The 576,716-nt window shown below is 37.7% G+C and overlaps 3 protein-coding genes and 1 long non-coding RNA gene across 7 annotated transcripts in view; all 4 read right to left on the bottom strand.

Moving 5' to 3' along the window:
- The window catches only part of MET (MET proto-oncogene, receptor tyrosine kinase), a 167,581-nt gene extending 30,858 nt beyond the window's left edge, over positions 1-136,723 (bottom strand). Inside the window, exons 1-12 of the mRNA XM_007525437.3 lie at positions 136,307-136,723; positions 95,989-97,205; positions 55,564-55,755; positions 36,275-36,409; positions 35,431-35,604; positions 29,085-29,245; positions 28,399-28,501; positions 28,159-28,295; positions 26,740-26,901; positions 25,418-25,517; positions 21,467-21,685; positions 2,181-2,327 (exon numbers count right to left, since the gene is read on the bottom strand). Coding sequence (XP_007525499.2) covers positions 2,181-2,327; positions 21,467-21,685; positions 25,418-25,517; positions 26,740-26,901; positions 28,159-28,295; positions 28,399-28,501; positions 29,085-29,245; positions 35,431-35,604; positions 36,275-36,409; positions 55,564-55,755; positions 95,989-97,191 — 2,733 coding nt within the window. The 5' untranslated portion in view covers positions 97,192-97,205; positions 136,307-136,723. The remainder of the gene's footprint in view (positions 1-2,180; positions 2,328-21,466; positions 21,686-25,417; positions 25,518-26,739; positions 26,902-28,158; positions 28,296-28,398; positions 28,502-29,084; positions 29,246-35,430; positions 35,605-36,274; positions 36,410-55,563; positions 55,756-95,988; positions 97,206-136,306) is intronic.
- Positions 136,724-189,711: 52,988 nt separating this feature from the next.
- LOC132539922 (uncharacterized) lies at positions 189,712-465,831 on the bottom strand. 3 transcript variants are annotated; one of them, XR_009551214.1, is made up of 7 exons: positions 465,709-465,831; positions 463,519-463,594; positions 460,992-461,116; positions 455,002-456,876; positions 453,396-453,456; positions 451,848-451,925; positions 448,841-449,171 (listed from the first exon to the last, which is right to left on the bottom strand). It is a non-coding gene; the product is annotated as an uncharacterized LOC132539922 (long non-coding RNA). The 3 variants fall into 3 exon arrangements; XR_009551215.1 differs by lacking the exons at positions 448,841-449,171; positions 460,992-461,116 and adding an exon at positions 189,712-189,762; XR_009551213.1 differs by lacking the exon at positions 460,992-461,116.
- CAV1 (caveolin 1) lies at positions 279,717-320,354 on the bottom strand. Of its 2 annotated transcripts, none has more exons than XM_007525435.3 (3): positions 320,200-320,354; positions 318,241-318,405; positions 279,717-281,968 (listed from the first exon to the last, which is right to left on the bottom strand). In XM_007525435.3, exons 1-3 carry the CDS (start codon positions 320,227-320,229, stop codon positions 281,627-281,629), a joined length of 537 nt encoding a protein of 178 aa, XP_007525497.1. In that variant the 5' UTR covers positions 320,230-320,354; the 3' UTR covers positions 279,717-281,626. The 2 variants fall into 2 exon arrangements, with proteins under 2 accessions (XP_007525497.1, XP_016044759.1); XM_016189273.2 differs by lacking the exon at positions 320,200-320,354 and adding an exon at positions 318,516-318,643.
- CAV2 (caveolin 2) lies at positions 342,571-351,567 on the bottom strand. The gene is made up of 3 exons (XM_007525433.3): positions 351,324-351,567; positions 350,792-350,979; positions 342,571-345,279 (listed from the first exon to the last, which is right to left on the bottom strand). The coding sequence occupies exons 1-3, from the start codon at positions 351,471-351,473 to the stop codon at positions 345,129-345,131; spliced, it is 489 nt and encodes a 162-aa protein (XP_007525495.2). The 5' UTR covers positions 351,474-351,567; the 3' UTR covers positions 342,571-345,128.
- Positions 465,832-576,716: the final 110,885 nt, after the last annotated feature.

Here is a 576,716-nt window from a genome sequence, read left to right as displayed (position 1 = left end):
GTATATACATGTCTATGCACAATAATAAAAAAGTGACATAATCTAATTCTTTTTATTTTTTGTATGTATTTGTTTTCCCTTTTGTTTCCCTTCTTTTTTAATTTTTTAAATTATATATTTATTGGATAGAGATAGCCAGCAACTGAGAGGAAGGGGAAAGTAGAGAGAGAGAAAGACAGAGAGACACCTACAGCCCTGCTTCAATCCTTGTGAAGCTTTCCTCCTGCAGGTCGGGACCAGGGGTTTGAACCCTAGTCCTTGTCCCTGGTCCTTGTGCATTGTAACATGTGCACTCAACCAGGTGGGCCACCACCTGGCCCCAGCATAGTATAATTTAGATAGCATTCACTGGGAAGTATATAATGAATATTTCTCATAAGAACATGAAACTTGAAGACATGCAAAATAAACACAAAAGGGCTCATAGTACATTTCCACTGACATGAAATATCTAGAATACACAAGTCCATAAAGATAGAAAGTAGAGGGAGTCGGGCTGTAGCGCAGCGGGTTAAACGCAGGTGGCACAAAGCGCAAGGATCGGTGCAAGGATGCCGGTTCGAGCCTCTGGCTCCCCACCTGCAGGGGAGTCAATTCACAGGTGGTGAAGCAGGTCTGCAGGTGTCTATCTTTTTCTCCTCCTCTCTGTCTTCCCCTCCCCTCTCCATTTCTCTCTGTCCTATCCAACAACAGCAAGAGCAATGGCAACAATAATAATAACTACAATAAAACAACAAGGGCAACAAAAGGGAATAAATAAATAAATATTTATAAAAAAGATAGAAAGTAGATTAGCAATTGCAAAGGACTGTGAAAGAGGAGGGAGAGTGATGCTACTGTTTAATGTTTTCAGAATTTCTATTTGGTGTGATAAAAATGGGAATTAGTGGTGATGGTTGTACAATATTTTGGATGCAATTAATGCCACTTGATTATATACGAAAACGAATACGAAAGCAAATTCTGTATGTATTTTGGCAAAATTAAAATTAATAATGCACCAAATCTTATGGTATTCTACACTTTGTATTCAAAAGATTTATTTATGAGTTATAGGATATAAAAATGAGCAACCCAGGGTACTATACTGGCATAAGCAGTGCCAAGAATTGAACCCAGAACCCTAGACATATAAGTCTTGTGCTCTGTTTTCTGACTCATCCCCTTATACTACTAATTTGTACACTTTAGATGGATAAATTGTATGGTATGTGAATTATAGCTCAATAAAGCTGTTAAAGCAGAAAAAATAATCATTCTGGTTCCAGGTTATCTAATTTAGTCACCTACATGAAAGAGGTTTCTGTAAAACTTGTTTTTTTTCTTCTAATGCCTACACATTCTTTGACATACAGGTTCATCACTGTGGAGGACAGAGGTATTGTTAGCCCAGTGAGATGGGTGTGTGGGGTAGAGACACTCTTAGGTGTGTCTATATTCCTCCTGAGAATTATAACAAATTTTGGCAAGAACATGGCATGATGGAGAGGCACTGTGACTAGAAAGGACTTTCTTCCTTTTTTCTTTCTTCTCCTTCTCTTTCTACTTCTCCTTCTTTTAATTGTCACCAGGGTTATTGCTGGGGATCTATGCCTGATGACAAATTCACCACTCCTGGAACCCAGTTTTCCCTCCTTCCCTTCCTTTTTTCTTTTCTTACCTAGATCACTGCTCACTTTGGCTGACAGTGGTATGGAGGATTGAACCTGGGACCTCAGAGCCTAAGATTTTGTTTGGATAACCATTATATCATCTACCCTGCCCTTTCTCCTTTGTTTTTTATTTGCTAGGACCTGTAGAAATTGAAAGGAGATGGGGAGATAGAACATGGGAGAGAAAGAGACACTTGAACACTGTCTCAACATTTCTGAAACTTCCCCATTGCAGGTGAGGACCAGGGACTTGAACTAGGGTCCTTGAACATAATAATATGTTTGCTCTGCTAGGTATGACACCACTCAGCCTCTTGGAAAGACTTTCATGAGCTATTCTCTTATATGTTTGGAAGGAGACAGTACAACGAAAAACTCACAATTTCTAAAGCAACAATTAGGAATCAAGATATATTTGATGAGCTAAAGCCAACACAAATGAATGATTACAATTTATTTTAAGCCTGCCAGTGACATAATTACACTGGCATCTATATTTACATCATGAGAGGAATATAGGAATCTCACCTCTATATTTAGTTCGCTGTTCAACTTCAGCAGGTCATTGGGGACCGTACATAAAACAGTTTCAGAATATGAGTGTATATTTTCACAGCTTTTATTTCCAACTTTTAATACTTCACCTTTAACTGCTTCAGGGTCAATATCATTTCCCTAGAGGACAAAAAAAAGAGGCCATTAACACTTCACAGTTTTGCAGGAATGTTAACAATTATGAAGGAACATAAATATACTGCAAATACCACCATGTTGTTTGTCAAGGCACATGGTTTTATGAGTCATTTTCATGGGAATTTGGATGGTTGAAAGAGCACGATAATTTCAGGGCATTAGTCAAGAATCACAGAAGATAGGTTTTTCTATAAATTTTGGATAAAAGGAAAGAGTCTTGCTCTACCTTCTTAATGCTGAATGATGTTTTAACCATTATCATCTTATTAACATTTTCCAGATGATACTGATGGTTGTTAAACATCGTTAAAATGAATATACTACCCAGAGCCATCTACAAATTTAATGGTATCCCCATCAAGATCCCAACCACATTTTTTAGGAGAATAGAACAAGTGTTTATCTAGAACCAGAGAAAACCTAGAATTGCCAAAACAATTTTGAGAAGAAAGAACAGAACTGGAGGCATCACACTCCCAGATCTCAAATTGTATTTAGGGCCACTGTCATCAAAACTGCTTGGTACTGGAACATGAATAGACACACTGACCAGTGGAATTGAACTGAGAGTCCAGAAATAAGCCCCCACACACACCTATGGACATATAATCTTTGACAAAGGTTCCCAGACTATTACATGGGGAAAGGAGAGTCTCTTCAACAAATGGTGTTGGAAAAATTGGGTGGAAACGTGCAGAAGAATGAAACTGAACCACTATATTTCACCAAACACAAAAGTAAATTCCAAGTGGATCAAGGACTTGGATTAACATTAAACTAGAAACTATCAAATACTTAGAAGAAAATATTGGCAGAACTCTTTTCCATCTGATGGTTATTAAAAGAAAACAATTTAGGAGCCAAGTGGTATCACACCTGGTTGGGCACACACATTATAGAGCACAAAAACCCAGGTTCAAGCCCCAGGTCTCCACCTGCAGGGGTAAAGCTTCATGAGTAGTGAAACAATACTGCAGGTCTTTCCCTCTAATTCCCTCTCTGTCCTCCCTCCTCTCAATTTCTGTCTTTATTCAAAATATGTAAATAAAAAAACAAAAAAGAAAACAATTTAGGGCTTTGGTTGTTGTGCCATCTCACAGTGACTAATGCAGTGACACTCAACCTTAGCTTTATTTTTAGGATTACAGAGTGCTTTAACAGCATGCTATTTCCAAAGGTTCTAATATGATTGAACTATGTTAGTATATTCCTTTTGTATTTGAGTTGGGTAGTTTCTTTTTACCCTTCTTGTAAAAACAAATATTTATACAAACAAAATTCTCTTGTTGCTATCAGAGACTTCACCACTGCAGGCCATTTTTTTTTTTTTAGATATATAGGCAGATATATAGGCAGATATATAGACAGAAAGATAGATAGATACCACAATATTGAAGCTTCCTCCCTTGTGGTAAGAGTTAGACTTGAACCTGGGTTGCACACATGATACTATCCAAGTGAACTACTTTAGAGGCCTCTTTTTTATTTTTTATATTAATTCATTTAGAAAGTTCCTATAAGACAGCTTATGACCTTCATTATGATTTGAGATTGTGGTTATATTATTTTGAATAATGATGTCATTCTTTAAGAATCTTAAGTATTTGGTATATATATATATATATATGTATATGTATGTATGTATATATATATATTTAGCTAAAGTTACTACTTAAAAATATTAAAAAATACTAAGTTTTAGAGAAGAAGTGAAAACACTGATAGAGTTTCTCATATCAAGACTTAGTGAGCACAGTTATTTATTAAATAAGTAATTACTTTGAGGAGAGATATGTCAAAATATATCACTATTTTCCTATGGACAAAGAACATTCAGTAATAACTACAGTACTGCTGTTTTGTTTTGTAGAATCTTGAATATTTGGCAAATTGCTTTTACGTATATTATCTTATATGGATCTCAAAGGACTAGTAGGTGGAATATTATTTTAGGAAAAGAAGTTGGAATAAAATATATTTTTTATAACACAAATCTAGAGTTTAGCAGTAAAAGGATATAGACAAACCCTACCCTTAATTCTAGTGGCAATATATGTTCTCCATTGAATCAGGTTAGTCACACATGGCAACTCAACAATGAAGCACATAAATTTCATTAAGGCACTTCGGGACGTCAAATGACAACTTGGTGGTTAGGCTTGAGGAGAACTAAGGCATTCACTTACATATTGGAGGGTATTAAGGTAAGCAAGAGTTAGCTTTTAAAGAGAAAAGTAAGGATTAACTTCTTGGTTAAAGAAAAATACAGTTGGCAGCAATCTTATCCTTTCTCCTAGCATAAACAGAGCTTCCTACTCTTGTAATCAAAGTGGCCTTAGAATCTGCTACTTCTGCCCAAGAGTCTGCTGCTAACCCAAACAAGCTGTACTCTCTGTATACACAACAGAAAAAGGAACTTGTTAAGCTTGTTCTTGTGAGTGTAACTGTATAAAAAAATAAGTGCCATGGTGCTCCGGGCCCAGTCTTTTGTGGACACGAGTCCCACTGGCTCTGCCAGCATAATAAACACTGCTACCTGGGAGTCAGGGGGTAGCACAGTGGGTTAAGCGCACATGGTGCAAAACGCAATGACCTGCGTAAGGATCCAGGTTCCAGCCCCCAGCTCCTGACCTGTAGGGGAGTCGCTTCACAAGCGGTAAAGCAGGTCTGCAGGTGTCTATCTTTCTCTCCCTCTCTCTGTCTTCCCCTCCTCTCTCCATTTCTCTCTGTTCTATCCAACAACGACATCAACAACAACAACAATAAAACAAGGGCAACAAAAGGGAATAAATAAAATACAAAACAACAACAACAACAACAAAAACACTGCTTCTTACAGTAAAGCTTTGGTGCGCCCCATCTCTCTGCCTGTTAACAGTATGACAAAATGTAGAGGTTAAAGAACTATAGGGCTTGACTCTTGAAGGAATTACGAAACTGTGTCTATTCCCTTCGATAATAAGAAATATGGGGGAAGAGATGGAAATACTGCACATTTATATTTCTAATGCTCTTCCGTTTAGGCCCAGGATCTCTTTGGACATGGCAGAAAGGCTTCTCAAAAACAAAAAGAGGTCACACAGGTAAACAACCAACCACCCTTTCATTTGTGCTTACTAAGAAACATATGGCATACAGTGACTCACTTAAGAAATTATTATCAGTTGCTTCTGTATAATGGTTGAAAAAGTTTAAAGTCCAAGTTATTACAAAAGTGGTTCTGGCAGCCCACTGTAATACATTAGAGGAGCCTGAGTTCTGAGCAATATGAATAGGTGGAGGCTATTTTATTTTTTCATTTTTTATTGCTACCAGGGTTATCACTGGCTCAGTGCTGGCAATGTAAATTCACTACTCCTGACGGCCACATTTTCCTTTTTTTCCCTTCTATTTCATTTAATAGGGCAAAGAGAAATTGACAGAGGAGGAGGACATGGAAAGAGAAAGACAGACACCTGCAGATCTGTTTCATCATTTGTGAAGCAACCCCCTTTGCAAGTGGGGGGCTGGTACTTGAACCTAGGTAATGTGTGCATTCAACTGCGTGTGCCATGGCCCGGCCCCATATAAAACTTTTATTTATTTATTATTAATAGAGACAAAAAATTAAGGGAAGATAGAGAGGGAGAGAGACAGAGACACCCACAACCCTGCTTCACCACTCATGAAGCTTTCCCCCTACAGGTGGGGATCAGGGGCTTGAACCTGGGTCCTTCTGCATAGTAATGTGAGCAGGTATGCAACCAGGTGTGCAACCACCTGGCTCCTAAAACTTTTTAAATAAAGTGATACAGAATCATTATCTCTGATCTTTAATCCCTTACATACATAGAGTAATTAAGGGTTAATAATGACCACATTTTACCCTGTGTTGATGAGCTATGCATGATTGCTATTTTAGTTCTCCATATTGAGAAGGGACTAGGTCATGAAGCAAATCAAGTGTCATTTGATACAAAATCCACTGACCACCTGGTGCTGTTATACACAGTTCTAGTAACTGAGAATATAAGGAATGATGAGTAAGATTAATACTACTTAGACTTAGACACCCTCCTCACCTACTTCCTATTATAGTTCTCTCACTCACTCAAAGCTAACCTTATCAAAGCAAGGACTACAAAAGCTGAATAAGGGCAAAAGACTGGCACACTTTAACAATGACTTTAGTCACTATCAGACCACCCCATCAGCTGGGGCCCTATTTGGGGAGTCCTGAGATTCCCAAATAGACATGATGGGCCTAAATCCCTCTCTCCATTGTTACCAGTCATCTATATCAGGAACAACAAAATAGACCCCTTTGTGGGCCCCCATAGGACCTTGCCCTCAACTTGGATCAACAACAGTAGAGAATGTTCCATCCTCTGAAGGGAGGACAACATACTCTATGCTATACCTGAGGAAGATGGGTTGATATTGGGGCAGCTTGGAAGGTTTCTATTCATGGTAACAGAATGTGAGCTCAGATATAGAGGGATGCACAGGTCACATAGACTCCTAAACTGAATATGGGCCCCAGATTACATCAAATCAATGGGGTTTACAGCCAACAATATTTACACACCTTTCCCATATTAGGGAGCTACTCTCTTCCCTGATCCAGCTTTCTGGTCCTTTTTCCAGCCATGACATCATCTCTTCCAAGACAATGACTTGGATCCAACTGCATATCAGATTTCAGGCTCAGGGAAAAAAAAAAAAAAAAAAAAACTAATAGAGCCATAGGTCCTTTGGAATATAACTAAAATATGCCTACTAGAAAACTACAAAATGGAGCACCCCCCCCCCCCCCCCGCAACTCTTCATCTGCACTATTCCAGCCTTTAGGTACATGGTTGGTAAACAATTTGTTTGGCTTTGTATGTTAACTCTCTTCAACCACCAGGTTCCAGATGTTAGCATGATGGCAACCAGAATTCCCTGGACAGAGTACCCTACCAATATGTCCCCAGAGCCCTTTCCCACTGGGGAAAGAAAGAGACAGGCTGGGAATATGAATCGACCTGTCAACAGCCATGTTCAGCCAATTACAGAAGCCAGACTTTCCACCTTCTGCATCCCACAATGACCTTGGGTCCATACTCCCAGAGGGTTAAAGAATAGGAAAGCTATCAGGGGAGGGGATGGGATACGGAGATCTGATGGTGGGAATTGCGTGCAGTTGTACCCCTCTTATCCTATGGCTTTGTCAATGTTTCCTTCTTATAAATAAAAAAAAGAAAAAAGAAAAGAAAAAAAAAAGAAACAGGCTGGGAGTGTGAACCAACCTGCCAATGCCCATGTCCATGTTCATTGGATAAGCAATCATAGAAGCCAGACCTTCCACCTTCTACCTTCTGCATCCAGTAAAGATCTTTGGTCCATACTCCCATAGAGATAAAGAATAAGAAACTTTCCAATGGAGGAGATGAGATACAGAACTCTGATGGTGGGAGTTGTGTGGAATTGTACTCCTCTTATTGTATGGACTTGTTGGTTATTATTATTAAATCAATTAAAAAAGAGAGAGAGTCTATTTCTTACTGCAGTCTTAAAGGACTTTCTTAAGGGAAAACTAATTATTCCCAATGTGTCATATGAAGATGCTATGCTTCTATCTAGAAGTCAGGCTTGAGACTGAGTTGATTATAGGACATGTGGGAATAAAAGTGGGATAGAAAGGAGTTCAGAAAGTTTTCATACATTCAGTTAGCTGTAAGACTGAATTTGAGAAAGTCAGTGAAGGTATTAAGTAACAGGCTGGTAACTGGATCCAGTTAGACAACAATCCAAAGTCCAAGGAGGCTAGTTAGAAACTCAGTGAGCTAGCTAGTGGTGGGGGTGATGGGGGAAGATTTACACTTCACTCAGAGAATATGAGTTCCTTATTTTAGGAGCCAAGTTAAATAATCTTCACAAAAGATTTCAAAGTAGAATTCCCTAAGATATTATAAAGCATTTGGTGACACCTATCACAGAAAGATAAGAAACTGTACCCATGTTTCAACAGCTGTTCTACAAATCATTATTTTCCCCAATAAAATGATTAAAAAACACTTTACATATATCACAAATCATGAATTTTGTTACATAAGAAATTGTAATGAGAAATTGTAATGAAAACAGAATTAAATATATCAAATGCCACCTCCTCCTCTGACAAAGCACTTTGGGGAAAAAATTCTCAGGTGATTTGAGACAGTCTGGGTGAACCAAAATAATACTGTTTTATTTATTTATTTATTTTCCCTGTTATTGCTCTATTTTATTGTTGTAGTTATTATTGTTGTAGTTATTATTGTTGTTATTGATGTCATTGTTGTTAGGACAGAGAGAAATGGAGAGAGGAGGGGAAGACAGAGAGAAAGATAGACACCTGCAGACCTGCTTCACCACCTGTGAAGCGATTCCCCTACAGGTTGGGAGCCAGGGCTAGAACAGGGATTCTTATGGGGGTCCTTGCACTTTGCACCACGTGTGCTTAACCCACTACGCTAAGGCCTGACTCCCTACTGTTCTATTTTTATTGGCTACTTGGGGACATTGTGAAACCACAGGTGTTGTGTGTCCTGGAAAGTGCTTTTTCTTTTTTCACCACAAAATGCATATGTAGTACAGGAAAATACTACTAATTTATGAACACTATCAATAAGAATAGTTTTTTTTTTTTGTCATTGGTAGGGCTTCATGGCTCCACAAAGATTTTTCAGATAGAAAGACAGAGAGAGAGAGAGAGAGAGAGAGAGAGAGAGAGAGAGAGAGAAGAGGGAGAGAAAGACACTACAACACTAAAACTTCCTGCAGTGTGGTGGGGGCTGGGTCAAAGCAAGTGCACTATCCAAGCCTGAGAACTGTTTTTTTTTTTTTTTTCATTCCCACCAGGGTGATTGCTGTGGCTCAGTGCCTACATGAAACCACTGCAGCCCCTTTCCTCTCCTCTCCTCTCCTCTCCTCTCCTCTCCTCTCCTCTCCTCTCCTCTCCTCTCCTCTCCTCTCCTCTCCTCTCCTCTCCTCTCCTCTCCCCTCCCCTCCCCTCCCCTCTCCTCCCTTCTTCTCCTCTCCCCTCCCCTCCCTTCTCCTCCCCTCCTCTCCCTTCCCTTCTCTTTCCCTCTCCTCCCCTCCTCTCCCCTCCCCTCCTCTCCCTCCCCTCCTCTCCCCTCCCTTCTCTTCTCTTCCTCTCCCCTCCCCTCTCTTCCTTTTCCTTCTCTCCCCCCCTTCTCCCTTTCCTTTTGTTTCTTCTCTTATTTTCTTTTAGTTTATGAGACAGAAAGAAATAGGGCAAGAGAGGAAGGGGGAGAGAGATCTACAGTCTGCTCCACTGCTCATGAAGCTTCCTCCCTGAAAGTGAGGATGGGTAGCTTAAACCCAGGTCCTTGTGAATGGTAACTTGTATGCTTTGCTGGTCTTGCCACCTCCTGGCTCCCCAAGTAAAGGTTTTGACACTAGGCCAAATAACCTCTAGATGACTCATCTGGAGATAGAGCTGGCCTTACAGTGGATATGACTGACAATGGGTCCATAGATACAGGGAAATTAGAAGAGAGAAACAGTCAGTCTCTGACTGACTCAGGGTAGCAGGTGAACAGGGTTAACTTAGAACTACACTGAAAGTAGGGCATCAAAGTAAAAACCCTGTGGTGAGCGGGAGGGTGGACATGAGGTTTCCTGGGCCGGCAGGGGTGGGGGTAGGGGTGGGGGTGGGGAGGGTGGGTGGTATGGGACACAATCTTTTGGTGATGGGAATGGTGTTTATGTACACATCTATTAAACTGTGGTAATATAAATCACTATTTAATTAATATGAGAGGGAGAAAATTGATTATGTCTAACAAAGGGACTTTTCAAAGCTAACCCAATTACCAAATAATGTGATGATAACAGTAACTATCCATTGTCTTCTCCAACCCTAAGACAGCAGGAACCTCGAATTTCCACTATAGAGCCTAAACTTCCCCCAGTCCTGGGACCCTAGGGTAGGGCCCACTTTCCCATATGCTTCTTCATATTCTTACCAAATAATATTGCATCCGCTGATTGCAACCTAATCAACGCAATGAATGCCACCCCAGCACACTTCACTTTAGACTGTGTCCAGAGACTTCAGGTGTGGAATGACAACCCTTCAGCTTCATCACTCGGGTGAGACCTTTCCTTTCATAGTATTCTCTAATTCCATCCCAGGTGGTTCACTTCCTAACAAAGTCCCAAAAACCCAGATATAGAACAGGTTCCAGGAGATAGAACATATGTTCACGGTGGGGGGGGGGGGTTCCCGGAAGATGGTGGACTGAGAAGCTGCTAGTGGCTGCTTCTCTAACAACATCTCCTGGAAACGGTAGGATTTTCTGCCTTTAGCAGGCCAGCCAATAAGGGGTCCTAGCGGTGACACCAAGGAGGTGACTATAACTTAATTTGGGTTAAGAATTAGAGTAGGGAAAAAAAATTTTTTTTTCTTCCTTTTAATTTTCAAGCATACCTCCTTCCCAGCCCCCCCCCCCATAACCAGTCCTTTTCTTTACCAAATTCCTGTCCCACCAGGGAGTATCATTAATTCTAAGTCTATACCCTTCTGAAACCTCTGGCCTTTTTTCTTTCTAAGTAGCCAACCCCCCCACCTCACCCCGCATAGCTAATTAAATAATTAAAAATAAATACATTAAAAAAAAACCCTTCCCTTTCACTGCCCTTTTATGAGTGTTCTTTTTCTTATCTTTTTCTTTTTTCTCTCTGTCTTTCTTTTTCTCATTCTTGTCATCCCTTCTTCCTTAATCCTACAGCTCCCAAAATCACAGCCCCCAGCCCCCACACCAACAAACAGTGAGCTTTTTTGAATTCACTGATACACATTTGGGAATTTCCTTTACTGCTCTTTAATTACAGCTCTTTTTCTTATCTTTTCCCTTTTCTCTCTCTTGTCTCTCTCTCTCTCTTTTTTTTAATCTTGTCATACACTTCTTCCTTCTTCTTTGCCTTTCTGAATTTGTGAATTATTTTGGGGAAGAAATCTGACTCAGAGTGGACTCTCTATGTGTGTATCTCTGCTCTAGTTCCCTTTTCCCTCTTGTTACCCCTAGAATATACAGTGGATAGTAGATTTGCATAACTGTCTATTCTTGCTATCCTCTCTTTCTTTTCTCTTTCTTCACTGGGATTTGGTTACTATTTTTTCACGGACTGGAAAAATTGTTTGGCTAACTGGTAATGATTAAACTACTTCAATACTTGCTTCAGTTGCTACTGTAATTCCTGAGGTTGGTGAGTGCAATTGTCATAAAAGTATTTAGTACAGTGTTACTTGTACTCAAGACACAACAACTGAGGAACAACAGAGCATAAAAAAAGAAACATATAAATAAAAAAATGGGTAGATCAAAAACAAATAAAACTGCTACTCCAATGAATGAAGACAAGAGCCCAGAAGAAACTACAAATCAGCCAGAAGTAACCATAGATAAGAAAAGTATGCAAGCAATAATAAACTTATTAATCACAGAAATGAAAACAACATTGGAGGAAAGGAATGGCAGTATTAGGGAAACAACAGTTGAGACCCCCAAGGAAAATACTGATTATCTTGAGGCAATTAGAGAACTGAAAGCTGAAATAGCTGTAATGAAGAAGCTGAGGCAAGGGAAAGCAAACAAACAGAAGCAGAAAACAGAATTAGTCAGACAGAGGATGAGCTAGAGAAAACGAAGAAAGAGGTGAAAGAGCTTAAAAAGAGATTGAGAGACACTGAAAACAACAACAGAGACATATGGGATGATCTAAAAAGAAGTAACATTCATATAATTGGCCTGCCAGAGGAAGAAAGAGAGGAAGGGGAAGCAAACATTCTACAAGAAATAATAGAAGAAAACTTCCCAAACCCGAATAACAGAAAGGACATCAAGATTCAAGAGGCCCAGAGAGTACCAAACAGAATCAACCCAGACCTGAAGACACCAAGATACATCATAGTCACAACGAGAAGAAGTAAGGATAAAGAAAGGATCCTAAAGGCTGCAAGAGAGAAACAAAAAGTCACATACAAGGGAAAACCCATAAGATTATCTGCAGACTTCTCCACTCAAACTCTAAAAGCCAGAAAGGAATGACAAGATATCTATCAAGCCCTGAATGAAAAAGGGTTTCAACCAAGGATAATATATCCTGCTAGACTTTCATTCAAACTAGATGGAGGGATCAAAACCTTCTTAGATAAACAACAGTTAAAGGAGGTAACCATCATCAAGCCAGCCCTGAAAGAGGTTCTAAAAGACCTCTTATAAACATGAACATCACTATAATACTGGCAATATATCAGAGCAAACAAAAAAAAAATTTTTTTTTGAACAATGGCACTACAATACATTAAATCCATAATATCAATAAACGTCAATGGCTTAAACTCACTCATCAAAAGGCACAGGGTGGGGGGATGGATCAGAAAACATAACCCAACCATATGCTGCTTGCAAGAATCCCATCTATTACAACAAGATAAACACACACTTAAAGTGAAAGGATGGAAAACTATCATACAGGTTAACGGACCACAAAAAAGGGCAGGAACAGCCATTCTCATCTCAGACACGATAGATTTTAAATAAAATAAAGTAATAAAAGATAGGCAAGGACATTACATAATGATGAGAGGATCAATCAGCTAAGAAGACTTAACAATTATTAACATCTATGCACCCAATGAGGGACCATCTAAATACATTAAGCATCTACTGAAAGAATTTCAAAAATACATCAATAGTAATACAATAACAGTGAGGGACTTCAATACCCCACTCTCACACTTAGACAGATCAACAAAGCAGAGAACCAATAAAGATACAAGAGAATTGAATGAAGAGATTGACAGACTAGACCTCTTGGACATTTTCAGACTCCTCCACCCCAAAAACTGGAATACACCTTCTTTTTCAAATCCACATAACACATACTCAAGGATAGACCACATGTTAGGCCACAAAGACAGCATCAATAAATTCAAGAGCATTGAAATCATCCCAAGTATCTTCTCAGACCACAGTGGAGTAAAACTAACATTTAACAACAAACAGAAAATTATTAAAAGTCACAGAATTTGGAAACTAAACAACATACTCCTTAAGAACCACCGGGTCAGAGACTCACTCAAGCAGGAAATTCAAATGTTCCTGGAAACTAATGAAAATGAAGACACAACCTATCAAAATATTTGGGACACAGCTAAAGCAGTATTGAGAGAGAAACTTATAGCCATACAATCACATATTAAACACCAAGAAGAAGCTCAAATGAACGACCTTACTGCACACCTCAAGGACTTAGAGGAAGAGGAACAAAGGAACCCTAAAGCAACCAGAAGGACAGAAATCACTAAAGTTAGAGCAGAAATAAACAACATCAAAAATAAAAGAACCATACAAAAGATCAATGAAGCCAAATGTTGGTTCTTTGAAAGATTAAACAAAATTGACAACCCCCTAGCCAGACTCACCAAACAAAAAAGAGAGAAGACTCAAATTAATAGAATTGTAAACGATGGAGGAGATATCACAACTGACACCACAGAAATCCAGAGAATCCTGTGAAACTTCTATAAAGAACTATATGCCACCAAGCTAGAGAATTTGGGAGAAATGGAACAATTCCTAGAAACATATGCCCTTCCAAAACTGAACCAAGAAGAACTACAAAATCTAAATGCACCAATTACAGACAAAGAAATTGAAACCGTTATTAAGAATCTCCCCAACAACAAAAGTCCTGGACCAGATGGCTTCACAAACGAATTCTACAAAACTTTCAGGAAACAGTTAATACCCATACTTCTTAAGCTATTCCATAAGATTGAAGAAACAGGAATACTCCCTTCCACCTTTTATGAAGCCAACATCACCCTGATACCAAAAGCTGATAGGGACAGAACAAAAAAGGAAAACTAAAGACCAATATCTATGATGAACATAGATGCCAAAATATTAAACAAGATCTTGGCCAACTGGATACAGCAACATATCAAAAAGTTTGTTCATCACGACCAAGTGGGATTCATCCCAGGAATTCAAGGCTGGTTCAACATCCGTAAGTCAATCAAAGTCATTCACCACATCAATAAAAGCAAAGCCAAAAACCACATGATTGTCTCAATAGATGCAGAGAAAGCCTTTGACAAGATCCAACACCCATTCATGCTCAAAACTCTACAAAAAATGGGAATAGATGGGAAATTCCTCAAGATAGTGGAGTCTATATATAGCAAACCTACAGCCAACATCATACTCAATGGACAGAAGCTGAAAGCATTCCCCCTCAGATCGCGGACTAGACAGGGCTGTCCACTGTCACCGTTACTCTTCAACATTGTATTGGAAGTTCTTGCCATAGCAATCAGGCAAGAGAAAGAAATCAAAGGAAAACAGATTGGATGGGAAGAAGTCAAGCTCTCACTATTTGCAGATGATATGATAGTATACATAGAAAGACCTAAAGAATCCAGCAGAAAATTACTGGAAGTTATCAGGCAATATAGCGAGGTATCAGGCTACAAAATCAATGTACAAAAATCAGTGGCATTTCTTTATGCAAACACTAAATCTGAAGAAGAAGACATCGAGAAATCACTCCCATTTACTGTTTCAGCAAAATCAATCAAATACCTAGGAATAAAGTTGACCAAAGAAGTGAAAGACTTGTATGCTGAAAACTATGAGTTGCTACTCAAGGAAATAGAAACTGATACCAAGAAATGGAAAGATATCCCATGCTCATGGATTAGAAGAATAAATATCATCAAAATGAATATTCTCCCCAGAGCCATGTACAAATTTAATGCAATACCCATCAAAGTTCCACCAAGCTTCTTTAAGAGAATAGAACAAACACTACAGGCATTTATCTAGAACCTGAAAACACCTAGAATTGCCAAAACCATCTTGAAGAAAAGAAACAGAAATGGAGGCATCACACTCCCAGACCTTAAACTATATTATAAAGCCATCATCATCAAAACAGCATGGTACTGGAACAAAAATAGGCACACAGACCAGTGGAACAGAATTGAAAGCCCAGAAATAAATCCCAATACCTATAGACATCTAATCTTTGATAAGGGGGCCCAAAGCATTAAATAGAAGAAGGAGGCTCTCTTCAATAAATGCTGCTGGGAAAACTGGGTTGTAACATGCAGAAGAATGAAATTGAACCACTTTATCTCACCAGAAACAAAAATCAACTCCAAATGGATCAAAGACCTAGATGTCAGACCAGAAACAATCAAATACTTAGAGGAAAACATTGGTAAAACACTTTCCCACCTACACCTCAAGGACATCTTTGATGAATCAAACCCAATTGCAAGGAAGACTAAAGCAGAAACAAACCAATGGGACTACATCAAATTGAAAAGCTTCTGCACATCCAAAGAAACTATTAAACAAACAGAGAGACCCCTCACAGAATGGGAGAAGATCTTCACATGCCAGACATCAGACAAGAAACTAATCACCAAAATATATAAAGAGCTCAGCAAACTTAGCACCAAAAAAGCAAATGACCCCATCCAAAAATGGGCAGAGGATATGAACAAAACATTCACCTCAGAGGAGATCCAAAAGGCTAACAAACATATGAAAAACTGCTCTAGGTCACTGATTGTCAGAGAAATGCAAATTAAGACAACACTAAGATACCACCTCACTCCTGTAAGAATGGCGTACATCAAAAAGGACAGCAGCAACAAATGTTGGAGAGGATGTGGGGACAGAGGAACCCTTTTACATTGCTGGTGGGAATGTAAATTGGTCCAGCCTCTGTGGAGAGCAGTCTGGAAAACTCTCAGAAGGCTAGACATAGACCTTCCATATGATCCAGTAATTCCTTCCTGGGGTTATACCCCAAGGACTCCATAACACCCAACCAAAAAGAGGTGTGTACTCCTATGTTCATAGCAGCACAATTCATAATAGCTAAAACCTGGAAGCAACCCAGGTGCCCAACAACAGATGAGTGGCTGAGAAAGCTGTGGTATATATACACAATGGAATACTATGCAGCTATCAAGAACAATGAACCCACCTTCTCTGACCCATCTTGGACAGAGCTAGAAGGAATTATGTTAAGGCAGCTAAGTCAGAAAGATAAAGATAAGTATGGGATGATCCCACTCATCAACAGAAGTTGACTAAGAATATCTGAAAGGGAAACTAAAAGCAGGACCTGAGCAAATTGTAAGTAGGGCACCAAAGTAAAAACCCTGTGGTGAGGGGTAGACATGCAGCTTCCTGGGCCAGTGGGGGGTGGGAGTGGGTGGGAGGGATGGGTCACAGTCTTTTGGTGGTGGGAATGGTGTTTATGTACACTCCTAGCAAAATGTAGACATATAAATCAGTAGTTAATATGAGAGGGGGAAAATCAATTGTATGTCTCAAAGTTTTTCAAAACACAAACTGAATCTTTTTAATATATAGGCTGTGTATTTGATATGCGGACTCTCTCAAAAGCCTAGACCAAGTAGATTAGAAGCATCCAATAGCACAGCTATATACAAGATACTGTATACTGTTAGCAAACCATAACAAAAGTTTTTTCAAGTTAACCCAATTACCAAATAATGTGATGATAACATTAACTATCGATTGTCTTTTTGAACCCTAAGACAGCAGGAACCTCACATCTCCACTATAGAGCCCCTACTTCCCCCAGTCCTGGAACCCTTGGATAGGGCCCACTTTCCCGTATGCCTCTCCCAATCCATATCAAATAATATTGCATCCGCCAATCACAACCTAATCAATGCAACGATTGCCACCTCAACATGCTTCACCTCAGACTGTGTCCAGAGACTTCACGTGTGGAATGACAACCCTTCAGCTTCATTACTCGGGTGAGACCTTTCCTTTTATAGTACACTCTAATTTCGTCTCAGGTGGTTCACTTTCTAACAAAGTCCCATAACCTAGATATACACCAATTTCTGTGAGAGAGAGCTTATGTTCACGTGTATCCATAAACTACTGCAAAATAGATACCTGAAAGCAGAAGTACACTAGTGTTTGCAGTGAGTACCTCCCTAACACTTCCTCTCCACTATTCCAAGCTTTGGGTCCATGACTGCTCAACAATTTGTTTGGCTTCGTATGTTAACTCTCTTTTCAATCACCAGGTTCCAGATGCCACCTGGATGCTGGCCAGGCTTCCCTGTATTGAAGATCCCACCAATATGTCCTGGAGCTCAGCTACCCCAGAGACATACCCTACTAGGGAAAGAGAGAGGCAGACTGGGAGTATGGACCGACCAGTCAACGCCCATGTTCAGTAGGGAAGCAATTACAGAAGCCAGACCTTCTCCCTTCTGCAATCCTCAATGACCCTGGTCCATGCTCCCAGAGAGATAGAGAATGGGAAAGCTATCAGGGGAGGGGGTGGGTTATGGAGATTGGGTGGTGGGAACTGTGTGGAGTTGTACCCCTCCTACCCTATGGTTTTGTTAATTAATCCTTTCTTAAAAAAAAAAAAGAACATATGTTCACAGGTATCCATAAACTAGTGCAAATACATAACTGAAAGCAGTAGTACACTAGAGTTTCCAGTTGAGTACCCCCCAACACTTCATCTACACTATTCCAACCTTTGGGTCCATGATTCTTCAACAATTTGTTTGGCTTTGTATGTTAACTCTCTTTTCAGCCCCCAGTTTCCAGATGCCATCAGGATACTGGCCAGGCTTCCCTGGACTGAAGACCCCATCAATGAGTCCTGGAGCTCAGCTTCCCCAGAGCCCCACCCTACTAGGGAAAGAGACAGGCAGACTGGGAGTATGGACCAACCAATCAACGGCCCATGTTCATCAGGGAAGCAAATACAGAAGCCAGACCTCCCAACTTCTGCAACCCACAAAGACCCTGGGTCCATGCTCCCAGAGAGATAGAGAATGGGAAAGCTATTGGGGAGGGGATGGGATATGGAGATTGGGTGGAGGGAGTTGTGTGGAGTTTTACCCCCATCCTATGATTTTGTTAATGTCTCCTTTCTTAAATAAATTAATTAATTAATTAAAAAAAACTACACTCTCCCTTGATCCTTCTGATCTATGCACTCCAACCTCTGTTCCTGTAAATGCAGCATCATAACCTGAGTCCCTCCTCTCAAAGTGTCTTTCTGCTCCTTTTTTGCTGTCTAGGCTAATATTTGCATACTGGAATTTTGAAGCATCTATCTATATATCTAGTCAGTACACTTCGGAATAAGAAAACCTCCAAGGCAGTATCAGGTTTCATGTTCTAGTATCAAACTCTGTACTTCTCATAAAATATGCACAAAGCATCATAAAATTAGATAATTAAGGCAAGAGGGCTGGGGAAACAGCATAATGGTTATGCAAAAGTCTCTTGTGCCTGAGAATCTAAGGTCCGGGATTCAATCCCCAGCCTGCCATAAACCAGAGCTGAGCAGTGCTCTGATGACTGCCCTTCTCTCTCTTTCTCTCTCTCTCCCCCTGAAAAAATAAATAAAATATTAAAAAAAAACAACAAAAGAAACTGTAAAAAAGAAAAAAGATAATTAAGGAAAGTATAGGATTTCATTAAACAGATTTTTAGAATATGTGATAATTTTAGACATATTCTACTTAAAGCATTGTATGGTTACATATAACCATAAGACAGAAAACCCTACTATGTAATGTATTTTGGTATATACTAAATGAGAGTTAACATGAAAAGAACTGCAATTTGGAATTAAAAAACCTGACTGTTGTGCTGCTTGTTTCCTAGGTGACTCAAGACAAATGGCCTCCTCTTTCTAAACTTCTGTTTACTTATCTATAGATGGGGATAATCATTACTAATTCTTCAATGTTACAGACCTGTGTGAGTCTCAGATGAAATAATAAATGTCAAAGTACTGTTTAAACTAAAATACCACATATGTGAGTTGCTACTGACATGAGACTTATGCCCTAATGCATACTCTCAAAGAGACAGCTATTTCTGGTGATTACTGTCCACAGTTGTTCTTGGCTGACTTGAAGCCTTGGTAGTAAACTATCCTTCACCTTGATGGGGGTTTTGTTTTGCTCTGAGAAGTAACTAAACCTTGGTCTCTACTACGTACTCTTACTCTAAACTTGGTTGACCTTCTTGATCGTGGTATAGTCACTGGGCCAACTGCTGACTGAGGGAATTCTCACAACTAAGGTTGGAAACTATCACAACATCTCTTTAGCCAAGGAATTCTTGCATGCATGGCTGCCTGAGGAGTATGAGGTCTTCTTGGCAATAAGAGCAAATCTTACTTTAAATACAAATCTCTACATAGTGCTGCGCTCACTAGTGAAATACACACTTCATACTCATGTTTTGAAGAGTAACTGAACTAGCAAACTGAAAATGAAATCAAATGGTTTCCCTTCTTTTGATAAAAACAATTCACTGCTTATTTAGAAGAGGCCTGTTCATTTCTTAGGCTTTGATTTCTTTTCTTTTAGAGATAGAAGTTTTAATGTGATAATTTTAGAAATTGGGAAAGGGTTAAATTGCTGTCGTACAAATATTCTCTCATGACTAAGATTTCTTCTTATACACAAGGAAAATGAATTATGGAAGAAGACTGGATCATGATACAAAAATATCTCCCAAACTGGTCTGTTTCCTCCAGACGGCTATTCTGCAACATGGCAGGTACAATACACTTGTTAGAAAAGAGTCTTTCTGTCTATAAGCAAGAAAAGTGTTTTTATCTGTTTTCAGAGACTTCTTAGGACATGTTTGGAGCACCACTGAAAGACTTAGGTTGATGTCAAATTATGTTTTTCTTGCTCTAATAATTTTGTAAGACATTGAATAATGGTCATTTAATTTATAGATAAAGAATTTGTCTTCTCATTAAGACTGTGCCTGGGAGGGTAAATAAAAGCCATTTATCTCTGATCTTTCCATTATAGATAGGAACAAAGAAAGAGTTTATCTGGGCATAAAGATATTTGCAAATAAACCTTTGTTTTCATTGAGAAAACCAAATATCTTTCAAATGGCAAACATGGTAATTGTTGAAAGCAAAAGGTCACACTAGATTAGTTTTATTGAAAAAAAAAGAGAGAAGTGATAAAACCTCTTTCTCCCTTTTCTAAAACTAATTAAAGAAGCAGATGAAAGAACTTTGCTGTGGTAAACGCACTGTTCATTGAAGCAGGCTTCCATTTAATTTCATGCTGGGCTTGCTTAATTATTGTACAAAAAACAATTGCTAGGTTAGTAAACTTGTATGAGTGTGAATGTGCGCACATGTGTGGCTGTAGATAAAATCTTGTTGAAGGGGCACAAAGATTTCAGTTGAAATGTATTTAGTTACAGATGATCTACAGGCACTTTGAGTAAATCCAAACAAGGCAGTTTGTTCATATTTGCCTCAAGCTATCTTTCAGGAAAAAAAAGAAAAAGTCCTGAATGTGTAAGATAACATGTTGAAGAATAACTATTTTGCTGTTTCTAGTAATCTGAATCAAAGATCATTAAAAGTCTTGATCATTATTATTTGAAGTAAAAATGATTGATGTGACACAAGAAAGTTGTATCCTACTCTTTGTTCTATAACTGTTTACTTATCTGTCAAACCACTTTACTACTCTGGGCTTTGGTGTTCTAACAGCCTATGCTGGGAATGAAGTGTAGTTATTCTCTGAATAAATTATATTTATAGACAAATATATTCCTAGGTAGAGGAAATCTAATTCCACTTATAAATCAGCTTAGAGATGACCACACCCAGATATAAAATTCCAAGTATTAGAAGGGAGAAAGACAAATGATGCATTTATGCTCTCCCCCTTTATTCTGTAATGAACACATTTAAGTGTCCAGGAAAAAGCGTTATATTAGCAGGCTAACATATCATAGGCAGCCTGTTTAATAGATGTGTGGCCCATATTTGCTACTGTTTAATATATACATTGGAAAGAATTTTTAAATGCTTCATCAAAAAGCAGTTCACATTAGACTTGTCTTACCTTTCAGTTGAGTGCCTAAAAATACTGGTTTTTCAGAGTTTAGCTCTTTGTTGATATAGCAGAGGCTATAATGACCAAGTACAACAGTTATATTCATATAGTTCTGAAGTCAGTTAAGTGCAAGTTAATTTAAGGGAATATCTTAAGCATTACTTACCTTAATTTCTAATATATTTTCAATGCCTACTGAGATCTTCACTGGCTTTTCAAAAACTTTAAACATAGGATTATGTACATAAATGAGATCAAAGTATCTGGAATGGATCCCATCTAACATGAAAAAGGCTCTGGTTGTGAGGGGGAGTTGAAGATCCAGCTGTTGCAGTGAAGGAGTAGTACAGCAGATTATCTCTGAATTAGAGCGATGTTGACATGCCTGTTGTAAGACACAATTATCCACTGTAAACAGAATATGGCTTGACAACATCAACAACTTTCACATTTCACAGTTTCCAGTGCTCCACTGAAAATACAGAATTTTTGAAAAATCTACATCGAACTTCTTCATAGTGAAGGACGCATTTCTGTACTCATGATAGATGTAAAATGATCCAAACACAACCTTCAAAGGAACGTGGGTTTCAGTTGCCAGGAATAATAAGCCACATTAATTTATCTGAAACTGGCTCTCTTTCCATCACTATTTTCCTTGAGAAGTAAGGACAGTCACCTGGAGGAACTATCTCTTCATTTATAAAAGAGATGACTGGGATCTGGCCTTTGTGTGGTTATAAATCACATACTATTTTCATATTTATTTATTTATTTATTTATTATTAAATAGGGACAGACAGAAATTCAAAGAGCAGGGGGAGATAGACAGATAGACAGATAGATAGATAGGTAGATAGATAGATAGAGAGAGAGAGATACCTCCAGACCTCTTTCACCACTCATAAAGCTTCCCACCTGCAGGTGGGGACCAGGGGCTTGAACCAGGGTCCTTGTACACTGTAATGTATGAGCTTAACCAGGTGTGCCACTGCCTGGCCCCCAAACGCTAGTTTTAAACCAAGTGGTGAGTAATAGGCAAACTCTTTACTTGGAAACTCAGTTTTCTTAGTAAATACGATTAAAATGTTATTCACAATGTGGGACACTAACCTGGTAAAGTGTTTTGTTCACTGCCAATATAATTGTTAGCATAATTAGTTAGGTCACCTTAATAGTGTCTTCTTAAACTACCAATTACTGAGTGTCATGTTCTGTGTGATATATTTCACAGGACTGATCTCATTTATCACAGTCATGCTCTGAAGCAGATATTCTGATGATTCACATTTTGCAGACAAAGAAACTGAGGTTTTGAGCTTATAACAGTAGACCACCTCACACAGCTTTGAATGGTAAGTACAGGTATTAATCTGAGGCCATACTTAGGCAAGATTGCTTCTTGTTTACCTTATATCGATTCTATATTGGTAAATCTTTTCCTATGTTCTCTATTTTATAAAGGCTCTGCTACTATTATTTCATTTCAAGTCTTCTCCATTGGAATTCTGATTTATAGAAGTTTAGAAAATGTGGTTTCTTGATTCTGCTTGGACTAAACCAGCAGTAGAAAGTGGCAAATTTAAGGTTAAGTGGTTGTGTATTCACTCTCCCCCTCCAAGGAAAAGACAAACAAGCAACAATGTCCCCTAGATTTCCTTTTCTTTGACATGAATAGTTGAAGATAAAACAATTATGCATGCCCACAATAGAAAAATGACTCAGGATATACATAATAGCACAAACAAATTTGAGTATTTGATATTTTAAGCTAAAAATGATTTTTAAAATGTATGCTGCATGCAGATATAGGAAACTAATGAATGTATGTAAAATGGATACAATAGTTCATTTTATGTCAAATGAATATTATAATGCCAAAATTTATTAATTCCTATCATTGTGACCATAAAAAGGATTTTACTGCTATAACAGTAAGCCCCTATGTAACAAAAAGAAAATTTAAAACTATACAATAAACTGCTGACCTCAGAGATGTTATACACATTAATAAATTGATATACATTTGTTAAGAAGGTGATTAGTATTTTTATTTTTAAAAAAGATTCTATTTTGTTGAACTCAAGAGTTACTGTGCGTGAATCAATACATCTAAATCAGACCTAAGAGGTTTTATTTGTTAAATAATGAATGGGTTCAATTTATCATGGTCAGCTTCAGATTCTCTAAGCAGCAGGGAACATAGAAGGTAGTTTTCACAAACAATAGTCAAACAGACCCACAGAAGTTTTCATTCTTGTCCAATTCTAATGCAAATTTCTATTTTAACAGTATGTTTATGTCTGAAAGAACAGACATTTACAAATCCAGAAAAACAGGTAAGATTTTTATCTTTTACTGTTGGTTGAATCCTCATTGGGATATGTGACTCTTAAGTATTATACCTAAGAGGGTTTTTTTAAATTTAATTTAAATTTTATTATATTTATTTATTTATTGGATAGAGACAGCCAGAAATTGAGAGGAGGAGGGAAGCTAAAGAGGGCAAGAGACAGAAAGACACCTGCAGACCTGCTTTACCACTCGCAAAGCCTTCCCCCTGCAGGTGGGGACTGAGGGCTCGAACCTTGTGCACTGTAGCATGTGCACTCAACCCGGCCCCCACGTAAGAAGTTTTTAATGTATATTTATTATAAGTGAACTACTGAAATTAAGAGGAGTTCTATACATTATAATGCTACAGTAGAAGGAAGTAAACCAATTATTTAGTAATACAAACATATAAACTGGATATGTATTATATAACTGAATGATTTTTTTTTTTCATCATTCCACTTGAAAAATTCACATTCTAACACTTAAAAGGGTTATACTTTAACTTGGTTAATAAAACACTATTGTGCTTGGTTGTGAAGACCTGATTTCCTTTAAAGCACCAGCAGTGGCATTCTAACTTTGTTTGTGGCTGTATATGTGTGTGTGTGTGTGTTTCAAAGCTTTTTACTTCATGAGGTGACTCCCTGGAGTACTATCTCTGAGGAATATGATAAAAATCTAATAATAGTCTTTAGAGGTGATGCAATGTGGCTGATTGAGAAGGTCAAGAAAAATCTCATTTGATGACCTTATTTGGTGATCTGGCTTAACATTTTTACCCCCAAATTGGTTTTTGTAATTAAAGAACACTGTCTTCAAGAAATATTGGATGGGAAATGTAAAAGAAAGTGCTGTAATTTAACCCAACACATGCCCAATCAAACCTTACTGGAGGAAGCCCTTAGAACTTTTGTTCTAAGTTTAGTGTGCAAATCAGTTAAATTTTGATTGACATGGCATATAAAAGAAGAACAAATGGAGAAATATCAAATAACATACTTACCACAGGACATAATTATCCTAATAGTTTTTTTAAATTTTTGATAGTAAGCTAACAAAGAGATAAGAATATGAGCTGAAAGTAATAGAACTTTACCTATCGCTTAGAAAGACAAAGACAAACCATAATCTAGCCTACCAATAAAATGATAAAAATGAAAAAAAGATCAGAAGCTTTAAATTAGAAAGAAACTTTCCTTGGTCTCTTCCAAGGTTCTTTCCCTATACTGCACAACCCTGCTTGGAGTTCTTTTTGCCTTGTTAACTGGATCTGTTTGTCAAATTAGCCTACAAGATTGTCAGCTATACTGATGCAAACAGAGGGGAAAAAAGAGAGAGAGAAAGAGGCAGCTACAAAATGATGAGCTTCATCCAAGGGTTTTATTAGATCAAAAGAATTGATGATCTATGGCACACTCTAAAAATAAATGGATAGAAAAATGCTATGGGTTCCATATCTCTTCCCAAAATCCATATTTTAAAACCCTAATCTCTGATTAGATGGTTTTTGGAGGTGGAGTCCTAGAGAGTCCTCATGACAAGATTATTGCCCTAAACGAGAGACAAAGAGCATGCCAAGTGTCCCTAACAGATCCTTGGATTTATTGGGACCTTGATATTAAGACTTCCCAGTTGTTGAATGAAAATATCATCTGACCTATGCTACAGGGAAGGTAACTAGCAAACACTAAAGGTCAAACTGAAATGCTCGTGTACCCTGAAAGCCAGTGGTAGAGGTAGAAAAAGAACTTTCAGTGCAAGTATCATTCAAAGAACTTACCACTGTAAAGTTCCTTCCTGCTTCGTGCACATTTATTACCATCCTCAGAACACTAACTGAATTCAGGTTTTTTCCAACACCTGTTATTGTGCTCCCACCACTGGCAAGATAAAATAGAGAAAAATATAACATGAGAAGTTCTTTCTCTATTAAACATTTTTAAAGAAAGAAGTAAAATTACATCAGACGCAGTGATTACAAGTTGTAACCAAAGTCAAATTGAAGTTCAGGGACAACTCTTTGGAAACAACTTATTTAACTGGAAAATATGGTTTTTTAATTCATATTTCCTAAGTTGAAGAAATACATTTTTTTACATTTGTCTTTTTATGCTCTAAATATGCATAACAAATGCTTTTCTGTCTGAAAAAAAAGACTTTACTGCTGGGGGCCCGACAGTGGCGCAGCCCATTAAATGCACATGGTGCAAAGTGCAAAGGACCAACACAAGGATCCCCATTCTAGCCCCCGGCTCCTGTCCCGGCTCCCCCATCTGGAGGGGGGTGGCTTCACAAGCCGTGACGCAAGTCTGCAGGGTGTCTTTCTCTTCCATCTCTGTCTCCCCTTCCTCTCTCGATTTCTTTCTGTCCTACTCAACAACAACGATAAACAAGAAAGGCAACCAAAGGGAAAAAACATCCTCCAGGAGCAGTGGATGCATAGTGCCCACAGAGCCCCAGTGATAACCCTGGAGGCAAAAAACAAAACAAACAAACAAAAAAAAACTACTGTTGCTAGAGTGATTAGAATTAATGGAAACAAGGTAGACTGAATTGCAGCCAATGACTCAAAGGGGATTTGTTATAGTGAAAATTTGTGTATAAAGCAAGCAGTGTAAAAATACACTGAAAAGGGCGGGGGTGGGGGTGGGGGGTTGGGAATAGGTGAGTCCACCCTGGGTCACTGAGGTTAGCACAAAATCAACATGTACATAATAGAAGTTCATAATTACTTTGATGCCACAATTAACTGTTTGACTAAAATTTACTGAAAGTGTGATATAACAGAGTAAAGTGTTCTCTGGTATGAACTAGCATTTAAAAAAGTCAAGTTATACTCTGAACCCTAATAAGATAGATTTTCACTCCTGAGTTAGAAAGGTAAGACTTCAAAAGAAATACAGTATCGTCAAAGCCAATTCCTTTTATTATTTAAGAACCACCTCTCCAGATTCAAAGGAGGTCTCGAAACTTTACATCAGGCTCAACCTGACGCCGTTGACTGGCTACGGAAGAAGGGCAAACGCTAGAAGAAGAAGATTTAAGAACCAAATTATCTTTATGTTAATTATTTTCTTGTACCTATGAGAAGCTTTAACTTACCTAATAAAAGATTTAATTGGATGAATTTTATAGATAATAGGGTCTTCCTGGTAACTGAAGCTGTACGTGTTACGGTTGGCTAGGTCAATTTTCAGCTTAACTGGAAACTCAGTTGAAGTGGTTTGGGGTGGGGTGTAACACTCAAGAATGCTATTTGACACACTGAATGAAAAATATTAAGACTTTAGTTATTAAAACTTCATATGGTTAGCAACTGTATTCATAAATCAATATTCATAAGTCAGTGTCCTCTAAAATAAGAATATTCTGATGTAACCTAGAAAAAAGTAGTTTCTGATGTAGATTTAGATCTGAATTGATATCAAACTTAAGTCTTATGTACATAAGCCATTATTGACATCAAAATGTAGAATTTTAAGTAATCTATTACTTGCTTATATGGTATTGGAATGAACTCTGGGTTGAACGTATCCTTGATGCTACTCAGTGGCTTCATGGACCCTTTTAAAACTTTTTTTCTATCTTTTCTTTTTAGAGTGAGAGAGAAATATAGAGGGTAGCAGAAAGGGGGGAGAAACATAGAGAGGAGAGAAATTACTTCACTGTACCACTGTTCATGGATGTCCCTGTATGCTGTACATGGCACTCCAATGTAATATCAGGGCTTAAACTAAGGGCCTTGCATGTGTTAAGCCACATGCTATTTCCTGGTCTGAGTTAAACCATTTTTAAAGTACCCTTTCTACTTGAAGAAGTAGAAACCTTATCACCCTCCAAGTTCAATCTCTGTTCTTCTTCAAAGTGAATTTGTGTAACTGTGAATCTTTTTAAAATAAAGCATTTAATTATTTAACTTATAGTCAACAAACAGAATCTTACAGCTCATAGCATAGTATGGACACTTAGCTATAGCGGTAGAGAAGATGACAGAAAGACAAATCTCAAGACTAGATAGCAGGCAGTAAGAGAAGGGTAGAAAAAAAAATATCAAAAGGTGGGAGTCCGGCGGTAGAGCAGCACGTTAAGCACACGTGGTGCAAAGCGCAAGGACCGGCAGAAAGATACCGGTTCGAGCCCCCGGCTCCCCACCTGCAGGGGAGTCGCTTCAGAGGCGGTGAAGCAGGTCTGCAGGTGTCTGTCTTTCTCTCCCCCTCTCTGTCTTCCCCTCCTCCCTCCATTTTTCTCTGTCCTATCCAACGACGACATCAATAACAACAACAATAAAACAACAACAAGGGCAACAAAAGGGAAAATAAATAAAATTAAAAAAACATATTAAAAAACAAATATATATCAAAAGGCAATCAGTGGATTTCAAAAGGAGGAAGTTCTGTCAGTAGGAGAGTAAATGACAAATATCTTGACTATTCTTCACAAAAAAGAATAATTTTTCTTAATTTTATAGGCATAGATGTAAATCTGACTTTGTTGGTACAATTAAAAATAAATTTACAACACCTTTTTAAAGTGCATGTTTTTCCACCAATTGAAATGTGTCTAGAATTCCCACTGTCTAGGTACTTTCCAGTTAAAGTGAGTAAAGTGCCACCAGTCTTAGGACCGTAAGTTGGAGAAATACTTGTTATTATAGGATCCTGAGTAGGAGACAAAAACCAAAACAACATGTTAGTTTCATGACTTTAAATAGATTAAGTAACAAATATCTTAGTTTATGAGAAAAGTGATTCTTAGACATACCACATACGAAAATGTACTGTACTGTACTGTCCCTCGACTATTTGAAATAATTATAGACATATTGAAATGCTCGTACAATGTAGGGCCAACTGTGCATTTCAACCTGGAAAAAACAACAACAAAGTTAGTATGCTACAAATCTAAAGGAATTTTTTTGGTTTTACTCCTTTATATGAAGAAACTTTAAATTGTGAGTAAAGTTTATATAGTAAGCAGAGTTGTGGGTAAACATTAGGACAATACAAACTGCACAATTCTATTTTTATACTATTATCAAACTTTATACTGACCTACTATATTATCAATTTTTTTAACTCCTCCTGAATCCAGAGTCTCAGCCACTTGTCTTGTGCTTGAGTTACTTAAAACATAATGAAAATTCTGGCAGATTTTCCAATAGAATGAACCTTTCAAATTTACCTAGGCAATTTCTCAAAAAAAGGGTAAAAAAAACTCCCAGATGCCAAAGTTTCTTTTCTTCACCTAGGTTATGTTACCTTTCTTCCTCCATAATACTGGCAAATTAAATAGGATTAAATCCCAAGGAAAACAAATCTACAAGGGATGTGATAGGCCCACAGGCTCTGTAATTCAAGAGAAGGACTTTTGGGGGCAATGTTTACAAACATTAATTTTAAAAATATGTCTTCCAATTATATCCCAGTAAAACATTTTAAGAACCTTACATATTTGTTGAGCTTTCACTTAAAGTCACGGTGCAGCTCTCATTTCCAAGGAAAACTCTAGTTTTCTTTAAATCAAATTTATTATTTCTCCTGAATCCAAAGTCCCAGCCACATATGGTAAGTGTAGTTCCTCCTTCAAGGGGTGCACTAGTTGGCAAAACCTACAAGGACAACACAGAACTTCAAAAAGAATATATATATATATATATATATATATATATATATATATATATATATATATATATATATAATACTCTTGGTGTCTTAAAAACTGAATTTCTCCCAAAGGAAAAAGGGTCACACATCTCTGTCAGAAAATCCTTCAAACTATCAGACATGCTAATGAAACAAGCCTGTTTTCAGGAGACTCAGAAGGTAGGACAAAGCAAATTCAGTCATGGTTGGGAGGATACACCTTCTTGGGTCACTTCTGAAGGCAATTTGTTTTCTACGTATCTTTAGGAATGGAGTTGACACACTTGAGTGCAGTCAGTCACATACTTATAACTAAGTATACCTAATTTTGGGCCTCCAAATCAAACTGAACAGCTTCCTGGGCTTTAGAACCCAAGTGTCAATACCCTGTTCTGTGCACCAGCTGGGTGTGTGCTACCATGTATTCCTTGTAGGGAGAAGTTCTCACAGCAAAAATACTTCACTTTTTTCCCCCAGCCATGACATCATCTCCCTAGACAATAACTTGAGTCCACCTGCATATCAGATGTCAGGCTCAGGAAAAAAAACCAAAAAACACTAGTATAGTCATGGGACATTTGGAACATAACTAAAATAGGCCTACTAACTATCTACAAAATGGAGGCTCCCAACTCTTCATCTGCACTATTCCAGTCTTTAGGTTCATGATTAGTCAACAATTTGTTTGGCTTTATATATTAACTCTTTATATCTTAACTCTTCTTCGGGTACCGGGGAGTCAAACCTGGGTCCTTGTGCACTGTAACATTGCGCTCAGCCAGGTGCGCCACCACCTGGCCCTGTGTTTCCTTTTTCTAAATAAAATTAAAAATACTTCTTTGGATATTCACTGTTTTCACAGTTGCACTTAGCAACTATCATAATATTAAACACAGAGATGGCATTCAATATACATCTGCCAGCATTCATTAATTATCTATAAGTCATCTACTACATGCCAGGCACATTAAAGGAACATTCTTCGCTGACATATGCAGTGCTAGGGATCAAACCCAGGGCTTCATGCATGCAAGTCCTGTGTTCTGTTAAGCTACTTCCTTGGTCACCAAATCTATTTCTTACAGTTGGTAATTCACATTACTGACTTGCAGTTTTTTTCCTTTTCTTTATATATGACCAACATTTAATAAATTCCATATGGCGAGCTGATATACTTACTTTTTAAAGTAATGCATTGTTCAATACATTCAGTATGTTACTTCTGTTAGAGACAGATAAAAACCGAACTGAAGAGAGCTCTAAATGTCTCTTGTATTGCACTTGTATTGCAACAATGCTTCTAATTATCATCCTTTGCATTATTTTACCTCTAGTTGATAGGACTGTTTTTTTCTTTTTTAAAACTTTTTTATTGTGGAAAGCTTTTATTCATATGTGTCTTATGGGTCATTGTTTACACTGTTCTGCAAGGAAGTTGGCCTTATTTTTATTTTTTAAAATTTATTTATTACTGGATACAGACAGAAGAAATTGAAAGGAAGGAGCAAAAAAGAGACAGAGAGACAGAGAGACACCTGCGACCCTTCTTCACTACTTGTGAAGCTTTTCCCATTCAGTTGGGGACCAGGAGTTTGAACCTAGGTCCTTTTGCATTGTAATGTGTGTGCTTAACCAGACTAATTTTTTTTTCAAACCGTGTATCTATTTTTTTTTCTTGGGAGAGATTAATGATTTACAGGAAATATAGTGGCTGATATATGTAAAATTTCTTCATTTTCTGCAAAACACTCTGACTACCAGCCTAGGTGGTCCTCCACCATAATACACCAGGTCCTGAAAGCTCTTCCACTTCCAGACCCCCAGAATCCAGTCCAAGTTCTACTTTGTGTTTTCCCTTTCTCTTCTTATATCTCAATTTCTGTCCATGAGTGAGATCATCCCATATTTATGCTCCTTTTTTCTGGCTTATCTCACTTAACATGATTTATAGGACTGATTTTTAACTCCGTGCTCAGTGTTCACTAAATAATAGATTCATTCTATTGTTACAGAGTCACTTTTGGTATAGTAAAAGTAAAATTTGAATTTACTAATATAAAACAGGTACCTGTGGCATAAGATGGCACTAGAGTTTTATGAAGTCTGTAAGACAACTGTTTTTAGGCTAGAACTATTAAAATACATTTCCAGGTTAAAAATAATCTTCTCAGTAGCTTTGTGACAATTGAGACAGGAAATGCTTTTTAGGGGGGGCATATTGTAAATTGTGCTGTAAAGTACAATGGTGGGAAAACATAGCGTCACTATAGAAGCAATTCAGAAAGTAGTAAAGAAAGGTCTTTACAAATTCCAGTTTGTAAAAAGTCCAAAAGTGGTTTACTTTACCTTTTCGAAGGACTTTCAGCATAACTTAAATTTGTAAACATTCTCATTCCTCCCAAGTAAACAGTCACAAACCAAAGTTTTAATTTCCCCTTGTTATCAAACTCCTTTAAAGTCTTAGCTTAATGCTTTTATGACAGCCATTTTACCCATAAAATCCATTACACAGTTGTGACTTTCATGAAAATTTACCTCGTCCAAATGTAGTCAAATGAGAACTGCTATGGAAAAAAAAAATCTGTTTATTATTATGTTAGAAATCCGGTAGGAGGGAATAAGACATCTAGCCCTTAGGGGCTCTCTTCAGCCTGAGGCAGTCACACAGCTGCTCTCCCCTCCTTTAATGAGGTTTCCCCATTGAAAGCAGCTGCCCAATGCTGATATTGTCCTGATTCCTCCTCCCTAGCCCTGCCTGCTCACTTCAGTGAAGTCTGTTACTGGACAAACATCATCACTCTGTATAAGGGCAGCAGTGGGATTGGGTGATGATTTGAGAAAAAAATGCCAAGAGTTGTCCAATTGGCACAATGGCAATAGTATTATATTTAATATTATAACAACTCTGTTAGCCCATCAGGATTTTCGAAGTCAGCTCTAAACATATATATATTTTTTCCCTCTAGACTGAGATGCAGGGGGATGTGAGGGGAAAGAGGGCATTCTGAGCATTTTCTTTTAGCTTATGGGGTAATGTGCACTCTTCCAGGGAAAAAGGAAGGAATCAGTCTTGGAGAACCAAAACTTGTATAAAGCCAACAATGGGTTGGCAAACTCTGAGTTATCCTCAAGGGCAAAGAACCTTCATGTGAAGGAAATGAGTGTCAAGCCTAAAGTCATGGAAGTTGAGCCTCCCACCTGTTTGAAAAAAAACACACATAAAAGTAGCTTGCATCTTTTCACAGGTGAATATTATTTAAGTGATCACCTTTTCAAAATTCATTGACTAATTCCTCAGAAATCTAAATCATGTAGCAACAAAAAAACTTTGGATAACTGACATTAAATTATATTACCATAGTAATATAAGTTGCCAATAGTAAGGGAGACCAGCTGAGGAATACATAGGAAAATAACAGCAACAGCAAAGAACCCTTGGAAAATAAAAAACTGTCCAAAGAGAAAGAAAGTTTTGTTGCAAAATAATTTGCAGAAAATAAAGTTGTAAATGCACTGGTGGCAGTGTATTATATGCACAGTCCTTATCCCTTTCCCTTATCATCAATGCATCCTATCTAGTTCTGGTCAATTTATAAAGTGTTTTATTGTCTCACTGGGATTGAATCCAATCCTACAAAATATAGTAATTTAATCCTATTAACTTTAGAATACCTTAGAAAGTGTTCTTTCTTTTCTGAGACATTTCTCATTGCTTTTTTAGGTAAGAGATTAGATAACATGTTTTAAGCAAAAGAAAAGGCTTCCAACCCTGAAATCTTTCAAATATGGAACTGAAAAGAATTTCAGATACTTAACATCATGTATCTTGAAAAACATTAATTTACATTTATTGCAAAGTGAAACACTATAGATTAACTGGGGTTTGTGCCTATAGCATTCAACAAATTAAAAAAAAAGAACAATCTGTCTTTTTTTTTTTTTTCTTTCTTTCTTGCAGTAAGAATGCTAAATGTCATGGTCTAGTGCAGCATGAAATCTTCCTAACAACTATGAACTGAAAGGGATTTATGGACTCAGCTGCACTACTTTCCTTCTAACCAAACAGGCCAAGCCTCATGGACTTAGCTTGAGATAATACAATGTTTAAAAATCATCAACTATAGAGTATAGGAGCTAGGTAAGGTAAGAGAGGAGGAAGATTTAAACATTATGATTCTCTGGTTCCAGAAGATTCTGATTAATAAAATGAAATATAATGGTAAAAGTTAAATATTCAAATTTACCTCATTTATTGAAAAACACTAGCTTGGCTTTTTTATGTATAAAATTATAGTGATTTAATTGAACATACATGTATACTCACTCATGTACTCTATCTCTTTCATATGAAGTTCAAATTTCTAGAGTCTCAAATTGCCAAAATCTTTGTGTTAAAAACAACTACTTGTGGTATTAAAAATATATTAAACAATGATATATGCAGAAATACTACAATGTGATTTAAATTTTTTAATTTCTTTGTCTTCAGGCTATAAAAACTAAGTCTGAATAATAATAATGTCACACCTAATAGAAGCTATTTGGTTTAAAACCCAATCACCCAGTACAAAGCTTGTCCAAACCGTAACTAAATGAAAACAGCTATGCTTGGGGGTAGTTCTTGTTCTGACTTGCACACTTTGTTTACTTGGGCTCAAACCAGGCGACTAAGACCTTTAACTTGAATCTTTTACAAGAACCATTTACTAAAGTTCAATAGTTCTACATGCAGGCAGAGAAAATACATGCTGGATGTTTATCAGGATAGAACTTTCAAATAAATGTTTCAAACAAACATTTGAATCAAGACATTAAAAAACTGCCATGAAGATTTTCATAGCATGAAATATATGTTTAAATAAGAAAGACATCAGACAGTTGGGGAGTGTGGCAACAAAGTCATAACTGAAGTCCACAGCTACTACATTCTCTAGTAGCAGGAGGTATTATTGTTCAGGACTGCATCTTCCCAGTGTTTGAAAAGTTTCTTTTTTTAAAAAAATATATTTTATTTATTACTGGATAGAGACAGAGACAAACTGAGAGGGAAGGAAGAAGTAGAGAGGGAAAGAGACAGAGAAATATCTGCAACCCTACTCACCACTGGTGAAGCTTTCCCCCATGCAGGTGAGGACCAGGGTTTTCAGCCTGGGTCCTTGTAAGAGTTTCTCTAAGAGTGCCTACTGTGTGCCATGCACTCATAATAGTACTTTGGAAGGAATTAAAAGAACGAAATAGCTCACAGAGTACAGATGTTAGTATACAGATCAGTTGGCCCTTTACTAATAGGAACTTTAAAAGGAGGTACATTTGTTGCTGGGGAGGCGGTCGGGAGAGTAGACTGCAGGTCTTGCAAGAGTGAGGCCCATGGTTCAATCCTTGGTACATCTGTGGGAGTATGTATGCCTACTTTATGAAATAAATATCTAAAAAATTAGGAGGAAAGAAACACACAGTCATGCATGGGTACTGATAGTCTACTTACCCCCCCCCCCCAACACACACACACACACACACACACACGGCCTTGAGAAGTAACAACCAATAGTAATATTATCTGTAATGAGAGAAAGCCACAATCTAGGCCTATCTATGCCTTGCCTAGGAAGAAATCTGTTCTGTCAGGTCTAGCATGGTTGGAAGTTTAGCTTATATAGTTCAGCTCAGAGTTTCAGATTATGTCATGATTGGTTATGTGTGTGGTAGAGATTTATGTCTGGCACTTGTGTCTGGTAGCTAAGGCAAGCTGTGAGGATACAGTTGAGAAGGTAGGCTTATTGTTTGGCACAAAAGACTTACATGACTGAGGCCCCCTGCTTAGATTCCCAGCATTACACAAGCTGAAGCAATATCCTGGTCTCTGTCTTTTTCTCTTTAATAAAATAAACAAATATTATTTAAGTGGGTAGTAAGGAGCCAGAGGATAGTTAAGTAAGAGTGAACACAGTACACAGGGAAGCAACTTGCCCAAACTGAGCAAGAAGCAAGCAACCCAGGTACAGGACTCAGGGGGATAAACACCAATGCCACAAGTAAAACTCCCAGAGGAAGATGGTCCTCTGGCTGAAGTTTCACAGCTGAGTGATCTTGTTTTCTTTTTAATTTTCCACTAACAGGGCTCACATACATGGCAGCTAACAGAGACTCCCACCTTGTAGATTGTAGGCAGACAGGTCTCTTGAGTCCATGTTCCACTGGGACATTCCTCTAGTTGCACACATTTGTCATGACACCAGCCACACTGCACAAAGGCAGGGGCAGAGAGACACTGACTGCAAGACTGGAAGTGTTCACAGCCTAAGCCATTCAGTGGTATCTTGGTGATCTGTGAAGAACAGTGATGGAAAAAGCTTGCAGAAAGGTTTTCTGTTTGTTTAAAAAAAAAAAAAAAGCAACAACCAAAGGCATGTGAATATAATCTTACAGACTTTACTAGACAGTACCTACATGCAAATCATGTAATAAAATGGTTTAACGATCAAAATTTAAGTTAAATTCCAAAAGCATTGTCATGGAATGTTAGAGGTAGGGAGTTTGCTCTTATGAGGCAATATTAAACAATGAGAATACACTTTAAGCTTTTGGAAAACATACTTGAATCCCTGGGAAATTCTAAGTAAGTTTATGCATCATCTGTCATCAAGATCCACCTCCTCTCAGAGACAGGGCTGGTGTCAGATTTCAGCATACATTTCAGGATTTATCTGCTTGCCCTAGCATTCTGCCTTTGCGACTGTAATTCTCACTTTTGTGTGTATTTTCCTCATTGAAAAATATAGGACCAAAGGAGAAGTACACATCGTGAAGACTGCCTGAAGGTCTAATCTTCTCTGCATAAAACTTAACTTGATTTAAGAGGTTTTCTGTAATAGTCAAGAAAGAACTTGATGAAGAGGTGAATCCAAGATGACTGCTACAATTACAAAGGACCAAATAATCATGACTGCAAAATCCATTCTGGAAGAACTGTATCCATGGAACCTCTCTGAGTTTACCTTCTTCCCAGTGACCACAAGTGTGTAGTCATTTCCATTCAATGGATGTTCCACAATTATTTCTGGAGACACAGGGTGAGAGTCCAGGCGAAAATTCACATGAGGGGTTGATGATCCTAATCTAGAAACCACAACCTGAGAAACAAAACAGAAAAACAGAGAAAACACCTTTACACCAACAAACTCATTTTAAACATAAGGGGCAAATGTGGACATTTATAGTGGTAAAAGACTAAAATAACAAACATCTAGATATTTGAAATAAAGGCCAAACAATCTATCTCATTGTAAATTAATCTGACATCTGTTAATCTCCTTCCTTGAAGACAATTCATCTAGATAGACTTCTGTCTGTGATCTTTTAGTTATTTCTAGGGAAGGAAATCTTCCAGTTAATCAGTCAGCACATGCAGACAAATTCTTTTTTTTTTTTTTTTTTTTTTATTTAAATTTTTAATTTAAGAAAGGATTAGTGAACAAAGGCATAAGGTAGGAGGGGTACAACTCCACACAATTCCCACCACCCAATCCCCATAACCCACCCTCTCCCATGATAGCCTTCCCATTCTCTAGCCCTCTGGGAGCATGGACCCAGGGTCGTTGAGGGTTGCAGAAGGTAGAAGGTCTGGCTTCTGTAATTGCTTCCCTGCTGAACATGGGTGTTGACTGGTCGGTCCATACTCCCATGCAGACAAATTCTTACGATTTTGTTGGGAACTGGAGAAGCTAAGACACTCCAAAAAGGAAGATCTCACTTGTGCAACAAGAAGAATTTTAGATTATTTTTAAAGTTCTCCTCCTGATCCTTCTGGGAATATTGTAACAGAAAGGGTAGTGGACGGAAACCACATTTGAATCCTAGTTTTGCTATACTTTAGCATATTAGTATATCTTTTGAGATCAAAATGGGCCCCCAGATATTTTGAAATGATGTGCTATAGTTTTTTTTATAAGCCATTGTCCCATCGTATGTTATTACTTGGATTATAAATATAGTTCTGCTCACTGGCTTGGTTGTATAAAAGGCTTGATGATTTTAACAGTGTCTTGGGAATGAAGACTGGATGAATAGCGTCATTCTGGCTCTCAGGTATTTCAAATTTGAGATGTTTCCCAACTATATAATTTCCATCTGCCCTCTTGGTAGAATTCAGTACTAAAGAAATACAGGATAAGGTCAGAATAATCAAATGAGATGAATATTCAGGTTTTAGGAGAATTCAGGATCATTCACAGAGACTTCTGCTTTTTTTTGTAATTTTATTTATTTATCTTCCCTTTTGTTGCCCTTGTTGTCTTTTTATTGTTGTTGTAGTCATCACTGTTGGATAGGAAAGAGAGAAATGGACAGAGGAGGGGAAGACAGAGAGGAGGAAAGAAAGATAGACACCTGCAGACCTGCTTCACCACCTGTGAAGCGACTCCCCTGCAGGTGGGGAGCCGGGGGCTTGAACCGGGATCCTTATGCCGGTCCTTGCGCTTAGCGCCACCTGCGCTTAACCCGCTGCGCTACAGCCCGGCTCCCGAGACTTCTGCTTTTTAATTAATTATTATTATTATTACTATTATTATTGCTTCCAGCGTTATTGCTGGGCTTTGGTGTCTGCACTACATATCTACTGTTCCTGGCCGCCATCTTCTTCCATTTTTTACTGCTGTTGTTGTCAGATAGGACAGAGAGAAATTGAGAGAGGAGGGGAAGACAGAAGAGGAAGAGGAAGATTGGCATCTGCAAACCTGCTTCACCACCTATGAAGCAACCCCCCCACCCCCCGCGGCAGGTGGGGAGCTGGGGGCTTGAACCGGGATTCTTGCATCGGACCTTTTGCTTCACACTGTGTGTGCTTAACCCAGTGCACTATTGCCTGGCCCTAGATTTTTTTTTCAAGATATGTACTTATTGATACAAAGGAAAGAGAAATTTGTTAATAACATGCATGCCTCCTATACACACAGGAAAGATCCAACAAAGCTGAATGACACACCAATGTTATTTTAGACATACATTAAAACCATTAGCTAAAGCAAAGATTAAAAGGCAGTTAGGATGGTTACTAAAAAAAAAATAAAGGGAACGATAGGCAGATATAAGTTCTGTTTTCTTCAAGGAAAAAAAGACAAGAGGATGAAAGCTTCTGTAGTACACTGGAGGAGCCATTTTATAAAGAGAACTCCTCATTTGTACATATAAATAAACATCTTTATCTAAGGCACACTCTTCCCAGAATTCAGTCTTCCTCATGAAACTAGTCTTTTGCCAAAGGAGCGTCAGACAAGTGAAAAACCTGAAGGTCAGAAATTCTCCCCCTTTATCTGGAAAAAGTATCACAGATATCATGTCCTCAATACCTCAGGACTTAATGCATAAAGTCCTTTAGGTGACAACTTTTTCCCCAGGTTTTTTTTTAGAAATGTATGCAGTCTGTTGGATAAACTATATCTCAATTCCAGATAAGTGAAGAAAATAAATACCACTGTTACTAGGCAACTTGCTTAAATAATAATTTGGGCATTTAAATTTTCTTGGGAGTCTCCTCCCATGTTGTTTTCTGTTACACCTAGGTCTTAAGCTTGTCGTAACCACAGCGTCAGTTGATTAATTAAAAGTGGTACCTGACAAATTTGACTGCTCAACATTTCCATGAGTGGGTCAGCCAGACAATTCACCCAGTAGCATGCATATCCAGTTATGTGTTGGACCCTGGTTTAAGCCTGGCCACCAACACACTGTAAAAATGTTTATTAATGAGAAAGAGAATTAGAGCATCACTCTGCCATAAGTCCTGCTAGTAGTCAAATTTAGGACCTCATACTTGCAAATGTTACACATTACTCTGTGTTACTTCAAGGCAGTGATATTTTGTTTCTTAAATAGGTAAGATTCCTGATACACAAAGATGCAAGAGGTTAAGCAGAGCTCTGAGTTTTAGATTGACTTTGTAAAATTGCCTAACATCTCAAGTATTCTTTATTTTTCTTCCAAATATTCTTTAACATTTCACTGAAAGTGTATCTATTTGTATTGGATATAGAATCACAGGGCAATAATGGGTATTTGTGATATTCAGATTAACCACTCCTATCTCAGCTTTCTCGTCTGTAAACTGGGAATGACAACTGCAAGAGTAACTTACTAATATGCTGACAAATACATATAGCATATAAATATTCTGGGGAATCAGTATTTTTTTTCCATTAAAAGAAAAGTGTGAAGTAGCCTGTAGCAAACTGGGAAGATTTTAAAATTAACTTGCTTCCAGTGAGTGTACTGTTAATAAAATAACCAAGCTTACCAAGAGTCATAAACATCAGACCTCATGACATTGTAACATTTGCTAAACTCCAACCCCCAAACTTTCAAAACATCTCTATTAAGCAGGGTAGCTATGTTTGCACAGAAGTTAAATGAAAGATCAAAGGTCACTTGGTTAGAGTGAGAAATGTTGGAAACTACTGTTCATCCTACATTTAGGGCCAAAAAGAAATTTGTAACTTTTACAGGCAAAGTACAAGGAAATTCAATTTACAAGTCTGACTCACTCAGATGCTGGTTATAAGCAAAATATCAAGATATTAAAATGTCTAAAGTCCACCCCCAATTACCCAGGTTTTAGTTAACCAATTTCCTCTTTTTTTTTTCCCTCCTTTTCCCCTCTTTCCTTCTCTTGCACCATGGTGAATGTGTAATTTCACTGCTTCTGAATCAATTTATTTTTATTCATATATATATATATATATATATATATACACATACAGAGAGAGAGAGAGAGAAAGAGAGAACACAGTATCAGAGTTTTTCCTGCCTTGGCGCATATTATCAGGTCTTAAACACAAGTTGCCTTATTATGTGAACATTCTTTTTTTTTCCTTTTTAATCTTTATTTATTTACTTATTATTGCATAGAGACAGAGAGGGAGAAAGAGAGACACCTGCAGCACTTGAGACTGCATCCTTGCATACTGTAACACATGTGCTTAACCAGGTACACCACCACCTGGCTCCAGTGAATGTTCTTCTGAACCCCAGTTATTTAATTTTTCAATCATAACTCATTTCTGTTCATCACTACTTCTCCCCCTTTAATTTTTACAACCTCTTTTTTAAAATTTATTTTATTTATAAAAAGGAAACACTGTCAAAAATCATAGGATAAGAGGGGTACAACTCCACACAATTCCCACCACCAGAACTCCATATCCCAAACCCTCTCTTGATAGCTTTCCTATTCTTTAACCCTCTGGGAGTATAGACCCAAGGTCATTGTGGGATGCAGAAGGTGGAAGGGCTGGCTTCTGTAATTGTTTCTCCACTTAACATGGGCATTGACAGGTCAATCCATACTCCCAGCCTGCCTCTCTCTTTCCCTAGTGGGGCGGGGGGTCCTGGGGAATCGGAGTTCCAGGACACACTGGTGGGGTTGTCTGTCCAGGGAAGTCTGGTTGGCATCATGCTAGCATCTGGAACCTGGTGGCTGAAAAGAGAGTTAGAATATAAAGCCAAACAAGTTGTTGACTAATCATGAACCTAAAGGCTAGAGTAGTGCAGATGAAGAGTTGGGGGTGGTAGGGTGGGGCCTCTGTTTTGTAGCTAGCTAGTAGGCATATTTTAGTTATATTCCAAAGGGCCTTTGGCTATACTAGTTTTTTAATTTTTTTCTTTCCCTTGAGCTTGAAATCTGATATGCAGATGGATCCTAGTTATTGTATGGGGAGATGATGTCATGGCTGGAAAAAGGACCAGAAAGCTGGATCAGGGAAGAGAGTAGCTCCCAAATATGGGGAAGGAGTATAAATATTGTTGACTATAAACTCCATCGATTTGATGTGATCTGGTTCTTCATGACTTCTTTGCATTCCCTGGTTTGCTGTCTCTACTCCTGACTTGGAAATGCGATTTCCACTCAGAGATGCCAGGATCTGAAGATTTTCTTCAGGAGAGTTAGCCTCATGCACCCATCTTGGCCCCACCTCCCATATCTGTGTTAACAAATTCCTTCTCAATTAATGTCATTGTCTTTGACTTTATCAAATATATAAAGCCTATTCAGATACTAATTTCCCAGAAAGGGAATATTGTTTTGTTTTCTTTTTTTAATTTCTTTATTGGGGAATTAATGTTTTACATTCAACAGTAAATATAATAGTTTGTACATGCATAACATTTCCCAGTTTTAGATATAACAATACAATCCCCACTAGGTCCTCTGTCATCCTTTTTGGACCTGTATTCTCCCCCGGGGAATTTTATTTTCATAAAGAAGTCCTCTGTACCTCTGGAACTGGGAAAGACTGATTTGGTGTATCCCTTGTGAAGCGCCCCCCCCCCCCCCTTTTTGAATGGAAAGCACCACTGATCCTTAAGTGAGTATTTCTTTTACTCATCACAATAATCCAAATGGGGTACTATCATTTTCCCTAAGGAAAATAGAATAGAGAATCTTTGCTAAAAAGTACAATAGTCAGATTTCTAATGGTCTTTATTTACTGTCAAATCGTGTGAGCTTGACCTCTCTTTAAACAAACAACTGTTACACTCTTGGAGCACCAGAGTAAATACCAATAAAAAGCTTCAACTGTGAGCTCCCAAGAGCCACTTGTGAGTCAAACCACTAAAACAAATTTCTCAGTATATTTACCTTGCTAAGTATTCCTTGTTTTAGTCATCTTGCCTGCATAAGTTAAGTGTGCCTAAAGAGAAGAGCACCACGTCTAAATAGTTTTTGATGGCACAGAATAGGCAAAATCTGCTTTTGACCTTGAGGTAGGATGAATGGGGCTTGGTATAAAGAAATGGGATAAGCCAGAAAAGCCAGGAAGGGTGTGTGGAAAAGTGAGAGGTTTGTTTGGAATTTTCAACAGAGACTATATCACAGATGCAAATATCTTTTTAGTTGATCATTAGCCCTTTCTCTGCAGGGGTACTTACTGCTCTAAAATGCCAAGAATGCTTTGCTACCATTAATTTCTCTCACTGCTGGAATTATAAATAATTGAATAACCACTTTAAGTTTCAAAATACTCCTGAAGCAGTGTTTGTGAGAAATCAGGAGATCTTTCTGGTTGTCATGGAGATGTTACTGGAGACAAAACTGAATCTAGTATCTAAAATTAGTTGTTCTAAAACCACCTGGCAGTCTTAGAACAATTAGTATGAAGCAGAAGGCTGGCAATTGTCTTTTGAGTTTCTACTATGTAGACAACTAATCTTTAGTTTTGAGTTATCAAACACTTCTCTTTAATGCTCTTGAAAATATGGTCAATTCATATATTTAGAAAGCCATTATAACCACTGAATATTTTCATTACCTCAAAGAGAAGTCCCAGACTGCTTGGCCAGCATTATTGCCAGTACCTGGCAACTACTTACCAACTTTCTATCTCTAGATTTTCCTATTCTGGACATTTAGTATAGATCAAATTCTATTGTTATATAATATATGACCTTTTGTGTCTCCTTTCAATTATCAGTGTTTTCAAGGTCTACCCATGTTGGAGCACCTGTTTCATGTTTTTTTTTTTTTTTTATCATTGTTGCGGTTATTACCGTTGTAATTGATATCATTGTTGTTGGATAGGACAGAGAGAAATGGAGAGAGGAGGGGAAGACAGAGAGGGGGAGGGAAAGACAAACTTCACTGCCTGTGAAGCGACTCCCCTGCAGATGGGGAGCCTTGGGCTCAAACTGGGATCCTTACTTGGGTCCTTGAGCTTTGCGCCACGTGCACTTAACCTGCTGCGCTACCGCCCGACCCCCGTTTCATTTCTTTTTAATATTAAACAACAGCCTTCTGTATACACATATCATATTTTATTTATCTACTTAACAGCTGATGGGCATTTTGACTGTTATCATATTCTTTGTTATGTGTATAATGTCGATATGAATGTGCATGTACAACTTTTTGTGTCAACATACATTTTTACTTCTCTTGGATATATATAGAATGGGAGATACAACACACTCCCCAAGTGCTGTAATTGGCAGAAAGAAAAAAGGGCTGGGTGGTCTGGGAGGTGGCGCAGTGAATAAAGCATTAGACTCTCAAGCATGAGGTCCTGAGATCAATCCCCAGCAGCATATATACAAGAGTGATATCTGGTTCTTTCTCTTTTTCCACTATATGGCACTCTCGTGGTGGGAACTGTATGAAATGTACCTCTCTTTATCCCAAAATCTTGTCAATCATTAATGAATCACTAATAATAATAAAAAAGGAAGTTGGAAAATAAGAAAAATACAAAGCAGAACTTGGACTAGAATTGATGTACAGCACCAAAGTAAAAGACTCTGGAGGGGGAGGGGGAGGGTTTAGGTCCTGGGACATGATGGCAGAGGAGGACCTAGAGGGAGATGAATTATTATGTATAAAACTGAGAAATGTTACACATGTACAAACTACTGTATTTTACTGTTGACTGTAAACCATTAATACGCCCAATAAAGAGAAAAAAAAAAAAAGAAGGAAGTTTCCAAGGGAGGGGATGGAATGTGAAACTCTGCTGGTGGGAATTGTGTTGAAGTGTACCCTTCTTATCACATAATTTTGCTGATCATTATTAGATAACTAAAAAAAATAAAAGAATAACTCTTATCCTTTACTATTCTTGGAGAGACTCAAGGAACCTGTGGAATTCTTTGCACCTTGTGTGAGGTTCTATTTTTGGATTCAACTCTATTGTTGGATTTCTGATTCCATGCATGATTCTCAGTGGCCTTCAATGCATCTAAACTAGATTTCAGACTTTTAGAGAATATGTTACACAGTTCTTGTTCAATATAGGTATCCTGGGTTGAAATAATATATTAAACTTTGTTGTATCTGGTTCAGTCTTATACAAGTATAGATTAAAATATAACCAAAGACATAATAATTTAATGTTTTTTTTTTTTCATACCCTCTGCAACATTTATTGCTGTTTTTTTCTTTATTGGGGAGATTAATGATTTACAATTGACAGTAAAATACAGTAGTTTGTATATGTGTGGCATTTCTCAGTTTTCCACATAACAATCTAACCCCTTCTCTTCTAGGTTCTCCTCTGCCATGATGTTCTAAAATCTGATCATGCCCCAGCCCCCACCCAGTCTTTTACTTTGGTGCAGTACACCAACTCCAGTCCAAGTTCTGCTTTGTGTTTTCCCTTCTGTCCTTATTTTTCAACTTCTGTCTAGGAGTGGGACCATCCCATATTCATTCTTCTCTTTCTGGCTTATCTCACTTAACATGAGGAATATAATGCTTTTATTATCTAAGTGAAATCTTCTAAGAACAGAAATATACGGGTCTATTTCTAAGGAAAAAAATAACGGAGGGGCAGGTTAGTGGTGTACTCAGTTAAGAGCAAATGTTTCCATGCAAAAGGACCTGACTTGCAGGGTAGGGAGAGGGGAGAGAAGCTTCATGAGTGGTAGATATGTCTGCAGGTATCTACCTTTCTCTCTACCTAGCTGCTCCTTTCCTCTCAACTTATCTCTGTCCTATCAAATAAGAAAATAGAAAGAAAAGAAAAAAATGTCCACTGGAAGCAGTGGATTTGCAGTGCCTGCACTGACCCCCATTAATAATTCTGGTGGCAATAAAAATAAAGAACAAAAAAAGAGAAGATAATGGAACCTTTGATGTCTTCTCTATTGACAGAATCTATTTACTTTTTTTTGTTTTCTCCAAGGTTACTGTTGGGGCTTGGTGCCTGCACTACGAATCCACAGCTCCTGGAGGCTATTTTCTAAAATATTTATTTATTTATTCCCTTTTTTTGTTGCCCTTGTTGTTTTATTGTTGTTGTTATTATTGTTGTTGTTATTGATGTCGTCATTGTTGGACAGGATAGTGAGAAATGGAGATAGGAAGGGAAGACTCAGAGTAGGAGAGAAGGATAGACACCTGCAGACCTGCTTCACCGCTTGTGAGGTGACCCCCACTCCAGGTGGCAGGGCTCAAACTGGGATCCTGGCTCCATTCCTTGCGCTTTGTGCCATGTGCTTAACCTGCTGCACTACCGCCTGGCCCCAGAATTAATTTACTTTTATTTATATATTTAAATGATTTATTTCACTTATTCCATATGATATAGTTTCATATGAGGGAGAAAGACATCAGAGCCCTACTCTAGTACATGCAGCACTGGGGAATCAGACCTGGAGCCTCTGGCAGGTAAGTCTACCAAGTTAAGTTTTTGAATTTAAAAGTCAAGCAAAACAGAAGTATTCTAATAAGGCATAAAGAAAACTTCATCCCCCTCAATGTATGATAATGATAAGAATGGTTAGATTTTTAAGAGGAAAAAACAACATGGTGGGAGGAAAAATGAGGGCAAAGGTAATGGCTTCATTAAAAAAAATAGACTGAGTTTTAAGTGGGTGTGGACTTATGAATTAGAGAACAAATTGTTTCCTCTGTACTTCCTGGTACAGAGTCAGCTACACAGTCTTTCCCAAAAGTGTACTATTGCATATATATGTGTGTGTATGTGTATGTGTATGTGTATGTGTATGTATATGTATAGCTCATTTGTACCTTGATCAAGGGATAGGGACTTTAATATGTTTTAGGTGTTTAGATAACGTCCATGTGTTCGATCTGTGCATTGAAAGGATAGCTTCTGACGCCTCTTGCTTCTGGCCTGCTGCAATGGAATAAATGCTTGTGCCCTGCTCATTGCTGCCCCCACCCCAAGGTTCCTATATTGAAATTCTAACTGCTGTGTGATGGTATTAAGAAGTGAAGCCTTGTGGTCCGGGAGGTGGCGCAGTAGCTAAGGAACTAGACTTTCAAGCATGAGGTCCTGAGTTCAATTCCCGGCAGCACATGTACCAGAGTGATGTCTGGCTCTGTCTCTCTCCTCCTATCTTTCTCATTAATAAAATTAATAAAATCTTTAAAAAAAAAAAAAGAAGTGAAGCCTTTGGAGAGGTGATTAGGTCATGAGGGTGGGACCATCAGGAATGAGATCAGTGCCCTTATAAAAGGGGCCCCAGGGGAAGCTCTCTTCTTCTTTTTCTGCAACATGAGGAAGACCTGGTAGTGGGGGGGTTAATCTCCTCAATAAAGGATACTATGAACCAAAAACAAAGAAAAAAACACATAAAAAATACTTCACTGAGGGAGTTTCATGGATAGTAGTGTGAGGCTGTGGTATCTGTCACTCCCTTTCTCCTCTCTTTTTTTCTCTGTCTTCCTAAATAATACTAATTTACAAAAGAACAAAAATAGTTTATTGAGGAGATTAACCCCCACCACCACCACCAGGTCTTCCTCTGTCATCATGTTCCAGGACCTGAAAACTTCCACCCCAGAATCTTTTACTTTAATGCAATGCATTAACTCCAGTCCAAGTTCTTTGTGTTTAGATTGTTATATGGAAAACTGAGATATGTTACTCATATACAAACTACTGTATTTTCCTGACTTTAAATCATTAATTTCCTCAATTAAAAAAAAAGTAAAGAACTATTGAATAAAAAAATTAAAATAAAAAAACCAAACCAAAACAAAGAAACCAGAAGACTTCACCTGACACCAATGTATTGAGACTGTGATTTTAGGCTTCCCAGGTTCCAGAATAGTAAGAAACAAGGGTTTCTTGCATCAGGCATTCAGCCTAAATACTTTGTTTTACTAGCTTGAAGTAAGGCACCCACTTAAAGCTTACCATCTTTTTCAGAATGTGATACATTGGTGTTGGTTTAGGAAGAATCAGATATGAAGAGCAGACTTGTTTTAATCATGATAAGCATCTATTTTTCTGAATAAAAAAAAACAAGCATAAAGAAAAGAAGAAACTGCTGATTGGTACTAGCAGTTCATAATTAAAAAGAGTAAGATTAAGTACCAAGTGACAAAAGTTGAATCGAATGAAACATTTTCTGTTCTTTCCTTCTCACTAGCCCCCACCCCACTTTTTTTTTGACAAAGGGAAACTAGTGTTTCCATGTCAACTTGTTATTACAAAAGCTAGGGATATAAATATAAATAAAGAAAAACAATTTTCTTCGTTATTGAAATACTGTGTGTATATGTTTCAACTTTTTGTAATGAGTCAAAGTGAGTAGAAATGAATCAATATCAGACTAAGACCTTTGACAAATATTTCAAGCATCTAAGAACTAAAAAAGCTAATAGAAATTGTAAAATTTGGGGAGTCAGGTGGTAGCGCAGCGGGTTAAGCGTACGTGGCGCAAAGCTCAAGGACCAGAGTAATGATCCTGGTTCGAGCCCCTGGCTCCCCACCTGCAGGGGAGTCGCTTCACAAGCAGTGAAGCAGGTCTGCAGGTGTCTATCTTTCTCTCCTCCTATCTGTCTTCCCCTCCTCTCTCTATTTCTCTCTGTCCTATCCAACAAAAACAACATTAATAACCACAACAATGTTAAACAACAAGGGCAACAAAAGGGAAAATAAAAAATAAAATATATATATAAAAAAAAAGAAATTGTAAAATTTAAAAATAACCAATACTTCACATCTATCTTCCCAATGATATTATTATAGAATTAACCAATGTGTGCAGTGTTTTTGAATTTTTAGAGTGAAGGTTGCACTACAACCCAGAAAATTGCTCAGCCATGGAGGCATAATGTTCTCTTTGCTCTCTCAAGAAATCATCAATAAGAATTGTGTGGAGTTGTACCCCTCTTATCTTATGGTTTTGTCAATCTTGCCTTTTTTATAAATAATAAAAATAAATAAACAATCTTAAAACAATAAAGTGACGGTTAAAAAATACATTTATGTCTTCAAAGGTCTCTTTCTAAAACACATATAGATAAAACTCACTTATTTTCTGCTACCAACAAAACAAAAATGTTTAACATTTTATTATGATTTCAAATACCTATGATGTTTTAAACTACTACACACTTAACAGTATAACACATGCATATATTTTAAGAGAATAGACTAATTAGTTTTAGGAGACTACAAATGAACTAGGAGTAATTGTTATTAATTATAGGTGCTTTACTGCATAAAAGAAATGTCAGAAGTCACATATTTTCTTCTAAAGAAATTTACCAACACTAATGAATAATGGACTTGTTAAAAAAGGCAGATGGCATTTTTATCTGAGCATTTTATAAAGAAGATGGATAAGTTAGCAATCCTAAAGAGAAATGTTGTTCAAGCTTCATTTGGCTGTGTTTCTGCAGGATGCACACAGCATTGATGAATTGATGATCTATATCCACTTACTCTAAAATGGCAGTAATCCCAAAGGCAATGTATGCCATAGTCTGCCTGCACAAAACATTGACAAGCAACTATGGTGGCACAAGAGCTGAAGGGGTTTGAAGACAAGAGGTCAACAGATGAACTGATTGTTCTTACCGGAAGTAAGTTATTATTTAAGTTCACTTTTTACTAACATAATCCTTTAAGTGATGGTTATAATGATCACAGCAAAGGATGTCTTTTTGGTGATTCCTACCTCTTTAAGCCTTTAGCTTAAGACCCTACTAGTCCAGTTAAGAATCACAAAAAAAAAAAAAAAAAAGGAAAAAGGGGGGGGGGTGATAGGTGGCTAACAGCATCAGAAATGGGGAGATAAATAAAAGGAGGTGGGAGAAGAGTAAAGATGATGTCAAAGGGGTTTAATGACAGCTGTGGTTGTGCTCAGGCAGTGGTCACTGTAAGCAGACAAGGTAGCTTCTCAGCAAGTGTTTGTGAAGTGGAACTGAAACAAGTTTTAAAACAGCCTTTCTACTGTCACCCTAACCCTGAGCCACTCACTCTTGGGGCCTGACAATCAGGCACAAATATTTTAATAGCAATGCCTTGCATCTAGAGATTAAAGGCCTTATACAAGTACTGTAAAAAAAAGAAAAAATCAAGTAAGCATTGTTTTTGGATGTAGATTAGACGAGTGGCTCAGAAGGAGAGATGTGGACAATCCCTATGATTAGTTCTGTAATCTTCATGAATATTCTTCTTCCCTCTCCCACACACTACACACTGCATTAATGTTTCCTGGTCGTGTTCTATCCAACATTCCCTCCCTCTCTGAAATCTGTAAGGCACATCCTTACTGCTAACTTGTATTCAATCACTGCTTATCTTATTATTTCACTTCAAAGCATCCCAAGAGGGTGATTACACAAATAAAAACTGTTTTTGAAATCTATATCTATACTGACATGCTTCTATAGATAGGGCCTCAAATATATGTTCACACAAGTATATTTAGACACAGCTGCACCTGTATGAGATAAATTACACATGTTTAAATGTTAGAAACATGTCACAAACGTCTCCTCTGACATACATACAATATTGTTAGCTAAACAATATAATTCCTCCTAATCAAATAACTACTATGAAATACCTAATTCACTTTGCACCCAACAGCTGGGGCTGTAGCTTGTGTTCCCAGCCAAAACTGAATATAAGCACAATAGGAAAGGCAGAAACAGCTGCAAACTCTTGGGAGAAAAAAATTTGTAAAGCAACTCTGCCTTTTAGGCTTTAGGGTAGGAAGGAAGTAAATTCATTTTTCTGTTCTTTTCATGTATGGCAGCTGTCTTTGGGGAAAAAATTATGTCCATTCCATTTTGTAACAGAAACTCTACAGTATTTACTAAAATATGAGTTGCAGAAACTTAGGCCTTGCCACTGATTTAGCGCTGTCAAAACATTTTCAGAATGTGGTAGGTTTCTGCTCAGATAAAGCTAGGAGGCTCAGTAATTTTAGTTGAAGTCCTGACTCTGTCCCCACATTGTTTGCTGTAAACAAACCGAATTCAGGGATGTTGATTTTTTTGATCCTTCAGATGCTTTGGCTTTATTTACATAAGAATTGTTTTAGTGGCAGATATGTAAACCCTCTTTGGGCTTCAGCAGAGCATTGTCTGTAATCTTTGTCTTTCATACTTTTGTTAGCAGGTACACATTTCTATGACCCCTATAGTAATTTTAATTCCTTTAAAGGCAGATTCTCTCATTACTTCACTTATTTGCCTGCTAAGGCAAAGTTTATAGGCTCTCAGCACAAATTTTATAATTTCAGACACCTGGTTATGAAAATAAATTGTTAGAATGGTCCCTAAAATAAGTGTCTACTTGTTTTAATCTTTAATAATTTGGATGCACAGGGCATAATATCTGTTCTTTTGTGGAAATGCTGGGATACAAACATACAAAACTAACAAAATTAGCTAGGAAGACTGGTAGTAAGAGAACTCGGGGGAGGGTGCCTGTCTGGCCCAAGTCCAAGCCCCCACCACTCCACACATACAACACACTACATACACACTACATACAACACTGAGAGCAGCTTTGGTGCTGTGGCATCTCTCCTTTCTTTCTATCTCTGCCTGTATATCTCATCTGAAAAAAGGAGCCAGGAGTGGTGAAATCACACCCATGTGTGACCTCAGCTGCAACAAGAACAGAAAAAACTCTGTTATAGTGATTGATGGATGATAAATCTTGAGTGGTAGTATCTGGCACATGGAAGAATCTAAAAAGCAGGATTATGTTAGACTTTATAAAGTCTCAGAGTCTAAACGGGACTTTTGTTAAATGCTAAGCAGACCCTTTATTGCTTAAGTGTGAGAAAGCAAGCTTTATTTATTAAAAGGAGAACAGAGTTCAGTTGGTGGTGCAGCTAGTTGAGAATGCATGTGACCAGGCACAAGGACCCTGGTTCAAGGCATTGGTCTCCACCTGAAGGGGCAAAGCTCCTCTCTCTCCCACTCTATATTCCCCTCCCCTTTCAATTTCTCTCTGTCCTGTCTAATAAAAAGAAAGGGGGAGGGAGAAAAAAAATGACCACCAGGAACTGTGGATTCATTGTGCTAGTGATAACCCTTGTGGCAATTTTTTTTTTTAAAGGAGAACAACATGAGTTTCATAATAGTGAGAGGTAAGAATGACAGAAACAAATTGTTATATATGTCTTACATTTAGTTCCTAAACTCCAACATCTCTAAGTACAAGCATCTTAAATGTATGAAAAGAATGAGCAGACATTATCCACCATCTTCCTTTCCCCCAGACCCATCCAAGGTGAGATAGTTTTAAAGGATCTCATAACAAGAAGACAAAGGGAACAGACTAGATTGTATTCACCAGCCAGTAGTTATATTACCTTTCAGTCCCACCCTCTCATCTATGATTGATCAATTTATATTTTACTGGGTTTTGTGATTTGCACAGTGTCACCAAATGAGAATGCTGATGCATAGGTTTCTGGGAAATGTAGTCACCACATGCAGTTCAGTACCAAGGTCAATTTCACCTGTTTCTTACTGATGAGCCCTAATACTCCCCTATCAAAAGTGGACACACTGAAATCTTTCAGATTATAGGGGGCATCATTTGTCTTTCTGGCTTCTTCAGAGATGAAATAGGGTGAAGGGTTGATATTCAGAGTAACCCTCTTGTTGTTAGGCAAATGTGCACTGATTGGAAACACTGACTTGTGAAGTCAAAGGGAGAAAGATGGGCCTGACAGGCTGACAAATCAATGTGAGTATAATCTCGATTACAGTAGTCCAGGAACCTTTTGATGAAGAAGAAGAAGGAGGAGGAGGAGGAGAAGGAAGGAGAAGGAGGAGGAGGAGGAGGAGGAGAAGGAGAAGAAGAAGGAGAAGAAGAAGAAGAAGAAGAAGAAGAAGAAGAAGAAGAAGAAGAAAAGGAAGAAGAAGAAGGAGAAGAAGAAGAAGAAGAAGGAGGAGGAGGAGGAGGAGGAGAAGGAGAAGGAGAAGGAGAAGGAGAAGGAGAAGGAGAAGGAGAAGGAGAAGAAGAAGAAGAAGAAGAAGAAGAAGAAGAAGAAGAAGAAGAAGAAGAAGAAGAAGAAGAAGAAGAAGAGGAAACGTCTGCCTTAGGGAGGCAGGGTAAAGATGACCAATTAGCAGGATGTGTTTCCTTTGCCTCTGGAACAACAGCAACACCTAGACACACATGAAAAACCCACATGGAAACAAGCTCAGATTTCAGATAAGCTTCCATAGCAAGAGCCAAAAACTCAGCATTCAGGTAGTGAAGATGCAAAGACATATACCAAAAATAAAGAGCTGTTCTGTATGAGAATAAGCCATAATCAAAAAGAGACTACAAGACATAACTTCAATCACAGAAGCAGAGGGCAGGTTGGATGGAAATCCTGGTACCTCAATACTATTGCAATATTGTGTCTACAATTTTTCAACACTAGGACTGGAAATAAAAGCTATAAACCACTTTTGAAAGTGGCAGCCTGGGAGTCCAGCAGTAGTGCAGCGGGTTAGACACACCGGGTTAAGCACACATGGTGCCAAGCGCAAGGACCAGAGTAAGGATCCTGGTTTGAGCCCCTGGCTCCCCATCTGCAGGGGAGTCGCTTCACAGGATGTGAAGCAGGTCTTCAGGTGTCTATCTTTCTCCCTCTCTTGTCTTCCCTTTCTCTCTCCATTTCTCTCTGTCCTAACAACGACGACATCAGTAACAACAACAATAATAACTACACCAACAATAAAAAACAAAAGGGAAAATAAATAAATAAATATAAAAAAATTTTTTAAAAATGGCAGCCTTCTATAAGACCATGGCAGCTTGCAGAGAGCAGTCTAGCAGACATAGTTATTTTGGAGTTTAGCCTCCAGAATAATAAGCCCTGGTGGCAGAGATTGAAAGAAATAGTCTATTCATAGTGAAGAATCTGCCAGAATATTTTTCCAGCCAGCCTACTATGCACCTGAGACCTAAGCTCCTGGCCATTACCCATATTAGTACAACCTCAGTACTATAATAACAGTACTATAATAATGATTGTGTCTTCTTGGGTACTTTCTAGGCTTGCTCAGACTCCTGGCTCTGGTCCTCAAAGAGAATCAAAGTTAATGGGAACACAGAGGAAATCACTCACTACGGTAGATCAAGATAGCAGCCAGAAGAAAGCCTCAAATTTAATAGAGCTTCCTAAAAATACTTTCTAAAAAATACTTCAAAGCTATGGCCATAAGGATGCTCACAGAAATGAAAAGTTCTATGGAAGAAAACTTGAACAAAGTCAAAGAAAATATGAAAGAAGTCATTACAGAAATTAGATAAGAAACAGTAACTGAACTAAAAGTAATACAACATATAGGCAGAAAGAAACTAAAGGTTGAAATGGTGAATTGTAGGATAGAAGTTGTCACCCAAAAAAGTCAGCAAAAAGAAAAAAAAATAAGTAAATGAAATTAATATAAAAAGAGTTATGGAACAACATCAACAGAAACAACAGGTGTATCATGGGGGTGTCAAAAGAACAAGAATGGGGCAGAATTCTTATCTGAGGAAATATTAATGGAGAATTTCCCCAAAGTGAAGAAGAAAATGGAACCTCATGTCCAGAAAATCCAAGAAACGTTCCAAACCTAGGTTCACTAAGAAATATAACAATTAAAATGGCAAAGATGAAAGAGAATTTTTAGCATCTAAAGAAAAGCAAAGAGTCATTAATAAGGGAACTCTAATAAAACCATCAGCCAATTTATCAATAGAAACTCTACAGGTTAGAAAAGACTGGCAGGATATACTCAAGATTTTGAATGAAAAAAAAAAAATCTCTAGCTAAGAATACCCTATCCAGTCACATTAATAATCAGAACTGAAGAAGTGATAAGGAGTTTCTTAAATAAGTAATAGTTAAAGGATTCATTATTACTAAACTTGTAAGATATACTAATGGAACTTATAAAATGAAAGCACTGAACACTCACATATGGAGTAAATAATTAAACAAACAAACAAACAAAAAAAAAGGAACAAGCAAATCCAAATGAAGTAAAGTGTTTGGGCTCAAAGTGCAGAACTGAGGTTACCAAGGAACACTGTGTATATGTGTGTGTATGGCAGGGGGGGATGGTTGGTTGCAAGAGCTTAAGGGGTCCGATGAATTTTGTTGGAAAGATACTGGTAGTTTGCTAGGAGGTGAGATATGATGACATAGTTTGAAAAGGTGAGAAACTGTGCTTCTAAAACATTGTTGTTTTTTTTTTAAGGTTTATTAAAAGAGGAGGGTGAATACTAAATGATCTCACTTAAAGGTGGAATTTAAGAAACAAATAATGAAAGGGAAAACACAAGGACTAGGTGTGGTCTGGCATACCACAACTAACAATTCTGGGGGGCAGGGGAAGAAGGATGAAAGGGCATTGGTGAGCCAGTGTACAGTGGTGGAGGAGGACTTAAGTTGTCCACAGGAGTTATGTGAAGACAGCTATCATGGAGAGATAAGAAATTGTGCTCATGTTACAAAATGTTCATTATTTTCCTAATAAGCTAATTTTACAAAAATGCTTTATTTGTTTTTATGAGATAAGAGAGAATGAGAAAGAAAGGAAGACACACACACACACACACACACACACATATCACATGTACAGATGGGCAAGTCATAGGAAAATATCCTGCTCAATTGGCTTACTAGGAGTCACTGTCTAACTAGGATGTTAATTAGAGATTATGAAATTCCTTTAAAAGAGAGTTTAAGTATTTGTGGAAATTCATCATTTCCAGAAATGTCCTCATGCTTCACTAATCACAGAGCCTCTAATGAGTTTATGTTAAAAAACTCCCAATAATTATTAAAATGGTAAAACAGAGCCAACATAAGATCTTCCTAATTTTTGCAAAGTACTATGACTTTTGCAGCTTGGAAACACTATTACTTATTATTATTACTTACTACTATTATTATTGTGAAGTGTGAATTTTTATTATATGGAAATACTGCTGCTATCCATCAAGAGCATTTCAAAATAAAATCTGGATTTTTTTTTTTAGCACTTGAACTTCTTTGTATCTGATCCCATCATTCTACAGAATAAGAAGAGCTGGGGTTACAGTGAGATTCTGATTATAATGTTCCTCCCTAACTTCTGCCAATATTTTTCAATGATGTGAATGTTTCTTCTCATGGAAATGCAAGGTTCACACAATAGTTTTCCATTGATGCGTAGCTTCCCCTGAAATAGGAAAACATCTCCTGGAAGTGCTTTAATTGTTTCATTTTATTTTTCAATCATGTGATAAGAATAATGAATGGGAAAAAAACCCTCAAAATTCAAAACTATTGTGGGCAAGAAAATTAAAGCAACCACATTTAGACAGAAAGCAAAAAAAAAAAAAAAAAGCCATACACATCACAAAAAAAAAAAAAATGGACCAGGCTTCATTGTTTTGCTTTTAGTCTGTTTACAGTTTCTTCTTCTGTGATTTTTACTTTACAGTATTTGCAAATACCTTAATGCAAAAAAAACAAAAACAAAAACAAATGAACTTCGTAATATCAGATAAAACAAACACACCTGCTCCCAGGAAGCACTTACCTGCATGAAGCGACCTTCTGATGTGCCAAGATTAGCAATGGTGAGGTCTCCTTTAATGAATGTGGATATAGATGTTAAGAGGACTTGGTTGAATTGGCCCATGAATAAGTCAACACGCTGCAAAGCTGTGGTAAACTCTGTTCGATATTCATCACTGCGCACATCACAGCTTGATGAATTTCTCAAAAGTGTCTGAAATAAAATATGGTCATGAAATTAATGGAAATCTAGATGTGAACAAGCTGGTAAGAAACTTTTCAGTGTATTCTCTCAGAGCCTGGAGGGGAATGGCAAAGATAACAGTACAGAAAGCTCAAAATAAGTAGAAATATGTCTAGTGATGTAAGCAGCTCAAGGCACTGCCTTTTGTTTTTTGTGTTCTCTCTCCCCCCCCCCTCAGTGGAGGTTAAACCTTACAATTACAGTTTTCACAGTGCTTTAATATGTGCACACGTCAAGATGGAACTTAGCTGGTGCTATGGAAAGAAAAAACAAAATTGTAATGTCTCAGTCTTTTGACAAAAAAAAAAAAAGGGCAAACAAGTCCAAGGCCAATTTCCACTGGAATAATATAAATGTTAGTTGTAAGAGGATATTCTAGTTTAAATCTTGTATCTTGAGTGTTTGTGTGCAGTGATACTGTAGCAGTGTGTAGTCCCTAGAACCAAGTGCTTGCATCAACTCCTAGTCCCTACTGATTCTTTGCTTTTGTAAATCTCCTGTTCTATGTGTGTGGAAAATCCATGTTGCCTTTATCTCAAACCCCCTATCTATAAAACAGAAGTACGTGTTTATAATTGCTACCACCATTTAGAGCTGCTATAAAGATTAAACGAGCAAGAAGATAGAAATCTCTTACAATAGAACCTAGCATGCAGGGAACACCATTCAATATCAATTATGGTGAAAGTTAAAAAAAAAAGTTGTACATCAAATGCTTCACATAACTAACTTACTAAAAGGCAATTACCTGCAGGGGGAAAGCTTTGAGAGTGGTGAAGCAGGGCTTCAGGTGTCTCTCTCTCTCTCTCTTCCACTATATCACCCCCTTCCCTTTCAATTTCTGTCTGTATCTGTCCAATAAATAAATAAAGATAATTTAAAAAAATTAAATGTACTGTTTAGTAGTAGGTAACAAATAAACACTAAAAATTCCTCTCTTCACTGAGATATTTCAGTCTTCTACTTTTAATTTCATGAATTGGAACATTTACATCTCCTTTTAAGCACCATCTGGATAGGCCTGGCTATCCATGTTAGCAGCTTCTCAAGGCTTCATCCTAGAACTACTCCTTTACTCACCTTCCTCAGGTAGTCCCCATTCCTAAAATGCCTGTTGTTATTTAGTCTACACAGAGATCTGTACCTGCAGTCTATTCTCCTCTAAGCCAGCTGACATTGCACATATAAAGTGGCCTATGAAATCTGCACTCAGATATTTTAGACTTCAGGCTCAACATAAAGTAGAAAACCACCACCCTCACCTATGCTTAATCTTAGCACAATACAATACATTCCAGTGAGTTTGGGAATATTTTCCTTCTAAATAACACACGTCACAAATTTAAGTGTTGTCCCTGCTTTCCCACCAAGTGCACTTTCTTAGCTCAATCTAGTTGTCTCTATCTTTACCACATCAAGCTTGATTGAAGTCATTCCTCTCCTTTCTTGGACTACTACAAGGGCTTCCCAACAGAACTTGACACAGCTAATATTATTCAATCTCTTTTCAGATTTAAGCTTTACACTGCAGTCAGATTTTTATTTCAAAGCATTTAAATCATCATTTCCTAGGTTTTAAGTCTTCATATCTCTGCTTAGCTCTCAGAATAAAGGACACACTTTTACATACAATCTACAGGGTTCTGTCTCATGTGGATGCTGGAGTGTGTTCTCCATTGCTCTTTGTGCTCCAGTGAACTGGCCTCTTCTTTCAGTTCTACAAAAATACCCCACCTGTCCTCCCACTACATGATGCTCACTCTGCCTGGTGTTTCCTTGACTTTCATTCAGCTTGTTAAGTCCTATGCTCCCTTCAAATATCAGCATGTCCATCAATCATTTCTTCAGGAGACATTGTACCCACCCTTCCCAGCCCTAGTATCTAGGTAAAATTCTTCTGAGATAGTCTGTTATAAAACTTTTAGCTATGCAGTGCCTGTTATAGCTGCAATTGATGTTTTCTTGTGTCACTGAGGTGAGATTTCTCCTAAGTGGCTCCCTGTGATCTGGGTCCCTGCTTGTTCACCACTATATTGTTAGTAGTTGATAAAATATCATAGTTAATACATAGTTAATAAATGTTAACTGAATGAATAAGTAAGTGAATCAATCATAGCTAGATGGGGAATGAGTATGGAAATATAAGTTACTACTTCTAAAGACAGCTTTTTTCAAGATCAGGAGTATTAAGGGTTCATAAGTAAGAAGTTAAGTGTCTGGCCCCCATCATTTTGGTAAAACACTTGGGAACTGGTAGATTTGGGGGAAAATAATAGGGAATAGGAAGCATGTATTAAGAAAAATGCCCTAATATGTAAAAAGATGGAAAAGCTCATTCTTTGAAGATAGTTCAAATAATGCTCATGAAGGAGGTTCATGAACATTATTTGAAGAATGAAAAATTTTCTATTATTGTCTTATTTATAATAGTCAGAAAATCATCAGAGTATATAGTTCAAAGCAATTTAATGTTTAGGAATAACCTGGAATAAAACACTTAGTTTTGCTTCTATAAAATAACCTTCTTATTGGAATGTAAAGCTCCTATCTATTGACTTTCATGACTAAAAACATCACCTAAAAGCTCTATTTCTATATAGCAACAACCACGTATTCATTTAAAAAATGGCAGTAAGTTCACAAAAAAGTTTCAGGGATGCAAAATCTACTCACTCTTATACTTAAAAACTGTTTTAGGTCTAGATATTTGTTGTGATTTATTAATGAGTGCTGCTTTGCTGCCTCACTATTTAATTAGAAGACTTCTTCCATGGAAGTACTATAGATTCCTTGGCAGAGTAGCAGATCACTGAGATGTGCCAGCAATTCAATAGTAGTAGATTAATTGGTAATTAAGTTTATATTGGTGATTAGTCATCCATCTTATAGAGATAGCCAGAACTCAAGGGAGCTGAGTTGCTTAAAGGAACAATGACTAGTCTTAAAGAGAATGGCAGTTAAAGTATTCTGTTACAGAGGTAGTTGCTTTTTTTTTAAAAAAAAATTTATTTATTCCTTTTTTTTTTTAATTGTTGTATTCATTGTTGGATAGGACAGAGAGAAATGGAGAGAGGGGAGAGAAAGAAAGACACTTGTAGACTTGCTTCACCACCTGTGAAGGGACTCCCCTGCAGGTGGGGAACAGGCCCTTGCACTTTGCGCCATGTGCGCTTAACCCGCTGCGCTACCGCCTGACTCCCGAGGTAGCTGCTTATTAGGGTTGGCTTCTGTGGTTGTTTTGTACCTTCGATTCCTTGTTCTTACTCAGTTTTTTTATGGCTAGGTGGCATACTGAGAGCTTTAAGATGTACCTCAGCTGCAGTACTTAAGGGGATACGATGGATTCACTGGGTTATAAAATAATCTGTGGCCTTCAGAGAACACCTTTGCTAGTAGTACCGTTCTATCAGTAGAAGCAGAAATTGTCTCATTCATCTTGCATACCCATTGCTAACTACACAGCAAGTATCTAATAACAGTTTGTTGAAAAGTTAATGCATCTTCAAAGTAACCAGAAATAAAGTCCATCTGCCTAATCAGCTTGCTTTGTGCTTAGCCTTACTGAGTGCAATAGGTTGAAGAATGGAGGTGAGAGGAATGTCAGAGGGTCCGGAAACTCTCAGGAACTTGACAACCTTTTACAAAAGCAGGAGGAGAGTGAGCAATGCAACCATAACTTCAGCTCCTCTGTATGTTTCACTACTTGTTAAAACATAAATGGAGAACTCTGCACTGAAGTTACTGTAGCATTTAGATCATAAACTGTAAGGTATCTTCTTCAGGAAATAGTAAAGCTCTAAATGTACCTCCTTATGGAATTAAATTGTTTCTACCCCTTCCCCAATCAAATTCCTAAGTATAGAAACATTGCACTATATTGAAACTGAATCAACAGAACTTCTTGATCTTGAAAAATTGTGTAATTTGGAGGCAAAAAATATACTATGTTGGGTTCAAGTGGCATTCAAACTTCAAAAGCAAAGGAGTCCTAACTTTTTCTTTTTAATGTTCTCCATTGCTGAGATCTGCAGGAGACAGGAGTGCTAGACCTCTGGGACAAAGCTGCTGCTGGAGAATGGACTATTCCTTGTCTCTTCCTGCTGAGAGTCCCATAAACTCAATGACGAGGGGGGTCAAAGTGGCAGGAACTGACTTGTGGAATCACATACTGTCTTTGAGGTAGAATAGTAGAACTTTAACTATTGGAAAGCTTTGATTTCAAGTTCTCAGCATTCAAAAGCAAAGCACTGTGCAAATATGGCTTAACTCTCAGTCTGATTTACCATATCTTTTCAAAATAATGAGTAAACATGTTTGCAGATTATTCCTCCTACTTAGCCCTCATTGGAAATAGAGTGGTTCCTCCCAGCTCTTTTAGACACAAAATTCCTGGATATTGTATCTGGGGTGTAACTGAGTCCAGCTGAAAGGGCTACTAAGACCTTCTGCCAGGAATTTTAATGCCACTTTTGTGTTTCTCTCAAAGGCAGAAGGCACCGTGCTTTGGGAAGTAAAACTATGAAGGGTGGTGGAAAAAAGTTCTTTAGTATAGCAGCTGTTTTGGGCACTGTAGACTACTCCACAGAGAAGGTTTCACCCCAGTCCCAGTTGAGGAGAAAGACAAAAACTCTCCTTTTAGTAACAAATGGTGAAAGAAGAAAGGAAGGAAGGGAGGGAGGGAGGACATCAACATTTACCCTATACCTAAAATGTGCCAGGTACTGAGTTTGGCCTTTTAATGTACCACCCACCAGACTCAGAGCAGTGCTGTGAGGGTTCTCAGGAAGAAGAGATGAAGAGTTTCAGGGCAGCTAAGGGTGTGGTCACAGTCCACAGTTCATATTAGGTTAGGCATTATAATTTTGTTCTCTCTGGTTTGCAAGCTTTTGGATTTCATTTGCTACTGTTTACTATTCTGGGCAGTGTTCTGAGAATTGCATAATTATAAAAATGGAGAGGGCCTCAGAGACTATTTTAGCCTCTTGTTCTACATATGAGAATCTGAAAGTCAAGGGAAGTTGTAACTTTCAAAGAGTAAGGCTCATTTATCAAAAAGCCAGTAACAGATACAAAGCCTACAAACTTTTCATAATAGGAAATGTAGAGCTGCCCACCCCTAATTCCCTTCCTGAGAGGAAGGCTGAAATTAATCATTATTTTCTGGATCACAGTACAGAGATGAACACTGGAATTTTTGGCTGTTTTCTAATCAGTTTGGCTTTCAAATCTAGCTATATGATACCTATAATGAGCAGGAAAAGTCCATATTCCTGAGCATGGTATAAACTCTTCCCTAATTTATGTTTTATTACTACTATATTAACTTTGCCAACAGGGTTATTGCTGGAGCTCAGTGCCTGTACAGCTCCACCATGCCTGATAGCCATGTTTTTTTTTGTTGTTGTTGTTTGTTTGTTTTTCCTTTTAGATAGAAGATGAAAGCCAGAGACAGAAAGGAAGACAGAGAGAGAACAGGTACCATAGCATCACTCTTACCACACATCAAGTTTCCCCCTCCAACTGCTCCCATGTTGTAGTCAGGGACTTAAACCAGGGTCCTCATGCTCTTCTGCCAGCCGGGCCTGTTAAAATTATTGATTGAGGGGCTGGGCGGTAGCTCAGCAGGTTAACCACACATGGCGCTAAGCACAAGGACAAGCATAAGGATCCCGGTTCGAGCCCCGGGCTCCCCACTTGCAGGGGGGTCACTTCACAAGTGGTGCAGCAGGTCTGCAGGTGTCTATCTTTCGCTTCCACTCTCTGTCTTCCCCTCCTCTCTTTATTTTTCTGTGTCCTATCCAACAACAACAACAATAAACAACAAGGGTGACAAAAGGGAAAAAAATAGCCTCCAGGAGCAGTGGATTCATAGTGCAGGCACTGAGCCCCAGCAATAATCCTGGAGACAAAAAGAAAAGATTATTGATAGATTTTTCCCAATCCATTTTTAAATTTGTGGTTAATACTTTACAAGATTATTAAGATTACAGGGTATAGTTCCACACTGCACTTTCCACCAAAGTTCTGTGCTTTCCCCCTCCCAATGATAACCTCATACTTCTGCGTCTTAGAGACAGTTTGCCTACTACCCTCCCCCCCAAATTTATTTATTTACTAATGAGAGAAAAAGTAAAGCAAATTAAAACAAAGCAAACAACATCAACGACAAAAAGCAAAACAAAACAAGCGCATCACTGCAGCACTCACAATACCTGGGATCAAATTTAGTACCTCATGTTTGAGAGTCCAGTGCTTTATCCACTGCACCTCCCAGGCTACCAGTTCCTAGACTTTTTCTACACTAAGACAAAAGGTGAGGTGATCATGTAAGACACAGATCTTGTGGTTATCCTGGCACAAGACCCTTCCCATTCTTGGACTCATATTTACTTTTGCAGTTGGTGCCTTACCTCCTGTTAATCATGTAGACACAAAGCCTTATCCTCTTCTAAAGTCTTTTTACAGGTGTTTTGAATGATAAAAGTAATGTGTTTTACTGGTTGAGGAAGTAGTGAAATGGTATCAGGGTATAGGAGGACACAAAACACCCTAAGATTTAAGATATTTTAAGAAAATCAATTCACTCACTGTAATATATTGTTTAGGCCTCTACACATATGTAATATTACTAAAGGTAAGGGATAAATAAATAACTCACAATCATTATTTACTCACTTTTGAAACAAACAAAAGGTATTAAAAGCATTAGCAGTGCTCCCTTTTTTAAGCCTGGCAATAGAGAAATAGCTGTTTCCAGTATTTCTGTCTCTGTTCTCTCTCTCATACACACACACATGCACACGCACATGCACACACTCATGAACTATATAGTACATAATTATTTTGTATGTGTGAACATACTCATTCCTCAGTATCCATAAAAACTGGTTCCAGAAACTTAAAGGATACTGAAATCCGAGGCTGCATAAGTTCCTTATATGAAATGGTGTAGAACTGGCACATAACCTATGCACATTCTCTCACAGAATTCAAATAATCTTTAGATGACTTATAATACCTAAATAATGTAAATCATATGTAAATAGTTGTTATTATATTGTTTAAGGAGTAATAACAAAAATACTATACACAGTATAGATGCAAGCATGATAGGTCTTAGTGCAATTATTTTATTATTTTTTAAAATTATTTTTATTGCCACCAGGGCCATTACTGGGAGTTGGTGCCTGTGTGATGAATCCAACACTCCAGGTGGCCTCTTTCTTTCTTTCTTTCTTTCTTTCTTTCTTTCTTTCTTTCTTTCTTTCTTTCTTTCTTTCTTTCTTTTATATGATAGGACAGAGAAAAACTGAGAAAGGAGAGGGGAGGGAACTAGAGGTGGGAAGAGAGGCACCCATTACATTCCTCTCCAGGTGGGAACCAGGAGCTTGAACCTGGGTCCTTACAGTAATGTATGTGCTCAATCAAGTGTGCCACTGGTAGGCCCTGGTCTAAATACATTGTGTGTACCCTGACCTAAAGTTGACTGAAACAGAAGATGCAGAACTCAAGGATATAAAGGCTAATTGTGTATCATAATGACAATAAATTTTCAAGTAAACAATGGGGAAGTGAGAAGGTAGAGAAAGCCTATTAAAAACTTTTTTAGAGCCGGGCAGTGGCGCACCTGGTTGAGCGCAAATATTACCATACACAAGGACCTGGGTTCAAACCTCCAGTCTCCACCCGCAGGGGGAAAGCTTCACAAGTGGTGATGAAGCAGGTCTATCTCCTTCTCTATCCCCCTTCCCTCTCAATTTCTCTCTGTCCTATCAAATTAAATAAATAAAAGTAAAAACAAACAAAAAAGCTTCTTCCCATTCCAACCTCTTGATATCCTAAAGAGGCTTGAAATATTCTCATAGACTTTTTTTCCCCCCCAGCTTATGGGAATTCACAGTAATTATGCTAAATAACATCTGCATAGTAGATTACGGTTTTCAAAGTACATTATCTGATCCTTTCAAATTCCTCTGTGAATTGGGTTATTATTATCATCATATTTATACAGATGAAGAAACAGGTTCAGAGTCAAATCCTAGTGGTTGATTTGAAACCCTCTAAGTTCTCTAAACTGCATCATGATGCCAAGCTACTGGCTCCTACAGTATATCGGAGACAAACCAGATTCTACAGATGACCCAGGAATCTAGAAGAAAAGAAGAATGTACCCATGTGCCAACAACTGTACTATAAATGACGACCCCCCCACAATAAAATGATAGAAAAAGGGATAAGAAAAGAAGAATGTACATGCCTACAAGGCAGGACTTGTTCTATCCCAGCAAAGATTTGATGCAAATCACTTGATCTCTTTGGGTTTGAGTTTTATTTTACTTACTTAATAAGGATTTATTTGTCCTCAATGTGTTAGGCACTGTTATAAGCATTTTCCAAATAGTAACATAACAATTCCTGGAAGAAACTGAGGCATGGAGTGGCCACATGATCACCACCAACAGGGCCAGGATTAAATGTAGGTCTTCTAGTTCCAAGACCATTATCCCTGAACTACAATGTTCTAATCCTGTAAAAGCAGAGATTAAGCAAATTGACCTCAAAGTTCTTTTCAAGCTCGACCAAGATGGGCGCCTATGGATGGCTTCCCAACGATTCCCTTGAGCTTGGAATTACCAGACTGCCATCAATCTCCTGTCAGAACAAATGTTCAGGACTTTTAGGAAAGCAGGAGTAAACAGTGACTGTCCCCAACTACCAGCAGCTATTCCAAAACATACATTTTGGAACTTTTGAGTTTGTCTGGAGGTTCTAGCAGGGGGGTGCAGCTACTTGCAGTTACCCTTAACCGAAGACCAGTTGGTCTCTATTTGGGGATGGCCACCCTCTTCGACTGAGTGTGCAGACACACATGGAATGATGAGGGAGGGAGGAAGAGGACATCTGCTTAGCCAGTCAGATCAGCAAAACCAACCCTGGAGATCAATGGGGTGACAGATGTCACTGCCAGATTACCCTCACATTCAAAACAAGTATTTTGGATACAGATTGACTATTGCATATAAAATTTTGAAGAGCACATAATTTTTAAAGATTTTTCAGTTTCTAATGTAATTTTGACATTAAATATGAGAATACATTTTAAATAATATTTTTAAATTTATTTTTATATTTTATTTATTTATTTATTTTATTTATTTTAGGGGTTATATTGTTGTTTTTTTTTTATTTTTTTATTTTTTATTTAAGAAAGGATTAATTAACAAAACCATAGGGTAGGAGGGGTACAACCCCACACAATTCCCACCGCCCAATCTCCATATCCCACCCCCTCCCCCGATAGCTTTCCCATTCTCTATCCCTCTGGGAGCATGGACCCAGGGTCATTGTGGGTTGCAGAAGGTAGAAGGTCTGGCTTCTGTAATTGCTTCCCCGCTGAACATGGGCGTTGACTGGTCGGTCCATACTCCCAGTCTGCCTCTCTCTTTCCCTAGTAGGGTGGGTCTCTGGGGAAGCTGAGCTGCAGGACACATTGGTGGGGTCTTCAATCCAGGGAAGTCTGGCCGGCATCCTGATGACACCTGGAACCTGGTGACTGAAAAGAGAGTTAACATACAAAGCCAAACAAATTGTTGAGCAATCATGGACCCAAAGCTTGGAAAAGTGGAGAGGAAGTATTAGGGAGGTACTCACTGCAAACTCTAGTGTACTTCTGCTTTCTTACTTTGGTGCCATACTCCAAACTCAGTCAATTTCTGCTTTGCGTTTCTACTTCTTTTTTTTTTTTTTTTACATGCATAACATTCCCCAGATTCCCATTTAACAATACAACCCCCACTATTTCATTCATCATTTTTCATGGACCTGTATTCTCCCCACCCACCCACCCACCCCAGAGTCTTTTACTTTGGTGTAATACTCCAATTCCATTTCAGGTTCGACTTGTGTTTTCTTTTCTAATCTTGTTTTTCAACTTCGGCCTGAGAGTGAGATCATCCCGTATTCATCCTTCTGTTTCTGACTTATTTCACTCAACATGATTTTTTCAAGGTCCATCCAAGATCGGCTGAAAACGGTGAAGTCACCATTTTTTACAGCTGAGTAGTATTCCATTGTGTATATATACCACAACTTGCTCAGCCACTCATCTGTTGTTGGACACCTGGGTTGCTTCCAGGTTTTGGCTATTACAAATTGTGCTGCCAAGAACATATGTGTACACAGATCTTTTTGGATGGCTGTTTTGGGTTCCTCAGGATATATCCCCAGGAGGGGAATTGCAGGGTCATAGGGTAGGTCCAGAAAAGACCTAGAATTGCCAAAACGATCTTGAGAAAAAAGAACAGAACCGGAGGCATCACACTGCCAGATCTCAAACTATTATAGGGCCATTGTCATCAAAACTGCTTGGTACTGGAACATGAACAGACACACTGACCAGTGGAATAGAATTGAGAGCCCAGAAATGAGGCCCCACACATATGGACATCTAATCTTTGACAAAGGGGCCCAGACTATTATATGGGGGAAGCAGAGTCTCTTCAACAAATGGTGTTGGAAACAATGGGTTGAAACATGCAGAAGAATGAAACTGAATCACTGTATTTCACCAAATACAAAAGTAAATTCCAAGTGGATCAAGGACTTGGATGTTAGACCACAAACTATCAGATACTTAGAGGAAAATATTGGCAGAACTTTTTTTCCACATAAATTTTAAAGACATTTTCAATGAAACGAATCCAATTACAAGGAAGACTAAGGCAAGTATAAACCTATGGGACTACATCAAATTAAAAAGCTTCTTCACAGCAAAAGAAACCACTACCCAAATCAAGAGACCCCTCACAGAATGGGAGAAGATCTTTACATGCCATACATCAGATAAGAGTTTAATAACCAACATATATAAAGAGCTTGCCAGACTCAACAACAAGACAACAAATAACCCCATCCAAAAATGGGGGGAGGACTTGGACAGAATATTCACCACAGAAGAGATCCAAAAGGCCGAGAAACACATGAAAAAATGCTCCAAGTCTCTGATTGTCAGAGAAATGCAAATCAAGACAACAATGAGATATCACTTCACTCCTGTGAGAATGTCACACATCAGAAAAGGTAACAGCAGCAAATGCTGGAGAGGGTGTGGGGTCAAAGGAACCCTCCTGCACTGCTGGTGGGAATGTCAATTGGTCCAACCTCTGTGGGGAACAGTTTGGAGAACTCTCAGAAGGCTAGAAATGGACCTACCCTTATTTATTTATTTTTGAATAGAGATAGAAATTGGGAAGGAAGGGAGAGATAAAGGGGGAGGGAGAGAAAACTACAGTACTGCTTCACCCCTCATGAAGTTCCTCTCCATCTCGCAGGTGGAACGTGGGTCCATGCACATATTAACATGTATACTCAAACAGGTATGCTGCCACTCAGCCCCTTTGAATCTATTTAGAAAAACAGATTGCTTCCTTAACTCAAAGGCATATGTACTGTCATGGTGTTAAATTATAAGTATTCTACGATTTGTAAGCCTTGCTATTCTGTAGCTTTTTATGAGTATTGGCATATTTTAAAAAACTCACTTGGCTTTAAAATCTTTTTTAATTAATATAAGAAGAGAGAGAGAGAAGAGAGAGAGAGAGAGAGAGAGAGAGAGAGAGACCAAAGCACTATTCTGTCATTTCATGTGATGCCAGGGATTGAATCCACTTCATTGCTGTATGACTATAGGTCCTCTCTGGTTCTGAGTATTGCCAATTTTTTTTACCTGACTCAGACATGTCTTTTTATACAAAAAGAAAACTGAAAAATTATATCCCTTACTGTGTTTGATTCAGCATGTTTCCTTTAATTAACACTATGATGTATGCAGCGACTATGCAATTATATTTAATTCAGTATAATTAAGAATGTGATATATTTAAAATAGTGATTCTTGTAATTGATCTATAGGACAGATTTAGCTCCTCTATAGATAAATTAAATCAGTTTTGCAGACATTAAAAAAATGTACTATCATCTAAAAGTTTGCCAGTTCACTTATCCCACCTCCCTCCCATTCTTGCCATGACTAAACAGAAGCACTTTAAGAGAAAGTTTATTTTTTTATTTTTTATAGTCCCTTGAGCCTGAAATCTGATATGCAGTTGGATCCAAGTTATTGTCTGGGGGGATGATGTCATGGCTGGAAAAAGGACCAGAAAGCTGGATCAGGGAAGATAGTAGCTTCTAAATATGGGAAAGGTGTATACATATTGTTGACTATAAACTCCATCAATCTGATGTGATCTGGGGCCCATATTCAGCTTAGGAACCTATGTGACCTCTGCATCCCTGTAGATCTGAGCTCACACTCTGTGGTCATAAGTAGGAACGTTCCAAGCTGCCCCAGTATCAGGACCCACCTTCCTCAGGTATAGCATAGAGTATGTTGTCCAGCCTCCCTTCGGAGGATGGAACATTCTCTACTGTTGTTGATCCAAGCTCAGGGCAAGGTCCTATGGGGGCCCACAAAGAGGTCTATTGGGTTTTTCCTGATAGAGATGACCGGTAACATTGGGGAGAGGGATTTATTCGAGGTCTAGGCCCATCATGTCTGTTTGGGAATCTCAGGACTCCCCGAATAGGGTCCCAGCTGATGGGGTGGCCTGATAGTGACTAAAGAGTTATTGTTAAAGTAGGCCAGTCTCTTGCCCTTATTTAGCTTTTGCAGTCCTTGCTTTGATAAGGTTAGCTTTGGAGTGAGTGAGAGGAGTGTAACAGTAAGTAGGTGAGGAAGGTATCTAAGTCTAAGCAGACACTATTTCATTATGAACTTTATATTGACTCACTGCAGACTGTTGTGTATTTTTGCTTTCAGGCATATATTTTGTCCTAATTTATGAATACATGTGAACATAAAAAAAACTTAGTATAGCCACAGGCCCTTTGGAATGTAACTAAAATATGCCTACTAGCTATCTACAAAACAGAGACTCCCCCCCCCCCAACTCTTCATCTGCACTACTCCAGCCTTTAGGTTCATAGTTAGTTAATAATTTGTTTGTCTTTATATGTTAACTCTCTTTTCAGCCTCCAGGTTCTAGATGCTACCATGATGCCAACCAGACTTCCCTGGACAGGCAACCCTACCAATGTGTCCTGGAGCCCTGCTTCCCCAAAACCCTGCCCCACTAGGGAAAGAGAAAGGCAGGCTGGGAGTATGGATCGACCTGTCAATGCCCATGTCCAGTGGGGAAGCAATTATAGAAGCCAGACCTTCCACCTTCTGCATCCCATAATGACCCTGAGTCCATCCTCCCAGAGGGTTAAAGAATAGGGAAGCTATCAAGGAAGGGGACTGGATATGGAGTTTTGGGGTAGGGAACTGTGTGGAGTTGAACCCCTCTTATTCCACAGTCTTGTCAGTGTTTCCTTTTTATAAATAAAATTTAAAAAGTTTATTTACAATTATACTTTGTACACATTATAGAAACTTACAGCAATCCTTCTTTGCCTAGAACTTTGCATGTAATTGACTAAAATATTATCTAAAGCACACTCCTGAAAAAATTGGATGTGAAAAATGCTAACCATCCCATCATCCCTAATCAAAAATCTATTTATTAGAACACATTGAAAGTTCCTCAAAGTCAGATGTGGTCATCCCTTGTTATCCAGTATGGATTAGTTTCAGGATCCCCTAAATATATCAAAATCTACCAATGCTCAAGATCTCTAGGGTAGGACCTCTGTATAAATGGATCCTCAGAATAAAAATGTGTGTTAAGGGCAAACTTTTTAATTTCAGCCACTCCATGAAGCCCATTTGTTTGAATTTCATTCATGTTATCTCTTCTCTTTATTAAGTGGTATAGAACAAAACTCTTTTCTTTATTTATTGACATAAAACTTAATGAAGTAGAGGTACTGAAATCTGAAAAGTCAGTGTTATTGGTTGTTTTTTTTTCTTTCTCTCAGACATATTTTTTAAAACTTTTTTTTGTATTTATTTACTTATTTTTCCCTTTTGTTGCCCTAGTTTTTTTAATTGTTGTAGTAGTTATTATTGTTGTTGTTATTGATGTCGTCATTGTTGGATAGGACAGAGAGAAATGGAGAGAGGAGGGGAAGGCAGAAAGGAGGAGAGAAAGATAGACACCTGCAGACCTGCTTCACTGCCTGTGAAGTGACTCCCCTACAGGAGGGGAGACGGGGGCTCGAACCGGGATCCTTATGCCGGTACTTGCGTTTTACACCAGGTGTGCTTAACCCACTGCGTTAACGCCTGACCAACCCCCCCCCCCCCCCCGCCAGACATATTTTAACTTCTCCCAGTCTATTCTTAAGAATCCAGGAGGGCCAACACTTAAGCTTGAGCTCTGCAAATTTAAAAGAGTCAGCTCTCTGCCAAGCACTTTTCTTTGGGGCCCTTAATAAAAATGAGACAAGTAGTGTTGTTAAATCCTAAAAAGCTGTTTGTGCTATGAAAAGGACTCTGCCTGATGTATTCAGCCACAGTTTAAAAGCTAAGAAGCTTCCTCAATATTTTTGCTGCCACAAACTCCCCTTGATACATGTGCCTTTTAGCTTCAATAGTTCAGGGTTCATGACAGCAGGAGGCCTCAGCTGGCATTCTAATGGGAGACAGACTAAGGGAGTAGTTAAAGAAGAACTGATTCTTCTCTAAAGGGAGTAAAGGCATCTTCTCTGGCAGCATGTAGTTCCTTGAACATAGCATAGCCAGGCATCTGGCCAGCCAGCTGCTGGCTCAGCACTAGTGATTCATGAAGTGATGGATGCAGTCTCGTGGGGATGACCTAACTTCACACACCCAGAAGAATTCTCTTTTCTGGGGAGCAGCCCTGTCTCTGTAACTGCCTTCAAGCAAAGTCTGATGACATTGCTACTGATGATGACATTCTAACTCATTGTTTTTCTTACTAAACTGAACCCTCTTCTAGTTACCTATTTCTATTTGGCATCAAACAGCTTTTCTAAATTTGTGGTCTCAGCTAACTTTGGGTCTTCCTTTACTTTCATTGTTTACATCAACCTTTGCATTTTTTTGTGGGACAATTCTGAGCAACTTCCTGGGCCCATCTTTATCATTTTTCTATTTAGGGAGAGATATGAGTCACAAACAGGGAAAGGAGAGACATCATAGCACTGTGCCACCACCTGTGAAGTTACCCTGATGTTGAATTTAGGGTCTTACACATAACAGGGCATGCTTCCTACCAGGTGAGCTATATTCTGGCCTGCCTATTTATTTACTATTATAAAATTTGCAACTGAAATAAAGGAAAATTTCATGTGTGGCTTCCTACAATCTGATTTTTATATTCCAGATTCTTCTTCCTCAAGTCCTTTTCTATAACTTAAAAAATACCATATTTATTTATTTATTTTTAAAAAATATTTATTTATATTTATTTATTCCCTTTTTTGTTGCCCTTGTTTTTTTATTGTTGTAGTTATTATTGTTGTTATTGATGTCACTGTTGTTGGATAGGACAGAGAGAAATGGAGAGAGGAGGGGAAGACAGAGAGGGGGAGTGAAAGACAGACACCTGCAGACCTGCTTCACCACTTGTGAAGCAACTCCCCTGCAGGTGGGGAGCCGGGGACTCGAACTGGGATCATTACGCCAGTCCTTGTGCTTTGCGCCAGGTGTGCTTAACCCACTGTGCTACCGCCTGACTCCCCAAAATACCATATTTATTTATTTAATGGATATAGTCAGAGATGGAGAGGAAGGAGGAGATAGGGAAAGAGATGGAGAGACATCTGCAGAGCTGCTTCATTACTTGCAAAGCTTTCCTCCTGCAGGTGGGAACTGGGTTCTTGTACATTGTAACATTTGCACTCAACCAGGTGTGCTGTCATCTGGTCCCCTCATTTCTACATTTTACCATAATATTGTTCTCTAAACACCTTCTTAGTTATATTCAGTGGTTACCACCCTAGTGTAGTATAAAAAAGGCTGGGCTCTGCTTCTCTTAGGAGTTGTGGAAACTTCAATGAGAAAACCTTCACAACTTTTTTCATATTTTAATTTAAATTAAAACAACTTTTCCACCAAGGTTATCTCTTGGACTTGATGCCTGCATGACTCCACCATTCCTAGTGTCCCCTCCCTCCCTCCCTCCCTCCCTTCCTTCCTTCCTTCCTTCCTTCCTTCCTTCCTTCCTCTCTCTCTCTCTTTCTTTTTCTTTCTTTCTTTTTTGACAGAGACAGAGAGAAATAAAGAAACATAGAGAGGGGGAGAGATACCTGTAGCACTGCTCCACACCTCATATGTTCTTCCACCTGCAGACCTGGAGCTTGAACCAGGGTCCTTACACATACTAATATGTGCACTCTACCAGGTGCGTTATCTTCCAGCACAAAAACTTAGATATTTGTCTCAGTTCTTCACTTGTAAAATTGACAAGTACCTATCTGATAAAACTGTTTTGTAATGAAACAAATTGAGTGTAAGCAACATATTAAATGGTCACTTTATTCAATTAGTCATTCAGAAATCTTTGGTAATTATAATAAAGTGAATAGTGCCTATGCCAATACTTATATTTCCTTGGGATCTTGAAACTTGACTTGTTTGGAAAGGTTTTTTGGTATGTAATTAGTTAAGAATATTAAGATGAAATCACTTTGCATTTAGGATATATCCTAGTGACTTAGGTCTTTTTTTTTTGCTTCCAGGGTTTGGTGCCTCCTGTTCCTGGAGGACATTTTTCCCATTTTGTTGCTCTTGTTGTTGTTGGATAGGACAGAGAGAAATCAAGAGAGGAGGGGAAGATAGAGAGCGGGAGAGAAAGAGAGGCATCTGCAGACCTGCTTTACCGCTTGTGAAGTGACCCCCCTGCAGCTGGGGAACCGGGGTTTCTAACCAGGATCCTGATGCAGGTCCTTGCGCTTTGTGCCATGTGCGCTTATCCCACTTCACTACCACATAGCCCCCATGACTTAGGTCTTTATAAGAAGAGAAGACATACAGAGACACATAGGAAGAGTGACCATATGAAGATAGGAGTAGTGACAGGCAGGACTTATACTGCTGCAACTTAAGTAATGTCTAGGACCAACAGAACAAGAGGGAAGCAAGGATTCTCCCCATGACCCTTCAGAGAAAGCTTTGGCTGACACCTTGATTTCTGATGACTAGCTTACTGTGGCGTACAAGAAAAAATTGCTGTTGTTTTAAAGCTACCAAGTTTGTGGTGATTTATTATGGTGCCCCTATGAAAAGAATATAAACAATGCCATGTGATAGATACTGTTTTGAGTGCTAGAAGGATACAGCAGTGAACAAAAATCTCTTTTAAAAAATTATTTTAAAGTTCTTTCTTTTGTGCAACCTTTATTATCATCCCTGTTGTTGATATAGTGATTCTTCATGACGCCAGCAAGGTCAAAGTCTAAAATTCTTGCTATTTAGATTAACAAATTTTAAGTCTTCATCCCCCGAAACAAATCTTTTTGGGCCAGAGCTTAGAAGTAGAGCCAAGCCTTACACATAATGCCCTGGCTTTGATTCTCAACACTGCATAAGGAGAAAAACACCATAATATAACTACAATGGTCCTTTAGTCTATGTTTGACTCTCATATAAATGAAATACACTAACAGAATCAGATATAGCTATTAATACTGGGCCTACTGTCTGTTCACTGTTATTTTCAAAACCCTAAATCAGGAGCTGGCATGTTTTGTTTTTTTCTGGTATAGGTCTAGATACCAGATATTGAAATGTTGGGCTTTCAACACCATAGAGTCTCTCTAGCATGTTTCAGCACATGTGTGTGTACACTTAGAACATGTTCAAACTATTCTTAACTCATTGGGTGTACACAGACAAACCTGAGTTCACAAGCCTTTGCACATGCTTTTGTCTATAGTACTGCTTGCTCTGTTAGTCTTCCTTGAAGGTATTAACCACAAAGGGTAATAACAGCCACACAAAATTATTAAGCAATAATGTAAAGCATAGGTATATATGTGATAAATAAGTTCTAAAATGACTAAAACACAGGAAAGGAATTATATTGATGTAGACTTAATATCTGGAGAAAACTCATGATGGAGGTCAAGTTGAGTTGGCTTTGACATAAATTTGATTAGTGAAGAAGGAAAAGAGAACTATTTGGAGCAGAGTACATTTTACACATGTTATGGATTCATATAAACATATGTACAAATGCACTTACATATAAATTAGATAAATATATTTTCATTCTTCTCTCAAGGTTTCCTCATGATTTAAAAGGCTCAGAATTCTACAATGACAGGCACTTTGAAAAACCTAAGCATGAAAACTTTTACTTCTTTATCATCATTTCCTAAGGTGAGTCAGATCTAAAACAGACCAAATCCATGTGTTTTAGGTTAGCAGTTTTCATACAGAACTTCAGTCATAGCCAAGAGTGACAGGATGATTCATAAACATGTTCCAAGTGAGGCAGAATTGAAATGCTTAGTGTATAAAGGTTTTCTGATTTTTCTCTATTTAAGTTTTCTCCCTTTCTATGAGAGAGTGAGAGAGAATGAGAGAGAAAAGAGCACTACTTAGCTCTGGCATATTGAACCTAGATACCCTGGGGGCTCAGGCTCTAATGTGATGTCCCCTAATGCTACAATATCTCCCCATCCCTACTTTTCTCTATTTAGTTAACAGAAGACAAATTGTTATGTACTTAACTCTAGAAATATAAGAGGTACTAAGGGAAAAAAAAACACACACAGAACATTGGTTACTCTGTACTAATAAGAAGCAGCTTTCCTTATAGGTGATAAGAGCCATGATCTGTTGATGTGCCTAACGGGGTCATGCTCAACAGAAACAGACTGGTGGTTGTCTTTGAGGAGGATTAAAAAAAAAAAGAAGAGGTGAAAGATGGTTGAAATAAGAGTTCTTTCATTATCTCCCATGATTTGATTAAGTCCTGTGCTCAAACCCACTATAATCTAGCCTGCCATCCTATCCTTCATTTCCATCTTATCATTGTGCAGTGAGACTCTATACTTAACTGTCCACTAGAAATCCCTATCTATGGGTCACTCTTTTTGCTAATCAATGTCTCGTCTCTCAGGCCCTTATAAAACTTTCTTTTAACCTTGTTGCCTCAACTGAAAGGTCAAGTTCAGGAGAGCTTCTCTTGTATCAGATTGTACTTAGGGTCTAGGAAGTAAAGTATAATCATCAGGTGATAGCAGGGGTGTTAGTAAAAAAAGACTTTCATCTTTAATCCATACATCATTTACAACTTAATCATATAGTGGTGTTCAATAGTGAATATATGTAATATGGGAGAAACATAATAGAAATAAGAAAAAGGATATAGTTGGAATATTCAGGATGGGTAAGTGGGGCAAAGCTAGGCAATTTCCTAATGTAGGAACTGTCTGGGTGGAGTTATGAATAAGAGAAAATGTTAACTTGACAAAATTAGTCTTAAAAGTTATTTGTTGAGGTATGCAAAGCATATGTGGAAGGAGACTGAAATATTCTGGGAGTCGCAAGAAGGATAGATTGATAGCCAATGAAGGATTAATATACAAAATATACTATTAACTAAAACAGCTCACTAGCAAAAAAAATAATAAAGATGGGCAAAGATATGAGGAATAAGTAAAGAGGTGAAAGATAACTCCTGAATGGTTTCACACATAAGTGGAATCTAGAGAATTAAAATAATCATCTTGCAAGAGAAAAACCAAAAAAAACTAGAATTGAAGCAGCTGTCTCAAAGACTTTGTGAGAACTATGGTGGTTATCATTGGGAGGGTGGGGTATAGAACTTTGGTGGAAAGTATAGTAACTATACCCTATAGTCTTATAATCACGCAAACCACTGTTTATCACGAATTTAAATAAATGGCTTGGAAAACAAAGAAACAAAACATGGGCAAAGAATCTGAAGATATGTTTTCCAAAAGAAGAAATACGAATGTTTAACAGCAACATTAAAACATGCTTAGCACAGCCAATCACCAGGGAAATGTAAATCAAAACATAAGATATATGACTCAGAGATACATCCAATAGAGTCTATGCCTTGCTGTTTGTGAGGCCATGATTTTGAGCTTTGGCACAACATGGGAGTCTCATGGATGGTGGGGCGGTGCTGTGATATCTCTCTGCGGTCTGTTTTTCCCTTTATTCTCTCAGGAAAAAAAAAGAAAAAGAAAAATTAATCTGGGAAGGTCATTTAGTGGTATAACACATATGTGAGTCTCTGAGTTCACTCTTGCTACTGGATAAACCAGACAAACACAAGAAATATCACCTCATATCTGCTAGGATGGCTATTATAAAAAAGTAATATATAACAAATATTGGTGTGAATGTGGAAGAAAAAGGTTATTGATATTTCAAGAAGTAGTAGTATATAGATATCATAATGGAATATTATCCTGCCTTTAAAGATATGAAAATCCCACTAGGGAGTTATCTCAGTGTTGTAGCAATAAAACAACAACAACAAAACCTTGCGTGCCTATAGTTCCAGAAATCCCAAATTCAATCCCTGACATATGCCAGAGGTGAGTGCTGGTGTTCTTGTCTTGTCATTCAGAAAGGGGGTAAGGGGAGTGAGAAGATAAACAAACAAATAAATAAAGAAGAAAGAAATCCTGTTGAGACAATATGGATAAACCGAGAGGGCATTAGCCTAAGTACAGTAATCCAGAGAGGGAAAGACAAAAATATTCAATAGTATCATTTATATGGAAAATCTAGAGAGAAAAATGCATGTTCATAGTGGCTACTAAGGACTGGACAAGGGAAAATTAGAGAGACTACAAACTTGCAATTAAAAGATAATAGGATCTAATTCTCTAATATATAGTATAGTCGCCACCTATATTGAATTGTATAATTAAAATCTGTTGAGAGAAAAAAGTGAGAGACTGAGGATAGGGTAGGGAGGTAGTGACATGTTAGGACCATTTTATACTAGTATCAACTGCCAATTGTAAATATTCCTTTCTAATTCTTATTTGGTGAAATTACCTTGGCAGCTTGAACTTGTTTGGTGGGGCTGCTTACCCTGGAGAAATCGGCGAACACTACAAACCAGGGGCTTCTGTGGTATTCCCCCTACTAGAGTTAAATCAGGGTACAACTTGATGTGAAAGAGGGCCAGAAAATAGTGTGGGGCATACATAGTAAAAAACAAACCCCCCTTAAATATCTTCTTACTATTCTTCTTTTTTATTATTATTTTGCCAGAGCACTGTTCAATTTTTGCATATGGTGGTGGTACTGGGAATTGAACCTGGGATCCAGAGCCTTAGGCATGAAAGTCTTTTGCGTAAACATTATGCGACCTCTCCAGACTAGACTGTAACACTTAAGTGTAAAGGTTTTAGTTTAAACACACTGGGGAGTCCTCTAATTATTTTAAGGGACCCAGTTACAAAAATGGTTTTCTATAAAATGACTCAATGTAACAACAATTTGGAGACAAATAGATTGTCTGGAGAGGAGGATAGAGGTGTCAGAAAGATCCAGTTTTATCTTGGCATCATTTTCTATATACAAGCAAACCAAAATCTGTCCAGAATGACAACACACAATTTTCTGTTTCTGTTTTGTATGTTTGTAGAAAGAGGTAAGACTTTTAAACTTTATAGTGAATGTGAATGAGACCAAATTTATTTTGATGAAGAACTAAAAGTAGGGCTGGGCTAAGAAAGAAGGCTAAAATGGGTTCAATGATTCTTTAGAAAGAATTAAGTTTCTTGATTAAATAGTTTTTGTTAGTTGCCCTTAAAACTGAAGCTGGAAAAGGTACTTAAGAAAGTCTGAAATAAGACTGGTATGCAGAATGAGAATGTCAACATGGGTTAATGGATGAGAGAGGCTGTGTCAACTATTACTTAATCCCAAGTGAGAGTTTCCTAAACCACTGGGGAACTGGGTTGAGGCTGACAGACAGAATAAGGTTAGGAGGAAACAGAACATTAAATGACCAACAAATCAGTTTAACTTGTGATTTACCTGGAATTTAGCATTTACAGTGAAAAAATTGCTATTAAGAATGGTGAAATGTCATGCCAAAATGATTCACTGGATCAAAGATTTTATTATATATTGGCATAGAAAGTAAAAAAAAAGAGAAGACCTTTATTAATAAGTTAAGTTTCCAGAAATATAGAGTAATAAAAATAACCCTGAGAGTTGTAACAACTAGTTTCAAGGGTGTAGAAAATTCAGGAAAAGTGCATGCTTCTCTCAGTTCACACCAAATGATATTGCATCTGCTGATCCCAACCTTATCAACACAACAAGTACCACCTCAGCATGCTTCACTTCAGACTGTGCCCAGAGACGTCATGTGTGTAATGACAACCCTTCAGCCTCATTACTCGGGTGAGACCTTTCCTTTCATAGGATTCTCTAATTCCATTTCAGGTATTTCACTTCCTAACAAAGTCCCAAAACCTAGATATAGACCAGGTCCTGTGAGATAGAGCGTATGTTCACATGTATCCATAAACTAGGGCAAAATATATACTACCTGAAAGCAAAAGTACACAATAGTCTGCAGTGAGTACCCCCCAACACTTCATCTGCACTATTCCAGCCTTTGGGTCCATGATTGGTCAACAATTTGTTTGGTTTTGTATGCTAACTCTCTTTTCAGCCACCAGGTTCCAGATGCCAGCATGAAGCCAACCAGACTTCCCCGGACAGATGACTCCACCAATGTATCCTGTAGCTCCACTTCCCCAGAGCTCCAACCTACTAGGGAAAGAGAGAGGCAGGCTGGGAGTATTGATTGACCTGTCAATGCCCATGTTCAGCGGGGAAGCAATTACAGAAGCCAGACTTTCCACCTTCTGCATCCCACAATGACCTTGGGTCCATCCTCCCAGAGGGATGAAGAATAGGAAAGTTATCAGGGGAGGGGATGGGATACAGAGATCTGGTGGTGGGAATTGTGTGGAGTCTTATCCTATGGTTTAGTTAATGTCTCTTTTTTTTAAAGTAAATAAAAAATTAAAAAAAAGAAAATGCAGGGAAAGTTTTAATATAAAAAGATTACATAAATATTACATTAATATTGACTTATTAAAATTTAAGTGTTTACTTTTCAAATACTTTATAACCTTGTTTTTCATGCATACATCTGCATTCAATTAGTTATCAACAGAGACACAAGATATTTAATACTGTATAATTCACAGCATAGCTACCCTACATCCTGTAATAATCAATTTTTTAAATAAAGAACATATGTAATAAAGTCATGGTGTACATTTTTCTGTAACTTATAATTATGCCACAACTGGTGAGCTGCTAATTTTCAATATTGAGATGACTGACTTTTCCTGTGGGAAGAGGTGGCATGAGTGCCACTTGTGTCCATCTATGCCATATTCCCAAGATCATAAAGAAACAATTATCGAGGGAGGGTTCAGGTCCTGGAACATTATGGCAGAGGAGGACCTAGTGGGGGTTGTATTGTTATGTAGAAATGTTATACATGTACAAACTATTGTATTTTACTGTCAACTGTAAACCAAAAATCCCCCAATAAAGAAATTAAAAAAAAAAAATCAAAAAACCTGAACTTGTTGCTCATGATTCAAATAGCATATGTAAAGAAAAATATAGTGGGGTTGGGAGATAGCTTACTCAAAAGAACATATACTTCATGATGCACCAAGGCCCAGGTTTGAGTCTCTGTCACCTTATGGTAAGATGGCATAAAGGGTAAGCTTTATGAATGGTGGAATGGTGCTATGATGTCTCTTTCTCTTTCTGAAACTAAAAGGAAAAAAAAAGTCTTCTGGGAGCTATGGAATCTTGCAGGCATGAGGAGCCAGTGGCAGGAAAAAAGAGTGGTATAATCACTGCCACAATTACCTAATATGACATCATTTAAAGAAATATTTATTTACTTTTGTTGCCCTTGCTATTTTATTGTTGTAGTGGTAGTTGTTGTTATTGATGTCATTGCTGTTGGATAGGACAGAGAGAAATGGAGAGAGGAGGGGAAGACAGAGAGGGGGAGAAAGACAAACACCTGCAGACCTGTGAAGCGACTCCCCTGCAGGTGGGGAGCTGGGGGCTTGAACCTAGATCTTTACGCCTGCCCTTGTGCTTTGTGCCACGTGCGCTTAACCCACTGCGCTACCGCCAGACTACCGACATAATTTTTTTAAAAGCAGGCACAAACTTTAGTTCTCTTCGGAGCTGTCTTTCAATAGTAACTACATGTTAGGCCTTCTATTGACAAACTACTATGTATATATTACGAACCACTTTGCAAACACTGACTAACATCCTTACTATTAGGGCAATGATAAAACTGATTTTGTACTCTGTCTGCCCTATCATACTTGGAATTGATTTTTTTTTTCTATAACTCTCCAGAAATAAGAATTTGACAATATAACATTATCCATATTTTTCCATATCAGCTCTAGGTAAGCCCAATTTAACTGGTGTTCCTCAAATTATAAATACTTTTCAATATTTTTTTCTTTTAATTTCATTATTGGGAAATTAATGTTTCACATTCGACAGTAAATACAATAGTTTGTACATGCATAACATTTTCCAGTTTTCCATATAACAATACAACCCCCATTAGGTCCTCTGTCATTCTTCTTGGACCTGTATTCTCCCCCCTAACACCCACCCCAGAGTCTTGTACTTTGGTGCAATACACCAACTCCAGTTCAGGTTCTACTTCTGTTTTCTCTTCTGATCTTGTTTTTCAACTTCTGCCTGAGAATGAGATCATCCCATATTCATCCTTCTGTTTCTGACTTATTTCACTTAACATGATTTCTTCAAGCTGCATGCAAGATGGGCTAAAAATGGTGGTCACCATTTTCAATAGCTGAGTAGTATTCCATTGTGTATATATACCACAACTTGCTCAGCCACTCATCTGTTGTTGGACACCTGACATGCTTCCAGGTTTTGGCTATTACAAATTGTGCTACTAAGAACATATGTGTACACAGATCTTTTTGGATGGATGTGTTGGGTTCCTTAGGATTTATCTCCAGGAGAGGAATTGCAGGATCATAGGGTAGGTCCATTTCTAGCCTTCTGAGTTCTCCAGACTGCTCTCCACAGAGGCTGGACCAATTTACATTCCCACCAGCAGTGCAGGAGGGTTCCTTTGACCCCACAATCTCTCCAGCATTTGCTGCTGTTACCTTTTCTGATGTATGACATTCTCACAGGAGTGAAATGGTATCTCATTGTTGTCTTTATTTGCATTTCTCTAATAATCAGAGACTTGGAGCATTTTTTCATGAATTTCTCAGCCTTTTGGATCTCTTCTTTGGTGAATAGTCTGTCCATGTCTTCTCCCCATTTTTGGATGGGGTTATCTGTTTTCTTGTTGTTAAATTTGGCAAGCTCTTTATATATTTTAGTTATTAGCCCCTTATCTGATGTATGGCATGCAAAGATCTTTTCCCATTCTGAGGGGTCTCATTGTTTGGGCAGTGGTTTCTTTTGCTGTGCAGAAGCTTTTTAATTTGATGTAGTCCTATAGGTTTATGCTTGCCTTAGTCTTCTTTGTAACTGGATTCATTTCATTGATGATGTCTTTAAAATTTATGGGGAAAAGAATTCTGCCAATGTTTTCCTCTAAGTATCTGATAGCTTTTGGTCTAACATCCAAGTCCTTGATCCACTTGGAATTTACTTTTGTATTTGGTGAAATATAGTGGTTCAGTTTCATTCTTCTGCATGTCTCAACCCATTTTTTCTGACACCACTTGTTGAGGAGATTCTGCTTTCCCCATTTAATAGTCTGGGCACCTTTGTCAAGACTAGATGTCCTTAGGTGTGGGGGCTTACTTCTGGGCTCTTAATTCTAGTTCACTGGTCAGTGTGTTTATTCATGTTCCAGTACCAAGCAGTTTTGATGACAATGGCCCTATACTACAATTTGAGATCTGGGAGTGTGATGCTTCCAGTTCTGTTCTTTCTTTTCAAGATTGTTGGCAATTCTAGTTCTTTTCAGGTTTCAAATAAACATTTGTAGCATTTGTTCTATTCTCCTAAAAAATGTGCTTGGGATCTTGATGGGGATAGTATTAAATCTGTATATGGCTCTAGGTAGTATATTCATTTTGATGATGTTAATTCTTCCAACCCATGAACATGGAGTATCTTTCCACTTCTTTGTGTCTTTTTCAATTTCCTTGAGTTGTAACTCATAATATTCAGTATACAAGTCTTTCACTTCTTCGGTTAGGTTTACTCCTAAATATTTTATTGTTTTTGTTGCTATAGTAAAAGGAATTGATTTCTGGATTTCAACTTCTTCTAACTTAGTGTTTGCATAGAGGAATGCCACTGACTTTTGAATGTTAATTTTGTAGTCTGACACCTTACTGTATTGCCTGATGATTTCCAAAAGCTTCTTGCAGGATTCCTTAGGTTTTTCTATGTATACTGTCATGTCATCTGCAAATAGGGAGAGTTTGACTTCTTCTCTTCCAATCTGTATCCCTTTTGTTGGGTAGTATGCCACCTCCCCATGGCTTCTGCTTAACCATATGCCTATATAGGGATTTACTGATCCCATTCAAAGCTTTGGTCTATTTACAGAAATCACTTTTACATTTACATAAAGCACTCCCTCCAGGGCATTGGTGGTTCAGTGATAGGATTCTCGCCTGTTCCGCCCCCCTCCTTGTAACACTCTGATTTTCACCAGTCACTTTTCTCTCCACCCTCTCTATATCACATCCTGTTTCCACCCTACTTGGAGAGTATAAAAACAGCTGCTCTTCTGATTGAAGACACTTGGAAATTGCTTTCCGGCTCCGAGAGTTCCAGAGTGTATCTCCTGCGGAAGTTAGTGCGGCACGAGTTCCTGATCCCTCTCCCACACAGCAGCCTAGATTGGCTCCAGTTGAGTTCTCTCCAAGCCAGAGAGCACTAGCTCGGGAAGAAGTACCCTCAGGCTATCCGGGCACCTTTAATTTCTTGCTCCTGCCTGACTGCTAAGGCAAGAACTTCCAACACTATGTTGAATAATAATGGGAATAGTGGGCAGTCCTGTCGAGTACCTGATCTGAGGGGAAATGCTTCCAGTTTTTCACCATTGAATATGATGTTGGCTGTAGGTTTGCTATATATATAGACTCCACTATCTTCAGAAAATTTTCATCTATTCCCACTTTTTGTAGTGTTTTGATCATAAAGGGATGTTGTATTTTGTCAAAGGCTTTCTCTACATCTATTGATATGACCATGTGGTTTTGGTCTTGCTTTTTTGATATGGTGGATCACGTTGATTGATTTACGTATATTAAACCAACCTTGCATGCCTGGGACAAACCCCACTTGGTCATGATGAACAATCTTTTTAATATACTGCTGTATCTGGTTGGCTAGAATCCTGTTCTATATTTTAGCATTTATGCTCATCAAAGATATTGGTCTGTAGTTTTCTTTTTTGGTTATATCCCTGTCTTCTTTTGGTATCAAAGTGATGTTGGCTTCATAGAGGCTGGAAGGAAGTATTCCAGTGTCCTCAATCTTCTGGAAGACTTTTAAAAGTAGAGGTATTAACTCTTCCTTGAAGGTTTTGTAGAATTCATTTGTAAAACCATCTGGTCCAAGACTTTCCATATTTTGAGGGCAGTAGCAATGGAGACTCACAGTTTCATTTGTTGAGTCTTAGGGGAGCTGTCTCCTCCCTTCAGCAGTCTTTTTGTTGGAGAATCAGACTGGAGGTAGTGTCTCAACTGGTAAACTGCCGGACTGTTACAAGCCACTTACTCTCTCCTTAGGCTCCTCTCTGTTCACGAGCCACATGTGTTTGTACTCACCAGTGATTTGGTGGGTTCCTGAAGTTGTTCTATTCTTGTCTTGTTGCAGTCCCAGATGGTCTCCTTTGGTACTCCTAGGTGACCCGGGAGAGGAGAGCTACTTTTCAAAATTCTTGTAAATACATGTACTTTGGCTTATGACAGTGGAACCACAAATAGTAAGTCATTATATATATTAAATTCTTTTAAAAAAATATTTATTTATTTATTTCCTTTTGTTGCCCTTGTTGTTTTATTGTTGTAGCTGGATTGGACAGACAGAAATGGAGAGAGGAGGGGAAGACAGAGAGGGGGAGAGAAAGACACCTGCAGACCTGCTTCACCACTTGTGAAGTGACTCCCCTGCAGGTGGGAAGCTGGGGGCTCGAACTGGGATCCTTCTGCTGGTCCTCGCGCTTAACCCACTGAGCTACCGTCCAACTCCCATTAAATTCTTTAAATTCGTCTTCTTCTTTCATTTAATTCAGTTCCCTAAGTAGCAGAATCACATAATTTGACTTCATATTCAGTTCTTTCATTGTACCTTAGAACATTTCCAGAGTTTTGGTATCTTTTCACATTAGTGAATATACAAGGAAAAAAACATACCTCACTATTTTCTCTCATTATACTTAATCTCTTACATTCAAGATTCTGACCACTTTACTCAAATAGTTACACAGTCCTTTGCCTGTAATTATAACCTTCAGGAAAGGGGAGGCTCATGACATCTCTGACTTGTAGGGACAGGAATAAATTCTGATGATTTAATGCTTCTTAGTTCCCTGCCTTTCCCCGCTACAACCCTCACTTCTTTCTTAGTCAAACAAAAATGAACACACAGAAAGGTGAATAGTTCTCCTGATTCTTTACACATAGTTTTTGCCCCTGCATTTCGAATCTTCCCTTGTTTGTGAAATTGACAAAAACAATTTTATGATCCAGTCATAAAATTAAACTTGTGGATTTTTTTTTCAATCCTAATATTACATAGAATTTGTAGATTTTATCCAACCACTTCAGTAATATAGATACTCTCTATTGACTGTGTAAATTCACAGATTTCTTTTGAAGGCAGTTTTCTTTGTCACATAATGTCATCATAATTGCTTATGGTCTGAAAAAGCATTATATTTATGCAGCAAAAAGCATAACAAAATGCACACCCTCTAGTATTGTAAACTTATTTAGGTAATTGCATGCTAAAATAACTTTCTTTCTATGTAAAAATAAAGGCAACCACAATGCAAATGAAAGAGAAAAAGAAACTGTGTCTGTAGCTAGAGATGCATTAGAATGAGAGGAGGAGACATAACTAGGGGACATGGCCCCCTCCCATACACTCAGTAGGTGCTCATGACATCCTCGTGAGTCTCTGGAGCACTTGGTTCTCACTTGGGTCTCATGCCCACATGATAGTCATGAGAGGAAATGGTCTAAAGTAGATAGATTTGTGCAGAGGATAATACAAAGCTGCAGAAAGATAATGTAACCCGGGTGAATCTAAATATCATATTCCCTGGAATTGTGTTAATTTTTTGAAATTTTGAGTTTCAAATAAGCTTATTTTGTGTCTTTAATTTATTTTAAATTTTATTATTATTATTGATTTATTTCGGATAGAGACATAAATAGAGAGGGAAGGGGTGGTGAGGAGACAGAGACCTGTGAAGCTTTCCCCCTGCAGGTAGGAATTAGGGGCTGGGACCTTGTACATTGTAATGCATGCACTCAACCAGGTACACCATGTACCCAACCAGGTACCCAGGCCCAAATGTTATTAGGGTAATTTGTTTGTTTTACCAGAGAACTACTTTGGTAAGTTATACAACTTGACAATGAAGAAAATGTGTGAACTTTTCAAAAAGTTCAATTTGCCAGCAGAGTGTACTACTTGTGACATGTTTCTGTAAACATGGTTGATGGTAGTGCTGGGGACTGAACCTGATACCTCCGGTACCTCAGACATGAATGCCTTTTTGTAGCCGTCAATATATTTATAGTATTTTTTTGACTTTATTTGATTTGATAGAAGTAGAGAATCTGAGAGGGAAAGGGAGATATGGAGAGAGACAGAGAGACAACTGCAGCCCTACTCCACCACTCATGAAGCTTTCCCCTTGCAGGTGGGGACAAGGGCTTGAACTGGGTCCTTGTGCATGGTAATAAATGCATTTAACCAGGTGTGCCATTTTGTGTCTTTTCAAATCTAGATGCTTCTCTTTATCTTACTGGTAACAAGACAATTCTTGCCTGCTCCAGGAAACAGACTTTTCTGTGTGAGCCATAGAAGGAGAGGACAAGAAAGAAACAATTTGGACAGATATAAGAAATGTGTATTTTGAAAGAAACTGATTGAGAGTGAGATTGAACATTACTTAATTTGTGCCTTTTCTTCTAGAAATCCACACATCTTCCTACTTCATAACTATCACCTAATTAAAATTATTTCACTTAGAAATAATCAAAGTTTATCCTACCTGACAACTTGAAAAAAATGTGTGAACTTTTCAGAAAGTTAAATTCACCAGCATAGTGTACTTTGTGATATGTTTCTGTAAACATGCTGATTGAATGCAGCAACATGTAGTTAAAACCTATACTTTATCAAACAGGCAATGAATATTAGTTTATTAACTATATACTGTCCATGTACTAAAGGCATACTGCATTTTGTAAAGTTTTGTAAAATTAACCTTTATCTTTATGAAACAGTTAACTCTTTACTTCTCGGGCTGACCTTTTATGACTATGGACAAATTTAGATATCTCTCCTTGCCTTCATAATGTTTTTCCTCTCACATTAGATTTCATAAATTATCCTGATAAGATTTTTTTTTCTAGTGTCCTCTGCTTTCCTAGACTGTTTGCTTTACAAAAATAAGAACAATGCCTGCCCCACTCATCATTATAATATCAGCAGGATTAGGCGCTCAGTAAATATCTTGAGTTTTTTTTACTGGATCTTAGTTGTATGAATAAGTCCTTTCTCTGAATCTTGCTGAAAACAGTGGTTACAATTTTATTTACTAAATAAAATGGTCAAATTTCTAGTACTTGGCTAAACTAATAAAACAAAGAATAATTGTGTAATGTAATTAGCCTAAACAAATGGTAAACATTGCACATTTTATTGTCAAGGTAATTTTTAGAGATACTCATTTTTTGTGATTGACTGCCATTGTACTTGTAATCTGCTTAGTGCATTAGCACTACATACTATTGATTCACTCAGAGCAATTTAATCTTTGCATTTTTTTCCATTTCCTGAGTACCACTTTGTCTACAGTTTGTTAGTAGATTGGTTGCTAGATGTAAGTGTTAATTTGATTTATAATTTTAAATATCATTAGAAAATTTAATAGAGATTTATGCTCTTCTGCTAAACAGATACTAATCCTAGCAAATCATGAATAATTCATGTTATTTTGAGATGACAATTCAGCAAACTTAATTTTTACAAAAGTGGCTCTAGAAAAGAATTCTTTACAAATAAAAACTTTCATTCATGCCTTCACCTAGTGTACCACCTACCATTTTAATGTCCTCTGACTGATGAGCGATAAACCTCCCAAAATATAACTGTATCAAATTTCAGTCTGCATTCTCTATTGTTATTTTTTACTTTTAGTTATGCTATTCATAAATAATTTCTTACTTGTGAATGTCAAAATGATTAAAATGAGCCTTTACCCTATATTAACATGCATTTTAAAGATATTTTTCTGTCCTCTTGTTGTAAAACTAGAGAATATATTTGAAGTATAAAAGAAAGACATACCTCCTCTTCAAGATTAACCTAGATCTAAGGTTAAGTGTAGTAAACCTCTTCCCCAGAGCTTTTATGTAGGAAGTCCATGTTGCTTAGGAAAAAAAAAAATTAATATGCAAATGAACCCACCTGGAACTTTTGAAGTTAGAAAAAATACAAAATGAGCAGGTTGGAATGTTCTAGGATCCTAGAATCAGTCACCATATTCAATATATATGTATACTAAAAATATATATGTATATATATATGTATATATATATATATATATATATATAATCAAGAGAGTTTTAATGTCTGTAAAAGTAGTTGAGACTTTTGTTTCATTTCTCTGATAAAAATGAGCTCTTTATAACCCTCTCTGGCTAGAGATGTGACTTTCAACACGTATCTGGGCACTGAGTCATTCTGCGTTCTGTATGCCCACTGACTCATGATCTGTGCCAATTCATGAATAAGCAACAGCAGGAATTCCTGGTGTGATTTCTATCCAAATTCTGAGAGATCCTTTTTCTTATTACAGTGAGAAATTAAGTTAAAAAAAAAAAGAAACGAATGCATAATAGGATGGTCATTGACAAGATGGAAAAGGGAGAACACCTCCAATATTTGTTATATTATTTTGATTAAGAAAATTTAGTAGGGGGCCACGTGGTGGTGCACCTGGTTGAGCACACACATTTCAATGCACAAGAACCCAGGTTCAAACCCTGGGCCCCACCTGCAGAGGGAAAGCTTTGCAAGTGGTGAAGCAGGGCTGTAGGTATCTATCTCTCTTCCTATCATCCCCTTCCTTCTCCATTTATGGCTGTTTCTAGCCAATAAATAAAGATTAAAAAAAAAACGTAAAAAAAAGAAAATGTAGTATTACTCAAGGAGGTTAAGATTCTTATTAAGATGCAGGATTACAGGGAGTCGGGCGGTAGCACAGTGGGTTAAGCACAGGTGGCACAAAGTGCTAAGGATCCCGGTTCAAGACCCCGGCTCCCCACCTGCAGGGGAGTTGCTTCACAGGTGGTGAAGCAGGTCTGCAGGTGTCTTTCTCTCCCCCTCTTTTTTTTCCCCTCCTCTCTCCATTTCTGCCTGTCCTATCCAACAACGATGACATCAATAACAACAGCAATAATAACTACAACAATAAAAAAAAAAAGATGCAGGATTACACATGCTTGTAGAGGTCTCTAACAATGTCGTATTATAACAACGAAAATATGTACTACAACTATAGCTTTAAAGTTTTACTACCACTTGAGCTTTAAAAAAAATCAACTTTACATATCTTTTTTTTTGCAAACTCCTTATTTGCTGCATTAATTTCACCAATAAATATCCAGGTAGAAATCAACTACTCAAATAAGAAAAAAGAAAGCACCACTGCCTGTTTCAAGAGACACTAAGAAGAATGTCTTAATTTACAATGCGAGTGGCATAGTTAGCTCTTAATTACTCCCACACAGGAAAATAGTATCACTTTTATGGTGAGTCAATATACTGCACAGGTAAAAGCTATCTATATTTTTGGTGACAGTTTCAGCACTCAATATGTTTCTTTCTCATTAGCTGATAAAAATTTCATGTCTTTGTTTTACTTTATTCTTTTCTAGGGTAACTATGAATAAGATATGAAGTAGTAGTAATAAAAAAAAAAAACAGTCATCAGGAGGGAAAAGAAAGCAAGGCATCAATGACTCAGTCTGTAGCAAGTTATCTAATACCCTCAGGGTGTGCCCAGTGATCTCAGTGTTACAATAACTGTGGAAAAAAAATTTCAAATATTTTACTAAAATAATGCAACATGCCACTTTTTATAGGATGGATAGCAGGAAGAATTTAAAAAATAGCTTAGGGGATACTGACTCTCTAAGCCTGGTGAAAAATAAGGAAGAGTTTCTAAAAGGAATGCAATAAAGTGTGAAATTAACATATTTCTGGAGCTGGGGAGTTAGCTCAGTGGAACAAGTGCAGGACTTACATATATGAGGTGCATGTGTGAGTATGCATATGCATTGTGTGATTATTGTCAGTGATCTCGTGTCTCTTTATCCTTGCTCATAACAAAATAAAATTAATGAATTTCTATATATATTTAAAGCATTTGGATCCTTGTATCTCAAGTTTTCTCTTTCTTGTAAGATTATGTTTTGGTAGTTACAGCATTTGGCATATTGTCAATATACTCAGTGCTTGGAATAAAAAATCTGCTGTAACTTTTAAAAAAAAACTTTAGAAATTTCTATTTTTTAAAAAAAATATTGTATTAGTGATTTAAAATTATTAACAAGACTATAAAATAACAGGGGTACAATTTTACACAGTTCCCACCGCCAGAGTTCCCTGTCCTGTCCATTAGAAGCTCCTCTATTCTTTATCCCTTTCTGGGAGTATGGGCCAAAATTCTTGTTGGGATGCAGGAGGTGGGAGGTCTGTCGGGCTTCTGTAGTTGCTTCTCTGCTGGACATGGATGGTGGCAGGTAGATCCCTAGCCCCCCCACCCCCGGCTGTTGCTATCCTGAAGTAACAGTTTTATATACACCAATATCCTCTCATTTCTGAACTCAGGAAGTTAGGGGGAAAAACCCTGAACTCTGACTTACATTTTTCTTCCTTTCCTAACACAAAATATGTTCTTTTGAAAGTGCTAGCTTGTTTAAATAAGACATGCCAAACCAGTATAATTACATGGGTGCTATTTGTAACACTGACTCTACATTCTTACTTCAAATATTGTGGTGTGGGAGGCTATAGATGTATGGCCTATAAAGAGTTATAGATCTTTGTTTATTTTATTAAATATTATAAGACATGCCCTGAGGATGAGAGATCAATAATGATCCTTGCGGTTTCCTGATAGAAGACTGTAATTATTTTCTTCCATTACAACTTAAATGTAACCCAATTTTACTCATCTATCATCTTTATAATAGCAATAAAGAAACATCACTTATGTTTATTTTTCTACCCAGACCTATTACTTCTTGTTTGCATCTTGTTTTGATTGAAAACTGTTCTAATCACTTTGCTTTCTTATTTTTTTTTCCCTATGATGACTCTGAATGGTTACCATTTAATTTTGGCACTATTTTAAAATGCAGATGGAAAATTCCTACCTTAAGTTTCCTTTATTTTTGGAAGTGGTTGGCTACTCTTTGAATTGGTTATAAATTATACTTAAAAACAAGGACGCTTGATACAAATGACCTATGAAGGTTGCTTTTTTTCTAAAATAGTACTCTCTGGAACGCTGTTTTTTCCTCCACTTTATTGGGGGTGGTGCAGGGCTAATGGTTTATAGTTCAGTTGTTCTTACTACGTGCGTTTAACCTGGTGCACCACCACCAAGCCTACATTTCAGTTGTTGACCCATAAGCACAACTTGTTATCTCCCCAGGATAGAAGTCTGCAAAACACTTTCTTCCCAGACCTAGGGTCTTTTTCACCATCATTCATTCACCAGGATCCCAATGGCCCTCCATCCTAGAAATGCTTCAAATGCACAGTATAACAAATTACATTAGACTAGTGTCTTACAGTGCCATGATCAGTTAGAATTAAAAATGGGAGGAAGTAACATCTAGTCTGGCAATAGTACAATTCCAATCAAATTGTATTTCCCTCCATATTCCAGTTTAGTATCATTCCTCGCATCTTCTTTGCATGCCTTTTCCCAACAGTTGTGATATTAAAAAGTTTCACTATTCAATGATTACACTCATTCATATAAGAGATTGAGCTGATGTATATAGATTCAACTTTTTTTTTGAAATAATTATGTTAATAAATACGTATTGTTGAGAAATCAGTTAATGAACCTAAAAATCAGCTGATTTTGTTGTTGTCACTGCATTTCACTTTCCAAGCTATTTCAGAAAAAACAGGCACAGAGAGGAAAAGATACCATGGCACCAAAACTTCCTCCAATGGACTGAGTCCTAAAATGCAACCCGGGTCACATACAGGAAACCCAGGCATACATACCATACTGGTGAGCTGTGCTGCTGACCCTAAAGCTCACTGAATCTGTAATCCTGGTTATAACCAAATGTAAATGGGTTTATTTTCAGTAAAAATTTGTAGTTTTAAAAAAATCTCCCTGTGAGGGAGCATTTTCCAGTTAGTTTATTTGGAATAAAATGTGTTGCATAGGGAATGCGCATTAATCTAAAGCAACTTCAATCAATACTAATTCAGGATGGTTATGGAAGTCCATTGATGAATGGGAGTAATGACGTTTAAGACAGATTTAATAATTATCTGTGGGTATATCATCTCATAATTCTTCAGTTTTAGAAGTCACTATAAACAAACCCTTTAAGAATCACTTTCAAAAACAACAGAAAATGTTTACATTGTAAAGATCAAGAATATATTTTTAAAGTATCAGTTGACACAGTCAACATTAACATCACATGCATGGGTTACCTACAGCTAGAGATGTTTCTAGAAAACAACTTCAAATGTAGAATGATAGAGTTCTGAAGCAAAATAAATAAATAAAAAACAAAAAAAAAAAACCCTTATAAGTAAAACTGTATGCTCTGGAAACTACTACATGGCTCACAGAGTGCTTTAGTGATCTCATCAGTATAAGAAAATATATACAGAGTTTGCATAGATGCATTTCATAAAATGTGAAGTTAAGAAAGCAATATTACCTATGATCATAAGTAAGTTAAGACTGATATGTGTGCTGGACTCTGGAATTTAAAGTAACCCATTCCAGGTATTTTTCTTACCTAGTTCTCTGTTGAAAAAGAAAAAAAAAAGCCTTTTAGCATATGGCAGAAAGCTCAAGGTAGATTAGGAAACTCTTGTAACTGTGTCACACAATGAGGGTGGACAGCCCGCTCAGTAGAAAGTTACTTCTATAGTCTTCTTAGTCTTATCCAAAGAGCATGCAAGTCTCCTCATAAAGATCTGATTAGAGATGCTAATAACAAAACTATAATCTGCATTTCTACTCACTAAACTTTCTGCCAAAAACTTAATTCCAAGAAATTGTCAGAAGAGTCACCAGATACTTTGCCAAGTAACTCTGCCAAAACAAAATGGAGTCATTTTATTGCTAGAGTCTTTCTAAACTGGTTTGACCTTGTAAATCATTTTGTTTTCTGTGTGAGCAATAGCTTAAGGTAGCTATATCTTAAGATGAAATTGGGAAATGATTCTATGCTGATTACTGGAATGATAAGAAGCCTTTATGTGGTGCTGGTATATGAAAACTGAGAATGTAGATTCATTCTCTGAAGAATTTTGATCTTGAGTAATCAGAGAAGATAAACAGGCAAACAGGAGACTGGAAGAATTTGTTTTTATGGAATTTGGCCTGTGTAAATGTTGGCTTCTCTTATAAGAAGACTATGTTGGCAAGCTCCATCTTGTTTCCCACAAGAATTTTTGTGATGGCAGTGATAGTAGCTTCAGGTGTGGCTGGTACATTTTGGGCAGTTTTGCCGGGCAATAAAATCAACTTGAATTTCACTGGATAATCCTGCCCTTTTGTTTTTCTTGGAAGATTAAGAGGGTCAAAGGGGTAGGATAAAGTTTAGATGCTTTGAGAATGTCTAGAATTGCTAAGTATTTCTACATCCAGAGGTGGAAATGTGAAGAAAAAAAAAAAAATCAGGTAAGATAGCAACATACCACCATAAGACAATGCCTCTTTAATTTTGTTTGTTTCTTTCCATCAGGGCTGTCCTGGAATTTTGAACTTGCATGATTTACCACTGGTAGACTCTCCTTTTTCCAGGTAGAGAATGAAAGACAGCATATGAGAATAAGACAGAGAAAAGAGGAGACATACCACAGCACTACTCCAATGCCAGTGAACCTTCCTCTTTGCATGGTTCTCCCATGCTGTTTCAAGGTTCTCCTGGATGGTAAAATGTAAGCTCTACTGAGCTGACAGTATCTATCTTCTGGCCCAGTCTCTTAAATTTTTAAAAACATTTTTTTATTTGATCGGATAGAGAGAAATTTAGAGGGGAAGGGAATAAAGAGGTGACGATGGGAAGGGAGAGAGAGAAAGAGAGAAAGAGACCTGCAGCAGTGATCCACCTCTCGTGAAGTTTCCCCCCTGTAGGTAGGGACCGGGGTCCTTGTATATGGTAATGTGCGCTACCACCCAGACCTGCCTCTTAAATTTTTTCAACAGAATAAGACTGAAATAGAAAATTCTTATGCTCTAGAGACTCCAGAAAAATTCTCAATAGACTTTTTAAAATTGTATTTCTGATGCAATTTATTAGATGCAAAACAAACACCAAAATGTTTTCTCTGGGATGCTAATAATACTAAGCTTTTATTTCTTAATTCCAAGTTTCTGGAAGTCCTTTTGTTTTCTTTCATTCTTTTGTATTTTCTCTTAAGAAAAGGGACAGACTCATGATAAGTCCCATTGTTTTGTGTAGTTTGTAACATATATTAGACACATACCAAAAAGAAAGTCTTACTTGAGATAGAAATGCACTTATATAACATGCAGTTATAGAATGGGGGAGGGGAAGATGAAAGTTATGTTTTTAACCTCAATAAAAGATGAATTTTCTCAGAAATACTATTTTAGATTTATATAAAAGTTATTTGGAGTTTTCATCTGGGGAAATACCCTAGACGTTTCAGTGAAAGTGAACCAATTGGAGTGGGGGTAGAGAGCATAATGGTTATGCAAAAAGACTCTCACGCCTGAGGCTCCAAAATCCCAGGTTCAATACCCTGCACCATAAGCCTGAGCTGATCAGTGCTCTGGTAAACAAACAAACAAAGATGAGCCAAATATTTCTGAATTCATATATCATTGATACCCCTTAGTAAATTATAGTATACTTATTTTGGTCATTGCTGGGGCTTTACTCCTTTGGGATGACATTTTCTGAGACAGACAGAGGGAATCTCAATTGGGACTCTTCATCTGACTTCAAGTAATTTGACAACTAACAGGGTAAATCCTCTAGGTACAGCTATAGCTTTTACTGTTATCTAAATCAAACCCATAAAGAATACTCCTTATATCTCCTGTGGAAATGTCATTTAAGTACAAACCATGATTGATCAATAATATTCATATTTATAAATATCAAATACTAATAAAATGAAAAAAACAAACATGATAGAGACATGTCTACTCAAAAAGTTCAAGTTCCAAAGGAGTGAGTTGGGAGTAAAAACTTCCATTCTAGTTTTCTAGATTATTTAGAGAGCCATATTAATTCTTAAAAATACTTTATTTAGGGAGCCAGGTGGTATTAAGTGCATGTGGTATGAAGCCAAGGACTGGCATAAGGATTCCGGTTCCAGCCCCTGGTTCCCCACCTGCAGGGGAGTCGCTTCACAGGTGGTGAAGCAGGTCTGCAGGTGTCTATGTTTCTCTCTCTCTCTCTGTCTTCCCCTCCTCTCTCCATTTCTGTCTGGCCTATCCAACAATGACAACATCAATAACAACAACAATAATAGCTACAACAACAAAAAACAACAAGGGCAACAAAAGGGAAAATAAATTTTTAAAAATACTTTATTTAGAAGCACTTTACATAAGGTATTTTTGTTTCTTTTTGATTGAGCTTCCTCAAATAATGCCAAGAATACAAGTGATTCACTTGTAGATCATGAGCATATGAAGCCTCATAGTGGGAAAACCCTACAATATTTATGTTTGTTTGAACAACTTATTCTAATTGTTGTAAAGACTGCATTGGGCTCTTTGCAAATACATTTAACAGGAAATGCGGCTGTGCCAACCTTTGTGTAAATATACCTGGTACTACTAAAGCTATATGAGAAGTAATTTTAATAACTTGAAGTACTGGTAAACATGTGAATTAAATTATTTACATTTTTTTCTTTCAGTTAGCACATTAACTCTTTCTTAAACCATGATTTAACTTTTAGATGAAGACTTAATCTCTAATTCTGAGGGGAAAAACCTGCAAATACTTTGCATAAAAACTGTTATCAGGGAGTCGGGCGGTAGCACAGCAGGTTAAAGCGCATGTAGCACAAAGTGCAAGGATCAGCGTAAGGATCCTGGTTCGAGCCCCTGGCTCCCCACCTGCAGGGGAATCGCTTCACAAGCGGTGAAGCAGGTCTGTAGGTGTCTGTCTTTCTCTCCCCCTCTGTCTTCCCCTCCTCTCTCCATTTCTTTCTGTCCTATCCAACAATGATGGCATCAATAACAACAATAATAACTACAATAATAAAATAAGGGCAACAAAAGGGAATAAATAAATAAATATTTAAAAAAAACCTGTTACCAGACACAAAAACGCCCTTTGAAAAATATTTTATTGATTTATTTATTTACTAGAAAGATAGGAGGAGAGAGAGAAAGACATCACTCTGGTACATGTACTGCCGGGGACTGAACTCAGGACCTCATGCTTGAGAGTCCAATGCTTAATTCACTGAGCCACCTCCTGGACCACATGCCCTTTATATATTTTTTTCTAAACTGCTATGTAATAGTCTGGGGAGATGGCATAACAGCTATGCAAAAACCAACCAACCAACCAACCAACCAACCAACCAACCAACAAAACACTTAATAGTGCCTGAGTTTCTGAGGTCCCAAATTCAATCCCTGGCACCACTATAAGTCACATTTAAGCAATGCATTGGGTAAAGCAAAACAAACAAACAATAAAAACAAAAAAATCAAACAGCTACTTATTCTGATTTGTGAAATTTTAACATACGGGACTTACCCTATTAAAGCAGTGTTCATGGTTGGGTCCATAAAAATGCTGGAGACACCTCACATTGTTTTTGTTGACAATCTTGTTGAAGAATTCATTAACATATTTGATTGGAAATGCACAGACAGCAGAGCGATTCATGGGTTCTGCAGAATCTGGCTTGCTTTGTGCAAACACCCCATATAGAATGTCATCATTCAGACTGGCACCTATCTGCCTAGCAAGATGGGCACCAGGCTTACTGACATATGCAGCTTGCAGTATATTAAATACTTCTTCCCTTGCGGCTCTCTTCCTTCTCTTTTCTGTGAGAATACACTCCAGTGGCATTTCCATGTAAGAATGTAACCCAGAGTCTCCGGAACAAAACCTGATTATTCTTGTGTGAAAAGTCTGAGCATCTAAAGTTTCTCGTTGGACTGTCAAAAAGTAAATAAAGTGGTTGCTTTTAAAGGCGTGGATATACTTAATGGGGTAAGAATCTTGGAACTCAGGTAAGACATCAATATAGGATTGATCTGTCAAAAATTTAAAGCCATCTTGCGTTTCCTTTAGCCTTCTCACTGACATAGAATGCAATGAATGATCTGGTAGGTAAGAAGAATTTATGGTATTGCCTACAAAAAAGTTGATGAATCTGTTCTTTTCAGACAGCAAGACTTTGGTTCCCAGGGCACTCACCACACAGTCAGGACACTGACTGGGCTCTTCTTCTGGCTGTGGGGTATACATACAATGAACCTCTGACTGTATGTCAGCAGCATTGTTTGGTGGTAACACATGTCTCTGGCAGGTCCCACGGTGGACACTGCCACAGCTAATGAGCTGGTCATCATAGTACGTGTCAACAAGCAGAGCCATGTTGATGTTATCTTTCCAAATGCCATTTGATAAATTGGCTTTGTGTCTACAGTCCTGACATGGCAAACAGTCTGGATGTTCTAGCACAGGACCAGTCTTGTATTCAGCAACCTTCTGAAGGGTTTTGTCACTTAGCACATAAATGTAGTTAACAGCACCAAGATAAATGTGATGATTGTGTAAAACGACATTCTGGATGGGTGTTTCCGCAGTGAAGTTGGGAAGTTGATACTTCATGTTCACATTCATCTTTGACTTCACTAGTGCCTCCTTGCACTCACAATTGCTCTTCTGCACCAAGGTAAACAGAAGCACAAGGATGCCAGGTGCAAGCACAGCAGAGGCTTTCATGGTGAGAAGTTTATCTGCCAAAACACATTCAAGGGAGAGTATTTTAGTTGCCATTAGAAACAAAGAAGAAGAAGAAGAAGAAGAAGCTGAAAGCAGGATACCAGCTAAACTATTCGAAACAAAGCTTTGTAGCTGGAATTTTGACATTGAGTAAAAACAAAAAAACTCTAGCTGGTTTCACATAAAGACGCATTGTTCAGCTGGACATGACTCTACATAGTTTAATTTTAGAACTCAAGCCATGAACTAGTAATTTTAGAGAACCATTATGAGATGCAAACAATGTTCTGTATTAAGGACTATACAGTAACTGAGTTAGACTCATTCAGCAGTGAAGACAGAAATGGTAATTTTTTCTCTTAATCCGTTGCTTGTTGTTTAATGTGGTTTGTTATCTGTGGTTAATGACCAGGTTGATATTTAAACTTTCTCAGTCAAGTAAAGGAATTGTGGTTCAGATTCATTTATTCTAGAAATCACAGCAGGCATTGTTTCCTTAGGAGCATGCAGAATCACTAAGCTAAATTTAGATTTCTTTTGGAAGAAAACAATCATAAATTCTAGGAGCAATATGATCACATGCAGTTTACAGGATTTTGTGTGTAGAGGAAAGGTATGGTTATAATTTGGCTATGGTCAACCCATTCTTTTGAACAGACAAATGCTGAACTTAATGTAAGATTGCTGAGAATATAAAAGCAGTAAGTTGAAAACAATATACATACATATATATATGCTTCAGGACTAAAACCCTAAAATTATTTCTCAGGGAAAAACACCATATTGTTCATTACCAAGTCAGAAGCTATTTAGTAGAAAGAACATTATCTTAACATTATCCTGTATGCATATGGACAAAATTTCTACTAGGAAACAAGTACATTTGTTATTCAATTTTTCAGAGTTTAAGGTGCTCAAGTTTTAACACTGAGTTCTACTTACAATTATTAGAGGAAGGTGTTAGACTGGAAAGAAGAATCTTTTGAATAGAAACAAATATGCTAAAGAATAACCACGGGTTAAAAAAAAAATCACAACAGAACTTGCCTAACAACTAATATTTGTACAGCTTTGTGCTCATTCTCCAGGAGATGGGAATGCCCTTATCCTTCAGTGAGTCTACAAGTGGTGAAGAAGTAACACACAGAAGTGAGTAACAACAATATATAGTACTAAAGTACCATAGGGAGCACAGACCAAATGCTAAAGAATAGCAAGGGAATGGTCTATATATAAGGCTTCTTTTCTTTCTTTCTTTCCTTCCTTCCTCTCTTTTTTCTTTCCCTCCCTCCCTCCCTCCCTTCCTTCCTTCCTTCCTTCCTTCCTTCCTTCCTTCCTTCCTTCCTTCCTTCCCTCCTCCCTCCCTCCCTCCCTCCCTTCCTTTTTCTTTTTGTGTGTGTGTCCAGAGTTATCACTGGGGCTCGGTGCCTGCACTAGAAATCCACTGCTTCTAGAGGCCATTTTCCCCATTTTTATTATTGCTATTGTTGTTATTGCTGTTGTTGTTGGATGGGACAGAGAGAAATTGAGAGAAGGGAAGACAGTGAGGGGGAGAGAAAGATGGACACCTGCAGACCTGCCTCACCGCTTGTGAAGTGACCCTCAAACTGGGATCCTTGAGCCAGTCCTTGTGCTTCACGCCATGTGCGCTTAACCTGCTGCAACTACTGCCTGACCCCCTCACATAAGACTTTTTTTTTCTATTTTATTTATAAAAAGGAAACACTGACAAAACCATAGGATAAGAGGGGTACAACTCCACACAATTCCCACCACCAGAACTCCATATCCCAACCCCTCCCTTGATAGCCTTCCTATTCTTTAACCCTCTGGGAGTATGGACCCAAGGTCATTGTGGGATGCAGAAGGTGGAAGGTCTGGCTTCTGTAATTGCTTCTCCATCGAACATGGGTGTTGACAGGTCGATTCATTCTCCCAGCCTGCCTCTCTCTTTCCCTAGTGGGGTGGGGCTTTGGGCAATCAGAGTTCCAGGACACATTGGTGGGGCTGTTTGTCCAGGGAAATCTGGTTGGCCTCATGCTAGCATCTGGAACCTGGTGGCTGAAAAGAGAGTTAACATATAAAGTCAAAACAAATTGTTGGCTATTCATGAACCTAAAGACTGGAATAGTGCAGATGAAGAAGAACTGGAGGGTCTCTGTTTTGTAGCTAGCTAGTAGGCATATTTTAGTTACATTCTAAAGGGCCTTTAGCTATACTAGTTTTTTTTTTTGACTTCTATGAGAAACAGGGATAAGTTCACTGTGTTGTGAATCCAGGAGTGTAAGAACAGTATCTTTTTGGCATTGGTACTCAATCCCAAGTACCTGCCATTGAGCTGAGAACATAGTATGAATCAAATAAATATAATAATGAATACATGAGTGAATAAAAATTAAGCAGTAAGTTTAAAGTTGCAGGACAAGTGGTTAGAGCAGTCAGAACTTCAATCTAAGTCTTTATGACTTTGAAATTTTTATTATTGGAATGACAAGGTAGCTCACTTGAACAGTGCACTTGTTTTGTCATTGGCATGACCCAGACTCAAGCCTGGTCCCCATGGATTAAAGCTTCAGTGCTATAGTGTCTTTCTTTCTGTCCTTCAGTGTTTGTCTTTCTAGCTGAAAAAGTCTGCCTGGAGTCAGTGTTTGCCTTTCTAGCTGAAAAAGTCTGCCTGGAGTGGTGAAATCCTCCTCAATTATTATATAATATTTTATGATAAATTACAATTATAAAATATTTCATTATAGTTTATACAATATTATATAAAAGATCATATTATTATATAATACATAATATAATTATAAAATAGATACAATATATACTTATAACCATTTATATAATTACAAGTATATAATATGTAATGGGTTACTGAAAAATCCATGATGCAGTTTTGCAAAGAAAAACATAGAAAAAGTACAAGATTTTTCCAACAACCCAATACTTACATATCATAATTATAATTTATACTGGCTTTATACACACTGATAATATTTTAATTGTACTCTCTAATTTAAAAGCTATGAGATGATTTTACTCTACTCACTTCATTGTGTGTGGGTTTATTTAAGAATAGGAACTCATTTAAGGATCTTGAGTTAGAGGGTCATAAAACTGATGTTGTTTTTTTTTTCTCTATGAAGCTAGATATAGAGACAAGGTGGCTTACAGAAAGGAGATTCTGATAAAAGAAAGACTGAATAACCAGGTAATCAGGCCCAGAATCAAGATGGCAGTCCCAAGATTTGAAAGGAAGGGATCAATGAGAGACATATTTGAGTAAATAAGATGTTATATCTAAATTGGTGGAGTACAAAGGGAAAAAAGTTAACACTAGTTAGAAACTTATTGTCATCAGTAGAAGGAAATTACGCTAATAAATAAAATAAGAAAATATAAAAGGCTGGTTTCAAGCCTCCCCTCCCCTTATCATCTGAGGCTCTAATCTGGGAATCCTTGGATATCCACACAGATAGGCCTAGGCCTCTAATATATCCCTCCATCATTGGTCACTTCCATCAAGAAAGATATCCTAATCTTATGGGTCTCTCCAGGACCTTGCCCTCACTGTAGAGCAGCAATGGTAAGAACTGCCCCAATCTTGGATGGTCGGGTGGTAGTGCAGTGGGTTCAGCATACTCGGCGCAAAGTGAAAGAACCGGAGTACCAGACTAAGGATCCTAGTTCGAGCCCCCAGATACCAACCTACATTAGGTTACATAGGTTCCTGTGTTAAATATGAGTATATATGAACCCTAAGTCAGATTGATGGGGTAAACAGTTAATGGTGTTTATATACTTTCCTCATGTTTGGGAGCTACTGTCTACCCTAATCCAGCTTTCTAGCTTTTTCTCAACTCTTAACACCATCTTCCCAGACAATATTTTTCAGTCTACCTGCACGTTAGCAACCAGGTACAGGCAAAAATTACTAAAGTCATGGGTTTCTTGGGACACATTCAAAACATACTTTCTAGATTCTTCACATACGAAGACCCTTAGTTTCATGTGCTCTATTCCTACCTTCGGTTTCCTGTTTATTAAACAATCTCCCCTGCTTTAGACATTACTGCCTTTCAGCCATCAAGTTGCAAATGCTACTATGATTCCATTCTGACTTCTCTGGGCATTAAGCAATGTGTCCGAAGTCTTACCTCTCCAGAGCCCTACCCAACTAGGGAAAGACAGAAACAGGTTGGGAGTATGGATCCACCTGTCAATGCTCATATTCAGTGATTACTAAAGCTAGATCTTTCACCTTCTGCACCCCATAAAGAATTCTGGTCCATACTCCCAGAGGAATAAAGAATAGGAAAGCTTCCAAAAGGACATGGAACTTAGGTGGTGGGAACTGTATGAAATTATGCCCCTATTATTTTACAATCTTGTTAATGATCATTAAATCACTAATAACATTTTTTAAAAGCTGGTTTCAAAAATTTTGTGTTGTATGTGTTATTAGTAAGAGTAGGATTGTTAAATTATAGGGATGACTTGTAGGTTTTACACTGTTAATCAGGAAGGTGACTGAAATAAGTAAAGAATGAAGATCCCAGGCAAAGTAGTTTTGAGAAGCAATAGAAGAGAACAATGACAAGGATTCCATGGAGAGAAAACTGATTGCAGCTGAGATGTCCATTTTGGATGAAACAGTGTTAAGTGGAAGTATGAATGCTAAGTATTCGCCATTTCTTCAATAGAAGAAATCAAAATTCAGAAGCTGATCTTATCTTTTGGAGTCTTGTTCAAAGAGAAAGAGCTTTTCTCTCTTCCATTTGGCTCTTCAGTTTCTCCAATGCTTTAGACTCAATTACTTGCAGTTCTTCTGAGCATATTAGGTGTTCTCAACTGTTTCAATTTCTTTGCAGAAACTGCTTACCCTACTATGAATTCTATTTTCCTCTGCCAAGTTACTATATGCTTCCTGGAAAGGAAGATTGCCTCAGTATTCCCAGCACCTATTGCAGTTCATGGCCTTTAGTAGATACTCAATGAACAATAGTGGCAGAAAGTGAACTCTAAAAATAAGGCTATTCTTTTCCTACAATTTCAGAATTGTGTCCTCTTATTTATGACATTACTTATGTTTGTCCTTCATTGACATGCATTCTACTTCTTCACCCTCTTTTTACTTTGTAATTTAATGTCCAATTCCACTATTGAGCCTAGTGACACTATTCTCTTAAAGGTCAACAAAAAGCTCCTCTGTGAACTACTTCTTTCTTAATCCACTAACTTGACTTCTGGGAGAGTGCAATGTCAACTCTCTTCACAATTCACTAAAGTTACTTTATTTTACTCATTCACTGATTTCTCTAATATGTATATATCCCAAGACTTGTCCATTTGCCTTTTCTTCCTTTCCCTAACCCCTCCATATATACATATCCATACTTGGTTTTAGCCATCATCCCATACAGATTTGCAGTATGATTAAATTCTGACACTGGGCTTAAATTTTTCAAGGAGTTCTATAATATATATTTGTAAATACAGTCTTTTAAATATCTAAGTTACCTACAAGCTTAGGCCAGATAGATCAAAACTATTTGGCCCTGTTAGTATCGCAGAAATGGTGATTACTAGATGATTACTATATATCCCTAAATGGCACAAAGCATAGTGAGGTCATGTATATTACAGTAGATCCTAACCATTAGATTTGCAAATAAACCCCCCAACTAATATGGTTATAATAATAATTAACTACAGCAATTTAAAAAAATTTACTTATTTTTTTATTCCCTTTTCTTGCCCTTGTTTTTCATTATTGTTGTAGTTGTTGATGTTGTCATTGTTGGATAGGACAGAGAGAAATGGAGAGAGGAGGGGAAGACAGAGAGGAGGAGAGAAAAATAGACACCTGCAGACCTGCTTCACCACCTGTGAAGCGACTTCCCTGCAGATGGGGAGCCAGGGGCTCAAACCAGAATCCTCATGCCGGTCCTTGAGCTTTGTGCCACCTGTGCTTAAGCCGCTGCGCTACTGCCTGACTCCCTTCTACTGCAATTTTAAACTCTTTCTAAGACTACAAGGAACCCTCCCCATTCTCTTTAAGGTCCTTATATCTCGTAGTCCTAGAACCTCTAGGACTAAGGCCATACTTCTTGATGTATCTTCTTTCTGATCCCTTATATCATACTACTTCTGCTGACCTCAAATAAATAAATGCGACCAGTGCTGCCATAACACATTATGCTGCTACTGACTTGTTACTACAGATTGTCACCAGAGAAACCAAGCTTGAGATCTCAACTGCCTCTAGTCTGGTGAGATCTTTCTTAACACATAGGACTGTCTAGTTTCATTTCAGCTGGCACACTCTCTAACAAAGTTACAGGCACTAGATACAGGCTAAGGCCTAGGGTACTGGGTATAGATAGGTGTACATGTATCCACAATCCAGAGGCAATTATATAGCTCTAAGTAAAAGTACTTAATAGTCCTCTGTGATTAAATTTAGACCTCATAAGCTTGGGATCCTAGTAGACAGGCCTAAAATGGCATCATAAATCCTCTAAGGGCTGGATGTAGAACTAATGGGCTTGATAATCTAGTAGAAAGGCCCAAAGAAGGCAGACCCCATAAACCCAATACCTGTTTGGATACAATAAATAACACTTTATGCTTTCATAACTGAAAGAAAGTCTAAGCTTGCTAGATAAAGAGAGAACTACAAAAGCTGGATAAGGGCAAGGCACTGGCTCACTAAATTATGGACTTTTTGGTCAATACCAGTCCAACCCATCATCTGGAGCCCCAGTTATGGAATCCCTGGATTCCTACACAGATATGATAGACCTAGACCTCTAGTAGATCCCTTTCTCAACCATCACTGATAACTTCCATCAGGAACACCATCATAAATCCTTGTCCTCCCTCCCTATAAAGTAGCAATGGTAGGGACTGCCCCACTCTCTGAAGGAAGGGTGTGTCATCCTACTCTGCTACTTTAGGAAGACTGACCCTGAAATGAGTGCAGCCTAGAATGTTCCTAACCATGACCAGGAGATCTGTGTATACCTATGTTCATAACAAAATAATTTGTAATAGCCCATATTTAGAAGTAACATAGGTGTCCAACAACAGATTAGTAGCAAATAAGTTGTGATACACACACACACACACACACACACACACACACACACACACATTCTGTTATATATACACATATGTATGATGGAATACTACTCAGCTATTAAGAATGATGAATTCATTTTCTCCACCTCATCTTAGATGGAGCTCAGAGTTATTACATTAGATGAGATAAGCCAGAAAGAGAAGGACGAATATGTGGTGATCTCACTCATGGGTAGAAGTTGAAAAATAAGAGCAGAAAGGGGAAATACAAAGTAGAACTTGGACTGGGTTTGGTATATTGCCCCAAAGCAAAGGACTCGAGGTTTGGGAGGGCTTTCAGTTCTTGGTGCATAATGGTGGGGGAGGACCAAGGCAGGGAGTGGAAATGTTTTGCAGAAAACTGGAAAACTTTATATATGTATCAGCAACTGTATTTACTGGTCAAGAAAGGGCTATTTCCAAGGGCCTGGAACATGAAAGCTTTTTTTCCCCAAGATATCAGTAGATAAGAGTCAGATGAAGATTCAGGAACATTAGAGTTCACACCTATGATTTTAGAATCCTAAAGATAAACTAGGGTATATGACTAGGGACTACAGAGTGGAACTGGAGGTTTACAACAGTCAAATGCAAACTGAGGTCAGCAAGAAATGAAGAAAGAATTGCTCAGTAGCTCTACTTATCTTAGAATAAGTTACAAAGTGCTGTGACTTCCTCTTCCTGTTCATCAGATATGAAAGAAACCTGAAGTAGAAGGTCAAATGTTCAGTGGTGTTTAGAGTCAAAATGAAGGCATTTGACTAGCGGGCAAAGCAAAGCTTCATGATGATGATAAATAATGGGAAGAATAATATATCATACAATGATAAAAAAAATAACAGTTGTGTATATAGAATACTTCCCATGTGCCAGGCAGTTGGCTAAACTCTGATTTACAATTCATAACCACCCTGTGAAGTGGGAAGTGTTATCATTCTCCATTTCTAAATGAGCAAACTTGCTAAAAGTCACTGTTGGAAGCAGATTCAATACCATATCTGGTTACTAAGAATCTGTCAGGGCTCTTAAATGCTTCACTAGGAATGAAGTAGTTTCTTAAGCTGAGAATACTCTTATACTAAAGCAAAAGTTTGACAGAGGTCTGGTCCTGGTCTTTTCTTTAACTTTATGGTTTCAAGAAACTAATCCAAGCTTTTAGGGACTCGTGATATATACAAGCACACATATAATCTGATTTTTGAAATCCCTTTGTTATATAGTGGATATCAATATAAATATTGAATGTTGTCCTTGCTATTTTTTTTATATGCAGGGGGAATTCTCAACAAACTATAGTTTATAGCAGATATAGGGACTCAGAATGGAGAAGGAATACTAAGGGGTAGTTGTGGACCTAAGTCCCAAAAGTAGAATCAGATAATACTTTGGTTGAGGGTGAAAGGTACTGGGGACATGTGTAAATGCATCCCTGTGGTACTAAAAATCCTGGAAATAATATTTCCTCTAAAGTGGTACTGGAATTGTATGTTGGTTAGACTCGATTTTCTTCAGGAGATACTGTTCATAGGAAATGGAGGAAGTTCTGTAAATGTTTCTTGATGAACTGTGTTCACTGATGACGCTGCTAGCTACCGAGTGACAGCTGAGTGGACAGACAGCAGACATTGAATCCTTTCACTGTCTGTGTGATATTAGACAAATAACTTCTCTGTTCCTCTATTTTCTCATCTAAAATATGATAGTGCTTATAGTATCTGCTTAATTTATAGTAAATCGTAGGATTCAAAGAACTAATGCATGTAAACTACTAGGAACAGTAGATCAACACATGTTCTCTAGTATCATTGTCTGTTCATGTCTTCAACAAACACTTTTTGAAACATCTGTTGTGGTTCAGATACCATACAAAATTATGAACACACAAAAATGATTGAAACATTTTAGGTTTCAGTGAGATCTCACAATAATAGAGGAGGCAGACAGACCACAGTTTAGATTCTGCAGGAAGGCCTACAAAGATCCCTGAACAGAAAAGTTAACCAGACTAAGGGAGTCAGGAAGGTTCAGCAACCAATCAGGGTCTTTACCTAAATGTATTCCTAATCTTGAGTCACAGTATGAGGGAGAATCTGAACGTTAGTTGCAGTAGTGCAGCAAATCTACCTGAAGTGCAGCTGTGTGATCTGAAACCAGTAACCATGTCTTTTGGCTTAATTGTTTTCTTATTTTTAAAATCATACTGCTAAACTAGTTGTGTGTTAGAGCCCTCCTACAACATATCATGATAGACTACCATGTGTATCCCTTTCCAACCTACTTTAGGGTTCTCCTCTTGGCGTTGGTTACGGAAGGAATAACTACACCATAGAAGTTAATAAAAACTACAAACAGGGATTTTTTTCCTTTCTGTTAAGAAATATCTATTTATTTGATTGGACAGAAATAAATTGAGAAAGGAAGGAGATATTGCCAGGGTGGTGAGAAAGAGAGACACCTGCGTCACTATTTCACTGCTCATGAAGCTTCTCCTCTACAGGTGGGAACTGAGAGCTTGAACCCAGGTCCTTGTAGATAGTAATATAATGTGCGTGCTCTTCTGAGTGTGCCACTGCCCAACCCTCTTTTCTTTATTAGTGTTTTAATAATGACTGAGAAGATTATAGGATAAGAAGGGTACAATTCCATACAATTCCTACCACCAGAGATCCATATCCTCTCTCCTCCATGGGAAGTTTCCCTAGAATCAAAGATATTTATGGGGTGCAGGAGGTGGAAGGTCTGGCTTCTGTAACTGTTTCTCCACTGGACACGGGCATTTACAGGTTGATCCATATCCCTATCCTGTTTCTATCTGTCCTTAGTGGGGCAGGGCTCTGGGGAGGTGGGGTTCCAGGACACATTAGTCAGGTCCTCTGCCCAGTAAAGTCAGGTCGGCATCAGGGTAGCATTTGCAAATTGGTGGCTGAAAAGCATTTAATATAAAGCAGACCTTTTTTTTTTTTTTTTTTTTTTGGTAAATAATCTGGAATCTAAAGATATGAGTATAGCAGATGAAATTTGGGGTCTTCATTTTGGAAGGAGCTAGAAAGTCTTTTTTAGGGATATTCCAAAGGGCCCATGACTTTAAATTTTTGCCTGAGCCAGACAGCTAACATGCAGGTGGGCTAGGAGTATTGTCTAGGAAGATGGTGTGAGACTTGAGGATAGGACTAGAATGCTGGATCAGGGCAGCCAAACATCTTTTAAAGTCATGGAGGAATGGTTGTTAATTATTTACAAGCATGCTCTTGGGTGAATTAACTCAAATACTTTCAAATTTTAGTAATTTCCAACTCTAAGACTGTTTTACTACAATTACATTTTACTTCAATGCCACTGAGTTGACATATATTGCTTTCTTTTCTCTATGTATAAAATTACCATGTTAGGCTGTGTATGTAGTTTTAATATCTATATTGGTAGTGACTGTAGAAGTACTTACCCTTTTCAAGTATTTTTGTCTTGATACATTCATTCCTATAATGTGCCTTCAATATAAAATATCTTTTTACCATTTCTGTTTTTTTTCCTTTCTGAAATAATACTAGACATTTAGCCAACTCTGAATTCTTTATAAAAAGCATGTAAAAGTGATTAAAACAGATAGACTAATTCATTCTCTAAAAATGTTGTGCACATAGCAGGTGAAACTGAATCATCTATAAAACATTTATTTCTTTTCAGTTGGTAGTTAAGGCAATTTCACTGGCAAAACATTTCCTGGGAGTGATTCTCTCAATCTTAACTGAGTCACTAAGCTATTGGTATTCAGTAGTATTTCCTTTAAAGAGAACTGCTCTGTTAGCTACAAATAGCAGCTCTGCCTTCAGACCAGTTATACAACTCTGTCTCCCATTTATCTGTCTGTAGCTTCTCATTAAGCTAATTTACATGGGTCTTTTCACTCTCTAGAAATTAGAAAAAATTCTCTAAAAACTCACTGAGTAAGCTACCAGTGTCCACCTACTATTGGCATTGTTATTCTTTTTGAGAAAAATCTGTCAAAGGATACATGTGTTGCATTTAATTTGTAATATGATTTCTCAGAAAAACAACAGCAGATCTGATAAAATACATTTTATAAGAGAGAGACTTGACAAATTTTACCATGAAGTAACTCTACTTTCTTCTCTAGGTATTTAATGCCTTAGAAATAATAATTTTAAAAGTTCCTTTCCAATGCATCACCAAGAATGAAGTCCAAAGGTCTAGCCTTTGCATTTCTCTTATTTAGAAAGACACAGAGAGGTGGGACAACTCAGCGTGCTCTGTTATCCAAAGAGCTTCCCAGGTGCTGTCTGAGGATTTTCCATGTGGTGACAGGGTCTGGACCTAGGTCTTCAGATGCACACCCTACCAGGTGAGCAATCTCTTGGCTCAATATATCATAATATCCTATAATCAATAGGACATAATATAATTAATATAATATAATATAATCAATAGGAACTTCTTTACATTTTACAAGATACTATCAATTACAGGATCTTATTTATTTATTATTATTTTGTTGTTATTGTTGCTTGGACTTCACCACTCTGCAGTGACTTTTTCCAATAGGGAGAGAAGGAAACAGAGGCAGAAAAGGAAACACACTGAACCACCAAAGATTCCTCCAGGAAGTGGGGGCTTGTCCCCCACTGGAATGAAAATGGTTTCTTTCTTTTCTTACAGCAAAGCATGCACCTTCCTACATGAGCTACTTGTTGGACCTGCAACATCTTTTCAATCTGTATGCTTATACAAGAAATTAAGCATTATTCCTATGCATTCAAAAAAACTGAGATTCAAAGAGGATAAAATATTATCTGAAATGTAGCAAACATTCAAGTAATGCAGTTTTTTCCCTGAATTTATTTCTAGTGTTTATTAAAAAGGTATTTATTTGAACAGTTTTGAGTAATTTGTTAGACATAATTTTTATTCAAAAATAATATTTTAGTACAAATCTGTTTTAAATACTGTCTCTTCTACTGGCAGCTCTTCTGAAAATTCTCCCCCTCCTATATTGTACAGCTGCCAATCACTTGGCTTATCTCCATCACTTTAATGAACTCTACTGACAAAGTGCTCAATCACAGTTGAACACAGGCATACAGGAAGGCCAACTGTATTTAATGTAGATACTAAGAGAAGACTTCTAAAGATGATTTTAGGGCTGGGGAGATAGTATAATGGTTATGCAAAAGACTTTCATGCCTGAGGGTCCTAAGTCCCAGGTTCAATCCCTAATACCTGTAACTCCCTCTCATTAAAATAAAATAATAAATATTGAAGCCAGACAGTAGTACATCTGGTTGAGTATACACAATTCAATGTAGAAGGACCCAAGTTCAAGTCTCAGTCTCCCACTTGCAAGGGGGAAGCTTCACCAGAGGTGAAACAGTGTTGCTGGTATCTCTTTTTCTTCCTATCTCCCCTTTCCATCTCAATTTCTCTCTGTCTCTATCCAAAATAAATAAATAAATAATATATATATATTTTAAAAAAGATTATTTCAAGTTGGACTATCTGATGACTAGTTTTTCATAGTACTAACTACTAAGTGGAGAACATATGCATGGGAATGAAATTAACCAGTGGGAAAGGATAGTCTGATATGGAGAAAGGTAGAATCATGATGCTATTATTGGAGTAAGTACTAAGCTAAATGGAAGAAGAAAAAAACTTCTTTCTTTCTTTTGCTTATCAGAAATTTTATTGTGATTAATTTATTCTTTATTCCTGAAAACACCCCGAAAGAACAATACCCAAAGCTGGTGAAATAGCTTACTTGCATAGTATGTTGCTTTACCATACTATGTTCAGCCCAGATTCAACCTCCACCCCCACCACACATAATGCCAAAGCTTCCTTCAGTGTGGTTTCTTCACTCCCTCTTTGCCTCTCTGTCTATATCTATTAAAAAAAAAGTTCAGTCAAAGATACCACAAAGGGGCTGGGAAGATAGCACAATGGTAGTGCAAAGATACCACAAAAACTGGGTACAAATATTAAGCGCATAGACACAATTTTAAGTAAAGTTAAAAACTTAAATAACTATTTTAGATATTTAACTTTGAATTTGCAAACTTACATCTTAAGTAAAATTTCTGAAATGTACACTAGTTTATCTCTCTCTACACACACACACACACACACACACACACACACACACACACACACACACACATATTTTAAAACCAGAGAACTGCTCAGCTCTGGTTTACTGTGGTGTGGAGGACTGAACCTGGGACTTTTGAGCTTCATGCATGAAAGCCTCTTTGCATAACCATTATGCGATCTATCCCTGACCTCTATTACCAAATTTTCTACAATATTTACATACTAATATCAAAAAGAAAATAATGTATCTAAATGAAGAGCCAAGATATAAAAACTAGAAAATATTTCAATCCCACTTTTAAGAGTATAAAAGAAATTTATGGTGATGGAAAATGGCTGAGACCCCATAATAAGGAAATTGCAGCTATAAAAACAGTCAAGGCTCAATTTCCCAGATAACTTGCCAGAGTAAAATCCCAAGAAATTTCTTAGTCCTCTCTACATTATACTACTTCCATTATCTTTAAAAGGATATCCATAAAAACACAAGTTAAGGAAAGAAGATTCTATGAGGAGATTCCTATTGACACTCACAGCTTATTAAGTCATATTATGTCACATAGTACTAATTAAATATTTGTAAGCATCCATTGTATACTATGCATTTTTCTACATAGTGAGCATTTCTACTCTTGAAAGGTGTACAATCTATGAGTTTGAGGATAGCAAAGTAAAGTGGTAAAAAATTTAAGTAAGTAATCCAAATTAGATGTATTGGGCTGCTGAGAAAGAAAATTTAAAACATGCTTTGTTGAACATTTGATTCTTATGCCTAAAGATTTAACACAGTGTTATGATCATCAAAGAGCCTGCGTTGACTTTAGAAGATAAAACACTACACCACGTCAGAAAATCCTTTCTGATGTAGTGAGACATTACTTGACAATGATTTCTAACACTATGTCAAAAGAACAGTAAAAATCCTCAGGGTTTTTCATCCTATCCAATTGCAATACTCTATGATCCAATTTAAGTGATCCAAAACACCCATTAGTCAATCTTGTGTCTACAACTGATAGACTAGTTTGCTTAACAACATTATTCCTAATAGATCATAAAAACTGAAGAAGAGGTATAGTGAAGAGAATAGGACACCAGTGTCAGGACAACTTCAATGTTATATAAATGTAGGCTTTGCTATTAATATACTGTCCATTTGTTTAGCTGAAACCTTGGGATAATGGGCATATTTTGTAGACTGTTTATAAGATTAGAGAAAAATAAGGAGACACTGGAATTCAATAAATGTAGCTACTGTGGTCATTATCCTAAGTTGGGCTTTAGTTAGTTTTTGCCAGCCATTGTCAAAAATGAGGAACGTGGTACAATCCACCAAGTAAAGCCACTACAAATACTTGGTGAGTTTTTCATCACCCTAGTCCTCTTGTCTAAAAATTAAATATTGTTATTTCTTATTTTCCCATCCTTTGGTTCTCTTATGATATTCTTCTAAGCCCAATACAAGTTCTTGAAACTTTTTTCAGTTGTCCTCCAAGGCAAAGGTCATGGTAAGAGCCTCCCACATTTAAGAAGAACAACAAATAAACAACCATTACTTTACTACTATAAAAAAGAGTAAAGCTATTCTTGCATAGATGCTTAGCAAATAAAGATATAACATACTCATTTAAACTGGAATTAAAAAAAAAAGAGCAATTACTTTTTAGTATAAGTATGCACTATAAATGCATTTTATGTAACAATCCCACTTATACACAAATATAGAATATGAGAATAATACCCTTTTTATTAAAAATTTTCAGACTAAAAAGACTTTAGTTGAATCTGTTTATCTGTAAGGGTAGAACAAATTTGTAGCGCATAAACAGTGCATTTTTTTCCTGCTTGTATCTAAATATGCTGTTTTAAAGTGATAATAAATGTAACCTTTTCCTGACAGGTGGTTTTAAATATCACATGAAAAAGGGTAATGTTTCTTTTTACATAAAAATCCAGGAAAAAACTGTGAGGTTGTGTAGAAAAGTTATACTATATATGGCATCTTGTCACTGACATGCAATTTCAGAAACAGGAAACTATTTCTTGATTGATTTACATACATCATTTCTACAGAACAAGCTTATTAACTATTCTTCTATAAGAGACCACAAGTTAAACATGGCACAAAAGGATTGTCTGTATGTTTCTAGAGGCTACCCTTAAGATGAGTCTTAATTATTACACAAATGTTGTTTCTCTGAGACAGTGCTTTTATTCAGATTCTTATCCAATACTGTATCCTTTCTTCTCCCAATAAGCATCCTGGAAGTTAAAAATGACTGAATCATTGCATGAGAGAAATTCAATTGTGTATTTTCTAGTTGTAACATTTGCTTGAAATCACTGTCTAATCCTGATATAGCAAAAATAAAGATAAAAAGAACAGAATAATTATATTATATTCTCAAGGTTATCACTCAAAATTTCACAATCTGTTAGTAAACATCTCTGTCTTTGTAAGCATGGCTGAAAGTATTGAACTTACGTGAAAAAATAAATGGACATCACTGCACTTCTCAAAAAAAAAAATCTTGTTCAGAAAATACATTGAAGTGTCAAGAGTCTGATTGCTAGATAGACTTATGAATCATTAATAAACATTGGTCAGACAGGAATGTATATACTGCTCTTGAAATAGGAAGGTTTAGTTTACCTAGTGTGCATATTACTATGCTCAAAGACCTGGGCTCAAGACCTTAGTCCCCGTTTGCAGCTGGGAAGATTCCCCCTGCATCCCCATTTCTCTCTCCATCTCTATCAAATAAATAAACAAAAGTATTTTAAAATTTTCTTCAAAAAAGTATGATTATTGAAATCCTATAAAAGCATATATATATATATATATATATATATATATATATATATATATATATACTCAGTGATATAGTTTCAGCCTACTGGATAGATGCAATTTTTTAAATTTATTTTTGTTCATAAACACCATTCCTACCACTAAAAGACTATGCCCCCCCCCCCCCCCCCCGTGAAACTGAACATCCACCCTCACCCTCAACCCAGGGTTTTTACTTTGGTGCCCTAGTCCAAATTTGGATAGATGTAATTTTATAGAACACATTGTGCAGAAGCTCTACCAGAGTTTGTAGAATTAATCCAGAAGCACTGAATTATATATATTCACAAATCACATCTGAGTAATAATCTTTCCAAGTACATGAGTTAAAAGAAAATAAAGCTAGCAACCTTTTCTACTTACAGTCAACTTTAGGGTTTGAATAGGATAACACCGTCTGAACAGTCAGAATGTGAGCAACTGAAGGGAGATGAGTTGTAGAGGAAACTGGTACATTACTCACTAATGAGTCAGACATTTTCTTCCCTCAGTGTTTGAAAATGTTCTCAACTAAGGTACAACAAATTCCAAATTAAGAAGGGGGGACTATGCAGGATTGGATTTATATAACTGGTCAATCTCTTCTGAGAATCAAGAGAGACAATAAGCAGGACTTGAATGCTAGAGGTCCCATGTTCAAACTCAGATAACACCAATAGCTAGAGATGATTCACTTTCTGGCAAACAAACACCTCTTTTGGTGCTTTCTAAAACAGAAATCAAATGGTTGTAGAAGACTATGGTGGTGAGTGGATCCCAATTTTGTTGTAATAGTTGTCACATCAAGAAAAAGAAATCAACTTCCAGGGAAAGAAGTGACCAACAGTAGAGAGATGAGATGCCAGAAGGGAGGTCCTAACCTTGAATTAGGGGGTGGTCAACTGAGGACAATGTTTCCCGATAACACTATTTCACACAATTTTTTTATCATAATTCTGAATTTTATTTTGTCCGAACACAAGAACATCCTTGAAGAATCAAGGTTAGCAAGTTGACTCTCTTGACAGTAGAGTGAACTTGGAATTTAACGTGGTGAATTTTGTCAGTATATAAAATTTTATTTTTCAGAAAAGAGTCTTTAGGAATGAGAATACTGTGAATGAACAGTGAAACCTGACTACATTTTGTATAGATGTGAGTTCCTTGAGTGAACATAATGAACTCTAGCAGTTTTGGGAAAAATCATATGACTATCCTTCTGTTGAGATCAATATGTAGCTAGAGAATAAAGAACCAAAAGAAACTTTCTACAAAAAGTCAAATACTTTTAAAAGAGTAGAGAACACTAAGCAAAGCTGTCCTTATAAAAATAGAACATTAAGAAAAATAAGCACGGAAGTACAGAATCCAATTTCTGAAACTCAGTAAACACTATAGATTCTTGCAAAATCAATAAGCCAAAAAAAACGGTTAGGACAACTTAAAAAAAAAACACACAAACTTCCCAGGATTGAGTTTACATAACTAATCAATTTAAGGAAAATAACCCAGGGGTATTGTATGTGCTCTGTGTATGCCTGCAGCGGGGTGTGTGTTCCCACCAGCAGCATGGAAGCTTCACAAGTGTTGAAGCAGTACTGGAGGTATTTATCTACCTTTTTATCTCCCTCCCCCACCAATTTCTCCCTGGCCTATCCAACAAAATAGAAAAAAAAAAAAAGGCAGCCAGGATCAGTGGATTTGTAAACGTGCTGGCACTGAGCCCCAGTGATAACCCTGGAGGTGAAAAACAAAACAAAGCAAACAAACAAGAAACCACTTTACTACGTAAGTATTGTCTATTGATGAACAGTCCTAATCACTCCATTCTACTGTTCTCCAGGCAGTGTTTTAAGGAAGGTTCATGTCAGTACAGGAACACAGAAGGAAGAACTAATTCTGGAGTTGGGTCTTACAGGATACACTGGGGTTGTTAAGGCACAAATGAGGTATAAGGGGCAGACACTCTGGACAGAGAGGACTAACTACCAAGTAGGGATCTGCAGTAAAATATACGGGACAGTTGAGGAAGCTGCAACTACGCAAAGGCTATGTGAGTTAGGCTTGGATTGGATGAAATTGAAATGCCTGGCTGAGGTTGCATTTCAGAAAACCTTAATGTCTGGGGGAGACCATATAATGATTATGCAAAAGAATTCCTGCCTGAGGCTCTGAGGTCTCAGGTTCAATCACTAGCACCACTAGAAGCTAGAGTTGAGTGTACTCTGGTCTTTCTCTGTATATCTTTCTCTATGTATCCTTCTCCTTAAAATAAATAAACACAGCCTTAATATGTCCTGTTGAGGGGGGTCTATACTTGAGGCATAGAGGAGTCACTGGAAGGTTTTAAGACAAAGATAGAATCAGCATACTTAAATCTATATATCTGATAGTTACACTGTGGTTAAGTGGATTAGAGAAGAAAGGAGCTAAAGCCAAAAGTCACCTAATAACTAAATAGATCATGAGTGTTATGAATATAAACAAACAAACAACAACAAACAGGACTGGAGGATGAGGAGTACCCAGAGGAAAGAAGATGGGAGAGACAGTCACTTTGTAAAATGGAGAAGACTACTTTTAAAAGAATTGTAGAGGAGAATAGAGCAAGACTGGTATAGATATAGTTTGCTTCATGTCTGAGATACTTTTAAAGCTTGACTATTTGAGTCCTGAAGGTAAGGAGGAATATCTGAGGGGCTAGGAAGCTCTCTGCATATTATCATAGAGTAGGAAAAAAAAAGAATAGAGAATGGAATTAAGATCACAGGTTAAAAATGACTAGCATGTAGAGATAAAAAAACTGTACTTGTGTGGCAACAACTGTCTTATAAATTATTATTTCCTCTATAAAGTGATAAAAATGACCACTTCATGCAAATCAAATACACACTGAGAAACTATCTCATACTTGGTAGAACCGTCTGTCTAGAGAAAAGCCAGAAATGACATGTTATACTGAGGGTCTGGAGAAAAAGGAGCTTGTACATTATTGGACGGAATTTAAGTTTGTGCATCCTCTATACAAAAGTATGGATATTCCTTAAAAATTAAAAACAGAAATACATATTCTATCTGAAGAATAAAAACACTGCTTCAAAATGATATATGTATTCCTATGCTCATGGCAGCATCATTCACAACCTCCAAGACAGGGAAACAATCTAATTTCCATCCACGGATAAATGGGTAAAGAAGTTCTGGCATATATCCTTTTTTCAAAGGAATTACTCAACTACTTAGAAGTATGAAATCTTTTGCCTTTTATGATAACATGGATAGAGCTTGACGTGATGATGCTAAGTCAAATAGGTCAGAAAATGGCAGACAAGATGGCTTTGTTTATATATAGCATGTAAAATAAATAGTCAAAGCAAAGGAAGTAACAAATCACAATAAAAATAACCTATAGACTCTGAAAAATACAACAGTTACCAGAAAAGGAGGATAAGGGGGCTGGAAAAAATGGACAGTGGGGCTCAATATGATAGTGAGAAAGGCACAAGGGCTTTGGTGGTGAATATGGTGAAGCCTGCATAATATAGAGGTAAAGCACTTTCAAAATGTATTCAGTATTGTAAAGTAATGGTAAATCAATAAAATATTAATTTAGATAAAGAAAAAAAGTCCTTTGAGTGATAAACAGGCAGAGAATCATTTGGGCTTCTATTTATTCTGTAAACAGCAAAGAAAAATGTAGTGAGAACAATAGGAGCCAAAGAAATTAAATAGCCTGAAAGAAAGGTGACAGCTTGGAATTATTGTAGTGGGAATGGGGAATAAGAGAAATGAGCAAACCAGAATAAAAGTTCACTTGAAGTACTACACTGCCAATTCCCATTAAATGCCTAAACAGTTAGCAATGCATATCTTTGAAATTAAATGGTTCCAAAATCATGACCTCTGTAATTAATTCCTTGTCAGTTTTATATAATTTATCAGATATATGGGCTTTTATTCAGAAGAAACACCAGCACTGGATTATTTTTATTTCAAAACCAGTCTTACTGAAATCTGCAAGGAATAATTTCAGGGGAAAGGAAAATATACTGAAGCAAATACTTTGTTCTGGTTTTAATAAGATCAACAGTTTAAAGATGTTAAAGAAATAAATCAGATATAATGATCATTTAATTTTGAAAATTAAAATCCATTTAGTAGTTGTGAGGGAGGCTTAACCCCAAATACCAGTCTAATTATTCATTCAGCATCTTTAATAATATGTGGAAAGTAATTAATCAGCTTGTGACATAGATTCAAGAGCTGTCACGTTTCATTGTTGCTAATGAAAATGTCTGGGGTTTTTATCTGCATTTTTTCTTGTGACTTAAGGAAAAATGGTTGTAAACTCTTTGAAGACTAGGATAATGTTTAAAATCACTGGAACTTCATGCACAGATTAAAATAAACATTCTAACTTGTGTTGTAGAATGATTTGAAACTTAGAAGTATCTTGATTTCACATGAAAGAAAACGAACTTTTTAATTCATTTTTGTTAGGAGAAAGTTTCTCCTCTGTTAACAAATTTTGCTTTGGCTACTTCTTTATATAATTTGATATGACTTAAAATACTTACTTGCTGTTTCACACTGAAAAAATTTAAGCTAAGGTAATAGTTTAAGACCAAAGGTTTAAACAGGCTCTGAGTAATTATATTGGTCTATTTTCTTTGCTCTAACTAGATAGGAATGGGTGATAGGCACACTTTGGACAGTGTACATCATGTAGGAGCCAGAGGGATTCTGATTGAATATGGGGCCAGTTAGATGACAGCTCACCTGACTCTCAAAGGAAAAGAAAGGAAGCTAAGACACACCCTGAAATGAGCTTCCCTCAAAGTCTTAGACCACTGTGTGGGAATTTGTGTTTAGAATATAACAAACACAATTCCTATACATTCCAACATGAACTCTGTATAACCAAAACCCAAAGAACTAACTTCAAGATATTATCTTCAGGAAAAGCTAGTATAAGTGATATATGCTCCAGAAATTACACTTCTGGGTATTTATCTGAAGAAAATAAAAGCGCTAACTAAAAAAAGACTTATTTATTCAGCTCTATGTTACTGTAGTACTAGTACCAATAGTAAAGATATGGAAACAACTCAAGTTTCCACTGATATATAAATGGATAAAGAATATTTGCTGTGCATGTATATAACAGAGTATGACTTAGTCATGAAAAGAATAATTTTTCTCTTTGTCAATAACATGGATGGAACTAAAATTATAAGTGAAATAATCAAAGAAAGATAAATACTATATGCAAGATGTAAGAAAACTAAACAACTGAACAAAATCACAGATATAGAGAACAATTAGTGGTTGCCTGTCCTTGCGCAAAGTTAAGGTGCACTTAACTGGGTGCACCACTGCCAGGCCTCTTGTGCAGATTTCTGTTAGATGATTTTTAGTAAAAAGGTATCACCACTTAGTAACTAAGTGACCAAATGCTTCTGTCCGTGTACATTTGGGGAAAATGAACATTAGCTTAAACTTTTTTTTTTGCTTACACTCATGTCACCGAGAAAATAAATAAGGGATAAGACCTGGAGGCTTTGAGAGGCTATTGGACTCATGCACTCAGGTAGAGAAGAAGTGGTAGATGTGTTCACAGTTCTAGAATTTGAGAGTGCATCCCAAGTCATAAAGTGTCCCATTAGAAATGAACTTGCGATGATCTGGGAAGTGGAATAGTGATTAAAGCACTGGACTCTCCAGTATAGGATTCCAAGTTTGATTACTGGCATTGCATGTGCCAGAGTGATACTCTGGGGTGTCTGTGTGTTCTTTCCTTCCCTCCCTTCCCCACCTTGCTCTTTCAAATAAATAAATAAATAAATAAATAGAAATAAAGAAATAGAAATGAACTTGCCACCATCCAAATTGAAAAAAAAAAGTTCAAAGGGCATTCAAAGGAAGCTCATAGGAAAATGGTAACACACGTGATAAACACAGTCTAAAATTCTTCCAGTTCTATCACATAATGGTTTAATTTTGAGAGAAATTATACTGTCATTTGTTCAGACCTAAATCAGTCCTTGTAATCTATTCTAGCCTCAACTATCAGTAAAAGTAGCAAGGATGGGAGTCTGGCAGTAACACAGCAGGTTAAGCAAACATGGCACAAAGCACATGGTCCAGAGTAAGGATCCTGGTTGGAGTCCCCAGCTCAAACTGCAGGGAAGTAGCTTCACAGGTGGTGAAGCAGGTCTGCAGGTGTCTTTCTCTACCCTTCTCTGTCTTTCCCTCCTCTCTCCATTTCTCTCTGTCCTACCCAACAATGATGATATCAATAATAACTACAATGATGATAACAATAATAACTACAATAAAACAAGGGCAACAAAAGGAAATAAGTATTTTTTTTAAAAGAGCAGCAAGAACTTGGAGCAGAAAAACCTAAAGAACTTTAATTCTGAATGTCAGAAGTCTGTCCTGCTAGCTACTTGCATATTCTTTAAGTGGGGGTCAGGTGATGAAGCATCTTTTAAGCACTCACATTATAGTGTGCAAGGACCTTCTTCTAGCGTTTGCCAAGTTCAAGGAACTGGGTTCAAATCTCTGGTCCCCATTTGCAATGAGAAAGTTTCATGAGTGGGGAACAAGGGCTGCAGGTGTATCTCTGTCTCTTTCCCTTTCTATCTTTTTATTTATTTGAAAGAGGGAGGTGGTGAAGGAGAGAACACACAGACACTCCAGAGTATCACGCTGGCACATGCAATGCCAGTAATCAAACTTGGAATCCTATACTGGAGAGTCCAGTGCTTTAATCACTATTCCACTTCCCAGGTCATCGCAAGTTCATTTCTAATGGGACACTCTATGACTTGGGATGCACTCTCAAACTCTAGAACTGTGAACACATCTACCACTTCTTCCCTGCCTTAAGTGCGTGAGTCCAATAGTCTCTCAAAGCCTCCAGGTCTTACCCCTTATTTATTTTCTCGGTGACATGAGCGTAAGCAAAAAAAAAAAAAAAGTTTAAGCTAATGTACATTTTCCCCAAATGTTCACGGACAGAAGCATTTTGTCACTTAGTTATTAACTAAGTGGTGATACCTTTTCACTAAAAATCATCTAAACGGAAACATGCACAAGAGGCCTGGCAATGGTACACCCAGTTAAGTGCACTTTACTTTGCGCAAGGACCACACTTTGAGTCTCCACTCTCCACTTGCTGGGGCTAAGCTTCACAAGCACAGAAGCAGATCTGCATGTGTCTATAATTCTCTCTCCATCTCCAAACATCCCCTCTGCTCTTTAATTTCTCTCCGTTCTATCAAACAAAAGAGAAAAAAAAAGAATAAAAAAAAAAGAAAAAGAAAAAATGGCTGCCAGATAGTGGATTCCTAATGCTGACACTGAACCTCAGTGACAACTCTGATGGCAATTTAAAAAAAAGGTATTTTCGGGGATTCCGGAAGATGGAGGAATGAGAAGCTGCTAGTGGCTTGAGCTCCGACAACATCTATTGGAAATGAAATGAAAACAACATTGGAGGAAAGGAATGGCAGTATTAGGGAAACAACAGTTGAGACCCCCAAGGAAAATACTGATTATCTTGAGGCAATTAGAGAACTGAAAGCTGAAATAGCTGAACTGAGGAAAGAAGCTGAGGGAAGGGAAAACAGACTAACAGAAGCAGAAAACAGAATTAGTCAGACAGAGGATGAGTTAGAGAAAACTAAGAAAGAGGTGAAAGAGCTCAAAAAGAGACTGAGAGACACTGAAAACAACAACAGAGACATATGGGATGATCTCAAAAGAAGTAACATTCATAAAATTGGCTAGTGAGAGGAAGAAAGAGAGGAAGGGGAAGTAGACATTCTAGAGGAAATTATAGAAGAAAACTTCCCAGACCTGAAAGGACATCAAGATTCAAGAGGCCCAGAGAGTTCCAAACAGAATAAACCCAGACCTGAAGACACAAAGACATCACAGTCACAATGAGAAGAAGTAAGGATAAAGAAAGGACCCTAAATGCTGCAAGGGAGAAACAAAAAGTCACATACAGGGGAAAACCCATAAGACTATTAGCAGACTTCTCCACTCAAACTCTAAAAGCCAGAAGAGAATGGCAAGATACCTATCAAGCCCTGAATGAAAAAGGGTTTCAACCAAGGATAATATATCCTGCTAGAGTTTCATTCAAACTAGATGGAGGGATAAAAACCTTCTTAGACAAACAACAGTTAAAGGAGGCAACCATCACCAAACCAGCCCTGAAAGAGGTTCTAAAAGACCTCTTATAAACAAGAACATCACTATAATACTTGCAATATATCAGAGCAAATAAAATTTTGTTAAACAATGGCACTACAATACATTAAATCCATAATATTAATAAATGTCAATGGCTTAAACTCACCCATCAAAAGGCACAGGGTGGGGAGATGGATCAGAAAACATAACTCAACCATATGCTGCTTGCAAGAATCCCATCTGTCACAACAAGATACACACAGACTTAAAGTGAAAGGATGGAAAACTATCATACAGGCTAACGGACCACAAAAAAGGGCAGGAACAGCCATTCTCATCTCAGACACGATAGATTTTAAATTAAAAAATAAAAGATAGACAAGGACATTACATAATTATTAGAGGATCAAACAGCCAATAAGACTTAACAATTATTAACATCTATGCACCCAATGAGGGACCATCTAAATACATCAAGCACCTACTGAAAGAACTTCAAAAATACATCAATAGTAATACAATAATAGTGGGAGAGTTTAACACCCCACTCTCACACTTAGACAGATCAACAAAGCAGAGAATCAACAAAGATACAAGAGAATTAAATGAAGAGATTGACAGATTAGACCTCTTGGACATTTTCAGAGTCCTTCATCCCAAAAAACTGGAATACACATTCTTTTCAAATCCACATAACACATACTCAAGGATAGAACACATGTTAGGCCACAAAGACAGTATCAACAAATTCAAGAACACTGAAATCATCCCAAGTATCTTCTCAGAACACAGTGGAGTAAAACTAACATTTAACAACAAACAGAAAATTATTAAAAGTCACAGAATTTGGAAACTAAACAACATACTCCTTAAGAACCACTGGGTCAGAGACTCACTCAAGCAGGAAATTCAAATGTTCCTGGAAACTAATGAAAATGAAGACACAACCTATCAAAATATTTGGGACACAGCGAAAGCAGTACTGAGAAGGAAACTTATAGCCATACAATCACATATTAAACAACAAGAAAAAGCTCAAATGAATGACCTTACTGCACACCTCAAGGACTTAGAGGAAGAGTAACAAAGGAACCCTAAAGCAACCAGAAGTACAGAAATCACTAAAATTATAGCAGAAATAAAAAACATCGAAAATAAGTGAACCACACAAAAGATCAATGAAGCCAAATGTTGGTTCTTTGAAAGATTAAATAAAATTGACAAACCTCTAGCCAGACTCACCAAACAAAAAAGAGAGAAGACTCAGATTGATAGACTTGTAAACGATGGAGGAGATATCACAACTGACACCACAGAAATCCAGAGAGTCATGTGAAACTTCTATGAAGAACTATACGCCACCAAGCTAGAGAATCTGGAAGAAATGGAACAATTCCTAGAAACATATGTCCTTCCAAAACTGAACCAAGAAGAACTACAAAATCTAAATGCACCAATCACATACAAAGAAATTGAAACCGTTATTAAGAATCTCCCCAACAACAAAAGTCCTGGACCAGATGGCTTCACAAACGAATTCTACAAAACTTTCAGAAAACGGTTAGTACCCATACTTCTGAAGCTTTTCCATAAGATTGAAGAAACAGGAATACTGCCTTCCACTTCTATGAAGCCAACATCACCCTGATACCAAAAGCAGATAGAGACACAACAAAAAAGGAAAACTACAGACCAATATCTCTGATGAACATAGATGCCAAAATATTAAACAAGATCTTGGCCAACCGGATATAGCAGCATATCAAAAAAATTATTCATCACGACCAAGTGGGATTAATCCCAGGAATGCAAGGCTGGTTCAACATACGTAAGTCAATCAATGTCATTCACCACATCAATAAAAGCAAAGCCAAAAACCACATGATTATCTCAATAGATACAGAGAAAGCCTTTGACAAAATTCAACATCCATTCATGCTCAAAACTCTACAAAAAATGGGAATAGATGGGAAATTCCTCAAGATAGTGGAGTCTATATATAGCAAACCTACAGCCAACATCATACAAAATGGACAGAAGCTGAAAGCATTCCCCCTCAGATCAGGGACTAGACAGGGCTGTCCACTGTCACCATTACTCTTCAACATAGTATTGGAAGTTCTTGCCATAGTAATCGGGCAAGAGAAAGGAATCAAAGGAATACAGATTGGAAGGGAAGAAGTCAAGCTCTCACTATTTGCAGATGATATGATAGTATACACAGAAAAACCTAAAGAATCCAGCAAAAAAACTACTGGAAGTTATTAGGCAATATAGCAAGGTGTCAGGCTACAAAATCAATGTACAGAAATCAGTGGCATTTCTTTATGCAAAACTAAATGTGAAAAAGACATCGAGAAATCACTCCGATTTACTGTTTCAGCAAAATCAATAAAATACCTAGGAATAATGTTGACCAAAGAAGTGAAAGACTTGTATACTGAAAACTGTAAGTCGCTACTCAAGGAAATAGAAACTGATACCAAGAAATGGAAAGACATCCCATGCTCATGGATTGGAAGAATATATATCATCAAAATGGATATTCTCCCCAGAGCCATATACAAATTTAATGCAATACCCATTGAAGTTCCACCAAGCTTCTTTAAGAGAATAGAACAAACACTACAATCATTTATCTGGAACCTGAAAACACCTCGAATTGCCAAAACCATCTTGAGGAAAAGAAACAGAAATGGAGGCATCACACTCCCAGATCTCTAACTATATTATAAAGCCATCATCATCATCAAAACAGCATGGTACTGGAACAAAAATAGGCACACAGACCAGTGGAACAGAATTGAAAGCCCAGAAATAAATCCCCACAACTATGAACATCTAATCTATGATAAGGGGGCCCAAAGCATTAAATGGAAGAAGGAGGCTATCTTCAATAAATGGTGCTGGGAAAACTGGGTTGAAACATGAAAAGAATGAAATTGAACCACTTTATCTCACCAGAAACAAAAATCAACTCCAAATGGAACAAAGACCTGGATGTTAGACCAGAAACAATCAAATACTTAGAGGAAAACATTGGTAAAACACTTTCCCACCTACACCTCAAGGACATCTTTGATGAAATAAACCCAATTGCAAGAAAGACTAAAGCAGAAACAAACTAATGGGACTACATCAAATTGAAAAGCTTCTGCACATCCAAAGAAACTATTAAACAAACAGAGAGACCCCTCACAGAATGGGAGAAGATCTTCACATGCCAGACATCAGACAAGAAACTAATCACCAAAATATATAAAGAGCTCAATAAACTTAGCACCAAAAAAGCAAATGACCCCATCCAAAAATGGGCAGAGGATGTGAACAAAACATTCACCTCAGAGGAGATCCAAAAGGCTAACAAACTTATGAAAAACTGCTCCAGGTCACTGATTGTCAGAGAAATGCAAATTAAGACAACACTAAGATACCACCTCACTCCTGTAAGAATGGCATACATCAAAAAGGACAGCAGCAACAAATGCTGGAGAGGCTGTGGGGACAGAGGAACCCTTTTGCATTTCTGGTGGGAATGTAAATTGGTCCATCCTCTCTGGAGAGCAGTCTGGAGAACTCTCACAAGGCTAGACATGGACCTTGCATATGACCCAGTAATTCCTCTCCTGGGGTTATACCCCAAGGACTCCATAACACCCAACCAAAAAGAGGTGTGTACTCCCATGTTCATAACAGCACAATTCATAATAGCTAAAACCTGGAAGCAACCCAGGTGCCCAACAACAGATGAGTGGCTGAGAAAGCTGTGGTATATATACACAATGGAATACTATGCAGCTATCAAGAACAATGAACTCACCTTCTCTGACCCATCTTGGACAGAGCTAAAAGGAATTATGTTAACTGAGCTAAGTCAAAAAGATAAAAATGAGTATGGGACGATCCCACTCATCAACAGAAGTTGAGAAAGAAGATCTCAAAGGGAAACTAAAAGCAGGATCTGACTAAATTGTAAATAGGGCACCAAAGTAAAAACCCTGTGGTGAGGGAGAGGGTGGACATGTGGCTTCCTGGGCCGGTGGGGGGTGGGGGTGGGGGTGGGGGGTGGGTGGGTGGGATGGGACACAGTCTTTTGGTGGTGAGAATGGTGTTAATGTACACTCCTAGTAAAGTGTAGTCATATAAATCAGTAGTTAATTAATATGACAAGGGGGAAATTAATTGTATATCTCGAAGTTTTTAAAACTCAGGCTGAGTCTTTTTAATATATAGGCTGTGTATTTGATATCCGGACTCTCTCAAAAGCCTAGACCGAGTAGATCAGAAGCAACCAGTGGCATAGCTATTTACAAGATACTATACAGCAAACCATAACAAAAGGACTTTTCAAAGTTAACCCAATTACCAAATAATGTGATGATAACATTCACTATCTATTGTCTTCTTGAACCCTAAGACAGCAGGAACCTCACATCTCCACTATAGAGCTTATATTTCCCCCAGTCCTGGACCCTTAGGATAGGGCCCACTTTCCCGTATGCCTCTCCCAATCCATATCAAAGAATATTGCATCAGCCGATCACAACCTAATCAACACAACAATTGCCACCTCAACATGCATCAGCTCACAATGTGTCCTGAGACTTCAGGTGTGGAATGACAAGCCTTCAGCTTCATTACTCGGGTGATACCTTTACTTTCATAGTATTTTCTAATTCCATCCCAGGTGGATCACTTTCTAACAAAGTCCCAAAACCTAGATATAGACCAGGTTCTGTGAGAGAGAGCATATGTTCATACGTATCCATAAACTAGTACAAAATATATACCTGAAAGCAGAAGTACACTAGAGTTTGCAGTGAGTAACCCCCAACAGTTCCTCTCCACTATTCCAACCTTTGGTTCCATGATTGCTCAACAATTTGTTTGGATTTGTATGTTAACTCTCTGAATCAGCCACCAGGCTCCAGATGCCATCAGGATGCCAGCCAGGCTTCCCTGGACTGAAGACCCCACCAAAGTGTCCTGGAGCTCTGCTTCCCCAGAGACCCACCCTACTAGGGAAAGAGAGAGGCAGACTGGGAGTATGGACCAACCAGTTAACGCCCATGTTCAGTGGGGAAGCAGTTACAGAAGCCAGACCTCCCACCTTCTGCAACCCACAAAGACCCTGGGTCCATGCTCCCAGAGGGATAGAGAATGGGAAAACTATCAGGGGAGGGGATGGTATATGGAGATTGGGTGGTGGGAATTGTGTGGAGTTGTACCCCTCCTACCCTATGGTTTTGTTAATTTATCCTTTCTTAATTAAAAAATAAATTTAAAAAAAAAAAGAAAAGAAAAACCCTAAAAAAAAAAAAAGCATATGATCCAAGTTGAATCTTAGGCATGGCATGTGCCAGAGGAATGTTATGGTTCCCTCTTTCTCACTCTCATATTAATAAAGAAATCTATTTTTTTTTAAAAAGGCATTTTCATAAATACACTAACGTATAGTTGTTACTTATAGTCGATCAACCACTGAAAGTTAAGTCTATCTATGTATATAAACTATTTGATTATTATTATATACATATTTATAAGTACAAAACAAAGCAATCGTTAATGATATATATGGATCTACAAAAGTATTACATTTTAAAAAAAATAACAACATTATTTCCCCTTTGCTTCTTACAAGATAAAAGCTACTACCCAAAATCTGTCACACCAATGTCACACAGAATCAACACATTTTTCATAGACAGACTTCCTGGGGATAAAATGTGGTTAGTAGTTGGGAATTCAAAACATGTTTCAAGAGAGCTCTCAATGTCCCTTTTGCAGTACTACCTCTTCTTCTAAATTATCCTTTCTTTTTTTTTGGGGGGGGGGGACAGATTTTGCTGTCTCTCCAGCAGTCAGTACCTTAATCATGTGTATTTCAACTGCACTTAAAGCTATGTATGTGTGCCAAGTCCATATGGGAAGTCTAGTTACCAGAAAATACACACAAACAGGAAGTCTAACTACAGTAAAAGGTGTTTTTCTCTAAACAATGGAGTTCAGAGATGTGTCATCTATGTAATCTGGAGCAACATCCAACACTACTATTACTGTTGCATACTCCTTCCTCTTACCTCCTATATTGTGGCAACTTATGATGATAGTATTATGTTTTCCAAGCCTGTTTGGACATGATGCTCTTGCTTATGCATACAATCGACCTGCCCTTTTCTGTGCGTAGCTTTCAGTAAGTTTTCAATCAGTAAGCATGTCAAGATGGGAGGAAGGATGACAGGAACAATAAAGGGAGAAAAATCAATTTTCAGAAAGCATATGGTAACAACTGAATATTTAATCAAATTAGCCTAGAAATTCCTTCCTATTTTCAGCACTCTTCACAAGGCAGTTGCCTCATGGTACAGAATGAATTTCAATAAATGTCATATATTTAGCTAGACGACTTATTTAAAAAAATTGTCAAACCAGGTCACTGACTCAGAATAGATCTTATTTTAAGATGTGACAGATGGATATTGACATTGAATAGAAAGTCTGGCATTAGCTGGAAGGTTCTGGGCAAAAGTAAGTCATTCATTTAACATTCAACAAAATATTTACTGAGTACCTACTGTGTGTCAAGAAAAAAAAGATAAATATTTTGACTTTGTAATAGAAAGAAGAGGTGTGCCAAAATAATTCATTCTGGGATTAATAAGGATTGCAACTGAATACCACTGGTAAGCAAGGTCTTTAACAGTACTTATATTATTCACATTCCATCAGAAAGAAAAAAGATGCATTAGTACTCATTCAAGCATCCATTCTGTCATAGTTGCAGGATTTTATTCCTAACAGATTTTTGAAGATGCTGTTTATTGGCCCATAGCAAAAACCAACTTCCTATTTTTTCTGGGACAAAAAGAGTTTTATATGTTTTCAAAGATTTCTTAGACATCAAAGAGCTTAGACAGACATCCAGTTTCTGGGTAATGATTTAGGATTTAGTGGATCAAAAACACATGGATTAAATTTCCTTTAAAAACTTCTAGGTTTGAATTTTAAGAACTAAAATGTTGATCTACAGACACACTAGTCTTGAGAAAAGCCAAAACTGATTTTGACTTATATTATGGACCCAAATGTTGGCTAGATTTTCCTTTCCCACAAAGTGAGACCTCAAATGGACCATCAGTTTTTTCCTAAACAAATGTAGTCCACCTCTCTCTGAGTTGAGAAGACTCAACTTACTTCAGAGATCTGTAGTTTTGAAAATTCTTCTTGATATTATCAATAAAATATTAAAATCAGAAACATTCTGTAGTGTTACTGAAAAACAAAAAGTATTTTTCAATTCTCCTAAGTCATGTTTTTAAAACAGACAACTTCAAAATTAAACCTGAGACTAGGTACTTCAGATGTTTAACTCTTGGTGATATCATTTCCAAAAACAGGAAAAGGTCACTGATCTTAATATGTTCACTGCTTCATGATATATTATTATATTTGAATTTAAAATAGTAGGAAGAAATACAGAACATAGTCTTCCGTTCTAACACAATGGCCTTCCGTAAGGCCAGTAGCCTGGGCATTTCTATGAATTTTTAGGATTAAAGAAAACAAGTCCACACACAACCTAGGGTTTTTATTCCTTTGGAAAAATAGATTGATCTGATGGTTTCTAAAGGCTCTGGAAACCAACACAACACACGTTTTGAATTTTAATGGTAGGGAAATATAATAGCAACTGCTGAAGTTCAGGCATATCTGGAACAAAAAAAGAAAAAAAGAAAAATTTTCTCCAAAGAAAGAATGTATCCTGATTGAGAACTTGGAAATAAACTCTCTATATATAAAGTTACGATGCATTTAGGTTTCTGAAAGTGATTGCCACAGATTACAAATTAAATAATTAGATTATCCTTTAGTTTAGAAACATATTGGTGCACAGCTTGCTAAAAAGTACGTGGACTGATAGATTTAGAAAATCTGTACCAATAGATGATAAATCAGAAAATATATTTTCTTTCTTCCACATATACATACACACACACACACACATATCCTAGCTTATTTTCACACAGAGGAGAGAGTAGGAACCTGTGAACTGTGGAAAAAAAAACAATTTGCAGAAGTAGTCCTGGGCTCTTTTGCAATGCATGCTGCTAAATTCAAGAGCACCAGAAGATGACATGATACAGGTGACCATTGGTAGGTATAATTGTGGCCAAGATTGCAATTGGGACCACCAGGATCCAAAAATGGCCTGAAACTTGTTTCTCTAGCCTGAATAGTTTTTTGTTTTTTTTTTTAAAGAAGCTGCCTTAATACTTTTAAATTGAGTGATTTCTAGCTTCTGAAAATTTGAAAGACATCAGCATATGGGCTCACACCACACACTGGGTCTCAGGACAACTCCAAGGATGACAGGTGGTGGCTGTTCTGTCTGAGGTTGAACTTTATCTAAGCAGGTTGTTGGTTCTTGGTGAAATGGTTAGCTTTACCCACTTAGGTTTTACTTATGTAAGATAATCCTGAATCTGTGAAGATATAGGGCAGGGACAGGGCTGAAGTTTAAAGGAAGACTATCTCACACAGTCGTTTAACACTAGAGACAGAAAATGAAGATGAGAGAGAAAAGCAGAGTGCACAGCAGATAAGAGAAAGGACCAGCAATTGTCCTCTGTTGTCCTCAGTTTTATACTAAGGAAGACAAAGGCTACCGGTATAACTCTCAATAAATTCCATCAGATCAGGTTCATAGTGTGGAAAATGAGAAGTAAAATAATACAAATGGAACAAAATATTAGATCAAGGGTGGGGTGTGGTGGATGGAATCAAGTGGCTACCAGAATCAACCATAGTTCACTTCTTTTTAACCCACAAAGGAAGAGATGCGGTTTATCTTTACGACTTCAGTGAACTAATGGCAAGCATTACTCAGGTATTTTCCTAAAAAAAAAATTAAAAAAAAATCAGAGACTCCATATACAGCTGTTGAAGGCTATGTACTGCACAATTCTGGGGGGTGGGGGAATATCAGAATAATATTTGCTAGGGACTCTAAGTAGAAGCCCTATTTCAGATAGCTACATCTCCTTCAGGTTCTAGCTCAAAAGCCATTTTTGAAGTAAGAGCTTCTCTGATTTTACTACTGAAATTTTTCAATTACTATATGGTCTTCTCTTATCTTGTCAGCTCCTAATCTTCACTACTTAATTTTTTCATGGAGCTCTTATATCCACTTCACACAGAACAATTTGTATTTATGTGTTTGACTTATTGTTTGCCTTTGTTAATATAGAACAGAGAATCATGGGCTGGGGAGATGTCATAAAGGTTATACAAAACGATTTTCATGTCTGAGGCTCTGAGCTACCTAGTTTAATTCTCAGCACTACTATAAGACAGAGCTGAGTAGTGCTCTGGTAAAAACAACAAACAAACAAAACATCATGAGTTGAGAGGCTTTTGGCTGTTATATTCTCTACTGTATTGCCAGAGTGCTCAACAAACTATCCTGAATGACTAAATCTTCAGTCATATTCTAAGAATAAAGGGATCTGGCATCACTAGAATCTTTGATTCTCTGACCACGTTCTATAATTGATCTGATCATATTTCATAATAACCCTTTGTTCTACAGCAGGGATGGGGAAGCTTTTTTTTTTTTTCTGCCAAGGACCATTTGGATTTTTACAGCACCATTTCCAGGCCAGACTAAATGATCAACTTAAAAATAAGCACTTAATGGAGCTATGAAAAAAATCTGTGGCTACCTTGGCATGGTGACCTTGTATGGATTGTGGGCTGCATATTACCCACTACCATTATATAGAATAAATACATTTCAAAATTCCATTGATAGTTATATAATTTCTCTGACATTCAGGTTCTTACATAATTTCTGTGGGTCTTAATAGTTACATAATTTTTATAGACATTAAAAACAGGAGGAAACTGAATGCTTGTACAAATTTATACAATCACAGGAGAAATGTGTATACCTGGGTATGTGATTAGCAGTTGACTGCTTTAAAATTTTTTTCATTGTTCTCACACCACCTGCTTCAAATGCCACACGTGTGATTTTTCTCTTAATTATGTTTTACAGCTTATAAAAACACTTTCTTCATTTTGTTCTTTGAAAAGCAAAGCAGTCAGATTTTTATTGAAACAAATCCCAAGGGGAATATAGTCAACTGTTAAACACAGCTGAAGGGTATCTGAGAATAGGGTTTCTGATAGAAGGATAGATTACAAAATTACTCACAGCTCTTAATCTGATAACAGGCGCAAAATGAATGTAGTCTTTCCTTGGTATTCATTACCAGAAAAAAAGAGATCTGGAGAAATAGAAGGCGAGAAAAATTCCAGAACCTAAAGGTGTCTTATTTATTATTTAATCACTATCTCAACCAAAGTGGAAAGTGCTTAAAATAGTTCATCTTCATTGATGTTTAGGCAGAAGCAGTGTGGTTCTTGTCTATAAAATGGGGGAAGTCAAAATACTGAATTTTCTTTCCTATCTTTCCTATTGTAGTGTAACAAAGATGATACACTCGGAAGAAGCTTGAAATTGGGCTCTTAGGGTACTGGGAATATACAATACCACTGAGCTACATTCCTGTTCAGTAGCTTGCAAATCTAAGAGGTCTCTAAATTTCAATCTTCTGATTTTTTTAAGCCACTATGCTGTCTCCCTAACCTTTTATTTTTATTTTTTAAATTTTTTTACATTTATTTATTTTTCCCTTTTTGTTGCCCTTGTTTTTTATTGTTGTTGTAGTTGTCGTTGTTGGATAGGACAGAGAGAAATGGAGAGAGGAGGGGAAGACAGAGAGGGGGAGAGAAAGACAGACACCTGCAGACCTGCTTCACCACTTGTGAATCGACTCCCCTGCAGGTGGGGAGCCAGGGGCTGGAACGGGATTTTCGCCACGCATGCTTAACCCGCTGTTCTACCGCCCGACTCCCCAATCTTCTGATTTTTAATGTTTCTAATATTTATCAAACAAGATGATTTTTAATGTAGCCATTCTTGTGTGATAGTCCCTTAATAATTATGGACCCTGGTTCCATTTTATATGTGCTATTGATTATGTATCTAGATTATAGATACTTGAAGGGTGAGATCTTATTTCTCACTTAAAAAAATGTTTCTCAAACATGATAATCAACATACAGTTCTTAGCTACTTTGGATGGAGGCAAATGTGGAAATAGAAGCAACTCAGCTAAGAATAAGGGATCAACGTGATTTTGATTTGACATTAGTCAATATAGTAATCATTTATAACTTGGAGGTGACTACTCATTTTACATAGAGCAAGCCCATGAAAAAACTCCACTCTCAGGGCTCAGTGTCAAAGACAATAGTTTCAACATACGCCAGGGAAGAAAAGGAGGTTACTTGCTGGTACTTGAATTTCTACGTATTTTCTATTGTCAAGGTGGCACAACTAGGAAGTTAGGTATCCAAAGAGCAGTCATAGCAGAACAAGGACAATATTAGGAAGAAGAGAAAGAGGTGGTAGTAGTGGTGTCAGTGGTCGTGGTGGTGGAAGAGAAGTAACAAAGCACAGGTGATTCAGACATGCATCATTAAACCTAATGATACTGTGGTAGAAACTAGGAATTTGGAGTATATGTGTCCCTGTAGGCATTGGTATATTCATTTTAGGGAAAGTGTATTCTGAGAGCATGTGAGCTTTTCTGAATTAACCATTTTTCTTTGGGGGGGGGGTGACTACCTTGAACTAGAAGAATTAGACAAGTGTTATTAATTATGGAGTATCTTCCTTACTAAGAGGTAAGGTAATTGATTTTTAATGTATGTCTTAGTCTGACACTCAATAAAACAATTTTTAAAATAACAAATGAATATTTCATAGTCTTTTTAAAGGAATGTACAAGGGTTTTTACCCTAAGTAGAAAAGTGCCATTTTGCTGTGATGGTAGGTTCAAAAAAGATAAGGGCCGGGCAGTGGCACACCTGTTTGAGAACATATGCCACCATATGCAAGGAACCAGGTTCAAGTCTCTGGTCCCTACCTTCAGGGAAGAATTTTCACCAGTGGTGAAACAGTGCTGTAGGTATATTTCTCTCCTTCCCTATTATTCTTCCATCTCCATTTCTCTCTTTCTCTATTAAAAAGAAAAAAAAAAAGGCATGAAAACAGTATCTATAAAATTTCATAATGGCTGGCTGTGGTTAGCCTTATCTATCTTTATAATTCATATAAATATCATACACTAACTTTTTTTTCATCACCAGTGTATTGCAGCTTTGAGATTGCATTTAGAGACAGAGAGGCAGAGAGTGTGAAAGACGCTACAATACCAAAGCTTCTTCCAATGTGGTGGTGGCTGGCTTTGAGCCTGGATTACACACAACAACACTGGAGTGCATTATCCGAGTGAGTTATTTTGTTAGTCCCCACCTACTAACTCTGAATGCACATTGTGTACATCTCAGGTAAAAACCTACTGTGGGGCTGGGTGGTTGCGCACCTGGTTAAGCTAGTACTATGCGCAAGGACTGGGGCCACTCAAGGACCTGGGTTTGAACCTCCACTCCCCACCTGCAGGGGGGATGCTTCATGAGCAGTGAAGCAGGTCTGTAGGTGTCTATCTTTTTCTCTCCCTCCCTCCTTCCCCTTCCCCTCTCAATTTCTTTCTGTCCTATCCAATAAAATGGAAAAAAGGAAAAAAATGAGCACCAGGAACAGTGGATTCATAGTGCTGGGACTGATCCCCAGAGATAGCACTAGAGGCAAAAAACAAACAAACAACAACAAAAACCTACTGTGGTGTATTAAGAACAAATAAATCTTTGAAAAAGTGGGGGTGGGGGTTAAGCGCACATGGAGTGAAGCAAGACCGGCTCAGGCTCAAGGATCTCAGTTTGAGCCCCTGGCTCCTCACCTGCTAGAGGGTCGCTTCACAAGCAATGAAGCAGGTCTGCAGGTGTCTGTCTGTCTGTCTTTTTTTTTTTTTTTAAGATTTTATTTATTTATTAATGAGAAACATAGGAGGAGAGAGAAAGAGCCAGACATCACTCTGGTAAATGTGCTGCCAGGGATTGAACTCAGGACCTCATACTTGAGAGTCTGATGCTTTATTTATCCACTGCGCCACCTCCCAGACCACGGTGTCTTTCTTTCCTCCTCTCCTGAGTTCTTTTTGTGCTATCCAACAACAAGAGAAATAACATCAAGGGCAACAAAAATGGGGGGAAAATAGCCTGCAGGAGCAATGGATTCTTAGTGTAGTCACCGAGCCCCAGCGATAACCTTGGAGGCAAATAATAATAGTAATAATAATAATAATGAAAAAGAAACAGCATATCATCTATATATTCTACTATGTTCAAGTCAAATTATATTTATATAGTGTAACAATTATAGGCTTATGTACTGCTAAGTTTAAAACCTTAATAAGCATTTTATAACACCAATGTATTTTATGGGCATCCTGGAACATTTTTGGTGCTACAAAAATTTCATATGAATGTAGATAAAATTTACAGCACTTCACGAGGAATTAACATTAAATGCATACACCACAGGCTTGCAGTCTATGATTAAAAAAAAAAATCACAGCTCCTCACTTCTTTTCCATTATGGAAGTTACATGCATGTTCCAAGCAAAGCCAATAAGCTCAGAGCTATAAAGGAAAGCTATGTACCTGTAAATAATCCAACCACCACTTACAGTTTACATAAAACCCACAATTTATGTCCTAGTAGCTCAGAGAAGCATGATGTACACCGTTTTCAGATCATCTTCATGCAGGAAAAATTCATTACTCAGCTATAATAGTTCAGTTATAAAGGAAAAATAATGTTTTTCTGAATCCATTTGCATAGCAAAGTGTATGTGTCTGGCTGATGGAAACAAGAGAATAAGCCTCCACCAAGCTCTACAAAATGTGAACACTCTATTCAAAATTCAGGAGAGGATCCAGATAGTCTGTATTCTCTCTAATGTCAGTTTTTACAATCCCCTCTCATATTTATCGACCATCTTAACTTGGCAATTCAAGTATCCTGACTATTTTGCGTAAGAGAGTTGACAGTATTTCATTCTGCCCCAGGGCTCCTTTGAACAAAAAAACTGTGATAAGGTAGGCGTGCATGGGCCATTGGAACTCTCTCCAACTGCCAAATTAACAAATAACTCTTTTAAAACATAAAACGGTATAAAATGGGAAACCTAACTTTGTAGTAAATTCTGCATTGCCAACAGCTGGTGAAAGTACACTCACTGGTGTTTCATTATTGGGTCAGTACCAGTATTAGCCAGACTATCTAACCTCTGGTTATAATCTATTTCACCTAATAAGATAGATGTCCTCCACAGAGCCCCCGCAGAGATAGGGTACTATTGGAAATGATGGATCACAACCCTGGTGTATTTGCCAGAAACACCTGCACCTTGGAATGACCCTCACACAATACAGATAAAGCAGGGTTGGAAACAAGGAAGACTCACTCCCTACATGCCAACTGCATAACCAGGGACCGAGTGACGGGATCCCTTTTGTAAGGGCTGAGTCAAACCACAGCCTGAAACTTGCTGGGCTGTAACAGTCATTTATCATCCACTACCCCAGCGCCCCTCTTCCTCCTGAGTCAGACAGGTGGCCTTCGCATGCAACCCCCTAAAACGAGAAGCCCCGTTTTAGTTTCCAACTCCCCCACCCCCCAATGCCATACCCCTTCAGTTTCTGATATCCCTAAACTCTCGCCCACCTCTCTGATTTTGCCTTCTATAACAGCAGCCGGATCTTTAAGGGGGAACAAAGGAAGCACAAACGGTGGGGCGAAGGGTTGGTGGGGGGGGGGGGGTTGCAAGACTTGAAGGGGCTGTACTTTATTATTATTACTATCAGTATTGTCATATTTACCTTGCGGTGCTCTAGAATCCGCGGAGAAGTCAGTAGCTCGGGGACCACCCGCGCGCTCCGTGCCTTCTCGGAGCAAGTCAGCTGTCCCCCCTCATCTGGCTCGCTCTCTCCGCTGGGCTCCGCATCTGGTCACAAAGCGCTCCGGGCTCAGCGGGCGGCGACAGCCTCCGGGTCACCTGCGGCGGGGCCCAGCCGAGCGCCCCGCCCGCCAGCCCGCCCGCCGCGCTCCCCCCGCCCCTCCGTGGCCACCCGCGTGCTTCGGGCCAGTGACTCAGCCGGGCATCGGCGCGCGACCCCGGCAGCCCGGGAGCCTCTAGGCCAGGAGACACGACCGAGGGGCCCGCCCGCCCCAGCACGTGTCTGTCCACTTCGCGCGCTGTCCGTCCGCCCAGCCGGCGGGTCCTGAAGCCCGCTGAGGTGGGGACTGGCACCACCCAGAGGGGGAAATCGGTCCCCGCCCTTCCTGCCGCTCTCGCCGCGCCAGGCCCCGCGGGGGTCGCGCTTCCTCCTGCCTCGCTCGGCCCCGCCCACGACAAAGGTGAAACTTTCTAGGTGGAGAAGTTTTCTCGCCCGGGCTGCGCGCTCTCTCCTCCCCCTGCTTGGGTGGTTTGAAGTTAGCTTGGAGGAGAAGAGCGGCACCGAGTCTCCCCCTCCTGGTGCTCGTGCAGCGAGCGTCACCCTGCGCGCTGGGCTCGGGCGCGCACACCGGGCCGCACTGGCCGTGCCCCTGGCGGCTCACACCGCGGCTCCCGGGTCAACCTTCTCTTTGACCCGGGAGAGAGAGAGAGACTTTGCACCAACACAAACAAGGAATTCATTGTCAGAGTGGCTGGACTAACCGTCCCAATGATTTCATTATGCAACGATTATCCCCTACCTACTATAAGAACTAGGATTTCTGGAAGGAAGAACAACACAGGAGTTTAACCTCGAGGACACTTCAGTTTCTTTAATTTTTTTTTTTTGGTAGTAGGAAATAGTCTGATTAAATGAAAAGGAAAAAAGAAATGAACACGCAAAACAGAACAGAAGTTTAATTCTTGAAAGTTGATAGTAAAAAAAGAAGAGGCTGGGGGTTGATGAATTGTGTTAAGATTAATTGTGATAGTATAACTTTTTATATCTCATGTGTCTGCTTATAAAAACTGGCATTAAACTTCAGAGAAAAATAAATACTTTGAGGTAATAGAACCTAAGGAGCAGCTTTTCCTGGTAGGAAACATAGCTCAGACCTACAGGGACACAGAGATTACACAGGCTTGCTCCTTTGCTGAATATGGGACCCAAATCAGATCGAAGGGGTTTACAGTTAATATTTATATAGTTCTCCATATTTGGGTGCTACTCTATGCCCTGATCCAGCTTTCTGGTCGTATTTCCAACTCTGACTCCATCTCCCCAGGCAATACCTTTAGCCCACCTTCATGTTAGCTGTTGGGCTCAGGCAAAAATTAGTAAAGTCATGGGCCCCTTGGAATACACCTAAAATAGACTTCATAGTTTTTTCTAAACTGGAGACCCCAAATCTCATCTGCTATATTCTTACCTTTAGGTTTCTGATTATTATCTGTTTTATATCTTAATGTTTTTCAGCCACCAAGTTACAGATGCTACCATGCTGGCTTCCCTGGGCAGACCTCACCAATGTGTCCTGGAAACCCCACCTCTCCAAAGCCTTACCCAACTAGGGAAAGACAGAAACAGGCTGGGTATCCATCTACCTGCCCATGTCTAGTGGGAAAGCAGTTACAGAATCTAGACCTCCCACCTTCTGCACCCCATAATGCTCCTGGGTCCATACTCCCAGAGAGATAAAGAATAGGAAAGCTTCCACTGGAGGGAATGGAATGCAGAACTCTGGTGGTGGGAATTGTGTGGAATTGTGCCCTTTTTATCCTATGGTCTTGGTGATCATTATTAAATCAATTTTTTAAAAATCTCACAGTGTCTGTTAAGATAATAATAAGGTTACTCACTACTGGTCATGGGACAAAACATTTCCTCTGCAGGTCAGGAGTGATTACAACATGAGAAATATAGTAAAAAATAGCCACTGTTTGCCTAAGATCATGTTCTGTGGGAGGTGCTTTACCAGGGAATGCACAGAGCACTTTCAAACCTCAAAAGTGATTGTCTTATGATTCCCCAGTTTTAGAGAAAAGTTCCTGATAGCACAGTGATAGAGTCTTGCATTGAACCATTTTGCAGAGAAGAAGACTGAGTCTCATTTTTGTAAGGTGTTGCAGGGGAATGAATTCAGGGTTTTGCACATGGAGATAATGTACAGTAGGCTGCCCCTGACCTAAATTTCCATTTCTTTAATTTATTTTTAATGAGGCTTCATGATACCAGAGCTCAATAGTCTTCTTAAGCCAATTTTTAAAATTCCTTATTTAGATAAGGAGGAAATAGAGAGGAGAGGCAGAGAGAGGAGGATAAGGAGGGAAAGTGAGGAGGAGAGGGAAGTGTAGAGAAAGGAAGAGGGAGAGACATCAGATCACTGTCCATTATATACATGAAACTCCCCCTCCATGCTTTTGTTCACAGTGCTCCCATGTAGTTCTGGACCTGAATCCAGGGGGTTATACAGATCTAAGTGTGTCCCCTCCAGGTGAGCTATCTCCTCTCCAAGGAAACTTGAGTCTCTAAGAGTCTTTAAGAAAGTTACACAGTTGATTAAAATAGAGAGCTTAGAACCCATGTCTCAAGTCTCAGCCAGGTGTTCCTTATACTGTGCCAAGCGACCTCAGTCTGGCTAGGCTAAATAAGCAAAGCAATCTTACAGAAGACTTCCTGATATCACATGGCATAATATAACAATGACTACCTATAGTTCATATTCAAAAGCTAATTTACTAGTTGGAAGGAACAGACCTATTTATGGAGTGACCATTTCTAGATTTTGGGCTCAGTACCCACTTTCAATAAAAGATGAATAAGTTAATGAATTTACAAATACACACACACACACACACACTTAGCCATGGTTGTCTAAAGGAATGATTAGAGTGCTGTTTCTGTTTCTTGGTTTCCATAGCAATATGTTAACAGGATTTTTTAGACTGCAGTATTTAGTTGCCTTAACAGGTTTTTTGAGTTTATATGCTATGATAAAAATATAAAAGAAAAAAAAGTGATAGAATGACCCAGGAAAGCCAGTGCAAAGTGAAAAATAAGATAGATCAAACAGTCAAATGACCTATAGCATATTTTCAGCACTAATGTTCCTTAGTTTCTAGTTACTGACAAATTTCATTCTAACTTGAAACTGTGTTAAAAACTGTATTTTGATTTTAACCATAAGTAAGAGTTACAGTTTACAAAATACCAAAAATAGCATATACTGAAAGCATTTGTATGAAAATCTAGTTTTTACACACTAGATAGGTTTGATCAGGAAAAAGGTTAGGAGTGATTGTACATTTTTAAAAATGAAGAGAAACAGATACCTTATAAAAGGCCATTTGAATTCTACAATTCAACATTGATGTTTGCATCAAGGCAGGTTTATTGTTGTTTAACTTTCCTTGAGCCCATGGAGCAAGTGACACACTGTACGTTGGAGTCCCGTTGGTATTTTCCTGACTAAATCAAACCACTTGTAGTTGACAGTGTTGGCTTGCTAGGTCAGCACCTGTTCCCAAACAGATATTCCCCTTCCTGCCTGCACTTTTGGAACTGGAAAAGAGAATTACTTGTCTTCCCAAACTCCTTTGCAGCAGGCATGGCTATGTGATGTCATTCTGGCACTGAGATTAAACTGAAGTCTGTTAGGACCTTCTGGGAAACAGTTTAATTTCCTGAATAAAGGGTCATAACAAACTGGTGCCACCCCTTCCTTTCTGGACTTGATATATGTTGCTTAGTGGAGAGCTGGGTCTTAGAGCCATCAGGGGAGAAAGTGGCTCCAGAACAGCTAAGTTACAGTACCTATGATGGTACATACCTGTTTCCAGATTTATCTTATTACATTTAATAGTTTAAGGCAGAGGAGATAGCGTAATGGTTATACAAAAAGACTCCACGACTGGGGCTCCAAGGCCTCAGGTTCAATTTCCAGTACTATTGTAAGCCAGGCTTAAGCAATGTTTTGGAAATAATAATAATAAAATAAAATTAATCGTTTAATTTGTTATTTAGGTAAACTTGGTTTACAAGAAATAAGTGTTTCAGAACAACTAGTCCCCTTTCCTTCAAAATGTGCTACCCCATCTCGCACTAAAGCATCGACCCCTCCACCCCCAGTTCCCCCTCGTAACCTACTTACTGCTGTTCAAGACCCAAGGTCTTCTCTTCATTTCACTTTGCTAGTTCCCTTGCATTGCTTCTTTATTTCCTCCACATGAGAGACAACACTCAGTGCTTTCTTATTTCGTGGAAAACTATTTGTCCCAAATACTGTTTATCAGAGGTTCTATCTCTTGTAGCTAAAAACTTTCAAAATTGGTATGTCCCACAAATGGGGAGCAATATATTTCTAAGACTGACTTTAGCATATTAATAAAATGACTGTGGATTTTAGAACCAGATAACCTAGATTTCTACACCACTTCAGCTGTTTGCTAGTTATGAAATTATAAGTTAGTGATTTAAATTCTCTGTGTTTTATCTGTAAATTAGGAATAGTAGGAGGGTTATCATGAGGAGAAAATAAGGAGTCCTAAATAAAGCACATGGCATAGTGTCTGGTAAAATATAATTGCTTAAGTTATTACTAAAAATAACTAAAAGGTAAGCTAAAAAAATAAAATCTCATTTCTTAACCTAATGGTAGCCATAGTCAGGGGATAGAAACAGTAGCATCCTATTCAAAATATGCCACATTCTTTCTGTTTACTTGTTAGCACATTAAAATTTGGATCCTAGAGGGCACTCTTTAACTTCACTCATATGGTACTATTTTTTGAAACAAAAATGAAAGCAACCTATTTATTTACATATTTATTTATTTTGATTGCCACCAGACTTAATTTTGGTGCTGGGCTTGTTGCCTGCCTGCAATGTATGTTGAATCCACTGCTGCCAGTGACCATTATTTTCCCATTTTTTTCTTTTAATTTAATAGGATAGGAAGAAATTGAGAGGGGAGGGAAGGAGACAGAGAAGAAAGAAAGAGAGACACCTGCAGCACTGATTTACCATTCATGAAGCCCCTCCATGAAGGTGAGGAGTGAGAATTTGAACCTGGTTCCCTAGTCATAGTTTACTCTACTGGTGCTCCACTGTCTGACCCCTCAGGTCTGAAAGCAACCTACTTAAAACAAAGTTTTCATGCTGGCAATTTGTGGAGGGTGAGGTCCACAAACTTACATAGACCTTCATAATTTTCCATTTCTTTCTTTCTCTCTTTCTTTTATTTATTTATATATTTATTTATTTATTTATTCCCTTTTGTTGCCCTTGATGTTTTATTGTTGTAGTTCTTGTTGTTGTTACTGATGTTGTTGTTGGATAGGACAGAGAGAAATGGAGAGGAGGGGAAGACAGAGACGGGGAGAAAAAGATAGACACCTGCAGACCTGCTTCATTGCCTGTAAAGCGATTCCCCTGCAGGTGGGGAGCCAGAAGCTTGAACCAGAATCCTTCCGCTGGTCCTTGCGCTTTGAGCCACGTGCGCTTAACCCACTGTGCCACTGCCCGACTCCCTCTTTCTTTCTTTATAAGTTTGTTCTGTAGTGTGCTGGGGAATTATGCAGATGCAGTCACATCTGCCAAGTTGTCCCCTCAAGCTTTGCCACTTCCCGCGATATTCTCACAGTGCCTTTTTCAACCAATCCTGTCCCGATACGTCACTCCTGGTTGTTGCCCTATAAAGCCCTTCTTCTGCCCCTAGTCTCTCTTGCCCGTTTTTCACATTGGTTATTAAACGCAAGGGAGGGTGGTCCAGGAGGCGGCCATTTTTGCTACCTCCTCGTGGCCCGAACCACTGTGCTCTCACCCAAGTCTGAGGTGTCTGTGGGAATAAAGATTTGTGTTCCCTCTTCGCTCTGGATCTCCTCTCTCTCTCTTTTCCGCAGCGCAGCCCAACAGTAGTGAGCAGAATATAAGTTCTGCAGTTTGCCATTGTCTTTCTTGTAACAAGTGCAACCTGCTTCTGACCTCACTTTATTTTGTAGACTTTGAGATCTGTGATCCCCTATCTTAAGGGTGCTTATTCTCTCCTCAGCTATGAAGAATGATGAATTCACCTTTACCTTATCTTGAATAGATCTTGAGGGAATGAAGTTAAGTGAGGCAAGCCAGAAAGAGAAGGATGGATATGGAATATCTCACTCATGGACAGAAATTGAGAAATAAGAACAGAAGTGTAGAGGGACACAAAGTAGAACTTGGACTAGGTTTGATGTATTGCAAAGTAAAGGGCTCTGGGTTGGGATGTGGTACAGGGAGGCTTTCAGGCCCTGATGCCTGATGGAGGATAAGGACTTGGGTTGGGGATGTGAGTATTTTGCAGAAAAGTGAGAAGTTTTACACATGTCCCAATAATTACTATAAACCATTAATCACCCCAATACAAAAAGTTCAAAAATCTTTGTTGTTAGATTTAATCTCTCTTCATATTCTGTTTTCTCTATTATGGTGTTTTGGAAAATGTCTTTTCTAGAGAACAACAGGTATTCAGGTGATGGTACCTTATATATATATATTTTTTGCAGGATATAGGACTCCCCATGTACACTAGGATATTGAAGACTTGAAAAAAATTGTGTGCAAAAACAGAACAACAAAGTCATATAAAACTAAAAAAAAGCACACTTTCTCCCCACTTAACATATTTAATGGCAGTGTTCTCTAAAATTAGGTTTGTAGATAAACACTTTGGGGAAACTGGCCTTTGCAAAGGAAAATGCTACTTACAAAGGATTAAGAAGGGTGCTTTTAATATGAAATGATTTTATGTCAATTTATATCGGCCATTTGCTTGTGCCTGGACTCTCTAAAAATAAAATATGCAGTGTTATTTTATCTAAAAATATCACTGAACATATTCAATATTGAGGACAAGTACAAAACTGCTAAGCTCTTGAAGCTACAAGTATCATGATTTTAATCAGAAGTCCTAGGGAACTGGAGGCAGAAAAATTAAAAATAAATTACCATATTCAACAGGGTGTTGCAATTTGTTAATGATTTGCTTTATTTTCACATTCAGATTATTGTCTCTTTCCTAAAGTCAGATAAATGTATAATGCATTTAACTCTCACTTATTAAATGTCTACTATTCCTTTTTAACAAAACTCCAGGGTAAGTATTGCCTTTCTCAGTTTACAGAGAAATGAGTTTCAGAGAAATCATGTAAGTTATCTAACTTACATGCATAAGTCTTAAGTCTGTTTCTTTCTAGAACTACACTTCTCACTGCAGTAATTACAACTGCCACCTGAACCATCGGTGAGTGACACAGTCTTTAACATGGAGCAACAATACTTAATTCTTCCTCTCAATTTCTTTTCTCCTCAGTCCATAAAATCAGTTGCAACTAACAGCATTACACTGTTGTGGACCAGTTATTGCAAGTATGAATAAATATGTTGACATTTACTATATAGTTCAGTTGTAAAACACTATACACAATTACAATGTACACTGTACAAGGGTCCCAGGCAGCCAGGATGGCCTAGGTATTGAACTATAGGTACATATCACCAACACTCCTACTGTAATACTCTTTCTCCTGTTGATCTATTTTCACAACCCCAGAACTCTCCTTTGGGGATTTTGAGAATGTGATGTAGAGAGAAAAATGAAAGTACCAGAGGACAGAGAGAAAGGAGTTCTAGGAGAACGTCTTTCAGAGAGTCTATACTCACAGAAAATGAGAACTAGATGCAAATACTTTGAAAAAGTCCCAGAAGATGGCTCTCAATTCTCTCATTCATCAATATTTCAATCAAAAAATAAATTTTGCTCCTCTCCTGGTGCTAAATTGATAAAGCATTTTGGAATAGAAAATAGATAATTTAAAAATATTTTAATGTACTATGATAATATTATCTGCCATCCAATTTATCTACTCTGTTAATTTAAACTATCTGGTCATAGTACAACAGGATTAGCCTATCTTGGAAAACAATACACTAACAAAAATAAATCTGTTATTTTATTGATATTTTCTTTATTGGTAGCATGTTTAAAATGTGTTTGTGAATATATGGTTGTGTATTTTCACTGTAATTTCTAGTCATTACCAATAAATAGATAACTGCTTTAGTACTTAACCCTGGTAGATTAGTTTTACCAGCTATAAACACAGTTGTAAAGTTTGATGAAAATGATTTTCTAAAATTTATCAACCAAAATTTTATTGAAGCTAGTAAGTTTGGAAAAATTATTCTAAATAATTTACTAATTACCTGGCATTTAAGAAGGCAGTCCATTACAAAGAAAGTACTTCAGTGTGTAGTTCCTACTAACTACTGCCTTGTCCACATGTGAGAAAAAGTTTTTTTTTTATTTCAAAGTTTGATTGATTTAATAATCAATTGAGAGATACCATGTTTTGTGAATACAAAAATAAATTAGGCAATTTAGAAATGGCTATACAATTTGGCATTAAGAGTTAACATGTAAGGCTTAGTGTCACTGAAAAATGATAGAATGTTGGAAAGGTTTGATTGGAATCACTCTAACTCTTATACATAACTAATGTATTCTGTAGCATAATAAAGATGGTTCTAACACTTTTTTGCATTTACCAAATTTTGACCTTATGTTTGACAGCCTCAGAGGCTAAAAATAATTATTATTAATGTATGTACACAAAGGAAATGACAGAAGATCTAGATTAGCCTTGGGTTATTAGTAAAAAATTAAAAAATAAGACCATAGACAAATTATGATCATTTGAGAGTCATACTCAGTAAGTCAGCAGTAATGCAAACTTTTTGGACTTAAAGTTTGTTGGTCTATTATAAACATTCTCTCTTCTACTTACTTTTTAAAACAAAATCCAACCAAATGACCTTTGAGAGGCAATGTTCAGCTAACCTCTAGACAGAACTGTCAGAACCAATGAAATAATCTGCCAACTTTCATGTTTATGATGAAGGAACTTTCAAGGAGTTTGTAATCTGAATTAGGAAAGACATCTTTTCAAAGCTTTCCCTGAAATGTCTAGGGCATCTGTTTTGGTCCAAATTCCCTATGTTAGAGCTGTTATCAAGTACTGTCTGCTCTCCCATTGCTACTGTTAACAAATGGATTTGTCACCCGAAAGTTAAGAAAAACCAGACGTTTTCTTTGTTCTATATTCTAATAGCAGGTCAAGAGCATGTTTAAACAGTATCAGTGAAATTGAGATTTAGAAATAATCTTATTAATCTAATCAATGAGGTAATATGATTTAAGACCATTTCAAGATTTAGACTGAATTTCAATATTTGGTTATCTATATTTATCAGATTACCTCTAAATTAATCAGTTTAAAAATAAACATAAAATTATATTTTATGGGGATTATAATTTGTATGGAAGCAGTTATAAATATGGAATAAAAAAATTGAGCATACCAGATGTTGTAATCTATCAATTTCTTAGCCAACCGAATGTCTATTGAGCCCCCACCACGTGCAGAAGAAGTATTAGTGTCTGTGGCTGCAAATATGAATGAGAGACGATTGTTAACATTGAGTTGCTCACAGTCTAGCACCATAAACTAGCGTATAAGTCATCAGATGTATCAAATATTATACCAATGTTAGGAGAGAGGAATGGTCTAAATGTACGGTAAGGAGGGGGAGTATTGGGAGGCATGAAAATCAGTGTAGGATAGCCATAGTTGAGTGGTGTATAAAAGGAAGAACAGGGGAGTCAGGTGGTAGCATAGCGGGTTAAGCACACTTGGCACAAAGCGCAAGGACCAGCGTAAGGGTCCCTCAAGCCCCCGGCTTCCCACCTGCAGGGGAATCGTTTCACAGGCGGTAAAGCAGGTCTGCTGGTGTCTGTCTTTCTCTCCCCCTCTGTCTTCCCCTCCTCTTTCCATTTCTCTGTCCTATCTAACAAAGATGACATCAATAACAACAACTGCAACAGCAATAAAAAAAACAAGGGAAACAAAAGGGAAAATAAATAAATATCTATTTAAAAAAGGATGAATAGGAATATGCCAGGTAGCTGTATTTTCAGGGTGACTGGTGAGGACGTAAACTCTTAGCAGACAGGCCAGACACACAAAATATTATTCAGGATATTGCATGTAGTATAGAATAGTTGGAATGCAATGTGTTGAGGAAAAGGTCAGAAATGATGCTAAGATTATATCTGAGGATTAGAATATAAGGGATAGGGAGTCGGGCAGTAGTGCAGCCGGTAAGCGCACGTGGTGTGAAGGGCAAGGACCTGAGTAAGGATCCCGGTTCAAGCCCGGGGCTCCCCACCTGCAGGGGAGTCGCTTCACAGGTGGTGAAGCAGGTCTGTAGGTGTCTATCTTTCTCTCCCCCTCTGTGTCTCCCCTCCTCTCTCCATTTCTCTCTGTCCTATCTAACAATGACAACATCAATAACTACAACAATAAAACAAGGGCAACAAAAGGGAATAAAATAAATAATAAATAAATAAACAAAAGGGAATAAAATAAATAATAAATAAATAAAAGATGCTCCTTAAAATAAAATAATAAAATAAAAAGAGAGAAAGAAATAAAGATATGCACTTGGAGACCTGCTTCACCACTTGTGAAGTTTACCCTAGAATGGGGAATGGGGGTATTGAAATTGCGTCCTTGAGCATGGTAACGTTTGTGCTCAACCATATGTGCCACCGCCTGGCCCCAGGGAAAACTATATCTTTAATGTAGGAGAGTAATGATTAAAGTTTGATGTTAGATAGGGATTGCTGAGATGCAGGGAAGTGAGGAAAGTTTGATAGACAGCTAGGCTATGGAACATACAGAACCACTTAGAATAGCTAAGCTCTTAAACATTTAAACTTATGTGATTAAACCACTCTAACTGAATGGCCGTCAGAAAAGATTGTTCTTTGTCAATCTATTTTGTGTTGTTTAGTGGAAATCTCAGACAGAGTGATGTGTTCACTTTGGTGCTGTTAAGTTTGGAGTAGAATAGGTATATGCCCCTATTCTATGAGTTGTTGGAGGTCTGCTAGTTAAAGAATCCAGCATCTATCTGGTTGTGTAGGGGAACTATGTTTTTCAGATAATCCTCGCTATAATTTTAGGTTGGTGTTGGCCAACAGACAAGCTATTTGAGCCTTTATAACTAAAGGTTATTGTTGCCTACAGATGGTAAGAAGAGGTGTCACCATGATCCAGTTTGCTTTTGCTTTTCCTTCTTTTTGCTGCTCATGAAAAAATGACAACTTACAGAGATGACATCTATAAAGAGTCAACACCTTTCCAATAACCATAGACTTAATGGGCCCTCCCCAGCAGCAGGAGGTGCTGACTTTCAACTCTCTGAAAGTTGTGACTCATTTGTCACTGTTCCTAGTTCATTTATGTTCTCCAGATCCTTGTCTTGCCATATCTTCCCACAAATGTGTAAGCACTACTTCTTATCATAAATTCTGTCTCCCTTATCATACATAGTGATTCTGTTTCACTTACTGAATCTTTTTAAAGCTACAGCTGAAGTGTATTTTCAACGGTATTTCCAACAGAATGGTTTAGAGACACTGTGTCATACTCAACATTTCATTGGCTGATTTTTCTTTAATTTTGAAAGTTTGTGTTTTTTTTTTTTATTTTCTGATAATGATCACTAGTTCAGAATGATGATCTTATTAATACACTCAAGTAGAAGGAAATATCAGGATAGCTAAGAGGAATTTCAGGAAAATTCAACATTTGGTTTTTAAATCTGTTGAAAGAAATTGTTAATGATGTTATTTTTATATGAACATCTGAAATAAAATCTAAAAAGCTCTGGAACTGTTTGGGCCATAGGGACCCTGCCATAAATATTTCAAGTGCCTGGGCAATAGGGAGGACCAGGGCAGATTGTGGCAGGAAGAGAGTGTTTCCTTCTGTTGTATGAGGAACCATTCCTGGGGTAATGTGGGATTAGCCTCTTATAAAATAACTACAGAACAGAGGTGCTGATGGTAATACCCCAGTAAAGACTGCAATTTGAACAGGCCAAGAACAGGAGTGAGTGTGAGGTACTGTCCAGGACTATAGAATAATCATATGGATTACTCTACTCCCTATACCCCTGACTTGGGGAGAGGGAAGGTTATGAAAAAAGTATTGGCTTTGTTGTCATACTTTGTTATTAGTATTAGGAAATTACACTTGACCAGAAAGGTGGTGCCTCTCTGAGGGAGTACCAGCTTGGTTTTGCTGTATTTTTTTCTCTTTTCCTTTCCTTTCCTTTCCTTTCCTTTCCTTTCCTTTCCTTTCCTTTCCTTTCCTTTCCTTTCCTTTCCTTTCCTTTCCTTTTCTTTCTCTTCTTTCTTTTTCTTTTGCTAACTTTGCAACTTAGTAAAGAAGAAAATAACTCTTATTCCAGGAGAGAGTTTTGAAATAGGCAGTGTGAGCAGCTTTGATGACAAATGCTGTAGTTTTGATGTTGTTTAATTCTTGATAGGAAAGAAAGTCTTTCTTATATTTACATAGCAATCTCTCATTCATTCAAGATCCAAACCTGGTGTTGGATGGTTCCCATACTTCGTCCTCTTCTACCCTACTCAATCATACATCCTGGGCAAGCAGGCTAGTAGGTTGCTTTGTCTGTTTTCCATTGGCACTTCATACTCATAATTTAGTGTATCTCACACTATATTATAATCAGTGTTTTTCTGATAGCCTAGCCTACTGACATTTCAATTTGTGTGTGCATTATTTCTTGATTTTATTTTGTCAGCCAGAAGGCCTTAAGGTAAAGAAAATAAGGAAATATTGCTAAAGACAAGGGAAGATAGGAATCTTATATCTTTTATAGTGTTATTTCTTTAAAAAATGTATATATATATATATATATATATATATATATATATGACACAACTGCCTTGATACAAATATAGGATCATCCTATATTTGAATTTGCTTGGTGAGTCTAGGCACTAGAAACAATACTCTTTTAATTAGTTTACCTGAAGTCCTTGACCTCTGTGTATTTAGAATGCTTTAAAAATTTGTAAGCAACTAGAGAGTACAGGTCCAAATAGTATGACAGAGGACCTAGTGGGGGTTGTATTATTATATGGAAAACTGGGAAATGTTATACATGTAAAAACTATTGTATTTACTGTCAAATATAAAACAATTCCCCAATAAAGAAATTTAAAAAAAAGAAAAAAATTGTAAGCAACTGTGAAGATTGGTGTGTGTCCTTTGTAGACTGCTGTGTAGGAATAGCAGAAGTTGGAGACTGTCCTCTGGGAGCTGAGCCATGATATGCAGCCCTCTTTATGGGTTAAATGACCCTTGACCCATGCCGTGTAATTAATAATCTTTCTCTTCTCCTGGGAAACAAATGGGATTAGTAAACTGTGACAGTGTCCATTATTCTTAAGTAAGTCACTCTGATATTGGTGTCCCTTTTCCAAAAGACATATTATACATAAAGGAACAGACATGCAATATGTGTAAAATTCTTGTGACGATGTCCTCTCTGTACAGGTAAACAACTGTTGGCTATTTTCTATAAGATATTTTAAAGGAAACGTACTTAGTTCCTTAATGCCTCAGATAAGGTTTTTAAAAAGTTGGAATTGGATGTGTTCTTTAAACCCATTGCAAATGAGGTTAAAGTATATGAACAGAAAGGATAACAACAAACCCATCTTCTGAGCCTGAGGGACTAGAGTTGGGTCTAGATATCACATAGGATTCACAGTTCACCTAACCCCAGTGGAAGAACTTGCTGATCATGCCCATAGCCCTTGGCATAGGAGAGGAGAGAAGCCCTTTTCACACACTTGGCCTAGGTGAGTCATAACTGCTCTGTGGTTTGTTAGATTCAACCAGATAGATTCTATATCAGCCTTTATTTGCCTCTTAGGGTCCTAAAATTACTTTCTCATTATAATTAAAAGAAATGAAGTGTAACCTAACCTAAGAATTGTGACAATGTTCTAAAATCAGGGACTTGGTCTTTAGAGGATGGCATAATCCTTTTGAAGGTGTGCTATACTACACAATTGCTACAGTGTCATTCATGGTCTAATAAGCTTTGTAAAGAACTTGGTCATTGGACTGAAATAATCTTGCAAGAAAAAATATCCAGGGGTTGGACAGTGATATACTTGATAGAGTGTACATGTTACAGTGCACAAGGGTCCAGGTTCAAACCCCTGGTATCTACCTGCAGGGGAGAAGTTTCAAGAGCAGTAAGTAGTGCTACAGGTGTCTTTCTTTTTCTTTCTTTCTTTCTTTCTTTCTTTCTTTCTTTCTTTCTTTCTTTCTTTCTTTCTTTTTTCTTCCTTTCTCCATTTCTATCTCTCTTTCCTCTCATCTCTCTATATATCAAAAAGTAAATAAGTAAAGTAAAAAATAAAAATAGGAACATCCACAAGAACTGAGGTGTAGTGAAAAGTCCTACAGGCCTGAATGGCTCAAATCCTTGACTAGCTTACCTGTATATTTCAAATACCTGAATTAGTATTTAGGAGTAGGAGAAGGAGATGAAGATTGAAATCAAGAAGCAACTCTTCATGTCAAGACTGAAGGATAAGCTGAGGTCACATCTAAAGTGTAAACCAAGAGTTTGAAGCTGCATGACCAGTATTTTTGTGACATCTGACCTGTTTTCAAAGTGAGAAACAATCCCTAATTCTGTTGTTCTCTGTCTTGGGTTGCTTTCATTTTTGGTGGAATATGTCTGTTATTTTTTCCTTTTTTATTAGTGATTTAATAATAATTAACAAGATTGTGGGATGAAAAAGGTGTAATTCCACACAATTCCCACTACTACCACTACTATCCTGTTTCCTCCATCAGAAGTTTCCTTATTCTTTATCCCTCTAGGAGTATGAACCAAAATTCTTTATGGGGTGCAGAATGATCAGAACTGTCTTGAGGTCTTATAAGTCTGAATGTGTTTTTTCTTTTACTTAATTGACCTAAAGTTTCCACAGACGTAGCATTCTAGGTTGAAAGGCAAAGATTATCTTCTAACTTCTAGGTGTGTGTGTGTGTGTGTGTGTGTGTGTAGTGGTTCGGGGTAATGAACTAAGGATGCAAATGTCCTCCGACGATTTTTTTAATTATTTGTCCTTAGAGAGAGGAGAGACAGACAGATGGACACACATTAACACAGACACACTCATAGCAGTTTACTGCTCTGTCATGCATGAAACTTCTTTTTATGGAAAAGGTTTCCTCTTTTTAAACTTTATTTATTATTGGATAGAGACAGAGAAATTGAGAGGGGTGGGGGAGATAGAAAGGAAGAGAGACACAGAGATACATGCAGCTCTTCTTCACTCATAAAGCTTTCCCAGTGCGGGTGGGGACCAGGCACTTAAACCCCAGTCCTAACGCACATGTGTGTGTGCTTAAAAAGGAGCTCCACCGCCTGCCACTGTTATGAAACTCCTTTAGTGCTATCTTTGTTCTTTCTATGGGTTCTGGGGCTCCAGACCAGGGCTTCAGGCATGGTGAGTTGTGCAGTATACCCATTGAATTTTCTTTTGGCCTCAGTTCTTATACATTTTATGATTTTAAAAAGTAATTTTGTTATTTTTATTTATTTCATAGATACAGCCAAAAATTGAGAGGGAAGGGGGTGATAGAGAGGGAGAGAGATAGAGAGACACCTGCAGCACTGCTTCACCACTTGCAAAGCTTTCCCCCTGCAGGTTGGGACCAGGGTCTCGAACCTGAGTCCTTGCTCAATGTAACATGCACTCAACCAGGTGTGCCACCACCTGGCCCTTAATTTCATGATTTTTTTTTCAATCCTTGTTTTTCTTCTTACTTTTTCCTGCTTTCTTTTCTGAGATATCAGAATTAAGATGCTAAACATGTAGCATTTATCTTCTAATATATATATATATATATATATATATATATATATATATATATATATATGATTGATAGCATAGCAGGCATCTGGGCATCTCTGAGGAACAAAGAGGCTACTGTGGACAATTTAGCTAGTTACTCTAAATAGTTGAGGGGGGTCCTTAATTTGGTAAATTATCTTTGATAATAGAAGTAGAACAATTTTTTTACAGCGCTTAGTGAAGTCACTACTTTTTATCCCTTGCTCTGAATATTATCTATTTCATCATCAGCTCTGATTTATTTGTGTAACTTATTGGATAACTGTGGATGAGCCACTCACTTATGTATTTCCTGGACATGAAACAAGAAATTGTTTGACCCAGGGTCATTGTGGGTTGCAGAAGGTGGAAGGTCTGGCTGCTGTAATTGCTTCCCCGCTGAACATGGGCGTTGACTGGTAGATCCTGGCCGGCATCCTGATGGCATCTGGAACCTGGTGGCTGAAAAGAGAGTTAACATACAAAGCCAAACAAATTGTTGAGCAATCATGGACCCAAAGCTTGGAATAATGGAGAGAAAGTGTTAGGGGGATACTCGCTGCAAACTCTAGTGTACTTCTGCTTTCAGGTATATATTTTGCAGTAGTTTATTGATACGTGTGAACATATGCTCTCTCTCACAGAAACTGGTGTATATCTAGGTTTTGGGACTTTGTTAGAAAGTGAACCACCTGAGATGAAATTAGAGAATACTATGAAAGGAAAGGTCTCACCTGAGTAATGAAGCTGAAGGGTTGTCATTCCACACGTGAAGTCTCTGGACACAGTCTGAGCGGAAGCATGTTGAGGTGGCAATCATTGCGTTGGTTAGGTTGTGATCGGCGGATGCAATATTATTTGATATGGATTGGGAGAGGCATGCAGGAAAGTGGGCCCCATCCAAAGGTTCAAGGACTGGGGGAAGTAGAGGCTCTATAGTGGAGATGTGAGATTCCTGCTGTCTTAAGGTTCAAAAAGACAATGGATAGTGAATGTTATCATCACATTATTTGGTGATTGGGTTAACTTTGAAAAGTCCTTTTGTTAGGGTTTGCTGTACAGTACCCAGTATCTTGTATATAGCTGTGCTATTGGTTGCTTCTGATCTACTTGGTCTAGGCTTTTGAGAGAGTCCGCACATCAAATACACATCCTATATATTAAGAAGACTCAGTCTGTGTTTTAAAAACTTCGAGACATGCAATTAATTTTCCCCCTCTCATATTAATTAACTAGTGATTTATATGACTACATTTTACTAGGAGTGTACATAAACACCATTCCCACCACCAAAAGACTGTGACTCATCCCTCCCACCCACTCCCACCCCCCACTGTCCCAGGAAGCTGCATGTCTACCCCTCACCACAGGGTTTTTACTTTGGTGCTCTACTTACAATTTAGTCAGGTCCCAACTTTTCCCTTTATTATTATTATTTTACAACTGGGACTCAGTGCCTGCATAACAAATCAACTACTCTCTGCAGTCAATTCTTTCTTTTATTTGATATGGCACAGAGAAACTGAGAATGGAGGTGGTGATAGAGAGAAGAGACACTTGAAGCACTGTTTCACTGCTAGTAAAGCTTCCTGTGAAGGTGGGGACTGGACATTTGAACCCTGATTTTTGCCCATAGTAATGTTTACCCATAACCAGGTGAGCCACTGTCCAGTTCTCCAAAACTCAACCTTTTTCTCCTTTAAAATTCTAACCATTTGTGTATCTCTCTAACAATATTCTCTATTTTCCTTTTATGTGTAAACTTTTTTTAATAAAAAGGAAACATTGACAAAACCATAGGATAAGAGGGGTACAACTTCACACAATTCCCACTATCAGAACTCTGTATCCTACCCCCTCCCTTGATAGCTTTCCTATTATTTATCCCTCTGGGAGTATGGACCCAGGGTCATTATGGGGTGCAGAAGGTGAAAGGTCTGGCTTCTGTAATTGTGTAAACTTCTTAAGGTAACATATCTTGTCCACCTTTTGGTTTCCTACTATTCTGAGGAGAATATTCTCAAAAATGGCTGTTAAAATGACTTTCATTTTAACACACCAGTTAGCAAAAGGCCTTTTATAGTCTTACTGAAAAACAAATCAATGTTTTTTTCTAATTTATTTAGGAAAACATGTATGTGTGTGCATCTTAATAATTAAGCCTCAGGAAGACCCGGGTTCAAACCTATCTTTCACTGATTGCACTGGTTAGGTCCCTCTGTCTCTGTTTGTCTTTTTCTTGAAAAAAATAAGCCTGGAGTAGTGAAACCACAGTGACAAACAAAACAGATATATTGTTAGGTAAACTAATTTTTAATCCATTAATAAATGATTATCATCTTCGTGAGCCCACCTTCATTTTTGGAATAGATTGCCCATGTTAATCAGGTATTGATGACCAGCATTCCTTTCCTTGGGCTAGTCATTATTATTAAATTTGATGTTGCTTTGGAAAAGTTCTTGCCACATTCCTGTAACCAAACAAAATAACCCATCAGGTTCAACTATTAGAAATGACTTTCATAAATGAATAACATGCTGATTATAAAACTAGCTATTGTTTTGAGCATATGAATCTAACAGGACTCTAACAGGAGGGAAAAGTCAGGTGGAGTGGAAGCCCAATTTCCCCTTTTCAGCAATATTTAATAACCGAGGCCAGGTGTTGGTGCACTTTGCTAAGTTCATACATTACAATGTGCAAGAACCCAGGTCAAGCCCCCAGTACCCATCTGCATTGGGGAGTTTCATGAGTGGTGAAACAGTGTTGCACGTGTCTATCTCCCCCTTCCCTCTCAATTTCTCTGATTCTAACCAAAATAAATAAATTACAAAAATTAAAGGCTTATATTCTTAAAACAAACAAACAAAAAAACCATAATGACCCTGGGTCCATATTCCCAGAGCCTTAAAGAATAGGAAAGCTATCAGGGGGAGGGGATGGGTTACAGAATTCTGGTGGTGGGAATTTTGTGGAGTTGTACCCCTCTTATCCTATGGTTTTAGTCAATGTTTCCTTTTTTTTTTTTTCCCTCCAGGGTTATTGCTGGGCTCGGTGCCTGCACCATGAATCCACCGCTCCTGGAGGCCATTTTTCCCTCTTTTTGTTGCCCTAGTTGTTGCAGCCTCGTTGCGGTTATTATTGCCATTGTTGACGTTGCTTTGTTGTTGGATAGGACAGAGAGAAATGGAGAGAGGAGGGGAAGACAGAGAGAGAGGGGAGAGAAAGATAGACACCTGCAGACCTGCTTCACCGCCTGTGAAGCGACTCCCCTGCAAGTGGGGAGCCGGGGGCTCGAACTGGGTTCCTTTTCGCTGGTCCCTGCGCTTTGCGTCACATGAGCTTAACCCACTGCGCCACCGCCCGACTCCCCAGTGTTTCCTTTTTATAAATAAAAATAAAAAATGGTAATGTAGGAGAAATCTTCAAAAAAGTTAAATAATTGTGTTATTTAGAAAACCCACAACTTTAAAATATTTTTCAGGATATTGCGGTATATCTAAACTTTAGACTGCCTTTATTTGAGGGGCTTAAAATATATGTAAGGAGCTCTTGTGAAATGTTACTGATGAATGTCTGGACTAAAACTCATTAGACCATGCTTCACTTGTCCTCATGCTATTTATTGCCAGAAAATAACACTTGTCCATTTCTATGAAAATAACACTCATGTCCTTATTTCTACATTTTAGCTTCCATTAAATTGAGGCCTAGGCCTCTTTTTATTTCTCCCTTAAACATAAATAGATGTAATGTCAACATTTTAACTTAATGACTGAAAAAGATTTATATGCCTCTATCTCCTTGAGTATTTGGGATATCTCTTTGAACATATAAATTGTATATAATGATTTTTGCAATGAATAACAATGTAAAAATCCCCAGAATTTTAAGTATTGTAGTTTCATGATGTTTCATGCCATACCAAAGACATTAGATCTTCGGATAACCCATTCACAATAATCATTTTCTATCATTTCCATGGTATGTTCGTGCAAACAATCCTATGATCAGTTAGGAAAGCACAATATACTTTCATATATAACTTGATTATTTCTTTGAAAGAAATCTGATAAGTGCTATCATTTGCTGACATGCAAACTGAATAACTTTGTAGTAGTTTAAAAAAAATGATCTGGGAACAAATTACATCAAGCTTGTCACTAAGTATCTGATGAGAGTCCAGTTTTTTTAATATTTAGACTTACAGATGTAAGATTACATATCAGTCACTTTCAAATTGAACAAATATTTCAAAGTAAAAGGTTTATTGTTTGCTTTAGTAGTGTCACGTTGTTTGTTTTGAATGCAGGGTAATAATAGTCATTTGCTAGCTTAGAAATAGCTAAATACTCAATTTTCAGATTAACATTGAATTTTCAATGTTGCCTAGTTGATGTCCTTACACAGCTGAAACCAAGTAAGCTCCATATTGCTTGATTGTAATGTTCTTCTGGCTTCCTGCCATGCAAATGGATGTATTAATACGCAGTTCTCAAGAGTGTTGTGAAGTTTAGTTAATTAATGTTTATAAAAGCTTCTTGAGATTGTCTGCTGAAAGATCTTACATGATTTAAAATTATATAAAAAGCAAACATGTGGAGCACTCTAGAAATTGTTGCCTGGAAAAGATAAAAGTGCCCTAAATATCTATTAGCCATGTCTGGCTCAATGACTTTTGGCTTTTTAAATTTGTCATAGTGTTTTATAGCTAGTACATAAATATGACTTTAGGATGCATCATCTATTTTTGTAGTGAGGAATTCTTTATAAAATTTCAGTCAGAGAAGTTTAGATAAAGCATTTGTCTGATGGTCATTCATGCAGAACATTCAAATTAAAGATCTCATGCATAGTAAAATGTAACTATTGATAGAATTCATTCTTGTCCTGGAGTGAGTAAAACTGGCACTCTAATTGTTCTCTGGCATTTAATTTCCACTTCTTTTTCATAAAATGCTTATTTTTTTGCCCCAGGCACATGGTCAGTCTGAATAGTCTGAGATAATGAGCAGTATCTGTCACTCTTTTTATAATAAAGTAACAATACTCTGCAACAAAGTGATAGAATGGATTGACTATTTTAGTAATATTTAGATTGTGCATTCTAGTGGTTTTGATCTTTTTGCAATGGAGGGTTTCAAGCCAATTAATAAAGATTACTAGTAAAAATTACTGGCTAGTAATAGTGTGTGACAGACATGAATATTATTTATTCTTTCCTTTTATTTATTTATTTTTTTTCAAGAGAGCTCTGACTTTCTGACTTTATTTAATACAGTAAAATACCCAGTTTAAAATTCTCACTTCCTGGGGCTGGGTGGTGGTGCACCTGATTGAGCGTACATTAACATGTGCAAGGACCCAGGTTAGAGTCCCGGGTCTCCACCTGCAGGGAAAGCTTCACAAGTGGTGAAGCAGTGTTGCAGGTGTCTCTCTGTCTCTCTTCCTCTCTATCCCACCCTTCCCTCTTAATTTCTGGCTATCTCTAGCCAATAAATAAGTGAAGATAATGAAAAAAAATTTTTTTAATTTATTTAAGAAAGGATAAATTAACCATTGGGTAGGAGGGGTACAACCCCACACAATTCCCACCACCCAATCTCCATATCCCACCCCCTCCCCTGATAGCTTTCCCACTCTCTATCTCTCTCGGAGCATGGACCCAGGGTCATTGTGGGTTGTAGAAGGTAGAAAGTCTGGCTTCTGTAATTGCTTCCCCGCTGAACATGGGCGTTGACTGGTCGGTCCATACTCCCAGTCTGCCTCTCTCTTTCCCTAGTAGGGTGGGACTCTGGGGAAGCTGAGCTCCAGGGCACATTGGTGGGGTCTTCAGTCCAGGGAAGCCTGGTCGGCATCCTGATGGCATCAGGAACCTGGTGACTGAAAAGAGAGTTAACATACGAAGCCAAACAAATTGTTGAGCAACCATGGACCCAAAGCTTGGAATAATGGAGAGAAAGTGTTAAGGGGATACTCACTGCAAACTCTAGTGTACTTCTGCTTTCAGGTATATATTTTGCAGTAGTTTATTGATATGTGTGAACATATGCTCTCTCTCACAGAAACTGGTGTATGTCTAGGTTTTGGGGCTTTGTTAGAAAGTGAACCACCTGAGATGGAATTAGAGTATACTATGAAAGGAAAGGTCTCACCCGAGTAATGAAGCTGAAGGGTTGTCATTCTACACGTGAAGTCTCTGGACACAGTCTAAGCTGAAGCATGTTGAGGTGGCAATCGTTGTGTTGATTAGGTTGTAATAGGCAGATGCAATATTATTTGATATGGATTGGGAGAGGCATACGGGAAAGTGGGCCCTATCCAAGGGTTCCAGGACTGGGGGAAGTAGAGGCTCTATAGCGGAGATGTGAGATTCCTGCTGTCTTAGGGTTCAAAAAGACAATGGATAGTGAATGTTATCATCACACTATTTGGTAATTGGGTTAACTTTGAAAAGTCCTTTTGTTATGGTTTGCTGTACAGTACCCAGTATCTTGTATATAGCTGTGCTATTGGTTGCTTCTGATCCTCTTGGTCTAGGCTTTTGAAAGAGTCCACATATTAAATACACAGCCTATATATTAAAAAGATTCAGTCTGTGTTTTAAAAAACTTCAAGACATACAATTAATTTTCCCCCTCTCATATTAATTAACTAGTGATTTATATGACTACATTTTACTAGGAGTGTACATAAACACCATTCCCACCACCAAAAGACTGTGACCCATCTCTCCCACCCACTCCCACCTCCCACTGGCCCAGGAAGCTGCATGTCTACCCCTCACCACAGGGTTTTTACTTTGGTGCCCTACTTACAATTTGCTCAGGTCCTGCTTTTAGTTTCCCTTTCAGTTCTTCTTACTCAACTTCTGTTGATGAGTGGGATCATCCCATACTCATCTTTATCTTTCTGACTTAGCTGACTTACCATAATTCCTTTTAGCTCTGTCCAAGATGGGTTAGAAAAGGTGGGTTCATTGTTCTTGATAGCTGCATAGTATTCCATTGTGTATATATACCACAGCTTTCTCAGCCACTCCTCTGTTGTTGGGCACCTGGGTTGCTTCCAGGTTTTAGCTATTATGAATTGTGCTGCTATGAACATAGGGGTACACACCTCTTTTTGGTTGGGTGTTATGGAGTCCTTGGGGTATAACCCCAGGAGAGGAATTACTGGATCATATGGAAGGTCCATGTCTAGCCTTGTGAGAGTTCACCAGACTGCTCTCCACAGAGGCTGGACCAATTTACATTCCCACCAGCAATGCAAAAGTGTTCCTCTGTCCCTACAACCTCTCCAGCATTTGTTGCTGCTGTCCTTTTTGATGTATGCCATTCTCACAGGAGTGAGATGGTATCTCAGTGTTGTCTTAATTTGCATTTCTCTGACAATCAGTGACCTAGAGCAGTTTTTCATATGATTGTTAGCCTTTTGGATCTCCTCTGAGGTGAATGTTTTGTTCATATCCTCTGCCCATTTTTGGATGGGGTCATTTGTCTCTCTGTCTCTCTTCCTCTCTATCCCACCCTTCCCTCTTAATTTCTGGCTGTCTCTAGCCAATAAATAAGTGAAGATAATGAAATTTTTTTTTTTAAATTCTCATTTCTCTTCCTTGCATGGAAAAATTGCCCTGGGTCACAGTTCTTACTAATATTTTGTAAACCGAAATTATTAGTAATTGTAGGAAAATGCTTTAAATGGTCCAACTCCCCTTTTTTATTAGTGATTTAATATTAATTTATAAAATTACAAGATGATGGGGTGCAACTCTGCACAGTTCCCACCACCAGAGTTTTGAATCCCTAATCCCTACATTATAAGCTACAGCAGTTGTCTTGAGGTCATAGATATGAGTTAACTATTATTTCTACAATTATCTGTCTTATTTGCTCTCTGCCTTATTCCTATGGTTCCATCTTCTCTTCTTTCCCAAGTCATATATACACCTATTATTACATCCAAATGTCCCTCCCTTTGTCCTCTTCTCTCTGGATCCTGCTGAAGTCCAACTTGTTTTTCACATTCATTCTTCCTCAGTTTTTCCTGATTGGATTATAGTTGTGATACCTAGATAAAACATCATTGGGATTCAATATGGTTTATCACTAAGAAAGCAAATACAAAGCAGTTAAATTAGTTTCCTCCCCTCCATGAATCAAATAAAGTTGGGATGCATTGGATCGACCTTTTCGTGGTGCATCCCGTGAGTACCCATTCATTGGGGAAACTGAAGATCCTTCCTAGCCGACTGAATCCACATGGATCCCAGTCACTTTCAAAGCCAGCAACAAGCAGCTCCTGACAGCTTTCAACCTGATGCTGTTGACTGGCTACGGAAGAAGGGCAAACGCTAGAAGAAGAAGACTAAGAAAGCATCATGTTAAGGACAGATGTGAGGGTAGCTGGATTATTGACTATTGGCCTTGTGGAACTATTGTAGTAGTCTTATACTTTCTTCACTAGATTTCTTGAAACATGATGTAAATAATCTTGTGTTTAGCCAAAATACAGCATTGAATTTCTATTATGTATGGTAAAATCCACTAAATTAATTGCTCCTCTTGAAGATTAGCAATTGTTATAATCACTGTGAAACATTAATACTATCACAGGATATGTGGAAATATCTACAGAATCTCCTCTGTTTACTACTATTTTTATGTGGGAACTTTTAAATGTAATTTTATTTCAACAAAACCTTCTCATATCATAATACCATAGCAATTGTTCAGTTTTCCCTGCATATACTTGGGTTTAAAAGTTCTGCTTTTGTCAGAAAGTAAAGCCACTGGAAACAAGTTGTAATTTAATAGAGATATCCAGCTTTGACTCATGAGACTTTTTTTCCCTTGCAGAGCTATCCAAATATTTTTGTTGGTACATGTGTAAAACTTTTCAGTTTTTTTCAAAACACTATAATCCCCCACCTAGGTCCTCCTCCATCATTCTGCACCAGGATCTGAAATCCCCCCCATCCCTCCCACTAATTAATTTGGTGCCATACACCAAACCCAGTACAAGTTCTGCTTGGTGTTTTTCATTTCTGTTCTTATTTCTTGACTTCTGTCCATGACAGAGACCAATGCATATTTATCCTCTTTCTGGCTTATCTCACTTAACACGATTCCTCCAAGGTCTATTCAAGATGAGGTAAAGAAGGTGAATTCATATTCTTAATAGCAGAGTAATATTCCATTGTGTAAATATACCACAACTTAATTTTTTTGGAGGGAGGAGGACTCAGTGCCAGCACTACTAATCCACTGTTCCTGGAGACCATTTTTTCCATTGGATAGGACAGAAGGAAATTGAGAGAGCAGGGGAATACAGAGAGCGAGAAAGACACCTACAGACCTGCTTTGCTTCTAATGATGCATCCTCCCTACAGGTTGGAAGCCGGGGGTTCAAACCTGGATCATAGAGTGGATTCTTGCACTTAGTGCTATGTACTGTTGTTGGACACCTAGGTTGCATCTAGGATTTGGCTATTATAAATTGTGCTGCTGGGAGTCGGGTGGTAGTGCAGCGGGTTAAGTGCAGGTGGCACAAAGCCCAAGGACCGGCATAAGGATCCTGGTTCCAGCCCCCAGATCCCCACTTGCAGGGGAGTCACTTCACAAGCGGTGAAGCAGGTCTTCAGGTGTCTATTTTTCTGTCCCCCTCACTGTCTTCTCCTCCTCTTTCCATTTCTGTCTGTCCTATCCAACAATGACAACAACAATAAAACAACAAGGGCAACAAAAGGGAATAAATAAATATTAAAAAAAAATAAATTGTGCTGCTATGAACATAGGTAAACACACATCTTTTTGGATGGGTGTGTTTGTTTCCTTAGGATCTATCCCCAGGCAAGGAATTGGCAGGCCATATGGTAGGTCCATTTCTAGCCTTCCTAGAGTTCACCAGACTGCTCTCCACAGGGGGTTCAACCAGTTTATAGTCCCACCAGCGGAGCAGGAGGGTTCCTTTACCACTGCAACCTCTACAGCATTTGTTACTGTCCTTTCTGTTGTATGACATTCTCACAGGTTGAAATGGCATCTCGTTGTCTTTACTTGCATTTCTCTGACAATCAATGACTTGGAGTGATTTTTCATATGTCTGTTGGCCTTTTTGACCTTTTCTTTGGTGAATATTCTGTTTGTATCCTCTCCCCATTTTTGGATGGGATCATTTTGTTGCTGTTGTTGTTTCTGCTGCTGAATTTGGCTGATGGTATATATATTTTTTTGCTGCTGAGTTTGTGTTCTTTACATTTTTTGGTTCTTAGCTTTTTGGCTGATGGATGGCATGCAAAGATCTCCCATTCTGTAAGGAGTTTTTTTGTTTAGATGGTGGTTCTGTTGGCTGTTAAGAAGCTTTTCAATTTAATATAGATCTACTGGGTTATTTTTGTCTTTCTTGCAATTAGATTTCTATCATTGAAAATGATAGAAAATTTAGATATAAAATAAAAATTTAGATGGAAAGGAGTTCTGCCAATATTTTCCTCCAAGTTCTTGATAGTTTCTTGTCTAACCTCCAAGTCCTTGATCCAGGAGTTTACTTTTGTGTATGGTAAAATGTTGTTCAGTTTCCTTCTTCTGCATATTTTAACCTAATTTTCCCAATACCATTTGTTGAAAAGACTCTCTTTTCTCTGTTTAATAGTTTGGGCCCCTTGTCAAAAATTAGATGTCCATAGGTGTGGGGGCTTATTTCTGTGCTCTTTATACTGTTCTACTTGTCAGTGTTTTTTTTTTTTTTTTTCCAGTACTAGGAAATTTTAGTTACAATGGCCCCACAATATAATTTGTGGAACTAGGAGTGTGTTACCTTCACTTCTGTTCTTTTTCTCAAGATGGATTTGATGATTCTAGTTATGTTCTGGTTCCAGATCAATTTTTGTAGCTTTTGTTCTGTTTTAATAAAAAATGTTGGGACCTTGATGGTGACTGCATTAGATTTGCATATGTTTTAGGTAGAATAGTTATTTTCATCATGCTAATTCCTTCAACCCATGAATGTGGGATATCTTTCCACTATTTTGTAGCCTTTTCTATTTTCTTGAATAGTGACTCATAGTTTTCCGTATACAAGTCTTTCACTTATTTTGTTATGTTTATTTCTAGGTATTTGATTGTTTTTGCTACTATAGTGAATAGAATGATTTCTAGATTTCTTCTTCTTACTTAGTATTTGGATAAAGGAGTCCCACTAACTTTTGTAAATTTATTTTATAGCCTAAAACCTTACTATATTATTAGATAATATCTAGGAGCTTCCTGATGGACTCGTTTTTCTATATATACTATCATATCATCTGCAAATAGTGACAGTTTATCTTCTTCTCTTCTAATATGTTTCCTATTGACTCCTTTGTCTTGCCTGACCGCTAAGGCAAGAACTTCCAATACGATGCTGAATAGTGAGAATGTTAATGGGCAGCCCTGTCTTGTACTTGGTCTAAGTGGGAATGCTTTGTTTCTTACCATTGAATATGATGTTGACTGTAGGCTTGCTATATATGGAATCCATTATGTTAAGGAATTTTCCATCTCTTCCCATTTTTTGTAGTGTTTGATCATGAAAGGATGGTAGATTTTGTCAAAGGCTTTGTCTGCATCTATTGAGAAAATCATGTGGTTTTTGGTCTTTCTTTTTTTTAATATATATTTTTAAATTAAATTAAATTAATTAATTAATTTATACCCTTTTGTTGCCCTTGTTGTTTTATTGTTGTAGTTGTTGTTGAATAGGACAGAGAGACATGGAGAGAGGAGGGGAAGACAGAAAGGGGGAGAGAAAGATAAACACGTATGGACCTATTTTACTGCCTGTGAAGTGACTCCCCTGCAGGTGGGGAGCCGGAGGCTCCAACCGGGATCCTTATGCCAGTCTTTGGGCTTTGCACCACCTGTGCTTAACCCGCTGTGCTACTCCCTGGTTTTTCTTTTTATTTATTTTCAAAATAAAACATATGTATTTAATTTTTTCAGGAGTTCACAATTTGACAATAACCAATAAATGCACATGAGAAGTAAATTACATATATATATTTCTATACACGTACATAATATTTTTTCCAACAAAAATCTTTAAACAAGTAAATATATTTTTGCATTATTTCAAGTGTATCTTTTATATGGTTTTTGTGTTTCAAAAATCACTGCTAAATTGCAACTAATACTAAAGAATATTGTGGATAATATCACTATATCTACTTTTTTGGTTTTTAGTTATTGATGTGGTTGATCACATTTATTGGTTATATATATTGAACCAGCTGTGCATCCCAGAGATAAATACCAGTTGGTCATGGTGTCCAATCTTTTTAATGTACTGCTGTATTCAGTTGGCTAGAATTTTGTTCAATATTTAGATTCATCATATGAACATCTTTTAAATTATATCTGTGTATGCTTTTATCAGGGTATCAGGGTAATGTTAGTTTCATAGAAGGTGGAAGGGAGATTCCCGTCTATTCAATATTTTGAAGAGAATAAAAAGTATAGGTATTACCTCTTCCTTGGTATATATCTTGCCATTCTCTGTTGGCTTTTACAGTTTGTGTGGAGAAATCTGCTGATAATTTTATGTGTTTTCCTCTGTATTTGATTTTTTGTTTTTCTCTTGCAGGCTTCAGAATCCTTTTTTTATCCTTACTCCTTGCCATTTTAACTATAATGTGTTATTGTCTGTAGATCTGAGTGGATTTTTTTAGGACACTCTGGGATTCTTGTATCTTTATATCCTTTCTTTTGTTTAGAGTAGAGAAGTTTTCTTCTATTATCTCCTCTAGCATGCTTTCTTCCCTTTCCTCTCTTATTTTCTCTGGGAAACTAATGCTGCATATACGATTTATTTTCAGACCATCCCATATGTTGTTATTTTCCATGTCTCTTAATCTCCTCTATAGTTATCTTACTTCCTAGTTTTCTCTAATTCTTCCTCAGTTTTACTAATTCTGTTTTCTGCCTCAGTTGTTCTGCTCTCACTCCACTCAGCTACATTCCTTACTTCAGCCTATCTTGTAATTGCTTTTCAGTCCCTACATTAGCTTATTTGGGCTCTTAAGTCAGCTAGTTCAGCTTTTAGCTCTCCATTTACCTTCGGATAGTTCATGTCTTCTTTCACAATCTTATTGTTGTTCCCTCATTTCTAATAATATTTCCATAAAAGGCTTTCCTCACCTCTGTGATTATCATATCAATTTATGCTTAGGTATTTTTATCATTCTTATTTCTTATGAATTATTGAGATTTATTTTCTGGGCTTATCTGGTAACTTATTGCTGCAGACATAATTTTGTCTGACCACTATATTTGGGGGTCTTTTGAAATATATGTCCTGTGTATGTTTCACAGATATTCTCCACAATGTATTTATCTCTGTGCAGGATATGTAGAGCTTGTTTCCTCTGCAGATACAACTGGGTCATAGGAAAGAGTCAAGAGTTGAGTAGGAACCCCACGGAGATAGGGCTTTGTTTTACTTGAGATGAAAGTGGGGTAGACCAGAGTTCCTCTACAAAGGTAGGCTAGTCCAAGTGAGCAGCACCCAAGTAACAGAACAGTGCACCCCAGTCCACAAGTTTATCTCACAGCAACATACCAGTCAAGTGGTATTTGCCACTGAAGAGTGAGTCAGGTTTTAGATTATGTGTGTAGGAACATTAGTTGTGATGTTTCTTCAGTATTTGATGAAGCTCCACTGTATCTGTTGATCATTTAAAAGTGTATATATAGGTTATGACTGAATTTTATTGCAAGGAGCCCTTTTAGTATAGTGTTAAAATGCCTGAAATTTCAGGAAAAGTCATGAAAGGATCACCACTCCTCAGGAACCTGAGAGATAGGGTGTGGGTGCCTGCTGTAAAGGCAAGTGGCTCTCCTGTGTTCAAATTGTAGGCATAAATAGACAGCTACACAAAACAAACAAAAAATTATCAGCAAATGGAAGGAATACACACAGTGAATTACCAAAATAAGAGAAGATGTACACACTCACACAGAGAGACAAAAGTGAATATACAATACCTAAAATAGACTTTCTAGCACCTTCCCACACCAAGACCTCTAGTGTCATTTGCTCTATTCCTACCTTTGGGTTTCTGTTTTTAAGCATTTTGTTCTGCTTTATATCTTTATATCTTGAAAGTCTTTCAGCCACCAAGTTTCAGATGATATACTTAGATACCATCCTGACTTCCCTGGGCAGAGGACCTCACCATTGTGTCCTGGATTCTCCCATCTCCAGACCCCTACCCCACTAGGGGAAGATAGAAATAAGCTGAGTGTATGGGTCAGACTGCCAATGCCCATGTCCAGTGGAGAAGCAATTACAGAAGCCAGACCTTCCACTTCTGATCCCTATAAAGATCTTTGGTTTATACTGCCAGAGGGATAAAGAATAAGGACATTTCTAAAGGAGGGCAGGGGACACAAAACTCTGGTGGTGGGAACTGTATGGAATTATACCCCTATTGTCTTAATTTTACTAATTATTAGTAAGTCACTAACAAAAAATTCACTAAAAAAGTGTTTAATTTTTAGTAGAATCACAGTGGCAGTTGGTGAAATCATGATCTTTTCTACCTCCATTATAAATTAATCAACTTCTGCATTTATTGTATGAAATGTTATTGAGGACATTCCCCATTACTTCACTCAATTTCCCTCTCTTATAAAGCTTCCCATTAGGACTTTCTTTTAGATATCAGTGCCAGAAAAAAAACTGCTTCTCCTAAAGTGTGTTTCCTCCTTTCTGATAACAAGACTGTATAACTTATCAAGATTTGTAAAACATATAACTCAGAGCCAAATTTGCAGCTCTTTCACTGTAATTATATGAAACATAATCTTAGCATATTTCTATCTCTCTCATTTGGTTTTTCCATTTTATATGTCTTTCATATTAGTCTGCTTTTTGTTAAAGTCATTTCAAGTCCTTTAAACATTTTTTAACATAAATTAGTTAATTTTTGACCCCCATTTACTCCTTCAACTACTTACATAAAATAAAGGGGCCTGTAGACTACCTATCTTACTCATATCTACTTTCCATGGGAAAATATCTCAGTGAATATATTACTTTGAAAAGGTTCTTCATAGTAAAAGGAACCACCACCAAAACAAAGAGTCTTTTATAAAATTTAATTAATTTGGGGGGTAATGATTTATTTATTATTTTATTATTTATTTTTAAACTTGAGCATGGATCAGCTCTGGTTAATGGTGGTTTGGGGCTTGAACCTGGGACTCTGGAGCCCCAGACATGAAAGTCTCTTTGTATAACCATTATGCTATCTACTCCCACCCGGGTTTAATGATTTATAGTGCAGTTGTTGGTACAAGGGTAAAATTTCTCACCTCACCATGATAGGTGTTTGCAAACTTCCATCCCCAGTTTAGGTCCTTTTCCACCATCATACATCAGGAACTCAATGTGGCCCTCCACCCTCTCCCTTCCTTCTCTCCCCAGGATCATTTCCTTAGGTGCAATATACCAAACCAATCAAAGTTTTACTTTGTGTGTTTTCCCTTTTCAGTTCCCATTTTTATCCTCCTCTTTCTGGCTTATCTCATTGTGAACTGCATCCAAGTTTTGATAGAGAAGGTGATTTTGTAATTTTTGTTTTTATTTTTTAAATATTTATTTCATTTATTTATTCCCTTTTGTTGCCCTTGTTGTTTTATTGTTGTAGTTATTATTGTTGTTGTCGTTGTTGGATAGGACAGAGAGAAATGGAGAGAGGAGGGGAAGACAGAAAGGAGGAGAGAAAGATAGACACCTGCAGACCTGCTTCACCGCCTGTGAAGCGACTCCCCTGCAGGTGGGGAGCCGGGGTTCGAACCGGGATCCTTATGCCGGTCCTTGTGCTTTGCGCCACCTGCGCTTAACCCGCTGTGCTACAGCCCGACTCCCCGATTTTGTAATTTTTAATAGTTGATTAATATACACACACACACACACACACACACATAACATCACAACTAGCCATTCATCTATTTTTGGACTATAGAAGAAGAAAAAAATAACTTCTTTTTAAAAAAATTTTAATTTTTTAATATTTATTTTCCCTTTTGTTGCCCTTGTGGTTTTTCATTGTTGTTGTAGTTATTGTTGTTGTTACTGATGTTGTCGTTGTTAGGATAGAGAGAAATGGAGAGAGGAGGGGAAGACAGAGAGGGGGAGAGAAAGATAGACACCTGCAGACCTCATTCACCTCCTGTGAAGCGACTCCCCTGCAGGTGGGGAGTGGGGGGCTCAAACCTGGATCCTTATGCTGCTCCTTGCACTTTGTGCCACATGTGCTTAACCCGCTGTGCTACAGCCCGACTCCCTAAAAAACAACTTCTTTCGGGCTTTTGCTTAGGGTTTATCAAAAATAGCAGGTTTATTAGATACATAAAAATCATAATGGGAAAGTACTCCCGAGAAAAAGGCTAGGTAAACATGAGCAACAGCACAAAACCTTAAACTTAGTTCACCATATTCAGCTACAACATGTATGGGTCTTGAGAGAAGTGGAGATCACCAGAAGACCAGGTGAAGGGCAAGCAGGAGGGAGTGAAGAAAATGCAAAAATTTCAAAAAGGGTGAACTCCCACCAGAAACTCAAATAGTTTCTTATAAGAGGTTATGTATCTTTGTCCTGTGCTCTTGATATCAGCCTGAAATCAGCTTTATGCTAATTATGTTCAGGTCCCATAATTCCTTTTGCTCACACTAAGTAAAACACTGGACACTTAAGATTCTTTCAACTTTGGGCTTACAAATTGTGCTGCTACAAAACATAGGTGTACATAGATCTCTTTGTGTGTGTGTGTGTGTGTGTGTGTGTGTGTGTGTGTGTGTGTGTGTGTGTGTGTTTGATTCCATAGAAAACATCCCCCGGAGAGATGTTACTGGGTCATAGGATAGGTCTATTTCTAGTCTTCTGAGAGTTTTCCAGACTGCTTTCCACAGGGGTGAAATAATTTACATCACCGAAGACATCGTAGAAGGGTTCCTTTACCCTCACAACCTCTCCTACATTTTTTGTTACTGTCCTTTCTGAAATATTAATTCTTTAAGAATGAAGTGGTATCTCACTATTGTCTTTATTTGCTTCAGTGACTTTGATGATTTTTTCATCATAATTCTTCTGCATTTTTATATTATATTGATTTATTTATTGGCTAGATACAGAGAGAAATTGAGAAGGAAGGTGAAGAAGAGAGAGAGAGAGACCTCCAGTACTGTTGTACCACCTGTGAAATTTCTCACTGCAATTGGGGACTAGTTGCTTGAAATTGGGTCATTTCAAATTCTTCTGCATGTTTCTTTTATATATGTGTGTGTGTATATATATATATATATATATATATTACTTCCATTTTTGTTGTCCTTGTTTTTTATTATTGTTATAGTTATTATTGTTGTTATTGATGCTGTTGTTAGGACAGAGAGAAATGGAGAGAGGAGGGGAAGACAGAGAGGGGAAGAGAAAGATAGACACCTGCATACCTACTTCACTGCTTTTGAAGAGATCCCCTCCCTGCAGGTGGGGACCCAGGGGCTGGACCCAGGATCCTTAGGCCGGTCCTTTCACTGTGCACCACTTAACCCACTGCGCTTAACCCAATGACTCCACTCTTCTGCATGTTTCAACCCTATCTTCTCAATGTCATTTGTTGAAGAAACTTTTCTTTCTTCAATTAATATTTTGAGCCACCCTGTAAAAAATTAGATGCTCATAGGTGTTAGGGCGTGACAGAATCTTCACAAAGAGGAGATCCATAGATCCTACAGGCACATGAAAAAGTCACTGATTATAATGTAAGGAATGTAAGTAAAGACAACAACAAAATATCGCTTTATACCTGGGAGAACGGCATACATTAGAAAGGACAGTAACAAGTTTCAGTGAGAAACTTGTGAAAGGTACCCTTTTATATTGCTGCTAGGAATGCAGATTGGTTCAGTCTCTGTGGAAAACAGTCTAGACACGTGACAGTGCTAGAAATGGACCTGCAGGCTGTCTATCTGTGGGCTGTGTGAGGTGGAGGTGGGATGGGCTTTGGGGGGAGTCAGATCCTCGAGATCTTTCTCAAAGCAAGCACTCTACCTAGTGCGGATTCCCACATGAGTTGAAACAGTGCTTGCCTGGAGCCAGCAGGGGTAGAAGGTCTGTCCTGATCACATGCTGGAATAGGGTGGTCATCCCTGCTTTCATCGCCTCCTCCTCTGGCTTGATGGTGGAGCATTCTGCAGTGTGTCCACAATCTGACAACAAAACACCATAATCCAGGCTCTTTCTAAGCTTTTTGTGGAATAAAAAGAGCTCAGCCACTGTCCACAGCGGATTTTTAGGACAGAAAAACTGAGAGGGAAGTGGGATACAGAGAGGAAGAGAGACACTTGCAGCCCTGCTTCACCATTCATAAAGCGCAACCCCCTCCCCCCCACTGCAGTCTGGGTCTACAGTGAATTCGCAAGACTCCCTGCATGGATCTGTGGGGAGCAGTGGGTAGCCTTATTCAGTGAGGGGCCACTCAGTTCCCATGGCAGCACTGGTCACCTGTACACAGCTTCATGGCACCTTCAAAGTAAGGTCCATCTGGAAATCTAGAATGCCTTCAGTTGCCATATGTGAGTCTCCTGGGTCTGCAGAGAGCAGACAAGAACTGACCTGAGGGAAGGCTCAGCACAAAGACTTCCAGATATAAAACTGCTCCAGAACATCACCTTGGACTTGTTTTGGACAGTTTAGCAGACTACACCAATACCCCCATCCATGGGCGCCAGCAAGATTATCTGGCACTGGGCCCCTTTCCCTTCACCAGCATACCACCTATTTCCTGAGTTCCCCTTCCTCTCTTCCCTAAAGAAGCCTAACATCCAACTAGAGAGTGGGATGGTTCTTGGAGCCATCTCCAAGAGCCTGCCCTCTGCCCACTTATCTATATTTGATATCACAGAGAGAAAACTACCACAACAAGAGAGGGAGGGAAGACAGAGGGAAAAAGTCATCTGCAGCTGTGTTACTACTTGTCAAGCTATTCCTCCTGTAGGAGGGGAATGAGGCTTGCACCTGAGTCTTTGTTCATGGCAGTATGTGTGCTCATCTGGGTGCACTAGCCTGCCATCTTCTTAAATAAGCCAACACCTGAGGCTTGCCCTAACCTCCAGTCTATAACTCCATGCCCCATTCTTGAATATTGACTTCTAAGTGGAGAACACTGAGCCTTGTCATGGGGTGGGAGGGCAGCTCTGGTACAGGAGGTCTTGGGACCACAAGTCCTGTGCTCTCCCATTGAGTTCTCTCCCTGACTGAGATAATTTTTATTTTATTTGTTTATTATTGGATAGAGACAGAGAGAGATTGGGAGGGGAGGGAGAAGTAGAGGTAGAATGGGACAGAGACATAGAGATACCTGCATCTCTACCACTCATGAATAAAGTGTTCCCCCTGCAGGTGGAGAGCAGGGGCTTGAACCTGGATCCTTGCACACTGTGTGTGTCCTTAACCAGGTGTACCACTGACTGGCCCTGAGACAGTTTTTACTCACTGTTTCTGCAACTGTTACCAGCTTGAATGCAACAAATGCATGCAAGGCTTTAACAACTAAGAGATAGTCTATGTTTGTAACACAAAGAATTGACTACAAAAACTGGAAAAAGGCAAAAGACTGGCTCACTTAATGCTGGGCACCTGGGTTCCTAAGCAGGAAATCCAAGGATTCCCCCATAGATACTATGGGCCTCAAACAGAGCCTTCTCTTTACCATCACTGGTCATTTCCATCAGGAATGACATCATCCTCTAGGAACATATCTAAAATAGATATCCTAGCCTTTTCCCACCCTAGGGCCCCTAGTCTTGTCTGCTTATTCCTACTCCTTGGTTCCTGTTCATTAAATAGTCTGTCTTTCTTAGTATCTTACTGCCTTTCAGCACCAAGTTGAAAATGATACTACAATTTATCCTGACCTCCCTGGGCAGATGACTTTGCCAATGTGTCTGGGAACCTCACCTCTCCTTAGCCTTACTCTACCAAGAAAAGGTAGAAATGGGTTGAGGGCATGGGTTGACCTGCCAACCCCCATGTACAGCAGATAACAAGTTACAGAGGTCAGAACTCCTCCCTTTTGCATCCAAAAAAGAATTATGGTACATAGTCTCAGAAAGAGGAAATATAATAGGGGGAGAAGACCAGAATTCTCTAAACCCTAGTTCCACCAGGACCATGAGATGTTTGACACCAGGAAGATTTTTTTTATTAGTGATTTAATAATCATCAAAATTGTTGGATAAGAGGGTGGTATAATTCCATACAGTCCCTACCACCAGAGTTCCATATCCCCTCCTCTCCATTGGAAGCTTCCCTAGCCTTTATCCTTTTGGGAGTATGGACCAAAGATATTTATGGGGTACAGAAGGTGGGAGGTCTGGCTTCTGTAATTGCTTCTCCACTGGATATGGGTACTGACAGGTTGATTCATACCCACAGTCTGTTTCTATCTTTACCTAATAGGGTGCGGCTCTGGGGAGGCAGGGTTTCATGAAACATGATGAAGTCATCTGCCCAGTGAAGTCAGGTTGGCTTCATGGTAGCATTTACAACTTGGTGGCTAAAAAACATTAAGATACAAAGAAGAACAAATTGTTTAATAAAAGGTAACAATATTGCAGATGAGCTTTGGGGTCTTCATGTTGGAAGAAGCTAGTATGTCTCTTTTAGGTATATTCCAAGGGTCCCATGACTTTGCTACTTTTTGATGAGTCAGATAGCTAACATGCAAGTGGGCTAAAGGTATTGTCTGGGAAGATGGCGTCAAAGTTGGGAATAGGACTAGAAAGTTAGATCAGAGTAGAGAGTAGCTCCTGGATGTGGGAAAATTTTATAAATACCATTAGTAAACCCTGTCGATCTGACCTGGGGTTCCATGTCTATTCATATTTAGCACAGGAGCCTGTGCAACCTCTGCATCCCTGTGAGTCTGAACTTGTATTCCATGGTCACAGCTAGGAACATTCTAGACTGTACTCATTTCAGGACCAGTGGCAAAGTATGTTGACCCAGCCCCCCTTAGGAGAATGGGGTAGTTTCTTTCATTGTTGTCCTACATTGAGGGCAAGGTCCTGTAGAGGGCCACAGAGAGTTTATGATGTTGTTCCTGATGGTTGTGACCAGTAATGGTGTAAAGAGGGATCTGTTAGAGGTATAGGCCCATCATATTTATGTGAGAATCCCAGGATTCACTGACTAGGGCCTTGGATGATGGGGTGGCTTGGTAGTGACCAAAAAGGCCATCATTAGAGTGTGCCAGTCTCTTTCCCTAATTCAGCTTTTGTATTCCTTACTTTATCTGACAAAGTTAGACTTAGAGTCACTGAGGGAGGTGAAAGGAATCTTTGTTTTTACCATCACTGAAAGACATGCAAATCTGGAAAATACCAGAGGAAGCCAGGCACTGTTTCTCTTAACTGAGAGAGAAGAGGAAAAGGGGAAGGATACTCTGAAGTATTAATAAGTTTAGATGTAACTTAGAAAGGAAGTGAAGACAGGATCCTAGAAATAAATAAAAATGGGTGAAAAATAAGGATGTATAGAAATAGATGATATAGATATAGGTATAGTCAATCCATATGTATGACTTGGGGAGAACTACTGCAGGTTTTACTGGGGGAGGGTGGGGACAGAGAATTCTGGTGGTGGGAACTGTGTAGAATTATACCTCTATTATCTTATAATTTTTTAAATCACTAATACAAAAAAAAATCTCAGTGGCTTTCTGTTAAAGGTAGGGAGGTTCACAGTGTCAGCACAGACCATGAATTTTCAGTCTTTAGTCTTTCTAAGTTGGAAATATTTCACATTTATTATCCGACCATTCACCAACATTCAGACTTCTCTTTGGAGGCACAACATGGACCTGAGCAATTTCTTAGTACTTAGTTAATTGACATGAGCTAATTTATTGTGAAATTAAAGATTTTCCTTCTCCTTAATTTGTGCTGTAAACTGTCCTCCATCTGTTCCTGAAACCTCCTATTATTAGAAAATAACTTACCAGAATAAATGAGAGCAAGCTACTGTTGTAAAATATATTCTGAGAATGCAGTGTGTTAATTGTTAATTCCTGTCAAAATTAGAACATTTCATCTCTGCCATGAAGATAAATCCTTGTAATTATTTTACTACCATGGTTCTCCTGGGAAGTTGCCTGGGGTCAGATATATATTATATTATACTAGATTGTCTTATTATCTTTTCTTTTCTTTTATTTATAGAAAGGGAACACTGACAAAACCATAGGATAAGAGGGGTATAACTCCACACAACCCCACCACCAGAACGCCATATTCCATGCCCTCCCCTGATAGCTTTCCTATTTTTTAACCCTCTGGGAGAATGGACCCAAGGTCATTGTGGGATGCAGAAGGTGAAAGGTCTGGCTTCTGTAATTGCTTCCCTGATGAAAATGGGTGTTGACAGGTCAATCCATACTCCCAGCCTATCTCTCTTTTTCTCTAGTGTGGCAGGTTCTAGGGAATCAGAGCTCCAGGACACATTGGTGGAGTTGTCTGTCCAGGGAAATCTGGTTGGCATCATGGTAGCATATGGAACCTGGTGGCTAAAAAGAGAGTTAACATATAAAGCCAAACAAATTGTTGACTAATCATGAACCTAAAGGCTGGAATAATGCAGATGAAGAGTTGGGGGAGTCTCTGTTTTGTAGATAACTAGTAGGGATATATAGTATATATATCCCTACTATATATATATATATATATATATATCTTTATTGGGGAATTAATGTTTTACATTAGTAGGGATATTTTAAGCTAACCTTATCAAAGCAAGGACTGCAAAAGCTGAATGACGGTAAGAGACTGGCATACTTTACTGATGACTCTTTAGTCACTATCAGGCCACCCCATCAGCTGGGGCCCTATTCGGGGAGTCCTGAGCTTCCCAAACAGACATGATGGGCCTAGACCTCGAATAAATCCCTGTCTCTGTTATTACCAGTCATCTCTATCAGGAACAACAAGAGAGACCCCTTTGTGGGCCCCCATAGGACCTTGCCCTCAACTTGGATCAACAATAGTAGAGATTGTTCCATCCTCTGAAAGGAGAATGGACAACATACTCTATGCTCCACCTGAGGAAGATGGTTCCTGATATTGGGGCAGCTTGGAATGTTCCTACTCATGACCACAGAATGTAAGCTCAGATCTACAGAGATGCAGAGGTCGCATAGGCTCCAGGGCTGAATACTGGCCCCAGATCAGATCCAATCGATGGGGTTTACAATCAACAATATTTGTACACTTTTCCCATATTTGGGATCTGCTCTCTTCCCTGATCCTTTTTCCAGGCATGACATCATCTCCCCAGACAATAACTTGAATCCACTTGCATATCAGATTCCAGGCAGAGAGAGAGAGAAAGAGGGAGAGGGAGAGGGAGAGGAAGAGAGAGAGAAGAGGGAGAACTAGTATAGCTACAGGCCCTTTGGAATATAATTGGGGTTAGATCTTAACTGCCTTCAATCTTTCCTCTTTCACAAATCTGTCCTGTGTGGCTTATAAAGATGACAATGGTGGTTGCTGAGCACTGTGTCCCAGTCTTGAAGTATTCTTCCTGTCCCCTCTTCTATCCATTGACCATTCATGTTCATCCTTTCCTCATAAGTGTCATCTAAAGTTCTTATGAGGTTCTTTTGTGATGCTTTGTTGCAGTACTGGTTAAGTTAGGACAACTTAGTTCACTGGTAACTCCATCATGACTCTATTTTGGAAAGTGGTAAAAATATTCTTAAAAAGTCAATTTCAAAATGACATTATTAGTTATTCTATGTCAAAAGACAGTATTTTCTGCAAGGGTTCCCAAAGTGAATTATGTATAAGATCTAACATTAAAATATATACATAAGGGGATGGGTGGTGGTGCTCCTGGTTGAGTGCACATGCTATAGTGCAAAAGGACCCAGGTTTGAGCTCCCAGTCCCCACCTGCAGGGGGAATGCTTTGCAAGTGCTGAAGCAGTGTTGCAGGTGTCTCTCTATTTCTCCCTGTCTGTCACCCCCTTCCCTCTCAATTTCTGGCTATCTCTATCCAGTAAATAAAATAAAGGTAATAAAACATTAAAATAAAATATCTACATAAAATGATTTCAGGAAAGTATATGAAACTATTATGTGCTACTGCCCTTTAGTAGATACACTGTACAGAAAAACCTCAGTTGATGGATATATTTGGGTAATATACTTTTTAGTTAGTTTTTAAGAATAAATATTTTATCTTCAATTTCTGAAAATGTTTTTAAAATATCTCTATAGTCTCACTGTCATGTTAACCATTTTTTTTTGGCCATCATGAGTTCATTTTGTATTAATCTTTCTGGATGTTAATAATAATTGTATGTGAGAAAAAAGAATGCATTTTCATAAGTTCAGGACATAACCTAGAAATTTATTTTTTTAATAAATCCTTGGTATGAATGCCCTTTCTCTACAAGTGCTTCATGTTCTTTTTTCCAAAATAGATTTTTAGCAACCATTTGGGATTGAAACAATTTAGCAACTGTTTGGGACCTGGGTCTCCAGTTAATCAAGAATTTGATAAAATAAAAATTTACCATACTTTCAACAAAATTTTGATCAATGTGCAGGTAACTTTTGAGGCCTTATCCATAAACTGATAGTGATTCATTCAAAAGGATGGAGCATAGGTTGGGAATGGATAGGAGGAAGCAACCTAACTATAGACATGAATCTTCAGTGAGGGAAGTCTGATTAACATTCTAGCACTATTGCAACCTTTGATTTGACTTTGGAAAAAGAAAGTCAGATGTTATGTGACTGCTACAAGGAATTTAACCAAATGAACTGAGGTTAGATTTGGGACACTTTTGTTTAGTGCTTTTGAGTAGAGGATTCTACCTGGGTAGGGGAGGCTAGAAGGAAAATTAGGGTGAATACATATGGGCTGGAGGTAAAATGGGGCTCCATTCCTTAAGGAAGATTGTGAAATCCATTATACCACCAAATGTAAACTATGTGGAGAAAATGGCAAAAGTCTCTTCCCTCTGCTTTTAGCTGTGAAAATTACTAAAAAATATATTTTTGAAAGTAGGTACCAGGCTTGCAAGAAAGAAGATAAAAATTCCTAGTACTAGAAATGAGGAAGAAAAAGTCAGATACATAAGGAGATCTATAAATAGGAGAAAATTATATGTAGTTCAGTGACGGGAGATGAACCCCAGAATCGTGTGAGTGTGAAACAGTCCTTTGCATCAGTGGGGATTTGGAAGTGCTGTCTCCTGTATGAAATAGGACACAGAAATTCTACCACCTGTAGTAGGCCTAGGGGGTTTGGGTAAAGAAATCTGTAAGGAATTGGAAACTTAAGTAGGCACAAACAGGTGTGAGTCCTGGATTTATACCACTCCTGGGGTGCAGGAATCCCAAATTGAGAAATTAACACCAATATTGGCTCTAGAATTCATGAACCTTCCCGGCCTCTGGAAGAAATAAGAGTAAGAAAACACTGAATGGATCATTTCACAAAACTGAGTGTGTGAGAATTTAAAATAAAATGAAAGAAAAAGAAATTAGTAAACAAAACTTTGTGAGGGAGAAAGAACAGCTGCAATAACCAAGAGTTTTCCCTTTTTCACTGAGAACAGGAGATTATAGAATGATTTGAAACATAATAAGCATGTTAAAAAAACTTAAAGAGATTAAAAAGAGCTAGAAACCATGATATAAAATGAACAACTAGGGTTCAAAAAGAACAATCATGGTATTAAAGAACATATAATAAGTGAAATGAAAATTCAAAAAAACTTAAATAACAGATAAGAGGTGATTAGTAAATTGGGAGGTGTTCAATAAAAAGATGAAGAGATACAATAATGATGATATAGGGGAGAGATAATAACATCCAGGATAGGATTTCCAGAATTACATGTCTGAGCTAACAAGAAATAGTTAGCTTTTTTGAAACATTTCTAATCTAGAAGCAAGACATAATTACTCTGTTTTATAAAATACACAAAAATCTGAATAAGATAAATAGAAATCCATCTAAAAGACTCTTCAGAAAATCTTCAAAAGATATAAAAAGTAGAAAAGAACCTAAAAGAAATGACAATTAGACTGAAGGTTGTTTTCTCTATGCAAAACTAGAAGAAGAAAATAGCAGAATGCACTGTTTTTAAATGTGGAAGTAAAAACAGGTGGGATATAGTCCCCTCCTGTTCGGTTCTGAGCTTAAATACATGACTTCCTATAACCAGTAGAATGAAGTGGAAACAGTTTCATCTTCAAATGTATGCCTAAAGTGTGTTTCTTTTGTTTTGATGTCATTGTCCATGAGAACATACTTGGGTCACCCCACCTGCCTCAGAAGCAGAATTAAGACATGAAGAACAGATTCACACCAAATTGTCAGAAAATAAATGAGCCTACAAATGCATAAGAATTATCATTTAAATTATTGAGCTTTAAGTTGTATGCATATGTACATGTGTGCATGTGTGTGTGTGTATACACACACTAGAGCACTACTCAGCTCTGCCATATTGTGTGCAGGCAATTGAGCTTGAACCTTAAAGTTTCAGGCATGAATTTTTTTTTACAAAAATATTATGCTTTCTCCCAAGCCCCAAATAATTTTGATGTAACAAATTTATGAAGACTTGGTGACTTAAAACACAAAATTATTCTCCTACATTTTGGGGCAATTCAAAATGAATCACCAGGGCTAAAATCAATGTTGACAGAGCCCCCCCCCCTTTTTTGGATAATTTGTTTCCTTGACTTTCTAGTTTCTGAGGCTTGCCTGCATTTCTTAGCTCATGATTTTTTCCTAATAGTGATCTAATTTTTTTTGTCTGATCTCTAGTAGTTAAGCCACTTTTTACTTAAATGACTCAAAATAATCTTTCCATTTTAGGAACTTTAATTTACTTGCAAGTGCATGTTACATTTCACAATATAAGATAACATTTACAATTTCTGTGAACTAGGACATGGATGCCTAGGAGAGAAGACATTAATTCTTTAAAAATTTTAGAAATAGTCTTTTATATTAAATAATTTCTTTATTTACTTTTATAGAAATAGAAATTGAGAAGGAAGGGGGAGATTGAGAGAGAAAGAGACACCTGCAGAACTGTCTTTGGTTCTCAGGTGAAGACACCTAGCTTTGATCAGATCACTGAGGAACTCTGGCATATATGTAACATACAATAGCTCTTCTCTTAAGCTAGTAGGTCATTTTATGTCCCGTACCTGTGATGCTTGAAGTGTGTATATGGAGCTGGCACCTCAGTCATGGCATTTGGATGAAGTGGCAACTATGTGGGATCAACAGTAAACATAAATAGTCGCTAGGAATGGATGCACTGCCTAAGATAACACAACCACCGGCCTAAAAATACAATGCAACAAAAACCTAGTGCTCATCAACTTGAGAATAAGTAAAAATAACGGTGTGTGCATGCAGATTCTATGTAGAAGTTAAAATGGAAAAATAAAAGATGTATTATATGAATTAATTAATATTGAATGAAAAGGCAGTTCAAGAATGTTATCTAGGGGCTGGGTAGTGGTGCACCTGGATGATCACACATGTTACAATGCATAAGTATCCGAGTTCAAGCCCCCAGTTTCCACCTGCAGGGGGGAAAGCTCTGCAAGTGGTGAAGCAGCGCTGCTGGTATCTCTCTCCCTCTTTATATCCCTCTTCCCTCTCAATTTCTGGCTGTCTCTATCCAATAAGTAAAGATAATAAAAAAACCAAAAAAAAAAAAAAAAAGAATGGTAGCTTTAGAAATCTGATGAAAGTCTGATGGTTTTTTCTCCTTTTGTATGTGACTTTCTTCCTTTCCCTAGCAGCCTGCAATGTTTTTTCCTTGTCCCTGATTTTGGATAGTCTTACAGTGATGTGTCTTAGTGTGTATAGTTTTGGATTCAAGAATTTACATATGCAGAGATTTATGTCTGATCATTTGGGGTTTCAGTCATTGTCTGTATTTCCCAGTTCCCACATTTAACGTGGCTTTCATGGTTGTGCCAGTAGGAGGCACTGTGGCTAAGTTGTTTGATTTTCCTGTTCATATTTTAGTGGGGCAGGGGGAAATTTTATCCTGTATTACCAGAATGGTTTAGTATCTTTGATATCAATATAGGGTCTACTTGATGTTGTTCTAGCCTCTGTGGGGTTACAGTCTTGGAAAATTTCTTTTGCCTTAGTGTTCAAAGAAAAAGCAAGATTTATTAGCCCCCAAATTTCCTATCTTCCTTCCTCAGACCATGTGCTCTGTTTTGTAAGTACCAAAATGGCTCTTGCTGCTACTGAGCATGGCTTCTTAAGTTTTGAGGCCTTTTCCCTAACTCCTGATTAGGATTGTCTATACCCACTTGTAGCTAAGTGAGTTACTTAAGAGGTCACAGTTGTGAGGGAGGGGAGATTTTTATCCTGAGTCACTAGGCTGGTTTAGTGACTTTATTGTCAGTATAGGGTCTCCTTGCTATTGTTCAAGCCTTTATGGGGTAATAGGACTGGAAATTTAAGTAGTTACAGTTTTAAATTGGTGAACTTTTAGGTGATTTTTTTTTCTCTAACAGTTGTTAATGCTTTAACTCAGACCAGAAGTGGTGTGCCTCAGCTGCTAATCCCCCAATTTGTCACCAGCCATCTCTGAGTATGGTTTTTTTTTGGTCCTGGGAATCTCTTTCTTACCCCTTTTCTGTCCACAAGTCACATATATTAGTACTCACTTGTAGTTTGGTGAGTTTCTGAAGATCTCTGGTCATATTTTGTTGAGTTTTCAGGTGATTTTATGCTGTTTTTTGAAGGGAGGAGGAAAGTGAGTCTGCTGTTACTCTGTTTCCATGCCTCTGGAAGTCTCCAAGAATGTCAGTTTTTAGTGGTATCATTTATTCACATGAATAGCACACAAAACAATATTTATATGTTTTTATGGGTGCATAATGAGAAATTATTTTATTTATTTATTATTTATTTGTTTATTTATTGGACATTGCCAAGGATTCACTGCTCTGGACTAATTTTTTTCAGCTAGAAGGAAACAGAGAAGGAAAGACACCAGAGCACCAATACTTCCTCCAGTGCTGTGGCATCTGGTCTGGAACTAGAGTCACATACATGACAAAGCAAGTGCAGGTAATTAAAAATTTAAATCAAGATATCAGGGAAGGTGACTCAGTAGGGAAGAGAGTAGAGAGCAGAGTAGAGTGTACAGGACCTATATGCATTGGCTTTTTTTTTTTGATACCTAGAACTGTACATGCTGGAGTGAAGTAGTGCTCTGGCCACTATCTTTCTCTCTGTCTGTCTCTTATGATATAAATGCATTTTTATAGAGGCAGGGCCTTGCACATATGTACATTCACTGCTCTGGACCACTTTTTAAATTTTTTAATATTATTTTTATTTAATTATTTGGATAGAGACAGTCAGAAATCAAGAGAGAAAGGGGTGATAGAGAGGGAGAGAGACAGAGAGATACCTGCAGCCCTGTTTCACCACTTGTGAAGGATTCCCCCTGCAGGTGGGGGCCAGGGGCTCCAACCCAGGCCCTTGCACACTGTAACATGTGTGCCCAACCAGGTGCGCCACCACCTGGCCCCGCTGGACCACTTTTTTCATTTAGAGAGATATAGAAGGATTTGGGGCAGCGGGGCACTGAGGTATTGGAGCTTGCACCTCCCACGTGGTGCCAGGGATCCAATCCAGCTTGCAAACATGACAAGCTATGCACTGTACCTAGTGCACTATCTTTCTGGTTCATAAATAATACCTTGAAAGGAGTTTTTTTTTTAAATTGTGCATTAGTACTGATTTTGTTAGAGTAGGGTAACCTTTCTGAATGGGGGATTAGGAAAAAGATAAAGAGGAATTCAAATAGAGACAAAATTCAGATATATCTGCTAAATTTTATTCCATATGGCAGAATGTTAGCATTTTTTGCTTTTTTGGTTAGGTCATGAATTGAGTATGTTGATAATAGCATGATCTTAACTTTTCTCTGTATTTGCAAAGGAGATTGTGGATATTTGGAAGCTATGCTGGTTATCTAATCATATCTTGGCTGTGAAACACTGAATCGAGAGCTAGAAAGAGAGATTTAAATGGTTAATATAATGGATCAATTTAAGGGAGAAATGAGAAGTTGAAATGAAAGGGATAACTGGAGAACAAAAGACAAAAGGATTATAAGATAGTAAAATAATGATAATATCTCAATTAGGAATGTTTAGCAAGTATTTATTGAGTTCTTAGCATGTATTAAGGAGTGTACTAGGCTGAGGAGTCAGTGATGGGTGACATTGTATCTTTAGGGAACTGAGAGTCAAGTGAAAGTTTTATGAGATGTGAGTCCAGACTCAGTCACATTTCTATTAGCGGTCACTAAATATATTTGTGTTAAGAGTCCTATGTTTCTGAATAAAAAATGTTTCTGTGTAACTTGAGTCCCCCAAGATGTCCTGTGAAAAGTTTTTAATAAAATACTTTGGAAAATGCCTTCTACCATACTCCCTTTATGAATGCCTTTGAGGAAATTAACAAAAGAATATTATCAAGATGAGTTATGAAAAAAGCCTATAAAGAAACCTTGAATCTCCCCAAATTATTTAAAGCCAAAATAAATAATTTTTAGGGGAGAAATGCCTCTGACAGTCATTAAGTGTTTTATGGAATTCATTTTGTTCCTTTGTTTTGTTCTTATATTAATGATTTTCTAACTTTGAAATGTTTCTAAGAGGGTTATTAAAAATTTTTAAATTAACTCTTCATTCCAATATTTATATTTAAATTTTTAAATGCAAATATTGTGCTTTAAATATTAAATAGAGGATTAGTAAAATTATTTTCTTTGGCTTTGGATTCATAGGGACAATAAGTACCATGAAACCTTTTGCAAGTTATTTTAGCTTTTCAAATTAACAGCAAGACAGAACATTTATGATGGGCTTATAGGCAGTTGCAGTTTTTGCAACTTGATTTTATGGTGCCTCCTTTACATGTCTAGTATGACACTCAATTTTCAGGCTTTGAACAAACATACCAATAGCTTTAAATCAGGCTACCGTGCCAAAATATATTAGTGTGTCACAACCATTTGCAGCTATCCATTTAATTGCATACTATAAAAGGAACCAGGAGGTATAAGTTTACAAACATAACATCTGAGGTGGTGGTAAGATTAGAGCTAAATAACACATGTAGTTGAAATGCTCAATATAGTCATGATGGGCTGTAATTTTAATATACTGCTGACAAAGGGAATTTGAGGATTAATGTACATTTCCAACAAATATTTATAGTGTTATAAGACACAATACAATTTCCATTTTATAGATAGTTTTTGTATACATATACCCCTTTATTTCTTACTAGATACTTAGAATATTAGGTAAGTAAAAGAAATAACATTTAATGTCTTATGATAAATATTGGCAAAATGGATGGTCTCTATTTTGTTTATATACTGTGTGATTGAAGTTATTTTAAAAAATTAATCTATTCCCTCTCCAGAAATTATAGCAGAGTTATTTTATATGAGATCTGAAACCATTTAATAGAATGTATTATTATTTATTCTTTTCATTTGAATAATCATGTTTTTTTTTACTAAGTTTCTAAGGTAATGAAAACTTCTCTTTTATGTATATAACTTTGGATTTGCCACTAGTGAGCTGTTTGATTTTTAACAAGTTATTTATACTTTCAATATCTGTTTCCTTTTCTGGAAAAAAAGAATGCTAATTGTTTTTGTGTATACTAAGTTACATGAATAGATGTAAAAATGTAAATGCATACAGCATATAGAAATTTACCGAAGGAGTTAACACTTATTATTTTGCATATCCACTGTAAATTATTAGCGGTAACAATTTTGTCCACCAAAACTTCAATCACAGTTAAATGCAGTCCGATCTATTACTTAAACTCATCAAAATAAACAGACTAGGCTATATCTTATGCATAGATGCTTATTTTATTCACTTATACAGGCAAATTTATGTAAGAAATTGGAAAATTGTTTAACTTTGGAGAGGAAGGGACTATTTTTGGATAGAGAATACAAATGTTGAAGAATGCTTCTGTTCTTTGGTTTACTTTAACATTTGAGCATTACTTTCTCACTGCTACCAAGAGCCCACTAGCTTACCATTAAATTTTTATTATCCATCTTCTATTATGTTATAACATTGTTTCCACTCTTCTTAACTATTATTCCCTAATTTTTCTTTACCCCTTACTGGAAGGTAAAACAGTAGGTAAACTCCACAATTATAGGGAGGCAGGTGGGACTGGTGATATAAGTAATAGCTGCTATAAATTGTATGTTATGATTCGAAGAAGGGCTGTGAGTTAAAGGTTATCTTCATTTTCCCCTCCCTATTAAATCTATGAACTTATAAAAATGTCTTTTCATACATTTTATAGTCATCATACATGTATAATTTTGTGTATATTTTCATAATTATAATTGTAGAAGAGTAAACAAAGATGTGATATAGAAACTGCTCCTAAACTTTAAAAGAATTGGATAAAGTAGGACTATTACTAAAAAAATGTAGAGCAATTAGTAGAAATGTTGCTTGCTATTTTCAAAAAGTTTAGGGAAGCTAGTTAAAAAATAAGTTGAAATGTGCAGAATATAAAAAGAAACAAAAGTATTTCTTATATATGTTAGGGAACATGCTATTTAAGTAAAAAGGGGATGAAGGACTCTCTTAGTATTATGTATTTTGATGTACTTTACATTAAATTCTATCTTTATAGCCATAAGGATAGATGAAGCAAATATAAGCTTTAGGCCACTGTTTAAAGCAAAGTAATAGTCTAGTGCCAGTTCTATGAAAGAGTAGAAAAAGATATGAGATCTAAACATTCTATTCTTATGATTTCTTTCCAACTTCCATCCTAAACCTAGAGATACAATCTGAGTCGGGCAGGAAATGTACAGATTAACAATAGGAACCCAAACTAGGAATTGGAAAGCCTAGCCCTAACTTTAAAGAAAATTAAAATTAAATCTCACCATAATATTTAGATACTTTAGCGTTCTCTGAGTAGTTATGGTGATCTCTTGCCAGCTTTGGAAACAGAATGAAGAGGTTCTTGAATGTGTTTATGTGAACACTTCTATGCAAAAATATACAATATTTCAGACTTTTTTGAGGACTAGGGTATATTTATACATTAGCAAAAAAAAAAAAAAACTCATGAGAAAAATCACAGGGCAATTAAAAAAATGTTATGCTGTGAGTCCAAACAATACTGACCTAGATTTTAATTTTATTCTTCATAACCAAGCAGCTGACATGAGTACAAAGTCCCATTCAAGGTCACTGGAAACTTTGAACTTGGATTGGCTCCAGGAGGACATTGACTAACATAATAATTACCCCCCTGAGTGCCAGAAGTTTAGTAAGATTCAAAACTGGTAAATATTTTCTATGGAAACTTACTACTTCCTACCACTAGGCTATTCCAAAATTTAAACTGAAATAGTTACAATTACTATAAAATAGATACTTGGTACAGAGACCCTACAGCTGAGTTTGCTCTTTAAAACCCTTAAGAAGCTGATTTTCATGGCTAAGATAATGTTTCAAAGAGATTTTTTTTTTTTTTTAGTGTGTTTTCTTACGAGGGCAAGATTTCAAAGAGACAAAATTAGCAAAGCAACGTAACTCTGATACTGCCAGCTGGAGTTTTCAATTAGCATTTCTAACTAATACTTTTGTAAACTTAGTACTCACAAATATTTCCAGAGTTGAGAAAAATCTTGTGGCACGTGCTTATGTGAAGGACAACAAAGCATGTAACATAACAGAAAGAAGTTTACAAAGTCCAGCGGAAAGGACTTGGAACTTTCTGTTTTTACTATTGTGCTTAGTTGTTCTTGTATGTACAATGTTGAATTTAAAAGTGGTAAGGGAAATAATTGCCCCAAACTCTTAGAATGCAATGACTAAAGGATAATTAATGTGAATAGCTATATAAAAATAGTCATTAGGCCCAGGAGACTATTTAAAACCTATTGGATGTTAATTATGAAAAACTAAACTTGACATGAGTCTTCTAAATGAAAAATTTAGTAGAACAGAATGTAGCACAGGAAAGGGCTTTAAAGATCATTGTTTCCAATGCCTCATTTTACAGGAGAGAAATCTGAGGACCAGGAAAATGAAATGACTTTCCTGAGGTCACAGCACGAGTCAACAGCAGAGCTGTGATGACACTCAGATCTTCTAACCTCCCAGTTATGCTCATTCACTGAGAGTGCTTCAAACAGTGTTTACAACACTTAGTCACAGTTTATCTTTTGGATAATTACACATTTTTTTGCAGCCACAAAAATATCCCAAAGTCATATGATTTACTTTAGGTCAAATAGATATTAAGGGAAAAGGCAAAGCTTTCAGCATTTACACTTCTTGTGTGTCATGTGTGCATGTATATTTGTGAGTTTGTGTATGTATCCAAAAATGCTCCGAAAGATACTTTTTCCCCTATAAATTTGCAACAAACTTCACTGGTGGTAAAAATGTTGTGTGAACTAAGGAGACTGTTTATAGGTTTCATGTATGCCACCATTTATTACTTATATGTTAAATTTTATAAGTTCTCTATACATTTGATTAAAGGATGTTCTGTTGGAGTTTGGAAATGATACATGACAGAAGACCCATGTAATTTATTAACTTTTTTTGAAACCTAGATACTTCTGGTTTCCAGCTCCAATAATGTTGGATACATTATTGTGGACCTTCAATTTGACCATAATGCAATTTCATTACATTAGTTTACACAGTTTTAGCTTATAACCAGGTGACTCAGAAAATCCTTTATAATGAGTGATTACCTTTGTTCAAAGGATATGATCCAAGGAGAATTAGGTGAGATGAAAAAGAATGCTGCCTTTTGGGGGAGTAAATATATAAAAATAAATAGCTTAGATCCATCAATTCTACTTGTGGGTAGGGAGCCCAGGATAAATTTGTTGTTTTGTTGAAACAATGGCCTTATGATAAAAATATGACTATTACCTTTTATTCTCCATTTTTCTAATAATCATTTTTACTTATTTTCATTTTCATCACTGTGGCTTTACCACTCTGGGATGATTTATTTGGATAGAGAGTGATAGGGACAAAGAAGGAAAGACACCACAACACTGAAATTTCCACCAGTGTATTGGGGACTGGGCTTGAATATGAATCATATACATAGAAAAAAAAGGCATACTGTCCTGTCCTGTAATTATTATTTTTATAGCCCTTTAAAGTATATACCTCTTTACCTGAACTTGCATCAAATATTTGTATTTATGTAGAGAATGAATTAAAGACTTTCTGCTTCATGTCTCACAATAACTCAGCAATGAATCTGAAAACTGATCAACTAGTATTTACATTTTACTGTTTGAATGTTATTATACCTGGCATAATATATTTTTATTATATTATAATCCTGTGTGTAGCCAAAACATAAGTAAGTGCAGTGTACTTCTTGATAGTGTTTAGCCTGAACATTATCTAAACAGTTTAGCCTAAACTGCACACCCATGATACTGGATTTGGTTCTAGTTGGGGTTTTACCAATGGCAGGTAAAGAGGAAGGGACAGTCAGTAGGGAAAACTCATAACAGGCTAGCCTTTTCCTTGTTTGCAGAAAACTTCACCAATTAAAAATTTTGGCATGTCATTCACAGCCAGGATACACACGCACACGCACGTGCACATGCACAGGCACACACACACACAGATAGTGGTTAAGAGTAGATAAGATCTTCAGTTTTTCACTGTCCGCATCCAGGATTCTAGTAGTAAATGTCACAGAGAAAAGTCATACTTTTTGGTGTGCATGACTTCCATCTACAATTTCACATGCATTTCTAGAGTCAACAGTTCAATTTCTAGACAACTAAGCTAAACGTAAGACAATTACTTATTTTATGTATGCAGATTTCCATGGACACAGTTGTTCCCTTACTATGGCAATAATCCTATGCCATGGCAGTCACTTAGATTGTATTATTTAAAGAGACAAGTCTAACATAATTCAATCCTTTCTTCACTCCCATGTCAAACAGAAAGCAAACATTAGGATCTAATGGAAAGATACAGAGGAATCAAGTTTGTCCCGACTGCACTGTGACTTCAGACAAGCCACCATTCTCTTAGGAGTTCAGTTTCTCCCCTTTTATGAAATGAGGAGCCTCTACCTGACTGAGCTGTAAAGAGTTATGATCTCATGAATGGTGGCTTCCGTTTTGGCTCTTCACTTGAGAGGAGTACCCTCTAGTAGTTAATTTCTTTCTAGTATGGGGAAGATTTAATTTGCCTAGGGAGCATTTAAAAAAGAATATTCATTTTATGAAACAGTAACTCAAAGAGATCAGAGTAGTTTTCTGGCAGATGCAGTGCCAAAATTTGGATCTGAAGCCTCACACTTGTGATGCATGTGCTTCTTGGTACTGAAGAGAAAAAAATTAAGCATGGGACTTTGAAATGGCCAGAGGGGAAGAAAAAAGCTTGAAGACAAGCCAAATTTAAGAGTCCCTCTATTCTCCTTAAATGCACATTGTGATCTTGTGACAACTGAATGATTCCAGGGAGAGGGCATATCACAGACATGAGCCTGTGACTCTGCTTAAGCCTACTGAACTGCTGACTGACTGGATTTTCTTTCTTAACTTTAAGAAAAAATAAGTTTATTTATTTATTTAACCAGAACACTGCTCAGCTCTGGCATATTGTAGTGCTCATGACTGAATCTGGGACCTATGGTGTTTCAGATATGAAAGTCTTTTTGGCATAACCAACATGCTATGCTATCTCACTCTCACATGACTAACTAGATTCAGCAACTTGGTAGAGCCTGTGAAAGTGGCCCTGCTGACCAAGGATTGAAGGCAGCAAGCAGAGTTGACACCTTTTTCTTGTGACAGATCCAGCTTCATTCTAGAAGGGATGAGAATAGGGAGGCAGTAGTGAGGAAAATAAATTTTGCTCTGGGGGTCCCAGATCAAATCTATGGGGTTTACAGTCAGCAATATTTATATACCTTTCCCATATTTGGGAGCTACTCTCTTCCCTGATCCAGCTTTCTTTTTTTTTTTTTTTTAATTTTTTATTTAAGAAAGGATTAATGAACAAAAACATAAGGTAGGAGGGGTACAACTCCACACAATTCCCACCACCCAATCTCCATAACCCACCCCCTCCCATGATAGCTTTCCCATTCTCTAGGCCTCTGGGAGCATGGACCCAGGGTCATTGAGGGTTGCAGAAGGTAGAAGGTCTGGCTTCTGTAATTGCTTCCCCGCTGAACATGGGCGTTGACTGGTCGGTCCATACTCCCAGTCTGCCTCTCTCTTTCCCTAGTAAGGTGTGTCTCTGGGGAAGCAGAGCTCCAGGACATATTGGTGGGGTCTTCAATCCAGGGAAGCCTGGCCAGCATCCTGGTGGCATCTGGAACCTGGTGATTGAAAAGAGAGTTAACATACGAAGCCAAACAATTTGTTGAGCAATCATGGATCCCAAGCTTGGAATAGTGGAGAGGAAGTGTTAGGGAGGTACTCACTGCAAACTCTAATGTACTTCTGCTTTCTGGTATATATTTTGCAGTAGTTTATGGATACGTGTGCACATAAGCTCTCTCTCGCAGAAACTGGTGTATATCTAGGTTATGGGACTTTGTTAGAAAGTGAACTACCGGAGATGAAATTAGAGTGTACTATAAAAGGAAAGGTCTCACTCGAGTAATGAAGCCTAAGGGTTGTCATTCCACATGTGAAGTCTCTGGACACAGTCTGAGGTGAAGCATGTTGAGGTGGCAATCGTTGCGTTGGTTAGGTTGTGATCGGCGGATGCAATATTATTTGGTTTGGATTGGGAGACGCATACGGGAAAGTGGGCCCTGTCCAAGGGTTCCAGGACTGGGGGAAGTAGGGGCTCTATAGTGAAGATGTGAGGTTCCTGCTGTCTTAGGGTTCAAAAACTATCAATGGATAGTTAATGTTATCATCACATTATTTGGTAATTGGGTTAAATTTGAAAAGTCCTTCTGTTATGGTTTGCTGTACAGTATCCAGTATCTTGTATATAGCTGTGCTATTGGATGCTTCTAATCTACTTGGTCTAGGCTTTTGAGAGAGTCCGCATATCAAATACACAGCCTATATATTTAAAAGATTCAGTTTGTGTTTTGAGAAACTTTGAGACATACAACTGATTTTCCCCCTCTCATATTAATTAACTACTGATTTATATGTCTACATTTTTCTAGGAGTGTACATATACACCATTCCCACCACCAAAGGACTGTGACCCATCCCTCCCGCCCACTCCCACCCCCCACTGGCCCAGGAAGCTGCATGTCTACCCCTCACCACAGGGTTTTTACTTTGGTGCCCTACTTACAATTTGATCAGGTCCTGCTTTTAGTTTCCCTTTCAGATCTTCTTACTCAACTTCTGTTGATGAGTGGGATCATCCCATACTCATCTTTATCTTTCTGACTTAGTTCACTTAACAAAATTCCTTCTAGCGCTGTCCAAGATGGGTCAGAGAAGGTGGGTTCATTGTTTTTCGTAGCTGCATAGTATTCCATTGTGTATATATACCACAGCTTTCTCAGCCACTCATCTGTTGTTGGGCACCTGGGTTGCTTCCAGGTTTTAGCTATTATGTATTGTGCTGCTATGAACATAGGAGTACACACCTCTTTTTGGTTGGGTGTTATGGAGTCCTTGGGGTATAACCCCAGGAGAGGAATTACTGGATCATATGGAAGGTCCATGTCTAGCCTTCTGAGAGTTTTCCAGACTGCTCTCCACAGAGGCTGTACCAATTTACATTCCCACCAGCAATGTAAAAGGGTTCCTCTGTCTCCACATCCTCTTTAGCATTTGTTGCTGCTGTCCTTTTTGATGTATGCCATTCTTACAGGAGTGAGGTGGTATCTTAGTGTTGTCTTAATTTGCATTTCTCTGACAATCAGTGACCTAGAGCAGTTTTTCATATGTTTGTTAGCCTTTTGGATCTCCTCTGAGGTGAATGCTTTGTTCATATCCTCTGCCCATTTTTGGATGGGGTCATTTGCTTTTTTGGTGCTAAGTTTTCTGAGCTCTTTATATATTTTGGTGATTAGTTTCTTGTCTGATGTCTGGCATGTGAAGATCTTCTCCCATTCTGTGAGGGGTCTCTCTGTTTGTTTAATAGTTTCTTTGGATGTGCAGAAGCTTTTCAATTTGATGTAGTCCCATTGGTTTGTTTCTGCTTTAGTCTTCCTTGCAATTGGGTTTGATTCAGCAAAGATGTCCTTGAGGTGTAGGTGGGAAAGTGTTTTACCAATGTTTTCCTCTAAGTATTTGATTGTTTCTGGTCTGACATCTAGGTCTTTGATCGATTTGGAGTTGATTTTTGTTTCTGGTGAGATAAAGTGGTTCAATTTCATTCTTCTGCATGTTTCAACCCAGTTTTCCCAGCACCATTTATTGAAGAGAGCCTCCTTTTTCCATTTAATCCTTTGGGCCCCCTTATCAAAGATTAGATGCACATAGGTGTTGGGATTTACTTCTGGGCTTTCAATTCTGTTCCACTGGTCTGTGTGCCTATTTTTTTTTCAGTACCAAGCTGTTTTGATGATGATAGCTTTATAATATAGTTTAAGGTCTGGGAGTGTGATGCCTCCATTTCTGTTTCTTTTCTTCAAGATGGTTTTGGCAATTCTAGGTGTTTTCAGGTTCCAGATCAATGATTGTAATGTTTGTTCTATTCTCTTAAAGAAGCTTGGTGGAACTTTGATGGGTATTGCATTAAATTTGTATATGGCTCTGGGGAGAATATTCATTTTGATGATGTTTATTCTTCCAATCCATGATCATGGGATATCTTTCCATTTCTTGGTATCAGTTTCTATTTCCTTGAGTAGCGACTTATAGTTTTCAGCATACAAGTCTTTCACTTCTTTGGTCAACTTTATTCCTAGGTATTTGATTGATTTTGCTGAAACAGTAAATGGGAGTGATTTCTCGATGTCTTCTTCTTCAGATTTAGTGTTTGCATAAAGAAATGCCACTGATTTTTGTACATTGATTTTGTAGCCTGATACCTTGCTATATTACCTGATAACTTCCAGTAATTTTCTGCTGGATTCTTTAGGTCTTTCTATGTATACTATCATATCATCTGCAAATAGTGAGAGCTTGACTTCTTCCCTTTCAATCTGTTTTCCTTTGATTTCTTTCTCTTGCCTGATTGCTATGGCAAGAACTTCCAATACTATGTTGAAGAGTAACGGTGACAGTGGACAGCCCTGTCTAGTCCCCGATCTGAGGGGGAATGCTTTCAGCTTCTGTCCATTGAGTATGATGTTGGCTGTAGGTTTGCTATATATAGACTCCACTATCTTGAGGAATTTCCCATCTATTCCCATTTTTTGTAGAGTTTTGAGCATGAATGGGTGTTGGATCTTGTCAAAGGCTTTCTCTGCATCTATTGAGATAATCATGTGGTTTTTGGCTTTGCTTTTATTGATGTGGTGAATGACATTGATTGACTTATGGATGTTGAACCAGCCTTGCATTCCTGGGACGAATCCCACTTGGTCATGATGAACAATCTTTTTGATGTGTTGCTGTATCCAGTTGGCCAAGATCTTGTTTAATATTTTGGCATCTATGTTCATCAAAGATATTGGTCTGTAGTTTTCCTTTTTTGTTCTGTCCCTATCAGCTTTTGGTATCAGGGTGATGTTGGCTTCATAAAAGGTGGAAGGGAGTATTCCTGTTTCTTCAATCTTATGGAATAGCTTAAGAAGTATGGGTATTAACTGTTTCCTGAAATTTTTGTAGAATTCGCTTGTGAAGCCATCTGGTCCAGGACTTTTGTTGTTGGGGAGATTCTTAATAACGGTTTCAATTTCTTTGTCTGTGATTGGTGCATTTAGATTTTGTAGTTCTTGGTTCAGTTTTGGCAGTGCATAGGTTTCTAGGAATTGTTCCATTTCTTCCAGATTCTCTAGCTTGGAGGCATATAGTTCTTTATAGAAGTTTTGCAGGATTCTCTGGATTTCTGTGGTGTCAGTTGTGATATCTCCTCCATCGTTTACAATTCTATTAATTTGAGTCTTCTCTCTTTTTTGTTTGGTGAGTCTGGCTAGGGGTTTGTCAATTTTGTTTAATCTTTCAAAGAACCAACATTTGGCTTCATTGATCTTTTGTATGGTTCTTTTATTTTCGATGTTGTTTATTTCTGCTCTAACTTTAGTGATTTCTGTCCTTCTGGTTGCTTTAGGGTTCCTTTGTTCCTCTTCGTCTAAGTCTTTGAGGTGTGCAGTAAGGTCGTTCATTTGAGCTTCTTCTTGGTGTTTAATATGTGATTGTATGGCTATAAGTTTCCCTCTCAGTACTGCTTTAGCTGTGTCCCAAATATTTTGATAGGTTGTGTCTTCATTTTCATTAGTTTCCAGGAACATTTGAATTTCCTGCTTGAGTGAGTCTCTGACCCAGTGGTTCTTAAGGAGTATGTTGTTTAGTTTCCAAATTCTGTGTCTTTTAATAATTTTCTGTTTGTTGTTAAATGTTAGTTTTACTCCACTGTGGTTTGAGAAGATTCTTGGGATGATTTAAATGCTCTTGAATTTATTGATGCTGTCTTTGTGGCCTAACATGTGGTGTATCCTTGAGTATGTGTTATGTGGATTTGAAAAGAAGGTGTATTCCAGTTTTTTGGGGTGGAGGAGTCTGAAAATGTCCAAGAGGTCTAGTCTGTCAATCTCTTCATTCAATTCTCTTGTATCTTTATTGGTTCTCTGCTTTGTTGATCTGTCTAAGTGTGAGAGTAGGGTATTGATGTCTCCCACTATTATTGTATTACTATTGATGTATTTTTGAAATTCTTTCAGTAGATGCTTAATGTATTTAGATGGTCCCTCATTGGGTGCATAGATGTTAATAATTGTTAAGTCTTCTTGGCTGATTGATCCTCTAATCATTATGTAATGTCATTGCCTATCTTTTATTACTTTATTTAATTTAAAATCTATCGTGTCTGAGATGAGAATGGCTGTTCCTGCCCTTTTTTGTGGTCCGTTAGCCTGTATGATGGTTTTCCATCCTTTCACTTTAAGTCTGTGTTTATCTTGTTGTGACAGATGGGATTCTTGCAAGCAGCATATGGTTGGGTTATGTTTTCTGATCCATCCCCCGACCCTGTGCCTTTTGATGGGTGAGTTTAAGCCATTGACATTTATTGATATTATGGATTTACTGTATTGTAGTGCCATTGTTGTAAGAAAAAAATTGTTTGCTCTGATATATTGCAAGTATTATTGTGATGTTCTTGTTTATAAGAGGTCTTTTAGTACCTCTTTCAGGGCCAGCTTGGTGATGGTTGCCTCCTTTAACTGTTGTTTATCTAAGAAGGTTTTGATCCCTCCATCTAGTTTGAATGAAAGTCTAGCAGGATATATTATCCCTGGTTGAAACCCTTTTTCTTTCAGGGCTTGATAGATATCTTGCCACTCCCTTCTGGCTTTTAGAGTTTGAGTGGAGAAGTCTGCAGATAATCTTATGTGTTTTCCCTTGTATGTGACTTTTTGTTTCTCTCTTGCAGCCTTTAGGATCCTTTCTTTATCCTTACTTCTTCTCATTGTGACTATGATGTGTCTTGGTGTCTTCAGGTCTGGGTTGATTCTATTTGGTACTCTCTGGGCCTTTTGAATCTTGATATCCTTTCTGTTATTCAGGTCTGGGAAGTTTTCTTCTATTATTTCCTCTAGAATGTTTGCTTCCCCTTCCTCTCTTTCTTCCTCTGGCAGGCCAATTATACAAATGTTACTTCTTTTGAGATTATCCCTTATGTCTCTGTTGTTGTTTTCAGTGTCTCTCAATCTCTTTTTAAGCTCTTTCACCTCTTTCTTTGTTTTCTCTAACTCATCCTCTGTCTGACTAATTATGTTTTCTGCTTCTGTTAGTCTGCTTTCCCTTGCCTCAGCTTCTCTCTTCATTACAGCTATTTCAGCTTTCAGTTCTCTGATTGCCTCAAGATAATCAGTATTTTCCTTGGGGGTCTCAACTGTTGTTTCCCTAATACTGCCATTCCTTTCCTCCAATGTTGTTTTCATTTCTGTGATTAATAAGTTTATTATTGCTTGCATACTTTTCTTATCTATGGTTACTTCTGGCTGATTTGTACTTTCTTTTGGGCTCTTGTCTTCATTCATGCAGTAGCAGTTTTATTTGTTTTTGATCTATCCATTTTTTTTTATTTATGTGTTTCTTTTTTTTATGCTCTGTTGTTCCTCAGTTGTTGTGTCTTGAGTACAAGTAACACTGTACTAAATACCTTTATGACAATTGCACTCACCAACCTCAGGAATTACAGTAGCAACTGAAGTAAGTATTGAAGTAGTTTAATCGTTACCAGTTAGCCAAACAATTTCTCCAGTCCGTGAAATAATAGTAACCAAATCCCAGTGAAGAAAGAGAAAAGAAAGACAGGATAGCAAGGATAGACAGTTATGCAAATCTACTATCCACTGTATATTCTAGGGGTAACAAGAGGGGAAAGGGAACTAGAGCAGAGATACACACATAGAGAGTCCACTCTGAGTCAGATTTCTTCCCCAAAATAATTCACAAATTCATAAAGGCAAAGAAGAAGGAAGAAGTGTATGACAAGATTAAAAAAAAAAGAGAGACAAGAGAGAGAAAAGGGAGAAGATAAGTAAAAGAGTTGTAATTAAAGAGCAGTGAAAAGAAATTCCCAAATGTGTATCAGTGAATTCAAAAAAGCACCCTGTTTGGTGGTGTGGGGTATCCTGCTAGGAGCTGGTCCCCAGGGACTGCTTATGGGAGGGGGGCAGGAAGGAGGTATGCTTGAAAATTAAAAGGAAGAAAAAAGAATTTTTTCCCCTTTTTTTCCCTACTCTAATTCTTAACCCAAATTAAGTTATAGTTACCTCCTTGGTGTCTAAGGACCCCTTATTGGCTGGCCTGCTAAAGGCAGAAAATCCTATTGTTTCCAGGAGATGTGTTCGGAGCTCAGCGACTAGCAGCTTCTCAGTCCGCCATCTTTCGGGAAACCGCCCCCTCCAGACTTTTTTAAAGGATTTCTCGAAAATGAAAACTAGCTCCAAGTCCTTTGATCCAATGAGAGTTATACTCAAGAAGTCTTTGGATCTGCCTTCAGGGTCGCGGTGGTCCCTGGAGACTCCCAAGAGAAAGCCCCCAAGCTCCGGGTCCTCTGCCGGCCGCCCAGCAGCACTCTGCAACTGGTGGAGGAGCTGCCTTCCCGGGCCGAGGACAATGCCCGGCGCACCCGCCTTGCCCGGCGCAGCCTGGGAAGTCTCTAGCAGCCGCCCGCTAGTTCGTGCCACCTTTACTCTAATTCTTAACCCAAATTAAGTTATAGTCACCTCCTTGGTGTCATCGATAGGGCCCCTTATTGACTGGCCTGCTAAAGGCAGAAAATCCTACCGTTTCCAGAAGATGTGATCAGAGCTCACGCCGCTAGCGGCTTCTCAGTCCGCCATCTTCCGGGAACCCCTGAAAATCAATCCAGCTTTCTAGACCTTCTTCTAGCCATGACATCATCTCCCCAGACAATAACTTGGGTCCACCTGTATATGCAGATGTCAGGCTCAGAAAAAAACAAAATCCAAAAAACCAAAACCAAAACCTAGTATAGTCATGGGCCCTATGGAATACAACTAAAATAGGCCTGTTTATAGCTATCTATAAAACAGAGACCCCCCAACTCTTTATCTGCACTATTCCAGCCTTTAGGTTCATGATTAGCCAATAATTTGTTTGGCTTTATATGTTAACTCTCTTTTCAGCCACCAGGTTCCAGATGCTGCCATGATGCCAAACAGACTTTCCCTGGACAGACAACCCCACCAATGTGTCCTGGAGCACTGCTTCCCCAGAGCCCTGCCCACTAGGGAAAGAGAGAGGCAGGCTGGGAGTATGGATGGACCTGTCAATGCCCATGTTCATTGGGGAAGCAATTACAGAAGCCAGAACTTCCACCTTCTGCATCCCACAATGACCTTGGGTCCGTACTCCGAGAGAGACAAAGAATAGGAAAGCTTGGGAGTGGGGCGGTAGTGCAGTGGGTTAAGTACAGGTGGTGCAAAGTACAAGGATCCTGATTCCATCCCGCGGCTCCCTACTTACGGGAGAGTCTCTTCACAAGTGGTGAAGCAAGTTTGCAGGTGGCTTTCTCTCCCCCTCTCTGTTTTCCCCTCCTCTCTCGATTTCTCTCTGTCCTGTCCAACAACGACAGCATCAACAACAACAACAATAATAACTACAACAATAAAAAACAAGAAGGGCAACAAAAGGGAATAAACAAACAAACATATAAAAAGAATAGGAAAGCTGTCAAGGTAGGGGATGTGACACGGAGTTCTGGAGGTGGGAACTGTGTGGAGTTGTACCCCTCTTATCCTGTGGTTTTGTCAGTGTTTCCTTTTTATAAATAATAAGTTTAAAAAAGAATACACAAATAAGTAAATTTTGCCTAGGTGGTGGGAGGAAAAGTCAACTTCAAGCAGTAATAAACTAACATGAAAACTTGTTTTACAAACCACCTCAGGTGTAAAGACTATCCATTAGATAACATGTTGAAATTGACAGTTTAGTTTATTTATTTACTAAAACAGTAATACTTAATGTTTATTTGTTAAGTAGCCTTTCTGGATACTCTGGAAAGTTCTTTAGTCATTAACTCTTTAATTACCATTACTGTTATATAAAATAGGAGGTCCTTCGCCTTGGTGCAGTACACTCAGCTAGTTGAAGTTTTACTTTGTATTTCCCCTTTTCTGTTCTTGTTTCTTAAGTTTTGTCCATGAGTGTCATCATCTCATATTCATTCTTCTCTTTCTGGCTTATCTCACTTAACATGATTCTAAATTTGTATGCAATTTCCTTCTAGAATAATCACAAATCATTTGTGATTTATATTGTATTTTTGTCTTTTGTTATTTTATTTTCTTAATATCTATTTTCTCCACAACAACAGCAGCAGCAACACTTAGTGTAACATTTCTCTCACTAAAGATTTACCTAGTGGCCAGAAACAGTATAGGAACTTGGCCAGTGCTGCAGAGAATCCTCTGCTAGAGGTAAGTCACAGGATGAAGTTGGTGAGCCCACCCTGCCAATTTCCAAAAGCTCCTCCATTGCTTTTGTGCTTGCAACCTACAAAGAATACAGTTTTGATACAAATGGAAAAATTGATTTAGCCTCTACATTTACATTTTTATCATTATGTCTATAAAGCTTACTACTTAATAATATCTCCCACGTGCTCACTATTTTTCAGATCTAGAAAGCGCTGTACTTACATATTGTAATCAAATTTCTTTTAGATGCCTGTCATCTTTCATGACTTCTAAGATTTCCACATTAGGGTGGCTATGCATGTAAAGAACTGAGTACAGAGTCTGACACCAAACAACTACTCAGTCAGTGGTAATTGTTGTTATAATTTGATTTTTTTGGCATCGAATTCTTAGGCATTTCTACAAAAATTCATTGAGATTGTTTTTAAATTGAAATTTAAATGTCTGGGTACAAGACTAAAGGTCTGTGGTTACTGGAATTCTTCATTTTTCAAGATATCTAACTGAGGATTGCACTAATAGCCCTGTATGCATGAAAGAGGATTGTTCTGATCACTTTTTAATAAATACTTTGAAGAGCTGTTCTTGCCTGGGTCTGCTCTATAATAGAAATAGATTATTTTTGAGAAGCAACTTGATAAGACTAGTTATTTCTTAGTCCATCTGGGTGATTGAATATTAGTGTGTATTTATGCTGTGCAGATAAGTATTACTTTCTGGATATGTCTGTAGCTTTTCAGAAGATACATGGAATGGCTGCTCATATTTTTTGTTTGTTTGGTTGGTTTTTGCTTATCTGTATGTTTTTCTGGATGAGAGTGACTTGTCCAAGATTTGACTTCTATTGTGAATTCAGCATTGGAGTCCCTTGAACCCTGGATTTCAGCTTATTTTTATAAGTTCATGAAACCTTTCATCAATGCCCTAAACTATAATTACAATTTAAAAAGTCACAATTAAGTTTGGTTACAATAAAAACATAGCCAAATTATTAAAACTGTGTACCACTAATGAAGTTACAACAGTTACTAAGTACTAAGTTACTAAGTACTAAGTTACTAAGTACTAAGTTACTAAGTACTAAGTTACTAAGTTGTAAATTAGTTTTAAGGAGTATAAACAATTTGGTGGTCTTTCTTCTTTGTGGTGGCAAACCATGTCAGATCTTCTTAAAGAATAATATTTGTTATGTGAATTACTCCTTGGTAAGTAGCTGAATCTCATACTTGTCTTATACTTGTGATGTGGTTGGGATTGAGACCAGGGTTTACCTAGCATGCAGCCAGAACAGTCTTCAGCAAAGCTATTTCCAAAATGATTCATCCCATCTTATGTTAGAGAGATATTTCTTTACTAGCTAGGCAGTTTATATAAAGATTTAAAATGTCTATAAAGGGGATTAGGAGAGGATTCACCCAGTAGCTCTAAACAAACTTTATCATATTCAAAGTTCCAGGTTTGATCCCTCAGGTATCACCAGCATAGGGGTAGCTTCATGAGTAGTGGAACAGTGCTGTTGTATCACTGCTTCTCTTTCTTTTACTCTTTACCTAAGGAAAACATAGAGCTCTGGGAGCATAGAGATCCAGTAATAGCTCTAGTGGAAAAAGAAAAAAAAAGCCTATAACCACAAAAGAGCTTTATTTGAAGCTTCCTTTGGGATAAAATATTTATTTATTTATTTATTTATTTTGCCTCCAGGGTTATTGCTGGGGCTTGGTGCCTGCACCACGAATCCACTGCTCCTGGAGGCCACTTTCCCCCTTTTGTTACCTTGGTTGTTTTTACCATTGTTTTGGTTATTATTATCATTGTTATTGATGTCATTGTTGTCATTGATGTCATTGATATTGTTGTTGGATAGGACAGAGAGAAATGGAGGGAGGAGGGGAAGACAGAGAAGGGGAGAGAAAGATAGACACACCTGCAGACCTGCTTCACTGCCTGTGAAGCAACTCCCCTGCAGGTGGGGAGCCAGGGGCTAGAACCTGGATCCTTACACTGGTCCTTGAGCTTTGTGCCACGTGTGCTTAACCCACTGCTCTACCGCCCCCACCCCACCCCCCGGATAAATTTTTTATTACCCTGAAAGATGGTTCTTTGATGTATTTTGGTCACTAGTCACAAATTATGGCCCAAAACAGATGATGTATGGGGAAGATGGCACATATTTTCTACCACATTACTGAGCAGAGATTAGATTAAGTTCTATGTATTTCTAGAATTTCTCGGTGTTGCTTCTGGGAAGGCATTTTATTGATTGAAACAAATGCATTATCTTTAAAAGTTTTATTTAGTAAGTATTTGAAATGTACCTTATATTAGTCACTGTGCAAAGTGTAGGGCTAAAACATTAAATATATCAGACAAAAACACCGTCCTCATGGAACTTATAGTCTAATTGGAAAGTGAGCCAGTAGTATAATTGGGGCAGTGCAGGTTGTCATATGGTCGCCTTTGAAATTTAAAAAGATCCAAGTGCCAAGGAGGTGGCTCAGTGGTAGAAGATTTACTGAGTGGCTTCAACTTCTGCCTTATGTGCCAAAGATCTGGGAGGCAGTGGGAGTCTTCAGCAGTAATTCATAGGGCTGTAAGGAGAGCTTATCAAGTCAGTCTTAATCTGGCTGATGAAGTAAAGTCCAATTTGAAAACATCATTTAACTGTCTCCAAACTTATGACCTATTCAATAATTAAGGGCTTAAGTGAGATTTTGTAAAGCAAGTATTGGGGAGGACAAGACAGAGGAAAGTTGTGAAGGGGAAGACATAATATGGGCAAAATCAACATAAAGGCAAGATAGCAGCAAGAATGAACCTGGCTGAGCAAACATGTTACAATACACAAGGATCTAGGTTCAAGCCCTCAATCCCCACTTGCACTGGGAAAACATTGTGAGCAGTAAAGCAGTGCTTCAAGTGTATCTTTTTCTCTCTCTCACTCTGTTTTCCCTCTCCTCTGTATTTCCATTTGTCTCTATCCAATAAATAAATAAAACATTAAAAAAGAGAGCAGCAAGCAAGTTGTAGGTTATCTGTATTAATTATAATTTATTAAAAAGTATTTTGTGTGGTATTCAAATTAATACAAATCTCTGGATGAAATTGAAGATTGGGTCAAATATTTTTTATTCTGAAAACTTCCACATTTTTTTTAATGCTGCATTTTGGGTTCATGTACAACTTCTTTAGAATATCCCTGAAGTTGTATTGGTGACTGTAGAGTTTCTCAGCATTAACGTAGACTCTTTCCCAAATTAAGTTTATTATGTGTCCATGTTGTGTTTTTTTTCCCTTTTGTTGCCCTTTTTTGTTTAACATTGTTGTGGTTATTGATGTCGTTGTTGTTGGATTGGGCAGAGAGAAATGGAGAGAGGAGGGAAAGACAGAGAGGGGGAGAGAAAGACAGACACCTGCAGACCTGCTTCACCCATTGTGAAGTGACTCCCCTGCAGGTGGGGAGCAGGGGCCTGGAACCAGGATACTTAAGCTGGTCCTTGTGTTTTGTGCCACATGTGCTCAACCCACTGCACCACTGCCCAACTCCCATGTTTTGTTTTTCTATTATTGGATAGAAACAGAGAAAATGAGAGGGGGAGAGGAGTGAAGAGAAACACCTGCAGCACTGCCTCACCACTCTTGAAGCTTTCCCTCTGCAGGTAGGGACAGGGGCTTGATCCTGGGTCTTTTGCATTATAATGTGTGTTTAACCAGGTGAGCTGCTGCCTGGCTCCACACCTAGGTTTTCATTAAGGAAAAAGGCATGTACCACTATACTCAATTGCTGCTAACATTAAACATCATGAAGTAGATGACATTGTCCCCACTTATGCCTCTTACAGCTCTCCACACTCCCCACTCAATCTACCCTTGACTTAACTGGTGATCTTTTCACCTTTCATTCAGCAACCATAGTTGTGATCATCTTCAGAGAAGTGACTAAGATCACAGATAGTTGCTTATGGACTGTATGCATTTACTAATCAAAACATACTTTCTGGTTGCAATACTTATAATAGCAATAATAATAGTGATGGTGATACAACTGAACACACTACATTTACAAGATTCTGTTCTAAGCATTTCAAATACAAAATGAACTGTATTAGGATAGAGAATTTTACCTATTTTATTCATTATTTTACTAGAGTCTGGAAGGCAATCAGTAGATATATTTGAATTAAACTAGTTATTAGATCACTATCACTACCATCTGAGGTAGACACTACAGTTTTACTGGAGATGAGAAAACAGTGCCAATGGTTAAAATTACACACTTAGAAGGTGGCTGAGAGAAGTTTTTTCAACCAGGCAGGCAGAATTGTTAGTTAATAAAAATGTGAAAGTAGTGTATAAAATAATTACGAAAGAAAGTTGGACTATATGCAAAAATGAAATGCACTTAGGTGGTTTTGGATATGCAAGCACTAAAATATTATATTAATAGTTATAATTTTTGCTACATGTAGAGTTCAAAGACCTGGTTATTTTATGAACTTACACTAAAATTTTATGAATTATGAGTAATTTTCTGTCTTTAGGAATATACATCATGTGTACGTACCAAATATTTCTTAACCACTCATTTTTCTTATTGGACATTTTGATTGTTTTTAAGTTTTGGCTACTGAAAATAGTGCTGTTATGAACATAGGTATACACAGGCCTTGGTAGGTGTTTCTGTGTTTAGGTAATCTCCTGGGAAAGAAATTGCTGGAACATATGGTAGGCTTATTTCTATTGCTCTGAGGAGTGCCCAGTCTGTTCACACAGGAGTTGAACTAATTTAATGCCCACAAAGAGTTTGAAAATGTTCCATATTTCTCCACATCATTGTCATCACTTCTTGTTTTGTCCTTCTTAATGTTTGACATTCTCATAGGTTGGAAAATATATATTACTGTTGTCCTCATTTGCATTGCTCTAGTAATCAGTAACTATGATAATTTTTTTCCAAGTCTGTTGGCCATCCAAATATCTCCTTTGATGAAGATTCTGTTCATGTTCTCTCAATTTATAGTGTTTCCTTTGTTGTTATTGCTTAGTTTTAGGAGCACTCTATATATTTTGGTTATTAACTCTTTTCCTGCTTCATGTGTGCTATGTAAAGATCTTCCATCAATCATGTGAAGTGAAATACACTTGAAGTACAAATATTGGATGACCCCATTCATAGGTTAATCTTAAAAGCAAACATTTGGAAAACACAGGGTGAAGCTTTGGACAATTTATGGTCTATTGTAGCTGATCCAAGAACTCTAAAAGGAGGAAGGGATTGGAGGATATTGGGGACCCAGTTTATGATGATGGGGGGAAAACTAAGTTGGTGATGGGAGTGTTGTATAGATAGATACCTATAATGGTACTCATGTAACAACTGTCTTGCAAATCATTATTTATCCCAGTAAGGTCATTTGGAAAAGATAAAAAAAAAAAAAGACTATGCTTCATTTAGTTAATCTAAATAGTATTTCTTGAGAATGCCAAAATACACAATATTAAAACATTAACTTCTCACTTTTCCAGGGAAAGATATCTTCCCCTCCAGAGAATGCAATAATTTAAATTCTTGGAAATCAAACTTGCAAATCATCAGTTCGCCTACAGGTCATCAGAAAGACATACTCCTTTAAGTCACCATATTATTATTATTTTTTAATTTTACTAGTGATTTAATATTGATTATAATTAGAATTACAAGATAACAAGGATACAACTCTGCACTGTTCCCACCACCAGAGTCCTGAATCCCCACCCCCTCCATTGTAAGCTGCAACAATTCTCTTAAGGTTGCAGATATGGGTTAACTATTATTTCTGTAACTATATTTGTATGTATTTGCCCATTTTTAAAAAAGTTTCCATGGCACACCTGGTTGAGTGCACATGTTACAGTGCTCAAGGACCCAGGTTCGAGGCCCCGGTCCCCACCTGCAGGGGAAAAGCTTTGCAGAAGTGATGAAGTAGTGCTGCAGGTGTCTCTCTGTCTCTCTCCCTATCACTCCCTTCCCTCTTGATTCTTGGCTGTCTCTGTCCAATAAATAAATGAAGATAATGCAAAAAAAATTTTAATTTTAAAAAATTAAAAATTTTCCATTTTCTTTTCCTTTCCAAGTCATGCAAATTAGAGGTCTATTAGAAGTCTATGTCTATCATATTTGTGTGGGAATCCAAAAATTCCCTCACTAGGGATCCAGATGATGGGGTAGTTTGGTATTGACCAAAAAGGCCATTATTAAGTGAACCAGTCTCTTGCCCTTAAGTAATTCTTTCCTTATCTGAAGACTTTAGATTTCCCTCATTTGTTTAAGCATTGAGTATCATTTGTGGTTTTAGGGTGTCTTCTTTGGGCCTTTCTGTTAATTGTCAAGCTAATTTGGTTTAAGTCTGATCGATCAGAGAATTTATGATGCCTTCTTAGGGTACTTCTACTAGGATCTCAGGCTTATTGAGTCTATTAAGGGCTATTAAGCACTTTTATTTTGAGTTATATAATTGCCTCTTGCTTATGGATACATGTACACCTGTACACAGTAACTTTTTATTTTATTGATTTAATTATTAATGACAAGTCCATTGGATAAGAGGTGTACAATTCCACACAACTCCCAACACCAGAGTTCCACATCCCATCCCCTCCATTGGAAGCATTCCTACTCTTTATCCCTCTGGGATAATGGACCCAGGATCATTATAGGTTGCAGAAGGTAGAAGGTCTGGCTTCTGTAATTGCTTCTTCACTGGATATGGGAGTCGGCAGGTTGATCCATATTCCCAGCCTCTTTCTGTCTTTCCCTAGTGGAGCAGGGCTCTGGAGGTCCAGGACACATTGGTCAGGTCCTCTGCCCAGGGAAGTCAGGTTGGCATCATGGTAAAATCTGCAGCTTGGTGGCTGAAAAACATTAAGATAGAAAGCAGTACAAATTGTTTAACAATCAGGAACCTAAAATTAAGAATATAGCAGGTGAGATTTGGAAATAGTTAAGAAGTCTAGTCTAGGTATATTCCAAGGGGCCCATGACTTTATTAATTCTTGCTGGAGCCTGACTGTTAATATGCAGGTGGGCTAAAGGTATTGCCTGGGGAGATGGTATCATAGTCGGATAAACAACTAGAAAGAGTGTAGTTCCCAAATATGGGAAAAGTATAAAAATACCATCAACTATAACCTCAGTCGATCTGATCTGGAGCCCATATTCAGCACAAGAGCCTGTGTAACCTCTGCATCCTTCTAGGTACACAGTACCTTAAACCCTAGCATACATCTACTATCTGTGACCTTGTTAGATGATGTGCTATCGAAAGGAAAGTTTTCACTAGATTTGAAGAGTTGGAATGCTGTAAGGAATCAGAAGAAGGATTAAGAAATACGGGCATTGTCCTAGAGGCTCTAGGACTAGAAAATATGAGGATCTTAAAGAGAATGAGTAGGTTTTTTTTTTTTTTGTAGTTTTTGAAAGAGTTTAAAATTGGGCCTGAGTGGTGGTGCAACTGGTTGAGCACACACACAACAATGCACAAGGACCTGGGTTTAAGTCCCCAGTCCCCACCTGCAGGGGGAAAGCTTTGTGAGTAGTAGAGCAGTGTTACAGGTGTCTCTCTGTCTCTTTCCCTCTCTATTACTCCATCCCCTCTCAATTTCTTACTGTTACTATCCAGTAAATAAAAATAACAAAAAAATTAAAAAGTAATAGTTTAAAATAGCAAGTTATTTATTATTACAATATTACAACCAAGTTAGTCGGGGGTTTGTTTTTCTATGAAAATCCAATAGTTAGCGTCTACTGTAATATATTTGACTTCACTATGCTTTGTGCCATTTAGGGGTATAAGATGTCATATTCTAAAACACGTTCCAGATTTCCCAAAAGATGGGTATTGGAGATTCTTTGCTTTTCCATATTCAGAAGTTTGAGAAGATAGTGAAGTAATCTATATATGTCTATTCCTTACTCTGGCATTGGCAGTAACGTTAACAATAAACAATACATAGGGAATCATGCTTAGAAACAGACATTCTATAGGCATAGAAAAAAAAAAAACCTCTGGGGGCAGACAGTAGTAGCACAGTGGGTTAAGTGCACCTGGAGCAAAGCTCAAGGACTGGCATAAGGATCCCGGTTTGAGCTCCCAGCTCTACCACCTGCAGGGGGTTACTTCACAAGCGGTGAAACAGGTCTGCAGGTGTCTATCTTTCTCTTCCCCTCTCTGTCTTCTGATTCCCCTCCTCTCTATTTCTCTCTGTCCTATCCAACAACAATAATAATAATGACAACAATGTAAAAAAAAAAAAACAGTGAGGGCAACAAAAGGGAAAAAATGGCCTCTAGGAGCAGTGGATTCAGATTTGTAGTGCAGGCACTGAGCCCCACCAATAACCCTGGGGGCAAAAACAAAACAAAACAAAACAAAAAACCTCAATCCAGGAAGCATGACATAGAAAAGTACTTTCTTCTGAGAAAATGAAAAGCCCCTCCATACAAGAAAACCAGTGACAAACTGAAGGTGGAAAAGATCTATAAGGCAGAGCACTCTAGTTTAGTGGTTGGGAGTGGGATGAGAGCGGGCCTGAGACGGCTGTGCTGAATTGTCACTCCAGTCTAGTTCACACCAATTGGCAACAATATGAAATGGAAATTTAAAGGCCATATAAAGGAAGAGTATGTGGGCAGAGAAAGCAGGTACTTCTAATTCTCTATTGAAATTTATCAAAATTCTAGTGGACATAATTCATTTTACATAATAATAGACCTTGGGGGTAGATTCCTGGTCCACAACCTACCAAAATCTGTGCCCTGCCAGATTCAGAGCCAAGTGTGTGCCACACTGTCAATACCTAAACTGAGGCCCCCCCCACTGCATGTTATCTATTAACTGGTAAATTCTCACAACTCTGAGCTTACAGATAATACCTAAGTTCAAATTCTGATCCCCAGGTCCAACTCACTATGGAGCTTCAAACATATGAGAAGACAGAGGAAATTGCCAGCTTTGATAGAATAAGATAATACCTTCAAGAAAACCCTAAATTCAACAGATGTATATAGACCTTTTAAACTTGACCATTGAAAATATGATCCTAAGAATGCTCATGGAAATGAGAAGTTCAGTGGAATAACATTTCAACAAAGTCAGAGGAAGTAAGAGAGAAATCATAACACAACTTAGTGGGATGAAGAATATAATAGTTGAGTATCACACAAAACAAACTCTCTCCTAAAGAAAAAGAACAAATGGGAAAACAAACAGTAGAGGGGTCCATCAGTAGTATCAAGCCAAGTTTCAAAGTGGTGAGTTGGATTATAGGGTAAAGAAAATCAAGAAAATCTATCAAAAAGAAGAAAAGAGAAGGCGGGGGAGGAGAAAGAAGAAGGGGAAGAAGGAGTAGTAGGAGGAGGAGGAACAGGAGGAGGAGAAGAAGAAGAAGAAGAAGAAGGAGAATAGGAAGAGCTAAAACCAATAGTTATGGGGACAATAAGATTAAGAACATTCATATCATAAGAGTGTCAAAATGAGAAGAGAGAAAAAGAAAAAGAATCTCATTTGAAGAAATACAGTTGGAAACTATTTCAAACTGAAAATGATAGACCTTCAGATCCAGGAAGCTATAGAGCTTCAAAGATACATGAAAAATGAAACTGAATTCAGATTTAAAGTCACTAAGGTACAGAAGAAGGATTAAATTGACAAGGAGAAAAGAAGACAGAATGTTAAAGAAAAGAAAAGCAGAGTCGCAAAGGAAACCCACTAAGAAACTTCATATAGACTCATCTGATTTCTCAACAAAACTCTAAAGAACAACAAGGATTGCTATGATATTAAAAAATAATAATCATGGAAAAACCTCTACCCAAGATTAGTCCATCTTGCTAAATTGTTATTCAGTTTTCCCCCAAGCCATTTATTTATTAATTATTTTTAAAATTTGTTATTAATAGTGGATTACAAGGTTATAAAATTACAGGGCATGTTTCCACACCTCACCTACCATCAAAATTCTATATCCCCCCCCCACCCTCCCACTGATAAATATCATGGATCTCACAAAGTTCTTTTTTTCCCACAGTCTTAAAGATAGTTCATTTACTTCTGTTTTCTTTTTCTTTTTTGACTACTCAGAGTTTACAGAGTAGTTAAAAACATTTCAGACAAACAACCCTTAAAGGAATTCATTACTCAAATAGATATTACAAGAAACACTAAAGGGGTTTATATAAAATGAAAATTTAGAATGATCTTTCCCTTATCTGTTAATTAAGAAACAAGGCAAAGACAGCAAGCAAAGTCTTTGAACTTGAGCTGTAAAACTGAGTTTGCCAAAAGGAACGGGGCAGATGTGGGTGTGAAATTATACTTTAAAACATATACAGCTATATAAACCAAGGTTACCTAAAACAATAAATAGAAAAATTAAAAAGAGAAAGAAGTTTGCAAAGACTACACCTCAGCGGATGTTATGTGTAGCCTTTAAAATTTTAAACTGATGGCGGGGGAGATTGCATAATGGTTATGGAAAAGACTTTCATGCCTCAAGCTCTCAGGTCCTAGTTTCAATTGGCAGCATCAGTAAGAGCTAACTAGTACTCTGGGTTCTCTCACTCTCTTACTAAAAGTTAATATAGATTGTTTTTAAAAATTAACTGAGGGGCTGGGAAGCGGGGCACCTGGTTAGTTACACATAGTACTAAGCACAAGGACCTGCACAAAGATCCTGTTGGAGCCCCTGCTCCCTACTTGTGGGGCAGGGGCAGTGAGGTGCGGAGGCACTTCACAAGTGGTGAAGCAGCTCTGCAGGTGTCTTTCTCTCTCCCTCTTTATCTCCCCATCCACACTTCCCTCTCAATTTCTTTCTGTCCTATCCAATAAAATAAAATAAAAGCCACCACGATCAGTGGATTGTAGTATCAGCATTGAGCCCCTGGAGAAAAAAAAAATAACTGAGAGGAGGTTAGGAGCTATGACAGTATAAACCCTCGTAAACTGTACCCTTTACCAGACAACTTTCATCAATACAAATTCACAGGAAATTTCTCCAACTTTCTTTCGGCTTTGGTTTCCCCTAAAAAATAATAATAATAAGGTTGGATGAATGTTCAGATTGATAACTTTGCAATGAGGGTGAACATTTAACCAGAATGCTGATATATATCAGCATTCTGGTTAAAGAGAGCTTCATTGCTATGATGTCAGCAAACCAGACCCTGTTAGGAGACCAAGGACACAAAAGTACTGAACTTCCTAAGGTATTGAGGTAGTGCACTACTAACAAGGATACAACATTGTGATAGAAAAAGGAATTATTTCAATCCTGTGAATGAACCTACTGGCTTTAGATTGGTTGAGTGCTTTCCCTTCCTGTAGTGAACTGATTTGGCCTGAGGTCCACAAGAAAAAGGTGGCCTAAACATTGATAGGGAAACTGTAGTGCAGTTCTATTGCATACAAATAGTTCTGTGACTGAGAACTGTTGCAACAGGAGGAGGGAAAACACCCAGAGTCTGTATGGAGTCTTTCCCTGGGGCTATATACCCCTGTGAAATACTGAGGCTGTTTTTTTGGCCTCCTCCCTCTCACAGTCTGCTTACAGAGGCAAAGGAAAATTCCTACACTATAGCACTACTGCCACCTTCATGTAAACAAAAGGAACCAACCCAGATATGTAAGGGGAAAAAAAATCACCTGAAAGCCCTTGTGAAAGTAAGGGAGAATATATATGGATAATGATTTCCTAAGGGATACTCATAAAGCCATCAAATTGAGGGACTTGTCAGACAAATAATTTAATTAGCATCATCCCAGTGACACATAAAGAAATTGGAGAATCTCAACTAAATGCAGAAAAATAGGTCTAAAATATCACTAGAAGGGCCACTGTAACATAAATATTTCTTCGCCAAAGAGATTGAAATATAAAAAACTTTAGAGATAATGAATCTGAGGGACACATTGAATGAAATTCATGCTAATATGGAAAACTTAGTAATCAGACTCAGTCTTTTAGAAGAGAGAATATCAGTTATTAAATCTGGAACAACAGTAGTATCTTATCTGGAATGGGGGGAGAAACTAGAGTTGGGAAAATGAAAAAGCTCTACTGGAAGAATCAAACAGTTAGAGTAAATATAATGGTAACTAGGAGAGTAAATATCAGGGTAATTAGAAGAATAAATATGAGAGAGATAGAAATATTTAAAATTATTAAGGGGTCAATCCCTAAAGATATAATGGTTACCTAAGACAGGTGCACCTAATTATATATAAAGCAATTGCTATAAAACAGGCCTCAATTTGAGGATCTCAGTTAACAAGGAAATAGTGACATTAAATGAAAGAACTGATGAAATAGAATAGATATAAACAGAAACATTTCTCCCAAAATAAATGGATGGTTTTCTGAAGTATACACAGCTCATTCTAAATTACTGTCCATATGTTGGGACTCAACATATGTGTATAAATATGTGAAGGCTGTAGTAGTATCACAGGTGCTTTGCCATAGTAATGGTATAATCTTGATATCAACAACAACAACAACAAAGGAATGGATACGATATCAGGTATGTTGAGAACTAAACAACATGCTTCTGAATAACATGGGTTAGTGAAAAAAAATCAAAGCATAATTACATAATAAGTTGGAGAACAAGTTATTAGATATTATAGGATGCAAATCAAATTACATTAGGAGGGAAGTTAATAGTTGCATGAGTCCATATTTATTAAGAAAAGAGACATCAAATAAGCTATACAGTATGACATCTGAAGGAATGGCAAAAGTTACAAGAAACAGATCCAAAGGATAGCAGAAGGGGTAAAATAATAAAATTTTTAGTGGGAGGTGAGGCCAAGATGGGTGCATGAGGCTAACTCTCTTGAAGAAAATCTTCAGATCCTGGCATCTCTGAGTGGAAATCAGATTTTCAAGTCAGGAGTAGAGACAGAAAATTAGGAATGCAAAGAAGTCATGAAGAAAAACTGATGTGTATATGAACAGCAAAAAGTAACAAAAAGGACAAAGGTGAGTGTGAATTTTCTGCCTTAATCCCAACATTCACCCCAAACCCTCAAATCCAGTAGCCTGCTGATTCAGGAAGACTTCTGCACTTCAGAGGACCCCTGAAGAAGAGTCTCCTGGCTGTATCACCAGCTCTTCAACACACAAAGACTAATGGACACACCCTTTTATGAACTCCATCAAACTGTCTAGTGAGTAAGATCTTATCAGCCAACAGCATTCAGTTCTTAGAGAACACTTGGGGAGGTGAATTGTGGGCAGGTCTGAGGAGTGAGTTACATTGATCAACTGTGTTTATGTAAAACATCAACCCCCAATTAAAAACTGGGTTAAAAATTAGAGTGGGAATAAATGAATTAGAAATCGGAAAGACAAAGACAAAAGATCAATGAAACCAATAGTTGTTTCCTTGAAAGGACAAATAAAAGAAACTATTTTTGTTAATTAACTAACTCATATATATTGAAAGAAACTATTATGAAAAGTAAAGACATTCTAGCAATTGGGAAAATATATTTGCAAATCTTATATCTAAATACAGTTGATAACTAAAATGTACAAAGAAGCCATAAAGTTCTCCAATTAAGAAAAAACAAATTAATAAATAAGTAGGTACAAGATCTGAATAGACTCTTCTCCAAAGAAGATATACTAATGGTCCACAGACAGATGAAAACAAAAGTGCTCAACTTCACTTGTTAGGGAAATGCAAGTAATAACCACAAAAGGATATCAGATCGTGCTGGTGAGTATGGAATTCATCAAGAAGAGTGGAAACAAATGCTGACATGGATGTGGAGAGAAGGGAACTCTGAAAACATTGTTGGTGTAATGCAAATTGCTATTGTCTCTATTGTATAATGTTTCCTTTAAAAAAAAAGTGGAAATATCTATCCTGCAATATCACTTCTGGGCATTTATCCTAATGATATACAAACAATTAGTCAAAGGACATATGCATACCTATATTCATAGCAGGATTATTCACAGTAGTCAAAACATGAAGTCAATCTAGGTAAAGAAGCTGTGTGACATATACTTAACAGAATATTATTAACTTACTGAAAAATGGAAGTATCCTTTTTGGGATAAAATGGGTGGGATTTGAAATGTTTATAAGTAAGTGCAATTAAGTTAGGAAGTGAGAAAAAATTACCAGATGGTTATGATAATTTGTGGGATATTAATATTTTAAGTCATAACAAACTCATAAAAGTAATAGCAGCAGCAACAAAAAAAGCAATTCTTATGGCCAGTAAGAATTATGATGGCTTTTGGAGGGAATTAAGAACATAGGTGAAGGGATCAATAGAAGGGTCATTTTCATTTGAAACATTGGTGGTACCATTTATATATATGAATGTTATTTATATATGTAGTTGTAAATCTATATACCGCTATAATTTTATAGCATTTTAAACAAAGATTTTTTTAAAAAATGAAACAAACAAAAAATAATCCACTAAGCAATATACAGGGAGATATTTGTTTCACTTAAGTTGAGAGCCTTTTCTTAGTTTTCTAGTGTAATCAATCAAAAAGTATCATTTCTGACAAATAACAAGTGATTGCACTCACAAATGATCCCATCTACTGTGTTGTGGGGGATGTGTCTCTGGACTTGTCCTGAACTGAGTTTTGATGGAAAAATCTAGGTGTTTCCAACTGGAACATTCATTAAGAAGTACAAGGCAAGAGGGAGAGAAGTACTGGCAAGAAATTGACTGCTCTGGTACTTCTGGATTTGTGCCTGTTGAGAGAGAGAGCCTGGAAAAGTCATCAAGAGGCATGTTAGGAAGGATTTCATCCAAATATAGGGGGGCTGAATTTTTTAAGTGTAGTTAGGAAATAATGAAGGGTAGCTATACAAAAGAGGAACAACTTAAATTTGCATTTGGAGAAGGGTACTTTACTGATTGCCCCTGGGACAATACTTGAAACATTGATTAATATTTTTTTCCTTGAAAACCACTGCATTTCACTCCCCCACCCTACACACACACACACACACACACACACACACACACTATTTTCTATCTCAAATTCAGACTGTCTACTCTGTGTTCACTATCTTAGAGTTGTATGTAAAGAAGAATAATGAAAACTGAGAAATTGTGTCTCTGAAATTAAAACCTTTTGTCAAGAGTCTCTGAAATTTAAACTTTTTGTCAAGAGCATTGGAATATTTGTAGAAAAATTGAAAAGAAAGTTTAAGATGATTCAGCATATATTCAAAATATCTTGATTAGAAGCATAACTGACTAAATTTTCCCCTAGATTAAAGGAATTCTGACCCTGTGTGAGATATTAATTTTCATTTGGACACCATGTATTTCTGTGCCCTTTTCCATTTTAAAGGGTAGTTAGGTTTTTGTGTTTCTTCATATGAGGAGATGTTGGGTCTCAGGTCTAAAAGCAGAATTGCCAGAAGAAGCAAACCTTATTGGGAGGACACCTCAGCTTAAAGAATTGAAGAGGGACGAAGATAGAGGCCAAGTGTCTTTCAATGTGTACAAACATGCAGGTATTTAGAAACCATAAAAGCTTGTGTTCCATTACCCCATTCCCTTAAAGTGCCCTAGGAGCCTGTTTAGTTTTGGAAAGGATTAGGGTGGAATGGATGCCTGTAGAAGGCTAAAGTCATGACAACACATCTGGCAGCCCCCCCCCCCACCCTGCTCTGCTCCATCGTGATGCTGTGGTCTATTTACATAATCATTGTTTTGCCTGAGACCCGCCTTGCCTGCAGGGTATTGGTTAATCCCACTGGTTAGAACCTTTGCAACAGCTGCTATGGAAGCTTTCTACCTTTGTGCTCTTTTCTCCACCCCCTCTCCTAGCCATTTCCTTTTCCTACTCGCCACTTCCAGTTAAAGATATATGTAAAGGCGTTGTCTCTGATCAATAAAGGCATTGGGTTCCCGCTCTGCCACGAGTTCCTGGTTCCTCTCCTATGTTGCTGAGTAAGCAGCAGCCCAGGTTGGCTCCGGTCGAGTTCTCTCCAACCCAGAGAGCATGTGCCCAGGAAGAAATACCCTCATGCTAGCCTGGCAACAACAGATCTACCAGCTTCAGCAAAGATTTCTGTTCAGGAGAATTAGTTGTGTCACTTACCATTGAAGAATCATTGTAATCAACATAAAACTCTTGATATCTTTGTATAGTCCTGGAGGGAAAGAAGGTAGGCTGAGCAGAGGAAACTCATTGATAGCCAAGAATAATATTTTCTGCTCAGGGTGTGGTTTAGCTCATGAGGTGAACTCATGAGCTAATATATTGAAATCATACCCACTGCACACTATAGAATAGTTTCCTTGGTGTTAAGGAAAAAGTACTAGAAATATCTAAACTGGAAGAAGACAATTACTCCTATAAAAATAAAATTGAGAATGATAAGACTCTAAGTTCAGGCATGAACTCAGGGACTAGAGAAAAGCTGATAAATACAAGACATGTTCATTGATGGTCTTGAGATAGAGTATTGATCAGGCTCCAGTAGAGACAGACACCATGCAACAATTTGAACAAGGATAGCTTTATATTAAAAAAGTACTGACTATAGACTAGGGATTAACTACTAAGAGGTAAAGAGTAGAATGCCAGAATAGCAGACATCAGGAGAACCTACTGTTCCTGCAAAATAGTGATGAACACCCAAAAAAGGAACAAATTAGGAAACGTCATCTCATATGCTGACTGAGATTTCAATGGGAAAAGTGGCTTTTTTTTTTTTTTTTTTTTGCCATTGACTAATGACAAGGGGGTGAAGCAGTGTTGCAGATGTCTCTCTTTCTCTCTGTCTCTTCCCCCTATCCGTTTCTCTCTGGGCTAGGTCACTTTGCACTATTTTCATGCTCTCAACATTAAACAGACTTTCTAGAAGTTATACTTCCCCATTTATAAATCATATATTTTCCTTATAGAGACTACGAATCAACTAAACTTAAAAGCTATTGGAAAAATTAACTAATCCATATAAAGATCTATCTGACAATAGTAATATAGTGACAGATTTCTTTTGATGTCACCAGAGCTACATAGTTTTTTCATAGCTTTAGGTCAACTTTTTCAGATTGAGAAAGGTGAGAGTCAAACAAGCAGACACAGAAGGAAATAGACACATCATAAGGGGGCTGAGTGGTGGCACACCTGGTTGAGCACACACATTACAATGCACAAGGACCCGGGTTCAAGCCCCTGGCTCCCACTGCAGGGGCAAATCTTCACAAGCCATGAAATGGAGCTGCAGGTGTTTCTCTGTCTCTTTCCCTCTCTATATCCTTCTCCCCTTTCAATTTTTCTCTGTCTCTATCCAAAATAAATTTTAAAAAATACAGACATCATAAAACTGAAACTTTCTTTTTTAAATTGTCTTTATTTATTTATTTGGACAGAGACAGCCAGAAATCAAGGGGGAAAGGGGTGATAGAGAGGGAGAGAAACAAAGAGGCACCCACAGCCCTGCTTCACCACTTGAGAAGCTTTCCCCCTGCAGATGGGGCCTGGGTGCTCAAACCCAGGTCCTCGAAAACCATAACATGTATGTTCAACTACACGGCCCCAAAACTGAAACTTCCTATAGCAATTTTTTTTTTCCTTTGGCAAAGGCAACATTTTTTTTTTCTGGTGTAGTATAAATGGAATTGTCATCAGAACAGTAGATTCTTTAAGGGGCAATAACTCTTTTTCAAAGGGGTTGGTGGAACATCATATGATGGAAGAAATATCATTGTGAGTCATCTTACAGTGTAGAACTTAGTTTCTTTCTTGTCTGAAAGGAACAGACTGCATGACCAGGCATCATATGCTTATAGTGGTCAACCACCTTCCTGATTTCACCAATAGCATTCTAAAATTAGTTACAAAGACCAGAGGAAAATTGTGATCAGTGTTGAGTGATTTTAAACAAAAGATATCTAAAAAATAAGGAATCATCCCACATCTACCTCTGAGTACCATCCTCTTTGTGTCCCTAATATACCCCCATTCTTCAGCACAGAACACCCACTGTACTGAGCCTGTAGATTCTAAGCAGTATCTATAGATCTTTGTTACTCACATTCTTATTTTTCTGACTGAGGCTGTTCCTGTCTAAGGAAATGGAGTAGAATTAAGAATAAAAACATAGTCTCTGAGGGGTGAGTGGGGACAAATATATAAAATAAATGGAAGAATCAGGGAAAATAATCAAAGTGGAAGCACTAAGATGAAGAATTTATGGAGTACAATTTGTCATGACTTGTATTGACCAATAAAGAAAATGAGAAGTTTGTGGATTAATATTTTAAACTCATACCCTGAATTAGAGCCTAGCAAATCAATGCCAGGAACCAGCAAAAGTACTTAGCAATTAGCAGGAAGGAAAAAAAAAAGTGAGCTAGTTAATCAGTTTTTGGAAACTACCAAGGCTCCATTTTGTATTCTGATTAAACAGTTTCAATCTAGTTGTCATTTACTTTTAAAGTGCTGGTACAAGGAGTTTGCTGTAAATAGCAGCAGTAATTGCATAGACTTGAGCCAAGCACACATACTGCATGCTGTGTATGTTTGTCTTCTGTTACGTAGTTCTGCCAACCAACCTGTTCCTGCTGCTCCTACCCTTTCCTTTCTTGGGCACAGAACACCCATTTACTAAGTTCTCTGGTGTGTACGTAGGTGTGGATGTGTGTGAGTGTTGTTTATGTATATTCTTATAAATGAATAAAAGAATGAGCATTCAAATAATTCCTTTTCATTTAATCCTGGGTCTTCAAATCTATTTTTCTCTAAGGATGTAAGCCCTCTGTGCTCACCTGCTGAGGCACTTTATGTTCTGTTATCACTTTCATTCTTTTATGGATGGCTTTTGTTGCTCATTGTTCAGTATCATTATTTCCTATAAAGGTATAAAGAGATTAGCCACTGCATTCCCACCTCTTTCAAGCTGCTGCTTGTCACCGAATCATTGAGCTGTAACTGAAAGGACTCTTTATGGTAACCAGATGGAATTGCCTATAATAGGCAACTGGCATGCCAGGTCTCAGGTTGGGGCAAGATTGAAACCTGTTCTGAAACTCAGAAAGGTATAATCATCTTAAACTAACTGTACACATATTTCTAGGAAATTCATGGACTGTAAATTGGTACGCTATGAAAAGAATGGCACAGTAATTGTTTACACATATCATATACCAGTCTGTAAGAGATCTTTTCTATGTTTAAATTGAGCTTGTTGCAAATATTTTCATATTGTGAGCTGTTGCCCAGTAAGAATGAACAAAAGTGAGTTAACAGTTTTATTTTCACATGATGAGGAAGCATGCCTCCATTTTCTCATCAGCAAAATGTTAAGTGTGCAAAGCAAATGCTTGGATTACTCTTTATTTCAAAATGTATTTAATTTTTTAATATTTATTTATTTTCGCTTTTGCTGCCCTTTTTTATTGTTGTAGATATTATTGTTGTTATTATTGATGTCATTGTTGTTGGATAGGACAGAGAGAAATGGGGAGAAGAGGGGAAGACAAAGGAGGAGAGAAAGAGAGACACCTGCAGACCTGCTTCACCGCCTGCAGGTGGGGAGCCAGGGGCTCAAACAGGGATCCTTGGCTCCTGTTCTTGCGCTTTGCGCCACGTGCGCTTAACCTGCTGCGCTATCGCCTGACTCCCGAAAAGTACTTAATTTGTGTAGCAGTCATCACCTAAACAATCACTCATTGGATAAACTGTGTGAATAAAAAAAAAAAGTCAAGATAAAGCTGAGAAGTCAATATTGAGCATACAGCATTTAAATGAAAGAAACTCTATGAAGGATGCCAACCATTTGCCTTGTCAGTTATGTAGTTCTCAGACACCAGAAACTTTACATCATGGGAATTTCATCTTTGTGTATAAATGTTTCCCTTTTGAATAAATGTCTGCATGCTTACTGACTCTAGAATAGACTTGCTACTGACTATTAGTAAGCTTCAATCTTTGGCACTATCTTCATCATGTAGTCTATCCTGGGATCATAGAAGAAACTCCTAACAAATGATCCTACCTGGACACAAAGGAAACACTGCACTCACAAAGGACATTCTTTCTAGTCTACCCCCTTGTTATCTATAGTGAGTGATCTGTGGATGGCAAGCTCAGCTGGAAGAGAGAGCACTATCTTTCTTAATTCATATTTTACTAACTGGCAGTGAAGAATTTGCCAATGTGGGTATTATGATAGCCTAAGCCACATGTTTAGGAAAAGAAAATATGACCTTACAGAATTTTCTTATTAAATTGGGACTATAAAGTAATCAATTTTTTTTCATGTTTCTGTATCTAATGATTATTTGAGAGAATCATACATACATACATACAATGCTGGGAGTGGAAAGCAGTATTGAAAATTTAAGTCTTCCATCCAAGTGTCACATCAAATTTGAACACCAGCTCAGTCATTATGAAATGAGAAATCTATAGTCTCCTAGTGGATGCCCACTTCTACATTCCAGCATCCCAGTGGCGGGCTCTGATGGTAGCCAATTGGCTCTCACCTTTATTGTCAGCACCTTGATGGACATTGTTTCTAACCAATCAGCTTGTGCCGCGCCCAGTTTGAAACTGATAAAAGCTGTGTGTTCTGGGACAAGCGTGTGCAGGTCTGGTAGAAATCGGCCTGTAACCCATTAATGTAATAAAGTATCTCCCTGCCCTCCATGCGGTCTTGGCCTCAGTCTAGTCCTTTGGATGTGCTGCACCCTGGAATTGTAACACTCGGAGCTGTTCCTCGGACATTTCCATAACATTAGGATACAGAAATAACAATGACTTCTATCTCATCAGATACATCATTATTAATCAAAGGTTTTCTGACTAAGCTTTTTTTCTCCAAATCTCTTTATCAGAGGGCAATAATGATTTATAAGGTAGTTGTTGTCATGTGCACAGTTTTGTTTTCCCACAATAGGTGACTGAACACCACTCCCACCACCAACTGAAGTCTTTTTCTGTCATTGTTCACTGGGTCCCCAGTGCTCTCTTGGCCAGCCCCCTGGCACTTCACACTAACTTATGTTTATAGACGTATTTTTAAAAATATTTATTTATTTATTTATTCCCTTTTGTTGCTCTTGTTTTATCGTTGTAGTTATTCTTATTGTCATCGTTGCTGGATAGGACAGAGAGAAATGGAGAGAGGGGAAGACAGAGGAGGAGAGAAAGAGAGACACCTGAAGACCTGCTCACCCCCTGTGCAGCGACTTCCCTGCAGGTGACCCCGGTCCTTGTGGTTTGTGCCACCTGCTCTTAACCGGCTGTGCTACTGCTGATTACCTTAGAGAAGTATTTTTAAATGCTATTGCTTAGAAAAAAAGGTTTAAAGGTAAAGGCCATTAAAAAAAAAGTAAAGCAGTTATATATTTTTTGGGGGGCCCTATGTTTTATAACTCTGAAATGAGTAACTGAAATTAGTTTAGTTATTCTTGGGAGAACTGCAGTGGTTTGCAGTGGAAGGACTTGCGATTCAGAGCTCTGGTGGTGGGACCCGTGTGGGATTATACCATGTTGATATGTAATTTTGTAAATCAATATTTAAACACTAATAAAAAATAAAATTATTTTAGTTATTCACATTTGAGATACATGTGTGAAGATTTTGGGGGTTTTCACATGAAGGATCTCTACATCAACAAGTTCTCAGGAGAACATAGGTTCTCTTTATTGTGTAGAGTTAGTATCATAATGTTTTTAAATGTGCAAGCCTGGACTGTTGGAGAACCCAGATATCTTGATAGACCCCTGAATTATAATGCCTATTATTTCTATGCTAAACTATTTTTCTTAATTACTAATAGCTCTGTATTATACCAGACATGTCAAAATTATTTACTATCTCTGTAGTTCTGTCTCCAGCCTTTATGGTATTTGGCTAGTATCAGGATAAACACAGATAACAAGCCAAAATGCAAGCCTTCAGGCTAATAGAGGCCTTATTTGATACCCTTGAATTATGCCTTCATTCTTGAAGTGAGGTCAGGATTTGCAGAGTAAACATAGAATCTGATATAAGCACTAGAATTGGTGATAACAAGTCTGATATAGAGTGGCCTACATACTAGGAGAGAGATCATTCAATTATGCATGCCTTTAAGATGTTTATGTATGCCCTAAAGATGTTTATATTTATGTATGCCCTTAAGATGTTTATACTTGACATAGCTGTATACACACATACATAATAAATAGAGGGAGAGTGAACCCATGTGAGAGATTAGAGACATTAGGAAGACAATTTGGCAGAACCTCATTTTGAGATGAAAGCTGTGTGTCTATTACACCATATCCTCTCTTTTCTCTCACTATGAATGGCATAATGAAGCTCATTCCTTAGCCCTGTGAGACATGAATGAAACTCTGCTCCCTAGCATCTAGAAATCCTAGCACAATTTTTTGATACTGGACTATGTATAATTAAATAAATTAATAACTTACATTTTTTAAAAAGTGAAAGAACTTAATTTTCCTTTTTTTCTACTTTTCCCCAAAGATGATAAGTAATATCCCCCCCACAATCAATCATCTACTATATTTAAGTAATCTACATTTAACACCTTCATTTGTATGTATACTATGGCTATCTTAGCTATTCATCTGTCTTTGGGCATCTGAGTTGCTTCTAAATTTCATCTACTAGAAATTGAACTACCATTACTATAGGCCTACAGAGATCTCTTTGGACAGGTGCTTTCATTTTCTTTGTATAAATTCTCAGGAGAGAGATTTCTGGGTCCTAAGGTAGATCCATGTTCTGAGAAATCTCCAGATTGTTTCCACAAGGATTGGACCAATTTACATTCTTGTCAAAGTGTAGATGAGTTCTTTATTCATCCCCACATTCTCACTAACACCTGTTGTTTCTGTGTTTTCAAATGTATGACATTCTCAAAAGTATAAAGTAGTTCTAATTATTGTCTTTATATGCATTTTTTTCTGATTGTCAGGGTCTTTGAGCATTTTTTCACAGGTTTATTGACCCTCTGGATCTCTTCTTTGATGAAGACGTCCATGTTCTCTCCTCAATTTTAAATGGGGTATTTTTTTTTTATTGCCTTACCATGGTCGAGTGACCACTGCTAGATGCCTTGAGGGATTAGCAATCTGATATAAAAGCACTCTTTTGAAAGCCTATATGCACCATTATATTTGTAGAAACATTGCTTGCAGTTTCCAAAGCATGTAATAAATAAAAATGCTTAACAGCAGATGACTGAATAAAATACTGGGATGCATACTCAAAGGAAAATTATTCTGCCATTTGGGACAAAATTGATAGAACATAAGATTATAATGCTAAATGAAAAAAGCTTCACTCATATATAGATTATAAATAACTGAAAGAAAAGCAGAACTAACTTACAGTGGATATAAACTGTGGTGGTTATCAGAGGGAAAGGAGAAATATGGTAGGAGTAGTAGTGATTTGAGGAGTCTTTTCCATAGTGGGATATCACAGAATTTTTGTGGTGGCTATGCTGCATTCTACACAAATGTAATGGGTAAGAAGGGTAAAGATATGATCTTAAAATTTTATACTATTGTAAACCAATGATACATCAATAACAAAAATGAAATCTGATATCAACTTCTCAAATTGACTGAACACATCTTACTTTCATCGGAAAGTAAGATTAAATTAAACCACAGTGAGATACAGAAGAACCTTGGGGCTGGGGCCTTCTGAACTCTTACCAACGTATTGTCTCTTTAAGGCCAATGTGAGGAAGTCACATTGCAATCAACAAGTTAACTAGGGAGCTTGGGGAAAAAAAACAATGAACAGGTAATCTTATTTAACTTCATAATAGGAATGTATATTTTTGGTTTGGATTTGTAGAGGGTGAGTTGATGGCTCAATCTTCCTTCTCCCTGCTGGCATTGGTTTGCACAAATTGTGCTATTTGTCTCTTTAACCTCTGCTTCACTAGCTGAGACCCATCATAACAGGTCCCACTTGATGCTCTCCATCATAACTCGTGCAGTCTCATCCAGTTCTTTGTGAATGATCTTTATTTACAGTGCATTCATATATCAGGTTGTATGAAGGACAATTAGTTCATATAACTTTTATTTACAATGTTATTTCTATGGTATAACAATAGAACAATGATTGTCATCGGTGCTTTTTTCCTTCCTTCCTTCCTTCCTTCCTTCCTTCCTTCCTTCCTGTCTTCTTTCCTTCCTTCCTTCCTGTTTTCTTTCCTTCCTTCCTTCCTTCCTTCCATCCATGTTGCTGTTTTGTAGTTAAAGGAATGTAGATTATGTAGCTACAAAATTTCAGAGGTTGACTTCTTCTGTGCCTTTGAGTAGTGATGAGATTTTTTTAAAAAAACTTTTTATTACCTTTACTTATTGGATAGAGACAGCCAGGAATAGAGAGTATGGAGGGAGATAGAGAGAAAGAAAGACACCTGAAACACTGCTTCACCACTCACACAGCTTCCCCCTGCAGGTGGAGAGCAGGGTTTCAAACCCAGGTCCTTGCACACAGTAATATGTGCACTCAACTAGGTGCGCCACCACCAGGCCTCTGTGATGAGATTTTGAATATACAGTAATCCCTCTTTTATCACAGTTAATTAGTTCCATACTCTACCACTATAAGTGAATTTTCATAAAGTAGGATTCTTAATTTATAAACCAAATATCTGTATTTAGAGCATAGAAAACCTGTTTGTGACTTTCTAAATATGTTTTTTTTAACATTATTAGAGCACTCAATATAAAGTAACATCCCTTTAGCTTTGCTTCCTTGTTGAGACAATAGCTGTTGCATGGATTTTTTTTTTTCATCTTTACAGATAGAGCAAATGGTAGACTCATTCAAGTAATAATGGTGGGCAACCTCCATGATTTTCTTGCCATCTTTGATCATATCCAAGAATTTAAACTTCTCTTGGATGGTAAGCATTTTCCTCTGGCACTTAGTTTCATGTCAGAATGCTTAGAAGAATCAGCACATTTAGGAAACATTATGGGGCTTAGATAAAGGTTCTCAGAAATTGTACTTGCAAGAGCAATGTAGAAGCATGTATGAGAGAAACATGTTCTGACTAGCTTGGTTTCACCACACCCAATTTCAAACACACACAAGGAGTGGTTGAGCGGCAGCACCTGACATTGAAGTGACGTCACCCACAAGATGGTACAGCGCCCCCCCAAAACCCATGATGTGATCTGGCACGATCTGGAGAACCTGATTCACAGACTCCAAGGACAGAACTTTCTTACTGCCTTTCTCTCACCCATCACTGTCTGCTCTTCCTGCTTCTGCTTCCCCTGTCATGTTTTGGTGGTTACACACGAGGCTGTATACTTATCTGGGGCGTCTTCGTATGTCTGCCATTTGGGGAGTATGCCATTTGTGTGGAGCTGGTGGCCTGCGTTTGGGTGCCAGAATGCCGGGCTAGCTTCCCTGGCGGGAGAGAGAATCCAGGAACTCGTGGGGGTGTGGTAATACGATTCTTTATTGATGTGGGAGCCCAGAGTCAGGTGTGAGCACAAACTGGTTAAACCCAGTGGCGCCAAACCAATGGCCGCCTCCTGCTCTGCACACCAGCCCTTCTCCAGGTAGGGACTAGGGAGAGAAAAGAGAGGAGAAAAGGAGAGTGAATCCAGGAACAGAAGCAGGTTTTATGGGATAAAACCAGAAGTGGCTAGTCAGAAATGGAAATGACTAGGAAAGGGGGTGGAGAGAGACAAAAGGCATGCTGGGAAGGTGGAAGCATCCTTAGCAACTGTTGCTATGGGAATTAGCAATACCCTGAGGGGATAACATGGTAGGGATCTTTCAGTCAAAACAATGATTATGTAAATTAGTGTAAGCAATGGAGGATGGAGCAGGGGGGCTGCCTGACATTGAAGGATTTGCAGGAGTGCTCGAATAACATAGACCTACAGTCCTCAAGTACAGTAATTTTAATTTTAATGGTAATACAGGGGTGTATAGTTGACTCAGACAACCGATTGTGCACTGTATCATTTTTAGTGTCTTGATCAACTTTTTAATGAATATATTTGGAAAAAAACGCTATAGAGTGAAGTCATGAAAGTTGAAGTGCTAAGTGGTGAAGGACAGCTGTATTATTTATATCAACTGAGCTTCAATTGTTTCACTTGTAATGTGGATGATAGTATTTACCCTCTAGAGAATTCAGCAATGTAATTAATTCCCAACTTCTCTTTTCTAACTTCATCATTCTCCTGAGGTTCCAAACCCTATTATCAATTGCTTACTAAAAGAAAAGCTATCAGGGGAGGGGATGGGAGTTCTGGTGGTGGGAATTGTGTGGAGTTATACCCCTCTTATTCTATGGATTTTGTCAGTGTTTCCTTTTTATAAATAAAAATTTAAAAAAACTTAAAAAAAAACCCTCCAGTTTGACGTTTCTCACACAGTTTAATTTCAAGATGTTATTAATGTGAATCTTTCTCTATTCAACCTGCTGCTTTGTCCTGTAATAGGATAAAGTGAAGTGTTGAGTGGGAGGCATTTCAAAACTGTTATGCAAGGTCCAAAGTTGGAAACTGAAGGATCTAAGTAATATGCATAGTGTTATGCACACTAGAATATAAACTGTTGTGGGGGGGGGGGGGTCATGCTTTTCCCTTCAGGGCTTGATGAATGGTTTCAGCAGAATGTGCTGTTTGTTAAGCTAACAAATTCACTTGCCTCCATCTCTATCATTTTTGTTTTGACAGCAATAGGAAATTAAAAAATTTGGTATGAGGCCATCAAGTAAAGACATATTGTCTTTCTCACACATTGTGCCTACTCAGTGTGAGAACACAGAGCAAGGTGCTACAGGTTATGTGTGAAAGAGTCTATGCCAGGGTCTGGTGATGGTACACCATGTAGAACACTTCTGCCATGCATGAAGACCCAGGTTCAAGCCCCTTTCCCTACCCATAGAAGCAAGCTTCATAAGTAATGGAGTTATGCTGCAGGGGTCTCTCTTCTCTGCCTCTTTCTCCTTTCCTCTCCCTCTCCATTTCCCTTTGTATCATGCTCTATGAAAGAAGGTGAAAAAAGAAAAAGAAAAAGAGAAAGATTTCTGGGAGTGTTGGCGTCATTGTGCAGGCACCAAACCCTAACGATAACCTTGTTAGATAAAAAAAAAAAAAAAGGAACAGGTTATGTCATAATTTCCACCTTAAGTTGTTAGATATGTCAGTCTAAAATTGCATTGTTGAAAAGGAATGTTCAAAAGAGAGATATAAAGCCTTGTGATATTGAAGTTTCTAAATTATCATGATGGACCAGAAAATGGCACAGTTGTTCAGTGAAGGACTTGAAAATATGTAGTCCTGAGTTTAGTCTATGACACTATAGAGACCAAAATGATCCTCTGATTCTTTCTCCAAAATAAATAAGTAAATAAAACTTTTAAAAAAATAAAATAAATTTCTGTTACTGACTATCAAGTTTGGGGAGAATAACAAAATCCTTATTACTATTTTAGAATTATTATCTTTTATTTATTTATTTATTTTTATTATTTTCCCTTTTGTTGCCCTTGTTTTTTATTGTTGTTGTAGTTATTATTGTTGTTGTTATTGATGTTTGTCAGATAGGACAAAGAGAAATGGAGAGAAGAGGGGAAGACAGAGAGGGGGAGAGAAAAATAGACACCTGCACATCTGCTTCACCGCCTGTGAAGCGACTCCCCTGCAGGTGGGGGGCTCCAACCGGGATCCTTACACTGGTCTTTGCACTTTGCGCCATGTGTGCTTAACCTGCTGTGCTACTGCCTGACTCCCTTTAGAATTATCTTGTGCTGTTGAAGATAAGTATACCCTACAACTCAATAATTCTATCACAAAATAAAATCATAAGTTATGTAAACCTTTGCAGAAAAAAATGTTTGTAATAGTAAAGTAAAAAAAAAAAAACCCTGTGCATAAGCAAAATGTTCATAGCAAAAATACTTTTAAAAGGGGCAAATAGGCACCTGGCACAAAGCGCAAGGACCGGCATAAGGATCCTGGTTCAAGCTCCCGCTCCCCACCTGCAGGGGATTCGCTTCCTGCAGGGGATTCGCTTCACAAGTGGTGAAGCAGGCCTGCAGGTGTCTTTCTTTCTCTCCCCCTCTCTGTTTTCTCTTCTTCTCTCCATTTCTCTCTGCCCTGCCCAACAACGATGACATCAATAACAATAAAACAACAAGGACAACAAAAGGAAATAAATAAATATTAAAAGGGGGGCAAATAAACAGCATAAATATAAATGAAATATTATATATCAGTGAAAATAATTGGTTAAAACTCTATGAAACTGGAGATTAATGATAACAAAATAATATTATGTCAAAAGCCATCTTGTCACTAGGGAGTTGACTTGACTGGTAAAACTTATGGTTGGCCTATAGGAAGCCTTGGTTTAAATATCAACATCTCATATGAACCGGAAGTTCTGGTCTTTTCTTGTTCACGCATTCTCCTCTTCCAAAATTAGTAAATCTTTAAAAACATTATTCCTAGGATACTACATATCATTTTGATTGATACTGATACTGCTTTAAATCCGAAGTTCTAATAAATCAATTTCCAAATAACAGGAGAATAATAAACTTAATTAAGGATAGTGGTCATATCAGATAGAGATGAACATATATAGATCTATGTTTTAATTATTTGAATGATTGTATGGATATCAGTTTTACTATTAGTAATGCAAATGCATAAAAGAGAAAAAGAGAGCCTGAAATGATGGTGATATAAGTGATTGAAAAAATATTCTGCTTTAATGTACTTCTGGAGTCTGTTAAAATAAATAAGAAGTTATGAAGTCAGGTGGAGATGAGGTGAGTGATAAGGCATAGCTGAGGGCAATTAGTGAAAAATTAAGTTGTCATGTGTTTATCCCCCAACAAGTTGAGACTTCTGAGTAAAATATTTTCGGATACAAGAAGCTAACTCTCCTAATTGCCTGGGTTTGAATCTGTGCCATTTCTTTATTTCCATTATCCATTCAGTTTTAAAAAAAAAAACCACGTCATAACACAAAAGATTATAAAGTCAGCTCAGTAGTTTACCACCAGATTTTAATAAAAAATAGAATAAAATAGAAAATATTAGTATGCATCACACATTGAAACTGTGTTTATGCACATGTGTATTGCTGAATTACAATGTAGCTAGAGAATACTATAGAAAAGCTTGTGGCCAAGCTCTGTTCTTGAAAACTCTGTTTCTCCTTTCATGTTCACTGCTTCTACCTTTGGGCAGCTATTACCTGCCTGCCTTCAACTGATATCTTCTTTCCAAGCAAGCTTTTCTTCAATTTTCCACAACCTCTTCAAGAATCTAGCAAAAACACAGTTATTATCACTTCCATGTTCAAAACCCAGAGATTTCCTGTATGTTGTTTGTAGAGATCAGGAGTGATTAACCACAACCTTTAACATACTGTTTATCCATGTTTGGACTTAACCACTGATACTCTTTTTCTTTTGGGGGTCTGGGAGTGTGGTAGGAGCTCAAACCTGGTTCCTTGCACATGATAATGTACACACACTCAATCAGGTGCACCACTGCCTGGCCTCCTAAATTAGGTTTCTATTTATCTATTTTTAACAGAAGACATTCACAAATTTTTAAATTATAATTTTTATTTAATTATAACTTTTAAGTAATTAATTCATAATAGTAAAAATAAGCCAGATCCATACTCCCAGCCTGCCTCTCTCTTTCCCTAGTGGGGCAGGGTTCTGGAGAATCAGAGCTCCAGGACACATCTGTCCAGGGAAGTCTGGCTGACATCATGCTAGCATCTGGAACCTGGTGGCTGAAAAGAGAGTTAACATATAAAGCCAAACAAATTATTGACTAATCATGAACCTAAAGGCTGGAATAGTGCAGATAAAGAGTTGGGGGGTTCTCCATTTTGTATATAGCTAGTGGCATATTTTAGTTATATTCCAGAGGGCCTTGGGTCCATACTCCCAGAGGGTTAAAGAATAGGAAAGCTATCAAGGGAGGGGAAGGGATACGGAATTCTGGTGATCGGAACTGTGTGGAATTGTACCCCTCTTATCCTATGGTTTTGTCAGTGTTTCCTTTTTATATATATATATAAAAAAAGTAACACTCCCCCTAAAAGGAAAATAGTAATAATAAAAAAGTTTTATACAGTAAAAAAATAAATAAATAAAATAAGCCAGATATCTATTAATAGGAAATATATATTAATATAATGAAATATTTCTCAAAGTTAAAATAGAATGATTCATATATATATACAGCAACACGGATGATTCTCAGAATCATCCTGCTGACAATGAAGTCAGGCACAAAAGAGCACATCAAATATGATTATATGTTTGTGAGTTTCTTAAAGAAATGATCTGTAGAAGAAAAGAAATAATCTATGTGGGGAGGTGTGATAAGGATTGACTAGTAGGAAAATAGAGAACTCTTTGGTAACCTTAGTGCCCTAGTGATAACATTTGGGTCACATGTATAGATGGATGCATTAACTCAGTGAATGGAAAGTTAAAATATGAAGAAAATGATTGCCAGGGGCTGGGGAGAGAAGGTAGATGAAGAAGTGGAGCACAGAAACATTTAGGGCAGTATAAATACTCTGTATAAGACCAATGATGAATGCGTGCCATTATACATTGTCTAAACACACAGACTATGGAATATCAAGAGTGAACTGTAATGTAAACTGTAGACACTGAGTGATCAACAGCATGCCAACATAGATTCATCAGTTATAAAAAATGTACCACTCTGATATGTGAGATTGATACTGGGGTGTTTATGAATGTATGGGGTTAAGGATATATATGGGGAATCTGCAAATTCTCTTGTTTTTCTCTGAGTCTAAAGTTTCGCTTTAAAGGCTTTGACAACAATGACAAAAAACAATGCCCTCAGTGGATGACACACGTAAGAGTTGATTAGTACGAAATTTTCCTTAATAAAAGACCTGAGTACATATATAATTTGAACTGATAATGTGTACTCTGAAGCACTTAGGCAGAAGGCTATTAACCTTTGAATTACTGATAAGCATAAAAAGCATAAAGTGGATTATTGGAGAAAAGAGAGGGATACAAGGGTGGACAAATAAGGGGTAAAGTAAGTGAAGTCATAAGTTAGTGATAGTATCTAGGTGACTGAACAGGTTTTATGATAAAATTTTGCAAATTGTGTGTAGCTTGAAATTTTTTTAGACACAAAGAAGATTTCCATTTTTTATATTCTACAGCTTTACAATTCTCTAAGATAGCATGCAAAAAAGACCTACTGTAGCATTGTTTGAAATAGTGAACAAATTAGATTCAAAGAGTGTGTGAAAAATAATATTGTGCCTTTATAATGGAATATTTTTTATCACTTTATTGAGGGGTGGTTAATGGTTTACAGGGCAGCCATTGACACATGGGTACAATTTCTCATCTACCTGTGAAAGTTACCTTCAGAACACTCTTCATCCATAATCTAAGTCCCTCTACATCATTATGGTGCATCATCGTCTAAGTTCCCATGGTTTTCTTCAGCCCTTCCCTCCCTCTCTTTCCACAGATTCCTTTTCTTTGATGCAGTACATCACTCTCAGTACAAGTTTCAATTTGTGTTCTCCCTCCCTATTCCTAGTTGTCAAATCCTATCTATAAATGAGATCATTCGGTATTTGTCCTTTCCCTTTTCAGCTTATATCACTTAACCTGAGGTTTTCAGGTTTCAGCCAAGATGAGACAAAGGCAATAACTTCATTTTTACAGTTGAGAGTTGAGTAGTATTCATTGTGCACATACATCCTTTTTAAAAATATATATTTATTCATTTTCCCTTTTGTTACCCTTGTTTTTTATTGTTGTAGTTATTATTGTTGTTATTGATGTTGTCATTGTTGGACAGGACAGAGAGAAATAGAAAGAGGAGGGGGAAGACAGAGAGGAGGAGAGAAAGAAAGACGCCTGCAGACCTGCTTCACTGCCTGTGAAGCGACTCCCCTGCAGGTGGGGAGCCTGGGGCTCGAACCAGGATCCTTACGCCGGTCCTTACGCTTGGCGTCACTTGTGCTTAACCTGCTGCTACCTCCCAACTCCCATACATCCTTTTTTAAAGCCTCTCATCTGTAATTAAGATAGACAAGTTTTAAATGCCTCATGTCCCTCATCAGCATTGGGTTTTATCATTATATAAAGCATCTACCTTTATGATGGCAGGTAAGATTAAAAGAGATACAGGGGAAGTTGTTTTAAAGAGTAATGGGAAAGCTTGGATGGAGGAAGTTTGGGCTGAAAAGAATGTCCCATTGAGTAACCAAATCAAGTGGACTCAACAGAAGATAAAAAGGTTTTTTTTTTAAAAGGAACTGACCTAACATAATTGTGGGGACAGGCTAAGCGAGGCCTAAATCTTGGTGGGCAGGCCCCTATATGGGAAACCTGCAGCTGCTACATCCCATGGGCAGAATTTATTCTTTGACTTAACAGTTCTTAGTGATTTGAAACCAAAGAAAGACCCAACACTGGCCGCCAGCTATAGACCAATTTCTCTCCTCTCCGTGTGTTACAAACTCCTTGAGAGGCTGCTTCTGTCACGTATTTCTCATCTTACAGAGAAATTCCTATCACCCGCCCAAGCTGGTTTCCGCCCAGGAAGATCTACCTGCGAACAAGCCCTGGCCCTCTCAACTTACATTGAAAATGGATTCCAGAAGAATTTAAAGACGGGTGCTATCTTTGTTGATCTCACAGCAGCCTATGACACGGTCTGGCACCGTCGTCTCCTAGTCAAGATCTCAAGATGCCTGCCTCCATGGGTGGCCAACACTATATTGTTTCTTCTCCAAAACAGAAGATTCCGGGTGCATCTGGGTGACAAGTCTAGCAGATGGAGACTTGTCTCAAGTGGCCTCCCCCAGGGCTCTGTTCTGGCTCCTACGCTATTTAATATTTACATCAATGACCTCCCAGAAACTTCTTCAAGGAAGTTTATCTACGCCGATGACATCTGCTGTGCAACTCAGGCATCCAAGTTCGACATCCTTGAGGAAACACTCATGAAAGACATGTCTCTGATATCTGATTACTGTAAAAATGGCGACTAATCCCTAGCACTGCAAAAACAGTATCATCTGTTTTCCACCTACGCCATGCCTCGGCCTCGCGTGAGCTTAATGTGCAGCTTGACGATACGAGAATCCGGCATGAAGCCCAGCCAGTCTATCTTGGCGTTACTCTCGATCGCACTCTGTCATTTCACGAACATCTCATAAAAACTGCAGCAAAGGTGGGCGCAAGGAATCACATCATTGCAAGACTGGCCAGCTCCTCATGGGGCGTGAGCGCTTCCACACTACGATCATCATCTCTGGCATTATGCTATTCCACTGTAGAATACTGTGCCCCAGTATTGTTCCGTAGCCCCAATGTCCACTTGGTCAATTCCAAATTATATTCCTCCATGAGGATAATTTCTGGAACCATCCGTTCCACCCCGGTTCCATGGCTGCCAGTTCTTAGCAACATCGCCCCGCCAGATATTCGTCGGGATGCGGCATCATCTAAGTTCATTTCCCACGTCTACGCTCGACCGGACCTGCCAATATGCACGGATATCTTCGCCCACCCTGTCCAACGCTTGACGTCTCGTCACCCAATCTGGTCCCCTATGCCTACACTGAACTTCTCTGTTCCAGTCTCTTGGAAACAGAGTTGGCAGTCAGCTGAGGTAAAGAACAAACACCTCATCACAGACCCCTGCAAGCGTCAACCCTGCTTTGACCTGGCACGTTATGATTGGGCCCTCCTCAATCGCTATCGAACAGGCCATGGCCGGTGCACCGCTATGTTCCATCGCTGGGGAGCCAGAGACGACCCGAACTGCCCCTGTGGCTACAGACAGACTATGACCCACATAGTCAACGACTGCCACCTCTCCAGATTCAAAGGAGGTCTTGAAGCTTTACATCAGGCTCAACCTGACGTTGACTGGCTACGGAAGAAGGGCTAACGCTAGAAGAAGAAGTGATTTAAAATCTGAATTATTCAGTTATTGAGAGCAATGAGAAATCTTTAAATGAATGTGTCTACTTAAGCATTCTCAAATTTTGTCTTTATACAATTATACTCATCACAGACTTGAGAGGGCAGTACCATGTTACTTTTCCCTAATTATTGATAATTTACTATGTTTGTAGCAAAAGTATTAGAAGTGAGAAAAATTCTAAAGTTTTTACATGGATGTTACACTTATATAGATAAAGCACAAAACTAAAAAAAAAAATCATAGAAAAACAAAAGTCAAACTATTTTAGGGAAAATAGCATTTGTATTTGATGACTTTGTAAATTCTTATAAATTAATTTATTTTAAAAATGCAAATACTTTTAAAATTCATTTCTAATTAATTTCAATAGTCTAAATTATCTGAAAACCACTTTATTTTTATGTAAATAGTAAAATATATATATCTCCCTTTCCTATGTTTTTTTTCCTTACAGATAGTAACAGACAAAAGGAAAATAACAATAATAAACAGAGAATCTGGAAACCCTAACTCATGATTTGAACTTTTAAACCAAGCAACCAAGTTATTGAATACAGACTAAGAATAATTTGAGCTAGATCTTTTCTTGCATGCTTTACTCACACTCAAGGATTGAGGCTAACAGAACAGCAGTTGAATACAAAATGTGACCAAAGAAAGATTATTCCAGAAAGCCAAGGTCCGAGAAATTTTGTGATTTGGACTGTCAATTACTAAATTACCAAGAATTATCTGTTTCAAAATTTCATCCATTATGCATTTAAAAACTTAGCTATGTAGTGTACTTATTTTTCTAAATCAGTTTGTTAAAGTAAGAATTTGCAGCTTATGTGGTAGAATTTCATAGTTTTTAAAAAAAACTTTGAATTTTTATGAAAATTTGCTAAGTGGTTTCTGGGCACCAGATTTTCCAGTTATATTAGAAATTACTTAACCATCCAGTCTTCCTTTTGTCTTTTGAAGAAAAATATATCTTACTGAAAGGCCTTTGGCAGATATTTTTATACAGACATTAATTTTTTTTCCAATTTTGTATTATATGCCAGCTATAAGTCAAGTTATTTCAGCTAATGAAATTTGCTTTGATCAGGGGAGGCCAATCATCCCTCAAAGCGTTGTTGTGTTTTGAAATGCAAGCAAGTGCCTAATAAATTGAGGGTGCTGCAGCAGTGACAGATCAAAATAGAGGTTGATGTTTCATTAGATGACATTAATACCTGACAAAAAGAATGACTACAAATCAATGGAAAAGCTTTCTGCTGTGTGGGTTAGTATGGAGTAGGAAGCACTTTCTCCTGCTTTTCCTCTTAGCTTTTCTCTTTTTCTTGTTTTCTGTTCCTTTACATATTTTCCACTTCTGTCAAAATCTTTTAGACTATCTTTAAGACAACATTTTTTTTATATTTTACTACATTTGTGGGATGCTAAGTATAAAGTTTGTAGAACAATGAATTGTTAGAGCACTTTAAAGCTAAATATGATAAAAATTGTATGCTATAATAATATTGTTTCACCCTATGTGCATTTTTATCTATTTTATCTTGAATAATTTTAAAATAAACTTTTTCTTTTTTTTTAAAATTTTTTATTTAAGAAAGGATTAGTGAACAAAAACATAAGGTAGGAGGGGTACAACTCCACACAATTCCCACCACCCAGTCCCCATAACCCACCCCCTCCCATGGTAGCTTTCCCATTCTCTATCCCTCTGGGAGCATGGACCCAGGGTCATTGAGGGTTGCAGAAGGTAGAAGGTCTGGCTTCTGTAATTGCTTCCCCGCTGAACATGGGCGTTGACTGGTCAGTCCATACCCCCAGTCTGCCTCTCTCTTTCCCTAGTAAGGTGTGTCTCTGGGGAAGCTGAGCTCCAGGACACATTGGTGGGGTCTTCAATCCAGGGAAGCCTAGCCAGCATCCTGGTGGCATCTGGAACCTGGTGATTGAAAAGAGCCAAACAATTTGTTGAGCAATCATGGATCCCAAGCTTGGAATAGTGGAGAGGAAGTGTTAGGGAGGTACTCACTGCAAACTCTAGTGTACTTCTGCTTTCAGGTATATATTTTGCAGTAGTTTATGGATACATGTGCACATAAGCTCTCTCTCACAGAAACTGGTGTATATCTAGATTATGGGACTTTGTTAGAAAGTGAACTACCTGAGATGAAATTAGAGTGTACTATAAAAGGAAAGGTCTCACCCGAGTAATGAAGTTGAAGGGTTGTCATTCCACACGTGAAGTCTCTGGATACAGTCTGAGGTGAAGCATGTTGAGGTGGCAATCGTTGCTTTGGTTAGGTTGTGATCGGCGGATGCAATATTATTTGGTTTGGACTGGGAGATGCGTACGGGAAAGTGGGCCGTATCCAAGGGTTCCAGGACTGGGGGAAGTAGGGGCTCTATAGTGAAGATGTGAGGTTCCTGCTGTCTTAGGGTTCAAAAAGACAATCGATAGTTAATATTATCATCACATTATTTGTTAATTGGGTTAACTTTGAAAAGTCCCTTTGTTATGGTTTGCTGTACAGTATCCAGTATCTTGTATATAGCTGTGCTATTGGATGCTTCTAATCTACTTGGTCTAGGCTTTTGAGGGAGTCCGCATATCAAATACATAGCCTATATATTAAAAAGATTCAGTTTGTCTTTTGAGAAACTTTGAGACATACAATTGATTTCCCCCTCTCATATTAATTAACTACTGATTTATATGTCTACATTTGCTAGGAGTGTATATAAATATTGTTTCACCCTATGTGCATTTTTATCTATTTTATCTTGAATAATTTTAAAATAAACTTTTTCAAAAGATACAAGTCTCATGTAAAATTTAGTTCTTTTAGTAAATAATGTATCTTCTCATTAAAGGAGGGTCAGATGATCTTGGCAAGCAAGGTTGGGGAAATTCCTATATTATGTCATAAATAAGAATGTTCTGTTTCATTTTTTGTAGTTGTTAGCAATACAATTTATTTTTCAACTCATAGAACAAGTTATACTACTGTAATACTCTGAGAGCTACCTACCTATGTCCTTGAGCTTTACTAAATCAATTAGCCACCGGGAATAGTTTTTGTTTTTCTCCACCGACAGCTAGTTCTCTAATTCTCTGATTCACTAGAATTCAATTTGGTCCTGACATTAAATATCTGTAGTTAGCCCAGACCCTGCAAGTTAAGAACTCAGTTCAACAAAATTGCCCTCATTTCAGATACTAACTGCCTTTGGGGTCCCTGACAAATTGCAAGTTTGAGGTTTCTATGACTTCTTATCAAGTTCCACAAGTAGCTGTAACTGCTTACAAAACTCAGTAAAATGCTAAAAGACACTCCTCAAAAACAGTCAAACGAAAGAGATGTACAAGGCAAGGTACAAAGGTGGGTGGTACCTATAATACCTACCCCACAAATACCAACCTGATAGTACCTCTACGTGCTCACAAATCTCGAAGCTCCTCAAATATTATTGTCCAAGAGTTTTTATCAAAGTTTTACTTTTGTAGATACAGTGGATCAAATCATTGGCCATTGCTGATTGGATTCAGTCTCTTGCCCTCAGACTCTTCCCCAGAGATCTAGGGGTGGAAATGAACATTTCAACATTTTAATTATGGGCTTGAACTTTCTATGACCTGATTTTTCCCCTGAGATTGTCCTGGTACATCACCATGAATCACCTTGTTTGCAACTTAGGTATGGAAGAAAGAGGTTGACTAAGTATAATAAAAGGCACTCTTACCACTCAGGAAATTCCAATGGTTTTAGAAGTTTTGTGCTAGAAACCAGATCCAAACCCTCAAACAGAGTTTTTTTTTTTTTTTTTAATTATACCACATATAAATATCCTGCTAGTAGTTGAATCCTGGTGATATTTTTTGTTTTCTTGTTAGTTTTCTTTTCAGTAACCCTTCATCATTCCAGGTTAATGTTTTTGGAGGGAAAGAGAGGAAAAGAGGGGGATGGAAATCAAAGCTTCCTCCACTGTTGTGAGTTCTAGACTTAAACCTATACGCATACACACACATATTTTTATATGTGTATTATACTATACACATATTTTTCTTTTATATATGACAGAGATAGAGATAAATGCAGAGAGAGAGATTCCTGCAGTACTGCTTCACCATGCATGAAGCTTTCCCCTGTGAGGACTGGAGGTTTGAACCCAGATCCTCATGAATGATGATGTATGCATTCTGTCTTGTGTTCTACTGCCAAGCCTTGAACCTGGGTCTTGTGCATGGCAAAAGAAGTGCACTGTCCTGGTTAGCTATTTTGTTGGCCTCCAGTGTTTTCTCTCTTAGAGTTTAAGGCCTAATCTCTTATCTGAGATTAGCTCCATTTATTTATAGAAAGTGATGTCAAGGAATTCAGAGACCCAAGGCCACTGGGGAGAAGGTGTTTGATACCAGTATATATGTAAAGATTGTTGTAAGTGTTAATGAATTATCTGCGTAAATTACTTAACACAGAACCTAGGAAATAACTTCTTCTATATAAATAATGGCTATCATTATGCATATCATTTTTTCCAGGATATCATCACCATCATCTTTATTTTGTACAGGAGAACATGGAAATGTAATAGGTGAAATGACTTGTGCAAGGCCCTAGTAGTCCTTAGGTACCTGAATGAAGGTATAAATTCTAGTTCCTAGAAAAGATTTTGAAATTACACTTTTAAGAGCTGGGTTTCATTTGTGGCTTCATTTCGGCCATGTTCAGAGCAGCCACTGAAACTTACTTTGTATAGTTCTTATTAGGTACCACATGCAGAGAGCTGCTGTTGGTGGAGTTTTATGGCTGCTCTCATTGTGTATGTTGTATTGAAGTAATGTAATCATCATGTTTGGTACTCTGTAACGGAACAAGAATTTTCCTGCCTTGCCTATTAGAATCTCATAGTAAAAGCCAATAACTTTGATGGTGATGAAAATGAGTCTGTGATGATCTTCATGTAATGGGAAAGTTACACTGGAAGCCAAGTTTGCTTTCAACTACCTTAAATTTTTACTTTATTGTCTCATTGTCTTTTGCATCTGAGATTGGCACTTAATGATCTCTGTAATAAATTCAAAGATGAGAGCTTAAAACAAGGGGACCTGAATTTTCCTCTTTTTGTGTCTGCATAAGACCATCATGACATTATTATGTAGGTGCTGCTCTAGTAATTTTCAATATCCTGATCCTTTTATCTTTCTGGTTGTAAGATCAATAATTTATTAATTAAAACTAGGCTTGAGTGCCAGTAGCAACAATTTGCACTGAAGAATTTATATTAATGTCTCTTAGCTCAGATTCATGTTTTGTTACTCTTTCCCTGTACCAATTCCTAAAACTTAAAAAAAATGAAGAAGGCAAGAGACCCATTACTATAACCTCTTATTTTGTGACTATTTAACTTTAAAATCATAGTAAGTGTTAAAGAAAAAAACAGGAATTATAGTGCTATCTAAATAGTTTACTTGGATAGTGTGTGCTGCTTCACCATGTACACAACCCAGGTTCAAGCCTGACCTCCACTATATTGATGGAAACCTTGTTGCTGTAATCTCTCTCTCTCTCTCTCTCTCTCAAAAATTGGACTTTCCCTGAAAACACTTTGTCTGATGGGGAGTGCTTTTAAAACTATTATTTTGTTTAAGAGGCATCAAAATCTTAAAGATAATAGTACTAATAGTTATTATTATTATTAATCAGAGCACTGCTAAACATGAGCTTCTGGTGGTGGTGGGAATTGAACCTGGGTCCTTTGGTGCTTTATGCATGGAGGTTTTTTTTTTTGTTTTTTTTTTTACATGAAAGCTATGCCATCTCTCTGTTCTGAAAGTCTGCATCATTAATGAGCTAAATATTTATACCTTAGCTGTGTTCAGTCTATAAACCTTTAACCTGTTGCCTTTAGCATTTGCCTAGTTTCTTTTATGCCTAGCAATACATGGAATCAGAGGAAGAAGTCGATGCACTTAATCTTCTGGCTGCTCTAATTTTGTTTCTCCCTTGACCTTCTGAATCGATAGAAACATTTTCCAATCCCCCTCCTTCACCCACTTCCCACATCTTTATGATCTCTCTTTCAGGGAATGTAGGTAAGCATTCCGATTTCTTTTTTGTCTTCATCTCACATATTGGCAAAATGATAGTCCCAACTAGAGAAAGAGGTTGTAGATCAGCTACACCATCCAGTACTATGAAAACTCACTTTATTGAAAATAAGTACCATGGTAACCTTCTCCTCAGATTGCCTCCAACTAACTCTGGAAAATACACTGTGATATTTGGCCATTATTGGGCTTCTGTTTGTAAACAACTGTCAACAGTTTTTATTTTACACGCATGAAATAATGTGCTCAAATATTGGGAGTTCACTGAGAGAAAGCTACTCTGTAAATCAACTTAGTCACTGCCATCACAGAAAACATATAATTCTCAAAATGAAAGTTGGCCTTCCAGGAGGCACTGCTCTGCCACCACCTCCAGAGGCCATTACTGAATGGCTATGGTATGCAGGACCCTGAGGGTCGCCATGGGTAGCAGGAGGGAGTGTAAAGCATAATCTCTGCTCTCAGGACTGAGCTAGGGAGACAAGGAAAGCTTTAATCAAAAAGCATAAATCAAAGCAGAATTAGTGTGAGGATGCCAAAAATGTTCTGAGTAGGTATGTAATTTACGAGCAGCAGAAGGAGACTGGGAAAAGCTTCAAGGGAGAAAAAGTGAAAGATATTGTATAAAAAAATAATAAAAGATATTGAACAGAACAATAGTTTTAAATGCTAGAACAACCCCCCCCCCCAACTCCCCCCGCTCCAGCCTTATCATTCAAGGTACATGCTTTCAAGCTCCTCTATCCACTGTGAGCAGAAGGAAGTTCAGTAAGAGTGACAGATGGAAATAGAGGTGGATATAAAGTGTGAGCTGTTTTCATTTGATGCTAACTTGTCTAGCTGATCTATAGATTTTTCTTTTTCTTTTTTTGGCAGAGCCTGAGATTCATTCACTAACAATTTCACTGTGATCAGGCAGACATTTTTGTTTGTTTTGTTTTAGAGAGGGGGGGGGGAGAGGGAGAGGGAGAGGGGGAGAGAGAGAGAGGGAGAGAGACTACAGAACCAGAGTTTACCTTGTTGCCACTGGCATTCAGTTGCAACGCTAGAGTTATACACATGGCAAAGCACACACCATACCTGGTAAGCTATCTCCTCAACCCAATATTTTTCTTTAAAGCAGACTATCATTTTTATCACATTTGAGGAGTGAATGTATCAACACGAAATTAGGTGGCTAAACTTGGAAGAGGAAGAATTATGGGAGTTTGTAGGTCTAAGGTGAAAAAAATAGTTGAATAAATTCTCAGTGGCGTACAGTAAAGTCAGTGCTGAAAACTGAATCTTAGTGGTACATCAAATTTTTATGATGGTATTTAGAGCTGGGATTATTCAGAAGTCTGATTGGGTCAGGAGAGTGGTATCCTTGGTTGGGATTAGTGTCATTATGTAAAAGATCTCAAAACGCTCTTATCTCCACCACCATGTAAGGACATAAGAACAAGATAACTTTATGAAATAAGAAGTCTGCCTTTGTCTTGGTCTTGAAATTCCTGGTCTTCATAATTGTGAAAAAAAAAGTTTCTGTTGTTTATAAGCTGTCCAATGAAGTAAGAAAATATATAAATTGATGTAAATGTTTACCAGTGTAGCTACATACTTATAAGGTTATATGTCCTGCTTGACTTTAAATGCTTGCAGCTATGATAGAAAAACATGATGTAAATGCTGTAATTGGTTGGATTTAGACCAAATTAGCAGGACAGCCTAGCAGAAAGGCCCAAAGAAGACAGATCCCCAAAACCTAACTTTGGTTGGGTTCAACAAATGATACTCAATGCCTAAACAACTGAGAGAAAATCTAAGATTATCAGATAAAGAAAGGACTACAAAAGGTGGATAAGGGCAAGAGACTGGCCCACTTAATAATGGCCTGTTTGGTCAACATCACACCATCTGATCACCTAGGGTCCTAGTTAGGGAATCCTTGGATTCCCATATACATATAATGGACCTTAACCTCTAAAGTGTCCCTCTTTCCACTACCACTGGTCGCTTCCATAAAAAAACAGCATCTTGTGGGTCCTCTCAGGACCTTGGCTCTGCCATAAAGCAATGACAGTAAGGATAGCCCCCGTTTCTGAAGGGAGGCTGGGGGCATCTTACCCTGCCAGAAAAAGACTGGTCCTGAAATGAGTGCTGACAGCAATGTTCCTCAGATGTGACCATGAGCTCAGACTAACAGGGACTTAGAGGTTCTACAGGCTCTGGCACTAAATATAAATATGCATTTACATATGAGCCCTGGAGCAAGTGGATGCAGATAAATAGTTAATTTTAGGCACATTTTTTCTTTTTAAAGAATGGGAGCTACTCCCTTCCCTATTCCAACTTTCCAGACCTTTTCTCCACTCTGACACCATTCTCTCAGACAATATTCCCATCCAACCTCAGGCTAGCTACCAAACTCAAGCAAAACTACTATAGTTGTATGCCCTCAAGGACATGCCTAAAATGGTTTCCCTAGCTTTCTTCTACCCTAAAATCCCTAATCTCATCTGTTTTGATCCTACTTTCTGGTTCCTGTTCATTAATCATCTTGTCTCAATTTAGGTCATGCCACCTTCCAGACACCAGGCTGCAGATACTACCCTGACTCCACCCTGACTTTCTGGGCAGATGACCTCACCAGTGGTGTCCTGGACCTTCACATCTGGTCCACTAGGGAAAGATAGAAATAGGCTAGGGGTACGGGTCGACCAGTCAATGCCCATGCTCAGCAAAGAAGCAGCTACAGAAGCCAGAACTCCTATCTTCTGCTCCCCATAAGCAACCTTGATCCATATTCCCAGTAGGGGAGAAGTGATAGGATGGAGATAAAGGGACTCTGCACTCCAGCTCCATGAGCACCCAGAGAGAGAGAGGAGGAAAAGGAGAGGGACATATGGAGGTAGTTAATGATGTCATGAGTGGTTTAGAGGGAAAGAGAAGATTGAATCAGGAAAAGAAGGGACAACTTTGCATAAACGTGGACAGATAGTTGTAGAGAAGATGGCTGGCCCATGTCTAAAACTTTAGGGGAATTGTGGTGGATTGCAGTGGGGAGAGTGAAGATTCAGAACTCTGTGGTGTGGATTCAAACCCCTGTTGACATGTAATTCTGTAGTATAAAAATATAAAAAAGAAAAAAGAAAGAAAAACATGATGTAATCAGAGCTATCAAAATTTTTATTCTTGGTTCCACAGTACCAAGAGATTCAGTAATGGAAGTTCTTTTTTCTTTAGAACCATAAATTCAAACACATACACATATACATACATACATAGAATATATATATTCATATGAATATGCAGACTCATATAACAATATATATGACACACCATATGTTAAAAGAAATATGAAAGCTGATATCATATTTATAGGTCTTTGTCTTATACTTTATAGATAAAAGTAATCTTTTCCATCATTGATACAGTTTCTCATCTCTTGTGCACTGTTATCTGCATAATAAGAACTATTTATTAAAATTCTGCATGTAATGTTGACCCAGAAGAAAACTATTTTTCCTTATAAGAAAATGAAAAGCATCAGTAAGATACTGATAAAATATTTTTCCAGATGATCAGTGGTTTTTAATATTTTTCAGGGCAGAGGATTACATAACTAATTGTTCCACTGTTGCCAATAAAGGTTTCCCAGCTCAGTATTAATAACATTTACTTAATAAAAACCTAGTAATGTGAATATTAAATCTATCAGTAAAAAAGCACAATGTGAAAAACTTACATTTGGATGATCTATGGAAGGATGCAATTTCTTTTGTTTTAGTGCTGTTCGTCCAGAATGTCACCAGTATAATCACTAGAGCTTGGTGCCTGCATGCCAAATCCACAGCTCATCCAGGACTTTTTTTTTTTTTTCTTTATTTGATTGGACAGAAAGAAATTGAGAGGGCAGGGGGATATTGAGAGGGAGAGAGACACCCCCAATACTTGTTTCACTGCTTGTGGAGTTTCCCCCCTGGAACTGGGGAGCTAGGCCCTGAGCCAGGGTCCTTACGCAATGGTTATGTGTGCTCTTTACCAGGTGTGCAACTGCTCGGCCCCCTTTTTTGAGTTTTTGTTCTCCAAACTCTCCTGGTTACCTATTGCTACATAACAATTCACATCAAATTTACTGTCTCTCTGTGTTGCTTTTGTGAGTATGAATCAGCAGCCAAATTACTATGTTCACTTACTGTGGTCAGAAATTCAGACATATCACAAACAGGGATAATTCCCTGTTGTTTGATATCTTACTTGGAAAGATTTAAATGGTCAAGGGTGATTGGAATGTGAAGAGATTGGAATTTTGTGGAGGATTCATGCTTAGCTTATGGGCTAGATCACTAAGAAACAGGGTTAGTTGGAACTGTGGACTACAGCACCCACCAAAGGCCTCACCACGGGACTTGAGCTTGGTGTCTGTGTTTCCAAGGGGAACAACATTTATTTCTCATTTTGAATGTCAGAGAATTAAAGTTTTGAGATAATTTTTTTTTGAGTCATAGTGCAATCAGATGTGTGATTGACTCCAATCCCTCTAATTAGCTGAAGTGGGTGTATTTTCTTCTTTTTCCAATTTGTTAATAATTTCTCTAAACTTCAGTTTCTTTATCTGTGTAGGTAAAGTCTGACAAGATGGAAGATAAGCATTGTCCCTTTTCCTGTGGGATAAATAATTAACCATCTAGGAATAGAGTAGGCAATTTAGGAATTTTTACATAAGTAGCCCAGAGAATATCTAAGAGGATACTCTTAATCCCAAGATTAATTTGGGAGCAATTCACCACTCTCCAGTTTCAAAATTTCTGTGATTCAAGTCAGCAAATGTGAATGGTATTGCATTGATAAAATACAGGGACAACGATGGGTTCTAACTCTTAAATAAAATAATGATGAGAGGGCTTTTGGACTAGTATAGTCACTGGTTTAGGGGGAGGTAAAAGGGAACTTGTTTTTGCTTTGGAGATAATTTTATATGAACTATTTAAAGGAACTGACTGTAAGGTTGAACTTGGGCTATTATGGAGATGGGAGAACAGATACCTCCTGCTCTTGACAAAGATTGAGGATATAGAGAACGGTGGTGGACGAAATACAACTGCAGATGAAGCAGCATCGATGCTGCCGATGCCGTCTTGCAGTTAGGGAGAACCTCTTCTGGCTGGCCACTCTAGTTGCTCAGGGGTTGTTCACTTTTGAGGAAATACAGTACTAGTATGGTCTAGAACAATGTGCGTCTTGTGTCAGCTATGAGATTCCCTATTCTTAAGATAGATATATGCCGTAGCTCCAAAAGATATTAATACATTTTTGAATATTTTAGATACTGACCAAAAAACCTTTAACTTCTTTTTTACAAGTTTTTTTTAAAAAAAAGATTTATTTACTTATTTATTATTGGGTAGAGACAGAGAGATATTGAGAAGGGAGGGGAGATAGAGGGAGAGAGACAGAGAGACACCTGTAGCCCTGTTTCACCATACATGAAGCTTTTCACCTGCAGGTGGGGACCAGGGGCTTGAACCTGGGTCCTTGTGCATTGTAACATGTGCACTTAACCAGGTGTACCACTGCCTGGCCCCTCCAACAAAACTTTAAACATATCAGGAACAGAAATTTGGGGATAGGTAAAGAGTGAAACATAGAAAATAACACACAAATACCACAGTTATAAAGTGAAATGAAAACACCAACTTTATATGTTGTACAGATAATATAATAAAAATAAATGTGTATAAAAGTTTCTGGCATGAAATTTAATTTATTAGAGATGCAATTACTTTATCTCTCATCATCATCATTTTTTTTTTTTTTTGCCTCCAGGGTTATTGCTGGGGCTCCATGCCTGCACTACGAATGCACTGATCCTAGAGGCTATTTTTTCCCTTTTTTGTTGCCCTTTTTTATCATTGTTGTTGTTAGTTGTTATTATTTTCATTATTGCTGTCATTGTTGTTGGATAAGACAGAAATCGAGAAAGGATGGGGAGAGAAAGACCGGGGGGGGGGCGGTGTTTGAACCAGGATCCTTAAGCCAGTCCTTGTGCTTTGCGCCATGCCATGTGTGCTTAACCCACTACACTACACCCGGCCCCCTCTTTCTTTTTTTATTACTGGGAAGGAACATGGATTTAGGGTTCAAACAAGCCTGATTTTTTAAAATTTGCAACTCATTTATTTATTAATTTTAATGGTGGGCTTCCCCCCCCCCCCCACCAGAGCAATGTCAACTCTGGTCTCTGGTGGGGTGAGGGATTTGAACCTGACACCTTGGAGACTCAGGCATGACAATTTTTTTGCATAAGCATTATATATCTCCACTGCCCTGGGCTAGTCTTTATGTCTCTGAGACTTAGTTGTGTCATTGGTAAAATAGTTCAAAAATAATTATCTCCCTAGTTTAGTAAAATGAAATAGAGAACTGGATAAATTGATAATTTTGTCTCGTTTCTAAATCTTAAAATATCTTCCTTTTACTGCATACTTAACAAAAATTGATGGTCATTTTATTGTTTCAACATCCAGGGGAATTTCAAGTGCACTCCTCTATGCCTTTTTGGTTGGCACTGGCCTTTCTTTGAGACCATCCTAATTTCCTGGACTGAATTTCCCTAAATCTCCTTAAATAAATACCCAAGGGGCAATACACACTTCCTTCCTTTATCCAGCAACAAGGTTACCTTTTGTAACATTTGGAATGTATCCATTTTAGGTCTGCACTGCTTTATGATCATCATTAATTCAATTTCTATCTTTAGCAAACTAAATGTATCAGCCCTAGTTTTTTTTGTTGTTGTTTCCAAGTAGATGGCAAAGTATTATTGACTTCAATGACCGTAGAATAATAAGGTAGATGAGAAGTAGCCAAGATCTCAGTTGTATAATAGTTAGTAGTTACTAGGTGATTAGGTACTGAAGGACTTCCTGTGGTGAAAACACTTGACCTAGATATTCTAACCAATCTTAAAGCTAATCTGCAGTGGGTTAAGCAAACATGGCACAAAGTGCAAGAACCGGCATAAGGATACCGGTTCAAGTCCCCAGCTCCCCACCTGCAGGGGAGTCGCTTCACAGGTGGTGAAGCAGGTCTGCAGGTATCTATCTTTCTCTCCCTCTCTCTGTCTTCCCCTCCTCTCTCCATTTCTCTCTAGCCAACAACAACAACATCAATAACAACAATAATAATTACAACAACAATGAAAAACAACAAGGGCAACAAAAGGGAAAATAAATATTAAAAAATATTAAAAATTTTTTTTTTAAAAAAAGCTAACCTGGCTTATGTCCTGCACTTAAGGGTTTCCTTGAACCTAGAGGATAATGGTAGCAATCACTCTGCTTTTAATCCTCTATTTTAAACACTTGTTTATTTTTAGAACTTTCCATAGTTACCCTACTATTGGACCAGATTTGTTACACAGCATGCAACTGAAACTAATGAGAATTTAGCATACTGCCTTTGTTTTAGTACCCATCTTAGTGTGACTCCCTGGGACAGTGCACTTTGCTGATGTTATTCTGTCTTATATTTTGCTACTGACCTCAAAGGAAAATATTCTAAGTTTTCAAGTGAAAAGTTGTGGTTTATGAGGTGTTAGAATGATGTTGTTATAACAGACATCTCCATCTATTGTGAATAGATTATCTCATTATTTGTTATTATCTAGGTTCCTTTTTATAATTATAGGAATTAAGTACTGGAAGGAAGAGGAAGAGCCTTTTTTCTTTATCATACACACACACACACACACACACACACACACACACACACACACACACACACACACACACACACACACACACACCAGGAAGCAGGAAACCAATGAACTCTCCCTAGTCTCTCCTTCCTAACTTTTCAAATAATAATCATTCAAGGGGCACATGCTTTCAAGTCAGTCTCCTGTGTGTGATCTGGCTTTGGCACGCTAGTAGTAATGATCAATTGAAGACCATTAAAAAACTCACAAAGAGGACTCAACCAGCCTGTAATTTTCAATTCCTCAAAGATGAATTGGCATAATAATATTCAAATAATGTTGATTAGTAACTACTGGAAGAAACATTTTAGATTATAGAATATGATTTTGTTATCAGATCTACAGGGATGCAGAGGTCACATAGGCTCCTAAGCTGAATATGGTCCCCTGATCACATCAAATTTATGGGGTTTAAAGTCAATAATATTTATACACCTTTCCCATACTTGGGAGCTACTCTCTTTCCTGATCCAGCTTTCTGGTCCTTTTTCCAGCCATGACATCATCTCCCCATACAATAACTTGGATCCACCTGCATATCAGATTTCAGGCTCAAGGGGAAAAAAAACTAGTATAGTCACAGGCCCTTTGGAATATAAAATATGCCTACTAGCTATCTACAAAATGGAGGACCCCCCGACTCTTCATCTGCACTATTCCATCCTTTAGGTTCATGATTAGTCAACAATTTGTTTGTTTGTTGGCTTTATATGTTAACTCTCTTTTCAGCCATCAAGTTCCAGATGCTAGCATGAAGCCTACCAGACTTCCCTGGACAGAAAACCCTACCAATGTGTCCTGGAGCACTGCTTCCCCAGAGCCCCACCCACTAGGGAAAGAGAGAGACAAGCTGAGAGTATGGATGGACCTGGCAATGCCCATGTTCATTGGGGAAGCAATTACAGAAGCCAGATTTTCCACCTTCTGCAACCCACAATGACCTTGGGTCCATACTCCCAGAGGGTTAAAGAGTAGAAAAGCTATCAGAGGAGGGGATGGGATATGGAGATCGGGTTGTGGGAATTGTATGAAGTTGTACCCCTCTTATTCTATGGTTTAGTCAATGTTTCTTTTTTACAAATAGAAAAGAAAAAAAATAAAACAACAGAAAAGAATATGATTCTGTCATTTGCCTGGACCTTAGGAACATAAGCAAAGATATTTTGGGTGATTGAAGAACCAAAAGAGACACTACTAGCGAGACAAATCTAACAAGATTAAAGGAGTTGGTAATGTAAAAATCTGTGTTTGGGTTCAGTGCTATGGGTGCTGGATTAGGTAGTTATGTCTTAGTGAGGTATTCTTTTGTGTTAAAATGATAGTAACCGTACAGAAAGTAAGAAATAGAAATGACTGGTCACAGGGCACTTGTGGTACTAACTCATCACAGGTCTAGAGAAGCAGAGATATATGTAAGTTGAAATAAATTCAGCAGAATGACAAAGCCACTGACAGGACTTGAAATCATGCCATACAAACAGTCAAGGAAACTAGGGATGTTTGAATTGGAGATAAACGATTCATAGATTAGTGTCCAATCCAAGAAGTTGTTAATGTGGAATTTTTTTTTCTTATTTTTGTAGTTATTGATGTCGTCATTGTTGGCTAGGACAGAGAGAAATGGAGAGAGGAGGGAAAGACAGAGAGGGGGAGAGAAAGATAGACACCTGCAGACCTGCTTCACCGCTTGTGAAGTGACTCCCCTGCAGGTGGGGAGCCGGGACTCAAACCCGGATTCTTAGGCAGTCCTTGCGCTTTGCCACATGCTATTAATCCTCTGTGCTACCGCCCGACTCCCGTTAATGTGGAAGTTTAACTTGCTCTTTTTGGTTGATATTGAACAATGGACAGACCATCGTGAAAGATATATGAAAGATATGTGGTTTAGGGGAGTCAGGTGGTAGCATAGCGGGTTAAGCGCATGTGGCACAAAGCGCAAGGACGGGCGTTAAGGATTCTGGTTCGAGCCCCCGGCTCCCCACCTGCAGGGGAGTCGCTTCACAGGCAGTAAAGCATGTCTGCAGGTGTCTATCTTTCTCTCCCCCTCTGTCTTCCCCTCCTCTCTCCATTTCTCTCTATCCTATCCAACAACGATGACATCAATAATAACAATAATAACTACAAGGGCAACAAAAGGGAATAAATAAATATTAAAAAAAAGATATATGGTTTAGTTTAAAGTAATCAGACAAGTACTAGGCAGTCTGAAAGGTGACACATTTTCTATCATTGAAGGTATTTACTCATAGCCTGAAAGAGTAATTAGAGACTTTAAATAGAAAATATGGCTGGTGGGAATCGTGCTGTAGCACAGCGGGTTAAGCACAGGTGATGCAAAGCGCAAGGACCTGTGTAAGGACACGGGTTTGAGCCTCCGACTCACCACCTGCAGGGAAACTGGCCTGCAGGTGTCTGTCTTTCTCTCCACCTCCTTGTCTTCCCCTCCTCTCTCCATTTCTCTCTGTCCTGCCCAATAACGACGACAATAATAACTAAAACAATAAAACAACAAGGGCAACAAAAGGGAATAAATAAATAAATATTTCTTTGAAAAATATATGGCTAGAATACGAAACTCTATGTGAAATCAAACAGCACTGTTTAATTTTTTTAGGTGCTAGAGAAATGCAAATAAAGACAACAATGAGATGCCATGAGATACCAGTGAGAATGTCATACTTTAGAAAGGATGGAAGAAACAAGTGCTAGGGAGGATGAGGGGAAAGAAGGACACCTCTACACTGTTGGTGGTGGAATGTAAATTTGGTTTGACCACTATGGGAAAAAACCTGGAGGTTCCTCAGAACACTAGAAATTGATCTAATCTATTATGCAGCAGTTCATTTCCTAGGAGGTTGGGGGAGACTTGCCAAGGTCTAACGGGAGCTCTGGGACTATCAATCAACTGCCATAATGTCCTTTCATAATGTCCTGTCATAATGTCCTGTCATAATGTCCTGTCATAATGTCCTGCCATAATGTCCTGTCATGGCACATTCTTGAAAAGAATTACAAGAGATTACGAGATCAGGTGTGAAAATTTCTCTCTCTCTCTCTTTTTATAAAGAAGTAAATATGTGCAGAAGTGATATTAAAGTACAGAAGTGCAGAGATTGGTCCTGAGGATAAACCCTCATGCAGGCTGTGGACAGAAAAAGGCAAGGCCTTGACCATGAGCCTCTCTTAACCCCACATTCTTTTTTTAATTTATTTATAAAAAGGAAACATTGACTAAACCATAGAATAAGAGGGGTACAAGTCCACACAATTCCCACCATCAGAACTCCATATCCCATCCCCTCCCCTGATAGCTTTCCCATTCTCTATCCCTCTGGGAGCATGGACCCAAGGTCATTGTGGGTTGCAGAAGGTGGAAGGTCTGGCTTCTCTAATTGCTTCCCTGCTGAACATGGGCGTTGACTGGTCGATCCATACTCCTGGCCTGCTTCTCTCTTTCCCTGGTGGGGTAGGGTTCTGGGAAATTGGAGCTCCAGGACATTGGTGGGGTTGTTTGTCCAGGGAAGTCTGGTCAGCATCGTGATAGCATCTGGAACCTGGTGGCTGAAAAGAGAATTAACAAATAAAACCAAACACATTGTTGACTAATCAGGCTCAGGGAAAACAACAACAACAACAAAACCCAGATTCTTGTCCCATCTGGGGCTACTTTTAATTGATTCACTGAGATCACCTGCATTTCCACAACTTTGAAGGTCTAATTCCATCCAAAGATTCTTTTAAAATTTACGAGGTTCTTCGTATCTCAACTATTCCTGGATTGTCCCTAGTATAGTGATCTACACAAAGAACAACAACAAAAAAAAAAAAAAAAACACCTATCCTGTGGCCAGATGCACTGAATAAGTGCACATTACATTACAGTGTGCAAGGACTTGTTTTTGAGCCCCCAACCCCCCAACTGCAGGGGAGACACTTCATGGTCAGTAAATAGGTCTGCAGATGTCTCTCTTTCTCTCCCTATCTCCTCCCTTCCCTCTCAATTTCTCTCTGTCATATTTAATTAAAAAAATGGAAAGAAAAAAATGGAAAAATGGCTTCAGGGGGGCAGGTGGTGGCACATCTGATTAAATGCACATGTTATAATGCACAAGGACCCAAGGTCCCCAGTCCCCACCTGCAGGGGGAAAGCTTCATGAGTGGTGAAACAGTGCTGCAGGTGTCTCTCTTCCTCTCTGTCTTCCCTCTGACTTCCCTCTTGATCTCTGGCTGTCTCTATCCAATAAATAAATAAAGATAATAAAAAATTAAAGATCTTAAAAAATGGCTTCTGGAGGCTGTGGATTCATCATTCAGGCATTGAGCCCCAAAGATAATCTTAGTGGCAAAAAATTCAAACAAACAAAAAAAATAACCTACCCAAAGAAAGTCTGTGTATACCCCTGTTCATAGCAGTACAATTTGTTATAGCCCAAACCTGGGAGCAACCCAGATATCCAACAACAAATGAACAGTTAAGAAAGTTGTGGTATTTTTGGTATATATATTTGATATTATTATCAGAAATGGTGTAATTTTCCCCTCTTCCATCTCTTAGATGGAACTTAAAGGAATTATGTTAAGTGAGATAAGCTAGAAAAGAAGAATGAATAATAGGTGATCTCACTTATAGATTGGTACTTAAGAAGCAAGGAATGAAAAGAGAAACACAAGGTGTATTGCAGCAAAGTAAACGTCTTAGGACAAGGGGAAGCTGGATCAGTGGAACTGCAGGTGTCATGTACCTAGTACGCAATAGTGAAGAGGGACTGGGGTTGGTAATGGGAGTGGTGTATAGAAATCTATCACAGAAAAATAAGAAACTGGACACATGTGCCAACAAATGTCCTGTAAACCACTACTTTCCTAATACAATTATTTGGAAAACGTTTTTTTTCTTAGGCGGGGAGCTAGATTCCAAAGGTGCTACCCATCCTCCCTTGCTAGGAAGAAAGGCAGGTCAGGAATTTCTAAACACTCCCTCATTTTCCCTGAGATCTGAGCTTTTTAAAAAACAATAATGAGGAAGTTAATGAGGAGAATGCTTTGACGGTTGACTCATATTCATAATACTGTACAATATTCCAAAATAAAGCTTCCTTGGCACAAATATTTGAAGTGTAGAATTATGTTACTACTCTCTAGCACTGGACAGATGGACAATACCTGCTCTAATGCAGAAACTTCTACTGAAGGTAACAATTTTCCATATATAAGGTGCTAACATTTCTATACTTATTTGAATAATTGCTTGCTATTTGTGAAATGTTTGAGTAACCATCATTACAGACCTCCATCCCTTTTTCATATGAGATTTAAACATTGCTTTGGGTAATTTAGTCTTAGAGTATTGTTAGGCGAGGATGTATAATGAAATTGCTTTATACTGTGATGGTGCTGAATTCCAGTCCTGGTCCTTTCACTCATGAACCAAGCAGAAGTGTGGTGTAACCAACACATACCAGTTCATGAAAGTTGACTATCATAATTTCTTGCCAATTTTGCACTTAAAAATTTTATGCTGGTAATTTAAAATTGCCCTACATGGAGCACTTATGCCTTGGGAAGTTTATTTATTATTTTAACTGTATTTTTATTTGTTTGGATTTTTTTTTCCTAGAAAACTGGTAGATTCTGGTTTATGGTGATGATGGGAATTGAACCTTGGACTTTGGAGCCTCAGGCATGAACATCTTTTGCAGAACCGCTGTGGTGTTTCCCCAGCTTGAAAGTTTATAAACTAAAATATGCATTTAAAATTTTTTTGGAAATTTGATCATTAAGCAGTTATCTTACACTAATAAATCATGAATATAAATTTTAAAAAGAAATGCTAAAAGACCCTGAATTTCTTTAAATATAAATATTCATAATGTATTTGCAAGTTTACTTTTATGCTATCTGGCTAGCCCTATGTACAGACATAAGTTTAAATGTTGTAAAAAGATACCCCAGACCTTTCCATTTTATTACCTTTTTTTTAAACTAAAGTACAATAAAAATCTTAATACTTAAAATGGATAAGATCTGTGGAATGTTGTGATGTGTGAAAGGTAGGGGCAGTGGAAATGAAAATTCAAGTGATCAACAGACATTGGGATGGAATCTTAAAAATATGAGAGGACATTAAAAGTGTAAACCCCAAGGGAAGACTTTGTTTACTGTTTTTTCTTCACTGCATTGTTTCCCAAAAATGGCCCTGAGAGGATCTTATAAACAGGCATTTAGAACATAAGTCTAATAATCTTTGGTGATATGCTTGAGTCAACCTTGATGTTTCCAGTGTAACTGCAAGTTGAAAATTCATCAGTGGAATGAACTGCTTGCAAAAAAATTAGTATTTCAAATTGACATTTATCATTGATTGTGGAATTCCTTTTCTTCTCATATGCTAAAGTGAAGTCATGCTTATATAATCTTTGAGCCAAGTATTTTCACCTGACTTTCTCCTGCACTCTCAACTCTGATTTCTTTAATCTCCCCTCTCCTATTTTACCCAAAATTATAATCGGTTCTTCCTCATTCAAGGTCTAATAATTCTTTTGTCTTGACTTTGTCACTTGATTTCCCTTGTATCAAGCTCTCATCTTCAGAGGGAGCAACAATACCATTGCTTGCTATATTGCAGCCCTTATCTCTGCCTACACTCTTTCCTGTTTCCTTGTCTTGAGAAGCTTTCCTTTTCACTGTGCATTTCAGTCCCTGAACTGGCATTAGGCTCAAAGACCTTTTACCAGAAGCCACTTACGTTTTAACCCATCTCCTAATCAGTGCAGTCATGAACTCTTTCTCTCTTTATTTAAATTCTTCCCTTATGTCTTTAGTCTTCAGCCTACTAGTTTGTCTTTTAATAACTGAGGTTAATATCCTATTTCTTGCCTTACATTTAAATTATTCAAAGGAAAAAATGTTTTACATCGGCACCAAAGATCTATGTTACCTTTCAGGCATAAGTACATATAATAACAACATGAAGCATAATGCCACTTAACAGTTTATTTACAAGTAAGCATTGAAAGCTATGGCTTCTTCTCAAGTAGAGAAAAGAACAATTGAAAAAATTCCCAAATAATTAACCAAAAATCAAGCTGAGCTTATGAGAGTAAATAATATTTGTTTCTTAAAATGTAATCAAAGGGGAGTCCGGTGGTAGCGCAGTGGATTAAACGCATGTGGTGTGAAGAGCAAGGACCACCATAAGGATCCCAGTCTGAGTGCCCAGCTCCCCACCTGCTGGGGGGTTACTTCACAGGTGGCAGTGAAGCAGCTCTGCAGGTGTCTATCTGTCTCTCCCCTTCTCTGTCTTCCCCTCCTCTCTCCATTTCTCTCTGTGCTATCCAACAATGACTGATGACAGCAATAATAACTACAACAATAAAACAACAAGGGCAACAAAATGGGGAAAAAATATATATATATAAATTTAAAAAATGCAATCAAAGGTAGGGAATGAGTGATTGTGTTCCTCCACTGCACAGAAGAAAGTCAAGCAAAGTTAATTTGTTGTGAAATATAATTTTGTGATTAGCTCAAGAAGTTAGATAATTTTTATATGTAAAAATTCCATGTTAAACTGATTTTACAAATCTAGTGATCTGACACCTAGTGTTAATTGTGAGTACTACAAAATATTTCATTATAAACTTATGAAATTTCAGTCATATTACAAAATACTCTTGGTAAATATAGCTTACCCTATGTTATTAAAATTGAACAGTGGGGCTTGAAGATTGGAGGCTAAGTTCTGGTCCTGGAGCCACTAGCCCCTGTGACTTTGAGCAGATATTTTCTCTTCTGAGACTGAGTACAATTACTGGGAAGATGAGAGAATGGAATAATTTCTTTCTCTCTAGTTCTTTTTCAAAATCTAGTAAACTTTGAAATATATTTTTTAAAGCAAAATTTGATTGTTGACTCTGCTTAGAATCTAGAAATATGCATACACACATACACATAGCAGCAGCAGTTAATTGGGGAGGCAGTCTTTTACTAAAAGAATATTGCCTTACAAACTATAACGAAGAACTAAAATAAAACTACAGTGATGTATTTTAGAATGTCTAATAGAACTTCTATGATGTTGGATATGTTTAATACCAGCATTGTTCAATACTATGACACTTGAAATTTAGATAGTGAGACTGATGAACTAATTTTTCATCTTTATTTTTATGTAGACTAATGAAATTTATAAAGCTACATAAATCTAGTTTAATAACTATATATTTTTTAAAAAGTTTTTATTTATAAAATGGAAATATTGACAAGACCATAGGATACAATTCCATACAATTCTCACTACCAGAACTTTGTATCCAATCCCCTCCCTTGAAAGCTGTCCTATTCTTTATCCCTCTGGGAGTATAGACCTAGGATCATTATGGGGTGCAGAAGTGGAAGGTCTGACTTCCATAATTGCTTCCCTGATGAACATGGGCATTGGCAGGTTGATACATACTCCCAACATGTCTCTTTCCCTAGTGGGGTAGGACTTTTGGAAGGCAAGGCTCCAGGATATATTGGTGGCATTGTCTGCCCAGGAAAGTCAGGTTGGCATCATGGTATCATCTGGAACCTGGTGGCTGAAAAATAGTTTAGATATAAAACATAACAAATAAAGAATTTTTGTCCATACTCCCAGAGGGGAGAAATGTTAGGAAAGATGATTTCCCCAATGTATCCTGTAACCTCACTCTCCAGAGTTCTACCTTACTAGGGATAGATAGAAACATACTGGGGATATGGATTCACCTGCCAAAGCCCATGTCCAATGGAGAAGCAATTACAGTAGCCATAATTTAAGTTTACTGCACAAATAAAGAATTTTGGTCCATACTCCTAGAGAGGTAGAAATGTTAGGGGAAGATGACCAGAAGGCTCTGAACTCTAATTCTATCAGGGCTCAGAGATAGAAAAGCAAAGTAAGAAGGGCATCAGGAAGTATTAATAGATGTAGGTTTGACTTAGAAAGGAAGAAAAGGCAGGACCACAGAAAAAAAAGGCAAATATGCATATACATATAGAGCCAGGAACACAACAACAGGGAAAAACAGACACAGGAGGGGGGAAAGCAAAATTGCCAGTGACACAGTCCAATATTGGTGCATGAAGGCCAACTTAAAAAAGACTCTTGTAGATAGTATAAATTAAACACAGTATTCATGATAACTACAAAATGCCCATCCACAGATCACGGTCTAAAGAAGTTAAGGGATATATATTTCATGGAATACTACTCTGCAATAAAAAAGTTGATATTGTGTCCTTTGGGACAAAGTAGATGAAAATGGAGATGACTGTGCTTGGCTAAATGAGAAAAGTGATGAAAGAGATAATTACTAGATGGTTTCACTCATATGTGGAATCTAGAGATTTGATTCACATGAACTTGCTAAACAAAGAAACACACAAAAGCAAGCAAGCAAACTATAAGACTTGTAAGAACTATGATGGTTATCTTTGGGAGAGGATGGGGATATAAAACTTTGTTGGTGGGGAACTATACATTGTAATCTTACAGTCTTGTAACAGAGTATTAATAACAAAAATAAATAAAACAGGAGGTACACACATAGAGCCTGAATAAGAAATATTGCCGGGATGGAGCATAGGATTTTGGTGGTGGATGCCATGTTGACCTACAACATGTAATCTTTTATTTGTAATCACAAATTTAAAAAAAAGGCTTTCAGAAATAAACAGAATTGAAAGTCAAAACTAATAACAGCAACAGCAGCAGCAAAACCCTCCTTACCACTCCCAGGCACAGGTCAACCACTCAGAATGAGTTACTTTGTGTATTTATAGAAAATAATAGCAAAAAAAAATTACATAATAGCATTACTGAAATTCTTTGCTTCTGATCCTGCTTTAATTATTAAATGCACTTTGTCCTAGAGAAATTTATAACACAAATTCCCAGTAGATGGCAGTCTATGCACTTGAATTCACAGAATTGAAACTGTAAACGGATTTTTTTTTTTTAATCTGCACTTTGGAAACTTTGATTCTTCTTCTAGCGTTTGCCCTTCTTCCGTAGCCAGTCAACAGCGTCAGGTTGAGCCTGATGTAAAGTTTCGAGACCTCCTTTGAATCTGGAGAGGTGGCAGTCGTTGACTATGTGGGTCATACTTTGATGAAGTTTCGCATCATAAGGCTGAAAATCAGCTTTATGTTTCTTTAGTCTTCAATTTTTTAACCTTAAGTTACTATAAATAGAGCATAAATCTTCCTTATTTTTTCATGTTGCTTTACAATGGTTTTAGCACAATAAAAAGTCATTATTAACTTAAAATATCCTCAGACACTGGAATAGTAAAGATAGTAAGCCAATTTTCTGTAACTTATCTTGACTTGTTAGAGACGAGCAGAGTGGAGGCTATGACATTATAGAGATAGCAAGTGAAAAGGGGGGATTTTGGGGAGAAGGGGGAAGAAAATGATATGGAAATACTTTTTGCTATGGAACAAGAACTTCCAAGGGAATCTTTGTCGTTGTAATTCTTCTCTTTTTTTTTTTTTCCTTTTTAATATCTTTTTTTTTAAAATTTTTTATTTAAGAAAGGATTAGTGAACAAAAGCATAAGGTAGGAGGGGTACAACTCCACACAATTCCCAACACCCAATCCCCATAACCCACCCCCTCCCATGGTAGCTTTCCCATTCTCTATCCCTCTGGGAGCATGGACCCAGGGTCGTTGAGGGTTGCAGAAGGTAGAAGGTCTGGCTTCTGTAATTGCTTCCCCGCTGAACATGGGCGTTGACTGGTCGGTCCATACCCCCAGTCTGCCTCTCTCTTTCCCTAGTAGGGTGTGACTCTGGGGAAGCTGAGCTCCAGGACACATTGGTGGGGTCTTCAATCCAGGGAAGCCTAGCCAGCATCCTGGTGGCATCTGGAACCTGGTGATTGAAAAGAGAGTTAACATATGAAGCCAAACAATTTGTTGAGCAATCATGGATCCCAAGCTTGGAATAGTGGAGAGGAAGTGTTAGGGAGGTACTCACTGCAAACTCTAGTGTAGTCCTGCTTTCAGGTATATATTTTATAGTTTATGGATACGTGTGCACATAAGCTCTCTCTCACAGAAACTGGTGTATATCTAGGTTAGTAATTCTTCTCTTTTTAAAAATTTATTTTTTATTATCTTTATTTATTAGATAGAGATAGTCAGAAATCATGAGGGTGGGGGAGACAAAGAAGGAGAGAGAAAAAGAAACACTGCCGCACTGCCTCGTCACTTGAGAAGCTTTCACCCTGCAGGTGGGGACTGAGGGCTTGAACTTGGATCCTTACACACTGGAACATGTGTGATCAACCAGGCACACCACCACCTGGCCCCTCATATCACTCTCAAAAGACTTAGACAAAATCAATTATCTGTCCTAGTCCACTGGAGAGGAGAAAGGAAGAATCATTGTTTCTGGGTGTCAGTGCAGTCAGAGCACAAATACACACACACACACACACACACACACACACACACACACACACACACACACTGAAATTTAAAGCTAAATCTCTCAGGCTGGCAGATCTGTCCTAGTCAGTGGGAAGTCAAGGAGAGATCAGGGAAGTGTCAGATGAGGTCACTGGCTCTTTGAAGCCAAGGGATTACAACCTGATATAATGAGAAATCAGGGAAGGTGAGAAATGAACCAAGTATAAGTCTTCACATGTACTATTCACTTTACTCTGAATGTTCTCCCTTTCCACTCCTCACTGGACCATCATCTCAGTATTATTTTTTAATCAATATAAGTTTATTAGTGGTTTAATAGTGATTTATAAAATTATAAGATTACAGGGGTATAGTTCAACATTGTACCCACAACCAAAGTCTCCTGTCACCCACCTTCACCTCTGATAAATACCTTAGGTCTCAGAAAATCTAATAGACAGTTTGGATTTTCCTCCTCCTCCTTTTCCTTCTATTCTTCCCCCTCTTCCTCTTCTTCCTCCTTCTCCTCCTCTTTCTCTCCCTCTGCCTCCTCCTCCACTACAACTTTCTCCTTTGCCTCCTTCTTCTTATCCCCTTCCTTCTCCTTTTTTGGAAGTTTGTGTTTCTGTTCTGTATATTCCACATATGAGCAAAGCCATCCAGTACTTCTTTTTGACCTTTTTACTTACTTCACTAAGCAATAATAACCTCTAGTTCCATCTATTTCATCCTGAAGGATATGATATTATCATTTTATGTTGCAGTATATTTGAGTATATATTTTTATGTTGCAGTATATTTATATATATATTTATTTATTAAATATTAAATATCAGTATATTTATTTGAGTATATTTCCCATAATTTATTTATCTAGTCATCCATTGCTAGACCGTTAAATTACTTCCACTCTTTGGCTATTATAAATAATGTATCAGTCCCATAGTAAATATTTCTACAACAAATGAATGAATGGTTGATCATGTAGATAAAATTGACATTACAAGCTCAAAAATCTGGAGCATGAAAGGAAAACAGTTATAGTCATTTAGTGGTAGCACACTATATGAAGCTCTAGCGCTGCAAAAAAAAATAATAAAGTAATCAAGCTGATATAAAGAAAAAATAGAAAATTGACTGGTCAGGAACAAGGGAAGAGGAAGTTGGAAGTTGTTTAATGAAGTATAAAGTTTCACTTATCTCAATGAAAAGATTTTAAATATTGGTTGTACAGCAATGTTAATATGTTGAACTGTTCACTTAAATGATAAAGGCAAGTTTTATGTTATCTATATTTTCCGACAACTAAAAAGTGTTAAAAAGGAAAAAAAGATTAAAGATAGGTAATGAGGGACAGGACAGGATACTTTAGACACCTTCTAATATCTTAAAACAATTTGAAACAGTCTGCCGGGGTTTGGGTGTCAGAGTCTCTTTGGCCAAAGGACAGAGTAAAGCCACGGAGAGTATTTGTGAAACTGGCCTCATCAGTACTGCCTAGTCTGTAGTCACTGGCTAAGTGACCACCCTGTGGTTACTACTAAATCAGGAGTCAGCTAGCTATGTCTACAAGCCAAGTTCAGCCTGGTGTCTACTCCCCTCTCCCCTGCCAAAAGTCAGTGCTATATAGGAATAAAGTATGTTTGTCTGCCAACAGCTTTAATACTACCCTGCAAAACTGACTAGTTATGACAAAGACCTTCAAAGTCTAAATATATTTGCTATTTAAACTCAGAAAATGTTTACCACCCCCTGTAGTAAATTATCCATAGATTTGAAAGAGAATTACTTGACAATATTCAATATTTCTCTAAAGTCTTTTGGGGATCAAGACCAAACAAAAATAGGTCACCATTTGGTTTGAAAGGTGGTACCTATGCAGTTCAGAGTCAGCCCCTCAAAGACTGGCATTGGAAAACAATGCAGGTTCTGTGGCCCGCAGTAAGTTTTGTTTTGTTTTGTTTTTCAAACTTTTATCACAAAAATAGCCTTTTTTGGAATTCATTGGCAATTGTAAACTAGTTTTTGGGGAAATTTGGATTTGTGCTCTAGCAAATAAAAGCTTATTAGAAGTGTCCTGGAAAACTTTTTTGAGAACTGTCATTTTTAATTCAGTCTACTGGAATGCTTAACTATTTCTTTTATTATTACTCTTTTGGAACTCTTTTGTCCTCTTGGGACATATTTTTCTCATATACATATTTTTTTTTCTTAACTGGTGAGTCAGAGCCCTTGCTGCAATGAGAAAAACCTTTGGTCTCATAAGGTTTTGCTAGAGGGAGAGATGACAGAAATGGCACTGAGGTGCAAAGATGTCATTGGATTAACTAAATATAGTCCCAGTAAGGCACTCCCAGACCCAGCAGTTTCTCTAGACATGGTGCGGAGGCCTGTTACTTGTCATGAGCCTCTTCCCCCTTTCTTTGCTGGTGCCTTTTGCAGTGCCCTGAGGAATATTTTCCTTCAGGGTAGGGCTAATGAAGCATTCCTAAATTCCCTGTGGATACACAGAACTGTGGGAGCTGCTGGAACTCTTTTCTGGAGCAAAGAAACTGGTTATAGTATACAGATAAGAGTCAGAAGTTTCAAGACACCCTGTTAGAGGATGTTTTCTTCCCAGGTTTTAGGTTAATTTGTGATGTGTTTAAGTGGTAGACATAGTCACTGTTTAGTGACTCTATAGGGTACAACTTTTCAAGGTGCTTCTTATAAATTTATAGATTAAGCTGTGAGAAAGTACATCTAGAGGCATAAAAATAGGGATGGGAAAATTACTAGGAAGTGGGAGTGAACAGTACTATATTTAAACTAAAAGGGAATTGTCCCACTGTCTTTAAACTTCCTTTAAAGTCTGAGTCTAGCAGTTCTGAAATCTTCTTTGTGGTCTATGTCCAAAGTTAGACTCTGCTTTCATGACCCTTCTTGTGATTGGTACCCCCTGTCCATAACCATGGAGTTTAGACCCCATTCTTCAGGAAAAGAGAAGGCCTGGCAGAGGCAGAGGGAGCATGCAAATTCTTGCTTTGCCTTTGAGTCACTGTGTGACCATGGAAAGTTCTGATTACAAAACATGGAAAATTCAGAGTTTTTCCCCTTGAGAAATATCTCCTTGATAATGCCTCCCTTCCATCTACATACCCTATACATCTAAAATGACCCTCTCTGGGCAGTAATGAGAGCTGGAACTTCTACAATTGCCGATGAAAAGGGACACTGAAGGTGGTGAGCTAGGGTAACCAACTTGGCTGCAAGCCTAGTCTTTGTCATGGATGACTGTGTTTGTAAATTCAAGAGCAACTGCTGGTAACAAAAAAGCTCTGAAATCTTAGTGACTGCTTTTACTCATTTAAAAGCCTGAGAGTGCTGAGAGTAGATTGGTATGGGAGATGGTCTCTCTTCTGAATAGACTTCAGGGCCAAGCTGAATGATGTTTGCTGTTTTAACACATGGTTTCCATAGTTGTCTTTGGTCCAAACATCCAACCAACAGATGAAAGGACATGTGGGAGGATTCTATGGCTCAGAGCTGGAAATGGAGGTCATATTTTCTACCCTAATTCCATCTCTAGATCTGAGTCACATAACCATGTTAGAAAGACTGGAAATTGTAGCCTCGCTGTGTGACCAGGAGAAAAAGTATAAAAGATTTCTGTAAAACTAGCCAATCCTTGCCACTGTGGCCAAACTATTTCCTTGCATGGCTGGTATTTATGCCATGGGCCTGGATGATCTAGTTAAAGTGCAGATCTTCAAACAGTAGAGTCTTCAAGAGAGATGATAAAGTGTATCTGCTTCCAAGAGAGTACGTTTAGTTTGAAGAGACCATTGTGTTGGGGGGACATTCACATCAGATTTCCATAATTTCAGGTTTATAACTAACACAGTGTCGTTAAAGTTCGGGGGCTCCAGCAGGCTGGGCTAGTGTCGTGGCGGTAGACAGAGACAGACTCAGGGACACACGGCTGGGTTGAGAAGCTGCAGTTTAATCTTTATTCATGAACGGGCAAATCACCACACCATGTGCTTCCCCATCATTCTCCTCTAGTGGGGTGCTGCTGGGACCCTGGACATCCTTAGCATAGGGGGCAGGGAGAAAGCTGGGCACGAAACTAGCAAGGGCCAAACCAATTCTCTCAGAGGTTGGGGGGAAGGGGAGCAAACCAATATGAAACATACAACCAATTCCCCCTTCTGTTTTTAACTAAATGACCACAGTATCAGGGGTGTGGGGTGAACAGAAACCTATATCGTACAGGAATTTTCAAAAAAGAAACTGGCACAAACATGGAGAAACATGTAAGCGAGTAACAAGAACCAGTGTACTGCCAAGGGAAGGCCTGAGGGGGCCATTTTTTGCCTCTGTGGGCAAAACTTTATCAGCTTAAAAAAAAACATTTCCTGCCTCTGGGGAACGTACTTGCCTCGAAGGGCATTTTCTAGCATGGGGGGAGGGGGAGGCCTAGAGTCCCAAGGCATGGCTGCAGTCAGTCTTTGAGAAACCCAGCAGCATAAGGGGAAGCTGCTAGTTTTGTGCAAAGTGTCTGAGGTGTACCAGTGAGTCCGATAGAAGTGTCCAAAGCAGATGTCCACCGAAGAATGCCAGGGGGTGAATTGTTGTACGTCTGTCTCGATGGGGAATGTCAGCCATCAGAATTCCACTTTTTTGTAGAGAGCTTGACAGCTACAATTTACTTATTATGAAACAAAACTTGTAGCAGGTTAGAAGTTTACCACAATTGATAACTCTATTACAATTGGAAGTCCCTTCCAACACAATTCTAAGGCTGTTTAAAGTTCAAACAATAGAATGTGGAAAGGCAAACATGAACCATAGAAAGAAAAAAGCCTCAGGCATGAGAATTATTAGCATATCCATAGCGCAATCTAACATTTCTAATTGAGAACATTTGTTGTTAAAGTTTGGGGGCTCCAGCAGGCCGGGCTAGCGTGGCAGCGGTAGACAGAGACAGACTCAGCGACACATGGCTGGGTTGAGAAGCTGCAGTTTAATCTTTATTCACGAGCGGGCAAATCACCACACCATGTGCTTCCCATCATTCTCCTCTAGTGGGCTGCTGCTGGGACCCTGGACGTCCTTAGTATAGGGGGCGGGGAGAAAGCAGGGCGTGAAACTAGCAAGGGCCAAACCAATTCTCTCAGAGGTCGGGGGGAAGGGGAGCAAACCAATATGAAACATAACAACACACAGTACCTGAAAGACTGTTTCCAGTAAGTTGTCTGCATATTCCTCAAACATAGCTGGTTTATTGAGCAAAATCTCAAGGGTAGCAATAGCTCCTTGACAGAAAGCTGTAACCTTGTTATGGGAGAGAAATATTAGTAAGAAGCAGTCATTTATATGCTGAGTTTAAATTTATAATCTTTAAATTCAGTTACCACACCCTACATTTTAAGCCATTTAATCTTTTACCTCTTGTTTTCTCTGCTTCTTATCTGAACCTATTCCTTTGTATCTGGTATTCCTGAGGTTTTAAACCTTGTTACTAAAAAGACTCAGGACCGGAAGGAAAGATTTTTGTTTGGCCACCTCTGTTACCTCTGGGCTCTCAATCAGACTAAGACCTAGATTTTCTGGATCTTTTGGGTATCTTGCTTCTCCAGCCCCAACAACACAAGAGCAATGTTGAAACATAGTATTGAGATATGAAAAAAAAAAAAAAGGAAAGCCTACAAGATCTAATTAAAATTACAAGTAATCTAGAAAATTATATCTGAGTGATCCATGTCCATAATGGTTTTAGTCCTGGGAGAAACCAGATTGTATCGGTCATAATTTCTTGGTCAGTTAAAAAAAAAAAGTTATAGTCTAGGTTTAGGGTATATACTTAGGAATAAATGTTCTCGACATGATATGGAAAGTAAAATTTTAGGACATTCTTCCTAGTGGAGAAGGGTTTTAAGAACTCTGATGGATTTGGTGGATTGTCTCATATCATTGAGTAACAGTTTTCTCAGGTGGAACACTTGCCAGCACAAGTGATGGCAATGTTTTAAGTGGGAATAGAGGTGGTAGGTGCTAATTTCTTGGGTAGAATGAGGCAGAAATGCAGATACTAAAGGTTAAAATATGATAGAAAATGAGAGTGAGAGAAGGGAGGGAGGAAGGGAAGAAAGAAGGAAGGAAGGAAGGAAGGAAGGAAGGAAGAAAGGAAGTTTACGTATGAGTTCTGGGGAAAAAATTGGAGGAATTATTTGAGCTTCACTTTTCTGTGTCCTCCAGTTTACTGACTAGGAATAGGCTACTTCAGAAGCTCTGTAGGAGCTTATGGTTTAGAATTCTAGCCTGTGTACTACACCTTGGAGAGACTGACTTATGGCAAGCAATTTTTAAATATGTGGCCAGGACCATAGAAGAATTTAGAATGTATGATAGATTATGTAACACAGTATTGATTTAATTTAGCAGATATTTATTGTAGTACATACTGTGTTAAAACTCTGTAAACACAGTAATGACTAAAAATTGGTCTCTCCTTCCATTACTTCCCTGGAAATAAATAAGTCAAGTATTCCAAGATTCAGAAAGCCACACAGGAAGTAACTTATTCTACCTGGCAAAATAACAAAAAGAAAACATAATTATGCCTATTTATAATCCATCTTTTCTTTTCATGTGCATTTGAACAGCACAGCAAATAGTTTCATAACTATACTATGTAATGAGCTATAATTATAATTTTGTACTGACATTATCAAAGCACTAGGCTCCCTTTGCTCTATTTCACAAATGAGGCTGGACCATAGGGTGGGAACCTCGACAACTCCCAAATTGCTGGCAATGTTATTCATAATGCAGGCAATCAGAAATCATGCTAAGGATGCTTCTTATTATGCTCTTCTGGTTAAAACTGAGCAACCTCCCAGCTGTCCCCTCCTTCAACTAGTGGGTTGGTGAGGAGTTATTTATACTTAGTAATAATGGTCATGGATAGGAGTTGAGAAATAACAACAGGAAAAAGAAACACAAAGTAGAACTTGGACTGGGTTTGGTATATTGCACCAAAATAGATCACCTGGTGGAGGAGGGCCTTTTAAGTTCTGGTGCATGATGGTGGAGGAGGACTTAGGTTTGAGGTGAGTGTTGTGCAGAAAACTGAGAAGTTTAACACAAAAATATGAACAACTTTATATAAACCATTCATGCTCCCAATAAAAAATGTTAAAAAACCTTGCAATACTAAGTGTGGCCAATTGGTAACTCTTGAATTTTATGGCAACAAGTGCTTTGAACTCGTTTGGTATTTCTCACTTAATTTGTACAAAATAACAAAATGATTTTGTCCCTCGAAGTAAAATAATCTCTCATTTAATCTGTGGGTGGTAGTTGATTAACTATGTTTCCTGAGACTTGCATGAAAAAGTTATTTATTAAATGATGAAGTTGGGAAAGTTAGAGTTCTCCTTTGTTACTATAATTAGGTTCCAAGCATGTAAATCTCTGGTTATTATTTTGACTGCTTTTAATACTACTTTGCAGAGAAGAAGTTACCTAGGAGTGTCATGGTCTAACGAGGTAGATTATGACTGCTGTCTTTTTTCCTTTATTTTCATGAAGTCATCATTTTATCTGTGATTAACATGGTTTACAAGATTGTAAAATTACAGGGTATAGTTTACCACCATTCTGTTGGGATATTATACAATGTGGTTGAGTTAGCAGGACCCACAAACCACCCACAAACCACTATATTTCCATGCAAGTATTATTAACAGATCCCCATCACATTATCCCCTCTGGGTATTGTTAATTCAGTTAAAACCATTGCAACAGTTGCTAAGAACGCTTCCACCTTCCCTGCATGCCTTTTGCCTCTCTCCACCCCCTTTCCTAGCCAATTCCATCCTGACTTGCCACTTCCAAAATTCTCCTATAAAAGTCACCCCTGTTTCCACTCTCTCCCTCTTTCTCTTCCACGTCCAGACCTGGAGAAGACCTGGAGAAGGGCTGGTGTGCATAAGGGGAGGCGGCCATTTTGCTAGCTCCACATGGCCTAAACCCACAACACTGGGGCTCCCGCATCAATAAAGAACTGTATTACCACACCGCCACAAGTTCCTGGTCTCTTCTCTCTCCCATGACACATAACCAGACATTATTCCTACCACCAAACTTCTGTGCCCAATCATCCCAACAATAATTATTATAGTTCTCATAAAGTTCAAGAGACAGTTTGTTTTCAAGTGCTTTTATTGTAAGTTCATGTATATCAGTTTTCTAGATTCTACACTTGATTCTTTTATCTCTTTACTAAGAATATTTATTCTATTTATTCTTTTATCTATTTTATTCTATTTATTCTTTTACTATTTATTCTTTTATCTCTTCACTAAGAATAATGACCTCCAGTTCCATCCATTTTATTTGTTTATTTATTTAAAAAAGGAGACATTAACAAAACCGTAGGATAGGAGGAGTACAACTCCACACAATTCCCACCACCAGATCTCTATATCCCATTCCCTCCATCGATAGCTTTTCCATTCTCTATTTCTCTGGGAGTGTGGGCCCAGGGTCATTGTGGGTTGCAGAAGGTGGAAGGTCTGGCTTCTGTAATTGCTTCCCAGCTGAACATGGGCATTGACTGGTCGATCCATACTCCCAGCCTGCTTCTCTCTTTCTCTGGTAGGGTGGGGCTTTGAGGAAGTGGAGCTCCAGGACATATTGGTGGGGTCGTCTGTCTGACAGGGAAGTCTGGTAGGCATCATGCTGGCTTCTGGAACCTGGTGGCTGAAAAGAGAGTTAACATACAAAGCCAAACAAATTATTGAACCATTATGGACCTCAAGGCTAGAATAGTGCAGATGAACTGTTCGTTCGGGGGTACTCACTGCAGACTATTGTGTATTTTTGCTTTCAGGTATATATTTTCCCCTAGTTTATGGATAGGTGTGAGATAGATATGCTCTATCTCAGGGGACCTGGTCTATATCTAGGTTTTGGGACTTTGTTAGGAAGTAAACCACCTGGGATGGAATTAGAGAATACTATGAAAGGAAAGTCTCACCTGAGTAATGAAGCTGAAGGGTTGTCACTCCACACCTGAAGTCTCTAGACACAGTCTGAAGAGAAGCATGCTGGGGTGGCACTCATTGCATTGATTAGGTTGTGATCAGAGGATACAATTTTATTTGATATGAAGAATTGAGAGAAGCATGCAGGAAAGTGCGCCCCACCCTAAGTTTCCAGGACTCAGGGAAATATAGGCTCTATAGTGGAAATGTGAGGTTCCTGCTGTCTTAGGGCTCAAGAATACAATAGATAGTTATTGTTATCATCACATTATTTGGTAATTGGGTTAACTTTGACAAGTACCTTTCTTAAGGTTTGCTATATAATACCCAGCATCTTGTATATAACTCTGCCAGTGGTTGCTTCTGTTCTACCTGGTCTAGGCTTTTGAGAGAGTCAACATATCAAAATTCAGCCTATGTATTAAAAAGACTCAGTGTGTGTTTTAAAAAGTTCAAGACATACAATCAATTTTTCCCCTCTCATATTAATTAAATAGTAATTTATGTGACTGTATATGGCTCTGGGGAGAATATTCATTTTGATGATATTTATTCTTCCAATCCATGAGCATGGGATGTCTTTCCATTTCTTGGTATCAGTTTCTATTTCCTTGAATAGTGACTCATAGTTTTCTTTTTTTTTTTTTTTTCTCATGCTTGAGAGTCAGTCCTTTATCCACCATGCCACCTCCTGGACCACCTTCTTCTAGGTCTTTAAGGTTTGCAATCAGGTTGTTTCTTTGTGCTTTTTCTTGTTTCCTAATGTGTGCTTGTATGGCGATGAACTTCCCTCTCAGTACTGCCTTAGCTGTGTCCCAAATATTTTATTTAATTTTTAATTTTTTAATTTCTTTTTTTTTCTTTTTTCTTTTTATTTTTTTAAAGGTTTAATTTTTTATAATTTATTTCTTTATTGGGGATTTAATGTTTTACACTCAACAGTAAATACAATAGTTTGTACATGCATAGCATTCCCCAGATTCCCATTTAACAATACAACCCTGACTATGTCATTTATCATCCTTCATGGACCTGTATTCTCCCCACCCACCCACCCCAGAGTCTTTTACTTTGGTGTAATACTCCAATTCCATTTCAGGTTCGACTTGTGTTTTCTTTTCTAATCTTCTTCTAATAGTTTTCATTATACAAGTCTTTCACTTCTTTGGTCAGCTTTATTCCTAGATATTATTGATTTTGCTGCAACAGTGAATTAGAGTGATTTCTGGATGCCTTCTTCAGATTTAGTGTTTGCATAAAGAAATGCCATTAATTTTTGTACAATGATTTTTGTAGCCTGACACCTTGCTATATTGCCTGATAACTTCCAGTAGTTTTCTACTGGACTCTTTAGGTTTTTCTGTGTATACTATCATATTATCTGCAAATAGTGAGAGCTTGACTTCTTCCCTTCCAATCTGTATTCCTTTGATTTCCTTCTCTTGCCTGATTGCTATGGCAAGAACTTCCAATACTATGTTAAAGAGTAATGGTGATAGTGGATAGCCCTGTCTAGTCCCTAGTCTGAGGAGGAATGCTTTCAGCTTCTGTCCATTGGGTATGATGTTGGCTGTAGGTTTGCTATATATAGATTCCACTATCTTGAGGAATTTCCCATCTATTCCCATTTTTTGTAGAGTTTTGAGCATGAATGGGTGTTGGATTTTGTCAAAGGCTTTCTCTGCATCTCTTAAGATAATAATGCAGTTTTTGGCTTTGCTTTTATTGATGTGGTGAATGACATTGATTGACTTACGTATGTTGAACCAGCCATGCATTTCTGGGATAAATCCCACTTGGCCGTGATGAACAATCTTTTTGATATACTACTGTATCCGGTTGGCCAAGATCTTGTTTAGTATTTTGGCATCTATGTTCATCAGAGATACTGGTCTGTAGTTTTCCTTTTTTGCTGTGTCCCTATCTGCTTTTGGTATCTGGGTGATATTGGCTTTATAGAAGGTGGGAGGGAGTGTTCCTGTTTCTTTGATCTCATGGAAAAGCTTTAGAAGTATGGGTATTAACTGTTTCCTAAGGTTTCGTAGAATTCATTTGTGAAGCCATCTGGTCCAGGACTTTTGTTGTTGGATTCTTAATAACGGTTTCAATTTTTTTTTTGTCGGTGATTGGTGTATTTAGGTTTGTAGTTCTATTTTGTTCAGTTTTGGAAGGGCATATGTTTCTAGAAATTCTTCCATTTCTTTCAGATTTTCTAGCTTGGTGGCGTATAGTTCTTCATAGAAGTTTCGCATTATTTTCCTGATTTCTGTGTTGTCAGTTGTGATATCTCCTCTATCATTTACAATTCTATTAATTTGAGTCTTCTCCCTTTTTTGTTTAGTGAGTCTGGCTAGAGGCTAGTTAATCTTGTTTAATTTTTCAAAGAACCAACATTTGGCTTCATTGATCTTTTGTATGATTCTCTTATTTTTGACGTTGTTTATTTCTGCTCTAATTTTAGTGATTTCTGTCCTTCTGGTTGCGTTAGGGTTTCTTTGTTCCTCTTCCTCTAAGTCCTAAAGGTATGCAGTAAGGTCATTTATTTGAGATGTTTCTTGTTGTTTAATATGTGATTGTATGACTATGAGTTTCCCTCTCAGTACTGCTTTAGCTGTGTCCCAAATATTTTGATAGGTTGTGTCTTCATTTTCATTTGTTTCTAGGAACATTTGAATTTATGGCTTGAGTGTCTCTCTGTCCCAGTGGTTCTTAAGCAGTATGTTGTTTAGTTTCCAAATTCTGTGTCTTTTAGTAATTTTCTGTTTTTTGTTAAATGTTAGTTTTACTCCACTGTGGTCTGAGAAAATACTTGGGATGATTTCAATGCTCTTGAATTTGTTGATGCTGTCTTTGTGGCCTAACATGTAGTCTGTTCTTGAGTATGTGTTGTGTGGGTTTGAAAATAGTGTGTATTCCAGTTTTGGGGGGTGAAGAACTCTGAAAATGTCTAGGAGGTCTAGTCTGTCCATCTCTTCATTTAATTCTCTTGTTTCTTTGTTGATTCTCTGCTTTGTTGGTCTGTCTAAGTGTGAGAGTGGAGTGTTAAAGTCTCCCACTGTCATTGTATTACTATTGATGTATTTTTGTAGTTCTTTCAGTAGGTGTTTGATGTATTTAGATGGCCCCTCATTGGATGCATAGATGTTAATAATTGTTAAGTCTTCTTGGCTGATTGATCGTCTAATCATTATGTAATGGCCTTGCCTATCTTTTGTTACTTGATTTAATTTAAAATCTATTGTGTCAGAGATGAGAATGGCTGTTCCTGCCTTTTTTTTTTTTTGTGGTCCATTAGCCTGCATAATAGTTTTCCATCCTTTCACTTTAAGTCCGTGTTTATCTTGTTGGATCAGATGGGATTCTTGCAAGCATCATATTGTTGGGTTATGTTTTCTGATCCATCCTCCCACTCTGTCCCTTTTGATGGGTGAGTTTTAGTCATTGACATTTATTGATATTATTGAGTTTATGTATTGTAGTGCCATTATTAAATAGCATAGGAGCCAGAACAGAGCCCTAGGGGAGGCCACTTGAGACAAGTCTCCATCTGCTAGACTTGTCACCCAGATGTACCCGGAAACTTCTGTTTTGAGAAGAAACGATATAGTGTTGGCCACCCATGGAAGCAGGCATCTTGAGATCTTGACTAGGAGACCACGGTGCCAGACCATGTCATAGGCTGCTGTGAGATCAACAAAGACAGCACCTGTCTTTAAATTCTTCTGGAATCCATTTTCAATGTAAGTTGAGAGGGCCAGGGCTTGTTCGCAGGTAGATCTTCCTGGGTGGAAACCAGCCTGGGTGGGTGATAGGAATTCTCTGTAAAATGAGAAATACATGACAGAAGCAGCCTCTCAAGGAGTTTGTAACACACGGAGAGGAGAGAAATTGGTCTATAGCTGGCGGCCAGTGTTGGGTCTTTCTTTGGTTTCAAAACCGCTATAATCTTCACACGACACCAAACTTTGGGCATAGACTCAGATTCCAAGATGTGGGACAGGAATGAAGTGACCCACTTCTTTGCCGCGGGACCCAGGTTAAGAATGAGTTCTGGGGTGATGTTATCATAGCCAACAGCTGTTCCCGGTTTAACCCTCTTCAAAGCGTCTTCCAGTTCAGACAGTGTAAAGGGAGAGATTTTTGGAGATGGACAAGATAACCGGAAGTGGGATGACCACTCATGGGAAATTTCTCTTTTCCAGACTGGGTTGATCTTAGCACGTCCAACTTGAGTTAGTTGTGCAACTCAGGCATCCAAGTTTGACATCCTCGAGGAAACACTCATGAAAGACATGTCTCTGATATCTGATTACTGTAAAAAATGGAGACTAATCCCTAGCACTGCAAAAACGGTATCATCTGTTTTCCATCTACACCATGCCTCGGCCTCGCGTGAGCTTAATGTGCAGCTTGGCGATACGAGAATCCAGCATGAAGCCCAGCCAGTCTATCTTGGCGTTACTCTCGATCGCACTCTGTCATTTCACAAACATCTCATAAAAACTGAAGCAAAGGTGGGCGCGAGGAATAACATCATTGCAAGACTGGCCAGCTCCTCATGGGGCGCGAGCGCTTCCACACTACGATCATCATCTCTGGCATTATGCTATTCCACTGCAGAATACTGTGCCCCAGTATGGTTCCGTAGCCCCCATGTCCACTTGGTCGATTCCAAATTATATTCCTCCATGAGGATAATTTCTGGAACCATCCGTTCCACCCCGGTTACATGGCTGCCAGTTCTTAGCAACATCGCCCCGCCAGATAATTGTCGGGATGCGGCATCATCTAAGTTCATTTCCCACGTCTACGCTCGACTGGACCTGCAAATATACGCGGATATCTTCGCCCACCCTGTTCAACGCTTGACGTCTCATCATCCAATCTGGTCCCCTACGCCTACACTGAACTTCTCTGTTCCAGTCTCTTGGAAACAGAGCTGGCAGTCAGCTGAGGTAAAGAACACACACCTCATCACAGACCCCTGCAAGCGTCAACCCGGCTTTGACCTAGCACGTTATGATTGGGCCCTCCTCAATCGCTATCGAACAGGCCATGGCTGGTGCGCCGCTATGTTCCATCGCTGGGGAGCCAGAGACGACCCGAAATGCCCCTGCGGCTACAGAGAGACTATGACCCACATAGTCAACGACTGCCACCTCTCCAGATTCAAAGGAGGTCTCGAAACTTTACATCAGGCTCAACCTGACATTGTTGACTGGCTACGGAAGAAGGGCAAACGCTAGAAGAAGAAGTGCCATTATTCAACAATTTTTTATTTGCTCTGATATATTGCAAGTATTATAGAGATGTTCTTGTTTATAAGAGGTATTTATAACCTCTTTCAGGGTGGGCTTGGTGATGGTTGCCTCCTTTAACTGTTGTCTGTCTAAGAAGGTTTTGATCCCTCCATCTAGTTTGAATGAAAGTCTAGCAGGATATATTATCCTTGGTTGAAACCCTTTTTCATTCAGGGCTTGATAGATATCTTGCCATTCTCTTCTGGCTTTTAGAGTTTGAGTGGAGAAGTCTGCTGATAGTCTTATTGTTTTCCCCTGTATGTGATTTTTTGTTTTTCTCTTGCAGCCTTTAGGATCCTTTGTTTATTCTTACTTCTTTTCATTGTAACTATGATGTATCTTGGTGTCTTCAGGTCTGGTTTGATTCTGTTTGGGACTCTGTGGGCCTCTTCAATCTTAATGTCCTTTCTGTTGTCCAGATCTGGGAAGTTTTCTTCTATAATTTCCTCTAGAATGTTTGCTTCCCCTTCCTGTCTTTCTTCCTCTGGCAGGCCAATTATACAAATGTTACTTCTTTTGAGATCATCCCATATGTCTATGTTGTTGTTTTCAGTGTCTCTCAATCTCTTTTTGAGCTCCTTTACCTCTTTCTTAGTTTTCTCTAGCTCATTCACTATCTGGCTAATTCTGTTTTCTGCTTCTGTTAGTCTACTTTCGCTTCCCTTAGTTTCTTTCTTCAGTTTAGCTATTTCAGCTTTCAGTTCTCTAATTACCTTGAGGTAGCTAGTATTTTCCTTGGGGGTGTCATCTGTTGTTTCCCTAATTCTGTTAGCACTTTCCTCCATAGTTGTCTTCATTTCTGTGATTATTAAGTTTACTATTGCTTGCATACTTTTCTTATCTATGGTTACTTCTGGCTGATTTGTAGTTTCTTTTGGGCTCTTTTCTTCATTCATTGTAGTAGAAGTTTTATTTGATCTTTGTTTAACCATTTTTTTTATTGATGTGTTTTTTTATTTTTATGTTCTGTTGTTCCTCAGTTGTTGTATTTTGAGTACAAGCCTACCTTTATGACTAATGCAATCACCAACTTCAGAAGTTACAATAGTAACTGAAGCAAGGATTGAAGCAGTTTAACCAATACCAGTTAGCCAAACAATGCCCTAGTCCAAGAAAAAATAGCCACCAAATCCAAATGAAAAAGAAAAAGGAAAAAAGGGATGGCAAGTATAGACAATTATGCAAATCTACTGTTCACTGTAAATTCTATGGGTAGCAAGAGATGAAAGGGAAGTAGAGAAGAGACACACACAATGTGTCCACTCTGAGTCAGATTTCTTCCCTAAAATAATTCACAAACAAGTATCAGTGAATTCAGAAAGCTGAAGAAGGAGAAAGAAAGAAAGAAAGAAAGAAAGGAAGACAAGAAAAAAAAGAAAGAAGAAAAATAAGAGAGTGAAAGAAAGTTTTTTATATTATTTAATTAGCTAGGAGGAGGGAGAAGGGGGAGAGTGAATAGAGGAGGTAGGTAGAGTGAAACAAGTTCCTCTCACAATGACTAGGACACTCAGTTATCTAGCAATGGAAAATACTCTAAGAGTTTATTTTGGTCAACCTGAAGGAGGGGGGGAAAGGGCCATATGTACATATAGTAGTAATAATAAAACAGAACAGAGTAAAAAAAACCCTAACAATCAGTCTACAACTTGGATGCCTCCTGATTGCTCAGGCACCCTGAGCAATGACAACCAATTGTTAAAAATAAAACAAAAAAACCTCCAGGCAGTCTTTACCCAGTGGGGTGAGGCTCTGATTGGTCAGATATTTGTCACTCCAATTGGTCTTGAACCATTTAGAAGGAAAAAAAAAAAGCAAAGGGAATCAGAAAGGAAAAGGGTTTCAATGACACCCCTGGTGAGCCAGGAATCTTGGTAAAGAAAAAAGCTCAGTGGGGAGCCTGCTAGTAGCAGCTCTTCAGCCCCTGGGGTCTGGTTATGGGGAGGGGGGAGAGGGGTGCACTTCGGAAATAATAAAAAAATTTTCTTTCTTTTTTCTCTGTTTTCTAACCCAAATTGAACTATAGTCACCTCCTTGTTGTCACACCTAGGACCCCTTATTCACCATTCTGATGGCCAGGTTCCCTACCCTTTGCAGCAATTGTTTTCAGAGTTCATGCCAGCAGCTGCCTCCAAGTCGTCATCTTCGCTCCGCCCCCCAGTTCCATCCATTTTTTTCCCTAAAGGGCACAATATCATATTTTTTATTACAAAGTAATATTTCATGGAGTATATGTATCTCATAAATTCTTTATTCAGCTATCTGTTAGTGGACTTTTAGGCTGCTTCCACTCTGACTGTTTTGAATAATGCACTAATGAACATAGGGGTGCCTCTGTTCCTTCAAATTGCCTTCTAAAAAGAATGTAGTCAGTTATAGCATTTATTCAAGGTCACATAGCTAGTGTTGAAGTTCGTTGAAGATTTGATTGTAGATTCCTATTTTTAAGTTCAAAGATGAGATCTGGAGCAGTATAGCTTATTATTTGTATTCATTACTGTTTAAAGTTGAAAGTGAAATATAAAGATCTAAAGAAATCATTCCAGATCTATGAGGGATGATATCAATTTGTAAGTTGACTGAATAATATTTAACATTGTCTTTTGTATTTGTTTTGAAGCCAATAACCTCAATGTTATATTAATTTTCTCAAGAACATAAGCAACATTGACATTTTCTATTTCTCTCACTCTAATTGTTGCTCATTTTTTGTTAGAAATGAGAGTGGGAGAGTTTAAAAACTATCAGTTCTAATTGGTATTTACTCATGTTTTTGGTAGATATTTTTTGGATTTTGACATCTCCTCACTTGAACCTGTATCTTCAAAATTATTATTAGAATATATTTTAGTGATAATAACAATTGTTTAAAATATAAGTTACCTTAAGATATGTGTCTCTTTTGCCAAGTCAGTGAGTGATTTTCACATTTTATTACCTGTGGAGCTATTTAACCAAAGGTTATTTTGAAAATGAAAGAGATTAAAACAGAACTTGTCTGAGAGAAAGCAGTAGATCCAATTCCTTATGTATCTACTCATAAGGGACATAGTCAATGCTTCTGGAGACTTTATATATGTATAAGGCTGCTATATTAAGCCACAAACTTTATTTCCTACTAAAATATTACTTTATTTTTTATTTTAAAAAATTTTTTAACCAGACCACTGTTCAGCTCTAGCTTATGGTGGTGCGGGGGGATTGAAACTGGGACTTTGGAGCCTCAGTCATGAGAGTCTGTTTGCATAACCATTATGCTATCTACCCTCCGCCCTAAAACGTTACTTTCTTATCAGAAAAATAAAAAAAAAACACCTTTTTTAAAAAATTAAGTTTACTTATTTATTTATTTTCCTTTTTGTTGCCCTTGTTGTTTAACATTGTTGTGGTTATTAATGTCGTTGTTGTTGGATAGGACAGAGAGAAATGGAGAGAGGAGGGGAAGACAGAGAGGAGGAGAGAAAGACAGACACCTGCAGACCTGCTTCACCGCTTGTGAAGCGACTACCCTGCAGGTGGGGAGCCGGAGGCTCGAACTGGGATCCTTACGCAGGTCCTAGCGATTTGCGCCACGTGCGCTTAACCCGCTGTGCCACCGTCCGACTCCCCAAAAAAACCTTTTAATTCCATATTTGAGCTTCTTTCATTGAGCTTTTTTGAAGATAGTGGCCTTTGTCTTACTCATTTATATCTTGTCTGTCTGCTCCCTGCAACACCAAATACTTGCTCCATAGATTCCTGTTAAAGGAAAGTGGATCATTATGTCAACAGACACTTGGATGAGAGAACATATTATCTGCATCACTTTTGATGATAAATTGTTCTTCTCCAACTTCACTTTGATGATACATAATACTGGTACCTTATTTTTATAATTTTTCCAACAGATTTAGTGAGTTTTTATGTAAAAAAAAGATATTTGTGGGTATGAAATTTGCTGAATGATCTCTAAGATAGTTATTATATTAATAGTTGGAATCATATGACTACAGATGAAGGAGAGCTGTAGATTTCTGTTTCTCATTAGCAGAGTGGTTCAAACTGGCAACTGTTGCCTTTAGAAAAATGATTTGCTTCTTTCTGTTATAGTAGCCTCACTCTTTATGCCAAATTTCACGTTTTCAATTGTTCTGTTAAAGTACTAGATATACGATGAATTACCCAACTTCCTATAGCATCAGATCCCTTATTTCAGTTCATCTTATTTGCTTCTCTGTGACCAACTTTTTCCACATCTCTCTCATGTCATTAACAACAACAAAAATCTCTCTTGCTTACTTGTCATTTTGCTCTGTCGAAGTCTGAGTGACTCATCACATAGCGGAATTGACAAAATCAACAGCTGCTGGAAAGTCATCTTTTTTCTTAATAATTATATCAACATGTGTTTGCTATTATTTGAATGAGAATAATATTAAATATCCATGATAATCCTAGCTAAAATTTTTACTAAGAATATTCATGTTTTGACATATCAAAAGATTCAAATGAGTATAATAGAGAAAATTTTGATGGGGGAAGCATACTAATGGAGAAATGAAGGGTAGTATTAAAGAAAAACTAATATTAAGTATGTGGTTGATAGTACTATAACTCATTTCAGAAAGGCTTAGGTGACTTTGTTAATATTTCATCCTAGTGAGATGATATCTATATCATGTATATATATGATAGATAGATAGGTAGATAGATAGATGAAGATATTGGTCCTCAATCTTGGCTTATGTTGGTGCTGGGATTGAACCTGAGTGAGACTTCTGGGTCTTCAGGTATGTAAGTATGGTGCATCAACCACTGTATTATTTTCACAGCCCAGGGGACTTTATGACACTATTACTGATAGAGCAGAAATTTGGCACCTCACACAGTCGTAATCTCCATTATGACTATCTCCAATTATTCATCTATCCTTCTAACCAACAGATACTGTCTATTATAATAAAATTTGTTTCATGTAGTTTACATCCTAAGGGGGAGATAAAGACTGAAAACTGTAAGCATGTAAGCATGCAAATAAAATAATTAGTCAGTTGCTATGCAAATAAAAGAATTAGTCAATTGCTATGTTCTGTGAATAGGTAAGAGGCTAAGATAAAGAAAGGAAGAGTTGCTTCATATATGGAAGATACGAAAGTCCAGTCTGAGGAATCCTGAGACTGAGACCTAAAGAAAAGAAACAGGTATCAAAGTAGAGAGGAAGGTGTGAAAATAGTCTAGTCAGAGAAAATAACAATGAAATGTCCTGTAACAAGCTAGGATTTGACACATTCTTGGATTGAAAGAGGACCAGCATGTTAGGAGCTTAGATGAGTAGGTGATGCTATGAGTTAAGATAAGCAAAGTTGGTAAGGTTTGTGTAATACTTGTAGGTAAACCTTGATAAAGGGATTAGCTTTTATACTGAAAGGAATACTGAAAGGAATGAGAAGTGATCGAAGGTTTTAAAGTGCAGTGAGAGAGAGAGAGAGAGAGAGAGAGAGAGAGAAACTGTTAAAGCAGAGGGTCTGAATGAGTTCATGAGGGCATGACTGAAAACAAAGGTTAGATAGCATAGATTAGAATATAAGTGATGGTTGCTTACATTGCAGTAATGAAGTAGAAATGAAGCAAGAGTCTTAAAATAAGATCAAAGAGATAGAGCTGACAATATCTTATGAATCAATGACTAAAGAGAAGTCATCCTTAGGAAAAAAAAATCTAAATGACATGAGAAGTTATCTGATAGATGAAGAACCCTACATGAGCAGCAAACACAGCAAAGAGGTGCTCAACCTCTCTGGTAAACATAAATCTATGAATCAAGACTAACATAAGATAGTGTTTTAGAAAGATGAATATGGTATCATCCCACTCATAAACACAAGTTGAAAACTAGAACGGAAGGAAAAACACAAAGCAGAACTTGGACTGAATTTGTTGTATTGCACCAAAGTAAGACTCTGGGGCAGAGGGGAATGCTCAGATCCTGGAACATGATGGCAGAGGAGAACTAAGTGGGGAGGTTAGAGTGTTGTGTGGAAAACTGAGAAATGTTACAAATGTACCAGTATTTTACTGTTGACTGTAAACCACTAATCTCCCCAATAAAGAAAAAAAAAACTATAAAAAAAAGTCAGCAGTTACTATAAAGAAAAAAAAGAAGAAACAAAGAAAAGATACTCTTTTAAGGGTTGGGCAGTGGGAAATTGGGTAGAACACACACACACATTACCACTCATAAGGACCCAGGTTCAAAACTGTGTGTTCACCTGTGGGGTATGGAGGTGAAGATTCAAGAGCAGTGAACCAGTGCTGCATGTACCTTTATTTCTCTCTTCACCACTTCCACCAGCCAATTGCTTTCTATTCTATCAAATAAAAGAAAGGAAAATATGACTTCTGGAAGTGGTGGAGTTGTCCTGTAAGCACTGAGCCCAGTGATAATGCTGTAACTGTTACAAACACTTTTTTTTTTTGAGGGTAAAACATGTCTTTATTTTCAGAACCAAGAACTTGTCTGTTTAACAATACTGAATGCAAGATAAAGTCATCTGTACCTTAAATAGTCTTTACAATACAATGGTTGAAGGATAATCTAAAATTAAGAGAGGAAATTATTTTTAGGGATAAATGTAGATATTTGCTGGCCCCTGGGAAGAGCCCAGAATATATAAAGAGAGAGAATGATGATAAAGGTGTAACAGAAGATAGCATAAGTATAAAGATCCTGAGAAAACAAGAGTGAAATTTATAATGCCAACACAAATATACATATATATGCATACACATATGCACATACTTAATATGTAAATATTAAGTATATCTATGTATATATCCTGATTCTCTAGAGGACCACTGCTGATAGAAAAGCTATCAGTGTAAAACTGCTCAAGGTAGAAAACAAATTGATTGAAATATGTCTCTTAAAAATAATCCCAGTTACATCATGACAAAGTTCAAAAGTATTATCTGCAGAATATGTGATTTGCCAAATAAGAAGATAATATTCAAACCACAAATTTCTGGGACCTCAAATTAGATGACATATCTTAAAACATTGGATAAACTGCCAAACAAATCATTCTTACTATTGAAATTTTATCTGAAGTGATATATTTTGCTTCATGAAATGTAACAATTACCATACTAACTTTAATCTGAAATAACTGATAGGACTTAATGAAAGTCATTACAAAAGTTAATACCTAACCTTATTTTTACTTAATTTTCATCTAGAATTATGAATGGTAATGACTTTAAAATATTTGGCACTGGGTGGTTGCTCACTTGGTAGAGCTGACATTTCATGGTGCATGAAGATGCGGGTTCAAGCTCCCGCTTAGAAGAGAAGCCTTGCAAGAAGAGAAGCAGTGCTGCAGGTGTCTTTCTTTCTATCTCTCTCCCTCTCTATCTCTGTTGCTCTCTTCTACCAAAATAAAAAGAGAGAAAGAAAGAAAAAAAGAAAGAAAAGGAAGAAAATAAAGATTACACTCAAATAGCTTTGTAATAGTTGAAAAGTGGAATAACATCTCCCCAAAGACACTACAGACATATACATAAATCATGTATCTACTTGCCCCCCCACCCCCCTTTCTCTCTCTCTCTCTCTCTCACACACACACACACACACACGAATACATACATATATATACTTGGGAAAAGTAAGAAAGTTAACTGTTGAACTGTTAAATATTTTTATTGTGCAGACTTTTAACCTTTACAAGACATGCAGGATTAACAAAAGGTGTAAAATATACAGTAAGCATATAAAGTTTCAGCAATCTTTTGGACCAGAGGTTGATTTTCACTAGAGACTAAGCATCTATGTGGAACAGACATGTCTTAGGATATACTCTTTATAGACTGAATCACCAAGCAATTTCTCAAGTGATTTTCCTCATATAAAGATAAAAGTATCTTTACACTTAAAAATATGCAGTAAAGTACATTTGCATTTATACACACAGTTTAAAAGTAAAACTATGTTTATGCCAGTGTCTGTTTTAAATGCAAGAAAATTAAAATAGGTAACAGGTTCCATAAGTGTCAGGAAAACTGGAAGAAAGCAGCAAAAAAAAATTCCAATATGTGTATAAAAATAAAAATAAAAGCACGAATGAAGGTTAAAAAATGAAAACCCCAAGAAGAGAAATATAATATGAGCAGAAGGAATAAAAAGTTATGGGGTGTACCAGGCACCTTTCTGTATGACTCAGGTTTACAGGTAGATTTCCTCAGTTTGAGTTCAGAAGAATTTGATGTATTCCAGCAAAATTACTTCAGTCTTTTCTCACTGCCTCCTCCCCCATCTTCTTTGGACCTAATCCCTCAAAGTGATGTTTAGATTAGGTCCAAAGCTCCTGGCAGGGGGAGGGGCAGTGTGTCACAGCATAACAGAAGGTTGCAAATGCTTTCCTTTGAAGGGGTCACATTTGTAACAACTCTGACAGTCTCACACAATAGCTTCCATTTTATCAGCCTTTCCCTAGAGGCCCACTGATCAGCTGAAAAGGGAACACAATGTTCAGTTACTAAACCACTCCAGTGATGGATTAGTTTGGAATCAGGAAAGAGTGGTTATTCTTGAAAATAAATGAAGCTGAATAGACATGCTGACCTCATTCAGCTGATGAGAGGCAGGGAACAGTGGACTTCTACCAGTTTAGTGAGAGCTTGTTTACCCTCTTTTATCCATGTTAATTCATTTCATAGGGTGGGTGCTGACCATATTCATTATCCATAAAAATTGTGGATGGTCAAGTATAGACAAGAACTTCATTCAACTCTGTATGTCAGAGTCGCAAGCTATGTGGAGAAGTAGGCAATAGATTCTCTACTTTTTGGTCTTGGAGTCGGGTACTTAGGATGGAGAGTGGGGGTGGGAGGAGCTACTGGTCTAATGACTTGGACCCTCTTAGAGAAGAAAAATGTGAAGCACAGGCACTTAGGATTCATTCTGTATGTAACAAATATTCAGGCACAGAAAATATCGCAGGATAACATTTCCAGAAAGGGATGGCATTAGTCAGATTCATGTGAATACAGATGACTGATTTCTAAATTGAGGATTACTAGAGCACAGGGAATAATTAATTAAGTGAGCAACACCAATAACCTAACACTTCAGAAAGGGCGGGGGAAGAGTTTGCTTAAAATCTTCCCTGCATAATGGTTTGCCCAAAGCCTATGATGATTGTACATTCAATCGTCATAGCCTGGGATTCCACTTACTGTGAAATGATTGACATTTTAGAACAGCAGTTGGAGTTTTCCTTTATCCCCTCACCCCTATTCATCATATTTCTCTATGTCCACGTCTCTGAAACTGCATATGCAAATAAAATAATCCACATGCAAATAAAAACATAAGAAAAAATTTAATGGTTTAAAAATTCAGATCTCCAAATAATAGATGAAAAAGCTCAGAAAAGTCAAATAATATGAAAACTGAAGGATTACTTTGTTCTGAACCAATATAATTTATCCATATACTGTTGCTGTACTAGCAACTCAAAACTTGAAATTGGAACCAATAAAATCAAGAGGATAAAAAAATATCTGTTGTACTTCTTTCCTTGAAATGTCCTTTATATTTCTTTCTGCATACTGATGCGGATATTGCTGAATATTTTGCCAATAGCCTCATAGAGTGGGTCACAGAAGGTGTGGATGCAGATAGAATAGATACGACTGATGCACTGAATCTTAATCAGGAAACTCTTAATGCATGGTACAACTGCCCAGATGTATAGGAAAGACAGAATGGCAAAGTAAATGCCCCAGATGAGTGCGACTGGAATGCCAACGAGGGAAGACAGTAAGCGGTAAAACCAGTATTTCGTCACAGTGAAAGTGGTGAAGCTGGCTTTCCAGACGCCGTCAAAACTGTGTGTCCCTTCTGGTTCTGCAATCACATCTTCAAAATCAATCTAAAAGAAACAAGTAAAACAATGAGAACTTAAAAAAAAAGGATGAAAAATTTCACCTCTAGCATATCCATAAATATACATTAAGTTTCAGGTTCAGATTCTATGTAAATGAGCCAAGGGGCCCAGCAGTATCAGTATCGTTTAAAACTCCTTGTAGGAAACATAAATATTTGGGTCCTACTTGAATCATTTTTTTTTGCATTTCTGGAGGTAAAGTTGAAGATTATTTTCAATTAACTATTTATTTATTTAAAAAACCGGACCATTGCTCAGTTCTGGTGCTGGGATTGAACCTGGAACCTCAAAGCCTCAGACATAGAAGGTTCCTTGCATAACCAGTATCTTATCTCGCTAGCCTATAAGGTGTAACATGATATGTTGGTATTACTTTTGTTTGCTTGTTTGCCTTCATCATTCTTGGTCAGTTTTTTCAGAGAGAAGGGGTTGGGGTGGGGAGAAAGAAAATGACACTAAAGTTTCCTTTAAGATCATAGGATATCTATGCAATTTAACAGGGTCTGTAACCTAGATTGACCAAGTGATAAAGTACACACCCTCCCAGTGAGCTATTTTGCCAGCCCTCCAGAGATTTTTCTTTCTTCCTTCCTTCTTTCTATTCTTCCTTTCTCTCTCTCTCTTTCTTTTTTCTTGCCAGGGTTTTCACTGAGGTGCAATGCCTACACAGCTCCACCACCATTCCCGATGCCATTTTGTCCTTTTTCTTTTCTTTCTTTTTCCTTTCCTCTTTCTTTCTTCCTTCCTTTCTTTCTTTCTTTCTTTTCTTTCTTTCTCCCTTCCTTTTCTTCCTTCCTTTCCATTTTTTTTCTTTTTATAGAGGGGGAGAAAGAGAGGGAGACAGAGGCCTGTAGCACTGTTCAAATGTCTGAAATTCTGCTTGCTGGTGAGGGTACAAGGCACATGGTAACAAGTACATTCTACAGCGGTGAAAGGATGGGCAATGGTAGTCCATGAATGCCTTGAATATAATTTTTTGAATATACAGTTTTTTAGAAAATTAAAAGAAACTATGAAGCACTTTACGGCAGCCAGAGGTAGAGATTACAAAGCAGACTTTACTAAGCAGTCTAAACTCTCATCGAATCCTTTTCCATTCACAACTGACTGACTGTTATGACTTACTCTACTCTCACTTAACTCTGTAAGGTATTCGCATTTCACAAGGAAAACAAAACAAACAAACAGAAAACTGAAGCTCAGAAATCTTAATACATTGTCCAGGTATAGAAGAGGTAGATGGAGGTTTGAATCTGGTCTGAAAGATAGTGATTTTTTTAAATACCACATCATTAAAGTGTTGTTCAAATATTTATATGGTGGATACAGTGTTTCAAAATTAAAAGAAACAACAAAAAAGAGAGTTTCTGAATTTGAACTTTCTGGTTATTGCAAGAACTTTCTGGCTATGGCAAGAACTTTCCGGTTATAGCATGAACTCAGAGGACAATGTTATAATGAGGTCATCTAAATTACACACACAGTCTTTAGTGAAGATCTACGAACTAACAAGTGTGTGTACTGGTTCTTGATAGTAATTCCATTTTCCAAACCAAATATACTTTTCTAACTAAATACATAGGAAATGCTTGATTATTTCCTTTAAGTTGTTTAGAAGGTTTCAGGGTAGCTGCTTTCACAGTGGTTTCTAGAAACTTTCATTATCCTTAAATATCCAAGTGAATTTAGAGCAAATCATTATGGGAGGATGGAAATATGACAAAAATAATATGTTATATAAATATATTCAGTTAGTTGCTGCTTGATTTCAGATAAATTAAGGTGGTTAAAAGAATACTAGTAGTTTGGCAAATTAGATGCAGCTGAGAAAATGAAAGCAAGGCAGATTAAGGAAATGATGGGCAGAAAAATAGTAGTTAATCTTTAGCCTATGCAGTAGTAATAATGATAGCTTTTTTAATTAAGAGGACTTGAGATAATTTATGCACTACGCTTAGCATGGGGTAGAGTACTACAATTTAGTAACTGTTGAGTAAAATGTAGTATAAATAGTTCTTACTCAGAGTGACCAAACTTTTTTTTTCTTATTTACTTCATTTCATTTAATTTTTTAGAAAGAAACTGAAAAGGAAGGGAGAGAGAGAGAGAGAGAGAGAGAGAGACAGAGACCTGCAGCACTGCTTCACTGCTTGTGAAGCTTTCCCACTGCAGGTGGAGGCCAGAAACTTGAACCTGGGTCCTTGACCATATAATGATTACTTAACTAAGTGTGCCATCACTCAGCTCTCTTTCTGTGGATTTATTTATTCATTCATTTTAGATAGAGACAGAGAGGAAGAGAGAAAAAGAGATTAAGTCAAAGAAACCATAACACCAAAGCTCCCTGAAATGTGGTAGGGGCCAGACTTGAACCTGGGCTCTTGCTCATGGCAAAACAGCATACAATCCAAGTAAGCTATTTACCTGGCTGGTAATGACAATTGTGATGACAATTGTAATAGCTATCAACTGCAAAGTATATGGTGGCCAGAGCTGGACTTTGGTGCACCGTGTTAAGCACACATTGTACAAAGTGTAAGTATCAGCATGAACCTCTGGTTCCCCACCTTCAAGGGAGGTCACTTCACAACCGGTGGAACAGGTCTGCAGGCATCTATTTTCCTCTCCACCTATTTTCCCCTCCCCACTTCCTCTTCCCCTCCTCTCCTTCCCTCCCCTCCTCATTCATTTCTCTCTGTCCTATGCAAAATAAATAAATAAATAAATAAAGGCCTCTAGGACCAGTGGATTCATAGTGCCAGCACTGAGCGCCAGCAATAATCTCAGAGACAAAAAAAAAAGTATATGCTGAAATGCTGGCTATAAATTCCAACCCCACCAGTAGCTCAAAAAACCTAAAATCCACTTGTAATCCTCTTCACCAAGACCTTAAGAGATATATGTCATTCTTTCTTTCTTTCTTTCTTTCTTTCTTTCTTTCTTTCTTTCTTTCTTTCTTTCTTTCTTTCTTTCTTTCTTTCTTTATTTCCTCCAGGGTTATCACTGGGGCTCGGTGCCTGCACTGTGAATCCACTGCTCCTGTGGCCATTTCTTCCAATTTTTGTTTTTTTGGATAGGACAGAGAGAAACTGTGAGGGGAGAGGAAAATAGAAAAGGAAAGAGAAATATAGCCATTTGTAGACCGGCTTCACCTCTTGTGAAGTGACCCCCCCACACACACAGGTGGGGAGCCGGGCCTTGAACCTTGTTTTGCATGGGTCCTTGCCCTATGTGCACTTAACCTGGTGCACCTTGTTGCCTTGCCCCCTTATTCCTAGTTTACAAATGAAAGTACTATAAAGCAAGTTCAAGGTCACACAGATAGTGATGAAGCTGGAACTTGTTTTACTTGACATTTTGAATTCTTTTTGCTTATGTACCCTCTTACTTAATTTTCACCCAAATAGCTATACTTCCAAAACATTTGCATTTTGATTATCAAAGCAATTAATTTTGTTAATATTTCAATTTTAAGTTATAACATCTAGTAACTAGGATTTTTTTTTTTTTGGTCCTGAACAGTATGTTCTCACAATCCTAGGCACTGAGCCAAGGACTCTCTTTTTAATTTGTAGGTGAGAAAACTGAGGTACAGAAGGTTTAAAATGGGCCAGATGTTCATAAGGTCCCAAGTGAGTCAGTGGAAAGGCTCAAATTAAAACTATAACTTTCTGATTCCTAGATCAAGGTTCAATACTGCATTCCACACTATTTTCTTTTTTTCAAAATTTTTAATATTTATTTATTTATTCCCTTTAGTTGCCCTTGTAGTTATTATTGTTGTTGTTACTGATGCCACCGTTGTTAGATAGGATAGAGAGAAACGGAGAGAGGAGGGGAAGACAAAGAGGGAGAGAGAAAGCTAGCCACCTGCAGACCTGCTTCACTGCTTGTGAAGCAACTCCCTCACAGGTGGGGAGCTGGTGGCTCTAACCCGGATCCTTATGCAGGTCCTTGGGCTTTGCACCACGTGCGTTTAGCCTGCTGCGCTACTGCCTGACTCCTTCCACACTATTTTCATATTTTCATAGGAACTTTTCTTTCCTCACATCTCTTCTCTGTTCACCCCTTTCATATTTCTCATAAGTGTCTCATTGCCTTCTATGGCATGGCACTGATTTGAAATTTCTGTGTGAATTTAGGAGAAATGTCCTTTCATAACATGAACAGGGGTATTTTTTTCTTCTTTATAAAAATTTTTATTTATAAAAAGGAAACACTGACAAAAACCATAGGATTAGAAGGGTACAACTCCACACAATTCCCACCACCAGAACTCTGTATCCTATCCCCTCCCCTGATAACTTCCCTATTCTTTAACCCTCTGAGAGTATGGACCCAGGGTCATTATGGGGTGCAGGAGGTGGAAGGTCTGTCTTCTTTAATTGATTTGAACAGGGACATTTCTATACTACTTATCTAGAGTGAAGAAAACTAGAGGGAATATTTTAAAGACATAACTGTACATTTTGACCTGTGTTAACTATACACTGAACACAGCAAGGCTCTACTAGATAAGACATTTCATTTTAAGGTTCTTATTTAATGGCAGATACAGGATTGGAAATCAAGCTTATTGTTTCTCCTAGGCTTTTCTAGTACTGTCTACTAGAAAACTGAACAACCTTGGTCAGTCTACTTGTTTCATTGTATAGTTATTGCAAAAGACCACTAATCCCACAATCTAAATGTGGATCATGCACTGCTCTGAAGGGGTCCTGAGGGTCTTTTACTGAATGAATGATAGCGTCTCTTCCTGACAAAACCCAAAGTGCTCTTTATTTCCATGTATCATTGGCTTGATTTATCCCTCATCAAAACTATCACTCTGGAGTTGCATTTCCCTAGGGATTTATACCTCTGACCCCTTTTGTAGGGGGATATATCTTGCCTAGAGCAGAACTTTATGTTCTCACTTAGAACTTGGAACAGGACAGGATTAAAGATTTGATTTAAAAACAAAAATTGGGGCCACATGGTGCAAATTCGGTAGACTTCACATGTTACAATGCACGGGGACTCAGGTTCAAGCTCACAGTTCCCACCTTTACGGGGAAGCTTCATGAGTGGTAAAGCAGTGCTGTAGATGTCTCTCTTTCCCCCTATCTCCTTCTTCCCTCTAGATTTCTGTCTCTACCCAAAATAAATAAGAAATAAGAAATTAAAAGAAGTTGTAAACATCTCAAGATAATTGTTAATAAAAACTTAAATGCGACAATCAAGAGGTACAATGCCATATAATTTCTTAGAGTCAGGTGCTACAATAAGGTTGAGCTTCTCCGAGAACTGATTTTCTGTTGTGCAATCTATGAAACAACTTGAGCAACTGGCAAGGATTATTATGCAGACTTCAAGATCAGAGGCATAAATGTGCTTTAGTGATATTTCTGTGTTTTAACAGATACTTTATAAGGAATTAACAGTTTTCGTTGTTGGGCTTTTATAAATGACATTAAATACCTCTGTGCAACATTGGCTTAGTATACTAAAATTTCAAAAACATAAGAAAAATATAGCAGCAGATGTTAAGGAAAGAAATATATTTTGTTGTGTGTTGATAATACTTAGCCAAGGCAGTAAGTCTCATCAGATTTTGTCTTGCTAAGGAACTCTGAGGGCAGTATTTAAAAACATCTTATATGTACACATGATTCTAAAACATGTGGGTTCTTTTTGTCTCAAAATCTTGATGTTTTATTTCTGTATAAGAATTTTCAAGAAAAAAATGAATTTCACTTAGGATATTATAAACAATAATACATGTTTATTCCATTTCTTTGGAGAAAACATATTAGAGAGTAGAAATCTATGTACTAGATACATAGAATACATAAGTAACAACACACAAGATGTTTGCAGAAGATTTGTGTGTTGTTTACCAAATTTTCACAGTCCTACTTCTCAGTCAACAGAATCGGGATTTATTCAGTTAATAGCAACGATTCTTTGATCTAGAGATAAGTGTTGTTTAGGCTTTTCATGATAATATTAGTCTCCCTGGCAAGTTCTTGGATTAGGGGAGACATGTGACTCAGTCACAGAAAATCTAAGAGGAAATATTCTGATAGGATTCCCAGGAAGCTCAGTCTTCTTATATAAAGAGAGGTGCATAGTGTGGCCCTTTGAGTTTTCATCCTGTTGAGACTATAATGTACTTCTTTATTGTAGAGAAGTCAGTTTAGAGCCATGTGTGACTGAAAAGTCATGAGTATGTGTTGGTATGCTTCTAAATTCTGCTTATAAGACCTTCTGTTTTGATCATCACATTAGGTGCACTTGTATTGCTTAACACTGTGGTCTATTTACATAATCATTGTTTTCATTGTTTTAATCCCCACTGGTTAGAGGGCTTTTTTCTTCTCCCCACCCCCTGTCCTACTTACTTCCTCTTCCTGACACTTCGCCTCAGGAGATATAAAGGACAGTATTTTCTAATGAATAGAGATTAGATTGTTGAACTGCCTCCCCACTCATCAATAAAGATTGAACTGAGTTCCCAGCTCAGCCATGAGTCCCTGGTTGTCTCTCTCCTGCCCACGAAGCTAGCCCAGCAAGTATGGATATTATTTTTGTTGTTAAAGCTGCTGAAACTATTCTATCTACCATCAGTCCATATTACATTGCTGCAGTCCTCCCATGAAATTCATGTATCTTTATTTATTTTTTATTTAAGAAAGGATTAATTAACAAAACCATAGGGTAGGAGGAGTACAATTCCACACAATTCCCACCACCCAATCTCCATTTTCCACCCCCTCCCCTGATAGCTTTCCCATTCTCTATCCCTCTGGGAGCATGGACCCAGGGTCATTGTGGGTTGCAGAAGGTAGAAGGTCTGGCTTGTGTAATTGCTTCCCCGCTGAACATGGGCGTTGACTGGTCGGTCCATACTCCCAGTCTGCCTCTCTCTTTCCCTAGTAGGGTGGGTCTCTGGGGAAGCTGAGCTCCAGGACACATTGGTGGGGTCTTCAGTCTAGGGAAGCCTGGCCGGCATCCTGATGACATCTGGAACCTGGTGACTGAAAAGAGAGTTAACATACGAAGCCAAACAAATTGTTGAGCAATCATGGACCCAAAGCTTAGAATAGTGGAGAGGAAGTGTTAGGGGGGTACTCACTGCAAACTCTAGTGTACTTCTGCTTTCAGGTATATATTTTGTAGTAGTTTATGGATACGTGTGAACATATGCTCTCTCTCACAGAAATTGGTGTATATCTAGGTTTTGGGACTTTGTTAGAAAGTGAACCACCTGAGATGAAATTAGAGTATACTATGAAAGGAGAGGTCTCACCCGAATAATGAAGTTGAAGGGTTGTCGTTCCACACGTAAAGTCTCTGGACACAGTCTGAAGTGAAGCATGTTGAGGTGGCAATCGTTGTGTTGGTTAGGTTGTGATCGGCAGATGCAATATTATTTGATATATATATCTTTATTTTTAAGTCACAACTACTAAGATTTTCAGTTACATATAGCATAAAGCATTCCAAAATGATGCAACAACTAAATCTTTCCCCTTAGTTGATGCACTAGGTATACATCTGTTTGGGAACTTGAGCTCAATTTTTAATGTCAAGGTAATCTTCAAAATTACTAGTCTAGGCTGAATGGTGGTGCACTTGGCTGAGCACACATGCTATCAGCATTACTAGTCTATTCACAGAATACACTGCCTAATCTGTTTTGGAAAAATATTTGCTTTACATTAACATTTAACAAAGCATAAGTGAGATGACAAAATGACTATGCAAAAAAAAAATGAAATTCTCTCTTTGTCCCATATCCTGGTATTTATAATCTCATATAATGTCCTTCTCTTGAGTATGGCTTCAAGTAGTATTTTCCTTCTAGTAATAAAGCATGGGAAATTCATATATGTATGAATTTGGTCTGGCAACTCAGTCCATAGATATATGAGAAGTAAATATAATATTTTCTAACTTTGCTATAGTTTGTACCAAACAGAATATTGAAAGGCTTAGGCTATTGACAGTATTGTGATCTTCTATATCTGGGTGACTTAGAGTTATACCCCAATATGCACCAAAGGCTGAAAGCAGGCCACATTAGGATACATCATAAAATCTAGTCTTGAAAAAAATGTTCAGTACATTAGCACACTTTCCAGGGGTTTTCAACAGGGGACAGTATGGCAAAAGTATCAGCCAGAAAAAGATACTTGTTAAAATTAATATGGTCAGGGGGCCTGTTGGTGGTGTACCTGGTACAGTGCATACATTACAGAGTGTAAGCACTGGGCTTAAACCTATACTACCAATCCCAACCTAATCAACGCAATGAGTGCCACCTCAGCATGTTTCACTTCAGACTGTGTCCAGAGACTTCAGGTGTGGAATGACAACCTTTCAGCTTCATTACTCGGGTGAGACCTTTCCTTTCACAGTATTCTCTAATTCCATCCCAGGTGGTTTACTTCTTAACAAAGTCCCAAAACCTAGATATAGAATAGGTCCCCTGAGATAGAGCATATCTATCTCACACCTATCCATAAACTAGGGCAAAATATATACCTGAAAGCAAAAGTACACAATAGTCTGCAGTGAGTACCTGCCCCCAACACTTCATCTGCACTATTTCAGCCTTTAGGTCCATGATAGTTCAACAATTTGTTTGGATTTCTATGTTAACTCTCTTTTCAGCCACCAGGTTCCAGATGCCAGCATGATGCCGAAAAGTCTTCCCTGGACAGACAACCCCACCAATGTGTCCTGGAGCTCCACTTCCCCAGATCCCCAACATACTAGGGAAAGAGAGAGGCAGGCTGGGAGTATGGATAGACCAGTCAATGCCCATGTTCAGCTGGGAAGCAATTACAGAAGCCAGAGCTTCCACCTTCTATATCCCACAATAACCTTGGGTCCAAACTCTCAGAGGGCTGAAAAATAGGAAAGATATCAGGGGATGGGATACGGAGATCTGGTGGTGGGAATTGTATGGAGTTATACCCCTCTTTTCATATGGTTTTGTTAATGTCTCCTTTTTTAAATTAAAAAAAATATATATATATAACCTATAAAAAAAAATAGTCTCCCCCTGGAGGGGGCAGGAAGCTTCATGAGTGGTGAGACAGTGCTGCATATCTCTCTCTCAGTCTTCCCCTTCCCTTTTAATTTTTATGTCTTTATCCAAAATAAATAATCAAATTAAAAAAATGAAAATGGTCAAGTCCCGTTTCTGACTCAGACCAGACTCTGTGGGGTGGGACTCCAGGAATGTATATTTTTTCTCAATAGTTTTCCTCTTTTCCCATGCAAAAAACTAAACAAGACTATGCCATGTCCTTTTGGATTTAGTACTAGGTCATTTTTTGTTTATGCCACCTTTTCCTTTCTGTGTTTCAAAGAACTAATTAGCATCCTACTTATTTATGGGAGTTCCTCATATGTTGGGTCACATCTGGAAGTTGATGGAGAATGAATGGAAATAATTTTTGAAAGCTTTACATAATTTAAATCTATAAATATTTATTATTGGACAAGGATAAATGACTATTATTTACTATGAAAAAGTACAAGCTGGCACTAGGAATTCTGATTTATTTTTATGATTCTAAACTCCGTATAAGCAAATGCATACTTTAAAAGGGTAGATCTACACTTGAAAACCCTAATGTATGAACCAAACTATCATGCAAAAGGAGAGTTTAATTTCAAACTGACTTTACTGCTGTCACACATATTTACAACATGTTGAGCAGCCTTTGAAGTCAGTGGGATAAATGCTATGCTTGAGTGGGTGGGTGTAGAGAGGACTAAAGACTAACACAATTAAATGTTACCAGAGCACAGGAACTTTGCAGTAATGTGTATGTGTTTTCTCTGGGAGAAGGGCAAAACCCTCTTGTTTACTGAGATACACTGGCACCATTGGAGGAAAAGGCTGAAGTATTCTTGTAGTGCTCCAAATAAAAAAAGGGAGGTCTGGATTGTTTTATTAGTGTCTGTGGTTACTTGGATTCTCAGTCAATCCATACACAGTCCTAGAAGAAAAAATGTAAACCCAGGGTGGGGGTGGTAACAGTGATATGTTCCTGAGTTGCCTTAGGGTGGCAGGTGCTAGGCTACTTCACCTTGCTGAAGAGCACACAATTGCCTCTTGGGGAGGGGGGGATTTATAACTAATTTCAATTTGTAAGAGGATAGAAAGTTGGTGGATAATATATCTGCCTCTATGAGCAAGAAGACGTAAGGTAAGGGTGGGAGGACTAGCCTGTGGCCTGGTCTATCAACAGGTACCCTAGACCCTTTGGACTATCCTCTTTCTTGTTGATTCGCAGACTTTACAGAGGCCATTGAATATGATATTTTACATTTATTGGGACCAATTTCACTTATCTAGTCTTCTCAAACTTGTGAGGTTCTATATTATCTTCTGGGTAATAACAGAAAACTGTTGTCTGTTCCCATGAAGGAAAAATCACCTAGCTAGTGAGCATAGACCAAGCCAGGATTTAGACGAAGTCCATGTTGTTTACATATACATATAGACTTTTTTTTTAATCTTCCATGATATATTGTGGAATGATCCATACATTAATTAACAGATATATATTTCTTCTCCCTCTCTCTATATATCTATATCTATCTATCGATCTATATATTTGCCTGCAGAGTTTTCATTGGAGCTCTGTGCCTACAGCTACAAATCCACTGCTCATGTGGCTATTTATTTATTTATTTATTTATTTATTTATTTATTTATTTACTTTTGGATAGGAAACAAGGATGTTGAGAGGAGAGGGAAGATAGAGAACAAAAGAGAAAGATAGGCACTGGGACACTGGTAGACCTGCTTCACTGCTTGTGAAGTGACCCCCCCCCCCGCAACTGGGGAACCAGGGGCTTGAACTGGGATCACTGTATGTCTCCTCGCTCTTTATACTATGTGCACTTAAGCCAGTGCACCACTGCCCTGCCATATATATATATTCCCCCAGGGTTTCACATCTTTGAGATTAATTTTTCAGATAGAAAAACAGAGAAAGAGAGGTAGAGGAAGAGAGGAAAAGATACCATAACACAGAAGCTTCCTTCAGTGCAGTGGGGAGCTAAACTCTAAATAGGGTTGAGTGTATGAAAAAGCCAGTAACTATCCAGGAGAACTATATTTCCAGCCCCATACCTATGTTTTTTTTTAAACAGCTACAAATATTCATTGAATTAGTTTAATTATACATAATATTTTTGTAGGAAAAAAAGGTTTATTGGCTTGAAACCAACTAGTTCAGAAGCGTGATGCAAAATTTCAAAGAAGATGAGTTGAGAGTCTGGTTTTACATTGAGTATCGTTAGGATGATGAAATCTATACCCATATACCCATGTGCCAACTACTGTCCTGTAAGCCATTATTTCCACAATAAAATATTTTGGAAAAGAAATACAGACTTTAGGGCAGGCAGGGCCAATCTACTGTATACTATCTTGAAGACATTTTAATGTTGTTTATCACTATACAAGATGTATAATTATTGCATATTTCCCTGTTGAGCAGGTATATCCGTCTTCTTTATAAATAAATATAACATTTGACTAGCCATCATTTAACCTCATACATTCTTATACATTTAAAGTACACTTTTTCCATATCTTTTTTTTATATATTTATTTTCCATTTAGTAGCCCTTGTTGTTTTTTATTGTTGTTGTAGTTATTGTCATTGTCATTGTTGTTAGATAGGATGGAGAGAAATGGAGAGAGGAGGGGAAGACAGAGAGGTAGAGAGAATGAGGAAATGCAGATAGAAATACCAAATCACTGCCCCATTCATAGAGTTTCTTAGTGCTGTTCCTGGTGTTCCCATGTTACATTGAAGATTGAACCCATGGTTAATATATTTGACCTATGGTCAAAATTGAACACAAGATCATATAATAAGGCATGTGCTTTATCCATGTAAAAATCTCCCATCCCCTAAATTATTATTTTTTATGTAGTGCTTGGATTGAATCCAGGGCCTTACATATGTGTGACACTACCAAATGGCCTCACCTACCCATTAAAGAAAAACTTTATATCTTTTGAGAGAGAGAGAGAGAGAGAAGAAATGAAATAAAGAGAAGTGGGAAAAGACACCAAAGTGCTGCTCCACTACCATAGAGTTCCCTTGGCTCCATGTGGTTCTGGGAATTGAACTCAGGCCCTTAATACATGTATTTTAACCATAGCTCTAGCTCAAACCCATAATGATTAAAAAAAAAAATGATCTGTTGGTTGTCTTTGGCATAAGGCCCAATTCAAACATAATATGTCTTCTCCCTTAAGAAAAAATACTGAGACAATATTGGTTAAAATATAGTTTTTCTTGAATGGGTTTTATCCCATTAGTCTGAAGAACTGCAATTGTGTGGAAATGACCTAAAAGCAGGTAACATGTACTGGAGTATGATGAGAAAGGAGGAGTAGAAGTTCTGCCCTGCAGCAGATGAACAGAACATTTTGTAAGTGAAAGAACAAAATGAGAAGAGTGAGTTTATTCTTCAGTGCTTCTAGCCTCCTTACTTTCTTTGTAAGTGTGTGTGTGTGTGTGTGTGTGTGTGTGTGTGTGTGTGTGTGTGTGTGTATGTGTATTTCCAGTATAGAAAAGGAGACCTTTAAAATTAATGATGGTCATTTAAGGAATGTCAGAGTGCGCTGGGTGCACTTGGTGGAGCACACACATTACTAAGCACCTGGTTTCAAGTCCGTGGTCCCCACCTGTGGGCAGGGGAAGCTTCAGAAGCAGTGAAGCAGGTCTGCAGGTGTCTTTCTGTCTTACTCTCACATCCCTGCCTCAATGTCTCTGCCCTGTCAAACAATATACACAAAATAACAGCAGGAAATAAAAATATTTCTTAAAAACAAAACAAAAAATGCCAGGGTGTACACTTTTTTACTTTGGTTTATATCAGCACAATGTGAGAGATACACTTTGGTATTGGATATTCAACCCAGCTGGCTAGAAACTTCTCCATTTTTGACATAAGTCCTTCTAGACCTTTTGTTAATATTGTTGCTTTTAAAAGAAGTAAGCTGTTTCATTGTTTATGTCACTTTGTTCTTGTTCTTCAAGTTCCCAACTTTGGTGAAATGGGGCATAGATACCTATCCAGCAATAGTCACCACTGATTTTCCTGTTTCCTAATCCTTAATGACTTTTAATTTAATTTCCAGGACAATGATTTGATGTGGACTCTTACTGGCAATATTCACAGCTGTTTTTGCACTCTTACCAGATTAAATCAAAGTCAAATAAAAATTACCCTATCCAACAACGACAATATCAGTGACAACAACAATAATAACTGCGACAATAAAACAACAAGGGCAACAAAAGGGAAGAAATAAATAAGTATAAAAAATTTAAAAAAAAACAGTCAACCAGAGATGGACGAGGCAGCATAAAATTATGTCACTAGACAACTGAATTTTTTTTAACAACTCTCATATATGTGAACTGTTATTAACAGGATGTAGCATATGACCTTTAGCAGTTGTCCATTTTATGTTGAAATGGATTTAGGTGACTGTTTTTCTTCTTAACAGAAGAATATGTATAACATTGCCATTATGTGCACTAATGAATTTAAGGTACTAGGGTGGGATTTATGGTCTGAGGCAAGGGATTTTTTTCAGAAGTCTTGGGGAGGGGGAATCTTCACTCTAAAGCATTGTATTTTTCTCTCCCACCAGGAATATAACTGGAGCTCTGCAACTGCATGACTTCTCTGCTATAGGTGAATTCCATTTTCTAAACTAGAGAGGTGTAGGGAGGGAGGGAGAGGTGGAGGGAGGGAGAGGGAGAGGGAGAGGGAGAGAGAGACTGAGACTTCAGTACTGTTCTACTGCTCATGAAGCATCCCTCATGCAAATGCTCCCATGTAGTGGCCAGAGTCCTGTGCCTGGCAAAGTGTGTGTTCTAACAGGGGAGTTGTCTCTTGGCTCCCAACACTATTTGTCTTCATGAGTTCACATTAAATCCTTTATGTGATGACTTGACCAGCAGATGCTATCTCCCCCATTTTATAGACTAAGAAAAGAAGCCTCAGGGAGGTTGTCATCATGCACTGGATTAGAGGCGGACTTTGCCCCACTCATCACAGCATCATACCAGGCCTTTTAAACCACACCCAAGGCCTTGTTCTGCCTATACACCCTGTTCACGCAGAGATGCATAGAGGTTTTGAATACACATGCTCTGCTTGCTTTCCTTTGTCTGCACTCTTGCTTCCCATCCCAACTAATAGAAAATAACTCCTCTGACTAAGCAAAGAAGCATTTCCACCAGGAAAGGGTGTGCTGTGCAATCCAAATGAGAAAAAGTAGCTAGTCTCTTACTATAAAATCCCTAGGTTCAACACTACTTTTACGCTCCAATTTTGGAGCTGCTTATCTGGATCTCTGGGTCAGTTCACTAAATGTTGGTCACCAAGTTATCCCACTGCTTCATTACCTTTCTCTGACTTTTCCTACTTTAGTAGGAAACATTATGCCTAACTTTTATTTTAGTTCTTTACAAAGATGGTCAGTGACTCTCAAATGTTCAATCATTTTCTGGGGATGTTTATTCAAATACTTTTAGACCCTGAAATTTTGAATTAGAAATTTGATGACAGACTACAAATATTTTCTCTTCACCCTTTTGAATATAAGTAGTTTGGGAAGAACACTTAGATTTCTTTTTCTGCTATATGGAAGGTGTTTGAAAAAAATCTGACTGGCAGATCTGAGTGGGTATAATAGTATATTAGTTACTGCGAATTACTCTGCTTTTGAAAGGCAATATGGGGCCCTAGTTTATGAGTTTGCATCTTAGTTTTACTGTGTTATCTTACATAAGCTTCTAAATTTCTCTGTTCTTCTTAGCTTTTCAACTATACCATGATGGTTTAGTAGTACTTCATATAACACACAGATTCACTTTGTGTATTTAATGATGTAACTTATGAAAAATGTTTGGACCAGTTATTGGAACAATTAGCAGTTCTACATCAAGAGTTTCTGTCCAGTCATCCCAAGCTATCTAAGTAGGGGGCTTCAGTTATATGTTGGGAGAATAAAGGAGATATCTTGCCATTTCTGAAATACTTCATATAGGTAAATACTTATTTTGCATTTTGCCATTATGTAAAAAGGATTAGTTTACCATCAGCCTTCTGGGATTTATTATATACATGATTCACTATATACATGTGACCAAATGTCCCCAAGTATGGGAGTAAAGCTTTCTCTGCTAACTGAGCACCTGAATACATCAGAAGCTGACATAAGTACTAGTAGATGGAAGTTTCTTTGCTTTAGGTAATTTTTTTTTTTTTTAGTTCTTCCTTTTCTGATTTTCATTTGAAGGCAAATACTGGGATTTTACATCTTTTGCTCTTTTTTGGAGAGAGTATGAATTGCCCTTAGGTGTGTATTTGATTTTAAAGACTTAAGCTAGATCTCCCTGTCTTGAAGACAAAGATAAACACTGTTAGATGCATACTATTATGTGTTGAGTTGTGTCTCCCTCAAAAAAAGATATATTAAAGTCCTAATTTCCAGTACTTCAGAATGTGACTTTATTTGGAGACAGGGTTTTACAAATGTAATTATATAATACTACAGTAGTATTAACCCTTCATCCAATATGGCTAACATCCTTAAAAGAATGTGAAGACCCACAGGGAAGTACTGAGAAGATTCACTAGGAAGTGGCCATATGATTTCAGTGATGGAGCCATAATGGAAGGAAAGACAACTAAACACCAGAAATTAAGAAGAGAAAAGAAAGGATTCTGTTATAGATTTCAGATGAGGTATGACTCTGCTAATTTTTTTTTTCAGAGTACTGCTTAGCTCCAGTTTATAGTGGTATGGAAGATTGAATTTAGGATATCAGATCCCCAAATAGACAAGTCTTTTACATAACCATTATGTTATCTTCCTCACCCAACCCTGATGACATCTTGATTTTGTATATAAAGTGTCCAGTGCCATGAAACTATACATTTCTTTTGCTTTGAGTCATCTGGTTTGTTATATTTTCTTAAGAAATCCAAGAAAACAAATATAGACCCTTTGAAATTGCTGAGAACTTTTCTTGAAAATGAAATGATTTGGGGGTTTCTGGAGAATTTTGATACCTCAAAGTAGGCTTCCTCCTTTTTTTTTCATGTGTATTACAATCAAGAATTGAAACTATATTTTGTGACCAACCAGGGAAGATCCTACTTAAGGAACTTGGGAACATCTCTCCTATTTATTGGTCTCACATTTCCATTATCATGAAAAAAACAAAGCAGATGACTCACTACTAAATAAGAGGTGTTTCTTTTTAAATTCATTTATTTTATTTTCTCCACCTGGATTATTGCTGGGGCTTGATACCTGCTCAATTAATCCACCACTTCCAGTGGTATTCCCCCAATCCTTTTGATAGAGACAGAAATTGGGAGGGGGAGGATGATATACAGAGGAAGAAAGAAAGAGAGAAAGCTTCATCACTGATTTACCACTGGCGAAGTCTCCACGCTTCAGGTAGGGACAAGGGTTTGAACCTAGGTTCTTGCACATGGTAATGTGTTTACTTGATTGGATGTGCCACTGCTTAACACTTAGGTGTTGTACTTAAAAAAAAATCTTCATGCTGTTAGTATCAACTTGGTGGCACTTGTTGATGTTGAATGTCATCAAACAAGTAACATAAAACAGGGAAAGGTGTAAAAATAGTCCACCGTATGGCTCAAGACAGGAGCATTAAGACTGGACCATTTAAACTGAATAGGGAAAAGAGATACTTTAGTAGGTATTTATGAATTCTTCCCTTGAGAACTAACTATAATTCTTTATAGTGTTCATACTGTTGAAATTTTTTTCTTACCAGGTAGATATTTTCATTTTTTAGTATATGCAAATCCTAGTTTAGCCAAACATGTCTAGAAGTCTCACTAGCTAACAAAACTCTGCTTTTTTTTTTTTTTTTTTTTTGTAAATTCTGGGCATTTTATGGGATGAGTTGCAGCACTAAAGAATATAGTCGGGACCCGGGTGGTGGCTCAGTGGGTTAAGCGCAGGTGGTGCAAAGCACAAGGACCAGCGTAAGGATCCCGGTTCAAGCCCCCGGCTCCCCACCTGCAGGGGAGTAGCTTCACAGGTGGTGAAGCAGGTCTGCGGGTGTCTGTCTTTCTCTCCACCTCTCTGTCTTTCCCTTCTGTCTCCATTTCTCTCTGTCCTATCCAACAATGACGACATCAGTAACTACAACAATAAAACAACAAGGGAAACAAAAGGGAATAAATAAATAAATAAATAAACAAATAAAAACATTTATTTAAAAAAAAGAATATAGTCTTTTTCCATTCTACCAAAGATATACATAGTGAAAATGTCTTCACTATTTTCAGGCCACCTATTAGTCCAATAGTCACTTGTCTGAACCAGAAATTTTTAAACACTTGACCTCAGTTTCTGCAGCTCATTTCCTGATGCCAGGGATTGTTTCCTATCATTCAGTTAAGTCAAACTAGAGAAACTAATAGCTTTTGTTTTACCTCACTGCTGGAATATTTTTCCCTCCAGCGCTTCCATCTGTTTATTAAACAGATAGAAAATGAATGAAATAAATCTCTGCAGGTTTGAACATTGTTTGTCAAGTGAGGAAAAAGGTATAAATTAGGATTCCTGTAAAGTCTAACCAAGGGTAATTATGGCCCATAACATGACTCACAAAATATGCAGGACCCAACCTCTATTACAAGGTTTCCCCGTCTGGGCCATATTGGCACACTGAGTATGATGACTCTTAATTTTGGAAGTGAAGATGGGAGTGCTATCATATGGAAAGCAGAATGACTACCAGACCATCTTTTTCTCTGTCTACTAAGACGCCCATATAATCAAACTATGACAACTAAAAATAATCTCTATACATTTTCAAATGACCCTTGCAAGGTAGGTAAAATTATTCCAGGTTGAATACTCTACTCTGGAAAATCAGAGTATGATTGTGACTCAAGAGCTAAAATTATATATTTGTATACTAGAATTATTGCATATTTATTGCAGGTTTTTTTTTGTACCATAGCACTTCTCAGCTCTGGTTATGGTAGTCTAGGGGACTGAACATGGGAACCTCAGGCATGAGAGTCTCTTTGCATAGCCATTATGATATCTATCCCCACCTACAGACATATTTGATTTATGCCACTGTGTATGGTATTGTGAGTTCATTCATTTGCTCATTCAGTATTGATGAAACACCTACATTTTTGAAGAACTGAGGAAACAGAGACAGGTCAGTGAACTGAGTACAGGTCATGAAAAGGGGACAGTGCAAATAAAATAGAGATGACATTTTATTGCTCAAGTATGCCCAGGAATTATTACTAAGGATGGGCTACATTTTCCTCTGATCTACTACCTTGGTGTCTCCCCCCACTCAGCACCCCCACAATGCTATCTCTGGGGCTAATGTCTTCACCCCAAATCCTTGAACATGGTGGCCTTGAAAGGAGAAGGGGATATGTACAGGGAAAGAGAGAGATACCTGCAGACAAGCTTGCTTCACTGCTTCTGAAGTTTCCCCCTTGCAGGTGAGAGCACCTTACCATTCACTTCCTTTGAAAGGAACAGAAAAAAGCCTAAACCATTGCCTTTCTGAACTTTAGACTGAAATCTTGAGTAATTCTTCTCAGGACAATAGCCTAAGCTTTTTCTGCTTCAGGTTTTCTACTTACTGCTGGTTTAGCTTGTAACACTCCTTCCATCACTCTTCACTTTCCTTACTATGTAATTTATAATGTCTCAGACTAAATGCTCCTTATACAAGGACTTCTCTGAATTCTCCACTCCTTTTCTTCTCATCTGGGCCTTCCTTTATTCTCTCTCTCTTTGTTTCTCCTTTCTAGTTGTTTCTGAGGTGTCACCACTTCAGGTTGACTTTTTCAGATAGAAAGAAGATATTATTAAATAGAGAGACAGAGAGAAAAGACTACACAGCATAAAAGTCTCTTCCACTTTGGTAGGGCCCAGGTTTGAATCTGGGTTGTGTCTATGACAAAGCAAGTGAGCTATCTTGCTGGTCCTGAACCTTTTTTCACTCATCCAATCACACATTTATATAATGGGGCATGTGCGTACGCGTGCGTGTGTGTATGTGTGTAAATATTTTGGCAGCTAAATTATTGTAAGCTTCCTGGAACATATTAGGTGCTGTTATTATCTGTTCAATAAATAAATAATAAACTAGTGAATATTTCCATTTACTAAATTTTATTATCTAGCCTAAGGACTATTCCTTTTATCTGTACATCATATTCACTTATTTTAACACAATCACATTAATTTTAAACAGTGAACAAAAGGCAACTAATAACAAGATAGACCGATGAATTTATTATTTTTTTATAGTGAATGGAGCCTAGGATTTTTACATTTCACTTAATAATCCTCTGTGAATTAACAGGAGTTGATGAGTTCCTTTAAAAAGTTCAGCTGATCTGGAATTCAAACATCATATTTGCTTTCATGTTCATAGATCTGGGGTGTTAAGTTAGAGTTAAAGTCATACAGATCCCTAAATACTAAACTTTATATGGTCCAGAAAGAAACACATTTATAGCTGGGTAAAGGGAAAATTGGACTTAATAGTACTTCTGCCCTGTAGCTCTTAGTCATTTGATTCTATTGCTCACAGATGGCCTATTAAAAGAACTTCCAAAATGTGGCCACATGAAATAGGTTGAATTTGACAACTGTCAGAGTACTCAGTAAGTCTCAGCATTATTTTACTTATCTAGATCTTTTAAAGACCATCTTTGTAACCAAATTTACAAGTATATTTGTATTTTTTGTTATGTAAACTAAGATGGATTGGTTGATTACAAAACAAAACAAAAATTACTGAAAGTTTGTAACCAAATTTGGAATTGATATTGTGACCCATCTTGGGACATGAACAGCTAATCTGGAAGCAAGGACAATAAAAGTAAAGACCACAGATTACTGAACCCAGATCCAAAGGGAAAACAAATCCCATCTCTCTATCTTCTTCAGTACCAAATGCTCACCTATGGCCTATTTTAAAGGAGCATGCTAGCTGTTGACACTTTACTGTGGCAAAGGTAGCTTAAGTATCACAATCTGAATCTGAGGAGTGAGAATGACAATAGTAAGATTCAAGATTTAGGTAATAAAATATTATAAATGAGGGATCATTTGCCATTCCCTTTGTAAGGGCTTTTATGGTTCCCACTCTTTTCTGAATACTGGCCAACTGTAAGTAAATATTTCAAAAGTGAGTGCACCTTGAGATCACTGAGTTAACTTTCTTCATTGCTATAGATAGAGACTGCTGTCCAGAGGATACAGGTGACCTTTCCAAGGTAATACTCAGGGTTAGTATTGGAAAAAAAAACAAAACTGGAATTCAGATTTCTTCTGAGCTCACTTTCTCCTCTGAAGGATTATTGATATCAGTGAACCACCTCTCTGTGAATTGGGGTCTCTTGTCTATGCCAGGCATTAGAGGAATGAATGACAGCTGCTTTTCCAATGTACAGGAATCTTCCTGTGGCCCCTGAGAAGGTAGAGATTTTACAGTATTATTAGAAAAAGCCACTGTACATTGACAGCACCATTCCTACTATCTCTGAACTGTGAATCCATGTAGTAAAAATAGGATGAGGATGATATTCTGCTACTTTGACAAGCTGATTTTCCTTGTAGGGAGAATAAGAGAAGAAGAAAATGAAAGGTAAACCAACAGGACAGAAATATATAAACAACTGAGATTTATCCCACATACAAAGTCTGTCTTATGCAGTTGCTATTGCAGAGTTCCCAGAAAATATTTTTTGTAATGGGATTTTGTATAGCAAACATCACTCCAATAAAAATGTCAAGGACTCCTCAAAATGAGGACAATAAAAATGTCAAGGACTCCTCAAAATCCAGGCCAGGTGGTGGCATACCTGATTAAGCGCATACATTATAGTGCACAAGGTCCCAGGTTCAAGACCCTGGTCCCCACCTGCAGGGAGAAAGGTTCATGAGTGGTGGGTGAAGCAGGGCTGCAGGTGTCTCTCTCCTTCTTTGTCTCTCTCCATCACTGTCTTCCCCTCCCCTCTCAATTTCTCTCTGTTTCTACCCAATAATAAATAAATAAACATTTTTAAAAAGAATTAGTAATTTCAGGGCCTGGGTGTTAGTACATTTGATCGAACACACACATTACAGTGTCCAAAGGCCAGGGTTCAAGCCCCTGGTCCCCATCTGCAGAGGGGAAACTTCACAAGTGGTGAGGCTTCATGTTTCTCTCTCTCCCTGTCTCCCCTTCCTTCTCAACTTCTTTTTGTCTCCATCAAAATAAACAAATATGGGGTCGAGTGTAGCACAGTGGGTTAAGAGCACATGGCGCAAAGCCCAAGGACCAGCGTGAGGATCCCAGTTTGAGCCACCGGCTCCCCATCTGCAGGGACGTCACTTCACAAGTGGTAAAGCAGGTCTGCAGGTGTCTCTCTTTCCCTCCCACTCTCTGTCTTCCCCTCCTCTCTCCATTTCTCTCTGTCCTATCCAACAACGTCGACATCAACAACAACAATAATAACTACAACAATAATAAAACAACAAGGACAACAAAGGGAAAATAAATAATAAAAATATTTAAAAAACAAATAAATAATAAAATATTTAGAATAATTAATAATTTCTCCACTGTGACCCTTGTGGTATTAAAAGTTTGATTATAGTACCTAGCTTTATGATTAAGAAATTTTAAGTAAGAACCTTAACCAGATTTCCCTAACCAGCTATACCCTAGCCATTACAAAGGAACTTTGGAAAAAGTAATATATAGGCCAGAACCCACCATAGATTAATTAGATTGATTAATTAGATTAGTTAATTAGATTAATACATAATAATTTCTAGGGATGTAGTGTGCACACTGGTATTTCAAACATTCCTCAGATGATTTGCAGTCAGGGTAAAAAGCCAGTAGTTTAAAGTCACAAAACAGTTATCCTTAGCCTCTCTCATAAGTTTAAATCACAAGAGGATTTTATGAAAACTACAAAACTAAGTGAATATGCCATGTGTAGGAGGAAGTGGATAGGCAGGCTTGCCATAAAGATAATCTTTCATACTGACCTTTGGTACACACAATGCATGCATTTTTCAGTGTTCTATTTTCAGATGTTTACCACTTGCATTCTCAATCTCTGTTTAGACTACCATATTCACTCCCCATTGCCCCTAAACAAACCATGTATCTTGCTGGGGAAGAGGAAAGGGGCCACACCTATTCTTATCCTTAACGACAAGGTAAAGTTTTCCAGACACCAAACTGTCATTGTAGAAGAATTTGAGAAGTTGCACAGATAAATGATGAATTTAACACACAATGGTTATAAAGTAACCTCTGTGACACATTCCTGGGGCTAACTCTATTGGGATTACTCTATTGACTTGGAAGTTCCCCCCTGTAACCTAACACTTAAAAAAAAATCTAAGTGTATACCCCTGCCTCCTTTTTCTTTGTCCTGAGTAGAGATTGTATCTGAGTAGTAATTTTTTAAATAAATCACATAACAATCTGGCAAGAACCAAAGACATTTGTTATTCCATGTTCTCTTCTAAGTCTTTTAACAAATCATCGAGACAAAGCAGTTCCTCTCAGTCATGCCTAGGATTTCTATGTACCTCCCTTTTTTTCTTTTACTTTTTCTCAAGGCTTTCTCTCTTAAGATGAGAGTAAGACCACAAACCTTACTGATAGTAAAAATAGCATCTTGTGTATGACATTTCTTTCAATTGAATTGTCCTTTTGATATTACTACAGAAGTGTTTCATATTCAAGAACAGTTGGTAGACTCACTTTGAATTCCCTGTTGCCCAGAGTATATACAACATGGTGGTTTCATTTAAGGATGTGCTTACAATAGTGATTCTTATCTTGGAAAGCTTGCTCCCTGGGAGGCTGTGAAGTTATTAAAAAAGCCTCCCTGTATCTATTATGTTCAAAAAACATATTGGCTTTCCACATTATAGGTTCCCACAGCATGACAACTCTCTCCTAATTTTTTTAAATTTTAATATGCTTACCTATTTGCCTGCTACTTATATCTACGTTTTATTTCTAGTAGTTTAACTAATAAATAATTTCACTTTGTATTGCTCTTTATTTCATTTTTATGGGTTATTTTTAATTTGTCAGAATCACTTTTTTTTATCAGTGATGTCAATAAGGTCATTGTAATTGGTGTCATTTTTCAGTTGAGTGTCCTCTTAAGTTATTCATTGCAGTCATAGATAAACTCTACAATGTGTTAGGACTCTGATCCAAAAATTCACATTATGTGCCATCTTTATTTTGATGTCTACTTTTTTGTGTTACTTTTTTTTTTTCTTGACTCCAGTTTTATCACTGGGGCATGGTGTCTGCACTGCCAATCCACTGCTTCTGTGGCATTCCCCTCCTTTTTTTTTTGTGGCTAGAACAGAGAAATGTAGAAGGGAGAGGAAGATATCTGTAGACTGCTTCACTAGTTGTGAAGTGATGCCCCCCTGCAGGTGGGGAGCAGGGACGGGACGTGAACTGGGATCCTTTTGCAGGTTCTTTCTGTGTGTGCTTAAGTCAGTGCACCACTACCTGGCCCATTTCTTTGTGTTATTTATGTTTAGCTGAATGGTGATCCGAATCTACAATGTTTATCTTGTTAATAAGGAAGCTATTTGTGGCAAAAGTATCAAGTCATATATATATATATATATATGTGTGTGTGTGTGTGTGTGTGTGTGTGTGTGTGTGTATGTATATATATTCAAAGTTCTCATCACTGGAGATGAGAGATATCTGGGAAGAGCTCCATTTATTTCACTTGGTATAAATATCTGCAACTAAATAAATGATATTTGACTTCTAGAGAAAGTAAGTGTTTTGCATCTTTTAACTGTGTACTTATTTTTTAAAAATGGAATTGATCTGAGATCTATGAAATATCACTTCTAAAATCTAAAGAAACTTTTGTGGTTATTTGAATAATGGCCTTTATGTTCCAGCAAGTAAAATCTTAGAGTTCAGTGTACTTAATGTTGAGAAGCAGTAAAGCCAAAGAGAAGGAAGAAAAGGCTTAGATTTCTTAAAGTTGTTATCTCCTTCAGATGTGGAATGTTCTGGACTTTTTAAGGCCATGTCTTGACCTAATCATTCCTCTGCTGTTGTCCAGGGATATATGGGGGATTTGATAGGGACTCCTTCCCTCTCGGCAGGGTTTGTCATGTGGTTCAAGATCCAACTCTGGCCCCAGAGTGTAGTGCCAAGTAGCAGTGACAGCATCTCTTGGCATTCTGGGAATTTGTCTAGACTGTCTGCCAGATACTTAGGAGATTAGCCTTATCCTCCAGGCCCTATGAGAGGTTCCAGGTGCCATAGGCTGCATGTTGTCAGGACCAGGAGAGATACATTTGTGTCCTCCTCAAACTGGAGATCAAAACAGAAAGGAATTCTTTAAAAAGAAATAAACATAGAGAGTTGGGCTGTAACTCAGCGGGTTAATCTCAGGTGGCATGAAGCACAAGGACCGGATAAGGATCCCGGATTGAGCCCTGGCTCCCCACCTGCAGGGGAGTCGCTTCACAGGCGGTGAAACAGGTCTGCAGGTGTCTACCTTTCTCTCCACCTCTCTGTCTCCCCCTCCTCTCTCCATTTCTCTCTGTCCTATCCAACAATGATGACATCAGTAACCACAACAATAAAACAACAAGGGCAACAAAAGGGAATGAAAAATAAATATTAAAAAAAGAAATAAACATTAGAAATTATTTTCTCCCAACATTAACATATAGGGTAAATGTTCTTGGGTTTCTTTAGTAATAATTTCTTTACTAAAGATTTAGTAATGATTTTGGCATTTGTTTTTACACAGGATGGGGGTGGCATTGTCCTCCTCCAAAAAAACTCAGGGAAGAGAACAAGAGAGACTGGCATGGGAATAGAGAAACATAGTAATCCTAAGGTTTTGATGTGTGCCAAAATGGAGAAAATGCCTGGAGAGTTTGCTCAGTGATAGAGTATAGCTTTTTTTTTTTTTTTAAATATCTTATTGAGGGAATGTTGATTTATGGGATTTTCATTGTCAAAGGAGCACAGCCCCACATCTCCCTAAGATAAGTGTCATCGCACCTTACCATTCACTGACTGTCATTCTCCTCTTCCACTATAGAATACCACCACCCCCATTAGTGCTACCTTCTCCTTCCCTATGTGTCCCTGGATTCAACATGAGAGTGCTTATCTTGCATGAATTAGGCCCTGGATTCAAGCTCCTGCACTGCATAAAATGGCAGAGTAAGGGATCAGGTGACAGTGTACCTGGCAGAGGACCCAGGTTCAAGTTCTTGGACCCTTCTTGCAGGGAAAAAGCTTCACAAGCAGTAAATCAGTGTTGCAAGTACTTCTGTTTATTTCTCCCTCTCTGTCTCTCCTTTTTCCCTTAGTTGCTCTTTGTATCTATCAAATACATACATACATACAACAGAGGGGTACTGTGCTCTCTCTCAGAAATGGGGACAGAAGGAAGGGAGGGATGGCAGAAGGAAAGAAGGAGTTAAAAACAAAATGTGATGGAGATCATTAATTTTGATGAAAGCGGTGAAAGAATTCTAAGAGAAAGAGACTCAAGTCATCTGAAAAGAGCCCTGGTAGATGGTTGCAGTTCTGCTGGGAGTGGGTGGGTGGTGGTGGTGGTGGTGGTGCCCAAGGACTCAAGCTGTGTGTGCTCCATGCTATGTGCTGAGTAGATACTTCCTTAAATATATGGTGAATAACCTTTCAGGGGGCTCTATATCTGAGCCAGATTCTCATTGTTATCATGTCACTGGGATAATAGTTTTATTCAAAGAATTTGGTGAAACAGTGGTTATTAGGTATTTTAGATAGTCCATCTCCTTGCTACAAAGTGCAATATTCCAGACCAAGCAAAAAAGAAAATATTGTGGACCTAACTAAAATAACTTGCTATGGTATCATTTAAGATCAATTGCATTTCCTTGACATATTTTGATATGCCCCTTTTCAGCTACATATTATTACTGCTCGTGATGTGGCAGAGGCAAACAATGCATCATGATTGACAGAGCATTTTAATTGTTTTTCTGAGAGATTAATGATGCCTTGTAAAATGCACTATTAAGTCAGTTTCTTGCTTCTGGCATTTGTTTTTGAGAACAAATATGTAATTACTAAGAAGGAAGTCTCAGAGAAACTACTTTCAGGGTTAAATAAGCATTGCTCCCACTAGCGTAGAAAAACTAAGCTGATTTTTTTCAATCAATTGCTCCTGTTTTTACAGTGCACTGCTGTAATCGCATGAATGTCTGTAGAAATCAAATGGGAAAAATAAGAAACTTAAACTAAGGTGTTAAATGCAAAGTACCTGTCAGAACCTGCTCCATTCTCTCAGAACCTGCTCCGTTCTCTCACAATGAGCCTTCCCCACACTGGCAGGAGGGATCTGCTGTGCCCCAGGCTCTGCGGCCTATCTGAGCAATCAGTGCTTTAAAGACTCAAAGGATTCAACACAAATCAACATCAGCCCTTGATTAGTTCTGAGTGTGTGCTGACTCTCCAGTCACTGAGACTACACTCCCATGTCTGACATCCTTAGGACATGACCATTCCTGTCTTGTTGGGAATTTACTTTGTATGTCCATTTCTTGAGGTCCTAGATTTTACATTAGTCTATATAAATCTTCTCCCAACTCACTTGCCACAATCTGTCTGACATTACACATGCAGGCCTTTATTTTCAATACATTTTTATGTCTGGCATCTCCCTAGCCAAATTCCACTAAACCAGTGAGAACATAGCTATCTCTTTTTTGCATCATGGTGAAACCACTGTCTGCTTGGATCACGACCTATTTAAGAAAGAAGCACTGGAGCGTAGTGGTGATGAGCCTGGTCTCTGGGTACATGCCTTAGCACACCTTAGGCTCTAGATTTGATTCTGGCATAACTTGGGGGCATTGTGGACAGAACAATAGAGGAGGAGGTACTCCATAATGGTGGAGTGGTACCTTGGTGTCTTTCACTTAAAAATATGTAGAATAGGGGCCGGATGGTGGTGCACCTGGTTGAGCGTACATGTTACTGTGCTTACGGACCCGGGTTCTAGCTTTTGGTTCCCACCTGCAAGTGGAAAGCTTTGCGAGTGGTGAAGCAGGGCTGTAGATGTCTCTCTCTGTCTCTCTTCCTATCACCCCCTTCCCTCTCAATTTCTGGCTGTCTTTATCCAATAAATAAATAAAGATAAAAATTAAACCTTTGGGAGTGGGGCGGTAGTGCAGTGGGTTAAACGCACGAGGCGCAAAGTGCAAGAACCAGCTGAACGATCCCGGTTCTAGCCCCCGGCTCCCCACCTGCAGGCAAGTCGCTTCACAGGAGGTGAAGCAGGTCTGCAGGTGTCTGTCTTTCTCTCCCCCTCTGTCTTCTCCTCCTCTCTCCATTTCTCTCTGTCCTACCCAACAACGTCGACATCAATATCAACAACAATAATAGCTACAACAATAAAACAACAAGGGCAACAAAAGGGAATAAATAAGTAAATAAATATTTTTAAAAATTAAACCTTTAAAAAATATGTAGAATAAAAATTAGACCAGAAGATATGTCAGCAATATCAAGGGTGTGCAATGCCTCGGGTTCATTCCTCATTACCTAAAAAACAGATTAAATTAGAAGGCTGAACAGTTATGCACCCAGTTGAGTGCACATGTTACCATGCACAAAGACCAGGGTTTGAGCTTCCACTTCCCTCCTGCAGGTGAGTGGTGAAGCAGGTCTGCAGGTGTCTTTCTCTCTCCCCTCCTCTCTCAATTTCTCTGTGCTATTGAATAAAAATAGAAAGGAACATAAGGGAAAAGCAGGTAGTGGCAGATTCTTAGTGCTGGCACTTCTTCTTCTTCTAGCGTTTGCCCTTCTTCCTTAGCCAGTCAACAGCGTCAGGTTGAAAGCTGTCAGGAGCTGCTTGTTGCTGGCTTTGAAAGTGACTGGGATTCATGTGGATTCAGTAGGCTAGGAAGGATCGTCAGTTTCCCCAATGAATGGGTACTCACGGGATGCACCACGAGAAGGTCGATCCCTGGCACTGAGCCCCATTGATAGCCTGGGTGGCAAAAATAAATAATAATAATAATAATAGTAACATAAAAAGAAATTAATTTGGACTGAAATCTGAGTTCAAATTTTCATTCTACCAATTCCAAGCTATATAGTCCTGAGAAAATGGATAAGTCTGAGTTTCTTTATCTGCAAAATAAATGTGATTGTGTTAACAATACTAGCAATAATATCCCCCCTAGACCACTACAGGAGTAAATAAAATTATCTGTACCATGGAGACAGCCTGCAGCAAGTGCTGGTAGAAGTATCCTGTCTCCCGTTTCACTCTTGTCTGCACATTGAACACATTTTGGTTAGTCCTATCACACTGAAGAAGTTATTCTAGGGGGGCAGGTGGTAGTGCACTTGGTTAAGTGCACACACTACAATGGGTAAGGACACAGGTTCAAGCCCCTGGTTTCCACCTGCAGGGGGAAAGCTATGCAAGTGGTGAAGCAGGGCTGCAGGTGTCCCTCTATCTCTTTCCCTGCCTCTATATTCCCCTTTCTCCTCAGTTTCTGTCTCTATCAAATAATAAATAAATAAAATGAATAATATACCCTTATAAAATTTTAAAAAAGAAGTTATTCTATCAGTAAAGGCCATATTTGATCAAGTCACTTCCTAGTTTAAAACACCATGGAAGGGCTAGGAAGACAGCATAATGGTTATGCTGTTAAAGGCTTTTGTGCCTGAGGCTGTGTTCCCAGTTTCATTCCCCAGCATCAACATAAGCCAAAGCTGAGCAGTGCTCTGTTCTTTCTCTCTGTATCTCTATCCCTATATCTCTCATTAATAAACAAATAATATTTAGTTAAAACATTCTGTGGGTTGTCATGATTTGCAAAGAGACAAAGGTTTGACTGGACACAGACGGCCTGCTGATCTGACATCTGCTTGTGTCCTTTGCTCTGGCCCTATTAACTTGCCTCACATGCACCAAAATATCAGGTCCCATCAGCTCTTGGGCCTGTGATCCTGCTAATCCCTTTGCTGGAACCCTCTTTCCTTACTGCCATATCTGCTTTGGAGATTGTTGAGGACACTCTATCATGTTCCTGACTCTGAGCCAACTCACATTTGTTTATATGTGCACTTTCTGATAAACTCTAAATCTCATGGAGATAGGAACTGTTCAGTTAGTACTCAGTCAGTACCTAAACCTGATGATGCCATCATACATGACAGTGCAGTGCAAAGAAATAGATGTGGGGATCTTGAATTTGACTTCTGCAAAGTTCTATTCTGCACAGAACGGGTCAGGAACAAGTAGCCTTAATGATTCTTTCCTGAGCTTTTCCTTCTCAGCCCATGTTTTCTTAAAACACAGATCTAGAAATCAACATCTTTTCCTAGTATTAATTATAAATGAGAAAATATTATTGTGCTTATTACTTGCAACAAACATGAGATGACTCAATGCAATCTCTGGATACAATTTTCTTGCATAGAATATAACAGTGTCTTTATATTATAATTGACATTCTGGGCTTTGAAAAGGTTTATATTCTGAATGAACCATTTTAAAATTTAGTTTTATCACTAGGGTTATGGCTGGAGTTTGGTGTCTGTATAAGGAGAGTCTATTGCTTTTTTTTTCCATCCTTTTTTTTATTTGATAAGACAGTGAGAAGGTGAAGGGCAGGGAGGAGATGGAGAGGGAGAGATAAAGAGAGAACCTGTAGCACTGTTTCACTGCTCATGAATCTTTCCCCCTGAAGATGGGGACCAAGGCCTTGAACCCAGATCTTGCACATAGTAAAGCATGCACTCAGTGGCTTGCACTACTGCCAGATCCCTGAATAAAACTTTTTAAACGTTCATATTTCAGTTGGTGGAAAATAGAATATTAAGCACAAACATCCACCATCACATTTATTATTCAAGTCTCCTCAAAAGTAAAAGTGCTTGACTCTTAATTACCTAAAGAGCTAACAATGACTGAAGGGAAGCTTACTTGTATCTTTAGGAATAGTATGTTCTTCCCTTGTCATGAACTAACGAGCAACAAAAAGACACCTTTTCAGTGTTCAATAACAAAAGCAAGATACACTTTATATCTGAAACATCAACATAGTTCTCATGAAAGGCAGGAAGAATATATTCTATGCAGGTATAAATCTGTTCTACCAATTAATTCCCCTGATAGTTGAACAGTACATGGATTGTGCAGATTTCCTTTAAGACAAAATTAAAAACATTTCCCCCTCCCTAAACAATGGTCTGTGTGAAAACAGGCCATTTTATGTTTCCTGGAATAACTGAGAAAATGTTAATATTATTTTAAACATTTCAGCCTTTGATTGTGTAGCTGGAAAAATATGTGATGGAAGGATGCTATTTCCTTTAACCCATGTTTCAGGAAGAGAAATTTAAGTCTGACTGTAGGTACTACCAGTCTATTAATTGATCCTGAAGAGCTGCTCCTCTTAGGTTATAGTGCAGTTTGATGATTGATAAAAAGAAAGGCACTCTGGAGAGTAGAAAGGAAAGAAAGGCATGATATGCTTGAGATGTAAAAATTTTGCCCATTTCTCTAAAAGATAATGTGAGTAGGAACTACTGGGAGTGTTCTGGTTATAGGAATCAAAACCAACTCACTAAAGATCCATACTTTTTTTTTTTCAGATCCATTCTTGACCATATAATTTTTTTTCCATACTGGGATACTTCTAAATATGAAAAGGGCACTACATATATATATATATATATATGTAGAGCAGAACAACATTAACTGGTCTGTGAGGGACAACCTTGAACATATTATCCTGCTCCTCGGTTACTTTGTGACAGTAAGCTCACAGTTGGTTGCAAGCCTACATGGCCTCATGGGATAAAGAATCATTGAGTAAGTTTGATTGGGGAACCCTCCATGGTGTTGTGAAACTCTGGCAGAGTTTAAACTGGCATAATCCTCAAGCATTTTTCCAGCAGGGAGAATTATACTATGCCTCATCAGTTTTCCCTTAAGTGAAGTCAACCAATGCATATATCTTTAAGCCAAACTTGTGAAAAATTATTTCTAAGTCTGACTTTACAATATAATCCTCTGGGAGCATTGAAAAATATAGATCCTTGGGTTCAGCTCCTACATACTACATACTCTAATTTAGTAGATCTGGCAGGGGCCCAGGAATCCACTATATTTCTAAGAATTCTACTGGTGATTCTGATACATAGTCAACTTTGAAAGTCCTTTTGGGGATTTTTAAAGAGATTATAGGCTTAAACCATTTCAGTTTTTTAATAGGAATATTTCAATATAGAAAGAACATTAAAGAAGAGCTTGAAATATTTTACACAATTAGTTTTTATAGGTCTCAAACAAGGGTACATTGTTTCTAAAATATATGTTTTCTATTATTGCCCCAACTTTATTTACTGACTCACAGACAATGTGAATCATTGCCCTGAAGGATATAATCTTTTATAGAGGACAGAACTTGGAATTTCATCAAAAGTTTATAAAGGAAACTCCAGGAAGAAAAGTAAAGAGATGACAGATGTGAGTAGTGCTTCTATTAATCTTATTCCATGTTGTATCCCCTGACACAATAACAGATACATAATAATACATTATTGATAGGTGAATTACTATGGGCAAATTTCATGAAAATGATTCTCTTTTTTATAGTTGAAAAAAATTGAAGTACAGAAGTAAAAAAAATACCTTGCCCAAGATACTTTTATAGGTGATGTTCATTATATTTTAGTAGTCAAAAATATTACTTTATTACCCTGGGCACCCTCCACCTCTTCTTCCTTGCTGCACAACTACACACTAATGTATTAAATGCTTTCTAGTTTAGAGAGATAATGGTCTGTGAGGGACCATCATACTGGAACCATATCTGACCTGATTGCTACATACATGCCTTTTCTTGAATGTTAAGGATAAAGGAATTTTGTGTTTGTCTATAAATATTTAGAATCACTATACTCAAGTTTTAGAGAAGAAAGTTATAAGATTTGAAAACATATCATTTCTTATCTTGGTATAGTATTCTTCCTTCTCTACCAAGGTGTATCTGAGCATAGATATGTTAGGTATATTTTAGGGGATGAGAACTTATTTCTTGGGGCTATTTCTTTAAAAGTATAGTATGCAATTCTTTCTCCCTTAGAGTACAGTACAGAATGTGGCATATGTACAAGATCCAGAACACAGAAGAAAGAACATATATATGCTTTTTGACATAAACTTAACTTTTTTTAATTATCTCTATCCTTTCCCCACTGAAACACCCAGAACCCTTATAGGTCCATGCACACAGTCCAGACCTGCTTTTCCAAAGTTCAGTTCTCTGACCATTTTATCATTAAAAAACTTACTTTGAAAAGTAAGATAAACTAAAAAATAGCTCTATCTGGACTGTGAAAGTGCTTGTTATTTCACAAGCTTGAATGAAGATAATGTCTAAGCAGGTGATTTTGAAAATACTGGACTTTACAGATGCCTGTTAGTATTACAGCTGTTTTTACTTGAAATCTCTTCAAAATGTAGCCAACAGCCCTATTCTTTAGAAGAATAATTTACATCATGAACTTTTTTGGTATATATTGTCTTAAAATTTAATAAATGATATAAATTATATTCAATTAGAATCAGAGCTGGGCTAACTCCTCAATGCCTTTTGAACCATAGTTAGGATATGGAGGGAATAATTTTTTTCTTTTAAGTATATATACATGTATATATTTTAAATGCATATCATTGTTGATTAAATTTGAAATTGTTTCAGATACTTAAGAACAAGTATCTCCCATTTTTCTCGTGTTCAAAAATTTGAGAATAATTTCCCACCAAAAATTAATCATTATGCTGTTTTATAAAGTCAGAATTCTGAATTCCATGCATGATCTCATATGTGGCAGACTATCAATAACCATCTTGTAAAGCTAACTACTAAACAAACAAGAAAAATTGATACCAACACCAGCATAAGAGAACACTAGCATGGTGCTAAGTGCTCTGAGACAGTGTGAACTTCTAATTCTTTGTTTTAATCACATATATTTGTATATATAATATATTAAACATAAAGGCAGACATTATTATTCAACTGATAATATAGTGATTTCTAGTTGAAGAAGATCACAAAGATAGTAAGTAGGTCCCTATTTTGAAACAAAAAATGATTTTATTACCAAATGCATATCCTTTTTACTGCTAATAGAATGTTTGTGTCTGTGCATATATAAAACTTCTTACTTTCAAGTTTCCAACATCTCATCTCAGATGTCCTGTTTACTTCTATCCTCAATCTGGAATAGGAGACAATTGCATCTTAACTATTTTCTACTCATCAAGAGTAGCTGCCTTGCATCACATCCACTATCTTAACCATCCATCTTCCTAAAAACTCTTCTTTTGTCATGTTATTCTCATGCCTGCAGTCGTCCTGTCTTCTCATTGCTGACATGAAGTCCAAACTTATGAATACTGAAACCTGAAACTCTGACATCTGACCACAGTAAATCTGCTCATCTTTAGAACCTACCACTCTGCCATTTAACTCTCAATTCCAGTTTAAACTCAGCTATAGAATCTTCTGGATTCACATGCTATGTAAGATATTTGCATTTTCATGCCTGGTTTAATTAGTATGCTCTCTGTGCTCTTTGTAACCATCTGTATTTTACCTATCTTCATGATTCAACTCTGATGGTCTCTCCTTCATGTCCTTCTCCCTTTTGTTATCCACAGTGCAATCTTCTTCTCTCACCTTGTTATCCTATCCATAACATTGTAGGGTTTTCTTAACATGTAATATCCATATCATTATCTTTAAAAAATGTCAAGGAATAATCAACAAATGTTACTGTATATATTTAAATGCTATGTGGTGCTACACAATTGCATGGTAGAATAATCATCAACATCAAGATGCTTAGATCAAGATAACTTTTAAAAACCATTTTCAGGGCCAGGCAATGGCACAACCACATGATACACTGTGTAAGAACCTACAGGGTGGAAACCTCAGAGAAGATGAAGCAGAGTTGTAGGGGTCTCTCTTTCACTCTCCTCTACCTCTCTCTCCCCTCTCAGTGTCTCTCTGTCCTATCAAATAAACAAACAAACAAACAAACAAAATGGCCACCGGAAGTAGTGCATTTGTCATGTAGTACCTATCTGGACTCAAAAGAATAAATGCGTAATTTTTTTACACCTGCATCTATGCCATAGGATATAAGTTCCCTTTTCTGGCTTTTTGGCTGATGGCACACTGGGGACAAAATTTGAATTGGTGATCTGCATCTTTTTTTTCAGGACATTTTCTAAAGTCTCCTCTAGGAAGAATATTTGAATTAAGTAAGCCTATTAAATTCTTCTGAGGGTGAATTTTTTTTGTGTGTCTATCTTGTTTTACTCACAGGACCAAGTAGGTGGAGTTTGCTTTCTCTAGGCCAGCAGGAGCTTGCTTTAGCTCTTCCTTTTAATTTCTTTAAATATGAGGATCACCACACATGCTCTTTGAAATGTTGTTTTGTAAACTGCTATTTCCTCTAAGCCTGTTAGGCTTTTTTTCCATCTGGTTGAAGTCTCTTTTCCCAGAGGGATTTTTCTTTCACAACTTAGTCATGCCATGTGTGGAGACCCACATCCACGCTGCTGGACTCTCTGACTCATCCCAGGGAGGTTCCTTGCTCCAGGAATCCCACTCCAACAAAGCTGACTCTTTCTGAAATCTTCTTTTCTTGGCATCCTTTTTCTTGCCTAAAGCTATAGGAGAAGAGGAAAAACCAAAATGCCTTTCCCTCTTTAAGGTAATGTTTTTTGTAAACTGGTTTTTTTCCCCCTCAATTATAATTTCTAGTTTATAAGCCACTTTTACTATCACTGCTGCCTTAAATATTCCACAATCTGGCTAGTAGAAAAACCTGCTCATGCTCCAATTTTCCATTTTCTTTTACCAGCAAGCCAAGAGTGTCAATTCGGTCAGTTATATTTTCCTTCCAATTACAGATTAAATTGTTTCCCTTTTCAAAATATATTATTCATAAATGTGAACGGCCTTTGAATTATGGCTCCTCCCATGTATGGGTAAGAGGCTGAGTGAGTGGAAATTGCTCCTTCACCCATTGATTGTGCTAGTGTTGTACAGAATTAGGTCTTCAGAGCAGAATTGGGTCTTCAGACTCTAATCTTTAATGCTTTGAACCTTCCTTGGTCCAAGAGTCCCTCAAGAAAACCTCTGCCAATGATGGCTCAGGCCCACGATTACCCAATCCAGATGTCTCCGACTATAAATCCCTATGACTTGATTTTCTAAAAAGGTCAAAGTTGAATAACATAATGATAATAGAAAAAATGACCAGAGTTAGATACATGTTTGGCTAATCACCCATTAAATTATTATATCGTTTTTTAAAATCTCACTTAATGTATCCTGAAAGTATAAAAAGAACTCCAAACTGAAATGTTCTCTTTGATCATGGCAGATTCACACAGTTCCTCAGTAAAGAAACAACTTTCTTCACCTACCTAGAATTGTCTGTAGAAGAAATCGAAGTGCACATTATTTTTGGTTGCACAAATTTGTTTAGCTGTGCATAACCACCATGTTTTTCCAGTTAAAATACACTTCATATTATGTATACATATGCATATATATGAATGTATATACATGCATATATGTTGTCCTTTTCTTTAGTCAAGAAGAATTTCTGCTCACTATTTTAAAGTCACTTTAGATTATCTTACTTGTATCTCCTCACTGTGTGTTCCGCACTTATCTTCTACATAAGACTTTACAAAATCATCTTACTGCATTAATTCTATGTGCAATAGTTACCACCCTCCACTAGACTTTCAACCCCAGGAATGAGGGTCTGTTGTTGACATCTAGAGACTAGTTCATAAGAAGAGAAATACACTTACATGAACAACAAAAATCATATTAGTGAAGTTCTATGGGAATCAAATTGGGGAAGGGGTGACATTTGTGATGAGCTCTAGAGGGTTCACCCATCAAGCCAGGAGACTTATGTATGGCAGACAGTGGAGGCTGAACAGGCATCTTGCCAGAGGAAGGTTGTCCGGGTCCTAAAAGCATTCCCTGGGGCGGGGGTTGGAGGTTGGGGGTGGGGAGACCCCTTCCTTGTTGGTTGCCTTACCTTGACTACGTCGTCATTGAGATGCTTGGGATCCCGATTGACCAGATCGATCTCCTTGGTGTGTGCGTCGTACATTTGCTTTTCGTTCATCTCCTCTGCCATTACCTTGTTGTTGGGCTTGTAAATGTTGCCCTGTTCCCGGATGGGAAGTGTGTAGAGTTGTCCCTGCGGAGGGTGGCACAGGCGGTGGGAAAAGATTTCAGAAAAGAAAAAAAAGAGCGATCAGAAATCAGCCCGGCTGGGAGGCAAACCTCGAAGCTGCAAATCGAACTAACCGCTCCAGCAAGAGGAGGTTCCGTGCACAGTCAACTCTTTGGCGCCCCAAGCTTTTAAGAGGATCGGGGAGAACACCACACCCCTCTGTACCAGGCAGGGAGCTCCTGCCTCCCCCGCCCACCGCCAGGGGTCAGGGCGATCCGCCTCGCAGTGCGCCCCGGCACCCGCCCAGCGAGCGCCTAGCCCTGGAGCACCCGGCTGAGACCCTACGTCCACCCCCACCGCCAACTTGCTCCTGCAGGATTGTGGTCCAGACCCGGGACTGCCTCTGCCAAGGCTCTCCTCCACTCTTCCCTCACCCCAAGTACTTCACCTGCCCATATTCCCCGGTATCACATTTCCATAATCCCATCCCAACACCACCCTAAAATCCAGCTGGGACCCACCCTGCCTCCTATACTCAAGGAGAAGGAGCAGTCCCCCTTTTCCTTGTTTGTTGGACTCGTCTCCCTCGCACCTGCTTGAGGTCCCCCATTTCCCCTTGACCTCTTGCCAGATTTCCCACGCTGCTGGTGGTCACGGTCCCGCATCGCCCTCCCTGACCCTACTACTTGTCAGACCCTAAGTGACATCTCACCTGCAATGCTCCCACCCACCCGCAGGTCACTCCCAGGCCGCTGGCCGGTGGCTGAACTGCAGCTGAGATTGGAAAAAAGAAAGAAAGGAGGGGGGAGAAATAAATGAAGAAAGAAAAAGAGAGAAATAAGAAAAAGAAGAGAAAAGGAAAGAGAAAAGAGACTCTATGACTGCCCGGGTAGACTTGGAGCACCTGGAGGTAGTTAAATGGGGGCGCTGGTATTTGAAGGTGGGTGATGGGATGAAAGAAGAGAAAAGGAATTTGCTCTTCTTCAAACACCCCTACCAAAGCACCGAGATGCAAGATGAGATCCTGAGGTGACCCAAGAGCTTTGGAAAGTGCAAACAAGACGTGCGCCTCTGGTGCTACTGCTCCCTCCTCCCCCCAGCAGATCCAGGCGCCCAGTGGGGACTCTCGGGGACTGTCCCAGGACTTTGGGTTAAGGGCCTTGCTTATTCACCCTGCGTTCCACTCCTTCCTCCCCGTAGCCTGGGACCAGATCCAGGGATCCACAACAAGCATCCTGGCATCCGGGATTCAATCTGAAAGGCGTCCTCTGGAGGGCACATCTAACTAACTTCAGGACACTTCCCCCTCACCACCATCCCAGGACACACACCTTGTAATTCAGGACGCACCCCATTTGGTCCCTATCCCCAAAAGAAAACACGAAACAGGGAAGCCGGGCTGTGGCACAGCTGGTTAAGCGCACATGGCGGAAAGCGCAAGGACCGGCATCAAGCTGTGAAACAGGTCTGCAGGTGTCTTTCTCTTCCCTTCTCTTTCTTCCCCTCCCCTCTATATTTCTCTCTGTCCTATCCAACAACAACGACAGCAGTAACAACAACAAATAATAACAACAACGATAAACAACAAGGACAACAAAAGGGAAAAAATTTTTTTAAAAAGGAAAGAAAACACGAAACATTCCTGCCTCCTCTCCACCTCTGCTGAAGTCCATTCCTTAGCTGTGCCAGCCCTCAGCAGGAGTGCTCCAAAGTGGAGAGAGGGCTGGGGTGAAGAAAGCAGCTGGAATATGTGAAGTGGGAGATAGCAGAAGGGAGCCCTCCTTGCACAACCCTCGCGCATACACCACCCAAGCCTACCTCGGAGTCTACGTATTTGCCCCCAGACATGCTGGCCGGTGGCTGGATGAAGGCTCTGAGATTTCACTCAGTTGTGATTTAAGGGAACTGAGGAAGGAAGATCTTGTATTGTATGGGGGGGGGGGGGTTTGAGGCGGGGAGTGGTGGCTGGGAGGAAGCCTCCTGGCCACCTGCCAAGGGTTTGTTCTACTGTTGGTAGGGACGTGCGCAGTGCCTGGTCGAGACACATCCCCTAGGTTCAGGCAGCAGAGGGCGGGGAGAGACTGCAGGCAGTAAATAACTGTGAGAAAGCTTTTCAGCCTCTCTGGGTAGTTTGGGCAGAGACTTTTAACCTGGGGAAATATTTTCCCAGCTAGGAACCACTAAGTGGCTAATGCAAATGGTTTAGCAGTGCATCATCCCAACAGAGGGTGGGGAGAGGAGGAAGCTCTTGCTTCTGCAGAGCTGCCCTGTATGGGCACCCAGGCTTTAGAGAAAAATCTCCTTGGCTCTAAACCCATTCAGCTCATGCTTCACATTCTATTGCTGCTTATGACACAACTGTCTGCCTGTAAGGAAGAGGGAAGGAAAGAAGAAGGAAGGAAGGGAGGGAGGGAGGTAGGAAGGAAGGAAGGAAGGAAGGAAGGAAGGAAGGAAAGATGGAAGGGAGGGTAGGTAGGAGAAATAGAGAAAGAAAGAGAAAAAAGAAAAGAAAAGAGGGAGGGAGAGGGCGAGAGGGAGGGAGAGAAAGATAGTTATATCTAGACACAAGGAATCTGTGTGGGTTTTTTTTTTTTGGTGAATCTTATTAACTTCTAGTCAATGGGGCTAGAAACGAGATGTTTTAGCAGAATTCACTGTTTCCCTACCTCTTTCTAAAATATCTTTCAAAAGCTTTGATGTAAGAAATCTTAATGTAAAGCTTTTCTATGAATTTTACTACTGATCTTTTTGAGAACAAAGTAAACCCATGCCTACAGCTTATGCCATATTTATAAAATATATTGCAGACATGATTAAATTAGAGTTTCAAATGTATCAGAGAATATTTATTGTTTTCTTTAATGCATTGACTTGAGTTGCTGATTAAAACTTTGAAAATAAATAATTAGAATATTTTATGTTTCTCAATTTGAGGCTTCTTTCTTTAGTCTTATATAACAACACAAAATAAATTTGAAGATAATTGTATTTCTGTGTTATATTAAATCAGAAAATCTATTATCCAAACAATCAAAATGACATTTTCCTTAACATTCTGTCTAATCAAAAGTCAAATTTTACCTTGACAAGGAAAATCTGGCAAAATGCTTGAAGGAACATTGGTTAAATTAAAAATACAAGCAGTATAGAAAACATATGTACCATCAGATGCCAGAACTGTGCAGTGTCCTGATTTAAAAAAACAAAACAAAACAAGGAAGAGGGAAGGCTGCTGAAATAGCTCAGTTGTATAGTGTGCTGCTTTGCCATGTGAGCAACCCAGGTTGAAATGTCTCTCCCCCCTCCAATCTCACTAAAGGAAGTTTCAGAGCTGTGATCTCTCTTATTCATAATCTCTACCTCTTTCTTATATTAAAAAATGTGAATAAAGGATATGGATGCCTGCAGAAAAAGAGGAAGAAAAAGGGAAAACTAATGTGAAATCCTTAGAGTTGATTATCAAGTTGGGGAGAAGATATGAAAATACAGGGGGTCGGGCGGTGGCGCAGTGGGTTAAGCGCAGGTGGCGCAAAGCGCAGGGACCGGCCTAAGGATCCCGGTTCGAGCCCCCGGCTCCCCACCTGCAGGGGAGTGGCTTCACTGGCGGTGAAGCAGGTCTGCAGGTGTCTATCTTTCTCTCCCCTTCTCTGTCTTCCCCTCCTCTCTCCATTTCTCTCTGTCCTATCCAACAACGAATTGCGTCAACAAGGGCAATAATAATAGCCACAACGAAGCTACAACAAGGGCAACAAAAAGGGGGGGAAATGGCCTCCAGGAGCGGTGGATTCATGGTGCAGGCACTGAGCCCAGCAATAACCCTGGAGGAGGAAAAAAAAAAAAAGAAAATACAAACTACTGTTTACAGTTTACTGTTGAATGTAAAACATTAATCCCCCAGTAGAGGAAAAATAAATTAAAAAATACAAAAGGGCAGGTTATTGTTGATAAATAAAGAGACGATGTAATTTTTTAGGAAAACAATCAGTTTAATTATATGGGAAAGAGAATGTCACAGTGGCTGCACCAACTTAATTATATAGATGATTGATCATCTTAGAATATTAGTGATCTTCCAAAATTTGGATTTTCTTTTCTGATTTTTTAAAAACAATCAATCAATTTCATGTGAGAGAGGCAATAGCACTGCAATGCTATAGCATATACAGAAACTGATTCACGTCTCATGTATGCCATTTCTGTATTGTCTATTGACCCAGATGTCAAAAGTTGTGCTTCTTAAATTTTATTTTTTTCAAGCTGCTTTTCTAATTTATTTAAGCACATTGTATTAATAAGCATGATATGACAGGAAAAGGCAGAGTTAGGGTCAATGTATTGAATAGAGAGTGTGTAATTTGCCACCAATGACTTTAAAAAGATGACTATTCACCTAACTCTTTCTTCCTTCATTGATTTTGGCTGCAAAGCAGTTGGGGTTATGTTCTATGGAAAAATGTGGAAACTATTTCCCATCTATTGTTATTCAGTTTTCAGTTGCAATGATGCAATGAGTAATCTTGACTGTGAAAAAAAGTCAACAGGAATAGAGAGACCGTGTGTCCTACATTCCAGCAAGGAACTAACTTTGTGAGGATGCCAGTGAGTGAATGCTTACTTGCTTTGAGAGGAAGGAAAGCTACCTCCATGGGGAAATCCATGCTGCAGTTGAATTAATAGCACACAGAATCATAATGATCACTGAAGTGTTGTCATTGCCAAAATGAATTCTTAATGAGAAGAAAAACCACAAACTCTTCATTAACCTGCCTCAACAAGAACTTGGCACCAAGAAAAACATCTTATTCTAGCTATATTAGCCAACATGGAGAATTGGCTCCAACTTGATGATAAATAAAGAAAAGATGAAGAACCTGTTGTCATAAGACAAGATTTTAAATATATATATATATATATATATATATATATATATATCAGTTTTAGTTTATGGTGGTGTGAGAGATTGAACCTGGGATTTTGGAGCCTCAAACATGAAAGTCTCTTTGTATAAATATCATGTTATCCACACCTGTGCAAAATTTTTTTTAAAAACAAGCATTTTTTTTCTCTTGATACCCATACAGATAGCATTATACTTGAAGATAGATTAATAACCTCTAAATAATTTGTTTAAAAATGAGTAAATTATGATTCATTTATCTTTTATTTTTAGGAAGCAACCTTATAGTTCAGTTCATGTACTATCTACTACTAAAAATATAGAGGTAGAAATAGAGTTAGAATATTCTTACATCATTCAAATCAGCCATTTTAGAGATAAGGAGAATAAAATTTAAACAGGTGAAAATGATTTGTTTTTAAAGAGTTTCATGTAGGTGATAAAACACTTTAAAATTGATAAATAATCAAAGTACCTATTATGGGGAATGGAATTCTCAAGTAACCTAGAAAGGGCCTGCTAATGGCAAAAGTACAAAGTTAGTTTTTTTATTATTATTATTCTTTCTTTTTCTTCTCTGCCTTCTTTGTCTATGCCCCTGTCCTCTTTCAGTCATAGCTTTTTCCATCCATTTCAATTAGGTCGTCTTAATACCCTCAGTTGGCTTCATCTAATTCTTACTCTACTATTAAGAGTTGAAGGTTTGAATGATATCAAATTTTTAAGAAGCATGTGTCTTTTTTATTTTAAATTTTTGATTTATAAAAAGGAAACATTGACTAAACCATAGGATAAGTGGGGTACAACTCCACACAATTCCTACCACCAGATCTCTGCATCCCATCCCCTCCCCTGATAGCTTTCTTATTCTTTAACCCTCTGGGAATATGGACAAGGTCATTGTGGGATACAGAAGGTTGAAGGTCTGGCTTCTGTAATTGCTTCCCCACTGAACATGGGCATTGACAGGTCAATCCATACTCTCAGCCTATCTCTCCCTTTCCCTAGTGGGGAAGGACTCTGGGGAAGTGGGGCTCCAGGACACATTGGTGGGGTTGTATGTACAGGGAAGTCTGGTTGGCATCATGGTAGCATCTGGAACCTGGTGGTTTAAAAGAGAGTTAACATACATAGAAAGCCAAACAAATTGTTGACCAATCATAGACCTAAAGGCTGGAATAGTGCAGATGAGGAGTTGGGGGGGGGGGTTTCCTCCATTTTGTAGATAGGTAGTAGGCATATTTTATATTCCAAAGGGCCTGTGGTTATACTAGTTTTGTTGTTGTTGTTGTTGTTGTTGTCATTGTTGTTGTTTTTCCCTGAGCCAGAAAGATGATATGCAGGTGAATCCAAGTTATTGTCTGGAGAGATGATGTAACGGCTGAAAAAAGGACCAGAAAGCTGGATCAGGGAAGAGAGTAGCTCCCTAATATGGGAAAAGGGTATAAATATTGTTGACTGTAAACCTCATCGATTTGATGTGATCTGGGACCCATATTCAGTTTAGGAGCCTATGTGACCTCTGTATCCCTGTAGATCTGAGCTCACATTCTGTGGTCATGAGTAGGAACATTCCAAGCTGCCCCAATATTGACCCATTTCCTCAGGTGTGGCATAGAGTATGTTGTCCATCCTCTCTTCGGAGGATGGAACATTCTCTACTATTGTTGATCCAAGTTGAGGACAAGGTAGTATGGAGGTCCACAAAGGAGCCTATTGTATTGTTCCTGATAGAAATGGCTGGCAACAATGGAAAGAGGGATTTATTTGAGGTCTAGGCCTATCATGTCTATTTGGGAATCTCAGGACTCCCCGAATATGGCCCCTGCTGATGGGGTGGCCTGATAGTGACTAAACAGTCATCATTAAAGTTTGCCAGTCTCTCTCCCTTATTCAGCTTTTGCAGTCCTTGCTTTGATAATGTTAGCTTTGGAGTGAGTGAGAGAACTGTAATAGGAAGTAGGTGAGGAGGGTATCTAAGTCTAAGTAAACACTATTTCATTAGGAACTTGATACTGACTCACTGCACACTATTGTGTATTTTTGCTTTCAGGTATATATTTTGCCCTAATTTATGGATACATGTGAACATATGCTCTATCTTATGGGACCTGGTCTATATCTAGGTTTTGGGACTTTGTTAGGAAGGCATGTGTCTTTTTTAACACTTCCTGACAGATGTTTAAGACTAGATAAATGTGTCTTTGTCTATGTGTTAAGAAAAGGAATTAATGCTCGAATTATAATAGGAATATGACTGGGTGATATATATATGTCATGCAGCAGTCATTGCAGCCTTAGAACTGTGCCTTAAATTCTTGCTGACATGTATTGGACCATCTGGGGCCATTGGGAGAGGATCTGCATGGAGGCATGCATTCAGAACAATGACTGTCTATATGCAACTTACATGCTTGCACATGTATGTTTTCATCTGCATACTTTTATTTTCATTATAATTATCTCCTTCCCCTACTTGACCTTATCCTTAAACTTCCAATGAGGCATTTTTTTTTCTTTTCTTCATATTTCCCATACTTTCTCTTGCACATGCTTTCTAGATGAAAACTTGTCTCCTCACTTGATCCCTTCTTATTCCTGTTCTGGCTTGAAGGTTGCACTGAAATCTTTATTGGCTTTGGTTCTTTTGACCCTGAATACTTTAAATGGCATTTTAAAGTGACTTTATTTTTAAATAAGCAACTATTGCTACATTTAAAAAATATTTTGGGAAAGATGAATGAGAAAATGTTTGTTGTATTCTTTCTCTAAATTAGTTTTTCTTTTACTTTTAGTAAAATGTAAAACATACTTTTTATGTAATCATATGTACTCAGTAGGAATATTGTCATTATATGATGATGGAATGCATTAATAGTATGGAGAATATCCCTTAAATTATGTTAGATTCTAAGGGTAAGGGTAAGGAATCCTAGGACTCCCACACAGATATGATGAGCCTAGACCTATGACAGATCCCTCTTTACACCATTACTGGTCATATCCATCAGGAACAACATCATAAACCCTCTGTGGGCCTCTAAGGGACATTGCCTTAAATGTAGAACAATGACAGAAACTGCCCCACTCTTCAAAGGGAGGCTGGGTCAATATACTTTGCCACTTGAGAAAGACTGGTCCTGTAATGAGTGCAGCCTTTAATGTACCTAGCTGTGATCACACCTACAGGAATGCAGGGGCTACACAGACTCCTGTGCTGAATATGAATAGATGTGGATCCTAGGTCAGATGGATGGGATTTACAGTTAACAGTATCATATTTGGGAGCTACTCTTTCCCTTGATCTAGCTGTCTAGTCCCATTTCCAACTCTGGCAATATCTTCATAGACAATATCTTTAGCCCACCTGCATATTAGCTGTTGGGCTCAGTCAAAAATTAGTAAAGTCATGGACTCCTTGAAATAGATCTAAAATAGACTACCCAACTTCTTCCAACATGAAGACCAAAAACCTTTTCTGTTATATTCTTACCTTTAGGTTCTTGATTACTAAATTATTTTTCTGCTTTACATCTTAATATTTTTCAGCCATCTAGTTACAGCTGCTACCATGAAGCCTACCTGACTTTCCTGGGCAGAAGACTTCACCAATCAGCCCTGGTATCCCACCTCCCCAGAGCCCTACTCAACTAGGGAAAGATAGGAACAGGCTGGGAGTATGGATTGACCTGTCAACAACATCCATGTCCAGCATTGAAGCAATTATAAAATCTAGACCTCCCACCTTCTGCACCCCATAGTGATCTTGGGTCTATACTCCCAGAGGGATAAAGAATAAAAAGGCTTCCAATAGACAGGGTGGATATGAAACTCTGGTGGTAGGAATTATGTGGAATTATACCATTCTTACCCTAGGGTCTTATTGATCATTATTATATTACTAATAAAAAATAAATTAGAAGAAGGCTAAGGGAACAAATTTCAGTTCATAATTTCAGGATTGCAGTAACTGATTTTTACTTGAAAGTCTTCCCATTGAAAAATAGTTCAACCATCTGAGCTATGCCAAGTAGTATTATGGGAAGTATTATCAAGTTTAACAAATAGCACTATCTAAATTTTTTGGTTTTGATCTCTTTTTTTATTTAAGAAAGGATAAATTAACAAAACCATAGGGTAGGAGAGGTACAACTCCACACAATTCCCACCACCCAGTCTCCATATCCCACCCCCTCCCCTGATAGCTTTCCCACTCTCTATCCCTCTGGAAGCATGGACCCAGGGTCATTGTGGGTTGTAGAAGGTGGAAGGTCTGGTTTCTGTAACTGCTTCCCCCCTGAACATGGGCGTTGACTGGTCGGTCCATACTCCCAGTCTGTCCCTCTCTTTCCCTAGTATGGGTCTCCGGGGAAGCGGAGCTCCTGGACAAATTGGTAGGGTCTTCAGTCCAGGGAAGGCTGGACTGTGCCTTTTAAATGACCATTATGAAATCTCCTCAGCCTTGAAATGAAATTTTGACCTCTTTTGAGTGGTAAACGCCACAGATATTCTTGATGTATCTTTTGAGGTATTTTTCTCTTTTCCTATATCTGAAGTTAACTTCCATTATAAGCCTCTATTGCTACAAATATAGAACCTTCATCTCAATGAACTCCTAGTTTCTTTCATTTTGGGGGCTTGCATTTAAATCTGGGGGGTTTGTGAATTGTCAGGAACCTCAGGGTTGATTGACAGAAGTGTATCTTTTCCTTCAGTGTGCATTCTGCATCAACTGATAGATACATAGTCCTGAGTGTTCTCAATCATTTGTTAATTTAGAACACAGATAACAGTATTCTTCCTGTCTGTTCAACATACACTTACAGCAAGAGAAATTTTGTTACTTGTGTAAGCCACTTGAAACTCTGTGGAGATGTGATGAATCTGTATAGGTGTCTTATAATTAATGTAATATAGACAACAGAGTAAATGCTTGTCATGGTATAGATGAACTCCAGGGGTTCCTGGGCCATCCAGAAAATAAGTTGAGTAATTATTGTTAAGTGTGAACACTCAATAGTTTTCTGCTCAATCAAATCTTGCCAGGATTTTGTCAGTAACATCTCTTAAAATCCATTGATATTTCTGAACTATAACAAACTGTCAAACCCAAATCCCGAATATAGAATATACAATCATATATATATATATATATATATATATGTATGTATGTGTATGTATATATAGTTGATGATCTTGCATTAAGACTTCTACGCTTCAAAAGAAATATATATTTGCATTTCTTATTTTTTCCCACTAAGTTTTCAGTGCTTGTACAATGTATTCCTCTGTTTCTGGAAGCCATTTTTTTTCTTTTTTTTTTTTATCTTTGATAGAGCGTGGGACAGAGATACACAGAGGGAGAGAAATAGAGACAGCTCCAGCACAGCTCTATTGCTGGTGAAGTTCTGCCTCCCCCCCCCACACACACACCTGTGGGGAACCTGGACTTGAACCTGGGTCCTCATGCTTGGTAATTTGTGTGTGCCATTGCCTGGTCCTCTGAGCTTTCTGGTGTTGGTTTATGATTTTGTTTCCAATCTTTTGTTATTCAAAACCAGATCACTTCATGATTTTTTAAACAATATTAATATTAATTCTTGGGAAATATTTTGATTAGCAAAATATATTTAAAATTTCATTTCAAGGCTGAGGAGATTTCATAATGGTCATTTAAAAGTGTTTCATACCTGAGATTCTGAGGCCCTAGGTTCAGTCCCCAGCACCACTCAAAATCAGTCTGGTATGGTCAGTCTCTCTCTGTATCTCTATCTATCTATCTATCTATCTATCTATCTATCTATCTATATGTATCTATGTTACTAAAATAAATAATATTTTATTTGTGATTGCCAAGATGGTTGACAATTTATCCTACTTTCAGAAAAGTATTCCATATTCTTGTTATCAGTCATTATTATTATTGCTCTGGGTTTAGAAAAACAAACTTCTGATTTTCTTTGAAAATGGAGTAAAAAGTCGATGTTAAAACTATACATCATTCCTTTTAATTTTTAATTTATTATTAGTTATTTAGTAATGATTAACAAAATTGTAAGATAACATGGTACAATTCCATACAGTTCCCACCACCAGAGTTCTATGTCCCATCTCCTTCATTGGAAGTTTCCCTATTATTTATCCCTTGCTGAATAAGGATCAGAAATTTTTTTTACTGATTTAATAATGATCGACAGGTATATTGGATAAGAGGAGTACAATTCCACACAGATCCCACCACTAGAGTTCCATATCCCACTCACTCCATCTGAAGCTGTCCTATTCTTTATCTCTCTGGTAGTATGGGGTGACCCTGGGGTCATTATGGGGTGTAGAAGGTGGGAAGTCTGGCTTCTGGAATTGCTTCAACACTGGACATGGGTGTTGACAGGTTAATCCATACTCCCAGCCTGTTTCTATCTTTCCCTAGTGGGGTAGGGCTCTGGGAGGTGGGGTTCCAGGACACGTTGTTCAGGTCCTCTGCCCAGTGAAGTCAGGTTGGCATTATGGTAGCATCTGTAACTTGGAGGCTGAAAAACATTAAGATATAAAGCAGAACAATTTGTTTAATAATCAGAAACCAAAAGGTAGGAATATCATAGATGGGATTTTGGGTCTCCATTTTGGAAAAAGTTAGTCTATTTTAGGTATATTCCAAGAAGCCTATTACTTCAATAATTTTTGACTGAGCCTAACAGCTAACATGCAGGTGGGCTGATAGTATTGTCTGGGGCAATGGTGTCAGAATTGGAAATAGGACTAGAAAGCTGGATCAGGGCAGAGAGCAGCTCCCAAATATGGAAAATATATATGTTAATTGTAAATCCAATTGATCTGATCTGGGGCCCATGTCTATTTATACTCAGCACAGATGCCTGTGTAACCTTTGTATCCTTGTAGGTCATGGAGCTAGCATTCCATGATCACAGATAGGAACATTCTAGGCTGCTCTCATTTCAGGATCAGTCTTACTGTGGCAAAGTATGTTGACCCAGACTCCCTTTGAGAGTGGGGCAATCCCTACCATTGTTTTTCCTCATCGAGGCCTAGGTCTTATAGAGGCCCACAGGAGGGTCCATGATGCTGTTCCTGATGGAAATGACCAGCAACAGTGGAGAGAAAGATCTGTCATAGGTCTAGGCCCATCATATCTATGTGGGAATCCCAGGATTCTCTGACTAGGGCCTTGGATGATGGGGTGGCCTGGAAATGACCAAAAGAGCTATCACTAGTGTGCTGGTCTCTTGCCCTTATCTAGCTTTTGTAGTCCTTTACCTGACATGGTTGAACTTAGAGTGATTAAGGGAAGAGTAATAGGAAGTATGTGAGGATTGTATCTAGGTCCAAGTAGAAAATATTTTATTAAATGGGGGTCGGGAGGTAGCACAATGGGTTAAGCCCACATGGCGTGGCATAAGGATCCCTGTTTGAAACACAGGCTCTCGACCTGCAGGGGGTTGCTTCACAAATGGTGAAGCAGGTCCGCAGGTGTCTATCTTTCTCTCCCCCTTTCTGTCTTCTCCTTCTCTCTCAATTTCTCTCTGTCCTATGACATCAATAACAACAATAATAACTACAACAATGATAAAACAACAAGGGGTAAAAAGGGAAAGCAGCCTCCAGGAGCATTGAATTCATGGTGCAGGCACCGAGCCACAGCCATAATACTGAAGGCAAAAAAAAAAAAAGGAAGAAAAATATTTGATTAAATACTTCATGGTATCTTTTTTAGGTCGTTCTACTCGCTTGCTGCACTTACTGAGTCACTGCAGACTATTATGTACTTTAACTGTGAGGTATATATTTTCCTCTAACTTATGGCTACATGTGCTCTGTCTCATGGGTCTTGTGGACCAGAATTCTTTATGGAGTGCAGAAGGTGGATGGTCTGGCTTCTGTACATGCTTCTCTGATGCACATGGGCATTGGAAGGTTGATACATATCCCTATCCTCTTTATATCTCTTTCTAGTGGGATAGGGCTCTGAAGATTTGAGGTTTCTGGACACATTGGTGAGGTTATCTAGCCAGGGAAGTCATGATGGTGTCAAGGTAGCACCTGCAACTTGGTGGCTGAAAGGCAGTAAGATATAAAGCAGGAAAAATAGTTTAATAAACATGAACCCAAAGGTAAGAGTAAAACAGATAAAACTAGGGGTCTTCATGTTGGAAGAAGCTAAGAAGTCTATTTTAGGTATGTTCCAAAGAGTCCATGAGCTTTTTTTAAAGCTATCTTCTCCCTCCTTCCTTCTTCTCTCCCTCCTTCATTGTAATGACGATTACAAAGTTTGTGCCACCACTCCCAGAAGCCCATTTTTTTCTTTTCCTTTTAAATAGAGATAGAGAAATTGAGAGGTAATGAGGATCTAGAAATGGAGGAGACACACTTGCAGTGTTGCCACACTTGTTTTGTGAAAGTTCTTCCCTGCTGGTGTCTTTGCACCTTACGGTATACTTTTTAGAGTGTTCCACTGTCTGACCCCTATATTTTCTTTTTTTTCTTCTTTTTTTTTCACTAGGGTTATTTCTAGACCTGGATACCTGCACAACTCCACCATTCCTGGATATATATATATATATATATATATATATATATATATATATATTCCTTTCTTTCTTTTTATAGATGGTAAGAAACAGAGTGGAAGAGGAGAGATACCTACAGTACTGCTCCACTGCTTAGTAATCTTCCCCAGTGGGGTCAAGAAATTTAAAAGCTGGACCTTGTGCATGCTTTCGACTGTAATTTTAAAATATATTTTCTTTCATGAATTACATTAAAAATAAAGTCATAAATCATACTGATTTGTTAACATAAAGTAAATTAAAATATGGAGGAAATTCTAAATGATAAGCAAATGAGCACATTCATTTTATTTTATTTGTACTCTAGGTCCACACAAAGTTCTATATTCAATTCATTATTTTACAGGATGACATGTAGGGAATCTAACCAACCATCTTAAAGTGGGTGACTATAATTAAATTGCAAATGCTCTACCAAACTAATTGTTGCAGCATTCTCTAAAGAGGAAGCTCAGAGTCAAATGAGAATAAAAATCAAAGGATAATGTATTCAGACAGCACAAAAAACAAATTAACTTCTCAAACCTGACACTATCTAATATATATGATGGATATAGCTATTTGTTAAAAATAATTAGGATCAAATTGTAAACCATATTTCTGCATTTCATCTGGCTGAGAGAAGTAGATACTAATATGAATGGACAATGACTACATTTCCTCCTATTCAAGCAAAGCACAGTATGACTATTCTCTAGAAATATACAGTTCTCACAGGATCTAAGACAACAAAATATTATATATTTCATAATGTGACATAACAGTTATTCACTATTTTATAGTATATTAATAGAGTATCATATAGCTTACTATTTTTATTAGTGATTTACAATAAAATAATAGGGCTATATTTCCACACTACTCCTACCACAAGTTCTGTTCCCCTACCACAATGATGAACACCATAATTCTTCCAAGGTATTAAATATACTAAATGAAGCATTACTCAATAATTAAAAGAGATGCCTTTTAGGGCAAAATGGATAGAACTGGAGGTGGTTATGTTTAGTGAAATAATTAAGGAAGTGAAGGAAAACTATCAGATGGTTTTCCTGATTTGTGGACTACAGAGTTGAAAGATATCTTACTAAAATTAATTCATTAAAATTTTCTTTTAAGTATAATTAAATGGTAAAGAATAAAAAATGAAAGTAGTTTGTGAATACAATATTATAATAATTATTTTTTAGAAAGAGATTTAAAACTTCCATAATGTTTTTAAAAGCTAATGTAAATGTTTAGGAGGAGCCCTCCATAAAAAGTCTGTTTTGTAATCAACCCATTTGGCTTTAATTCAGAGCTCCATTATTTAACAAAGGAAATTCTCTTTCCTTTTGGCCCTTTCCCTAGTAAATAAGCTATTTACCAGGAGTTGTTTTTACCTGGGGGAAATTTTTTTCTATACATCACTTTGACACAATGACGTCTAATCATAAAACATTTAACTCTTTAAAAAGTGTAAGTATGTTTATAAATTCATACTGACCACTAAGATCTTTATAGTAACCTTCGGTTTCTTATGTCACACGTTCAATTTTCTACTAATTCTAGAGAATCCTTTTGATTGCAACAGAGTCTTTTGCACTTATTTAACTCTGCCTTGTGGTCTTTGTCATTGCTTTCAATCATTCATCCAGCTTCAAAGGGAAATTGTCTGATGCTGGGGCTTATATTTATGGAAGAAACTGTACAATCTTTTCATAAGGCTGAATAAATTATCTGACTGAAAAGTCTGTGGTCTTCCTTGTGTGCAGCTGCTTTTTTGTTTTGTTTCATTTTATTTTTAATTTTTTCCCTCCAGGGTTATTGCTAGGGCTTGGTGCCTGCACTACAAATCCACTGCTCCTGGAAGCTATTTTTTCCCCTTTATTGCCCTTGTTGTCTATTGTTGTTACTATTATTGTTGCTATTGCTGTCATTGTTGTTGGATAAAACAGAGCAAAAATGAGAGAGAAGGGGAAGACAGAGGGGGGAGAGAAAGACACCTGCAGACCTGCTTCACTACTTGTGAAGTCACCTTCCTGCAAGTGGGGATCTGTGGGCTTGAACTGGGATCCTTGAGCCAGTCCTTGCCCTTTGCCCTATGTGCTCTTAACCTGCTGCGCTACTGCCCGGCCCCTGCTTGTTTTTTTTTTTAAATTGAGGGGTTTAATGCTTTATAATGGAGTCATTTACATATGCATACAATTTCAGCAGGTACCAGCCCCTCCAAGTTTTCTCCCTCTTCTCCTTCCCTTTCCCTTCTCAGAGTCCTTTGTTTTGGTGCAATATACCATATGCAGTCCATGTGTCACTTTGTGGTCTCCCTCCCCATCCCTACTTTATTGACTCCTGCTTATAAGTAAGATCATTTGGTATTTGTCTTTCTCTTTTTGGTTTATCTCATTTAACATGATGTCCTCAAGTTTCATCCAGGAAGATGCAAAGGAGATCACTTCATCATTTTTAGCATGTAGGTAGTATTCCATAGTGTATAAATACCACAATTTTTTTTTAGTCACTTATCTGACATTGGACATCTGGGTTGCTTTCAGGTTCTGGCAATTACAAAATGTGCTGTTATGAACATAGGTACACATAGGTCTCTTCTGGTAAGCGTTTCTAATTCTTTTGGGTAAATTGCCGGGGCATATGTTAGGTCCATTTCTAGCGTCCTGATATGTCTCCATATTGCTTTCCACAATGGTTGGACTATTTTGTACAGACCGCCAGCAATGCAGAAGTGTCTTTTTTTCTCCACAACCTCTCCAACACTTGTTTTTTCCATTCTTTTTTTTTAAATTTTTAAATTTATTTTTTATTTAAGAAAGGATAAATTAACAAAACCATAGGGTAGGAGGGGCATAACTCCACACAATTCGCACCACCCAATCTCCATATCCCATCCCCTCCCCTGATAGCTTTCCCATTCTCTATCGCTCTGGGAGCATGGACTCAGGGTCATTGTGGGTTGCAGAAGGTGGAAGGTCTGGCTTCTGTAATTGCTTCCCCGCTGAACATGGGCATTGACTGGTCGGTCCATACTCCCAGTCTGCCTCTCTCTTTCCCTATTAGGGTGGGTCTCTGGGGAAGCGGAGCTCCAGGACACATTGGTGGGGTCTTCAGTCCAGGGAAGCCTGGCTGGCATCCTGATGGCATCTGGCACCTGGTGGCTGAAAAGAGAGTTAACATACAAAGCCAAACAAATTGTTGAGCAATCATGGACCCAAAGGTTGGAATAGTGGAGAGGAAGTGTTAGGGGGATACTCACTGCAAACTCTAGTGTACTTCTGCTTTCAGGTATATATTTTGCACTAGTTTATGGATGTGTGTACGTGTGAACATATGCTCTCTCTCACAGAACCTGGTCTATATCTAGGTTTTGGGACTTTGTTAGAAAGTCCCTGTTTTTTCCATTCTTTCTGATGAATGACACTCACAGGTGTAAAGTGGTAGCTCATTGTTGTCTTTATTTACATTTCTCTGATTCTTGGTTACTTTGAGCACCTTCTCAAATATCTGTTGACCTTCTGGATCTCTTCCTTGGTGAAATTTCTGTCCATGTCCTGGCCCCATATTCTAAAGGGGCTGCATTTTATTTTATTTTATTTTATTTTATTTTATTTTATTTTAATTTTTGGTGCTTAGTTTACTCAGCTCTTTATGTATTTTGATTATTAGTCCTTTGTCTGATGTGTGTTGTGTAAAGATCTTCTCACATACCATAAAGTGCTTTTCTGTTTGGGAGGTGATATCCTTTGCCATGCAGAAGCTCCTCAGCTTTATCTTCACCTCTCTCCATGTTATCTGATTGTGGTTTAGGGAGCTGTAGCATCAACAGGAACTTGCTAGAGTAAGGCTCAACCCAGATTAACTGAATGAAAATTTTCATTTCAGCAAGATTCCCTGGTTGTTCACATGCACATTAATTTTTGAGAATCAGTGACCAGAGTAGATTTGATAATGCAGTTTTTTTTCTGAAGGTGGTTAAAAAGACAGACATTATTCCAGAAACTAGAAATGCTGATACCTATCATTTCCCTGTTCTCCATGAATAAAAGGTGCCACCACCATAATATATATATATATATATATATATATATATATATATATATATATATATAGAGAGAGAGAGAGAGAGAGAGAGAGATAGAGAGAGAAAGTAGAACTGAAACCTGAATGACTTCCAGGGAATCCCAACACCACAAGAGGAAGTAACATAGGACTAAAGAAATATTTGTAAGCAAACTGAAGGAAGCATCATTTAAGGGGGGAACCCTACAGGCTAAAGTTGGTCAAGTTGTTTGCAGGGAACTGGCAGTTCTTTCCATTTCTATAAACTGAAGTTTTCTTGGAATGTGAAATCAGGAGTTACAAACTGGATAGCAGCCAAGCTTATTTTTATTATCTTATTTTATTTTTTTTTAATTTTGCTATGAAAGGGCATGAGCTATAATAAACTCTCCAATTAGCCACGCCCAGAAGGTATTGTCCAGTGGTAAGTACAGGTCTATTCATAAAAAAGACAGCAACTCCTTAAGAACTAATGAATGTAGCCCAAGTTTATCCTGCACTGTACAGTGCTTCATGGTGGGCAGACTTCATTAATGATTTTAATGCTGGAGGATTTTCCTTTCCTGTTCTGAATATTCTTTCAAATCTAAGAGTCATAAAACATTGGAAATCTTTAAATGCATTTCTAGTTTATCATGCAACCTGGCTACCTCTGATCTCTCTCAGATTAGTGACCATTCCCAAAGATTTTGCAGGAAAAATATCTTGAAATCTTCTTTTTTTGTCCTTTCTTCTTACTTAAATCTATTTATAATCACCACTTATTTATGTTCTTATTCTAAGAAAGTTATCAATTAGGATGACTCCTTAGGCTTTTTCTCAAGAAAAAGTTTCTAATAAAGTCATTTTATATAATAACTTTTAGGTTTCAGACAGCTTTATAGTTACCTGTAGAACAAATAGTATCATACAATAGAACAATTTTTTAAAAACCTGGTTTTCATGGATTTATATAAAAATTTTGACCCATGTAAATTTTCTTCTCATTTAAACATAGTGCTCTAAGTAATTTATTAGTTTATTTCTTCTACATAATAACATATTATATTTGGTATTGCTATTCCTAATACTTTGATCATGCCCTTTTCTCACTCTATTTATACCCTGCATTGCTTCTGCACATGGAATCAATAATATTGATAGCATAAGCTTAATAATAAAAAATTCTTCTTTATGTTATCATTCCTATAACTGCCTCAGTATGGTCCTGTCTAAACTGAAGAGGAATATTTGGGTGAAATTTATACTTTCTCTTTTTCTTTTTTTTTTTTACTTTTTGCTCCCAGGGTTATCACTAGGGCTCAGTGCCTACACTATGAAGCCATTGCTACTAGCAGCTTTTTTTTTTTTTCCTCCTGTCTATTTTTATTTGACAGGAGAGAAATTGAATGGGGAAGGAGGACAGAGGGGGGAGGGTAGAGAAAGATAGATACCTGCAGACTTGCTTCAATGCTCATGAAGTGTTTCCCTTGTAGGTGGGGAGTGGTGGCTCCAACCTAGGCTTTTGTGCATGGTGTTATGTGTGCTTAACTGGGTGTGCCACACCCTAGCCCCTGAAATTTATTCTTTTAAAAATACATTCCAGTGTCTAGAAGTGAATCTACCCTATGACCTGGCAATTTCACTTGGGAATTTATGCAAAATTACTTTAGTAAATTAGACATATATGCGTATATCTTTACATATCCATTTACTGATTATATGTATATTCATACCAATATTGATAATGCATAGAAAAAACTATCACATATGCACTACTATTGCAACTATGCATAGTTTAATTCTATTAAAATGCAGTATAATAATATATATCTACACCATTAATATTAACTCAGTTTTCCGCTTTTGAAAAATTATGAGAAAATTATGCTATATGAGAAAAACTAATTTATGTATAGCTCTTTCTGGAGCTCTCAAGATAAAATAACTGATAGCTTAATGATAATATTAAGAGATGCACACCTAACAAGGAATCAAATTAAGAAAAGTATCAAATAAGATCTGAAAAAAAAACATAATTAGTCTGAATCAAAAGAATTGCTGTAATTATTAATATTTTATATGTAAAGGCATATAATATTGAAGAGTAATGTCATTGTACTTTTAATATATATTGAGGAGCTACTTGTTAAAGACAGTGAGATTTTGTGAAATTTACAGATGATGCGAATAATAGTATTTGGGAAATGTTTTCTGACCCAAGCTGGGGTGTAGGTATTAAACTACAGATCATAATGGAAGGAAAGGGTGTGTCCAGGAAAGGAGTCCATAGGACTTGGGGGAATTTAAAAATCTCTGAAGGAACAGTCAACAGGGAACCCAGGTGCCAGCTTACTGGAAGCTGTCACATTGAGAATCTGGAAGTGAACTTTACAGGAGAAAGGAGATGAAGGTTCATCTAAACAGAAATAAGGTGGCAGGACTATATGATAAATGAAAAAGACTTTTACTGAAAGGGAGCAGAAGAATTTAGAGGAGCCATAGATATATACCCTGTAAAAAGCAAGCCACTTCATAGTGATTTAGAGTCTAGAGTCTGATGTTAGAATCTCTTAGCTCAACTTCTGACTCCCACTGTAAACTTGGGAGAATTCCTCATTTACAAGATATCAGTTTCCTAGTCCAAAAAATGGGGATAATAGAATTTACAGCATAGAATGACTGTAGATTAAATCAGTATCCTGTATGTAACAATCAAGAAATGCCAAAGCTATTATTTCTACCAGAGACCAGAATTATCTAACTGATGTAATACATGAAGGATTCCAATCACTTTCCTCCTTAGTAAAAGATGCATGTTAATCCCTATCACTTGCCTCACTGGGAAAAAGTGTGTTTATCCCTGAAACTTTCCAAATCACTCCTTGTTTCACTGAGACAGTAGTTGGCTGGAACTGGTATAGCATTCAGTTAGAGAAGCAGGTCCTGCTTATTGCCCTTTTCTCCCCTTTTGTTACGGGTAGGTGCTCAATGACAAGCTGTCTGGATGCAGGGAGAGAGGAATGCTTCAAAGATGACCTGTTGCTCTCATCTCTTCCTGATCCCTTTATATTTGGGAGAGGTATTTGCCCTTGCTTACGTGCTATTTCCCACTCTGAGTCATGTTTCTTCCTTTCTTTCATCCCTCTCCACCCCTACCTTTTCCTATAAAGGCAAAATGATTTCTCCAGTCCTTCAGCCAGGCTGTGACCTAACACATTCAAGTGCAGGCAGATAGGTGTCTCTGTCCTATTTTTGGTAATTGTTGAAGTGGTGTTCTCTGATTTCTCTGACTACCGCCTTACCTTCCCTCTCTGCCACAGATACATTACTGCAGTCAACAACTCACAGAAGCACGATGGGAAAATACCATCACAAGTTGTAGTTCATTTTTCATTTAATGTTCCCTCTTCTGCTCTCTCTTTAGGGCATATAGTTCTAGTGGAGTACTCCTATCCCCTCTCAGGACCCTTTTAGTTCAGTAAGATACAAGCAGCTTTTATTTGAGAGAGAGAGAGAGAGAGAGAAAGAAAGAAAAAGAGAAAGACTTTCCCTGATTTTAATTTTCCTCACCCCTGTTCAATATCCATTGCTACTTTCACTGGGGGTTTGGGCAAGGTATCAATTGTGTCACTGGAGTTATCTTGTTTCCCCTTTTCTGTCTGGACTTTCTCTTTGGTGTAATATTTTAATCATTTTGGTACTTAGATGACACACAGCTTAAGATCTTCATGCTTGAGCCTTTTGCATAGTCTTCAATTAACTTCTCAGATAATCCATTCATAGTGGAATAATATAGAAAAGCAAAATGATGAAAATGTTACCTCACCAAAGAGTATTTGTCACTTAAATATAAGAGTGTAAAGTTTCAATGGTACTTTTTTTTTTTTTTTTTTTTTTTACTGATTGGGAGTGGACAGGGGAAGGAAATATGACTAGACTAGACTATGGAAGATAAGATTATTTGTACTACTAAGATACTAAAAAGCATTTGGTAAAAGTATGTAGCATGTCCTTATTCTCTGTTCTCCTCATCTATTTCCCTTACTTCCCCATTTATATACTTATAAGGAAGAAAATATACCAAATGCTGATTTAAGATAAATTATGTTAGCTACCGAAAATTTTTAGTGCAACACCATCTTTAATCAGTGTAATATGTCATCTTGTAAAATTTTCCTTAGATATTGCTATAGTAAATACATATTATAAAATAATGCATTTTAAGCTAAGTAAACAGAAAATTATTTAGATAATTTCTCTACTATGCTGTTTAATTTTCCCTGGAATTCACATGAGATAATGTATTAGAACTGCATTTTCCAAATCTTAAAACTTTCCAAAAACAATATTTCAATCTTAATAATGTTTCAGATGGGAAAATTAAATGCAAAATTAAAAAAATATATCAGAAAGTGTTTCCAAATGAATTAGAAAGTGCCAACAATTTCCTACCACCCTGAAGATATGAAAATAAGTTTCATATAAGAGAATGGAATGTAAAATTTAGAATTACCTTTAAATGAAGAAGTACACTTAATATGGTTTGCATACATTTAAAAAATTATTTATTGTAAGAGAGAGGACCAGAGCACTGTTCAGCTCTATCACAAGTTACTCCTGGATACTGGACCTGTGATTTGGGGGGCGGGGCATTTAGGCATGTTAGTGTTCTTTCCTTGGGACCTTTACAAATATTTTAATTTTTCTAACTTAATGATTCATGATTGAGTAAAGGTGAGAAGGAAAAGTTTGTTAGAATCATTGATTAGACCCCTTTTTCAAATGAAGAAAATTAAGACCAAATGGAATGCTCCCACGCCAGTTCTGTAATCATCCCAATTTTATTTATTCATGTAGTCATTCATTCAGAAAATATTGATTGAGCTCACAAAATTCTGGGCACCACTTCAGAATCCTAGGAAACAAAGATGAAATCATGGTTTTGATTCTCGAAGGTCTAATAATACTCTAATGGGGTTAGTTAACAAGGACTCATTTTGCTATGTGGGCTTGATTTGTTCAGCATTTTATATGTAGAGCATCTGTGAAACAGGAGAAAGAACTGCTGGGCTGGTGGCATGAGAGAACCCAGCACAAAGTACCAGCTGGGACACTCCAGAAGGGCTGTAGAAGACAATAACTGAAGATGAGTTGGCTTAATAGTGAAGGCTTTGCACACATTGCTTGAGAGTTGGTATATTATTCTGTGTGCAATCAATTGCACTGACGGTTTTCAGCAAGTTAGTGACACTTGGGAGACATGATGTGATTCCCCTCTACCCCCCACCCCAATTTGTTTGAAAGGGAAAATAAGTTGGGAAATGTCATAATGAAGATTGAGAGAGAACACTTAGAGAAGATTGTGGACAATGGCCAGGTAAAAAGATAAAGATGACTATAATTATGATGGTATGCCAGTGATCTCAATTAAAATATAGAATAACAGGGAGTCAGGCAGCAGCACAGGGGGTTAAGAGGATGTGACATGAAGTGCAAGGACCAGCATAAAATGTAGAATAACAAATTCTTGGAGAAAGAGTCACAATACTAAATAGTTCAGATTACTGAAAGTCTAGGAATCTGTCATGAAGAATCAAACCATGAATACAGTCTCATAACCAACAGTAAGTATGAAGTAAGTGCATTAATTATTTTATTTATAGTAACACCTGTTCTGATAGAAAATCCATGATAAAAAAACTCTTGAACTGAGCTTTGCTGGATTGGTTTGAATATATATAAACAAATCATCCTACTCAAGTCACAAAAAACAGGGAAAGGGAAAGGTCCTTTAAGATCTTTTATCTAATCATTTAGTTAAAGATATGAAAATAAAGGCCCTGCTACTAGACTGGATGGAGTTATTAATGATTAGTAATGGCAGTGCTGAGGCTAGAATCCTAATGCAGATTTTACCACACACCTGCAGCTTTCCAAGTGTCTAAATAATAGGATGTATGTGACTGTTGAAAATAGGAACTTTAAAACTATAGAGGACATTTTCAAAAGCTAGACCTGATTTATTAATAGAGGTTGATCATTTTTACAGATTAACTGAGAAGAAAATCTATGCTAATGTCAGCAACCACTATTCATATACTCACTTTCCAAAAATAATTTTGAACTTTGGTTTAGCTTCATGGTACTGCTATTCAAGTCAATGTGATTTATATTACTTTAATTTCTTATTTAAAATTGAAAACAGAAATATTTATTTAGGATTAGCAAAAGACTTTATTTCATGAAAGATCATATTAGGCTTCAACAAGCTAGCCCATACTATTCATCAAATAACTGCTAAATTTATAGGAATCTTCTAAGTTCTACAAAAGTGAGGATAAATAGCCAATTATTATATATATTTTTCCACAAATATATTCCTAAATAAGAATCCTTTCTTATTTTTTTCTTCTTCTCTCTTTTCATTTAAGTTGGGGATTTGCACATGTGTGATTCCACAGCTTCAGACCCCTTTTTTATTCAGATACATAAATGGAAAGACAGCAGTTCCTGTGGTTCTGGGACTTGAACACTTGAATCAGTGCATGGTAATTCAATTGGCCTACACAATGACTTATGTACTTTTTTATCATGTCTAATATGGCAAATTTAGTTTGAATAGGTTCTTTATCGATCAGTTCAGTAGTCAATGCCATAAAAATAATGAACACATTTTATGAATATTTAGAAAGTTTATTATGAATACTGAAAACATTTCCTTATCACCTACTTCCCATATCCATAATGAAAGAAACAATATGTTTCCATATGAAACCTGGACCCACTTGATATAAAAATTCAGTTTGAAGTAAAATAACTATTTGAAATAAAATTTCATTTTGAAATTAATCAGTGCTACTCAGACATAAGAAAATCATATATACTACTTCTTAAAGGTTTTGTTACATGACTGTGTATATAGTTTGCCTTTAAAACTTGCCAATAGCTATCTAAAGATAGATTTTAATGATTTATTTAACCAGTTATTTATTTAGCCATCCATTCCACCCTGGTTCCATGGCTGCCAGTTCTTAGCAACATCGTCCCACAGATATTCATCAGGATGCGGCATCATCTAAGTTCATTTCCCAAGTCTACGCTCGACCGGACCTGCCAATATACGCGGATATCTTCACCCACCCTGTCCAACGCTTGACGTCTCGTCATCCAATCTGGTCTCCTACGCCTACACTGAACTTCTCTGTTCCAGGCTCTTGGAAACAGAGCTGGCAGTCAGCTGAGGTAAAGAACAAACACCTCATCACAGACCCTTGCAAGCGTCAACCCGGCTTTGACCTAGCACGTTATGATTGGGCCCTCCTCAATCGCTATCACAGGCCATGGCCAGTGCACCGCTATGTTCCATCGCTGGGGAGCCAGAGATACCCTGAACTGCCCCTGCGGCTACAGACAGACTATGACTGTCAACGACTGCCACCTCTCCAGATTCAAAGGAGGTCTCGAAACTTTACATCAGGCTCAACCTGACATTGTTGACTGGCTACGGAAGAAGGGCAAACGCTAGAAGAAGACGACCAGCTATTTTATTAATCATGTACTTTTGACCAATCAATGTATCTAAGTATTTTTGCAACACTTTTAAGATATAATTATAAAGTTATTAGACTTTGGTTAATGTTTTAAACCAACACAAGGTCTATCCAATTAAATGAGTGGAAATGCTTTAAGATAATGATAATGAGTTTCTTTTGAGGATGTTACAATGACCTAACACAGTTTTGGAAAAGTCTCTTTTATAGCTGCTTTCAGAAGATGAGTTTCATAAATTAATCACTGTTTGTTTTGGCCCTCAACAGTAGCCTAGTCTATTCAGCTTTTATATTCACCAGTTCTGCCAATTTGGGAAAATAAAATTAATCTTCAATAAATGAATACTTGTCATGGTGAAAATATTCAAAGGACTGACAATTCAGTTTCTGATAGTAATTCTGAAATTTGAACATTTTTATACACTTTTAAAATATGCAAATTCTAGTAATGACTCACATCAAATACATCTTTTCTACTTGCCCATAATTATGGAATGATAATATTTAAATAACAAAACTGTATAAAACTTGATTTTCCAAAAGTGATAAGAACATTTTACATTGTATAATGAATCCCATGTTAAACAATGTGTTGCAAGTTTATAGCATTTAGTTTTTAATTATATATATAACTCAGTAGTGAGATAAATCCAACAAGTTGACAACTGCTCTTTAAATCTTTCTCTGTAAATTACTGTAATTGAAGTTGTATTTAAGTATAGGAAATGGTCTTTATTACAAAATATTATAAATAGCACCAGTATTACTTGAAGATAGAATGAAATATTAATAGGAACATAAAATACAGGTTTAATTTCTAAGAGAATAAGCATGTCATAGACAAAAATATATGTTAAATTAGAATTATTTTAAGATCACAGCTATTTTATTGTTTTAAGAGAAAACATTTCAGGAGTATGCATGGAAAAATTAAAGAAAAACACTTTGCATACTATTCTTTTCACATTCTATTCCCAGTGAAGGTAAATATGCTTCGTTAAGACAGTATAATATCACCAATGAGTTTCCCTAGAATTATTCATTTTCTATATATTAGTTCAACAAGATAACAAATAAAGTGCTTTAAATCAATCTGATTAAAGCAACATTTACAGTAAGTATAAAATATACACTAAAATGGGAACTTATTTTCATATTAATTTGTTTTATTATATTTGATAGCCCCAACCATCACTGTATGCTTTTGCTAAAATTTCTGGAGTCTTTGTATATCTTGCCATTAAAGCATTCCTATGACTTTATCTGCAAAGATAACTTTAAAAGTAGTATTTCTACAGTGAAAAAAAAAGATAGAGTTTGATTGTGTTATCAGAAATTGTGTATAAAACCATTGTATTGTTTGAGGAAAATGTTTTTTGACCATTATAAACTCATCATTATACAATATATACATTTGGACTGTAGCAAAACTACCTTTAAAATTAAGGGTTGCCAACCTACTGTATAAATCTGTTTATAAAGTTACATACTAATTTTTTGCTAACTAATTAGAAAACCATAATGTGAAAAGACCTACCAATAAACATTTCTAAATGTGGTTGCCTATTTTTATAGTTTCTGAATGATAACAGTTTGGGTGTGGACAGAACCCAGAACCGTAGTACTTTTTAGTAACAATTAAGAACAGTATCCAGCGTTCCAGATGTGATGTCCAGCTGCTTAGTCATGGCTCACTTGCAGACTGACAGAAGAGCAGATGCGTCCTATGCTTGTGCACAATGGGGCAATGATGACATCTGTCACACTTCTCCATATTGTCTGCACTGATGGCAAGACCATTAGGCAGGTCTTTACAAAAGGCATTATAATCCTGGAATGGATGAGGGAAAGTGTAAGGGTCACCAGTGTTGACAAACTACATGCATGAAAGATACAAGGATGATATAATCCATCTGTTAGCTGAACATTTGAATAAATGAACCCATATAATGACAAGATGCACAGATATGTTGCTTATAAGATGAGTAGACTTATAACTTATAAACAATAATATTTTTGTGCCCTGCTACTGGAATCTAATGAAACAAAGATAAACAGAACAGTAAGGTTATGTACCTGATACTGACCTTAGCAATGAAATGTCAACCTCTTTATTCTTGACTTCCTATTTCCTTTTCTAGCTACTTTATTTCTCTCTCTCACTCTCCCTACCCCTCTTCCTCTGTCTGTGTATGTACTTTGGAAACACTGAAGCTAACTCCATAATCCTAAAATTTTATAAAAGGTGTCAAAGATAGAAATTCGTTGTTCCTACTGGAATGTAAGGTTGTTAAATAAAGCTGTCCTTGACACTTAGTAAATATTTAAGCTGCAGTGAGCATGGTATATTATTATACTTTATACTACTGATTTTTCATAGTAATTGCACTTAAAAGGACCATACCATATTTAAAAGGACCTTATAATTATGTCACAACTTCTTTAAAGAAAAAACAAGTCTATCTGTAAATATTTTCATGTTTTTTTAAGATAGACACATATTTTTATATTCCATAAATTGGTTAATTTTTATGGAAACTTTTCAATAATGTTCTGTTATAGTTCTCCTTGATAACCCAACTATTTTTGAGTTCTCAGGCACTGGTGGTGGTATCAATGAAATTTTTATCATTACATAAAGACATAAGGTTGTATTTTTTGCTGTACTATTAAAATATAACTTAAATAATAAAAAGTCTATTGTTCTAACCTTATAGAATATAAGGTTAGAACAAATATCAGATTGGGATATTTTTAGTTTATTAAACTATTCAAATTGACTACACATGTGATATATATTTATTTTGTACAAAAGAAAGACTTGAAGCTTTTTTTTTTTTTTTTTTTTTTTTTACCTCCAGGGTTATTGCTGGAGCTCTATGCCTGCACTACAAATCCACTGCTTCTGGATTTTTTTTCTTTTTGTTGCCCTTGTTGGTTATCGTTGTTGTTATTGTTACTGTTGTTTTTACTGCTGTCGTTGTTGGACAGGACAGGAAAAATCAAGAGAGGAGAGGAAGACAAGGGCGGCAGAGAAAGACAGACACCTGCAGACCTGCTTCACTGCCTGTGAAGTGACTCCCCTGCCGGTTGGTGAGCTGGGGCCTCCAACTGGGATCCTTATGCAGGTCCTTGCACTTTGCATGTCCTTGCACTTTGTGTGATGTGATAAGCAATTTTTAAGAAAAGTTAATTACTGGGTGTTTCAGAACTAAACAGCTTAACATAATCCTGAATGATAACAACTTTTGATCTATTATTTCATTACATGTCTCATGTGTTATGTCCATTGCACTACAAGTTAAAGTAAGAACAGGAAACTTCTCAGACTGGCTTTCAAAATTGATAGTTGTTATATATACCCTTGAACTGTCCAAATGATACTATCATTATAATTAATAATAAATAGAGATGTTTTGAAGTCAAAGTACAAGATGAAATAATAATTTTAAAATTTTCAATTTGATGTACTTAAGATAGAAATTCAGATCAGAAAACATCCTAGCTACACATAATCTACTTCACATAAAATATAATGTACTTTTCACTCTTAGGCTAAGAAATTTTCTATCCTTATAACTTCTTAGATATTTTTGTCATAAAAGAGAATTAAAAATATGACAAAAGTAGTTTTGAAAACATTAGTTTATAAAACATAAGGAACTCCAGGTCCAGTGGTGGCGCAGTGGGTTAAGCGCATGTGGCACAAAGCGCAAGGACCGGTGTAAGGATCCGGGTTCGAGCCCTGGCTCCCCGCCTGCAGAGGAGTCGCTTCACAGGCGGTGAAGCAGGTCTGCAGGTGTCTATCTTTCTCTCCTCCTCTCTGTCTTCCCCTCCTCTCTCCATTTCTCTCTGTCCTATCCAACAACGAACAACATCAACAATGGCAATAATAATAACCACAATGAGGCTACAACAACAAGGGCAACAAAAGGGGAAAAAAATGGACTCCAGGAGCTGTGGATTCATGGTGCAGGCATCGAGCCCAGCAATAACACTGGAGGAAAAAAAAAAACATGAGGAACTCATTCATTTTACTTTTTTCAAACTAGTATTCTCTCACTTTGGATGAGTTGACTTAATCACCTTCTGAAATCAAATGAATCAATATCCCAAGTAGTTTTCCTTCTACACCTCCAGACTATGTAGAATGACCCAAAATTTGGTTGATCTTCAGTGTGGACAACCAAACACATCTCTTACACAAATTTCTTTCTTTTTTATTGAAATATTTTATTTATTTATTTTTGGAAATAGTAAAGCCTTTGGGACATAAACTTTTATTTAGAATTGTATGAACCACTGTCATGTAGATTGTACCACCACATTTTTCTATATTAAAGTCTTCTAGGAGTGAGACTCTTACTACTTCATTTCTATCCAGTGGGCAAAGAAACTGAATTGCATCTTTGCAAAGATAATGTGCAAGAGAGTTTCAGCCATATGTCCTTGGTATGATCTACTTATGAACAATAACCCCAAATTTTTATATATCAACTTTATCTCTCTGCCAAGGGTATATAATTAATTAATTCATTGATTTGTATTGACCTAAGGTCCAACATTATCAGAATAAGCTCTTGATGTTTTATTGTTGTTGATAATTGTTTACAAAATTATCTATAGTTAGTCCTGTTGTGATTTTGTGATGTGGTTGGAATATCTGTTACTATGTATTCTCATAGCTTTGGTTACAACTTCTTAATAAAACTGTAAATAGCCCCACTCTTCATCAAGAAAAAGAAGGATGGGGGAGAAGGAGGAGGAGGAGGAGGAGGAGGAAGAAAGAGGGAAATAAGGAAATAGGTTTTATCATCTCCATAACCTAGACTTACTGTATTGTGGGAATGTAGTCTATCACTATAATTAAATATTTTCTTATTTTAGGATATAAATTATGTTTAAAATTTTTTTTTATCTGATGTTACTTCTCTACTTACAATCACAAGTACATGCTGACAAATGTATGATGGTTAAATATTATGCCTCACATGAATTAATTTGGAAAACAAACAAGTTAAATAATACATTCTATGCAGCTGAGAAAGATAATTCACCATGGGAGCACATGCAAAAGTAATAATTTTCTTATTTGTAGTTTTACTTATATTTTTCTACTACCTAGTAAGTAAATTAAAACCTTTTGTTTTTAATTCTCTAAGAGCTGTAGAAAGACCAATTTTGCTGATTTAATATGGCACCTGATTTACAAATAGCTTCAAACCCAGTGTTTCACAATATTTTATGTGGTCACTTAGTTTTACACACTTTTTTTTTGAAAGTGAGAAAACTGATACTGAAATTAGATGCCTGGGGGCTGGGCCACAGAGCAGCAGGTTAAGCGCACATGGTGCAAAGCACAAGGGCAGGCATAAGGAGCCCAGTTCCAGCTCCCAGCTCCCCACCTGCAGGGGGGTCATTTCACAGGTGGCAGTGAAGCAGGTCTGCAGGTGTCAATCTTTCTCTCCCCCTCTCTGTTTTCCCCTCCTCTCTCAATTTCTCTCTGCCCTATCCAACAACAATAACAACAACAAGGGCAACAACAGGGGGAATAAAAATGGGAAAAATGGCTTTCAGGAGCAGTGGATTCATGGTGCAGGCGAGCCCCAACAATAACTCTGGATGCAAAAAAAAAAAAAAAGAGAGAGAATGGGAAAGCTATCGGGGGAGGGGGTGGGATATGGAGGTTGGGTGGTGGGAATTGTGTGGAGTTGTACCCCTCCTACCCTATGGTTTTGTTAATTAATCCTTTCTTAAATAAAAAATTAATTAATTAAAAAAAAAAGATGCTACTCAAACCAAAAAAAAAAAAAAAAAAAAGAGAGAGAAAGAAAAAAAAAAGAAATTAGATGACTGTTTTTAGTTGGGGATCTAAGACTTCTTAGGTATCTTTTTTTTAAAAAAACAAAAACCCTGCATGCTAATATGAGAATATGAATATGATATCAGAATGTGAGCTAACTAAATATCTGACCTTTGTGGATCTGCTTATGGATAAATGTAATGATTCCTCTAGCCATCTTTTGGCACTTTCACCATAATTTAATTGTTTGCAGTCTTTCTTGAGCAAGTTACATTGATTTTATTTGTTTATCCTTTATTTTGTGAATATTTATTTCCTTAAAAGCTTTACTTAAACTCCTCTCTACAAAACTTTCTCTGTGCCTCTAGCCTCAAAAAACCTAAGGTTTTCTCAGCATCTACTTCTGTATCTAGTCAGATGTCTTAACACACTATAAGTAAGCTGAAGGCAAATCCTGTTATTCATCCTAGGTCCAGTATCCAGTACTAAACTAAGTAGTCATTTTTTTTTTCCAGTTGAATTATTTAACTGACAGAGAAATTGACTCATGTGCTTTATTTTGTAACTTCTTAACCCTAAACCCAGAATGTGTTTGGTGTAGCAATACCATATAATGTGATTAAGAAAGAAATAGGGGTTATAGGTCTCATCAGGAATGTCATCAAGCACAAACTTGACCACTGATGCCATACTGAGGTCTGAATGTTCCTCCTCTCCTTATATAGTGGAGGTATTTAAAACAACAAAACTGCTAGGTAGAATATTACATTGTCCTTTGACTTAAAATACTTTCCAATGTCATATGATACACTCTGAGTGTTATCAAAACAGCCTATCAATGTTGCTTGTCTTCAGTACATTTAACTAAATGCCACTCCCATTCATAAGTGACGTAGTTATTAAAAGTAATTTTTAAGCCTTTCATTATTCTGACGCTTGAGTTTTCATTCATTTGTGCTGGAGTCCCCCCACTATAATTACACATAAGTGGCTTTTCTTCTGGTTCCATTCTTGTCATTTGCCAGTGAAAGGATTGTAATAGGTCCCTCCTTAACACTGCCTCATCAGGTCTGACATCCCTGTCCAATGATATTGTCACTGGCGTTCTGTTGAGAGATGACTTTTGTTTTACCCCAAGCACAGGTGGTGACTGAATAAAAGATGATGAAAGACATTAAGATTCCTGCCCAGAACCACAGGTACAAGTCATAACATGACTGTGAGTGAGCAGCTTGTGGAAGGAAATATGGCCTCCAGGAGGTCACCACCTCCACAGTCAGCTTGGGTCTTAGGATCTGAAGGAAAATCATACCTTAGGTAAGAGAGACATTCAGTCTTTTGTTTAAACCCAGAACTCAACCTGTGATTGTTAACAAAGCACACTGTCTTTCAATACCTCTCAGTGTTTACTATTGAGTCTGAGTTGAGGAGCCTTCTTTCTCTCTGTGAGCCGGCCTGGCAGAAGGTGAAGACAGAGGCAAGGGGCAGAGAACATTTCCAAGTTTCAGGAAACCGGGTCACCCCCTGTGTCCCTTCTCACCAAATGTGGAGACAGCTGAGGGTAGCAAAGAGAATTCCTGCAGTGAAGGCCAGGGGGATAGCCAGGAACAGAGTCAGGAACTTGTAGATCACATATTTGCTGATTTCAAAAAGGGCATGGCTACAAATCCATACTTTGTCAAAGGAGTGCATATTCATTGGCTCGGCGATCACATCCTCAAACCCCACCTAAGGAGACAAGATTCAGATCCCTAATTGTCATTCAACCTGCCAACTGGGGAACCAGGAGCACTTGGGGTGGGGTGGGGGTCAAGAAAGAATTGCCTGGGGTGTCCCACTAGTGGACTCACAGTGGGGACACCGGAATTTGGCTAAGAATTTCTAGATTCGCCCTAGAGGGTGGGTAGGGTGGGTAGAGAGTGGACTTGGGTCCCTGACCCTGTGGGGTTAACCCAATGGTCTGGGTGGGGCTGGAGGTGGGGTCTGGACTACAAGGGATTCCAACACCCCCCAGGCCTCCGCTTGCACTTGAGTTGGCCACTAGCGCTTTGCCCTGGCGCAACGGACTTTACCTTGAGATGTGAGTTGAGTCGGTGGGGATCCCGGTCCTGACCTGAGTCCACGAACTTTTCGGGGTCCTCATAGTCGACTCCGCTGTGGTGGCTGTAGGAGTCGTCATCCATGAAGAGCTGGACGTCTGCCTTTTCTGTCTCCAGCCCCATCGTGGCGGTCAGTGCGCAGCGGCTGCAGCCCGGCTGGCGCGGCAAGGTTCCCAGGCCCTCGCGGCTCCCCTTCCTGAGCCCCGCCCCCGCCTCGCTTAGACTCGCTGCGCCCGGGCGGCTGCCGCTTCCCGCTGGCGGGCTGCTGTTCCGGGCGCTGGGTGACCCAGCTCCACCCTCTGTCAGCTGGAGAGGAGGGGAGCTGCCCGAGGATGCAAGGTGGTTTCCGCCCCGCGCGCCCTGCGCCCTGACTGGCTGGGTCCTTAGCCTTCCTCGTGGTGAGGAGCATAGGGAACCATTCCAAACCACACACAAACGGGTCTTTGCCAAGGCAAGTGGAGGGTGACATCCACAGAGTCTTTTGGCTTATACTGAGAGGATCCCAGAAATGTGGTGTGTAAGAGCAGGCAGGTTGTGTAGGGATGAAGGACAAGCTTAGATGAAGACAGGTCACTGGAGAAGAAATTACAGAAGCTAGACCTCCCACTTCCTGTACCCCATAAAGAATTTTGGTTCATACTTCCAGAGAAGGATAAAGTATAGGGAAGCTTCCAATGGGGAGATGGAACACGGAATTCTGGTGATGGGAACTGTATAGAATTGTACCCCTGTTATCTTACAATCTTGTTAATCATTATTAAATCACTAGAAAAAAGAAACGTAAAGAAGAGAAAAGAAAAGAGAAGAAAAAATGAAAACCAAAGGTACAGAAGCACAAAGTCTGTCTTTACTAACTGGCTTGACCTTATACAATATGTGCTGCCGATCACTGAAGTAAGCCTCTGGGAACTTAACTGTTTCCATATAAATATGGGGCAGTGGTATGCGACTCAGAGATGCCATGTGAGAACTAAACGAGTTAATTTACTCTCATTTGCTCAGTCATTGGTCAATGCAAGGGCATCAATTCTTCTGTCATTTCAGTGTCCACAGAGTAAGCTGAATCTGCAGGAGACACAATGAAGATATAGAGTTGGGTACGTGAGCCACTGCCCTTAGGCGTTTGCACCTTCAGACGTAGAGGGAGGTCTGATATTTTTCTAAATTACACTTCCAAATTTTTTTTTTCAGAGTCAGACCCTTCCTAGAGGTTTCAGGTGCAGTCATACCTGCAATTGTATGCAAATATTTAGTTAAGGTCACAATGTAACAGATGAAGTAGCCTGTGGACTACTCATAATCTGTCAGAAGAACTAAATTAGCATAACAATAAAGGGCTTAAAGTCTGATGGATTTAGATGTGTTGGGGGGGGAGGGAGGAAAAAGACTTAAGTGGAAATTTGTTCAAAGCAATTAATGGGCCCTTGACTTGAGAAATGTTTGCAGCTTGACCAGAGCCTAAAACACTGTAGGCAGGTTCTAAGAACTGCTGAATGCAATATTTGGGATTTGGCTGCACACCTCAGTTCCTATTCTGCAAATTAGTTTCTTCTGAAAGATGATTTTTGAAACAAAAAATATTACAAAGAAGAAAGTAAAAAAAAAAGCAGGAACTGACTGATTTAAAAAGAAATATTTTGGAATCAGAACAATTCACTTAATGTACTTAAGAATTTGAAGGTTTATGTATTGCTAGTGCAGTGTATGGGTGGCACAGTTACAGTACTGTGTTACATGATCACGTCTCATGTTTACTATTCATTTTCCTTCTCTTTCAGAGGTGATCCTGTTTGTTCACTCCTTTCTTTCTCAGTTTTAATGATCTATGAATTCCAGAGCAAATGATAATTGAGCTTAAACAATTGCATGTTGTTTTTGTGTGCAATTCTTTACCTTCTCCATTCATCCAAGCCAGCTGACTCTGAGAGTTTTGACTCTTATAGAAGACTTGTTAATCAACAGCTGTTTATTAAAGTGAGTAGAAAACACAAATCCTTAAGCAAATCTGTAATATCATTGACTCGAAAATGGATTAGAGCGCTACAGCTAAGTAATATTTTGAAAAATATATTTCTCTAAAAATTATTATTCCAAATTTCAAGAAGTTATGGTAACAATTAGAAGGGTTGATAAGAAACAAATCCTGTGATCTGAGGGGTGCTTGAGTGTGCTAGGCCACCTAATACAACCCATCCCCTCTTTTCCTTTTCCTGGTTAATATTCCCCACTCACTTAGTAGGGTCAGGATGCCATTAGCTATGGTAATAACTAAAGTTTAAATTCCTTGAGAAAAGTAGCTCCCATTTCCTAAGCATTTTCTCATAGAAAAAGCAAAATCACTTCTATAGTTCTAATTTGAAATGAACAAAAATTTCCCCTGAATAGGACTCTCCCACAGACTCAAGCTATGTAAGGAGTGCTCAAAATATTGCATGGAAATAATAAATGAATCCTCTTTTATGCTCTCTCTATATTAACTATAACAAATGCTGGTGAATTTCTTTCAATTGAGAATTTAAAGGTACTTTTCAGAAATATCTATAATTTTACAAAGGAGTCTATAAGCTAAACTGAGGGATTTTTTTTTTGATGGCATATTCGTGTATCTGAAAAATAAGAGCTTAACTGTAGTTTATTCTGTGTGAACAGCATCATTATGAGCTGAATTCCCCCCCTCAGGTTTCATAGAAATAGAAATTATGAAGGCTAATTTTCTAATTTTTGGAAACTGCATGTGAATGCGTTAGTAACTAAATAATAAATATAAATATATTGCCAAATCACAAATTTAACTTGCATGTAATGTTATTCAGGGTCTATTTTATTCAAACTGCCCTGGTAGAAATTTATTATATCAATGAGGTTGCACAATGGTAGTGTATCACGCTTTCATACTTGAAATTTGAGACCCCAGGTTCAATCCCAAGCACCACAAAAAGCCAGAACTGATCATTGTTCTGTTTTTCCTCCTCTGTCTCTTGTTTAAATAAGTAAGTTTTTTAAAATGTTATTAATGAAAACAATAATGCCTTTTTTTTGGTCTCACCACTATGATTTAATGATATTTAAAGCATCTGAAGTAGGCCAGAGTTACCTAACCTTGACACTGTTGATATTTTGGGTCAAAGCATTCTTGGCTGGGAGTTCTTGGTGCATGGGAGTATGCTTAGCAATATATTTCTCTTTGCCTACTACATACATGATATGATTCCAAATCAACGACCAAAATATGTCCAGACATTGCCAAATGTCTCATAGGATAGTCCCCCAAATTGAATTCCTGCTCCTTCCCTGAACTGAGAATGATTAGATAGCACATTGTTGAGACAGTTTTCATGTGAATGAGAAAATTTCCAACTATTCATTTATAAACTCATGCTTAAGATGCATCTTAGTTGTGTAAATTTTTTGTATAGCCTCAACATTAACCCCTTGTTGGACACATGATGTACAAATATTTTCTCCTTATTCGTAGATTAGATTTTCATTTTTGTAGTGGCTTCTTCCAATGCGAACAGCTTTTTAATTTGATATGTGTACCACTTGGTTATCTTTACATGTTTCTCTTACCATTGGCATTTGGTCTCCAGAAACAACCTTCATTGTTGTTTACGCCGGGCTGGCTTCACGGGCGGGTAACAGACGACCTGGGACTCATGGCTGGGTTGTGCGCAGTATCTCTTTATTCATGCAGGATGCAGTGCAATCTGTACCAAGCTAAGCTAAACTAACTACTACAAACAATCTTGTCCTTATAAATATACTAGCCCAGTAGGGTAGGAACAGGATGCGAAGCAGAGAGGGTGGAGAGAAAAGTGACTGGTGAAAATCAGGGTATGACAAGGAGAGGGGGCGGAGCAGGCAAGAATTCTACCACTGAACCACCAATGCCCTGGAGGGAGGGTGGTGCTTGTTAACAGCAGTTATGTAAATTGAATGAAGTGGTTATGTAAATAGAATAGTGTTAAGCAGGGGGGATTAAACTAATAAAACAGAAGGGGTTTTTAGAAGCATACCAACACTTCATGCTGATATCAAGGAATAAAGTACCTATGTTTTCCTTCTTTGAAGTTCATCATTTCAGGATTTATATTCTTTTTTGAATTTTTGTGATTATATGGATGGAGTTAAATAGAAATCTAGTTGCATTCCATTGGGTGTGGCTGCCCAGTTTTTCCAACTCAACTTGTGGAAGAGACTTCTTTATGCCATTGCTGTGCTCTTGGAGTCTTTATTCTTTATTAATTATGAATATTTATATGGGTTTGTTTCTGAACTCTCAAGTCTCCTTTAGTTTGTATGTATATTTTTATCCCAATTCCAAATTGTTTTGTCTTTATTGTATAGGATGAAACCAGAAAAGGTGATAGCTCTAATTTTATATTTTCTTTCAAAATTGCTTTAGCTATCCCAAATCTTTTGTGGCACCATACAGATTTTTACTGTTTGTTGTTCTATTACCTCAAAAATATTATTTGAACCAAATTTTTTGTTGTTGTTGCCAGAGTGCTGCTGAGCTCAGGCTTATGCTAGTGCTATGGATTGATTGACCTGGGACCTCTGAGCATCAGCCATAAAAGTATTTATTTCATAAAGTGCTATGCTAGATCCTTAGTTCTCCTTAGAATTGAATCTGTGTATTTCTTTAAATAAGATAGACCTATTTTTTTGTCATCACTGTGGTTTTACCAGTCTAGAATGTTTTTTTCAGATACTGTATTTATTTATTTAATTATTGTTCTAGAATTTCACCACTATGGGTAGACTTTTCCAGATAGAGATAGAAACAATGAGACAAAGAGGCAAAGAGAGAGGAACAAAGGCATAGCAGAACTAAGACTTCTTCCAGTGATGTGGAAGAAGTTGGGCTCAATACTGGATCTAGTACTTGACAAAGCAGACATTCTTCCAGATAAGATTTCTTGCAGGCTCTAGATATGTAAATCTCTTTGAGAGATCAAAAATGAAAACATAAATAAACAAAATACTATATATTTTGCTCTCTACCTTATAGCCTCATACATTTTTGTTCACAAAGGTCAGGCCTGAATAATGATGGCTGGGAAAACAGATTTGGGATTTCTTGATTCCATCTTAGGCCTGTAAAATTTGGTACTTTAATTTTTCTTCTTCTAGCGTTTGCCCTTCTTCCATAGCCAGTCAACAGCGTCAGGTTGAAACCTGTCAGGAGCTGCTTGTTGCTGGCTTTGAAAGTGACTGGGGGGAGTCGGGCTGTAGTACAGCGGGCTAAGTGCAGGTGGCGCAAAGTACAAAGACTGGCATAAGGATCCCGGTTCGAACCCCGGCTCCCCACCTGCAGGGGAGTCGCTTCACAGGCGGTGAAGCAGGTCTGCAGGTGTCTATCTTTCTCTCCTCCTCTCTGTTTTCCCCTCCCTTTCTCCATTTCTCTCTGTCCTATCCAACAACAACAGCAACAATAATAACTACAACAATAAAACAACAAGGGCAACAAAAGGGAAAAAATAAATAAAATAAATATATATAAAAAAAAAAGAAAGTGACTGGGATCCATGTGGATTCAGTCGGCTAGGAAGGATCGTCAGTTTCCCCAATGAATGGGTACTCATGAGATGCACCACGGGAAGGTCGATCCAATGCATCCCCTCAGGTCAAGTGCTCACCACTAGCCCATACACTCTGAGTGTTATCAAAACAGCCTATCAATGTTGCTTGTCTTCAGTACATTTAACTAAATGCCATTCCCATTCATAAGTGACATAGGACTATTCTAATATTCTTTCTTTCTTTCTTTTTTCCATCAGGGTTATCACTAGGGCTCAGTGACGCCACAGCAACGACACTGCTCTATTTATTAGACAGAGACAGCCAAAAGTTGACGGGAAAGGGGCAATAGAAACATATGGCACCCGAACAAGGGACTGACATAAGCCTTGAAACAGGGACCGGCACCAATGTGGGACCTAACCCACCCATCGCCCAGATAAGTAAACTTGGCTACCCATCCGCCATGGGTTGCCTTTCTACTCGTGAAGAGGGTTGTCAAAGCCTCTACTGTTTCATCATGAGACAGTTTCTCTGTCTCTGAAACATTTTGCTCTGGGCCACACTTCGGTTCTCTGACCGGGAACTTTGGTTTCTTATGGCCGTGATCGTAGAACTTGGAAGATGCACGGAGATTTCTCCTTGGACTCTCTGGATTCCCTCTCCCATTTTTCTCGAGGAAAAGGACTATATTTTGCTCCGGGCCACAATTTGGTTCTTTATGACCATCGTAGAGCTTGGGATTTGCATGGGGATTTCCCCTGGGACTTTCTGGACTTCTTCTCGCATGTTTCCCATGGAGAAGGACTACTCTAATTTGAGGAGCATTCTCCAGTACCCTGGAAGTCCCCAAGAATGGAGACACGTGGTTAGTTCTACTCTCCTGATTGGATTCTTTCTTTGTTGGGAAGACACTTTTAAAAACGGGTGCCTGCAATTCTGCAGGAACAGTCAGAAGCACCCTAACTGGAATTTTGAGGAGCTTTTTGGACTAGAATGCCCTCTGGGGACTCATGATGCTACATGGTGAGATCTCTTTTGTAAGAGAGTGATTTGAATGACTGAATTTTTGTATTACATTGACTTAAAAAAAAATGCTGGACACAGCCATGATTTCTAGAGACATCCAGAAACAATCCAAAAAATTATTTTTCCCTCCTTTGATTTCTTTTTTTATGTCTTGGCATAAATCTGAAACGTTTAATCCTGAAAACGGTATGAGTTATGGGTGGGGCAGATAGTACAATGATTATGTTAATGATTCTCATGCCTGAGGCTTCTAACCGTGGTTCTTCTGTTTACCTTTCCTCATTTTATTGAGTTTAAACTGTTTAAACAACCTTAAAATCATACTAGAAAGGACTTCCAATTATAATGGAGTTATCAATTATAGTACACTTCTAATCTGCTACAAGTTTTGTTTGACAAGTAGTGAATTTCAGCTGTCAAGTCTTCACATGAAAAAGCATCTACTCAAATGGAATTCCTGGAAATCCATTTGGACCCCTGTTCTCTGACATCGCCCACAAGATGGAATGACTACAACACCTCCCCGGAAACCAATGATGTGACCTGGCACGACCTGAAGAAACAGATTCACAGACTCCAAAGCTCACTCTCTACAGAAAAGCAGAAATCCGGTGGCTGACCTTCCCCATCTAGACAGACGTGCAGCATTTCATCCCCTGGCTTTTCTTCTGTGGTCATTTACTTTCGACTGATACTTCCATCAGACTTACTGGTACACCTCTTGGACACTTTACACAACTTTACAGCAGCTTCCCTTTACACTGCTGGGTTTCTCAAAGACTGACTGCAGCCAGCTGCCTTGAGACTTTATAGGCCATGTGCCCTTGCGTGCAGGCTCTTTCCCCAGAGGCAGGAACCCCCCCTCCTTACTAGGTCATGCCCACAGAGGCAGGAAACACCCTTTTGAGGCAAGAGATGCCCACAGAGGCATGAAGCACCCCCAGAGGCAATAGATGCCCCCAGAGGCAAAAAATGCCCTTTTGCCTGCTAGGTCTTGCCCTTTGAGGCAGGAAATGCCCCCCCTCAGGCCGCCCCTTGGCATCACACTGGTTCTTGCTGCTCTCCTATTTTGTTCCTCCATGTCGTATGCCAGTTCTTTTGAAAACGCCTGTATGATATAGGTTTCTGTTCACCCACACTCCTGATACTATGGCCATTAGTTAAAAAGATGGGGAATTGTTGGTATGCTTCTAATTCTGCTTCTAAAAACCCCTTCTGTTTCATTTGGTTTAATCCTCCCTGCTTAACACTATTCTATTTACATAACTAAGCACCAGCATGCCTGCATGGCATTGGTTTAATCCCCACTGGTTCATGATGTCTTTTTGCTCCACCCCCTCTTGTAGTACACCCTGATTTGCACCAGTCACTTTTCACTCCACCCTCTCTGCATCACTTCCTGTTTCTGCCCTACTTGGCGAGTATATATAGGATTGTGTTTTTAGTTTAGTTTTTTAGTTTAGTTTTAGCATAGCTTTTTTGCTAAGCATAATCACCTCCATTTTATCCTAAAGGACACAGTATCATCATATTTTTTTTTTTGAATGCACATTGGGATTCTATGAACACATATCCTATAACCTCTTTAGTGATTTATCTGTTGATGGGCCTTTAGGCTGTTTCTGGCTATTGTGAATAATGTAGCTATGAGCATTGGGGTACATATGTCTCTTCAAATTAATGTTTAAGTTTTTTTTTTTTTTGATAAATGCCTAAGAGTAGTATTGCTGGATCATAAGGTACTTCCATTTTTATTTGTTTAAGGACTATCTATATACTTTTCCAAAGGGGCTCTGCCCATTTACATTCCCACCTGCAATGGAAGAAAGTTCTCTCTTCTCCACAACCTCTTCAACACCTGTCATTTCCTGGTTTGTTGTAAGATTTTATGTTTAAAAATATAAAACTACTCAGTAGTAGAGTTCTGGACCTGCATACATGAAGCCCCAAGTTTCAACTGGAGCTACAAATGACAGTGTGGTGCTTTGATTCTTAATCTCTTTTAGATAAATAATAAATAAATACATAAATGTAAAGGGTTAAAAATAAGTTACTTCCTTCCACTCCCTCTTCATGAGAGAGTGAATATAAAATTTTGCTTATCACTTATTAACTATCTATATGTAAACACATAATTACATATTTACATATTACATAATTACATATTTAACAAGTATACCTTTTTTCTTTTTCAAAATTATTGTGGTTATTGGAAGCTCTTGAATAAACAAGTCACTGAAAAATAAACTTAGATAGTAAAACACTGTGGTCTTGAAAAAAGTCTACACTACTTTATTTGGAAAAAGTAGAATTTGCAGAATGTTGTTGTAAAGGGCATGCTACTCAAATTACTTGTTTCTGAAGACTCTTACTATGAAACCAAAGTATTTTCTGAAGGAGTAGAGCACAAATAGCTAAATGTTTGGATCAAAAAAACAGAGTTATTATTATATCACTTTAAAAGCTTGTCCAATTTCACCATGTATGTGTTGCATTTTCTTTTTAATAGCACAATAGAAAAAAAGTAAGTGGTGGAAAATGAATGGCTGTCAGATTTAATTACTTATAAATGTAGGAAGGCAATTCTCTATCAGAGATTGACTGTCCTTTAGGAAAACAACATAATGCAGGCTAATTCCTTTGAAATGTAAGGAGAAAATTTAGGACATTAAACCTTATGTTACAAATCTATGCTTTTGCTATGTATCCTATTTTTGTGATTTTTATTCAGTGTGTTTTTTTTTCATCTTTTTTTTTCCTTTTGCTGCCCTTGTTTTATTATTGTAGTTATTATTGTTGTTGTTGGATAGGACAGAGAGAAATGGAGAGAGGAGGGGAAGACAGAGGGGGGAAGAGAAAGACACTTGCAGACCTGCTTCACTGCCTGTGAAGCGACTCCCCTGCAGGTGGGGAGCCAAGGGCTTGAACCAGGATCCTTACGATGATCCTTGTACTTCGCGCCATCCTTGCTCCTAACCTACTTCACTACTGCCTGGCCCCTGCAGTAATTTTTTTTTTCTTAAGATAGAACTTCTACCTCTCCTTTTTCTACTTCTCTCTTTCTTACTTTCTGTTCTCTTTTCAAAATATTATTTTCAAAATATTATCCCAGTCACATTGTTATTTATAAACTGTACCTTCTAGTTAGGAAGAACATTAAACATTCCCTTAATAAATCTTCATAGGTTGTCACACAAACTGTGTAGCATATTTAGCGATGGCCAATTAAATTTATAATGCACCCAATGATAGTTGTTAAAAAATTCTTTTAAAAATATATACTTTTATTTTTATTTTTTTTATTATTTTCTTTTCTTATTGGATAGAGATAGCCAGAAGTTGAAAGGGAACAAGAATATAGAGAGGGAGAGAGATAGAGAGACACCTACAGCACTGCTTCACCATTTGTGAAGCTTTCCCCCATGCAGCTGGGGACCAGGTTCTTGAACCTGGGTCCTTGCACACTGTAATGTGTGCACTTAACCAGGTGCACCACTACTGGCTTCCTGTTAGAAATTTCTTCATTGTTTTATGCTAAGATAAACTTGAAAATCTTTCTGTCTTTCTGTCCGTTCTTTCTACAGTTTTAAGTGTGTTTGAATATAGTTTATCTTACTTATTTTTAACCTGAGTACTACTCAACTCTAACCCTTGATGATGTAAGAGTTCAAACTTGGAACCCTATGTGCTATTTTTGTGGGTTTTTCTTCCCAGCCTTTGAAGGTAGTGCTTATAAGCTTGGTCTTCAGCTAAATAGATTTCATTGTTTTCAGTTGTTCTTCATAAATCACAGTTTTCACATGGTTCTTAGAATTTTCTTTTTCTCTGGACCTGTTTTGCTGTCAAAAATCACATTGAAAGTATTACTCTTGATAGAGAAGCTGAACAGTAGAGGATCAAGTGAAACTGTTTTATCTTCTTGTTTTTTTCTTTAAAAAAATTTAAGATAAAGATAGAGAGAACAGGAAGAGCAAGAGTCAAAGACACTACAGCACTGAAATTTCTTCAATGCCAAGGGGGTCTGTTAATCTTGACTCTGGGTTACACACATGGGCAAAGCAGCACACTAACCAAGTGAACTATTTTTCCATTCAGTACCACCTTTTCTGTGTGGACCAACCTCTAGACTTTAATTCTTTTTTATTGCTCTCTCCTAGTCATGATTAAAATTAATCCAATTGGTTACTAAAACTTTCTAGATCTTGGTCATTTGTATTTTGGCAAGGTCACTCTGAGTATAAAATACTTAGGTCTAAGAGGTTTAATATTTCATTTTTATTGACTTTTGAGTTTTTTCTATTTTTGACAATTTTCACTGTTTATTTGTAGTCTTGTTTGTATCTTTATCCATAGTCATTGATAAAATTTTATATAAAGCAGAATTGAGAACTGAGTTGTGAAGCCTCACAATTCAATGACTGTAAGTTTCCATACTCTAGTGGTTGGCAGCCCACTGCTAGATGTCATACTTATATGCCATCTCATTTGACCTTGACATTTCAAAATTCACATGTCCAGTATATCTACTTTTTGTCTTTTCTATCATCAAATCTGACACTTTGATTATCTTATCACCCATTTGGTCCAACACAAAGCATAGGATTCAGATTTAATTACTCAATATTTTAAAGTGCCTCAATTTCTAATAAAACTGTTAATCTACTTCCAAAACCAATACTATCCTCTTCTTCTAGTTTCACTTCCCTTCCCTGGTGTGAGTTCATATCTTACCAGAAACACCTCAGTAGGCTCCATGTTTAATATTGTCTTCACACTTCTAGAAATAATTTTCTCAGCTTCATGAGTGGTAAAGCAGTGCTGCAGGTATCTGTCCATCTCTCTCCTTCTCTCCCTCCCCCTTGCTCCCAATTTCCAGCTGTTACTATCCAATAAGAAAAATCAAGTAATAAAAAAGATAAAAAATTACTTTCTCCACACAAAAAATCATCATCTCAGAAGTCATTCTCATACCAAACTCAACCACATTCTTTCCTAAAGTAATGACTATTCTAAACTTTCAAATGATACATTAAATTTGTCTGTTTTTCAATGTCAAATGGAGTCATATGTAATTATTTTATTTGAATCCAATTCATTTCATTTAAAATGATTGTGTAATATATCCATGTATAGAGGAATAGTTTTTTTTTCTTTCATTTTCACTTGATCCCATTTCATTGATGAGTAGTGTTATGCTGTATTATCTATCTATTCTAATGCTAATGGACATATGGATGGTTTCCTGTTAAGGATTGCTTTATTACTGCTATAAAAATTTCTGAATATGACTTTGGTGCAGCTATATACACGTTTCTTCTGGCTTTATATATAATGAAAGATTCATGAGATTAAGACTACTGATCTATGCTCAATTATAGTAAATGCTTTCATTTAAAAAAATTATTATACTCACTTTTACCAGTAGTGAATTAGAATTTCAGGTGCTCCATATCTCTGTCCTGTACACAAGCAACTTTTAAGTTTAATTGTTCATTATTTGTAATGCTAGGGTCTTGAGAATGCATAATTCTGCCACTCCTGGGATGGCTTTTTTATTCTTTTAATTTCAGATAGATGGATCACAATACTCCACCAACTGTGTAGCTCTCCCAAGTGATTTTGGGACTTGAACATAGGGTATAGCCTAAAGTGAAGGTGTATATTCTACTAGGGAAGTTATCTCCTGGCTCTACAACTTGTTATTAAAGTAGGAAAAACAATAAAAAATTAGATAACTCAACAACAATGGAAGAAAAATTAAAGTTGGCAATGTCAAGTGTAAAGTGACAGATTCCTTACTGTTATTTTAAAATCAGGGGGGAGATTAAAAGCAAAATTGAGTGCTGGTTTGATATTGATATCCTTTCCAAGGGCTGGGTCACTGGAAAATATAGACTCATGAACTCAAGGGCCAAAATAATCAACCTAGCTAAAATGTCTCTTTGGGAAACTGTATTTTTATCCACTCAATTTAGTCCTTGGTAAAGGATAATATCAAACATTAGAAGAGACATTACTTTCATAGTTAAAAAAAATTACTACCAGCAAAATTACTTCTCTCTGAATATATCCATGCATTTAGCATCAGAATTCCTCACTAATATCCTCATGATTTTTCTTTCCCCTGTCTTGCTGTGTCTTCTGTCTAATCATATAACACTTGTTCCCCCTAAACTCACAAGAGGTTCTCTTTTAGCTTGAACTGTATGTGACATAAAAAATTATACACATTTATAGTGCATTTAAAATCTATAGCTTTAGGATATGGACAGAATATTCACCACAGAAGAGATCCAAAAGGTTGAGAAACATGAGAAAATGTTCCGAGTCATTGGTTGTCAGATAAATGCAAATGAAGACAACAATGAGATACCACTTCACTCCTGTGAGAATGTCATACATCAGAAATAGTAGCAGCAATAAATACTGGAGAGGTTGTGGGGACAAAGGAACCCTCTTGCACTGCTGGTGGGAATGTCAATTGTTCCAACCCCTGTGGAGAGCAGTCTGGAGAATTCTCAGAAACCTAGAAATGGACCTACTATAGGACCTTGCAATTCCTCACCTGGGGATATACCCTAAAGAACCCAACACACTCATCCAAAAATCTTTGTGTATACTCATGTCCATAGCAGCACAATTTGTAGTAGCCAAAACTTGGAAGCAACCCGAGTGTCCAACAATAGATAAGTGGCTGAGCAAGTTGTGGTGTATATATACACAATGAAATACAACTCAGCTATTAAAAATGCTTATTTCATCATTTTCAGCCCATCTTGGATGGAGTTTGAAGAAACCATATTAAGTTAAATAAGTCAGAAACAGAAAGATGAATATGGGATGATCTCATTCATAGGAAGAAGTTAAAAAAAAGATCATAAGAGAAAACAGTAAGCAAAACTTGGACTGCAGTGGGTGTATTGAATCAAAGGAAAAGACACTGGGGTGGGTGGGGGCATAGTACAGGTCCTGGAAAAGGATGACAAGGACTTAGTAGGAGTTGTATCATTATATGGAAAACTGAGAAATTTTATTATGTACAAGACTCTGGGGTGGGTGGGGGGATAGTATAGGTTCTGGAAAAGGATGACAAGGACTTTGTAGGGGTTGTATCATTATATGGAAAACTGAGAAATTTTATTATGTACAAACTATTGTATTCACTGTTAAATGTAAAGCATTAATCCCCCAATAAAGGAAAATAAATAAATAAAATCTATAACTTTAATATCTAGTTATGACAGTTAAGGAATACTTATATAATTGTTTAATTCTGATTAGATTTTATGATATAAAGCTAATGTTAACATCTCAGGTCCAAACCAAAATATTTCTGGGCTCAAAATCAGGGCACTGTTGGTAAATGTCAGGACAGCCAGCATAGACAGACACTGTCATCAGGAAATTGCACACTTGTTACTGAACTTCACAACAGTATTCAGATAATCCACCTTTATTTCCAGGGCTACAAATGGTAAACAATGCAATCTGGATGTTAGAAAGGGATTGGAGTTGAGGCCCAAGTAGTGGCATACCAGGGTGAGCATATCAATTACCCGTTCAAGTCCCCACCCCCAACTATTGGGAGTAAGCTTCAAAAGTGGTAAAGCAGTTATTGCAGGTGCAGTGCTGCAGGTGTGCTTATCTTTTCCTCTCCTTCTATCTCAGTTTCTTTCTGTCTCTATCTAATTAATTAAAATTAAAAAAAAATTACAGTTGTCCAGGAAATTAGGTAAAGGGAATATCCCTGTTCCCCTCAAATAAGTAAAAAAGTACAAAATTATGAGTTTAATCCTTTTTAATTTCAATTCTAATAATCACTGGCTCTGCAATTTTAGTTATTATTCAACCTCTCATTCTTCAATGCTTCATTTTAAAATAGTAATAAGACATAAGAATGAAAGTAACACTTTTTTAACTATGCCATCACAAGAAAAGATAGTACATTTTATTCTTCCCAGAGGATCAATGCTAGTAGATAAGAAGCTAATCAGGAGGCAGGCATTGGAATACCCAGTTAAGCACACATAGTACTGGGTTCAAGTCCCCAGCTCCCCACCTGCAAGAGAAACACTTTACAAGCTGTGAAGCAGATCTGCAGGATTCTCTCTTCTACTCTCCCTATCTCCACCTCCTTTCCCAGTCTTTCTCTGTTTTATCCAATAAAATGAAAAAAATGACCATCAGGAGCAGTGGATTCATAATGCCAGCACTAAGCCCCAGCAATAACCCTGGAGGAAAAAGGAAAGATAATCAAAGGGACAAAAGGTGACCTTATACTACACAAAAGAATATTCTCTCACACAAACACTAAAGTATTGTATACATTTAAAAAATTTTTTCCTCTATTTTCCATATAGTTATTTTTAAAAAATATCTTCTGAGTTGGAAGGATAAATGCTAATTAAATCATCACCAAAGACAGACACTGAAACTCAGGAAAGTTTATTGATTTGACAGTGTTTCCATAGTTATTAGGTGTTGGGCTCCAGCCCTGAATTTAAATATTTTGAGTCTTAATTTCAAACTTTTTTTGATATTTTATGTTATTCCTGCTAAATTCAGGTAAATAGATGGGGAATTAACTCTGGACAAAGAGTTGAACTATCACACTGACTTGAAAGAAATCTTTTAGTATATTATTTAAAGCGTGTTTGCTTGAAAGTTAAGCTTTGCTTTTTCCCACTCACATATGTATGGGGACTACAGTTCTGGAAGCATTAAAAGGATAAAATGTCTAGGGACTGGCTGGTGACTCACAGAGTTTAGTGCACATGTTACAGTACAAAAGGACCAAAGTTCAAGCCTCCAGTCTCTACCTGCAGGGGGAAAGCTTTGATTAGTGAAGTAGTACTACAGGACTCTCTCTCTCTCTCTCCCTCTTGATCTCCTCCTTCCCTCTTGATTTCTTTAAGCTTCTATGCAGTAAAAAAAAAAATTAACACATACTTTAAAAAGGATAAAATGTTTAGCTTTTTATTATCTGCATATATATATTGCATGTTTTATGGTTAGTCTAAAACAAATGTTTGAGAGTTACTTTTCCTGTGATATTAGGAAGCCATCTACTTATTTTTATTCAACCCTCTATTTAGTCCATGAATTAAGATCAGGAATGCTGATATTCCAGCTAAAATGTGATTGAGAATTTTAGTCTGTGAAAAACACAAATTATTTCAAAAGCAGATGGAATATAAATTGTGTGCCAACAACTGTTCAGAATTATTCTCCCTTGTATTCTTTAATTGATAGCATGTGGAGGCTAGAAATAATCCTGAAACCGGTGTAGCTTGATAGGATTTTGCTAATTCTTTAACAACAAAGGAAAGAAAGGAAAACAGGTGGAAAGTGTTTAAAGTCCATGGGAGTGGCTCATGCCTCTCTAAGGTGGGAGGGGCAGTGGGATTTGACCCTGAGCACTGGTCAACAAGGGACCACCCACATGGTTGCAGGTTTGGTTCAAATAACAAACACTTCAGAAGTTGTAAGAAATTCATGTCCTTTGCATGATTGAGGAGAATGTTCTAATTGAAACTGATATCCCATATGGAAAAATTTAGACTTACTTTTATCTTTCTTTCTATTATAAATAATAATTTTATAATCTACAATTCATATGTCACACAATTTTCAAGTTTAAAGTATAACTCAATATTTTTTGGTAAAGTCATGAATTGTGAAACTATCACCATAACCACTTTAAGTATATTTTTTAGCACTCTATCAAAAACTCTTGATATGATGACTCACAATTCTAGCTATCACTCCTCAATTTCTCATTCTCCCTCAGCATGAAGCAACCACTGCTATGCTTTCTAACACTGAAAGTTGAAGTAATTTTTGTACATGAATTTGTCTAATATGCAATCTTCTTTGACAGACCTCTTTTACTCAGCAGTAGTGTGTGTGTGTGTGTGTGTGTGTGTGTGTGTGTATGTGTGTTTCTCTGTGTGTAACTTTGGGAGTTAATGTTCATGGCTCTACTATCATGAAAGGGATTGGTTCTGCTATTAAAGAAATTTCATGAGTGTTCTGATTATGAAGTGGGAGGATACAGCAAAAAGATGGCCATTTATGAACCACCCCCAGCTAGAGCCAAACAAAGCAGTGCTCTGTGGCCCTGTGTTTCTTTCTTTCTTTGTTTTTTTATTTTTTTAAATGTTTTTATTTATTTATTCCCTTTTGTTGTCCTTATTTTTTATTGTTGTAGTTATTATTGTTGTTGTTATTGGTGTAATTGCTATTGGATAGGACAGAGAAATGGAGAGAGAGGAGGGGAAGACAAAGGGGGAGAGAAAGATAGACACCTGCAGACCTGCTTCACCGCCTGTGAAGTGACTCCCTTGCAGTTGCGGGGGGGGGGGGGGAGGTGGGGGCTCAAACTAGGATCCTTAGGCTGGTCCTTGTGCTTCATGCCAGGTGCGCTTAACCCGCTGCGCTACCACCCGACTCCTGGCCCTGTGTTTTTGAAGGCATTATTCACCCTTTTTCCTCATTTACCAGGAGAACGATGTGAAAAGGCTCCTACTATGTAGCCACACTTTTGGACCACCTGGAGTATACATTTTCTCTAGTCACGGCAGCCAGTTCTCTGCCCCCCACCCCATGTCAGTATAGGGTTTCTCCACTGTTGGTCCAGCCCCCTGAGGGGCAATATCAACAGAAACCCACAGTTACAATTGGTGAGGTTTAGGTGATCTTCTCCCTTCAGCAGTCTTTTTGTTGATAAAACTCAGACCAGAGGTGGTGCTTTAACTGGCAAACAGCTGAACTGGTACAAGCTGCTCCCAAGTAGATAGGGCTTTTAGCCCCAGGAATCTCTCCTTAAGCCCCTCTCTGTCCATGAGCCACACATGTTTGCACTCACCCATGGCTTGGTGGGTTCCTGGAGTGATCCTGCTTTTATCTTGTTGCTTTCTCAAGTGATTCTCTTTGCTATTCCTAGCTAATCAGGGAGAGCAAAATGCAGCTGCCGCTATTCCCCAATTATGTGTTCTTAATGCTTTTAATAGTAACTATTAATATATATTATGCACTGTTAAAAAGTCACTCCAGAAGGAGAACTGCAATTACTAGATACATCAATCATAGACAATAGAATTTAAATTACAGACATTTTATGGTAAAGTATGCTGAAGTGATAAAATATAGTTTTAGGCATTAAAATGATTTTAAAATAATATTCAGTAGATACTGAATGACATACAGTAGTAATTTCAAAAAATAAAACAACCAAACCAAAGTTTTTATGATTAAAGAAAAGCTTGTCATGTATTTGCTCATATGTCAATAAAATATATCTGTCATCAGATTGATGTGGTTTTTAAATTCCATTGGCTATGTTGAAAAAATAATATGGGTATCTATGATATTATGGAGATTACATTCCTTGAAGCTAGTTAAATGTGCTAAAATAGACTTTTATATGTCAACCTACAGCATTACAAAGGTACATATATTTCTCCCAAACCCTCTCAGGAATATTGAACAAAATAACAGCCTGGAGAATGTCACTATAGATCCTGGTTGGATACCTTCCAATTCATAGACTTTTGTTTTGTAATTTACTTTATTCTTTGAGGCTGTCCAATATACTAATCTTGGCATTAATTTTATCTGAAATATCCTGGTGTTGGCAGAAGGTGGGTAGTAAAGAAGATAGAAGATGTCTCATTTTAGAGCATATTCTGCCTCTGGAACTTACCTCAGAAGATGCTGCCCAACAATTCCTAGAAAATGTGAGTCAAGCCTGTGTTTTACACTTCTTAAAAATGTTTTTGCTATTTCTCTTCAGAATAATTTTCATTTTTTCTTAATGTTTTTTGGTTAAGACATTAAATACATTTTAAAATATTTTCCTGTTAAAAGAAAAAATCAGATTATGTCTAAATGATAGCAGGCAAATTTTCTGAGTAGTAGTTATATTTATGCAGAGTATTCAACTTGGTAAGTATATTGCAATGTTTAGTTTGGCAGTTAAGTTGCAACATTTTAACTAAGGGTAGGATTTTTGTGTTTTAAAACCAAATATGGCCTTTTGAAAAATGTTTGAAATTGTTACCCATATATAGGTCTCTGTTTATAGACTGACTTGGAATTGTCAGTCATTCAATCCATTGCTGCATGTGCCAGAATGGGGGCTTTCACCTTTGACCCTTCCTTGTCATTTGGCTCTTGTTCTCTTTCCTCTGGGATACAGGCTCATGAAAAATTAAGCTATTGGGTGGGAATCTTTGCTAGGACAGAAAAAGGACATAGGACATCTGTGTGTACTCAGGATCCTGGAAATAAATGGGAGGGCTGATTTAGGAGAGTGACATGAGAAGTGATTACCAAGGATGTTAAGATAGGAGAGGGGCACCAACATTGGGGACCACTGTTCAGAACAGGTCTGAAGGGAAAGGAGAAGGGCTAGTAACCAGAACACAGGCATTATATGATATTTTGACCTGTGGAAAATGGATACAGTATCAATAATCCTTGGAGAAATTAAGTCCATATTTATTCCCTTCCAATTCTTTGATGCTCTCCAAGACTGTATCTGCTCCAACATGGAGGGAAGAGAGATAATAGGCGTTTCTAGATGCAGCTTATAAGTTCTTCACTCTGGAGTCATCCTACAGGGCAAGAAAAAAAATGAAGAGAATATTTTAAGACTATCCAGCATGAGGGGGCTAGTTGGTAGTGCACCTGGTTGATTGTATACATTATAGTGCGCAAGGACTCAGGTTCAAGTTCCAGGTCCCCCCCTGCAGGGGAAACGTCACAAGCTGAGAAACAGTACTGCAGGTGTCTCTCTGGCTCTCTCCTTCTTATTAACCTTCTCCTATCTCACTTTGTCTTTTTCTCTACCAAAAAATTAAAATAAAATAAAGATTATAAAATAAAATTCAAATAAAGAACATCCAGCATGATGAGTATATACTAGGGCTATAAGAGGTAGTCAGTGTAAGAGAATATTGCAGCTGAATTGTTGTTAGCTTCCTAAATGAATTGAGGGATATGATGAATGGAATAATTCCTGTACCCAAGGTTGTATGTTGAAGACCTAAACTCTTTTGTGATTTCATTGGGAGTTAGGACCTCTAAGAGGAAGTTTATCATGAACATGGGATTCCAACTCTCCCTCCTTACTCCCCCTCCCTTCTCAATTTCTGTCTGTCTCTATCTAATAAAACATAAAAGATTTAAAAATAAATGAATAAATTAGAAAAAACAGGATGAAGTCATCGGCTTTGCCTCATCTTGGCTGGTACGTGAAGATATCACAGTAAAAGAAATAAGCCAAAAAGAAGTGGATAAATACCAGATGATCTCACTTATAGGGGTGCTTATGAAACAGGAACAGAAAGAGAAAACACAAAGTGAAACTTGCACTGGGTGGGGTGTACTGCACCAAAGCAAGGACTCTGAGGAAAGAAGGGAAAGGAAGGAGTGGAGAGGGTATTGAGTCCTGGTGCATGATGGTGGGAAAGGACCTCTGTTGGAGGTGAGAGTATTCTGCAGACACCTGTTACAGGAAGATGAGGAATTGTAGCCGTGTGTCAACAGCTACACTGTAAATCATTAGCCAGTTAGTTAAATGGCTAGAAAAACAGTGAAAGACCTGAAACTTTCAAAGGCTGGTTTTGTGCAAGATGTTCAACAAAAGTCAAATCATGTGCCTTCTACATTCCAGGGATGAAGGCAAGTTAATCAGTGATGAGGAAAGGCTGACCTGCCAAGTTTTTGCTTTACTTCTATCTTATATGACAATGAGAGATTAAAAAAATATATATATGAACCTACTGAAACCCTCAATAAATTCAGAGAAAATGTGATGGTAAAAGCAGCAGTTTTCAAAGACTTTTATTCATTTTTTAAAAAAAAGTCATAATTTCATGTAGTAAAATGTACAAATCTTATGTGTGGAATTTGATAGATCCTGATAACTGTGTACAGCTGAGTAATCATTACCTTTAATTAAGATTAACAAAACTGATCTTATTCCAGAATGCCCTCTGTGCTCCTGTAAGTCAATCTCCAACTATTCTCCTTATTAGATGAATTGTAATTTTGATTTCTACAGCCATTGATTATTTTGGCTATTTTAAAAAACTGTATATAAGTGGAAGTCAATAGAGTTTTCTGTACAGAGAAGAAAATTTTTTTTCTAGTCCGCTATCACTTTATTGAGAAAATGCTGATTTGCAAGATTTTTTGTTCTTATTGTTCTTAGTGTATGTTTCTATGATTGCCCCAAATAGTTAAGAGTATGTTTCACTTTCAGTCAAGCCATCATTGTATTCTTCCATAAGGACTTAGGAACTGAACCTTCATTAGTGATCCTCACACCCTTACCTCCTCACGTCCCCAGATCTGCGGCAACAGATTGCAGTTCATTGAAGGTGTACCCAGTATTGTCCTTTGCTCTGTTTTTTTTTTTAGAACCCATTAATGTGTGAGATCATCTGGAAAGAAGTCATTTTGAGTTCTGGCTCAACTACTTTGGTTATGAGACAAATATACAAAATTTAAGGTCTAGGATGTCAATCTTTATCTGTTGGGTTGTTGGAAAAGCCATGGCATATTTGCTTAGAAAAAACATAGAAAAATATATCATGGCTTTTCCGATAGCCCAATATTATGTTCAGTGTCCCAATACCCGTTGCCTAGAATGAAACCTTACACACAGTAAAGTTTACTCTTGATCTACAAGATAGCGTGGGAGCTGAGAGAGATAGGAAGACGTTGTTTCTTTTTTAATTTTTAAAAAGTTTATTATTATTATTTTAATTATCTTTATTTGTTGGGTAGAGACAGCCAGAAATTGAGAAGGAAGGGGGAGATAGAAATGGAAAAAGAGCTCTTTCTAGTGTAATCTGAGCTCTAGGTGGAGGGCTGCCCCAGAAGTTTTCCCTGGTCCCCCACTGGCGGCAAACTTGGCAGTGGACTCTGCAATGGTGCTGCTATTTTTAGATATTTTTTAAACACCAGAGTGCTGAGCAAAGTTCTCTTATAGATATGGTTCATTTTCCATGTGTGGTTTATATCAATGAAGTTCGAGTTATAACCTCCGAAATTTAATATACCATTAAGATACTGTCCACTAACTAGTTCATAGATTTTAAAAGTAAGATATGTCCAACTGTTAAAATTATATGAAGAATTTTTTTCACTTTTGTTTAACTTCAATAAAATTGTTAAAATATTTTTTTAAAAAGAGAAAAAAAAGAAACACCTGTAACATTACTTCAGCATTTGTAAAGCTTTCCCTTTGCAAGTGGGGACTGGGGGCGCAAACCTGGATCCTTATGCTTGGTAATATGTGTGCTTAATCAGATGCACCACACTTGCTCCCCCATTCAATTCTCTATATTCTTTTATTAATGAAATCATTTTGTAGTTGTAGTTCTTTTTCTTTTTTTAGGTAGTAATTTTTTTTTTCACCTGAGCACTGCTCAGCTCTTATGGTGGGGTGGTGGAGTGAACCTAGGACTTGACAGAGCCTCAGGCATGAGAGTCTGTTTGCATAACCATTGTGCTATCTACTCCCCCCCCCCACCTTGTAGTTGTAGTTCTTTCTTACTTCACTAAACATAATCTTCTTCAATTCTATCCATTTTATCCCAAAGAATACAATGCCATCCTTTTATTGCTAAATAATAATCCACTGAGTATATGCCCCATAACTTTTTTATCAAGTCTAATTATTTACATCATTATTTATTTATTGGATGGAGACATCCAGAAATTGAGGGGTAGGGGGTGGAGAGGGAGAGAGACACCTGCAACACTGCTTTAACACTTGTAAAGCTTTCCCATTGCAGGTGGGGACTGGGGGCTTGAACCTGGGTCCTTATGCATTGTAACGTGTGCTCACCCAGGTGCCCCACTGCCTGGTCCCTCCAGTCTAAAATTTTTATGGGGGATTAAGATGGGCAGAGAACAGAACATTGTACCTACTATCCACCAAGTCCTACTGGTGTTGTCTTTGCTACTCTTATATGATGTTGGGATTGAATCCAGGGCTTCATGTAGTAAGCCAGCCTTTCTACTTCTCAGAAATTTCACAAGCATATTTACCTATTTTTTAAACACTTATTATTCCTGTTCTGGACTGTTTATTGTGTTTCCCAAAAATGTATATGATGAAGACCAACCCTCACTCAGTGTGATTGCCCTAGGTGATAATCTTTTGAAAGAGATGATTAAGGTTAAATGAAATCATAAGGATGAGACCCTAATTAGGCTAACTGTATTTATAAAAATGGGAAGATATTGGAAAAGCTTTACTCTAAACAGCAAGCATTTGGGAATCGGGTGGTAGTGCAGCGGGTTAAGCGCAGGTGGCTCAAAGCTTAAGGACCGGCCTAAAGATCCCGGTTCGAGCCCCCGGCTCCCCACCTGCAGTGGAGTCGCTTCACAAGCGGTGAAGCAGGTCTCCAGGTGTCTATCTTTCTGTCCCCCTCTCTGTCTTCCCCTCCTCTCTCCATTTCTCTTTGTCTTATCCAACAACGACATCAATCATAACTACAACAACAAAACAACAAGGAAAGCAAAAGGGAATAAATAATAAATACATATTTAAAAAAAAAAAAAGCAAGCCTTTTAGGAAGCTTGTGCTTCCTAGGCCTCATAGGGGTCACCATCAGCTGCAACCCTTTACAGTCAATCGTACTCATTATCACTCTTATTGGCAGGATGGTGGTTTATAGTATTATTGTTGGCACGTGGGTACAATTTCATATGTTGCCATGATAAATGTCTGCAAAACACCTTTTCCTCCAGCTTAGGTACACAACCACCATTGATTCAAACCATGTGGACAGCAGTCTGGAGAATTCTCTGAACACTAGCAATGTACTTACACTATAATTCAGCAATTCCTGTCCTAGGATTATATCAAAAGGAAAAAAAATGTACCCACCTAGAGAAGTCTATATACCCATATTCATAGCAGCATTATTTATAGTAGACTACAGTTGGAAGCAACCCAAGTGTCCAAAGACAGATTAGTGGCTAAGAAAGTTGTGGCATGTGTACACAATGAAATACCACTCAATTGTTAAAAAATGAAGTAATCTCCTTTGCATTCTTGTGTATGGAGCTGGAAGGAATCATGGTTAGTGAGATAAGACAAGAGAAGGATTAATATTGGATGATCTTACTCATAGGCAGAATGTAAGAGAGGGCAGAAAGAGAAAACACAAAGTAAAATTTGGACTGGGTTTGATGTATTGCACCAAAGCAACGGACTCTTAGGAGAGAAGGTAGGGAGAGATTTGGTGAGAGGAACACTTTGGTGCTTTTTAATTGTTAATTATGTCATAAACTATATATAAAGTAATGTTTTGAGAAAAATCATTAAATATCTTTGTGGGCACTTCTGTAGTAAACTAGAATTGCTTTATGAAAATATATAGACAGTTATATATACTTGATACTTAACTTTGGATTTTCTGGAAGTTTTTTGTCTCTCCTTGCTCTTAAAATTAAATCTCATGGAACAAATATATGCCTTTATTAAAAATGCAAATGCAAGAAAGAACATAAAAATTGCTTTTAGATATATATATATATATATATTTGTTCTATTTTAATACTTGTTTATATTTCAACAGTTTTTACTGTGGCTTTACAGTGTAATGTGTATGTGTTGTCAACAAAGTTGATGTATCTTGGCTTTCTATCCTCTCCAACTTCAGGTATTTAATTTCATATGCTATTATTTCATAGTATATTTAATTTGCTTATTTCTCATGAGAGAGACTATTTTGATTTCTTTATTTTTTTGTTGTGTCTAATAACAACTGTATGAATTAAATTAAATGAAATCCTTTCATATGGGTGGTGAAGAATTTTAATGAATAATTTGAAATAAATTTTGCATATGGGAGCCACATTTAAAACCATCATATTTTTTTTACTTTAATATTTGGACATATGAAAGCCCTCTTAAAATTAGAATCTTAACAGATGCATAGCCTTCACATGTGGTTTATGAACACAGATTACCAATGAGTAATACCAGCTTGTTTATTATTTCCATCCCTTGTGGAAACTTTGATGACTAGAAAGCTAGATCATAAGCCCATTGTAGCATTCTCCAAAATAAACATTTTTTATGTTGGTACAAAAAATAAATACTCATACTTACTTAACTATGTCACTATACTAGACTTGATTTCAAACCATTTTATATCTACATCAAAATTCTCTCTGCCAAAGTCACTTGTTAAAAATGTGTAGGATGGATCTTCTAGTACATGTCATTCTGTCATTTTTTAAAATAATTTTTTTATATTTATTTATTTTTCTTTTGTTGCCCTTGGTTTTTATTGTTGTTGTAGTTATTATTGTTGTTATTGATGTCGTTGTTGTTAGATAGGACAGAGAGAAATGGAGAGAGGAGGGGAAGACAGAGAGGGGGAGTGAAAGATAGACACCTGCAGACCTGCTTCACCGTCTGTGAAGTGATGCCCCTGCAGGTGGGGAGCCGGGGCTCGAACCGGGATCCTTCAGCTGGTCCTTGCACTTGCACCATGTGTGCTTAACCCACTGCGCTATAGCCCGACTCCCCTCATTCTGTCATTTTAATCCACTGTATAACAACAAAGAAAATTAGGTAGGTTCATACCCAGAATGAGATTACAAAATTTAAGTTAATAAATTTACTAACTAATCTGTTAAATTTCAGGTTGATGAACTAATGGAAGGAAATGACTGAAATAAAAACCTATATGGCTTGTTTCTGTCTATTAAAATATATTAGCTCAGACCCACCGGGATGTACAGGTTAAACAGGCTCCTGTACTGAATACACAACCCACATCAGATCAATGGGGTTTACAATTAGTGGTATTTATATATTTTTCCTGTTTTGGGGAACTATACTCTCTTTCCAGATCTAGCTTTCTAGTCTCATTCTCAACTCTGACACCATCTCTCCAGACAATACGTTTAGTCCACCTGCATGTTCGATGTCAGGCTCAAGCAAGAATTAATAAAGACATGGGCCTCTTGGAATATACCTAAAATAGACTTCCTAACTTTTCCCAAAATGGAGAACCCAAGTCTCATCTGCTGTATTCTTACCTTTAGGTTCCTGATTGCTACACAAACTTTCTGCTTTATATTTTAATGCTTCTCAGCCACCAAGTTGCAGATGCTACCATGATGCCAACCTGACTTCCCTAGTCAGATGACCTCATCAAAGCAGGTCTGCAAGTGTTTATCTTTCTCTCCCCCTCTCTGTCTTCTCCTCCTCCCTCCATTTTTCTCTGTCCTATCCTAAATGAACAACATCAACAACAACAATAATAACCACAACAAGGCTACAACAACAAGGGCAACAAAAGGGGGAAAAATGTCCTCTGGGAGCAGTGGATTCATGGTGTAGGCACCGAGCCCCAGCAATAATCCTGGAGGCAAAAAAAAAAAAAAATCCTGGAACCCCACCTCTCCAGACCCCTGCCCAACTAGGGAAAGATAAAAATAGGCTGGGAGTGTGGATCGACCTGCCAACACCCATGTCCAGTATTGAAACAATTACTGTAGCCAGACCTTTCACCTTCTGCACTCCATAATGATACTTGGTCCATACTCCCAGGGGATAAATAATGGGAAACTTTTATTGGAGAAAGTTGGATGTGGAACTCTGGTGGTGGGAATTGTGTGGAGTTGTACTCCTCTTATCTAACAGACTTGTTGTTCATTATTAAATTAAAAAAAAAAATAAAGAACCACCTGAGCCTGGTAGAGTGCACTTGTTGCCCTTCAAAATAACCTTGATTCATGCCCCTGGTCCCCACCTGCACGGTAGAAATTTCATGAATGGTGAAGCAGTGCTTCAGGTGTCTGTCTGTCTTTCTTCCTCTCTATCTTCTCCTCCTCTTTCAATTTCTTTCTGTCTCTATCCAATAAATACATATTTAAAAAAGAAAAATAGATGACACCTAAAATATAATACCAGTAACACCAATCATTTTTCTCACTCTATTGAGCAAAACAAGTCACATGATACCTCCTAACTTTAAGAAGGAGATGGGATATATATTCATTCTCCACAAAGAAGGTCATCAAGTATTCTGTGCCTGTGTTATAAATTTGAAAGTTGGCCATAAGGATAGTACTTAAATACAGAACATCATGAAAAATCACCAGGGACTGAACAGAGTTATTGGAGAAAAGAGAAAATATGAGTGATCTCTGGAGAGTGTTCCAGTGTCCATAGGTCTGAGTGAACAACAAGGAATACTGTCAAGGAAGATCTAGAAAGATTAAAGATCAGTACATCGAGGTACACTGGAATTCAAGTAAAGAAGGGAGACTGAGAGAAGAAAGAGTGATAGAATATAACCAATAATTCTGATATATCCAGGAAAATAACAGAAAGTTCTATGCTAAATATGAATTAATGTGGGCCCTAGGTCAGATGGATGGGGTAAATAGCCATTTATATTTATATACTTTCCTCATATTTGGAAGCTACTCCCTGCCCTAATCCATCTTTCTGGCCCTGTTATCAATTTTGACACCATCTTCCCAGACAATATTTTTAGTCCACTTGCCTATTAGCTCAGGCAAAAATTACTGGGCCCCTTGAAACATACCTAAAATAGACTTCCTAACATCTTCCCACCCAAAGACCTGCAATTTCATCTTCTCTGTTCCTATCTTTGGGTTGCTGTTTATTAAACATTTTGTCCTGCTCTATATCTTACTGCCTTTCAGCCACCAAATTGCAGACACTACCATGGCTTCATCCTGACTTTCCTGGGCACAGGAACTCACCAACGTGTCCTGAGTTCTCACCTCTCCAAAACTCTATCACACTAGGGAAGGATAGAAATAGGCTGGGAGTATGTATCAACCTGCCAAGGTCCATGTCCAGCAGAGAAGCAATTACAGAAGCCAGACTCTTCACCTTCTGCACCCCATAATTTTTTTTTTTGTCTATACTTACCAGAGGAATAAAGACTAGGGAAATTTCCAATGAAGAGGATGGGACAAGGAATACTGGTAGTGGGAACTATATGGACCCTGTTATCTTATCATCTTGGTAATCATTATTAAATCACTAATAAAAATAAAAAAGAAAGCAGGTCCAGGTGGTAGCACAGCAGGTTAAGTGCACATGGCGTGAAGCCAAGGATTGATGCAAGGACCGACACAAGGATCCCAGTTCCACCCCCTAGCTCCCCACCTGCAGAGGAGTCGCTTCACAAGCAGTGAAGCAGGTCTGCAGGTGTCTATCTTTCTCTCCCCTTCGGTCTTCCCCTCCTCTCTCCATTTCTCTCTGTCCTGACCAATAAAAATAACAATAATAACAACAATGATAAACAACAAGGACAACAAAAGGGAAAAAATTGTCTCCAGGAGCAGTCAGGCACCAAGTCCCAGCAACAACCCTGGAGGAAAAGAAAAGAGAAGAAAAGAAAAGAAAAGAAAAGAAAGGAAAAGAAAAGGAAATATAAAGAAAATATGAAAGTTGACTATTGAAATGACAAGGTACTTTTCATTAGTGTCCTTCATATTTGGAGATATGATGTAAAGCTGGTAGAAGTGAATTTAAAGGAGAAAAGAAAGGAAAAATAGGAGATAGTAGATTTAAGCAATTATTTTGAGAAAAATATAAGGAAGAAGGAATAATAAACAGCAGGGTCTTTTTAAAAAGGAAAAATTGTAATATATATGTATATAGTATGGTTTTATAATAGATCAGGAGGAAAAGATGATAATGCAGCAGAGAGGGGAGTTACTAAAATGTTTTTGAGTGAGGGGGAAGATATATCTAATATATATATATATATATATATATATATATATATATATATATTGATTGGCTGACTTTAATTAAGGTATGGATGCTCCTTCTTTAAGTGGGATGGCAGAATGGAAAAGTGAAATGTGATGCCTCTGCTCTTGTTCTTTTTTCTCAAGTTTACTTTCGCAATCCTAGGGTCTTTTTAGTTTCAGATAATTTTTGTAGTTTTTGTTCTATCTCATTCAAGATTTGGTGACATCTTGATGGGGATGTCATTAAATCTGTATCTTGTTCTGGGTATGATGGCCATTTTGACAATATTAATTCTTCCTATCCATGAGCATGGAATATCTTTCCATTTCTTTGTATTTCTTTCTATTTCTTTGGAGAATGATTGATAATTTTCAGTGTTTCTTCACTCATTATGTTAACTTTATTTCTAAATATTTGATTATGTTTTCTGCTATTGTAAATGGTATTTATTTCTGGAAGTCTTCTTCTAGTTTAGTGCATAGAAAAATGTACTGTTAAGTGGAAAACTTATGCATGTGCAAACTATTATATGTTACTGTTGACTGTAAACCATTAATTCCCTAATAAAGAAATTTTAAAAATAAAAAAAGAAAAAAAAAGAAAAATGGCACTTATTTTAGTATATTGGCTTTGTAGCCTTCCACTTCACTATATTGTTCAGTGATTCAAGGAGTTTTTTTTTTTTTATTGAATTCTTTGGTATTTTCTATCTATACCATCATAGCATGTGCAAACAGTGACAGTTTAATTTCTTCTTTTTTCAATCTGAATGTCTTTAATTCTTTTCTCTTGCCTAATTCCTATACCTAGAACTTGCAACACAATGTTGAATAGTGATGGTGGTAGGGGAAGTCCTGTCTTAATACCTGATCAGAGAGGGAAAGCTTTCAGCTTCTTACTATTGAGTGTGATTAGTTGGCTGTAGGTTCGCTGTATATAGACCTGACTAGTTTGAGGAAATTCATATCTATTCCAATTCTTTATAATGCTTTGCTCATGAAAGGATGTTGGGTCTTGTCAAGGGCTTTCTTGGCATCTTTTGAAATAATCATATGGTTTTTGTTTATCTTTTAATTGATGTGGTGAATCCCATATATTGATATACATATATTGAACTAGCTTTGCATCCCTGGTATAAAGCCCACTTGGTCTTGGTGTATAAACTTATTAATGTACTGCTGTAATGATTGGCTAGAATTCTGTTGAATATCTTATCATCTATGTTCCTCAAGAATATCAGTCTGTAGTTCTCTTTTTTAGTTGTACCTTTATCTTCTTTTGGTATCAGGGTGATGTTGGCTTCATAGGAGGTGTTAATGAGTATTCATATATTTTCAATACTTTGGAAGAACTTGAGGAGAATAGATAATATCTGCCGGGCTAGCCTGAGGGTGTTTCTTCCCCGGCATGTGCTTTCTGGGTTGGAGAGAACTCGGCTGTAGCCTAGGCTGTTGCTTACTCAGCGACGCGGGAGAGTAACCAGGAACTCTCATGGCTGAGCAGGGACACAATGCAATTCTGCCTTTACTGATCTGCCTTTATATCTTCTGAAGCGGAAGTGGCAGGTCGGAAAAGGAAGTGACTAGGAGGAGGGGCAGAGTGGAAAAAAGAGCAGGAAGGTAGCAAACTTCCATCTAACCAGTGAGGAGCTGGTGTAATGCCCAACAAATATCTTCTTCTTAAAGGTTTTGTATAATTCATTTTTAAAGACATCTGGGTGTGGACTGTTGTTGGGGAGGTTCTTTACTTCTGTTTCAATTTCTCTGGCTGTAATAGGTCTATTTCTGTTTTGCAGCTCTTCCTGGTTTAGTCTTGGAAGAGTGTATGTATCTTGAAACTTGTCCATCTGTTCCAGGTTCTTCAGGTTAGTGGCATATATTTCCTGAAAGTCTTGCATGATACTTTGGTATTTTCTTTGCCTCTGTCAACCTTCCAATTACAGACAGTACATCATTTCAAGAAGTTCTTCTTCTTTTTTTTTTTTTTTTTCCCGAGCCCAAACCTCAGGCATGTGTGATTTTACTGCTTAAATTTCAGCTTCTGGGCTGAAATATTTAGATTTTTTTATTCAGTCAGAGATATTGAGAAAGAGAGAGGAGTGAGGGAAATATTTAAATTTTTTATTCAGTCTGAGATATTGAGAGTGAGAAAAGAGTGAAGAAAGAGTATAGGAGAGAAAATAAGAGAGTGTGAGTGAAAATACAATATTGGAGCATCCCTTCATGTGGCAATAGGATTTGAACCTTGGCCACAAACAAAGAAAATAGCTCACCCTACCTAGTTACATATTTGTCCAGTCCCCAAATCCTACTTAAAAAAACACAAAAAAGACTCTCTTATCCTTGATTGAGTCTCCCAGATTACATAATTCATCTTTTTTTATTAATTTTTAAAATCTTTATTTATTTATTTTGAATAGAGACAGAGAGAAATTGTGAGGGGAGGGAGAGATAGTGCGGGAGAAAGACAGAGAGACACCTGCAGACCTGCTTCACCACTCATGAAACTTTCCCCCTGCAGGTGGGGACAGGGGCTTGAACCCAGATCCTTGCACACTGTAATGTGTGCGCTTAGCCAGGTGCGCCACCGCCTGGCCCCTACATAATTCATCTTAAATACACAAGTAATACTTAAAAATATTTGCACTCTGTTAGTCATTTATAGTTAACATAATTCTAGTGTATACAGACTGATTTTAAAAGTTGAAAGTCAACATATTCTTTTTCTAACTTCAGTAGTTATTTCATTTCACTTAACCTGCCTTCTGAAAATTCACTGAACACTCTAATGTTGTTTGTCTCTAGTTCTCTTTGTTCTGGTGCTTGTAATATTACTGATAATTTGTTTCTTTACTTTTATTAAAGTCTAGAGGAGAAAAAAGAGCACACACATGTGCTTATTCTACTAGCTTTTACTAGAAGCACCTTTATTAATCACAGAATTTCCTCTCTAATCAATATGCAACAATAACAAAATGTTGTACTGATATAACCTAGCCTGACTTTCATATTTGCATAGTGCACTATTGGAACTACATATTATACATATGGTCTTTTTACTTTAGCAGTTTACCATTATATTTTTGTCTTAAGTTTAAGAAGCAAATTGCTCTAACCAACACACTATGAGATGATGAATTGGGAAGGTAAACACAGCTTTGAAAAATTAAAAGAGGTTATAAAAAATGGAACCATAGGGAGTCAGGCTGAAGCGCAGCGGGTTAAGCACAGGTGGCACAAAGCGCAAGGACCAGAGTAAGGATCCTGGTTCGAGCCCTGGCTCCCCACCTGCAGGGGAGTCGCTTCACAGGCAGTGAAGCAGGTCTGCAGGTGTCTATCTTTCTCTCCCCCTCTTTGTCTTTCCTTCCTCTCTCCATTTCTCTCTGTCCTATCCAACAATGACAACAATAATAATAACTACAACAATAAAACAAGGGCAACAAAAGGGGATAAATAAATAAATATCAAAAAATGGAACCATAGCTTCTAAGTATGTTTTTTTTACTTTGACATTTTAAAAAATATATTGATAACAAAATTGTTTGCTTTTAGATGAAAGGCATACTATCTTAGTTCTTTATTTAGTCTCCTCCGTTTACAGTTTACAATATGCCTGGCAGTCAATCACCCATTTTTATATCATCTGCACTGCAGGATAAGATAGTAGCATGCTTTCCTTTTGCCTCTCCTTTCTGTAAAGCCTGGTTTACAATTTTTAAAACTCTTTGGAACAAATGACTGTACAACATACATTCCTGTTTATTTAGAGTGACAGTTTGGATATTATTGCAATATGAAAACTATTGTGAATCTAAATAAAATATGCTCATAAATTAAAACCAAGAGATGAAATCAGTTGTAATATATACACAACTTTATGTCCTTAGAATTTCGTACTGAGTTCACTTAACCCAGTGCGCCACTGCCTGACTCCAAAATTTATATCCTGAGAATTCTGTTTTGCAGAACTCATCAAGTCTGAAACAGTTGCTTACAGGAAGGATAATATGTATATGATTTATTTTTTAAGTACGTAAAATTTATGACTCCTTGTTTTCTTACCAATCCCTAACAATGTAATTGTGTTGGATGTTTTTACTACTAAATGAGTCTCAGGGTGTCTTGCTGTGCCAACAGCATATACTACTTTTATCCTATACTGAAGTTGGTTTTTCAAAAGCTGACTTCAAATATAGAGAGGTAAAAAATATATATGGAGAGAGATGTATGCAGCTTAGAGGTAAGGACCCTGGCCTGGAGATCGCTGACACTTAGGTATTCATCTCATCTCCCCATGATAGTTGTCTCCAAGACACTCTCTTCCAACCTATAAGCTTCCCCAGGACCATGCCCCAGGATCTCAGCATGCCTCTATCACACCTCTTTTCCTGTTTCCCCTAGTGTCCTGTACTTCAGTGTAGTACACCACAGCTAGTCCAAATTTCACCTTATATGTTCCCTTACTGACTTTGGCTCTCCTTACTAATTGGATGATGTTGAAGACTTATTTTACTTGTGAAACGGCAATAATAATAGTTCTTCCATTATGAAGCTGCCTAGCAGCTAAAATAAAGCACTGCATGTAAAATAGAGCAACATATTCATACTTACTGTTATTTTTATTCTTATTAACTTGGTATGTTAATTATTAAAACTTTTCATTCAATCTGAGCCCAGAGAAATATACACATGATCATTTCTCTTTCTATATTTGAGGCTCTAAAGTGCTTTCTGAAGATAGATTTATAGCCTACAAGAAACTTTTTCTTGTTTCATTTTAGGGACATGATTCACCTTTTAGAATTGCTTCACACAATATGCATATGCAGATACAATTGTTAAATTAGACTTCAAACTTTTCCTCAGTTTAATATCAATTCATATATAGATAATTTTTGTCTAGATCTTTGTTGTCATTAAGGGTCCTTCAAACACTTAACATAGAAATTAGTTTCATAAATTCTTAGATGTTTAGCCTGTTTAACAATGACATACCATACAGACATCAAAATTCTAAATTTATATGCTTCTAAATAGTTAAAATATTTGAGGCTGTAAAGATGAGTTCAGGGGTAGAAGGAAATGCTGGAGATTGACTTTAATTCTGACTTTGTACTACCTTTCTTTGTGACTTATATCGAGACACTTTTTTATCCATCAACTCAAGAATGTTTATACTGTCCTGTGTTCCTGGAACTAGAGTAGAGAGACAAATATAATCCTTCTCCTTAGGAAGTACACAGTGTGGGTTGGAAGGCAGGCCAGGCACAGTGGCACAGTACAATGCCTGTGATAATACACACAGAATATGAAAATATGTTTGTCACAAAATGGGGTCAGAAATGCTCATGGGTTGCCTCCTGAAGAAAAAGTTATCTTACCTCCACGTAGAGTGGCTTGAGTTGGATCTGATTAGCAGTGATTGAAGCTCATACAAATTTTATTTAGAAGAGTTCTTTTAAGTAAAAAAAAAAAAAACCTTTAAAAATTAAGTAAATGCCTTTTTAAGAGTCTTGTGAGAGTCATGTAGTCCTGTTTTCTGCTGTTTTCTGGCAAACCTATTCTGTTTTGGAAAAAGTAGGAAATGTTCTGGGAGTCAAAAGCCTGTAGAAAGAGGTTAAAATTTGGCATTTTTTTAAAAAAATATTTTATTAAGAAATAAATAGAGAGAAGTTGAGAGGAAAAGGGGAGATAGAAAGAGATAGAGATGATTATAGCACTACATTGCTGTTCCGGAAGCCTTCCCCCTCCATGTGGGGACTGGAGACTTAAACTCAGATCCTTGAGCATTGTAACATGCTTATTCTATGGGGTGCATCACCATCTGCCTCCCCTGAAGTATCTTAAGCTTCTTTTATATCTAGAATCCTGATATGCTTTTTCTATAATAAAAGGGATATTATAGGAAACAACTGTATTTTTTCCTTTTTGAATTTTTCAGTTGAGAAAATTGTGTTTAATAGGAAATTTACCATTTTACCTATGCTTCACTAAACTATGTTTCATAGTTTAGTGGTGTTAGTATATTCACATTTTTGTGCAGCAATCTCTAGCTACTTTTTATCTTGCAAAACTGATACTCTATACTCATAAGTAACCCTCTGTCTCTTGTCCTCAGCCCTTACAGCCACCTTTTCATTTCTGTATGAGTTGGACTATATTTTATACATCATATGAACAGAATAACACAATATTTGTGTTTTTGTGACTGTCTTATTTCACTTAGCACAATTTTCTTCAAGTTCATCTAGGTTGTAGTATGTATTATTTTCTTTCACTTAAAGCTGGATAATATTATTCCCATATTGTATAGAGTATTATCCAGTTATACATACACATACAATATATACTACATATTACATATCATACGTAAACTATATTATCCAATCTATCTTATATGTTGTGTGTATGATATGTATTTACAACATTCTGTTTATCCTTTCATGAGTCAAGCACACGAGTTGTTTTTATCTTTTGGCTGTCATATATATATTGTTGCTATAAAAGTGGTTTACAGATTTTCTCCAGATCCTGCTTTAATTCTTTTGGATAGATATCTATTATAGAACCAGGATGAATTACTCGGTCACATATGGTTCTATTTTAACTTTATAAAAGAATTCTCATACTATTTTTATTTTATTTTATTATATTTTTATTGTTTCTTTTCCAGAGCACAGTTCAGCTCTGGATTACCATGGTGGTGTGGGGGATTGAATTTGGGACCTCAGAGCCTCAGGCATGAGAGTCTGTTTGCATAACCATTATGATATTTCCCCCACCCCCATACTATTTTTATATAGAATCAGCATCATTTTACATTCCTACCAGTGGTGGTGCATAAGGGTTTCAATTTATTCACTTCCTTGCCAATACTTGTTTATTTATTTGTTTATAATAATCATTATAATGTGTTCTGTATGGTACATCTGAGGAGTTTTCATCAGGGTAGTTGCTCAGTAAAATATTTATCCTTGGGACTATTATGGAGACACAGAGGAACTGAAAATGAGCTTAGGTAGTAGTAGCTAAGAAGATTAGCTGAACAGTAATCAAAGCCTGCTATGCTGTGGACCTCAATTACAGTTATGGGGTGGCAAGAGTTGCTGAGAAATTATTTTGTTTATTTTTTGATGGAGACAAAGAGGCAGAGGGGGGAGGGAGGAGAATGAGACCACAGCATTGAAGCTTCTTTCAGTGCACTGGGAGCGGGGCTCAAACCTGGGTCATGCACATGGCATAGCAGTGCACAATCCATATGTAACCTCTGCATCCTTATGAAGGTCTGAGATCACATTCAGTGCTTATGGCTAGGAACATAACATTCCAGGCTGCACTCATTTCAGGAACCATCTTCCTCGGGTAGTAGGTAGAATATGTTGTCCAATATGTTCTCCCTTCAGAAATGGAACATTCCCTACCATTATTGATCCACATTGAGGGCAAGGTCCTATGGGGGCCCACAAAGAGGTCCATTTAACATTTTTGAGAAATGCAAGAAAATGTTGAACTTAATTTGTTTAAGCGCATCGTGATGTTATATTCTTCCATTTTTTCTGCTCCTACATGAGATCAGAAATGTGTATCTACACTGCTACACATGTATACTTTTATACACACACTTATATTCTTTAATTATAAATATATGTATGTATGTATGTATCAATCAACCAATCAATCTATCATTTATCTATCCTTTCAGAAGAGTCATAAATTCAACCTCTACTTTAAGTTCCAATCCAAGGCCATAGGGTTTTTTATAACCACTCTCCCTTTTTCACACTTGATTTTTTCTTCCCCTAAGTGTGAGAAACACAGCTCTCATTATCTCAATGTCTTTATTTATTAGTTCAGTCTTCTCATGCCTTCTGGTAATATGAACTACCTTGTTAGTTAGGTTAAACTTTTTATTTGACTCTGCCAATGTGTTTTGCTTGCCACAGTTGAGTGCAGAAATGAAACCAAAGTTTCACACATCCCTTACAATCATCCACAAATGTTGGGTTTCCTCTAGTGCTAACATCCTGAAGAAAAAAGAAACATATTTTCCTCTTTGGTTGATATCTCTGAAATATACACCTTTCTTTTCTTTGTCCAATTCTAGTATCACATTATTGAGGAAATGTTGATTTACATGATTGTTATTATAAGGGTACATTTCCATATTTATTCAAGATAGGTATCAGTACATTTTATTCATTGCCAGATCATCATCTTGTTCCACCATAAAAATTTAGGTCTATCTCCAGCCTCCTTTTAGTGCTCCCTTCTTCCTACTGAGTCCCCAAATTTGCTAATAGATTATAGTCCGTTGAGGATTCACTGTACATTGTTTTGTTTCTTAGATAGCATCTGAGAGAGAGAATATCAGTATTAGTACTTCTCCTTCTGGCTTATTTTATTCAACATCATTTGCTCTAGTTCCTTCCATGTTGTAGCAAAGAATACTTTATCATATCTTACAGTTGCAAGTATTCCATGCTACTATTTCTTTAATCATTTATGTGTTGTTGGACACTTGGGTTGTTTCCAAATGTTAGCTATTGCAAATAGTATTGTCAAAAGCTTCATTATAAAGATCACTTAGACTGTAAGTCTATTTTGTGTTCATCCACACAATTCAGTTTTGAGCCCAGACACCGTCATACTGAAGGAAGCTTCAGTGCTGAAGAGTCTTTCTCTCTGTCTCTATCTCTGTTTTTCTATCTGGAAATAGGGTGGTTAAACCCCAGTGACAACTTAAGTAAAGCAAAATAAATAAATACATAATAGTACTACCAGGAAGATGGGTGTGTTTAGAACTTTTCAGATAGGTACTTTTAAAAAATTATTTAAAAAAGGAGATATTAACAAAAGCATAGGATAAGAGGGGTACAACTTCACACAATTTCCACAACCAGAACTCCATATCCCATCCCCTCCTTTGATAGCTTTCCTATTCTTTATCCCTCTGGGAGTAAATGCAGAAGGTGGAAGGTCTGGCTTCTGTAATTGCTTCTCCAATGAACATGGGTCTTGACTGGTTGATCCATACTCCCAGCCTGCCTCTCTCTTTCCCTAGTAGGGTGGGGCTGTGGGGAAGCAGAGCTCCAGGACACATTGGTGGGGTTGTCTATCTAGGGAAGTTTGGTCAGCACATGCTAGCATCTGGAACCTGGTGGCTGAAAAGAGGGTTAACATACAAAGCCAAACAAATTGTTGAACAATCATGGACCTAAAGGCTGGAATAGTGCAGATGAAGTGTTGGTGGGTCCTCCATTTTGTAGATAGCTAGTAGGTATATTTTAGTTATATTTCAAAGGGCCTGTAGCTATACTTTTTTTTTTTTGCCTGAGCCTGAAATCGGATATGCAGATGGATCCAAGTTATTGTCTGGGGATGTGATGTCATGACTGGAAAAAGGACCAGAAAGCTGAATCAGGGAAAATAGTAGCTCCTGAATATGGGGAAGGGGTATAAATATTGTTGACTGTAAACCCCATTGATCTGATTTGGTCTGGGGCCCATATTCAGCTTAGGAGCCTATGTGACTGACCTCTGCATCCCTGTAGATCTTAGCTCACATTCTGTAGTCTTCTTCTTCTTCTAGCGTTTGCCCTTCTTCCGTAGCCAGTTAATGGCTTTGAAAGTGACTGGGATCCATGTGGATTCAGTTGGCTAGGAAGGATCGTCAGTTTCCCCAATGAATGGGTACTCATGGGATGCACCACGGGAAGGTCGATCCAATGCATCCCACATTCTGTAGTCATGAGTAGGAACATTCCATGCTGCCCCAATATCAACCCATCTTCCTCAGGTGTAGCATAGAGTATGTTGCCTATCCTCCCTCTACCATTGTTGATCCAAGTTGAGGGCAAGGTCCTAAGGGGGGCCCACAAATGGGGTCTATTTTGTTGTTCCTGATAGAGATGATCTGTAACAATGGAGAGAGGGATTTATTCGAGGTCTAGGCCCATCATGTCTATTTGGGAATCTCAGGACTTCCCAAATAGGGCCCCAGGTGATGGGGTGGCCTGATAATGACTAAAGAGTCATTGTTAAAGTATGTCAGTATCTTGCCCTTACTCAGCTTTTGCAGTCCTTGCTTTACTACAGATAACTTTGGAGTGAGTGAGAGAACTCTGGTAGAAAGTAGGTGAGGAGGGTATCTAAGTCTAATTAGATACTCTTTCATTAGGAACTTTATACTGACTCACTGCAGACAATTGTATATGTTTTCTTTCAGGTATATATTTTGCCCTAGTTTATGGGTACGTGTGAACATATGCTCAGATAGGTACTTTTTTGTGTGCTCTTTGGATAGATTCCTAGGAGACAAATTGCTGCACCATGTATTAGGCTCATTTTTAATGTTTTCTGGAATCTTCCAACTGTTTTATCTATGAACTGAAATAACTGTCATTTCCACCAACAGTGCAGAAAGGTACCCTTACTTCTACATAATCCTTAGCACTTGTTTCTGCTCCTTGTTAATGTAGGTCATTCAGTCATTCTTGAAGGGGTGAGATAGCAACTCATTGTTGATTTGCATTTTTCTAAATATCAGTGATTTGGAGCATTTTAAAAATATGCTTCTTGGCCATCTGAATATATTCTCTTTTATATTTATTTATTTTTATTTTATAAAATTATATTTTAACAGTGGTATAAATCCACTCCATTCCCACCACAAGGGTGGGAATCTTCAGTTTCCCCACTGTAAGTCACCACAATTCCCCTAAGGTTGTAGACAAGGGCCAACCACTACCTTTACAACTCTCTGTCTACATTTATCCCCTTTAAAAAATTTAATTATAAAACATAAAGTAAAACATATTGCCAAGACCATAGGATAAGAGGATTACAATTCCATATAATTCCCAGCACCAGAGTTCCATATCCCGTCTACTCCCTTGAAAGCTTTCTTTATCACTTTATTTTTTATTCTTTGTCTCTCTGGGAGCATGGACCCAGGATCATTATGGGATGCAGAAGGTGGAAGGTCTGGCTTCTATAAAGGCTTCTCTGCTGAACATGGGCATTGGCAGGTCGATCCATACTCCCAGCCTGTTTATCTCTTTTTTTTTTTTTTTAATTTTTTATTTAAGAAAGGATTAGTGAACAAAAGCATAAGGTAGGAGGGGTACAACTCCACACAATTCCCACCACCCGATCCCCATAATCCACTCCCTCCCATGGTAGCTTTCCCATTCTCTATCCCTCTGGGAGCATGGACCCAGGGTCGTTGAGGGTTGCAGAAGGTAGAAGGTCTGGCTTCTGTAGTTGCTTCCCCGCTGAACATGGGCGTTGACTGGTCGGTCCATACCCCCAGTCTGCCTCTCTCTTTCCCTAGTAGGGTGTGTCTCTGGGGAAGCTGAGCTCCAGGACACATTGGTGGGGTCTTCAATTCAGGGAAGCCTAGCCAGCATCCTGGTGGCATCTGGAACCTGGTGATTGAAAAGAGAGTTAACATATGAAGCCAAACAATTTGTTGAGCAGTCATGGATCCCAAGCTTGGAATAGTGGAGAGGAAGTGTTAGGGAGGTACTCACTGCAAACTCTAGTGTAATCCTGCTTTTAGGTATATATTTTGCAGTAGTTTATGGATACGTGTGCACATAAGCTCTCTCTCACAGAAACTGGTGTATATCTAGGTTATGGGACTTTGTTAGAAAGTAAACTACCTGAGATGAAATTAGAGTGTACTATTAAAGGAAAGGTCTCACCCGAGTAATGAAGCTGAAGGGTTGTCATTCCACACGTGAAGTCTCTGCATACAGTCTGAGGTGAAGCATGTTGAGATGGCAATCGTTGCTTTGGTTAGGTTGTGATCGGCGGATGCAATATTATTTGGTTTGGATTGGGAGATGCGTACGGGAAAGTGGGCCCTATCCAAGGGTTCCAGGACTGGGGGAAGTAGGGGCTCTATAGTGAAGATGTGAGGTTCCTGCTGTCTTAGGGTTCAAAAAGACAATCAATAGTTAATATTATCATCACATTATTTGTTAATTGGGTTAACTTTGAAAAGTCCCTTTGTTATGGTTTGCTGTACAGTACCCAGTATCTTGTATATAGCTGTGCTATTGGAAGCTTCTAATCTACTTGGTCTAGGCTTTTGAGAGAGTCCGTATATCAAATACATAGCCTATATATTAAAAAGATTCAGTTTGTGTTTTGAGAAACTTTGAGACATACAATTGATTTCCCCCTCTCATATTAATTAACTACTGATTTATATGTCTACATTTTGCTAGGAGTGTATATAAACACCATTCCCACCACCAAAGGACTGTGACCCATCCCTCCCGCCCACTCCCACCCCCCACTGGCCCAGGAAGCTACATGTCTACCCCTCACCACTGGGTTTTTACTTTGGTGCCCTACTTACAATTTGATCAGGTCCTGCTTTTAGTTTCCCTTTCAGATCTTCTAAGTCAGCTTCTGTTGATGAGTGGGATCATCCCATACTCATCTTTATCTTTCTGACTTAGTTCACTTAACATAATTCCTTCTAGCTCTGTCCAAGATGGGTCAGAGAAGGTGGGTTCATTGTTCTTGATAGCTGCATAGTATTCCATTGTGTATATATACCACAGCTTTCTCAGCCACTCATCTGGTGTTGGGCACCTGGGTTGCTTCCAGGTTTTAGCTATCATGAATTGTGCTGCTATGAACATATGAGTACACACCTCTTTTTGGTTGGGTGTTATGGAGTCCTTGGGGTATAACCCCAGGAGAGGAATTATTGGGTCATATGGAAGGTCCATGTCTAGCCTTCTGAGAGTTTTCCAGACTGCTCTCCACAGAGGCTGTACCAATTTACATTCCCACCAGCAATGTAAAAGGGTTCCTCTGTCGCCACATCCTCTCCAGCATTTGTTGCTGCTGTCCTTTTTGATGTATGCCATTCTTACAGGCGTGAGGTGGTATCTTAGTGTTGTCTTAATTTGCATTTCTCTGACAATCAGTAATCTAGAGCAGTTTTTCATATGTTTGTTAGCCTTTTGGATCTCCTCTGTGGTGAATGTTTTGTTCATTTCCTCTGCCCATTTTTGGATGGGGTCATTTGCTTTTTTGCGGCTAAGTTTGCTGAGCTCTTTATATATTTTGGTGATTAGTTTCTTGTTTGATGTCTGGCATGTGAAGATCTTCTCCCATTCTGTGAGGGGTCTCTCTGTTTGTTTAATAGTTTCTTTGGATGTGCAGAAGCTTTTCAATTTGATGTAGTCCCATTGGTTTGTTTCTGCTTTGGTCTTCTTTGCAATTGCGTTTGATTCATCAAAGATGTCCTTGAGGTGTAGGTGGGAAAGTGTTTTACCAATGTTTTCCTCTAAGTATTTGATTGTTTCTGGTCTGACATCTAGGTCTTTGATCCATTTGGAGTTGATTTTTGTTTCTGGTGAGATAAAGTGGTTCAATTTCATTCTTCTGCATGTTTCAACCCAGTTTTCCCAGCACCATTTATTGAAGAGAGCCTCCTTTTTCCATTTAATACTTTGGGCCCCCTTATCAAAGATTAGATGCCCATAGGTGTTGGGATTTACTTCTGGGCTTTCAATTCTGTTCCACTGGTCTGTGTGCCTATTTTTGTTCCAGTACCATGCTGTTTTGATGATGATGGCTTTATAATATAGTTTAAGGTCTGGGAGTGTGATGCCTCCATTTCTGTTTCTTTTCCTTAAGATGGTTTTGGCAATTCTAGGTGTTTTCAGGTTCCAGATAAACGATTGTAGTGTTTGTTCTATTCTCTTAAAGTAGCCTGGTGGAACTTTGATGGGTATTGCATTAAATTTGTATATGGCTCTGGGGAGAATATTCATTTTGATGATATTTATTCTTCCAATCCATGAGCATGGGATATCTTTCCATTTCTTGGTATCAGTTTCTATCTCCTTGAGTAGCGACTCATAGTTTTCAGCATACAAGTCTTTCACATCTTTGGTCAACTTTATTCCTAGGTATTTGATTGATTTTGCTGATACAGTAAATGGGAGTGATTTCTGGATGTCTTCTTCTTCAGATTTAGTGTTTGCAAAAAGAAATGCCACTGATTTTTGTACATTGATTTTGTAGCCTGATACCTTGCTATATTGCCTAACAACTTCCAGTAATTTTCTACTGGATTCTTTAGGTCTTTCTATGTATACTATCATATCATCTGCAAATAGTGAGAGCTTGACTTCTTCCCTTCCAATCTGTATCCCTTTGATTTCTTTCTCTTGCCTGATTGCTATGGCAAGAACTTCTAATACTATGTTGAAGAGTAACGGAGACAGTGGACAGCCCTGTCTAGTCCCCGATCTGAGGGGGAATGCTTTCAGCTTCTGTCCATTGAGTATGATGTTGGCTGTAGGTTTGCTATATATAGACTCCACTATCTTGAGGAATTTCCCATCTATTCCCATTTTTTGTAGAGTTTTCAGCATGAATGGGTGTTGGATTTTGTCAAAGGCTTTCTCTGCATCTATTGAGATAATCATGTGGTTTTTGGCTTTGCTTTTATTGATGTGATGAATGACATTGATTGATTTACGGATGTTGAACCAGCCTTGCATTCCTGGAATGAATCCCACTTGGTCATGATGAACAATCTTTTTGATGTGTTGCTGTATCCGGTTGGCCAAGATCTTGTTTAATATTTTGGCATCTATGTTCATCAGAGATATTGGTCTGTAGTTTTCCTTTTTTGTTCTGTCCCTATCAGCTTTTGGTATCAGGGTGATGTTGGCTTCATAAAAGGTGGAAGGGAGTATTCCTGTTTCTTCAATCTTATGGAATAGCTTAACAAGTATGGGTATTAACTGTTTCCTGAAAGTTTTGTAGAATTCGTTTGTGAAGCCATCTGGTCCAGGACTTTTGTTGTTGGGGAGATTCTTAATAACGGTTTCAATTTCTTTGTCTGTGATTGGTGCATTTAGATTTTGTAGTTCTTCTTGGTTCAGTTTTGGAAGTGCATAGGTTTCTAGGAATTGTTCCATTTCTTCCAGATTCTCTAGCTTGGTGGCATATAGTTCTTTATAGAAGTTTCGCAGAATTCTCTGGATTTCTGTAGTGTCAGTTGTGATATCTCCTGCATCGTTTACAATTCTACTAATTTGAGTCTTCTCTCTTTTTTGTTTGGTGAGTCTGGCTAGGGGTTTGTCAATTTTGTTTAATCTTTCAAAGAACCAACATTTGGCTTCATTGATCTTTTGTATGGTTCTTTTATTTTCGATGTTGTTTATTTCTGCTCTAACTTTAGTGATTTCTGTCCTTCTGGTTGCTTTAGGGTTCCTTTGTTCCTCATCCTCTAAGTCCTTGAGGTGTGTAGTAAGGTCGTTCATTTGGGCTTCTTCTTGGTGTTTAATATGTGATTGTATGGCTATAAGTTTCCCCCTCAGTACTGCTTTCGCTGTGTCCCAAATATTTTGATAGGTTGTGTCTTCATTTTCATTAGTTTCCAGGAACATTTGAATTTCCTGTTTGAGTGAGTCTCTGACCCAGTGGTTCTTAAGGAGCATGTTGTTTAGTTTCCAAATTCTATGTCTTTTAATAATTTTCCGTTTGTTGTTAAAAGTTAGTTTTACTCCACTGTGGTCTGAGAAGATACTTGGGATGATTTCAATGCTCTTGAATTTATTGATGCTGTCTTTGTGGCCTAACATGTGGTCTATCCTTGAGTATGTGTTATGTGGATTTGAAAAGAAGGTGTATTCCAGTTTTTTGGGGTGGAGGAGTCTGAAAATGTCCAAGAGGTCTAGTCTGTCAATCTCTTCATTCAATTCTCTTGTATCTTTATTGGTTCTCTGCTTTGTTGATCTGTCTAAGTGTGAGAGTGGGGTATTGAAGTCTCCCACTATTATTGTATTACTATTGATGTATTTTTGAAATTCTTTCAGTAGATGCTTAATGTATTTAGATGGTCCCTCGTTGGGTGCATAGATGTTAATAATTGTTAAGTCTTCTTGGTTGATTGATCCTCTAATCATTATGTAATGTCCTTGCCTATCTTTTATTACTTTATTTAATTTAAAATCTATCGTGTCTGAGATGAGAATGGCTGTTCCTGCCCTTTTTTGTGGACCGTTAGCCTGTATGATAGTTTTCCATCCTTTCACTTTAAGTCTGTGTTTATCTTGTTGTGACAGATGGGATTCTTGCAAGCAGCAAATGGTTGGGTTATGTTTTCTGATCCATCCCCCCCACCCTGTACCTTTTGATGGGTGAGTTTAAGCCATTGACATTTATTGATATTATGGATTTAATGTATTGTAGTGCCATTGTTCAAAAAAACAATTTGTTTACTCTGACATATTGCAAGTATTATAGTGATGTTCTTGTTTATAAGAGGTCTTTTAGTACCTCTTTCAGGGCCGGCTTGGTGATGGTTGCCTCCTTTAACTGTTGTTTGTCTAAGAAGGTTTTGATCCCTCCATCTATCTTGAATGAAAGTCTAGCAGGATATATTATCCTTGGTTGAAACCCTTTTTCATTCAGGGCTCGATAGATATCTTGCCACTCCCTTCTGGCTTTTAGAGTTTGAGTTGAGAAATCTGCAGAAAGTCTTATGGGTTTTCCCCTGTATGTGACTTTTTGTTTCTCTCTTGCAGCCTTTAGGATCCTTTCTTTATCCTTACTTCTTCTCATTGTTACTATGATGTGTCTTGGTGTTTTCAGGTCTGGGTTGATTCTGTTTGGTACTCTCTGGGCCTCTTGCACCTTGATATCCTTTCTGTTATTCAGGTCTGGGAAGTTTTCTTGTATTATTTCCTCTAGAATGTTTGCTTCCCCTTCCTCTCTTTCTTCCTCTGGCAGGCCAATTATACGAATGTTACTTCTTTTGAGATCATCCCATATGTCTCTGTTGTTGTTTTCAGTGTCTCTCAATCTCTTTTTAAGCTCTTTCACCTCTTTCTTAGTTTTCTCTAACTCATCCTCTGTCTGACTAATTCTGTTTTTTGCTTCTGTTAGTCTGCTTTCCCTTGCCTCAGCTTCTTTCTTCATTACAGCTATTTCAGCTTTCAGTTCTCTAATTGTCTCAAGATAATCAGTACTTTCCTTGGGGGTCTCAACTGTTGTTTCCCTCATACTGCCATTCCTTTCCTCCAATGTTGTTTTCATTTCTGTGATTAATAAGTTTATTATTGCTTGCATACTTTTCTTATCTATGGTTACTTCTGACTGATTTGTGTTTTCTTCTGGGCTCTTGTCTTCATTCATTGGGGTAGCAGTTTTATTTGTTTTTAATCTACCCATTTTTTTTTATTTATGTGTTTCTCTCTCTTTTTTTTTATGCTCTGTTGTTCCTCAGTTGTTGTGTTTTGAGTACAAGTAACACTGTACTAAATACCTTTATGACAATTGCACTCACCAACCTCTGGAATTACAGTAGCAACTGAAGTAAGTATTGAAGGAGTTTAATCGTTACCAGTTAGCCAAACAATTTCTCCAGTCCGTGAAAAATAGTAACCAAATCCCAGTGAAGAAAGAGAAAAGAAAGAGAGGATAGCAAGAATAGACAGTTATGCAAATCTACTATCCAGTGTATATTCTAGGGGTAACAAGAGTGTAAAGGGAACTAGAGCAGAGATACACACATAGAGAGTCCACTCTGGGTCAGATTTCTTCCCCAAAGTAATTCACAAATTCAGAAAGGCAAAGAAGAAAGAAGTGTATGACAAGATAAAAAAAAAATAGAGATAAGAGAGAGAAAAGGGAGAAGATAAGAAGAAGGGTTGTAATTAAAGAGCAGTGCGAGGAACTTCCCAAACGTGTATCAGTGAATTAAAAAAAAAAAAAAAAACCCTGTTTGGTGGTATGGGGTATCCTGCTAGTAGCTGGTCCCAGGCACTGCTTATGGGGGGTGGGGGGGTGGCGGGAAGGATGTATGCTTGAAAATTAAAAGGAAGAAAAAAGAATTTTTTTCCCCTATTCTAATTCTTAACCCACATTCAGTTATAGACACCTCCTTGGTATGACCGCTATGGCCCCTTATTGGCTGGCCTGCTAGTGGCAGAAAATCCTATTGTTTACAGGAGATGTGTCCGGAGCTCAAAGACTAGCCGCTTCTCCGTCCACCATCTTGCGGGAGACCCCCCCCCCCTCCAGACTTTTTAAGAGGATTTCTCAAAAATGAAAACTAGCTCCAAAGTCCTTTGATCCAATGAGAGCTATACTCAAGAAGTCTTTGGATCCACCCACAGGGTTGCGGTGGACCCTGGATTCTCCCAGGAGGAAGCCCCCGAGCTAAAGTGCTCTCTCCGGGTCCTCTGCCTGCTGCGCTCTGCAACCGGCGGAGGAGCCGCCTTCTTGGGCGGGCGGAGGACAATGCCCAGCGCACTCACCTTGCTCGGCGCCACTGGGGAATTCTGGAGCCCCGCTAGTCCGTGTCACCTTTACTCTAATTCTTAACCCAAATTAAACTGTAATCACTTCTTTGGTGCCCCCCCTTATTGACTGGCCTGCTAAAGGCAGAAAATCCTACCGTTGCTGATGATGCGATCAGAGCACTCGCTGTCAGCGACTTCTCAGGCCGCCATCTTCCTAACTCCCCCTGTTTATCTCTTTTCCTAGTATGGCAGAGGTCTGGAGAGGTGGGGTTCTAGGGTACATTAGTGAGGTCATCTGCCCAAGGGAAATCAGGTTGGCATTATGCGAGGTTTTGTAATTTGGTGTCTGAAAAAGTATTAAGATATAAAGAACAAATCATCTAATAATCAAGAATGTAAAGGCAAGAATATAGCAGATGAGTTTTGGGATCTCCATTTTGGAAAAAGCTAGTTGGTCTATATTAGGTATAATCCAAGGGGCCCATGACTTTAGTAATTTTTGCCCAAGCCCAATAGCTGACATGCAGGTTGGCCAAAGATATTGCCTGGGGGGATGATTTCAGAGTTGGAAAGTCCTATTTCCATTTGCCCCCATTTTCTTCCTGATCCAATCCTCTCTTTCCCTCCAAGCCACTCATGACAACAGAAGTAAGCTTGATAAATCAATTATTGAATAGGATGAACTAAGTATGTGTGTATTAATATATAGATGTGACTAGTATATGTATAATGTGTAAATATATGTGCTATATACAGTATATTTATTATAATTATCTTACTGTATAGTGTTTATTGTGTATTTATATTTATATTTGTTAAATTAATGGAATATAAAATAAAATTCAATAAAATTTTGGAAAATTTTAAATTATTTAAAATATTTATTCTCTCCCCCATATCTGTCAGGAAATTGTGGGGATATGGTTGAGTTTGGCAGGGCTTGAACCTGAGGGGTGCATCTATCCTGTTAGTCTTTCTCTCTACCAAGAGATTGAGCAAGGAGGGACAATAGTAACCCCAAAGGTGTGCCTTGTCCTATCAGACGCTCTGTGTCACAAAGTGCCCCACATTCCTGAAACTATGGCCTTTAGATAAAAAGAAAGGGGGAGACATTGGGCATTAAGCCAGCTCCCCCTGCTCCACCCTGCATTGCTGATACTGTGGCCTATTTACATAATTATTGTTTTGCCTAAAAGATCTCTACCTATTCCATTCCTTTGATCTATCTTCTTTGAGACCCGCCCTGCCTGCAGGGTAACATTAATCCCACTTGTCACAACAGTTGCTAGGAAGGTTCTACCTTTCCAGCCCCTCCTATTTTTCTCCACCTCTCTCCTAAATATGTATGGCATTGTAAAACCACTTCAGTTTCTGTCTTCTCTCTTCTGAGTCCTGACTAGGCGAAGAGCAGAGGTGCAGGGGGAGGCAGATGCTGACCACTGTGGTTTTTGGCTCCACGTGGTTTTAACCGGATGCCTACAGCCTGACTCTGGGGCACCCATGTGAATAAAGATTTGTATTGCTACTGCCACAAACTTGGTTCCTGGGCTATCTCTCCATACCGTGACACTAGCCCGACACAGATCCCTTCGCCACTAGGGAAAGAGAGAGACAGGCTGGGTGTTGGGAACATGTGTGAGCCTGATAGAGCTTAGGGAGAACCACCCCCATCTTTGGATGGAGGTCTGAGAAGATAACCTCTTGGTAAGTCTCTCTCAACCGAGGTGAGCATAAGGGGGGAAACTCAGACTTGGTTCTTTCCTTCTTGACTCTCAGGCCCACAGATACCCCAGTACTTCCCTCCATTAACTGCAGGCCACATGGCCACAGATTCACTCATTCAAAGTCACCTTCTGATCACAGAAGAACACACCTTATCACACACTTCATCACACACCTCAGACCCCAGACGAGAGAGATTCCAAACTATATGGCCTTTTGATATCCATCTTCTCTCTGTCTCACCCTACGGGTTTAACCCCTATGCTTCTCTCAAATACCTTTGGATAATTAAGTTGCTTGTGTTATGGAAAATAACTGTCTTGTATCTCATCAATTCCTGTCATACCAACCCCCTATCTTAGGGGCATGCTGACTGTTAAGAAACCTGTAATTTCTGTCATATTGCAACAATAATTACCTCCATTGCTTTTCTATTTAACTCATGTCCACTTTGCCAATAAACGGACTCTAGGATTCTGGGACTCTAGGATTCTGGGACTCTAAGGACTCAGTTTCTAGATTCACGCTAAGAGTCCCCTGGTGTCTTTTACTTCGTGTCACCCCTGTCGTGAGCGAGAAAGAACCAGCCTGTTACCTTTCCCCTGGAGGACACCCTGCTGGAGAAGGAGAGAGACACCCCGAAAGCTGGGAGTATGGATAAACCTGCCAATGGCCATCTTCAGTGGAGAAGCAGTTACGGAAGCTAGACCTTCCACCTTCTGCACCCCACAGTGATCCCAGGTTCTTACTCCCAGAAGGATAAAGAATAGGGAAGCTATCAAGGGAGGGTATTGTATATAGAGTTTTGGGGGTGGGTAATATGTGGAAATGTACCCCATTTATCCTATGCTTTTGTCAATGTTTCCATTTTATTAAAAAAATATATTAAAACATTTCTTCTGTTGCATTCTGTCTCTCTGGTATTACACACACACACATATATATACAATATATGTGGAAAAACTGATTGAATCTCTCAAACCTTTTAATCTACAGACCATAGACTGAGTATATGTTCCCTCAGTCTAAGCACTTAAGACTTCAAGTGTGTAATCAGATTAATTTTAACAATGGTCTCAAATTGTTAATACATTTTTTTTTTTGCTTCCAGAGTTATTGCTGGGGCTTGGTGCCTGCACTATGAATCCACTACTCCTGGAGGTCATTTTTTTCCATTTTTGTTGCCCTTATTTATCCTTATTGTTATTGCTGCCATTGATGATGTAGTTGTTGGAAAGAACAGAGAGAAATTGAGAGAGGAGGGGAGACAGAGAAGGGGAGAGAAAAATAGACACCTGCAGATCAGCTTCACTGCTTGTGAAGAGACCCCCCCCCTTCAGGTGAGGAGCTGGGTCTCAAACCATGTTGGAGAGTGGGTCCACTGCCCGGGAACTATAGGCCATTGTTTCCATGAGGTCCAAGTGTGTCAACCCCAGGTTCGCTCCACTCCAGGTTCAGACAATGGCAAGTCCCCTTCCCGACCTCATGAACTAGTGATAGATGGCTTCTCTGGATGGGAGCTACCTTTCAGCACATGCCCTTCCTCTCCCCTTAAAATAAAAGCCATGAATTAAATGTACATTGTGTTTGGCCAAACTTGAAAACCACCAGAAACGTCTTGTTACTCAACTGCCCCCCTCCTCCCTCTATTCTGAAATGCCTGTAATTTACCCCCCGGGTAAAATTGCATTGTGAGCTTGTGATCAAACCTTGTATGGTAACTCTTCACTTGTGATCAAATAGTTTGTAGGCCAAAATGTGACTATGCATTGTGTTGCTTTGTGTTTGGGTTAATAATTACCTTAACCTTCTCCCTTTGCAATGGGTATATCTACTTGCTTTCTCCTTCAATAAAGAGTTGCCCCACTGAGGTTTTTCCCAGAGCTGACTGCTTGTTTCTCTGATCACTTCGCCCTCCTTATGCAGAACCACCCCAGAACTCCCAGGAGGCTGCTCTGACCCTCGATTTCACTGGTCAGGGGGGTGGGGGACTTGGAGTGACAGACTGCAAAACCAGGTACCTTAAGACAGTCTTTCCCTTGGCCCTATGTGCGCTTAACCTGCTGATATACCACCAACCCCTTGGTAATACATTTCTAATAATGACTTGTTCTTTTAAATGTTGACTCTTCTAAAAGCTTAGACCAGTGGCATTACTTTATAAGACACACCTATATATAAATAATGTCAAAGGACATAAATTATGGTGATGTTGTATATGATACAGCAAATACTAACAATGAGATTGTCAAAGATAACCCAATTGCCAAATAATTTCATAGCAGGAACTATCGCCTTCTTTTCTTTTCTTCTCTTTTCTTTTTTACTTTTTTTCTTTTACTTAAGAAAGGATTAATTAACAAAACCATAGGGTAGGAGGGGTACAACTCCACACAATTCCCACCACCCAATCTCCATATCCCACCCCCTCCCCTAATAGCTTTCCTACTCTCTATCCCTCTGGGAGCATGGACCCAGGGTCATTGTGGGTTGTAGAAGGTGGAAGGTTTGGCTTCCGTAATTGCTTCCATGTTGAACATGGGCGTTGACTGGTCGGTCCATACTCCCAGTTTACCTCTCTCTTTCCCTAGTAGGCTGGGTCTCTGGGGAAGTGGAGCTCCAGGACACATTGATAGGGTCTTCAGTCCAGAGAAGCCTGGCTGGCATCCTGATGACATCTGGAACCTGGTGATTGAAAAGAGAGTTAACATACAAAGCCAAACAAATTGTTGAGCAATCATGGACCCAAAGCTTGGAATAGTGGAGAGGAAGTGTTAGGGGGATACTCACTGCATACTCTAGGTATATATTTTGCAGTAGTTTATGGACACGTGTGAACATATGCTCTCTCTCACAGAACCTGGTCTATATCTAGGTTTTGGGACTTTGTTAGAAAGTGAACCACCTGGGATGAAATTAGAGTATACTATGAAAGGAAAGGTCTCACCCGAGTAATGAAGCTGAAGGGTTGTCATTCCACACGTGAAGTCTCTGGACACAGTGTGAAGTGAAGCATGTTGAGGTGGCAATTGTTGCGTTAATTAGGTTGTGATCGGCAGATGCAATATTATTTGATATGGATTGGGAGAGGCATACGAGAAAGTGGGCCCTATCCAAGGGTTCCAGGACTTGGGGAAGTAGAGGCTCTATAGTGGAGATGCGAGGTTCCTGCTGTCTTAGGGTTCAAAAAGACAATCGATAGTTAATGTTATCATCATATTATTTGGTAATTGGGTTAACTTTGAAAAGTCCTTTTGTTAGGGTTTGCTGTACAGTACGCAGTATCTTGTATATAGCTGTGCCATTGGTTGCTTCTGATCTAATTGGTCTAGGCTTTTGAGAGAGTCTGCATATCAATTACACAGCCTATATATTAAAAAGATTTAGTCTGTGTTTTAAAAAACTTCGAGACATACAATTAATTTTCCCCCTCTCATATTAAGTAACTAGTGATTTGTATGACTACATTTTACTAGGAGTGTACATAAACACCATTCCCACCACCAAAGGACTGTGACCCATCCCTTCCACCCAATCCCACCCCCCACTGGCCCAGGAAGCTGCATGTCTACCCCTCACCACAGGGTTTTTACTTTGGTGCCCTACTTACAATTTGGTGAGGCCCAGCTTTTACTTTCCCTTTCAGATCTTCTTAGTCAGCTTCTGTTGATGAGTGTGATCATCCCATACTCATCTTTATCTTTCTGACTTAGCTCACTTAACATAATTCCTTCTAGCCCTGTCCAAGATGGGTCAGAGAAGGTGGGTTCATTGTTCTTCATAGCTGCATAGTATTCCATTGTGTATATATACCACAGCTTTCTCAGCCACTCATCTGTTGTTGGGCACCTGGGTTGCTTCTAGGTTTTAGCTATTATGAATTGTGCTGCTATGAACATAGCAGTACACCCTCTTTTTGTTTGGGTGTTATGGAGTCCTTGGGGTATAACCCCAGGAGAGGAATTACTGGATCATATGGAAGGTCCATGTCTAGCCTTCTGAGAGTTTTCCAGACTGCTCTCCATAGAGGCTGTACCAATTTACATTCCCACCAGCAATGTAAAAGAATTCCTCTGTCCCCACATCCTCTCCAGCATTTGTTGCTGCTGTCCTTTTTGATGTATGCCATTCTTACAGGAGTGAGGTGGTATCTTAGTGTTGTCTTAATTTGCATTTCTCTGACAATCAGTAATCTAGAGCAGTTTTTCATATGTTTGTTAGCCTTTTGGATCTCCTCTGAGGTGAATGTTTTGTTCATATCCTCTGCCCATTTTTGGATGCGGTCATTTGCTTTTTTGCGGCTAAGTTTGCTGAGCTCTTTATATATTTTGGTGATTAGTTTCTTGTTTGATGTATGGCATGTGAAGATCTTCTCCCATTCTGTGAGGGGTCTCTTTGTTTGTTTAATAGTTTCTTTGGATGTGCAGAAGCTTTTCAGTTTGATGTAGTCCCATTGATTTGTTTCTGCTTTAGTCTTTCTTGCAATTGGGTTTGATTCATCAAAGATGTCCTTGAGGTGTAGGTGGGAAAGTGTTTTACCAATGTTTTCCTCTAAGTATTTGATTGTTTCTGGTCTGACATCCAGGTCTTTGATCCATCTGGAGTTGATTTTTGTTTCTGGTGAGATAAAGTGGTTCAATTTCATTCTTCTGCATTTTACAACCCAGTTTTCCCAACACCATTTATTGAAGAGAGCCTCCTTTTTCCATTTAATACTTTGGGCCCCCTTATCAAAGATTAGATGTCCATAGTTGTGGGGATTCTTGCAAGCAGCATATGGTTGGATTATGTTTTCTGATCTATCCCCCCACTCTGTACCTTTTGAAGGGTGAGTTTAAGCCATTGACATTTATTGATATTATGGATTTAATGTATTGTAGTGCCATTGTTCAAAAAAAATTTGTTTGCTCTGATATATTGTCAGTATTATAGTGATGTTCTTGTTTATAAGAGGTCTTTTACAACCTCTTTCAGGGCCGGTTTGGTGATGGTTGCCTCCTTTAACTGTTGTTTGTCTAAGAAGGTTTGGATCCCTCCATCTAGTTTGAATGAAAGTCTAGCAGGATATATTATCCTTGGTTGAAACCCTTTTTCATTCAGGGCTCAATAGATATCTTGCCATTCTCTTCTGGCTTTTAGAGTTTGAGTGGAGAAGTCTGAAGATAATCTTATGGGTTTTCCCTTGTATGTGACTTTTTGTTTCTCTCTTTCAGCCTTTAGGATCCTTTCTTTATTCTTACTCCTTCTCATTATTACTATGATGTGTCTTGGTGTCTGCAGGTCTGGGTTGATTCTGTTTTGAACTCTCTGGGCCTCTTGAATCTTGATGTCCTTTCTGTTATTCAGGTCTGGGAATTTTTCTTCTATTATTTCCTCTAGAATGTTTGCTTCCCCTTCCTCTCTTTCTTCCTCTGGCAGGCCAATTATATGAATGTTACTTCTTTTGAGATCATCCCATATATGTCTCTGTTGTTGTTTTCAGTGTCTCTCAATCTCTTTTTGAGCTCTTTCACCTCTTTCTTAGTTTTCTCTAACTCATCCTCTGTCTGACTAATTCTGTTTTTTGCTTCTGTTAGTCTGCTTTCCCTTGCCTCAGCTTCTTTCTTCATTACAGCTATTTCAGCTTTCAGGTCTCTAATTGCCTCAAGATAATCAGTATTTTCCTTGGGGGTCTCAACTGTTGTTTCCCTCATACTGCCATTCCTTTCCTCCAATGTTGTTTTCATTTCTGTGATTAATAAGTTTATTATTGCTTGCATACTTTTCTTATCTATGGTTACTTCTGGCTGATTTGTAGTTTCTTCTGGGCTCTTGTCTTCATTCACTGGAGTAGCAGTTTTATTTGTTTTTGATCTACCCATTTTTTTGATTTATGTGTTTCCTTTTTTTTTTTAATGTTCTTTTGTTCCTCAGTTTTTGTGTCTTGAGTACAAGTAACACTGTACTAAATACCTTTATGACAATTGCACTTACCAACCTCAGGAATTACAATAGCAACTGAAGCAAGTATTGAAGCAGTTTAATCACTACCAGTTAGCCAAACAATGTCTTCAGTCTGTGAAAAAATAGTAACCAAATCCCAGTGAAGAAGAAAGAGAAAAGAAAGAAGGGATAGCAAGAATAGACAGTTATGCAAATCTACTATCCACTGTATATTCTAGGGGTAACAAGAGTAACAAGTAGAGCAGAAATATGCACATTGAGAGTCCACTCTGAGTCAGATTTCTTCCCCAAAATAATTTACAAATTCAGAAAGGCAAAGAAGAAGGAAGGAAGAAGTGTATGACAAGATAAAAAAAGAAAACAAAAAAAAAGAAACAAGAGAGAGAAAAGAGAAAAGATAAGAAAAAGAGCTATAATTAATGAGCAGTGAAAGGAAAGTTTTTTTCAATTACTTTATTTTTAATTTAATTTTAATTTAATTTTTTTAATTAGCTAGGAGGAGGAGGAAGGGGAGAGTCTGTAGAAGAGGTAGGAGTAATGAGACAAGATCCTCTCACAATAGATAAGATGCCCACTACCCTAGCAATGAAAGATACCCTAAGAGTTAAATATGATCAAACTAAAGGGGGGGAAGATATATGCCTTTATATAATATTAATAATAAAATAGAGCAGGGAAAAACAAACCCTGTCCCAGATTACCTCAAACCTCGTGATCAGAGGCAGCTGATTGTTAAGAAAGAAAAAAAAATTTTAAAAATTAAAAAAAAAAACACCTCAGGACTAGACAAGGATAGCTGAAATAGACAGTTATGCAAATCTACTATCTACTGTATATTCTAGGTGTAGCTAAAGGAGGAAGGGCAGTTGAGCAGAGATACTCTCAATGAGAGTCCACTCTGAGTCAGAATTCTTCCCCAAAATAATTCCCAAACGTGTATCAGTGATTCAGTGAAAGTACACTGTTTGGTGGTGTGAGGGATGGGGCCTGTGGCTTTGGAAGCTGTAGGATTAAGGAAGAAAGGATGAGAAGATGAGAAAAAGAAAAAAAAAGAAATAAAGAGAGAGAGAAAAAAGAAAAAGATAAGAAAAAGAACCGTAATAAAAGAGCACTGAAAGGAAAGAGCTTTTTATTTATTTATTTTTAATTATTTAATTAGCTATGTGGGGTGGGTTGGGGGGAGTTGGCTACTTAGAAAGAAAAAAGGCCAGAGGTTTCAGAAGAGAATAGACATAGAATGAATGATACTCCCTGGTGGGACAGGAATCTTGGTAAAGAAAGAAGCTCAGCAGGGGAGCCTGCTAGGAGGTGGTCCCCAGGGACTGGTTATGGGGGGGGAGGAGGTGTGCTTTGGGATTACTAATTTAAAAGAAAAATTTTTTTTTCCCTTTTTTTATACTCTATTTTTTAACCCAAATTAAGTTATAGTCACCTCCTTGGTGTCACTGCTAGGACCCCTTATTGACTGGTCTACTAAAGGTAGAAAATCCTACCGTTCCCAGAAGATGTGGTCAGAGCTCAAGCCACTAGCAGCTTCTCAGTCTGCCTTCTTCTGGGAACCCCTATCTATTGCCTTCTTAAAACCTAAGACAGCAGGAACCTCCCGTTCCTATGTAGAGCCTGTATTCTCCCTAGTCCTGGAACTTCTAGGGTGGGGTTCACTTTCCTACATGCTTCTCTCAATCCACACCAAATGATTCTGCATCTGCTGATCCCAACCTAGTCAATGCAACTTGTACCACCTCAGGATGCTTCACTTCGGACTGTATCCAGGGACGTCAAGCATGAAAATGTTAGCCTTTCAGCCTCATTACTCGGGTGAAATCTTTCCTTTCATAGGATTCTCTAATTCCATTTTGGGTGGTTCACTTTATAACAAAGTCTCAAAACATAGATATAGATCATATCCCATGAGATAGGGAATATGTACACATGTATCCATAAATTAGGGCAAAATATATACCTGAAAGCAAAAGTGCACAATAGTCTGCTGTGAATCAGTATATGCAGCAAACAAGTAGAAAGACCTAAAAAGACACCATAAAGTGCTCAATGAAATAGTTTCTGCTTAGACTTGCATATCCTCCTCACCTACTTCCTGTTATACTTCCCTCATTCACTCCGAAGATAACCATATCAAAGTAAGGACTACAAAAGCTGAATAAGGACAAGAGACTGGCATACTTTAACAATGACTCTTTAGTCACTATCAGGCCACCCCATCAGCTGGGGCCCTATTTAAGGAGTCCCGAGATTCTCAAACAAACATGATGGGCCTAGACCTCGAATAAATCCCTCTCTCCATTGTTACTGGTCATCTGTATCAGGAACAATAAAATAAACCCCTTTGTGGGCCCCCATAGGACCTTGCCTTCAACTTGGATCAACAACGGTAGAGAATGTTCCATCCTCTGAAGGGAGGCTGGACAACGTACTCTATGCTACACCTGAGGAAGATGGGTCCTAATATTTGGGCAGCTTGGAAAGTTCCTACACATGACCACAGAATCTAAGCTCAGATCTACGGGGATGCAGAGGTCACATAGGCTCCTAAGCTAAATATGAGCCCCAGATCAGATCAAATTGATGGGGTTTACAGTCAACCATATTTATACACCTTCCCCATATTAGGGAGCTACTCTCTTCCCTGATCTAGCTTCCTAGCTGTTTTTCCAGCCATGACATCCCTTCCCTAGACAATATCTTGGATCACCTGCATATCATATGTCAGGCTCAGAAAAAATTAAAAAATGGTAGTCTTTCTGTAGGAACTCTATCCAAAATGGTAGCCATGTAACTACTTAGATTTAAACTAACAGAAAATGACATATCATTTTTTCATATACAGTATGCCTATTTCAACTAAATTCTGCATGTGACTAGAAGCTACTATATTGAACACATAGTATAGACTTTTTTTCATCATCAGAGAAAACTTTACTGTATATAGTTGTTCCACAGAGTACAGGCTTACAAAGCAGATGAGTTCATTTATTGGAAGTTTTCTTTCCTCTATATAGTAGACAGTTATAGAAGCTATTGCCAGCTAGAGTCATACTTCCATAGACACTGATACTTGCTGTCTTCTGTTATATTTGTTGTTTTCCCTCCATAGATTGCCAAATAGCCTCAGTCCCTACTTTTTTCCTATGAAATATTACTATAGTCTTAAAGACAGTTATGGTATGGGCGGCTTCCATTTACTGAGCAATGAACTATATTCTTTGTACTGTACTCAGCACTTTATCTATAAATAGTACCGTAAGGTCTAACTTAACCACTATAGCAACTTCAAGTCATAGGTCATATGTATTTATGTATTTATTTATTTTAATTTATTTCTTATTTGGAGATTAATGGTTTGCAGTCGACAGTAAAGAAAATAGTTTGTACATGCATAACATTTCCCAGTTTTCTACATAACAATACAATCCCCACTAGGTCCTCTGCCATCATGTCATAAATTCTACTTTATTGAGCCCATTTACCAAGACAGAGTAATAGGTATCTTGCTCGTAGTCTCCTTATAGGTAAGGAATAGTGCCAGAGTTTTATGATGGAAATGGAAGAACTGGAAAAATTTGTGCAAGTGGAAAACTTTCTAAATATTAAAACTTAGAGAAAACGTTATTTTATTCTCATAAACAGAAATATGACAAAGAAAATTACACAGATATTAGTCACAGTCTTTTTAAACTCACACACACAAAAAGAAAGCTGAGGCTATGTCTCATGCCTTAGTCACACAAATTCCTGTTCTAGGAGTGTTTGTGGAAAAATATTTATATTTCTCTCCCTCTTTCACCTTTCTCAGATACCACATTTCCTTTCAAAACTTTCAGGCCAACATCCACTAATTATCACTCTCACTTCTCTCCAGGCTATTGATCTTTTAGTAGTATAATTCTTGCTTCTTTTATTTTATATTTAAACATGATTACGTATTAGTATTTATATTAAATGTGTATTTCCTGTGTTAAGTTTTTTTTTTAGTATTCTACATACAAGGGTTTTGTGGCCAATTTAATTTTCTATCATTCAGAAGTTTTCACCATTTTTATTAGCATGCATTCATTTTATTTTTTTTTCAATAAAATTGATAGTTCCTCTACTTTTTTTCCTTTCTTGCACTCCTTAATATAATATGGGAAATACTTCAATTTTGAACTCTTTACTCCAACACTAGAGTCAATATGCTATTTTCTAAGAAAGTGACACATTCTATAAAGGAGTCATGGTAGCAACAGTGCTAAAGCCAAAACACAGAACCTTTTTTCTTGCTCTGTCACCTCTCAAATATTGTGTTCCCCATGCTGACTTAAATGTGTGCTGGTGATCTAAGTTTAGCACCTTTGAGATTAGAATAGACTATATTGCTTACTTAGAATTCATTTAGATGTATTTGTAATGAAAAAATAGTACCTGTAAAATGCGTTTTTCTCAGCAAAGGAAAGCAAGACATTATTATTGTAGCATATATTTTTTTCCTGCCATGTGAGCTTACCAACCTGCTGCGCCACCGCCCGGCTCCCACATATTTTTTTCTTAGATGTGAGTAGGAGAAAACAATTGGAAATATTCAAAAATATATTAATGAAGAGTATTTAATACAATTTCATAAATTACTTTAAAAGACATGATGGGAGGTCAAGCGGTAGCACAGTGGGCTAAGTGCAAGGACCCTGGTTCGAGCGAACCCCTGGCTCCCCACCTGCAGAGGGGTCGCTTCACAAGCAGTGAAGCAGATCTGCAGGTGTCTATCTTTCTCTCTCCTCCTGCCTTCCCCTCCTCTCTCAGTTTCTTTCTGTCCTATCCAGCAATGGTGACGTCAGTAACAACAACAATAACTACAAAAATGAAACACCAAGGGCAACAAAAGGGGGAAAAAACATAATGGTAGTTAATAACTTAAATGGAACAGAGAATTTACAGTGATCTTTGGTTTCAAGTAAATGAAATGTAAACGTTTGTTTTCTCTAAAATTTAGCCATTTTGTATAAGAAAAATGTTTGTAGGGAGGACAGGTCCTCTATCTTCAAACCAGTGAACTTTATTTCTATCTAGAGACAAAAACAGGAGAGTCTTCAGAATTCCATCATGAACCATAAGAACAATAGTCTTAGAAACATACACATTTGCTTTGATATTCAACTGTGAGGAGCTCTTTGAAAGAATGTTCTAGTCATACTTATTTTGGAGATGCAGCTGGATAATTATTCACATGTGCAGAAACAGGAAGGTCTCATTTCCTCAACATTTTCTCACTCTGCTCTTCAAAGTCAGTGCAAAAATATCTGTAAAAAATATGGGACTCCTTGGCTTTTCTAATAGTTAGAATTAGTCACTCTGCATTAAGCTGTTATACTGTTTCTCCACCCAGCATGCTGTTATTTCTTTTAACTCAAGTGATTTTTAAATTATTATTTGATGAATGGGTGTATATTATGTATGTAGAACATACTATGTGTGCATATTATTTATGGATATTGTGTAGAATTACAGCTATTTCTGAAGCTCATGGAAGATTCATTTATTAGTTTTTGATAAAATTGGGGGTTACCTTAAACAGAAAAATTAGAAGAACTAGTTATTATTTTATTTAGAGATTACTTTCTGTGTTAAAGTACTATCACAGAATTTGATAAGATTTATTATTTACTGGTTTTTCTTTTTATGCCTCTGTTTATTAACTTTATCAATTATTTGTGTGCTAAAAAGAAAAGCAAGAACACGAACAAGCTTGCCTATCCTGTTTTTACTTATAAATCAAGTAAGCCATGAATTAGCAATCTAAAGTATTTTTGTATATTAACATCGTTCTGTCTAATACACGTTTTTGTGTTTACTGGTACTATAATGACATTCAGTGTCCACCTTCTTTTTGTGTATGTGCTGATGGAGACATTCTGGAGAGCTATTACCTGGGATTGTGGAAGCCGCTCTCTCCACCTTTCAAACTCTTACACATATCATGGAAAGAATTACCAAGTGCAGGAATCTTCAACATTTCAAAATATTTTTTTCATCCAGGCTTATAGTTGGGGCTCAGTGCCTGCATTACAAATCTACTGCTCCTGGATTCCATCCCCCCATTTTTTTTTATTATATAGGATAGAGAGAAACTGAGAGGGGAAGGAGAGATAGAGAGGGAGTAAGATAGACACACCTTCATACCTGCTTCCTTGCTTCTGAAGCATCCTCCTTCTTCTTCTAGCGTTTGCCAAGCGTCCTCCTTTGCAGATGAAGAGCTGAGGGCTTGAATCTGGGTCCCTGTGCTCAATATTGCGTGTGCTTAACCTGGTGTGCCACCACCTGACCCTCTCCCCACTGCCCTGAAAATTTATTATAAGAGAATTAAAAGGAAGTTTGAGAAAAGGGGATAGTACATTCTACAGAAAGAGAGGGCAAGCAGTTTCTAAAGAGGAGAAATGGCCCAATTCAGCAGCTTCCTGTCTTTTCAAGACATACTTAGCCCTCTCCCTCCTATTGTCAGTGATTTGTCAGTTTATACCTATCTGGACTCATTCAGTCCTTATAATACATTGGCCCCCCACAGATAAAGGTGATTGACAATTCTGCCTATGTGTAGTGGGTCACTTGCCTCAGATGACTACTCGCAAGCTGTCATCTGAAGTCACAAGTTTTCAGGTCATGTTAGCCAAGAATATGCCATCTCATGTGCTATCTCCTGTCTTCCCCTTTTATTGATCTCACACAGCTTCTAGCCACATGTGAACACCTTCAATATAGCTGTTACTACTGAGAAATTGTATCTTAAATTTCTTTTTTTTAATTTATTTAAGAAAGGAGACATTAACAAAATCATAGGATGGGGGGAGGTACAACTCCCCACAGTTCCCGCCACCCAATCTCCATATCCCATCCCCTCCCCAATAGCTTTCCCATTCTCTATCCCTCTGGGAGCATGGACCTAGGGTCGTTGTGGGTTGCAGAAGGTGGGAGGTCTGGCTTCCGTAATTGCTTCCCCCCTGAACATGGGTGTTGACTGGTTGATCCATACTCTCAGTCTGCCTCTCTCTTTTCCTAGAAAGGTGAGTCTCTGGGGAAGCTGAACTCCAGGACACATTGGTGGGGTCTTCAGTCCAGGGAAGCCTAGCCGGCATCCTGATGGCATCTGGAACCTGGTGGCTGGAAAGAGAGTTAATTTACAAAGCCAAACAAATTGTTGAGCAATCATGGACCCAAAGGTTGGAATAGTGGAGATGAAGTGTTGGGGAGTACTCACTGCAAATTCTAGTGTACTACTGCTTTCAGGTATATATTTGCCCTAGTTTATGGATACGTGTGAACATATGTTCTATCTCCTGGAACCTGGTCTATATCTAGGTTTTGGGACTTTGTTAGGAAGTGACCCACCTGGGATGGAATTAGAGAATACTATGAAAGGAAAGGTCTCACCCAAGTGATGAAGCTGAAGGGTTGTCGTTTCACACCTGAAGTCTCTGGACAGTCTGAGGTGAAGCATGCTGAGGTGGCACTCATTGCATTGATTAAGTTGCAATCAGCGGATGAAATATTATTTGATAAGAATTGGGAGAAGCATACAGGAAAGTGGGCCCTACCCTAGGGTCCCATGACTGGGGGAAGTTTAGGCTCTATAGTGGAAATGTGAGGTTTCTGCTCTTAGGGTTCGAGAAGACAATGGATAGTTATTGTTATCATCACATTATTTGGTAATTGGGTTAACTTTGAAAAGTCCCTTTGTTAGACATACAATCAATTTTTCCCCCTCTCATATTAATTAAATAGTGACTTATATGACTACAATTTAATAGGTGTGTACATAAACACCATTCCCATCACCAAAAAATTGCATCCCATCCCACCCACCCAACCCCACCTCTACCCCCCTGCTGGCCCAGGAAGCCACATGTCCACCCTCCCGCTCACCACAGGGTTTTTACTTTGGTGCCCTAATCTTAAATTTCTTTAACTTTTAATGGTCAAAATTGTTATAACTATGTTTGACTAGTAACCAAAGTATGGGATAGTGCAGACTTAGACATATTCCAAATAAAAATAATTCTCACTTTCAAAGTATTGTTGTACTATCTGTAATATACAAAAGTGCATTTACTGTTTGCTATTTCTTTCTTTCTGTAAATGATTAGCTATGTCTATAAAATAGAAACCTATAACTTTGTAGTAACACTTTTACTTATAGGAGAAATTATAAATAAAGGTTAAAACAAAAATGAAACAGTAAATGTCGGGTATTAAGCCAACCCCTGTGCTCCATCCTGCATTGCTGATGCTATGGCCTATTTACATAATCATTGTTTTGCCTGAAAGATCCCCACCCATTGATTTATCTTCTTTCTATCTGGAGACCCACCCTGCCTGCACGGTAACATTAATCCTACCACCTAAAACTATCACAACAGTTGCTAAGGGAGCTTCCACCTTCCCAGCTTGCCTTTTGCCTTTCTCCACCCCCTTTCCTAGCCATTTCCGTTTCTGACTTGCCACTTCTGGTTTTATCCTATAAAAGCCACTTCTGTTTCTGGTTTCTCTCTCTTCCTCATCCCAGCCTAGAGGAGGGCAGGCATGCAGCGGGAGGCAGAAGCCAGCCATTGCAGTTTTTGGCTACACGTGACCTTACCTGCTGCACTCACACTGACTCTGGGGCTCCCACATGAAAAAAGATTTGTAATACTACTGCCATGAGCTTGGTTCCTGGGTCATCTCTCCCACCTGTTACGCTAGCCCGGCAAGTAAAGACTCTTAATAATTATAAGAACGTCACCTCTCGATTCTAATAGTTCAGAAAAAAAATGTATATTAATACATATTTGACTCTACTAGCAATAGAGGAAACTTAAAAAAAATGTAGTATACAGGAAAGACACTGGTGAAATTACCCACTGTGGAACTTGGTCATGAATGATGAGAGATATATAGCAAGATACACCTTGATTTTTTTTTTTTTAGGTGTTGGGCATTGAACCTCAGACTTCACACATGTGAGACATGTGTTCTATTACCCTGAAACTCTTCTAGCCAAAACCTTGATTTTAAGGTATTGCTGGGGAAAGAGTTATCGCAAATACAAATTAGTATTATTAAAATACCTTGCCATTTTAATCTCTAAATAGAGATTTTTTTCATCATTATATTAATTCCAGTAGGGGATAGTGAGTTTTGTATGTCATAAAACAGAAAGTAGAAACAAATCAGTTTTCAGGAACTTTTTAAAAGATTTAATTTTTATGCGAGAACAGACCAGATTGGGAATGCTGGGAACTGATTCTGGGGCTTCTGGGACCTCAGGCATGCAAGTTCTGTACTCTAGCACTGAACCTTTTCCCTGACCCTAGGGTGAACTTTCTGGGTGTGGCTGAGGGCTTCAGGAGCATACTAGCCTATGAATAGAATTCTTGCTACTCCCTGAGGGCCTGTGAACATCCTTCCAGTACATGTCCTGGCATATTTGAATGGGAGACTGATTTTATTTCTTTCTGTTTGGCATTGAGAGAAGGGAAGCTAAGAAATCAGTATGAATTTTAATAAGCAGGGAGAATTTAACCTTTCTATCACTATACAAATCTACCTGAAATGTAGTTTTGTTTCAGTTTTGTGCTTATTAGTAGGATTTGATCTTTTGAACCCCCCTGTCCTTCTCTTTCTTGCAGGTTCCACAAAGTTACAGTGTTGCAGTACCTAACAGGACATTAGGATAATAAATAACAGAAGATTATAAACATGATTGTTTTGCCACTTCCAAATTTCACTGGGTAACAGGAATTAGGTTGTAACTATGTTCTTAAGGACTGACAAAGGATCTTACTACACAAATACAAGAGATGAGATGAGGGCTATATTGATTAACTTGATACTGTAGTCACTTCAAATATATGTGTTTAATTGTCTTGAATTGTCCACATCGTATGCTCTAAATTTAAGCATGTGTGTATGTGAATTATTCTTCAATAAAGCTAAGTAAACAAGAGTAAATTTTTAAAAAGATAACTAGGGCAAAGAAAAGTTACTGCAAAGAGAGGTGAAAACTAGTATTTAAAACATCAGGGCTAGGGAGACAGTTTAAAGGTTATGCTAAAATATGCTCATATGCAAGGCTCTGAGATCCCAGGTTTAATCCCCAACACTCCATAAGCCAAAGGTGATTTGTGCTCTGTCAATCTTCCTATCATCTATCTTTTGCTCTGTATCTCTCTTTAATTAAATACATTAATTAAATATTTAAAAATATTTCATAGATCACTTTTTCCTACCAGTTTTGCTGGTATTCAGTACTTGCAAGAGGACTCTTCCACTCCCAGAGATATTATCCTTTTCTTCCTCCTCTTTCTCCCTTCCTCCCTCCCTTCTTTCCTTCCTCCCTTCTTTCCTTTCTTCCCTTCCTTCCTTCCTTCCTTCCTTCCTTCCTTCCTTCCTTCCTTCCTTCCTTCCCCCTTCTCTCTCTTTTTCTTTCTTTTATCCTTGTAGGAAAAATATTTTTGAGGGGAGAGCTGTGGCACACCTGGTTAAGCTCACGTAGTAGTATTATGTGCCAAGGACCCATTCAAGGACTCGGATTTAAGCCCTCACTCCCCACTTGCAGGGAGGAAGTTTCATGAGGGGTGAAGCAGGGTTACAGGTGTCTATCTATATCCCTCAGTCTCCTCTTTCAATTTATCTATATCCTACTGAATAAATAAAAGGAAAAGAAAAGAAAAATATGGCCAGTGGGAGTGGTAGATCCATTGTGGTAGTATGGAGCCTGATAATCCTCGATACAAATGAAAATGAAGCAATGTTTTTTTGGGTTATTTTTTGCCACTTTCCATATTAGGAGTCTGATGTGTTTGTATGGCATGTGGGTGTGTGCTGCAGAGAGAAGAAGATGCATTAACTTTAAATGGAAAGTTATTTATTGTTGTTATTACATTGCCAGTACTTCTCCAAGTACCTCTCCAGCTCAATTTTCATTCAGAAGAGAGAAATGGACTGGAAGAAACACTACAGAACTATAATATGTTCTGCGCCTCTGACACTTTCCTTGTAGCTGGTGATAGGACTTGAAATTGCTCTGTGTACATGGCAAGGCAGGTGCTCTACCTGCTAATTTATACTTTGCCCCCCATGCAGGACTTTAAAAATAAGTGCCATATCACACTAGGCATCTGAAATCTTTCAAGGTTGCAGTCTAATAGACATTCTGCTAGGACATTCTACTTGGGACAATGAAATAGTGTATTGACAGGTTGATAAAAAGATCTTGGAACTGGGACAGTGGCAAGCAGAAATGAATGTATTGCCCCACCCCACTCCCCAGTGATTGTACTTTGAATGTACAATATTCTAGACACATACTGTCTAGTTTGCTGAGTCAGGTTACATCATTAGAAAAGAACTCAGCAGGAAGTTGGGCGGTAGTGCAGCAGGTTAAGCGCATGCAGCACACAAAAGATAAAGACCAGAATAAGGATCCCGGTTCGAGCCCCCGGGTCCCCACCTGCGACACCTGAAGGGGAGTCGCTTCACAAGCAGTGAAGCAGGTCTGTAGGTGTCTGTCTTTCTCTCCCCCTCTCTGTCTTCCATTCCTCTTTCCATTTTTCTTTGTCCTATCCACCAATGACCACATCAATAACTACAACAACAAAACAACAAAGGCAACAAAAAGGAATAAATAAATAAATAAAAGGTATAATAAAAAAAAGAATAACTCAAAAAAAAAGAAAGGAAAGAAAAAAACTCAGCATAGAAGGAAAGGAGAGGGACAGAGACATTCTGCTCTCATCACTACTACAAGATAATTCTTTAATAACCACTCAATTACTTGTTTATTGTAATATAAAGCAGTAGTAAAATTGGCTTACACATAGTTTAAATGTGAGCTAATGAGAAATTGGAACTGATTAAAAAGAATCACCGGGTAATACTGAATAAAATGGAAATTAACTAGTTTTGAGTTTTTTAATATATCTTGCAGATATGGGATTTCATGATAGATTTAAAATTTTTCAGAGGATGTAAGGTTATATTTTCACACTACTGAGATTTTTGTGAAACACTGTGTTTGAAAAATGCTCACATGTGTGTAGAATAACAACCAGCAGAAGGCAAAATGAAAAATTGTGTGTGTGTGTATGTTTGCGTGCAGAGATTACTCAACACTGAAAAGGGTTTTGTTAGCTTCATGTCACAATCAGATTAAATTGCATATTCTTGGGCTGTATATATTTTCTTTGAGGATTTTTATTAGTAATTTAATAATGATTTATAAAATTGTATGATAAATAGAGTATAATTCCACACTGTTCCTACCACCAGAGTTCTCTGTTCCCATTCCTACTGTTGGAAACTGTAGTACTTCTCATAGATTCAGAGATATGTGTTGACTACTATTTCTATAATTATCTATCTATATTTATATATATTTGCTCATTTTTTTCCCCTATGGTCCTGCCTTCTCTCCTTTTCTAAATCACATCTACACCTATTACTGCTTCTGGATGTCCTCCCGTTTTTCCTCTTCTCTTTTTGTGTCCTAATGGAATTGGAGTTCAGAACCCTCTGGTCATCTCTTTTCATTTATCCCTTGCTGGAATATGGACCATTATTCTTTATGGGGTGCAGAAGACGAGAGATCTGGCTTCTGTAATTGCTTCTCCATTGAACATGGGCATTGACAGGTCGATTCATACCCCTAGCCTGTTTTTATCTTTCTCTAGTGGAGTAGGGCTCTGGAGAGGTGAAATAGGGTGTATATTTTTAGTATATATACTTGGCATAGTTGAGTTGAACCATATATATATATATTTCAGGGATAACTATTTTAAAAAACTCTCATATTTACACAGAAATATATATTTCTGTGTAAATATGAGAGGTTTTTTTAAAAATAGTTTTCCCTAAAATGACAGCATCTATGGCGGCTCTCATGAAAGAGAGACAGAGGCAGGTAATGAGATCCTGAGAGCAACAGAAAATACCCAGTTTCTGAAGTAACTGCTAGTACTCAGTGCTCTGCTTGGTTATCTAGAAGATCCTTCCTCTGTGATGATCAATCACAAAATTCTTTAATAAATATCTGCAACTGCAGAGAAACGAACAACCAAAAAAGTAACATTCAAACATTATCAGGAATTGTTAAATTATTGAGGAATATCAAACAGGAAATAGAATGAATGGAGAAAACAAAGACTTTTTTAGAAGCATTAGTTCTTTAAACACAGTCAAGAAGTTTGATCCACTTTACAAGAACTTCAATGTTATATACATATTAAACATTCTCTCTTTTTAATTTTAATTTTATTTATTCCCTTTTGTTGTCCTTGTTTTATTGTTGTAGTTATTATTGTTGTTGTTACTGATGTTGTTGTATAGGACAGAGAGAAATGGAGAAAGGAGGGGAAGACAGAGGGGGAGAGAAATAGACTTGCTGATCTACTTCAAGGCTTATGAAGGGATCCCTCTGCAGATGGGGAGCTGGGCCTTACGCTGGCCCTTGCACTTTGTGCGACGTGTGCTTAAACCGCTGTGCTACCACATTCTTCTTTTTTAAAACACTGGTTAGGACAAAATATTTCTTAAGATGATATTTCATCATGTGGACCAGAAAATAGTTAATTTCAGAATCTGATAGTGATTTTTAAAGCTGTTCATAATCTTATAAACCACTTAATGTTACTAATAAAGATAAATAAAATAAAATTTATTGTCTTAAATATACTCTTATACATAACATGTAGAAAGAGAAGGACAAAATGAGATAGAGTTAAGCTGAAGACTACAGGGGCCAGGAGATGCTATACCTGCTAGAACATACACATCACCACGTCCAAGGACGCAAGCTCAAGTCCTTCTCACCACTTGCAGAAAGGAAGCTTCACCCTTGGTGAAGCAGTGCTACAGATGTCTCTCTTTCTCTATAAATCTCTGTCTCCCCCTCTACTTTCAGTTTATCCATCCTATCAAATTAAAATAATAAGAAGATATTTTAAAAGAAATTAGAAGAATATGAGTTATCAATAAATGCATAAACTTTCTAATAAAACAAAGTGGATCAAAGTGGAAAAAAAGGCACCAGTAATATTAGAAATACACACAAGTCAAGGGAGAAGAACATTTTAAAAAGAGAAAATAAATATCACTTTGCACTATTGTATTTGTAACTTATGTGGGCTTTTTAATTGAATATCAATATAGTAAATTTGGTTGTTATCTTCAGGTAAAGTCTTTGGAATGGTATATACCTAGGGTCACTGGTCTTTATTTTCCCAGGCTATTTGGAGGAAACTCATTTGCAGCATAATAGAACAATCTTAAGCAGAGTAGAACATGTTAAGAGAGGTTGATAGAAAGAGATATACAGAACAATAGGAAAGAGGGAGATTGTGAATCACTAATTGCTGTCACTGTAATTAATACAAACCAAGAAATGTTTCTGGATAGTTCTCTTATGCTTAGTTACTAAAAGATTACATTGGGAGTCAGGCAGTAGCTCAGCGGGTTAAGCACAGGTGGTGCAAAGTACAAGGACCAGAATAAGGATCCAGGTTCAAGCCCCCGGCTCCCCACCTGCAGGGGAGTTGCTTCACAAGCTGTGAAGCAGATATGCAGGTGTCTTTCTCTCCCCCTCTATGTCTTCCCCTCCTCTCTCCATTTCTCTCTCTTATCCAACATCAACGACATCAGTAACAACAACAATAATAACTACAACAACAATGAAAAACAACAAGGGCAGCAAAAGGGAAAATAAATAAATATAAAGATTACATTTACAGAATAATGAAATATAAAATAAAGTGCACAAAGTTCCCTAGTAACAAAAATAACTGATGTATCTTTCAAGGAAATAGATGCATCATGTTCATACCCTACTTCTGACGTAGCCTTTATTTTTTCTTGAAATGTCTAGAAAGAAAAAAAGTTGGCTGAAATTTTGCTGAATGTATTGTACTTAAAAATCAAATCATTTAAATAGAGAACTAGTTCATGTACATTTAAAGAGAACCACATGTGCTAAATATGAAAATCAATTTAATTTACTGTGAACTTCAACATAGTAACTTTATATTATTCAACTTTCTTCCTTTTTTAAAACAATGATTAGGATAAAATATTTCTTAAGATGATATTTAATCATATGGACCAGGAAATAGCTAATTTCAGAATCTGATAGTAATTTTTAAAATTTTTAAAAAATATTTATTTATTTATTTTCCCTTTTGTTGCCCTTGTTGTTTAACATTGTTGGGGTTATTGATGTCATTGTTGTTGGATAAGATAGAGAGAAATGGAGAGAGGAGGGGAAGACAGAGGGGTAGAGAAAGACAGACACATGTAGACCTGTACCACTTGTGAAGTGACTTTCCTCCAGGTGAGGAGCCAGGGGCTTGAACTGGGATCCTTGGGCTGGTCCTTGCGCTTTGCGCCACGTGCGCTTAACCCGCTGTGCCACCGCCAGACTCCCTGATAGTAATTTTTAATGCTGTTCATAAATTGAATATGTATGTGTATGTGTAGGGAGATGAATAAAGATGTCATAAAGTCTATTATATATACTACTTTTTCAGTTTAAATAAATATATTTCAGGCAGCAGTTTCTCATCGTTGTTTGACTTACAAGTTTAGTGAGAAATGTATCCAGTTTCAACTTAACTTTGGGGGGGTTTCCCGGAAGATGGCAGACTGAGAAGCTGCTAGTGGCTGAGCTCTGACCACATCTCCTGGAAACGGTAGGATTTTCTGCCTTTAGCAGGCCAGCCAATAAGGGGTCCTAGCGGCGAAACCAAGGAAGTGACTATAACTTAATTTGGGTTAAGAATTAGAGTAGGGAAAAAAGGGAAAAAAAAAAGGAAAAAAAAATTTTTTTCCTTCCTTTTAATTTTCAAGCATACCTCCTTCCCGCCCCCCCCCCCCATAACCAGTCCTTTTCTTTACCAAATTCCTGTCCCACCAGGGAGTATCATTAATTCTAAGTCTATACCCTTCTGAAACCTCTGGCCTTTTTTCTAAGTAGCCACCCCCCCCACCTCACCCCGCATAGCTAATTAAATAATTAAAAATAAATACATTAAAAAAAAAACTTTTCCTTTCACTGCCCTTTTATGACTGTTCTTTTTCTTATCTTTTTTTCTCTCTCACTCTTTCTTTTTTTTTCTTTTTCTCATTCTTGTCATCCCTTCTTCCTTAATCCTACAGCTCCCAAAGTCAAAGCCCCCAACCCCCACACCAAAAAACAGTGTGCTTTTTTTGAATTCACTGATACACATTTGGGAATTTCCTTTCACTGCTCTTTAATTACAGCTCTTTTTATTATCTTTTCCCTTTTCTCTCTCTTGTCTCTCTCTCTCTCTCTTTTTTTTTTTTTTAATCTTGTCATACACTTCTTCCTTCTTCTTTGCCTTTCTGAATTTGTGAATTATTTTGGGGAAGAAATCTGACTCAGAGTGGACTCTCTATGTGTGTATCTCTGCTCTAGTTCTCTTTCCCCTCTTGTTACCCGTAGAATATACAGTGGATAGTAGATTTGCATAACTGTCTATTCTTGCTATCCCTTCTTTCTTTTCTCTTTCTTCACTGGGATTTGGTTACTATTTTTTCATGGACTGGAAAAATTGTTTGGCTAACTGGTAACGATTAAACTACTTCAATACTTGCCTCAGTTGCTATTGTAATTCCTGAGGTTGATGAGTGCAATTGTCATAAAGGTATTTAGTACAGTGTTACTTGTACTCAAGACACAACAACTGAGGAACAACAGAACATTAAAAAAAAAAACACATAAATCAAAAAATGGGTAGATCAAAAACAAATAAAACTGCTACTCCAATGAATGAAGACAAGAGCCCAGAAGAAACTACAAATCGGCCAGAAGTAACCATAGATAAGAAAAGTATGCAAGCAATAATAAACTTATTAATCACAGAAATGAAAACAACATTGGAAGAAAGAAATGGCAGTATTAGGGAAACTACAGTTGAGACCCCCAAGGAAAATACTGATTATCTTGAGGCAATCAGAGAACTGAAAGCTGAAATAGCTGTAATGAAGAAAGAAGCTGAGGCAAGGGAAAGCAGACTAACAGAAGCAGAAAACAGAATTAGTCAGACAGAGGATGAGCTAGAGAAAACAAAGAAAGAGGTGAAGGAGCTTAAAAAGAGATTGAGAGACATTGAAAACAACAACAGAGACATATGGGATGATCTCAAAAGAAGTAAGATTCGTATAATGGGCCTGCCAGAGGAAGAAAGAGAGGAAGGGGAAGCAAACATTCTAGAGGAAATAATAGAAGAAAACTTCCCAGACCTGAATAACACAAAGGACATCAAGATTCAAGAGGCCCAGAGAGTACCAAACAGAATTAACCCAGACCTGAAGACACCAAGACACAACAAAGTCACAATGAGAAGAAGTAAGGATAAAGAAAGGATCCTAAAGGCTGAAAGAGAGAAACAAAAAGTCACATACAAGAGAAAACCCATAAGATTATCTTCAGACTTCTCCACTCAAACTCTAAAAGCCAGAAGGGACTGGCAAGATATCTATCAAGCCCTGAATGAAAAAGGGTTTCAACCAAGGATAATATATCCTGCTAGACTTTCATTCAAACTAGATGGAGGGATCAAAACATTCTTAGATAAACAACAGTTAAAGGAGGCAACCATCACCAAACTGGCCCTGAAAGAGGTACTAAAAGACCTCTTATAAACAAGAACATCACTATAATACTTGCAATATATCATAGCAAACAAATTTTTTTTGAACAATGGCACTACAATACATTAAATCCATAATATCAATAAACGTCAATGGCTTAAACTCACCCATCAAAAGGTACAGGGTGGGGGGATGGATCAGAAAACATAACCCAACCATATGCTGCTTGCAAGAATCCCTTCTGTCACAACAAGATAAACACAGACTTAAAGTGAAAGGATGGAAAACTATCATACAGGCTAACGGACCACAAAAAAGGGCAGGAACAGCCATTCTCATTTCAGACACAATAGATTTTAAATTAAATAAAGTAATAAAAGATAGGCAAGGACATTACATAATGATTAGAGGGTCAATGAGCCAAGAAGACTTAACAATTATTAACATCTATGCACCCAATGAGGGACCATCTAAATACATTAAGCACCTACTGAAAGAATTTCAAAAATACATCAATAGTAATACAATAATAGTGGGAGACTTCAATACCCCACTCTCACACTTAGGCAGATCAGCAAAGCAGAGAAACAATAAAGATACAAGAGAATTGAATGAAGAGATCGACAGACTAGACCTCTTGGACATTTTCAGACTCCTCCATCCCAAAAAATTGGAATACACCTTCTTTTCAAATCCACATAACACAGACTCAAGGATAGACCACATGTTAGGCCACAAAGACAGCATCAATAAATTCAAGAGCATCGAAATCATCCCAAGTATCTTCTTAGATCACAGTGGAGTAAAACTAACATTTAATAACAAATGGACAATTATTAAAAGTCACTGAATTTGGAAACTAAACAACATACTCCTTAAGAACCACTGGGTCAGAGATTCACTCAAGCAGGAAATTCAAATGTTCCTGGAAACTAATGAAAATGAAGACACAACCTATCAGAATATTTGGGACACAGCTAAAGCAGTACTGAGAGGGAAACTTATAGTCATACCATCACATATTAAACACCAAGAAGAAGCTCAAAAGAATGACCTTACTGCACACCTCAAGGACTTAGAGGAAGAGGAACAAAGGAACCCTAAAGGAACCCGAAGGACAGAAATCACTAAAGTTAAAGTAGAAATAAACAACATCGAAAATAAAAGAATCATACAAAAGATCAATGAAGCCAAATGTTGGTTCTTTGAAAGATTAAACAAAATTGACAAACCCCTAGCCAGACTCACCAAACAAAAAAGAGAGAAGACTCAAATTAATAGAATTGTAAACAATGGAGGAGACATCACAACTGACACCACAGAAATCCAGAGAATTCTGCGAAACTTCTATAAAGAACTATATGCCACCACGCTAGAGAATCTGGAAGAAATGGAACAATTCCTAGAAACATATGCCCTTCCAAAACTGAACCAAGAAGAACTACAAAATCTAAATGCACCAATCACAGACAAAGAAATTGAAACCGTTATAAGAATCTCCCTAACAACAAAAGTCCTGGACCAGATGGCTTCACAAACAAATTCTACAAAACTTTCAGGAAACAGTTAATACCCATACTTGTTAAGCTATTCCATAAGATTGAAGAAACAGGAATACTCCCTTCCACCTTCTATGAATCTAACATCACCCTGATACCAAAAGCTGATAGGGACAGAACAAAAAAGGAAAACTACAGACCAATATCTCTGATGAACATAGATGCCAAAATATTAAACAAGATCTTGTCCAACCGGATACAGCAACATATCAAAAAGATTGTTCATCACAACCAAGTGGGATTCGTCCCAGGAATGCAAGGCTGGTTCAACATCCGTAAATCAATCAATGTCATTCACCACATCAATAAAAGCAAAGCCAAAAACCACATGATTATCTCAATAGATACAGAGAAAGCCTTTGACAAGATCCAACACCCATTCATGCTGAAAACTCTACAAAAAATGGGAATAGATGGGAAATTCCTCAAGATAGTGGAGTCTATATATAGCAAACCTACAGCCAACATCATACTCAATGGACAGAAGCTGAAAGCATCCCCCCTCAGATCGGGGACTAGACAGGGCTGTCCACTGTCACCGTTACTCTTCAACATAGTATTGGAAGTTCTTGCCATAGCAATCAGGCAAGAGAAAGAAATCAAAGGAATACAGATTGGAAGGGAAGAAGTCAAGCTCTCACTCTTTGCAGATGATATGATAGTATACATAGAAAAACCTAAATAATCCAGCAGAAAACTACTAGAAGTTATTAGGCAATATAGCAAGGTATCAGGCTATAAAATCAACGTACAAAAATCAGTGGCATTTCTTTATGCAAACACTAAATCTGAAGAAGACATCCAGAAATCACTCCCATTTACTGTATCAGCAAAATCAATAAAATACCTAGGAATAAAGTTGACCAAAGAAGTGAAACACTTGTATGCTGAAAACTATGAGTCGCTACTCAAGGAAATAGAAACTGATACCAAGAAATGGAATGATACCCCATGCTCGTGGATTGGAAGGATAAATATCATCAAAATGAATATTCTCCCCAGAGCCATATACAAATTTAATGCAATACCCATCAAAGTTCCACCAAGCTTCTTTAAGAGAATAGAACAAACACTACAATCATTTATCTGGAACATGAAAACACCTAGAATTGCCAAAACCATCTTGAGGAAAAGAAACAGAAATGGAGGCATCACACTCCGAGACCTTAAAATATATTATAAAGCCATCATCATCAAAACTGCATGGTACTGGAACAAAAATAGGCACACAGACCAGTGGAACAGAATTGAAAGCCCAGAAATAAATCCCCACACCTATGGACATCTAATCTTTGATAAGGGGGCCCAAAGCATTAAATGGAAGAAGGAGGCTCTCTTCAATAAATGGTTCTGGCCCTGGATGCTGGCTAGGCTTCCCTGGATTGAAGACCCCACCAATGTGTCCTGGAGCTCAGCTTCCCCAGAGACACACCTTACTAGGGAAAGAGAGAGGCAGACTGGGAGTATGGATCGACCAGTCAACGTCCATGTTCAGTGGGGAAGCAATTACAGAAGCCAGACCTTCTACCTTCTGCAACCCTCAACGACTCTGGGTCCATGCTCCCAGAGGGCTAGAGAATGGGAAAGCTACCATGGGAGGGGGGGGATTATGGGGATTGGGTGGTGGGAATTGTGTGGAGTTGTACCCCTTCTACCTTATGTTTTTGTTCACTAATCCTTTCTTAAATAAAAAATAAAAAATAAATGGTGCTGGGAAAACTGGGTTGTAACATGCAGAAGAATGAAACTGAGCCACTTTATCTCACCAGAAACAAAAATCAACTCCAAATGGATCAAAGACCTAGATGTCAGACCAGAAACAATCAAATACTTAGAGGAAAACATTGGTAAAACACTTTCCCACCTACACCTCAAGGACATCTTTGATGATTCAAACCCAATTGCAAGGAAGACTAAAGCAGAAACAAACCAATGGGACTACATCAAATTGAAAAGCTTCTGCACATCCAAAGAAACTATTAAACAAACAAAGAGACCCCTCACAGAATGGGAGATCTTCACATTCCGTACATCAAACAAGAAACTAATCACCAAAATATATAAAGAGCTCAGCAAACTTAGCACCAAAAAAGCAAATGACCCCATCCAAAAATGAGCAGAATATATAAACAAAACATTCACCTCAGAGGAGATCCAAAAGGCTAACTAACATATGAAAAACTGCTCTAGGTCACTGATTGTCAGAGAAATGCAAATTAAGACAACACTAAGATACCACCTCACTCCTGTAAGAATGGCATACATCAAAAAGGACAGCAGCAACAAATGCTGGAGAGGTTGTGGGGATAGAGGAACCCTTTTACATTGCTGGTGGGAATGTAAATTGGTACAGCCTCTGTGGAGAGCAGTCTGGAAAACTCTCAGAAGGCTAGACATGGACCTTCCATATGATCCAGTAATTCCTCTCCTGGGGTTATACCCCAAGGACTCCATAACACCCAACCAAAAAGAGGTGTGTACTCTGTTGTATGCTTTACATTGGTTTGTTCTAGCCCTCCCCTGCCAAGAAAATTGGATCAGTCCAGTTAGTTTCGTGGGCCCGCTTGGTCCTGCCCCTAGGAACCCCGTGAGAGTTCCAGAGTTCCAGAGTTCGAGAATTGGAGAGGGTTCCTGAGTTCGAGAGTAAGAGAGAGAGTGCTTGCGCCGCTGCAAAGAGACAGCAGAGTTCTGTTTGGTGATTAGTTTGGTTTAGTTTATGAATCGTTGTTCCTGAATAAAGAAATACGGCTTCCCTGCCCAGCCGTTGTCTCCATGTCTCTGTTACCTCCCGTGAAGTTAGCCCCGCCGGCTAGAGCCGCCGAATTTTAACAACAGTACTCCTATGTTCATAGCAGCACAATTCATAATAGCTAAAACCTTGAAGCAACCCAGGTGCCCAACAACAAATGAGTGGCTGAGAAAGCTGTGGTATATATACACAATGGAATACTATGCAGCTATTCCATTATGAACCCACCTTCTCTGACCCATCTTGGACAGAGCTAGAAGGAATTATGTTAAGTGAGCTAAGTCAGAAAGATAAAGATGAGTATGGGATGATCCCACTCATCAACAGAAGTTGACTAAGAAGATCTGAAAGGGAAACTAAAAGCAGGACCTAACCAAATTGTAAGTAGGGCACCAAAGTAAAAGCCCTGTGGTGAGGGGTAGACATGCAGCTTCCTGGGCCAGTGGGGGGTGGGAGTGGGTGGGAGGGATGGGTCACAGTCTTTTGGTGGTGGGAATGGTGTTTATGTACACTCCTAGCAAAATGTAGACATATAAATCACTAGTTAATTAATATGAGAGGGGGAAAATCAATTGTATGTCTCGAAGTTTTTTAAAACACAGACTGAATCTTTTTAATATATAGGCTGGCTGTATAATTGATATGCAGACTCTCTCAAAAGCCTAGACCAAGTAGATCAGAAGCAACCAATAGCACAGCTATATACAAGATACTGGGTAGTGTACAGCAAACCCTAACAAAAGGACTTTTCAAAGTTAACCCAATTACCAAATAATGTGACGATAACATTAACTATCGATAGTCTTTTTGAACCCTAAGACAGCAGGAACCTCACATCTCCAATATAGAGCCTCTACTTACCCCAGTCCTGGAACCGTTGGATATGGCCCACTTTCCCGTATGCCTCTCCCAATCCATATCAAATAATATTGCATCCGCCGACCACAACCTATCCAACGCAACGATTGCCACCTCAACATGCTTCACCTCAGACACTGTCCAGAGACTACACGTGTGGAATGACAACCCTTCAGCTTCATTACTCCGGTGAGACCTTTCCTTTTATAGTACATTCTAATTTTATCTCAGGTGGTTCACTTTCTAACAAAGTCCCAAAACCCAGATATATACCAGTTTCTGTGAGAGAGAGTTTATGTTCACATGTATCCATAAACTACTGCAAAATATATACCTGAAAGCAGAAGTACACTAGAGTTTGCAGTGAGTACCCCCCTATCACTTCCTCTCCACTATTCTAAGCTTTGGGTTCATGATTGCTCAACTATTTGTTTGGCTTTGTATGTTAACTGTCTTTTCAATCACCAGGTTCCAGATGCCATCAGGATGCTAGCCAGGCTTCCCTGGATTGAAGACCCCACCAATGTGTCCTTGAGCTCAACTTCCCCAGAGACACACCCTACTAGGGAAAGAGAGAGGCAGACTGGGAGCATGGACCGACCAGTCAATGCCCATGCTCAGCGGGGAAGCAATTACAGTAGCCAGACCTTCTACCTTCTGCAACCCTCAATCACCCTGGGTCCATGCTCCCAGAGGGATAGAGAATGGGAAAGCTATTGGGGGAGGGGGTGGGATATGGAGATTGGGTGGTGGGAATTGTGTGGAGTTGTACCCCTCCTACCCCATGGTTTTGTTAATTAATCCTTTCTTAAATAAAAAAAATAAAAAATAAAAAAAAAAGGAACTGATACCAAGAAATGGAAAGATATCCCATGTTCATGGATTGGAAGAATAAATATCATCAAAATGAATATTCTCCCCAGAGCCATATACAAATTTAATGCAATACCCATCAAAGTTCCACCAAGCTTCTTTAAGAGAATAGAACAAAAACTACAATCGTTTATCTGGAACATGAAAACACCTAGAATTGCCAAAAGCATCTTGAGGAAAAGAAACAGAAATGGAGGCATCACACTCCCAGACTTTAAACTATATTATAAAGCCATCATCATCAAAACAGCATGGTACTGGAACAAAAATAGGCACACAGACCAGTGGAACAGAATTGAAAGCCCAGAAATAAATCCCCACACCTATGGACATCTAATCTTTTATAAGGGGGCCCAAAGTATTAAATGGAAGAAGGAGGCTCTCTTCAATAAATGGTGCTGGGAAAACTGGGTGTAACATGCAGAAGAATGAAATTGAATCACTTTATCTCACCAGAAACAAAAATCAACTCCAAATGGATCAAAGACCTAGATGTCAGACCAGAAACAATCAAATACTTAGAGGAAAACATTGGTCATCTTAACTTTGGTAAAAGTCTTGCTAGATGTTGTATCCTTCTGTTAAAGCACTTCCAGGAAGCTCTGTGTCTGTGGATATATGTGCTGGTCTGTGCAGATAGAAGTACCTAGTTTGCCAAGCAATGGATGTATCTGAGAAACCAGAGTTGAAGAGTGGGTCATGTTCATTACGACTTTCTATTCCTTATGTAGCCAGACTGTGCTCTCTGTGCATAACTTTATAAAAACTCTCTGTATACTTCAAAACCTGCATCCAAGTATTTTTATCCGAACAGAAGTTCTTTATAGCCTGACTTCTATTTTTTAATCTGTTTCCCTATCTCATTGCTTTTATCTTATTGTAATTTTTCTGAGTCTTGTACAACATGGAGCAGAATTTTTTATTTGTTTATTTACTTATTTTTAAAATATTTATTTATTTATTTATTCCCTTTTGTTGCCCTTGTTGTTTTATTGTTGTAGTTATTGTCATTGTCGTTGTTGGGTAGGACAAAGAGAAATGGAGATAGGAGGGGAAGATAGAGAGGGGGAGAGAAAGATAAACACCTGCAGACCTGCTTCACCGCTTGTGAAGCGACTCCCCTGCAAGTGGGGAGTCGGGGCTTGACAGGGATCCTTACACAAGTCCTTATGCTATGTGCCATGTGTGTTTAACCCGCTGCAGTACTGCCAGATTTCCATTTATTTAGTTTTTAACCATAGCACTGTTCAGCTCTGGCTTATCGTGGTGTGGGGGATTGAACCTGGGGCTTTGAAGCGTCATGCATGAGAGTCTGTTTGCATAACCATTATGCTATCTACCCTCTGCCTCTTTTTAAAAAAATTTATTTATTTATTTTAATTTATTTTGGGGGGGATTAATGTTTTATAGTCGACAATAAATACAATAGTTTATACATGCATAACATTTCCAGTTTTCCACACAACAATACAACAGGTCCTCTGTCATCCTTTTCCACAATGTATTTTATTTACCATTGTATTCTACCTAAATGAATTATACTTAGTAAGACAATGACTATTACTTGAATTGAATTAATTGTAAACCACATGGCATCTCTCTCTTTCTCTCTCCCCCTGCCTCTCTTTTAGTGAGCAAGGCCAAGAGGTTATAACACTAATATATTTTTTAATGTGTATGATAGGATTACAAACATCAGTGAAAGTTCCAAGCTCTTGTAGTCCCTCATAGATATCTTGATGCCATTTTTTCCAATTCTGTGTCCTAATCATATTTATTTATTTTGCAACAAAGCATCAACTGTCTCCTAGAATACTACTTTAAATTTATCTTTATACTTCTGAGATTATAGGATTCATAACTATGCTGGGTCCATTAAGGCTATGGTGACATTGGCTTTAAGCCCAGTTTGGAAGAAAAAAAAAATGCCTTTGACTTGCAGTGGATGGAATTTCTGAGTCACACATCCTTGCCCTGCTGCATATGCAGATGCATCCTTAGAAGATGAGAGCCATTCTGAGGAGACATTTTCCTGTTTTGGTCAAGGATCTCCAAAACAATTAACTAATTATTTAGTTTATCCACAAGTTTTTCCTGCAGTATAAGAGGTTAATTCCCCTCCCCCTGAGGAATTCAGGATGCATTTATCACACTGTTTAGTAATGAAATTCAGAAGTTTAGGGCACTGTTGTCTAGCACTCAATTTTCTATTTCGTGAGATACCAGATATCACCAATAAGGCTGTAACAGGATCCTACAGAAAATTGCTCTGTGATAACTTTATTGGCATTATGCTGCTTCAAAGAAATTATATTTACTAGGGTCATGACAAAAAAATAGAATTTTTTTTCCAGTGGAGGCAAGAATGTTTGGAAATCTAGGTACTTAAAAGTTCAACAACTGTGTACTCTGTCTCATGATCCTCAACCCTACTGTTACTATATTATCTTTATTATCCAACATATTTAACCATTCCTGAACTTGATGGCAGATTCCTACTGCCCAAATCACTCACATCTTAACATTTCTATGTAGTTGGTCTAGATTTTCTAAGTATCTTTTGTATGCCAAGCAATGCTTTAAGTATCATGGATAAAATGGATTAGGGATATTTGGTGTAAGCAATTCATAGTCTAGACAGGTGAAAAAAAGTTTATATGCAGATTAGAAGCAATCTGCTGTTGCAGTCATAGAAGTAGACAGAAACATGGCATTACCAAGTAGGAAAATTTCAATTGATTTGGGAAATTAAAAGTGATATCCTGTTGGACATGATAATAGAAAGAAAACACAGCATGGGAGGGATTTACAAGTTTGCAGGGGAATAAAGGAAGACAGGAAGTAGTAAATGATAAATATGAAGACAGAGGGACATATGTGTAGCAGTGCCTTTCATTTGATATGTTAACTGGACTGACACAATCAGGTTTTTATCCCAAGTCATTGTTCAGGTGCTCATGTTCATGGATTTGAAATCCAGTTCTATAAGTAGGGGAAACCATTTCAAAGTTTCTTAAAGGGAGGATGCAAGGGTAAGTTAGGAATGGAGAAGTGGAATAGGCCTGGCATTTACATGTGAGATATAGTTAAATGAAATGAAAGTATATATATTCATTAAAAGATTTGTACATTCATCTAACAGCAGCTTTTCTTGTAAAAATTAGTATGGTATATGCACACAGTGGAGTACTATGCAGCTGTTAAAGTTATGAGGTAATCAATTGTCTTTGTAATATTATAGTCAGAACTCAAAGACATCATGTTAAGTGAGACAAGCCAGAAAGAGAAAGAACGATACCAAATGATCTCACTTATAGATGGTACATAAGAGCAAAGAACAGTAAGGGAAGACATAAGATGAAACTTGGACTGGGTGTTATGTTTGCATCAAAGCAAAGAACTTTGGAGAGGGAGAGAGAGGGACAGGATGCAGGGACATTGAAATCCTGTTGTGCCTCCTAGACACCAATCAATGGGAGATGAGAAGTAGTGATTATGTGTTAAAAAGTATACTGTAAACCATTAACCCCCAATCATATTTAAAAAATAATTAGAAAATAATTAGAATTAAATCAAATACCAGATAGTAATGTGAAAAAATTTTTGATAAAGCCACATACTGGATTACTATATAGCTAATGAAAGTTAGCTATTAACACATGCTTCAACAGAGATGAATGTTAATTATCCCAAGTAATAAGTGAGAAAACACATGCAAATATAGATCAAGAATGTGCATACTATATTATTTTACTCATCTAAGTATGGAGGAATAGGAGCAGAGTAGTAGTTGTATGTGAAGGGTAGGGTAGGATGGAGCAATATCAAACTTACACAGGAAATTTTTGGGTGCATAGGAATCTTATTTTAATATTTATTGAAATATTACCAATTTATTGATAGAGACAGTGAGGCAAAGTGAGGGAGAGTAAAAGAGACCACAGCACTGAAGTTTTCCACAATGGGCTCAAAACTGAGTAATGCACATGGCAAAGCAGCACACTATCTAAATGAGCTATTTCACCAACCTAACTATACAATGTTATTGCATATATACATGTGTCAAAATATTCCATACCTTAGAATGCATATTTTATTGTATGGAATAATATCTCAATAAGACTTAAACAATAATAATAGCCCTACTTTTTTCCTAATCAATATGATCCTCAAATATGAGCTCAATAACGAAATTTTGGGACCACATGATATACCTGGTATATTGTACACATATTGTGTAAGGACCCAGGCTCAAGCCTCCAATCACCACCTGCAAGGGAAAAGCTTCACAAGCAGTGAAATGGTGCTGTAGATGTCACCTTGTCTCTATTTTTTAAAATAACATTTATTTGTTATTAATAGTTTGTTATAAGTTTATCATATTACAAAGTATAGTTCCACAACACACCCACCAGGATTTCATATCCCCACCCTTCAACTTCTCAAAGATAACCACCATAGTTGTCACTAGTCTTACAGTTTGCTTACTTCTGTTTTGTTTGACTTTATTATATGAGTTATTTTCTCAATATGGTAACTTCAATCCTGTGTCTAAAGTTAAAAGACATTACCTTTTGACAAGAACATGGTCAGTAATATATATTTTTACATATAGACAGAGAGGCAGAGAGCAACAGATAAGCTAAAACTTGGGTCATGCACATGACTAAGAAACACACTGTTCGAAAACTACTTTGGGAAACCACCAAATCACCAGAGCATCCAGAGACCATAACTTTGACCAGAACTCCAGCTCTATCCAGTTTGAAAAACTTCTCTAAAGAACAAGGAATATCAAAGTTCACCTGAGAGTGCAACAGGACGAGACTGGGACTACTTTGGGAACCCACCAAGTCACCAGTGAGTGAACACATGTGTGGCTTGTGGACAGAGAGGAACCAAAGGAGAGATTATTGGGGCTAAAGCCCATATCTACTCCCAAGTAGCTGGTAACAATCTGGTGGTTTGCCAGTTGAGGAGCCACTTCTGGTCTGTTTTACAAACAAAAAGACTGCTGAAGGGAGGAGAGGACTCCCCTAAGACTAACCACATGCAACTGTAAGTCTCCATTTGCTATTGCCCTCAGAGGCTGGAGCGGGGGGGGGGGGGGAGGCTTGTGCTGACATGGGGAGGCAGAACACTGGCCAGGAAACTCAAGAGAAGATCTACACCCCAGTGGTTTAGTGGAGGGGCTATATAGTGGCAGCCTCCTGATGAGAACATGGTGATAATTGCCTCAGAATGTACAGATTATAAATGGGACTTTTTAAGAAACTCACAGGGCTCAGCAGTGCTTCTTGGCAGAGAAGCTGAATTGAGCCTGGAACTTTGGATCCTTGGGGTGTGGGAGTCTCTTTGCATAGCCACTGTGCTATCTCTCACAAACCCTGCTTTATCTCTTGGTCAGGAGTGAGTGATTAAGCTAAAAAACCTACCTGTAGGCAAAAATCCCTCAGACTACCATAGACTACAGGGAAGAAAAAGAACAAAAGAGGCTTGAACAGACACTGTGCTTCAACTCAGGGATTGAGATAACATTGAAACAGCTGCTAATTTCCACAACTGTGAACTCTTTAATTATCTTACTTAGACATAAGTCAATCCAGGCAAGAGTGATCAGTGGACTGGAAAGTACTGAGAGAAGGATCTCATAACACACTATAATAATGATTAAACCAAGGACAAATATTGGAGAAATGAACTAGGACAAAAGTCCAGCTAAAAGCCTCTCAAAGGTAGAAGAACAGAACAATGAAATCAACATCCAAATGCTAGTAGGGGAGTTAGTCACAGGAGTGAGGAAAGAGTTTGAAAGAATTAAGTTAAGTGAAATAAATCAGAAACAGAAGGATGAATATGGGATGATTTCATTCACAGGCAGAAGCTGAAAGGCAAGACCAGAAGAAAAAACACTAAGCAGAACTTGGACTGGAGCTGGTGTATTTTACCAAAGTAGAAGACTCTGGGGTGGGTAGGTGGGGGTGGAGGGAAGTTCAGGTCTTGTAACAGGATGGCAGAGGACCTAGTGGGGGTTGTATTATTGTGTGAAAAAATGTGAAATGTTATGCATGTACAAACTACTGTATTTACTGTTGACTGTAAAACACTAATCCCCCAATAAAGAAAAATAATTTTAAAAAGTTAATAAAAAAGAATCACACTATTCAAGTCATCAATTTTATTGAATTGATAACAATTCTTTTCTAAAAGTCATGATTCTTTTAATAGTGCAATAAGTTTAAGGAAATTATGTTAAGATAGTACATTGGTCTCTGTAAAATTAAATTTTAGGAATGATTTTTTTCCATGTGAGTTGTAGGAGGGTGATGATAGGATTAGAAAATTTATATAGTCTGTTCTTATTTTCTTTTTCTTACTTTTCAAAATATAACTTGGATAGATTTGATATTTTCATAAGAGACCACAGGTATATTGAAATGATTTAGAGTGTAGGTTTTTGAGTTGCCTCTTCAGGAGCTCAGAGCCCAATCTATAATTCAACCTTGGCAAGTGACTTAATCTCTCCAGTTTCAATTTCCTCTTCTTAAAAGTGGTAATAATGGTAATGTGTATCTCAGAGTTGTTTTAAAGACCAACTAAGATAACACATAAGAAACACTTAGCATAGTGCCAAATATAACATACAAAATGTAAGCTATTTTTTAAAATACTTGAAAAGTTCCCGTTGACTGTGGAGAAACCTCTCACTGTACAGCCTGACATAGCAGGGGGCAAAGAAGGAAGTTAGCAGAGACCACTATAAAAGTATACTTTGGCACATTTCCTTTATTTAGAAAAAGAATTCCTCACTTCTGGTGTGAAACCAGAGAAATATACATGGAGGGAAGTTGTGGTATGAGGAATAATAAAGAGGCTAGCTGGCATCTATGCAAATGAATACTCTGAGAATAAGAACGGAAACTCTATTATCTATGCCATTGAGAGATTATATTAAACTATATTATACTTTTTTGCAAGGACGGTGCATTGGGTTGAGGGTTATGTTTTAAAAATACTTGTAGTAGGTAGAGAAAGAAGGATTCAGAAAATAGTTCTTGTCTGTTCTTTGGTTTAATATTCAGCTAACCACACAATGGGAATCCAAACATAATCCAACAAGTTTCAAAGGAAAGTCCTTTTGTATATTTACTATTTTTTCCCACATTACTACCATTGCCTGTCCTACTACCCACACACTGTTATGTTAAAATAAGCTGCCTCTATCAACAAGTGTTTCCTTCATGAAATGTTTTATTTTGAAATATTTAAAGGTATGGATGGGTTTCTTACATTTTTTTTTGGTCTACATCATGATTCCCTTGGCATAGAGTCTTCTTTAGGTTTTGGATATTAAAGCACATGTTAATAATCACTGATAGGATGAATCTGACAGCTGTGCCAGAAGATGGCTACTTTCTCTTCAATGGGATGATAATGAAGAAATATAGGAAATGTCTAGCATGTTTTCTTCTAATATGAATTGAAGTATGCTTGACAGTTGTTATAATCTTTCTTGTTGACAGGGTAATATTAGATTTTTCAATTCTTCCATATATATGCCATCAAGGTCATTGCTGGGGCTCAGTACCTGTACAAAGGCACCATTCCAGGTGAACATTTTTCCATTTTCTTTCTTTCTTTTTGATAATAGGATAAAGACAGAAAGAGGAAGAGGGAGAGAGAGAGACAGAGAGACACAGAGAGAAAAATACCTGCTGCATTGTTCCACCACTCATGAAGTTTCACCCATGCAGGTGAGGAATCCTCATTTTATATTTATATTTTAATGGTTTGATTAATTTTTGTTTGAGACTGTAATTTGGAAATTTTCATGAAATTGCTGTAGATCCCTCCTCTGAAGAACTATTTGTGTAGAGGTGTTTCTTGTTTGTTATATTTGTTTATTTCTTACTTTATACATACACAGATATAATCTGATGATGTTAATCATCTTGTTTGAACACAAAGGCTGTTTCTTTTGATGATGTATCATCTTTCTCAACCTGGATAAAGTATATTGTATTTAAATTTTTTTTATTTGCCAGTGTCTATGAGTTTGTCAGTGCCATCTGATTTGGAAGACAAAATAAAAATGGGCATTTCTTTACTGGAATGATTAGTCTTTATAAGGTTACTCTTCTCAAACTGCTTGAAATAATGAATCAGGCAATCTGCTGAATTAGGTTTCAGAAGTATGAAAAAGAATGAGAAGGTATGATTGGGTAAGAGAATCAATTGTGGATTTTGTAAAAGCTGTCTCTCGTGACACATGACTGGGTTTAAAGCATAATAACAATATTTATTGAAATCACAAAGCAAAACAATAACCAAAGTACATGCTAATTGCTTTATTATTAGATATGAAATTCAGTTGTTCACTTAATTTGTATGTCAAGTTAATTATACATGTAACTGTATGGTTAGGCACAGTGTTCATCATAAGCACCCATTACTTGGCATAATAGAATGTAAACTAATTAGCAAAATAAAATAAAACTTCTAAGTTTTAATAAAAGACAGTAATATTTACAAAAGAAGAACTTGTTTCTTCTCCATGTATTACTATATCCCATTGTGCCAAGAAGGATCATGTGGTCTTAAAGTGCCTTCTGGGGATCCATGGCATGCTTCTGTTCTTCAAGATAGAATCAATAGCCTAGGAGGAAGGCAGAGTCGAGTAATGAAAGCATTGGTGCTATCATAAAAATGACTATTTCTTATTGGGGGATTAATGGTTTACAGTAAATACAGTTGCTGGTACATGTGTAAAATTTAACAGTTTTATACAAAACATTCTCGCCCTCAGCTTAGTTTAAACATGACTGTTTCTCTACCATTGTTGATCCAAGTTGAGGGCAAGATCCTATGGGGGGAGCACAAAGGGGTCTATTGTGTTGTTCCTGTTAGAGATGACCAGTAACAATGGAGAGAGGGATTTATTCGAGTTCTAGGCCCATCATATCATGTCCGTTTGGACAACATACTCTATGTTACACCTGAGCTTCGAAGATGGATCCTGATATTGGGGCACCTTGGAATGTTCCTACTGATGATCACAGAATGTGAGGTTGGATTTACAGGGATGCAGAGGTCACATAGGCTCCTAAGCTGAATATGGGCTCCAGATAAGATCTAATTGATGGGGTTTAGAGTCAACAATATTTATATCCCTTTCCCATATTAGGGATCTACTCTCTTCCCTGATCCAGCTTTCTGGTCCTTTTTCCAGCCATGACATCATCTCCCCAGACAATACCTTGGATCCACCTGCATATCAGATTTCAGGCTTAGGGAAATGAAACAAACAAACAAACAAACAAACAAAAAACTAGTACAGTCACAGGCCCTTTGGAATATAACTAAAATATGCCTACTAGCTATCTACAAAGTGGAGGACCCCCCCCAACTATTCATTTGCACTAATCCAGCCTTTAGGTTCATGATTGTTCAACAGTTTGTTTGGCTTTATATGGAACATTCTCTACCATTGTTGATCTAACTTGAGGGCAAGGTCTAATGGAGGTCCACAATGGGGTCTGTTTTGTTGTTCCAATTCAGTGGTATTCTATATGTGTGAGGCCTCAAGTTTTTTCTCCTAGCGACACCTTAAAGCACAACAACAGCAACAACAACAAATAAAGCATACCCTATGAACAAGTATACTTTGAATACACCCCATTCTTCATAACTAACTCTTTAAGGAGTGTTTTATTTGTTGATTTAACATTCAAAATGATAAGGTGAATTGCTTTTCTAATATGAGAAACCTGGAACTGTTTGCTGTGAACACAAGCAGTAACATTTCAGATTTGCAGAGTGAATATGTACAAACACTTTAAAAGATGGATTGCATGCTTTCCCAAACTCGTTATATGAAAGAAGAGCCTTTTTTCTGTGTAAATATTGACAATGATTAAGTTGTTTGCCATATAGTAGTTCCTAAATTTGATGGATGAATGAATAAGAAAGAAAGTAGAAACACTGGAAAGAAGACTAAGTAAAAAAAAAATTATTTTTCTCATTTTTGGAGTAAGCATGTTTCTTAAAGGACCACTAGCTATGTTGCTGGTACACCTCCTCTGAAATTATTTTTTCATCTGACACTGCTGTGAGCTGTTCCCATATTCTATCTGACCACTATTAAAAATTAAAATGACCTACAAGTCAGTTATTTAACATGTTTTAATCTGATTACTGAATGGAACAATGTGGTACCTACAAATTACTTGTCCAGTCTCCTGTCAGGTATCTTCCAGAGGAGATTTGTCTTTAGAAACGATCACATCTGTTTTTCTTTCTGATTCATATTTTTCTTCTGCTTCCTTTCCCCCTAATCTGTCTCAATGAATATAGAGAATGCAAGTACCCATATTGTATCATACCAAATCTATCAGATTCACTTTTCTGACCCCTCTACTCTTTCTTTCTATCCATTTTTACCTCCTAAATTCCTGGGATGGCCCTGCCACAGAGTCACTTTTTCTTTGTAAATTTTTACCAAGTGATACTATCCCAGGCTCAGAGAGGATATTGGTAGCTGCTGATCTTAGAAGTAAGCCTTAAAGATGCAGGTGATTGTAAAAGAATTTAGAATTGGGCATTATAAACCTCACTTAACAATCCTGACTTTACCACTTACGTACCATGCATATTTGAGTGACTTACTCAGTTTTCGTTGCTTCCATAGTTTTTGTGAAATATGATTTAGTGGTGGAAAACTTGTAAAGTCTCTTCTGAATCTAATACCCTCTGTTAACATAAAAGTACCCTTGAAAAAGAGACTTTTCAAGGGAGAGAAATATAATTGATGTATGTTTTGTGGAGCATTTACTTCATATTCATTTTGCATTAAGTATTATAAAAACTTCTTTATGAAAAATAAGATATTATTAAATAGTACTATAGGCTTTTTTTTCTATACCCTTCTTAAAAGACAGACTTGTGCTTTTTACCCTTGCTAATGTCGCCTAATTTTTTTTAAAGAGGGTATAAGAATTTTGTATAATTAACAAATCTTCCAGGATTCATGAGAATCCACCTCACTATAAATTAGGAGAATGAATGTCCTGATTTATTTTGTTCCAGGCTAAAAATTGAAGTCTGAAAAATACATAAATAAGCAAGCAAAATAGAACTCATTGAAAAACCACATCTGTCCACTATCATCACACAAAAAGACACATTGTGTGGTCTCAGGAAAGATTTTACAGCTTCCAAGGGAGGAAGCTCTTTCTTTAAGCAAGAGATGAATAACGAGGAAAGCAAAGGGTTCTGTGAGAAGTATCAGAGTGGGTAGGTGGAGCCAGAATTAGAGGAGGAATTGAAGCAAGAGGGAAATCTAAATTCTGGTGTGTGTGTGTGTGTGTGTGTGTGTGTGCTCGTGTGCGTGTGCTCTTATGCGTGAACGCCAATATTTGTCTTTATGCTTCCTCCACTCTTAGTAAAGCAGGGGGAGATGGAGTAGCCTGGAAGGTGAGCAGTGGATAAAATGTTGGATTCTCAAGCATGAGGTCTTAAGTTCAGTTTCTAGCATCACATGTACTGTAAGGATGTGCTCATTTGCTTTCTCTCTCTTAAATAATATTAATAAATATCCTTTTTAGTCATGTTAATGGAGGTTACTTGTTAACACATAAGTACAGTTTCTCATCTCCCTATGATAGGTTTCTGCAGAGCACTATCATCTGTTGTTACTGAACCTTTTCCTTTATGCACCAGGGCCCCAATGCAATCTCCATGCCCTCCTTCCCCAGAGTCCTTTGCTTTGGTGAAATATATCATGTCCAGCCCAAGTATAATTTTGTGTTTTCCCTTTCTGTCCTTGTTTCTTAAGTTCTTCCTATAAATGAGATCATCCAGTATATGCCCTTCTTTTTTAGGTTTATCTCACTTAATTGAGTCTTTCAAGTTCTATCCAAAGGAGATAAATTCATCATTTTAAACAGCTGAGTCATATTCCATTGTGTATATTTACCACAAAGATATGCCATAAACTTACATCAAGCCTAGAAGAAATAAATGTTGCCCTGAAATCAGACATAGAAAGATGGTAACAGGCTTGCTACATTGCCACGCCCCACTCAACTCCAGAACGACAGGTCTGACAGGGTCAGCACCCAGGAAAACTGTCTTCAAGGAAGAAGAATTCTGGGAGTGGGTCTTGGCATCCTGAGCAGATCTAAATTGGAAACTCTGATTATTGTTTTCATTATGTACATGGTAATGATGCTGTGTAATCGGGGATGAACAGCCCCTATTCCCAGATTAGATACAGATGAACAGGAAATGAGGTGGACGAAGTTATGGGTCATGAAATACATAAAGTTTTAGGAAAAATTCTTAATAATACTTACTCACCTCCCCTTATGAAATATGTTAAAACTCTACATAAAATACTATCTGCTAAGCCTATTACTCAGAAATGCATCACCCCATGAAGTACGACATTTCTGTAAAACCGCAAAGGCCATCTAATCAAGAAATGAGCTTTACTTTCTGTTTCAGATATTGTTTATGTAAGGCTGAAAGATATATAAGTTCTCACTGTCTGAATAAAAATTGAGTTCAGATTCACCCTCCAACAGAGTGTGGTGTATTCTGTTCTCCCCTGCGCTGACTCCTGACCCACCTGGTAGTTGCCTTCAGAGTTCCCTGATCCTTCCTGATGCTCCTCCGCCTGAGAGGTCGGTCGCACTACATAGCACTAGTAAGTGGATACAGTTGTTGTGATTTAAATGAAGTACATAATAGTTTGATGTTATGAATGCTCCATAAAAATATATTGATAAGGTTTTCAAAGAATAATCATTTGGGATGGAAAATAGGCAGTGCGCATATTAACCGAGAATAAATGGTATTATATTGAGCTCATTTTCTTGTCTAGTCACTCAGATTATATTAGAAAGGAAAGAACTTAAAATACAGATGAGATATGCAGAAGACTAAAAGTGAACTACTTTAGCTATGAAGCCATTCATGGGGAGAGACCATGGAAATCCTAATTGGTAGAATCTTGAAATTGGCAAGAGATCTTGCCAGTATTAACTGATAATATAGGGACCACTAGTTCATACCCCCAAAAGGTAAGACATTTGTATTAAAAATATCACTAACTGGAGACAACGATCCTTCACAACGATCACACATAATCTTTTAAAAAATTATCTTTATTTATTTATTGGATAGAGACAGCCAAGAAATCAAGAAGGAAGAGGGTGGCAGAGAAGGAGAGAGAGACACCTGCAGCTCTACTTCACCACTCATAGAGCTTTACCCCCAGGGGCTCAAACCTGGGTCCTTAGACATTGTTTTATTTATTTTTTTTAAATATTTATTTCCTTTTGTTGCCCTTTTTAAAAAAATTGTTGTAGTTATTGATGCCATCGTTGTTGCTTAGAACCGAGAGAAATGGAGAGAGGAGGGGAAGACAGAGAGGGGGAGAGAAAGATAGACACCTGCAGACCTGCTTCACCGCCTGTGAAGCGACGCCCCTGCAGGTGGGGAGACGGGGTTCGAACCGGGATCCTTATGCCGGGTCCTTGTGCTTTGCGCCACCTGAACTGGAATTCTTAACGCCGGTCTTGCTGCGCTACCGCTGGATTCCCGGGTTCTTGCACATTGTTACATGTTAACCCAACCAGCTGCTCCACCACCTCGCCCTTCACACATAATCTTTTTTTTTTTTTATTGTTGTAGTTATTATTATTGCTGTTGTCATTGTTGGATAGGACAGAGAGAAATGGAGAGAGGAGGGGAAGACAGAGAGGAGGAGAGAAAGATAGACACCTGCAGACCTGCTTCACCGCTTGTGAAGCGACTCCCCTGCAGGTGGGGAGCCACACATAATCTTAACAGAGGTAAACACATCTTTATCCCAATCTTCTGAAACTGCTCACTAAAATTTCTGTAGTCTGTGTCAAGCCTCTATCACTGCGGAACAAACAGAATTATTTAGGTATCAAATCATTAAAAATCAATGCCATTAATATCATTAGTAGAAATTGCGACATGGCAGTTTACATGTGAGAAAAATAAAACGGTTTCCTGTAATATGCATATAGGGTATCTGGGGCCAGTTGCTGACTCAACAATAGAGCGAGCACCTCACTTATTTGAGTCTTTCAGTTTGATGCCCAGCATCACATCTGAATAGCTAATAGAAATTCATGTATGATGGAACAGTAATTTTATTCTTCCCTCCTTTCTCACTTTCTCACACATACTCTCTTGTTCTTAAAACAGAAAAAAAAATTAAGATTGGACAAGGAGGGTAGTTTAGTAATAATGTATATGTGTGTTATGAGACCCTGAGTTATATTTCTGGTATCACATTAAATAAACTTTTCGGCTATCAATGGAACTTCACTTCTCTAGGCTAACTTCAAGAGAGAGAGAGAGAGACAGAGAGAGACAGAGACAGAAACAGACAGAGACACCACAACCCTGATATTTCTTCCAATGTGGTGGGAACAGGGCTTAATGTTGAGTCAATAACATGGTAAAACCTCAGATTTTTCCAGCCGTCAATTAACTCTTAAAGCTATCTCAGGCGTTCTTTCTTAATCATGCAGGAAATGCCCACAAGTAAAGGAATACCTATGACTTGACTTGAGGATTAGATTGTCTCTATTAATAATAAGATTTGAAGCTAGCCAATATTTTAGATAATTGAGGTGATGACATAAATGGAACTTTGCTTTCTGACTTAGAAATTGTAGCCTACATGGTTTTCAGGGAGCCGTTTATGAATTATTTATTAAAACCATCAATATCCTCTTTTAAGAAAAATATGTGGATAAATATGTGCAATGATATTGGAGTCAGGTCCTTCTTTCCACTTTGGTTGTCATTTTTGCTAGTTCTTCCTGTCTATGTTTGACTGCTGATGAAGGAGAAACTTCTTAAAACAAATCAAAAAAACTTTTGAAATAGGCTGTTGGAGCAACACATAGTTTCTCAAATTGTAAAGTTGAGACATGGAAATACAAAATTTTGGTAATATGCTGAAAAGTACTATTTAATATGACCTAATTGATGGATTTTCCATAGACTCCCTAGAGACTGAAAAGGTCTGTCAGGAAATTTTTCTTGTGTTTATTCTTCAGTTCTCCTTTTCAACTTTCCAATCATCATTTCTACTTAAGTTTTCTCTATGTGACCTTAAATGATTGCCTATTTTAATGACATTCATATTCTTTTTCTATTTCTCATTTAGTTGCAATCCTGACAAATTTCCCTTCCCTTCCCTCCCCTCCACTCTCCTTCCCCTCCCCTTCTTTCCTTTCCTCTTTATTTTTCTTTATTAGGAGATTAATCAATAACAGGATAGTTGTTGCCATATAGGTACAAATTCTCATCTCCCTATGATAGGTGTCTGCAAAACACTTTCACCCCCCAACTTAGGTCCTTTTCCAGCATCATGCACCAGGATCTGAAAGCCCCAACCTGCAACCTCCAACCTCCTCCTTTCCCATACTGCCTTATAGTCCTTCAGTTTGGTGAAATACACCAAATTAACACCCAGTACAAGTTTTACTTTGTGTTAATCTATGTGCATATCTTAACTCTTGCAACAATATTTTAATGCTTATCAGTTTCTTTAAATAACATGTTTTTGGCATACCTTTGCCACAAGCATTATCCAGAACAGTTTAATTATGAAACTTGTGGGGAGTCAGGCAGTAGAGCATCTGGGTTAACTGTATGTGGCACAAAGCACAAGGACAGGCTTAAGGATCCCGGTTCGAGCCCCCAGGCTCCCCAACTGCAGGGGAGTCGCTTCACAGGTGGTGAAACAGGTCTGAAGGTGTCTATCTTTCTCTTCCCCTCCCTGTCTTACCCTCCTCTCTCCATTTCTCTCTGTTCTATCTAAAAATAATATCAATAACAACAATATTAATAACTACAACAACAATAAAAAAACTTAAAAAAGGAAATTGTACTACAATGGTAAAATCAAAAATTCCATATTATTTTTTCACTATTGCTTTTATCCAACCACAGATTCACATTTAAATTCATCAACATTTGTTCTTAAGTTACTTCAGTGAAATTTCTGCGGAATCAAATATTTTGTTTTTGTACTTTTAAAAAGTCATTTTCCTTGATGAAAATTTGAATTGCTTATTTAATGTTGTCTATATCTGAAGTAGCAATGTAAATATACTCTGTTCTTTTAGATTGCTGACATAGTTCATACTATTGGGTATACATTGTTTCTGGGATTTTTCTCTTGATGTTTTCAGCAAACATTCTGTGGCAGTTCTTTGAAGACTACTTCTTATTATTTTTTTTAATAAGGAAGAGTATTTTTTAAAACAGATATTTATTTATTTATTCCTCTTGTTGCCCTTGTTGTTTTATTGTTGTAGTCGTTGTTGGATAGGACAGAGAGAAATGGAGAGAGGAGGGGAAGACAGAGATGGGGAGAGAAAGATAGACACCTGCAGACCTGCTTCACCACCTGTGAAACGACTCCCCTAAGGTGGGGAGCTGGGGGCTCGAACCGGGATCCTTATGCTGGTTCTTGCGCTTTGGCCACCGGTGCTTAACCTGCTGTACTACTGCCCGACTCCCCAAGACTACTTTTTATTTTATTTTATTTTATTTTATTTTAGAGGATTGCAAGAGTCTCTTATATCAGGGAGAAAAAAAAAGCATTACTCTTGGAAGATCATTTGGATTGTTTATACTATTGACTAGTCTTTGATAGGAGAATTCAGTGCTTTATTGACTAGGTAATTTTTCAGAGCAAACATGAACATGGGACTCCTAGAAAAGCCAAAGATAAGTCTGAATCCCTATGGACATCAGTTCTACTGGTAAGTATTTTTCCTTATAAAACAAATTTGACAACAATAGTGTCATGTTCAAAGGGTTTAAATTACAGAGATGTGCATTTTTTTTGTTCCAGCCATTATAATTTTAGTCTTGGAGTAGGGCACCAAAGTAAAAACCCTGGGTTGAGGGTGAGGGTGGATGTTTGGCTTCACAGGGTGTGTGTGTGTGTGTGTGTGTGTGTGTGTGCGCGCGCGCACACACACGCACACACAGTCTTTTGGTGGTAGGAACAGTGTTTATGTACATTCCTATTAACTTGTAGTCATATGAATCACTACTTAATATGAGAGGGGAAAAAATTCATTGAATGTCTCAAACTTTTTAATGCACAGACCATACAGAGGCTGAGTCTTTGATATGTTGACTCTCTTAAAATCTTAGACCAGGGAGAACAGAAACAACCAGTGGCAGAGCTATATACAAATAATGTCAAAGGACACAAATTATGGTGATGTTATATATGATACAGCAAATCCTAACAAAGGGATATTTCAAAGTTAACCCAATTGCCAAATAATTTGATTATAGCAAGGAAAATCTATTGCCTTTTAAACCGTAAGGCAGCAGGAACCTCCCGCTTCCTTTACAGAGTCTATATTTCCCCTAGTCCTGGAACCTCTAGGGTGGGGCTCACTTACCTGCATGCTTCTTTCAGTTCATATCAAATAATATTGCATCAGCCGATCCCAACCTAATCAATGCAATGAGTACCACCTCAGCATGTTTCACTTCAGACTGTGTCCAGAGATGTCAGTCATGGAATGTCAACCCTTCACCCTCATTACTCGGGTGAGACCTTTCCTTTCATAATATTCTCTAATTTCATTTCAGGTGGTTCACTTCCTAACAAAGTCCCCAAACCTAGATATAGACCAGGTCCTGTGAGATAGAGCAGATGTTCACATGTATCCATAGAATAGGGCAAAAGATATACCTAAAAGCAAAAGTACACAATAGTTTGCAGTGAGTCAGTATAAAGTTCATAATAAAATAGTATCTACTTAGACTTAGATACCCTCCTCACCTACTTCCTATTATACTTCCCTCACTCACTCCAAAACTAACCTTATCAAAGCAAGGACTACAAAAGATGAATAAGGGCAAGAGACTGGCATACTTTCAGGACTCTTTAGTCACTATCAGGCCACCCCATCAGCTGGGGCCCTATTCGGGAAGTCGTGAGATTCCTAAACAGACATGATGGGCCTAGACCTTGAACAAATCCCTCTCTCCATTTTTACTGGTCATCTCTATTAGGAACAACGAAATAGAACCCTTTGTGGGCCCCCATACCTTAACTTGGATCAAGAATGGTAGAGAATATTCCATCCTCTGAAGGGAGGTTGGACAACATACTCTATGTTCCACTTGAGGAAGATGGGTCCTGAAATTGCGACAGCATGGAATGTTCCTACTCATGACCACAGAATGTGAGCTCAGATCTACAGGGATGCAGAGGCTACACAGGCTCATAAGCTGAATATGGGTCCCAGATCAGACCAAATAGATGGGGTTTACAGTCTACAATATTTATACACCTTTCCCATATTTGGGAGCTACTCTCTTCCCAGATCTAGCTTTCTGGTCCTTTTTCCAGCCATGACATCATCTCCCCAGATGATAACTTGGGTCCACCTGCATATCAGATTTCTGGCTGAGGGGAAAAAAAAGAAAAAAAAGAAACCACTAGTACAGCCACAGGCCCTTTGGAATATAACTAAAGGCCTACCCCCCAACTCTTAATCTGCACTATTCCAGCCTTTAGGTTCATGATTAGTCAACAATTTGTTTGGCTTTGTATGTTAACTTTCTTTTCAGCCACCAGGTTCCAGATGCTAGCATGATGCCAACCAGAGTTTCCTGGACAGACAACCTCACCAATGTATCCTGGAGCTCTGATTCCCCAGAACTCTTCCCCACTAGGGAAACAGAGAGGCAGGCTAGGTGTATTGATCGACCTGTCAACACCCATGTCCAGCTGGAGAGCAATTACAGAAGCCAAACCTTCCACCTTCTGCATCCCACAATGACCTTGGGTCCATACTCCCAGAGGGTTAAAGAAGAGGAAAGCTATCAAGGGAGGGGATGGGATATAGAGTCCTTGTGGTGGGAAATGTGTGGAGTAATGCTCCTCTTATTGTATGGTTCGTCAGTGTTTCCTTTTTATAAATAAAATAAAAATAATAATTTTAGTCTTCAGTGTTTCATGTTGAGGACTATGAGATTTATGTAGGGAAAAAAAAGGATGAATATAATAAAGGACTCACTTCAGGAAACATGATTTTCAGTGCTTGGATTTGTTATTCCTCTTTTCTTGCACCACCACTATAGCAAACAAAAGTTCAGCTAGGGCTAGGACCGTAAGCGATGACTTTTTCTATGTTCAGCAGGTGGCTTCTAGGTCTTTCCCTCGCACATACACACAGTGATTGTGACCAACTGAAGTGCTTTTGTGACCTTCATGAAGAGGACACCCATGGACCCTTCAGGATAGTATACTAATTTCTTTGATTTATAATTGATGGAAAAAGAGCATGTGTTTATTTCTTAACCAGATAGTCCTAAATTATGTAATTCTGCAATTTATAGAAAAAGTAATTAATGGTATTCTTATAAGAGACTGTTACCTATACGCAGTAACTGTAGACTCCTTTTTATTCTTCCTTCCTTCCTTCCTTCCTTCCTTCCTTCCTTCCTTCCTTTCTTTGTTTCTTTCTTTACTATATCTGAGGATTATATAAAACTAAGGTTTATTATTTTTAAATTGTAGCCAAAGCTCCAGGAACAGCTTTCTTGGCTTCTAAGCATTTTACACATTTAGGGAGTCTCTGTGTAAAGTATCACTTGCTTATTTATTGAATGTTTCCTTAAATGACTAGTGTCATCTCCCAATGGTCATTAATATTCCACTCCAAAGGTTCCATCTGTCAGAAATGGTGAAATGCGATCCACTTCAAATAAGATGAGGTATTTTCATTGGTTCCTGTGGTCTACCATGGCTCACTGCTTTTCCCGAGGGGAGACAGAAATTCTGTTCAACACAGTTGGAAAGTTATTAGCTTCCAAGTGTCAAATCAGGAACAGAGATGCAGCAGTTTTTAAAGGAAAGCAAAATAAATAGCCAATATAGCTATCTTATTCTCTTTTCTAGTGCACATTCTACCACTCCCTCTTCTAAATTCTTTTACCTTTGTTTGAACTAGAACTTATGTTTATTGTGTGCCAATAAAAGCTACAAGAGGAAACATCTGGTTTGTTAGGTAACTAATGCTACTATGATAGTCCAGTAAAGTGAAATATGATTACAGATTAAATTAGGTATTTATCAAGGCACATTAAAGTATAGTACTATAACTATTAATTTCATATATGTAGAATTAGATATTTAATTTGTATTTGTATTATGCTACATATTGTAACATATCTAGTATATAATATTCCTTGATATTTCAGACTTGAGATATGTGAATAGGCATTTTACATACTTCTGATAAGAAATTTAATAATTGGATGATATAAGATGCAAGAAAATTTCTTACAAAAGCATTGTACTATGTTAAAATATTGTTGAATTATAAGTATTTTATATATTTAGAAAAATTATATAGATTTACTAGTATATGTGTTAAATTATTTTATTTTATTTTTTGTAATACAGTTGTTGACATATGGGTGCAGCTTCTTACCTCTCTGGGGCTGGTGCTTGCAGAACTTTCTCTATTTTGGTTCTAGTACCAGATAGTTTTGATTACAGTAGCCCTATAGGATAGTTTGAGGTCAGGAAGTGTGGTATTTCTATTGTTCTTTTTTCTCAGTATTTCTTTGACAATTTTAGGTATATTTTCTGGTTCCAGATAAACTTTTGTAGCATCTTTTAAGTTAGACAAAACTTTTCTAATAAAATTGAAAATATTTTTCATTTCTTTTGACTCAGAGATTCTATTTCAAATATAAAGTCCTAAGTAAACAAATGGATATTGACACAGAGATCTACAAATAGATCCAAAGAAACATTTTTCATGTATAATTTAAAATAACGGTATCATTAATTATAACAAATAATTTCAGTTGTTTTATGGGAAACCTTACAGGAAAGCCTGTTTCTTGCTCATAAAAATTCCAGCATGACTGTTGTTAAGTGCAAATCTATATAATTATTCAAAGACTCACTCAAAACCCTCCAGTCTTATGATTTATCTGTTTTGTGGAACCCTAAAATCTCTTGTATGAGACTCTTCACCACTGTTTGATCTGCATAGTAATAAAAATATTTAAACTTATATGAGAAATTCTGAATATGGAAATGATAAAAATCACTTCTACTCAGGTTTGATTTGTCCACGCATCATGTATGGTTACTAAACAATACGACAGCTTGTTATATCAGCTATTTTTCACAGGCAACAGAGAAGAAAGATTTTGGTGAACACAATATAGTCTCTTAACTACTAATTATAGAGAGCACACTTATTTTGTTAGGTTTGTTCCTAGATATTTTATTACTTTTGCTGCAATAGTGAATGGGACTAAATTTTGGATTTCTTATTCTTCTGACAGTGTTTTCACACTTAACGAAAGAAATGAAAGACTTGTATACTGAAAATTATGAGTCAATATACAAGGAAATAGGAAAAGATTCAAATAAGTGGGAAGATATACCATGTTCATTGACTGGAAAGAGTGTGGCACTGCTTCACCATTCATGAGGCTTCCCCCCTAAAGGTAGGGACCAGTAGGTAGAATCCTGTTTCTTATGTATGCTGAAATATGCATTCAACCAAATGTGTCACAGTTCCTCCCCCATTCCAAGCTTTGTTAATAGTTTTTGAATAGATATTTAATTATATTTTTTATCATATATGACACTAGGTAGTTCTTCTATTGCTGGCTAAATACTGAGAGCCATTTTCTCAAATTGATATACAAAGTGTGTATTTTGGCAGAGACTAAAACTGCCTGCCAGATAGTCATAATATTTCCTCTCCTTTCAACATTGATAAAACTTGTTTATTTAGGTGGACTCTAAAATGTCAAACTCTGGCTATGGCAACCTTTCTTATATCTAGGGATTAAATGTGTGATTCAACCCTGTCCAGCAGCCTAGAAGAGTAATCTACTGAGGAGGTCTCAGAAAGGTGTTCTTACTGGTAATGAATTAACTGTGTTCTTATCTATCTAAACTTTCTTGTCTCCAACCCCTTTGCAGTGCAACTTTGTGGTTACTCTTATCTAGAGTGGACTCTGTTTCCTCACTTCTTAAGTTTAAATCCATCTTGTGACCTGATTTTAACAACAGGATATAGCAGTCATGATTGTACATCATTTTGAAAGCTAGTACCAAGACACCTTCCAGAATATAACAGAGATTCAGAAGAACATTTCTCCCAAATTTTTAATTGATGGAAATTAAAATGAGTCTTTGGAAATTATCCTAAAACATATAGAAAACAGAGAAAAATCATTCAAATATGTAAAAATAGTATGTATCTGTGCAATTGCTGTGGACTATTAGATCTGTGGGGAGAACTGTTAACAAATATAACCCTGAGAAGAGAAGAATGGAAATAAAGAGATCCTTCATGACACCAAGAATTGGGCATTTCTAAATCTATCTACTTGGGGGAGAGGCTGGAGACAGAGATAGCTCAATCAGTAAAGTGTGCATTTTACCATGTATTAGGAGCTGGATTTGAGCCCGTGGCATTACCTGAGAGCACCAACTAGAGCAGGTGCTGTGGCATTTCTTCTTCTCTTCTCTTTGTCCTTCACTCATAGTCTCTCCTTGCTTTCAAAGAAAAAGGAATCCGGTTGGAGTAGTGAAAATGTGTAGACAGAAAACCCCAGTAGGGCAAAAAGGATAACGATAATGATAATAAATTAAATGACATAAAATTAAATTAGTGAGGGCTGGCACAGCTAGTAGAGCAAGCATGTTACCATAAAGAAAGATTCAAGTTTAAGCCCTATGTCTCTGCCTGCAAGAGAGAAATCATTAGTGCTGCAGAGCAGTCTTTCAAATATTTCTTTCTCTCTATTTACCCCTTTTCTTTTTTTTAGCATGGAGATCTGTTTCAAGTTAAATGATATTCACATTTTTAGACAAGTAGCAATCAATGGCAAAATCATGAAAAGAATAATGTTTGCACTGAGTGTGTCCTCCCTCCCTTCCTTCCTTCCTTCCTTCCTTCCTTCCTTCCTTCCTTCCTTCCTTCCTTCCTTCCTTCCTTCCAGGGTTATCACTGGGACTTAGTGCATGTGCTAGGAAGCACCAAGTGCTTCTGGAGGCCACTTTTTCCTTGTTGTCCTTGTTGTTATCGTTATTACTGTTGGACCGGACAGAGAGAAATCGAGAGAGGAGGAGAAGGCAAAGAGAGGGACAGAAGGACAGACACCTGCTTTTGAAGTGGTGGGGAGCCAGGGGGCTCGATCCCAGATCCATAAGCCAGTCCTTGTGCTTTGTGCCATGTGCACTTAACACATGTGCTACTGCTGGCCCCGGTGTATGTTCTTTCTAAATCACTCTTTACTCACCCACCCCTACCTGCAAAGTGCTTCATCCTTCAAAGCCTGCTTTGCTGACCCACTACACATGCATGTTTGTGTATTTCCACTTTTTTGTATTTATATTCACTCAGATCAGAGGTGTAAAATAAAAAATTCTTGATTACTTATACTGAACAATTTCCTTTTATATTTTTTCACCCTGATCTCTATCACAAGAGGTATTCAAGTATAAGAAAAACATGGTGCTCACTATAGTCCTTATAGAAACACTGAAGGCTGCTTACTTCCAGAGCTTATTTTAATTGATTAAAGTGTTTGCATAGTGGATCCATCTGTAGTTGAGTCTTAAAAGCACAAAACAGTCTGTCCAAAAGAAAATAATCTAAGAAATCAAGTTATCCAACATTAGAATCAGTCTTACTCTCAGGAGACACAGGGGTAACCTGTATATCAGCCACTTGAAGCCCACTAAGTTCTTATCCTGCAGCAGAAATCACTTCTAGGAAACATTTTAAAATTTTTGCCTTGGTACTTGCATAACTACTTCAAAATCTATTTTGTTTTCCTATGTTCAGTTAAAAGGGAAAAAGGCAGGCAGGTAAAAATAACTGCAGAAATACACACTCCAAAATAGAAATATGTCTTTTTTTTTTGCTTGTCAGGCTCTAACATATATGTGATCTCACTGGTATAGACAGACATTTTCTCTTTTATAAAGATGATAATTTAAAGGTGCCAGGCATTGGCATACCTGGTTAAGTGCTCACACGTCACAGTGTGCAAGGATCCAGGTTCAAGCCTCTGATCCCCACCTGCAAAGAGAAAGTTTCATGATTGGTGAAGCAGGGCTGCAAGTGTCTCTCTGTCTCTCTCTCCCTCTCTATCTCCCTCTCCCCTCTCAATTTCTCACTTTCTTTATGCAATAATAAATAAAACATTTAATAATAACAATTATTAATATTATCATCATAGTCATTGAAGGACTTCACCCCTCCAGGCTGACTTTTTCAGATAAAGACAAAGACAGAGAGAAGGAGTATCACAATAAACTTGGAAACATCCTTTAATATGGTAGAGTTACATAGTCACATTCATGACAAAGCAGGCACACAAACTAGGTGAGTTATTTTACCTTCCAGCCTTTTTCCCTTTCAATTTCAGAGAGAGAGAGAGAGAGAGAGAGAGAGAGAGAGAGACTGACTATAGCACCACTCCATTATTCCTGGAGCTTTCCAAAGTGTTAAACTTCCATTTAATGTCAGGGGCTCAAACCCAGGTCTTCTTGCACTGTAAAATGTGTTTTCTACTAGGTGAGCTATATGATAACACTATAGAGAAAATTTAATTATTTTTATCTTTCTTTAAATCTGTGATCAATAGTAAATTAGAAGATTGTGAGATTACAGATAGAATTGACTTTAGTGGTTAATTTAGTGTAGTAAGCATAGATGTTGGTTTTTAATGATTCACAGCTGAAACTTACAAAGTGTTTTAATGCCATATTAGTTAATAAAAATTATCATATGAACCACTAACTGTAGGGCACATGAACAAAATTTTTTCAGGGGTGATTCGAAGCACTGTGCACATATATGAAGAGATACAAGTCTTTTTTTTGTTTTGTTTTGTTTTGTTTTTTTGCCTCCAGTGCTATTGCTGGGGCTCAGTGCCTGCAACATGAAGCCACTGCTCCTGAAGGCCATTTTTTCCCCCTTTTGTTGCCCTTTTTGTTGTAGCCTTGTTGTGGTTATTAATGTTGTTTATGTCGTTCGTTGTTGGATAGGACAGAGAGAAATGGAGAGTGGAGGGGAAGACAGAGAGGGGGAGAGAAAGATAGACACCTGCAGACCTGCTTCACCATCCGGGAAGTGACCCCCCGCTGCAGGTGGGGAGTCCGGGGCTCAAAACGGGATCCTTAAGCCTGTCCTTGAGCTTTGTGCCAGGTGCACTTAATCCACTGCGCTACCGCTTGCCTCCAGGGTTATTGCTGGGGCTTGGTGCCTGCACTATGAATCCACTGCTCCTGGAGACCATCTTTTCCCTTTTGTTGCCCTTCCTTGTTGTTTATTGGTGCTGTTGTTACTATTATTGCTGTCATTGTTGTTGGGTAGGACAGAGAGAAATGGAGAGAGGAAGGGAATACAGGGGGAGAGAAAGTTGGACACCTTCAGACCTGCTTCACCGCCTGATTCACCTGCAGGTGGAGAGCCGGGTTCTCAAACTGGGATCTTACTAGGGTCCTTGTGCTTTGCGTCACATGTGCCTAACCCACTGTGCTACCATCCGCCCCCCTCCAGAAGTATTTGTTTGAAAAAGAATAGTTATTCTAGCAGTTGGGAGGCTGGGTGATAGTACACCTGTGGTGGAGCAGTGTTGCAGATATCTCTCATTCTCTTTCCTTCTCTTCTCCTCATTCCCTCTTAGCTTTTCTCTGTCTCTATCAAATAAAGGAAAGAAAAAATAAGGGAAAATGGAAAATGAATGAATCAATAAATATTAAAGAATGGTTGGGCACATAACAGACACTAATCCAGTGGTCCTCTTTTGTTCTTACATATGGTAAACCATCAGTAATTTTTAAATAAACAGCATATTATTATCTTTAATCAAATGCTTGAATTTAGAGAATCATGCATTGAGTTGAGAGTACTGTGAGGTTTCTGTGACAATTATATAAATTAGCAGTTCAGCATTCATGGTGACTAAGAGAATTTCCTCCTACAATTTAGACTTAGTCTCACAACAAAGAATGGAATTATTTATTGGTTATATCTGAGAAATTGGAACCACTTTATAACAATATGATATGAATTTTGGGAACTCAACATATTCAGCAATATTAGAAATTTGATGACACCAAGAAAAAAATTTGGAAAATACAGTTAAAGGAATTCATCTTGTTTTTTTAATGATTTAAATTATATGAGAGAGAGACAGATAAAAAGAGAGAGAGAGAGAGAAACTGACTCCTACAGAGCACTGCCTCACCATCATGAAGTTTCCTCCCTGCAGGTGGGTCCCAGGAGCTGGAATCTGGGGCCTTATGCACTATAATGCCTGTGCTCTACCAGATGTGCCACCATTCAGCCCCCAAAGTTTTCTGTTTTTAGTTAACTACTCATTTCTTTCATAGTATAGGACATCAAGCCATCAAAGAAATTACTTTTTAACAGTCCAATTGTGGTCACTTAATATGTTTTCTCACTAAGGTATCTTGTTAATGAGTTGGGGTTTCCTATTCATCTTCAAGTTAGGCAATAAATTTACTGTACTTTAGAACCAATGACTGCACCCATACATTCAATTAACCATCATGCAAAACTATCTTTGAGATTGGGTGAGCATGGCTAGGTAGTTCAATGTAAATCCATTCTCCCCAAATACTGGGAGATTCACTTATACCCAATGATGTATCAACAGTGTTTTCTTCATAAAGAAGTAACAACTTCTTGTTTCAAATGTGACAGAACATGTAGACTTTCAGACAAATTGTCAGCAGATTACTTAACTTCTCTGCCTCAAGTTCTCCAACAGAAAAGTAGTTCAGTTCAGTAGAATATAGCTCATAAATAGTTGTGAGGATTAATAGAAGTGACATACTTAAAGTTCATAGTGTAGCCTCGGTCACATTAGTGACTTATCAATAACTACATATGGTGCTCTTGCTTCTGAAAGTGGGTTCTCTACCATTCTAACAGTTGTGGTACTCAAAGGATTATGCACATTTTTTCTCGTGACCCTGTCTGGGTTCAACACAAAGAGTGTTGATCACTATGGATTTAAGTTGGACAGTGTTCTCTGGAAGGCTTGGCTCTTTATTCTTTATGGAATGTAGTAAGCTGGATGTGACCTGCCACCAACTAATTGCCATTTCAGTGAATGCAAATGGAAGCTCAGATTTCTATTCCAAAGTTGAGTGAGTCAGGGATTCTAACCCAGCAAACTGTTTATGGAATAAATCACTGAAAGCTCTCTCTGTGTGGTATTTTCCAGTTTTACCTGAAATCTTTTATTGAAACCAGAGTTGCACTGATAGAAAGGGAGTGTGTGAGAAACTTAACCATGAAAAAGAATCTTATCTTAATCTTTTTCACAAGTATTCTGTGTCTTGACATTCTCAGGAATTTTATTGGCAGGTTGTCAGGAGCCTCCTGTTGCTGAGATTGGAATGCACCACTGGATGAAACAAACAGATGGTGTGGATCAGAGATTTTCCACTTTAACTGAGAAATCTGAAAAGATGGAGGGGAAATTAGATGCATTATTTAAGGAGAGTACAATTCCAGATTCCTTTATCAGTTAAAACTGCTACCAAAAGCAAAAATGAAACATAAAATAATTTTTATGCAAAATAATTTATTTTCACTTACTGTTCAAATATTTCTAAGTTGTTTGCCTTAGATGAGGGATATTTTATTATATTTGCAAACCTCCTAAAACAGCTCTGATGAATTGAAGACTTGAAATTCTTACACAATATTTGTTAAACTAGTTGAGGCTCAGAATTTTCAGCATTTCTAAAATCTGTATCACAGAAATGACACACAAATAAATGGCCAAGTGGTAACTGATCAGGGTTACATGGTACAATGAACAGAATGATGTTTAATCCCTCTCCTCCAATGTCCACATCTTAATCCTCAGAAAATGTAAATATGTTGCCTAGCACTATAAAAAGGACTTTACACGTGTGCTTGGTGTTTTTCTTGTTGTCAGCTTTATTGAGACATACTGACAAATGAAATTATAATATAGTGATGATTTGATGTACAAATACATTGTCAATTCCAAACTTGAAGTTATATATATGTATATTTGCCTCCAGTTGCTGGGGCTTGGTACCAGCACTATGAATATGAATCCACCACTCTCAGCAGCCATTTTTTTCCCCTATTTTTTTATTAGATAGGACAGAGAAAAATTGAGGAAGGATGGGGAAATAGACACTGAGGCACCTGCTTCAAATGCTCATGAGATGGACCCCTGCAGATGGGGAGTAGGCCCCTGTGCTTGATGATATGTGTGCTTAGCTGGGTGTGGCACTGCCTGGTCCCCTTAATATAATCTTCATCTCACATATTTATCTCCGTGCGTGTGTGTGTGTGTGTAAGACATGTGTAAGACAGACAGAGAGAGCACCTAGATTCTATTCAGTTATCTTAGAAATGTAAATTATATAATTTAATGAAGATAGCTGCATCAAAATGTCCCCTCCTTCAATGCATTATTATAATTAACTCCTTGACTATACTGATGCTGTTTCCATATATTGACAACTGAGTAATTAAAGAAGATAATGATTGCTGCAAAGAACATAGCATTATAGATAGGTCTTGGATATAATGATTTTGTTTCCTCTGGCTACATACCTAGAAGTAAGATTTCTTGATCTTAGGATAGTTCTAGTTTTAATTTCTTGAAGAAACTGCATACTGTTATCCATAGTTATTGCCACACCAGCTTATGTTCCCAGTAGGAGTATACAAGTAGTCTTTTTAAAAACATATTTTTGCCAGAGTATTTCATTTTATGTCTTTTTGGCTATAAATATCCTAACACAAGTGAGGGTATAGCTAAATGTTAGAGTATTTGACAGTAGGTGTGATTTAAATCAATTCCTTGAAATGGGAGTAATTATTCAAGATTATTCAATGTAATCATTACCCTCGGTCCTTCGAATGGAAGTAGATGAGAGTGTCAGCATCAGAGAAAGAGATATGAGGGCAGAAGCAGAGGTTGGGGGTGATGTGATTGCTTGCTTGAAAATAAAAGGGACTTGGAGATAAAAAAGAGGCAATTATCCCTTACAAAGACCCATTTTGTACTTCTGATTTCCAGAACTATAAGATAATACTTTTTTTTCTTCTATTTTAAGCCACTGTTCTGATTTCCTCTCTTATGTGTTTTAATTCCATAGAAAAATGCTCTTTCAATTCTTGCTTGGATTTTTGGAGAGTACTCATAAAGAGCTTTCTGTAGTCTGTCTCTGAGAGTCTCTTTAAATCTGGAATTCCTTGGATTTCCTCTGTTTCAGTTCTGTTTGGCTGATATGGCATGTTTCGGTCTTTGGTTCTATTTTCCTGCTTGCGCATTAATTGTGCTTGTTATTGCTGGCCAGCAGGTAGTGCTATTGTGGTCTCTAGATGTCTCTTGCTTGTATGATCTCTGGTGGGTGGGATAGGGTGGCAGAGTGTGTGTGTGTGTGTGTGTGTGTGATTGGGATGTCTTGTGGTAACAAATGCTATTTTTTGTTGTATCCTTGCCTTAAATTCAGAAAGCTAAAAATACCCTGAGTCAAAGACTGAGAGGTTTTTAAGCCACTTTCTCTTTTCTTCTGGCACTTGGAATAACCTTCACCTACCTGTTTGCTCCAGTCACATGCAAGCACCCATTGAGACTGCAGATCTTTCAGCTGCACATTATGACTTCAGTTGGGTCTCTTGTTGTATTTATTTATTGTTTTTGTGGGAGAGTCGATTTGATCCCAGTTATCCTATGGCCACGCCTTCTGGAAGTTCCTCCTCTTGCTATTCTGCAAGATTCACTAGCAGGACTTCAGGTATTTCTCTTTTCCTCTCCCTATCTTTTTCCCCCTCTCAATTTTCCTCTGTGCTATCTAATAAAGAAAAGAAAAATATATAAGTAAATTCATACTTCCCAAATTACTGTGAGGATTAAATTAAAAATTGATTGATTTACTAGTTAATTCATATTTGGTATTTACTACCTATTGTGTATTGGGTACTGTTAAAAGTTCTGGGAAATATTTCTGAATAAAATAAAGTTCCTGTGTCATAGATCTTATGTTGTGGTAGGAAAGCTGTAATAAACAGATGTAAGTAAAATTGGAAAAAAAATAAAAAGCTAAATAATGATCAGAAAATGACTAGGGCAGTTAGGAGGGGAGGTGCTTAGAAGGCATAGCCCCAGCATCACTGCATAACTGCTGCCGGTGAGTACTGACCATACGGATGCTGGTTCCTGACACTTGATGAAAGGAGTTCTAGTCTGCGAATTTTGCAAAATTTCACAGACACTCTAGTGTTTGGATTTGAAAACTAAAGGAAATCTTCATCAGCAAAGGATGATGGGAAACATTCTTAAAGCTGAGAGAAGAGACTGGGCCCCTGTACAGATGCCCCGATGTTTGTGCTATTTTGATAAATCACGTCATTTCCTATATTTATCAGATCCCACATGGCACCATGTTTAGGTTTTGCTTTTTAGCAAAAGTTTGTTAACGTCACTTGGGGTTGTAATATAAACTGAGGAATACTGTCTCCAGGGATTTAGCTGATTGCCTCTGCTGTCTTCTAGATTTCTTTCAGCTCAGCAAGTTTGGGGCAGCTTGTTGACCCCCCAAAAAATGGACCACCATGCAGGGTCTCAGGCAGTGAAGTCTTGTCTCTCTTTTTCAAATTCGGTTGCTGTTTCCAATAGAACGAATCTTTTCCTTAATTGCCAGGGACATTTACTTAGCTTGTTTTAATATCCTTAATTTGTTAGGTTGTAATTTCCAAAATAAACTCAGCTTGAGAAATAAAAAAAAAAAAAAGAAAGAGAGAGAGAGAGAGGTGAGGTGAGGGTGTGTGGTGCCGGAGGGAAGAAAGGGCAAAAGAGGGCAGGGATGCCTTTGGTTTACCACAGGATGTTCATTTTCTCTCACTAAAGGAAAAGCAAACAAAGAGAAAACTGCTTGGTCTTAAACCCATGGCTGCTCAGAAAGACAGGGAATTCCTAAATACTAATTTATATGGCCTGCATGCATGTGTTAAATAACCGCCCAAATCTTAGTATTTAGTTCTTCAGAATTTTATTTTTAAATAGACTTTTGGCATATCTTTGATGGTAAAAGATTCTTAGTCTCTCTGTTCAAATGTCAAGTTCCCATCATTTAGGCTTTCTTTTTTTTCAAAGGCAAGAAGCAGTTTTCTGACCTCTTTGGGCTTCCCTCTCTTCCTTTCCCCTATGGACTTTTAGAAAGAATGATTTATTTATGTTCTCTTTGTTGATTTGTCACTTAGTCAGTTACAATCTGCCTCTTTAGCAATCTAGTTTTTGTTCTCATCAGTCTACTGAAATGGATTTCAGAAATGTCAAAATGTTGTCAATGTGACAATTTTAATGACCTGCTTGGCGTTCTTTTCCCTTTTGATTTTTCTTTATCATGCAAGCACTATTATCTGTCTCCCTGTAGGAGACTTTCATTCCTGAAGCTCTGAGGTCCCACCAATACTATAAACCAGAGATGAACAGTACACTGGTGGGAAAAAAAATCTATATAACACTACTAGATATACATAATATATAATATATATGACACATACACACATATACACATACGTACACACAGAGGCTGGTGTAGGGAGGTTGACTAGTGGTAGAGTTTAGGGTTTGCATTCAGGGAACCTTGGATGTGATCCTCTGACACTGCTTATGTTCTAGGGTGCTCAGGCACATTCTTTCCTCTCACTTTAAAGTGAAATAATAATAATTTTAAAAAATCATTTTAAAATAATTTTTAAAATTTATTTATAAAATGGAAATATTGACAAGACCATAGGATAAGAGGGGTACAATTCCACAGAATGCCCACCCCCAGAGCTCCATATCCCCTCTCTTGAAAATCTTCCTATTCTTTATCCCTCTGGGAGTATGGACCCAGGGTGCTTAAAGTGGGAGGTCTGGCTTCTATAGTTGCTTCCCCACTGAACATGGGCATTGATAAAGAATATACAGTCAGTAAAATCATGTATATTTCTTTTTCCATTTCCTCCTTTGAACCTAGCTATGTATTTTTGAGCTTTTTGAGCCTTTTGTATTTTCTCTTCTTTGCTTTTTGTTCCTTCCTGTTTCAATAGGCTGACCTTTACAACTGGAGGTCCAATCCTCCTAGCTACCCACTTAACATCTTTGTCATGTTCTCACAACACCTTCTCAATTTGGGTTCATCAAGATGTATTTCATTTTCTTCTGTTGATGTCTTCAGTTAGGTTCCACACAAAAATTTCATAATATATGCATATCTTTCAAGCAACATAGATGAAAAAACAATACATGAAAAGAAGATGGATGGTTGTTCAGTTGCTGGTGCCTTTAATAACAAGTTTTTAAAAACATAGAAGCAAAGAGACAAAGACAGAGGAACAGAATGAAGCAGACCACAGCGCCAAGTTCCCTTCAGTGCAGTAGGGGAGGAGCTCAAACCTGGGCCACAAACATGGCAAAGCAGTATACTAAGTGAGCTACTTAACCAGTGCTGTTGGTATTTTCTACAATATTTAAAACACTTCCCTCGTAATGATTTTAAGACTGCTTGGTGCACATTTTTAAGAACAGTTTCATCTTGAGATTTAGCATACTCTTATTGATTGATTGATTGCTTTTTTTTAATTTGCACCAGGGTTATCAGTGGGGCTCAATGCTGGCATAATAAATCTATTGCTCTTGGTGGTTATTCCCCACCCCTCCCCCCTTTTGAAATATTTTATTTATTTATTCCCTTTCGTTACCCTTGTTGTTTCACTGTTGTAGTTCTTATTGTTGTTGTTACTGATGTCGTTTGTTGGATAGGACAGAGAGAAATGGAGAGAGGAGGGGAAGACAGAGAGGGAGAGAGAAAGATAGACACCTGCAGACCTGCTTCACCGCCTGTGAAGCGACTCCCCTGTAAGTGGGGAGCCAGGGACTTGGACCGGGTTTCCTTAAGCTGGTCCTTGAGCTTTGCGCCATGTTTGCTTAACCCGCTGAGCCACCGCCAGACTCCCCTCCCCCCCCCTTTATTTGACAGGACAGAAAGTAATTGAGAGGGGTAGATAGGGAGGGAGAGAGATAAGAGAGGCACTTGCTGTACTTGTTTCATCACTCCTGAAATTTCCCCCCATCAGGGCTCGCACCCAGGTCCTTACACATGGTAACGTATGCACTTCACTAGGTGCACCACTACCTAGCCCCTTAACACACTCTTCTAAAGCTAAAGATTCAAAATTTTGAAACTTATCTCTAGAAGCTTTTTTCTCTTGATGATCTATTCCATCTTAGTATTTACTATTATTGTACTACGGACCCTCAATATATCTCTTTATGTGCTAAGTTTCTAAGTTCCAACTTAGCCTGAAAATTAATTTATTTTTCACTTTAAATAGATTCTTTAGTGACTATCACAACTCCCCATACATCGATGGGGAACACTGTAATGAACTGTGTATTTTTAAAAAGTCTTTAATTAAACTCCTCATCTCACCTGCATCTGAGAGTTTACTCCATAAACACTAGGTTTAGAACTAGGTTTTCTTTTCAAGTCTCTAGCTGTTGCCCTGCCAGGCACTGAGTGAAGCTGTTTGGTTCGTCACAGGCAGAGCTTCCTGTCAATAGGAGAGAGGAAGCTTGCTTTTGGATGAACCCTTATTGTCCTGGCCTGGAACAGTGATCATCAAGCAGTGATAAGAGCCTTTTCCAACCAAAAGGATCTGCATGCCTCTGACTAATCTTGTTAGGAGAAGAGGAAAGAAGGGGCGGTCACAAATAGTGGCACGAACACTATTGCTTCTCTTGACCTCACATATCCCAGCAACCGAAAGAATTAAAACATGCTGTGTGAGATGATTCTTTCAAATAGTCAGAATGTTTCTTTTGCTAAGACGTTATATCTGATGACTTTTCAAAGTGAATATAAAATTATATCATAACATTAATTATAAAAACATGCTACATAGTAACTGCTTTCATAGTTTTCTTGGACAGGATTGATAATTTGGTATCCATAAAACTTTCTATAACCTAGCTTTGTTTTTATCATGTAAATGGTTACATTCCACAAGATGCCAAATATATCTGAATTGAACACAAATTATGCTTAATAAGTATTACTTTACCTGATGGGTAGTCAACAGAATGTGGCAGGTATGTCCCTGTGTAGTTGCTTTGGACCATTATTTAAAGTTGGGTTATCTGGTATAGAGAAAGTAGACTTCGGCGTTTGGTGGTCCCTTTCTTTCATTCAGCACAGATTCTTTCATCACAGAACTTAGAAATGTTAGCTAACTCCTCTAATAGATAGATACATCTCTTATTGGCATGATCCTATGAAAAAAAATTTTTTTTCTATCGTTTTACTATACTTGCTGTGTCACTAGATTAATTCCCATTCTACTACATTCCTTGATTTACTCTATTGTAGACATAGGACTGAGAAAAATATCAAGTGTGAAAATGGAGATAAAAGTAGTGCCCAGAAAGGCAGAATTGTTCACTCTTTGCTATTACGTGGAGTTAAAAGGGGGATAGTAGATAGCTCACCCAGTAGGGTATATGCTTTACTGTGTGAGAGATTGTGGGTTCAAGCTCTAGCCCTATATGGGAGGAGCTTGAGGTTGCTCCTGTGTCTGTCTCTCAAAAATAAAAATAAAAAGGATAGTATTAATAGACTCTGCTGCTAGGTCCTATTTTTGTCATCATTATGATCACTCAGTATTGGTTTCTTTTGAATCAGAAAAACTAATCTTTTTTTTTTTTTTTAAGATTTTATTTATTTATTCATGAAGAGAGAAGGAGAGAGAGAGAGAGAGAAAGAACCAGACATTACTCTGGTACATGTGCTGCCAGGGATTGAACTCAGGACCTCATGCTTCAGAGTCTGATGTTTTATCCACCACGCCACCTCCTGGACCACACAGAAAAACTAATCTTTTAAGAGAATACCATCTGAGTATCCTATTAAAAACAATTACCTAAAATTGAAAGAGACTGGTATATGAGCAGTCAGTCCTTTGTCAAATGAAACATTCAGATAATTGGATTTCTTGTATCAGTCAATGCTTCTATTTCTATGACTCTAAACATGGTCTTTAATTTATGTTACTATGAATGGTCTGTTCCCCAAATGCTTATTTAAGATGTTATGAGAAATTGACCCCAGAGAAAAATCCCATGAGATTAGAACATAATAACTAGAAAAAAAAAAAAAAGAAAAGAAAAGAACAATTGTCGGTGTCAGAACGCTGGAGAAGTACGAGTAACTGCAATTTGGTCTAAACCAAAGGTGGTTTTTCAAGGAGATAAAATGGGTGGTTCTCTCAGTGACTTAATTGTAAATCATTGTGGTCAAGGATTTTTTCAAAAAGGGCTTTAGGGATGTCTTATTTCCCCCCCCCATTAGGCAAAATATTATATATAGGATTATAATATATAGGATTAACAGTTGATTTTTAAAAGAGAATTTGTTAAGATTTATTTTAAGCCAGTTTATATTTGGAAATGGAAAGTCATTTTAAAGACTATATTAAGTGACAAGGACTATATTTAGTTTACAAGGAAACTGGAACCATTTTAACAATTTTCTATGTTTTTTTTTCTGTTATGATAAAATGTAAAAATTTCATTTAGGGGGCCGGGTGGTGGCACACCTGGTTGAGCGACATGTTATAGGTCCTGGGTTCAAGCCCCTGGCCCCCACCTGCAGGGGGAAAGCTTTGCGAGTGGTGAAGCAGGGCTGCAGGTGTCTCTCTATCTCCTCCTTCCCTCTCGATTTCTGGATGTTTCTAACCAATAAATAATAATAATAATAATAATAATAATAATGAATTGTTTAAAAAATTCATTTAGGAAAGGCAACCTACTATGACCTATTAACAATCAAGGGGAAATTTAATATAGAATGAAACAAAACGTAGAATTTTTACAAGAGTAGTGTATCAACACCCCTGCACTATCATCAGAAAGTAGTTCACCCAATAGAACACAAACCCCACTAAATATGAGACTATGTTTGATTTCCAGCACAATTTGGAAGCACCATAGACTGCGCCAAGGGAACTCAATGGAGTGGCGCTGAAGTGTCTCTATGTCTACCTCCTCTTTATCTCTCTCCCCCCTCAAAGACAAACAAAAATAACAAAATCAAACCTGGGGAGAGTTCAACAGTATATTATGTGGAAACGAGGCCTTGAGTTCATTCCCTGGTGCAACAAAAACCAAACATAATTTAGCATTTTTTTTTTTTTGCTGTTGCATAACAACTGTAAACATTGTAACTTGAAGCAATATAAGTTTGCTGATTTACTTACATATGCACTTTATTGTTGTTGTCACAGAAGTTTCACCTTTCTAGGTTGACCTTTTTCAGATAGAGTGAGACAGAAAGAGAAGAAAAGACACTATAGTAACTAAACTTCCTTCAGGGTAGTGGGGACCAGGTTTGAATCTGTGTCACATGTATGGCAAGGCAGCATGCTATCCAAGTGAGCCATCTTGCAGGCCAGTTCAGGTTTCTTTCTCCTTCCTTCCTCCCTCCCTCCCTCCCTTCCTTCCTTCCTTCCTTCTTTCCTTCCTTCTACTTTTTTTCTCTTTTTTTCCAAATCTCATAGTTTTCATGAGTTACAAGTCTAGGTTTGACTTAACTGTGTCCTCTTCTCAGGGTTGCATTTGATGAAGGTGTTGAAAATTGAAATTTCTTCTGGAGCTTGGGATCTGCTAAGTTCGATGGCTAAAGAATACTGTTTCTTGAGGACTAAAATCCACAGTTTTGATGTCTACAAATAACTTGTGAGTGGTTCTATCTACAAAAAAGACAGTTTACTTATTCAAGGCTGAATGTAAATATCTGTTGGTATTTCTTCTTATGGTAACCTTTGTAATTTTAATATTCTCGCTTAATTAGGTCCAGATCATTCACAATAGTCTTCCTTGGGATGAATGTAAATTCAGTTAATTGAGGAGTTTCATGAAATCTGTAAAATTTTCATCTTTGATATATAATCTCATCTAATTTCAGAAACGACACACAACCACACTAAATGGAAAGGGTTTACTAAATTTTACATAACTGGAGGCAGGGATTTTAGAGGAAATCTCAGAATTCTGCATACCACAAATGTTCTTTTAAAACACTTTTTATAAAAATGACACCGAAAAAGAGCTAGATAAGGAGAAAGAGAATCATAGGGACGGAATTACAATGCCATTCAGTATATGCAGATTTTTAAAAGGCCTACATGATGTACTTCTTTCATTTTAGTCTGTTTGTTAAGTAAAAATTTATGTTAAACTAAACCTCCTTGAGAGATCAATCTTCTCAGTTTCAAAAATAACCCAGATCTTCTGAATTAAAATCTTGGCTTTCACAATAATGACCCCTGCTATGAGTTGCAAGAACTTACTTGTAGCTAAAGCCAGGAACTCACCTCTGATTCCACAAGCCTCAAATCAAATGTCAAGCCATATGTGCATCTCATGCCAAAGGAAAGTGATCTCAGAGAGAATGTGTTGGGGTGGGATCAGGAGGATCTATGTGGTAAATTGGGCTACTCCAAAGGGTGGAGAACCTAGATCTGATATTCTTGTCCTTGAACACATTTATACAGTTGGTAAAGTTGAAATGTCGGTGTCTATTCGTCTTAAAAAACAAACAACAACAACAGAAACCTTTTATTTCACTTATTTTATGAGGATAATGACTTTGGGATCTCTTAGAGAAAATTAGTTTTCCAAGAGGTGTTGACTGTTATTTCGAAATGTTCAGTGAGTTGTTGTTGAAGAGTAAAGTCAGTAGATAGGAGGGAAAAGGAAAATAATATGTACTGAATTCTTCCTTTGTTGCAACATTTGTAGCCATTTTACTTTTGCTATTAGACATTTTCTCTATAAAAAAAAACATATGTATTGAATCTAAGCAAAAAAAAAATTCTGGAGAGGGATGGCAAGGAGGGGTTTGACTGTGCTTGATGGTGGAGGGAGACTTCTGGTGGAAATGAGAGTATGAGTGAGAAATTAGACACATGTGTCAGCAATTGTACTGTAAACCATTAAGCTCCTAATAAAATAGGTATTATGGCCTTAGGCCTCTGACCAGAACCTTTTCTCCACCATCACTGGTCATCTCCATCAGGAACAGTATTGTGGACACACTTGTGGGCCTCTACAGACCTTGTCCTCAATGTTGAACAACAATGGTAAGGACTGCCCCACTCCTAAGGGAGGCTGGGTGAGCATACTCTCTTCCCTGATCCAGCTTTCTAGTTCTATTTCCAACTGTGACACTATCTCCCCAGACAATAAATACCTTTAGCCCACGTGTGTGTTAGCTGTTGGACTTAGGCAAAAATTAGTAAAGTCATGGACTCTTTGGAATATACCTAAAATATTCCTACTAGCTTTTTTCAAAATGAAGACCCCAAATCTTATCTGCTATACTCTTATCTTTAGGTTCCTAATTATTAAACAATTTGCTATGTTTTATATTTTAATGCTTTTCAGCCACTAGGTTGCAGATGCTACTATGATGCCAACACGACCTCCCTGGGAAGACTACCTCACCCATGTACCCTGGAACCTCACCTCTCCAGAGCCCTACCCCACTAGGGCAAGATAGAAACAGGCTAGGACTATGGATCGACCTGCCAACGCCCATGTCCAGCAGAGAAGCAATTATAGAAGCCAGAGCTTCCACCTTCTGCACCCCATAATGATTCTGGGTCCATGCTCCCAGAGGAATAAAAAATAGGGAAGCTTCCAATGGCGGGAATGTGATACAGAACTCTGGCAGTGGGAATTCTACCCCTTTTATCCCACATTCTTGTCAATCTTTATTAAATCAGTAAAAAAATAAATAATGTCTGGGAGGATGATGCAATAGTGGAGAATGGAACTTGAGAGCTGGGTTAGGGGATAGTGTGACTCCCATACATGTAAAAATATAGAAATACAACTAGTTGTTTACCACACTGATCTGACTCAATGCTCATATGCATTAATATTTAGCACAGTTAACTGTATAACCTCCAGGTCTTTATCAGCCTGAGCTTACAGCCCATGATCACATCTGGGAACACTCTAGTTTGCACACAGTACAAGATCAGTCCTCCTTGAGTGGCAGAATAAGATGACCCAGCCTGCCTTCAGAGAGTGGGGCATTTATTACCAGTGCTAGTTTTTAGTGAGGGTAAGGTCCTAGTGAGGCCCACAGAAGGGCTAATGAGGACATTCCCAATGGAAGTGACTCAGTGATGGCAACAGAAAGATCCCTCAAAGGTCTATGTCCTTAGTATCTGTGGGGAATCCAAGAATTTCCTGACTAGAGCGTGTTGGGGTCCTTAATATATGATGAACCTAAGCCAGGGATGAGAATGTTTTGTAGTTACCTTTCACAGGGAAACAAGAAATTGTATCCATGTGTCAGTAACTGTACTCTAAAGACTTAACCCAAAAATTAAGTGATTAAAAAAAAAATCTAAAGAGCTCAAAGTGAAAGAAAGTCTTTTCTTAAAAATGCCATTGAGCCTCTTGGCTCTCCTTTACCTCTCACCCTCTTCTTGTGTAAGTAATATAAGTCCCCCTTGGTTTTACTTCTTTTGGCAGTGTTTTCTTGACATTAGCACATTCTACATTCTAACTGCGGACAGTCCCTTTTACCTACTGTTCCTAGAGTCTCTAGAGCTTCCTTCACTTTTTATTCTCAATCTGCATTATTCCAATCGTCTATTATAGTTACTACTTACTTATATTTTGGGGGGTCCTCTTTTCTCCTTCTCTCCCTCTTATTCTCCTGTCTCTCTCTCCTTCTCCCTCTGTCTCTCCTTTATCACTTTATTTGCATAAATATTAAGGTTTTTTTTCTATATGTTAGACACCGTGCTATATAAAGTTTTGAGGATATACTCTGTATAAATACAGCTGTGTGTGTGTGCATGCACATGCTTTCACCTCATGAAAATTGGTTAGATGGCTTCTATCAAATTTGGACGTTATGCTTTAGATGGGCTTACATAATGCATGGAATTTATTAGGGGTTTCAGCAGATGAACTTAAAGTGGTCAGTTCTTTTCCTAAGAAATTATGACCATCAGCTGAGAGAAATACACTAAATGTACTTAGAAACTTAAAAAAAATGGCACTAAATCATGTCATTAGGGAGCAGCCTTCATATTACCTTCTGCATATTATGCATATTATGGTAATACCATAATAGTATGGATTGATTTATTCAGTGATGATGCCAGAAGTTCCAACAAGTAGGCAGTACATCTCAGATATGTGAAAGGAATCATAATTCCTACTCTTCTGCAATTAAAGTAATGTTAACTTCAAGTCCCTATCCAACTGGATAATTGGGTGGGGCATGAAAAAGTTGGACAGGGAATTAAAAAAATTCTTATTAGTGATTTAATGAATTATGAGATAACAGGGGTGTAATTTTTTTAGATATTTATTTATTCCCTTTTGTTGCCCTTGTTTTATTGTTGGTAGTTATTATTGTTGTTGTTATTGATGTCGTTATGTTGGATAGGACAGAAAGAAATGGAGAGAGGAGAGGAAGACAGAGAGAGGGGGTGAGAAAGATAGACACCTGTAGACCTGCTTCACCCACCTCTTGTGAAGCGAATCCCCTGCAGTTGCGGAGCCGGGGGCTCGAACTGGGATCCTTACACCCGTCCTTGCGCTCTGCGAACAGGGGTGTAATTCTATACCATTCCCACCACCAGAGTTCTGTGTCCCCATCCCCTCCACTGGAAACTGCAGTAGTTCTCCCAAGGTCACAGATACGGGTTGACTATTATTTCTATATCTATCTATCTATCTATCTATCTATCTATCTATCTAATATTTTCCCATTTTGTTTATGGTCATGCCTTCCTTTTTAAGTCATAACTACACCTATTACTACTTCCAAATGTCCTTACTTTTCAAATTTGCCAAATGACATTATTCTTTTCCAATGCACTACTCCACTGACTTGTGGTGGTGGTGCCAGGAACTGAATCAGGGCCTTTGAATTTCAAGCATAACTATTATGCAATCACCATAGCCTAATGTCTGCCAATGTTTTTTTTTTTTTTTTTTTTTTTTTTGCCTCCAGGGTTATCTCTGGGGCTGGTGCCTGCACCATGAATCCATTGCTCTTGGAGGCCATTTTTTTCTCTTTTGTTGCTCTTGTTTTATCGCTGTTGTAGTTATTATTATTGCTGTTATTGATGTCGTTGTTGAATAGGACAGAGAGAAATGAAGAGAGGAGAGGAGATAGAGAGGGAAAGAGACACCTGCAGACCGGTTTCACCACTTGTGAAGCGACTCCCTGCTTCACAAGGTGGGGAGCGGGGGCTAGAACCCTGATCTTTAGCAGGTCCTTGCGCTTCATGCCACGTGCGCTTAACCCGCTGCGCTACCGCCCCTCCCGCTGTCTGCCAATTTTTTTTAAAAAAACAACAAATTTAACATATAACAGCAAAGTATAGATGTGTCATAATTGCTCATTTTCAGATACTGATTTCATTTGATCTCATTTTGAAAAGCAAATAAGTCAATTTTTTTTCAGTGTTACAGTGGTAGCATTTTATAGTTCCTAAAATATGTCTGAGATGCTGGCTTCAATATAAATACTCAATAAAGAAAATGAACATGCAAATTTAGGAAAGAAACCCTGTTGTGTGTATGGCATGAGTTTTAATCCAAATAAGGTTAAGAGTAGCCCTTTATAAGTACTTGGCCGGGAGGGTGGGTGGAGAGTGAAGCTAGGAGGGTAAATGTGTAACAGCTGGCAAGCCTCAGTTGCCAGTTCCTATTTTAGATTACTGAGAGCCCTGGCTCTGAGAAATTTAGCTCTGAATCTGAAAGAGCCTACAGAGCAGATTGCTAAAATTTCACTTCTTTTTGATTTCCTTGAGTTCATTAAGTTAGTAAATACAAAAGAGACGTGTAACTTAAAAGAATTCATGGGAGGTGTGATGATACACAAGTCAGAATGCCAAGTCACTGTAGCTCTTGGTGTGGAGTTTTAAATGATATCTAAAAGTTGCCAATTAAGCTATTGTGGAAAACTTGTCATTGGCCAATTGCATCCTGGCTTATTTAGAAGAGAAAGTCTAAAAGCCAATTAAATAAATCTGACATAGTTGTAGTCTCCGAGCTGTACCTATTTATAAGTATGCTGAGGCTTGGGATACATTTTTTAAATGTTAGTAACAGATATCAAAATCCTGTGAATTTTACTACTGTTTCATTGGAGGGAATAAAATCTGTAGCAGATTTTTCAGAACTATAAAACAGAAATTAAAAACAATAACTCAGTTTTCTTTCTTTTGAAAAATTTGCTTTTTTAAAATCCCTTTTGTTGCCCTTGTTTTATTGTTATCATAGTTATTATTGTTGGTGTTATTGATGTTGTCGTTGTTGGATAGGATAGAGAGAAATGGAGAAAGGAGGGGAAGATAGAGAGGGGAAAGAAAGACACCTGCAAACCTGCTTCACCACCTGTGAACCGACTCCCTGAGGGGTGGATGTTGGGGGGGGTGTAAGTCATGGGCTGGAGTCCGGATAGTTACTATGCCAGTCCTTGCACTTCTCGCCTTGTGTGTTTAACCCGCTGCGCTACCGCCCAACCCTCAATAACTCAGTTTTCTTTTTTTTTTAATATTTATTTTATTTATTTATTCCCTTTTGTTGCCCTTGTTGTTTTATTGTTGTAGTTATTATTGTTGTCGTTGTTGGATAGGACAGAGAGAAATGGAGAGAGGAGGGGAAGACAGAGAGGAGGAGAGAAAGATAGACACCTGCAGACCTGCTTCACCGCCTGTGAAGCGACTCTCCTGCAGGTGGGGAGCCGGGGTTCGAACCGGGATCCTTATGCCGGTCCTTGTGCTTTGAGCCACCTGCGCTTAACCCGCTGCGCTACAGCCCGACTCCCAATAACTCAGTTTTCTTAATGCTAAGGGCTCTCTCTAGTTTCAGACTACTTCCCTTCCTAGGCTCCATGCCCTCTGTCTCTGTTCTGGTCCACATGAATATTCATTATCACAGTAACAAAAGAATGGAATAACAGTGTTCAAGTTAATTTAATATGATGAATGTCAATAATAAAGTTATTGTCACTTTTAGTATAAAGCAAATATTATTTCTTAATGTTTTGAGGTGCTATATAAATTTTATTAATTAATTAATTTACTTATTGGATAGAGACAGAGAGAAATCAAGAGAGGAAAAGAGACAGAGAGACAACTTCAATATTGTGAACTTCAGTACTGATTGTGAAGCATCCCCACTGCAGATGGGGACCAGGGGCTTGAACACATGTCCCTGTGCTTGTAACACATGTACTCAATCAGGGACACTATTCCTTGGCTCCCCCATATTGTAAGATCCTGCTTTATTCCTTCTAGTGCACAATTAATTTAATTAAAATTGCTATTAATTACTACCAAAAAAAAGAGGTAGTCACCAACACTCCCCCCCATGCTTAGGATTCTATATATCTTCTCAGTCAATGAGAAATACCACTTTTGTTTTTATATGTTTTGACATTAAAATTCTTTCCTTCTCCCCACAATTTTTCTACCACAAGCATTTGCCTCCATGATCTGTACTTAATGTCTCCTTTTACACTTTTATCTACTGGTTAATAGATGGGCGTTGTAGCTTTGTTTGATCAAGATATGTATTATATTGAAGCAATAGTTCTCTCCTTAAGGACTATCCTCACTAATTTGCTAGTTACTTAGAGGAAAAGAACTATGCTATTAAATATTTGGCAGAAGTCTGATTTTTAATTGTGTGATTCATCTGCCATATACAATTCTCTTCTGTTTATGTGCAGAAGAATATACTTCTTGGTTTGAGCAAGTTATTTTTTAGTCTATGTGCAGTTTATCTCTCATCAGCTGATTATATATGCAAGAATTATTTTCAAAAAATGCATTCATTTTTTTCTTTCTCTGAAATTAAGAAGATAAAACCAAATAACATAGCAAGATATGTTCTCTAATTTTCCTCTTCTTTATCATTTTTACTACCCACTCTTTAGGAAAGATCAAATGTTCTAGTTTAATGAGCCGCTGTAGTCATTTAACTAAGGCCTTAACTGCATTCCACCTTTATTGCTATTTACTGAATGGATTCATTTAAATCAGTCCCCAGCTGACGAGTGGTATAACTTACATCTAATTTTAATAAGTTTGTTATGTCTTGTAACCTTTTAAAATATTGTTTATACATTTTATTTCACACTGAGAGAAAATACCAGAGCTCTGTTTAGCCCCAGCTGATAGTGGTGCTGGGAACTGAACCTGGAACCTTTGTGCCTCAGGCAAAGAAGTCTTTTGCATATCCATTATGTTGTCTCCCCAGCCCATCTTGTAGCCATTTCCTGATAGTGTTTGTGCAATTACAAATTTAATGCCCTATTTATAATTTTATAATATACACTGAATTAAATAACAATTGAAATATAAAACCACTTATACAACTCTAGTCACACTAGCTTTTGTTGGAATTTATATGTAAATTGCCTGTTGCTAATTTTCTTCTTTTTAAAATATTTATTTATTTCCTTTTGTTGCCCTGGTTGTTGTATTGCTGTAGTTATTATTGTTGTTGTTGTTGATGTTGTCGTTGTTGGATAGGACAGAGAGAAATGGAGAGAGAAGGGGAAGACAGAGAGTGGGAGAGAAAGAACCTGCAGACCTGCTTCACCCCTTGTGAAGCGACTCCCCTACAGGTGGGGAGCTGGGGGCTCGAACTGGGATTCTTACGCTGGTCCTTGTGCTTCGTGCCACGTGCACTTAACCCGCTGTGCCACCGCCCAACTCCCTGTTGCTAATTTTCAGCCTTCAGATACTTATTTTTATTAGGACTCTTCTTTTCTGCCTCCCATCACAGGTATTCAATAAATTGAAAAAAAAAAAGAATTCTGTCCTACTTGGAAGCCAAAACCCATAATATCTTTAAAAAACACTAAATATTAAAAATCATATTTTATTAAAAATTATTGTTGCAATTATGTGCAGCAAGTCATTTAATAATGAACATGATATCAAAGAGCAATGTACTATGTATGTCTATTCAGAAATTGCATTATTAACAAAAGAAAACAGAAAAGTTTTCTATAAAAGACAAATAATGATGTATTCTAAATGGTCTCTTACTTAGCTGGGTATTGTTTCATATATAGGAAAAACATTTATGACAGGTCTGCAAAGGCAATCATGATAGAATTGATTATTTACATTGAACATTTTCAGTTATTACAAAATCTTTATCACATAAGTTCTTTTTGGAATGATATGTATCTGTATATAAATATATATACATACATATATATATTGAGGTTCACATTTCTTTTTAAGGTCTCTTCTAGTCTTAAGACATTATGTTATTTTCAAAAGATTATTTTTACCAGTAAAAACTAGAGATGTCATGGTACTAAACAAGGCAAAGGAAGGCAAGGTAGAGTGAGGAAAGGATGTTATGTTATTATTTGCATCTTATCATTTATCATGGGCTATCACATTGAGAATGTAAAGGATAAAGATGAGGGCAAAAAAAAATCCCTCCCTCTGCCAACATATTGTGACCCCAACAGGAGTTTGGAACAATTAGTCTCAGTCTGCAGTGGAGCAGACTGACAAGGGGATGCATAAAAGCAAGGACTTGCAGTAGCTCTGTCTCCTGATGGGATCACCTTCATCATGGCACTTTTCCTGTTGGCGCAGCTCCAGATTGATCTCTTCACGTGGTGGCTTGGGTAACTTAGTTTTCAGACTCTGGAATTTTGCCTATATTCCTATCTAGACTTCTCCCTGCACATTTGCAGTGATTTTTATGAATGAATCTCTCTTTTGTTTAACCTTAAATGGAGCCGCTTATTTTGCTGTAACTAGGTATTTGCTCTTTGCCCTTGTATCACCCTAATAAAGTCTTGAATTGTTTAAACCTGTTCCCAGAGGCCCACAGTCAATCCTTTCTGTACCATAGCCAAAGCCCCTTTTAAGTTTTAGTTACAACACCCACAGAATTAAAAAGATGGCAAAGATAGCACAGTTTAGGTAAAAGATTTACATTAAGTATTAGAGATTAAAATGGTCATATTTAAAAAGAATTGAATTTTTTCTTTTTAAAAATGCTTTATTTATTAAAATATTTGTATTATCTTTACTTATTTATTGGATAGAGACAGCCAGAAATTGAGAGGAAGGAGGATATATATATATATATATATATATATATAGAGAGAGAGAGAGAGAGAGAGAGAGAGAGGGAAATAGTCAGAGAAACAACTGCAGCTCTGCTTCACCACTCGTGAAGTTTTCCCCCTGCAGATGGGAACTGGGGGCTTGAACTCTGGTCCTTGCACATTGTAACAGGTACGCTCAACCAGGTGCACCACCATTGGGCCCCAAGAATTGAATTTTTTCAAAACTCCAATTAATGTTTTTTTAAAAATCTTTAAGAACTGATTACTCTCTAAAATACAAGATAGTTAAGCTACTCACACCTTATGGTTTTGTATTGTCTGGAAGTTTATTATCAAAAACTTTGGATCATATATACACCAAATGCAATGCATACACAAGAATGAAATCACAGTATTTAAGGGCATAATGAAATTTCAAATTCAGAAACACCCATTTTGTTCATCAAATTTTACATATGGTATGTAATAATTTGTCACATAAAATTGAAATTTATTTACTTGTGAAAGAGAGGCTGATGACAACACTGCTTCAGCTTTGGCTTATGATGTTAGCAAGGATTTAACCTGGAAACTTCTGGTGCCTCACACATGAAAATCCTTTGCTGTAGCATGTTGAACTATCTTCTGAGCTCATGTCACATAGTTTATAAAGCAACATTGTGCAACACCTTTAGAAGATCTAGTCTACTCTTTACAAAATGGATACAAGTAAATAATATCACTACATAAAATGATACTGAATTTATTGGTCTAATGTGCCCTTAAACTTTTGAGGGTGTAATACTCCTTACATCGCTTTCCTCTGGCTTCTAAGAAGAAGTAGTTAATTCTGGTATAGTTTGTTGAAAATCTACAGTTCCTGTTAGCCCTCATCTTGAAGACTCAATGGTGTGCCCTGGTAGCTAGCATTATACATACTAAGTTCTCAATAAAAAATTAGTAAATTAATGAAGAGAGAAAAAAGAAGGTTTTAATGTGGGAGGAGAATAATTATTTCTTGAGGATACACTATCTGACAAATTTTGTTACTCAACTATAATTCATCTTTGTAACTAAGAATGATAAAACATTAAAAGAACCTATGATTTGAACTTGTTTGCTCTTACAGTGTAGTATGGCAATGATAATTAAGCAATTCCTAGATCTCATTATTGGTTTAAATTTACTTGATTTTATGTATTTGCAGACTGTAATTACCATATCTTCTATTTTCTGTACTGATGTCAACCCTACAGGAATTGTCCTTCAAAGGGCTGATTTCTAGAGAAGACACATCTTCCCTTCAACTGTGCTTTTCACTAGAACCCATTCATTTAGAAATCATACCCCAACCACCTTCTTCATTAGATCAAGTCACTATATTCCAGTAAGTACAGTTGTGAAATGACTAATAGCAGCACTGGTTGAAAGATGCTATTAAAATATTGTTTCAGAAAAAAGAGAGAGACCTACAAGCTCCCTGGGGAAGGTTAGAAAAGCTGGTGGAAAAGGAAATTTTGAGAGGGAAGAAAAAGCAGTTCACCCGGAAGTGAGATAAGAAAGTGCTACTAAACTCTAGTTCCATTGGTTCTCAAAATAAAAGGGAAAACGACTGTGACTATTTAAATAATTTGACTACTGTAACTTTTGCCAGAGTATCATGTCTTCTCATTATTAGTGCTCTCTCAGCAGTGAAAGACTTTTGAAAGTTTTTAAGCATAGATAGACGTTCTAAGTAAAGTAGCCTGTCCTTTGATATATCACTACATTTAAGCTTAATATGATGATATTTGCAGGATTTAATAAAATGCCAATGCAAGTTTGGATCATCTTCAGAGTCATACTCAATTAAGCATCAAATATCCCTATCCCACAAGACAGTTCCTTGGATAGAATGACTGTGAGACACTGAGTGCATTTTACTCATCCGTAAAAATTATATCAGTAAGATAAATATAGGAACAACTTTCTTCCTCATAAATGTGTACCATTTGTCTGTAGTGATGTGTTATTTAAAACTCAGGTTAAAATTGACAGTGCTAAAGTTCAACCTGGTATTTTCAAATGCTTGACTCTAAGAAGTGCCAACAGCAAAGATATGATCTGTTGGGTCTCTTTCAAAAGAGAAGGATGATAATATGATTCTAAGTAATGGTGCAAAAAGGAAAAGGTTACAGACAAAAATGAAATTCAAAAAAATATCCGCACTTCCATTTCCACTCTGTTAAGTTTTTATGGGGAAAACTTTAACATTGCTATTATTTAACTAATAGCATTCCTAATTCTACAGCTGAGTCCCTTCTGACCTTGTATAATGGCTGACACAAGTCATTGAGAATCTCTCAACAATAAATTATTCAAAAAATACAGAGGCAATGAAACAAAAAAATTAGTATTTAGCTAAATATGACCTAATATTTTTATCAGCTGTCTATAAAAAGAAATGTATCATTTAATTCAATCACTAAGCAGTGTTTATTTAGATGAGGGAAATGTTGAAACTTGCAAAAGGGAGGTGGTTTGGAATAGATTAAGAGACTATGGGACTGAAGGGCAAGGTGGTAGTGTACCTGGTTATGTGCACATGTTAACATGCATAAGGACATGGGTTCAAGGCCTCAGTCCCTACCTGAAGGGGAAGCTTCATGAGCTGCAAGTGTCTTTCTCTGTCTCTCTCTATCCTCCCTCCTGAATTACTCTCTGTCCTATCAAATTAATTAAATAAATAAAATACTGACCTAGGAGTTTAGAACCTGGTTTCTCTTTGTGATTATACAAATTCACAACTCATGCTCATATATATATGCTTGCTGTTGAGGATTCCAGATTATCCCGATGTAAAATTTAACAGGTTTGACTCTATGGGCTATGAGTTCTCTATCAGTTTTAAAATCCTATGAAATTGTCATGGCTTGTAAATCACATAGGGAACTAATAGTGCTGTTTCCTGGCCTTTAAATTGGATCATTCTACCTTATGAATTCCTTCTTTCTGCAACTGTTAGTAAAATGGTAATAGTTAATGTTCCATAAAGTATGTCATTTAATTTAGAAGACAAATCTTCACAATCTAGAAAACAAATATTCACAATTTTTAGTGTTCGCTGTTACCTAACTTGACTGAAAAACTATTCTTTTTATCTAAGAAATATTTATCTAAGAAAATATTTAGTGTGTCTATCTGAAAAGAAATAATTTTTTCTATAAAAACTATATATATAAAATATATTCTAAACACTATTTAAATAACTATTATTATAGTAAATTTAAAAAATCTCTGGTATAAATTCATTTGTCATCCATATTGTGCCACAGATTAGAAAACTCTCATGAGACCAGCCTGTGAAATATGAAGAGGCATTCAAATCTTTTGTCAGTTTGCTATATCACACAAGCCATCATCACACAGAGTCCAGATGAATTAAAAGACAATATTTTCAATACTACATTTTTGACTATATCTTATACTGGTTTACAGTGTAGGCCACTCTGGGTCATGCTCTTGTTGAACTGAGATTCAAAGCTTCGACGGTAGGGGCCAAGAAGTGGTGAGGGCACATGTTACTATGCACAAGGACCATGTTCAAGCTCACAGTCCTCACTTGCAGACTAGCTTCACAAGTGATTAAGTAGTGCTATGGGTATCTCTATTTCTCTCCCCACTTTCTCTCCCCTACCCATCTCAATATCTGTTTTTATCCAATAAAAATAAAAATAAATAAAGAAAAGCCTCAACTTTTTTTGTGGCCATTTTTTTTTTTTTAGTTTGGTAGGACAGAAAGAAACAGAGAGGAGGGAAGGTAGAGAGAGACAGAAACAGAGACACACCTGCAATACTTGCTTCACTGCTTGTGAAACTTCCATCTGCAGGTAAGGAGCCGGGGGCAGGGGCTTGAACCAAGTACACCACTTCCCATCTCCCTCTGTCCTTTTTTCTAAATGCTATACTTATGAGATGTCCATATGTATGAAATAATAATTATTATTATTGTTGTTATTTCTGGGGCCAGAAGATGGCTCATATGCTGGAGTTCACGCTTTTATTTCTCCTGTCACCAAAGGTCTGTGTGCCTACTCCCACCCCATAGATAAACACTATGTTCTCCCACAGTCTTTAAAATAGGTGGACATTTTGTTTATGTTGGGGTTTTTTTTTGACATTTTTATATTTAATTCACTATATTTCACATATGAGTGAAACCATCCATAGTTGTCCTTCAACTCCTTGCTTTATGAGCATCATCTTCTCCAGTTCCATCCACTTATTCCCAAAGCGTGCAATATCAGCTCTTTTATTACTGCATAATACTCTGTCCAGCCATCTGTCAAAAGGCATTTAGTTGTTTCCAGGTTTTTGCTATTGTGACTAAAAGCTTTATGAACATAGGGTTGCATATATCCCTTTGAACCAGTATTGTTATATCTTTCAGATATATTCCTAGCAGTGGAATTGCTGGAATTGGTCATATGTTATTTCCATTTGTATTTGTTTAAGGATTCTCTTGTTATCCAGAGGGCTGCACCAGTTTACATTCCCACCAGCAGTGCAGTAGAGTTCCTCCCTTTCCACATCCTCTCCAACACTTCGCTTTGCCTTTTTTTTTTAAATCATAGTTTGTACATGCATAATATTTCACATTTTCCCACACAACAATACAACCACCACTACGTCCTCTGCCATCTTGTTCCGAGACCTGAACCTCCCCCCCACCCCCAAAGACACACCCCAGAGTCTTTTACTTTGGTGCAGTATACCAACTCCAGTCCAGGTTCTGCTTAGTGTTTTCTCTTCTGACCTTGTTTATAAACTTCTGCCTGTATATGAGATCATCCCATATTCATCCTTCTGTTTCTGACTTATTTCATTTAACATTATTTCTTCAAGCTTCATCCAAGATAGGCTGAAACCAGTGAGATCACCATTTTTACTCTGAAAATGTCCAATAGTTCCAGTTTATCTATCTCTTCATTTAGCTCCTTCATTTCTTTATTGATTTTCTGCCTGGATGATCTGTCAAGTTGAGAGAGTGGGGTGTTTAAGTCCCCTTCTATTACAGTGCTGCTGTTAATTTACTGCTTCAGCTCTTTCAACAGTTGTTTGATGTATTTAGATGGCCTCTCCTTGGGTGCATAGTTTTGATAATTGTTAAATCCTCTTGATTGACTGATCCTCTGAGCATTAAATAATGTCCATCCCAATCTTTTAAAATTTTATTTATTTTACAGTCTATCATGTTAGATATGAGCATAGCTGTTCCTGCCCATTTTCTGTGGTCCATTGGCTTGTATCATAGTTTTCCATCCTTTCACTTTGAGTCTGTGTTTTTCTTGTTGAGTTAAGTGGGATTCCTGGAGACAAAATGTACTTGTGTTGCGTTTTCTGATCCATCTTCCTATTCTGTGCCTTTTAATAGGTGAATTCAGGCCATTGACATTTATTGATAGTATATATTGAAGATATTTAAATGCCATTATTGTAGTTTTTACAGTGTTCTGATATATGGCATGTTTATGGTAATCTGCTTATAGCAGATCTTTCAGAACTTCTTTCAAGGCAGGCTTGGTGGTAGTTCATTCCTTCAACTGTTGCTTGTCTGTGAAGGTTCTTATGCCTCCATCTAGTCTGAATGACAGTCTAGCAGGATACCGTCGTCTTAATTGAAAGCCTTTCTCATTGAGCACTCGATAGATATATTGCCATTATCTTGTGGCCTTTAGTGTTTGTGAGGAGAAATCTGATGCTAATCTTATGGGTTTTCGTCTATAAGTGAATCTTTGTTCTTCTCTTGCAGCCTTCAGGATTCTTTCCCTATCCTTATTCCTTTTCATTCTAAATATGATGTGTCTTTTTTTTTTTTTAACTCTGGGTTAATTCTGTTTGGGACCCTCTGGGCTTCTTGAACCTTTATGTCTCTTATGTTGTCTAGACTAAGGAAGTTCTTGGCTATTATGTCCTGTAGAATATTTCTTCCCCTCCTTCTCTTTCTTCTTCTTTCTTATAAGCCTATAATGCATATATTATTTCTTTTGAAGTCATCCCATATGTTTGCGTTGTTGTTTTCAGTATTTCTTAATCTCTTTTTGAGATTTCTTACATCTTTCTTACTTTTCTCTAATTCGTCCTCAATCTTGATAATTCTGTTTTCTGCAGCTCATCTGTTTTGTTACCCTGTTCTGATACTGTATTAGCGTGATCAGCTAGTTGTGCTCTTAGCTCAGCTATTTCAGCTTTCATCTAATTACATTGAGATTGTTAGTGCTTTCTTTCAGAAGAGTCTCATTTGTTGTTTCTGTATTTCTGATGATAATTCTTCCAAACTCTTTCCTCACTCCTGTGACTAATTGCACAGTTAGCATTTGGATGTTGATCTCATTTTTCTGCTTCAACCCTGGGAGGCTTTTATCTGGACTTTTGTCCTAGTTCATTTCTCCAACGTTTCTCCTTGGTTTAACCATTTTTATAGTGTGAGACCCTTCTCTCAGTACTTTTCAGCCCACTGATCACTCTTGCCTGGATTGACTTGTGTATAATTAAAGTAATTAAAGAGTTCACAGTTGTGGAAATTAACAGTTGTTTCAATGTTATCTCAATCCCCGAGTTGAAGCACAGTGTCTGTTCAAGTCTCTTTTGTTTTTTTTCTTCCTTGTAGGCTATGGTAGTCTGAGGGCTTTTTACCTATAAGTAGTTTTTTTTATCTTAATCACTCACTTCTGACAAAGAGATAAAGCAGGATGGGGGAGGGATAGCATAGTGGCTATGCAAAGAGACTTCCACACCCCAGAGATCCAAAGTTCCAGGCTCAATTCAGCTTCTCTGCCAAGCAGCACTGCTGAGCCCTGTGAGTTTCTAAACAAGTCCTGTTTATAATCTGCAGGTTCTGAGGCAATTATCCACCATGTTCTTATTAGGAGAACAATGTGGAAAGGCTCCCACTATACAGCCCAACCACTAGTCCACCACAGTGTAGATATTCTCCTGAGTTTCCTGGTCAGTTCTCTGCCCTCTGATGTCAGCACAGGGCCTCCCCTCTGCTGCTTAAAGGCTCAACTTTTTAAGTAGCATAATCAACTTTGTTTAAATGCATTGGTGATCAAATGTGACATAAGTTAAGAGAAGTGTTGATTCCCTAGTGACTCTAATGACACTGACTTTGATGAATAATATTAACATTGTACTTTTATGATAATGTATTACTATATTTAAAATATTTACTTTTTTATCAGTAGGGAGTAGGTGGGGAACATCAGGTCATCACTCTGGCAATATTTGGGACTGGAAATCGAGTTCAGTATTTCCTGTGTATAAGTCCTGCAGTCTACCACTGAGCCACCTCTACAGTTACTCTAACACATATTTTACAACAGTGATAGGATCAATTCTATGCATGTAAACAATGAATGCACACCCTCTACACATCAGGGGTATAGTATAAAAATGCAGGTAGGCAAGTTGCTAATGCTGCTATGATTCTATCCTGACTTCCCTGGGCTGATAACCTCACCAATATGACCTGGAACCTCACCCCTCCTGAGCCCTACCCTACTAAGGAAAGAAAGAAACAGACTGGGGGTATGGATAGTCCTACCAATGTTCATGTCCAGAGGAGAAGCAGTTACAGAAGCTGAAACTCCTACCTTCCGCACCCCCAAAACAATTTTGATTCATACTCCCAGTGGGGGGAATGATACGGGAAGATGACCAGAGAGCTCTGAACTCCAATTCTATCAAGACTTGGTGAGAGAAGAGGAAAGAAAGAAGGATATTTGGAAGTAACAATAGGTGTAGGTGTGACTTAGAACAAACGAGCAGACAGAACCATAGAAAAAAGGGGCAAATATATATAAATATAGGTAGATAAGTATAAAAAAGTAACTCGTATATGTGACCTTGGGGGAACTACTACAGTTTCACATGGAGGGAATGGGCACAGAACTCTGCTGGTAGGAATGGTGCTGAATTATACCCCTGTTATCTCATAGTTTTATAAATCTATATTAAATCACTGGTAAAAAATTTAAGAAGCATGACAACATATAACTGTCCTAACAAAATATTATAAAGCTTTCAAGTTTTTTCTAACTGCTATTAGAAAAATATTTTCCATAGCTAAAATAATCCACCTCAGGGCCAGGTGAGAGTTCTGACCCAGGTTAGAGCCTCTGTTACCACCGATATATTATGTTAAGGCCATTTTGTTGCTATAAGTTATAAAAAGCAGAACAGTACTCTCATATATATATATATATATATATATATATATATATATATATATAACTACCATATATATATATATATATATATGGTAGTTACTACTGAATAAAAGTTCTAAAATTTTATAATTATGCTCACAAATTAAAATTACATTTGAAGATAGGACATACTCAGCAGAGTCTTAACCCTTTCTCTCCCTTTCCCATCATGGACATTACTCATTAATCATATCCAGAGGCAGTCTCTGAACTCTCCTTGAAATAGATATGCTCTAAGAAGCTACACTTATGACTAAGTCAAGAATAACTAAGGGAGCAAAATATTCCATCACCTACAAATGGACAAAGTTAGAATGTGCCATCTTATGATCTCTAAACCTCTCTCTCTCTCTTTTTATTTAAGTAAGATTTTACTGTTTAATAGCTGACATAAAAAATAAGGTGGCCAGGTGGTGCCACACCTGGTTAAACACACATTACAGTGTGCAAGGACCCTGGTTCAAGTGCCTAGTCTCCATATGCAGGGGAAACTTCCCCAGCGATGTAGCAGGGCTGCAGGTGTCTAAGTTGGGCAAGCCCCATGATCACCCTAAGTGCCAAGTATCTATCCAGAACTGAGAAGCATCTCCCCAGAAAATTAGCATTCTAAAAAATTTTCCACATAGGACACTAATTTGCTGGCCAATAGGGTATTAACTTAGCAAAATACTTCACAGGAGGCTGGCAGTATTGCACCCAGTGGTAAGTGCAGGGACTCCACAGGGATCCTAGTTGGTCAAGCCCCTGGCTTCCCACCTGTGGGGTAGGGGGGAGCTTCGCAAAGTGTGAAGCAGATCTGCAGGTGTCACTCTTCTTGATTTCTCTCTGTGCTATCCAATTAAAAAAAAAAAAGAAAGGAAGGAAGGAAGGAAGGAAGAGGGAGTGGAGTGGTAGCGCAGAGGGTTAAGCACACGCAAGGACCTGCGTAAGGATTCCAGTTCGAGCACCTGGCTCCCCACCTGCAGGGGAATTGCTTCACAGGAGGTGTAGCAGGTCAGCAGGTGTCTATTTCTCTCACCCTCTGTCTTCTCCTCCTTTCTCCATTTCTCTCTGTCCAATCCAACGACAACATCAACAACAACTACAACAAAAAACAAGGGAAAATAAGTAAACAAATTTAAAAAGAAAAAAGAAAAAAGGAGAAAATGGCTGCCAGGAGCAGTGGATTCGTAGTGCTGGCACCAACTCCCAGCAGTAAACCTGATGAAGGGGGGAAAAAGTGTTTCCAGTGCTTTAAATGTATAGATCTGAAACATTTTTCTCAGAACCAAGGCTAGTCACAATAAAAACAAAAACAGTTCCTAATAAAATGATAAAAAAACAAGTTGTGAAGCAAATCAGCAGGTGTTTAGTTTTCTCTTCCCATCTCTTTCGATTTTTCTGTCCTATTCAACGACAGCAATAAACATGGGCAAGAAAAGGGGGAAAATAGCCTCCAAGAATAGTCCATCTGTAGCAGTCATTGAGCACCAGCAATGACCCTGAAGAAAAAAAAAGTGCTATTCATTGCAATGAGAAACTAGAGCACTGCTTAGCTCTGGCTTATGAGGGAACTGAACTTGGGACTTCATAGCCTCAGGCATGAGACTTTTTTGCATAATTATTATGCTGTGTCCCCAGACTGGGACAATACTCACCCCATAAAAGTCAAATTACTCATGGATAGGCCAGGTTCCATCCCCTACTCATTTCCTTTGCTGTTTTTTTTTTTTTTTTTTTGCCTCCAGAGTTATCACTGGGGGGTTGGGATGAATCCCCTGCTCCTGGAGGCCATTTTCCCTTTTGTAGCCCTTGTTTATCAGTTATTGTCATTGTTGTTTAAGATAGAACAGAGAGAAATTGAGAGAGAAGACAGAGTGGGAAAGAAAGACATCTACAGACCTACTTCCCTGCTTGTGAGGTGACCCCCCTCACACGTGGGGGCAAGCTAGAACTGGGATCCTTAAACTGGTCCTTTGCACTTCCATGCCACATGCACTTAGCCTGCTCTGCTACTGCCTGGTCCCCCCCCCCCCCCCCTTGCTCTATTTCTAAGACACAATTCAACTAACTTTGTACTGGCTGGACCAGAACTACACAAAAGGGGGGAAGGGTGGGCAGGTGGTAGTGAGCACTTGGTAGAATGCACACACTATAAACTTCAATTATGCTGGCATTCTGGTAGTCCACAGTTTAACATGAACTAGGCCCAGAATGCCAGCCAGCGACAGGCTGCTATTCTCCCAGCAGTGCCTACAGCTGGGGTCTCTAAACCTCTTTTATTTGTACATAGAAAAAAAAAATCTATTAAATACAGGTTAAATTAAAGAAAACAAAGTCTTAATTGAGAGAGAGAGAGAGAGAGAGAGAAGGTTGGTTATGTTAATTGTTCTGTGTTTGTTTGTGTCTATGAAACCAGAGAAAGAATGTTCCTTTATGAAGCAATCAGTTTCAGAAATGATTTCCAGTCATGGAACTTCCTTCCCAAAGGAAATTAGGCCATGTAAGACCAGGGCTTGGCTATTCAAAGGAAGTTAGTTTCACTGATTCCATATGTGTGGTGGTAAACTGGGTTCCAGAGGGTATTCTATGGAAGACCCAGGTTGGTTAAGAATAGATGCAGTCTATGCAGAAAAAGGCTCCAGTATGCATCAATCTGCCAACACCCATGTTCAGTGGAGAAGCAATTACAGAAGCCAGACCTTCTACCTTCTGCACCTCATAATGATCTTGGGTCCATGACCCCAGAAAGATAAATAATAAAGCTTCCAATGGAGGGGATGAGATGTGGAACTCTGGTGGTGGGAATTATGAAGAATTGTACCCCTCATCCTTTTTTTTTTTTTTTTAATTTTTGTATTAGCTTTATTTATTGGATAGAGACAGCCAGAAATCAATAGGGAGGGGGTGATAGAGAGGGAGAGAGACAGAGATACACCTGCAGCACAGCTTCACCACTTATAAACTTTCTCCCTGCAGGTGGGGACTGGGGGCTTGAACCCGGATCCTTGAGCATTTAACATATGTGCTCAACCAGGTGCACCACCACGTGGGCCCAGTACCTCTCTTATCCTATGGTCTTGTTGATCATTATTAAATCAATTTTTTTAAAAAAGGAAACAGTCTGTGTGGTAGTGAAGCTGAAAGTTATTTCCTCTTTTCCTTTTTTTCCATGAGGAGTAAGGCAATCCTATAAGGAAAATAATTCAGTAGTTGATCCAACCTAGAAATACAAAGCAAAACTTCCAACCATAATTTAAAAGCATTGAACCCCTACCTTTCAGCAATAATAGTTACATGTTCTTTTTTCACCAGAATCACATAATATTTCACTTATGACTAGAACAATATTGCATTTATGCATAGCATAACCTAAACTCTTCATTTTAGCTTGAATAGTTCTGGTAGTTGAAAATTTGAGATCAGGATGCCAACATGGTTTGATTTGGATAGAAAATCTCTTTCTGGTTTGTAGGTGACCACTAATTCATTATGTGGTCTTTCCTCAGTATATGCTCTAGGAAAGAGACATCTTTTTCTCTTCCTCTTTGTATTATATTTATTATGGGAGTCTCATTCTCATGATTTCATCCTAACTTATTTACCATTCAATAGTCCCCTCTCCAAATAGTATCACATTGGTGTTAGGAGTTCCACATAGGAATTTTAGGAGGCCATGGAAATTCTGTTTATAACATTCCCAAATGACAAGTATTGAATGGTTGACATTAAAGAACAAGAGTTTATTCCCAGGTCACCATAATCCAGAGTTGAGCAGTACTCTGGTCTTTCTCTCTCTGTGTGTGCACCTTTCTCCCGGTATCTCTCTCTTTAAAAAGTAAATAAATTTAAAAAATTGAAAAAACAAACAAACAGTAGTTTAGGGATGAGGAGACATATGATGGTTATGCAAAAGACTTCCATGTCCGAGATTCTGAGGTCCCAGGTTCAATCTCCAGCATCACTCTAAGCCAGAGCTGAGTAGTACTATCTCTCTCTCTTTTATATCTTTCTCTATTTTTCTGTGTATATTTCTCTCACTTAAAAACAAAGACCTTAAAATAGCTTTAGTTTGAATTTTAACTAAAATTATGACAACTATTTTGAGTTACATATACATATGATAATAGTCATAAAATTAGAGGAAGTAAATAAAAACTACTGGAATTTTAGAGTGTACTTTTAGGACTATAGTGAGGAGATCAAACATAAAATCAATTTGTGATATTAATCACTTTATTGCTATTAGCAGTAGTCAATTATAAAAGAGTGATAAAGGGATCTCATTCACAATAGCAACAAAATATGACTTATACTTGCGATGTATTAGAAAAGTTCAAGTTTTCAAAAAAGAATAAAGTGTTATTCAATGTCTTTAACAGGAGGACTTGACATTTAAAAAATTATGGCAGTGTTCTCAAATATTTATGGAAGAATATTAATCCTTATCAAGCTAATGTTTTTAGATAATAGTAGTGATGATATTTTAACAATAATCAGAACATAATATAAACAATCAGTATAGAATTTATTGGCACAGTGTTAGATAAACATATGAATGGAAAAAATAAAATGAAAACCTAGGAATATATTTATCGTGAAGGTATAGTCTTAAATCAGTAAATGTGTTCAAAGTTTTTCAATACAATGTTTTATGAAGATTGGCATATTTTGGAAGAAACTAAACTTGTATGAGAATAAAAAATAGGCTTCAGAGAGATTAAAGAAAATCAATTTTTAAACTAATCTATAAAAAGGTGTCTAACAAGTGAATTAGAAGTAGAGCGCTATCTTGTATGTATGAAGCCCTTCTTTTGATCCCTTTGATACATGAGAGCAACAAAGATAAAATAACACTGAAATCTTTTTTATGTTCTCTGTCTCATAAAAAGTATAAAGATATTTGAAGAATATATAGAAAACATCTTTTATTTCTAAGGTTGGGAAAATCTTTCCTAAGAAATACATAAATCTCATAAATCATATAAGTAAGTATTTATACTGTGTCCTAATAAAGAACAAAATTCTCTGAGATAAAAATTTAAAAATAAATTAAATTATAAGCAACAGATTAGAAGTAATATCTCTAACTTATTTAAGAGATTCAAAATATCTAAATTATGGGTATGGGCAGTGGTATAATCAGTAGAGCATATACATTACCATACATGAGAAGCTAGCTTCAGTCCCACATCCCTACTTACACAAGTGTGTGTGGAGTGAGGAGATTCACAACTGGTGAAGCAGTGCTACAGGTGTCTCTTTCTATCTCCCTCTCTTTCACCCTCTTCCCTATATTTCTCTGTCACTATCATAAATAAGAAAAAAAAAATATGCAAAACAAAATGGCTGTCAGGAAGAGAGGAATCATGTTGTAGGAACCAACCCTCAGAGATAAACTCAGTGAAAAATCAATCTATCAATACATAAATAAATAAATTATATCCACAAATGAAGGCACAAAATACAAAGGGTCAAATAGAAAGTGAACTAAAGGATACATACCACTTCTAGAAGAAACTTATGTGATCAACATACATATAAAATGGGCAATATTTATCAAAATTTAATTTAAACGATCTTTAACTTTGCAGTCTACAGTTCTCACAAAGTCTTATAGGCAGTTTTTAGTTTGGCTAATATATATATATATATATATATTATAAATATATATATAATATATGTGTGTGTGTGTTCATGTGCTTCAGTTTTCTATATTCCACATATAAGCAAAACATCAACTAATTGCCTTTCACCTCCAGATTTGCTTTAAAACACATTCACCTCAAATTCCATCCATTTATTTCTCAAAAGACAATGTCTCTTTTTTAATCAACCCCACTTTTAGAATTCCATTTGCTTAGTGTCTTCTGAAATGGATTGTCACACTAACAGGTAAAGCAAGCCACTCTCTGGGGTCTTGAGTTGTTCTCATTTGATACTCTATTGAAGAATTCTCATACTGCAAAAATCTTTTGTCTAAGTTTTCCTCCTGGAGCTCCAAGATAGTTGTCGACAGGGACTTGTATTCCATAGTCCTAACTGGCCTTAGCACGTCATAAGTCCAGATAACTGAGATACAAGTAGCTGAGGATGACTCCACCATTTTCTCCTATTATCTATATATTTTGAAGAATATGAACAAGACCCTAGGACTCCTAGACATAAAAACAATGCAATAATTTTTTAACCTTAAGGCATAATTACCAATTTTTAATTTCATGTGAAAATTAAAGTCACTATCCTGAAAAAAACTCTTTCCCAAGTTATTTGATGTTGTATCACCTTTATATGTTTACCGGGGAAGGAAACAATCCTTTCCATTTCCATGAGGCAACAGTAAAGATGAAGAAATCAGATATAATATTTATCACAAGTTTATGCAATCTTCTCTGTTTGATGTAGTGGGTATTGGGCCTACACCTTTTGTTTATACTCCTGAGTGTTTCTTTTATCTTTAGATAAAAGTGTACAAGGGAAGTTGCCAAAATTAGTCCACCTTTTGGGCTCAGGCCACAGTTAAACTTAGATGTAAGAGACATCAAAGCATTTCCATTCTGATTCAAATAGCTGTGGTCCAACAGTATTAGTAGTGGTGGTATGAAATTGCTGAATGATTTCTGATTTGAAACATTAAAAATTAATATATTATAAGCTGTTAGACACGAAAAGAGGCAACAAACACATCTGCTTTTCAAATAATTACATATATTTGAAAATTTGGCAAAGATGCACTTGTTTAAATTTTGGATTATAATCTAATGGGAAGTCCCCAGGTCCTCCTGAAGTCTGCCTTAGGGGATTTCTGTGAAAAAAAAAAGTTTCTTTCCCCTCTCCAATATAAATGGGCTTGATTTTAGTCCATGATTCATGCATGCTTCTTTTACATGAAGCCCAAGTGCTGAGGTATATATTTCCCAAGATTGGGAGCTATTCTCCCTTTCTCTTCTCTCTTTATATCATATTCAGCTTTGATAACACTGATATGGGAATATAACATTAGAGAAAAGGCCTTTGAAATAAGTGCAGGAGGAGTGTTACCAAATTACTTATTTTTCCAAAACAGTCTTAGGAGTTAAGCAGGTAGAGTAAAATGAGATTAGCCTAGAAAATTGGGATGTTGAAGGAGATGGGTGATTTCTAGTGCCTAGAATCTGAATTCAAATATTTCTTCCCAGGTCAAGACTAAGCATTTACTAGGCATTTTATTTTTTCCTTCCTTCCTTCCTCCATTCTTCTCTTCCTTCCTTCCTTCCTTCCTTCCATTCTTTCCTTATTTATTTCTTTTATTTTTTTACTTTACTTACAAAAAATATTTCTATTAGTGATTTAATAATAACCAACAAGACTGTGGGATAAGAGGAGCACAATCCCACATAATTCCCATAACTAGAGTTCTGTATCCCATTCCCCCCATTGGAAGCTTCCTTACACCTCTGAGAGAATGGACCAAAGATCTTTATGGGCTGCAGAAGGTTGGAGGTCTAGCTTCTGCAATTGGTTCTCCACTGGATATGGGCAATGACAGGTCAATCCATATGCCAGCCTGTTCCTGTCTTTCTCTAGTAGGGTAAGGCTTTCAGGAGGTGGGGCTCCAGGACACATTGGTGAGGTCATCTGCCCAGAGAAGTCAGGTTGGTAGCATCTGAAATTTGGTGGCTAAAAAGCATTAAGATATAAAGCAGAACAAATTGTTTAATAATCAGAGCCTAAAGGTAAGAATATAACAGATGAGATTTGAGGTCTTAATGTTGGAAGGAACTAGTTGGTCTATTTTAGGTATATTCCAAGGGACCAATGACTTTACTAATTTTTGACTGATCCTGATCACTAACATGCAATTGGGTTGAAAATATTACCTGGGAAGATGGTATCATAGCTGGGAATAGGACTAGAAAGCTGGATCAGGACAGAAAGTAGCTCCCAAATTGGGGCAATATATATACCATTAACTGTAGACTCCACAGATCTGACCTAGGGCCTATGTCTAGTCATATTTAGGACAGAGCCTGTGTAAACTCTGCATCCCTGTAGGTCTGAGCTCACATTCCATAGTCATAGCTAAGAACATTCTAGGCTGCACTCATTTGAGGACCATTCTTCCTTGAGTGGCAGAATGTGTTGACCCAGCTTCCCTTTAGAGAGTGGGATAGTTTCTACCATATTATTTTACATTGAGGGAAAGGTCATGTAGAGGCCCGCCATAGGGTTTATGATGCTGTTCCTGATGGAGATGAACAGTGATGGTGGAAAAGGGATCTATTAGAGGCCTTGGATCATCCTATCTATGTGGGAATCCCAGGATCCTAGGGCCTCAGACAATGGCATGGCCTGGTAGTGACCAAAAGGGTCATCATTAAAGTGTGCTGGTCTCTTGCGCTTATCCAGATTTTGTATTCCTTACTTTACCTGACAGGGTTAAACTTAGAGTGACTGAGGGAAGTGAATTAAGAAGTAGGTGATGGAGGTATTTAAAGCTAAGTAGAAAATACTTGATTGAGTACTTTATGGTGCCTTTACTAGGTCTTTCTATCAACTTGCTTGCTGCACTTATTGAGTCAATGTAGACTATTGCACACTTTTATTTTAAGGTATATATTTTCCACTAACTATGGATTCATGTGCACATATGCTCTATCACATGGGCCTTGGTCTATTTGTAGGTTCTGTCACTTTGTTGGGATGTGCACCATTTAAAATGTAACTAGAGTGTTATATGAGTTAGGAAAGGAGCTGGAGTGTTGGCATACCAGGCTTAACATCTATGGACGCAGTCAGAAGTGAAACATGTTGAGGTGTCACTGGTTGCACTGATAATGGTTGAGATCAGCACATGAAGTATCAAGCAGTATGAGTAAAGAGAAGTATACAGAGAAACAAGTAAAACCCCATAGGTCCCAGGAATAGGACAAATACATATTTTACTGAAAATGAGGAAGGTTTCTTACTATCTCAGAGTTTAAGCAGACAATAGATAATTATTATTATAACCATGTTATTTAGGAACTTGATTTACTTTGAAATTCCCATGGTTAGGCTTTACCACACCATTCAAGACCTTGTCATGATTTATGTCATTTAATACTATTTACAAATAACCATGTCTTATATATTGATAGGACCAGTTGCTTATTATAAGTGATTCAATATTTCAAATAAAATGTATTATTCTAAATGCATTAAAAATTTAAACCCAGTGTTAAAATTCACTTTATAAATTGAACTTTAAGTGCTTAGATTGAAGGAATATATATACTCAGAACTGAAGTCTATGCATTAAAAAGCACCAAACATCCAATCTATTTTTCCCCTCTCGTATTGATTTAATAGTGATTTATATGACTATAAATCAATGAGTACATATTAACAACTTTTCTGCCACTAAAAATCTATGTCTCTACCACTGCTCTCCTATAGTGGAGCTGAAAAATCTACCCTCCCTCAACCCCCCTCTGCCAAGATTTTTACTTTGGTGCAATGTTACTGGGCATCCTCTGGCCAGCAGAGAGGCGGCAGCAACACGGGGATCTGGGAACCAGCAGTGAGGGTGAGGTGTGGAGGAAAGAACCAACCTCCAGGAGTGCTTCAGAGAGACAGCTCGTTTATTGTTCATACACAGGGTTAGATATACTCATTACCACCCAATAGGAACATAGGACCCAATGAGGAAAGAGTGTGACACTCACGCCATGTTAATTACTCCTCGGTACACCTCATTCATTCTCTTAGGTTACACCTGCTTCTTATATCCAGCTTGGGCTCAAAGGCAAGTTACCAGCCTATAAGTATCCAAGTTATGGCCTTATAAGGGAGGTCACGTATCAGCCATGCATGAGAAATAGGAAACTTTAGGGTGTGTTATATAAGAAGGCAGCTTCCTTGCCCCTGAGCTCGATGCCATCTCAGTGTACAGAGTCGAGGAGGGACAGCCTTTAGGCCAGGTCAGCCTTGGGATATACCTTCTCAAGACTCAATGTAGAAGTGATAGGCCTCTACTCAAGTTTGCACCTCCCAAAGTGCAATGCTTAAACTCAGTCAAAAAGGACTAGGCATTTTCTAATGAAACTAACGAGTAACTTCAATTACTGCAAATGCTTTTTTTTTTTTGACAGAAAACAGCAATAAGAAAAAAAATAATGAATTTTCATGTAGCTCAGAACACAGCCTCATTGTCAAACACTATAGCTTCAGAATAGATTTTTTTGCAAAGAAAATGTTCTGCACAAATTCTTTAAAGAAGTCTTTAAAAGAGATTTTTATTTTGGATGCCACCACCCACTATTTACAAAGTCTTGAAGAGGAGCCACAAATCCTTCAGGCCATTTTAGAAAAGAGATGTACATTCAGTACCAGCAACACAGACACACTGTTGTCACTGTACCCAAACTATTTTTTATATCCAACATATTTTTGTCTTTAAGCTGCAGTTAGATTGCTGTGTTTCCGTTCTGTTTGTTTTACCACTTCCCTTCTAAATATTTTGCATCATACTGGAGATTTTCCCAGGTTGCGGTCCACTTGCTGGAGCACTACATTCCTCTGACTTGTGGCATTGAGTTTTGTTGCCATGGCAAGGTTTGTTTATCACAGGGGAATACTTTGCAAGATGGGCATCTCCCACAACATTTTCAAAATCTTTTCCTCCTCTTCTCTACATGCTCATATTTTCTGAGACAGCAAACTAGATATGGTTTTCTCTAATCACAAACTGCATTCCTGGAGTGCATTATTTTGCTCTGCTTTCAAGATAGGGAAGTATTTGGCTCTGTTTGTTGCTTTCAAACTGGGCAGTGCCCTCTTCAGTGCTGTGTATGACTAATCCACTTGTCAGAACTGGAATCTCTTCACAGATTTTTCTCCCCCAGGTAAATCACTTGAGAAACAAAAATACTACAGAGACCAGAGGATGGTCTTGTGGTTATTGAAGCTGGTCCACTTGACTGAGGTCTCTTCACTAAGGGGATTTTTTTCCCAGGAGAAAGAAAGCTTAGTCAGAACTTGACAGTTCTCTCTCTCTCTCTCTCTCTCTCTCTCTCTCTCTCTCTCTCTCTCACACACACACACACACGCACACACACACAAACATACACACACACATTCCTGCAGAGGAACTAGCATGGGGAGAGATAAGAGCTCTGGGTGGACACTCTGCCTATGTCTACCTTTTTATTTGTTAAATGTGGAAATTGACTTCATCCAATTAGTAAGAGCAGGAAACGGTTTTTGTTTTCTCTTTGTAGGGAAACATGAAGTAACGGTTTTATCTTAATTTGTCAGGCATTGCCCAAGAGACTACAACCATGTGGCCGGTGGCCAAAAAATTTCTCTAAGGCCCAAGTATTAACACCCAGATATAAAAAGAATGCTAATTGGTTTTCCAGCTGAGAAATAATAAGGTAGTCAGTGCCAAAAATGCTGTATGGCATGGAAACCCCAAGTTTATACAATAGAGCCTGATTGCAATCTGGGGGCTCCATTTGTATTCTTATGTAGAGCTAAACAAAGGGAGGTGTTTCTCTTCTCTGTCTTTGTAGAGAGCCTCTGCCTCCAGATCTCAGCCTGGTGTTGCACCAGGCTTCCCACAGTCTTCCTGCCAAATCTCCAAGCTTTTTCCTGGCTACCATTCAGGAAAGTACAGCTCCATCAGTAGGATGGAAAGTTAAAAAGGCCTTGCTTGGATACGCTGAAATATATACAAACACTGCTTGATGTATGGAGCAGGCTGGTTTTGCACAGGCTTCTTTTGCCTGCATTCTAAGGAAGAAGAATTTAAGACTTTGAAAAGTCATTTTCAGCTGAGCAATGGAGATATCTGGTGGAAGAAAAATATTGTTATTAAAAAGGTTTTATTTTATGAAGGAGAGGAGGGAAACAAATGTGAGAGGAACTAGAGTATCTCACTCAGTTCTGGCATATGCAGTGTTCAGGATGGAACCTTGCAAGGCTTGTGCTCTCCTACTGAACTGTATTCCCAGCCTTCAAATTATTTTTAAAGCGAATTATTTTTTAGCTATCTCCTTAATCTCCTTAATTATTCACCCATTTCTGTATTCATAAGGTGACAGTTAACCTTCAAAGACCCCTGAGCAGTTTATGTATTTATAAGATCCTGAATCTAGATACACTGACAAGGTCTTTGGAAGGTCATCCCAGGTCACTGGTGAGTCATACTAGAGATTACTGCCTCAGGTCAGGACTTGTACTCTGATGTGTATTGACTGATTGCCAACCTTGCCCTTGGCTTTGCACCTGGACTCCAGATCTACAGCACTGATGAGAAAGTGCTTGAATTGAAAGGTTTTTTTTAATGCTTAGAACCCTAGTCCCATTGTTTCCAGTTCTGGTAAATACCACTGCAGAATATATAACACAATCACTTAGTACGTCTTCAAGATATAACCTTGTTATTGGATTCTTTGAAAACAGGGTCTCATATACCCAGGTGCTATTTTTTTTATATTTTATTTTTAATGTGGTACTGGGGAATGAGCTCTGGACCTAACTTATACATTGCTGGGATAGCCTGAGGGTGCATCTTCCCGAGCAAGTGCTCTCTGGGTTGGAGAGAACTCAACTGGAGCCAACCTAGGCTGCTGTGTGGGAGAGGGATCAGGTACTCGTGCTGAGCTAGTATCGCAGGAGATACACTCTGGAACTCTCACAGCCAGAAAGAAATTCCAAGTGTTTTAAAACGGAAGAGCAGCTGTTATATATACTCGCCAAGTAGGGTGGAAACAGGATGTGAGGTAGAGAGGGTGGAATGAAAAAAGACTGGTGGAAATCAGGGTATACTAGGAGAGGGGGCGGAGCAAAAAGACATCGTGAACCAGTGGGGATTAAACCAATGCCCTGGAGGAAGGGTGGTGCTTAGTTAACAGTGGTTTATGTAAATAGACCGCAGCTTTAAGTGGGATCAAACCAATGTCCTGCAGGCATGCTGGTGCTTAGTTAAGCAGGATTAGAGACAGAAGCTTTAAGCCGGGGGAGCTGGCATACTACCCAACATCTCCCCCTTTCTTTTTAACTAATGGCCATAGTATCAGGAGTGTGGGGCACTTTGTGAGGCAGGGAGACTGATAGGAGGCACACCTTTTGGGGTTCTACTATCCCTCCTTGCTCAACTTCTTGGTAGAGAGAGAGACTAACAGGATTGACACACCCTTCAGGCTAGTGCTCTTCTAGGTTTGGTTTTATTTATTTTTCTTATTTAGAGAGAGAGGGAAAACATGAGTAGGGGGGTAAGAGACAGGGGAAGCATCACAGGAAGGTAACCAACAGGTATAAAGTTGAGAAAGTATGGCATATGTAGGCAGTGACAAACAGTTATGTGTAGATGAAATTCTAGATACATAAGTAGATCTGGAGGACAAGAAGTGATTCTAGTATAATGCTCAGAGACTAAGCCATTAACTGCATTATTTATAAAAATAGAATTGGAATTTCCCTTAAGGGCGGAACATTAAAGAATTTCAAAGGTTATACTTTTTCTATTGCCTGTTAATTTCTAGTGATGAAGGTAGCATAGATTAGGTCACAAGATTAAAGGCATGGAGATCTGTTAGAAGATTATTGCTTTAGTCTAAGGGAGAAACCATGAGAGCCAAATCCAAAGAGTTCAATGGAGAAGAGGGAGTAGATAGAATGTGAGATGATGTAGTTGACAGACTTATGCTTAAATAGTTTTGGTGAAAAAGAAGAAACATCAAGATTTAGTGGATAAGGTCTTCATTACTGATTTATAATATTGGTATATACATATTATATCATTCATTTTATAGCATGTTGAATGCTTTGTGAAGAACCAGTTGAACTTTCACTCAACTTTTAATTTTTCTCATAAAAACTTTACTAAATAGCAGTCGGAAATATCACTGTCTTTCCAGCACTGATCTCTAGTATTACCTTTCATATAATTTTGTTTCTATGAATAATTAGTTCTTTTGCTTTCCTAAACTGTGATTTATCATGATATTATTTTAGTAGCAAATGTAGTAGACATGGCAGCCAATATAATCTGACCTACTCAAAGAATTATCCTCCTTTAGCTTTGTTGCTCCTGAGTTAATCAAAATGGATAGACATAAAGTTATTATTTTAACTTCTAAACTCCCATGTTACATATATTTAGTGGTGTGTTTTCCTCTCACATTTGCTTCCTATAAGAGTAGAGGTCCACATGAGGTGGAGAAAGCTGTCACTGAATTGTTTTGTTGGTGATATATATATATATATATGTATATTTATATATGTATATACATCATATATATATGTATATACATATATACATTTTATATATATATATATATATATATATATATATATATATATCAGAGAGAAATTGAGATGGGAGGGAGAGATAGAGAAGGAGAAGGAGAGAGAGATATTTGAAGCACTTTTTCACCAGCTGTGAAGCTTCCCCTTGCAGGTGAGGGCCAGGGAAATGGACTGAAGCCCTTAAATTTGACAACATATGCACCCAACCAGATCCACCATTGCCTGGCCCCAAACACTGGGATTTTATGAAAGAATAAGCAGCTGTGGTAAGCTAGATGGAAAAGCAGACAAGAAAAATGGGTATTTCTCAAAGGACTTTCTGAGGAAAAAAACCTAAGCCAATTACTAAGCTTTTCTGCATAGTGTATGGTGGCACCAGATTACCACCTCTGCACAAAAGCTAAATTATAATATATATATACTGAGGAAAGACTATGGCCTACTGATCAATTTTTAATAAGTCAAAATTTGCACATGGGGCCAGGTAGTAGTGCACCTGGTTAAGTGCACATGCTACAATGTGTAAGGGCCTGGGTTCAAGCCCCCAGTCCCCACCTGCACGGGGAAAGCTTTGTGAGTGGTGAAGCAGTGCTGAAGCAGTGCTGTAGGTGTTTCCCTGTCTCTCTCCCACTCTATCTCCTTCTCTTTTTATTTCTGGATGTCTCTAGCCAATGGAAAAATATAAATTAATTTTTTTTAATTTTCACATATTTGTAACTCTGAATGTGAATATAAGAAAGAAAAAGCTGCTCTCTACCAGAATGACTTCAGGGAGGTAAGAGGCTAATTCTATGCCTTTATTCAAGATTTCACTTTCTTCTATAATATATTTTATTTGTAATCTTAGCCAAATTGGTTATGTTTGCCAAGCCAAAATGATTAGACACCAACTAGGGTCAAGTATTCTGGCAGCAGAAGACAGATTTGACAGCTGACAGCCTGATAGCAAAGGTAATACATAAAATTGAAAGCTAGGTAAATAATACTATTATAGTACATTGCATAGGGCAGATAAAATTACATACTGACATTATCTGGGAAGATTAAATTATGACTTGTACTTTGCACTTGAAAAACAGTTATATTTTTCCAGGAAGAATGCCATAATATTAAAATATAAACAGAATCTAAAAAGTCAAAGGTACTCATTGCTTAAAGAATTGATTATATAAGATACATTGATTTGGGCCAGTGGAATATTTCACTTAGATAATGTATTGCTTTGTGGTATGTGAGACCCACATTTTATTTTTTTCAATTTATTTTTAATAGAGATTTACAAGATTATAAGATATTAGGTGTAGAGTTTCACATCACTCCCACCTCGAAAGCTCTGTGCTCTTAGCCCCCCAACAATAACCACTATAGTTCTCCCAGTGTCCTAGAGATGTGTTGGCTACTTTTTTTTTTTTTTCGCAAGTTCATGAGTTTCAGTTCTCAGCATTTTTATATGTGATCCTTGTGCTGCACATATGTGGAGTAGAAAGATTCCAAATTCATATTGGTATCATGATTTAATTAGATTTAGTTCTTACTTAAAAATCTGGGAGAAATTTCTTTTCTGGTCAGTCTAGGAAGTTGCCATCAGCTTCCATATTAGAAGTTTAACCAATATACTAAGTGCCAGAGAGAAAGTATGTCAGAGAAAAGAAAACTAGCGTGTCCTATATTTAGTTACTTCTTATTCTGAGGTAACAAGATCAATACTTTCTAGAAACTCTGCCCAAGGGTTTTTTTAATCCTACTTCAGGGCTTATCATCCTTAGTCTTATTAATATTTTGAGCTGATATTTGAACTAATATTTGAAATCTACTGGGGACATACATTGTGTATTCTATGATGTTTAGCAATATCCAGCAGCACCTTCTAGTGTTGACAGTCCAAAATGTCTTCTAATATTGCTCGCAGATCTCTGTGTGTTGAGTATGGAAGGATGGAAAGGAGATAGTGGATAGAAATCTGAATAGTCACATAAAAGGATTACTGCCTTGTTTATAACCCTAACCTACTGAATTATGATGTTGTTATTTCTCTGAAACATGGAGGAAATTTTCCACAATCTTCTGACACAACAACAAGAAGAAGAGCAAGATAGAGACTGCTAAGTCATGCAATGAATTGTAACTACATCACCTAAAAATGCAGTCCTGGATGCACTGGGTACAAGTTACCTCAGTTGAGTTTGTTATGGTAAGCTTCCCTTGTATTGTTTTATTTTTTTACATATATATTTGTTTAATGTGAAGGAAAACTAGAATGCTACTCTGACATATATCCTTCACTGTACCTACTGAGTTACTTCCCAGTTGCTTCTTATCCTCCTTTTTAAAAAGTTAATTTATTATTGTATAGAGACAGACAGCAATTGAGAGGGGCATGGGAGATAAAGAGGGAGAGAGAGAAGGAGAGAGACAGAGAGACATCTGCAGCTCTGCTTCACCGCTCATGAAGCCTTGCCACTGAAGATGGGGACTAGGAGCTAGAGCCTGGGTCCTTGTGCACTGCAGTGTGTGCAGTTAACCAGGTGCGTCACCCTCTGGCCCCTCTTGTCTTCTTTTCCTTTCTCTTTTATAGAATCAAGTATTTTTGCTACTGATCAAACACTTGGTTAGGCTTACTTCTGCAAATCAAGACATATATTCCTTTTTTATTTCTTTATTGGGGAATTAATGTTTTACATTCAACAGTAAATACAATAGTTTGTACATGCATAACATTCCCCAGTTTCCCATATAACAGTACAACCCCCACTAGGTCCTCTGCCATCCTTTTTGGACCTGTATTCTCCCCACCCACCCATCCCCACCCCACAGTCTTTTACTTTGGTGCAATACGCCAATTCCATTTCAGGTTCTACTTGTGTTCTTTTTTTCTTTTTCTTCTGATCTTGTTTTTCAACTTATGCCTGAGAGTGAGATCATCCCATATTCATCCTCCTGTTTCTGACTTATTTCACTTAACATGAATTTTTCAAGATCCATCTAAGATTGGCTGAAAACAGTGAAGTCACCATTTTTTACAGCTGAGTAGTATTCCTTTGTGTACATATACCACAACTTGCTCAACCACTCATCTGTTGTTGGACACCTGGGTTGCTTTCAGGTTTTGGCTATTACAAATTGTGCTGCTAAGAACATATGTGTACACAGATCTTTTTGGATGGATGTGTTGGGTTCCTTAGAATATATCCCCAGGAGAAGAATTGCAGGGTCATAGGGTAGGTCCATTTCTAGCCTTCTGAGAGTTCTCCAGACTGTTCTCCACAGAGGTTGGACCAACTGACATTCCCACCAGCAGTGTAGGAGGGTTTCTTTGACCCCACACCCTCTCCAGAATTTGCTGCTGTTACCTTTTCTGGTGTATGACATTCTCACAGGAGTGAAGTGGTATCTCATTGATGTCTTTATTTGTATTTCTCTAATAATCAGAGACTTGGAGCATTTTTTCATGTGTTTCTCAGCCTTTTGGATCACTTCATGGTGACTATTCTGACCATGTCCTCCCCCCATTTTTGGATGGGGTTATTTGTTTTCTTGTTGTTGAGTTTGGTAAGCTCTTTATATATGTTGGTTATTAAACTCTTGTCTGATGTATGGCATGTAAAGATCTTCTTCAATTCTATGAGGGGTCTCTTGGTTTCAGTAGTGGTTTCTTTTGCTGTGAAGAAGCTTTTTAATTTGATGTAGTCCCATAGGTTTATACTTGCCTTGGTCTTCTTTATAATTGGATTCCTTTCGTTGAAGATGTCTTTAAAATGTATGTGGAAAAGAGTTCTGCCAATGTTTTCCTTTAAGTATCTGATAGTTTCTGGTCTAACATCCAAGTCCTTGATCCACTTGGAATTTACTTTTGTATTTGGTGAAATACAGTGGTTCAGTTTCATTCTTCTGAATGTTTCAACCCATTGTTTCCAACACCATTTGCTGAAGAGACTCTGCTTTCCCCGTTTAATAGTCTGGGACCCTTTGTCAAAGATTAGATGTCCATAAGTGTGGGGCTCACTTCTGGGATCTCAATTCTATTCCACTGGTCAGTGTGTCTATTCATGTTCCAGTACCAAGCAGTTTTGATGACAATGGCCCTATAATACAATTTGAGATCTCGGAGTGTGATGCCTCCAGTTCTGTTCTTTCTTCTCAAGATTGTTTTGGCAATTCTAGGTCTTTTCTGGTTCCAGATAAACATTTGTAGCATTTGTTCTATTCTCTTAAAAATGTGCTTGGGATCTTGATGGGGATAGCATTAAATTTGTAGATGGCTCTGGGTAGTATATTCATTTTGATGATGTTAATTCTTCCAACCCATGAACATGGAATATCTTTCCACTTCTTTGTGTCTTTTTCAATTTCCTTGAGTAGTGACTCATAATTTTCAGTATACAAGTCTTTCACTTCTTTGGTTAGGTTTATTCCTAGATATATTATTGTTTTTGTTGCTATAGTAAAAAGGAATTGATTTCTGGATTTCAATTTCTTCTAACTTAGTGTTTGCATAGAGGAATGCCACTGACTTTTGAATGTTAATTTTGTAGCCTGACACCTTACTGTATTTTCTGATGATTTCCAAAAGCTTCTTGCTGGATTCCTTAGATTTTTCTGTGTATACTATCATGTCATCTGCAAATAGGGAGAGTTTGACTTCTTCTTTTCTTCCAATCTGTATCCCTTTAATTCCTTGCTCTTGCTTGATTGCTATGGCAAGAACTTCCAACACTATGTTGAATAGTAATGGTGATAGTGGGCAGCCCTGTCTAGTACCTGATCTGAGTGGAAATGCTTCCAGTTTTTCACCATTGAGTATGATGTTGGCTGTCGGTTTGCTATATATAGACTCCACTGTCTTCAGGAATTTTCCATCTATTCCCATTTTTTGTAGTGTTTTGATCATAAAGGGATGTTGTATTTTGTCAAAGGCTTTCTCTGCATCAATTGATATGACCATGTGGTTTTTGGTCTTGTTTTTGTTGATGTGGTGGATCACATTGATTGATTTACATATATTAAACCAACATTGCATGCTTGGGATAAACCCCATTTGGTCATGAAGAACAATCTTTTTAATGTACTGCTGTATCTGGTTGGCTAGAATTTTGTTCAATATTTTCGCATCTATGTTCATCAGAGATATTGGTCTTTAGTTTTCTTTTTTGGTTGTGTCCCTGTCTGCTTTTGGTATCAGAGTGATGTTGGCTTCATAGAAGCTGGCAGGGAGTACTCCAGTGTCTTCAATCTTCTGGAAGACTTTTAAAAGTAGAGGTATTAGTTCTTCTTTGAAGGTTTTGTAGAATTCATTTGTAAAACCATCTGGTCCAGGACTTTTATTTTTGGGGAGATTTTTGATAACTGTTTCAATTTCATTAGCTGTGATGGGCCTGTTCATGCTATCCACTTCCTCTCTACTTAGTTTTGGAAGTTGGTAGGTATCTAGGAAATCATCCATTTCTTTCAGGTTCTCTAGCTTGGTGGCATATAGTTGTTCATAGAAACCTCGCATGATATGTTGAATTTCTGAGGTGTCTGTTGTGATATCTCCTCTTTCATTTAGTATCTGATTTATTTGGGTCTTCTCCCTTTTTTGTTTTGTGAGTCTGGCTAAAGATTTGTCAATTTTTTGTTCACTCTTTCAAAGAGCCAAAATTTACTTTCGTTGATCATTTGTATGGTTTTCTTATTCTCAATGTTACTTATTTCTGCCCTAACTTTAGTGATTTCTGTCCTTCTGGTTGCTTTAGGGTTCCTTTGTTCTTCTTCTTCTAGGTCTTTACGACGTGCAATCAGGCTGTTTATTTGTGCTCTTTCTTGTTTCCTAATGTGTGCTTGTATAGCTATGAACTTCCCTCTCAGTACTGGCTTTGCTGTGTCCCAAATATTTTGATAGCTTGTGTCTTCATTTTCATTGAACTCTCGAAACATTTTGATTTCTTCCTTGATTTCCTCTTTGACCCAGAAGTTATTAAGAAGTGTGCTGTTGAGCTTCCACATTTTAGGACTATTACTAGTCTTTTGTTGATTGTTAAGTGTTAGTTTAATTCCACTGTGGTCTGAGAAGATGCTTGGGATGACTTCAATGCTCTTGAATTTGCTGATGCTGCCTTTGTGGCCTAACATATGGTCTATCCTTGAGAATGACCCATGTGGATTTGAGTAAAATGTGTATTCCAGTTTTGGGGGATGAATGACTCTGAAAATGTCCAACAGTTCTAGTTTATCTATCTCTTCATTTAGCTCCCTTATGTCTTTATTGATTTTCTGCCTGGATGATCTGTCAAGTTGAGATAGTGGGGTGTTGAAGTCCCGTACTATGACTGTGTTGCTGTTAATATATTGCTGTAGCTCTTTCAGTAGATGTTTGATGTATTTAGATGGCTTCACATTGGGTGCATAGATGTTAATAATTGTTAAGTCCTCTTGATTGACTGATCCTCTGAGCATTAAGTAGTGTCCATTCCTATCTTTTTAAATCTTATCTATTTTAAAGTCTGTCATGTCAGATATGAGAATAGCTGTTCCTGCTCTTTTTTGTGGGCCGTTGGCTTGTATGATAGTTTTCCATCCTTTCACTTTAAGTATGTGTTTGTCTTGTTGAGTTAGGTGGGTTTCCTGTAGACAGCATATTGTTGGGTTGTTTTTTCTGATCCATCTTCCTACTCTGTGTCTTTTAATGGGTGATTTCAGGCCATTGACATTTATTGATATCAAAGATTGAAGATATTTTAACGCCATTCTTGTAGAGTTTTAGAGTGTTCTGATATATGACCTATTATGGTGGTCTGACTATTTATAGAAGACCTTCCAGAACTTCTTTCAGGGCAGGCTTGGTGATGGTTGATTCCTTCAACTGTTGCTTATCTGGGAAGGTTTTGATGCCTCCATCTAGTTGAATGACAGTCTGGCAGGATATAGTATTCTTGGTTGAAAGCCTTTCTCATTGAGCACTCAATAGATATCTTGCCATTCTCTTCTGGCCTGTAGTGTTTGTGTGGAGAAGTCTGCTACTAATCTTATGGGTTTTCCACTGTAGGTGACTCTGTTTTTCTCTTGCAGCCTTCTGGATCCTTTATTTATCCTTATTCCTTTCTATTCTAAGTATGATGTGTCTTGGTGTCTTTAAGTCTGGGTTAATTCTGTTTGGGATGCTCTGGGCTTCTTGAATCTTTATGTCTTTGATGTTGTCTAGACTAGAGAAGTTTTCAGCTATTATGGCCTGAAGAATGCTTTCTTCCTCTCCCTCTCTTTCTTCCTCTGGTAAGCCAATAATGTGTATATTGTTTCTTTTGAAGTCATCCAATAGGACTCTGTTGTTATTTTCAGCATCTCTTAATCTCTTTTTGAGATCTCTTATTTCTTTTTTAGTTGTCTTTAATTTGTCCTCGATCTTGGAAATTCTGTCTTCAGCTTCATTGATTCTATTCTCACTGCCCTGTACTGTTTTCTGGAGTTCATCTATTTTGTTACCCTGTTCTGATACTGTTTTAGCTTGTTCAGCTAGTTGTGTTCTTAGCTCAGCTATTTAATCTTTCAGTTCTCTAATATCCTTGAGATAGTTAATGCTTTCTTCCAGAGTCTCATTTGTTGTTCCTGTATTTCTGATTACAATTATTTCAAACTCTTTACTCACTCCTGTGATTATTTCCTTAACTAGTGTTTGGATGTTGAAGTCATTTTTTTGTTTTTCACCCTTTGGGGGGCTTTTAGCTGGACTCTTGTCCTGGTTTGTTTCTACATTATTTCTTCTTGTTGGTTTAACCATTTTGTATATTATGTTATGAGTTCCCTCTCTCAGTACTTTTCAATTTACTGATCACTATTGCCTGGATTGACTTGTGTCTAAGTAAGGTAATTAAAGGGTTCACAGTGGTGGAAGTTAACAGTTGTTTCAATAGTATTTTAATCCCTGAGTTGGAGCTCAGTGGTTTAAAAGCCTTTTTTTTTTTTTTCTTTTTCTTCCCTGTAGGCTATGGGAGCCTGAAGGCTTTTAAACTACAAGTAGGCTTCTTAGTTTAATCACTGACTCCTGATCAAGAGATAAAGCAGGGTGTGGCAGAGATACTCCAGTGGTTCTGCAAAGAGACTTTCACAGCCCCACCACTATGCCACTGAGGTATAGGTCTTCTTCTGAGTTTCCTGGCTAGATCTCTGTCCCCTGGTGTCCCTCCCTGCCACTGCTCCAGACTCTGAGGGCAGTAGCAATGGAGACCCAGAGTTGCACTTGGTGAGTCTCTGGGGAGTCTTCTCTTACCCTCAGCTGTCCCCTTGTTGGTGGAACAGACTGGAGGTGGTGTCTCAACCCACAGAATGCCAGACTGTTACCAGCCACTTAATCTCTCCCTAGGCTCCTCTCTGTCACCAGCCACACGTGTTTGCACTCACCAGTGACCTGGTGGGTTCCTGTAGTCATTCCAGTCCTGTCTAGTTTCGGTCCCAGGTGGTCTCCTTTGGTATTCCTGGTTGATCCAGGAGAGGAGAGAAAGCAGAAGGATCACTTTCTGCCCTTCATTGTCTTTTCCTTTCGGGAGGGAGTGGCACCTTCTATTCCCTTCAGTGCAGCTCTTGCAAGACATATATTCCTTTTAATTTTACCAAAAAAAAAAAAAAGTCGCGACAAAATTCAGTTTAAATAGAATATATGAGAAAGTGCTTTTACTTCTCTCCTCCCTGATTATCTCATTTCATTAAGCGGAAGGGGAAAAATCACTTAGGATAGCAGGGTGCTCTTAAATAAACAAGGAAGCTTGAATACATTCCTGGAAGGCAGAAGAAGCTGAATATTTCTGATAGATGAATCAGGATAGAACTGGCAAAAGCCCACTACTTGCAATAGAGAAGGTGCCTTGAGGGTAATGCCCTTCCCTCTGACAGCACTCAGTAGAGAATCCGTGCTGTCTCAGCACCAGGTCCACTAGGTAGAATTGGAGAAAGTGTAATTAACTGAAGTACAGTCTATTAAAAAAGCTAATTGAATCATAAGTCTTGCCAAGTAAAGAATGACAAGCTTTTTTTCATGACAGAAGCTTTTAACTGACCTCCAGTCTTTATCTAAATCAGAAAAACTGATCCAGATGTATTTTTTTCTCTATTTTTTAATTGGGACATTAATGGCTTATACTACAATTGCTGGCACATAGATACAATTTCTCATTTCACCAAGATAGGTATCTGCAAAACATTCTCACCCGCAAATGAGATCCATCATTATGTACTAGGATCTAAAAGCCTTCCTTGCTCCTAACCTTCTTCTTGTTATCCTTGTCCAGAATCATTTGCTTTGGTACAATATACCAAACTTATGCAAGCTTTATTTTACATTTCCACTTTTTATTTGAGTTTCTTAAATTCTTCCTATGAATGAGGTAATCCCATATTCATCTTTCACATTCTGGCTTATCTCATTTAACATGATTCCTTCAAGATTCTTCCAAGATGAAGTGAAGAAGATGACTTCAACATTCTTAATAGCTGAATAGAAACTCACCTAGATTTGGATCTCCAAATAAAGTGAAAACATATCCCAAATTGTCTAGCTCCTAATGTGATTTTTGTCATGTAAAAACATGAATATGGGATGATAAGAAACCTAGGTCTCATCAATTTCTTTGCCTTCCCATCTTCAAGTGAGTATTGCCACACATTGTGGAGAAACAGAGCTTATAAAGAAACTCATACCAACCAGGGGCACTTATAAAGTTAGTCTTTTGGGGTTCGGGCGGTAGCACAGAGGGTTAAGCACACAGCACAAAGCGCAAGGACCGGGGTAAGAATCCCAGTTTGAGCCCCGGCTCCCCACCTGTAGGGGAGTCTGTGAAGCAGGTCTGCAGGTGTCTTATCTTTCTCTCCTCCTCTCTGTCTTCCCCTCCTCTCTCCATTTCTCTCTGTCCTATCCAACAATGATGACATCAGTAACAACAATAATAATAACTACAATAAAAACAAGGGCAACAAAAGGGAATAAATAAATAAATATTTTTTAAAAAATAAAGCTAGTCTTTTGTTGACTGCCAATATTCATTAAGAAAAATCAGTATTGTGGAAAGGATAATCAAAACAAGCAGGCCGAATAAAAGTCTTTGTAAGAAAGGGACCAATTTGCAACTATTTTTCATGTCTTCAGAAAGTTTTCACTACTTATAATCATAAGATCAACTTAAGATAATCATAGTGAATAGGCACTTAGAGAATAAGCACTGGCTATCACAAACCAGAAAACAGATGTGTACCTCTTCTCTCTCTCTCTCTCTCTCCATGTATATCAGAACAATGAGAAATATTTGAAGTTCTACAGAGTAAACAGAGGATCAGATTGATCAAATTTTTTAAAAAATTTCAACAGTTATAAAAATACATAGGCCTGCAATTTGAAAATGTTCTCAAAAGGGCAGAATAGGACAAATGACAAAATAAGGCCCACCAGGAAAATTTTAGTGAAATTTAAACTTAAAAGGAGATTGAGAAAATTCACTTTCATAGTAAATAATAACATTGCTAAATTATGACACTATAAGTGTTGCTTATTGTTTCCCATATTAAAACCTATTAAAAGTTAATTTGGAGGGCCAGCAAGATAGCTCACCTGGATATTGTATTTGCTTCATTATATGCAATATCCAGTCCCGGCCCTCCCCCACTACACTTCAGGAAACTTGTTCTCTGTTATATTTTTCTGTCTCACTAGCCTCTCTTTATCTTTCTAAATGGAGAGTTTGACTTGATGTGGTGAAGCCATAGTGACAAAAAGTATTCTATAGCAATACAATGATGAAATGCCTCTGCATTAATCCATATGCTCTGAGCACTGTCCAACTTCAAGAAATACTGTTCCTAAAATGAGGCAAAAGCACTGGAAATCTGTTAGTCACTAGGCTCAGGCAAAAATTAGTAGTCATGGGCCCCTTGGAATATACTAAAATAGACTTTCTAGTTTTTTCTAAAATGAAGACCCCAAATCTCATCTACTCTATTCTTATCTTTAGGTTCCCAATTATTAAAAAAATTGCTTTATATCTTAATGCTTTTCAGCCACCAAGTTGCAAATGCTTCTGTGACACCAACCTGGCATCCCTGGGCAGTCAGTGTGTCCTGGAACCCCACCTCTCCAGAGCCCTGCCCAACTAGGGAAAGATAGAAACGGGCTGGGAGTATGGATCAACCTGCCATTGCCCATGTCCAGTGGAGAAGCAATTATAGAAGCTAAACCTTTTCGCCATCTACACCCCATAATTACCATGGGTCCATACTCCCAGAGAGATAAAGAATAGAAACACTTCCAATGGAAGTGATGGGATATGGAACTCTGGTGTTGGGAATTGTACCTCTCTTATATAATGAACTTGTTGTCCATAATTAAATCAGTAGAAAAAAGTTAAAAAAAAACAAAACCTTTGCTGAGGAAAAGTAAAGATGCTACAGAAGAAGGTGGTAGAGAAAGAAATGAACTATCATGACAACATGCATAAACTAAGTTGAAATAAGAAATAAATAGAAATTTGGTATATTATCCTCAGTATAATGGTTATTAAAGTATCTTATAGAAGAGCTAAACAATTCTTTGCAGATTTATATGCACATGTGGTGTATAAACTTAAACTCAGGAAAAAAGAAGTAGGAAATTGGGCATCAATCTAAAACTGTGAATCAGTATCTTGTGTTGGGAGTCAAAGGTACCAAGCTTTATTAATCAGATAATGAAACTATAGGAATATCAGGCACAGAGACAGCACAGTGGCAACCAACGGCACTAAACACAGAAAGTGGAAAAATTAACATGGGTGAATAAAAGAAATATATCTTTTCAAGGTCCATCCAAGATCGGCTGAAAACGGTGAAGTCACCATTTTTTACAGCTGAGTAGTATTCCATTGTGTATATATACCACAACTTGCTCAGCCACTCATCTGTTGTTGGACACCTGGGTTGCTTCCAGGTTTTGGCTATTACAAATTGTGCTGCCAAGAACATATGTGTACACAGATCTTTTTGGATGGATGTGTTGGGTTCCTTAGGATATATCCCCAGGAGGGGAATTGCAGGGTCATAGGGTAGGTCCATTTCTAGCCTTCTGAGAGTTCTCCAGACTGTTCTCCACAGAGGTTGGACCAATTGACATTCCCACCAGCAGTGAAGGAGGGTTCCTTTGACCCCACATCCTCTCCAGCATTTGCTGCTGTTACCTTTTCTGATGTGTGACATTCTCACAGGAGTGAAGTGATATCTCATTGTTGTCTTGATTTGCATTTCTCTGACAATCAGAGACTTGGAGCATGAAAAAATCATGTTGAGTGAAATAAGTCAGAAACAGAAGGATGAATATGGGATGATCTCACTCTCAGGCCGAAGTTGAAAAACAAGATTAGAAAAGAAAACACAAGTCGAACCTGAAATGGAATTGGAGTATTACACCAAAGTAAAAGACTCTGGGGTGGGTGGGTGGGTGGGGAGAATACAGGTCCATGAAAAATGATGAATGAAATAGTGGGGGTTGTATTGCTAAATGGGAATCTGGGGAACGTTATGCATGTAAAAAAAAAAAAAAAAGAAGAAGTAGAAACGCAAAGCAGAAAATGACTGAGTTTGGAGTATGGCACCAAAGTAAGAAAGCAGAAGTATACTAGAGTTTGCAGTGAGTATCTCCCTAATACTTCCTCTCCACTTTTCCAAGCTTTGGGTCCATGATTGCTCAACAATTTGTTTGGCTTTGTATGTTAACTCTCTTTTCAGTCACCAGGTTCCAGGTGTCATCAGGATGCCGGCCAGACTTCCCTGGATTGAAGACACCACCAATGTGTCCTGGAGCTCAGCTTCCCCAGAGACCCATCCTACTAGGGAAAGAGAGAGGCAGACTGGGAGTATGGACCGACCAGTCAACGCCCATGTTCAGCGAGGAAGCAATTACAGAAGCCAGACCTTCTACCTTCTGCAACCCTCAATGACCCTGGGTCCATGCTCCCAGAGGGATAGAGAATGGGAAAGCTATCGGGGGAGGGGGTGGGATATGGAGATTGGGCGGTGGGAATTGTGTGGAGTTGTACCCCTCCTACCCTATGGTTTTGTTAATTAATCCTTTCTTAAATAAAAGAAAAAAAAAAAAAGAAAAAAAAAAGGTGGCTTCACCGTTTTCAGCCAATCTTGAATGGACCTTGAAAAATTCATGTTGAGTGAAATAAGTCAGAAACAGAAGGATGAATATGGGATGATATCACTCTTTTGAAAAACAAAATCAGAAGAGAAAACACAAATAGAACCTGAACTGGAATTGGCATGTTGCACCAAAGTAAAAGACTCTGGGGGGGGGGGGGGGAGAAGACAAGTCAAAAAGGATGACAGAGGACCTAATGGAGGTTGTATTGTTATATGGAAAACTGGGAAATGTTATGAATGTACAAACTATTGTATTTACTGTCGAATGTAAAACAGTAATTCCCCAATAAAGAAATAAAAAAAAAAAAGAAATATATCTTTTCATTTAATACCACTTGGATTTAGTCACCAAATGTGTGTTGTTAAATTAATTCAGCAAGGAGACCTTTAAACTAAGATGATTCTAATGCTTTGATGGTAATTTATGTAAGCAACCCAAAAATCTAAGCCTGAGAATGCTACTAGTTTATAAAACCAAAAACCTAAGTACAATCAATCACAGAGCCAAACAGAGTCAAATAGCTTCCTTTCTTTACTACCACCCTTTCTCTTTATAAAACATTCTTTTGGCTCCTGATGGCAAACTTGTGGTTTGGCACTGTTTAGAACTAATTTTTGCTGGAATAAATTCTTTAAAATTTTAAATGTGCATCAATTTATCTTTAACAAAGTGTTATTTTACTGTAACAACAATGACAATGGCATATCTTTAAAATTTATTTATAAAATTGAAATATTGACCATAGGATAAGAGGGATAAGATGGGTACAATTCTACAAACTTCCCTACCACCAGAACTCTATATTCCATCACCTACCTTGAAAGCTTTCCTATTCTTTAACCCTCTGGAAGCATGGGCCCAGGATCATTATGGGGAGCAGAAGGTGAAAGTTTTGGCTTCTGTAATTGCTTCTCCACTGAACATGGGCATTGGCAGGTTGATCCACACTCCCAGCCTGTCTCTTTTTTTTACTAGTGGGGTGGGGCTCTGGGGAGGCAGGGCTCCAGGACACATTGGTGATATCATCTGCCCAGGGAAGTTCGGTTGGCATCATGGTAGCATCCGGAACCTGGTGGAAGAAAAAAGTTAAGATATAAAGCAGAAGATTTTTAAAAAATAATCAGAAACCTAAATCCACAAATATTGCAGATGAGATTTGAGGTCTCCATTTTGGAAAAAGCTAGTAGGTCTATTTTAGGTATATTCCAAGGAGTCTATGACTTTACTAGATTTGTCTGAGCTTGACAGCTAACATGCAGGTGAAGATAGTGTCAGAGTTGGAAAAAGGAGTAGAAATCTGGATCAGGGAAGAAAATAGCTCACAAATGTAGGAAAGATATATAAATATTGTTAACTGTAAAGCCCATTGATCTGGGGCCCTTATTTGTCACAGGAGGCTATGTAACCTCTGCATTCCTATAGGTCTGAGCTCAAATTCTGTAGTCACAGATAGAAACATTCTAAGCTATACTCATTTCAGGAACCATCTTCCTCAAGTGGAAGAGTATGTTGTCCAGCCTCCCTTTGGAGAATGGGGCAGTCCCTACCATTATTGATCCATGTTGCAGACAAGGTCCTATAGGGGCCCAGGAAAGGATACATTATGTTGTTCCTGATGGAGATGACCAGTGACAGTGGTGAGAGAAATCTGTTAGATGTCTAGGCCCATCATGTCTGTGTGGGAATCTCAGAATTCCCTGACTAAGGCCCTGGGAGATGGGGTGGCCTGGTAGTGGCCAAAGAGCCATCATTAAAGTATGCTGGTCTCTAGCCTGTATTCAACTTTTGTACTCCTTACTTTGTCTGATAAGGTTAGCCTTGGAGTGATTAAAGGAAATGAAATAGGTAGTAGGTAAGGAGGGCATCTAGGTCTAAGTAGAAACTATTTCATTAGGTACTTAAAAATTTTTTTAAATAATTTTTTATAAAAAGGAAACACTGACAAAAACCATAGGATAAGAGAGGTACAACTCCACACAATTCCTGCTACCAGAACTCCATGCCCTATACCCTCCCCTGATAGCTTTCCTATTCTTTAGTCCTCTGGGTGCATGGACCAAGGGACATTATGCGGTGCAGAAGGTGGAAAGTCTGGCTTCTGTAATTGCTTCCCCGCTGAACATGGGTGTTGACATGTTGATCCATACTCCCAGCCTGTCTCTCTCTTTTCCTGGTGGATCGGGGCTCTGGGTAAGCGGGGCTCCAGGACACATTGGTGGGGATGTCTGCCCAGGGAAGTCCGGTTAGCATCAAGGTAGTATCTGGTACCTGGTGGCTGAAAGAAGAGTTAACATATAAAACCAAACAAATTGTTGACTAATCATGAACTTAAAGGCTGGAATAGTGCAGATAAAGATTTGGGGGTCTCAGTTTTGTAGATAGTTAGTGGTTCTATTTTAGTTATATTCCAAAGGGCCCATGACTATACTAGTGTTTTTGTTTTCTGACCCTGACATCTGATATGCAGATGGACCCCCAAGTTATTGTCTGGAAAGATGATTTCATGGCTGGAAAAAGAACCAGAAAGTTGGATCAGGGAAGAGAATAGCTCCCTAATATGGGAAAGATGTATTAATATTGTTGACTGTAAACCCCATCAATTTTATCTGATCTGGGGCCCATATTCAGCTTATGAGCCTATGTAGCCTCTGCATCACTGTCTAATTAGACACTATTTCATTATGAACTTTATGGTAATTTTTTTAGGCCTTTCATCTTGCTTGATGCATATACTGATTCACTGCAGACTATTGTGCACTTTTGCTTTCAGGTATATATTTTGCCCTAATTTATGGATAAGTGAACATATGCCCTATCTCATGAGACTTGGTCTATTTCTAGGTTTGGGGACTTTGTTAGGAAGTGAACCACCCAAAATGGAATTAGAGAATCCTATGAAAGGAAAGGTATCACCCGAGTTATGAGGCTGAAGGGTTGACATTCCACACCTGACATCTCTGGACACAGTCTGAAGTGAAACTTCCTGAGGTTGTACTAATTGCTTTGATTAGGTTGAGATCAGCAGATGCAATATCATTTGGTATGAATTAGGTACTTTGGTACTTTATGATTTTTTTTTAGGTCTTTCTACTTGTTGCATGTTTTGACTCACTGCAAAATATTGTGCACTTTTAATTTAAGGTATATGTTTTCCCCAAACTTACGGATACATGTGTACATGAACCCTATCTCATGGGCACTTGTCTATATCTAGGTTTTGAGGCTTTGTTAAGAAGTGCACCACCCAAAATGGAATTAAGGAATCCTATGAGCTAGGAAAGTTCTTATCAGAGTAATGAAGCTGGAGGGTTCACATTCCACGCCCAACCTCTCTGGACACAATCCTAAGTGAAGCATGCTGAGGTAGTACTGGTTGCATTGGTCAGGTTGAGATCAGCAGATGCAGTATCAGTTGGTATGAATTGAGAGAAGCGTGCAGGAAAGTGAGCCCCACCCCAGAGGTTCCAGGACTGGGAGAAATAAGGGTTTTATAGACAATGATGAAGGTTCCTGCTGTCTTAGGGTATAAGAAAGCAATAGATATAGACTGTTATAACTAAATTATTTGGCAAGTGGGTTTAACTTTTAAAATCTCATTGTTAGCATTTGCTGTATGGCAGAATTTTTATATCACATCAAACAATTACTTAGAAACTGATGACTTTGCAGACAGGCACATGAAAATCATACAAAAAAAATAAATATATTTAGAATTACTTCAGGATTCCTATGCTTTTTTACCCTGATGAATTTGAGGTCTGGGGTGTTATTTTATACTATAATTTTTCAGATATAATTGTCAATATTTCCTGTAGAATATGACACTAACTTTTACACTTTAGGATGTTGGTTAATTTACCTACCACAGATATAATAATAATAATAACACTTCATTATTTACAGTATCTACTGATTTAAAAAACATTGCATATACACCTTTTATTTTGACCTCTCAGTAACTCTGACAATTCACAGACACTGTTTTTATCTCCATTTTATCACTAAATTGAAGCTACAATGCTTGTTTCAGGTCCTTGAAAAGGGATAAAGATAGCACCTGAACTATCTCCCTTACCCTATCTCCATTTTATTTATTTACTTAACTATTTATGAGAGTAAGGAGAGAGAGAGAGAGAGAGTGAGAGAGAGAGAGAGACCATCACTTTGGCACATGCAATGCCAGGGTTCAAACTAGGGGCCTCATGGTTGACAGTCCAATGCTTTATCCACTGAACCACCTCCTGGGCCACATCATACAACTACTTAAGGGTTGGGAAGATGAAATATTACTCAGAACACTGACAAATTTTTATTTAAATGTAAAAAACACATCAACAAGGAGGAAAAGAGAGCCGCCAGAACAGGAAAGCCTTGTAAATGCCTCAGCTATAATCTTCCTCACCCTGGATTCTTTCAAACTGAACTCTGTGCTAGTTCAAAATTTGTCTTACAGAAAAATCTATTTAAAAATTATGAATATGAATAGAAATAAGGTAGGTGCAAGAAAAATAAAAAATAAACTCTTAGAAGTCTATAAAAGCATTTAATGTCTATTCCAATCTTACTACTTGCCTATTCCTATGAGAAATCACCATGAATAAACCTTGAGGGTTTCATATGGGAAATAAATCATACAAAGAAAGATAAATGCCATATTATTTCACTTATATGTGGGAACATATGAAAATAAAACCATAAAGATTAAGTTCTAGATTTTAAGAATTAAAGTATGGATTTTCTCTTATAAGGGAGGGCAAATGGTGTATAGAGTGAGTGAAAGGTAGCAATTTTATGGAAACTGAACATTTAGCGGATATCACAATATAGCATATACAAGAAGACAAATTATATAGAGTACACAAGACCTAAATGCCAATAGTACTTCAATAACAATTAAAAATAAGTTGTTTGGATGGAAGGCAAAATAACTTACTGGGATAGTACACTGCATTGCCCTGTATCTGACCTGGGTTTGAGTCCAGTGACCACAGCAGTGAATGGTGCTTTGATACTATGGTCTCTTTCACACATGCACACACTCTCTTTATCTCTCTTTTAATATTTTTATCTTTATATATTTATTGAATAGAAACAGATAGTTGAGAGGGTAGGGGAAAAAAATGGAAATAGAAGGAGAGAGAGAGAGAGAGAGAGAGAGAGAGAGAGAGAGAGACCCACAGCACTGTTTCGCCAGTTGCAAAGCTTTCCCTCTATAGGTGGGGACCAGGGGCTCGAATCAGGGCCCTTGTAAATTGTAACATGGGCACCACCATCAGGGTATCTATCATCTATCTATCTATCTGTCTATCTATCTATCTATCTATCTATCAAATATACAATAATATTTTTAAAAACTAGGTTGTGTTGGGAATTTTCCATACCATTTGAATTTATTTAATGCGTGCATGTAGGGAAGGAAGTAATTCAACCATAGGAAAATTCACACTATGCTAATGTTTGATTCCTGTTAAGTTAAAATATTGTTAGAAGATCACAAAGCTAATAAGAAATTTTAGGGGAATAATCCTAGTCTATTAGAGATTTAAAGTTCTGTGTTTACAACATAGAACCTCTGACTTAAATTGAACATAGCATGTTTTAGGGCATTCTCTTTCTTCTAGATCACCTGGTATTAGTGTGAAACTTTGATGAGCCTTGTTCGTATTCTGGCTCTTTCCACATTAATTATTTTCTGTCTGCTAGAACAAGATTATTTGCCAAGCTGGAATAGACAAAATGCAATGGCTCAAAGAAGTGACTTTTATTTCTAAACAAGTTAAGTGCAAAGGCCATCGATAAGAGTGATTTGTAATGACCTTGCTATCAGTATATAATGAGTCACTATCTCTTCCTCTGTTTCCCACCTCCCTATAATAAAGCCCTCACCCAAGAGAAACAATCTAAGAACATTTTAAAGTTATACTTATTAGTTGGAGCATTGAGGAATCTTGTAATGACTTTGGATTTGGGATGTTTAGTCAACTTGTTTCTACTAAAGTATATTCTTTCTTGCCCTTTACCATATCAGATAAAGTAAAATACTTCTTAGGTACCCAGTCATATTCATAAATTACATAAATGTAATTTAGCTTAAAACTTTCACTGACTGTTTAAATTTCAGTCACAAAAATAAATCTGTTTGAATAAGGAAATGATTTCCACAGCTGGTGTTTAATTTGTAACTTAAAAAATGTATAAATAAGAATTATGTAACTTTCCTTGACTTCCACATTTATCAAATTCAGTATACAACAATGACACTTGTTTCTTTAGTACATTTCAGTAACTTGAAAAAACAAAATATAGTTACGCTATAGCAGAACAGAATGGCGTATGTCTATTATTTTCAAAAGTATAGACTTAGATTCCTGAGATTAATGGAAAGCATCTGAATGTATCTTTATTAAAGGCTAAAAGACTATATTTAAGGAGTGGGAAGAAAAAAATAGCAGTCAAATATTTCAAGTGGATATGTCAGTATTATTGCTACTTTCTTTCAGATTCTTTTTTCTGAATTTCTGTATCTTCATAATTTTGAAATGTAAATTCCAAAGAGTCAAACTCTAACCAGGTCTATTATGTTTCCAGTCAACGTTTGTCCCATTTTTTATCTCTGAGCATTTTTGTAAATAGACAAAAGTTCTACTATTGGGTATATATTTGTGGCATAGATGGCTGACAATTCACAAATCAATGCAATCATAGTAACTCTTGGCAGCTAAGAAAGATCCTGGATTAAATTTCTCAGTGAAATTTGAGAGAAAATGACATCTGTAGTTAAGCAGCTTTATGTTTATTCTCTTTCTTTTCCTATTAACTGGATGTTGTTGCCAATCTTTAAAACCTTGTGTTAAATTGTTTACAATAGCCAAAATATAGGATCAACTTAAATTCCCAACAGCAAATGACTGGATAAAGAAGCTATGAGACATATATGTTATAATCAATAAGGTACTGACTATAATCAATAAAATTAATTAAATCAGTATTTAATTAATATGAGTGGGGAAATTATATGTTTCAAACTTTTTAAAGCACATACTGAGTCTTTTTAATACATAGGCTGAGCTTTGATATATTGATTCTCTCAAAACCTAGACCAGGGAGAAGCAACCAGTGGCACAGCTATATACAAATAATGTCAAAGGACATAAATTATGGTGATGTTGTGTATGATACAGCAAATCCTAACAAAGGGATTTTTCAAAGTTAACCCAATTGCCAAATAATGTGATTATAGCAATAACTATCTATTGTCTTCTTAATTCTAAGATAGCAGGAACCTCCCACTTCCTCAATAGAGCCTTTATTTCCCCTAGTCCTGGAACCTCTAGGGCGGGGCTCACTTTCCTGCATGCTTCTTTCAATTCATATCAAATGATATTGCATTGCTGATCCCAACCTAATCAACGGAACAAGTACCACCTCAGCATGCTTCATTTCAGACTATGTCCAGAGATGTTAGGTGTGGAATGTCAACCCTTTGCCCTCATTACTGGGGTGAGACCTTTCCTTTCATAGGATTCTCTGATTCCATTCCAGGAGGTTCACTTCCTAAGTAGATATAGACCAAGTCCTGTGAGATAATGCATATGTCCACATGTATCCATAAATTAGGGCAAAAGATATACCTAAAAGCAAAGGTACACAATAGTCTACAGTGAGTCAGTATAAAGTTCCTAATGAAATAGTATCTAATTAGACTTAGATACCATCCTCACCTACTTCCTATTACAGTTCTCTCACTCACTCCAAAGCTAACCTTATACCCTTTTCCCATATTAGGGAGCTACTCTATTCCCTGATTCAAATTTCTGGTCCTTTTCCAGCCATGACATCATCTCCCCAGAGGATAACTTGGATCTACCCGCATATCAGATTTCAGGCTCAGGAAAAAAAAAAACTAGTATAGCCATAGGCCCTTTGGAATATAGCTAAAATATGCCTACTAGCTATCTACAAAATGGAAGACCCCCAAACTCTTCATCTGCACTATTCCAGCCTTTAAGTTCATGATTGATGAACAGTTTGTCCTTGTATGTTAACTCTCTTTTCAGCCACCAGGTTCCAGATGCTAGCAGGATGCCTACCAGACTTCCCTGGATGAATAACCGCACCAATGTGTCCTGAAGCTCTGCTTCCCCAGAGCCCCACCCTACTAGGGAAAGAGAGAGACAATCTAGGCACATGGATCAACCTGTCAGTGTCCATTCAGCGGGGAAGCAATTACAGAAGCCAGACCTTCCACCTTCTGCACCCCACAATGACCTTAGGTCCATAGTCCCAGAGGGATAAAGAATAGGAAAGCTATCAGGGGAGAAAATGGGATATGGAGTTCTGATGGTAAGAATTGTATGGAGTTGTACCCCTCTTATCCTATGGTTTTGTCAATATTTCCTTTTTATAAGTAAGTAAATAAATAAATAAACTCTGAGTAAAGATGAGAAAAAAACAAATAATGAGAGAGAAAACACAAGGTGAAACTTGTGATCTATTGCATCAGAATCAAGGACTGTAAAGGTGGGAGAGGCTAGAAAGGACACTAGGCCCCCAACAAATGATAGTAGAGGAAGATTTGATTTGTAATAGTAGTGGAGCCATACACCTGGGAAAGGAAGATAACAATTTGTACTCACATGAGGACTATTTTGCAAATCATTATTTCTCCAATAAAGGGGGGTTGAAAAGAATTAGACTTACTATTTCCCACATTCTTGGCATTTTTTGCAACAGTGAAATTGGTCTGGCCCTAAGGATCCTGTGCTTGTATGCTCTTATGTGTGACTAGTTGTACCTGAACTTGTTGGCTATTTTACCTATAACAGTTTATAATGTTTTGGTTCCTACCAACTGCTTCAAGTTGTGAAGGTCCTACGGTATGTGGTCTCATCTTCTTTGCATACAGTTCTGTCTAGATCTACATGGCATCTTAGTATTTCCCTACTGGTTACATAGGAGCTCCTCTGGCATGATATCCATAAACACTGGAAGTACTAAAGCATGTTTGCTGAATGTCATCACAATCCTTGCTATATAGCACTTGGGCCTGTTGACTGAAAAGTAGAGAAACAACTTCTCAACCTATTCCAGGTTCATATGGGCATGTTGAGTTATTGTGATCTCTACCTTTTGCTAAGGCACAATAGTAGTATTGGAGCTATTCTAGTTCTGACAAGGGAATAGGTACCTCAGTAACTAAACTGTATTTACAAAACTCTAGGCCAGGTCACTGTCCTTAGGAAACTGGATTTGAGGAGGTTTAGGGAAATCTTGTTTCTTATCCCTTTAAGCAAAACCAGGGTATTATGAATCTCCCTGGTGCTTCAGAAAAATCTATTGAATAACCTGGAAAATTAAAGACTGAACATAGATATATTGACATCTTGGATTCCTGCTTTAATTCTAAGCTTCCTTAGGATAATTGAGGTTCCGTTAGTTGGTGGAGGGTAGAGTGAGGTGACAGGGGTAGAAGGCAGCAGATATTGTATAGGAAAATACATGAGAAAATCAGGGGCCTGGCAGTGGCATACCAGGTTAAGCGCACATAGTACTAAGCATGAAGACTCACTCAAGGATGGCAGTTCGAGATCCCAGCTCCCCACCTGCTGTGAAGTCGGTGTCACTTCACAGGCAGTGAAGCAGGTCTGCAGGTGCCTATCTTTCCTTCTCTTCTCAATTTCTCTGTGTCCTGTCCAATAAAAAATGAAAAAAATGTCAACCAGGAGCAGTAGATTCATAGTGCAGCACAAGCCCCAGAGATAACGCTGGAGGAAAAAAAAGTGAGAAAGGAATACACGTATTCATGTATTTTTAAGCTATATTTCTAAAGGCCAGAGTGAGAACTCACTAGGTAGAACTACTTGCATTACCTGGCAACTGAACCAAATTCAAAACCTGGTACCACACTACAAGTGTGATGGCAGTGGAAGAAACTTCAGTAATGTGGCTTTTCTTCTCTGTCACCTCTTTTTATATGAATGAAAAAAGTGGCCCAGGGCAATGAAACTTCTCCTATGTGAGGCTCTGTTTCAATCATAATAAAAATAAATCCAATAGTCCACTGAAATTGGTTCTGGTTAACTTAAATGTAATTTTTTGAAGGGTATTATCTAGGGCCCATAAATACAGTGGGAGACTGAAGGATGTGTATGGGGATGAACAGTAATCTAGGGTGACATGTAGTACAAAGAGATGGGACACACAGTAATGAGGATAATATATTGCTATGTCGGATTATAAAGATTAGGTGGAAGGAGATAGTTTATCTGATAGAATGCACTACTTTCTGTATGAGGGACCATAAGTTTAAATAGTAGCACCACATGAAAGCAGATAGTTTATCTGATAAAACACACTACTTTCTGTATGGGGGAACATAAGTTTAAATCCCAGCACCACATGAAGCAGCATAGACCCCTTTGTGGGCCCCCCCATAAAACCTTGCCCTCAACTTGGATCAACAATGGTAGAGAATGTTCCATCCTCTGAAGGGAGGATGGACAACATACTCTAGGCTACACCTGAGGAAGATGGGTCGATACTGGGGAAGCCTGTCCTACTCATGACCATAGAATGTGAACTCAGATTTACAGGGATGCAGAGGTCACACAGGCTCCTAAGCTGAATATGGATGGGCCCCAGATCACATCAAATCTATGGGGTTTACAGTCAACAATATTTATACCCCTTCCCCCTATTAGGGAGCTACTCTCTTCTCTAATCCAGCTTTCTGGTCCTTCTGCCAGGCATGACATCATCTCCCCAGACAATAACTTAGATCCATCTGCATATCAGATTTCAGGCTCAGGGGTAAAAAAAAAACCTAGTATAGCCACAGGCTCTTTAGACTATCAATAAAATATGCCTACTAACTATCTACAAAATGGAGGACCCCCCAAATCTTCATCTGCATTGTTCCAGCCTTTAGGTTCATGATTGTTCAACAATTTGTTTGGCTTTGTATGATAACTTTCTTTTCAGCCACCAGGTTCCAGGTGCTACTATGATGCCGACCAGACTTCCCTGGACAGACAACTCCATCAATGTGTCCTGGAGCTCTGCTTCCCCAGAGTCACCCTACTAGGGAAATGAGAGGCAAGCTGGGAGTATGGATTGACCTGTCAGTGTCCATGTTCAGTGGGGAAGCAATTACAGAAGCCAGACCTTCCACTTTCTGCATCCCACAATGACCTTGAGTTCATACTCTCAGAGGGATAAAGAATAGGAAAGCTATCAGGGGAGAGGATGGGATACAAAGTTCTGGTGGTGGGAATTGTGTGGAGTTGTACCCCTCTTATCCAATAGTTTTGTCAATGTTTCCTTTTTATAAATAATAATTTTAAAAAGCAGCATTGATAACACAGGGGATGCTCCCTGAATGATAAATTAGTCCCATGGTATTTTCCTATTGCTATATCTGTCTCTCCTTTTCTAATTCTCTCTCAAAGAAATAGAGTATGGAAGAAAAAAAAAACTTGTCTGGTCTTGTAGTCTGCTTAGGGGTGGTATCCTATACATAGTGGGGATTAGGTTTATTCTCCAGCATGGCATTAAACAAACAAACAACAACAAAAACCAGAAAAGACTGAATTGGGAACAGTGACTCACTTGAAGGAACTGTTGGCTCTGTGGTTTCCTCTCTTTTCCTCCCAGTTTTTCTGTCTCATTCTTTCTATCTGACAAAGAAAAATATAAATATCTGGTAGAAATGAGCTTGAGTGAGAACCTTCTTTGCCTTCACTAGGAGTCAGGAGAGTTGACATCTGCCAGTTTCAGTTTGCATAGTGAAGTACATGCACCTGAACTACACTATCACCAACACAACAAATGGTGGTGTTTTGGTCAACTTTCTAGAAGAAAACTAGGATGTCATTAGGTCATTCTTTGAAACTCTAAATGAGAAGAATAAACTAAATGAAAGCAAGAAAAAAATGTGGAAGAAGTAGAAGATGGGATAGGATATGGGCAGTAGCGCAGCAGGTTAAGCACAGGTGGTGCAAAGCACAAGGACCAGCAGTAGGATCCCGATTCAAGCCCTGGCTCCCCACCTGCAGGGAGTCGCTTTACAGGTGGTGAAACAGGTCTGCAGTTGTCTGTCTTTCTCTCCGCGCTCTGTCTTCCCTTCCTTTCTCCATTTCTCTCTGTCCTATCCAACAACATTGACAGTAAAACAATAATAACTACAACAAGTGCAACAAAAGGAAATGAATAAATAAATATTAAGAATAATAATAATAAAGATTTAAAAAAAGAAGTAGAAGACAGGACTCAAAAAGATGCATTCCTTCAATGTGATTTTGTCAAATATATATGTAACTCTAGAATTTGATTTATTTGACTCCAAACAAAGCCTCTACTCATTGCCTTTTCTTTTCTCCTCTGTATAATTCTTGGGTTCCTCTTCTCTATGTAACTGGCTCTTGCATAGCACCCGAGTTCAAAAGTTTTCTATTTAAGTTATGGATCAAGTTACGAGAACCTTTAATTCCAGTTCCAAACATCCAAAACATCTTTGCTTAATCCATCTTTGATTGGATTAATTTGGTGTTTCCACACTTGATTAACTATGACTATAAGTGCAAGGGGGTGGGCGCCAATAGTTAAGTGGCACACCTAGTTCAGTGCACACATTACTGTGCACAAGGACCCAGGCTGAAGCCCTTGGACCACACTTGAAGGGAGAAACTTCATGAGTTGTGAAGCAGGGCTTCAGGTGTCTCTCTGTCTCTTTACTTCTCTGTGTCTCTCCCCCTGTGAATTTCTTTCTGTCACTATCCAATAAAAATAAAAAAACAAAAGTTTTAATGACAAAAAAAGAATTATGTGGTACAAATGTTCTCTTTCATGGTGCGTTGGTGATTGTTCTCAGAGAGGAGAGAATGTGGTACAGAGTGTGAAAAAAAAAAGAAAAGTATATTATAGTGTAATAGTATTTTAGATGATGCTTACTATAACTTATACTAATTCCTTGTTATGAACACACTTCAGGTTATCCTATTATAAATAAATTGTGATTAAAAATACTTAAAGTTAGATCACATTTTTCTCTCAACAGGCTAATGTCTTGAAGTAGAATTGTTAATGCAAAGAATTATTAAATTTTAGAACTTTTGATGTATATTGAAATTATTTTACCAACTACCAGCTGGTTTCACTATATGCAGAAATTTAATTTAAACATAGCACCTTGTAAAAAAACAAAAATAAAATATAAACAAACCCAGAAGCAAAGAAACTTCCTCTAAGGCTTTGTGATAACTGAAGTTGTAGGAGTGCAGGGGCACAGAACTTTGGTGGAGTGTGCAGTGTGGAACTGTACACTGTAAGTCTTATAAACTTATAACCACTGTTAACCACAAGTTTAAAAATTGGCTTGGGTATAAGTTCACATAGACACAGAAAAGAAATTGTCTTCCACAAAGTTTGTGTCAATCTTTGTCATCTCTAGCAGGTTTAAGATACCTTTTTTTTAGCCTGTCCATCTAGTTACATTAATTTAATTGTGAAATATATTGAATAATTTATTTTTTTAATTTGTGCCTTTAACTCTAAATGAAGTTGTGCTTTCCCCCAAAAAGTATGTTAGTTTTTATGTATCTTTAAGCTTTTATTTCACCTATATTTATCTTACTGATTTTAAAGACTTTTCACTACAAAAGATAATTCTTTGTCATAAATACCAAACCTCTCCATGCATGACATACATTTTGAAGTTTTATATCTTGTATTGCATGCAAACTTTAACTTTAAAGTTGCTTTTTAAATCCCATGAGCTAATTCAATGTTGTGAAGATGGATTGTTCTTTACTCAGTTACAGGATTTATTTTTTCTAGGTGGAATCTGATGATCTGTTGTTTTACATTCAACGTCTAGAGAATGGAATGGCTGTTGGCCAAATAACCAGAAATAAAATACAGAAAGAGGAGGATTATAACTGAATGCACAAGTTGTTGACCTATTGCCATATTTGATTACCTAAACTGAAGATATAGTTACCCTATGACTATTTTAGTTAAGTCACTTACAGATAGAAGAATGAAGCAAAGGCAGTGGCTGGGAATGTAGCACCAATTTTTAGTATTGTCTGTTTCTAAATCTTTCTTCAATTTTCCAAATGATATTCAAAGGTCAAGATTTTGTTGAGAGCTAAACAGATTAACTTCTGTGTGTTAAAAGCAAATTGTTTCAAAAGCTAAAGAGTTGTGGGAGGTATTGCTTCTTTTTCCAAGAGATATTTGGCTGAAGGATTGCCAGTTTCTGTGTTATGAAGCTTTTCAGATAAGAAAATTGAAGTTATTATATCTTTGGTTTGAGGGTATGATCATCCATCTCCTCGCTTTCTACCTCTGTCTGAATGATGTCATTAAATACAACTTGATAAGTTATATTTTCTTCACTATCTGAAAAAAATATTTCACTTTTTATTGTCACAGTAAGATTTATTCCTATTGATTTAGTAGATTTATCCAGCAGGCGTATCCAGCACAAGTTAGATATAGACTTATTATGAAGACATTATATCCAGAACTAGGTTATTACGGTTTTTGAAATAAATAAAGAGATGAAAGACAACTACATAAATTTTCTTGTATGTCTAATGTAGAGAACTGATACACAGGAACATACAAAAAAGAAGCAAACAGTCTCTAAGATTTTGTGAGAACTGTGGTGGTTATTATTGAGAGAGTAGGGGGCACAAAACTGAGGTCATAGATGTGGTGTGGAATTTTACCCTGTAATCTTACAGTCTTGTAAAACACTATTAATCACTAATTAAAAGTAAAATTTTAAAATAATCCAGAAATGTAAAGCCTGGGGAGGTAGCATAATAGCTATCTCCCCAAAGACTTTCATGCTAAGGTTCAAGGTTCAATCTCTAGTATTACTATAGCCTGAGTTTAGCAGTGCTCTGGCCTTTCAGTTTCTTTGCTCTGCCTCTCTCTCTCTCTCTCTCTCTGTAAAATAAAGTAAGTTAATTTATTATTATTTTTTTAAATTCTTGAAACCCTAGAAAAGTGTATCTTCCCCAGTCAAGATTCCAATGAGAATATAGCTCAACATATATTCATGGTTTCCTGAGCAGAAGACCCAGCTATGCCATGCCACTGCTGAGGCAAAGTGATTATTATTTTTTTAAACTCCTAAAATTATACTACATATAAAATAATGAACAAAACTAAATTTGCAGTTGTCTTTCTAAAGCCTCTTGTATTATTATTTTTTTAAATCAGAACAACTGTTTTTCTCTATGATTTCTAAAGTGAAGCAACTGTCAAATACTGCTGATTTTCCTTTTGCTTTGTTTATTTGTATTGTTATCAGAGTAATTCCTGCAGCTAGTTGATGCTAGTTGAAGTGTCTCATGTGTGATTCTACTTTTCCATTTCCTGCTCCACTTTTCTGGTTTATATTTTCATTAATTCGTACCTGGACTACAGCAAATCTTTTCCTTCCTGAAATTTCCATTGTGACTCCACTCTGTGCAATGTTGGCATATTGCTTTACCTTAAATTGTGTTTCTCCCCTGAACATTTTCAACTGTACTAGTCCAGGGAAATGACCACTAGAGTGAAAATTCTAGGTAAAGAAAAAAAATACTATTTTTTCCACAGCATACCTGAGATACATTAAGTTTGTACCACAAAAAATAATGTGCACACAGTTCAGAATTTTCTGGCAGAAGACTGAAAGTATCGTACAAATTAAAAGTCAGATAATTTCTTACTTTAGGTTGCAAGAGGGTGTAGAATATTTTCCTAGTGCAAGTGTGAGGTATGAATAGAATGACCATATATTCCGTGATAAATTTTCCTTTTACTTGCAGTTATCTTGGTTGAGAGGAGATATTTAATATGGTAGGCTGTGGATGGCGTGTTCATGCATTAGAAGACTAGGTCAAATAATCAGGAAGTTTTCCTGATTGGGGCTCAAGCACACGCTTCCATTTTCACTATAAATGAATTGGAAAGAAATTTAGAGACCTTTGAGACAGCATATTCTTTTATATATTTCTTGTAAAACCACTAGAGTTTGCTTAGTCTTTTCACCCTGAGTGTAAATCTCAAAGGGAATTCAGTCCAATGTGTTTATGATCAGTTTGTATTATCCAAACATTTTTTTCTTTAATTATTGCTGGTAGTATGAAGGAATAGAGAGACTGTTGAAGAAAAATTAAAAGATGGAGTTCATAATTCTAATCAGATAATATAATAATCAGATAATATAATATATAATATAATATATATTATAATCAGATAATATAATATAATAATATAATAATATATATTATATAACTATATATAATATATATTATAATATAATATATTATATAATATTATATAATTATATATAATATAATAATATTATATATTATATATTATATATTATATATTATATATTATATATTTATTATATATTATATATTATATATTATATATTATATATTATATATTACATATTACATATTACATATTATATATTATATATTACATATTACATATTACATATTATATATTATATATTATATATTATTATATATTACATATATTATATATTACATATATTATATATTACATATTATATATTATATATTATATATTACATATTACATATTACATATTATATATTACATATTACATATTACATATTACATATTATATATTATATATTATATATTATATATTACATATTATATATTATATATTATATATTATATATTATATATTATATATTATATATTATATATTATATATTATATATTATATATTATATATTATATATTATATATTATATATTATATATTATATATTATATATTATATATTATATATTATATATTACATATTACATATTACATATTACATATTATATATTACATATTATATATTATATATTATATATTATATATTACATATTATATATTATATATTACATATTACATATTATTATATATATTATTATATATTATATATTATATATTACGTATTACGTATTACGTATTACGTATTACGTATTACGTATTACGTATTACATATTACATATTACATATTACATATTACATATTACATATTATATATTATATATTATATATTATATATTATATTATATAATAAGATAATATAATTTTAATTCAGAATCATGAAGACATATCACTGAAAGAAGTAAAAATTGGGGGGCCAGATGATGGTGCATCTGGTTAAGTACACACATTATAGTGTGTAGGGTTCTGGGTTCAAGCCCCTGGTCCACACCTACAGGGGGAAAAACTTCACAAGTGGTGAAGGCTACAAGTATCTCTCTGTCTCCCTCTCCCATCTTAATTTCTCTATTCAATAATAAATAAAAATATTTTAAAAGCAGTAAAATTTGCAAAACGATAAAATTATATTTTTTGTTGTTGTCATCCCTAGGGTTTCACCCCTTCAGGACAAATTTTTCAGTTAGAAGGAAAAAGAGACAGCGGGAGAGAGGGAAACATGCCATAGCACCAAACCTCCTTCCAGTGTCATGGGAACTGGGATCAAACACGGATCAAGAACATGACAAAATGTGTGTACTATCCAGGTGAGCTGTCTTACCAATTTATAAGGCTAAATCTCAAAATATGAAAACTGAGTAGTTCATATTGATATTGAAGGTGACACAGAGTAACTGTCTTATTTTAAACTTATATGCCTATAATATTTATCCATACATTTTCACAAATGTAGCATTAATATATCTACTTATGATTAGTTTTCATTTTATTTTCAATCAGAATAGAACTTAAATGCTTCAATCTTTATTAATTTAATAAGTCATAAGATCTTATAAAAGCAGAGATAAAATGGGAAATATTAAACAATTTAGAAACTATTAGAGAAGGGGCTAGGCACCTGGTTGAACACATGCATTACCATGAACCAGGATATGGGTTAAAGCCCTCACCTTCCACTACCTGTGGTGAAGCAGAGATGTAGGGAACTCTCTTTCTCACCATTTCTACCTCCTCTTCCCCTCTCAATTTCTCTCTTTCCTATAAAATAAAAGAAAAAGAAAATATGGCCGCCAGGATTGATGGGTATATCACGAAGTTACTGAGCCTCAGAGATAAAGCCAGTGGCAATTAAAAAAAAAACTACCAAGGATATCATTCTCTGCTCGAAGAACTCAGAGTTTGATATACATTAATTGTGTATACAGTAATACAAAAATCAATAAATCTGAAATTTAAAGTTAGTATATAAAAGTAAGAGTTTGTAGAATTCTTGCATTTTTCAGAAATATACAGAAATATACACAAACTACTAAATTGTCTTCAAAAGTGCCTTAGTCCATTTTATTCTGGTAGGTTTTTTTGTTTGTTTGTTTTGTTTGCCTCCAGGGTTATCACTGGGACTTGGTGCCAGCACTAGGAATCCACTGCTCCTACCAGTCATTTTTACCTTTTCTTTTTTTCCTATTTTACTTAAATAAAAAAGATCAAAATTGAAAGAGGACAGAGAGATAGAGAGGAAGAGAGAAAGACAGACACCTGCAGACCTGCTTCACCACTTGTGAAGCGTCTTCTACACAGGTGTGGGATGCGTGCTCGGACCCTGATCTTTGGTTCTTGCACATAGTACTATGTGTGCTACTGCTTGCCCCTACTCATTTTGTTCTAAGTTGGCTGAAAGCTGAAAGTATTCTAAAGAGACTGGAACTTAGGGAGTAGTCTTCCCCAACCCACTGCCTCTATCAATTAAAGGATATGCTTATTCTACTGGTTATTATATCTGTCTAGATGTGATGGTATTTCATGTATAATGAGTACAGTAACTTAAAATTGTGAAATTATACTGCCTTGTGAAACTTTATTTCTTAACTTTGTGAAATTTGATGCTAGGACACACCCAGGATTGTAATACATAGCTCTTTGTCCTAATTTTGAGTCATTAGTGTCTCAGTGCCTCTTATCCTAACACAGAGGCTCTCACTACCATTGAAGTAGAATTCATTTGTAGCAAAATTTATGCTAAACCTGATCTATGAGAGGAAAACTCTTTAATAGAGCACAAATCCTTTGGGACACACATTTGTTTCAGGGTTTCTAAGCTCATGCATTCCTGCAATTAAATGGTATCTTGCCAAGAAGTTTCTGAATAAGAAAACTTCTTCAATAAGAAAAAAAAAAAAAACCAAAATAACAGGATAAGCTGTTGGCCATCTGTTAAAGCTTTAACAGAAAAGATGGCAAGCTTTGATAGAAGGGAGGAATATTTAAATTCTTAAGAGATTTCTGATTTTAAATTTCTATTATCCAGCCATCCCAAATTAACTTATTTCATGTTATTCATTGTATTTTATTTTTGGATGGCTTTGCATAGTTAGTCAAAGTCTATTCAGTGAGAAAATGGTGGAGGGAGGGAGAGCTTGAGTTTGACACCCTAGATCGTTTGACCACCCTGACACTGAGGGTGAAAAAATTGGGATAGCAGGTAGTAGAACCTCCGAAAGGTGTGAGGGAGGACACCATGGAGAATGTAAAGGATGTCCATGGAGAATAGAGGGTGGAGAATGTCACTGTTTGCTTTAGAGTTAGTTTGCTATTGGTGACAAAGCATCACATTCCTTCGACTTTTTTGGGTTAAAGTACCCAAAGTAAAATAAAATAAAATAAACACAATGGTATTTCTTATAGTCATTATGAACATATATTAATGGGTAATCAACCATTAAATCATTAAGTTTAGTTATGAATTACATGCTACAGTACTGTAAGAAATAATAGCCAGCTTAAATAATACAGAAGGAAAGGAAAGTTAGTTTTATAAATAATTGCCACATTTGAATTTAAAACAAAAACAGTGCTCTTTGCATCAAGTTTTCAAAATGCAGTCATTATCAAATTTGTTTTCACACCTACTTTCATTGATTCAAAGTAGATTACTATTTAATCTGAACAACATTTATAGTTTAAATACTCATTTCTCATGTAAAATAAGATCGTAGGCATAGAAACAAATTGGTTTCTGTTTCAACAAACCATTTATAACCTTATTAGGAGATGTTTTAACAACTTAGCATTTTGAACAAAATATTTGTACTCCCTCCTGAAAATAGCTTAATATCAAGTCCCAAAGGAGTCCTGTCTGCCTCATCAAGTTGCTTTCAGAGCTCTGGGTTTCTAGTTTCCTCCTTTCAAAGACACAGTGGATATATATTCTGACTCCTCAATTAAGTTTTGGAGAAATACTATTTTTTCCTATGTAGTAATTTTCTTGCCTAATGCTCTCAACAGGTGGCAATTTGCTCTATGAGATACTCAATCTTTTAATCCATAATTATTTAAAAAGGGAAATAGAAATTAATTATCTGTACTAGGCTTCTTAATACTATATAGCTCTTCTTTTCATACCTACACACACATGTCCACTTTAAAATTACTTTATTCCTTCATTTATTAGATATAAACAGAGAAAAATTAAGAGGGAAGGGAAAAATAAGAAGAGAGACACCTGCAGCACTGTTTCACCACTTGCAAAGCCTTCCCCCTGCAGACAGAGACCCAGGGACTAGAAAATAGATCCTTGCACATTGAAGCATGTACACACAGCCAGGTGCACCACTGCCCAGCCCCATATATATGCTTTCTTACTTTCCAACCACAGACTAGTCTGGAAGTGATGAACTTTGACTGTTGAAAATGTTAATTTTTAATTCCAGCTCCATTTCTTTTTAGTTCTGTAAACTTCAGAAAGTTATTTATTCCCTACAAGTACCCCACCTTATATTCTATGAAATAGAACCACAGTGGTAATTATAATTTTCTTAGGAGTAAGAGTGAGTGCAAATATAAATTATATGTCATAGCTTCTCACATGTATGATGCTTTCCATAATGTTAGGAATTTTTCTGCTAATTATGGTTCATCTCTTTTATGGATTTTGTTAACTGCATCACTTTTTTTTTTCAAAAAGTTACATTCTCTGTTTTTGCATAATGAAACATAAATCTTGAGTTTTCAAGAGGTAAGTTGCCAATAGAGTAATTGTTTTATGATGCCTGAGGACCTAGGTTCAAACTGTGGGCCACAACATAGAAGCACTACACAAAAGGGGAAACTTTAGGAGTTAGGCAACTGTGCTGTGGTTTGTCCTCTGTTTCACATCCTCTATCTAGAAAAAGGTCCACTGAGAATGGTAGACTATTACAGACACAAAATCTCAATGAAGGTCTGGCACTAAAAAAAAAAAATTGTGTAAGTAAGAATTACGGATGGAACGATCAAGTTCAGGTTATACTAAGATTATCTGGTGAATTAGGGCAAACAGTTCATCAATCTAAACATTTTAGAATGGAATGTAGATGTAAAGATGTATTTTTTTAAATTCGAAGTTATAGATGGTTTCTATATAGTATAATAGCAAATTTGGAATCCTGAGATGTTTGTGCAAACATCTGCATTTCATGATGAACTTAAGTAGTAATTTCAATATGTTACACACTTACTGTGATAAGTAAATATAAATAAAATGAACTCTGTGATAATGTGTGTTTAATATTAAAAAAATCAACTTCATGGTCCAGGAAGTGGCACAGTGGAAAGTGTTGCTCTCAAGCATGTGATCCCAAGTTCAGTCTCTGTTATTTCATATGCTAGAGTTATGGATTGGTTCTTTCCTTCTTTTTCTTTCTTACATTAATTAATACATAAAAGCTTAAAATAATAACCTCAGCATATCACTCAAATATGTTATTATGCAGAAAATTCTGAAATTAAAAACCTTACCAAGATTGAAAAATGAAACTGAACCATTGTATCTCACCAGGGAAAAAAAAAAGAAAAATAAAACTGATCCAAATATCTATTTGATCCAAATAGATCAAGGACGTGGGTGTTAGATCAGAAACTATCAAATACTTAAGTATCTTTTCTGTTAAAACTGTAAGGAAAATATTAGTGGAAACTCTTTTTTTTTTAACTTATTTGATATTTTCTTTTTTAAAAAATTATTTTATTTTATTTATTCACTTGTTTTATTATTGTAATTATTATTGTTGTTGTTAATGTCGTTGTTGTTGGATAGGACAGAGAGAAATGGAGAGAGGAGAGGAAGACAGAGAGGGGGAGAGAAAGACAGGCACCTGTAGACCTGCTTCACTGCTTGTGAAGCAACTCCCCTGCAGGTGGGAAGCCAGGAACATGAACCGAAATCCTTATGCTGGTCCTTGCGCTTTGCACCATGTGCACTTAACCTGCTGCGCTACCGCCTGACTCCCTGGTGGAAACTCCTTTCCATCTAAATCTCAAGGGTATCTTATTGCAAAGAAGACTGAAACAAAAATAAGCCAATGAGACTACATCAAATTGAAAAGCTTCTATATAGCAAAAAAAACCATCATCCAAACAAAGAGACCCCTCACAGAATGGGAGATCTTTACATGCCACACATCAGACAAGAGGCTAAGAACCAAAAGGAAAGAGCTCACCACACTTAAAGCAACAAAAAAGCAAATGACCCAATTCAAAAGTACAGAGAGAATATGAACAGAATAGTCACTGTAGAAGAGATACAAAAGCCAACAGACATATGAAAAGTTGAATCAGAAGCAACCAATAGCACAGCTATATACAAGATACTGGGTACTGTACAGAAAACCCTAACAAAAGGACTTTTCAAAGTTAACCCAATAACCAAATAATGTGATAACATTAACTATTGATTGTCTTTTTGAACCCTAAGACAGCAGGAACCTCACATCTCCACTGTAGAGCCTCTACTTCCCCCAGTCCTGGAACCCTTGGATAGGGCCCACTTTCCCGTATGCCTCTCCCAATCCATATCAAATAATATTGCATCTGCCAATCACAATCTAACCAACACAATGATTGCCATCTCAACATGCTTCACTTCAGACTGTGTCCAGAGACTTCACCTGTGGAATGACAACCCTTCAACTTCATTACTCGGGTGAGACCTTTCCTTTCATAGTATACTCTAATTTCATCTCAGGTGGTTCACTTTCTAACAAAGTCCCAAAACCTAGATATACACCAAAATCTGTGGGAGAGAGCATATGTTCACACGTATCCATAAACTACTGCAAAATATATATATACCTGAAAGCAGAAGTACACTAGAGTTTGCAGGGAGTATGCCCCTAACACTTCCTCTCCACTATTCTAGGCTTTGGGTCCATGATTGCTTAACAATTTGTTTGGCTTCGTATGTTAACTCTCTTTTCAGTCACCAGGTTCCAGATGTCATCAGGATGCCGGCCAGGCTTCCCTAGACTGAAGACCCCACCAATGTGTCCTGGAGCTCAGCTTCCCCAGAGACCCACCCTACTAGGGAAAGAGAGAGGCAGACTGGGAGTATGGACCGACCAGTCAACGCCCATGTTCAGCGGGGAAGCAATTACAGAAGCCAGACCTTCTACCTTCTGCAACCCACAATGACCCTGGGTCCATGTTCCCAGAGGGATAGAGAATGGGAAAGCTATCAGGGGAGAGGGTGGGATATGGAGATCAGGTGGTGGGAATTGTGTGGAATTGTACCCCTCCTACCCTATGGCTTTGTTAATTAATCCTTTCTTAAATAAAAAATAAAATAAAATAAGAAGAGTTGATTCAAGTCACTGACTGTCAGAAAAATGCAAATAAAGACAATAATGAGATACCACCTCACCCCTGTGAGAATGTCATACATCAGAAATGACAGCAGCAACAAATGCTAAAGAGGGTGTGGAGAAAAACGAACCCTCCTGCACTACTGGTATGAATGTAAATTGGTTCAACCCCTGTGGAGAGCAGTCTGGAGTGCAACCAAAAGGCTAGAAATGGACCATCCTTATGACCCAATGATTCCTCTCCTAGGGATATATCCTAAGGAGTCAAACACACCTATCCAAAAAGATATGTGTATACCGATGTTTATAGCAGCATAATTCATTATAGTCAGAACCTAGAAACAACCCAGGTATCCAACAACAGATGAGTGGCTGAAGAAGTTGTGGTATATATACACTACTCAGCTATTAAATATCATGAAAAACTCAGGTGGTGGTGGAGTAGAAGAATAGATTTCCAGCTCCACTGTAAGGGGCTAGGGGTTAGGACACAGGCCTTAGGTGGTGGGAATGGTGTTAATATATACCTCTATTAACTTATAATCCTATACATCACTATTTAATCATTTTTTCAAAAATTATTTTCTTTATTTACTAGATAGATACAGCCAGAAATTGAGAGGGAAGGGGGAAATTGAGAGGGAGAGAGATAGAGAGATACCTAGAGCCCTGCTTCACCACTTGTAAAACTTTCCCCCTACAGGCAGGGACCAGGGTTCGAACCTGGGTCCTTGTGCATTTTAAAATGTGTGCTCGACCAGGTGCTCCACCACCTGGTTCCTACTATTTAATATCAGTATGAGATGGGAAATATAGATTGAAGGTCTTAAACTTTTATATTTATAGATTTCAGTTCTGTGCATATATTCCTTCAACCTTAGCACTTAAGGTTTCAAATTAGCAAACTGGTTGAATCCTAGTACTGGGTTTAAATTATTAATGCATTTATAATAATAGCTTTTATTTGAAGTAGTAAATCACATATAATCTTAGGCTAGGGAGACCAGAAGCAACTGGTTCTGTCAGTATATAAGATATAGTTATTTATAAATAGTTTTAAATGACGTAAGTGATGGTAAAGTCTTTTATGCTACAATAGATCCTAACCATGGGATTTTCAAAGTAAATCAAGTACCCAAATAACTTGGTTATAATAATAATTATCTATCGCCTTTTAAAATTCTAAAACAGCAAGGAACCTTCCTCATTCTTAGTAAAATCTGCATTTGTCCCAGTCCTGGGACTTCTGGGACTTTGCTCGCTGTCCTTCAAAGTTCTCTTGATCCATACCATTTGGTAGTGCATGTGCTGATATCAACCTTATCAACGCAACCAGTGCCACCTAGACACACTTCACTTTGGACTGTGTTCAGAGATGCCAGGCCAGGGATGTCAACCCTCCAGCTCCAATGCTCTGGTGAAACCTATGCTAATTCATGGGATACTAGTTTCAAATAATGCATTTTCCAACAAAGTGACATAACCTAGATATAGACCAAGGCCCAAGGTGTAGGGCATATGTGCACATGTATCCACAAATTAGGGGAAAATATATATATATATATATATATATATATATATATATATATATATCTTAAAGTAAAAGTATGCAATAGTCTACAGTGGCTCAATAAGAGTATCTAGAAAGTAGAAAGACCTAAAAAAGACATCATAAATTACTTAATCAAATAGTTTCTAGCTAGACCTAGATAACCTCCTCACCTACTTCCTATTTATTTTCCTCAATCACTCCAAGACTAACCTTGTCAGAAAAGGTAAGGGCTACAAAAGCTGGATAAAGGCAAGAGACTAGCATAGTTTAATGATGGCTCATTTGGCCACTAACAGGCTTCCCCATCATCCAGGGCCCTAGTGAGGGAATCCTGAGATTCCCACATAGACATGATGGGCTTAGAACCCTAGATCCTTCTCTCCACCATCATTGGTCATCTTCATCAGGAAAAACATCAGAAACTCTCCTGTGGGCCTCTACAGGGCCTTGCCCTCAAGGTAGAACAATAGTAGATACTGCCCTACTCTCTGAAGAGAGGCTGGGTCAACATACTCTGCCAGTTGGGAAGACTGGTCCTGAAATTAGTGCAGCTTAGAATGTTCCTAGCTTTGACTATGGACTGTGAGCTCAGACTTAGAAGGATGCAAAGGTTACATAGACTTCTGTCCTAAATATGAATAGACATGGACCCTAGGTGAGATCGATGGGGTTTACAGTTAAAGATACTTATATACTTTTTCAATATTTGGGAGCTTCTCTCTGCCCTGAACCAGCTTTCTAGTCCTATTCCCAACTCTGACATCATCTTCCCAGACAATATTTTAGCCCACCTACATGTTATCTGTCAGGCTCAAGCAAAAATTAGTAAAATTATGGGCCATTTGGAATAGACCTAAAATAGAGTTTCAAGCTTTTTCCAACATGATGACCGTAAATCTCATCTACTATACTCTTATCTTTAGGTTCCTGATTATTAAACAATTTGTTCTGCTTTATATTTTAATGCTTTTCAGCCACCAAGTTGCAGATGCTACCATGATGCCAAACTGAAAGAGACACCTGCAGACCTGCTTCACTACTTGTGAAATGACCTCACCCCTGCCCTGCAGGTGAGGAGCCCGGGGCTTGAACTGGGATATTTGTACTTTGTGCCATGTGTATTTAACCTGCTGCACTACCACCAGACTCCCAGTAAATTCTTTTTTCTAAATCACTTTATTGGGGGGTTTAGCTTAAAGTACTGTTGTTGACACATAGGCCTAATTTCTCACCTCCCCATGATAAGTGACTGCTAAATACTCTCACCCTCAATTTAGGCTTCTTTCCACCATGACCTATCAGGTTTCCAATCCTCCCTTGAACTTCTTCCTTCCCCAGAATCCTTTATCTTGGTGCAATAAACTACATTTAGCCCATTCTTCTCTGTCCTGGTCTCTAAAGTTCCACTTATGAGTAAGATCATCTGTTTTTAAATTTGTTATTATTACTTAATAAAAAATAAGGTACCTTTATATCATAATGTAATTTTTCTCTAGTAATGTTTTCTAAGAATTTATAGTTAGTCATATGGCTATCCCATGATACATAGACACGTTTTCTGTTCAACAAAATTGTCCTTGGTTTACTTGTTTATATTGTATTTACTACACATTGAAGATTACTTCTTTAAGATAACATTCATCAGATAAAGCCTGGGATTTGGATGGCATACATTATCATGCATGAGAATCAAGGTTAAAGTCCTGGTCTCCCAACTGCATGGGGTGAACTTCATGAGTGTTAGAGCACCGTTGCAGGTGTCTCTTCTTTCTGTTACTTTCTCCCTCTATATTTCTCTTTGTCTTTCATCTTCTATTAAAAGAAAGAAAGAGAGAAATGAAGGAAGGAAGGAAGGAAGGAAGGAAGGAAGGAAGGAAGGGAGGGAGGGAGGGAGGGAGGGAGGAAGGGAGGAAGAGGAAAACCCACATTGGAAACAGTGAAGCTAAAGGTACTGAGATCTAGTGATAGCTCTGATGGCCAAAAAAAAAAAAGAAAAAGGTAAAATCTAGGGTCTGGTAGATAGTTCACCTGGAGTAAATTTGCCCTGTCATGATCGTGACTTAAGTTTAAGCCTGGCCCAACCACAGTGCGGGAAGTTTTGGTGCTGTGGTGTTGTCACTAACCCTTATCTGAAAACTTAACCCATAATGATGAAGCCTTGGATATGACTGTTCTCCAAATAAAGTAAAACCTAGTTTCTGAAGTCTTTGTTGAATAAAGATTATTTTTATTTGAATGTGAGAAATAAAAAAGAAATAAATTTACTATATCACATGTAAAGGATAGATTTTAGAAGTGATTTGGTTTTGAATATGAAAGGTGTCTGAAAATAGGTAAAGCACATTTTTTTCCCCGCCTCCAGGGTTATTTTATTAGTGCCTGCATTAAGAATCCACTGCTCCCTGGGGTCAATTTTTAATTTCCCGTTGTATTGGATAGGACAGAGAGAAATTGAGAAAGGAGGGGAAATTGAGAGGAAGGACTGTAGGCCTGCTTCACCATTTGTGAAGCTTCCCCTCTGTAGGTGGGGATCTGGGTTCTAGCTCCTGGGTCATAAGGTGTCATTGGAGTTAAATCTGAGACTGACAGCACTCTGGGGACCTCTTAACAAACCTGTAGAAAAAGACGGAGTTAACTATTATTAGTGGTGTGGTCTTGGTTATCAGTCATTAAGGACTGATCATCGTCATACAATGGAAACATCGAGAGCCCCCTGGGGCTCCTCTTTGTAGCTCTTTAGGCTGTGTTGAGGAATCATGAAAACTACAAAAACAGCTAACAGCATAGAGCCTTTTGGAAATGCATCAAGCAAAGGGCAGCGGTGTTTGCAGAAACAAATGAAAACAGCTCAGGTGTTTGCCAAAGATTAAAGGAGTATGAGAAGTGAAATGGATTGCCAGCAAGACAGCTCATCTGAATCATGAGCCTACTGTATGGTCAACATTCAGACACAAGTGTGATTCCCCCATCCAACCCCTCCAATTCGCCCCCACTCTGCACTGAAGTAAGTTTTGGTGTTGTGCTATCCTTCCTTCTCTCCTTCTGTCTCTATCACTCTATCTGGGGGAAAAAAAGTCAATGCAGAGTGGGAAGAGAAAGAAAGGAAGGAAGGAAGAAAAAGGAAGGGAAGAAGATGAAGGAAAAGAAAAGTGAAAATGGAAAAAAAAAAAAAGCTACAGCTTCATGATTACATTATTGATTGCACACATTAGAACCAACATAGCTATGCTTACTTTCTTTTATGATTTATAAGCACACCAACTATCCTCTCCTCCCCTTCCATGTTTTCAATATGTACATTAAACTAGTAATACTTAATCTTGATATTGAAATGTTATGATGTCAAAGTAAACTAAAAAGAAATATCACTCAAAGAGGGAAGGTTTTATGTTTTCACGTTAACAAAGGAATGAATACATTTTTGGTTAGATAGAAGGATGACACTATTAGTTTCATTATACAGAAGATAGTGGGGGCAAAACAGATGAAACGGCATCTGAGTTACATGGTGTCTATAAGACTAGTTTGTGAGCTACTAACTTTGCATTATTTTCACTTCTAAAGAACTGTATTTACCAGAACTCCCTCCTCTGTTTTGCTGATTTCATGCAAGGAATTTGTGTCATTTTTGAAAGGTAAGAGATGGAAAGCCCTTATGCTAGGGAGATTTACTGGGCAGATGTCATAGTTTTATAGATCTTCCAAGTAGGTTTTTTTTTTTTTCAGTGAGGTCATAATGACCTGATGTGACAGTCATGACCTCACTATGAGCTCCCATTTCATAGTCATAACATCCTGATGTGGCTTTTCAGGCTTCTCTGCAAGCTCTAGCTTCTCCAGTATGTGCTAGATCTCAGAAGACATGAGACCGAGTCTTTAATATTTTAGTTTTCTTTCCCAGTTCTTCCACTTTGAGTACTGACCATATTAGTGTAAGCTCTAGGTCCTTATTAAATTGCTTTAATTCTGGTAATGTAACAACTTTGACTTTCCTGGTTTTACTTAGACTGCCTCATTTGCTAAAACTACCATTATCCAATGAGCATCTATGAAGAAATGGACAGATAAAACTAGAGTAATAAAATTAATAGTATAAAATTGTAAACTTGTAAGAGAAAAATTCTACTAATGAAATAAAAGAAAAAGCAAAACCTTCACAATTTAAAACATTTATCAAAATAGCTTTAAAAATTAATAACTCAATAGAAGAGTGACATTAATTTAGAAAGAAAATATCTATCATTCAAAGTTCCTTAATATTGATTAGAGTAGGAAAAATAAACATCAAGACAAAAATCTTGCTTTTAGCTTTTCAAAATTATTTTTAAGATAATACATATTACTAATAAGGATGGGGTAGAATAGTGGTACCAGAATTTCAAATTACCACAAATTTTCCAAACTATTTGTTTAATTAGGGTTTGGAATTAGTGTTTTTGTGGCCTGGGAGGAGCATCAGGGGGTAGGGCACAGAATCTGCAAATGTGAGGTCCCAGGTTCAGTTGCTAGCATTGAGTGGCATATGACCAAGTAATATACTGGTTCCTCTCTCATAAAATAAAGGTTTTGAAGTTGGTGCTTGCTATCAACATGAATTTAAAATGTACATTTGTTTTATTTTGTAATATACAGGTTTTCATATCTTATTTAAAGTTTTCTTTGTATACACATGGCCACTGCCAAATACAAGTATCTATGTATAGAAATAAAATTTTATATCAAAAGAATTTCTATCCTGGGTCTCCAAAATGCCTGGTTCAACTCCCCGAACTACCATAAGCTAGAGTTGAAGAGTGTTCTGATTAAAGGGGAAAAAAAGGAAAAGAAAAATCTTTAAAAAATTAATTAATCATGGTTATGTTTTATAAAATATTTGTAAATGTCTATTCAATTTTTCTCACTTGATTTTTTAATATTAATAACTTCTGGTTGAAGCTACTAGTTTTCAGACCTAGGCTTAACATCTGATTCTGAAAACACTTCTAGAACTATAATTTGAAGTCAGAATATAAGTTGGTTATAAATTGACATTAGACTGGTTATCATAGTTTTTACTGTAACTTTTGATAGTGTGAATATATGTGTATTTAGTATTTATCATGACATATTATAATTGAAATAACTAAAAAATAAATCTCACATGTAAGCATTGATTTGCCTTTTAGTTTAAGATTGTGTTAACACAATGTCTATAGCAAAAATGTATTTCAAAAACTTCACAGTGTTCTGTGATAGTGGATGAAAGTGTCTCTTTTATTTTTTTTAAAGTGTAATCTTAACCCTGTGTTAAAAAAAAAAAATCAATACATTTTTACCACTACCACAGCTTAAGTGCATACATTACCATGCTCTAGGACCTGGCCTGGATCCCCTACTCCCTACCTGTAAGGGAGACACTTCACAAGTGGTGAAGCAGGTATGTAGATGTCCATATTTCTCTCTCCCTCCCTATCTGTCTTCCCCTTCTCAATTTCTCTCTGTCCGAAAAAAGTTGAAAAAAAAACTGTATTGCCAGAAGCAGTGAATTCATAAATCATTGAGCCCCAGCAATAATCCTGATGGCAATTAAAAAAAAAAAGACTATAATGACCCTGGGTCTATGCTTCCAGAGGGTTAAAGACTAGGAAAACTATCAGGGGAGGGGATGGTATACTGAGCTCTTGTGGTGGGCACTGTACCCCTCTTATCTTATGGTCTTGTCAATGTTTCCATTTTATAAATAAATAAATAAATAAATAAACATGTGATAATGAAAAAGAGTAGTATATTGTTTTGATATATAATATACAAATAAAATTCTCATTTTTGATTTTTTAAAAAGCCATTTAAAATTAAAAAGTCATTCTTACATAATGGAGCATATAAAAGTATATCTTCAAACTATGAAGAGAAAAAAAAGGAAGAATGACTGGATGAATGAAATTATATATAAAAATATACTGGCTTATATTGATAGCAATTTACCATTAACATGATACATTCTGGAGGCTATACATAAATATGAATTTTGTATAATTTTAAACAAGAATGAATGAAATAATATAGTGGTTATGTAAAAAGACTTCTTTCTTTCTTTCTTTATTTCTTTTGTTGCCCTTGTTGTTTTATTGTTGTAGTTATTATTGATATCATCGTTGTTAGATAGGACAGAGAGAAATGGAGAGGGGGGGGAAGACAGAGAGGGGGAGAGAAAGACACCTGCAGACCTGCTTGGCCTCTTGTGAAGCCACTCCCCTGCAGGTGGGGAGCCAGGGCTCAAACTGGGATCCTTCCGCTGGTCCTTGCGCTTTGCGCCACGTGCACTTAACCCACTGAAAAGGTTTCTTCTTTTAAGTTTTTTATTATCTTCATTTATTTGATAGAGACAGCCAGAAATTGAGAGGGGGTGGGAAGATAGAGAGGGAGAGAGACAGGCACCTGCAGATCTTCTTCACCACTCACAAAGCTTTCCCCCTGCAGGTGGGGAGTGGGGATAGAACGGGTCCCTGTGCACAGTAATACGTGCACTCAACCAGGTGTGCCACCACCCAGCCCCTATAAAAAGATTTCTATGTCTGAACCTCTAAAGTCCCAGGTTCAGTTCCCTACATCACTATAAGCTAGAACTGAGCACTGCTTTTATTTCTTTTTCATTCTCTGTACCTTTCTCTGTGTATCTATTTCTTATCATTAAAATATAACAAAACATATTTTAAAAGGAAAGAAAATTTTAATGTTAAAATTACATTATAAAATTATAAAAATGTGCATATATAGATCATGATGAAAGTTATTTTCACTGATAAATGAAAACAATTGCTTTGCTAACGTGGTGAGTTTGGTAACTTTTAACTGAAAGATTTCCATTGTAAAGACATCATGAAGCCCTGAAGTTTGGGTTGGGGAGACAGCATAATGGTTATGCAAAAGACTTTAATGCCTGAGGCTCTAAGATACCAGGTTCAATCCCCAGCACCACCATAAACCAGAGCTAAGCAGTGCTCTGGTTCTCTCTCCCTTTCATTAATATAACTATTTAAAAAATTAAAAAAGAAGCCCTAGAGTTTATTCTATAAACATATTAGAGTTTTAAAGTAATATCTGTGTAATCATTTTTGATATCATAATTCGACTGTAAGCTATAAAATTGGCACCTATGATTTTTATTTTTTCCATTCCTTGTATTTTAAAATATTTATTTATTAGAGCAAGGAGAGAGAGAAAGAAAGCCCAGATCATGATTCAGCTATGGTTTATGGTGGTGTTAGGGACTGAACCTGGGGCCTCCAGATCTCAAACATAAAAGTCTGATGCATTGTCATTGTACTTTTCCCAGAACTCCCTGAGCATTGTTTAGGTTTTGGAGAATTGTACATTAAATAGTTAATACTTTTGATTAATGGTTATTTTTAATTATAACAGAAATACATTCTAAAGGATAAGTACTGTTTTTTTAAACTATGCCCCAGATACTATGCTAACAGTTCAAATAAAAGTAGAAATTGGTGCCAGGACAAAAGGGCCTGCCCTTGCTCTTAATGAGTCAAACTCATTTTGTTACCTATGAATCTTAATGATGCTTTTTCCCTAGTTACCTAATCTGTCTTTTATACCTGGAGTTCCCTGCATTATTGCACCGCTCCTCCCCGTACATTTATAAGATTAAATGCTACAAGAACTTTAGGATAAGTTCACCTCTCACTTGACTAAAGCTTTCCCTGACATATTCCTATTCAACGAAACTCCCCTCCCTTGTTTATCTAATAACTTGTGCATAAGTATTAAAGACATTTTGACATTTTTCTCATTACACTAGAATTGTCTGTTTATATATTTTCTTCCCCAACAGACTATACAATTGACTTGTGTTTTTTCTTATATTGTTATTCTGTTGCTATCAAGATAAAAGAAACATAGAATTTACAATGTATATGTACATACATATGTATATATGTGCTCACTCACTGTAAGCTTATATTACATATTAATTATATGGGTTAGTTTTATTATTTCTGCAAATCAAAAATCCTTAGCATCGTGATTTATGAAAATCATTGACCATTTTTAGCCTTGTGACATTTTGAAAATGTTTTTGAACTATGAAATTAACTCTTGTAAGAAAACTCAGGTTGAAAGCAATGCCAACTCCATATTTCCTAAAATTTGATTCAAAGACTTCTTAGTCATTTATCAAACCAATTATAATTATATGTAGGCTTAGAAAAATGTCTAGTTTTCTTTCATATTTCTGTGTGTCTCCCTTAGCATTTTCCTCTTTTAAAAACAGTATATTACTGGGCACATTTTAACACCACAATTAGTCATGGATGTGGTGACTCATCAGTTTGGCTTACAAATGAAAGCAGCCTTGCCTTTCCTAAGCATTGACTGTTGGCAACTGTCTCTCCCTGCTCTGAATCAGACATGTATTTGTTTGAGTAATCAAGAAAGAACTGTCTGTCTTGTGACCTTAGAGGCTGGTGAAAGGGAACAACTGAGTGTTCTTGGCATAGGAAAGTTAGCAGAACAATGCAAATCTGTAGACCAGAGAGTGCTCTGCTTGGCCACCTACTCAGAGCAGACTTGAATGTCACACAATCCTCTTGATTGCCAGCAGGATTTTTCACCCTCTGCAGACAGCTGTTTTAATATGGGCAAAATGGATTTCAGGTCGTATAAAAACAATCCTTAAACTCTCTCTGTGGGTATTTTATTGAGTTCCCTACTATCTACTAAAACCTGTAGTCTTTTCAAAATGAACATTCTGAATCCTACTGTGATTTAAGAGCTAGTGAGAGACCTCTTTACAGCATGGATATCATTGGGAAAACAATCACATCAAATAATCCTACTGGGTTATGAATGAATCAGATGAATGCAAATTTAGGTTAAGCAACTGAACCACACAGAGGGATAGTTTGTATCTCAAAGACAAGTGAGAGGTGTGATAATCAGTCAGCTTTAGAACTTTGAAATGACAATGGAGCTGAAAGAATCTGGTGGAAGGCAGCAAAGGATTCATTTATAGTGAACTCACTTTTCTATTTCCCTGTTAATCAGTGGAGGCTTTAAAGACACCATTTGAAAGTACAAGCATCTGACTTAAAGGACAACTACTAGATTGATTGTAGAGTCTTCTTTCATTTGGTAGGACAGAGAGAAATTAAGAGATAAATTGAGAGAGAGATAAATTGCAAAACTGCTTCACCTTTCCTGAAGACACCCTCTTCCCCACCCCACACACAGGTAAACAGACATTGGGTCCCTGCAAATGGTGGTGTGTGCATTCAGTTGGGTGTACCACCAAACAACTCCTAATTGTATAAGTCTTTGCTCAGTTTTTCTCTTGTTTGGGGTAAGTACAGGGCCATTGAACATCAGAAGTAGAAATGACAGTGCAAGAATATAATCGTAGTGAACTCCTCCCTGCTCAATGTTTGACATTCTTGAAATATATGCCCTGTCTTAAAATATTAAAACAATTTGCTATGTTATTTTGCATGCCTGGGGAAGCTTATTTTATTAGTAGAGTTGTATTGGTTACACACCTTCTTTGACTCATGTTCCCAAGTCATCTTATTCCAGATACAATTTGCAAACAGTTATGTGCGCTATTCTGATATCTTCCTAGAAGGAAATTATTTTAGAAATAAATCCACCGATAAAATCAAATCAGGAAAATGCACCTGGTAAATATGAAAATGCCAGCATTATTTAATGCCATGCTGTAAAAATACCCATTATTTTGCTGAACAGAAATTACTATGAACAATGATATATCTTTAAGAGGAGAGCAGAAGGGCTTCAATATGAGGAAATGTGAGTCAGAAAGAGTTTTACTTGTATCCAAGAGTATTACCACTATGCTTACATAAAAGATAATTTTCTGTATACAATAAAATAGCAAATATTCTGTATACAATGAAATAGCAAAAATGTGAAGGGAAAATAAAATGATATAGCCCACAGAGAAAATCATAGATCATGTTTAGTTCTACATCTTGACGTGGAGGAGTCTCCTTTATTCTTACCCTCCTGTTTGTACCTGGTGAGAATTCACTGAACATGTCTGTTCTAGCTCTGGCCTTCCTGACTCACTCCGACTCTGAGGGGATGAACAATTCAGAACAAAGTCTAGTTCTTTGAGGATAACCTGGAAAGGCCTATCATTCTCTAACTTGGCCTAAACTCACTGGGTTCAACTGTTTAATTCAGGAGCTAGGTCTTGGAGAACTATATATTGTTACAGATCTGAAGCCTAAGGTCTTAAACATACCTTTTGTGAGTCCACTGATATAATTCTTCTCTCTCAATTGGTTCAGAATTCTGGTCATAAATGGAAAGATCATTTTTAGACTAGTCTATGACTGGTGAAAATAGACAAATGAAAATATGATCCACAGCACTAAGGAAATTCAAATTAACTTCACAATGAAGCACCATCTCACTTCTGTGAGAAAAGTCTACCTCAACAAAACAGTAAACATCAAGTGTTAGAGGAGATGTGGAGAAAAAACAACCTCTAACACACTGATGAGAATGAAAATGAATGCAGCTCTATGTAAAACAGGATGGGAAGTCCTTAAACAAATAAGGTGGACAAATGTGGTTCCATGAATAACTTTCTTAAAGATATACACAAGGACATGAAAACACAAGTTTGAAATAGCTTCATTATTCGTAACAACTAAAAACATGGAAGCAATTAAAATGTCCATCAGTAGGAGAATGGACAAAGCAGTTATGCATTATATATTCAATTATTGTGCGGTGAAAAAAATGATACTGATTCATTTGGGACAAAGTCAATGGAACTGAAGGCAATTGTGCTAAGTAAGCAAGTGAAGAAGTAAAATACAACTACTGAGTTGTTTTGCTCATATGTGGGATACAGATAACTAGTGCAAATAAACTTCCAACAAAATTAGTAACCAAACTATTTCTTAGACTTTAAGAATTATGATTGCTATCACAGAGTGGGGCATAGATTTTTTTTGTGTTGAATGTGATGACTTTACACCACACACACACATATACACACAAGTCTGAAAATATACTCCTGGAATCTTAAAATGTTGTAAGCCACTGTCAAAATCACTAATAACTAAAAATTAGCAAAAATGCTTTAAAAATAGAAAGCAATTTAAAAATCAAAAGAACTTAAGCTAGACACTTCAAGAGATGTGTGGTTGAAAATAACTCTGGAATCTTCGGCTAGTTTTTTTTTTTTTTATATTTTAGCCATTGACGCTCTGTGAATTAAGTGTGGCAACTGACGGTATATATTCCATAGGGTTATTGTGAAGACTGGATAAAATAAAGTTCAGACTATTTGATACAGTGTCCTTCACACTGAAATAACAAAATAAAATGTTGACTATGATTGCTGGACCAGTCTTTTCCATTTTCTAGCATAGCACTTATACTACATTTTAATCACTTCCTAATATATCTGTCTGTATGTCTATTTGCAAGGAGTATGTAGTGTATTGAGAGGATCTATAAATCTTTGTTGAATAAATTCAAAGAGGAGGATTACTCTAGTCTATACTATGAAATATTCTGGTATTGGCAGTTCTATTTTCTTTTCTTTTTTCTTCTTTTCTTTCTTTCTTTTTGTTTTTTTTTTTGTTTGTTTGTTTTTTTTTTGCTACCAGAGCACTACCCAGGATTGAACCTGGGACTTCGAACCTCAGGCATGAGAGGCCGCTTGCATAACCTTTATGCTATCTACCCTCTGCCTGGAAGTTCTATTTTCAAAAGACTATGCAAGGAAAGAATCTTAACAAGTCAAACAATATTCTTCAAAATCAAAGAGATAGCTTTACGACGCTGTTGGCCAAGGGTCAAACCCAGGCACCACATGGTAGGTGTTGTGACACTGGAGAAATCTTTGCTGCTATGACTTTTTCTCTCTATGCACCGCCCCCCCCCCCCCACACACACACACTGTATTTCAATCTGAATGAAAAAGTGGCCCATGGGGTAAGCGGCACACCTGGTGGAGTGCACACATTACTATGTACAAGGATCCACATTCCTGCTCCCAGCTCTCACCTATAAGGAGAGAGGGAGCAAGCTTCAGGAGAGTAAAGCAGTGCTACAGGTTTCTTTCTTCTTCTCTCCTTTTCTATCACATCCTTCCCTCTCAGTTTCTGTTTCTATCCAATAAAGGTAAAAATGAACTTTCAAAAACAGAGTTCACATGTTTAAGACCTCAGCCATGTATAGGCACCCCAAAATCTATGTAATTGCCTATTATTACTACTATTTCAAAATATCTAAAAAAGGAAAGCTTACAATCTCTTTATGTAACAATCTCCAGGCAACATTTTCTCTGTCAAACATATATACATATTTAAAAAGTGAAAGTCTATCACTTAATTTTTCACATCAGTGGAAAAAGAAAACAGCTGCCCTATAAAATAACGTCTTGTATAAATATTCACATTGGCTCTCTTCTCACTCTCCTCTTAGTAAGATAAATTAATTTCTCTATCATTTTAAAAGTCTTTCCTCTTCCATTCCTTTGATATTTGTGATTCTTAAAAATACCAAGTCACAAAGCATAAAAAAGTGAATAGTTTTTATAAAATCTTCACCAAGATATAAAATGTCAGCCAGAACTCATGTCTCCAGCCTTCTTTGTAGCAAGAAAATATGTAGTTAAAAATATTCCCACCCAGGTAGCTACATGATCCTTTTACATAGAATATGAATAATTAGGTATTAAGGATGGTACTTTCCTGATGCTTGTGGCATTGGTGGTATCTAACAGTTGTACACAGCAGTGGTGAGGTTCTGTTACTTAATCACAGGTGCCATCATGCAATGTTCCAGTATTTGTGAATGTTACAGTGATGTAGTAAAGATGTGCCAAGAGTGGACTGACAAGACATAGTTCCAGGCTAGTTGGTTTCTTGCCCTGCTTCTCTGGCTCTTACAGATCCTAGAAGACCCACTGCCCTTTTATACACACCTTTATTATTCAAGGTAGCCCAAGTTGATTGCTCACTTCACAACTTCGTACCCTAACTGAAATAGTAAATATCAGAAAAAGTTGCAGAAGTGAAGATCTTTAAGGAAATCGTATGAAACCTTCAGAATAAAACCATCACTAGAAAACGGGACTTTGTTAACCATGGAAAACATGGTAAAAACAGTGATTTACCTACAATTAGCTGCGATGATAAGTACTAAATGTCTACTGATTTAGATTAGTAGGACATGCATTTGAAATGCAAAGACTGTCAGGCAAGCTTGTATTTTTTTCTTTTTAAAAAATCGATTAATAATAGGTTACAAGATTGTAAGATTACAGTGTATGGTTCCACACCACATGCACCACCAAATTTCTGTATCGCCACCCTTGCACTTTCAAAAGATAACCACCACAGTTTTCAAAAGTCTTGAAAACACTTTGCTTGTTTCTGTTTTATTTTTTTTCAAGTTTATGTGTATCAGGTCTCTAGATTCCATATATAAGTGAAGCCATCTAATAGTCCATCTCTTTACTTATCTCGCTGAGCATAATCACCTCCAGTTCCATCCATATTTTTTCTTCCTTTCCTTTCCTTTCCTTTCCTTTCCTTTCCTTTCCTTTCCTTTCCTTTCCTTTCCTTTCCTTTCCTTTCCTTTTCTTTCCTTTTCTTTTCCTTTCCTTCTTTTCTTTTCCTTTCCTTCTTTTCTTTTCTTTTCCTTTCTTTTGCCTCCAGAGTTATTGCTGGGGCTCAGTGGTTGTACTATGAATCCACTGCTCCTTCGCTTTTTCTTTTTTTTTTTTTTTGATAGGATAGATATTAATAGAGAAGGGAGGGGAAGATAGAGAGAGAGAGAGAGAGAGAGAGAGACCTCCAGGCCTGTTTCACCACTTGTGAAGTGACTCCCCTGCAGGTGGGGAGCTGGGAACTCAAACTGGGATTCTTGCATGAGTCTTTGCCCTTCTTGTATGCTTAAACTGGTATGCAACTGCCTGCCCTACCAGTTCCATCCATTGTCCCATCATTTTTGATAGACAAGCTTTGATTTATTTATTATTCATTAAATACCTTAGAGAACTTGCAAAAATAACTATATGTTCAATATACAAAAATCTTATATTGATGCATATGAGAGTAAGTAATTTCCCTGATTAAATGAAGTAACTTTTAATAATTTTGAGTAACAGAGCAGTAATAGCTAAAAATAAAATTCTAAATTTTCTTGAGAACATTTCTAGTGTCATATAGCACAGTTACATTTCCACAATTGCCTGAACTAGGAAATGATGTCCTAAATAAAAGAAATATTCTAAAACACGGAGTCTTAACATTTAATAAACCACAACTACTTTGCTGATACAGTGAATAAAAATAAGGATTCTAATTTCAAAGGAGGTATTTTGAAAGATCAATTCATGCTGCATATATTAGGTAACTGGGTCTTCATATTTCATGCTTAAAACCCTTCACTGGTACCTTATGACAATTATAGAGAAAGTTCAAGGTTTTACATAGTCTCCAGCTTCATGACTACTCATCCCCTGCCTCCCACTTCAAATCCCCTCATACCTCTTATTTCTTTCTCTGTACAACTCCGCCACTTTTTCCTCTTCCTTAAAGCTACCCATTTCTGCCTATGTGCTTCCACACATACTTGTCTCTCCTCTAATATCATCATCCCTATTTGCTTGCCATGTGTATACTAATTTGATAAGTAGGAGTTGTCTGGAAGCAGTAGTCACATAGTTGCTCCCCCAAACAACTAGAAAAGTCAGCAAAAAAATCACCTGAAATCCAATCAAATCACAGCTGGGACTGAAGAACCATACATAGCTGAAATTACGTGTCAGAATAAGTTTCCAGTGGGCAGGAAAAGGAAGAGGGAGAGATTCCCAGTATACAAGTAGCCATAGGTGCTGGCAGCCAACTCCATTGACTATATTGCCTGCAGGGTTATTACGGGGGCTCAGTGCCTACGCTATGAATCCACTGCTTCTGAGGCTACTTTTGTAATATATACATATATATTTTTATTTATTTATTTATTTATTTTGGGTAGGACAGAGAGAAATTAAGAGGTGAGGGGAAGATAGAAGAGAGAGAAAGATAGACACCTGCAGACCTGCTTCACTTCTTGTGAAGTGACCCCCTTGCAGGTGGGAAGCCAGGCTGGAACCAGGATCCTTTTGCAGGTGTTTGTGCTTTGTACTATGTGAGTTTAACCCAGTGAGCCACCAGCTGGCAGGCTCCCCACCATTTTTCTCTTTTACCCCTGTAACACTATTGCTTGACAGATAGGAAAGACACAGTGATACAGTGAGGACTTTTAAAATTATATATAAACACACATATATATTATCTATCTATATAATAATGATTTAATAAATTTCCTCCATTGGAAACTGCAGTAGTTTTTCCAAGGTCACAGATATGGGTTAATTACTAAAACTATCTATCAATCAATCTATCTCTATATATATTTACTCATATTTTTCGATGGTCCTACCTTCTATTCCTTTATAAATCATGCCTCACTTACTACTACTTCCAAATATTTTTCTTTTTTGTTTTTCTTCTCTCTCTGAGTCCTGATGAAATTAGGTTTCAGAGCACTCTAGTCATCTTCTGCTAATATTTCTCCCACTCTGTGCATATGGACCAAAAATTCTTTTTGGGTACAAGAAGGTAGGAGTTCTTACTTCTGTAATTGTTTCTTGGCTAGATATGGATGTTTGAATGTAAATCTATACTATACTTCCACCTTATCTTTTCCTAGTGGGGTAGAGCTCTGGAGAGGTGACATATTGGTGAGATCATCTTCTCAGGAAGTTCTGGACAGAATTACAGTAGCATCTGCAACTTGGTGTCTGAAAAGTAGTTAAGATGTAAGTCATGACAAAATATTTAATAAACAGAAGCTAAAATGTAGGAATAGAGTAGATGAGGATAGGGACTTTAGGAAGGTAAGAAGCTAAAAAAATTATTTTAGGTATGTTACAAGAAGGGCATGATTTTAATAATTTTTCCTTGATCTTGATCATTAACTTGAAGGTGGATTAAAAATGTTGTTTGGGAAGATAGTGTCACAATTGAAAATAGAACTAGAAAGCTGGTCTAGGGCAAAGAGTAGTTCCCAAACTTGAAGAAAATAAATAAATACAATTAACTGTTTACCACATAAATCTAACCCAGGGCCATGTATATTCATATTTAAGACAGGAGCCTATATAACCTCCAAGTCCCTGTTAGCCTGAATTTTCAGTCCATGGCCACAGCTGGAAACACTCTAGGCTGCACTCATTTTAAGATGAGTCTTCCTTGAATGGCAGAGTAGGATGACCCAGCCTCCCTTCAGAAAGTGGCACAGTTCCTTCCATTTCTACTTTTAGTGAGGAAAAGATCCGAGAGAGGCCCTCAAAAGAGCAATCAACTATATATCTTAGCAGATACGCTATATCAATCTTTATGTGTCATGAGACATGCTAATATATATTAATCTAACATATACTAAGGGATTTAGCATAATTTATAGTTTAAGTTATATAATGATAGGGGAAAAGAAATTCTTATACCCTGGAGTTGAGGAGTGTTTTAGAGCTGACATTACAACTAATGTGAAAGGAAAATGAAAATTTCCTAAACTATGAATCCAAAATTCCAAAACTTCTTTCCAGGCAGGACAAGCCTTGGTCCAGCTGCAATAGTTGTGTGAGAGCCAAACTTTGAGATAAAAAAGATAAAATATCACAGGATCCAAGTATTTGATTTAGAAAACTTCTAAAATGAAAAGTGTGAGGTGCCCAAGTAGTCACACTCACTGCCAGAATGAAGTTTGGAATTCTGATGAATTGAATCTCACCTCACTCCCTGTAATAAAAGATTACATGTTATTCCAAATCCTGTGCCCTTTACAGAATGCCACTAATCAGAATCCCCCAAAGGGATAGTCAGAAAGCCAAACACCTTTTTATTTCATTATATTTTACTCTTAAATTAAAGGCTTGAAAATACCAGACTTTAAAATAATACTTACTGTTTTCCCATGTTTTTGTAGAGGGTTTTCTTTTCTTTTTAGCACAGAAGTGGAGAGATATGATAGTACTTGAAATACTGTTAATGAAGTTATTAGATATATTTAGACTGAAGTTAAATATACAAGAACTAAGAATTGATGCCTTGGGGGACAGTTGGTTTCTCTAACTTCCTGGTCAATTTCCTCTTCATGCATTTTTTCAGAAAGAATAGTCAGTTAGGGAAAGAATGAAACAAAAGTTTGATTATCATTCCTTTTTTTCATTTTCCATGGTAATATTCACCCTGTGGTTGCTATAGGCTAAATAAAAGCTTTATATAAAAAGGTGTGTTTGTATGTGTGTGTCTTTTATTCAGAGACAGAGAAATAAACTCATGGTTTTGCACATGTGTGATATCTCTGAATCACCTCCTGAACATAATTTTTATTCTATATCTTTTTGAGAGGATGGGGTGGGAGGTAGAAATTCCGAAGGATTTCTCTTCAATCCATGGAGTTCATTGGTGCTGTCCATGGTGTTCTCATCTTGTGCTGGCGACTGAACTCAGCACCTAACATATGGGATTGAAGCATGTGCTTTACCCATTCATTGTTCCTTCTCCTGGAGGTTCCTGTAAAATCTGGCATTTTCAGGACTTCAATAACCTTGGTGAAAAAGATCTATTGTCTCTATTAGGAAAAATTTTCTGTTTAGTATCTTTCGTTGCTTTGCTTCTTATCAGAATATATTCTTTATTCATTAGTCAGTTTTTAAAATAAAAACAGAGATAAATTGCAAGAGAACAAGGAATAGAAAGGGAGAGAGACAGAGAGATACCTGCAGCACTGTTTCACTGCTCATCAAGTGTTTCCTCTCAACTCCTGCAGATGGGCAACAGAGACTTGAACCTTGTATCGTTGAGTATGACAACATGTGTGCTCTTATCCCCCTCATTAATCACCTTTCAAAAGAATCTTCTTGTATACTCAATGGTTAGAATAACAGAGGGTTAGAGTGTGAACCTTTTATCTCATAAGAAAGTATATGATTTGTTTTCAGTTCTACTTCTAGTCTTTTCCAAAGAGGTGGAGAACACCACAAAAATCTAAGGGTTTTATGCTATTGCTGGTAATGTAGGGGGGACAATTTTGTATTATACACTACTTAAAATTAGACTGAACCACAGAAATAGTCTACTACTATAGTTTGAACATTGTTGTTATATGTATAGTAATAACAATGCCATGTTTGTAGTTAAATCTTATCTTTTTGGAAGTCTTTCTTACTGCCTCCTATGATTGCCCAATCACCTGCGCCCTTGATCTGCTGTGTTTTTGCTAATACAAAACCTGGATACCCAGGGTGGTCGGCTCCAGGTCTGATTCATTCAGCAAATATTTATTGAGCAACTGCAAGAATCCAGTCACTGTACTGTTTGCTAAGGATGCAAAGCTTGATAGAATTTTTATCCCCCTTGACTTAGAGATGATCTAATTGCATAGAAACTGTGATCTATTCCTTTCTTTCACTGCCTTTGAGACCTAGATGGTTTAAAATGACAATTTTGTTGTTGTTGGGGAGATTCTTAATAAGTTTCAATTTCTTTGTCTGTAATTGGTGCATTTAGGTTTTGTAGTTCTTCTTGGTTCAGTTTTGGAAGGACGTATGTTTCTAGGAATTGTTCCATTTCTTCCAGATTCTCTAGCTTGGTGGCATATGGTTCTTCATAGAAGTTTCGCATGATTCTCTGGATTTCTGTGGTGTCAGTTGTGATATCTCCTCCATCGTTTACAATTCTATTAATTTGAATCTTCTCTCTTTTTTGTTTGGTGAGTCTGGCTAGGGGTTTGTCAATTTTGTTTAATCTTTCAAAGAACCAACATTTGATTTCATTGATCTTCTGTATGGTTCTCTTATTTTCGATGTTGTTTATTTCTGCTCTAATTTTAGTGATTTCTGTCCTTCTGGTTGCTTTAGGGTTCCTTTGTTCCTCTTCCTCTAAGTCCTTGAGGTGTGCAGTAAGGTCGTGCATTTGAGCTTCTTCTTGGTGTTTAATATGTGATTGTATGGCTATAAGTTTCCCTCTCAGTACTGCTTTAGCTGTGTCCCAAATATTTTGATAGGTTGTGTCTTCATTTTCATTAGTTTCCAGGAACATTTGAATTTCCTGCTTGAGTGAATCTCTGACCCAGTGGTTCTTAAGGAGCATATTAATATGAGAGGGGGAAAATTAATTGTATATCTCGAAGTTTTTAAAACACAGACTGAGTCTTTTTAATATATAGGCTGTGTATTTGATATGCGGACTCTCTCAAAAGCCTAGACCAAGTAGATCAGAAGCAACCAGTGGCACAGCTACATACGAGATACTGGGTACTATACAGCAAACTCTAACAAAAGGACTTTTCAAAGTTAACCCAATTACCAAATAATGTGATGATAACAATAACTATCCATTGTCTTTTTGAACCCTAAGACAGCAGGAGCCTCACATTTCCACTATAGAGCCTATATTTCCCCCAGTCCTGGGACCTCAGGGTGGGGGCGCACTTTCTTGCATGCCTGTCCCAATTCATATCAAATAATATTGCATCTGCCGATCGCAACCTAATCAGTGCAACGATTGCCACCTCAACATGCTTCAGCTCAGACTGTGTCCAGAGACTTCAGGTGTGGAATGACAACACTTCAGCTTCATTACTTGGGTGAGACCTTTCCTTTAATAGTATACTCTAATTCCGTCTCAGGTGGTTCACTTTCTAACAAAGTCCCAAAACCTAGATATACACCAGTTTCTGTGAGAGAGAGCATATGTTCACACGTATCCATAAACTACTGCAAAATATATACCTGAAAGCAGAAGTACACTAGAGTTTGCAGTGAGTACCCCCCTAACACTTCCTCTCCACTATTCCAACCTTTGAGTCCATGATTGCTCAACAATTTGTTTGGCTTTGTATGTTAACTCTCTGAATCAGTCACCAGGTTCCAGATGCCATCAGGATGCCGGCCAGGCTTCCCTGGACTGAAGACCCCACCAATGTGTCCCGGAGCTCCGCTTCCCCAGAGACCCACCCTACTAGGGAAAGAGAGAGGCAGACTGGGAGTATGGACTGACCAGTCAACGTCCATGTTCAGTGGGGAAGCAATTACAGAAGCCAGACCTTCCACCTTCTGCAACCCACAACAACCCTGGGTCCATGCTCCCAGAGGGATAGAGAATGGGAAAGCTATCAGGGGAGGGGGTGGGATATGGAGATTGGGTGGTGGGAATTGTGTGGAGTTGTACCCTTCCTACCCTATGGTTTTGTTAATTTATACTTTCTTAAATAAAAAATTAAAAAAATTATAAAAGAATAATCAAAAAAAGGAGACAATTTTGAAATAAAAAAAAGAAAAAGCAGAGATAAAACTGAAACAAAATAACAAGATGAGATGGCATCCTAGGCTGCATGTGAGTGTATCTGAGTTAGTCTAGAAGAATTAATAAAGATAAAATATGATTTTAGAGCTTGGTAGATATTCATGCAGAGTAAGCTCTGGTGCTGTGTTCTCTCAACCTCAGTCTCTGAATAAAAATATTCTATAAACAGAGAACTAATGCATGTGTAAGAATCCTGCTCAGCAAATAAAAGCAAAAACAAAAAGAAATAAAATTAACCCTAAATTAGATCTGGGTCAACAATATCTAAGAACCTGTAGAATTTTCAATTCTTTCTCAAATCTGAGACTAGTTTCACTACTCAGAGAAGACCTCTCATTACTTAGTTGCTAAGTGATGCTATTTTTTTTCTTCTCTGTGGTTATTCTCTTAGTCACAACAAAAATAAAAATAATTCTCTTTTACTTTTACTTCCCTCACCCTACACACACGTACACACACACACACACACACACACACACACACACACACACACACACTTTATTTGGAGATTGATGATTTACAGTACAGTTGTTGACGCATTGGTATAGTCTCTCATGTCCCCATAATAGGGGTCCATAAGACTCTTTCCCCTAATCTAAGTCTTTTTCCACCATGTAGGAGCCCCAAAGCCCCTCAATCCCATTCCTTTCTCTCCTTCCCCAGAGTCCTTTGCTTTGGTACTTTTGGTGCTTTTTTGCACAGCACCAGAGCTTACTCTGCATGGATATCTACCACACCTAATCAGAGTTTCACCTTATGTTTTTCCTTTTTGCCACTTTTTTTTATACTCTGAAGACCACCTCTCCCTCCAATAAACCTTGGTTTTTCTACTTCATTAAAATCCTGTTGCTGAAAACACTAATTATTCCTTTCTAATTAATATTCTTAGGAAAACACTGTCAAGTACACCACCTAAACTGTAGTTCCATTGTTACATGCTCTATAAAACAATAACTTATTGTAGCAGGAGAGGAGAACGGACTTCAACTTCAATCATAATATGCAGCCTTAGGAATTTGACACTAAGACACACCTATGTCAGATAACAGTGCAGAACTCACACAAAGGTCATAGAAAGGCCAAGCTAAAAACCAAAGCTCTGGAGAATCAAAATCGCATGCAAACTAAAATAGTGAGAGCAGCAGAAGAGCTGTAGTGAAGGTGGTAACAGGGATAATTTTAGTCTTCATTCTTCAGATAAGGCAGGGAGGTACTTACTTACCTGCGAAATGTAAAATAGGAAAGAATTTGAGTAGGGATAATGTGTTTTTTCTTCCTTCCTTCCTTCCTCCCTTCCATCACCATCCTTTCCATCTCTCCTTCCTTCCTTTCTTTTTATTTGAAAGGGTAGAGAGAAATGTAGAGGGAAGGAGAGGTAGAGAGTTAAAAGGGGAAGGAGGAAAGGAGAGAGAGAAAGAAAGAAGAGGGAAAGAGAGAGAAGAAGATCTGCATCACTACTTCACTGTTGTGAAGCTTCCCCCACACACACACACTGCAGGTGGGGCCAGGGGCATGAACCTAGGTACTTGCACATGGTAATGAGTGTTCCCAACTGGGTCATCTCCCACCTTGTTCTCTTTATACTTTGAGTTCTTTGGGGGAAACAAAGAAGAAAAATAAAAGATAAGCTCTGGAACTAACTATGGGTTTCTATTTGTATTTCTGAGCACTAAAATGAATGTGCTCAGAAATGATTTTTTTAAATTGACTTGGAGAATCTCCCTAATGTCTAGGAAATCTGAACCTAGAAATATTTAAAAGAAATACTCCCGCTGGCTCTGTTCAGTTACTGATATGTACTCTGGTCAGATTGCTTGATGTCTTTAGGTTTACATTTCCTAATCTACACAATGGGAACACAAAATATCTTCTACAAAGTTTTGAGAGGATAAAGTGAGATATCATGTAAAAGGTTTATCAGTGCCTGGCTCTTGGTTAAGCACACTAGAAATTATAGTTACTATTGGTAGTGACTTTGCCAACACAATTTATAATCAAGTTGACTTTCACTGGACTCCCCCCCACATCTTTCCTGTCTCATACCATTCTCTCTCCCCTTGAAAATAATTGAGAACTGTCTGAGTTGGTGTTCTTACAGCTTTTCCTTCAATTATTTTATTTTATTTTTTTTGCCTCCAGGGTTATTGTTGGGTCTCAGTGCTTGCACTACGAATCCACTGCTCCTGGTGGCCATGTTCCCTCCCGTTTTATTGGATAGGACAGAGATAAATTGGGAGGGGAGGAGAAAGAAAGACACCTGTAGACCTGCTTCACAGCTTGTAAAGTGAACCCCTCACCCCTGCAGGTGGGGAGCCAGCGGCTTGAACCTAGATCCTTGGGCAGGTTCTTCTATATATAATACCACTTAAGAGCTTCATTAGAGTCAAAAGTGAAAGCAATTTGATTCAAGTAATTCATGTTAAAGGCTGGATTTCTAAAATACTCAAGTATGTTGACTTTTAAAATATATTTGTTGCAGGACGGAGGGTAGATAAAATAGTTACCTGAAGAGACTCTCATGCCTGAGGCTCCAGAATCCTAGGTTCAATCCCCCACACCACCATCAACTAGAACTAAGCAGTGTTCTGGTAATAAATAAATAAATAAATAAATAAATAAATACTTGTTATATAAATATGAGACTGGAAAAGTGTAAAGAAAGAATGAAATGTTTCTAGAATATTTTACAGAAACAAAAGATCAGAAAAGATGAAATCACAACATATTTAGTATTAGTTGAATTACACATGCGGTTTCGTTTTATAGTAATATTGCTTTTTTAAAAATATTTTTTTTCATTTTACCTCTTGTTGTTCTTGTTTTATTATTGTTGGATAGGACAGAGAGAAATGGAGAAAGGAGGGGAAGACAGAGAGGGGGAGAGAAAGACAGACCCCTGTAGACCTGCTTCACCGCCTGTGAAGTGACTCCCCTACAGGGGGGGAGCCAGGGCTCCAACCAGATCCTTAAGCCAGTCCTGTACTCTGTGCCACATGCGCTTAACCCGCGGCTCTACCACCCAACTCCCAGTAAGGTTGCTTTTATAATACATGTGGGTAATGCTGTATTATGAACCAACAAAAGTAAGTTTCAGAAAGATCTTTTCAAGTTTACGACTGAAAAAATAAATAAAACTCAGAGAAATGTTTTTGCATTCAAGTCCTTCTAAATTTCTACATAGGTGGGGAGGAGGTATTACGAAAGATGAAATATGCACAACCCATTAAGCCTTTCTGCTCTGCTGTTGTTGCTGTTTGTCGCATCTGCATGTAGTCCTTTTAAGTGGGGCTGTTTTCAAATTGCCTGAATTTTAGGGAACTGTTTGACTCTTTTGTCTATCATCTTTGCTTTACTCCTTGCAAAGCACATTTGTGCCTAATGCTCCAGTTTCCCCCCAACATACAAAACAGAGGCTGCTTTGGCCATTTGAAATCTTCAAGGAATCTTCAGATACTGTCTTCTCCTCCCCCTCCTTCTCCCCTCCCCTCCCCCTCCTTCTTCTTCCCCCTCCTCCCTCTCCCCCTACCTCCTCCCCCTCCCCCTTCTCCCTCCCCCCTTCTTTTGCTTCCAGGGTTATCATCGCTGGTGTTCAGTGCCAGCACTACGAATTCACTATTCCTGGGTCATTTTCCTATTTTATTGGATAAGCCAGAGATAAATTGAGAGGCGAGAGGGAGATAGGAAAAGAGAAAAGACACCTGCAGACCTGCTTCACTGCTTGTGAAAGGTAATCCCTTGCAAGTACGGATCCAGGGGCTCAAACTCAATCCTTGAGTGAGTCCTTGAGCTTCCTACTTTGTGCACTTAACCCGGTGCGCCACAGTTGGGGCCACACACACATTTTTCTTCTAAGGGTATACTGACTGATGTGTCTTCTGATTTTCTTGGGTCTCTTTTTACTTAAGTGAGATGATGGAGAAGCACTTCCTCATGATTGGAAGAAACCATGTAAAGAGTTGTGGGGACAGACTTCTGTAGATTCTTTATCAAACTTTTAGTTACATTGCTTGAAGTGAGGGAACAGATTACTCTTCATAAAATTTTCAACACTTCATTCTTTAGTTCCTGAAGATGTATGATTAGGATGCCAGTTACCTTTTATGAAATCCAAGGCTGATAAAGTTTTGTTGTTGTTGGGGGAGCAAAATATTAATAAAGAGAATACAAAAGATCAAGCATGAATGCGTATGAATACTTACTAACTAGGTGAAAAGAAATAATAAGTAGTGGCAAAGTTTACAGGTACACTGATATGACTCTAGACCTCTTTCTTATCTTTTATTTTTGCTTGCATTGTCTTCGATCATCTTTCATATATTTATGATTTAGAAGTGATATTTTAAATAGATAGGTTAGGAAGGAATTTCAATTCTGTTCTGGAATGGTTAATCTAGAAGTTCTTTTTACTTTTATATCTCTCTTTATTGGAACTACCATGTGAATTTTTGAAAAGCTGATAAAATTTTGGGAGTCACTGTTAAATTTCTTTCACATGTGAGCTGTATGGTTCAGGGTGTTTCTAGTTTTCTGATGCAGTGATTAATAGAAAATCTCTTTTCATGGACATTACTCATTGTCTGGGCAGGGGCCTGTGCAAGTGGGGGTGCCATGATGTTTAATTTCCTATAATATGCAATAAATCCACTGTGACCTCTTAATATTACAAGAACTGGTTTTATAATAGTTTGGCGTGTATCATCTAGGTCATGCAGTCCCTGGAACTGGGATGCAAGGATTCTCAGTACCTCATCTATTGTTCTTAGCTTCTAGGACTTCAATTGAAGCAGACCTTAAGTGGTATTACATAATAACATGTGGACTTTAAATAAGAGGATTATGTTAGCTTAAAAGATTAAATCAAACTCTTTAATATACATAGACAAGGGAATAAATACCCCACCTTTCAAATATGGATTGTATAAAATATTGTAAGTGCTATAATCTTTGACAACAATGTAACAAATCTCAGAATAGATAACAAAAGGGTATTTGAAAAGTTCAACTACTGGCTAATTTTGAAAATGATTTTTTTCTCTATAACTGTAGAGTTACAAAGGAAATAAAAATACAGTTACTCTGAAAATTGTATTAATTGATAATTTCATATGTGCTGGGGAATTATGCAGATGCATCACTTCCAGCTCTCGCAGTGCCTTTTTCAACCAATCCTGTCCCAACACGTCACTCCTGGTTGTTGCCCTATAAAGCCCTTCTTCTTCTTCCTCTTGTCTCTCTTGCCCGTTTTTCACATTGGTGATTAGACTCAAGGGAGGGTGGTCCAGGAGGCAGGCATTTTTGCTACCTCCTTGTGGCCGGAACCACTGCGCTCTCACCCAACTCTGAGGTGTCGGTGCGGATAAAGATTTGTGTTCCCTCTTCACTCCGGATCTCCTCTCTCTCTTCTCCACAGTGCAGCCCAACACATATGAAGATTTGTGGAATAGTGTTAAAATGGTAGATGAGGGACTGAGTGGTGATATACTGGCTAGAGCACACATCAGCAGTGTGCAAGGAGCTGGGGTCAAGCCAGTAGTCCCCACTTGCAAGGGGGAAGTTTCACAAGTGGTGAAACAGTGCTGAAGGCATGTCTTTCTCCCTCTGTCTTTCCTTCTCTATCTCCCACTTCCCTCTTAATTTCTGACTCTGTCCAAAGTGAGTAAAATATTTAAAAAGGAATAAAATAGTTTTAAAACATTGTAGCTGAATGCAAATTGAAAATAATAAATATCTTTATTTAAATATTCTAAGCATTAATTCTAAAATGTAAGAAGGATAATGGAGATATGGAAAGTAGGAGTCTAGAATTAATAAATATGAGAGTACAGGTTCATTAATTAGAAATTATATAAATGTTTGGAAAAATCAATAAAGAATTTTTGTGACTTTCTATCACAAGAATTTGCTGTGTTTTCTAAATATGAGCAGACTTTCATATCTGGACACTTTAAGGATTAAAGAAATCAAAGAAGAATGGCATAGTCTAATTCCATCAAATGGTTGTATTGGTTTAGACAAGAAGACTGGACTGAAAAGAGAAACTAGCAAAGAAATTGTTTATATTTTGAACTTGTTTTATTGCGTACTTCCTACATCAGAAATACATGAAGAGTCTAGCCCATACTTGTAAATCTGTAAGTGGTACAATAGATCCATGACTTCATTGTGCATATTTTGCTTTATGCTTAAGTGCACATGGAGTTAGGAAAACTGCAGTTGGAAGGCCACTGGCAACATGACATGAACTTTCCCATCATGGAATTTTTGTAATACTTCTTAATAGAAACTTCAATAATATTAGGTATGAGAACGTGGATTTAATTTCTTGTGGCCATGGTATATTTTTCTGAGTTTTAATTTAAAATTGATAGAGACAAAAGGCAGAAATGATGTTTATCTTTTGTTTTCCTACTTTTTCTTTGCATTGTACTTTTACAGTGCTTCTCCCTGATTTTAAAATCTCTCACAAAGTTCCAGAATGGATTTTTTTTACTGAGAATCTAACACATATGCCAAATGTAGTTCTTTCTTAGTATGAGTCATTTTAATTAGGGGGATTTCATGAGCTCATCACACACACACACACAAATGTTTTCAATAATAATGACTTTTAAATTTAGAAACAATGAAAACTACAATAACTGCTCAGAAAAAAAAGTCATGCAAATATTAATTTCACAGTGTGCTCTTAACTTTAACCAAATTAGAATAATAGTAATTTGGGGGTTTTGAAAGTGTCTCTCAGAACTATGGTGGTTGTGGTAATGGAGGGAGAACAGAACTTTGATGGAAACTGTGGTGACTTATACTATGTGTGGGTATGAAAACGGAAACTAGTGGGCTGGGCGGTAGCACACCTGGTTAAGTGTACATAGTGCAAAGCCCAAGGAACAGTTCCTGGGTCCTCACTTGCAAGTGGTGAAGCAGGTCTGTAGGTGTCTATCCTTCTCTCCCCCCTCTGTCTTCCCCTCCTCTCTCAATTTCTCTCTGTCCTATTCAGCAACAACAGCAATAGGGAAAAAAAAATGGCCCCCAGGAGCAGTGGATTTATAGTGTAAGCACTGAGCCACAGCTATAACCCTGGGGTTAAAGAAAAGGAATAAGTAAACTAAAGTCTTCTAATTTTTATAACACTTAAATCACTAATAAAATAAGGGGGGGGTGAAGGAAAGGTTTTCACAAGAAGTTGGTAGAAGTAGTGATTGGTATAATCTTTGTATAGTTGCCAGGATTTCCCCACCATAATATGAAACCCATCTGATAAAAAATTTCTCTGTTAACAATAACAACAAGAGTAACACACAGTATATTAATTATAAATTTATTTTTGTTGATTTAATAATCAGCAAGAAGTTTGGATAAGTGGGGATATAATTCCATACAATTCTCACCACCAGAGTTCCACATCCCATCCCCATCCATTGGAAGATTCCCTATTCTTTATCCCTCTGGGAATATGGACCCAGGATCATTATGGGGGGCAGAAGGTAAAAGGTCTGGATTCTATAATTGCTTCCCTTCTGGACATGTGTGTTGATATCTCCAGCCTGTTTCTATCTTTCCATACTGGGGCCGGACTCTGGAGAGGTCAGGATACATTTGGTGAGGTCATCTTCCCAGGGAATTTGGGTTGGTATCATGGTAGAATCTGTAACTTGGTGGCTGAAATGCATTAAGTTATAAAGCAGAACAAGTTGTTTAATAATTGGGAAACATGATACACAGTTTAACTTTTATCTAACCAAAATAGTCTAGGTTTTTTCAATGATATTCCTTAAAAAAAAATCAGATTATCAAAAAATAAAACCACGTTTTATCCTTAGTAAAAAAATAAGTTATATTTTAAATATAGATAAATTCAAGATTCACTTCTTATTTAGTACTTCACTGGTTTTATCCATTTGCCTATAGACAATGCCTAAAATTACAAGTTCTATACATATTGAATTAGATTGCCACAAATTTGGTGTCATTATTCTACTATGTTCTAATAATTTCCATTGTTTCAGAGGAAATATATGGAATGCTTACTTGTAGATTTTTGTATGAAGAAGACTGAAAGCATTTTCTTCATTTTGTTTTCACTAAGACTTTCTGCTCCAAGATAACTTTTTCAGATAGAGACAGAAAGGGAAAGACACTACAGCATTGGGCTTCCTTTAATGAGCAGGGACAGGATGGACAGGATTGTATCTGGATAGTGTACATGGCAAATCAAGCAAAGTATTCAGGTGAACTCTCTTGATTTCCCAGATTAATTAATTAGTTAGTTAATTAATTAATTTTGCAATCCAGAGCCATGTGGTGCTTCAGTGCCTAAATAACTACCATTATGGTAGCCACTTTTTCTTTCTTCTTTTCTTTTTTTCCCTTTGTTTTAAGAGAGATAGGTGAAGAGGAAAAACATCTGCATCATTACTCAACCATTCATGAAGCCTCCCCTCTGCAGTCAGAGACTTGGGACTTGCACATGGTAATGTGTATTCTCTACTGGGTGAACCAATACTAGCCTCAACTCCAAGGTTCTTGTCTTTGAAATTTTTCTCTGCTGTCTTAGGGACATTGTAAATGTGCAGCATCACTGAGCAACCTTCCAAGTTCAATCTTTTATTGTTAATTGAACCTTATTGAGAGAGAGAGAGAGAGAGAGAGAGGAGAGATATTACAGTACTGCTCTACCATCTGGGGATCTTCCCTGATGCCATCAGTGATACAGCTATATGGTGGATTGGTAATTCATGGAAACTATGTGTTCTACCAAGCAAACTATCTTCTGACCTGTAAATTCCTTTTTTTTAAATTTTTTTAAATTTTTTTTTATTTTATTTATTTATTCCCTTTTGTTGCCCTTGTTGTTTTATTGTTGTAGTTATTATTGTTGTTGTCGTTGTTGTTGGATAGGACAGAGAGAAACGGAGAGAGGAGGGGAAGACAGAGAGGGGGAGAGAAAGATAGACACCTGCAGACCTGCTTCACAGCCTGTGAAGCGACTCCCCTGCAGGTGGGGAGCCGGGGTTCGAACCGGGATCCTTATGCCGGTCCTTGTGCTTTGCGCCACCTGCGCTTAACCCGCTGCGCTACAGCCCGACTCCCTGTAAATTCCTTTTAATATGACAGTGGAATTTGAAATACTAGTAAAAAAATAATGCAAGATATAATTAATAATTATTATCAAGTTCTTTTTTCCTCAGCTATTCATGAATTTTTGGTTATATTTTGCTGTAAAAGATAAATTAATGTATCAGTGAATTGGTAACTCATCATCATTGCAAATAAAGCATTGTTTCTATAAAATAAACATCATTTGTACAAGAGAAAGAAATATTGGGCATAAATCTTTTTTCTTTAATGTATTCACTGAATGTAGCCTGTCTTTAAAAATAAACCCACAACTATTTCGTCCATGTACTTCAAACTCTGTGAAAATTGAAAGCTAAACAAAGAACAATACAGACATGAGTCATACGTTTATAAAAGGGGAAATACAAAACGGCTGCACTACAGAGGAGGTTCATTTGAGGCTGGGGTGGGTGAACATGTTCACTGTGTCCAGGAAGCCCCAGGGCACAGTTCTTGGTGAATGCATGAATGTGTGCTTGCCTGAAAGGGCTTGGGGTTGGAGGTGTGTTTGATTGAGGTCTTATCACTGGAACACAATGGAAATAAAACTTCCTCTATCTTGAAGGCAGAAGATAAGATGGACATATGAGATTACTCGAATTCATATCCTCCCCTTATAATATGAAAAAAAAAAAGTGAAATTCTACAGCAGCTTAACAAAAAGAAAAAAAAAAGTTTAACTATCACAAAGGGAGAGCTTTCAAAATATGTCTTTTGGGTGCCAGGCGGTAGTGCAGCGGGTTAAGCTCTGGTGGTGCAAAGCTCAAGGACCAGTATAAGGATCCGGGTTGGAGCCCCTGGCTCCCTACCTGCACTGGGAGGGGTCACTTCACAAGCAGTGAAGTAGGTCTGAAGTTGTCTATCTTTCCCTCTCCCTCTCTGTCTTCCCCTTCTCTGTTGATTTCTCTCTGTCCTATCCAACAACGACAGCAATAACAATAACAATAACAACAACAACAACAATGATAAACAACAAGGGCAACAAAAGGGAAAAGGTGGCCTACAGGAGCAGTTGATTCATAGTGCAGGCACTGAGCCCCAGCAATAACCCTGGAGGTATATATCTATTTTCTTTCTAATTTCATGATACCAGATATTTAACCCAGAACCAAATGTGTGTAAGCAATTACAAATATAAAATCAACACATAACCTATTTATAAAAATCCTTTTCATTTTTTTTTTTTTTAATAAAAACTCCTAATAGCTTTTCCCATTTTCCTTCAAGTAAAAGCCCAAGTCCTTACAGTGTGTTCTGAAACCCTCCAGGTCCTAATTTTCACCGTCAGTCTGACATAATAATCATATCAATCATGTTAGCATCTTCATTATATCTCAGATATTCCTATCATTTTCTAAGTTCTTGCTGTTATTTTTAATATTTTATAAATTTACTATTTATTTTGGATAGGAACAGAAAAAAATTAAGAGGGAAGGGGGAGATAAAGCAAGAAAGAGAGAAAGACCTGTAACATTATTTTAATGCTTGTATAACTTTCTCCTTGCAGGAAGCATGAACCCTAGTCTTTGTGCACTGAAATGTGCACACTCAACCACTCAATCAGGTTTGCCCTCAGCCGGCCCCCATTTCTTGCTTTTATCCAATATTTCTTAGCTTTTTATACAATCTGTGTTCGGGAAACTAATTTCCTTGATAGCTATACGGTTTACTTCTCTGCTTCCTTCGGGTCTGTCCTCAAATGTCATCTTACCAGAAGGCTTTTCAGACCACCTGATGCAGAAATGAATCATAATTATGGTAAATTGAAAAAAGAATTATATGATTATTTACTATGTTTGCTTACTTCATTTTTTTCACGATACTTATAGCATCTGACTTCCTACTTCATTGTCTCATTCCTTCTAAAATTCATAGCACAGACTTGTTCTCATGATTATACAAAAAAAATGCTGCTTGACATAGATATGACTGAAGAAATGCATGTTAAAAGAGTGAATAAATTCAGTTGTGATATGAGTTACTAATCCTTCTCCAATCCTGCAAGAGCAATATTCAGTTGAGAGACTGCACAGTCATGCCATTCTTGTTGATATCTTCCATAGGGATAGAGGTAATCTGGGGTGACATCTTTGGAAGGTCTATAGAAAAACCTGGGAAATATCTGGAGTGTTTATGTTATCAGTATGTAATATTAGAAAAAGCAAAAATGACATCAACAATTTGTTCTTTTCCAGATTTTCATATTAAGATGGATAGAACAGAAGTTTGCAAGAATGAATGTGACCCTGATGTGTGCTGTATAATCTGCTACAGTTATTGTTTCAGAGGGAAATACATTTTAGTATGAAAATTCATTTGAGCATTCTCTTTCTTCTCAAATATTGAGATCTTGAAGTTAGGCTCAAAGAGAATGGCTATCAAAGAAATGTTACCACATAGTAACTACATTATTATGTTTGGAAAAAAAAACTTACATAATGTAATCAGCCAGTTAGTAGTTGGATTGTCTTATATTTAGAGAAACATGCAAAAGTCAAAAAGTGAACCCATGAAAGCCAGGCGGTGGCATAGTGGGTTAAGCACACATGGCACAAAGTGCAAGGACTGGTATAAGGATCCTGGTTCAAGCCCTATGCTCCCAACCTGCAGGGGGTTTCCTTCACAGGCAGTGAAGCAGGTTTGCAGGTGCCTATCTTTCTCTCCCCTCTCTGTCTTCCCCTCCTCTCTCGATTTCTCTCTGTCCTATCCAATGATAGCAATAACAACAACAATAATAACAACAATGATAAACAACAAGGGCAACAAAAAGGGAAAAAAAAGTGAACCCAGTCTGGAGGAAAATACCAACAGAGAAAACAACTACATGTGAATTCTGTATGTGTTTTTAAAATATATATAATCATTAATCAAAAATAAATATGAAAAAATAGCTACAGAAGTAAATTGCTGACCCAAACATTATTGTATAGTATATAAATTATAGCAAGTAGATAAAAACAATGTACATACAACTAGAATCTAAATTTTGGTAAATTGAAAATTAATAGCTGGATATTATGCCCACAGTGATTAAAATAGTCATGGAAATGATATAAACAGAGAATAAACCAGTGAAATTTAATATAAGGATATCCTGTTTAAAGACCATATACCAATCATGTGCAACTGTCATGGATAAATTAAGAGTACAATACCTGATTCCTAGTGCTATTGTCCATGAGTTATATTATCTTTTTTTAATTAATGATTTAATAATGGTTAACAAGATGGGGTAAAATTCCATACAGTTCCCACGACCAGAGTTCTGTGTCTCATCCTCTCTGTTGGAAACTTCTATAGTCTTTATCTCTCTGGGAATATGAACCAAAATTATTTACAGGGTGCTGAAGGTGGGAGGTCTGGCTTCTGTAATTATTTCTCCACAGGACATGGATGTTGGCAGGTCGATCCATACCCACAACCTGTTTCTATCTTTTCTTAGTGGGATAGGGTTCTGGAGAGGTGAAACCTCAGGACACATTGGTGAGGTTGTTTGCCCAGGAAAGTCAGGATGGTGTCATGGTAGCATCTGCAATTTGGTGGTTTAAAGGCAGTAAGACATAAAGCAAGACAAAATGTTTAATAAACAGGAACTCAAAGGTAGGACTATATCAGGCACAATTAAGGGTCTCTGTGTGGGAAATAACTAGGAAGTCTGCTTTAGGTATTTTCCAAGGGGCCCATGACTTTGATAAACTTTTCCCGAATATGCTAGCTAACATGAAGATGGACTAAAAATATTGCCTGGGAAGATGGTGTCAAGAGTTGAGAATAGGGCTAGAAAGCTGGGTTAGGGCACAAAGTAGCTCCTGAACATGAGAATTGTATATAAATACCATTAGCTACTTACACCACTGATCTGACCTGGGGCCCATATATATTGACATTTAGCACAAGAGTCTGTGTGACCTCTGAGTTCATGCCGATCTGTACTCAAAGTCCATGGTCCCAGCTAGGAACATTCTAGGCACTTCTAATTTCAAGACCAGTTTTCTTTGAGTGGCAGAGGAGACTGGCCCCGCATCCCTGGTAGTCAGAGAGAGTCTCTCTCAGAGAGAATCAGGCAGTCCCCATGAGTTATGTTATCTTGATCACTCAGCTAAAAGGGTGCCACCATCAAGCTGTTTGTTGGAGCTCAAACCTCACCCAATCTGAATTGAACTCCACTCAATTTACTTGTCAGAACTTCAGTCTGAGGAGATCTGAATTAGTCTGATTCCTGGTCCACAATCAGGCTCACTGAACTGGAAGGAAATGACAAAATCAGTGTCTGCAGAGGGCCAGGTGGTGGCGCACCTGGTTGAGAGCGCATGTTACAATGTGCAAGAACCCAAATTGAAGCCACTGGACCTCACCTACAGGGGAAAAAGCTTTGGAAATGGTGAAGCACGACTGCAGGTGACTCTCTGCCTCTCTTCCTCTCTGTCTCCCCTTTCCTTCCTGATTTCTAGCTGTCTATATCCAAGAAATAAATAAAGATAAAAAAGAAAAAAATTAAAAATCAGTGTCTACATTCTTTACATATGTTTTACAGGCAGCTTACTTACTGCAGTGGCCATGTTTACTGCTGAGATTGTCATGTTAAATTAACAATATTAAAGAAAGCAAAAACTACATGTTACTGATACAGTTTGAATATATATTATGTTTCAAATATTTTTATATATGTTTTCATTGTATTAACACTTGTGCTTGGCAGATATTGTCCCTTTGCTTATAATTGGGAGAACTGAAGTTAAGAATGGGTAAACGACTTGCTTACATGCATGTAGCTTATAAATGCAAGAGTTGTAATAGGAGTTCAACCTTCTTACTTCAACCTTAGCTTCTTTATGGTTTATGGAAGTGTCGGGCCTTATGCCAGCCGTCCTCCCGTCCCTCTGCCCATCCTCCATTGCTGATACTATGGTTTATTTACATAATCGTTGTTTTGCCTGAGACCCACCCTGCCTGCAGGGTATTAATTAATCCCACCGGGTGAAACCTTTGCAATAGTTGCTAAGGGAGTTTCTACCTAGCCACTCTTTTCTCCATCCCCTTTCCTAGCCATTTCCTTTTCCGACTTGCCACTTCTGGTTCTAAGAGATAAAAGCATTGTCTCTGATCAATAAAGCCACATTGTGTTCCCATGTCGCCAAGAGTTCCTGGTGTCTCTCCCACGTCACTGAGTAAGCAGCAGCCCAGGTTGGCTCCGGTCAAGTTCTCTCCAACCCAGAGAGCATGTGCCCAGGAAGAAACACCTTCATGCTAGCCCGGCATGGAAGTTCATACCTTAGAAGAGATCATATTCTAAAAGAGAATGCATTGTTTCTCACCTTATCTACTGAGGAAGCTTGTCACTGGGAGATTTTAACACCTTTACCTCACCACAGAGTTTAGTTTAATTGGCTGGGAAAGGAATAGACTAAGTTGCTTTTTAAAAATCTCTTGAAACTCCATGTAGCCAGAGAAAAGATGCACTGTTTCTAAGTTCAATTGCTTTTAAAATAAGTATGCCTTGAATTGTTTGAGAACTGTGTATAGAATTATGCATAGTATTAGGATAGATATGTTAGAGGCCCGGCGGTGAAGCAGGTCTGCAGGTTTCTGTCTCTCTCTCCTTCTCTCCCCCTTCCTCCCCCTCTCAATTTATTACTGTCTCTATCCAATTAAAAAATGGAAAAAATGGCCTCCGGGAGCAGTGGATTGATTGTGTTGGCACTGAGCCCTAGCAATAACCCTGGAGGGAAAAAATTAATAAAAATAAAATAAAGATAGATAAATTCAGATAAATGCACCAATAGGATATTTAATTATTGTGTGAATGTCGGAGTGTTATTATATAATTTCAATGGCATCTCCTACCACAAAACTCAACTATATGCTATAGTCTATTCAAAACACACACACACATGCTCTGTTTGTTATTGGCTAAAAAAAAAAACTTAAACAATACATGACTGTAGTTCATTCAGTAGTGTAATAAGTACTTTGAATTTTTAAACTGCCTTGATTTACACAAGACCAGAAATTGTTAAAATTGACTTTTCTTCAAGAATTTTATTATTATGGAATTCTCATGTAACTAATTAACAATGCTACAGAAACATATATTTTTTTTAATTTTCTTTTTTCATTGTTATTATTGTTGTTGTTATTGATATCACGCTTGTTGGACAGGACAGAGAGAAATGGAGAGAGGAGGGGAGACAGAGAGGGGGAGAGAAAGATAGGTACCTGTGAAGCAACTCCCCTGCAGGTGGGGAGCCGGGGGCTCAAACCTGGGTCATTATGCCAGTCCTTGCACTTGACGCCACCTTCGCTTAACTCGCTGTGCTACAGCCTGACCACCTAAATTTTCTTTATCAATTAGTCTAGCTAACTAGCTCAATTGGATAGAGTATTGCTTTACTGTGTGTGAAACTCAGCTTCAAGCCTGCCTCCTATATACTGAAGGAAGCTTTGGTGCTATGGTCTCTCTCTCCCTCTCCCTTTCCCTCTCTCTTCCTCCCTGCTTCTCAGAGGCCTCCCTCCTTGTGTATGTTTAAAAAATGTTTTACCAATCATTTAAAGTTATTCCAAAATACTTTCCTCAAAATATCAGATCATGAAAGCAATGATTTAAGCTACATGTGAGACAAATTCCCAGCTAAAAGGAGTAGGGTGGAAACATAGGCATTGTGTTTTGAGGAGTTCCACCACTGCACAGGGAAATAGCGCAATGGAGGAACTTCCATTGTTCTAAGGACAATCTATAATAAAGTCACTGTCTTCAAGTCATACTGTACTGGATTTTTAAGCCAATTTAGAATTCTATTTGCATACAATAAAATCTTTGTTAACCCATAGAATTTATGCTCCACCCCCCCCTCCTTAAATTGGTTTCTTTATGTTGATTCCTTAGAAGTGAGATCTGAAATCCCACTCCCACAGAAAAATTAACCACATTAAATAAAAAAACAGCCAGAACCCAACTCTTAACCAGCCTCCCAAGGTGAATGACCTGAGCCTGCTCCCACTCTCCTCCAAAGAGATCAACATCATCCCACTAATTCAAAGCAGATCTAAGCATTCCTGTCTAGAGAATGAGTGATTCCTCTGGGCAAGTTTGTGTGTGGACGACTTGTTCTTTTCAACAACCTCTCCATGAGTTTTTGGAATGTGAAGACAACTTTCTTCTGAAGAAATCAGTGGCCTACATATTTCTACATTAATAAAAAAGTTAAAGAGGGCACTGCTATAACAAGCAACATAAAACCTTGGATTGAGGGAGTCTCGGGCGGTAGCGCAGCGGGTTAAGCGCACATGGGGCCAAGCACAAGTACGGGCATAGGGACCCTGGTTCCAGCCCCCGGCTCCCTACCTGAGGGAAGTCGCTTCACAGGTGGTGAAACAAGTCTACAGGTGTCTATCTTTCTCTCCCCCTCTCTGTCTCCCCTCCTCTCTCGATTTCTCGCTGTCCTATCCAATGACGGCAACAACAACAATAATAATAACCACAACAATGATAAAAACAAGGGCAACTAAAGAGGAAAAAAATGGTCTCCAGGAGCAGTGGATTCACGGTGCAGGCACCAAGCCCTGGCAATAACCCTGGGGGCAAAAACAAACAAAAAAAACCCTTAGATTGCTTCCTCATTATCTTTTTGTCTGTACTTTATTCACATGCCCAAAGAGAGTGGGGAAATCTTGTGAGTCAGCTAAATGAATAATGTACTGGAGCACAATAAACTACAAATCCAATGTTTTCACAATGAACTCCTTGCTATCACCTTTCTTTTATAATATCTATTTCTCTCTCCTGAATCTCCTATACTATTGCATTTCTACTATTTTAGCCTTCTTTTATTAGTTTTTCTTTATATTTTATTTGACAGGACAGAGGGAAATCAAAAGAGCAGGAGGAGTTAGAGAAGAAAAGAGTAAGAGAAGCACCTGCAGACCTGCTTTACTTCTGTGAAATGTCTCACCTACAAGTAGAGAGCAGGTGCTTGAATCTGAGTCCTTGAGCATGGTAGGGTAGTGTGTGTGTTTCTCTTTTTTCACATTGTTCACCCATTTTTGGAAATATATGAGTGAAATCACTTCTTTTTAAATATTAGTCTTTTTAAATAAAGGTCATATTTATTTATATTTAACAATTAATGCCACGTAACAAGAAAATACTGTGACATATGTGTACTTTACATTTATGAGCCATAATTTATCCTCAGTGGTTTGGGGATAATATGTGAGTTTAGAACCTCTAGCTTTCAGAGGCGATTCTAAATGTGTCACCAAAAATTCTCAAGTCTTTCTGTTAATTAAAAACACTTATATAAACAAAACAAAACTTAAGGCCCAGTAAAACATCTCACTTGAATAGTGTGCTTCTTTGCCAAAATATTATGCCAGACTTCAGGTTTTATATATCTGAGTATTTCATGAAATTTAAGAAGTAAAAACAAAAAAGGTATGGTAATGAGGCATGTACCTAGTCTCTTCAAAATAAAATTTAAAACTTGATCACTAGTCTTATTTCACTTTTCAAAATAACCATACTTATTTTCTCAGACTCCATGTAAACACATGAAAGCATGTGGATGGTGGTCCAGGAGGTGGCACAGTGGATAAAACATTGGACTCTCAAGCATAAGGTCCCGAGTTCAATCCCTGGCAGCACATGTACCAGAGTGATGTCTGTTTTTTTTTTTCCTCTCTTTTTCCTCCTATCTTTCTCATTACTAAATAAATAAAATATTTTTTAAAAAGAAATAAAGCAAGCACGTGGATAGAATAGAACGATATTTTCACATCTATTCTAACTTCTATAAACTCATTAGTCTTGTAGTATTCTTTTTAGCATTTTTCTTGAAGATATGATCCATCAGGAGTTTACATTTTCCCAGTAGAATTGACAAAATTCTTTGTCTATGATGCCTGTGTATCTTAACCACAAATATTTCCACTTCTGTTCATCAATGAATGGTCTACATTTATTACTTGAACAGGAAATTTGAATCATCTAGAAGGATCAAACTTTGATTCTTCCTTAATCAGGGACTTTGGAGTCAGAAAATGTGCAACTTGGTTCTTGCACCCTTCAAGATAATCCGGGGGAAGTTAACTTTTCCACAGGAGGAGTGACACCATCATTTTTCCATGCTGCTCTCCAATTTTTTTAAAAAAAAAATTCTTTTGAGAATGTGCTTGAAGTCAGATGTTAAACTAAAGTCTAAGTTTCTATCTTCTATTTCAAATGCATTCCATACAGATTGTGGCACAGTGTAGGGTATACCACTCAGCTTCCCCAGGCACTATGATTCATAAGGAAACCCCTTTAACTGACTGCCAACATATCAAGTACTTGGGAGTGCAAGGTTTGAGAAAGCCTGGATTCTGAGTGAGCCTGGGCTTGTCAGGAACACAGTGTGCACTCTGAGTTGGCAGTGGTGACAGTTTAAGATTGCAAGACAGGGCGGAGCTATAAATGCTTATAGTCAAGGAGGCTAATACATACTTAACAAATAAGGCCAAAGCATGCAAATACTTATCTCTGTTTCTCTTTTTCCCCCTCTCATTTCTCTATTATGTCTTCAAAACTGAGGCATTAATAATTATAAAATTTCTGAAATCCCTTACTCATCTTTAACAGTCTAATCACTGAATTCTGCTTATCTTTCTCTGCAGTTGCACTGATCTATCCCTAAAACCACAGCTAATCTTGTGAAGTGTGTGGTGGTTTGAATCTGCATTACCATACAAGGCAGCTTTGAATTCCTCGCAGCAACCTTTTATTACTCTTTCTAAGTTTCCCCAGCCCTGCCAAATATCTTGAACTTTGTGGAATGATTATAAACTTTATAAACATAAACCTTTGATTCCACTTTGAAATCTTGTTAAAGAATGCCAAAAGTATAACAGTGCATATTTCAGAGCCAAAGACCTGAAATGTCTTTTAAAAAAAAATTTTTTTTTAACAATAGAAAACAGTTGTTGGTATCATTAGTTAATAAATAGGCACTATAGTAACTGGACCTGTTTTCAGAAAGAAAATCATACAACCCAGACACAAAGCCTGAGCTGTAAAGCTGTCCTGTGTGCCAGGGTTATTTGCAAATGCCTCAGGTATTTAGAAAGCTGCCCCTTTAAAATCTCCAAAACATTTGTTAGAAACACTTCATAATATAAGTATGTTTCCTTTGGCACCACAGCAGGGCAGTCTTGTTTTCAGTTCAGAATATGAGGACTTTGGTAGGGAAACAGAAAGGGTTTTATCTTTAGCAGACTAACATGGGGGCCAGTGCTGGCTGTGTGGCCTATAGTCAGTCTGATGTGGATCAACTCTTTAGTGAGAGAAGAACGGTGGATGGAAGAAACATCAGTGGAGGAGAAAATATGCGAAAGAAAACTTCATTTTCATAGCTGTGACTAATTATATGAAAAATAAGAGACATGTACTCAGTACAACAGTATGGTGAATGAAGTGAATAAAAATTCAGACTTTGAGGCTAAAACACCTGGGTTTGAATTCAAGTTTCTCTGTTTCCTGAATTTGTGACTCCAGTCACACATTCCCATTGTCCTCATTTTCCTTATCTGTAAAATGATAGGGTGATTGTACCTGTCTCCAAAAGCAGTTAGGGGGACTAAGTGAATGTGTATGTATAAAGCATTCCTATCTGTAGCTCTACGCTTTAAAAAAAATGCTATGGCAATCTGATGATTTTTAAAATGAGAGAGTGGCTAAAAATGAACTTTGTTTTATAAAAGCTTCTGCCAAATTTCCTCAGGCATGATACCACTAACCTTAATGCCATGTGTACACCCACAATCCCCATACACACGTATTATTCTAAAACTACTGCCCCTTTCTTTCTTTCCCTCTCT

This window comes from Erinaceus europaeus, chromosome 8, assembly GCF_950295315.1.
Source record: "Erinaceus europaeus chromosome 8, mEriEur2.1, whole genome shotgun sequence".
NCBI classification, from domain to species: Eukaryota; Metazoa; Chordata; class Mammalia; order Eulipotyphla; family Erinaceidae; genus Erinaceus; species Erinaceus europaeus.
This window is presented reverse-complemented; position numbering and strand designations above follow the sequence as displayed.

Bases quoted from the DNA above. Each gene is read 5' to 3' on its own strand.
- CAV1 (XM_007525435.3), bottom strand. From the start codon at position 320,229: ATGTCTGGGGGCAAATACGTAGACTCCGAG. The intron at 318,406-320,199 runs GTAGGCTTGGGT...CACCCTCCGCAG, and splicing joins GCAAATACGTAGACTCCGAG to GGACAACTCTACACACTTCC. The intron at 281,969-318,240 runs GTAAGGCAACCA...TGTTTCTTTTAG, and splicing joins TCAATGACGACGTAGTCAAG to ATTGATTTTGAAGATGTGAT.
- CAV2 (XM_007525433.3), bottom strand. From the start codon at position 351,473: ATGGGGCTGGAGACAGAAAAGGCAGACGTCCAGCTCTTCATGGATGAC. The intron at 350,980-351,323 runs GTAAAGTCCGTT...TTGTCTCCTTAG, and splicing joins GACTCAACTCACATCTCAAG to GTGGGGTTTGAGGATGTGAT. The intron at 345,280-350,791 runs GTGAGAAGGGAC...CATCCATTCCAG, and splicing joins CTCAGCTGTCTCCACATTTG to GATTATAATGCCTTTTGTAA.